At 42.2% G+C, this 576,716-nt stretch overlaps 7 protein-coding genes across 27 annotated transcripts; 5 read left to right on the top strand and 2 right to left on the bottom strand.

The window, feature by feature from the left end:
* Window positions 1-39,305: 39,305 nt before the first annotated feature.
* On the top strand, window positions 39,306-62,743 carry GPR20 (G protein-coupled receptor 20). 2 transcript variants are annotated; one of them, XM_058832480.1, is made up of 3 exons: window positions 39,306-39,399; window positions 51,976-52,072; window positions 61,409-62,743. In XM_058832480.1, the coding sequence occupies exon 3, from the start codon at window positions 61,429-61,431 to the stop codon at window positions 62,488-62,490; it is 1,062 nt and encodes a 353-aa protein (XP_058688463.1). In that variant the 5' UTR covers window positions 39,306-39,399; window positions 51,976-52,072; window positions 61,409-61,428; the 3' UTR covers window positions 62,491-62,743. The 2 variants fall into 2 exon arrangements, with proteins under 2 accessions (XP_058688463.1, XP_058688464.1); XM_058832481.1 differs by lacking the exon at window positions 51,976-52,072 and having other exon boundaries at window positions 39,317-39,399.
* Window positions 62,744-128,751: 66,008 nt separating this feature from the next.
* On the top strand, window positions 128,752-191,348 carry SLC45A4 (solute carrier family 45 member 4). Of its 2 annotated transcripts, none has more exons than XM_058830326.1 (8): window positions 128,752-128,849; window positions 154,427-155,045; window positions 179,022-179,210; window positions 181,569-181,748; window positions 181,858-182,933; window positions 183,033-183,132; window positions 184,100-184,311; window positions 185,145-191,348. In XM_058830326.1, the coding sequence occupies exons 2-8, from the start codon at window positions 154,802-154,804 to the stop codon at window positions 185,505-185,507; spliced, it is 2,364 nt and encodes a 787-aa protein (XP_058686309.1). In that variant the 5' UTR covers window positions 128,752-128,849; window positions 154,427-154,801; the 3' UTR covers window positions 185,508-191,348. The 2 variants fall into 2 exon arrangements, with proteins under 2 accessions (XP_058686309.1, XP_058686310.1); XM_058830327.1 differs by lacking the exon at window positions 128,752-128,849 and adding an exon at window positions 144,803-144,823.
* Window positions 191,349-203,409: 12,061 nt separating this feature from the next.
* Window positions 203,410-235,106, bottom strand: DENND3 (DENN domain containing 3). Its single transcript, XM_058832479.1, has 23 exons — window positions 234,932-235,106; window positions 228,800-229,073; window positions 228,138-228,253; window positions 227,492-227,631; window positions 222,075-222,186; window positions 220,818-220,937; window positions 219,744-219,962; window positions 219,315-219,436; window positions 218,702-218,857; window positions 216,801-216,897; window positions 215,414-215,517; window positions 214,932-215,113; window positions 213,827-214,348; window positions 212,721-212,983; window positions 212,083-212,253; window positions 211,526-211,655; window positions 210,933-211,040; window positions 209,982-210,121; window positions 208,685-208,845; window positions 207,612-207,745; window positions 207,314-207,429; window positions 207,004-207,141; window positions 203,410-204,884 (listed from the first exon to the last, which is right to left on the bottom strand). Exons 1-23 carry the CDS (start codon window positions 235,013-235,015, stop codon window positions 204,684-204,686), a joined length of 3,810 nt encoding a protein of 1,269 aa, XP_058688462.1. The 5' UTR covers window positions 235,016-235,106; the 3' UTR covers window positions 203,410-204,683.
* Window positions 235,107-318,192: 83,086 nt separating this feature from the next.
* LOC131575560 (uncharacterized) lies at window positions 318,193-319,113 on the top strand. The gene is made up of 2 exons (XM_058831154.1): window positions 318,193-318,650; window positions 318,768-319,113. Exons 1-2 carry the CDS (start codon window positions 318,193-318,195, stop codon window positions 319,111-319,113), a joined length of 804 nt encoding a protein of 267 aa, XP_058687137.1.
* PTK2 (protein tyrosine kinase 2) lies at window positions 318,504-509,530 on the top strand. Of its 14 annotated transcripts, XM_058833327.1 has the most exons (37): window positions 318,504-318,650; window positions 333,408-333,466; window positions 357,836-357,898; window positions 358,888-358,914; window positions 401,015-401,241; window positions 413,619-413,785; window positions 419,693-419,780; window positions 433,065-433,144; window positions 434,599-434,661; window positions 439,207-439,261; window positions 442,872-443,012; window positions 443,735-443,812; window positions 444,794-444,901; window positions 445,859-445,976; window positions 452,303-452,333; window positions 454,725-454,777; window positions 463,203-463,286; window positions 464,445-464,462; window positions 468,103-468,159; window positions 469,514-469,534; window positions 470,593-470,690; window positions 473,392-473,476; window positions 476,259-476,359; window positions 477,633-477,748; window positions 478,586-478,686; window positions 479,554-479,643; window positions 480,894-481,098; window positions 487,249-487,360; window positions 489,721-489,807; window positions 490,984-491,121; window positions 492,444-492,575; window positions 499,441-499,503; window positions 502,395-502,434; window positions 503,104-503,210; window positions 506,740-506,895; window positions 507,334-507,414; window positions 508,269-509,530. In XM_058833327.1, exons 5-37 carry the CDS (start codon window positions 401,047-401,049, stop codon window positions 508,476-508,478), a joined length of 3,279 nt encoding a protein of 1,092 aa, XP_058689310.1. In that variant the 5' UTR covers window positions 318,504-318,650; window positions 333,408-333,466; window positions 357,836-357,898; window positions 358,888-358,914; window positions 401,015-401,046; the 3' UTR covers window positions 508,479-509,530. The 14 variants fall into 14 exon arrangements, with proteins under 14 accessions (XP_058689310.1, XP_058689307.1, XP_058689312.1 ...); XM_058833324.1 differs by lacking the exon at window positions 357,836-357,898; XM_058833325.1 differs by lacking the exons at window positions 318,504-318,650; window positions 357,836-357,898 and adding an exon at window positions 319,176-319,645.
* An 829-nt stretch (window positions 509,531-510,359) lies between these two features.
* Window positions 510,360-511,669, bottom strand: RPLP1 (ribosomal protein lateral stalk subunit P1). Its single transcript, XM_058833331.1, has 4 exons — window positions 511,480-511,669; window positions 511,301-511,375; window positions 511,077-511,194; window positions 510,360-510,480 (listed from the first exon to the last, which is right to left on the bottom strand). Exons 1-4 carry the CDS (start codon window positions 511,549-511,551, stop codon window positions 510,401-510,403), a joined length of 345 nt encoding a protein of 114 aa, XP_058689314.1. The 5' UTR covers window positions 511,552-511,669; the 3' UTR covers window positions 510,360-510,400.
* A 7,360-nt stretch (window positions 511,670-519,029) lies between these two features.
* Window positions 519,030-569,723, top strand: AGO2 (argonaute RISC catalytic component 2). Of its 6 annotated transcripts, none has more exons than XM_058830702.1 (19): window positions 519,030-519,216; window positions 536,226-536,421; window positions 540,201-540,321; window positions 546,190-546,374; window positions 547,632-547,768; window positions 547,902-548,036; window positions 549,165-549,252; window positions 549,933-550,080; window positions 550,278-550,397; window positions 550,532-550,654; window positions 552,349-552,482; window positions 554,793-554,977; window positions 556,788-556,947; window positions 559,557-559,647; window positions 560,715-560,909; window positions 561,999-562,133; window positions 563,046-563,147; window positions 563,508-563,707; window positions 564,034-569,723. In XM_058830702.1, the coding sequence occupies exons 1-19, from the start codon at window positions 519,186-519,188 to the stop codon at window positions 564,140-564,142; spliced, it is 2,595 nt and encodes an 864-aa protein (XP_058686685.1). In that variant the 5' UTR covers window positions 519,030-519,185; the 3' UTR covers window positions 564,143-569,723. The 6 variants fall into 6 exon arrangements, with proteins under 6 accessions (XP_058686685.1, XP_058686686.1, XP_058686687.1 ...); XM_058830703.1 differs by having other exon boundaries at window positions 519,031-519,216; window positions 546,193-546,374; XM_058830704.1 differs by lacking the exons at window positions 519,030-519,216; window positions 536,226-536,421 and adding an exon at window positions 536,653-536,697.
* Window positions 569,724-576,716: the final 6,993 nt, after the last annotated feature.

Below are 576,716 nucleotides of genomic sequence, written 5' to 3'. Positions count from 1 at the left end.
TTGTTTTTGTTAAATGAGAGAAAGAGTCGAGTGCCTCGACTGCTACACCAGCCACTCATTGGATCCATAAGATTTGTGTTCCCTGTGTTCTTGGGCTAAGTTAACAAATATTTACAGGCTGGGGCTGTGGTTCAGCAGAGCACTCTCAACTGTGTGCTCAAATCTCCTTGGCCTCAGTGGCACTTAAATGCAACCTTGTGCAATGTGCTAGATGTGAGGACCTTGGATTTTCTGGATAACAAAGACAACATTTGTCATTGCCAAACCAAGGGTCACCGAGTCACTTTGCTGACTAGCACAAAGCCCTTCATCCCCTTTGTTCTTTCTGAAATGGTGAAATAGTAGCTGACTAGGTGATTTTCACAAGTTTCTACATTTTTTCTGTGTGTTTGTGTGTGAATGTTGTTGATTTCTAAACTACCTGTTTGAAAATCTTTTAACTTGGATCCTAACTTCACACTTACTTGATTTGCTCTTTTGTGCTGCTGCTGTAATGTAGTCAGGAGATTTTCTCATATCCACCAGGAGAAGAAAGATTACTGAGAATGTCTGATGTCCCTTTTTTGTGAGAAAATGAGGAAGGACTCATTCAGCAGAAGGGTCTCTTTTCCAGAGGGCTCATTCATCCCTGAGCCAGGCTCATGGAGCACCTCAGATCAAACCCCGTCACATTCAGCGTGTGCATTTCTCTTTTCCTTGCTCTTGCACTCCCTCTGCTGATCCCAGAGATCCGTTAGAAGAAAAATGCTGGTGTGAGAGATGAGCAAAGTACAGGGGCAAAACAGCTGTATAGCAAAAAATGAACCAACTCATCTCAGATGGAGAATACCTGAAGTTCAGAGGGCAGAAGAGAAAAAAAAACAGAGTGATAAATGAAGAAGTAGCAAATATAGTTCCTCCTATCAGCTGATTTCTTCCTTCTGGTGACCAGTGACATGACCCAAGGGAATGGCTGGAGCTGTGTCAGGGGAGGTTTAGGTTGGATATTAGGAGAAGGAACAGATGGGATTTACCCTCCTACCAAAGTCACCTGTCTGCCTCTCACCCACTCTCCTCTGTAGATTCCTCTTGATCCTTTGGGGTCAACTTGAGCTCTACTTGCATGTTGAGTGCCTACCCCTCAGAGAAACTAAACCCAGAATTAGAAAACTCCTTGCTGAGAAAAGCTGTGGATGTCCCATCCCTGGAAGTGTTCAAGGCCAGGCTGGATGGGGCTTGGAGCAGCCTGGGATGGTGGAAAGTGTTTCTGCCCATGGCAGGGAACTAGATGGTCTTTAAGGTCCCTTCCAACCCAAACCTTTCTGTGATTCTATGATCTTTATAATTCCACTTTGAAAGCTTGAAGAAACCACAACCCACAGGGGCTCAGTTAACCTTTTCCCAGGCCTTGCCTTTCATAAGCCAAAGAGATAAAAACTAATGGGACTGCTGGAAAGCAGGGAAGAAGCACAGAATTGCTCTCTGCTGTATGTGTCCTTTGGAAGGTCCCAAAAGGAAAAGGTCCTTGACAAGGAGTTTATTTTCATTAAAAATTACAGGCCCAGCTCAACCAGTCAAATAAACAAAGCAAGTCTGTAAAATAGCAAGTGCAAAAGGTCCTGGGTTATTTATAAAGGGCTCCTAAGTATATTAGGCCTAACACCAAGATAAATCAACCCTGCTAGGATTCCAGAGGCATATCACATGTGTCCCTAGCTGTTGTCAGCTTTGTTCTGGAATATATTTAGTGGCCTGTTTCACTACGAACCTTCATGGCTTTTTCCCTAGTGACTCCCCGTTGAAAATGAATACACTGGGACCAGACACAGGTTTCTGTCTTCAGAAATTCAGAATCGTATTGACTTGATCAAATCCTTCATGGAATCACAGAATATTCTGGGTTGGGAAACATGTGGAAGATCATCTTGTTGCAACCCCAGCCACGGGCAGGGACACCTCCCACTACACCAGGCTTTCCCAAGCCCCATCCAACCTGACCTTGAACAGTTCCAGGGAAAAAGTATCCAGGGTTTCTCTGGACAACCAATTCCTGTGCCTCACCACTCTCACATGGAAGAATTTCTCCCTCATACCTAGTCTAAATCTACCCTCCTTCAGCCTAAAGCCACTCCCCTTGTACTCTCTCTGTGTATGTTCTTGTCAAAAATCCCTCTTCACAACCATTCAAATCATGCCACTGCATTCAACAGATATTTTGACACTCAGTGTGTTATAAAATGTTGAAGGATCCTGTTCAAGACCAGCTTATTGGATCCAACAGGATTGGATTTATTTTTTTTTTCCCCAAAACAGGATATCCTGTACAGAGGGTCACCAACGTCTGCCACTGCACACTTCAGTTCAAATAAACCTCAGTGATTACATCTGAGCTGATCAGAAGGAAGATGAGGATGTTTGGGATCTTGTAGGATTTGTTCACATGTCATTTGAAGACCCTGGGCAAAGTCAGTGTTGGGAAGCAGCCATGTGCTTGTCTGCAGTTCCAGCTCAACCACCCTGCATTTCAGACCACTCCTTACAGTGACTGGGCAAAAACCCACAACTTTTTTTTTGGTTCTTTCTTCTCCAGTCCCACCAGAACAACTCTGCACCTTCCCAGGGTCCAGACCAAGTCCAGCACAACATCAGGTGTCCAGGAGTGCACAAAGCAGAAGAGGGTTTGACTGGGGAGTCGTGTGATTGTTGGGACTGTCCTGTGAAGGGCCAGGAGTTGGACTCAAGGATCCTTATGGGGCCCTTCCAACTCAGGATATCCTAGGATTGGCTATGGAATTGTCTACATGGGTTTTTTCATGCTGAGGGTGCAATTTGGTGTCCTAACAGGCTTTTCAGGGTGTGGCAACCTCCATCTGCCACAAGAGGATATGAGTGTCTTAAGGGTTTAGTGGCCTTCCATAAATATCTGTAGGGTATCCTGGAGTATTTTCAACAGTACCAGATTTTAGGCAACTTCATAATTCTCTGTAAACCCCCAGAAACTTGGAAAAAACTTATGCCATTTAGCACCTTGCATTGTAAAGTTAGGGATAGCTCCATTTCCAAATCTCATTTCTACTTTTTATTGCTCCAGCTCCTGTTTGGAAAGAATGCCACATGAGGGAAGGGAACGTTTTAGAGGGAAAATATTCTTAGACCAACATTCAGATGGGTGTCCATCATTGGGATCCCAATCTACTCCCCAAATAATCTGGCTGGTTTTGCATCCCTGCTGAAGCAATCTGGACAACTGATCCACTCTCCCAGAGAGGATTCAGGAAAGGCTTTTCTGCCTCATTCTGTGATGAAGTCAGGCACTTCTGTGACCCCTGCCCAGGAGGGTGATTATGTTCTTTGACTGTCACAAGGCCAAGGCATCATCACAGGTAAGTTTTCTGAAAGGGAATACAGAGGGAAGTACCTGGCTTGGGAAATCCTTTGGATTTGCTTTTTTGATTCCAAATTCCTCAGCTGTTTCCAATTTGTTGAAATTAACTCTGGTTTAGTAACACCCAATAATTGCCTAATTGGTTTGAACTAATTGACTACATACAGCCCAGAAGATGCCAGCTGGTGATCCCCTGCCTTTCTGAAAGGGATGGAGGAATTGTCTGCAGGAACAATTGCTCAGCAGGAAAGGCAAGTTTTGCAAAATCATTTTTTGCTGTGAGAAAAAGCTGTGGTTTTGCTCAAATAATGCCAATTTTTTTGTTTGTTTTTCTTCCCGGAAAACTCAAATAAAATATCATCATTTGAATAAGGTTAGTGCCAAACATTTTCTTTTAAGTTTATGCCATGACACATGCAGAGCCCCAGATCCTTATTTCAGCTGAGCTGTGTTGGTGGTGCCTGTGAACACAGTTTTGCTTCTCCTTAGATAGAAAAGAAGCAGATGAAAACACTGAGACTGAGGAAAATAAAAATATGGCTACTGAGTTATATTATATAGCAACTTCTGTAGTTACTTGACTCCATGACTAGAAAATAAAACTTTTTTTTTTTCTGGTGTGATCTCAGCTCTCCATCTTAAATAGAAAAGATTACCTGTCTTAAAGATAAGTTAGAAAACTTTTAGTAACCTCATAGACTCAGATGATCCCTATGAAAAACACGGGTCCAGCCTCCACTGCCCATTTCTTTTCTTTCTTCTATCCCAGCACTCATCAATTTGCTCTTTGATTCCCCGTTTGAGGGGAGAATCAGGCTGAAAATGGTGAGGGTCAAGGTCATCTCTCCTTGAGCCGTTCAGTCCAGCAGTGCTGGTCTGGGACCAGCAACACCAGCATTGTTCTTATCAGTTTTTCAGTCCCAGGCAGGTATTTCCATGCTGGAGCTGCTCGGTAAATTCTGAGAACTTTCACCAGATGGCGATGCCAGCCCATTTCCAGCTTCATTTCTGAAAAGGCAAACTCTGAGGCATCCCTGGATTGTTTGGTTTGGGGGGTTTTTGTGTGTTAATGACTGATGCCTGCTGACATTCCTGAGCCAGGCAGGTTTCAGTCATTAACACTGCAATGTTTCCTGCTAAGGTGTGCCCCAGGAACTCACTGCTGTATCTTGCCATTATCCTGTGAGGAACAGACAGGCAGGAGAGAAAACAGCCCTCAGTGTGTTCAGGACAAGGAAACATTGTCAGGGTTTAAAGCATGGCAGGATATAAGGGGTCAGAGCAGAGGGGGATGGAAGCTGTCAAGAGCAAGGTCAGGGTTGAGCAGCATGAGCCTTCAAGAAACTGTCCTGACCACTGGCCCAGTGGAATCAGAATCATAGAATGTCCTGAGTTGGAAAGGACACACAAGGATCACAAAGTCCAGCTCCTGGCCCTGTATGGGTCAGCCCCAAGAACCCCACCATGTGCCTGAGAGCATTGTCCAAATGCTCCTTGAGTTCTTGTCAGGCCATGACCACCCTGACCTCATAGAGATATGTAGTTATTCCCACCTCAGTGGGTTAAAAGCAGCTTTTTCAGGACAGAACCCTGATAAATGCACATCTCTGATCACTGATCCCCCACACTCTGCAGCACTGACTTTGCAGTGATGTTAAGCAGATTTTGTAGTTCCTGAGTTTTTTGGGGCTCCCCTCCAGCAGCTCCCAAGGGCCCACTCTCAGAGGCAGATTGCAGCCATCCCAGCATTTTCACCACCCTGATGTACCCAGTGCTCCCAGAATCTGTCAGGGAGCTGCTCAGTAAAGAGCAATTGGATTGACAAAGCTCATTCTCAGATGGGAGGTGCTGGCAGGGTGACAGGACAGATCCTGCATGTGCCATCTTATCTCTGTCCAGGTGGGAACACAGCACTGCAACCCAAAGCTCATGCCACAACTCTGTAACTCATCTCCTGCCAGCACTTTGGCTTGGTTTGGGATGCAGCACGAACTGTGGGCTGCACACAGAAGCACCTGCATGGACACAAAACAGTGTGATGAGCAGAGCTGGACACAAAACACACCTGTCAAGACATTGTCTGGGAAAACTGAGCTGTTTCTGCACAGACCTCTGAGATGTTCTTCTGAAAAGCAGCAGCCAGAGAGAAGGGACTGGCTCCATTATCACACTGGGATGCACAGGCTGAAAGCTGGTTGAAAGATGCAACTTCCCAGCCTGGCCCATCTCTGTCCAGCATTTTTTACTAATTATTTCTACCTGAACAAGACTGTGAATGTGATTTACCTGTTCAGATGGGAGCCTGGTCTCCCTCCTGAGCAGAGGTGAAGGAAGGCTGTGGGGGGAAGCAGGGAGAAGATGGCAGGGTTGAGGAAACCAGTCTGGCCTCACTGGGACATGACATTGGCCATTGCTACTGCAATAATAATTACCTGCTCTACACTACCATGGTTTAAAAGCCTGGGTCACAGCCAGTAAAAATTTCCATCCCCCAATTGCCCCTGCAAGCACAGCCTGATCCTAGGGGAATTCTGCATCACAACTAAAATATGTCCTAACATTAACATGTGCAAAGGTTTAGACCACGGCTGTCAAACAAACCCTGATCAGTCATTGTTTAGCAGCTATGGATCCAAGCTACATAAATTGGTGACAGAGCTCACTGGGAATTCATCCACTTTTCTCTTCTGGAAGTTCTCAAGCAATTCAGCCATGACCCAGCTGATCTCTTTAGTCAGGCAGATGTGTTTGCAGGTGGTGTCAATCCCCTGCGTGACAGGATAAGCAAAATCTGAACACGGAAGAGCTCAGGGAAGAGAGATGAAGGCAGCTGGGAGACAGATACTGCACAGAGTTCTCTCTTCCCCTCTATTCTATGGAGTGGTTAATACCGTGATCTCCTTATTCTCAGAAATTCTGACTGAGAAAAAAAGCTAAAACATCATTTTTATCCCCAGAAAATCAGAGGGAATGGGACAGATGTGGTTACTTTGGCTCACCCAGGCCACAGACAGGTCTCTTGCCAGAGTTCACATCTCTGTTCCACCCTCATCCAATCCAGCTACCCAGCTTCCAACCACTGCCACCAGTGAAACTGTATTTACCTCTGTTATTCCAGAATCCCATGGTCTGGAAGGCTACCAACCTTTCCCAAAGCTGGACTCAGAGCCTTGCCCAGTCAAGGTAACAGAGCCCAGTATATGGTTAATCATCACTGCAAAGAATCTCTACTGTCAGGTCTGTATTGCTCCACTTTCTAAAAGCTGATATTCACAGCAGCAGGAATTTCAACCACTGTGATCCCTGTGGGATTTCCACATCCTCCAGGCTCAGATAAAACGGCACACAAACTCCCTTTCTCTCTGGTTTTGGCCCCAAATTCAGAGTAGGACTTGAGAAATTTGTCTCAACTGAAGTTTCATTGAAATGGGTATTTTCCCATGGAACATTTCAGTTTCAATTATATTAGCACTTTTTATGGGGAAAAAAATTAATCAGAAAACATTCCAGTCAGATTTAGACAAATTTGCTAATATTTACCCCCAAAAGACACTCATAGCAGACTTGTGTCTCATTATCAGGATGTTTGGGCTTTCAGGTTATACCCAGAAATCTTTCTGATGTAGAAACAAGGCATGAAGGGCTTTGGATTGATGGCTTTAATATGTCTGTCTTTCCTTGATTAGGACTGTTAGTGTTGGCCTGCCTTTGTTCTGCTGAAAAGCCTTTTCTGGATTCAAAGGCATATTTAGAGCAATCTCTAAATTCTTCAACTGAACAGGGAAAGGAGGCTGAATCCTTAATAAAGACTTCCTTCCTCCCGGTGTTATTTATTCATTGGATAAAGATAGGCTAAAATAAACACAAATTACTCGTAGACTTAAAACTTCAGTGATTAAAACATCATTCCGCTGTGAACACTCCACATAAATTTCTTGATTTCTAGGACACTATTTCTCAGTTTCTTCCATTCAGCCTAAATTATCTCAGATGGAAGACAAAGTCAGTCTTTATCATGAATGAAGGTTACAGATTTCTGGAAATAAAGCCCTGTGTTTTTTGTGCTTTCTGAGGTGGAATTCCTTAAACTGGGAACTCTTAGGGCAAAATATGGCCAAAAAAAAATGTTTTCTGACTGCTGATCATGCTGGAACCCAACCAATATCCAGAGTCAGGCAGGCAAAGGGTTTGATAGCAGCAAATGAAGGAACGGGCTTTCCTTCTACACAATGCATGTAATTAATTTGTGGGACTAATTTCCAAAGGAGGTTGAGAAGGTCAATATTATGCTTGAGATGACAAAGGATTTATTAAAATTCTGGAGGGTTTTGTTGAGATAACTTAGCATGATGATCTGGTTGTGACTTCTACATCAAGAAATCCCTAAAATACTGAAAAACAAAGGCAGGGTCTGCCTTGGTCTGGGCATCTGTGTTTCAGATCCACTGAAGGGGTAGCAGACTGAGGTGCACTGGCAGAGTTTAGCAGTTATTTATTGATCAGGGTGACAAGGAAAGATTGGGGATTAAGGACATAATTCTATATTTAATAGGATGTGGAGAACAGGTTTTCAACTGCTGTAAATCAGTTTGTGTTCCTGGTTTTCCATGAGGCTCTGGAGATTTTCCTTTCCCAGGGATCTGGTTCTTTTTGTCTTTTCCTGACTGTGAGGACATCAATTTCCATCATGCCCAGAGCATTGCAAAGGGTCCTGGCAAAGCTCTTGAGACTTGCTGGAGTTTTCCTCGTGTCCCTTCAATCTCTGGATGTTCACAGGACCCTGACTGAAGTGTTGTGCCCACACAGCCCATGCAGGTGTCTGGTGGAGTTCAGGCACTTGAGCACCATCCAAATGCAGAGGAGCAAGCCAAGGAGCCTTTCTCCAGTGCCAAGCCATGCATCTTCCTCTCTTCTCACTTGATCTTAAGCCTTTTTCTCTCCCTTCAGAACTGTCTTCAGCAGGGAGGGGAGGATTTCTTAGGAGAAGTTCCCCAAGAGCAGCTAAGAGGTGGTTTGAGAGGGTTTTAATACAGTGTGGACTTCACTCAGCAATGAGCAATATGCACCTCTTGGGATCCACCAGCCATTTGGACTTTGAGAGGCTAGAGAAAGGTATAAATCAAGTCCTCTAAACTAACCATGATAAGAAAAGCCAGTCCTCACAAATAAAGGCAGAAACCCTCTCTTGACAGCAGAAAGATACTGTGCATACTAAGCACAGAGTGGGCACCTGCTTGGCAGCCCCCAACCCTTCCCACAGGACAGCTTTATCTCTTCTTACAGGATTTACCACCAGCTCAAAACATCTTGAGGTTTCTTTCCCTGTCATTCCCTAAACAAACTTTTCTAATATCCATAATATGAACTGATCCCAGGTTCTCCAAAGACAGATGGCTCTATCACAGATCAGTATCAGATACTGATATAACACTCCAGAACTTCGCCTTCTTCACTTCCCACTCCTTGTGATACCCTATTTCACCACAGGAATTCCCAGCCAGCAGCCCAGCAGCTGTAAATTATACATAGAGAGGAGATCTGCTCCAGCTCTGAAGGATTTATGCCAGCTGACTCAGTTTCTGGAGGCAACTAGGGAGAAAGGTTGCCTCCAAACAAGAACAATTTGTCTGGCAAGTTTTGTGGCTCCTGCTGGTTGACACAGACAGCCTGGGATGGTGGCAGCCCATGGAAAAGAGGATATTTCAGACCTTTCTCTGCTGGTTTAATTAGCATAGATCCCCCACAGAACTGACATCATATGCCAAGCTATTTGGGATGAGAGGCAACACCTACCTCTGAGCCAGTGGCTTTCCCTGTGTGAGTCAGTGGGGTTCAGGGCATGGACCAGCCTCACCCAGAGAGCAGAACTGTGGCCCCAGGGCAAACTCAGAGGTGCACCAAGGCCTGGTGCATGCCCAGAACTCATCACACTTGTTTTTGCCAGGAGTCTGATGTCTAGGAGGTCTTCTGACTGTCTTGGCTGCCTGGAAGTGATGCTGGGCATCCCTCTGGGTGCATGGGGAAGGCTCAGCCTGAGCTGGCCCATCCACACCATGGAGTAATGGCTGCAGGAGGGTGCCCTAAAGCACCACAGCTACATGAGTCAAAGTGGGAAACATCAGCCTCAGAGGCTTGATCCTTACTGTGCTGCATTTCAGCTTTCCTTCTGCCTCCAGACTAGTGAATCCCACCCCCATGGCCACAGCCTGCAGAGCCCAAATGATGTCAGAGATGCCACAGACAGCTCCTGTCCCACATATGCTCCCATCACCCAGCCAAAGCTACTCCATGTGAGTGTAACAAAGACATATTTCAGAGTTAAACATCCTGCAGTTCAGAAGGGGCTGCCAAAGGAAAAAAATTAGTTTCCTTCCTTTCTTTACATTTTTCTCGCTGGATACACCTCAGGGTCTTCTCTGTGTTCATTAGTTTTCTCTCCCCTGTCCCCACTGGATGGATGCATCTCCAATCCAGCACAGGCCAGGAGCACAAGTTAAAACACTGCAAACCCCATGCTTGATACCAGGAATCACTATCATTTTCCCCAGTGCCAGCTCTAATGTGTGTGATGATGGAAGCTCTCACTCCCATTCTGACATCTCAAGGCAGCTCCACTGTGCCCTCTGAGAGCACTTCCCTCCTAGGCATGCTTTGGAGCCCTCTCCCATCTCTGAAATAAAAGAGTAGGGCATTGGGTCAAGCCTAGGGAGAGATCTCAGGTGTCCTCACACTCAGTTTTATTTTCAGCATCAATTTCCAAAGAACTGCACCAAAGAAACCTCACCAGGAGGTTGTTGTCTAATGCCACCCAGTTTGATCTTTGATGTATGTGAAAAAGCACTTCACCTCCCTTTGGGCTGGCATCTCTTCTGCTCCTTCTCTTCATCCCAGCTCTTCATCCCTTCCTTGTCCCCAGACAGAACTGGAGAAAACAACACCTTCTCCCAAGCCTTGCACCCTGCAAAGGTCTCAGAGTAACCCCAAGAAGCTGGGCCACTTTAAAAATACACTTGTTTTATCCATTTAACCAACTCAGCTTTTTCTTGCTGATTTGCTTTTGCTGACCCTGCAGCGCAATTTGCTGCCCTGCTCTGCAGCCCAGACCATCTTCCCAATCCCAAATCCCTGCAGCAATCCTGCTCATCATCAGAGGAAAGACCCTTTGTAGCAGGGTCTTTCAGATATCAGCAGAGGGGTTTGCTGGTTCTGCCCATGACCCTGGCAGGCTCCAAGCCCATTCTTTCACCCCATGGCATCCTGTCATCCCTGTGGGGTCCCATGGTAGACACTGGCATGGACATGAGGCCCCTTGAGGAAAAGGAGACCAAGGTGCCACTGAATATTATAGCCCCGACAGCTGCATTTGCACTTTGTTCCTCTGTCTTCACAACTTGTTGCTCTGCTTTCTGTCCAGCCCTGTTGCTAATCCCCCCTCCCTCCTCTCCCTTTATGTATGGATATTTTATTGCAAACACTCTGGCTTTTACGACCGGATTTTTCATGCTCTGGACCACTTCCCCCATCAATTCTTTTGTCGCTTTTACTGTCAGCTGCTCCTGGATAAAAATAACAAGAAGAGCCAGGTTTTGTGAGCTGGCCTGTTCTCTGGGGGAAACCTACTAGAATAACTTGCCAGGAAAAGCAGTTGCTAATAATAATATGCAAAGTGAAGAGCCCAGTGTATTGTAACTCACTATTTAATTGAAATTATGACCTCCTTTGGGATCTTCATCTGACCAAAGTGTTCATAAGTCAGTCTCTCAAAGTCTACCCCAGCCTGAGCTGGAAGCACAGAGATGCTGCTGTAACTCCCCAGTGAGACCCTGTTGCTATAAGAGCTGAGCTTTGTCCTGCTCCCACCCAACCATGGGACCCACCAGCCTTTCTCCCAGGCCATTCTTAGTGACTGATTTAAAAGGCATCTTGCATTAAGTTAATTCCAGCGCAAAACCCATCCATTTCCACACCCCTGCACCTTGCCTCACAGTCCCAAACCAGCAGTGTCTCACTAGCAATGGGAAAAGCTCCAGAGCCAGGGAAGGCTGCTGGCTCTCCTTGCTTGCACCCTGTGAGCTTTGCAGCTAAGAAAGCAGAATAATCCCTAACTGCACACTGATGTAACTAATGCTGGTTTTCTACCACTGTTGAGTAACTAGAAAGGGACTCTGTTAGAGAGGGATCTCCATAAAACCCACAAGAGCTCAGCCAAGCAGAGTTGATCCTGCTTCTGTTCTTAGCCCAAGCCCAACAGTTCCTATTTCTGTGTCAGCAGGGAAACACTCCTGGGACCACACTGGAATGTCATTTTTTATAGTGTCAAACCACTGGCACAGCCAGTACTCTCCTAAATGATTCCCTAACACAAAAATCAGGAGTTAAAGCCAGGCTTTCCCACCAGACAACTTGCATACAGCCACCTTGTCTTGGATGTAAGGAGTGTTCAGCCATGCCCCGGTCATTCCCACAGAGCTCAGGATAGTAGGAAATTCCCTGACTCAGGAGAATTTCCTGTTGCAGGCATCAGTGGCCTGTGCAGATGAGTTGGCATTGGATCTTCTGTCCTTCTTGCCCGAGCATGGCTCAAACTGCAGAGCTCTGTAGGACTTTTCCTAAAGGGACCAGGAGTCAGTGTGGCAGGCAGGGACTTTGCTCCATGTTTGCCTACAAACCCAGCATCTGGAACTCACCCTTCACAGCAGCTCCCAGCTGCTGTGACCAGCAGGCCTGTTCTCTGCTGGCCTCTGTGATCAGAGAAGTTCCATCTCTCTGCTTCTTCTCCTCCAAAGTTGTTATCCTGGCTCCCCGCCCACCAATACTCAGCCCTGGTTTTAGAAACTCCGAGACACCTCTCAGCCTGCGCCGTTCTGTACCTCCACCTTCTGCTCCTTGTGCTGTTTGTATTCCCCAAATTATCTTTCTTTTAATATTTCCAAAAAAGGCCTTCCTTGGCTGGTTCTCAGACAGGAGAGAGGGGGCACAAGCAGGCATTTTTCTTCTCCACAGCACAAATCTGTGGGCTGCAATTTTAGCTCTTTCCCTTTCCTTCCCAAGGCAGTGTTGACTGCACTCCTCATGGCAGATCACAAGAGCTTCCCAAAGTTTTGTAGAATCTTTAATGGTTTACGTTGGATAGGACCTTAAAAATCAGCCAGTTTTGAACCCTCTGCCATGGGCAGGGACATCTTCCACTATCCCAGGTTGCTCCAAGCCCCATCCAACCTGGCCTTGGACACTTCCAGGGATGGGGAAGCCACAGCTTCTCTGGGCAACCTGTGCCAGGGCCTCACCACCCTCACAGTAAAGAATGTTTTGCTAATATCTAATTTAAACCTGCCCTCCTTCAGTTTACCCCTTGTTCTATCACTCCATGCCCTTCTCTTTCTGCAGATTGCCATTTTCTGGTAGAATAAAAGCCAACTCTGAAAAACAAACCAGGCATTGCTGCACTAACAAAAGAGAGCAAAATTCATTTCACTTTACAACAGGCCTCCAACAGTTAAGCATTAAAGATGAATCCATCCTTTAAATTTTTCTTTTATTACTATCTGAACAGACCATCCCATGTGTATTGTAGCCACATTTCAGATGTTAATTATTTCTGATAAAAACACCTTCCTATAAAGATGGAAGTTTCTCCTTTAAGTGTTTGCATATCTGCCATATAACAAGGGTTACAGTAAATGAGGGGTGGCTTTAGCATAGGGTTCAATTCCTCTATTTAGAGTCTAATAATTTTCTTCTGAAAATGATGCTGAAAAAATAATTTCTCTGGGTTTTTTTTTTTCACAAGCATGGAAGGGAATGTGGTACAGGAGCTCATAAACACCTGGAAAATTAAGCAGCTCATACCCAGAGGTATGAATTTCATTTGTATTACAAACTAAACAAAGATAATAAAGTTGCACAGTTTTTTTCATTTGCATTCGTGAGACTGAGTTTCACAGACAAAATGACACAATTGTGACTGTAATTGGCAGGAGAGTGCAGTTCCCAAGTTGACAGGAAAAAAATTTCCTGTCCAAATTGGATTCATATCAGTAAATGCCTCGTTTTTAGTTTCCTACGAACTGGAAAGTTTCCAACCATGGAGCACACCCACCAGAGTTGGCATTTTATCAGTTCCACATCAGAAATTGATACCAACTGCGCCGCAGTGCCACGGGCAGTGCCTACGTTCCCCTGCTCCTGAGTTTAATCCCTCTGTGAACTCACCCAGGGCTCCAAAACTGGCAAGTTCCAGTGTTCCTGGCCCATAATCCTGGCCAGCTTCCACTGAAGCCTAACCTTGGACTCAGTGGTAAAATCACTTTTAACCCAGGTTTTTTTTTTAAATGAAGAATTTTGTGTTTGCTGAATTGGTATTTTCCCATGACTCTTTAGCACAAGAGAAAAAAAAAGTATTTCCAGTTGCTACAGTAGGTCTTTTATGTGCCTGTCCTTGATTTTACACGGACATCTGTGCAACCTCTCCTACCCAACCAAGGGCCAGGCATACATAATATAACCACATAGCTAATAAAAGTGGTTATTTCAGACAGCCTGGAAACAGGAGATAAAAACCACAGATTAAAAATAACTTAAACCCAGAGGAAGTCAAGGTTGAAAACTTATCAACAGCTTTCAGGTAAGCAAGTTACAGAGTGCAGGTGCCAAAAAGAAAAAAAAAAAAAAAGGCATTGCAAACACTGGGAAATTAAGTTTAAATTTAAAGAAATCCAACCACTTTAATGTAAAGAAACACAGAGGTAGTATAGTCAAAAAATATTAACTCTAACTGTAGCAAGTCCACATTTCACTGTGATGTCTGCTCTAATTCCATTTTAAGTCATCATATAGATTGAGCTGCCCAAGGTCACGTCCAATACTCTCACTTTTGTCTTTTGTGATGCAATTCAGACAAAATTAACAAAACAGACGTCAAAAGCCTTAAAAAAGTGGTTTTGCAGAAGGACATGTAGGCAGTGGGATTTTCTGGCAATAACAGTCTTCTCGCTGGAGTAGTTTAAATCTGGATGAGGCACTTGAGAAGGAAGCAAAGAGACAATCTCGTCCCACTCCTGCCGGGGCATGTGGACAGGATGACCTAACAAGTCTTTCCCATCTGCCATCCCTGTGGTTCTCTGAGAAATGAAATCCCACGAGACCCAGGGCCTGATCCTGAGAGGTGAACCCAGAGGACCAGACTTCACTCTGCTTAAGCTTTGCTATAAATAAATTTGTGTCGGGGCCAATTACTGGCATTTGCCTCTTTCTCAATCCTTTCAGTCAGAACCTCTTGGCATTTAACGATGTGATTTTCCAGCAATATGTGAATTGCTTTCACTTCTATGTTTTTCCCAGCTGTCTGACTCAGAAATGTGGGCTGACTTGGTTAAATCAAGGGTGCCAATGCTAGAGAGATGGGCAAAGATAAAAAAAACCCCACCAAAAAAAACCCAAAAAATAAAAAAACAAACAAAAAAAACCCAAAAAAACCCCAATGAACCAAAAAAAATCCCCACACCCTTATTTTGCAAATATTTTTGCAAAGGAAGAAGTGAATCTGCCTCTTGTGTGTCTCTCCTTTGCTGAGTTCATAGTGAGAATGCCAGTGGATGGCTTTTCTGGCATGAAAACTGGTGTATAAAGCACACATTAAGTGAACATATAAAAATAATTCAAGGGGCTTAGTTTTCATGGTGCAGCCTCATCCTAAATGTTATTAATCTCAACAAAGATCAAAAATTTTGCTGTTTAATCTATGTAGTCTGCAAAAAGTTAACCAGACATGAAATTGTCACTAACTGAGAAATGTTTACTATCACAAGATGAAAAATAATATCCTATAATATGTACAATCAAGAAAGCCTTGGTCCCTTAGAGGACAAATTAAAAACAGAAAAGGAGGCTAAATTTTTGACATGTGTTATTTAATTGAATTGCATTCTCAGCCTTCATTTCATTTGTTTCATATGTGCCTTCCAATCTGGGGAAAGCATCTGACAGCATTTTAGGACTATTCAAATTTTTTTTTTTTTGGTGAGAAACTACTTATTTGCATGAAATCCACCATTTTCTGGCCAAGTGATAATTTACACAAGAAGTTTCCAATTTTCCTGCAATAATTTTGGCCTTCAAAAATGCCCTGAGACAGATATCTCAGTCCATCTAGTGGATGTTATCAATTTAGTCACAGAATCGCAGAATGGCTGAGTTTGGAAGGAACCACTGGTGGGATTATGTGGTTCAACCTCTGCCTTCCAAAGTAAGTTGCCAAGAACCTGAAAATTATTTTCACTCAGCTTTCAAACATGGAAAAACTGGAACTGTAAATATGCTAAAAATCATATGAAGTTACAGAAAATTGTCCTTTTTTCACATGTCCTTTTTTCACATGCCCACCTGGCCTCCTAGCACATCCAAAGTTCTTCCCCACATGCTGGCCCCACTAACAAGATCAGCAGCAGTTTTGATGCCAACCTGCTGTGTCCTGTGCCTGGCAGCTCCAAGAATTTGTCATCTCCAGGGTTGCCCCTCAGTTCTTGACAGAGGACTCTTCCCCTTCATGCCCCACTGGGCCAGAGGCCCAGGAACCAATGGTGGAAAAATGCTGATGAAAAAAGATGGCATCTGATAGTGATAAGAGCTTCCAAGTTACGTTAAGCAGCACACACACATATTGTAATTTCTGCAGCAAGAGTGGCTAGAGAGCTTTTCCAGCCTTTTCTTACCCACAGAGAGTCCTGAATCCTGGAAGGACTTACTACATCTTTTCTATAACAGTCCTCCATGATTCAATAATGAAACCTCCATCCATCCCAACTTCAGACCAGAAAACTGTTCCTTGACATCCCAGAATGAGATATAACGGGGTGTTTTGGTGTACAAATGGGTGATTTTCTCCTGATCCATTCCCTGGTTTTCATCTGCCATTTCCTGTTCACCCTTCACAGAATCACTGTCTGTGATGAAGGTGAAGGATGGATCCAGTGCAGGGCTGCCTCAAAAGGTCACTGAGCAACAAGATCAGAGGTGAAGATGTCCAAGGTGAATGAAGACAATATCTTGGTAGACACTGGTGCCTTGACAGATGGTAAGGACCTGGGGATGGGCAGGAGGATTTTTCAGGTCCCTTCCAATCCAAACCATTCTGTGATTCTGTGGCATTCCTGTCTCTCTTTTTCAATGCAGACTGATCTGTGTCCATCTTGGGCGGGACCACATCATGCACCTGAAAAAAAAGGCAACAAGGAGAACGTCCTCCATGCCCTGCTGTGCTTATATTCATTGTCCCTACCCTTCCACACAAGGCCTGTGCCTGGAAGGTGCTGAGTCCTTCCTGGTGGAAAAAACAGGCATTTTCTTCCCATCCACACAATCTCAGCGCTTGACAGCTGGATTGTGTCCTGAGCTTCCACCCAGCCTGACTGGGCTTTGGAAGTTGACAACCCTTCAGCAACACAGTTAATCTGTAATAATCAGATCAGTTATCAGTGATAGTGTGAAATGCATTTTTGGGGAAGGCTAGGGCCACACTGGGGAATGACTCCACATAAGGAAAAGACAACTGCATGCTCCTTCTCCCAGGATTTTCCCCACCCTGAGCTGGATGAGAGGCTGACCAGCAGGTCACTAGGCAGGCAGTGAGCTCAGGGAGGACTGCACCTACTGCCAGGGGTGGAGATGACTGTGCTGTACCTCTCCAAAGGATCTGGCTGTAGGAAGCTCCCACCAGCATAGATTTCTCAACACAGTCCCAGGAAAGCTATCCCAGGAAATGCACAGTGTTGCCTGGTCTGCCCGAGCCGAGGCATAAACCATCTGTCCACAGCAGTCAAGTCTTCAGACTATGCAATGCCTTGCCCTTACCAAAATGACTGGTTCCAAGGGGCAGAAACTGAGACCTGTTTATCTGAGCCCTGAGAAGAACAGAGGCAGCAAAGGTAGAAGGAATTAGGGCTGCTCTGTGCCTGGTAGGTTTGTGCTTCTGTACCTCTAGCCACAAATGAAAGCTACCCCTCTTCAAAGGAAGATCATGTTCCTATCAGCTGACAGCAAAACATCCAGTGGTTGCAGTGGCAGCAGAAAACAGCCTTGGGGGAAAAGGGGTAGAGACAAGCAATAAATTCAGTGTTGCCATAAATGTACCTGCATGTCAGCTTTCTATCTGCAAAGGCCTTGTGTGAGCCAACCTCCTCCCCGTCACCACGAGCCGTCAGCCTCATGGTCAGGGTCAGGCTCATGGCAGGGTGGATGTACACCAAGGAGCTGCTGAGCATCAGAACCCTGCTCTGCCCAGAGAGGGCCCCACACCTTGACATGGCCCACATTAGGTAGTGTAAGTGAATTTTGCTAATCCATCATGCCAGACCAAGGAGACAAGAGGGAAATCAGGCATGGGGCGGTGAGCGTCCCAGCATTGCCACACAGCATTGTCATCTAGTGGTTCCTCATTTGCTGTTGATTTCAGAGGCTGCCCACATCACCCCATGCTGCTGACACTGTGCAGATGAAGGTGATAGTACTGGGAAGGGTCTTTGGGGTGCTGTTTCAAAATACAGATTTCTTCAGGATTCTTCTTTTCCCAGGAAAGGGAAAAGAGACCACGTTCCAAGGCAGATTGCCAGGCAAGCATCCTGGAATTTCCAGCTCTGGGCATTTCACCTGTGAAGCACCCTGAAGGAACACAGAAAGCCCAGGCTGCCCTGGACCCCCACATTAAGCAGCAGATTACCATGGCAAGAACCAGACAGACGTGCACTACAGTCCATTTTGCTTGGAGCTTTATCAAGCCAACTGGATTTGCTGGCATGTCAGTGCCATGCAATGCTCCAAGGTATGGGAGGGTCTGGACTATACTCCCACCATAAGAGTAATTATTCTTTATTTGTCTAGTTCATCAGTTGGGCAGGTTGTCTGGTGGGGCAGAAATGAATTCTCATTTCATCTATTCACAACACCTCCCTTCTGAAAGGCCACAGAGGAAATTAGAACATGACAGACTTGGAGATGCAGCTTTTCTCTTGGAGATGTAACTACTCTCTTGGAGATAGGCCAATTTCCTTTTCTTTTCTCTTCCTTTTTTTTTTTTTTTTTTTTTAAGGGAGAGAAGTGTTGACAACCTTTATGGGGGAAGGAAGAATAAATATTTTATAAGATGAAAGAAGGAGGCAGGTGTGACATGAGCTCTCATCTTACAGAGCTGTGGCCGTAAGAAGGATTAGGGCATGGGTTTTTCAGGCATTCATCTCCAGCTCTTGTATAAACAAAACTCTTATCCATCAAGTGAAGGCTTTATGTCCCAGGGAATGTAACATTTTTTTTCCTGAGAGCTCTTCAAAGGAAAAAAGAGAACATAGTTTCAGAGCTGCACAACTTTCTGTAAGCCATCGTCACAGTTGATGTCACCATAAATAAACAAAGGAATGCTGGGGCCAACCATGGCAAAAATGTCAAATTCTTCCTAGAACAGTTACCTTGCCTGCTCTGAGAGCAAAGCATGCCCTTGTCCTGCTGGACAGAGGGATCTTTGGAAAATGGAACAGAGACTGGAAAGGCCACAGAAACCTAATTGTTAACCCATATTGTCACAAGTACCACCATTTTCGTCAGTGGACAGAAAAGCCCCAAGAAAATTGTACTCCAGGCCAGTTCTTCCGCATCATCCCTCATTTGTGTGGCCAAGGCTTTACCTGTGGAGGATGGGGGCATTATCCTGTAACAAAACAAATGCTTATTGTCTCCTCCCAAGTTGCCTGAGAGGAGTGAAAACAGGATGAAATGATTTGCATGAATGGCATCTAGAAGGCAGTGAAGGTTGAGATTCCCTCCAGGTGAGGACACCCATGTTTAGGTGCTCCCACATAAATCTGGTGTCTGACTTTCCACTATAGGCACTGAAGTTATAGTCAACAACCCTAGGACTCGATCCAGCTCAACCTCCAGCAGATACCCAGCTTGGGGTGGATTTACTTGTCTGAAATGAGACACCTAGAGAGGTGTTCAAGAGTATCTAAGTCACCCACATCAGACTCTTTAGATAAGACACAGGATCTACTTCAAATGAGGAGTATTTCAGCAACTATTCACTATCCTATACACAACTGCTCCATGGGGGTCAATAACACTGACAAATCAGGTACAGATCTGTCCCCCAGGAATCATAAATGCTGTGTTTGCCTAAATGATTCCACAAAGTTTAGAAATAGTGTTGAGCAACTGTGCCATCTTTCCTGTGAGGTCTGAGAAAAACAAAGGTTTCAGCTCCCAAGGTGCCAGAGCAGCATTTCCTCTGAAAGCTCTGAGGAGACACCTCAAAACAATCACCATTCTCCAGCTCAATGTCATGCTGTATTAATGCAACCTTTTGATTTTCAGAAACATTCATTATGTTTTGGGCTTCCTACTCTTTAAGCACCATTTCTCACCTAGTCTTTGCAGAGGCTTCACCATTGATGGTGGAAACCCTGTGCAAATTGTGATCATCCTTTTTGATATGAGTTTCTTCATCCTGCAAGGCTACATTTGAATGTCAGTCATGTCACCCTTTTTCCACTAGCTCAAAAATAAGGATTCAGAAGAAAACCCTGAGTCACCAGTCTGTGTCTGAACCCAAGGTCTGCATGTTCAGGGCTATTTCAGTGTTTCCATTTGGTGTAGCCATCTTCACACCATCAGTTCCTTCAGCATGGAGGCTGAGACAACAACAGAACATAACAGCATCCATTTTCCCACTAAAATAAGGATTTCTTTAACTCCATCCTAGACATTTTCATTCCCTGGCTCCAGTGCACCAAGCTGTACATACATCACCTCTCCTGGACCCTTCAGCCATCCCCTGGGACCAGCAGGAGAACAGCTTGTGTGAGTCAGCATCCTGCCTCCAACAAGGGACGCCCAAGAAAGAACATAGGCTCAGAACAAATACATGGCAATATTTCTTTGAAACACTTCCCAGCATTCAGCAGCTTGTGGGTTGGGAATTTCCCAGGTAAGAAGAGGGATCTTTGCATTTCGTAGTCATCAGTAAACTTTTCTCCCAGACTTTTCAGTCTGGAATGCTTTTGGAGCATACACAAACTTTGCATATCCACAGCCTCCTGCAGCAAAGCACTCTATAGGTTTTAACACATTTTTCTCAAATGTGACTCTCAGTAATTTCTCTTGGTGTCGTCTAGTTCTTGAATTGGCAGGGGCTGTGGAGAATCATCCCTGAGTCCCCACCTTTGTGCTGCTGGAGTAATATTGCCCTATGTCCTTTCAGTCCTCACTTTTCCTGAAATCCCAAAATTTGTCTGCTCTGCTTCTCTCCACTGCGGGTCAGCAGAGGGAGCTGATGGTCTGAGCCCTTCCAGCAGCTGCTGTCGTTTTTCTTGTTCCAGCTTTTAACACTCAGTCTAAATATAAAACAATACCCGTTGTTTCTCCCAGCTGTATGGCTAAAAGTTTCAGAGGAATGAAATCAAATAGCCAAGAAAGGCAATGTGCTCAAAAGGAAGAATACTGGTAAATAAGATAATGTTTTATTCTGAACTAAGATAAATTTCAGGACTTGTCGTAAGACAGCAGCCAAGAAAAAAAGACAAGTAAGAAAAAACAATCCTGATTCAGACTCCTCAGCACGACTGACAATTCGACTTTGGCTTGTTTTTAACCAGTTGCCCTCTTATGTATTAACAGAATATGAAAAATCTTGCCTTGAATGTCATGTACAGTGGGGTCTACAGCTTGACTTTTGTAGGAAACCCACTTTAATTCTCAGAGATGTCATCTGAAGTGTCTGTGCCTCAGTTTCTCCACTCCTCTATGCTTTATCCATTTTATTATAGTTGCATTAGGACAAAGAGCATGTCCTAGAATCAGAGTAGAGAATTATTTGGGTTGGAAAGCAACATAAAAATCAACAAGTTCCAACCCCCTGCTATGGCCATGAACACCTTTCACTAGACCAGGTTGCTCAGAGTTCCACCCAGCCCAGTCTTGAAAACTTCCAGGGATGGGGCAGCCACAGATTCACTGGGGAACCTGTGCCATGGCCTCACCACCCCCATCACCCTTGTCACATGTTCAGCTTGGAGGAACTGATTCTCTGCAACTGTCTGAAAAAGCTGTTTCCAGAGTCTTTCCCCAAATTCTTGAGCATGGATTATTTATATTATTCATATTCCCCTGGTTACTTTCTGCACTGTAAAAAGACTTTGCCTGAGCACAGAGGAAACCAGGAGCTGGGGGAATGTTGCCCAAGAGGAGGTGAGGTCTGCCATGAGATTCAGGGTGTGGGAAGCCCTATGTGTAAACCCTGAACTCCCCATGTGTCCCTAACCCAAGCCCTGGACCCACCAGCTGAAATGATCTCTCTGGGAAGCCAGCTGCATCAGGACAACCAGGAGCCTGATGCCTTCCAGTCTTCCAGAAGCTTCAAGGGGAAGCAAATCTGGTTTTGGTCTGATTTGGAACCAAACCAGCTCATAAAAAAAAAAATTACAACCCAACACTTGATGAGATTTCCTGCCAAGGGGAAAGCCAGTGAGCTCTCACTCCCCTCCATCACCCCTGGTTTTGGCATCCTCCAGGGCCCACGTGCTTTGGCCAAGTTTTGTTTGATCCGCAGCGCAAAGGAGCCCTGTGTCTCCGCTTCTGGCAGCTGGATTGCACCACCGGGTAATTCTGTGGCTAAACTGTTTAAATAATGTTAATGGCTTTACAAATTCACTTTCAAAACAGCCTGAAGTGTAAAGCCAGAGGAGCTGAGGCAGCATGCTGAGGCTTAGGCATGTTTAGATAAGAATGGGTGCAGAGTAAGCTTTCCACATGAGCTACAGGAACCAGAGATAGCTGCCTCTTAACCATCTCTCCTGCACTGCAAAGGGGTAGATGTTTGCTGCAGCAGGACAAGGATGGAAAGACAGCACAGCTAGGAGGCTTTGGCATCAGTATTTTTGTTCTTCTTGGCAGCCAATTCCCTCTGTGGCAGATGCTGTTGGAGAAAACCACAGCAGAACCATGGGTAGTCTCAGGTTTTCAAAACAGCAATAAATAAAATAAGAAATAAAAAATAAAAGGGTTAGCTGATGGTGCTGAATGTACGATGAAAGATCAAGATTTAACACAGGGCAAGTCTGGCTCATACCCACCTACTTGAGGCAAAATTGCAAATCTCTGGTAGGTGTCCTGCTCTTAGCTTTTATTCAGGATGTTCCCTGGCTCCTCAGCTGATAAAGAGGAGCTTGAAGAATGAACACAGCTTGCTGAAGGGCAAAACTGAGCTACATGGACCTGGGGAGAGTGCAAGGTACAGGGATACAAGTCCAAAAGTAGAGGAACAAACATGTCAATGTGGACAGTGACTTTATTTCCCCATCCAAACCTTTTCTGGGCTCAGCACAGAAAGCTGGGAATACCAGAGCTCCCTGTGCTCATGTGCATTTGCACACTGACCCTGCCTGGTACCTGCACTGGCTTTGTGCCCACCATGGGTCATGCTGTGCTGGTGACAGTCCTAACAGCATCATGCTGGATTATCTGTGCCTCTCAGCAGCCCAGATTTCACACGGGTCACCCACTGCATTCCCGTAATCACAGTTGTACTCAATAATCTCTCTTGGCCAAATAAAAATAGGCTGGGGCTATGTTTGTGCTTTGATTTACATCAGGATAAATCAGCTGTTCCGCCCCAGTGGTCGGCTGTCTGCAGGCAAAGGAAGAGTGAGGTAAGGTCAGCACGGACCTCTGGAGTGTCTGCAGGAAAGATTTAATGTCTGACAGCATGGCTCAAACTTGTGTTTAGGAAACCAAACAAGTTCAAAAGAAAAATTAAGCTCATGCTTAAACAATACGGATAATAAAACACTAAAACAAGACAGTAACGGGAAGGGGTGGATTTGCCAGTTCTTGATCCTTCAAATCAAAACCAAAGACTTTTCCAGTGAAACATAACTTATGGCAAGTGAGATGCTCTCTGAAAGCCCCTTTTACCCAAGCAGGAAAGATGGGTTTGCAGCCAGTGCAGAGCCATCCTCACACTGATCCTGCCACCAGCTAAGAGGAAAACCAGATATGACCAAGTAAAACCCAAAGCCCAAGCACAGCCCACAGCCCCAAATCAGCATTCATCCTGTTTCAACACAAACCAGCAGCTGCTGCTTCCCTCTGGATCCAACCCTTTGGTTGTACAGTGCCCCTGCCAAGAACATCCACACTGTCCCCAGTGCAAACCCAAGGGTCCTAAGAGAAGAGGAGGCTCAGGGGGAACCTTATCACCCTCTGAAAGGAGACTGAAGCCAGTCTCTTCTTCCAGGTGACAAGTGACAGAATGAAAGGAAATGGCCTTAAGTTGTGGCAGCGGAGGTTTAGATTGGATATAGGAAAAATTTCTTCACTGAAAGGGTGGTCAGGAACTGGAAGAAGCTGCCCCAAGAAGTGGTAGAATCACCATCCCTGGAAATGTTAAAAAAAGGGTGGATGTGGCATTTAAGGATGTGATTTAGTGCTGGACTTGGCAGTGCTGGTTTAAGTGCTGTGACCTGAGGATCTTAGAGACCTTCCCTAGCCTTAATGATTCTATGATTTATTAAGCCAGTGCCCCCAAACACGCTCTGCACAGAGCTGTTGGTGACACAGACCTTGTGCAGTCCCAGGGCTGGGTCTGGTGTCACAGTCCCATGCTCAGAGCTGGGTTTAGGTACTGTGTAGGACATGGTCCATGCTGCCACGCCATTCCCATGTCACACAGTGCTGGCACACCTTCCATTGCACTGGATGGGGACTGCCAAGAGTTCCTGCTCTCTCATGAGCTTCTGCCCTCAAAGTGGTGAGAGTGATTTTTCCAGTCAGCTGCACTCTGGAATAGAAGAAAGTGCTAATACACAGCATTCCATCAAGCTGCCCCCTCTCTCCTCCTTTCCAACTGTAATCCTACATGTTCTGCTACTAAGGAGCAGAAAGATAGGAACAAATAATTTCAAATGGGAAGTCTGGGGAAAATTATTTCACTTTGTCAGGTCAGTAGATGTCCCCCAAATATATTTTTCAATCTGTGCACATCTGGAGTTAATACAGATGGTGAATAAGAGCATCCAGAGACTCATATGTGATGGCTGGCCACTGGTCATCTACTGGATCATTTTTCTTAATACTTCCTCCCAAACTTGTTTTGGGCAAAGTACCCAGCAATGATGCAAAATCCTGAAGCTGCTGAAGTCAGAAGGCGAGCTGCCAGTGACTGAAGATTTGCAGCCTGGTTTTAGTCCCGATAGGAAGAGGGAGATCAAACCATGGAATCATGGAATCATTGAATATCCTGAGTTGGAAGTGACCCACAGGGGTCATCAAGTCCAACCCCTGTCCCTGCACAGGACAATCACAAGAATCCCAAGCTCCTGAGACTGCTGTTCAAACATTTATTGAACTCTGTCAGGCTTGGTGCTGTGACCACTTTCCTGTGGATCCTGTTCCAAAGTCCTTGTAACCTGTTCATCCCTCACCTTGGCTTGGCTGGGGTCAGGTCCCCTCCACAGGCTCAGGTGTGTCAGAGTAACCCTGTTCAAAGCATCCACAAAGGAGGAAGCCCAGAAAGGAGGCACAAGTCCATGTTTGCTGAGGCTGGACACAGCCCAGAAGCTTTCCTTGGTTCTTCCCCAGGAGAAGAACAGCCTGTGGTCCCACCCAAATGGGTTCAAGGGCCTTTTCTCTCCTCACACCCTCAGTCCCCATGTCTTTGGGGCCTCCTCCAGGCTGCAGGAGGACAAAGGCACCTCATGCACTCCAGGTTTGCTGTGGCTTGTCCCAGCTCAACCTCTCCAGCATGTGTGGCCTGCAGTCCTTTCCCAGCTCATGCCCTGCAGTCCTTCCCCAGCTCATGCCCTGCAGTCCTTCCCCATCTCATATCCTTCCATGATTCACGGCTCCTCTCCTGCTCTTCCTTATATGGGGACTTGGAACTCCACATTTCCTGCACTTTGACAGCCAATGCCAAAAAGTGCCTTTTTCTCTGCTCTGCCACCTGCCACGTTTGTTCCCCTGGTCCCCTGCCCATGCTGGGCACAGACCCAGCCTACCCCACAGTGCTCCCCACACAACAGTTCCTTGGGGTGTCCCTGTCCCACACCATCCCCTACCCCCCAGATGCCATCCACATCCACAGGCATGGGTCCCTTCCCCACAGGGCAACCCCTGGTCATTCCCATGTCCCCAAATTATGGTGCATGTGCAGCAGGGCAGACTGTACAGGGAACACATCCCTCCTGACCCAGACATGGGAACTGGCTGTGGTGCAGCAACCTCTCTCTGTTTAATCCTGACTAAGACCTTAATTTTCATCTAATTGCAGCCCAATCAGGATTTTTGCTTTTATGTTTTGAGGTGAGATTTTTTTTCTATTTGAAATAAAAAGAAAAAGAAAAAGGCTGAGGATTCTTTTAGGCAGCAAAAATGCAATAAAATTAAAGTAAGTAATAAAATAAATATAACACAATAAAATGCAATAAAATGAAATAAAAGCACAGGAGTGCAGTTTAGAGCCATTAAACAACATGTTTTTAACTGCCAAAGTCTTTAATGGGAATATTTTGGTCTGTAATGACAATCTGCCTTCTCAGAAGCCCTTTCTTTCCAGACAAGGGTTTGTCAATCCTTACTATGGTAACCAGCTAGAAAATTCTCTTTTTGCAGACAGGGAATACAGCAGATATGGCAAAAAGGGATTGGCAGATTCAGGAAGGCAATTCCCAGAAAAAGATCTGGCTGGACGGAAAAGAAAACTCTCCTGAGACAGAAAATCCTTTGGAGGTGAGATGATGCAGCACTTCAGACACACCAACTCTCTCTCCAAACATCTGCTTCTCCAGAATATAAAAATAAAACAAGGGTCCACAAAGGGACAAACAAGTGTGGAGCATGAATGAGCTGGTCAGAAATTCTGGAAGAGGAAAAACTGTTTTTTCCAAACATGTTGGATGGGAGAAAAGCATTCAGCAAGTGGGTACCCAAGCCCAGCAGGATAGAGGATCACTGAACAGTTGCTTCTCATCCACTCCCTCCCACCTGGTGACAGGCACAACACCCACAGTGACAATCCCTCCAGAACCATCGCAAAGAGAACTCTGAGGAACAGGCAGAATTGATCCTGCTGGGTCTTATCCAAAGGGTAAAATGAGTTTTCTGCAATTTCCTCCTCCAATGTTTTCCACTGCTGTGTCTCAGGGTAGCTTTGGTCTGTGCTCATTCCAGCTGCTTTCCAGTAGGATAACCCTTCCTCCCTTTCCAGGCAAAGCCAGCTTGCCCAGTTCTCCAAAGGACTTCAGATGGATGGAAGACACTGCACAAGTCCCCAGGGCCCCAGTTGTGCTCGTGGAAGGAGTGGGGATGTGTGGCCAGGTTTGCAGCTCTCACTGTTTGCAGCTCTCACACACTCAGCTGGAGTTTGCAGTCACAGAGATTTGGCTCCATGACTCTGGGTGTGATTTCAAATCCCACAGTCCGTGCTGCCTCCCTGAATTGCAGCTGCTTTTCCACATCCCTGGCAGGTGAACAAGGAGGAGGTGGCACGCACTCTCATGAGCCTTGGGTGACTATTGCTTTTGCTGCTCACATTTAGCAGCCACATGTTCCACTGACATTTATCTCAGCTGCCTTCTGTCTCTCCATGAAATGATCACAGCTCTCTGTATGGAAAATTTAGTTGCTCTGAGGATCAAGCTGTGCTGCTAGTTCCATGTGGGAAGGATCGGAAGTGGATTAAGTGGGGTTTCAAAACACAGATTGAAATGATGGGCTGGAACAAGATCTTGGTTTAGGAGCACCATGAAAACATCATCTCAGATTTCGGCACACTGAAATCCTTGCACACCAGGATTTTTCAGACTGCGAAAATAAAAAGAGCAATAGGAAGGGTGACAGAGAATTATAAAACCACAAAAGGAACATAAATGGTAGTGATTTTTTTCACTGTCTCTTTTAATGCAAAAGTTAGGAAAATTAAACTAAAACAAGGACTCTTCTAGGCAATATGCAAGTCAGTTCTTCATGTGATGTGTGGTCATACTACAAAAATCCTCATCACAAGATTTTGTGGTGCTAGAAGAGGTTAGGCTGACAGGTCAGTCATTCCCAGGGTCCTCCTGGTCACTCTTTTTATTGTCATTAAAAATAAATTCAATGGTTTCCTTTTTCCAGTCCCTGGAGACCTCACCGACTGCCATGACTTCTTAAATATCTTAGAGAGCGGCTTGGCAACTGCCTCAGCCAATTCCCCCAGGACTTTGCGATGCCTCTTGTCAGGTCTCACAGACTTATACATGTTCAAAATCCTCAGGTCATCACAAACCTGATCTCATACAGTGTGAGGGATTTGCTCAGCCAGCCCCTGCCTTGTAGCCCATTCAGTTTAACTGTACAGATCATATTTATGTTCCTGGGATGCTCCTGAGTAATTTACTGCTGTAGGCACAACCTGTGCATCCCCTCAGCTTCAGCCATGGTGGGACACATGAAGACAAAACAGTACAAAGGCTGAGCTGCAGTGACATTGAGGTGTTGGACGAGGTGAGTTCAGCTGTGACTTAAATTCCCAGTGTTCTTCATGGCTTACAGCTGTCTAGACACCTGTGGAGAACCTGATCCAAAACTGGTGCTGATGTTCCCAAACATCAACAATCACTCAGCATTGATTAAACACTCAGTCTCCCCACAAGCTTGTCTCTCTCCTGCTCTCTGCTCTCAAGTTCAGTCTTCCCTCGGGGGAATTGCTGCACAACTTGGCTTTAACCAAAATAAACTGTCTTGGCACAAGTTCCTGTTTTTCAAGATATAGCTTTAAAATAACAAGGAGCACATTTTCCCCTTCCTTGCTCTTACAGGCTCCATTGTGAAAGCTTCAAAGATTGTCACCTACAACACCATGGTGACCCCAGAGCACCCATATATTTATTCTCTCGTGAGAGGCATTTCTGTAGCCAATGGAGAATTATAGGTTGAAAACAGACAAGATTTTCCATTACTTTTAAACTTGTGGAAAAATCAGAGGGACAAAGAGAGCTTGGGGCTTCCAGGCTGTAAAACAACATTCAGCCCATCTGATTTTAAGTGTTTTAGACTTTATATCAATATTGTTCTTCCATGGCGGGGGGGTAGGAAGAGGGACTCAGTGGGAAGAGGGACTCATCTACCCCAACAGCAGGAGAAATCTTTTGGAAACAACAACAAAACCACAAGCCTGGGTAATCCCTGTTAACAAAACAAAGCTGCAGTTCAGATTGTATGCACAAACTGGAATCAGGCAGATTTATTGCTGTGGTGATATGAGACCAAAGAGATATCAAAATGGTCACAAAAGTATTTTGGAAACTCACCAAGTGCATCCTTTTGTCATTCTCTCTTTCCTACTTCGATTTGAAGGAATTGAGCCCCAAGTACTCTAATCCAGTTTGGATCTCCCACTCTGTTCCTCCTGTTATTTTAACTTTAGGCACAGCAGTCCTTTGAAAAAGTGCCCTGTTCCCACTGCCTGGGAGCTATGGGAAAAAGCTATCTTGGTCCTATCAGGAATGTGCCTCGCCTCTGCCCTGCGGTTGTGTTGCCTTCGGAGAATCTGGTGTCACGAAGCACTGCAGAAGGACAGGCCACAGAGTTCCCTTGGAAAAGCTGGGGAAAGGAGGGGGACAAGTGGGTCAGGCTGTGCTGTTCCTTTTCTTCTGAGAAACTGGAGGACAGTGGGAGATACCTGGGTTGTTTTCCTGGTTCTTTGGGGATGTTTTAGAGAGGTGGGAAGTTTAGGACAACAAGCAGCCAGGATATGAAAAACCCAATCCCTATGAGCAGCTGGAGGCTGTGATGGATTTGATGATCTTAAAGGTCTTTTCCAATCTTAATGATTCTTTCATCCCAGGATTCTAAGGGAGATGCTGGGAAAGCATCTCACACAGTGCTAGGAGCCCAGACATCTGCAAGTGAATCAAGACTTTTCTGGCTGTTCTCTCTCCACGTGGTATAATGGGAGTTCAGACACCTAGTACATATGGATACATGGACATGGAGACTCCTACACATCTGGGTCTCCATCCAGAGCTGAATCCCACCCTGGAGATAGTGAGATGAATTTCCACTCACCTGGCCAAAGGGTTTTATGGGTGTAGGTACCATGAGAATTACTCAGCAAGGGCTGAGTGGGGAAGAACACACTTTGTAGCTTGGGTTTGCTGTATGTCCTACCTGACACAGCTCCTGGGAATTCATCTTTCAACCCAAAGGTTCAGCTCCTTGGAAGGTGGAAGAGCTTAAGTGAGAAAGAAGGAGTCCAATGAGCAGGTACCGACCCTCCATGTGAGCACCTGTACTTGCCTTCCAGCCAGGAGAGGTGTTAAGCTGGAATACATTGCATGCTGAAGAGACACACCTTCTATTTCCCAAACAGAACCATTATCCATGTACAGTTAGAGTATCCTGTCCCAGATTTCCTAAGAGAGCTACAAGGTGTAACCAGAAGAGGCAAGCTGAGAAACTGGGACACCCAGCCTCAGAAGGATGAGAGCCACTGCCCTCCATCCCACAGTCTGTGCAATCTCCAAGCTCCAAAAATGTCTCATGCCAGTGTCTAGGAAATCCACCTGGGGATGGAAGATTTGTCCCCTCAGGAACTATAAGAGATCCACGACCTTCTCAACCAACTGATCAGCCAGTATTTCCAAGGCTATCTCAAGTACCACTAAATGCCCCTGGTGAGGTAACTGAAGCCTGACCATTCCTTACCATGTGACTCGAACAGTTTGATTTCAAGGAGCATTTGGACAATATTCCCAGGAACATGGTGTGATCTTTGGAGTGATGTGTGCACGGCCAGGAGTTGGACTTAATGATCCTGGTGGGTCCTTCCAACTTAGCATATTCTATGATCTTCTCATACACCCAAACCCAGTACCTCTACCAGATCTGGAGGTTTAGCTTGTGACTCTTTATCAGAGTCCTGAAATGGGCAGGTATTTCTTCCCTTTATGTCCGTAGCAAAATTCTCACTGAACTCAGAGAGAAGAACCAGAAGTCACAGCCCTCAGTGGTGGGAAGTGCACAGACAAGTGATGAGGAGGGAAATCACAGAAAACAGCTTGGCTAAAGCTCTCCCAGACCACTGTCATTGCCCCCTTCACCTCAGCCTACTTCTCAAGCACATGGACCCCATCTGTGTTCCCAGCTGCCAGGAACATTGCACTTGGCAACTGATGTGCCTCCTCCAAAAACCCTCAGGTGTGCAGAGCATGGTGGACTCCAGTCTGGAAACACAAGCCACTCAGAGAAGAGCTCTTCCCCCATTTGCTGTGATGGGACAGAATAGGTTAATCCTTTTGCAAGGGTGTTAGGCCAGCTGCCAAGCCTGCCTGTGGGGAATTCATCCAAACTTGACTCATCCTCAAGTGATTCAGATTGTTCCCTTTAGTACTTTGAAAAAGGTTATCAGTCTTCTTGCATCAGGACAGAGCAGGATTGACGGGTGAGGCAGAAGGCAACATGCAACACACTTGGCCTCCTTCAGAGTGATTTGGGACTGGCTATTCACTCACCTTCACAGAAATCCACTTTCCACCTGTGAAATGAAGGGGTTTGCATTTCTCTGCAGTATCTGAGTACCTCAGGAGATTACTCTGGGCTAGCCAAGCATCCTGGCTCTGCTGGACTGAGAGCCCATAAAAAGCAAAGCAAGGGCTGAGTCAAGCCCTTGGTATGCCGCCCTTGTAGCTGCACTCTGCAGTAAAGGCACTGGCCAGAGCGCAAAGCCCAGTCAGAGAAACACCATGTCCAATGCCAGCAGAACTGGGAACAACACACTCTCCACAGACATCCCCAAGATCACACTATTTTCCAGGCTCTGGAGAAACCTGGGAGAAAATGCCTCACCTTGGCTGGACCACCAAAGCCAGGAGAGGATATGATCAGCATCAAGCCACAGGTAGTCACTGCTTCTATCTTCCTCCCTTGGAGCAAACAAACTCCTCATCCTCATGCTCACAGGTGGGTAGGATCTCCCTCACTGGACATGTCAGAGTGTTTTCTGGTAAATAACTATTATGAACCTATAGGAGTGGGATGAAGAGCAGGTGGGAGATGGAAAGAGCAGCAGGGATACCTGGAAAGGACTAGGGCAAGCTGGTTCTGCAGCAACACAGCACCACAAGCTTCTACACTTGGTCTTGGAGACTGTGTCTTCTTCTGCTGAGCCCACATCTGCCCCTGCAGGCACACCAGGGAACTTTTAAAACCCAGGATAACTTAGGTGGAGATTTAGGAGTTCTTTTGACTCAGTAGTCAAAAGTTTCAGTAGTGCTAAAAGTGAAAGAACAGAACTGAAACTAAGAACAAAGAACGTCATTTACAAATACATACTCTTTACAAATAATGGGACATCACAATAGCCCTAATTAGATCAAAGACTTAAAAGGCAGGTTATAACAAATATAATCTAGATTGGAGGTCATGCTTATGTCATTGTGACCCATCCAAAGCACTCAGAAGCGACCTTGGAAGACCTCAGAAGCAGAGGCCAATTCTGGTAAGAGCACAGAGCAGCCACACAGCCCCTATTTGTTTCTCAGTGCTTGATATGGGTTTGCCTCAGAGCTGTGCTGGCAGACAAAGATAAGTAACATCAGTTTCCCATTAATCTATGGCCACAATGTCATTGGGTACATGGAATCAAAACAATATTGCTGAGATCTACTTATTTCTCCCATTTTTATACCTATGGTCTTTTGCCAAAAGCTCCCAAAGCCATCAATAGAAACAAATCAATAACAGGACTAAAATAATTTCCAGGAATGAAATGCATACCTGTTTCTGGTAAATTCCTAAAGGAAAGAGCTTGGATTCAGGCAGAAAGGCTTTATATAGTGCAAACTAAAAATATATAAAATATACCACTGGACTAGCTATTCTTTAAATATTTTACTGCTGTCTTTTGTGTCAATGCATCTTCTTGATGGGCTTCTGGCTGAAGGCAGTTTGATGGATACCACCAGTTGTGTAAGCAGATGGAGGGAGCTCGATGCCTCAGTGCACATTGGCCAAGCTTGCACAGCACATCCCCTCCAACAGGCTGGTACATCAGCGCAGGGGGTGATGTCAGAGGCCAAGAGCACATCAGAAAAGAGGCATTTTCTGAGCTCAGAAGGTTACTGACCCATGGCACTGTGTCCTTACCAGCATCTGCCTGAGTGTAGCCTTGCAGTCCTCTCCAAACTGCTGCAGCAAAGGCCAGTCCTGCTTCACCCGCCACGACCTCCAGAGCACACATGAGATCCCACGCTCCTTTTCTGCGGAAAGGCTGGTTGAGAAACTGGTCCAGCATGGGATTAAGCAAAGTTTCATTTTTCCAGGACCCTTTCACTTCCAGTTCTCTTTAGTCAGTTCCTAGGAACTGACTCCAGCATTTTCCCAGTGCAAATGGGGCAGGAGAAATGTACAGTTTGGTGGAAGGGGAGGGTGCAAACACTGCAGAGCTCTGACCAAAGCAGAGGAAACAAACACAACCTCAGGCATGACTCCTGTCCACCCACAGACAGGGAGGCAACTTCAGAATGTGGCCTCTAGCCCTAGAGAACAGTCCCTTGAGAGTGCTAACTTTGTCACTATTACCCTTTATAGACTCTTTTTACCTTCTCTGTTACTATCTTTATTTCCTCCATGCCAGAGCAGACATTAAAAAAAAACAAAAAAAAGAAACCAAAAAAAAACCCAAAAAAAAACCAAAAACCATACTACTTTTGCATCCTTTTAGGGCTCCTTTGCATCATCAGAGGAACTGCATGTTTCAGACTCAGGCTCACAACTGGATTTGTCTATGGAACATATCCCTGCATATACCGCAGAGCACATTGATGGATTGCCATATCCATACAAGAGCTTGACCACTTTAAACTGTAGTTCAAGGACAGTCCAGAGAGCTTCCCTCCCAAGGCAGGTTGCTGTCACACCCTTCTCTGGGTGTAGAGAGGCTACTTAGTAGATACACATAGGAAGAGGAGCACTCAGCCATGAGCAACCTAGAGTTTAAACAGAAGAGGAATTAAAATAATTTCAGCTCCATTTCAAGTTTTGATTAGTTGTTTTTTAAACAAATTTCTTTGGGGAACTCTTTTATCAGAAATGATTGTTCTGAAGAAGACAAGGAACAGCTAATACACCTCAAGTAAAGACACATAAAGTCCTGTGACAGCCCTTGTAGTCATGTCACAGTGCATGACACATGGCCTACCATAATTCATGTGGAAGATCCTGCCTAGAAGCCAAAGGACAGAAAGGAAAACTCCCACTGATTTCACAGAGTCAAAGAATCATGGAATGGTCTGGGTTGGAAGAAACCTTTAAGATCATCTTGTTCCAACCCTGCTGCCATGGGCAGGGACAAGTCCCATTAGACCAGATTTCTCAGAGCCCTGCTCAGCCTGGCCTTGAAAACTTTCAGGGATGGGACATCCACAGCTTCTCTGGGCAACCTGTGCCAGGGCCTCACCACCCTCACTGAAAAGAATTTCTTCCCAATATCCAATCTAAACCTGCCCTCTGTCAGTTTAAAGCCATTCCCTTTTGGTCTATCACTACGTGCCTTTGTCAAAAGTCCCTATCCACCTTTTTCAACAGGAGACTTAGCTGCAAAACATTAACCCACTTGATTGCATCAGTAATGTTCAGATTCTTGACACTTACTCATCAACCTGACTGGATTGCCAAGGAGTCCACCTAATTCCTGCCAGCTGACTTTGGCACAATAAAGTTCTGGCAATTCCCCCACTGGCTGTGCTGATCTACATAAAACAAGAGTGTTACTTCCTTTCCAAACATCTCACCTCATCCCTGCCACAGATCTTTGAGTTTGCTACACATTTACAGCAAACTGGCTGAGAGACAGCAAGGACACACTTAACAAGAGTAGAACAAGAACATGAGCCCATGAAGGAAATTAAAGGGAATGGATTTTTCCCTCCTTTTTTATACTCTAGGATAGATCAATTCCTCTAAAATCCAAGCTCATGTATTATCAGAGATGGTCACTGATTACATACCCACATATGAAATTAAACCACAGAATCAGAGAATCATCAATTATAAAAAGACCTCCAAGATCATTGGGACCACCAAGATCATTGATCAAACACCACCACGTCAAGTAAACCAGCACTAAGTCCCACATCTAGCTGTTTCTTTAGCTTCCAGGGGTGGTGTGTCCACCATTTCCCTGGGCAGCCCATTCCAACACTTAATATTCCTTTCAGGGAAGAATTGCATGTTACCTGTCAAAGTCACTTAAAATAGCCAAGGTGCAAGAGCACAAAGGGGCATCTTTGCACTGAAATAGCATTTTTCTGATACCCAGCTTGTAGTAACCCTTGTCAATGTTGGGAACCAACTCAGCTGGTGCTGGCATTGCTGCTATGCTGCAGGGCACCACTGCACAGCAGGGATGGGAGCAGGTGGTTCCACCCAACCTCCTCCATCAAAAGTTAAACTGTGGAAAATTCCCATGTGCCAGATGATCTGCCATTAACAAATCAGTCTTGCATGTCCTTCTCTGACCAGCTGAACTAGGACCCATGTGAGCTGTGTTGTTGACTAATGGAAAGTCAAGCCTTAAGGTCTCTGAAGGTTGGGCCACTGAGCCTCAAAATCACTGTGTTTTGCCAGTTTGTCTGAGACACTTTGGGCTGTACAGAACATCGCTGTTGGGCTTTTATTTTTATTTTTAATCTTAATTTTAGCCAGAATGGCAGAGCAAGAGGATGGAAGAAATGTAGTAAGTGTATTTGAAATGGGCATGGAATTTTACACAGGGCAGAGCTCCCAAAAATAGCTACAAAACAGACTGCTTTAAAAAATTTGAAATGACAGATTTTATTGGTGTTAGAAGAATGATTTCTCAGGGCTGTATTTACTGTGGCAAGCCTAGAAGGAAGGGAACATGTGTTCCTACACAACAGAAAGGAGGAGATGTGCCATCACACAGCCAGACAGCTCATGGGACCAGGCTGCTCCACCATATACGCTTATCACAGTGGCACTGCAGTACTGTATGTTCAAATGTTTTTGTAGATATTGACTAAAGACTCTTGAAGATTTGCTCACGTCACAGGAGAGGAAGAGGAAAAGAGAAGACGCAGATTGGTTTCAATCTGCTTCTTCACTTGGTCACTGTGGGAAAAAAATATCTACATGTCCATGTGGTAAGGAAAGTCATTGGATACAGTTTCATGTTTCCCTGGGTCTGGTCTCATACCTAAGTTTGTGTAATATGGGAAAGTAATAAAAGGAAAAATCCATAGCAAAATTAGTTCAGCCAAGTTCCCAGAATCCTCACACTGAAGCTCCTTTCACAGAGCAGCAAAACAAGGAAACTGCAGGTTCTGAATGCAACCTCCAGCTCAGGCAAAAGCTCACTGGGAGAAACAATAACCCCTGGCAGGGCTCCAAATGAATCATTATGTCTTTATGAGCCATTGTTTCCCATTGATGGACCTTCTCTCATTCACAAAAAGCTGCTTTTGTGAGGCAAGAGGAAGAAACACATTAGGAAACAGAAGCAAGTCCCTGAGTGGTCAGGGTAGCATGGGAGCACTGTGAGAATCCAGCTGTTATTTACCCCAGACAGAGTTGAAATGCCTTCATGGACAAACCTTCTTGCTGTCTGCTTCTGTCCCTTATGCCTGTAAACTTTGCAGTTTGGAGCTAAAGTCTGGCTACAGCACCTCTAGCAGTTCCTCTTGCTTTCCATCCCACCAACATAGCCCATGTTGATCACATGGCTCAAGCACTTCTCAAGGGTTTAAATGAAGACAAAATAAGCTGAAATCTGTTCTTTTTCATCCCTCAATTGATCAGTTGGCCAAGTGACAAGACCACTGCCCACTAAGCTTGGGAGAGGGTGTTGGGGCTCAATTTGGTTTTGTACCTGGTGGCACCTTGAGTCCTTGGAGATGTCCCTTGGCAGTCAGTTATGGCAGGTGGAAACCCATGCAATTAGAGCAGAGCAAACACAGGTGAAGTTCGCACCTCTAAAATGGCATCTACATGTAGGCAACAGACTGGGGACCCTCCTGGCTTGTGCCTGAGTATCTGTCTAGACTACCTGACTGTGTTGACTGGATGTCCAGTGACTGGAGCAGGAATCTGGACACCCAGAGGACAGGAAAACACCAACACTTAGGGTTCTTCACACCAGATTGAATCCAGCTCTGTGCTCTGATGTCTGGTGATGCCTGAGGTCTTTTAGTAAAACCTACACTCCTCACAGGGCTACGAAACAAGGCACAAATCCTGCTGAAGACCTGTGGCTTTCCAGCATCTCAGGTGGGACCAGGTACCTCCACACAGACAGAGTCCAGCCCCAAGCCTGTCTTCTCTGCTTCTTCCTCTAAGCCAAGCCATGCTGGCCGATGCCATGAAATGCACGGACATGCAGAGCTCAGGATGCCAGGCTGGGCTGGCTGCTGACATGCAGCCCTGGGGACCAGCCACGGGGATGTGGCCACAGGTCCTGTGTGCCACTGACAGCTCTGATACCTCTCACAGCCCAGCCTGGCTCTGAAGAAGGACACAGCAGGATGGCTGGGAAAGGGATGTTCTTGCAAATGCTACTGAAGGAAAGAGTTCCCACTGTGCTCCCAAGGATTCCAGGAGTGGTGTGCTGTCCTCTGCTGGGTGAGAGGCATCTTTTTGGCAGCATGAAGGGCTGAACTCTTGCTTTACTCCACCTCTGCATGTTCACTTTTGGAGAAGCCCCTACTCTTTCTGGAATGATGCAGATTTGATGCAGAAGTGGTTTGGAAGCAGCTGTTGGAGCAGACAGAGCCCATTCTCTGCTCTCTCCCCAGGATCCCTTGGATTTTCACGTCTTCAAAGTACAGAGCCAAGCTCCTGCAGGCTCCAAGGGCCACCTTTGCTCCCAGCATTAGGAACTGCAGGAAATATTTTCTTCCATCCTCAAAAACTCCTCAGATATGTGCCAGGCTAAATCTACACTCTCCCTCTCTCACTATATGGTACTTTGTTTTCAATCTAATACTTACATGACCATAAGATCTCCCTGAACAACCCTTCACACTCGCTAAAATGTGTGAAAGACTGTAAATATCCCTGTCAGGTAAATGAAGAGTTAATATTCCTGGGAGGTTATCATTAAAATGGGACTCCTGCCCAGGAATGATGGCTTTATGGGCACAGCTCCACCGTGATGCTTTCTTCAGACCTAGCTGATCTGCCTTCCTCTCTTCAGGAGGTCCATTTGTAGTAAAAATCTATAAATAGTCTGATAGGTTGAAAGAAGAGATGAAAAACTGCCAGTGCTGGGTCATTTAATGTATAGACAAAGACATGTTCACTTCATCTGTCATGTAAACCTCAACTGCTCAAGTTTATCATTCACTGCCAAAAATGCTATTACAGCAGTTTGAGATTAGAAAGACAGTTTTATTCCTCCTTCTGACTGACCTTTGGATGGATTTTTCAACTCGGAAAAAGAAAAAAAAACACTTTATATGCTCTGAACTGGAGCATAGAAAAGTCTAACACATTTCTAAGTATAGATGTGGTGATTTACAAGGAACTCTTTTTCTGGTTTTTATAAGACTCTGTCTTTCTTCAGCCATGAACAGTGTATTGGTTCTGACAAGGACACCAGGAACCTTTGAGAGTAGAATTATTTATGACTGGGAGTGTGTGATCCAATGGATAAGAAACTAGACTTATTACTTGGCTCTGCCATGGATGTACTGAACAAGAGCTTTCCCTTTCTATGTCTCTTCTTCTCTGCAGTGATGGTACATCAGAGTAAAAATCTATTTTCTCAGTACTGTTTTCTAAATAAACCAGTACAGCCAAATCATCCTGGCAGCACCAGATGATGCCTCCTTGTCCATAATCCCTGCTCCCTGCAGGGTTTTTTTGGCAAAGCCGAGTGTCCTCCAAACCAAATACATCCATGTCATCAGGTCGTTGGTGCTCTTTATGAGTCTGGTACCTGAGACCAATGTCAGTGCCTGGTCCTAAAAGTTCACAATAAATTATTTGTATCGAGGTACAGATGGTCTAATAATGGATGACAGACCAGTTGTGTTAAGAGCTGGAAAAGTGATCCATGATCCAAAAAGAGCACAGGTTTCATTGTTTCATTACAGTTGGTCAGCAGCATTGGGGCAAATTCTGTATTTGACTTACCTGAGGCTCTAAGATCCAAGTGCTCAATGGTTCGCATCACGCTACTCAACTCAAAAATCTAAAAACCCCCCAGTATTTAGGGCATGAAACCCCGAGTCTGGAATTCCTGGAAGAATTATGTTATGTGGTCATGCAAAGGCATCTGGCTTTGCTCATGGCCAAAAGAAACCTTGAACATAGGTGTGATTAATCTGCTGTGAATAATTTGGCATTAGTAATAGCACTTGCAGGTTCCACTTCCTGATGGTGTTCTCCAAATCTCTCCCAGCCCTTTCCACTCCCCCCAAAAATGTCCATGCATACTTTTGCTGCACAGGGGAAGGAAATTTTTTATGTAGAAGGTAGTGAGGTACTGAACCAGGCTGCCCAGAGAAGCTGTGGCTGCCCCATCCCTGGAAGTGTTCAAGACCAGGTTGGATGGGACTCTGAGCCACCTGGTCTTGTGGAAGGTGTCCCTGCCCATGGTAGGGGGCTAAAACTAGATGGTCTTTACGGTTCCTTCCAACCCAATCCACTCTAAGACTTCTATAATTTCTGTGTGAGGGTAAGGTCTCCATAAGCACCTCTTCTTTCAGCATGAGCCCCTAAAACCTCCCACCACTGCCTGCTCACACCATAAAAGTTATCTACAGCTCATCCTCACTCCTCTCCCTTCCCGACCCCTCCCCTCTCCCCTGAAGACATCCTTTTTACCAAAACGAGCCGTGGAGGCTCGAAAAAACACTGACGTCAACGTAAAAGTAAACCAAAGAGGTCTGGTTCCTGTATCATCCCCGCGCTGAGCGCCGGGGAACGAACCCACGGCCACTCGCTCGAGGAATCTGGAGCGGGCTCAGAGCGCAGCAGCTGAGCTTTCTCATTCCGGCTGTGTGAGTACTGGCGTGTTTCGGGCTGCGAGCGAGGGGGGAGAGAGGGAGGGAGATTCACCGGCTGCAGCTTGGGAAGGCAGCGTGTTCTGATCCCAGCTGGGCTGAGAGTTTGGAGGCATCCAGATGGGGATGGGAGTCCTCGTAAGCTGGGTCGGGAGTGGAGCACGTGGGTTTGGGTGCGGGTTGGCTCCACGTGGGTGGGAACAGCACTGAAGAGGAAGGAGAGTGTTCTACACCAGGTGCTGGAGGGATAGAGGAGGGTTGGGGAGTTCAGAGATGGTGCAAAGGAAAAGAGCATCTCATCGAGGGAAATGTTCGGTTTTCTATATACTGAATTGATCTATTTGGATGGAAAAGAGCCTTGTGAGGGATTCTGCATGAAAATATGAGTATTTCTGGTAAACTTCCATATACAGATTATTTGTGTCAAGTCCAGCTACACACACCTGTGCATCCTACAAGTGTCCACGTATAGAGGTGCAGAGCTAGACACAGGATTTTTAGACTCAAGCCATGAAAAAGTGATCTGAGAAGGCTCAAAATGAACTTTATATTTTAAGTTTAGGAAGCAGAAAACTTTCCCCAGGGAAATTATATGGAAATGTCCTTACTCTGATTGCTGTGTGGGTGGGGGAAGTGGCTGGGCCAGAGCTGGGATGGCTGAAAGGGATGAATGGCCTCACTAGGTCCATCAGCAAGTCTCTGCCAACTGGGACATGTCTGGCCACAGTACAGCATGGAGAGAGCATCTCCCAGTGTTTACACAACCCACACTCAGTGGCAGTGTGATGAATTGGCAACGTGGCTCTTCGGACTCATTTCAGCTGTGTTTTGGTGACAGGAGGCGCCTTTTCCTCTAACATTTCTCACATGCCAGGGACAATTGGTCTTCTTCAGCAAAAAGCCAGCCCTTTCCCTGAAATGACAGCTCCTTCTGCAAAGCTAAAACTCCCCCATTCAGAAATTAAACAGTGGGCATACAAGTTTAATCCCTATTACTTGCGCGTGACGGTCCCAATTGAAAACCACCAGGGCAAATACCTCTGTCGCACACAATTTGATGCAATGCTGCATCTCAGCTCACCCTGTAAATCTCTCCCTGAGCAGGGGAAAGCTGAGCAGCCATGGAAAAAGAGGCAGAAATGCCCACCACCTTCCTGTTGTAGCACAAGCAAGGGCAGAAGCCCCCCTTTGGCAGAAACCTCTTTACTAAGAAATTTTCCATTTCCTTTGTGCGCAGATATCTCTGCCAACCCACAGTTAGAAGGAAAATCCCCATCTTCCCCCCATCCTTTCTTACAAGGACACATAGCAACTTAGCAGTGCAATTGAGCAGCTACTTTATTAATCTATTTCAGAGCATTTTCCCTCACCCTGTTGAAGCCTCCTTCCCCACATCTCCAGTGCTCTGAGATAAAACACAGACACCAAGCCATTTCTTCCCTCCCCATAGAGCCTAAAGGTGTCAAAAGCACCTAAAAGTCTTTCTTCCCCCATTTTGAAGCAGAAGACAAAGTCCAAGGAAGGAATTTCACATAAAACATCTCTCACAGCACGTTCCCCCTGAGGCAGAGCAAGCAGAACAGAGGAGACTGCTGAACACAGCAATAAATCCCACCAGACGCACGTACAACACCACCACAGCTCTGCTCCCCCTTAAGTGCATCATGCCCTTGGGATGATGTGATTCTCACAGGGAACCTGCAGGCTGTTTGGGCCCTACATCCCCTTCTGAGGGGGAAAACCAAACCCTGCATTCCAACTTGTCAGAAGGGCTGCAGGATTTTGGCAGTTCACATTTTAAGGGGCTGGAGACAAGTAAAAGGGGATGTTTAGCATGCAGGTGGTCATCACATTCAGAGAAACCTCACCCATTTAGGAGATGTGAATTTTGATGCCTAAAATCAGGAGCATACAAGTCCCTGAGCTCTTTTTAAAATATGAGACAAAAATTCCTCATGGGAGGAACATTCAAAGTGCACATTTTTTGAACTTCGAGTCCAGGTTGGATGGAGCTTTGAACAACCTGGTCTAGTGGAAGATATCCCTGCCACAGCAGGGGGCTTGGAACTAGATGATCTCTAAGGTTTCTTGCAACCACCCAAGCCATGCTGTGGTTCGATGATTCTGTGATTTCCCTTTCCACCCTCCCTGTTATAGCAGGTTTCTATAAATGTCCAGTGACCAGGTTTAGGAGGAGGTGAGACTACTTATTACATAAAGGTACATGCTAGTGATCATCCCGTGACATCTATGGTAAAATCCACAGCCCCTTCTGAGGAATGTCTGCTACTTCTCAGCCAGCTCATCTATAAAGGCTGTAAGGACTCTTCCTGCTCTCTTTTGCCTTTCATCCATTTTTCATCCTTGCATTTTAATTTGTTTCTTTTAGCTGTACATTTTTTTGCAGATCACAAATAACTGAGCAAATCCTACTGATGGCTTTGCAGGGAAACACTTCCCATCCAGTAAATCCCAGAGAGGCACAGCAGAGTCCAGCTGAGCATGACAAAGTCCAGAGACAGAAGTAGTTGTGCTGAGGTGAAGGATGAATCAGGGGAATAGAAAAGTGAAGCCCAGAGCCAGAGCAACGAATCAATAAAGCTGTGGGGGTCAGATGGGATTAGGCTGAGCTGGCTGTGACAGCCAAAGAAATGATGTCACCCAGCAGGATGACACTAACCAGGGATGCTGCTCTTCAGTCTCAGCATGATATTTACTGGGATCGATACACCATTAGTGTATAGACACAGAAGAACTGAATTCTTTATTACCTCTTACACATAATCCATAAAAGATGTACATCTCATCTATCACAGCCTGAAAAGTACCACTACAGCCATTATCACACAACAGAAAGGATGGCTTCTTCCACACTGATGTAAAAAAGATTTACTGTCAAATGTCCCTTCCTCTTCATGGCTCCAGCCACCTTCTCTACAAATACCTGCCAAAAAGATGAGGCTCTGGGAAATGCCCCTAAAGCTAAAAATGTAGGGTATGGTTTTCAGTGTGGTGGTCCAGCAGATAGCTTCCCTTTTTTGAATGTTCTGAATTTGTCACCCTGTCTATGGCACACCTGGAGAGATGGATTTGGGCCACTTTGGGGGGCTGTCCTATTGTGAGGCTATCACAAGTAATCTTTGGCCTCCTGGATGAGGGCAGGGATGCCTGTGGGGGCTTGCCAAAATTTTGTTTCATTCAGAGCTCCCAACAACTGCAAAGACCTACATCAGACTAGGTTGTTTGCTGCAGGTAGGCATTAGCAAAGTGAAATGGCATTGAGCTCTGAGCACACTGACTCACACAAAGACCAGCACAGGCATTTAAACCCACCAGGATCTTCTCAGAGTGGTAACTCAAATGGACTCAGTAAAGTGAGTACCTGGGCACAGCAGAACGGGGCACTGAGACAGACTCAGGAGGAAAACCATCTTCTTGCATGACATGGAGGAGGTTTCTAGCACTCAAGTGCAGAGGACAGGAGGTTGCTGGAGGTCACCACACCACACAGAGCCACTAGCAACTAGCCTCTCCTCCTAGTGGGATGTATGGTCACTCTCTTGCTGGTCTGGCCATGCTCCAGCAGCTGATCCAGAGCAGAGCAAAGTGAATAGGCAGAGAAAACCTTTTCCTGCACCCATCTCAACAGAGAGGTTAATGCATTATTAGGCTTATCAGGATCACAAAAACACAGAATAATCTGGGTTGGGAGGGACCTTAACAATCATTTACTTCCAACCCTGTTGCCATGAGCAGGGACACCTCCCACAATCCCAGGCTTCTCCAAGCCCTGTCCAACCTGGCCTTGAACACTTCCAGGGAGATGGTCCAGACTCTCCTCACCTTCACAGTGAATTTCTTCCTCATATCTAATCTAAATCTCTTCCAGTTTAGAACCATTCCCCTTGTCCTATCAGTATCTCTGTGTTCAAAAGGTATAGAATTATAGAGCAGCTCAGATTGGAAGGGACTTTAAGCAAGACATTCAGCCAGGTGCAATTTCACCTTTATCCCCAAAGTCTTTTTCTGGCAGGATGGAGAGAGAAAGCTGAGTTGTCATGCTGGCTTTCACCTGCTTGGCACTCACAGAGCTGCAGTTCCCCGGCAGCCAGGCTGGCTCCTTTTGCCTGGGTTGAATATGCCAAGCAATAGATCTCTGAGAAAAATCCAGGCTGCCAAGCTGTGTTATGCTGTCTCCAGCTACCAATTATGTGGATAAATTGATTGTCGTTAGAGTGATAAAGTAGCACAACAAATGCACTTTCAGGAACCAGGCATTTTTCACACACTGACTTTGAGGCTTCCCGCTGCTTTGATCAAACACACAGAAAATTGTCTGCAGGCTGCAGTGATGTCAGAGACACAGACTTGTGGAGGCTGAGGCAAACCAGCAAGAGGTTTAAAATACACTAATTACTCCACATTTGTGCACTATTGTGCAAGGCAGGTTGCTCAGATGCTTTTTGAAGGGGCCACCACAAAGCTCACTCTGACCAGCAGCCGCCTCGGAGGATACCCAGGACTGAAATAGCAAGGGGCAGACGTCAGGAATCAGAGTCACTGGCAGGAGAGGGAAAGGAAGAGGAGTCGTGCTGCCTCTGTCCCCTGCCTAGTTTAGATCTGTCTCATACCAGGGCTGTTCCTCTCTCACTCACAACAGTATCAAGTTCACCCAGAGAATCAGAACTGCTAAGACGCTGGCATTAGCAATTCCCAACTGTATTATTCTTTGTGAGCAGCTTACCTAAGGAAGTGTAAGATTATTTTAAACACTCTGGTTTATTAATACACCCAGAATGGCTCAAGCCACTGGTTCTTTCCCAAGGGAGTCCAGCAGTGGAGCTCAGCATCTTCCCTCACAGTATTGGGACTGATATATGACTAGCTATGATCAGATACCATATCTAAAAATACAGAGCCTGCAGTTTATTTTTCTTGGAATATGGAAAGACACCCAAAGAAGCAGAGCCCAGTTTAGCAATCGCAGCAGGCTGGATATTTGTTTTAAAGAAGCCAGCAGAATTTGCCCAAAAGAAGGTGCAATCTGAGGTTGTGCTACAGCCATGGGATTAACCTGTGGCTCCAGCACTGTGAGGGGAACCTCTGGCTGCTGCTGTGGCTCTAAGTCTGAATTACACAGGACAGGGATGCTGATTGCACATCCTGCCCTAGGAGACACAAGCAATAGGACTCCTCTCATCCAAAGGAAGCCTCTACACTGACACAACCATAAACTGGGCTGGTCATCTGGTCCAGACTGGTGTTAATGAACTAAACCGTGTGAGACAAACCCACCTTGCACCATTCCCAGGGAAGCTGCCACAGACATCTCCACAGCTGTTATCAATTTGCCTTCTGTTGTCTCTTCTCTAGATTAAACAAGCCCAGTTCTGCTGGTCTGCCCTGATGGGTCATGTTTGCTGGCCCTCAGGTCATTCCAATTGGTTTGGTTTGGATGTTTTCCAAGGCAGAAACACATCCCCCTTTCATTAGTCAATTTAACACTATTTATTACATGTAATAGTGCTTTTGTAGAAATTAATCCCTCCAGGTGACATGAAAGGCACATCAAAGAGCACCTTGAAGTACTCCCAACATAACAAAGATTGAAGCTTTCAGTGCTAAGATGAAGTTATGGAAAGGAATGATTCAGCAGTGACAGGTTGAGCTTTTACACCTGATAAAAAATGTGCTTTGAGATCTTAAACACAAACTGGAGTAGGGCCTTGGTCTTCCCTCCATCATGCCATCCACTGCCCACACCTCAGTGAGTTCACCAGCAGGGACAATCTGGTGCTGTCTATAATCACATCCCAGACAGAGAAAATATCCCCTTGGATTTCTGAACTGTCATGTTTCCACCTGGCTCAGGTCTCAGCAGGTTTTCTCTGCTCCAAGTGGGAGACAAAAGGGTCCATGACCCCATGGCAAAACATACCACCACCACCACAAGTACCAGCTGGATTCTGCTGCCCATCACCCTGTTCCATTTGTTTTTAGGAGAAAATTGATTATTTTAGCATTGCAGTTTCCAGTAAATCACACATGTGATTCCCTCCTTCCCTTCCTGAAATTTTCCCAGAGCACTTCTGCACATTGTGCTTAGAGGGCTGGTTTCAACCATAAGGAAACTGAGGCATCTCCCCAGAAAATGTGGGGTTTTTTGTTTTTTGTCCCCAGTGAGGCCCCTCACACAGAACTTGCTGCAAGGACAGGATCTGTAATTCTAAACAGCTGAGAACACAAAGGAACACACCCCTTCCAAAATAAAAGAAGAAAAAAAAAGAAAAGAAAATCAGCAAATGTACCAGCTTCTTACACAGGCAACAATTTTAGGAATCACTTGTAAGCAAGCAGCAGGGTGGTTGTTGGGGTTTTTTTCTTCCCAAATGGGGCCCTTTCTTTTCTTCCCGTTCCTATAGGGCTTTTCATCACTGTGGCATTTCCTATGATAATCCCCCAGATTTATGCTGCCCTGTTCCAGATCAGAGCATTGCTGAGCTCTGTGCACATCTAACAAAAGACAGCCCTGCCCTGAGCCCTTCCAAATCTCTCCAAACCAGGCAAACAAAGGGAATGGGAGAGGAGGATTAACATGTTTGCAGGGAGTAAGCAGGGAGAGGATGTCTTTCTCTAAACACTTTTTTAGGTTTGTGGGTCGAAGCACCAGATTTTCCATGTTGCAGGTGTCCTTCCTCCTGGGCTAGGTTATTCACACAGCAAAAAACCCCAAAAGTTGAACAGATGGCCCTGGGAGCCTCCTGCTGCCCCTTTCCAAGTTTATGGTCACTGATAAATCAGAGCAGGTGGAGATACCAGACTGGGTCTCAAAGCTTCCCACCATTTCCTTGCCATGGGTTTTCAAATTCTCCTCTGGCCTCTGCATACTTGCAGGGCACAGCACATCTTGAGTTCAAGGTTTTCTGGCTCAGCCCTGCCACACTGCGCTTCCCACTGCCACAAACACAGGAGCAGAGTGCTGAGAGCTCTCTGGGGGATCTTCAACAATCCAGGACCAACAATCCTGCCAATTCCTGCTCTGCAGCCTTCAAACCAGAGCTGGGCAAGAGCCACTCCACCCAGCACTGACCTCCCAGGGCATGGTGCCCAAGTAATGCCAAAGTCCAAAGCTTATGCAGCTTTCCCCTTCAAGCACCAGCATTCCTGTGTGCCCAGTGACAAACAAAACCAACAGGAAATACTTTGCTGCGAGTAGGGAGAGTTCTGCAGTGAGGTTATGACACTGGACATTGAGTTCTTGGCAATTAGCTTCTGAATCTTTGAAAAAAATAGGAAAAAAAAAAAAGTACAAGAGGTGACTGGCTGGACCTGGATTGGGGGCCAGAAAGGGACCCTGCAAAGGATCCCAGTGAGGTTTGGATCAGTAGGGGCAGCTGAGACGTGACATTTGTTGCGTGGCCAAAGACTCTTGGTAGCTCACTTTGCTGGTGCCTTGAACTGAGGAACCTCATCAGAACCCTCACATCTGTGAGACCTAAGGTAAACTAGGCAGACTGGGATGGAGAGAGGGATCCTGGCTCACCCTCACAGGGTGCATTTATAACAGACTTCATACCCCTTGCAATGCAAGAACTGGAGATAGGCAGGACCAATGTGCTCCAAAGCATTCACTCAGGAAAGATCTCAGGGTTGCCCAGAGGAGCACTCTTTGTGCACTGCAGACATCTTAATTTTTCTTTCAGCTCAACAACAAATTTTCTTTTGCTCAACATCAGCAAAAATGCCATAGTCTATGGAGAAAAATGGAGGGGAAGCCAGTGGTCAGCAAAGCCAACTCCCAAATATGCAGCAGGCAGGCAGGAAACTAGCTCCTGCTTCCTCCCCCATGCCTGACTCACCCAACAGGAGCCATGACAATCATTTTAGGGCATCACTTGTCTTTCTCTGTCCCTCATCAAACAGACAAATCACAGCTGGATTCCATCAGCAGAAGCCTCATATGGTGAGAGTTGGATATCCCTCCTTGAACAAACACACAGATGGGGAGTCAGTTCAGAGGCAAGGATACAAAATTGTGATGGCCTCCAGCCCTTGCAGTCCTCTGAGGACAGCAAGTGACAGCCCAGTGAGTTTTGGGAAGTGCCTGTGATCCTGAGCAGCTGGCAGAGGACACAGACTGTGCCCTGCAGAGCTGCTGATATCAGGTAGGTACAGCAGCCTCTAGACCCTGCTGAGATGCCATCAAAAGAGCCAACTGGATCATCTTTTGTGGCTACCCACAGTCTCTGTTGCCCTTGCTGACCGGTAAAATGCACTGGGAGTACTGAATATCACTTGGGGAGCAGTCCCAGCCCTCCTTCTCCAGAGATAAGTAGTTGACATTTCTTTGTCTATTTGATATTTCTATCCCAGCATTGCAGGGAAGGAATGAAAGTCATCCCCTGAAACAAATTCTAAGAATTAATAGAGAGAGCGTTGATCTTTTCCTCCAATCCTTCCAGCTACACCTGAGACATAACCAGCATGAATGTCTCAGGGTTCAGATCCCAAAGCAGTCCCAGGATCTCCCAGATGTCCCAGCATGGCACACCTGGATCACCAAAAGAACAGCAAAGAATGACCTCTCAATAGCCCAGCAGATGAAGCCACATGTTGCTGTCTTTGGCTCCAAATGAGCAAGGGCCACAAGCTGAAAGCCAGGCTGGAGACAGCCAGCCTCAATCTTTACGGTTCTTTCAACTGGACTTCCCTTGGGTTCTATCAAAAGCACCAGAAAAACCCTGGATCTGCCCACTTCCACAAAGTACCAGCCCAGGAGCCACCAAAGAGGAGTGTTCCCACACTGCTCTCCAAGGGAATACACATGTCACTTCTTTATGACAAGGAAGTGTGGTGGTGTTGAAGAACACCTGACCTAGGTGGAAAAGTTCCTACATATTTGGGGAGAGCCCTGTTGCCCACATATTTCCCCCTAAATCAAAGGTGTCTCCTGGAGGGTAGTCCAGTGCAGAAATTTCTCTGCCCCTGGTCCACATGTGAGAACCTACATGGTTCTCTGGGTCAGTTCTGATTCACAGCATCCCATAATAGCCTTGGAGACCACAGGCAATCAAGATTTTATGGCTCATGGGCAGCGCATATCATTGAGACATACACTAATGTTTTCCAGCACTTTTTAAGCTCTGAGGATCTTCTAGGGTAGATTTACCCAAAGGAAGAATAATTGGAGAGGGTAAAATGGATGTAAACTCTCCTGAATGCCATTAAATTTATCTGCTGTGGTAAAGGGTTACCCACCTGGCAAGCTCACATTATTGCCTCTCCATCAAGCCTGATGCTAAAAAGAGGTTTTCCAGACAAGACAGTGAAGATCCCACCCTTCAGTGTCTTCCATGCAGTGAGGATCCCACTCTTTGGTGACCTCCATACAATCATGGCCTTTGGTATGGGCCTCAGTTTTCTGAACTCTGTTTTGTCAATATCCAACACCTTCTTGGGTAAGAATTCTCCTCCACTGCTGAAGAATATAACTCATTTGTGAGGGTCTGTTCAATGTAACAGAGCCTACATTCAGCTTCCTAAAAATACCCAGGTATGTTTGGACACTGGATTTGGGTCCTTGCAGAGCTGGTCAACAGAGACACCTTGAAAACTGATCTGGACACGTGCCTTGAGCCCATCTCAGCTCTGTTAAAGCTCATTATGCAGTGCCCAATTTTAATCTCTTCTCCCACAGCAGGGGATCAAAAGATGCTCAATTCCCCTTTTTGAATAGGACTGGAAGAGTAAACCCTTCTCCTGGCAAAAACAGGACACACCTCCCCAGAAGGATGTGTGGTATCAGCTTTCTCTCCACCTTCCTCAAGAGCTGTCTGGCCTCCTGCTTTTCTGCACTGTGCCACAGAAGACTATTAACCAGAACCCTATTCTACATGGCAAGGTTAAGGGATTGCTAGGAATTACCATGGGCTAGTAGCATCCTTCCCTGACATAATTATTAGTCCTTCTACATAATCATTTTGACTGAGCCAATACCTTCTTCCATCTACAATCTCACTCCAATATTTAATACTGTTGTATATTCAATGAACAAGCTTGAAAATTTTCCACTTACTAAAGGTTTACTATTTTTTTTTCTGCCTCTTTTTCTCCCTCTGGGAGGGTGAGAAATGTCAGAAAATCAAGAGATGATAGAAGCTCTTCATTTATCAGCTATGGTTGCAACTCCTCCTGAGGCTGAGTGTGGGAACCGGGTCTGGGACAAAGCATGGCCCAGAGCCCGGATGCGCCTTCTCCACCTTAACAGCAGCATCTGCTTCCCAATATGGCATGTTCTGCACTATCTCAGGCACAACTTGAAACTTTGCAGCTGTTGCCACTCAGAGCCTAGCTCTAAATCCAGCTAGGAGGGAGAGGCTGGAATAGTGGGGGAGTGCAGGACACTGATTATCCCATGCACAGGGATGGGAACACAGCTCTCATGTACCACGTGGAAGTATAAAACCAAACCAGTCCTCACATAGGAAGGACCAGACAGTCCCAGAGAAGGTGGATAGAGTGCAGGTACCAACAGCTCATCCTGGAGAGAAGTATTTTCTTTCTTACAGTCTCACATTTCTAACTCCAGAGAGCGATTCCCTAAATATAAAAATTTTTTGGCAGGCTGGGGGAAACTTAAGCATTTGCCACCATAGGCACTGAGACTGATAGTCGTAGAAGTCTATAATGATCTGGGTTGGAAGAGACATTAAAGACCATCTAGCTCCAAGCCCCCGCCATGGCAGGGACACTTTCCACTAGACCAGGTTGCTCCAGGTCCTATCCAGCCTGGCCTTGAACCCTTCCAGGGATGGGCAGCCACAGCTTCTCCAGGCAACCTGTGCCAGAGCCTCAGTAGGGTCCATGTTCACCCACCCTGCCCAACATTAGACCATGGGTTGGTTTCTTCTCTTTGTTCTTACCCCTGTTGAACTTCCAGGATGGAGGGAACTGAAGGCACAATGATCACCCAAACAGTGGTGCTCATGAAGACTTTCCTATCACACTTGCCTCTCAAGCATAAGGAAGTGAGAAACAAATGAAAGTTCAGTCATATGCCTGAGATAGAGGGCAGTTGTGGAAGGCTGGATGCCTGGATTAAGGGGCTCATACAGCCAAGAAGGATGTTCCTGAAACAGAGGAACAATCTGCTCCTTAATGTGAGGAAACTCAAAATAGAAAATCAATAAAATAACCAGACAAAAAGGATCAGCTCAGTCTTCCTGGGAAAGATCCAAGGGTGAAAAAGTAATTCCAGAAAATGAGGTCAACCTTCTCTAATAAGCATAGCTACTGTTTGTGCTCCAGTGAGACATGCATGTGTGGAGTTTACCTCTCCTCTATTTATGGATTTGGCCTCTTGACCTGGAATTCAATGCCTCTCAGTTGATCCTGTCATGTTGTGACAGGCCATATCCCGCGTGTTTATTGCATTGGCACCAGTGTTTTCTTTATCTAAAGTGTGATGCAGGCCAGGGCTGATACTAAAATCCAGCATCCATCCTCTCCGTATTTCTAAACAACTAAATTTGATGTAAGCTCTCACATTTTTTCTGCCTTTTCTCCCAAAATAAATCTCTAAAGCTACTGAAAAGTTCCTAGGGAGAACATCTGTGCAAACCCCAAAAAAGATTGGGTTTTGGTACCCAGTTTAGAGCAAGAAGTGGGACTTGAGATGGAACTTGGGGGATTTTGAGTCCTTACGGCATCAATCAGCAGAGATGTCTTGAAAGCTTCTCTTTGGCTATGTGATTTGAACCCATCTGAATAATGGGATAATTCATTATGCTTTGTCCAATGTCAGTTTCTTCTCATGTAGCCAAGGGTGTAGAGATACTTAAATCCCCACTCTAAGAGAGACCTGACACCCACAATGACTCTACCACCAGTAGGGAAGGACTGCATGAGGATGGAGGAACATGTTGGAGGGCTCCCTGGACAGATCTCATTATCTCCTCTCCCAAATGACTGCAGGCAGCACTACCAAAGTGTGCAGGGTCATCCTTTGATTCCCTGTGCCAGGGGTTTTCTCAGGTTCTGGACAGTTGGGTTGATTCAAAGTATATCACAGGCTTTGTGGCATTTGGTTCAGCACCTTCCTACAGCTGCCAGGGATGCTTCTCTCTAATCCAAATTCACATCAGGAAGATGAAAAGAGAGGTCTTTTCCTCATGTCACACATGGTGGTGACATTGCAGTAGCCTTGATCTGGCAAGTTCCCAGCAAGGAGATTTTGTTCAGAGACACAGGAAAATTGACCTGGGGGCAGCAACATCAATTTTAGTTTACTAGAGAAGTTCAGGCATTAGCACCGTGAGTACGGCTGGAGCCCTCTTCAGCGTTTACAGCACTTCATAAATTTCAGAGAGACTTAGGGCAAGGAGCCAGATGTTTGGGGAGAAATTCTGAACACTACAGACAAGTGGAAATATTTTTTTTTTTGCTAGTGTATATTTTTTCCCATTAGTTGCAAGGCTAAATTTAGAAGAGGCGGGGGGGGAGAGAGAGAGAACGCAAGAGAGAGATTAGACATTTCTTCATATTCTGTAGTCACTCCAGTTGTTCTGCTTGTAGGAACAGATGTCTCTTTCCTGGGCTGATAGCAGTCAGGTCCACAAGGAAACTTTCTTACCGGCAGCTTCGCTAACATAGAAGGGAGATCGGGACAGAGGTAAGTCAGTCCGTCATGCAGGAATACTCTGCAGGGACCATTGCAGGGAATGCTTTGGGATATTGGTCAAAGAGGGGGGCATGGGATCAGAGACAAGAGGGGGCCAGGAAAGATTTGCTGGATATAGGACTCCAAGTCCTGGCTATGGCACCGCAGAGCCCTGGACGGGGTGGGAGAGGAAAGGGTCCTGCACTGAACACGTGGATGAGCAGCTCAGGAAGTCTCTGGATCTGCCCATGCAGCAGGTGTGGAAATCCCTTGTGAAGTGCCTGACCTGAAAAGTCAGGCTGTGCCAGCAGCTAGCAGAGGCTGCAAGGAGCTTCTCCCTTGTGACTTTCTTTGCTTTTGGGATTTGGAGCAGTATAAGGATATTTGGTTGCTCTTCAAGGAGATGGAGGGTTATGGGAAGTGTGCAGACTTGCAGGCTTTCCCTTCTTGAAAAGTACTGTGACAGCTCTTGTGAAGAGGGGGGTGATGTGATTTGTACATGTGTACTCCCAGGCATAATTAAATTTTGGTGAAATGCATTCAGGAAGGTTTTGGAAGCAAGAAGAGATGATGCACTACCTGGAATGGAGTCAGCTGCAAGTGGGGGTTTTACCTGTTTGGCTCACTAGCAGGGTGCAAGCTCAGTTCTAGGAAAGATGCTGTCTTCCCTTTCTAAACCCACTTGTTGGGTCAGTAGAAGGAGAAAGCAGACCCTTTCAGAAATGCTCCCTGTTTTCACAGCAACACACTCACTGACAGCACAAAGCTTTTCTAATTTAACCCAGTGAATTCAAAATTTGCAAAACCCTGAAGGCACTGTGGGGTCTGCAGAACACTGTCATATGTGTCTTGCTAAGGAAACTACAGAAACCGGTCTCCCAAAGGGTTAAGACACGGTTGTCCATCCTGGGACACCTCAAAAAGAGGACGTCTGCTCCCTAACTGGGTCTCCTATCTCTCTGCATTCCCTGGGCCAAGACCACACATGGCTCTGTGCCTCAGTTTCTTCCTGCAGCCAAGAGAGCTTGGAGTGAGTGCTGGGAGGCAGAGCTGGTACACCTGACCCCTCTGCATCACCCCTGCATCCCTACCTGCACTGGTGCCCTGTGCTCCCTGGTGTGTGAGCATTGTTTCACTAGTTCTGCTTTCCCTGGCTGTGCAGAAGCCCAGGTATTTCGCCAACAGTAGAACTCTGCTGTTGTTCTTTTACTGCCCTTCTTGCCAAAGGGCAGAGCAAGCAGGCAGCTGAAGGCAGAAAGAGGAGAAAGTGCTCAAAGTGTGCTAGATTTGCAATTAAAAATTTCCTTCTTCAAAGCAAGCAGCAGTACACACGCCAGATACTGGTTTTGCACTTGCCTGTGAAGTTCCTGCATGTGCCTATATGGTAATTTTCACTGCACGGTTCTCCTTGCACACAGCCACAATAGCTGTTATTCCAAACTGACATTTGTAGCACTTTGTCTCAGGCACCCTGGAAACGCTCGATGGATTACTGTAATCCCTATAAAATCAAACACATTTTTCTTTTACTGTTACAACCTCCCAAGAAGACAGGCTCAAATCCATCTTTACTGGCTGGACCCATAAGAGTCCAAATCTATATGTTTTGTTTAAGATGTAAGATTTTTTTTTAAGAAAGTTAATCATACTGGAAAAAAATTCAGCCAAAAATATGTTTTCCCCTCACATATAATGGTCCACAAGGGACAGAGAGGGTCACACTCAGGAAGTCATGCTCTGATTTCTCTGAAAGTAACAGAGCTGGAAGCACACAGCACCTACTGCAGAGATGTCACTCCATGCTCCCTTGTGACAGATGGCACTTGGTACAAGCCCTGACAGGATATGAGATATTGGTCTTTTAAATGCTAGCAGCATGATTGATAAAGCATTCACCAAGACACTTAGCATTTCTGTCACTCCAAGGCCAAGATCTGATAACACGGAAAAAAGGGACATGAAAGATAGTGGTATTGATAAGGCCTCATAGACATCCAAATGTTTCAGGTGTGGTATAAACAAGCAAAAGGAGGCAAACCCCCTTTATTATTACCTTTATTACAGGTGACCAGTACTAGCAAGCCTCATCAGAAATGTGCTGGGGACCTCTAGGTGCCCACCACTGCTGGTGGATATTTGTAGGTCTGGAGAGGCAAAGTGTACAATCCCACTTCTCTTTTTTCTTGCATATTTCTCTTTCTTTCAAAGGCTGAGGCATTGCTGCTGCAAATGGCCATAGGAGAGGTATAAATTCATAAGAAATCTGCCAGTATGTGAATTTCCTCCTCTGTGTATATCTGGGAGCTTCATTTCAGTTCTTTTCATGCATGCTCAGGACAAGGGCTGAGGGAAAAACCATGCAGACCTTTCCAATTTTTAAACAGATTGTCTCTGGGGTGTCCAGGACTGTGATCTGTCACCTGGTTTTAAGCAGCAGGTTCAAGCCTGGATGCAGAGAGTTGGCATTTGGTCCAAGCCAAGTGGCATCAGTCCCATCTGGGTCACTTTGCTCTGTGGAGAAGAGGAATGCACTTTGGAGAGTTGTGCTCTCCCTCGTCTAACTGGCAGTGATCCCTCATGGCCCAGGGTGACCTGCTGGACTAAATCATTGCTTGGGCACCCACAGACTATTTCTTGTCCCAAAATGAGCTAGGGATGATTTGAAGGTGAGGTTCCTCGCCTTCAAAGGATGTGATTTTGGCCTTGGGCCCATGGAAAGCACAGGATCCACCCATGTGTACACACAGCGTTGAACTCGGTGTGGTGGGTGGAGCTCAGATCACAGCACAGAGCAACATCCATTGCTCATCCACAGCAGGGCCTTGGAGATGAAGGAGCACACAGAGGCAAACTGGGAATCTCAGGCAGGAAACAGCTCAACAGCACATCAGCAACATCAGCCCAACAACCAGCATTGCATCAGCCTCCACACATCCTCAGTCTGTGATTGCTTACAGGTCATGAAGGATTACCCCTATGCCTGAGACGAGACATACAAGTTTTCCCTCTTGCCAGATGGGAAATCTAATTCTCATGGCCAGCATTATAGATTCAAAAGTCATTGTGGGGGGGTTAATCTCTCTTGGCCTTGAGAGGAAGCTGTATGAGAAGCAGGTGAGGTCAGTTGGTCAGTTCAGCCTGGAGGAGACTGAGGGGAGACCTGATTGAAGTTACAACTTCTTTGTGAGAGGAGGGGCAGGCACAGATCTCTTCTCTGTGGTGACGCGAACTAATGGCCTGAAGTGGTGTCCAGGTGGGCTTAGATTGGATATTAGGAAAAGGTTCTTCACCCTGAGGGTGGTTGGGCACTGGAACAGGCTCCCCAGGGAAGTGGTCACAGCACCAAGCCTGATAAAGCTCAAGGAGCATTTGGACAACACTCTAAGGCACATGGTGTGACTCTTGGGGATGGTCCAGTGGCAGTAGCAGGAGTGATGATCATAGGAGTGGCCCCTATGATATTTCTGGGTCCCCTCCAACTCAGGATATTCTATGATTCTGTGATTCCAGAGAAAAGCTGTAATTCAGCACACGACCATTCAAACCACCAGACAAAGTAGGAATTGCTGGCCATCACACTCTTCATGACACATGGGCAAGCAGGTCATGGCTGAATAGTGCCAACACCCAGTGATTAGCTATCATCTGTCCCAGTCAGGCTGGTTCTCCCATGGTTTGGCATAAATTATTTCTCTTCAGGAAAACAACAAGAAGCAGGCAATACTCCTTTTTTCACAGAAAGCATCCAGCCCTGTTTGCTGTGTTTCAATGCCAAAGCAATTGTGAATTTGCAGAGAATAAGATCTAAATGAAAGGATGTGTGGTGGAGAGTGTTAACAAATGCATTGCAGCTTCCCATTAGAGGAAACAAGGATCACTCTCAGTGCCTGTTTGTGTGGTTGTCAGCTCTGATTTCCTCCATCCTCCTAATGTTTTTCAATCTGCTGCCTAATTTCAACTAGAATTTGGCAGAAGGGAAAGATCACCTCAATTTTCAGGAAATTAGGCAGCAAAGAAAGGAGAAACTCAAACAAGTGTCAGAGCCAAGGGAAGAGCTGGAATGTGAGTGCTCATTAAGGCAGCCAAGTGTCCACATGGGAAAAAGTTATAATAAGCATCTCAAGCAGGGCAAAGCATTCCCTCAGCCCTGCAAGCCACTGTGAGACATGAGACTGCAAGAAATCAGGTGTCATTTAATCTGGCACTCATAAAACTATGTGTTTTGTGTCTCCAAAGTCCCTTTTATGTCCATAGCATTGGAGGGGAAGGAATAATCCAGCTATGCTCTGGATTTGGCTATTTCCTACTGCAATTCCCCAGAAGGTAAATGTTTCACACACTTGTTCCAGCCACCCTCAGACTTGGGGGTTTAAAGGAGACCTCAATGCCCAGGAATCAAGTGAGAGCAGAGATCTGATGCCCACAAAAATGGGATCTTACCTGCCCTGAGAATGGGATCTTACCTAGCCCCATTGCTGCCTCAGAGTAGAATCTGTCTCCCTCGTAATTATCTCCCTCCTCAAGGGCCAGATGGGCACCAGCTTTTTCCTTTCAGCAGCTGGATTCATTCCCTTTCTCTCTCTTTCTCTCTCTGTTCCCCCTGTCAGCAAACCCACCCTCCCCAGGCTGAGCAAGAGACACACAGAACAAACCCTACCACGTATAGGGCAAGGTCGACATGCACAAAAACACCATATTTGGCCAGTTTGAGCCAGAGTTGAGTGAGAGCTTGCCAGAAGGAGAATCATGCAATTTAAATTGAAAGAGAGTGAGTTTAACCCTTCATTTATAAATATGATGATAAATCACCCAGGGAACTTTAAACACGGGGAAGGCTGCAAAGCTAAACACACACTGCTGCCACCCCAGGCAGCAGAATAACACCAGCAGGCAGGACAGGGTGAGTGGAACAGGGAGGATGATAGAGGAGCCAGGTTGCCATATCAGATGTTCCAGTTCAGGACAGGGAGATGAGAAAATCTGAAGCTGTTTATACTAAATTACACTCGTGCTTGTTAACGTCCTTTTCAGCTTTCCAATCCCAGTGTGTGGCTCTGGTGTTCTCTGGGTCTGCACACAGAGATCCTTTCTGCACACCAATAAATATTCCTTTTGGAATGCAGTTAGGACAAAGCTCAGTTGTCTGACCTGCCTTTTCTTTTGTATCCCATTACTTGAATTGCTGAGCCAGATACAAAAGTCCCCTGGGCTAAGGAAGTGAACCCCATTAATTTCAGCAAGGTCAGGGTGAGGCTAAAGGCTGTCACCAAGCACACAGCTCGGTGAAGTGGAATACAGGATGATCAAGGATCTCCTCCTGGAGCAGACATAGCGCTGAGCTGCCCATGCTAAGTTAACAAGTGTGATGCCAAGCAGTGAGTGAGAGAGGGAAGAATCCACAGGGTCTGTTTTCAGTGACCATCTGTTTCCTATTTGGCCCAAGAATGATGGAACTGATTGTGTCACACAACAATGGGAAAGTCTTTCAGAGCAGGTTCCCCTCTCCCAGTGCTGAGCAGGGACCTTTATCAGAACAAGGGAAAGCAGGTCAACTTCCATTCTCTGTCCCTCCCTTTATCCCATTTCTATCCAGATGCCTGCTGTACTTTTAAGGAAATTCTACCCACAGGCTCCCATCCAGACAGACAAAATCCAGCCTGAGAGGTATAATATAACAGCATAGACCAACTGGCACGGTCAGACAGCACTCAGAAGGATGTGTGTTTACCCATCCTGGGCTTTGCAGACTGCCAGCTCCAAGAAACAGGGATTGCTTGGAAATCTGGGGGGCTAAGAGCTCAGTTAGGTATGAGGTAGGCTAAGCTCCAAGCTCTTTGAAGATTTTAGGAAGGGGGTTAACCCAAAGTTTATTTGCTCTGTAAGTAAAGGTGGTTCTTGCAGTTCTGCATGAGCTCATGCCATAGCCACAAGTAATAAACAGTGCAAAACACAGCAGAATAAAGGTTTGCAGAGGCTGCAGAGCTTCTCATTAATTTAACTATGCCCCTCACTGACTTCCATATACCATCACATCATGGTGATGGGTAGCTGAATAGACTCACTTTAACACCTACATGAGTATGTCTGATGCTAGAGAAAGAGAACTGGTTGAGATAATATTTGGACCCAGAGAGGGGAAGAATTCAAAATCTTTGGAAATGTTTAGCTTTGCTCAGACACAAGGTCAGGTTGCCTTTCTGTGCTGCAAAATGGGGCAGTGTACCTTTCTCACAGGCTTGGAGTCCCACAATGGAAAAATCCTTAGCAGCTGCAAACTGGGGGTTTGGTCCAGCTCCATCTCATTAAAAGCACTAAGATGGATTCTGTTGCATTGCTAGTCCAGTTTCCATCCTTTCCGCTTGTGAGCCACGAGATGAGAGCAGTCCCACAAAGAAAGTAAGAGGCCATTCACCCAAACATCCATCAGTAACAATTTGATTAGAGGAAGATTTTTCCCACCACAGCCCAAGAGGCAGCTTTTCCACAGACTGTCAGGGAGGAAATCTTCAGGATTAATTGAATTTGCCAGGACTTCTCTCATGTAGTTGTTTGGATTTTGAGTTCAGATAGGGCAGCAATGGACTGAGAAAGCTCTAATGCAGCACTTCTTCGCATATTCAATTTGGCAAACACAATGTTACCTGTTGTTTTTCAGCAGTTTACAGTATCTGGAGTTTATTTCCTTGCACATGGGGCTTAGTGGAAAAGGTGACTATGTAAGCCAGAACATTGTATATGCTGATTATTTTAATTTTCTATTTGTCTGTAACATGCTCTACATCCCTCAAAAGCATTGTGAGGATGAGGAACATTTGAATGTGTTTGGAATTGCTGATTTCATTGAGACAAGAAAGGCAAAATAAGATGAATATCAGGTGTTTGTGATAAGGGATCTCAGACTGAAGAAAAATCTCCCAGAGGAGGCAAGCTACAAACAAGATGCAAAATCACAGCAAACAGCCAGTGCCAAGGAATTACAATGAGAAGACAAATGCAGGTGCAATTAATACAGTTTAGTGCAAGCTCAAGGATGGGATGGGTGATTTTGGCTTCTCCCCTTGCTTAGCTATGCGTCTGAACACAGATAAACAAGCTCACACTGCACTCCAGAGGCATCAAAGTTTTTATTCCTTGGCTTCCACAGCACTCCTCTTGACAGCATCTGCAAAGAGAAAGCTGGGAGCAGATCCAGGCATCTGTTCATTTCAGTTTGTTTTCATAATTAAAGAGTGAAACAAACAAACAGAGAAGATGGTGAGAATTCTAGGAAATCAGCAGAAAACAGGCCAGGGTTCTGCATTCTCCCCATGCATATTTCTCAGGTGCCAGGCTTTGCAATTCCACTACCTTCAGCCTATTTTGGGGCCAGTTTTTCCTGGTTTTCTCTGACAGTGTGCTTGGCACAAAATGTAAAGAGACAAGACTCTCCCTCAGGAGTCTGCAGGCTCAGTCAGACCCAGACGAAATGCCATGAACATGTGTGCTACTTTGGCTGCCACCAGAGCTCAGTGCAGGGTGAGGTAATCTGGTCATTCCCAAAACAGATGATGTTCCAATGTCTGGTTTCTGCTCTAGATGGACTAGAGGTAAAAGGAGACAGAAATTAGCATTGTTCCTCTTTGCCCAGTAGTTCTTTGGGGCATTACAGGCGGCCTGACCCTAGTCTTCAGTATTTCAGTCCTGCAGTGTATTCTGGCACTGGGTTGGATATCAGTAGGGCTTTATGTTTGAGCACCAGGCATTCCAATGGACAATTCATCTCCTTGGGCTTCAGTGGCTACCTAAATAAAACAAATTGCCATTTGATTGGAAATAGCCTTCTGAGCTCAAGGACATTAAAAACCAGCTTTTTCCTTCAAATCACTTCCACAGACTGAGAGGCAAGAAGAAACTAGAGCAATCCCCAGATTCCAGGCCAACAAACCCAAGATCCATCATGATGGCAAAGTCACTTCTCCAAGAATTCTCACACCTGGTCTTCTAAATTCTCTGTCCTAATCTCTGCTTTTTCTCAACAAATGTTCTGCTTCACTCTCACCTGGCTTGAATGAACCAAGCAGAGTAATCACAACTTGTCTGTATCATCCCATGAGAACTCTTGTTCTTGAATGTTGACTATTGGCCAAACACTGGTGAGACACATTAGGAGTGTTGCAGGAAATGCAGAGACATGGTGGGCAGGCAGAGGAAGTCTTTGGCACTCATGAGGCAGGCTCAGAGCTGCTGTGGTGTTCTCTGGACCCACTTAGTATTCTCCCTGCAAAACATTTTCTTTTGGCCAGCAGGGACTTTCCTCAGAATCCACTTTTCACTTTTGTCCTAAGTAGTTTCCTCCTCCGTTTTGTACACAGCCACCAACAGCTTGAAGCATCTCACAGGTCCCTCTTCCTGATCCCCAAAAGCAAAAAGGATTAGAGGAGAGGAAAGAGAAGCTGCCAGAGGATGGGGTATGCTTGGAGCTGGACATACAGACTCCCTCAGCAATTCCAGATTTCCCAGCCCAGGCATACCGCAGTTCTGTGAGCACTGGGAGATGTGTTTGCAGCTCCTTGTCTCCCAGTCCTTCTGCATTTGGCTCATTGGTAGCAGGGATTTCAAACCCTCATAAATCAAGTCTTTCAGCATCATTCTCTGCTGATCCAAGCTGATTTTTTTTAACCTCAAAGCCCTGCCCAGCCACTTTGAGATATTCCAGACATTTTTCAACCATTTATTTTTATTGAAACCAGCCAAGTCTCTGTATATACTGGGTCTTTTTTTTTAAATCATTTTAATATACAAATCAGTTTAAAATAGTGTATAAGTCAGGAATGATTTGCAAATTAAACTGTCAGACCCTGGCAGGACTAGTGGCTGACGCTCTTAGTTTGAAATCTTCCGGCTGCTGTTGCTGTGAACACAGATCTCTAGAAGATGCCACACAACCTGCTTCTGCTTTCTCCAGAAATTCAGCCTTTCTCTGATTTCATGGAAATCTTACAGCTTCTGAAAACACTGCTGCATGTAACTCTAGTGAGATCACCTGCCTAAGGCAAGGGATATTATATTTTAGGAATCAAATGCTGGGGTTATAGTTATGCAAAGGTCTTCTGGCCTTAAAACCATTTTTGTACAAGGAAGAGGAAGAGAAACTCGAAGTGTGTGTCTTCCCTGAAACATGCATCTGGAACCACAGGAATACACCAATTATAAGCCCAGGTATTTTCCTTGTGAATATTAGTAATCCCATATTGGTAGACAGGGATCTACAACTCAGGATGTGCAAATATCTTGGTTAAAATGTTTTTAAGTGACAAGATTTGGAGCCCTAAGGAATTCATCACTGTACCTCTGTTTCTTTTCTTCCAGATTGTTGGAAGTCAGTGACCATGCCGACCTCCTCCACTCCACTGCCAGCCCTTGACTCTATCAACTCCACCGAGCAACCTAACTCCAACATCAACTTGTTCTCCAAGTTCATTCACTCAGACGAACAGCTGTTCACAGATTTTTATAGCCTGTGGATTGTCCTGATGGTAGTCAATGCCATCATTTTCCTGGTGGGTGTTGTGCTGAACAGCTTGGCACTGTATGTCTTCTGCTTCCGTACCAAGACAAAAACCACCTCTGTTATTTACACCATTAACTTGATCGTAACTGATCTCCTGGTGGGCTTTTCCTTGCCTGTCCGGATCATCATGTTCTACAGTGCAGGGGATTGCAAGAATTGTTCCTTGGTTCACATCTTTGGCTACTTTGTCAATATGTACTGCAGCATCCTTTTCCTGACGTGCATCTGTGTTGACCGCTACCTGGCAATAGTGCAGGTGGAAGCCTCGCGTAAATGGAGGAACCCCACCTGTGCCAAGGGGATCTGCATCTTCATTTGGATCTTTGCCACTGTGGTGACTTTCTCCATCCTGACCATGGCGATAAGGTTTGCCGAGTGCTGCCTCTCCAAGATCCTGGTCCTGATGGTCTGCGAGTACTTCTTCCCCCTCATCATAATCATCTTCTTCACCACCAGGATTATGTGTGCCCTGTCCAAACCCAGCCTCATGCACCAGAGTCGGGAGAGGAGAATGAGGGCTGTGCAGCTCCTTATCACTGTCCTCATCATCTTCATGATCTGCTTCACTCCTTTCCACGTGCTACAGGTTGCAATCTCCATCAACCCAGACATGCCCCACAACGTCAGCCTCCTCGTCTACCACGTGACAGTGACTCTGAGTAGCCTCAATAGCTGCATGGACCCCATTGTCTATTGCTTTGTCACCAATAACTTCCAGTCAACCATGAAAAACATCTTCAGGAAAACCGAGCCAGAGCAAACTAATGCAGACATCCTGGGTATGAACAAGAACTCCAAGGGCTCCAATGCAATCATCGCCTTCTCAAACACAATAGCAAGCCCTCTGAGCTTGCCATCACCAAGCAGTGTCCAGATATAACCCACATCTGATGGGACACGTTGCAGTAAGCCAGTGATGCTGGAATATTGATAGGATGCACAATACTATAGTTATTGAACTCTTTGTGTTTTAGGCTGAGGTTCAGACTGACAGTGGTGGAATTTATCCCTCAAGAACATTGTGATCTGTTTGGAGATGGAACCTACAATGCTGTTAGTACCATACAAAAGAGAGTCTATTAATTACTGTTCCCAGCAGGGAAGTTTTCTTTGTGTTTTAATACAGACATTTTGCTAGCAACAAACTCTTTACTGTGGTTTTCTTTTCATGTTTGTCATCATAATGCAATACTTCTAGGATGACTTAGAAAGCAGGATAGCTCTGGTTTGTACTGAAAGTATTTTGTGCCTTGGGCATATGCTTAAGAATAAAGGACAAGAAGGATGTTTCCAGAGCTATCCATTACAAAGATTTTACATGCCAATGGAATGGGAAAGAAAGTATTCTAACCCACATGTCACTAGTGCCTACTCATTTGTTCCTGAAAAAGTCTGAACCTTCTCAGGGAAGAGATGAAGTCAAGCAGTGAAGTCTACTCTTGGCTGTGAGAAAAAATACGTGTCAATGTATATATTTTCATACACATTGTCTGTGTTGGGGAGAGGTTAAGGATATGTTCCATTCTGTATTTGGATCACTAAATCCCCTGAACTGCAGATGAGTATACAAAAATCTGTGAAAATGAACATGAGTCCCAGAAAACTCTGCTGTTCTGCTCTGTCTCCCTGAGGAACAGCCAAGAAGAAAAACAGAACCAGACTATGATGCTATACTACTCTGGTTTGGTTTTTCTTCCTGGCATGTTGTAACATCAGGGCTTGCTGTCCTAATTCCCCCAGCAGTCCATCCACTCAGTCACTCAAAGCCAATACTTCCAAGCACAGAAAAAGAATGCATCTCAGGCATCTAGGTTGAAATCCACCCAGGACAAACTCACTAGGATGTTTTAAAGACCCATGTTTAAAGGCTCTTAAAGGCTAAAAGAGGCAAAGGATGCTGCAAAATTCTAGCTCTAATGGTGGGGAAATATTTTATATGGCATTTTATCAATGAAACAATGCAAATGCAAAACAAACAAAAAAATCATCCTAGGAAAACTTCAAAACCTGTGGCATGAACAGCAATAACTGTTATTATTACTCCACATTTCCTCACTCACATCTATGGCCACTCCATCTGGAAAGCTACTATGAATTCATCAAGTCTAGTGATCAGCTTTTCCTAGCACTCACTGGTGTTACCTGTCAGAAGAGCAGGCATTGATCCAAGCTAGAGCATCCTGGAGTACTCTGCTTCCCTGAGATCTGACTGTGGTACAGCCATCTCCATTTCACAGGAACACAACATAAACAATGCCTCATACTGCCTCTTGCAACAGGGTTTGCAAGAGTTTGCCTCTTGCAACACGTATATGTTTCACCTAACCTGTTTCCCTGACCAACCCAATGGGTATAAAATTTAAACCATCAATATCACTGCAATACAGGGAACTGGGTGTTCCAGTACCTGTTCCAGACAGTGGAGTCTGTAATTGCCAGTAATTGCCATTTCTAGCTCTTTCCCAAGCAATGCAGCTGAGTCAATGCCTTTCTGCTGGGACCTCTATTCCTTTGAAGAGAATCTTCCCTCCAGGAGGTGGTGATGAGGGCCACCAGCATTATGGCACTATCTCACAGGAGGTAACATTGTTGTCCTGTTCATGGTTTCACTTCCTAGGGCCCAATAATACCATGGTTTCCTTCTGCCTCATCTGTTTCTTTATTCTTGTCAATCACTGACACAGGCACCTCACAGCCAACATTTGCCAAGTGATGCATCAACACACATGAGTCAGGCTCTAACTTCTCAGCCAGGCCAGCCACTTCAAATTTCTGCCACCATTTTCTACTATTCCCTCCCTTGGAGAAAGTAATTTTGTGGCTTAGAGGTCTGTACTTCACTGCAAACTCCCAAAAACTCAAGCCCACCAACCCACCACACATTTCCATGCGTCTCAAGCTGCTTGTAATGAAAATGCGTGTCACATACACAGAGCTGTTAACTGCACTGTTCTGCCAAGGCTACTCAGAGAAATAGGAGGAAATGTTCAGGCCCTGTGCGTTGCTTATTTTAGCTTCTTTGTTCCAACAACCCAAAGATTCACACCTCCCATTCCCTTGCTATCAACAGTATTTTTGCCATATACAGAAATGTCTTAACATCTTTCTCACTTCAGCTGTTCATTTGAGGTCAGTATAAAATTTCTATGATTTGCTTAGATTTTTTTTAAGTTCCTAAGCAGCATCTCAGTCAAAGCTCTGTCTTTCTGCTGTAAACTTCACTTGTGGTAGTCTGAATTCTCCTTAATGTCAGTGTATTATTCACTCCCCATAAAAGCTTCCTGAGACTGGATAAATTATCTTTATTTTTATGCCTATTGCCTTATCCAGAGCTTTCAGTGGTTCTTCTTAATTTTATACCAGCTCCAAAATAGGGTCTGGTCCCTTATCAAGGATAAGTCTCTGAAAGTTGGAAAGAGATCAATTTTTTCATAAACAAACCTACTTTTTTGTTACTTTTTGAGCTTTCTATTTAATCCATACTGTTTACACATCTAGCTTTTCCTCAGGGTGCAGTACTTGCTAAACTTCTGTCCTATTTAAAATCACCCATATGTGCTCAGGGCACAAAGTTGAAAACCAGAACCAAAGATTCATTCTAATATCATTAGAAATATTTTCCCAAACAGCACGGTTTTGGGGGGCACCTTCCACCTGCCAATTCCCATTGCTGCTGAAGCATCCCTCTGTGTTTCTGGAGACCGAGGCAAGGTCTCTCACCCCCTGATCTACACCATCCCTCAGCTCAGGGTATCTCCTTGGGTTGCCTCTTATTGATCACAAACAGGGACTGGAATTGTCCTGTTCCTGCTCCAACCTGCCCTTTCTCTAATGAGAACAGCCACACACGACAAGATAGGGACACTTCCAAGGACAATGTGAGTGATTCCATGCATCACTAAATACATGCAGAGATTGCCAAGGTAAAGCATACACCTAGTGTATGCTTTTGCAGTCAGTTTTTGCAGGGCAGTTCTTTATGCAGAGTATTTAAAGATTTAGTTGCCAAATTCCTGATGATTTCGAATTAAATCCAGTACTTAGCAGTCTTTGAGGATCTGGATCATTCCCTAGAGGCTGAAATAGTAATCGGGATGGATGGGCATTGCATGTCATACTACCACCACTGACTCTGTGGTAGACAGAATGCATTCCCTAAAGAGCTTAACAGCAATAAAAAGCTCTGTAAAAAGCCCTGACATTTCAGGGAATTACAGCATTCATTCCTCTTTGATGTGCTGTGATTCTCTTGTGCATCTAAAATCCTATAAAGAGAATTAGAAATATCCTCTTCTACCAGTTGCCCAGAGGCCAGCAAAGAAAGATGGTGAAAAATCTCTCATGTATTTCTCGGGATCTCGGTCATTCCTGGGACACAAAATCTCTGATAACCATAAACCTGAGTCACAACACACAGATATCTGCAGTCTGTTGACATGCCAGGGCATGGATATCCAGAAACAGCGTTTTTCTCTCCCTACTGTGTGTCTCACCTGCATCGTGTCAGCACAGCCCACAGTTCAAATAACTTCTGTCTTTGCAAGGATTTTCCAGCCCAGAAACCTGTAGCAAGGCAAAGCTGCACAATAGCCAACCCTCAGTCACACTGCAAACATATCAGGGCCCAGCAAAGCTGAAGATCTTGAATTCTGCACCAGAAAATGAGCCCCTGACCCCACAAGTGGGTTTATCTGCCAGCCTAGCTTCCTCCTGGGCTCTGAGCAAGCATTGCCCTCCCTCCACAAACTCTTGGTAACTGCCAAGAGGAAACAACACAGCCACGTGCAAGGGCAATTTCTTCCTTCCTTGTCCCGCTGGGGTTTGGTCTCTCTAAGATGTGTGCACAAGAGTCTCATTAGTCAGGCTAATCAACATTAGTAAGCATTGCTAGCAGGTGTGGGCTCTGTGGGCAGAAAGGCTGAGGAAAGTGGAATTGCCATGTTAGGAATATGAGCAGAGGTCACTCTGCCTCTTCCGTACCTGTCTTCCAAGTGTAAGAGCAGGAGTGGCTCTGGGCAAGGATTTGTGAGAAGACAGGTCTGATCTCCACAGCTATTCTGAAACAGAGGAAGATGAGGAAGACACTGCAGAGGAGCCCAAGCCACAAAGTAATAAAGGAGGAAGGGAAGGAGAGGGACCCAACAGGTTAAACAACAAGCTGAGTTTCATGAAGGGCAGGGCTAGTAAGAACAAGAATGAGGAAGGTAGGACAAGGGAAAACAGACAGGGAACACAGGGACATCCCACAAAAGATGACATAGGAAAACAAACGAGAGATGGCTTGCTTTTCCCCTTCTGGACACAATTAGTCCCAGAACAGGAGCTCTGGGGAGGGTGCCAGTGCTTGGATCAGAGCTGGAAGACTCCCATTTTAGGAAGAAAAAGCTTTAAAACAGAGCACTTTATGGCATTCCCATGGTGAGGCCCAAGAAAGGGACGAGGGTGATCTCCCCACATTCGTCTGAACTTTTGTGGTCCTGCAGTAGAAGACAGGAAGGTCTCCAGTGTTCTGGGAAAGAGGAAGAGGGTCTTTATGCCTACACCCTTGGGAAGAGGGTGCTGGGGATACAGGAGGGGATCTGGTATGGTGTGGGTGTTCATGGACTTATATCAGCATCCATTGTAAATGCTGGCTACATGATGAGCAGGATTGTCATGGGAAGTGCTGGGTGAGGCTTTTGCTGATGCTGCCTCCTGAAATGTCACATCATGACATCAATGTCACACCACAGCACATGTCCCATGCTCTGCAGGGCATCCCAGGCAGGGCAAACTAGGATTTCAGCATGTACCCTAGCACAAGAAATAATTGATCACTTCACTGTAATATTTCAGTGCTTTGTGGTGAGCCCTCTTCAGCTATTGGGGCCTATTGGGGGTGCCAAGGAGAATATCCACTGCAACTGCAGAATCACAGGATCATTTGATTGGAAAGGACCTATAAGGTCATCAAGTCCAACCCTTCCCCTGGCTATGTCAAAGCCACCACTATGTCCCTATGTGTCACATCTACACATCTTTCAAATATGTCATGGGATGATGACTCACATACTTCCCATCTTTCAGATTCCTTCTTCTCCAAATGAGTCAAAAAGCACCCAAACTTCCCTAGCAGAGATGTGAGTTTCTCTAAGCATTCTTATAAGCAGCCAATGCTGGCAGGATATCAAGGTCTTCATTCATGAAACTATTCTTCTTCATGATTCTTGACAATAGTATCAGAGATCAGATTAATTTAGGTATGGAGGTATGGGTCTGAATTCTAACACAAGGGATTTTGCTTTTCTTCATGGCTATATGCAGAGCTAACAGCCCAGCTCAGGACTGAGGTTCCTCTTTCCAGCTGCTACCCAACAAGAAAGAGCCTGTCAGATGAAATAAAGCCAAGTTTACATGGAGAAGAAAGTCCTTGTTCACTCCACAGCAATCTCAGGAAAGGCTCACAGAGAGGAGCTTCTGCCATCCCAATGAGAAGATAAGTAGAATAATGGAATCATAAAATACCCTGAGTTGGAAGTGACCCACTAGAATCATTGAGCCTAGTTCCTGGCCCTGCACAGGGCCATCCCTGCACATCCCCAAGAGTAACACACCATGTGCCAAGAACTCTGATCCAAATATATCTCGTCCAAGCACATCACCTGTGATTTTCTCAGTAGGAAAAGCCAAGGAAGCAAGGACTAGTCTGAACTCCACCCCCAAAAAAGGCATTCTTGGGATGTCTTGAAGGCCTTGCAGGAGACCCCTTGGCTTCTCTTTGATCCCTCACTAGACCTTAATAAGACCTTCCTGACTTGCCCTTAAAGCAAATTTCCTTCTATGTGGTTCAAGTACCCGGGAGCAAAATAGCAGTTTTTGTTTAGACCTCAAAATAGAAGGTTTTTGTTTAGAGCAGTTTTACTTCTATTTCCTCCAAAAGAGGACTCTAAAACAGGCCTAGAAGTGCTTGTTTGTCTCTACAGATGGAGAAAAGTGGAAATTGCTGCAGATCAGTTAAACATATTCCCCCAAGAGACTTGCCATGGGGAAGCCCATATGGGAGCAGAGCATGGCATGAAAGTCTTGGGCCAGAGCCCAGCCGTTGGCTCATCCGTCCTTTGATCCCACAGTCAGCATCTCTCCAGAGAAGGATCCTTATAAATTCATTCCTGAAGTTCATTAGACAGGAGCTTAGACCAAAGCGCAGTATCCAGCCCCTTGATGTTTTGGATAGCTTGGAGACTGCCCAAATCCTGTCTTCCCAGGGAAGGCCTCTCTTGATTGATTGTATTTAGAGCTGGAAATGCCGCCCTGCCCGCATTGCTTGGAAAACACGGTGCGCTCAAGACGCCGGTTCAGACGGACTTCTCTGCACAGCTGCCCATTTGCAGAGCATGTGGTGGGAATCTGTTGATAGGTTCTTGACAGAAGTTATGGCTTGTTTATTTGGTAGTTTTACTTTGTGCCTCCTACCCAATCCGGAAACCCTTCCTCTTATAACCTCTTGGCCTGCTATTATACACAGTATAATAATTTTGGTAACCATGATTCATCTTAGGACAAACACTGCATAAAGCAAACAGATTTGTATTGTCATAATTAAAGCAAACGATTTGATGGTTTATCCATATAATCCTAACAGTTCTGCCAGTGCTAATACTATACCTGACCTGCAGAGGTTTCAGTAAGTCACTGTAGGGTGTATTAACCAATGGAATATCAAAACAGGCATGACCCTGCTGTTTCTCAAGGCTGAAAGGACTTGGAAGCCAGCAGGACTTCTTTCTAAGGTTACTGTTTGTCTTATGGAGGTGAGAAAGCCTCTCCCAGTCATCCCAGCATCAACCCATTTAAACTGGAGACCCTTTTTCAGAAAGCCTGCCGTTCTGCTCTAATTTCTCTGAGGTTTAGAGAAGATACATCTCCTTCTTTGTCTTTGCAATGTTACATTCCAAAGCCACAGATATTTTCTCTTTGTCTAACAGATAACTACACCCTGAGATGCCAGACTTTTTTTTTTTTTTCCAGCAAAGGTATTTGTAAACAACTCTCTATTCCTGCATTCCACAAAAAATTAAATTACTCTGTCTCTTCCTATGAAGCGTGTTTCCAGGGTCAGGCTTTCTGGTGGTTATTTGCTGAGCTTCTTCAGATGTTTCAGCTGCCTTTTCCAGGTCGAGGCATGAGAGAAAGATGGGAATGGGGAACAGAAGGGAGTTCATCCACCAGTTGATTTAAACTACGTTAAACCTCTTCTTTGCACTGGGGCAGAAGTGGGGTCATATAAATGGACTGAGGAACACAGCTAATGTTCCAGGACACAGGAGCACAGTGTTTCCATACCCACCACCCAGAGCTCCAGATCTGCCAGCATCAATGAGCATCCTTAACATTTTTGGCTTCCTTTGACAGACCTACCCAGCAAAGCCCACATACTCTGCACTTGGCAGCCACGTGTGAAAGCCCTCCCAAGCCCAGAGAGATTGGAGAAGTGGGCAGGAGGGTGTTCTCTGTATGCTGTCTCTACAGCTGCCTTGTCTAATGCCATCAGCAGCAGCTGCCAATACGCTGGACATGGATGTGCCATTTGTAACTTAACTTTCACGAACAATAGCACAGCTGTTTGTGCTGCAAGATGCTGAGAGGCAAGAAAAATCAATTGGTTCTGCCATGAGTATCCTGCAGGGTTATTTGTCAGCAATGCTGAGCAAGGGAGCAGCAGAATCCCAAAGGAGGGATGCACAGAGGAGGGTAGGACACCTGCACTGAACATAGCTGTGCAGGTAAGGGTGGCAAATGTGTGTGTTTGTAGTAGTAACTGTGTGATGGACAAACAGGGAAAGGAGCTGGCAGAGGCAGTTGCAGAGAGGTCCTTTCCTCTGTGGCAGGCAGCAGGGGCCTGTGGATTGTTTAATATAGCTTCAAATTCCTGCTATGTGGTGCAGATAAGACATCACCCAGACCCCAATCCAGCACCCACTAGCAGCCAGGGAAGATTTCAGAGGAGTGTCTGCTGTCTGTTTGGGCTATTCCTGGAAGTCCTTCTCACTTGTAGTTCCAGTGGCATGATGCAGTTGGGGAGTTTGCAAAATGCCCTGCCTGAGGACCCCAGCACCAGCCTGAACACCTGAGGACACAAACACCTAAAAAAGCAGGAAAACAAATTCACAGTAAATCCAAAAGGAACACGTTTGTGCAACAATGTGCGTGTGCATGTAGTGAGAGAAAGAAATTATTCAATGTGACTGGGGAGAGGATTCACAGACACTCACCATGAAGGCACAAACCCTGAAGAGACCAGGGAGATGAGAGGCAGGACAGAGGTATGTTGAGGTGTGGGGTGAAAGCAAGAAGGAAATTAAGGCAAAGTCTTTGCACACAGGTTCTAGTGAAAGATGTCAGGGGTTTCTCTACACCACAGCCAAGGGTGTCCTAAAGGGGTCTGAGGAGTTTCTCCCTTGCCAGGAGTGTCTGTGTTGTAAGAGCAGACAGCAGCATGGGCACCAGCAGATGATATGAGCAGGTCAAAACCACAAGATATCTTTTGTGTGGGAGGGAGAGTCTTAATGCAACCTCAGTGGGGAAGGAGAGCCCTTCATTCTCCCTCCAGTTCCCCTCAAGGACAAAATTTCTTTCCCGTAGGAGGCAAGGTACATTTTTTTTCCCTGCCATCAGCAAAAATCTTTCACAGATGAAGTATGTTCTAATAGCTCTCCAGGGGATCCTCTTTGTCCAGCTCAAAGTGCATAAAATCACAGGAAACAGCCTGCCTGAGGCCTTTCCTCAGCAACTGGAGAAAAGATAAAGCTGCTGGGACACAGGTGTAAATATTCCATTGGTTCTTTTTAGACTTGGGCTTCATGCTGTGAAGTCTCATCCCTTTTGCCTGCAGCAGGACCAGAACTGGTATTACAGCTGTCCTGGGTATTGCACCAGAACAGATGTTCCATTTGGCCCAGGTCCTTCCATCTTTCAATGCTTTTCAGCTGGAACGTATAGAATATATTGATTTTGATTAACATGTAAAGTCAATTTTTCCTTAACAGGATTTTGACCTAGGTTTCACTTTTACATACACTTGTGTGAGGAGGAGCACAGGACTATGGCAGGCATACAAAGGGATAAAGGGCTCCAGGTGGGCAAGCAAATCATGGCTAAGTGCTTGATTTTTTTTTTCTTAACTTCACTTCCAGTGCTCCCACTCTCCGATTCCTCACAAGCTCTGCTCTGCACTTATACCCGTGTTACAGTCTTCCCCTCCTCTCACTCATCCTCATTCACACGAGTGCATCCAGTCAACTGGAACCCCATTCTCCCTGTACAGAGGTGGGATCCTTAAACTGGGCTACTCCAGCAACTCCAAGGCTGCTCTGCACCAGTAAGTTCAATATCATGGCAGCTGCTGCTAGCCCTGTACACAGCAACCAGCCAGGAATCCCCAGCCTTGGCTTCCCTCCTGCAGCAGCATCTGCTATGCCAGCTCCCACAGGGAGACCATCACAGGAGTTGTCCCTCAGCCTCCTCTCCCCTGGCTTTCTGGAGCAGCTCAGAGCACCTCCACACCAATTTTGCTGCATTTAAATAACTTTCCCAGGACTACTTAGGACACATTGCTTAGCCCAGGTGGCTGGTATCCCTGTGTTGAAGGAATATTTTCTTTTTCCCGCATCTCTTCCCTTCCCATGGGAACAGGATGCCCAAATGACAAGGCACTGCATTGTATTCTTCACTCATATGAACATTACTGGCTACAGTTACTGTTTAGGGAAATTTTATAAACACATACAGCAGGTTTAAGCTTTCTTTTTATTTATTTTAATTAAGTACTTGTAGAAAACAAAATGCCAAACTTCCCAAAAAACAAAATATAAAGATTTAAACAAGGTCAAGGAATCATAATCTTTTTCCTACAAAACCCTTTTAGATTTGTAAACTCATACGAGATAGGAAGAGGGAAGTTTGATGAATTTCCCCAAGAGACTTCAGTGACCCACCATTACCTCTGCATTACACTGATGCAAGGCAGGGAGGATCTGCTTGCACCATTCTTTTCTACAGTTTTTTTGGATATTCTGCAGCAGAATTATTTCCACAAATAGCACGGCAGTGCTTCAAGAGGTCTGATGCTGCCAGCCAAGTAGTGACCAAACCAACCACTGCCCTCTGCTGAATGCAGCCTGGAATCCCCATGGAGCTCCCAGTGGTCCAGAAAATTATGGTCAAAATCCTATTTTTCTGTGAGGATGGAAAAAACTCAAGCTATTTCTTTAGATCATGGATCTTTCCTTCAGGTCAGCTGCCAAAATCCTGTATTTAGTGGCTTCCATGTTGTATTCCTGCTGCAGTGATGCATCTTTACAGTTCATTTAAGTATCTCCTTCAACCTCAGAATATTAATCACTCTGTTAACTAACACAGTTTGGGTTCAGTTTCCCTCACTACAAGAGCTCAAGGAGCCCTGGGTGTTTCCTCAAGCACACCTTGGTGTTCTGGACCCCACAGAAATCCCTGGTAGGGTCTCCAGCTCACTGCTGGCAACAGACAGCATTGTTTGTTCATGGACAATAAGCACTGTGTAACCCACAGTTACTGGACAGTAAACACCAGGGAGACTGTACCCCAAATTCTGTGCTCGGTTTTGGGCACCTCATGATGTGAAAGACATTGAGGTGCTGGAGCAAGTCCAGAGAAGGGCAATGGAGCTGAGGAAGGGGCAGGAGCACAAGTCCTGCGAGGAGTGGCTGAGGGAGCCGGGGGGCTCAACCTGGAGAAAAGGACGTTCAGAGGGGACCTTATCACTCTCTACAACTCTGACAGAAAGTTGTAGCCAGGTAAAGGTCAATATCTTCTCCCAAGTAACAGGAGACTGAACAAGAAGAAATGGGCTCAAGTTGTGCTAAAACAGGTTTTGGTTGGATACTAGGAAAAATGTCTTCATGTAAAGGATGGTCAAGCATTGGAACAAACTGCCCAGGGAAGTGAAGGATTCACAAACTTGGAAGCATTTAAAAGACATGTAAATGTGGCACTTAGGGACATGGTTTAATGGGGGACTTGGTAGTGCTGGGTTAATGGTTGAACTCAATGATCTTAAAGGTCTTTTTCCACATAAATGATTCTATGATTCTGTGATTTCTTGTCCCCCTCAGAGCTTGTCCCCCTCAGAGCTGTCCCCAAATACTCGAGGGTCAGTCACCACTATCCCAGAGCAGTCTCTGCTTCGGGACCTCCAACATGGCTGGAAATGATCACCAGAGCTGCATTTAGGTAAAGACAGAGAGTGGGGGGGCCTGGAATAGATTGCCCAGAGAATCTGCGGCTGCCCCATCCGAGAAAGTGTTCCAGGCCAGGCTGGACAGGGCTTGAGGCAGCCTGGTGTTGGACAAACAAACATCTTTCGGGCACAGCAGTGGGAGGGGGTTGATACTCACCCTTGTCAGGGACGGGGGCAGCTGCAGGGCATGTCCCCCCTGGGGTCCCTCAGCAGTCTGACAGGTCCCACACACGGGCTGGACCGTCCCCGCTCCTCGTTCTCCTCCGCTCAGCCCCAGCCGGAGCTCGGCGCTGGCTCCCGCCTGCACCCGGGGCCTGGCCGGGCGGAGGAAAGCGAAGCGGGACGGGCCCGGCGGCCCCCGCGAGATGGCGCTGAGGGAGAGGCCGAGGCGGGAGAGCAGCGGCCCCTCAGGGACGGGACCCTCTAGGGCGGGCCCAGACCTCGTCCTGCAGAGACAGGATCTCCTCTATCCTGTCCCCTCGGTAACAGGACCCCCGGTTCCTTGGTGTGGGGCACAACGTCCTCTCAGTGACCGGATCCTCATTCCCTCAGCGGTGAGGATCCGACCTCGTCCACTCAGTGATTGGACCCCCATCTCTTTAGTGGCAGTACTCTCCTTCACTGTAGGGGCTCAGATTAGTCCTCTGAGAACATTCACTCTGTCCCTTGGCTGGGGGGGGCTCAGATCATGTGCCCTCAGAGACAGGATACCTCTGCTCTGCAGCGGGGCTCAAGACACACATTAGGCAGGACCTCTGTGGTGGGGCTCAGACCTTGACCCCTCAAAACCAGAACCCACAGACCCTCAGTGGAGTGCTCAGACTGTGTCCCCTAAGAGACAGGAGCACCCTGCCCTGTGGTGGACCTCAGACCACATCCCCTCACGGGCAAGACCCCTGCTCCATCCCTCGCTGGAGTGCTCAGACCTCTCCCCCCTAGAGGTAAGACCCCAACTCTGTCCCCTCGATGACCAGACCCAGGGTGTTGGAGCTCTCTGGACATTCCTCCACCTGCCTGAGGTCAGAAGCAGGACCCAGACCAGGTATTGACAGCTCTGGCGAAGGCAAAAACTACTGTGACCATGGCCATAGTAAGAAGCACAGGCTCAGCAACAGAGGGAGCCCACAGATGCTCTGGGCAACCCTGCTTCCAAGAAACAGGAAAGAGGACATTCTCCTTTCTTTGCACACCCCCATATGTAACACAGCTGAGCTGTGGCCCCATCACTCAGCTGCTCTGGGTGTAGAACAGCCTATATGCTCCCAAAACCAGCAGCAGTCAGGCATGGGACATAGTCAGGGCTAGGAATTGTCTTTGGTCATGGCCACAGCTGGGAGTTGGCTTTGGATGATGCTGTGCAGGGGTAGCTCCTGTGGCCAAGCACTGGAAGGGATGTCAGTCAGCTACAGACCCTTCTCCTGTATTGGTGACTTTACAAGAAGAGTTCCCCTGTTCTTGTCTTGGTAAATGCTTGTGTAAATGCCACGGGATAGCCCTAGGATAACCTTTCCCACTACAAATCTTTCCTCTGTATTTGCTGAAGCCCTGGGTTGGTCTAAATGACCCCTTTCATCCTGTAGCCACCTGAGGAGGTCACTGTCTGTGTCTTGACTTCTTTGCTGAGCTGTGTTCAGTGTCCCAGAAACACCCAGCTGGAACTGCTGTCATGGCCTGGAACACATCCACTCCAGGGACAGCTGGTTCAAGCCCAGGCCTCCAAGAAAACTGTGGTTATCCAGCATGGATGCACTGCTGGATCCATGACTGAGAAAAGCTCTGGGTCAGTCACATCACTGGAGTATGTATGGGAATATTTTTTCATCTCAAATACAGTTACACACTGCACTAGACTCTGACAGTTTCCTGTCTGAAACTGTTTCATCTGTCATCTTCTTGAGTTGCTAGCAAATCAGAGAGGGGGAAATGCTATGACTTATCATTTCCATTCTCAAACACAAAGTGCTCCCAGTTAGGCAATGCCTGCATCAGAAATTTCCTTTGGGTTACCAAGTCACTACGGAAGGAAAAGGTTCTGATGGAAATAAGTCACCACACACCAATCCTGGGAACCACTTGCCTTGGAGGACAGAGCTCCAAAACAGATCACCATGGTCACCTTGTGCCTTGTCCCCAGGCAGTAACTGCATGTCTGAAAAAGCTCCCAAAAAGCTCTGTTCAGGATCTTGCTCAAGTACAGCCCTTCATGGGCATCCCCAGCAGTTCACAGTCAAAAAAATACTTGAAATGTAAAGAACTTAAAAGCCTCCAAGCACAATGTGCCATTGCAAAAAAGGCAAGAGACAGCAAGTATGTTGCCAAGGTCATGGATCCATGTCAAATGATGTCACCCACCCTCTGCATTACAGAGAAGGAAGGACCCAGCCCAGTTCCTATCTGACGTTAGGTCTGACTCTGGGACCATTTCTGGGTGTGAGAATGAGCTGGACATTCGAAACATTTCTTTTTTCTTCTAAAAGCACAAGTGGAGTGCTCAACTTTGCCTCAAGCTAACTTTGACATGGGTCCATCCAATGCTAACTGGTAAAGGAGAGAAAAAAATCCCAGGAACAAACTGAACCTGAAGAAAAGTTCTACATTCCCCCTGGCAGAAACCCTGAAACATGGAAATAATTAAACCCAGTCAAAATGGCACATAACAAACTGAGAATAGCAATGATTCTCTCCTTCCAACACCTTCCTCAGAATATAGATAAATTCCACACCCTCACTCTGGCAGTCCCTGTGCAGTCCTTTCCTCAACTTTGTCTCTTGCACACTGAAAGAGGCTTGATGCTTTCCTTTGGAAAGGTTTCCTAAAAAGTCTCAGAGGCTTAGAAACACTATTCTCTTTCCCAAGCTGAAGATGTCCATGTCCAATTTATTCCCACTTGATCCTCTACTGTTTCTACCTTTTAACATAAATACCTCTTTCACCACAGTATACTTAATACAGATACTTCTTTTTCATCCTGACTTCTTTTGCTTTGCTTACAAACAGCATCTTTCAGCTTTGGTTGACTAAGTGATTCACATGCTTGTACCAAAAAATACATCTTGTTTTCCCTTATCCAAGCATAGTCTGAATTTCCTGAGACTGTGCTGCACTCTGTGGACCTGCTTGTAACCCTCAGTACTTAATTCCTCCTTGTTTTTCCTTAAGAGTGGAAACATCTATGGTTCAAAATTCATCAAGGGAGACAATATCTCCCTTATCCCACTTCTGTCCCTCATTGCACTTAGCTCTGTCCGTGACACACAGACTTGCTGCAAAGCCATGAGACATCCATATGCTGGGAACATTTTTTGACGTTCCTTTCCTAATCCATTTGAACCCCTTACAATTTGACAGGTCAGGCAGACCTAACAGGTTTTTCTCCCAGCTGGCAGAGCAGAACAGAAGAGCTCATCCCCCTTTAAGCAGGACCCAAAGGACCAGGAGGCCACATCAGCCTCCAGCCCTGTGAAATGCATAAATTGGTGGGGTGCTCAGGGAGACAATCACCAGTAATCCCGGAGCCTTTCCCTCTAAATCACACTCACGAGGACAGGGCATGTAACCTGCCTGTGACTCATCTCGTTCTCAGGCAAAGTGCCACAAAGGAAGAACACTGAAAATGGCTCAGGACAACATTCAGCTGCTTCGCTCCAAGTAAAACAGGAGAAGGAGAGACAGCTGCAGAATTGTTTCCACACAGATCCACAGTGAAACGGTGACACAGCAATTCACACAAGTCCAAAACAGCACCCATCTGACATAAGCAACCTCTTTTACAACCCAGCCTAAGGAGGGGGGTAGCTCACCTGGCTGGGGATTTGATCTGTTTCAGAGTAACGAGTCAATGCAGAAGAATATGGCGATGCATCAGTCAGAGTTGTGTGCAGCAGCCAGGCAACTCCAAAACCTGCCCCTTCCCCTCTTTTCTGCAGAGTTGTGTCCCATGGGTCAACATAGGCTGTTATTTCAGAGGCAGAGGGGTCCCCAGCCTTGCAGATGAAATGTAGAAACCATGGAGGAGGTGCAGTGAGAGGGTAGATCTAGCTAAATATCCATGTGGAGAAAGTTAATCTTTACCACCCTGGCACTGTTGTCCATAGAGCTCTGAGGTCTTCTATACCCTCTACCCTAAAACATTAAGCTACCCTGGTAGATACTATGGTTTTCTCAGTATACTGACAGTGAATCTATACACATTGAGTTTGTATGTCTGCATTGTGAGAGCTAAAGTAACTTTATTTCTGAACAGTTTCATTCATTTTGTCCTGGTTTAATGCACGCTCTTTCAATTCATCCCTTGGGCAGTCAATTTAAAATGCAAAGATGTCTCTCCAGAGATGACCTCACACCTAACTGCTCTGTGCTACTGCCTTGGCATACATCACAAGCTTCTTTCCCTGTGCTTTAGTTTAGCCTGGTTCTGGAAGTGGAAGCTCTGGAAACCTGGCTAGTATTTTTAGGGTGCTATCTACATCCTAGCTGAGACAATTTCAACATACATGTTGACTGTATTTATTCGCCCCTGCATTTGCTCACACAGGACCCACCTAATCCTCTTCCCACTCACATCCATCTGGTGAGCTGAACCCAACCCTTTAGATCTGAGTTGATACCAAAGCTGTAGTGTGGGAAGGCAGAGAGACATGGAGAGCAAGGCAAATACAGCTACAGCCATCCAGGGAGAGGAGCTGGCATAAGCCAGCAGGAGCAGAATGAATGGGGCAGGGGTGTTGGGTAGAGCAGGTGTCCCTCTGAAACTAGGGGGCTGCTGTCAAGTCTGAGGCCATGGTTGTTGAAGGGAAGAGGAGAGTGCTAACAGCTTAGAGACCAATAGATAGAGTGCTCTGGTCAGACTCACCCAAAACTCTGAGTCCATCCTTTGCACGTAGGGAAATGTGGTGGGAAGGGCTCCTCCTTCCCTCCCTGAGGACACAACACCCAAGTCACACTCACCAGTAGAGGGTGGTCCCAGCCAAAGACAAGGAAGAAGAAAAGGCATTAGTGACTTTCATGAAGAAGCCCTGCTGCATCCCAAATAATCTTCCTCTCTGAGAGTACAGGAGCCAGCAAAGCTTAGATTCACAGAATCATACAATATCCTGAGTTGGCCTCATGTAATTCCCTTGAATCCTGTAACTGGTCACCAGAAGAAATACACTGGTGCTGTCCCTCCATTTCCCCTTTTGAGAAAGCTGTAGTTTGTGATGAGGACTATGCTCAGTCTCCTCTTCTCCAAGCTGAATAAGCCAAGTGACTTCAGCTAGTCCTAGTTAAGACTTCCCCTACAGATGCTTCACCATCCTTTGGATGCTCTCTAACAGCTTAATATCTTTCTTGAACTGTGGTGCCTAAAAAAAAAGTGCACACAATATTCAAGGTGAGGCTGCCCCAGTACCGAGCAGAGTAGGACAATCCCCTCCCTTGCCCAGCTGGTGATGCTGTACCTGATGGCCCCAGGACAGGGATGACCTTTCTAGGGCTGCCAGGGCACTGCTGACTCACACTCAACTTTCCATCAGTCAGAACCCATAGGTCCCTTTCTGCAGCACTGGTCCCAGGCTGTCCATACATCCAGGGTTCTCCCATCCCATGTGCAGAACTTGCTGTTGTTGAACTTCATATGATTGGTGTTTTTCCAGTCCTCTATTTCATCAAAATCTCTCTGGCTTTGAGGGAATCAACAGCTCCTCCCGATTTTCTTAATAGGGTCATTCCTCTTGCTCTTCTTGAAAACTGAGACAACATTTGCCAGCTTCCAGCCTGTGTTGCATGTAGGTCCTACCAAGATAGAGAACATGATGGGTGTCTTCATGAGGGCTATTAAGCATGCAGAGGAAAACTCACAGTGAGATGAGATGAAGTACTGGATTTTTAAAAGTTTAAACTATGCCTCTGCTTGTACATGATGTTCTCTACAGATCAGAAACTGCATTCTCATGAATGTCCAAACTGATCTGTATCTTCATAAAAGCTTAGTCTTCCTCAAACCAAGGAAATGTATCATTTGAAGGAAGCCTTTGTGCACTCCAGGCACAAACTTCTCCAAAATCACCCCCAGCTGAGACAAACTGCTCCAAGACTTCACCCTTCTTCTGTGGTACAGGCAGCCACAGTGTTTCAGCTGACATTCTGGTTCTGGGACAAGGTTCAAGTCTGCCCAGGGTTATAACCAATATGTGAAATTAGCAGTGGCTTCATCTCAGTTAACCTCAAATTGCCTCTGTCTACACAGACATGCCTTGAAGCAATTGAACTCAAGCTTTCCTTTGGCACCGGATCAAGCACCATGGATTTGCATTTGAGTTTTAGCTCATACTTCACATAACATTTATGCAGACAACAGGCATATAGCAGCACTTACCATCAGCTTCCCTTCCTTCTTCCTATTTCCACAGCAAATTGGCAAGGAGTGTTTCCGACAGGCTTTTAAAGCCCAAATGGTCAAAATAAATAGGCATGGTATTTATAGACTACTAAGGCTATAGGAATAAAAATAAGAACCTGCTCCTGAGCTGTAAAGCTCAGATTCAGCCTACATTAAATCATGACCTTTAGAAGTCCCTTCTGACCCAAATTATTCTATGATTCTATGCAAGCCCCTCCACACACTGCCCAAGACTTCACTGTGCAGAGAGATTGTATTCACATATGACACGTGGTTACTACAGGTGAAGAGCTAGAACGCTTGCAAATCATTCCCTTCATACCCATCATTCCCAGCATTCTATGGCCAGAGGTCACTGGGACTGCCTTGAGAGATTTAGTTTCACCCACTGAGTCTCACTGCCTTCCCCAGTGAGAGACACAGGCAGTTGGAAGAGTCCGTGGTGCTCTGGAGATCCTGGGAGTTTGGTTCATTGCAACCAGGTGCAGGAGCTGGTGATGCAGTTTGCTTATAACAATGTCAACAAATCTTCATTCTTGTGAAATAAAGCTATGGGTGTATCATGGCCACATCTCTATAGCTGCCCTAAAACTGGCAACAATACCTTGCTGAGACGTAAGAAGACACACTGAGAAAATTACTTGATGCAGACAAGAAAAGAGGTGTGCCCTGTGCCTTCCCAGATCTTCAGGATGTTGTTCAGCACAACACCCTGTGCTTCACCACAGCAATCACCAGGAATGTGCTACAAAACTTCAGCCAGTCACAAGCCTCCCTGGGATCTGGCTAAAGGAGTGCAGACACGGGCCAGAAGTAGAAGGTGGCCTACATGGAACACAAGTTCTGCTGAGAGATACCAGCCTTCATTCTCCTCTTTTGGGGATAACACCCACTCAGCAAATTTGAGCAGTCCATAAAAGTGATACAAACTGAATGATGGCTGGAGGAGGTGGCAGAAATCTGTCTCAAAGGAGAGCACAGATGTCTGCTTAGACACCAGTTAGACAAAATCCTCTTTTGTCTCTTTCCTTACAAAACCACAGTCAGATAAACTCCGAGATCTTTTGATTTTCCTGAAATATTGTAGGGTCTTGGTAAAAGACACAGATGCCTGGGACTTGTTTACCTAGTTCAACAGCATTTCTCAGATCAAAAGGAGAGGCTAGGCATTTTTTATTCCAAGTGCACAAGGTCTGAAATCCCCAGACTCTTTCATTTCTGTTTGTTTAGTACTTCCTTTGTGCTGATTTTTCATTTCCATCAGAAAACCTTCTCTTTTGGATTTAGGTGCTGCAATGTGAATCAGATGCTGTCAAGGAATAACAATCTGTCCTCTTAAAATGACAATATTTCCCTTGCGTTTAAAACAAGAAACGCTTGCATTGATATATTTGGCAGTTACAGTATTGTTGCCTGCTGACCCCATCCCACATCAATCTGTCCCCTTTCCCACAGTCTTTCTGCACACATGAACACCTGCAAATTATAATCCTGTTTTCCTATTTTCTGATAAATCCCCCCAGAGTCAATCAGGTACCCTTATGAATCATTGCAAGGAATGTTTTCTACCTCTTCTTTCCTTTCAAACCATTATGCCCTGGAAAAATATCTACATCCATCACTGCTGCTAAATTTCAGACGATCTTTCTCAGTACTCTCCAGAGAGTGCAGGTTCTCACCAGCCCTTAGCCTGCCCTATGGCTCCACAGCCATAAGAGTGGCAGCTTCTGTTGTTCCAAAGATGCTTTTACAGCAGAGACAAAACAGGAGGAAGGAAGATGCTCACAGAAACTTCTAGAAACTCCTTTCCCTAAGAGCTTCCATGCCGTTAGGACCAAGCAGAGGCATCTGGAAGACACTTGTGCCTCCAAGCCCTTCAGAAACCCTGTGGAACATCTCTTCCTTGCTGAGCATTCTCATCACACCTTGGCCAATGAGGGACTGAATGGACATACTGCTCTTCTAGCAGTCATAAAGCACACATTGCATAACTCCAAATCTTTTTGCCTCAGCCTGTTTATAAGAAAGGATATCAGTGTCAGGCACTCCTCACTCATTTGACTGCACTGCTCAGCACAGGGAAGGTGCTGGATCAGAGGCTGCCTGGTTTTCCCTCCTAAACCCCTGGTACTACACCTCGTGGAAACTTTGGCCTAGACTCTGAGCTGATATAAATGGCTATAGCACCATCAAAGTGTTTAAGCTGCTGTAAATCAGGAAGGATCTGGATCCTTTGCCTCTGGTGCATCCCTGCCTGTGCCATGACTTTATAAGCAATAATAAGAATAACATTTAGCCTCCCAGCCTGGGTGCTGTACAGAATATCAAAGTAATTCACCAGGAGTGCAACATGACTTTATTCTGTCCTTCACGATCATAAAAATGTCCTTGCCTCCCACACCCAGGGAAACAGTGAAGGCGCTTATCCCCTAAATTATAAGGAAATCAACAGAAGCGGCAGAGTCCTTGTTTTACCTGATGTTCCACTTGAGAAGGAGCAGTGTGAGAGGCTCTGTCATGGCAACTGCTCGTCCCTTGCAGACGAGCTGTCTCCAGGCCTCTCTGATTACATCTTTGCCGTTATAATTCACATCCTGCACTTATTAGTGATAAGGTCAATGGGAGCAATTACAATGGGAGCCGCTGAAAACTCTGTTGTTGCACATGCTCCCAACGACACTCACTGTGCTACAGAAACCAAAAATAACTTCCTGGTCTCCCAGAGCGGCATGGAAAATATTTCCCTGTATTTTCTAGGTTATGGATAACTTCCCTTCGTTAGATTTACAGTGGTTATTTCTCCAGGAGAGCCAAATACAAATCTCCCTAGGGGCATATACCGTTTTCCCCTGCTTTCACCCAGGAGATCTCCATGTCCTCCTTATGAGGGCAAGAAGTCACTCCACTTCTCTGACTCCTATTTACATGTACACAGCTTTAACTCAATATTTTTCCCTTTCTTTTTCCAACATCCTCAGATTTATCCTCTTACTTTAGGGCTTTTAATACTTGCATGAAGGTGGGAGCTGTCAGTGCACACCCATGTAAGAGAGCAGTGACATGGCTTGTGTTCTCTGTTGTTCCTCTAAATGAAACACCCTGAAAGTCCCAGAGGCTCTTTTTTACTTTCTTTGTAATGAAAAGGAAGTGTTTGAGGAGCTGCATTTCTTCCCTAAGAGAAAACACATCTGCACTGCCTAGACAGCATGACAGCAATGGACCAGAAAAATTACTTCTGCTCAAGAGATGTAATTTTTCTGCTTTGTCCTACCATTTTTCCATTTCTCCCCATGCTGTCTGTCACTGCTTTCACCTGGTTCTAGTTCTGAGCGGCAAATGCAGAGATTGCCGCTCTGCATTGGTTTAAAAGCTCATTAATTATTTCTGATAGTCTATAAATGTTATTTGGTTTTGACAAACAGTTGTAAATTACAGAACTACAGTGAGTATAAGAGTAGACAGATTCCAGCTGTGTTGAGAGTGAGAAAGAGGTATATCCATCGACCTTTTTGAAGGTCAGGTCCTGCAGATAAGTCACCGTATCATAAAAGCCATTAGCACAAATTGTTTTTCTAGGAAGAATCTGAATCCCTTTTCCCCATGTGTTTGAAAATACAGCTCACACAACAATACAAAATACAACATGGGGTGACCCTAGAACTGCCATTGCAGTGACACTTGAAGACCTCAGATGCCAGCAAGGCCCTGCTGTACTGTCCTATGGAGATGAGGTAAATCCCTGACCCCAGGAAGGATAAACTGGCAGTGCAGAGAGGGCACAGCAGGCACAAACAGTGCTGGGAAGGGGAAGAAGGGATTCAAAGCCCCTTCACTCTAAATTTAGTATTTCACTAGTCAAAGAGAGAGATTCCCTTCATGGGACTGATCTGTCTGGCTGATCCCAGACGCCCTAAAAGCACATTAATTTCTGCAGTTTGAAGTATGCTAAAGGCTTTGGCTTTCCCTGATCCAGATGCAAAAAATACCAGCTTTCTAGACAGCTACAGCTGTGGTAATGACTTGTTGTCAGAGCAAATATCTGTGTCTCATCTAACATATGGGGCAACACAAAAAGGGACCAAGTTATTCTATAAAGAAACCTGATGATCAGGCCAAGACAAGGAAGGCTTTAAGCTTGTCTGCACTGCTCTGCAGTCTCCAGAACACTATTAAATGTATGAGGATGTGCAAAGCCTGGAATGGGGATCCCATGCCCTTTCCTCACCTCAAATGCTGCATCCAGTTAAGATACTGAGCATCACCATTTGTAAGCAGACAGCTGCTCAGGAAGGAAGCCTGTAGGAAAGTTTGAATCCTGCAGGAGTAGGATCTTCTCTGAATGGCAAAATTCCCAGCAATCACTCTGATCCCCTCCAAACCTATGTCCTCCCACCTTCTTCTCACTCACCTGAAACCAAGAACCCAACACTTGGACTCTACTCTTCACTTCCTTGACTCTGTTCTCCCTGATTCCTGGTCTTTTTCAAGAGCAGCCTTCCCTCCATCCATCCCATAAACCTCACCACTCTTCTTTTTCTTTCATGTTTTCTACATCTTCCATGGCCCAGACCTCGGGGGTTTTAGTGCCAGCCCATCCCAACCTAGGGAACAATTTGGTTTACTCCTGCTGTCTTATGGGATCAGATGTGACAGCAGTGAACACAACAGAAAAGCTCTTCACTGGAGGAAATACAGGGAGACTGGAGTTCAGATCTAATGACTGTGAGCCATTTCAAGTGTTAATCATTCTTTGTTGTTCTTTATCCAAGTTGAAGCTAAATCTTAATCTCCTTAATCCACTATTTCCATGTGAAAGGTTTGCAGGCAATGTGGGAGATAAACTCATTTATTTCTCTTAGAAGTTATGTCAAGGAGCACGATGGGAAGATCCGCATAGGCAGGAATTTTTAGGTACAGTCCCCCAGGGTGCGGGAGCCGTGATCTTTTTTCAAACCTGATTAATTCTGCATCAGCTGGGCACATTACAGACACCATTTTTCTGAAGTCTGCAGTGTATTCCCTGGGCCACAGCTGCTGCTTCTGCCACTACTTGCTATTTGTGGAGTGATTGCATCTGACAAATAGCAATGGGGAGACATTTCAAGAATGACTCAGAGGCAAAGGCAATTTCACATCCAATTTTATATCCAAGGACAGCTCTTCACTGGTTACAGAAATATGAATGGATGAGGCTTACTCCCACTGCAGCACCCTCTTGGGATCTTGTCACATCCTAAGCCATGAGTATCCATCACCCTTCAGCATTTCTCTGCTCCAGGCACCAGGGGCAATGACTATCAAGCCCTCAGCAGCACTTCGTGGGTTTCTCCCGGGCTGGTGGCAATGTGCTGGGTTTGGATGTACCTACTTATCCCTGAAGGAGCTGCCAGTGAATGATCTCTCCAACCTGAACTACCTTTGTGAGTCACCAGGATTTACTAACTGGCTTTTCTTTCCCAGTCTGGGTGTCCTGAGACATTGCATGTAGCTGTGCGGGGTCTTGCTGATTTGCTCATCTAGTGGCCTTCTACACCTGCCATTTTTGCAGCCCTCTGCTGTTTGTCCTTTCTAGTGCTTCTACACCAACCCTCATCCAATTTCCATTCTTTCTACTCCCAGCATTTCCATTATAATTCCCCAACACACACAAAATCCCTTCTCCTGCTGACAGCCTAACACCTTCATGATGGGACAAGCTGCTGCCACACAGGATCTACGCACACAGACTTCATCATCTGAGACATTTCAAACACAGTCCCAGGTTCTGTAGGAAATACTGCAGGATCAACAAATTCAGGCTACTGCTCTTCAAATCTCTTTGCTAGGAGCAACAGTAAACTTTTAACCACTCTGGTGTAATCAGCCAAGAAACACTGAGCCAAGGGTTGTATGTTCACACCAAGTTGTCCCTAGAGGAACATTTCTCTTTGCTGGCAGAATGTGGTGTGAATTTATCCCAGAGATGGCTAAGACAACAGTAATCCAGCCTTCCTCCCTTCTAGCACCATTCCACAGAGCAGAAGCTCTCTCTGCCACATCCTGGGGAGGTCTGTAACATGCTCCATGTCCACCAGTTTTACAGCACATGGCACTGCTGGGCAATCTGTGGAGTGGGAGCATGGTCAAGGGCATCCTTATGCTGTAGCAATAAATTATCCAGAGTGAGCAACCAGCCTGGCAGAACTGAGTGCTCAAGCTCCATCAGGGAGTTGAGAATTGAGGCCATTTCCCTTCACATCCAGCCCTTTCTGCATCACTGTCCAAAGCCCATTCAGGAAACAAAGCAGCAAGCGGCAGATGTCAGTAGTGCAGCTTGCAAGCTGCAATGTTGCTGAGTTTCAGATACAATCCCAGGGTTGGCACAATCCCAAACAATTAAAAATGGATCTTCAGTGCTCAGTTTCCAAAGTACCCAGAATATGAATTACTGGTAACAGAACATCAGTCAGGGTGGGATATGGCCACAGAAGTGACTCTCCTGCATCTGCAGGACCCATCTGCTAATGGAGACCAAGAGAAGCCTTGCACCCCACTGTGGGTAAAGTTGTCCCTGTTACCACATCCCTGATACCCATGCACAGAGAATCATTGAATCACAGAATCTTTTCGGCTGAAAATGACATCTGCAATCATTTACAGGCATTAACCCAGCACTGCCAAGTCCATCATTAAACCATGTCTCTAAGTGCCACATCTACCCATCTTTTAAATACTTCCAGGTATCATGACTCCACAACTTGCAGGGGCAGCCTGTTCTAATGCCTGACCACCTTGGTCAGACCATGTTGTTCAAAACCCCATGCAGCTTGGCCTTGAACATTTCCAGGAATGAGCAGCCATAGATTCCCTGGGCAACCTGTGCCAGGGCCTCACCACCCTCACAGTAAAGAATTTCTTCCTAATATATAATCTTTCATCTTAAAGCCATTCCCTCTTGTTTTATCACTGCCTTTGTCAAAGATCCCTCTCCAGCTCTCTAGCCCCTTTGGATACTGGCAGGCTGCTGTAAGGTCACCCTTCTCCAGGCTGAAAAACCCCAACTCTCTCAGCCTGTCTCCATATGAGAGATACTCCAGTCCTCTGAGCATCTTCATTTCTTCATGGCCTCCTCTGGACTCACTGCAACAGGTCCATATCCTTCTATTGTTGGGGACACCAGGGGTGGATGCAGCACTCCAGGTGGAATCTCCCCAGAGGAGAGCACAGGACAGAATCCTGTCCCCCACCTGCTGCCCTCTCTGTTTTTGTAGCTGTCTAGGACACAATTAGATTTCTGGGCCGCCAGTGCCCATTGACAGCTCATGTCCAGCTTCTCATCCACCAGCACCACCACCAAGGCTGCTCTCAATCCATCCTATGCCCAGTCTGTATTTGTGTTTGGGAATGCCCCAAGGATGTACAGAAGCGTGCACTTGGCCTTGTTGAACTCCATGAGTTCTCATAGTAATGGTAATTAACAGTAGATATTAACACCTAATTTTACTTCCATTGTTATTAATATTAATTATAGTAATTGTTATTCCTCTGTCAATTAGAAGAATAAGAGTTATTGCAGATATGATATGCTGTTGTCATTGACCTGCAACCCTGTAGCACCTCAGACTGCTCATCATGGGTGAGGACACCCCTGTTCCAGGCTTTCTCTGAGCCAGCCACGGTGGCCTGAGCCTCAAAGCACAAGCCAAGAGGCTGCTTGGGGAGATGCTGGAGGGAGATGAAGAAGTGGGGACATGAGACATGTTAGCACCCTGGCATGGTGAAAGTGTGCAAGTCGAGTTGAGAGATCCAGAATTATTCCCCATCTCCACCACAACCTTCCTGCATGACCTCCAAGGAGGTATTTGGAAAGTCACTGGAGAGAGGCGGCAGATGCAGCTTACAATGCTTAATTGCAGGTGTGTCCTTGTGTGTTAATGCCCAATCTCACATTACAGCCACCAAGGAGCTCATCAGCACTGTCAGCACAGACTAATTAGCAATTTAACTGCGTGAATGTACAGCTAACCCATTTGCCTAAACATAAGCACCACATGTTATTTGAGATGCTTGGATGTATCTCTGACTGAAACCCACTGAATCTCTTCATGGTGCAGCTCCCCATCAGTTACCTGGAGATGTTACAGCTCACTTCTCTACAGCTGAATGTTCTGACATCCCACTCCCCAAGAGTAAGAGGAGCACAGGGCTTTGTGTTCAGCTGAGAGGTATCCATTATATCAGTAACAATGCAAGAGTCCTACTTTGTGGGAAGGCCACAATGCTCAGAACCTGATTAACTCAGTTTTGAGCTTCTATATGAATCTCACATCTGCATGGAAGTCTCAAGATGAGCCAAAAACTACATCTACATTTTGAATATATTTACATACTTCAACCCATCCTGGAACATTTGTGAACGAGAAGACAAGCCCAGCTACATATGCTGACCACATTGTTAACAGTGCTTCACTGTTCCAGGCAGGAATATTGCAGAAACCAGCACTGGTCCTGCTGGCCATCCTCTGCTCCCCAGGAGTGACACATGACAAACGAGATTCCTTGTCCTTCCCCCAAATGCCCCACAGGTTGTAGTAGAGACCTTCCAGTGTCCACTCCAACCTGAATTATCCTGCAACCACAGACCCTGCAACAAAGCATGGATGCAGGATGTGAATGTTGCACCCACCAGTGTGGCTTCATGTCAGGTAGGGTTCCTTAAGGCAGTTTTTTGTTGCTTCTGGAATAACACTAGTTGTACTATTTGTCCTTCTCTCATATCTCCTGTGTGCCAGGAGGCCTGGGGGGCTCTGCCCTGACAGCAGACCTCAGGTTACCCTGCCCAGACCTGGCTGTGGAGAGGCTGCCAAGGCAGCATGGCTGGGGCACATCTCTGCCTCCGTCCAGCGCTGAGCAACAGCACAGCAAGGCCAGAGCATTGTTTTTGGCCTCCCTCCAGGAGGTGATTGACCTTCCTGCTTCTGAACAGGGTTTTTGGCAACAAGGCCCATGATCAGTATTTATTTGTGAGTCAGACAGATAAATAGCAGTTAACCCACGCCCAGAGAAGGGCAACAGAACTGGAGAAGGGTGTAGAGTATAAGTCTGAGGAACAGTTGAGGGAGCTGGAGGTGCTCAGTCTGGAGAAAAGGAAGTTCAAGAGTGATCTTGATCTCTACAACTCCCTGAAAGGAAGATGTAGCTGGGTGGGAGTGGGTCTCTTCTCCCAAGTAACATATGACAGGACAAGAGGAAATGGCCTCAAGATGCATCAGGGGAAATTTCAATTAGGTATTATGCAAAAATTCTTCTGGAAGGGGTAGTCAGGCATTGGAACAGGCCACTCAGGGAAGTGATGGAGTCACCATCCCTAAAGGGATTCAAAGGACATGTAGACATGGCACTTGGGGAGATGATTTAGTGGTGGAGTTGGCTGTGTTAGGTTAATGGTTGGACTCAATGATTTTAGAGTGTTTTCCAATGTATATGACTCTATCAATTCTGTTTCAGCTGTCTTTCCTTATGTTCTTCATTAAGCTGGTGACTTTGAGCCTTGAGCTATGGCTGCACAACCAGTCTGGATCCCCATCCCAGGAATTAACATTGGTGATGGCTGTTGGACGGAGCTTGTGATTTCCTCCTCCTGGCCCAGGGCCATGGGAAGGACTCTGTTACTCAGCACCCTGTTTAATCATTTACAGCAGGGCAAAGGTGGGGCAGGCACGTTCCCAGTGCTCTCAGTGCCTGGGGAGGTGTCACACTGGAGAGTCTCCAAGACTGCCGGTCCTACTCCTTCAGCCCCACATGAGGCTGACCCAGGGACTCCTCCCCTGCTGTGGTTGAGCTCTCTGGGAAGGCTGAGTTATTTCAAGGGGGTTTCAAAACACTGTTTACTCTACATCCAGCCGCAGATCTCCCAAGTAATGCCATTCTTTTGCTTCACACTATGCGCCTACTTGACCCACACCCAGTTCTTTGCCCTCCCCACCCAAGGAGAAATTAACTTCTTTCCACCCACAGCAAGACTCCCTTTCACACCCAGGTATCCCTGGCCATTCCTGGTGACACAATCTCTGTCCACAATGCTGACTCTCACTCTGAGCCCCAAAATATGCCAGTGGGCATCCCAGTACCTTCCTTAGAGTCAAGAGCATCTCTGCAATTCCCTTCTCCACTGTTGTGCATTGGGAGTATTCACATTCCTGGTGGGTGAGTGCCTTGCTCAAGGATCTCTGTGCATGTCATTCCCTGAATCCTGCACTCAGCCCCAGAGCCTCAAGCACTGCAAACACTGTGGGAACAAGAACGTCGGTAAGACATAAACAAGAAGATTGTAAGAAACCTGTGTGTCACTGATGGGAGAGCCTTGTTTCCAAAGTAACTGGGTGGATTTCAAACCACTGAGAGTGGGATTGGGAAGGACATGAGGAGGTGACCCTGTCCTTCCCTCTGCCCCAAGGCAAGATCAAGGTGCCTGAACCAGTTCTGAGAGCTCTCAGTTTAACCTGCCCACAACATTTGTTGCCTCCAGCTCTGCCAAGTCCCTGCCTCAGCTTCCCTACCTGTAAAAGGAGGAATGGTCAGAACTAGTGGATCCATTGCTGTGTTACTGGAGAGGAAGGAAGTGGGGAGGGAAACCTTTGGCTGGTGATTGATGATTCACAAACATCTGGTGAAAAGCAGTAAATGAGCCTGGAGTATTGTGTACCTATGGGCAGGAACTTTGACCAGATTTCCAAAGGATACCAGTTATCTCCTTTTAACTTGTAGCGAGCCTTGCTTTTTTATTTTATTGGGCATGGAGAAGAGCGGGAATCAGAGAGCTGGTCTTCCTAGGAAAGGTCAACATTTGGTAGATTAGGCCAGCATCCGACTGCAGTCAGGAGAGTGGCAAGAGGATCATTATTTGTGTCCAACACTGCACGTATCTGACACTCATGTGAGCACGTGATTCCAAGTACACACAAAAGGGTGTTTTTTAAAGGGTGTTTATAAAAGTGCATTTTAATGGCACTTACAGCCTCAAGGTTTGAACTTTACTGCCTTAAAATACATCTTGAGCTGCCAAAACTGGTTATTGTGGGTCCAGGTCTCTGGTCAAGAACAGTCTGAAGATGGGATGTGACAAAGGCTCCAACATAGGCTGTGGGTATCAAAGTCCTTTTGCTGGGTTGCTGGGGCTCATGCAGAGGCAGAGGCAGGAAGCTATTTCAGCTGTCTGAAACCATGAATGGGTTGCACCTCTGCTGGAAAACATGAGGAGCCATGAACAAAAGGAGGCTGAAAACCAGGCTTTTAACACAGATGCTCTCCTATACTGTAATAGCATTACAACATACACCCCAGAAACATCCAATTTGCCAAAGGGGAAGGGAGAAAAAAACAAAATCAAAGAGAATTTTTTCACAAATTTTAACAACTGTTTTGGTTACCTGCCAGAGCAAACATAGCTGAAGTTGATTTGGTGTCCTATATCTTATTATATTCCTAATTTAGCTCTCAAGTCACTGCTTCAGAGAGTGACTTGATACACTAAACCTGTGTCATTAAATCATCTTGCAGCTCTCTGGGGAGCAGATAAGATTCAGGATGGCCTCTCAGCATTACTGTGCAATTTAGGTCTGTTTAATTCCCCTTAGCCATGAAATATGATGAAAATGTATCTAGGAGACCAGTAATCAGCTATTCAGCTTCTATTCTTGACAGATGCACAAGCCCAGCTTTTCGTTGATAGTAATTGCTGAGAACTAGGACCTCATGATTTATCCAAGGCTCTTAAGAGCTTGATATGTGCTGTTCTTCCAGCAAGGCAATGCAAAGTTTAAATATAAAACCTGCCTTGAGAAGTTCTGTGCAATCCAATCAGCCAGTATATTTCTTACAGATGATAGCACACTGATCCTGGCGTAATCCAATGTTTCATAAATGTCTTAGAAGATTAAGGCATCATTTTCTGCCCAAATGACCGAGGAGATTCACATGTCTGCAGAGTAAACACTGGCAACACTCTTGCATAAGAGCCAGCAATATTGTTAAAATTCTCTTCTGTGTTTCCTTACAAGGGCAATTACATAACCAGAAGCCTTCCATCTATCAAAATAAATCCTTTTCATTAAACAAGTTGCTGTAGTGTAAGTGCACAAACACACATCTATGGGAAGGAAGGGAAGGTGGCTGGATTGAAACGCCTGACTGACCTGGAAAGAGGATTTTAACCCTGCAGTGACTCACCCCTGCTGACTATGCTCTTTGGTTGATTCCTAGCTCTGACTCATGAATCATAGACCCCAGCATGCCAGGCACTGTGCTTACAGTCACACATGTCCCATCCTTTACAACAGATAGGGGTTGTGCCTGCAAAGGAGGACGGGTCAGAGCAAGACTCTGGCTGAAAGACCTGCAGGTGCAGAACTGCCAAAGAAGCCTCACCAGATGCTTGCCAAAATGTATCCTGCTCAGCCAAGCCCCCTTAGGGACTAGTAGTTCTGCTGCTCCCTCTGCCAGAGGCTCCCTTAGTTCCCAGTTTATCCTAAACTGCAATGAGATCTGCAAGTTACAGCAATTCGTGTCTGAATTGTAAGGTGACAGCAGACAGGAGCAGGTGTCAGCACGTGACCTTTCATCCAGAATCAGTGGCATCCATGAGGAGACATTCCCTAGGATGAGATGTCCTAGTCAAGCCTGTTTCCCTCTGACTATGGAGAGTGAATCTGTCACAATCTGCAACACCTCTGCATCACTTCCACAAACAGGTACAGCAATGGGCAGCTTTGTCACCACCTCCTGGTACTACACATAGCAGCTGTCCCAGGAAAAATCACATCAAGAGCCATTTATGTGTCATGGAAGAACTATGTCCAGTTACAGAACCAGCAAATGTGCCAGCTAACCTGGAATAAAAGATCCCTGCTCCCTAACAAGAGATCCTGGAGAGCCTGGGCTTGCTCCCTCACAGGAAAGTTGTGGCATCTCTTGCCCTATTCCTGTTAAGCTGGTGGCTCAGATTAGGACAAATATATTGTCCTCAAGGGAGATAAGGCCAAGTTGTGCAGGGGCTCTGAGGATGCTCATCAGGAGTTGAGAGGAGCCTCATGTCTCTGTTCTTCTTATTGCCATCCATGGTGCAGCTACAAGGGAAAAATTAGGGACAGAAACGACTGGATTTAATACACATGATCTCCTCTGAGTCAGCTGAGGAGGGATGTAACTTGATGAAATGCCTTCCCTTAGTGGGAGAAGCTTTCCTGACCACTGATAATGAAATAGTATAATGATAATGATGCAGTATTTTCCTGGTCAGACCTGGCAAGCACATAGCACAGAGGTTTTGACAGAGGTCCTCTCAGAGAGCAGAAGGTAACATGATAATTGGATGAAGGCAAATGGGAAGCAAGGAAAAGGGGGCCATGATGGCAAGGTCAGAGTCTGCAAGACAGGTTAGGACAGTTGGGTGCTGGAGATGGAAGGGAAGCAAGCACAAGGAAAAAGAGATGGAACAAGGAATAACTGGGACAGGGAACTAGGGGCAGGATATGGGTATCCCCAGAGAGTCCCCACCAGAAGCAGACATACAACAGACATACAGCACAGCTGTGACCTGCTGGTGTGTCTGGGACTCCTTTTACAGAGCAAAAATATGAAACCAGAGGATTTTTTTTCTGAAAATATCCCGCCTCATATTTAGGTTCATCCACTTGTGATCTAAAAGTCCCACATTATCTTTCACTGCCATTTCTCTGGCTTCAATTCAGGCCCCTTGAATTTTAAGGCTAAAACAATGCAATGTCATGAAACCACAGAATGGTTGGGTTGAAAAGGACCTTCAAGATCATCTCATTCTGACCCCCTGCCATAAGCAGGTCTTTCCACTAGACCAGGTTGCTCAAAGCCCTATCCAACCTGGCCTTGAACACATCCAGGGATAGGGCAGCCACAACTTCTCTGGGCAACCTGTGCCAGGGCCTCACCACCCTCACATGAACACATTTCTTTTTAATATCTAACCTAAATCTGCCCTCTTTCAGTTTAAAGCCATTGCCCCTTAGTCCCCCTGTTCTCCCACCACAACCCATCCAACTTCAATACTTTCCTTGAGAAAATACATCCCTGCTTCTGAGGCTACAGCTGGATCTCATGAGTGGCAAAAGGAGCTCATTTAACCAGCACAGAGATCAAGTCTGGAGGATACTTCTGTGGTTGTCTCTCCCATCACCAGCATGACCCAGGCCACAGAGCCATCTTCCCACAGTGGCATTTTTTGTGGCCTCTCAGCTCAAGTCCAGCTACCAGACTGGGAAACTACAAGGGAAATAAGGTAAGGGAGAGGACCTAACAAACCCCTGCAAATCCTTCACAGCAATGAACAAGCTGTCATTGGAGAAGTAGATGTATGAAACCTGCTTTGAAGAGACTAGAAGGGTTTTTACAGACAGATTTTGGAGATTCTTAGAAACTTCTTCTCTGGGGTAATATGTAGTGTCCTCATAGCATTGTATTTCCACTAGTGGAGGCACTGAAAGAGACTTTTCCTTTATCCAGCAATTAATATTTGCTAAAGTGGTAGGAATTTTGATATCTACAATCTTTGGCATTTCACTAAACTTGGCTGAAATGGGAAAGGATTCAAAGGTATAGAAAAGTGAAGGGGGAAAAACACATCAAGAGAAAGAAAGTCAGTATTAGTTTCTTTTCTCCAGTATATCAGAAATCAATATCCTGAGCTACTGACTGTGGCATCCTGCTATTGCAGGAATTGGCCCTTGGAAGGTATGAAAAGATGGCTTGGTCACTTCAGAGGTTCAGGATGATTTTGCCACTTCCTGTTAACATTTTCAGAAAAAGCTGGGCACCCAGTGGGAGGAGGAGAGCAAACACAAGGCGATTGTCTGTGTAACTTTCAGATATCTTCACACAGGCAGCTGTGCAGTGAATGGTCCCATTGAAAGTGTTTCAAAGCTGGGCACGAGATTGGTCACAGAAAAAAAAGTTTTTGTTGGAAAGTATTAGCGCTGGAACTAAATACCTGTTGTGCTCTGCCCATGGCAAGGTTGCAGCTTATCTCCCCAGCAGCAAGAAAGCAACAGAAACCCTCCAGCAAAACAGCAAACAGCAGCAGGATTAATCAATAACACCAAAAAGGAGACAGTGCAGGAACAAGCTGTTACTACTGTACTCAGAGGTCAGATCTACTCTAGGAAGCCACTTCAAAGCATTCGAGGATGAGACAAATAAGGGCTTTTAAGATAAATTACTCTTTGCAAAAGATCCCTTGTGACAGAGTTTGCACGGGTCCAAGCAAGGTAAAAAACAGGTTGTGGTGGGAACCAGGGCCACTGTTCATCCTCTTGAGTCCTAGCAGGGTAAACATGATTCTTGGGACGGTAGAAATGTCAGAGCCTGCACCAGGCAGAAATTAAATACGCAAGGAAAACTGCTGATACTGCAGCCAAGGGGATTGAAAAGCTGAACTGACTTAGAGTGGGTCACTTCCACAGTGCTTGGAACTGCCTTCAAATTATCCGGTCAAATGAGTGTTAGATAAGCAGAGTCCTTCTGGGCCTTCAGGGGAATTCAGACAAGAGGGTTATTCAGCAGCTGGGTGATGACTAAAACTTTGTGAGGCAGGTGGGGGATAAATCCCTCCTGTGACCCAAGACAGCTGGTGCTGGAGGGCAGGCTGGGAGGGTGCCCGAGGAAACCGGGGTGGCTGAGCTGGGGCAAGGTCAAGGGTCCCTGTCTGTCCTGCCCAGTCACCACATCCCTGAGCTCTTTGAGGAACCTTATTTCAATAAGGGTTTTTTTTTCTCAGATTTTTATTTCTGTCAGATTTCCTAAGTGGCCAGTAAATCCCCTTATGCAATTGCTGTGCATGACTGTAACTCTGCTCCTGACCAACAACTTTTACCTCACCAATGCAGGGCTCTCAGAAGTCCAAAGAAAGGTTTTTCCAGCACATGATGTGAAAATGGTGGATGAGGAGAGTAAGGTGTTTGGGATCAAAGGGTTTAAGCAAAGCATGGGATCACAGTCTCTCTGTCCCCTCCATAACACCGTAACAGGTGTGGAGAAATCCCTGTAGAAAAGCTGGAGGATGCCCACCCTCAGTCACATCTCAGATTGTAGAGATGGACAGGAGATAGAGAACATTTCTATCTGGTGGAGACCATCTCTGCCTACCTGCAGCCAGGGCTGGGCCTGCTCTGGGACCCTGGTGAGCACTCTGAGGCTTTGTGCAGAGGAGGGACCTGGAGAGAACCACATCTGCGGTCTGGCACAGGGCTATCCTTGGACATAGCCTGGCTGGAGATGGAGAGGGCTGGGAGACTGGAGTCTAGCTGCTGCCAGTGCGTCACTGCAGAGCTGGGCAAGCTGCCTGTTCCCTAATGCCTCCACTCCTGGCAGAAACTGAGATACAGCTCTGTCCCCACACTGGGCTCTGAAATCAACTGAAAGAAGCAGGGGTTGTTCATTAGCCATCCCAAGCTTGTCCCTGTGATGCTTGTGAAGGGAAAGGGCTCCAGCAGGGCCACATACACATACTAATAATTCAAAGTGTATCAGTAAGGTCAATGAAGGACACTAAAGTCATTGCTCCCCCTTCTCTTTCTTTTCCTCTTCTTGTCAAAACAAAACCTTCTCTTTTGTGTGCTGAGAAGAATGGAATCATTTAGGGTAGAAAGGTCCTCTGGGCATCTCCTACTGAATCTTCTACTTCAGATTTTGGTCAGGATCTTACCCAGGTGACTTCTGGTTATTTCCAGCTGTGAAGATAGCACAGTGTCCTGTGTACCTGTCCCCTCTCCAAGTGAAAAAGGTTTCCTTTGCTGTGCAGGGCTTCATAACAGAAATGTTCAGACTGGAGGGAATTTGGATGTTCTGTGTGGATGCACCAGAAGGAGCAAATGGCAGAGAAGGGCTACACAAGCAGCACATTCTGGTGGCACCTGGCAGAACAAGCCAGCGAGACCCCAGCACATCTCCATACACCATCTCAGGACACTCAGGATAGGACACAAAGGCCAGTGAGTAGATCCTGGTGACTTTCAGACGTGGGACAGAATAGAGAGGTTCAACTGGTGACATCCCTTGTCCTCCATGGCTTTGCAGGAAACCCTGGACAGATGACTTGGCCTTGAGTGTTTTGGAGGCAGACTGGTTGGTACATATAGCTGCTGTGGGCATGGAAGTCTGAATGCAATGAGTGACAACAACTTTTTTTTTATTATTTGGGTTTAAAATTTAATCAACTCCAAACAGATATCTCCTGTTATTTTTCAAATATCTGCAGGAGCAGCAAGAACAAGCTTCTGCAACTTTGGCAGCAAATCTTTAAGTATTTGCTGATGAGAACTAGCTTTCTCCATTCCATTTCACGTGTCTCCTCTGCTCTGCCTGATAAATTGGCTCCCACATCTCCATCTCTGCTGAGCAAAAAACTGGTTAGGAGCAAACATTAGAGAAACAAACAATAGAAGGTTCCTGCCGGTTTGGAGATGAAAGGGTGCTTTTAAATCATTATGAAAATAACTGAGGGGGGTTTTCTTCCTCCAAAGCAGAAGCCCAGATCAGCTTTTAATTATTTCCTCAGCCCTACAGCCCCCTTGGGAAGTTATTGGCCTGGCTGGTTGAGCTCATTGTGGCCTAGAAGCAAGAGCAGGAGGCTGCAAGACAGGATGTCTGGGCTCCCCTCTGGTTCTGTCCCTGACCTGCTGTGGGAAACACAGCTCAGCTCTGCTCCTGATGGGCCAAGCCTGCCTGAGGGGTGGCTTTATGCAGCATATGTCACTGCAGCTCTGGTTTTCACTGAGTGACCACTATGGCACTTTAACGCTTCCTTGTCTTCTGGAAGTGTCAGGAAGATTAGTTGGTGTTTGCTCAGCACTGGACAGATGCAAGGGGAGGGGGAAAGTTCCCTGCCAGTTCTTCCTTCTCACTGAGCAGATGCAATTCTCTCTCATGTTTTCAAGGCCTGCCAGGATCCCTGTGTTTGCCTTTGCCTCGTCCCCTCCTGTGGCCCTTGCAGACCAAGGTCCCAGATCTCCAACCAACATGACAGGAGCCTTCAATGGGAAAAATAAAGGCTCTTAAAAAGCCCTTCTCTTTCATATCTCTTTGTTTTTGTGTCATCATAGAACCATAGAATGGTTTGGGTTGGAAGAGACCTTCAAGATCTTCTTGCTCTAAACCCCCTGCCATAGGCAAGGACACTTTCCACTACCACAGGTTGCTCAGGGCCCCATCCAGCCTGGCCTTGAACACCTCTAGGGATGGGGCAGCCACAGCTTCTCTGGAAAACCTGTGCCAGGAGCTCACCACCCTCACAGTAAAGAATTTCTTCCAAACATTTAATCTAAATCTGCCCTCTTTCAATTTGAAGCCATTCCACCTTATTTGAAGTTTGAAGCATTCCATGTCCTATCACTGAAGGGCCTTGTCAAAACTCCCTTTCTAGCCCTCATGTAGCCCTTTAAGATCCTGGCAGGGGCTCTAAGGTTTCCCCAGAAGCCCAGTTTGTCATCTACAGGCAGAACAACCCCAGCTCTAACAGCCTCCCTCCATAGCAGAAGTTCTCCATCCCTCAGAGCATGGCCCAAGCTCCACTCTGGACAAGCTGAGAAACATCCACAAAGCTGGCTTGACCATCAGCTCTGGGGTATAAAAAGTTCCCCTGACAGCTCTCTGTGCTTTCCTCAGCTTTCTGTGCTAATGCAAGCAGCACAATTCCCTTTGTCTGAGACACTGTCAGGAGGAACTGAAAGTGGTGACACAGCACCACAGGTGACACACACCCCAGTGCCACTGCACCAGGGTGCACAGCCTGGCTGCCTTGCTCTGAGCACACTCTGCAATGCAGGTGCCTTTCTCCCAGGGGTGACCAGCCAAGAGCTGCACCAGCTCAACAGCACAAAGCCAAGGCACAACCTGTCTCTGGCAGGGACATCCCATTTGTCTCGTCTGTGGTCCTGCTGGTTTGTCATTCCCCATGCTGAGCACTGCCTGCATTCACTGAGCATCTCCTGATGCCTCCAGGTCTGGTCTGAGCTGACACAGAGTCTGCAGAGAGCCCTGCACATACCCCACAGGGCTGCTGTGTACCACAGATCCCTTCTTCTATGTGGGCACAGGTCAGGGTATAACACAGGCACAGCTTGTAGGAAGCACAGACAGACCATGTGCAGCCAAGCTGGTCTATCCCACAACCCCGTGGGATACGTCAGGAGCTCTGGTTTTGTGGCCATGGCCCATGCTTGGCAGACCTTCCCCTTCCACCACGTCCTGATTGCCCCAGCTGATGCCCTTTCATGTTTCATTTACTCCACCCTTTCTCCAGCCACTGAACTGAAGTGAGCACATGTGCTCTGCTCCACTCTGCAGAGAGCTGTGGCCATTTCTCCAAGCCAACAGTGCCATGGGAACAAACTACGCTTTTAATGATTTTAATTATTTTAATAATAATTATTCCCATATGGGGAATAACCACAGAGAGCGCAGAAAAACAGTGGCAAATCAGCACCACAGCTCAGCACAGCTGAACTACTTTTTGAGGAATGAAGAAATTCCATTTTCTGTGACCCTGCATTTGCCCTGCTCCGCTCTCTCTTTGCTGCCTGTAGTTTAGACACTGCTATGATTCATCCCCAGGATACAAGAGGCAGGTTAGCTCTCAGTTACCTCTGATCCCTCACACAGCCTGGTGCCTGCAAAATTCCACATTGCCACCAGCAGAACCAGCTGCTGCACCGAGCCAGACACTGAGGCTCCTCTGTGTTGTAGATCAGCAGAGCTGTGGGGCAGGGATACAAAACCATTGCTTCAGGAGAGCAACACATATCTGGCTTCAGTGGGGAAATAAATGGAATTGCTTCCAGATAAAGGCTGACTTCAGTAAAGAGCATTTGACTTCATGCCAACCCCAGAGCCAGCAGATCTTGAGGGGGAAAAAAGCAACCCAACAACAAAAGTTCAAAGTGAAGCATCCTGTACTTGGAGGGAGGTTTCATGAGGCCTTGACTCACAGGATTTTTTTAAACCTTATCCTTAGGATAACCAAAAGGAGGGCAGGAATCTCAGCAGTTGAGGGGACCTTCATCTGGCCAAATAGTCCTGAAAGCTTTCTGACAAGGAGGATTCTCAGGTGACCCAGCTGTGAGCAATCTCTTACCATACTGGAGCCTCTGCTGAGGCAAGGCTCCTGCTGCTGCCAAACTTCCCAGTTTCAACAGAGGGAGTATGAGGCATCAAGGAGAACTTACGCATCCATCTCCTTGCCCTCCACCTCCATGCTTCTGATTAAGCATCATCTCCTTAAAGCCCAGGTTTCCCTCACCAAGCACCTCTCTGGTGCTCCGCTCTGCTCTGCATGTGCACATTCCAGTGCCAAGGGAGCAGCTTGGGAAGAGGGCCAGCAAACAAGGGAGTGGGCAGGACCCCTGCAAGCTTTTCTTGCAGGGAAACCGGTCTGTTGCAAGCAGAGACACTGCACATCCACAGGTTTCCCTCATTTCAGGCACCTCTTTCACTCACATGTTTGTGGTCAGCACAAAGACAAGGCATGAGGATGGCTCCCTCAAAGTCTCCCCAAATTTATGTGCATAGGAAGCAGAGATTTTGTAAGCAAAGCTGCAGAGCATCTCCTGGCCCTGTAACAGACTCACAAAGCTTCTGATGACTCTGGCTAAGAAGGACCAGTGACCAGCTGCTGGTACAGAGTCACAGGGTTTAAGGCACATGGAATGAACAGTGCTCAGCAATCTGCCCTCTTGCAAAACCCAGCATTGACCACTTCTGCCAAGCCCACAATTTCCTTTTGAGCAATAATTTTGCTGTGTTGATTTCCAGAAATGGAGAACCTACTGTGCACCAGCTACCCCAGGTGGCTGGTCACAGTGGTCTACAGCCTCCACCAGTTAAAGCCAGGAGGGCAACAGACTGACTGAACACATCTGGCCTCTGCTCCACATCTGGATGTAGTTTGGTTTTCCTGGTGGGGCTGAAGTGTTGTTCACCCCTTGGAAAGTCTTTGCATCCACCTCATCCAGATCAGCTCCTTCATTTCTGAACTTGAGTGCTGCTTTGGGTGCAGCTGTGTCTCATCATCCACAGTGACCAAAGAACAGCTGTGCTCTGTTCCCTGCTCTAATGCCCTTGATTCCCCTCAAGGCCACATTACACAAGCTCTTCTCAGATGTTCAAAAACCAAGAGCCACCTCAGGACCAGGAAAGGCCAAATAAACATCTGCTGGACACTTTTCTCTAAAGGAAATCACAGTGAGGGTGAAGGACAGACACACAGGACCTGTGGATGTTATTATCTGAGTGTACTTTTATTGAGACTGATGTTTCATGTGCTTTCATAGTCTCCACTGACCGCCAGCACACACATTTTTGGTGATCCTGGTAGTGCCAGCAGCCTGGGATCTCAGTTCCAGTCATCCCGCCTTCTTGCAGGCCCACAGGTAGAGGCAGGTAAGCTGTCCCCAGATCATCTCATCCTCTCAACCAGAGGCTGCTTTAAACCCGGGGACAGCCACTTTCATGGCATTCGGGTCCAATGTGCAACTTGTTCTCCCCAGGAGCATCAGATTCCTGGGGACACTCTGGGCAACTGAGGTGCCCCATGGTGGAGGTGTAGGGGGTCTGGAAAGCCTGGATATGCCTTGTTCTAAAGTCAAACCCCAGGCAAGCAGGTTGTTGAATATCTGTGAAAACCCACCACCAAGTGCTGATAAACCCAACCCCCTTTGGAGCCTTTTCCATGACCCCAGTGACCAAAAAACTGCTGACCTCACCCCCATTTCCATCTTGGACATCCCTGTGGCCACTCCATCTCTGCTCTGGTTAGCTCCCCAGTGTTTTCTGACTGAAGTCAAACCTCCTCCCCAGCATTCTATGTTGTCAGAGAAGCCACTTTGCCTTTCAGCTGCCAATTTCACGCGAATCTTTGATTTGCCAGCACCTGCCAGGTGGGACACGGCAGGATCCCTGAACAGTGCAAGAGCCGCAGGGATGATCCACGCAATGCCTGAGCTGCAGCCGGATCTGGAGAGGGAACGCTAGTCTCTGAGATCTGACAGGCTCATAACAAACCCAGCTGGCTGGCACATACACCAAGCCCAAAACACCCCAGGCCAGCCCCCTCCCACCTTCTGATACCATCACACCCCACAGCAGTTAATTAAAAAAGGATTAAAGCAAGGCTGTAAGGACGTGGGCGATGCTGAGGTCAAGGGGTGCTTTGCAAACCTACGCCAAGCCCCACAGCTGGTGCTGGGACAGGGGGCTGCCTGCTGGTGACTCCAACTTCTCCAAGAATAAGGCAGGTCTAATCCAAGACCCAGGCAACCTATCCGGGCTGCTTGCTTATGACTGTGCTGCTCTGTACAGAGAGCTGCAAGGCAAGGATTGGGATCAGGGATGTGGGAGCCTGCAGGGAAGTTATGGCTTGTTTGGCAGTGCTTCCATGCTGTCCTGCTGGCCCTTCCTGGGGCTTGTGTTAGGCTGCGTCTCCTTCCAGAGCTCACACCTTTATCCCACATGAGCCACGTGCACCCATCCCAACCCTGGCAGTGAGGTTCATCTCATGCAAGCAGCTCTGTCACAACAGTACAGGATGTTCCTACCCGCTCCCTGTTTCCGAAAATACGAATGTTTCACCAGGGCAGCGCTCAGAGGCTTTTTCCAGCCAGAGTGATGCCAGGTAGATAGGTCCTTCCCACATCCAGCCTCATAGAAAGCCCTGGGAATATGTGTGTGGATGAGGCACAATGCCAAAGAGTCCCCCATTTTACCTGGCTGAGATGCCATGATCATGGATGGCTGGAGGTCACCTCTGCACGGGGATTAACCCTGGGTTTAAAGCCTCAGTATCAGTGAGTTACACCTTCCAACGGAGCACATTTTTTCACAAGGAGGTAGAAAACACCCTGGCGGACTCTAAGGACACTTCTAACCCTATTCAAAGGTGATTGGGAGCAGACTCCATGACATACTTGGGAAGCTCCCACATGGAGAGAAGCAGAGGGCAAAGATCAGCAGGAAGGGTAGGGGCAAATAGAGAGACTGTGGAAGATGCAATTTGCTGGCACAGAAACAAGACAACAGGTCGAGGTCTGAAACTCACCCCTGAGTGACAGGACATGTTGTATGGTGGCAGCAGAAGAGATGTCTCAGGCTGTTGATGGACTGCACGAACATTCCTGTTGTGAATCCTCTCAGCTTGTAATCACTGCATGGAGAACTGACCTGCAGGACACAAGGTGGCTCCTCATCAGTAGCTTCATGTCCCACCCAAGCCTATAACATGGCACCAGTCCCTGCAGGGAAGACAGCTGAGTCTGTGGCACATTAAGTGCTCTGCACTTCACCCAAACCACTCTCACATCCCCCAAAGCATTTTGGTTCAGCCCCAAACCCACCTCTTTCAGACTGGGTTGGACATAACAAGCCTGAAGAGCTCAATAAAGTTTTTCGTGGTCTTTTTACCTCTTTCTTCTATGAAATCATTGCCTTTCCCTCCATCACCTAAAGGGCTCCTGCTCCCTAGAACTGGCTGCTCCATGCAGGACTTGACCACTTTTTTACATCCTAAGTGCTCCCAGTCATAGAATTACAGAATAGTTTGGGTTGGAGGGGACCTTCAAGATAATCTCATTCCAACTCCCTGCCATGGGCAGGGGCACCTTCCACCAGAACAGGTTGCTCATGGCTCCATTCAGTCAGACCTGGAACATTTCCAGGGATGGGGCATCCACAGTTTCTCTTGGCAACCTGTGTCTGTCCCAGTGACCTCAGTAATTGTTGCTGTCCCCTAACCAATTCATCCTGCTGTCACCCAGCCTTGGAAAGTTTTCTCCCTCGTTACCTTGCACTTGCCAGAGAACGGCTGATTCATCCACTCTGCCTCAGGCATCCCACGCAGCCACTGATGATTGAGTTACTTAACAATTAAGCAGAGCCTTAAATCTTTGCAGCACTTAACATGTATTGACTAATTAATCCAAGCCTTATCTGAGGTAGGTTAGTTCAGTCTTGTGTGTAGCTTCCAAACATGCCCATGGCCGCCTCATTGGTCAAAGGCAGAAGCAGCTCTACAGAGGTGATGGGAGGTCCACCATCCCCACTGCCCACCCTTCAAAGGCAGACCCATGTAGCATTGCCCTTCTGTGCTGTGACTTCAGAGATCACTGGGCCCAGGGGACCATGTCCCCAGCCCAGGACTCTTGCCAAGCTTGCCCTTGAATGGCCTTTTCTCCATCTGCATCTTCCCTGGCCCTCCAGGATTGCTTCATTCCCTGCTCTCCCACCCAGTGGGGCTCTGGGCACATCCAGCAGCTGAAGCCAACTTGCTCAGACAAGAGACAGGTTGCCTGAGGCTCTGCCAGACCTCGAGTGCAGGTGGGATAAACCTTCCCCTGGGGTCTGGCTGGCAGCCATCCATGAGTTCCTGCTGATACAGAAAAACAAACCTGGCCTTAGGATGGTGACAGGTGAGCACTGCCCTGCTGCATCCTGCTGAAGTGACACCTGGGGGAGCCAGGCTTCCCCCTCAGCCTATTCACAGGGGCTGCCTCAGCCACATCAAACCCCACATTCCAGTCTCACTGTCAGCAGGGAACGAGGCAGGGAACCCATTCCTTGCATGGATGAGCTACACAGGAACTTTGTGCAGATGAGTGGGATGAGGAGGTGCAGGGACACACCCGGGGTTATGCAAAGAGTCTGTGGCAGAGGTCAGTGCCTCAGTCACTCCTAGCCCTGAGCTTTGGGAGAGGGAAATGGAGGAGGTTTGCAGTAGCTAAAGCCAGGGAGTTGGGGACCTGAGCTGGGTTCCTAGCCACACAAGCCTTGGGGCCTGATCCTGAGGAAATCAGCTCATTTTCCTCCAGTGCAGTCACTCTCATTCCAAGACTAAAGGAAAATACATGTTCCTTGTGCCCCACAGATTCCCAACCATCCCAACCAAGGCAGACATCAAAACTCTTTGCCATTCCATGAGCCTCTTGCACTGGAGCACAGGATCCCCCCAGCACAACAATAGAGACCCAGAGATACAAGATTCTCTTTGACATAACACTGACACCAAAATGTTTCAGCCCACCTGAGTCCTCCGAGCACCTCATGCCCTTTTTCTGTCTCCCTGTCACCCCAGGGTTCCAGCTCAGCCTGATAGGCAGGTGATGAGCCTTTAGAGACACTTGATGTGAAGGACATGGCAGAAGAAAGGGGCTTTGTCAACCTGGGGAGTCACAGAGCAGCCAGGTGGAAGAGAGCTTAATCCAAACAACCTCGCTCAGGAAAGCCAGGACCAGTGGAGTCTGGATCTGCACAGCCCATGTGGAACCTGTAACAGCAAGGTGCTGGTTTGAGTCAAAAGGCATCAGCCTGCAGGTTTTATAAAGGTATCTCTGCTGCTTGTAAGAGTGCCCTTCAGATGCCCTCCATCTCATGTGGCTAAGGATGGGTTCCTGCCTACTCCATGGATATGACCACTATTTGCTTGCTTTTTAACACATCTAACAACACCAAATGCAGAGGAGAAACTCTTCTTCCTATGAAATTCACCTCAGAAAATCCTGAGTAGTAAAGCAGAGCAACTTGTGGACCAACACTTTTCCCTCTGGGTCTTAAACCATCACATATATTTATTTTTTATTTTTTTTTTCCCTTGACTGAATATGTGCTGATCTCATTCATCCTGGGAAAAGCACGGGGTGTTCTCATCCCGGCTATACCTGGCAAGCTGCACACACTGTGACAGAGGGAGCGAACTTCTGAGCAGGCTCTGCAGTGGCTGCTGCCCGGCTTCTTGTGGCTCTTTCCTGGAGCGAGAGGCCGGCTTCTTCACCTGGCATTCCTGGGAGAGATGAAGGGTAAGTCAGCAAATCAGCTTCATGCACTGCAGAGATCCTCTGCTTTCAGCCACAGCAGAATTACCTCAGGTCGGGATTTGATGGTAGCTGGGCAGGAAAACATCAAGAGGGCTTTTTCCTCCTCTCTCCACCTCCTTTGGAGGGAGAAGGCAAGAAAATGTTTTAAACATGCTGCGTGGAGGCAGGTTGCAGGAGCCCTGGTCCCCGGCATGGCTCAGCAAGCCCTGCCGGAGAAATCAACAGGGAACGCTCCTGATGCTATTTTAGACACCGGCAGAAAACGCCAGATAGCAACACCGAATTCGACGGGGCTGCACAAACCCCGGAGCAGCGGCAGCGGCACGGAACGCAGGGACCCGCTCCCGCCGATGTGTGGGTTGTCAGTCGATTTGTTGATGTGTTTGCTAACCACGACGTTGCTTTGACATGTCAGCTGGCGAGTCGGCGTCTGGATGCTTCGGTGTCACGCAGGCAGCTCCGTCTGAGCCCTGCGGAGAGCAGCTTAGATCCGCTGGCCGGGGTTAAAAATGAGCCGCAGTTAAGCTGTTGAAAGGGATCCGCGCTGCCGCCAACGTGAGTGCTCCGCGCTGCCAGCGCAGGTGGAAGTTGCATGCCTGTCGCCAAGGGGGGATGCAGCTCTCGCCGGCTGACTGCCGGCTCCATTGGGAGCGTCCTGGCTTGCTTGCCTGGGAGAGGATGGAAAGGGCATCTTGCGGGACTGCTGCAGCCAGTGGTGCTGCTGAAGGCAGAGTGCGAGATTAAAGGCGGTAGCTGAGCATAAAGATACCGCAACAACCCTTGTTTTAGGAATAATGAGTGTAGCAGGGCTGGCTGTTTAAGGAAACGTCTCCTTCGTAAGTCGGGCTGTTTGGTGTAAAAAAGAGCAATTATGCGGATTCTGCTGCAGCTCATTGTGGTCGGGTTAATTTGGGAAGAGAATGCTCGCTGGCAGCTAAAGGAGGCAGCCTGGCAGAGGGGTTAAAATGCAGAATTGCCAGACCAGGCTGGTGTTTTGAAAGGGTACAATAATCTCAAAGCAGGAAAACGTTGCTTGGTATGATTTGTCTTCTGAGATAGTCAGGAGCAGGGAGACATTAGCTTAATAAAAAAATTTAAAAATATTTTCAAAGACAGACCCTGTTTTGCAAAGTCCCAACACCACAATGACAGGCACTGCTGATACCAGCTGTCCCGCCTGCCATCTGAATGCCAGGCCTTCCCAGAAACACTGCTTGTGAAAGATCCATCACAGGGAAGTTTTTAACACTCTGGTTTTGTGTGTGGGTGCGAACACGCATCTGTGTTTGGGGAGAAGAGACATGAACTGCTCATTGTACCCCAAACCTGGCTGTGCAGCCAAGGAATTACTGTAGCTGTGATGATGAGTATTAGGCAGGGCTGTGCTTTTAAAAGGACAGCCTGGGTGGGTTTAACATGGTGATCCCTCCTGGAGCTTTCATGTCGGTCTTGGGTATCTCATAGATAAAAATGCTGCCTGTTCCTCAAAAGCTGGTGTCAAATGCCTGGTGCTCCCTTAAGGACGTCCTGCATGGACACAGCAAGGACATGAGGTCCAAGTTGATTTGCAGCTCCAGCTGGGATGGCATAGTGAAAATGCCATGGAGGGCAACTTGACAGGGTTGATTTAGACAGGATGGGGATTGGAAAGGTTGGCAAATAGCAGTGAATCTTCCTGGAGAGAAGGTGACCAAAAGGAATCAAGAAGGAGAGATGGCATTGTGTGGCCCAGTGTGCTGGGACAGGTCTGAGATGTGAAGGGGACAAGGAGTGCTCCCTGTATAACCCATCACTGTCTGTACTTGTCAGCAATGCACAAAGCCACAAATTAGAGATACTGTGTGTTTGCAAGAAAAGGGGAATTTGCTCCTTCCTCATTTCTCTGTTAAACTTTACATTGCAAACTCTGCCTCAGCTCTCCTTCCAGAGGGAAAAGAGCAGTTGCTGTGAAGGCTTATTTTTTAAAAGCAGTAGCACAAGGAACCTAAAGCACAACCTTCCTCTGACATAACCTTACTCTGGTCTCATTCCCAGTGGCTGCTTTGGGACTGACCAGAACCAAACCATTCAGCAGTGCAAGAGCACATCCTCTGCGGAAGCAGCAAGCCTGCATTGGAGGGCTACTTCATTTTCTTTCATTAAATTTACTGTTTGTATTATTTGTTTAAGGCTGTTGAGGAAAAAGGGCCTTCTCTACCGAGCAACCCTATTAAAACACGCCTATTAAACCTTACCCCATGAAATCACAGGGTCTGGCTGCTGCTAGTGGCAGTCCTACTGATGGTTCTAGTCTTGAAGGTTACAGGAACCAAGCACAGACCAATGTTCCTATTGCCAAAGGCTGGGGGTCTGCTGGTACAAGAGTAAGAATGGTGTGTGAGGGAGGGCTTACAGCCCTCTGGCTGGCAGGAGACCTTCCAGATGTCTTTTTCCTTCAGCCTTCACCCAAGGTGAAAAAGGAGATGGAGTGAAAGCTGTCCCTTCATGGCTTGTTGATAGATTGTCAAGCAGAAGTTGGGAGGAGGCTCCAGTTAACACCTGGGCATTCTTGTAATTTAGTTCTTTCAACAACTAATGCTGGTTCATGATTTGTGTTCTCAGAAACCTCTTTATCCACCTCTGAAGCATGGCCAGTGCTTTGCTCAGCAGAGATCAGAATCCTGGTTATCACTTGCTATTGACATGGGCATAGCATTTTATCCCTCCTGCCTTCCCACCATGAAAGGATGAAGCCCCACCAGCAAACTGATCCAGACTGCTCTGTTCTCCTGTGCTGACATCCACAGGGTGCCTTTCTCTGCCATGGAGCCCTGTGTCAGTGAAAGCTGCTCTGAGAACACGGACCCAGACCACAAACTGGATGAAGGCAAGGGCCTCCAACACTCCAGAGCAAGGGGAATTGTATCACATGCACAGCAAACACTTTGCCAGAGGCTGCACCATATACTGAAGCAACCACACAGCCTGCAGCTCTGATACAAAATCACTGACCTGAACAGCAGCCAGATCATTTTTCTTATGAGAATGCACCATTCTTAAGCAATTTTTCCAGCACATCCCACGCAAACAGGTTTTCTCTGAACACCGCACAACAGCTTTTGCCATCTCATGCCAGTTCTTGTTTTTCCCTAATGGCAGGGGTTGGGAGGGCTCTCACGTATCATTGGTGTGTCTGTGCTGGTGGGCACAGAGTCTGAGGGGTGTATCCTCATGGAAAATCAAGCCCTAAACCATTTTATATCAGTTCTGTTGAACACAGAATTACAGGATGGTTTGGGTTGGAAGGGATCTTAAAGATCATCTATTTACAGCCTTAAGGTAGACAAGGTCACACCTTTCTGCAGAAATCTGAGACCCTGGACATTGCACATACATGCTAGTTTAATAACACATTCTTCATCTTCTCATGACTGCAACAGCCTTTCCAGGAAGGGCACATTGACTCCTCCCAGCTGGCATGCAGGGGGCTGCAGAAGCAGTGTTGATCCTTCAACACTGACACTAACTCCTGTTGTTTGGGATATTATGCTAAATTATCTGAATTATTGGTGGTAAAAAGGAAATGTGGAGGTAAATGGATAGTGTCAGTAAAGTCTCATTTCCGGCCCAGTGTATTTTGTGCGCACTCTGACCTGGAGTTTAAGCTACTGTGGAAGCAGGGAAAGTTTAAGGCATTATTTTGGCCCAATTTATCAACTTCCATTGCACAACAGCACCTCGGGGCAGCCAGGGTGTATCACCAGATACATTAACTGGGCTTCTTAGTTAGTGGTGAGTGATGGCCCTATGCTATTTGTTCATAACTAAGAGAAAGAAATGGCCAAAATCCCTCTCTTCCCACATGGCAGAGATGGAGGGATGTTTCTACAGGAGCAGCTCTGCTCCTTGGCAGACACTACTTTTTGATTCAAACTTGCTATCTCCTCATGTCACTCATTTCTGTATGCAGGAGGGACGAAGAAGCAAAAGCAGCCATGCTCCTCCACTTGTCTGGCCCTGGTACCCCATACACTGATCTGATGTGAAGAGCAGGGCAAAAAAGGTATTTATCCATGTTGATCTAATTAACATTTCCCATGTTGTCTCATTTTCTAAGAGACTGATACTCTATTTCTCCCTTGAACACTCTGAAAAGTATTAATTTTAACCTGCCAAAAAAGGATTAGGGGATATAAAATTTGAACCTCAAACAAAAAAAGAGCAGAAATTGAGTATTTTCCTTTATTTGTAATGCAATGCACTAAATAATGTTCAGAAGTGGCAAATGCCCAAGGAAAACCATTTCATCATATAATTTTACAAGGGAGAGAAGAAAAAAACCCAGTAGTCATGGACTCAGTTGATAGAGTGGATTGAGCCCTGTCCCTGGCAGTGCTGGAGTCAGTCTGATCAACCTCCCATGTCTCCTGCACTTGTCCCCATCAGAGGGTATTTGAGGTAATTCTTACCTAATTGTCAGGCACAGAAGCAACTTCTGTCTGGGATCATGACTGTTCCATCAGCTGGCAACTCCTGGGGTTGATTCCTCTGTTCAGACTTCAAGCAAGTACCTGTTGGGAGAGGGAGAGAATGAGCTGGGTGGTAATCCAGGTTCTTCTTGCCATTGTCAGAGGATTCAGTGTGTACTGGAAGAGAGGCAAAGGACTTTAGGAAAACAATTCTCATATACACAAGTCTACAGAGAAAGCAATGATCAGCGCACAAAATAAAACACAGCTTAATTTTAACAACCTCCAAAATTCACTGTGGTGCTGTACAGGGGGGCTTGGCATGTGAAAAAGTGGCTCCAAGAGTGAAAAGACATGGACAACTGCCAATATATTATGCAGTTCTCATCTGAGCATCCACATTCCCCCTCAGTGAGCAGTGTTAGGCTGCAGAGCAGTCTGTAGTCAGGAAGTTTGGCAGTGATGACAGAGATGCTTCTGGCATCCATTTTGACCAAACTATTGCGCAGCCAGGTCTGCAGAGCCTCTCTGGGTACCAGAGAGAACAGAGGCTTCTCCTGCAACTGGGCAAGAGCTGTGGCTCTCCACACATTGGACAGGATCCACTTCAGTCTCCGGCACAAAGCCCTGGGAGCAACGGAGCCAGGGCTGCGTTGCCTCTTTGTACAGAGTCTGGGCAGACACATCCGGGTCACCCACTCCAGACAGCATTCATGACCTGTGTCTTTGCTGTTTTCCAGTCACCCAGAGGGGAGCTCAGAGCTTTGGCAGCCCTGTTACAGTCCCCAGGGTCGCTGGGCTGTCCTGCCTGCTGAAGCATGGCTGGAGCGTGTGGCAGCTCAGGAACTTGGGAAGAGGCCACCACGTCCGGCTTGGATGTGATGTGCCTCACAGTGCCTTTTGGGTTCATTTAGGCACTCAGCTCATTCTTCAGTGGCTGAAGGGAGATCCAAGAACAGGATTTAGCTGTGGCTCACCCTCCCCTTCTCTTCCTCAATCCTCTAGAAAGAATAAATGCTAAAGAGAATGAAGGTCATCCACGGCCAAGGCAAGTCCATGCTAATCCCTCTTTGGAGTCTTGGCGAGTCCAGCATTCAAGCCCAGGGAAGTATTAGGAAATGGATAATAGAACAGGAAATGCCAGATTTGGTAGCTGTGAAAAGGAGACACACACATTATCCATGTGATAGAGATAAAGGGGAGGGTTTCCCTCTCCTTCCAGGCTATGGATGCTAGAACTGAATACACATGGTGTCCAAACTGGGTGGAAAAAAAAGACTGTGCCACTCTTCTTGTGGGATTTATTGGGGGGGGGGGGGGGGGACACCCTGGGAAAAAGCCAATGGCTTGAGGATGACTTTCACACTCGGTGCCTACCCCTCCTGTGCTTGCTCCCATGGAATTTTCAGTAAGCACCCTTGTGAGCATTTGAGAGGGAAAGAAAACCTGTCTGACAGCCCATTGCTCTAGCAGATCTTCCCTTTTATTTCTGAGCCCTGCTCAAAAAGAGAAAAGTCATTTCCAGGAGAAAAGAACTGAAAGTGATCAGCTAAAAAAGATGAACTTGCTGCAAGCAAACCCGACACCTTCTGCAACATCCAAGAGACTGGAAACTTTGCTTTGTTGCTACACAACCGATCAATTGAAACCAATCGATGAAACACTGGGGGTTGGCGTGTTCCTGCCTCCACCCCACAGGCTCTGCCTGATCCCAACAGCAGCCCAGAGCTGGCTCCCATGCTAAAGCATGCACAAGCACAGATCCTCCAGTGACATCTGATCCTCCAGGATATCTTGTGGGTGTCTAATTATTATCTACAGCCCAGCCTGGATAAAACAGAATTTTTGATATTGCTTTCCTCCCAAACCGTCTCCCTAAATCTTCTCAAAACACAGTGGGCAACACGATGGTTTATCTGCTATGCAGGAAACTGCTCTTGATGCCAATTCATACCTCTCCTTCAAAGCCTATGTATTTAGGCTGCAGTTAAACCTTGCAGAATTTTTCAAGCCCAGCTTCTCTAGCCCTGCAGGTAAATCTCTTGCATATCTTTTCCTTCATCTGTTACTGAAGCACTTCTCATGAGCCCTGATCACACTTCACTCTTACCCATTCACAATACCACCATAGAGATTTTTCTCCTAACCTTTCTCTTTTGTCCTGTTTCTCAGGCTGTATCCTTTCACTGGTTCATCCCTTCCCATAACACCAAACTGAGGTCTTCACTCTCAACGCCCTGTGACTTCTCTGTCCATAGCCCTTCTCACCAACAACCAGCCCACAATGGTGGCCAGCCTCCTTTCTATCACATATTTGGAAGTGCTCCTCAAAAAACATCCAAAAATCAGTCTCTGGTAGAAACCCATCTTTGCTCCCAGTATCTGCATACTGGTCATGTTACCACACAACACATTGGCAAATATCACTTTCCTTCTCCATGTTCCCATCTGTCTGAGACACCCATTTTCTTATGTCTTGATCTTGGAAGAGCAAGCGTGAGGATTTGTTGCGTAGCACGGCTCAGCCCAGCTGCAGCTTCTTGTCCTATGGCAACAGGAACCAGGAATAATAACAGCAAGGTGGTGACTCATTAAAACCAATAACCTCAATAATTAGACTTACTTAACTTTTCCAATTGTATAAACAGTTGAGAAAAAAAGAAGAATCTTATGCTTTTCCAATATTTTTCCTTCTTCCAGTTTCTCACACAGAAATTGTCACTATTGGGCACTTGTCACAGTCAGATTTCCTCTCTCTCCACACAGTAAATTCATGGAGTGAAGTGAAATGTTTGCTTCGTCCGTATTCTGTCAGTGCTGAAGACTGTCCAGCATCTCTTTGCTCTGAGCAAGGAGACCAGCTGCAACCCTGTCTTGGTGCCAACATTGTTCCAGCTGCTGTTGCTATAGGAAAAAACCAAAGGCAGAACTGTCCAAGTTTCGAGTTCCTGAAAAAAATCTGTTTAAGTCAGCAGGGATAGAATCTGGATGCAAATTTCTCTCCAGATCTGATGCTCAGTGGGTGCCATCTACCACTTCATTCAGCTGCAGCTGGCTGAAACTGTACCCTAGTTCAGCCTCTTCTCTGCTCCCCTTGTAATCTGCCTCTCTCTAAATAACACTTCCCTGTCCATTGCCTCTTGTCAGAAAGAGGCTTGGACCAAGGAAAAAGCTACCCATGAGATTAACAGAGGGTGTCTGTGGGACAAGGAGCCATCACAAGTAGGACAAAACTCAGCACTGGAGGGACAGGTAGCCTGGGGACAAAACACTGGGACAAGCAGACTGGTGAGAAAAGGAGCAATCAGGCTGGCAGGGGGTGGGAGAGAGGAGGCAAGAAACCAGGGAAGACCTGAGAGGATTAAGATGAAAAGGGGGTGAAGAGACCAAACTGCTAAAACAGGTGACATCATCCCTGAGCACAGCATCACACTCCACTTCTCTTTCTCAGTCCTTGTCCCTGCATTTTGGACATGCCAGGACCTTGTGTTTAACTTTGTCCTTCTTTAATTGCAAAGGATTTCAGTCCCCTGCAGCTGGTGTGACTGGGAGCTGTAGCCCCGGAAATGGCTGCTCTGACCCCAACAGGGCAATTGCCCTGGTGCCAGCATTGAGGGAAGCTTAGTATGATCAGACCTCAAGAACCTTACTGTCAAACCTGCCCTACAGACCTCACCCCCCTCCCAAAAGAAGCACACAGTGAGTACAATAATATGGTGTTAAAAATGGAAAGTGCTTATGGAGAGAGATCAGCTGCTTTGTGAGGCAGCTGTATGTTCTGGAGCTCCTTTTGATGTAAATGTGTGAAATTACACATTTATTGCAGGATTCAAATGTAGCCATGGCAACATGATTATCAAACAGTTGCATATGGAAGTGTAAATCCATACAGGTTTCTGGCTGGCAAGATTAAACTGCCCAGAGACAGAGCTCAATGTATTCCAAGCCCAGGCCCTCTGTACCCAAAAGATTTCATCTCTGACTTCTGTGCCTGAGAAAAATTCCATTTCTTTGCAAACAAATTGGCTCCCCTCAAGTGGGCCAACCACCAAACCCATGGAGAAGTGCACTAAACAGGCCAGTACCCTCAGCAGAGAGGCAGCACCAGGTACCTCCATGCGCGCTGCTGCACGAGGTGACCCTGTCCTGAAGACTGGTTTGAACAAACTCCTCTGCTCAGCCTTGCAAAGGGCAGGGACAGTTCAGCCAGGAGCTGTGTCTGCACAGCAGGTTTCACTTACACCTCGAGCATCGTCAGACTGTATTCATAGAGTCCCTGGGCATGAAAACAGGCTGGGCAGCCAATGGCACCCCCTCACCCTGGGTGTGCTCATGTGACAGTGATCTGGTGACATGGTGACATCTGAAGAGGGGACAGCAAAGCTGGCATGTGTACTGGCTGCAAGTAGGAAAGGGCTGTGCCCCTTATAGCCTCAAAACTGTGACCTTGATGGCCATTCCTTGGAAACAGGGCACATCCATTAATTTTCCATAGCTGTCAGTTCCAGGCTGAGCCACGGTGTCACAGCCAAGGAAAGTCAGGCGCAGTCTCCTCCCCTGGATACACAGCAGGCTCTGGCACCTCATGTAACAGTGTCTGCACACAGACTGGGCTCAGCTCAGGGGCCTGGTGTGCCTGGAGGGATGAGTGATGAGTATCATCAGGTGGACTGTGAAACAACAGGGGAAAAGGAAAAGAGAAGAAGAGAAAAAGAGAAAGAGAAAAAGAGAAAGAGAAAAAGAGAAAGAAAAAAGAAAAAGAGAAAAAGAAAAAGAAAAAGAAAAAGAAAAAGAAAAAGAAAGAAAAAGAAAAAGAAAAAGAAAATGAAAAAGAAAAAGAAAAAGAAAAAGAAAAAGAAAAAGAAAAAGAAAAAGAAAAAGAAAAAGAAAAAGAAAAAGAAAAAGAAAAAGAAAAAGAAAAAGAAAAAAAGAAAAAGGTAACATGCACCCCAGCACAGAAACAGACTGGTGGGAAGGAAATAGAAGTTTTAAATAGACACTAAAAGATTGGCAGAATTTGGCTGTAAATGAAAACAGAGTAGTGGAAGGGCAGAACTTTGTCCTTGTTTTGCTTTTTTTTTTTTTTCTGAGGACTTGATGTGTCTCTTTCACTGAGAAACACAAAAGTAGGGCACAGTCCTGCAGCAGGCACCCGAGGGTATCCACAGTCCTCAGGCCTGGGGATCTGCAGCAGGAGCCCTGGCATCCCTCTGGAGCCAGTGGAAAAGCAGGTTATCTCCACAACAACGTGGTGAGCATCTTAGTGGGACACCTAAAGCATCTGACAGCAATGCCTCCGAGCCATCATATAGGAATTCACAGGATGACTGCTCAGTAGGATGTTCCTATAGTTAATTAACCTCTGGTCCTGATTTCCAGCAGGAACATCTCTTGTTTCCATCTCCAGCAAATGGCTCTAATAGATTTGACAGACTGCTTTCACCTGGCACCTTCTTCTGCAGCAGGTATTTCTGTTCAAAATCCCTTCTCACCTTTCCTACTGCAGCATAAACATACTGGAGCTCCATCACACTTGTTTCCAAACCTGTGAAGTCCCAGATGGTCCATCAACCATCCTCCTCGGTTTTTTTTCTCTGCATCGTGAGACTTTCTAGCAGAACCTCTTTACCTTTTCTCGGGGACTTTTTAAATAGTGCTGTTTCACAGAGAATTTTTGGATTGGAAAAAATATAGGCTTTTGGCACTAAAGACAGACCTCAGTAAACATGAGGCTTTTGATTTTAAAAGTGACAAACCTTGTTTCTTAATTCAAAAAAATATTAATTTTCCCAAGCCTATTTAAAAAATAAAGAAAAACTATTGCTGTGCTAATTGCTATTACCAAATGATTTTCACATCATTTCGTGCCTGTGGCCACAAAGATACAGGTAGTGCAAATGGACTTGGCATTCCAGGCTGCAGCAGATGAAATATCAGATTTCTGGTTAACCATGAATTATCACTAAAAATAAAGGCTCCCCTATCGTTAATGCTGCCTGAGTCCCATGACTTGGGAGTGCTGCTGTGCTCTGCTGCCACGGCATCTGCTCCCCAAATTTGGCCTCTGCTCCTCGAGAGAATGAACCAAACCTCACTAAGAGGGGAGGTGGAGCTGTTGCCCACATCTCCTCATTCCCCTCACTGCAGACCTTTCATCTCTATGCTATATTAGCATTCTGGAGAGCACTAATGGGTCTGAAGTGGCTTAAAGCCATTTTCTTTATTGCTGGATTAGTGCTGGGAGGGTATGAAACTGCCGGCGCTCTCGGTTCGAGCACATCGGGAGCTTTCTGCTCCAAGCAGACACGAGCGCTCAGAGCCGCGCACAGCTCAGTTCACTGCTTTTATGAATGGAGTTAAAAACAGCACATGCCGTGAAGCTGTTGCTTAGAAGCAATTTTTTTTTTCCCCTTGGTGTCCTGACTGTTCCGGCCAGTATAAACCCCAGTGCTCCAGAGCAGCGCACAGCCCTGAAAGCAAGGAAATGGGCAGGAAAAGCTAAGCACAGGTTCCCTATCTGTTCCCTGCCTGCCTTTAGTTGAGCAATTATACAACTCCAGATCTGTGATTATTCCTGGCAAGGTTTGTTCATCTCATGGGAGACTTTTGGAACAACACAGCGCTTTTGTAGGGAGTGTCAACCACCAGGTGAACATGCCTTCCAGATCAGGTTTGTTTTTTTTTTTTAATATGTAAGTAATTGTTTCTTTACAGATTGGTCTTTGCCTTTTAATGACTCACATTTCTACCTTGTCAGCTTTCAGCATGGGCCCTGCCCTCCCTCCCAGTGCTACAATCCTCCCAGATCTCACCCACAGTGCCAGGTCACACCAGGTAAAATCCTGAAGGATGAGAATCCATTTTGTCAGCGCCCTGTCCAGATGTTCTGCTTACAGGGGCTGCTTTTTGGGGGCTACATAAACTACAGCAGTCAGAAAGCATAAAGCTGAGGTACAAACCTGCCTCTAAAACACTGAAATAGGGGTTTGTCTGTGTTATTTTTTGTACAAACCCAGATGCATTTTCATGGCAATGGTGACAGATCCTCATCCCTAGCACTGCTGCTGTGCCAAGAGTCTCATTCCCACTCCAGCCTTCTGAGGTACAAACATGCTCTTCAAGATAAAGAGGGAGAATGCTTAAACACCCCTAAAAAAGCTAATCCATTAGCTTTAAGCTCAGAGCAATATAACTGCATCTTTTTAAGAGTTTTTTTTTGTTTTTTTTCCTGAAGCTTTTCCCCCTTCCCTGCTCTCTGAAAATGTATTCAGCGTGAGGCAGGGAGCAATTATGGAAAATTTCTGGCTGGATGGTTAAAGCATGGCCAACTTGTAAAGTAGTTGGAAACATAGAAAGGAAAATGTTTGGCAACATGGGATAAAAGGTGCTGTGTAAATGGAGAGGGTTTTCTTATTGCAAACTCTCCTCTCTGATATGTTAATTTTGTTTGGCCTGATCCCTTGACAGTTCATTAATTTTTTGTCCAATTGCAGGCTGCTGAGGGCAGATAAATTTCAGGCTATTATGGGAACACCCTAGAAGTTTGTATAGAAAGGAAACTCTCTGTTTCCTGTATCATCCTTCTGGGGATCTTGAAAGAGTTCACAAAAGCCACTTAAGCAAACTTTCTTTGCTGGATAACGGAAGGAAAGGAAGCTGTGAACAAGCAAACAACACTCAATTTCATGAGACAAGAGATACTCCTAGGTCATTTGAGAGAAAGTAAAATGAATGAAATGTGCACACATACAGAAGGTATTTTGTACTCTGAAAATAATGGGAATTTCTGCACCCCTGGACTATTTCTGATTTATAACAATGTAAATCCTGCAAGCCACCAATAAGACAGGTGGTGGAATATCCATCCCTGCAAGGTGTGAAATGTGTGGAGGGTTCTTTCTTTCTTTCTTTCTTTCTTTCTTTCTTTCTTTCTTTCTTTCTTTCTTTCTTTCTTTCTTTCTTTCTTTCTTTCTTTCTTTCTTTCTTTCTTTCTTTCTTTCTTTCTTTCTTTCTTTCTTTCTTTCTTTCTTTCTTTCTTTCTTTCTTTCTTTCTTTCTTTCTTTCTTTCTTTCTTTCTTTCTTTCTTTCTTTCTTTCTTTCTTTCTTTCTTTCTCTTCTTTCTTTCTTTCTTTCTTTCTTTCTTTCTTTCTTTCTTTCTTTCTTTCTTTCTTTCTTTCTTTCTTTCTTTCTTTCTTTCTTTCTTTCTTTCTTTCTTTCTTTCTTTCTTTCTTTCTTTCTTTCTCTCTCTCTCTCTCTCTTTCTCTCTCTTTCTCTTTCTCTCTTTCTGTTATTAACAATGCAGCTGCCAGAGCTCTTCTGCCACTGTTGTGTTTTTTATCACCCACAAATAGAAAGCAAAGGTCTGAAAAGCTGTAAGTTATCCTAGGGCTGACTACAAGTGCAAAATTCAGACAGAGCTCAGAAAGCTGGGGCAAAACTCAGCATCACTCAGGTGTGCAAATGCCTTCAAGCCCTAGAAATACTGGGGGATTCCAATTTATAGGCTCATCCCTGTCTCTGAATTTTAATCCAGTATTCTAAGGAGGTGAGGTTGGTCCACAGTGTGTCCCCTTTCTGAGAAGTTTTAAACATCTTTGCTTCAGCTCCATTTCAGAGGGAGATCAAAACCACAGAGAGTATGAAATGCTGCAAGTTTGTTAAAATAAGCTCTTACAGAAGGAGATTTGTACCTCATCTGAAATATGGGGTTTGTGGTATTTGATGTGAGTAAATCTATGTGATAGAGAGACCTTGTATGTGTTCAAACCACAGGAAAAGTTTGCATTCAACAACAAGGCATGGTCCTTAAAGAAGAAATGGTTTGGGAGAGTATTTAGTTAGTAGGAAACTACTTGGGTACTGACTAAAAATTTTTAAAAGGCATTTAGGAAAATACCAATTTTAAAAAATTTTTTCCTAGCAGATTCTGCAACATATGCCTATGGTCTGACCAAAACCACTAACAGGGGAGAAAAAAGAGCAAGGAAAATATATTAAATATTTGTCAGCTGGAAAAAAGTAAAATGTTTTGTTCAAATTTGGGGCAATCCACTCAGGCCAGTTCTTGTGTAGTTGGGACTAGGGATGGCCTTTCTCTGGCAGAAATACAGCTGATACCTTGACAGGAAAAATCTAAACTCCTCAAAAACTTCCCAAAGTTATCCACAGGAGCAGTGTTTCCCTGGGGAGCTTGTTAAACCTCCCAAATAACCTCAGTGCTAGGAACTTTCTCTCACTTTTACAAACTTCTTTATCTTCAGCTGTAACCTCTAGGGTCTGGTCTCCAGGTTGCAAATTATCTCCCTTCAAATAATCTGTTGTCCTTCTGTGCTCTGGCCCAGGCTAACACATCCCTGTGGAGAGCATCCATCTGCCCAGTGTAACTGCGTCACCAGTCCAAAGAAACGGGCTGGAACCCATTGAAGGAGAAAGGTTCTTTATTCCTAGTCTGACAGTAATACAAAACTTTTGGTCCTACCAAAGCAGCCTTGAGTCTTTGAGGTGCTTAAGTCAGGAGCTTAGTTGCCATGCTCTTGATATAAATAAGGAAAGAAGCTGCTGAACCAATAGGATTGTCTAAGAAAGAAGAGCAGCAGGAAAGCACTGCTTTTTTCCAACTCCATTCTAATCTTCTTGGTCTCTGCTGCTGGCACAGTGTCCATGCAGGCAAGCTACCTCCAGGACCCCCTCCAGCAGGTTGTGTAGTAGCCCTCAGAAGGTCTGGGAAGTGTTTGAGGAAAATTATGAAATTGCTTGAGGAGAAACTGGAAAATGAAGCTGTTTTTATAGGGGTCAGAAGTGAGAACTGGAGGCTGATTTGTTCTATGAAAGGGCCTGACCATGACCTGCCAGCCTTGGCAGGCTCACACAAGGTGTAGGACTGTAGCATGAATCAATGTGTGCAGTTCCTTCAACAGAAAACCTATTTTTTTTTAGGGTTTCCTACCAAATCAACTAGATGAACTGACTCATCCCAAGACTAAACTCTTAAAATTCCTTAGGCAGAATTCTGAGGTTCCACAGTGCATTGCCATGTATTTATCCCCACAAAAATATCTGCAAATTGCATTACCCATCCCACATTCCCAAAGGCTTCTATCTAGTGCAGTCATTTATGGAGAGCACTCTGTTTCTGGGGGTCTTCATAAGGGCCTCTACAGAGTTCAAGCAGGGCCTCCACAATGTCATATGGTTTAGTTTTAGATCCTGCAAGGAACAGGGAGTTGGAGTAAATTACCCTTATGGGTCCTTTCCAAATTGAGATATTCTATGATTCCATAGAGTACAAGGAGATGAAAGGGAAAGGAAAAGTTGCTCCTTTTGGGAATAAGTGGTTTTAAAATCATTTAAGCTGAAAAGTGAAGCTAGAGCCCAAGAATAGTGGTGTGAAGTATTCATAGTGTACTTCAGGTAGAGGGACTTTCACAAGTCCAACATTGCATGAAAATCAATGACTGCGGTAACATTCAGGTCTATGAAAAGGGAAAAAATTCTGAATACAGTTAACTCAAAGCAACTGTTTTGAGTTAATTCCAAAAACTGTGAATGTTTCAGTTTACACTCAGCTTTTAGGAGAGGCGGGGGGGGGGGGAACAATTAAAAGAATCCTAAAAAAATCCCAGAATTTTGTAGGGGATTTCCATTCCAATAAACTTTGGCATTTCGTTTTTTCCTCAAAGTTTAAAATTACTTTCATAATAAACACTTTAGGGTCTGCAGCTGTTTGGTTCTTTGGTTGTGTTTGGAAATTCAAGCAATTAGAATAAAAAGTATTCACCCAATTTGGTTTCTCAGTCACAACTAAAACAGCCTGCTTGGGGTTATTCTTGAGACTTGGGTTGCTTAAGTCATTTAAATAGATTTCTATTTCAGAAACAACACAAGAGCCAACAATTTCACAACTAAAAGCTTGAGGGCTACAAAACTTGGCTTCACCTAAGACTCTTAACATTGTTTTTCATTATCTTAATCACTAGGTTCTTTACATACTAATTTTCCATCCCGTTGCCAACCAGTGCCAATCCAACTCGATTTTCCATCACCCAGGTGAGTGTTACTCATGTTTTCATGGAACTGTGAAAACACTCTGAATACAGTCAGCACAACAGTGTCTATTTTTGCGACTGCTCGTTGGCTTCTGCTAACACTGAGTCATATCTGCAGAAGTCACTAACACAGGTGTAGCTTCTGAGTTCTTTCCTAGGATTTTCCAAAAATATGGAGAATGCTGATGGTTGTCCAGATGCAGTTTTGATGACACAGGGCTAAACAATTTGTTTATGCTGGGACCCAAAATATTGCAAACACCAATTAGGTATGTGACTGATTAGGCAAGGGGAGAGATGAGATAAATCACAGCACGTGGTTGTAACAGGCCTTAGCAGAGCAGAGAGTAAAGTGAATCCTCCAAGAAGGCTACAGAGGCTTCAGGTCCCACCTGGTGATCAAAACAGACCTGCCCAGTAACACCTGCACAATTTGAATCCAGCTGGAGCCACAAAGCTGCAAAACAAGCAGGCAGTGTGAACAGGGGTAAATGCTCAGTTAACTAGAGGTCATCACTTAGTGTCTAGAGCTATAAACTAAGCATTTGTGTGGCAATCAGATAAAAAATGGTATTTTCTTCTCACTGGGTTAGCCCAACTGGCTATCATCTATTATTTAATCCATGAAACATTGTGTTATTATGAGAAAGCATTAAGTAACCAAGAACTATAGAATGGTTTGTGTTGGAAGGGACCTTGAAGCCCATCTCATTCCAATCTCCCTGCCATGGACAGGGACACCTTCCACTATCCCAGGTTGCTCCAATCCCCATCCAACCTGGTCTTGAACACTTCCACAGATGGGGCATCCACAGCTTCTCTGGGTGACCCATGCCGATGCTTCACTACCCTCTGAGTAAAAAATTTCTTCTTAATATCTAATCTTAACTCTCCCCTCTTTTAGTTTAAAACTGTTCCCCCTTGTTTTATCACTTTCTGGGTATATAAAGTCCCTCTCCATCTTTTTTACAAGCTCCCATTAAGCACTGAAAGGTCACAAGATCTCTCAGGTGAAACTTCAGAAAATGTAGCTTTATGGGAGGCAGCAGGAGTCTGCAAACAGAAGACTAACTGGTCTTTTTTTAGACATTCACCAGTGTAAACTGAAAATATTGCCAGTCAGCTTTCACTAGGGTAAAACTAAAGTGAATGAAGTCACTTGAAAATCATCTCAGACTTAAACAGTCTCCTGTACATCAGGCTTTGGTTCAGGATTTTGGTTCTCTGCACATCCAATATGATGAAAATATATCCATTTTTCAATAAAAATAGAGCAACAAAAATACAAACATCCCTGTGCAGCAGTGGAAACCTCATAAACATCACAGTCATGGTTTCATAGTTTCAGCGCAGGAGGAAAACTGAGTAATCTCAGCTCATTACCCAAGTGCAGAGAAACAGAAAAGTTTAGAAAAGTAAACAGAATTTAAAAAAAAAAAAATAGAGGTTCTGATCTCTCCAAGGAAAGCAGTAACTGAACTGAACAAGCCCTGCAGTTCTTAAGTGCTGTCTAGCAGCATCTTAACTGCTCTTGGCACTTGAGGACTGAAAGCCATAGTTCTTGAAGGACTGTCATGTCACCCCTTGACACCTATGAACTGCTCTGAAGCTTAATTCCTCACAATTTTATTGTGAAGATAATTATAGACCACATAAACTCAAGAGGCAGGATAATTTCTGCAGCCATTAATACTAGGTTTCAGCTGTGCAAACCAGGAAAATAATGACAGGGAATTCTCATTCTTCAAGGCATGAACTCATAATGAGACCTCACAAGTGGCAGAAGCAGCAAACTCCATCTTACAGTCTGTATGAGCACCTTGTAATTCAACTGCTATCATGAGCATTTTTTGAAAACGAAAATGAAAATGAACACATTTTCCATATGAGGGTGATATGAGAGAAGCTGTAACTACTGCTTTTAGAGTCATGCAGTCACTGAAGTTGAAAAAGACATTTAGGAACATGAAATCTAACCATTAACCCAGCACTGCTAAGTCCACCACTAAACTATCTCCCCAAGAGTGATAGAGATCACCTCTATTATCTCACTTGTAGACAGTGATAAGGTGACCTCTCAGCCTCCTTTACTCCAGGCTGAACACCCCCTGTTCCCTCAGCCACTCATCATCCAGACCCTTCTCTAGCTCCACTGTCCTTCTTTGGACATGCTCCCGCACCTCAATGTTCTTGTGGTGAGGGGTCCAAAGCTGAACAAAGGATTTGAGGTGCGACCTCACCAATACCCAGCACAGGGGGATTCCAGGTTTCAGTGCAGGATGAGGTCAAAGGGACCCTACACCTGCACCACCCTGTTTGCTCAGGACTGTTGACCTTGCTCTGTGGTGGCATGAACCAACTGACTCTAGATGGGTAGACTTTGGGCTAGTGACAGGGCAAAGGGCTGTGTCACACTCTATACTTGCATGTTCTGTCAGAAGCCCTTTGGCACAAAATTAAAAGTCAATTTTGGCTAACACGTGCAACCTGAATGAACCTGAAAATCTGCCTGTCTGGGTGCCACAAATTCATGCCATCTCCTGCTTTTCTTCATAAAACTTTCTTGAGACTTGTCTGTGTCCAGACAAAATATCTTTGGTTGACTACCTACAAGTCCATATCCGAAAAAAACCAGAAACATCCCAATGCTTTTAGGGGAAAAAAAATAGGCATCAAGGGACATGGGCCATTTTACACAGCCATTAAAGTTCCATCGTAATGACAGCATGTGTTGGGGGAGGGTGGGAAGAAGAATAAACAGCAGTTTCAAGTCCAGAGCCTGGGTCTCCCATCAGATATATCACCCTTTGTGAGAGATACCCCAGGGCTGAGTTATAGGCCAAATGTGTAAAAGTTGAGACTCATTTTTCATGTCCTGTTTATAAATGTCCCGGCTGGGAGACCACACCTGGGTTTCTGGGTGCAGATTTGCTTCAAGCATAGCCTCAGGCTTCCTAAACCCACGGCCACTCCCCATTAGGAGACACCTCAGAGAGCCGGCTGTGTCAAATATCATTAAGTCTGAAAGCAAGTCAAAACAATCCCAAGGGTTTCTGTCCATCCAGAGGCTGAATTACCTTTTTTTTTAAAAATCACAGCTTTGAAAGGATTTAGGAGCAGCAGCAGTCTCAGGAGGTTCATATAATCTAGGGATCCTCTTGCTTCTTATAAAGCAATTCACACTAGATCTGAACACTGGCAAACAGTCAGCTAAATCCATTATCGCATGATAATGCTCAAACATTTCATTAATTCCTAACCAGCTGTCCTCTGCTCCCTTACCCTTTCATCATACAAACATTTCTTTTAACTGTCTAAGGGAGGGGAGAAGGGAGGATCAGACACAGCCTCGTAAAATTCCTTCACCCGCTTGGCCTGCGGCAAGTTATTTCTTTTGACACGCGTGTAAAATAATATTGGGGGTGGTGTTTGTTTGGCTTGGCTGGATGATGAGTTTTCGTAACAACTTGGTAAGCCAAGTACCTGTGAAATGGAGTAGAGAACTCCAACTTGTTGATGAGCCTGCCGTCTGGTTGATGAACATATCTCATTAAACAGGGAAGACCCCTTGCTCCAGCATCTATGCCAAGACACAAGGCAAGGTGTTTGGAGCAGGATGTTGCTCTCCAGTAGTTTGAGGTCCTGTAATTTATTTCTCTTTTAAAGTCCTTGGGTACTCCATGCCAAACAAACCAGTGGAAACGAGGGTAAGCAAGAGATCGGTACCTTGGGGGGTTCTTCAGCTATGTGACTCAGCAAAGTGGATACATGCACACCAAGAGCTAGGGAGAGATTTTAACGTGACTTCTGGATGCTTTCTTTAAAAAAGCTCTCCCTGAAGTGCCCCAAAAACATGTTGCCTAGGGACTCTCCAAAGAACAGGATTTGCCACCCTGCGGAGGAGGGACCTGAGGGGAGCACTCAAGGGTTGTCTTCAATCCCACTCAAGCTCAGTCCAGGGCCAGTCCCTCTCCTAGGCCAACGTAGCACACGTCTGGACAGCACATCCTGACTGACACTAATTTCTCCCCTGTCAAGACATGAGAGTGTGCTTATTTATTGTGGGTTAAATATTTGCAGTTGAGTAACAACCTCAGAGGGAAAAGGTGGATCTGTTTCCTTGCATTTTTTTCTATACCCTCACTCAGTATGAAAAATCACATTTTTTAAACTAAAATGTTTGGTTAATGGAAAATTCCCTTTTCTGACTTTAGGCTCAGCTAAAGGCTGAGAATTAACAACTCTTGAGTGAAAACAACATGAGGAAATACAATGGAGAAATATCTGGACATGTCTGGACATGTCTGGACATTGCAAGAACGTATCTAAAATGTCAGGCTGAGGTAAGGATCACACTTCACCACAACAGCAGGTAACAAAAAGACTGAAAAAGAAGTACATTTTAATTTGTTTCAGTTATTTTAAAATGACGTGTCAAAACATCAGGTAGCTGGGGCTGCCACAAACCCATGGGTAACAAGAAGCACATCTTAGAAGTTGTAATGATATCTTTTAGATTCTTTCTTGGTGTTTTTATGTGTGTAAGGGTCTTAGAATTTCCATTAAAGTCATTCACCATTAGACAGTTCTATCAATGTCGGTACATTTTGTTTCTTCTGTGGAAGAAATGTTGATGTTTCATTAGGGTGTATCACAGTTTTGATACAATGGATGTTGTGTTGCTGTCAAGAGTGGGTGTTACATTGGGCTGTCATGGGTGTGTATCCTTTATCTTCACCATTTGGCTACTTAAGATAATTATTTTGCCACTTTTTGTGTTTATAAACACCTGTAGTATGTCTTAAAAACCATCACTCCTTGAATGGACTTTGGACATCCTCACCAGAGGATGTTTAATTTAGTGAGTTGTGCATGACTGTGGTCATGCATGCTTTTCAGCCCTTGGTCTGAATTAGCCTAAAACCAAAACCATGTTGATAACAGTATTGTAGAACAAAATATTGCTCACTTTTTTTTTTTTTTTTTTAGGACTTGTAATAGAGTCTCTCTGTTAGACTTAGGATTCATCATGCTTTTTAATAGCTGTGTACAGTTCTTCCATTTTGCCTTCTGTGGTTTTCCTTTTCTGAAGTCTGGTATGCATTGCGGTTTATTTATTCATGAGTTGTAGAGAAAGAAGTTCACCATTAAAAAAAATTGTTTTGGAATATATACTTAATGGCGTGTCAAGAAGCAGAAAACAATTACACTTACGCAATGTAACGTGCATTTTTACATGCCACTCGCAGGCTGCTTTATGCATCCCCAGTTTATGTAAGTAATGAAAATTAAATATCATGCTAGCCTGCACAATGCAGTCAGCACAATTAAGGCCAGGAGACCTTAATTTGGAATAAAAAAACACACACCAGCACTAAAAAAACACAGTATTTTATGGCAAGTTTGCAGAGGATTCTTCCAAAGTCGCTGGGCTATGGCTGCCATTGGGAATGAAGTGTTTTAATATCCTGAGGGACACTGGGCGCTGTGTGTTGAGGGTTGTGTTCTGCAGATGTGACAAATACATGGTAAATGCCACATGTCACCCTCTTCATGGTGGCCTGGCACACACCCAGTCACAGGGCTGGGCTGGACATGAGGAGAGGCAGCTCAGGGCCTCTGGTGGGCAGAGCAGCAGGGACAAGGTGGGAAGGCAGGATGGGACCTTGACTGTAGCCAAACATGAGGAAAAGGTATTTTCCTTCATGATGAAGGACAATTTCAGCAATTTGAGGCCAGCATGTTTGCAGTATCTCAGGCAGAGAACTCCTGCACTTTCCAAGTTGTTGGCTTGCAGCTGTACTTGGCACAACTTTGCCTGAGAGGGTAAGGGAGCCTGTGCAGTGTTTCTGTGCCCACTACCTTGGCTGGGACAGTACAGCCAGAGCCTCCATCCGCCTTCAGGTTGCCACTCATGCTCCCTTTCCAACCAAGAGCCCCTCTTCAACCCAGAAGCTGTGCCAACAGGCTCATCCTTCATCCTTGGGCAACAGGAAAAACTCCTGCTACACAAACTGGGGAATGAGATGCTGGAAAGCATTTCAAAAAGGGACCTGGGTGTCCTGGTTGATGGCGTGTTGAATATGAGTCAAGAGCATTCTGACACCCAGGAGGACCAACCCTGTCCTGGGGCCATCAGGTACAAAATCACCAGCTGGGCAAGGGAGGGGATTGTTTTGCTCTGCTCTGCTCTGCTCTGCTCTGCTCTGCTCCGCTCTGCTCTGCTCCGCTCTGCTCTGCTCTGCTCTGCACTGGGGTGGCCTCACCTTGAATATTGTGTGTGTTTTTGGTACCACAATATAAGATAGAAAGCTATTAGAGAGCAACCAAAGGAGCGTAATGAAGATGGTGAAGGGCCTTAAGGAGATGAGTAATACAAAGAATGGCTGAGGACACTTGGTCTGTTGACCCTGGAGGAGACTGAGGGAAGACCTCACTGCAGTTACAGCTTCCTCCTGAGAGGAAGAGAAGGGGCAGGCACTGATCTCTGCTCTGTGGTGACCAGTGACATGACTTGAGGGAATCGTCTGAGGTATTATCTGGGACGCTTAGGTTGGATATTACCAAAAGGTTCTTCACCCAGAGGGTAGCTGGGCACTGGAACAGTTTCCCAGGCAAGTGGTCGTGCACCAAGTGCGGCCGAGCTCAGGGTGTGTTTAGACAACTCTGTAAGGCACAGGGTGGGATTGTTGGGGCTATCCTGTGCAGGGCCTGGACTTGGACTCGACTTGTGAATATTCTGTGTCACTCTTGTGACGCTGCCACACTCCAACACCTGCCCCACCATCGCCCGCCTCGGCTCCCCTCACATGGGCAGCCCTGCGGCGGACGACCGAGCGCCCCCGTAGCCCTCCCGCCGTCACCCAGCAACGCCCCCCGCCCGTCCCCTCTGTCCCGAGGCCCCGCCCCTCATTGCATATTCATGAACACCCACTGCCCGAGGACACCACGCCTCTGATACATATTCATAACCCACACCCCAAGTACCCCCGGAGGCCACGCCTCTCGCTGCATATTCATGACCCCGGGGGCGGGAGGGGGCGGAAGCGGAAGCGGAAGCGGGTGCCGGTTCCCGAGGACCCGGTATAAAGCGGCCGCCGCTGCCCGGTGCCGCCGCGCTCGCGTCGCCGTCAGTGACCTCGTCCCTTCCCTCCTTCCCTCCCTCATCCCCCCCCGCCCTCCCCGGCGCTGCCGCCTCCCCCCTCCGCCGCACGGAGCAGGTCCCGGGTGCTGGGGGAGACCCGGGGGCAGGTAAGGGGGGCGGTGGGAGCCTGGGCTGTGAGGGGTGTCTGGAGTGAGGAGGGGGCGAGGGCGGCTGAGGAGCTGTGGGGTGACGGGGATGAGAGGCTGGTGAAGGTGAGGAAGGGTTTCGGGTGAGGGGGCTGAGGGGCTGGTAAAGGCGAGGAAGGGCTTGAGGTGAGAAGGTCGTGAGGGGCTGGTGAAGGTGAGGAAGGGTTGGGGTGAGGAAGGTGAGGGGGTGAGGAAGAGCTGGGGTAAGGGAGGTGGGAGGCTGATGAAGGTGAAGGGTTGGGGTGAAGATGAGAAAGGTTTGGGGATAGGGACTGAGAAGCTTTTTGGGTGAAGGAGTTATGGGGCTGGAAAGGTGAGAGGGTTGAGGAGCTTTGGGGTGCAGGTATGTGAAGTCATTAAAATAGGAAGATAATGAGGATCTTGGGAGTGAGGAACTTGTTAGGCTTCAGAGATGGAAACTGGAAATGCCATGTGCTGTGGTGAGAAATCGGGTCAAAGGAGATGTTGGGCTACAGAGGTTGGGAACAGATGAGGAATGAGTAAGGTGATGTTAGAGAGACTTGTTTGAGGTGTCTGAGATAGCCACCTCTTTCTCATCAGAATTCATTAAGTGCCCCTTTAGGATTGTGTTGGGTGGAGACTGTGCTGGAAGAGGACTTGACAAAGGGACCAAAGGTGGAAATTAGTGTGTCTTTTCAGACTATTAAACTTCAGTAATCTGCCATTTGAATAATTCCACACTTAATCTGTCACCTGATCTCAAAGCTTTATCACAAAACAGTTGGGTCTCTCCTTGCCTGATATGATGGTAGGAGGGTACTGGGGAAAGAAATTACTTCCAGCTTTGCTCTTAAACCTCCCCTGAATGTAGCAGTTTTCCTTATGATCGTGTTATCAGTGATCTGCAACTCTTAACATGCCTTAATTTAGCACCTTTAGCAGGTGCTGGAGCTCTGCTTGACCTTGAAAAATACTCTCTCCATGGGGCAGTTTTCTGTTGGAGTGCTTTGCTTTCAGTATTCTCTAGGTATAGAGGGGAAAAAGGAGGGGAGGAAAAGATTTAGCCGAGGCTCTGACTTGGCACTGGGTGCAGTGAGTGAATCAATGTTGCTGGAGCCTGGGTAATTCAGGGACTTTAAAATGGGAAAGGATAGGAAAGATATTGCAGGATGTTGAATGTTAGACAGAGGAGATGTTTTCTCCTTCAGGAAAAGAGATGTTACAAGAATTGGATCTACAAGGAGAGGCAGCACTAGGTACAGAGCACAGACAAATAATTGCAGCATTATGAGGATCTGTGGGAAGGAATTGCACTGTTACAGCATGTATCCTTTCTGCTGTGCAAAAAGTGCTCCAGTGTGAGCTGCGTCATGTTCCACTGCTGTGATCAGACAGTGCTACTAAAATATTTAATGAAATATGGCTTGAGCAGGTGCTTGAGCTCAAAGAGCAAGCTGGTGAATACTTCCTGCTTCCCTCCCCAAGTCAGGCTTTTTTGTAAATATCTGGCAGAGGGGTGTTGCTGATGTGATTTCACTGCCATGGCTTGTGTGACTTCTTCCCTCCTACCAGTATTGTGAAATATAAGGTCTTCCTCACTTGGTTTGTTTAGTGATTATAGTGGATTGATGAAATTTTCAGCATGCCTAATTTTTCCCTTCCTAAATAAGGGAAGAGGTTTCAGATGAGAGATTAAACTATTGCCTTGACACTTTGGCTATAAATGCTTACAGAAGTGCTTTTTACTGTAAGTTTGAAAAGCTGACACTGCCTTAAACCCCTAAAGATGCATCCAGTAGTCTCTGATGCATCCAAAAACATCTGTGACTTCCTATGTATGTCAGAGGTAGTGGCAGCTGCTGTCTTGGAAGTGAGAGCTTCATTCCTCTATTAATGAGATTAAATTGGATACTTAAGGGAGTTTTCATGACAAAATAACAGTTTCCATGATGTAATAGGTGGGATCATTGAAACAACTTCTATTTTAGTTAGCTATTTGTAGTGTCAGAGGCTGGTTTACATGGGTTGCCTCATGCCTCCCCGAGCTTGTAAATGATAGCAGTTCTTGTGTTCAATTATGTATGACTGAGGCGTCTTTAGCAAAAGGAGAATGTGTGGTTCTACAGATAAACCCTCCTGTGTAACTGCGGGTTAACTCCTGCAGGAGCCTGCTACTCTCTGAGAGTCTGTTGCTGAGAAAGGAATGAGCAGTATCTGCTGATCTGATCTTGCTTGGATGCTGTGGGGACTGCCTGCAATCGAGGGCAGTCCTCTCCCACCAAACCGAAATGTGCCTAAATGATTAAGCCTGTTTTAAATACAGTTGTATTGTGCTGCGTTGTGCTGACAGAGAGGTTGTCTTCTGCTGGAGGTGTCCTTAATTAGTCATGAGAAGGTGGCAGGAACACTGACTGACAGCTGGTGAACCTGCTGCTCCTTCTGTGTCATGTTACAACAAAACTCTTGAAGTGCAACTTTGTTCATGAGCCTTTTCAGTGAGGTGACACAAGTGGAATATTTTCGTGGCTTCCAGTGAAGCGGGGTGTAATTCTGGCTGAAACAATGCACATGAATGTTTAAGTGCATGTGACAAGTTTTCACACTGAGGCAAGTGTGGAGCCTATTCGAGGAGCTTTCTGAGGTAAATGCCTTGATTCTTCCAGGTGGAAATACAGGCTCTGAGAGAGCAGGCTGAAGTTGGACCTGTCTCACAGGGCTGTGACCTCCAAGTTTAATTACCTTTAAACTCACTCCAGTCCTGGATTCTTTAACAGCTAGAAAGTTAAGACTTGATAATATAGTGTTGCTCTGCTTGTGTGCTGAGGCAGGAATGCATGGATTCTGCCTCTATCCCTGTATAAACTTAACTTAAATAGATCATTTATAAAAGCAAGGGGAATATTAACATTGGATAGTACCTGCAGAGTAATTCACCAGTGAACCTGCATCTAATGTTTGAAAAATTTTCTTGCAGCTAAAATATGTTGCCAACTGAACAGCTTAGAAAAGATGTTGAAGCTTTAGCAGTCACGAATTCCTGGGTGGGAAGATGATGGCTGAAATGTCCTGCCAGGTAGTACCTGCAGTTGTGAATGCAGCTGCATGTAACACTTGAGGACTTTCACCAGACACTGATTTAAGCAATAAACAGTTCCTTTACACAGGAGCATTTGATCTTGTCTAGTTTAGTCTGTAAACTCTGCCTGTGATGCACCGCTGTTACCCTTACTTGAGCATCTTATGAGTTCCATCATTAATTCCTAGAGTACAAAGCCAGTTCTACTTGCAGTATGTGGGCACTGCTGATGTTAGGCAAAACCAGTTAAATCCTTCACATTGCCCATCAGAAGTTGGAGCTGGCAGTTGCTTTTCAGCTCAACTTGTGGTCTGTGCCTCCTCTGCCCCTCTAACACCATAAGCCACCCTAAAATAATTGCATCAAATGATCAAGAAGTATGTGTTAAGCAACAGTGCCTGTATGCTGGTGTCATGTTTGACATAAAAACAAGCTTCACTTGCCCTTCAAACTGACTGCAGTGCTATGGACTACTTTTAGTAGTGTAAAAGCATGCTGAACAGAGGCAAAGCTATTGGAGTTGAAGTGGAGCTTTCCAGCTGAACTGCCAGGAGAGCCCTGTGGAAGTGACAAGGCTGTCGTGATGGAGGAGGAAGCTTTAGCAGCTTGCAGAGTAATGAGTAACATGAAGAACTGTTTGTGCTGTGCTTTAGTTTTGCAAGGGTCACTCCCATGACCTTTATATCTGTAATACTTGAGAGATCCCAGGCTGTGATCTGTTCCAACTATAGGCATAAGATTCACCAAAACTGCAACAGAACAGCGTTGTGTGCAGTTGTTTCTCTTAGAGATGGGTTAATTGATCTGATACCTATTCTGTTGGAGCTCATGGTCCTTCAACTTAGTGTCAGCCTTACTGAACACTTTCATTCAACAGTAGTCCATTGACTTGGGGCTTACAGAGTGCAGTGGGCATTGCTTAGCTTAATATACCAGCACTAAACTGACATGAGTGAAACAATACTTTTCCTAAGTAGAGCATTACACCTGCCCAGTAATGGCTGTATCAAGTAGAAAAAACTTTCTAGCTGTTGTGCTTAAGGCTCCATGCAAAACCAGAAAACAAGCCAGTTGTCAAAGTTGAAGCAGGACACTGTCAGGATGAGTGACACATGTGTATAGCTTAACAGCTGATGTTTCAACCTGAGAGTCACCTTTCAGACAGGAGATCCTGGGCAGCCAAGAAACCAAGCATGGAAGCAGCGACTGTTAAGCTGTGGAGTGAACTCAGGACTGCATGCTTTCAGTAAACTGCTGCTGTCAGGTGACTTTTACGGTCAGCAGCTTATCAGTTGCCCACACATCTTGCAGTTGGGTCACAGCCCTGCCCAGAGAAACTACCCAAAGCTTCCACTGGTAAACAGATATTATATCCTGCATCTGCGACTGTTAGGAGCTCTTGCATCCACTGAATAATTATTGCTCTTCTAAATAAACTGATTCCTCTTTAGTGTGGTAAAGAAACATAATATTCATCCAAGTGAAACAAGGTCCTCTGCATGAAAAAGAGCTGATTTCATACTATTAAATCTAGACCTCCAATACACTTGCCGAAGACGGAATTTGCCTGGAGTTAAAAGCTGGGCTTTGGGCATCTCAGTGATGGGTTCAGAGCACTGCAGTGTCTGAGCCATGGAGTGGTTTGTGCTGTGACCTAACTGGCACATGGTGGCTATTAACTAAAGCCCCTTCTTGCTGGTACTTCCAACAAGTGCTGTGCAGTCATTTAGACTGCAGCTGGCATACGGCTTTGTAACAACTAGGGACAAGCAGCCAGGTTTCCTCATCAAACTTGCTCTTGGCAAGTGACTCTGGCAAGCATCAGGACACAAGGCTTTTGTTGGATAATGATGGGGTTTGGCTTAAGAGCTGCTCCTGACCTTGGTTTGGCTCTTGCTGGCATGTATTCTGCTCAAAACACAAATCTCAATCTATAGATGATGGGAAGTTGGTCTCCGCAATGTGGACCACTAACACAACTTAAGACCCAGTTAAAGCTGGGGAAGACTTGATTTCCAGAACTCCTATTTATGGAGGATAAAGACTATTAAACTTTAGCTTTAGGAGACATGGCTGGCCTGACACTTCAGGCTTGACTCAATCTCTTTTGCAGTGTTATATGAAGACTGACTAATCTTCAGTGGCCTGAGGTGTTCTAGGAGGGGACTGAAACATACTTTCCTTGCACACTGAAATTGTCAGTCAATAAAAGGCATAAAATAAAGGCATAAAAGGTAGGAGATAAAGCTTAGTCCTAAGAGTAAGCCAAAGATACTTTTAAGAAAATTATAGTGTTTAAATGGCAGCAGAAAGGTGTTACCCTGAATTGTTTTGTTGAACATCTGATTTTGTCAGTATTCTGGGGAGAGAAGGTTGGTTGTCTCAGCAGAGTGGAGAGAGGACCTAGTTTCCTCATCTTGTTTTAAATGAGAGCCCTAATGTTTTCGTAACTGAAATTGAAACCAGTGTTATGCTGACCCTGCATATTTTCTATCCTCTGCTGGCTGGCCTGGACTACTTCTGCCTGCAGTGTAGTTCATTTATTTTGGAGACTCGAAAACAAGCCATTATCACCCTTCAGTGCCAGATAAATAAATGATCTAACTGGGGGCTGAACCCAGTGTTCTTTTACAAAAGCACAACTGCATGTCACTCTTATCTTGTGCATTCTGCCCTTGAATATATGATCAATCTTTCTGGACCACATCCAGAAACCAGTGGCTTAACCCAGCAAGCGATGACTGCAGAGCAGTCAGATTTCTGTGCCACTTAATTTCCTATCATCACTTACACACAGTAAACAGTCTTCCAGAATACATTTAACATGAGCACTGTTTAACCTACAACTTTCTTATCAATCACATGGAAGAACAAATAACAGAAACAGGAGTTAGCTCTTACATAGTCTTGATGCTGGATCTGTGCTTCCAGGTAACAAGAGTTTCAGGGGGTTGATTTTTTTTGGTTTTCTTTTTCTTTTTTCTTTTTTTTTTTTTGTGAGTGGGGAGAAGGCATGCATGCAGGGTAAAAAATACTCCTATTTTATGAGGGAAATATCTGAGCAAGTACACTGGCCTGAGCAGTCTGGCTCTGGGTACTCCCAGAGGAGTGATTTGACAGTCTGAACTATTGCTCCTTAGAGTAGCATGGCTGGCCAGCTAACTCCCAAGAGTTCAAAAAATAACCCAAAACAAATGCACAGCTTGCTTTAACACCAGCACTTCTAGTGCACGACCCGTTTGCTGTCTGATTCATATCTGGGGGAATCAGCTTGTGATGTAGGCTTGTTCTTTTTCTTGGCTCTTGTTCTGCTTCTAACTTTGGTGTAGAGGAAAAAGGCTTCCACTTCTCAGTGCACAGGTACCCTGATTGTTTCCAACATCATAGCACTTCCATCTCCCTAAAAGTAACATTCCCTTCAATGAACTGAAAAGAGAATGAATGGCCAGTTATCTGTTCCCTTCATGTTCCTACAGTCATTTCTGGCCTTACAGTTGGAGCTTTTTTTGCTGCTTTGTTTTCAAATCATCTTTGTTCAAAACTCTCATTATGCAGCTGCATAACAGATCTTTCAGTCTGCTGAAGAAATGGAATTGAATCAGCTAAGGTGTGTCCCCTTCCAGACAATTGCTCTGGAATAGTTTGCGTGACAATTCAGGGTGCCAGTTGAAAATAAGCCTTTTAACCCTATAGCAATAGTGGGATCTCTAATCTTCTTTGTATGCATATGACCTGGACACTACCATGGCCTTACAATTGTCAAGTAGCCCCAAATTAAGCTGTATATAAAAGGGTTTGGGCTCCCATACAGTGGATTTTGTGCTAATATCAGATGCCTGTGTGTCTAGTGAGTTTGGCATTATATTGTTAGTAAGTCTTTTACTGGTTAGGAACGGCAGGATATATTTGTGGACAAGTAATAGTCTTGGTGTGATGACTTAAGATAAAGCCTCACTACTTTGTCCCAGGGTATTCTTAGCCTGTTCAGGGCTAGATCTCTAACATCACTTTGTCAACATAAAATCTAATGAGTCTCAGGGATGTACAGTATAAACTTGACTGTGCTCCTTGAACAGATTTCACTGCATCATCCTACTACTTCGTGGTAGAGAGAAAAAAAACTCTGGTGCTCAATTACTGCAAACTGCAAAACATGTACATTCATCAGACTACAAACTTCCAGCTCATTCCAGCAGTCCAACACTGCATGGTATTTCCCTCAACTCCACTTAGTGGCTTTCTCTTCCTCATTAACTATGCTCCTAAATTAACACGTTCTAAGAGATCTGTTCCAGTTCTTTGTTAAGGCTGGTTACTGAATAACTGGTTGTAATTAATGCCTGAATTTATCACTGGTACAATACTGGCTACACTGTTCCCTGCACTTCAGCCTCTTTAAGAAGCTCTTTGTTAACAGACTCCCTGTCTGGGTGGCTCTGTGAGAAGTCTGTGTATTGCTGAGTATCTCACTTGCAGGATCCTTCAACGAACCTGGTGAGTTGCCCTGATTGTGGATCACAGCCTCATTCTGTCTGTTGGGAAATTAGTAACTGCTGTGTCCCTGATGGCCTTTTTTGACCTTTGAAGTTTTAGGGGCTACTCACTGACAAAGTGGCCCGTGGTTGAACATCACTTCCAGAGAAAGCTTTAAGTCCCTATATGCAATTATTGTATTGACAAGATATCTATATACATATACACACCATAGCTTACACAAGACAAATTCTTCAAGTAGGGAATAAGATTTCAGCTTTACATGCAGAAATTGCTGCTATTCAAATGATTTGGAGATTGCTCTTGCTCTAGGAGATGGGATAAGGAAGCTGCTGCAGTTCTGTGCTTCAGGCATTTGCAGTAAAATTGCTTTCTCTGTGAAAAAAAGTCTGAAATAAAGAGGTGTTGGTAGTGGCTCCCCAAGCTTTAATACTAAAGGTATATTTTTGAATAAGGGCATGTGTTTAAATACTTCAATTCTGTGTTTATAATGCCTTCACTATGCACTACAGTCTTCTTGCATCTAAATGAATGTGCTCAGGGTAGAAGTACTGTGCAAATGAAAGCAACACTTGGTTTATCTCCAGTAGCAGCATTTGGTTCATTAATATTGCATTTCCCTGTAACTTAGAAAATGAGTGGAAGCCTGCCTGTGTCAAAATATTAAATAAAAATGGGTTCTTTATTGTTGCATTAATGACTGTCCAGCATAATATTTAATTCTTACCTGATGCATTTATGCTTGTGCCATTATAATACTTCATTTTCTTACTCACTGTTGATGTAGGGATTAAATAACTTCCTCTCTCATTGTCTGGGTAAAAGTCATATCTTTTCAAAGAATGAGAATAACAAGTACACTGGCCAATTCTTGGCTTTCATCAGAGAAATTTTTAAAATATTGGACTGAACTGAGAGGAAAGCAGGAAGCCAAAGCTGGAAACTTCTCTGCTCCATCCTATCTGATAAAGCAAGCAAGAGCCCAGAATTTTCCTTCATTAATTTTTTGGCCTTACAGGACAAACTGGAGTTCTAAGTTGCTTGATGTGAGCAGCTAAGACTAAAGCTTTGCAAGTCTGTCTGTCTTTTTGCATCTGAAAGGGCTTAGGCTTGTAATAATGCTGTGACCCTTCCAGCCTTGCAGGGAATAATGGAAATACAGCAGGCTTACATGAGCAATGAATACATCCTACATTGTTTATATCTGGGCCTGTAATTTCATATTAGATCTTCACTCCCAAGACTTCTAAGTAGTTTAGGTGCAGAATTAAACTAGATCGTGCAGCAAAAGCCTGAAAGTCTGGGAAGCTTTTTTCATCAGGTAGGTGGGGGTTTCACTCCCAGCATATGTGGGGAGGATGAATCCAAAGTGACAGACAAGTGTCACTGCTCACAGACTGGTGGGATTCAGCTGTGGCTGCAACATTGAATTGCCAGTGCTTCTGAAATAGTTTAATCTCAGCAAATGGTTGTCAGGTCTGCTCCTCATGGTAGGGAGTGTTTAATAAAAAACATGTGAGAAAGCACATACATGTGTGCAGTTTGTTTTCTGTTCAGCAAAGAAATCTGGGATCATGCCTCTCAAGATCCTACCCAGATGGCTGATTTAGCCCATGTGTCCTAAAGTAAACTGGAGTCTGTTTTGATTACACTATTCTTCAGAAGGAATTAACATTTCATACCTGGGAAATTTGTCTACGCTAATTGCAGTTCCATGTTTTGAAGGCTGAGTTTTTCTCTCCTTGCCAGTGAAGGTTTAAGCCTGATTGATGCTTATTCTAACATAACAAGTATTCTTTCATCGCCTAAAAAAAAAAATACAGTTGCACATTTTATATTCATTGTGTTTTTCTAGACTTCATGTATGAGTGATGAGCAAGGGCACACAAAGTCCTCAGAGGAAGGTGAAAAAGCTTTCATAGCAAAAACTTGTTTGAGTTTTACACATTGCTGTTCACATTACTACAGATAAGTAGGAAGAATTTTACAGGCATCATGTGAACTCTTTTCCTGCAGATTTTATTTTTCCTAATAAACTAAGACATTTTTATCCTCTAACTCTCTACCCCGATTAAGTTAACTTAAACTGACTACAGCTTGATTGAAAACCAGAATACAAGTTAAGGATAGTAACGTGTCACATCATGGATGTTTTAATGTGGAACTGAAACTTAAATTTAAATATCTTTGGGCTTAAAAGGAAAGGTTTAAAACAAAATGGAAATGACCTTTTGAATTATGTCTGTTTTACTATATGATTATATGTACTTCTCCAGAGAAGTCTATGGGTGAAAAGTCTGCCCATGTGTTTTGCAGAAGTCTTTATATATATGACACTGAACTTGGAAATTTTTTACTAGAATAAAAACAGGATGATAAATGGCTTTCACTTAAATGAGATAACAGGGATGTGGTGTCCCTGTTTTATCTGTTAAATCTTGACTGCTGTACGAAGCAACATTAAATTACTTCAAATCTCTTTAGGCTCTTAAAACCTAAAACAGTTAAGGATATGTTATGGTTAACTGCTGATGGATTTAATCAAATCTTATTCCTCCTGAAAATCTGGCTGGTGATTGTTGAAACGATAAAAACATTAGTTTATTGCATATGCTGGTCCTGTAATTGAAAAAGTAAAGTGACTAAGCACAATGTTCTCAGCAAAGCTGCCAAAATAAAATACAGCCTGGAAGGGCAAGCCATGCATTTCATTAAAATAAGGTTCAGTAACCATGAAATTTATCACCCTAAGGGCTTCCTCACTCTTACAAGTGACTAAAGTATAAAATGTCAAATACCTCTGTGCTGACCAGTGACTTGCATTAACTTTAAGATTTTGTTAGTCAAATACTAGATTTACTTTCGTGTTCACAAGCTACAAGAAATGAATAGTTTTCTTCCTCAGCTTCCTGTGTTACTGCTGAAGACTCACACCTACACTGCAGCACATGCAAATGTCCGTGCCTTTGTGGGCTCTGGGAGATGGGAAATTGTGTGTGCTCACAAATGAAGATGAAAGAATGGCAGGGAGCAACATCAGCTTGTAGAGCCATGAGAAGTTGATCCATGAGTGGGGCAAGGAAAGACTGAACCTGCTGGTTGTCCTCTCCATGATGAATAATAGCACTTCTGTTGCCCATCACATTTAGAAAATATTCTCTAATTCTGTTAAAACTTAGACCAATCATTACCTTTATGATGGAGACATCACGTCACGTTGTTCTTTCAACGGCTTCTACATGTAAAACCCTCTGTCAAGGCTTTGTTTAGAAATAATCTCATGCCCTTCAGACTTTGCAGTCATATTTTCTGATTCCTGTCCTTTTGATTATTTCCTCTCCCTGTTTTTTCTGCTTGGCTCAATCTGATGTACAGTGTGCTTTGCTCATTGAAGTGTTTGGCTTAAATGTTGTTATGCTTGATGAGGAATCATTTGTCATATGAGATGATCCTCACCTCTAAAAGAACATTAGGACAAAAGTGACAAAAGGACAAAATATCTCCTTTCAACATGATGTATTGATTTGGGTTGTGCTTCTCTGCTGGAATCCACAGGTCTTCCTGAAAAATGTGCAATCCCTTCTCTAAACCAGTATCAGGAGCAGTGTTTGAATAAATATTTGTTCCATTTTTGGTTTTATTTCACACTGTGCTTTTGAAGGGATCCTTACAGAGAGATCCCTGTCCAGTAAACCTGCTCTAAAAAGTGCATGGGCTGGTAATACTTCTGGACCAACACTGGAAAGCTCCTGAAACCCTACTTGGGAATACTGTTTTGGAGTCAGCTAGTCTTCACAGCAAAATCTGTGGAAGCTGTTGTAATGTCCTCTGTGTGTCCCACCCACTTCAATGATGGCTTCATCAAAGTTTGACAGAGCCTGAATATATTCAGGGATGCATGGCACATCCTACTGCTTATTAATAAGACTTGTGAAATCCTATGTGACTGCTAATTTATTAAAATCTTCAAGTGTTTCAGAGTAGGATTTTCCCTGGAAGATTTCCTGGGTGACCAAATTCAGGCAATTCTACTTGTCTAGAATCAATTTTAAAATCTCTTCCTCGAACCAGTGGCCTGTAACAAGCCATCCAATATGCCAAAGTGCTTACACAAGGCTTTTAGAAATTCTAGGCAAAGTTAATGTCACCACAGTGTCACCAGGATAACCACCAGTTGCCCAAAGCCTCATTCACTTTGTATTTTGGTTTGCCTGCTCTTAACAGCTGTATACTTCAAGCAGTTGTAGCACTTCAAATACTTAGGACTATATACATCACTATATGGAGGTAACAACTTTTTGTCTGCTTTTCAAGGACTTGGCCAAGTAGGTGGTAAAGCTGAATGACAAGTCTGTTAATTTCAACAAACTGTTACTTATAAAAGCCTTGCAGACAATGAGACAGCAAAATAATTCAGGAATGAATGTCGTATCCCTTATCAACTCCACATGTGATAAATGGATTTAGCTGGTTGTGATGTTAGAGAAAAGAATCTGTAAGTGTTAACTATCTTCATGGGAACTGGGGTGGAAGCCAAGCCACTATCTTGTACCAGAATAAACTGATAAGAGAAACTGTTCAGTTAAAAGTAGAGCAGTTGTTTAAAGAAAGTCTGAAGACAATTTGAGATTAGGTAATGTGCAGTATTCGTTCAAGTACCTGACTTTAGTTTTTGTAATTTTAACTTGTCCCCTGCTAGAAATTACAACTATCCTCCTGGTCTCCCCCATTTCCCCCCAGAGAAGCAAGCCTGTGATTTCTTCTGCAGCACAGAAAGAGAAATTTATCTAGTCAGAAACACCAAACAGCTTCAGCCCAGGTGTATGTGTGCTCCCATCATCCTTTGTCTGACCTCTGTTGTTAGTGATACTCCTTGCTTGGGATGCTGCTGTGGGCAGTTGCCATCTCCTGGAAGATAAACATCAAGACAGTTTTGAAAATGGAGAAATTTAATATATTATTGCAAGTAGAATCTTGCAATAATAAGCTGCAAGTTGATTAGGAGTTGACAGATTAGGCAGCTGGAAGTGTAACATCTGGAATACTGTGATGTCAGGCTCAGCTTTCCAGAGGAGCAGTAAGAAGACTCTGCATCCATTATACTTTTAGGATCAGAGAACAGAAAGCTCTGAGAGCTTACAGAGCTGAGTCCCTATCTTGTGGTGTGCCTGTTCCAACAGCTGCTGCCAAACCCTAAAGATGATTGAACCACAGAAAAGAGTAGAGACTAAAACTCTCGGTCTGGTATTTCCTCTGCCATCTGAGCAGAGCACCAGAGATGAATCCAGACTGAATGTGAATGGAGCAAGATGAGGAAAAGTCAGTAATGCAACCACAAATTTTAAGCACTTTAATAAAGGTGTGTGGATGACAGAAGATGAATGAGAGCTATTTAACTCTTCATGAAGCCCACTCTTGCTCGATGCTATTACTCAAGTTTAGAGAATGCTCCTGTCAGTCTGTTGAGATGCATAAGCAGGTAGCCTCAGAGCACTGAAGGCAGCATTCACTGGTCAGCTCACAGTTTGGTGAGTTCTTCCTCTGTTCTGTGAATAGCCCTACAGCCCCTGAGCTGAGAGCTCCTTTAATGTTAGGTGCCTGCTAGACTAATTCTAAACATTTATCTGAGGAAGATGTTGCTGTTCCTGTTTACCCTTCAAATCAGCACCCACCAAATTTCACTTGTTACTCTCCAAGCTGTAGTTGGTGTGCCTTTTAAAATTTTAAGGAGCTACTCAGTCCTGAGTTGAAGCTGTAGCTGTTATTTGCTCCTACTCAGTCTGTGGAGTCCCTTTTATATTCCTTCCTCTGAAGATAGCTTACACTAACTGCATGTGTATTTTGGTGTCTCTTTAAAACAATAAAGGCACAAAGCCAAATTTATCTTGTCAGGTATTCAGGTTACTACTTCTTTCTCTGTATTTCCCCCTTGGCTTGAGATTTCAGGATCTATCCAGGATAATAGAATGAGCAAAAGAGATTGCTTGTTGTCTGAGTACACTTTGCAGAGAGGATCCTATCCCTTTCTGAGGATATTAGATGTCCAGTAGGATAACCTGCCAGCTCAGCTGTTACACTTCAGTATCAAGCTACTTTGTGCACTTCAGTTCTGGTGTTTCCTTCATTGTTTTGCTCTTCACATATTCTGCTTTCAGTGCCTGCACAAATTAAAGAAGCTCTGCCTACTTAGAGAAATACCTGTGATATTATCTGACCACAAATTCATTCTGTCTCTGCGAATGATCTGGAAAGGCACTCTAGCTGGTATGCAATTAGCCTTGCATAAAGAAACAACCACTAGATTAGCTTTGTTTTCTAAACAATCAATCGTGCTTGTATAGGCTGAACATCTCCCTGCCCTGTTCTTTATGTCAGCAGTCCTGTATCTATAGAATGACTCGAGTGCAATCACTTTGACTCTTACAGCTAAATTAACATTGGCTATGATTTGTTGATTTTAAATACCTTTTTAATGCAGGGAAACTCTCCCCTTCCTAGAAGAAGCCTGCCTAGTCCTGGGGACCACTGCAACCATGTTTTGTTCTTATGGATTTTCAAGAAAAGCTGCTTTAGCATGTGAAAGATAATTCATTGAGGATATTTTAGGTAATCCATCTATGTTATCTGATAGTAACCTCCAAAATAAAATGCTTTTGGGAGACTAGGTGCCTTTCAAACAGCATTTGCTTCTTGTTTAGGGTGGGTTGGGTTTGGATTTTTTTGGTGGGAGGTGGGAATAATAGCTCCTAAGGGCAACCAACTTTCAAGGTATTTAAATGTACATTAGCATCTCTACTGCCTTCACAACCTGCTCGGTTAGTTCCAGCTGCCTTGTAACAAATAGTTATAGTGCAGCTGCTGAAACCATAGATTCCTCTTAACCACTCTGCCTCAGAGACTTGTCTCTGTGGGGACTTAAAGAGGTGCAAGACCCATCATCTGGGTGATCTGATGATGCTTAGAGTTCCATGGATGAGATCAGCCCTCATCTCACAGTGCGGCTTTGTCCCTTGGGTTAAATGTTCAGTTTCCCTTGGAGGATGGCAGCTGTGTGTTTTGTAGGAAGCATACAGGAAAAGCTGATGGGACTGGCAGAGCATAACTGAATTGTCTGACTGGGATAGGGCTAAACCTAGACTGGGAGATGGGTTTGCTTTCAAATATTTTCACCTTCAAGAACTTCTGTAGTGATTGCACTGATGTGACAGCAGGATACAAACACTTCTCTGGTGCAGGAGTGCTGCAGGTCTCACCCCAGAGTGGTCCAGATTTCTGTTGTTGAAGTGGCATGGATGCTGGAGCTTGTGCATCCTCTAAGAGAAGAACAGCTGACAGTTATTCCCAAATTAGGTAAAAATGCCAAATTCTGGCAGGCCTTTGCCAAGTATTTTGTAGTCCTCCAGAGTCACAAATGGAAGAGGTTTATGTCCTCTAAATATTGCCCTGCTAGCTGGTCTTCAGTATCAAGTCCAACTGCCAAGCACTTGTAACCTCTTATTATTTTAGTGTACATGTCAGTAAATATCTTATCCTGGCAGTTCTAACAGGGTTAGAGCTTGGCAAAACACATTCTAAAATAGGATTTGTTCATCGTCCAAATTCAGAATGTCCTGATGAAGCTGCTCTTAAATGTGGCCATCAGCTTTCTATGGGGCTGCTTATAAACCAGCTGACTAAAGTGTATTATTTGCACTAAAATGGATGGTTTGTAACTTGGCCAAAATATTGTCTGTTTATTACCTGTATTTCTGTCTCCTATAAGGTGTAACTCTTATGTGGTGTGGGTTCTCTACTTTGTTAAAAGTACTGGTTGTGGAAATTCTTACTGTATTGATCCTAAATCCTGTAAATAAGGTCTTGAAATCAATGCAGTGATACAACTCTTTTAAGTGCTGATTTATCCATATTGTTGACCAAAAAGTAATTCTCTGATTTTCTTAAGGTTTAATAATTATTTGGGTTAAGAGGGAATTCTTAATTTTGTTTATCTTACACCCTACTTAAAATATATAGGCTGTGCATCACTGCTAGGTCAGTTCAAATGTTTATTTAAATAATTGAGAAACTAAATCAAATAGCTCTACTTCATGGCAGTGTACATAAACACGTCTGTCATATTGGTATTTGGGACAGCCTAAAAAACTGGAGCAGGGATCTGCTCAAGTGCTCCAGCAATACTTTTTATGGAGTGTGCTTTCTCAATGTGTTTGCAATTAGTTGTGCTGCTAAAGGGAGGCGCTGGAGATGTTTACCGAAGGTGCTGCACCCTAAACCTGCAGTTTCCTCGATTGGAAAGAATCCAATGTATCGCAGGTGTGGGGCCAGAGGGGTGGAAGGCAGCTCTTTCACCACACCCTTTGCAGCGCGGATTTAGGAGGAGGTGGTATTCTTTCGGTGCCAGGAAGTAAGTAAGAAATAAATGTTATCTCTAAACACCTTTTATTCCTTTCTTTCAGTACAGAAGTGATGAGTTCCATTTAATACTTCATCAGGGGATGTTAGAGTATTTTCCTTGGCTCAGATGGAGGGAAGCTCGGCAAAGCTTATGTGGGGAAGGGAAGGAATCTCTCTTCATTGTGCTGACAGGAGACAATTTCCAGCAATCGTGCTGAGTCGGTGTGGGCTCAAACTGCAGGTTAGGCTGTAAATGCTGGTTTATTACCAAGCAATCACAGTGATGAGGTTCCCCTTTGATCTCTGAGTCCACTCAAACAAGGCAAAATGAGAACACTTAGTGCAAGATGATATAACCAGTTAGTTATATATACTTGTTTACAAACCCTTTGGAGAATCTGAAATGTGAGAAACCCTCTTCTGAGATGTTTTGTTTTTTCTCTGAGGCACTAATTATTTCCTTAGAGTTACTAAAATCCAGTCAAAACCTGACTTCTCTGTCTTTGTTGGAGGGTGAACAAAATTTGAGGGATATTTTCAAAAGCTTCCTTTGACAGAGTTTTCTGAGATCGAATGATGGTAATGCGTTTAGGGACTGGTAATTGAAGATAATTCCAATGAATTAGACTGTGCAGACATTAATGATATGCTAGAGGAAGTCGGCTTATGAAGATCTATGCTGTGTTCTTCTTTTTGTCTTGATCTATTGAATAGCTTCTGTAATTGTCTAATACATATTCTGGCAGTATTTGGGTTTCTTAAGTATTTGCAGCCTGAAGAAACCAGCCTGTGAATTTTCAGGCAGTGAATGTGATTAGTTTAAATGCCAGTACGTGAAAATAATGTGCTTTTCACAGTAGCATCTGCAATGGATGTCTAACTTTGCAGATACAGACTAAGTAATCGGTCCTGGCTTGACTATTTTTATGGATGAATATTTATGCAAAACTCTAGTCTCAACCTATTACAGAAACTATTTCTTATTCTGGAGAATCAGGAAAGGTTGCTCTGGTGTGTTCCATTTTCCCCGCTGCATTCAGGAGGACAGCCTTGGTGAAAGAACTTGCAAAAAATAAATGCTATTGGCAACAATGTCCTGATAGGATTATTTTTGCACCACCAGCCCTAGACATTGCCCTTCCTTCTGCAAGAAGGTGGGATTGGTACAGTTAATCCACTTGGTTATGTATTAAGACATTTGCTGATGTTCTGATGGGAGATAACATTCAGGGTCAACATGGCTTAAAAACTTGAGGATCTTTTAATAGGATATTCCAAGCTGGATCATAGTTTTAGCTCAGGCTAGACTCAAGTTTGTGCCTATCTGACCAAATCAGTGAATTTTCTTAGTGAAAGTCATTGCTTGCAGCAGTGTTAACCTATAACACCATATTTGCACATTGGCCTGAGTGATCTCTGTCCCCATGAGGACTTGAGTTTTGTGCTTTTGTGGTGACTTAGTTGTTCGTTTTTGGGTTTGAAAGCTGTTAGTGTTTGCTGTCTTGCCCTTTACATAATTTTGTGTGTAGAACCTGCTAATTGGAGATGCAGCCATCACAAATAAGGCATGCCTATGTCTTTGCTGTGCTGTGAAACTGCTTCTTAGTGCCTGTTTTCTTCCCAGCATCCCTGGTCCCAGCTGTTATGTTTTCCATTAACTCTGAAGGCTTCTCTACTGCTATTTATGCACATACTCCCTTAGCTGTTTACTTGTTTAATGTATCTGTATTAATCAACATGAAGGTAATGTGAGTATATATGACTTTTTTACCTATCAGTAAATCAAAATACTAGTTAAATCAGATAATGCCACCTCTCCAGTTGAACAAAATGAAGTATTTCCTACTAAAAACAGCAGCAGCTGTGATTTAACAATGTAATCTGATCTAATATTAGTAACAGGCTGTGCCTTTAGGGAGCAGTATAATATCCAATCCACTGAATAAAGTCTGTCTCATATTAAATTCTGGATCCCTCTTAAAAAGATGGCTTCCCAGAATTGTTTCAGTAATTGCATAAAGACCCCTAATTTCCTATATATTTTTCCCACTAATGAATGGAGAAATTATGTTGGCCCCCAAAATACAAAGAATGGTGAAATAGTGCTGTCTCACAAAGCTGTTCTCCCTGATGTCACAAGCAATTCCACCTCTCCACCTTGCCTCTTGAGCTTTCTATTCTTCCTCATGTGTCCAGGCAGGAAAACTCCCATCAGGAGAGTTTGTCATGCCCAGATTGCCATCTGTGACTGCATCACCACATCTTCCAGCAGGAGCAAGTATCTTACTCTTGGTCATTTTCCAAGTAAGGTGTGAGGGGGTGGAAAGAGGGTCCCAAGAAAGCCAAGGGGATTCTAGTCAAGGCCATGCTTTATGGAAAGAAGGAAGCAGGAAACCCTATAGAAGATTTAACTTAGGCAGGGCTGGAGTTTGTAAGTCTGTGTATGTCAGGCTTTAATAATTTCTGGAATTTTGTATACATACCAAGGAAAGGGTGCAACAAATCTTCTTAACCCTTCCAAAATCAAGCTGTTTACACCCTTCCTTTTATGTTTTGGATTGTGGTTTGGGTATTTATTTGTTGGGGGAGTAGAGGATGTCAGATGTTCAGCGTTAATAGTAGAAAAGCTGCCAGCATCATCTGCTTCTCTTTGACAAATTTTTATTTGAAACATCATGTTTTGGCTTAAGCAGCAAGTCTGAGGTGGTAAAAGGCATCAACTGACAGTGTGTGAAGAGTCCTGAAGGCAGGCAAAAGTTTGTGTTGGAAGAAGCGGAGAAAATGCTGTTTTTCTGTGTGAGGTGGATTGCTGCATATTGTTTTAATTCACAACGTGCTGCAGAATGACTTACCCCTGCCCAGACCTTGCTTCTGTGGCCTGAATTGTGTGGTAGCTTCAAAAGTAGGTCATGATGCAAAAGCACTGTGCTGTTTCCAGTGGCTCTTTTCTCCTCCTTTTTTTTTTTTTTTTTTTTTTTTTCCCAAATCTCAGGTTTCAATATGAACTTGCTAAGAATCTGACCTGCAGTCAGTGTTAGTCATAGGGTTGTTTGGGCACGATGTCCTTGTAGAAGCAGCTGGTTTATGCTGTTGTGTTTCAATGCCTTTGATTACCTAAATGATGAATTAGATGTTAGGACATGTCAAATGTAGTTCTTTATTGCACCCAGTTAGCCTTAACCTTTTTCCTTTGGCAGGGCTTTAGTGATTCACAACAGGTCAGTGCAATATAAGACTGTTCTAAAAGGAGAGGTTGACTTTCAGGATCTAGAGGTAACATAGCTCATGTATGGGAACGTTGTTAATTAAAATATGATATAATTGATTTTTTAAAAAATTATTCCTGAACAAGTGTAGCCTCCCCCCTCAGCTAGGGTTAATGCAGTTCTGTTTTTAGAAAGTAGTAGCTAAAGAGCTTTCTATGTTTGCATTTAGCTGTCAGAAGTCTTAATGGGAATTAAAACAACTGCGTGCCTATAATTGCTGCCCTTTTGAACCAAAGGCCTTATGACTCACCTATATAGAAAGTCATAGGGTTTGTCTACACCTTTGTGATGGAGCAACATCATCAGATGACAGAAGGATACAGCCCATCCTCTGAACTTCGAGTAGGGTAGTTGAGCACATTTATCTAGCCAGGCCAAAATCTCCAGGTATGTGCTCTAGATGATTTTCTTCCTAGTGCAGTGACTGAACACTTGAGTATTGACATGGGCCAAAAAAAACATCCCTTGTGGCCAGTTCTGTTACTATAAACAGCTGCTAATTATTAGCAACAGAGCCACAAAACTGCCATGGAGAAAATAACTGCCTGTTGGCCAAGCAAGTGGTGTTCTGCCTTGCACTGGCAAGTACAAGGAGAATACATGAGAGTACTCCCAGCATGCCTGGGGATCCTTCTGCACAGCAGGTGTCTGGAACTGGGCAGATGAGTTTGCTTTTTGACCTTGTAGCCACAGGGACCCACTGACAGCTCCTTTCCTCTGTGAGCTGCAATTTCACACCGGCTTTGGGTATTGCTGCCCAAAGGGACACTTCAGCGGCTCCTGTGCGCTCCCTGTTACAATGGTATGGATCCCTGTAGCCAGACAGGTTTTATAAAGGATTTTACCTCCTTGGACATGTTTTTGTCAGCTTAGTTTTCATCCTGGATCAGTTACAGCGTCTGGTTCGCCGTTGTGCTGCTGGTGTGGCTGCACAGGAAGCAGTGGGAGTAAGGAACCAGGGACAAAGAAAAGGGAGAACAGACTGGTGTTCTTAGAGGAAGTACAGCTTAAAGTGATTTAGAAGCCTAGAGTGTAAGCAGTGGAATAAGCTGCTGGTAATTTATTTTATGTGATATTTCTTTACAAAATCAGTTGCCTGATTTTGCAGAGTAATTTTTAATGTATTTTGAGAACAGGCAAGGCTTTGTAAGGTGGTGCATCCACACTTGCAGAGGGATTGAAGGTCAGCCTTGTCTTTAAGAACTGCTCTTTTACAGCAGCATTATTTTTGTCTGTTGGTGTGGTAGAGCACATAGCGTTTGAACTCAAAACATCAGCAATTGTGCTTGGACAAAAGCCATTTTACTCTTGAAAAGACACAAGCCTAAATGATGTATCCTTTCACAAGCCAGTCTGATGCTGAAGCAGAACCCATTGTCCACTTTGCATTGAAGTGTGGAAGAAATAATAAGTGGTGTTTGTCTTCAACATGGCAGTAGAAGCACTCAGAGCCAAACATTTATTTAGCCTGAGGAAAAGACAGATAAACTCAGAATGCCTTTCTTTCTAATGCTAATATTATAGCTAAACTTAAATCAGTCTAGATAACTCTTCAAGATATGGCCAGGTTTCTTGAAAACCTGAGCATAACCAACTTGGCAGAAAAGTATTTGACAAATAAATGGAATGATTGGGCACTTACAGGCTTGTCAGCCTGACATGATTCACAGGTGAAATAGTGTGGTTGCTAGCATGGATATCTGTGGGATGTGCTCATTGAAGCTTGGAGGGGGGTAAGTTTTAAGGCTCTGGCAGCACTGAAAATCTCCTGGCAGCTTCTGCAATCTTACACTTTTTTTCCCTAAGTAAACATTTGAATATTTAATGAAGAAATGCACTTACTTGGGTTTATTTGTTGCTGTTTGGGGCTTTTTGATGTGTTGAGCAGAATGGATTACTGACAGGTCCTAATGTGATAGTGACAACTGCGACCAGAATTATTAAAGTCTCTTTAAATTCCTTAATAACTGCTTGATTCTTAGCTATTTTCCCTTGTCAAGGTAGTGGTAAACAATGACAAGTCCTTGTATGCAATGATGGCTCAAGGTGTCTCTTCATCCTTCCTTTCCTCATCGAAAAGGTAAAATTCATTGAAACCGTAGAATCTTTGAGTTAGATTATTTACTACATCATTAGAAAATAATTCCTGTCAGCAAAATGGAATGCAGCTATTCATGATTTGAGACAACTTTTGTCAGTCTGTATCTTTGCATGTAGAAGAGAGTCATGATAATAGCAGAAGCAGATCTTGAAGACAGGAGATAACTACATAAATGGCTGGAAGTTAATGTAATAAACTTCAAAGAAGAGGATGAGATAAAGGGGTACTTTATATCTGTTCAATCCTCTCCTTTTTTCCTTAGATATTCAGTAGTGCTTGGACAGAAGTGTTTCCATCATTTTCAGTTTGCTCGTTCCAGTTTTTCATAGGCTGTGCTTTTTTTTCTCATTATCTTGAGTTTTTATAATTAGTGCATGCTAATTCTTCTGAGGTTGTTTCTTACACCAATAAATTACTTGAGGGAATGCCCAATGGCTTTATAGGAAGAAAACCTTCCAAAAGATTTGAAATCTTCTCATGGTATCCAGTTGGGCCCATTTAACTGTTTTCTACTTGCTAAGCTGTATTACAGCTCAAAAAAATACGTCTGTGATTACCTGAAATGCGCTGTGTACTCCACAGCTTACAGTCATATGCTTTGGCACTGCTTCAGAAATTCTAGTTACTTGTCAAACAGTGCATTCCAATTCATTGTTAGCAAGAGCAATCTGGAAACATGCATCAAAAATAGTTCAGTCTTAAAAGATTTGGGCAGGATCACTGTTAACCTAATTTTATTTTGGTATTGATGAGTGTACTTCCAGTCTGCTGACCTCCAGATGGTGGCATCACAAATGCAGGAACACTCCTTGTCAAACCCCCAAGTCCTGAACTTAAAAACACACTGAGATGTGTATAGAAGTCATTTGCCTGAGGCATCATGTTGTATAATTGTGTAGCATGAGCTCTTTGTGCATCCTAACCATCACAGTGCTCCCTAGGGAAAATACAACCACGGAATTTTGTGGGCTACAGATATGACCTATATAACACTTCCTCTTCTTTGGCAAACCCTGAGGAAAGGCAGTGATTTTCCTTTGGTTCTTTGATGGTTCACAGGCTCTGTCTGTGAACAGTACCTATTTGAGCCTCACGATTGTTGACTTGTCAAGCCTGTAGCGTGATTTGTGTTTGGCACAGTCATGTTGTGCCTCGGTGGAAGGTAGGTAGTAAAAGTATAACAGATAAGATTACAAACAATTTGAGAAGCTTTATAAAATTTTGCTTACAGATTAGGTTTTGAAATACATTACTCGCCTGTTTTGTTGGAATATTAACTATTGCTTTATAGGTTTTTGTCATTGCTAAAACATGGCCAAAGGTCAAACAGGCAATTGAGTTGACAAAGAGCCAGTGTCATCAGTCCCCTCCTCCCATAAACACTCATCAAGATCAGAAATATTTCTGTATATTAAACCCAACCTGTGTACAATGCCCAACAGGAATCTCCTCCCATGGATGAAATTCTTCATTCTACTGCTTTATTTGTTGTTAGTTATGAAAATGCCCTTGAAAACTAGCCAGAAAAAACAATTAGTGCTGGATGTAGACATCAGAGAATTCTGCATTGGTATTTTAATCCAACTTCTCTTTAGGTGCCATTTACTTTGGAGTTCTTTGCTGCATAAAAGCCTCCCTTATATTTATATTCCATCAGGTAAATGAATTTGTCTCCCTCTTTGAGAAGAAAGAATGCCACTATTCAAACTTGCCAAATTCAAAATGAACTTGGAAAAAGCAGTAACAAAATATATATCAGTCTAAAATGAGTATGAACACAACTGAGCAGGGCTTAGGAAAGAACTGAAGACCTTTCTGAGAGGCTCTTGTTATTCTCTGGCTCTTGTATTAGATGTGCACTTGGAGTCAGATGAAAGTGCTGCAGGAAGTCTAGCGTTATGCTTACCACAAAATTGACATAATGGAACAGTAATTCTCTGTTCTTTTAGATAAAACCTGTCCATTGTGCCTCCTCCTATTGCACTTGAACACTGTAACTGCTTTTTCGGCATGTTTAAAATATGCTGTTCTTATCTGTGTCAATTACAGCTTCAAAGTCTACCTCCATCTACCACCCATTATTCCTGGCTCTTAAATTATCTGATCACTCCCCGTCATCTTCCACTTCAGAAATAACTTTTTCAGTCATCCCCTTAAGAGCCTTGCTCAAATGGGCTAAATCTCAGATATCCTCTTTTGTCCTTCCTCTTTATCTTTTCCCAGGACAAATGCTCCTGGCTTGGTGTCATCCTCCTTGCCATGTGCAAGCTGCCTCAGAGCATCACAGAATATTCTGGAGTGATGAACTGCCTTCCTCTCAGTATCTCACCCTGGAACTGCATATGGAAGGAGGTGTTTAGGGAAAGGGAATTAAATCCTTCACAGGAGGGGAAATCAGGCATGAGAAAACAGTAGAGACTTTAAAGCCAGATTGTGCAGGAGAGTAATCCATACGGACCCTTAGTCTGTAATACAACATACATGTTCTGCTGATTTTTGAATATTAAGACATTACATGTATACTTTCAAATTCTACTGAATGTCATGATGCCTGAGTCTGCCAGCAGTGAAACATTTTATGACTAGTCTGTAATTAAAATAATTGCTCCTACTCTGGAACATGTATTTTGTAGGTTTTACTCACTCAGAACTTGTATTATGTAAGGTAGATAATGCTTTTTTTAATATACAGGATACTTTACATTTATGATAAACTACTTACATCTTAATTTCTGTTGATTCTGAGTGGGTAGAGAAATGCTTTCCAAGTCCTTTTTGTTCTGAGCTATTTAATGCTTATGGAAAAAAGCTTGAACTTAAAACTTGGTTTAGAACTAGTTCAGTAAGTTATTTTAACTTTCTCATGGAATTTAAAGGTTTGTCCAGCTCAAAATAAAATTTTAGTATTAGCTTGTTTTTGAGGTGATTAAATGTGAAAATTCCAGTAATACTGGGGAGCCTGTAAGAAGAAGTGGCAAAAAAAGATGCTTTTGAAGGGAAGAACAAAATATGTGCAATAAACAGCTCAAAAGAGGGCGTCAGCAGGAGGGAGTGCTCACGATGGTGTTTTCATGATGCACTTTTAGTAGAACAGTGTCTCAGGTCACACTGAGACAGAGCTGCTCTTGTGATGTGCTTTAAACACCAAACATGGCATCTGTTTCCAAAGACTCAGTTTTAGGCTCAGTGCTTAATGATCTGGTGTGTGCTCAAGCCCACAGAGAGTTTTTGTTGCCACAACTGAAGAGACAGGGAATTGCAGCGTGGGGACTTCTACTGAGGCCAGCTTTGCTGCCAAAGCCAGCTTTTCATGGAACCACATCCTTGAGGGGTTTTGTCCTGGGATCACAGCTCAGTCACCCTGTGTGCAGAGATATAAATATGCATCCTTCTAATACAAAGTTTATGTAATATGACTTTTTATAAGATGCTTTGTTTTCGTCTCCTAAGTGCTTAAACACATTTTGATTGGCATGGTGCAGTATTTGTACATCTACTTAAATTTTGTCTATGGCATAAGAAGGGGAAGGTACAGAAGAAGCTTGTCTTACCTGGTTAGAATATATTTTAATAATTTTAATGTGGAAGATATTCTACCATTCTGCTTTCACAACTTTCAGCAGCCTCACAGGATGTGGGAGTAGATGCTCCGGTCTTGTGTGCAGAAAGAAGATGAATTCATATGCTGTGTATATCTTCATTAAAGTTTAAATATTTAAATATCAATCCTTAGTTATATTCATCATGGTTTAATTTGCTCATGCTTCCTTGAGAAATATCTTCACTATAAAATGGTGTGATAGTTACTGCAAAGTAACTTGCATTTTCCAAAAGTCTAAATGGAGATGTCCGTGTGACCATGGTAATTGATGAATCATCTTCCTGGCATAGAACTGGAATATCCTATGCTGTTTCTGAAATGCAACCTGCTTTAAATTTCCCAGAATTTTGGTCTTGTGCTCAGTGTTCAGAGGATCTTGGACAAGTACCCTGACATTCTTCTGTGGCTTTGTGTAGGACCACAAACCAGAGGAACTGGAATACAGTAAAGCATCATTTAAATACAAGGCACAACTGCTTTTCAATGGAAAGTGCAGAGGTAGGAGGGAATGTGGCATAAAGGACCCTACACTAGGCAAGGACAATGGAAAGCATGAAGCAGGAAATAGGTTATATGGTTAAGGGGGGGAACACAATATCCTGAAAAATCCTATTGAAATTTTTAAATGCTTGCTTTTTGTTGCAGATTAATCAGCCACTCGATGGGGATTAACAGTGGAGCACCTCTTTGTGTCGCCTTTCCACCTCTGTGTAGCACGAATAACAACTTCAGCACTTCTTCAATAATAATTATGAAACTGGTATTAACTGAATGGCAATTATGGATTTTTAACTCTAACTCACAGTAAACCAGCAAGCCATATGTTGAAATTCCTACCAAATAGCTTTTCATTCTTAATGTCTCGTATCTATATAAGAAGTTGCAAGATACCTGTTTGTACAAGAGGAATATAAGCATTACTTGCCTGAGGAACAGAAGCAGAAAGAGAAGACACCCTAACTTGTTTGTGGAGTTATGGTAGTATTATTTATATAGATATAACAAATATATATATTTTTTATGGTAATGAAAATGGCTCCTCAGAATGCTGACTCGGAATCTATGCAAGTTCAAGATCTACCTGTGGCACAGCTTCAGAAACCAGAAAACAAGGAGAATGAAAGTAGGGAGGAGACCATTAGTGAAGGATCCATAGACCGGATACCGATACGCCTGTGGGTGATGCATGGTGCAGTAATGTTTGGCAGGGAATTTTGTTATGCCATGGAGACAGCTTTGGTAACACCTGTATTGTTACAAATTGGTAAGTAACTCTCATTTCTGTGAGTTGAAGCTTTCTATTTATTTTTGCGTTGATTGAAGCCAGGCAAAGAGGGAAGATGCATCTACAATTTAAAGGTACACAAGGTAAAAAGGATATCAGTTTTTTCCTTAGTGTCTGTTGCACAGATTCAAATGTGTGATCATGTTTAAATGGGAAGGAATTCTACATATGTTCATCATCTGTCTGATATTGCTTCCCTCTGTAAAAAATGTAACTTGATTTAATTTGAAAATTCACTACTACAAGGTAAGTGTCCTAGAAATTAGAAACAATATTAGGCTATAAAGGATTGCAGTGAAGCATTTTTTTTAATTTATGGAGAAATGCTTTAGAGCACTTTAGAATATCTAAACAATTAGATAAATTGTTTTTTCCAGTGAACTACTGCATTTGTAACCACTAGAGAGTCTTGTTTTGTGTGATTAATCTGCAGTTTATATATAGCATGTGAATACACATGAATAAACTATGATACCAATAGCCTTAGATGATAATGGGGGTAGTGGTGGGGTTCAGAATAGGGGTAGTCAGTGTTAAATTTCATGGTGAGTATTGTCATTAGGTTTCAAATAAACTGTTTACATTATTAAGAGTATCTGATACTACCTTTATCAAATACAGAAACTTGTCAATCATATATTAGAAAATATTGTACGACACGGAATGGAAATGCCAGACTGAGTGGGGAGTAAACCAACCATGTGTGTGCACTGTATAATTGTCTATATATTTGTATATTATATGTTTGCATTGGCTTACCTGTGTAGGTGTGCCTTACAGCTTGCTCAGCTGTGGCCAAACAGAAGCACTCAACCAACTAAATAACAATATTCAATGAATACTATTTACAATGTTGTTTAAAAATTTGCGGCTTAGCATCTTGAATGAAACACATGGGGGGTTTTTGTTTGTTTGACATGAGAAAAAGGCATTTTAAATTCAACTTGTGAGCATGTGATGTACAAGTCCTTTCATGCAGTCTTCTTGCAGTTAAAAATGTGTTTTCATGAGAAATTGCTAGTTGATTTATTTTGAGTGAATGGAGTGAATAATCAATGCAGTTAGTGCCATGGAAGATGCTGATGAGTTAAGCCTCTATGTTTTCATGAAAATTTTAATTTTCAGAGCTCATCAGATGGTCTTCTTGGATCTATTGTTTGCATAGTTAGAACAGATTCTAGAAAGCTCTAAAAAAAGAGCTTTTCTGATCAACCTGACTTGCTAAATAAAAAACATGCAGCTTCATCTAGGAATGTTTGTAATTTTCATAATTTGTTCTGAGGTTTTGCCTTTTGGGTAAGTTGAGACATAGAGACTTCAGTCCCTTGTACTGGCAGCATTGATTCAGTAGCTATCTACCATAACATCAAAAACTTGCATCCTGCTTTTCATGGAGAAGATCCCTGGTTTTGTAAGTGACATTTTTGTTTGCTTTGTTTGTGCTGGCACTTGGATGATTAAAATGTATGGCTGGCTAAGCTGACTTTACCTTACCAAAGGGTAAGGTCAGACAGTATAAATAAACCATCCTCTTAATTAATGACCCGTTTACATTTCTTTTGTGAGTTTTTCTAACTGTTTCCTCCAGTTAATTGAGAAATATCTCTTCCCTTCCTTCCCTAACCCCAGTGATCAAAATAACATCAGGATTTGGGGGAAGGGAAGAAGAGGGCTCCCACTTCTAGAAAAGCTGCAAATTGACAAAGCCATGTCAAAGTCTGTGGGGATGCAGCAATGATGCTCCAAGCTACAGAGATAAGAAATGGAGGTAGCAGTTACAAATGTCAGTGCTTTGGGAGCTAATTGAAATCTTTCTGCTTTGCTCCTGTGCCCTCAGCAGGGCTGAAAACAATATTGGATTCACTGAAGGGTTAAGTTATTCACGGGTGACTTATCTGGCCTCTGCTAATTACCTCTTACATGGTTCTGTTTACCTTTATCAACCTCAACATCTGTCTGCCTCAGCATGAGCTGTATTTATTCCTCACTGGAGGGGGTTGCAATATAGCTGTCAAACTGCTGTGATATTCCCTTTGCTTCTTGTTTTGGTAAAAGAAAGATCAGTTTCTGTGAGATTAAATTGGCTTGAGAAACTATATTTGAGAATTTGCACTTGGGGAAATGTGGTGACTCAACCAATTTTACTTATAATACACTGAAGAACAAGAAGCCTCTTGGGTGTCCAAAAAAAGATGACTCTTCACAGAGCGTGTTGAATATTAACAATTAAACTTTACAGTGTGTGCTTGTGCTTTTCTGTACTTGGGAAAACTCTGGCCACTGAAACAATCTGAGATTCTTATCAGATTCCACCAGGAAAACCTTAGGCATATGGTGTTACACACTTTCTGCTTGCAAGTATTTGACTTTTTTTGCAATTTAAGTACCCTGGATCAGAGTGGTAGTTATGATTTGGCAGATGACCAACCTGTCCTGCTTGTTCTGTAACCCACAAGATTTTATCAGCTGAAGGAGATGGTCACTCACATGGTCCCTTTCCAGTTCAGTGGTGGTTGAGCTCATTGTGTTTAAGTTTACTGAAGTTCTGAAATCTTAACAAGAGAACTTGAAAGCATCAGTGAAAGCTGCTTGACTCAATGCATGCTGTGAACTGCACCCAGGTTACTGCACTCCTACTGAAAGAAGTCCTGATTTCTGACTTTATTCATTGTCTTTATTGCTGTAATTGATGTTATATTGCTGTGTCAGAAATGCAGCTACAAATCTACAACAGCCTTGTAGTCATAACTGGATTTAATAGCCTAGCAACAAGTACAAGCCATATATATATTGCATGTTTTTTTTAATTACAGCTTGCTCTTTGGTTTCTTAGTATCTGCAGTGTAAGAATTCAAAATTAAGCAGTGAACTTGTTGAGAATTCAAACAATGTAAAAAAATGCCAAATATGAGAATTCCAGTCGGAGTCTAGATGAAATGATATTAGTTGACACTTGCAGAAGTTATAATCTCTAAAAATCTCCATTAAGCTTTTTGGGGGGGACCTGTTCAATAAGCAGTTTCTCCCAGCCAGCATGAAATTTTACCTGAAAGCTTTCAACACCTTCATAACTTAAGTGTCACTTGTTCATGAGTCCAAGGGTTTTAAGAAACTGAGTGGTTTGTGTTATTCTTGAGTATTAACACTGCTGTTTGCTTCCCCTGCACATAAACTACTAATTCCATAGGAGCAGGATGAGGCCTTTGTCTTCTGAAACATCTGGCACTTAATGCTGCTTATCTGTGAGAGGGAATTAAAATCTCTGCTATTGTTTAAAAATGACAGTGTATTTTTTTCCATCATTAAAGTTGGCTTCTAAGGATTAAGTCTCTAAAATCATTCCCTTTTCATAAATTCATGGAAGATTTGGATACATGATAAAATTATTTTGCACGGGATTTTGTTTTAATAAAAGCAAAAGGAAGAGTAACCAAAGACTGATGTGGTGTAAACTTGGAGAAGCTGCTTTTTGAAGATACTTGTTCAGTGAAATCACAATACATTACTTCTGTTAATAACACTTTAAACCATTAATAAATACATAACTTGGTAGTTTCAGATTATTTCTACTTCAATTTAAACAAAAATTTGGTTTTAATACAAGATGTAAGTCTATTTTAACTCTTTTGAAAGGTGGGATCCATGTACCTGTTTTATTGGGACTATGGAAGGAAAAAATACCTGTATTTTGTTGCTTGGGGTGGTTGCTGTTTTCATAATGAAAAACTCACTGTCTGACTAATGAGTAGTGGTAGCTGTAAACATGAAATTTCAAGTTTTATATTTAATATGATAAAAGCTTTGTCAAGCCTTTACTGTTGCTTCAAAGGCTCTTTCAATGTTATTGAGTTTTTTATGAATAGTTAATAGGCACAGAAGTGACTGTCAGCACCAGAGCTGTTCCTCATTCACCTGCATAAATTAAATATATTACAGTGGTGTTCTTTATAAATATCCATGTACATTTTCATAGTTTCATAATAAAACATAAGGAAAATTAGTTTACATGTGCTGCTTACCTTTATAATGTCACTTAAGTTTAGGGATGTTTGTCTGGTGTGCTGCAGGAATAGCTGTGGATTTTATGCATTTCATATCTCAGTGCCTCTCTGTGATGGCATCACTGTTTTACTGTGAGAGTTAATGGGTTCTTGTAGTAAACATTGGCTAGTCTAACATTAAATATTGAAGTTGGTCATTTCAAGCTTAACTCTGAGAATTAGTGTTCTTTTTAGGCAATAACACTGAAGAATAGAATTTCTGGAAATTGAGGATTTCATTGCTAATTATTAGATTTTACTAAAAAGAAAGGCTGAGCAGAATACCATAGTTTATTTTTGCTTGGAAATTATTTCTCTCATTAAAACCTTTCAAATCAGCAAAAAATGCTGTAGTTGCTCTAGTCTCATATATGTAGGAAAGCTGTTCAGGGGTTTGGGCTGTTATTTTACAGCTAAAGTATTTAGATATAATATCTCATAAAAAAATAATTATCTAACATTCAAAATTCATCCAGCCTAAAGCTTAGCAGACTGTGCATAAGGGGTCTTGAAATCTAGTTCATGTGAAATTGCCGGTATGGAAAAAGTGTGTTAAGCAATAATTCAAACTGCTGATTCTGAGAAATCTCTGTGGTAGCTGAGAACTCATTATGCAAAAGAGATTTAATATTCCAGAGTGAACTCTTTTAGTTTGCAGTAGCGACTCTCCCCATTGAAATGTAGTATTGATACCTGCCTGAGAAGAATGCTTGTAGGTAAAGGGAGATTATGGAGATGTATTTAGAAACCAAGCATGAAATGTTACAGATGAATTGGCTTCTAGGTCTGTTTCTTCAAAGGAATTAAGGTATCAATTGCTGACTCAATTCAGTGTGGAAACGGATAGCCTTCCTAAGGCTAAGCCTGACATCAAAGGAAATCTAAAAACCTGAAAGATCTCTTGAGGAAGAACGGAGCAAAGGGTTAGATGGGCTGCTAGAGGCTGCCTATATTTTAAGTGAAAAAGAGCTGAATGGCTGGAAAGCCTCTTGCAGATGGAGGAAGCTCTTCAACACAAAGCAGTGCTGAGTCTATTTCAGCTCAGCTTGAGTAGCTGAGTTTATTCCTCATCTCTGCCAGAGGTTACATTAAGGTTATGTATTTTTAACTGCCTTTCTGCAAAGCTGCATCTTCCATTTCAGCTGTGTCCTACCATACCTTCTCTAACCAGGAAGAAACTGAGTTGCTGTAACCTGTCCTTTGACTTCCAAGGTTGAATTCCTCTTCAGTCCAGCTACATCTGTGCTCCCAGGCATGGCTGCATTTGATGCTGAGAGTGAACTGCAGGATCTGAATTTCTCTTTGGAAGAATTAATGGCTTGAAAGCTGACCTGTCCCAAGAGAGGGCTGTAACACAGCTAACCTGAGGGCAAGAATTGAAAATACAGTGGATCCAGAAAACCTGGAATAATAAACAATTAAATCCTTTTTTCAGCCTTGTTAGCTTTAGAGTTAGTCTGTAAGATCATGTAAAGTTTGTATTCACATCTCATGTGGTGGAGTGTATAAGACTGCAAATACTGTGCCTGAGGCAAATGTTAATTGCTCTGTAAAATCTCCCCATCCATCTTTTTTTACTTATTGACTAATTTTATGCCCACTAAGGGGTTGTGTAAGACTAATTTTACTGTACTTTTTTAAAACTAACAAGCAAATCAGGCTTTCATATCATGTATCACTCTTTCATAAAATATCTTTTGAGCTCGAAGCAATAGCAGCACAGATTTTAAACACAGATAGCCTTAGTGGAAGGTTGGGTTCAAGATCTATTTAAAGGCCCTTTAAAAAAAGATGCTATGGAACTGTTAAGATTTTTAATTCCTGAGGGCAGTTAGGAGCATGTTCCTTATTTCCATACAAAGGCAAATGCTATGAGGTTTGGCAGTTGTGCAATAGCTGTTCCATACAGCTTTTTTTATATCAATGTTCTGTTTTTCTTTAAGTAACACTGAATCTGGCATTCAGAGGCACCACTGATAACACATGGCAGATTTTCAGCTGGGTAATGTGAGGATTCCTGCTAGCTCTAGGGTCCTACAGACTCTGAATTTGGATGAAAAGCCTTTCTAGGAGAGGGAACTTGAGTGCAAATGGCTTCAGAGGCTTCTCCCATAGCATGAAATATGTTTCCTATTACTATTTACCAATAGGTAACTCTTTGTTCTTTTTTTTTTTTTTTTTCTTTTTTTTTTTTTTTCTGAATAAGGATTGCTGGAGAAGCTACTTCTAAAATAAGATTGATACTTATTATGGTGCTGCTTTTTCCCATTCCAAATATTTAAGAGAATTCCTTGAGCTTTTAATTGTGTACTGTGGGAATGTTAATGTGGTTTGGTGGTTTTTTCCCCTAGCATAAAGAGCGTTCACAGTAAAAACTGTTGCATGACCACTCTTTGAATCCTCAGAAGTTTTCATTTTAAGAGTTTGTGTGGTCTGAGGTCAGAGCAAGTGACCAATATATGACACAAGAAATATGAACAGGTCTGAAAACTGTGGGTTGATAGAAGCAGCACAGTGCAGGGTAAAGCAAACTGCATAAAAATGCAGGCTGTGAGTGAAGGCTGGAGGTTTAAAAGCAATTTTTGATTTCATTGTCACCTCTGTTCTTCAAATACTTTTTTTCTGCAGCAATAGACATTTTAGTCTGTGATTTGACAGAAGAGCTTGAAGCCTCCAAAAATAATCACTCTCTAAGAAGGAAATGTACATCTCTATCCTTATGTAGCTGCTTCTTCCTACTTTTAAATATTTCCTGTGCAGCATGCTGCCTACCTTTTATCTGGAGTAGCCAAGGGTTAGGAGAGCCTCAACTGTTTGGCATGACTTAGGTGTACTTTGAGATCTCTGTTTCCCTTCTTTCCCAAATTCGGTTTCTCCTGCCCAAAGATCTAGTAAAGGACAGAAATAAGGACTAATCACTGCAAGAAGCTAATGGTGGTGAACTGCACATGGGACCATATTAAATTAAAGCATTTTTAAAATTTTAATATCAGCCAATAGCATTAAATTATTTTTTCAGTCTATTGTAAACAGGGTTTTTGCATCTGTCTTATCATTGGGTCACCAAATTCACTTGAAATTCTTTCCTCTCATACATACCAGACCCATCTTGTTGTGAGACTCAAGGCAAGCCTTTCTGCTGCTTTCAAGGGTAGTTCTACAGTAGAAATGGGCACAGATAGAATAAAGGAACTGCAGAATCCCTGGATTTTTACTAAGATTTCCTGTGAGTAGTAGGGAAAAGATGAGAAAAGTAGGGACAGACTTTGGCCTTCTGGAAATGTGCTAAAAACTGAGTGGTTTTAAACACACATTTACACAATGTCTTTCTTAGCCTAAACCCTTCCTCTTAATCTGCTTTCCACCCACATGCCCAACATCTCTTTATACTTCTGTCTAAACACCCAGGATGTCAGGAGAAACCTTGCATGTACATGCATGAATTTTTCTGCTCAGAATTTGAGTTTGGCCCCCAGCTCTGACCGAGAGGTAACTGCCATAGCAATAACAGGTGAAACACAATAGTGCTTCCGTGCTCCTTATTACAAAGTAATTGCCACCAGGGCAATTTTCCAGCAGGCAGTTGCCTGTTCTTTGGTGTAAACAGAAACCTTTCAGCTCTTGGATGGGGTTCTGGTGGCAGAGAGTTACAGATGCAGAACTGAGATTTGGATGTCCAGCATTGGAACTGGCAACCCCACAGCTTCAGTGGGTTTCTGTTGAATGTGGTCTGTGAGAAGGGTTATGAAAAGGGAATAGCTGGGAATTTGTTAGTGAACAGGAGCCTTACTTTTCAAGGAGATAGAATTAAAGCCATTTTGGAAATGAAAAGACCATCAGCAGTCCAACTCATGTAATGTTTTAATATAGGACTGTCAGAGCTACAGCCCCTCGAGCTCTGTTTCCTCAGTCTCCCATGTGCTTGTTGCAAGAGTCTTTCTGTTGTGATGCTCCTCCGGGACCCCATTTAATCATCCTCTTTTCACCAAACAACAGCTGAAGAGGTTTCAGATACACTTCCTGCAGGCTGTTTTGCAAGAAATTATTGGAAGTGTTTTGTGCTACTGATTCAGCTTGATAATATTTAATACAAGTCCATTTAACTACATAGGGAAAATCCATGCTATGGATTATGTCTGCATTGGTTTGGATAAACCTCTATAGCTCATGTAACTCCATAAACATCTTCCTTTCCCTGAAGTCTTGAGTAGCTGGGTACAGAGGAGCACAGATACAGATTTTTCCAAAACAGACGAACCCAACTCTGTTAACATTTGGTGATCTTCAGTTGGAGCCTCCAGGTGATTTTTTTGCAGTGTAGTAGATGCAGAGCATGTAAACTGAAGAATTTGAAACTGAGTTTCTATTATTTTTAGGGAATGGTGACTGCTGGGCTACAGTTTTGTACAGCAAAGATAGGTGCCATCTTTCCAGACTTTTGGGAGTACTCTGTGTGAGGAGGGAGCTTCCACACTTGGCTCAAAAATGTTTTAACAGACTTCCAGAGCAAGAATACTTTTCCCCATGGAGGTGCTGATATGGGGAAGGATAAACAGAAAGGCTCAGTCCCTACAGTGGCCAGTTCTGTCCTTGATATCAGCTTTGTCTCTGGCAGGTGTCCCATCATGAGGCAGTGCAATTGTTTTTATTATGCCAGTAAATTTTGTATAACTTCTGTTCAGATCATCTTCACCTTGAATTTCTGTCCTCCCCTGAATCCCAGTGTCTGTTTTTTCTGGCTCAAGTGATAAACTGAGCTGGATCATTTTCTATGTGTTCTCTGTATTGGTTGTATAAAAACATGAATTTCCTGCTTTTATCAGTTGTGCTGCTCTATAAACAATGGTCTTTTAATAATTCAGTATATCAGAATTGAGCCTACCCTCCTACCCTCCCCCCTCCCCCCATTATAATCTGCAAATTCCAAAAATATCCTGCTTTAAATGAGCTCTTGATCTGGAAGTGTTTTAATACCTCTTACAAATGTTATATCTGGACACTTCTGGAAAGTAAAGTATTCCTTTGGAGAATAGAGATCAAGTTCATGCCCTTAAGAGTTCATGTAGGTGGCAGGAAAATAAATATTAAATTACATATTTTAAAATTAGTATTAAACTTGGCCACTCCGGGAAAAACTTTCATGAATTTAAACCAAACTGTCTTGGGTATTCAGATGCAGGGTATTATGTTTGTTTACTGGGGTTAATTAGTTGTAGTGGAGACAGTTGTAGTATTCATTATGTTTTCTTTGCCTGATTTGGAAAGTCACAGTCAGTGTCCTACCAAGCCAGACATTTTCTGGCAAGGAAGAGTCATTACAGGCATGCCTGCTGTCTTATATGGACTGCATCAGGTGACTTCAAAATGATTGTTTATCATACTCAGCTGCAATTTAAACAATTTATGCAGTGATTGGATGTCACTGAAATATCTGATCTGCTGTTTTCTTCCAAGCTGCAGCAGGAAAGAAGAACAAATGCACTGTGCTTTGATCTTTTTTTCTCCCCTTAAGTCATTATTCTGCAAAACTTTAAACAAGTGACTTTCTGATTGCTAGACTTTGGTGTCAGTTTATCACCTCTGTAGTGGTTCTGCACTACATGTGCTGCTTTGGAAAAAAGGGTTTGGGTATTCCTGACATTAATGCCTTTGTAACATAGAATCCCAAGAATGGCTTGGGCTGCAAAGAACCTTCAAGACCATCCAGCTCCACCCCTCTGCCATGGGCAGGAAACCTTCCACTAGACTGGGGTGCTCAGAGCTCCACCCAACCTGGTCTTGGATGTTTCCAGGGGTGGGGCAGCCACAGCTTCTCTGGGAAACCTGTGCCAGGGCCCCACAGGGTAGAATTTTTTCCTAATATCCAATCCAAACCTACCTTCAAACACAAAGCAAATAATGTTACTTAATACTGACCTTATGTAAGAGCAGAAGGAAACTTTGTCATCTGTATGAAATTAAAACAAAACTTAAATTCTTTTCTTTCCTTTCTCTTACAACTAAGAGAAAACAGTTTTGGAGCCCAAACGGGCTGACATCTCAGAGATCATGGCTAGACCTGTGGTGAGCAGCAGTGTTGACACCCTTTCCTCAATGACTTACGGGGTCCCCCCAGTTCAGTCTCGCTGTGTAACACTGGAGAAGCTCAGGAAGTGCACGGGGGAGCCTTCAGGATATTTGAGGTTGGCATGAAAAAATAAGAGTATGTAATCAGTTAAAAGGCTGAGGGTGGTTCTTTCTCTGTAATTTAATTAAGCAATAGTCTACCAAGTGCTCCCCCTTCTCTGGGCAGTCAAAGTCATGCATCATAAATTTTGTGCCAGGGAATCCATCGGTCTGGAGAGCAGTCAGCGTGTGCCAGAGGTTATGGAGATAATTGGAGAGGAAGGTTATTTTTCTGCACTGTGTATTCCTACCCTGTTGATGTGGCAAATGTCTTCAAAAAAGTTTTCAAATGTTTTTGAGCTGTAGCCTTCAGGAGGGGAGTTTGGTACAACTTTGTCAGCTGTTAAAGGATTGCTAAATCTTGCAAATTATTTAGGTTTGAATCTTAAAAATTATTCAGGTTCTTTGCTGGATGACTGAATAATGCTGTGTTGTTACACCTGTAACTTATATAACTTGTATCTATGTATAAATAATGTATATGTAACATATATAATAATATATACATGTATATTATATGTACATGTATAACTTGTTCCATTCTGTTACAAGTTTAAATGGCAAGAAAAAATTACATTACTATATATATAATATATATTGTTATTTAAATTACACATTACAGAGTGATATAAAAGAAATCTTGTTTTCCCAATATAATAAAAATACTTGTCTGGTTGTTGGAATAGAGTTCTGTTCTGCTTCCTCCCCAGTGGGGTCTAACTCTCATAATTTGCACATTTGAAAAGGAAATATTTGCTGTCTTTCGTGCTGGTGTGCTCTGCTTGTTTAACTTCAGGTTTTATTGGTAAATTTATCCTTCCACATACAGCTTCACTGATTGGGCAACATAATACACGTGAGTAAAAATCACATTTAAGAGTCTGCAGTAACAAGTCTTATTCATCCTGTATTACTACATTTTATTCTGGACTATCAATTCCCGTTATTTGGTGCAAAGGGACTCCATGGATCTCATTATCCTTCACATACAAATGCAGTTGTATAACTTTTAAACAGCTGAGTGAGGATGGGAGAGTCACTTCTCTAGGACACAGTGAGTGAGTTATTTGGAGTGATGCCTGAGACTGTGCTCTAGTTACTAAAATTTCCAGTGAGAGCAGCCCTGTAGTATGACCCTGCATGCTCAAAATACTAAGATCAAGGGGTTTATTAACTAGAATTTAGAAGACTTCACTGTGAAAGCAGCTCTGCTTTTAAATCTCCCCTGCACATGTATAGAATGTGTTTCATGTAAGTTAATGTTCAAGCCAAAACATGCAAGTTAGGAAAGTCTGAAAGTTTGAGGCAGGTTCCATAAACACCAAGACTGTGTTTAATCAGTCCCAAAATTCCATCTGAGAGGATGGTTTTCTATAATGCTTTACCACAAGGCAGGTGGTTGATGGCATGAGTAGATACAGAGAAAACACACATTTTTTTGGCAGGGAAAATCTTCAGTTGATTAAAACTCTCACTTTGATAGTCCTCATTCTTTCATCTAGAGATTGTTACAACCTCTGGTGAACTGCAGTGTTTTTCCTGGAGCAATGTACATGGAGAACTGTGCCTGCAACTCCAACATGCTGTTCATTTGTTGCAGCAAACGGGGAAATCGCTAATAGGATTTCTGTTCCGCTTGATGTAGCCACATGAGGAATTAACCTCAATAAAGGCAACAGGGTAGAGGAATGCAGTTTCTCTTTAGGGGCTTAGGATAGGTTATTTGCAAAATTCGCCTGTTTGGTTTTTTTTTTTTTTTTTTTAAAGCAAACAATGAATAATGAGTTAAAAGAATCAGCGTGTTTCTTTATATATTCATTCATGTAATTCAGCAACACTTTTAAAACAGCCAATAATTTAAAAGCAAATGCTGTGTTACCACTCTCTGCTGAGAGACTTTCTGGTAGAGTTTCCCCGTAGCACAGTCGTGACCAAAATTATCCCAGGCAGAGTTTATTCCTGTCATAAACAAACTTGTGGTCCAAAAGCTTTTGCAAAGTCCATGAGGTTGATTTTTCAGCATGGTAACAATTAACAATACTCTTGTTGTAAGCCTGTCCTGAGAATGGTGCCTTTTTGGGAGGCTTTGAGTATTGAAAAGTGCAGTAAAGCACTTTGAGACTGCATGATTTCAATGGCCTAAGGAGGAGTGTAGGTAGGATCAATTCAGCTTTTTTCTTCTCTGGCAGTTTGGGGGGGAAATGGCTTTTGGAATATGAAGTGCATATTGGGTAGATATAATGTTTATTAGGTATTATGTTTTTTTCTGTTGGGTCAACCAGGGTAATTATAGAACCTACACCACCTTCTGACCCTTAAAAGGACTATGAAAATGTGATCCCTGCTGAAATGTAAAGATCAGCTGTCTGGTCACTAATCCCTGGGAAGAAAAAGGTTCTCAGATGGTGTCTGCAGGGGTACACAGGCCAGAAAACACCTCCTTAAGTCACTGTTTTCATGTGACTTCCAAGTATGTAGTCAAGTCTAAAAACTGGGGAAGGAAAGAATGATTTTTATCGATGTGCAGAGATAAGCTCCTTGCATTTTACTCTTGAGGCTGGAAATGAACTGTTTTCTTTGCTGCTTGTGATTCCAGGGCGCAAATATTCTGCTGCCCAGACTCTGTCTAGCTGCCTGCTCAACAAAAAAATACTTTTTTGGCTACCCTCAAGTCTGCTTGCTTTCTTTCTGCAAGTTCTGTTCCTGGATACACTGAGCAGATGCCATTCTGGACTATGTATATGCCAATCATTTGTTTGGCAGGGTGAACCATATCCTCTATGATTCCCTAGGGTTTGGGAGTTGGTGGGGTGGAGCAGACACAGCAGGGGAAAGTTCTGCTGCAGTGAATAGGAATTAATATCTTCATGATGCCTTCTAGCCCAGTGTTTGCTACAATGGTGGTTTAAAAGTCTTGGCCATGAGCAAGTCCCAGAAATTTGGATCTCCTAGCCCTGCTGTTCATCTTGTTCTTGCTTAGTTATGTCAATCAGGCTTTCCCCTACCCTTGAGGTCTGGGTACAGCAGTGTGGAATGGTACTCAAAGCTTCTTTTGGGCACAAACTCTTTGCCCTGCAGAGCAGAACAGCACCAGAGCAAAGAGGGCACAGGCTGCACCTACTGCTGCCTCGTGGTGCTGCTGGGTAGCCCCATATTGAACAGGTCTCCCCTAAGCCAGAATGATTTTAATTAAAAACTTGTTCTTAAGGTGAAAAGTTGTTTGTTGACCAGACTTTTTTAAAAGGCGGGAAGGTTGCTTGAATTTGGGTTAAATACCCAGAGTTAGCAGTTCAGGTTTGACTGTACTTGGAGTTAAAACTAGGGGTTAATACGAGTTTTTGGTTGGGATTTGGCTCAGCCAAAGTAGAGGTAAGTAATATTCCAAGGTATTAATGTGTTAATCACTGCAACAAAAGCTCCACTGTTGATTAGTGAAACAGGTTAATGAAAGATTTTCTGTTGTGCTTTAAGAACCTCTTGGATTTGGGAATTTTCAAGGAATTCAAGCCAAAGTCCTGCGTTTATAAATTTGTCGATATTCTAGAAACAGTGACGAAAAACCCTATTGAGCTTTGGATAAACTGGGATGCTGCATCTCTTCAGGCAACACATGTCACAGTAATTGATGTATAATCTTGCAGCCAGAGGAGCGGGAAGTGCTGCAGTGTTACGTAATGCGCCGAGCCCAAGTGGGGCATCACGTACGGCTGATGCCTTTTAAAAGGGCGAGGGAAGGATCAGTGTGGTGAAACAGCTTATTGATTGCTGCATTCATACATGAGCCTGCATACATTTAGACATTTAGGAGCGAAGGGAAATAGATGCTGATGTTGTGTGTGTGACCTTCGAGTCCTGTTGTCTGCAGCTTGCTTAACTGGCGAGCAACAGGAGACAGGAATAAATACCCTGACATTGTGAAATCAGCCTTGGGTGGTTCTTTGATACAGAACACAACCTGTGTTGTTCTAGAACTCTGAAGAAAGTTTTCAGTTTTTTACTTGATGTAAACAAACACCTCTGTTATACTCTTAAAACTGCTCTACAGTGGTGGTTAAAAAGAAGGTTTTTTATTAGTGCTGGTTCAGCACACTGGAACTTGCATCAGATTTAATCTATATTCCATTTCAGCTCATTAAATGCTGTGATGCAAATTTCTTATTAGCATCAAAGTGATATATTTCTAAATATTGGTTAATAAGTGAGAGAGAAAGAAAAGTTAAAAACAAGTTTCCCAAGAGCCAAAAAGGATGGCACAGATAATCTAGAAAACTTGGGAGAATTAGCTGTAGCAGTAGATGGGAGCCCTTGGAAATGTTGTGTTTCCTTGTTCTCCCTGCAGCTTATTTTCCTGCTGCAGCATGGGGAAAGCTTGTTTGGTATTCTCACTGTTTGAGCATAAAAGGTTCAGCTTCTGTCTTAAATAAAGCTGGCACTTTACGCTGAACCCTGGCAAAAATAAATACTGTGGATTTGATAAGGATATCATTCAGTGGAACCTATAGGAATTGCTAATTAACTACAGTAAAAAAAAATATCTACAACAGCAATTGTAGAATCTTTGACCTTTCCTTGAGCAGAGCAGGTCATATGCATTGCTTTTTTTTTGATTGCATATGCATTTATTTTTTTTTTTTTATTCTGCAGCAGCAGGAGTAGCAAAGAAATCAAGTAATAGACATGCGTCAATATTGGATAAGGAAGTAGGAAACTGGATTATTATAAAGGCAGTAAGCTAGATACAGTCTTCTACCTGAATTACCATAGGTTACCCCTCTGGAAGTGGGTTAGTAGGAGGGTTAGAAACTTTAAAATAAATAATGGAAGCTTTAAAAACTTTGCTTGACAGCATTTGTGATCATTCTGAAAGGAAAATCACATTTGCCTGCCTGAAGATCAGCCCATGTGTTCTCACTCTGATGCCTCAAACCTCAGCTGTTCCCAGGCTTTTGCTTCCCCTCTCTCCCTTCCACACATACATTTGGCTCACTTCTCTTAACATACACTTCTCTTTCCTGACACAGCACCATAAAACTGGGTTATAAACCAGAAATTGTCAGGAAAGCCACATAAACCTTTCTACAACTTTGGCAGAACAGCCGAGCAGCAGCAGAGCTTAATGAAACACTAATGACTCCCACAGTTGCCAAATATGAGAAGGGGAGGACAGTTGTAGGAGGTTGAGAAGCAATAATGGAGCAGAGACAGAAAATGGGAGAGCTGGATGATGAAATCCTTTAAGAAGCCTGTCACTTATTTCCTTAATTCCATTTTGCAGAAGCATTATTTAACCCACCGTGCTGGCATGCTATTGCATAGATAGTTTCAAAAGGCAGAATAGCTTTGCCAGAAGGAGATATTGCTCTTCTGCAGCTTAAAAACACCTTCAGAACTCTGTATGTGAAACACCACACTAATATTTCTGTACTGAAGCCGTTGAAGAGCCAGGGCTTTGTTTTATTACCAGTTTAGCTGGTCTTTCAAAATGGATGGTTCTAGTCAGGTGCAGACATGGCATGAAATAGTTACCAAATTTTTGGAAGTTAATTCTGCTGTAACAGTGTTGACTTATTTGCATCCAGCTCCTAAGGAAATCTAAAATTCAAAATACAAGTTTTGAGGAAATGTCAGACAGTTTTCCTACATCTCTAACCTAATGTCAGCATTTTAATTTTCCTATTAATTATTTGTTCTTGTGTCTCTAATGTAGATGCAGATTTTGTCTAGAGTCTTGTCCTCATGATAGGGAGTGACTAAAGCAGAAAAATGTGTGCATTAAAGGCCTGAATGTGCCGTAGAAGGTTTGAATGTCATAGCAATGCAGGAAACAGGTTCCTGTCCTAGAAGATAGACTGCCTCGGCCCTCTCCCCTGCAAAGTGTCTCTGGTCCTCTGGGTTTTTCCTGACCTTTCTAGGGTGGCTGCAGCTGACTTCTGCTGGTAGTTTTGAAAGAATTTTCTGCATTTTTCCCTTGGATGTCAGCTTTTTGCAGTGCCACGTTTTTATGTCTCTGCAATATTCCTATTGATCATTTGTTCCCTTGATTATCACTCTCCTCCGTGCCCATAACCCCATCCAATGGAGAAATTTTGCTTTATCCCTCCAGTCTTGTGTCCCACAAAAAATTCCTTGTTTGCACAGAGGCAGCCCTGTATATGATCCAGAGCAGTAACAGAGCAGCTGAGTGAGCTGAGAGCTCAGCATCCCAGCCCTTGTGCAGCCATCCCTGCTGACAAGAGCTAACCAGGACAGGGATGAGGGAGGGGAGAGACTGCCTGCAAGTGGGTGATGTTTGTGTTCCTGCAGTGTTCGGTACTCCTGCCTGTGAGATGTGGATAATGTGCTGACAGCTCGTGAATGTTGCAGGCTAAGCACAAGAGCTCTGATTCGACAGGCACAAGAGAAATTTCAGGATGTGAATTTTACCAGTGGGAAGATTGAAGCCACAGTTTTGAGGTGCTGTTTATGCAGTAGATTGTTCCTGAGACACTGATCAAGATGCCTGACAGCTTGGCAAGCAATCATTTTAATGTAGGAAGCTAAGCAGCAATGAAGAACTTTGCAGTTTTGTTCTGAGTTCTTCCACCTGCTCTCTTGCAACTGAACTGAGCCCTGTGATCAGAAGTATTGGTCAGATTTTCACCAGTGCTGTTTGCTGTTTCTTCCAAGCAGCTTCTGGACAAGCTTGAGCAAGTGCCTTATACAGGCTGGGCAGGAGTCACTGAATGCAAAGCAAAATTTTCACCTAAAAATCAAGTCCTGTATATGCTTCATTTCATATGGCACCCCAGCAGCTGTGAGATACTGTTACATTAGGGGTGCAAATTAGAGACTGTCTTATGTGCTACCAGACTCTGATTTCAAAAAGTACTTAAAATTATTTCTTTCTTAAAAGCTTGTACTCTCACCGCTCAGATCATGATAATGGGCACCAGGAGAAATTACTGTGCTTTTTTTTTTAGCCCTTTCCTCTTGGCCAGAGTTCCTGTTTCAATCCAGAAGTTAGAATGTGGTTTCTCATGGGTGCAACAAACTCTACAAGGGCTGACTGTACCTCATTAGTGCGCAGACCACCAGTCAGGCCTATTCCAGTGCATTGGTTCAACATATGTTGGCTCAGGTATGTTTTCTCTGGCAGCTCAGGGTCCCAGTCTAAGCCATTAAAAGTCCTAAAATGAGGAGATAGCAAGAAGCAAAGAATATATGGTCAGAGTTTCATGGTGTCAAAACAGGCATTGCAGCTTGTTTGCAGTTCCTCTGGGAAACACAAATGTGTGGCAAGTTTGTATTTTTATTTTAAATACAAGGGAATGCATATTTGGCTGAATTTATGAAATTATTCTGAAACCCCTACCCCTGATATAGATCCTCCAAAGCTAAATTGCTTGAGTTTGCAGTTGTTTGTATAATTCTTGTGTATAAGATGAAAAGCAGATACCAGAGTTTGAACTTTTTCACAGCTTTTTGACAAGCATTGGTTCAGCTTGGTACACTCCTCAAAAATAATCTAAACAAAGCAGACTGTATAAGCAATGCAGTTTTAAACAGATCAATGTGAAATATTTTTAGCAGCACACAGTATTTGCTGCTACAAAATCGTGGAATAGAAAGCATTTGCAGGGCATGACAGCTTCTTGTGTTCGTTCAGAAATTTGTATGGTGTTTATTTAAAGTGTATAAACAAGTCTCTAGGTGATGATTTCTAACAACTGAAAATAGGACCTTAGCATCCTATTCCCATATCAGATCTTATTGTTAAGCTTATAAAGAACTATTTTTCCCCCAATAGAACTTATCAAAAAGAGATTTTGAATAGAAACTGCTGCATGTGACTTAATCTTTCTTCCATGTAACTCGTGACCTCACGCAGCCCTTAGGCTGATGGTGACACAGTGAGCATTTCCTGTGAACCGTGAGCAGTGCTGGTCCCACTATTGTTGGGCACTTTTTTTGTCTGGGAAAAAACAAACCCTTATTTACTAGAAGCCAGTGTCCTGTTTGTTTGTAGCTGGCTGGGAAATGCCATATTACAAGGGTCTCAGTGGCAGTCGTCGCTCGTAACAGAAGCTGTTGTTGTGTTTTGCTCTTTTCTCACTGATTTGTATGAGACTTCTGAGTCTGCCTTGTGACCTGCTCCACATTCAGTTCACACCACAAATACTAACCTTGTTTATCCAATATGTTTTTTCCCTCCTTGGTGTTTCCTCAGATTAGCTGTCAGTAAAAGGCTAAATAATAATCCTCCAGTTATTATTCCTCCCCCGTGAGGCCACCAGGGTGCTTTTCCAAGTTGGCGGATGGCGTTTGCTGTAAGAGCTGCTACCTGGCAAGGCAAGTGTGGAGGTGGAAAATTACAGACAAAATAAAGGAACAGCATTAAACTGGTAATGGGATGCAGCTGCTTTGGCCTTTGAGTCTGCATGTGAGTCTCAGCAGCCTTTGAAAAAGGCTGTGTGGAACCACTCTTGGCCATACAGAATCAGTCCCAGCCGAGCCGTGGCCTGTTCTAGGCAGGTGCAGCAGCTCTTAGCAGTTGGGACATTTCACTTTTGGCTGTAAGAGGTTGTGGACAGCCTGTCACATGGATGACAGTCTCATGGCTGTGCTGACTTGAAATTCAGTCCAAGCCAGCATCCGTGCATCTGTTGTGCACGTCAGAAACTGGATGCTGCAGGGCTGCTGTCCCAGCACGTAACCATAGCCAAGTTTATTTAAAATACACCCCCCGGCTGAGTCCTTGCCACTGAATGGGGCGTCAAAAGGAACTTCTTGGTGTCAAAACATTCCTTCTGTCTATACATTTCTGCTTATTGTTGTCTTTCCTGCCCCAGCTGCCTTCTGAACTGCCTTCCCATTTTAAAATATTGCATAAAATGGTGACATTCTGTTGGTTTAGCAGCATACATATACAGAGAAAGGAACCATTAGGATATGCAATTACCTTCCTCACTTTCTAACACCCTTGCAGACAGAATTTTTACAAAGTTTCATTTTTGGAGCTCATCCTTGTGAGTCAGAAAACCTCTGGAAGACTTAGGGGGGGTTCTGTTGTTTAAACACAGACACAGACACATACACATATATATACACACAATTTCTTTAAGAATTTCAATTTTCAGTCTTTTTCTTTTTTTTTTGCTTCTTCTGCCAAATCACACACGCCAACCTAAATATGCGTATCATATATGCAGCATTCAAGATACTAAAACCAGAACAGCCTCTTTTAAGGGAAGCATAGTATTTTGGGGTTGGAGTTCTCCTTGTCTGTCTGGAATGTTCTCATTTATATGAAAATGTCTAGCACTAAAGCAGCCTACTGTTGAAATTATGAAGGTCCTGCAGATTCTGCCAGCATGAAGGGTGAATTTTAGGAAGAGCATCTGTGAGGTACCTTTTGAAGTCTCACTTCATGGAACAGTGGAGGTCGTGCTCAGTGCCTCAGAAAGCTCTTTCCTGGAAAATTCTTGGTGGAACATGGCTGTGAGCTTTACAAAACTCTGATTTCCCAGCAACAATGCTGAGCAGAGACATCAGAGGTGACACCTAAATCTATACAGAGAGAGAAGACTTCTGGGCACTAGAGTTCTTCAGAGTTGTGGTTCATTGGGCAGACTGAACTTAGCAATACACATCTCAACTTTCAGATCTAGAAAGCAAACACAAAAGGATTTCCTGCCCATTGCTACAATGATTGCTCTGTCTGCCTGTGCATTGCTCAGGTGAGGAGTCTGTCAGGTTCAGAAGCGCATTCTCCCAACAGCAGATTGATTTTTTTCCTGTCTTGTTTTTAGTTTTCATGTGCACCTGCTTCCTGCCAGGAGTCTTCTCTAGCCCCACTCAGTTTCCACTTGAGTAACCAACTAAATTCTGATGTGACAATCTCACAGTTTACATACTTACAGTAAAACCATACACATCATTTAATAAATGGTAACAGTTTGGAATTCTGCATAACTGTATGTAAAACACACATGATGATTTTATAAACTGCTGGCTTACTCTTGGAATGCAATTTATCAGGACTCTGCCACTTAGCAGATGGAAGCAGTCCCATGGCATGGCTTCTCCAGCAAGAGAGAAAGCAGGTTGTGCTCATGTCAGTGATCCCTGCCATTACCCAATCTGTGGGAATGGCTCATGTTTCACTTGAAAGTTATCCCTTTCCTGTTTACCTGGGGGAGCACTCAAAGCTTTTTTAGAAATTCTTCCATTTTTCTTGGCGTGGGGCTATTAATTCTTGTATAGATTTTTATCGTGGCCTCTTTTTCTAAAGATAGATATTTTGGCTGCTAATGAGTAGTTCAATAAGAAAAATATCAAAGTGGCTTTTCTAAAGAAGAATCTTGAAACATAATGTTCTTGGGGTTTCAAGTGTCCTTTTTACCCTTCCATAAAAGCTACATCCATGGCTCTGTTCTGAAATCAGTGAGATTCATGTCTTCTGCAAAGTATGCCATTTTCACTGTAAATATTTAGATTGAGGTTTTTATTTATAATACTTAGATGTTAGGAAGATCACCCCTTGCAATAAGTAAAAATAAATTCTTTCCAAGAAAGCATTTCAGTCTCTCTCCTCTGAGTCATGCATGGAAAGATAAAACTAATTAATTTTAGTCATGTATCAAAGATTGGGTAGAAAACCTTTTTTCCTTCCTTTTCCTGACCTGTAAAATCAAGCCAGACCTTAATCTGATTTTGAGTTATACATGCAAAGTTGATCTTGAAAGTACTTGAAGTCAAGTACTGAATGTTTTTTTAATAATTTTAGGACATTTTTATGACAGTTGGCTGTGGCTATAAAGCATAAAAAATATCTATCTGTCCAGTTTAGAAATGTGCAGATTTTACAGCTGAAGGAGAAATATTTGTAAACAGTTTTTAATTCTCTGCAAAAGTCATTTCAAATGGTTTGTGTGTTTCCAGAACTTTTTGTTGTTGTTGTTAAGATCTGTATACACCACAGACAGGTGTCATTGCAGACTGGAGACAAAGTGGTGGCCTCAAGGACAGAGGGACAGTGAGCTGTGCCAACCCCTGCCGTCCCTGATTTATATTCCTATTGCTTGTCCCTGATCTACCAGTGTTTCCTTGTTTCTGCTCACAGTCTCCATTAAAATAAATTGTTTGACTCAATGGATGTTGGATTATTAAAAGAAAATATTTTTGTGTCCATTTTGCATAAATAAGTCTATTTGATTGTTTATTCACATAAGATGTGATGAGGCTTGCTAGGCTGATGACAGAGCTCTTGCCAGCCTTCATCCGTGTTTATTTAAAGTCTCTGTATGATTTACTGCAAAACCTTCCCAGCTTCTCACAAATGTTTACTGATGGATGAGCTCGATTGAGACATCCCAGCTCATAACTCACAAGTCACAACATAATTCAGAAAAGAAATGTCTGCTTTCAACACACAGCCCTTGTGCAGTGAAATGCCACCAAGTTATTCCAGATGTTGGTGATCACTACAATAAAGATCCATGACACTGGTTAAGCTGCAGCCTCTCACTGTGTTTGAAACACACCCTGCAGGGACTTGGCCTCACACAGTAGCAACCTTGGGTGCTTAACCAGTGCTCCCAGAATGGTTCTCTGCAGGCAAAATGGGATGAGTATTTACACATTGCTATTTCTTCTGTGTCCTGCAGAAAAATCATTCACCCTAAATGAATCATGCCCAGCCTTTAGTTTTACTTGCCTTGAACCAAATGTTTCCTCTTCCCCATCATTAATTAATTTTTAAGCCAGCTCAGGCACTGATAAGTGTCAACATCCTGGAGCAGGTGAGGTGCCAGTTAAACATGAGGTGCCTGAACCTGCTTGTGTGCTTGGGAAGCTGTTGAACCTGGTGAAGTTAAAGGGAGTGTTAAAACCACAGGGAAATGGAAGTTTTCCTTGCACTTCTGCTTGAATTGCTGGCTTCCTAACTTGCATTTTTGATGAGGATCGTGTTCATGAAGAGAAGCTGGATGGTACAAATAAATGTTGCGGTCTGGAGGCACCGTGGCTTCTTGAACAAGAGCTCTGGGTCTAATATGGAAACACACACAGAGTTATGTCTCAGCTAAAACTTCCATGTCAGCCAAGGCATCACCAAACAGCAGGAAAAGCTAAGCAGGAGATAGTGATTTGAATCATGATGTGAACACGGTGCCACCTGTACAAACACAGGCCTTTCCTAAAGATCTAAATCCTGTGCAAAAGGAGTCACCAGTTCCATGGGAAGTACTGGTGTGGAGTATTGGCCTCAGTACAGGCCTGCAGCTGCCTGTACCAGGGAAAGGTGGCTGAACCATGATGCCATTCCCTGTGGCACGAGGCTCATGGCAAACACAGATTGGGAAGTTTCAGCAGGAGCAGGTCTCTTCCAAGAACTCTGGACTCATCAGGGCAGCTGTCACTTCCTAGCTTGTTCATTAGCCAAAGTTGAGTTAAATCACACAGACCTTGGCCTCAGACCTGGATTTTGAATCCTGGTGATGAAATTGGTTATTCATGCCAAAAAATAGCTTATTTTCCATAATATAATCTCTGTATCACCACAGAGTGTGCAACACTCTTGGGAAAATCTGATCTGTCTCATGGAAGAAGTTAGTGTTGCTAGTCAAGATTTGGTGCTACTTTAAACAGCAGCAGATTAGACTTCCAAATTTGCATGAGAGGCTATTTTGGGCAGGGATTGGTATAATCCTGCTTGGTAATGGATGCCTCAGTGTGCTGAACAGGGAGCACAAGGTACAGGTTGATCTCGCCAGCAAAGGTCAAACACTGCTTGCGCTCACCATATATGGCTTTGGATAATAAATTGTTTTCCTTCCTGGGATAAAGACACTGAGTTTTTCTGTCTTGGCATCAGTTGGACTGCAAGAAATAGATTGTTTTGTTTTTAACGTTTTTCTAAGAACCGTGTCCGAGTGTTACCTGCCCTGTGCTGATAAAGGAGCGGCGGGCAGGTCCCAGAGGAGCTGGTGTGGCTGCTGCTGTGGCCAGTCTGCCATCTGCAGGCCACTGCTCCGTGCTGGGGGTGTGGAGAGCAGCGCTTGGGAGTTCTTTCTTCTCCAGAAATTATTTCTAGCAAGTTGTTGTTTTCTAATAAGTGCCATCTAGTAATTTTTAACTTTTCCCCATCTGATCCTATAAATAGTCATCTCTGTTCTTAAAGAAAGCAAAGATAGTGGGGATGAACAAACCTTAGATTTATCTAAGTTGGTGAATAATTGCTAATTGTTGGTTTTATTGTCTGTCATTCATTTTTCTAAATAAACATTTTTGTGCCTAGAAATGGGACATTCCATAAGACATTCAAATTCTGTCCTTCGCTTTCAGTCCATTAAATCTTTAGTAACCCTTTTGTGGGGGTGGTCTTAGATTAAAACAGCACTGCTGTAATGTTCAATTTTGAATCTTAAAAGATATGTTGAGCAGGGGATCTGTGTATACGACAGCCAGGCAGCTTCCAAGCACCCCAAAATAATTTGGTTTTATGTTCCACAAATTGATAGAGGATTCAGTAGCAGAAATACTCCAGTTGTTACCTTCTTATTGCCCAGGTATTTGAAAGGTAAATGATCTGTGCTTAGCTGTTTTTTTAACCATTGCTAAAGAATCTTAAATGAGTTTTTAATCAGGGGGAGAATTCACTGTAGGTTGCCCTCAATTTACTGTTTTCAATGCTGTAACAAAACTTCACGTATAGAGTGAAATGTTTGGTGAGTGCCACATAACATTTCCATAATTTTTTCCTTTGTTTTAGGTCTTCCTGAACAATACTACAGCCTCACTTGGTTCCTCAGCCCTATCCTGGGCTTGATCTTCACTCCGCTCATAGGTTCGGCCAGTGACCGCTGCACGCTGAGCTGGGGCCGCCGGCGGCCTTTTATCCTTGCTCTCTGCATTGGTGTCCTCTTTGGAGTTGCACTTTTCCTTAATGGCTCTGTGATAGGTAAATAACAAGGAAATCCCCCACATGGATCCCTACTAATGTACCTGCTTTGATATTTTAATGTAGGAAGTAAAGATAATGTTCTGCAGTTGGTTTACCTCATATTTAATGTTAAAATCATTAGAAGTGTCCACAACCCTGCCCTTGAGCTCTGTCCATCTTGCCTGTTATTATTTGAACTCATGAGTTACAGCACTGTGCTGAGCATTGTGCAATCGTAGCTGTAACTGGTATTAATAACAATGTTATTAATACAATGGTTGCCAGCATAATGTTTGCAGTCGCTGAGACAAATTTGGTTGATCCTTGACATGGGAAAATTGTAGCAACCTGTTCACAGGGAAATGTTTCCTGTTGTGATCCATTTTCCCTTTAATGCATATCTGGGAACACATCCTGTTTCCAGCATTATTTCAAAAATTATCTTTTCACTTTTTCTTGTGCTTTTCTTAGACCCGGTATTGAAAAAGTCCAGAACACAGTTAATATTTGTTTATCAAAAACTATGTGGGAAAATAATTTTTCCTGAGCCCCCATAAAAGCTGGTAAAAATAGTTTCCCTTGAACATAGTTTACTACGAATTTAATCTACAATCTCTTTGTAAATTTATTGTAGGAGAGGTGACAGCAAGTACGTTAACGAAAATGTTTACAAAATGATTGGACTGATGCAAACAAAAGGAACTTAGCACCTAATAACATCCTCTTGGCTCACTTTTTTGGGGTTAGATGCAGCTCTATTGTGAAACAGGTCTACTAATTGAGGGAAATGAATGGAATGTTACCTTGGCTCAGCCTGTTAAAGCCAGACTGGAATGCTGTATGATTGGCTTCAGTTCTCTGCAAACTGCAGTGGACAAGCTATTCAGATAGGTGACATTTAGTTTATGCTTTTTTAATTTATCCAAACAATAAATATTATTTGTTTGAATTGTTATCATATGGAATTGTCCTAGGATGACTGTATGGTTTGATATCAATTGTATTTAGTTGTCATCAATTGTATTTAGTTGTTGTGTCTCCAAAATTTACTCCTCTTCCTCCAGATGTTTGCAGGATCTTAGACTGCAACCCTCTTACAAGATTTTAAGTGATAAGAAGCTCTCAGTTCCATACAGTAGGTCAGGAGCCATTGATACTAGCAAGCAAACCTCAGGTTCAGTTTATAGGCTTATTTTGAAGCCTTCTAATAAATCAGCACAATATTTTGTCAATTTTTATTCTTTGCTTTCCTATCCTCAGTCTCCAGTTACTTGCAATCCTAATTGCAATTTAGGACAACAGGAGATGCTGCAAAAACTGTATCAGACCCTCTTTCATAATGTGGCCTCTGGTAGTAGGAGTCACAGGGAGGATAAGCAGGAACACAGAGGTTGACTAATCCCAGTCATGATACAGCCATGTCCCAGGAGAACACCTTACCCAGCTCCTGTTCTCTCCTGCCCTGTTCAGGTTTCCAGCAGATATAAAGCACTGTTTGTGTTTTCTGCCTTCAAAGGGTTTGGTATAAATGAGGATTCAATATGCAGGAATCAGCACTTGAGATTTAGCTGATTTTCGGTAGCTTAGCCAGTTCATCTCCTTCCACAGACATTTTAATCGGTTACACTAATGGTTTTATCAGCCTCGCATGTGTAACTTCTAAATCTCTGTGATTTGAGTAATTCATGCTTTTGTCGCTGGTTCATCTTGTAACAAATTATCCAGCTCTGTGCTAATGCTGCTTTTCTACTCTGTAGAAAAAAAGCATTTCATATCATGCTGTCAACAGAAGCTGACTGATGCTTTTTGCAATGCAAAATATATCCATGTTGCTTCATCCTTAAAAGTTTTGCTTATAAAAAGCAATCTAGAAAATAAGAATGCTTAAGAAAATCAAAAAGATAGATGAAGGGGTTAAATTTCACTTTATCCTGGTGTACTGTGACTACTATACATTAAGCATCGTGTCAGGAATGCTGCCAGCAGTGCAGTTACCTGTGAATGTATCTGACAGATGAAATATGTCATTTTGGATGCTCCCCTCTCCCACCATGGCTGTCTTTTATAAAAACAGCCTTCAGCATCTGAAGGAAAATACATGGGAGGAATACAAAATAATATCCAGTGCTCCCAGAGGTTTAAGATATGCTTTATAACATAACATTTTGATGAATGTCAGTCTTAAGAATACAAAAACCGTCCTTGTCCTAGACCTTCCATGATGCTGTGCCAAAGAGCTGAAATTGCCATTTTGCTCCATAAAGGAATGTTTGTAGTGGGTATGTTGGCCACCTTTCTCTTAAGGTATTAAGCTTGTTCTTAGGAGTTTGCCCTTTTTAAATGAGATGCTCAGATACCTCTCCCATTTCTCCCCAGGTCTGGCTATTGGTGATGTCCCGGACAAGCAGCCCATTGGAATAGTTCTCACGGTGCTTGGGGTTGTGGTGTTGGACTTCTGCGCTGATGCAACCGAAGGGCCAATTCGGGCCTACTTGTTGGATGTGGTGGACAGTGAAGAACAAGACATGGCCCTGAACATCCATGCATTTTCAGCTGGTAGGGAGTTAGCTGAGATGTTTTTGGCAGCTGTTCAGTCTTATTGAAGACCAGACTGTGGCTGAATTGATTTTTCCTGAACTCACTTCTCACTTTTTTCTCTTCACAGGTCTTGGAGGAGCAATTGGTTATATGTTAGGAGGGCTGGACTGGACACAGACCTTCTTGGGTAGCATTTTTAAATCTCAAGAGCAAGTCCTTTTTTTCTTTGCAGCCATTATTTTCTCTGTCTCCGTTGCTCTCCACCTTTTTAGCATTGAAGAAGAGCAATATAACCCTCAGCAGGATAGGATCGATGATGAAGGAGACACACTTTCCAGTGCCAAATTCAGTGGCAGTCTCCCCCCTCTGAACCGGCTGAATGTAATTAGTGAGGAAGAGCCCTATGGAGCTTCCATGTTCCATGATGAGGTTCAGTCGGAGCATGACCTCAACATGGAGTTCCTTGAGGTGAACATTGTGAGAAGCAAGAGTGACTCAGTTCTGCACATGCCCGATGCCACATTGGAAATTGAATCGGAGCTGCTTTTCCTGCATGACATCGAACCCTCCATTTTTCAGGATGCTTCATATCCAAACACTCCCCACAACACAAGCCAAGAGATCATGAAGTCCAAACTCAACCACCTGTCTGCTTTCCTCAGGGAGAATGAGAAGGAGGAGGAAATGTTGCTTGATAATCGTTTAAATGAAGATAAAATCCCAAACATCAACGGCTCCCTACCAAAAGAGTTCCTCAACGGGCACGCCAGAATAGGCATGAAGCAATCCAGCACTTCCAACTCCATGCGACGGCGGAGGCACATGTTCTACCGGCAGCCGTCCTACACCTTCTCCTACTACGGCAAGATCGGCTCCCATCGGTACCGCTTTCGCCGGGCCAACGCCATCGTCCTGATCAAGTCCTCGCGCAGCATGAACGACATCTACGACATGCAGAAACGGCAGCGGCAGCGCTGCCGGCACCGCAACCAGAGCGGCACCACCAACTCCAGCGGGGACACGGAGAGCGAAGAGGGCGAGACTGAAACCACTGTCAGACTGTTGTGGCTGTCGATGCTAAAGATGCCCAAAGAGCTGCTGAGGCTGTGCGTCTGCCACCTCCTGACTTGGTTTTCCATCATTGCTGAAGCTGTGTTCTATACAGATTTCATGGGACAGGTCATCTTCCAGGGCGATCCAAAGGTAGGAGAGCAGTTCCCACGGGCAGGCCTGCTCAGAATCCCTCATTTCCGAGATGTGCTCAGTACAACAAAGTGGTGTTGGTGTTTGTGTCTGTTGCAGGCCCCTTCAAACTCGACTGAGCTGCATGCCTACAATGCTGGGGTTCAGATGGGATGCTGGGGGCTGGTGATTTATGCTGCTACTGCTGCTGTTTGTTCAGGTAAGAGACTGTGCAGTCATACAGTGGAATGCACCTCACGCATGTATTTCTAAGGTAAAAGTAGAATCATGGAATATTCTGAGTTGGAAGTGACCCACAAGGATCATCTAATTCCTGGCCCTCCTGAAAGTGTTGTTTCAGTTGGCATCCACCTCCTTGTTTGGGGTAAAGGATATTATGGAAAAGCATGTCTTGTGGTCTTGAGGGGAAGGGCTTCTTTAAGAATCAATATGAAAATGTTCCTCCAAATGTTGAGGTGGAAATATGAACAGATGGTTAAGTGGCATAAAGCACAAAATGAAATCAAAGGATATTGAGTGGCATTTAACAAGCCTTCAGAAAACTAAAACCATGCTTCATAAAAGATGTACACATATGCAAGAGGGGTTTTGCAAAGACTGTTTTTAAATCAAAATTATAAATATATATTTCTGAAAGTCATTCTGCAGATAATTTGGGCTTGCAATAGACTCTGAAATTTAGAGTTTTTGTCAAACTTAAATTCTGTCTTTTGTAGCACATAGCAGGCATGTCTGCACAGCTCATTACTGTGGGGACAGGCTCTTTCTGAAGCAGGAGCACATCCTGTTCCCAATGGGGCTGTGCTGGTCAGACAGCCCAAATATGAGCATCTACCTCCTAAACAGGATATAGAGCTGCCACATCAATCCCCTAAAACTGATATTGAAGGGGAAATGGCTTCAAACTGAAAAAGTAGGTTTAGATTGGATATTGGGAAAAATTTCTTTCCTGTGAGGATGGTGAGGCTCTGGCACAGGTTGCCCAGAGAAGCTGTGGTTGCCCCATTCCTGGAAGTGTTCAGGGCCAGGTTGGACAGGGCTTTGAGAAACCTGGGATAGTAGAAGGTGTCCCTGCTTATGGCAGGGGTGGTTTGAACTGGATGGTTTAAGGTCCCTTGCAACCCAAACCATTCTGTGATTTCCTGTTTTATTCTTCATCTCTGCAGCCTTGTTGCAGAAATACTTGGACAACTATGACCTTAGCATAAAAGTGATCTACATCCTGGGCACACTGGGTTTTTCCCTTGGCACTGCAGTGATGGCCATGTTCCCCAATGTGTACGTCACCATGATAATGATCAGCACGATGGGTATAGTGTCCATGAGCATCTCCTACTGCCCCTACGCGCTTTTGGGACAATACCATGAGATAAAACAGGTAAATGGAATATTTGGAGTATATATGTGAATCAAGGCAGAACATTCCTATTTCTCATAAAATCATGGTGGCATAATGGATTTGTTAAATCAAATTATTGAAGATAACCTGCCAAAGCTTGAATGGATAGTAAATAGCAGAAGCTGGTGCTGAAATCAGATAGTTTTGGCCCTGAATTGGCTCAGGGGGAGTCATGATTGCTTTTTTCTATGATGAGGTATAAAACAATCTGGGTGCATATGGCAGATGAAGAGAAATTAAATTATTATTGGAGTATTTACTATATATCTAGTTGTTGCTCCTGTCTCAGATGTGGTATGGTAGTGTTACTCAGGTTTTTCACAGTCTTAGATTTTGAAGTGAGTCTGGAAATGCAGCTGTAGTTTTGGGGATGCATAAAGGAAAACAATTCTGCTGGAAACAAGGATGATTTTACTTCCCAACAGTGTCATTCCACTGTTCCATTTGGATTACAAATTACAGGAGGATCATTTATTGCAAGTTCCTGCATTGCAATTGGGAGGGGGATTCCTTTTTATGATCATAAAATTAATGTTTCATGTAACACCAAATGTTTCATGTAAAATTGTTTTTACAAAACCTAATCTTGGAGCTAGAAGTGACCTAGTCAATACCTGCCTCATGCTGCAGGGTCCTGAGGAGGCTGTTGATGAGCAGATAAGGAGGCTGTTGCTCTGGAGTTGTGTCGTGGTGCTACACAAAGATGATGTGAAGTTGACCATGGGGCTGAGGAATTTGAGGAAGGTTCTGGTGTTTAAGTATCGCTTTCATCCATTGTTTTACCTCCTACCACATTTCTTGTCTTTTTGCAGTACATCCACCACAGCCCTGGGAACTCGAAGCGAGGGTTCGGCATTGACTGCGCCATCCTGTCGTGTCAGGTTTACATCTCCCAGATCCTGGTGGCCTCCGCGCTCGGCGGCGTGGTGGACGTGGTCGGCACGGTCAGAGTCATCCCCATGGTGGCTTCGGTGGGATCCTTCCTGGGTTTTTTGACAGCGACTTTCTTGGTGATTTACCCTGAAGTCAATGAAGAGCCAAAGGAAGAGCAGAAAGGACTGGGTCCTCCAGAGACAGCCGAGGGCAGCGGTGCGGGCGTGGAGAAGCCGACGGTGCTGAAGCTGACGCGCAAAGGAGCCACAGCGGCCGAGCCGGAGGGCGAGTCAGCCGTGTGAGGCCACCGACACTTGTTCACCCACATTCCAAGGAGTGCAGGTGCAGGATCAAGAACTTTTGTTGTGGTTTTCTTTTTCCAGGAAAGCAAATTAGGACCTTCACTACTTGTAGCTAAAATTTGCAGAAGAAAAGGCAGTTTCATGCAAAAATGTAAATTAAATTCTGTAGTCCTTCCTCTAGGTTTGAGCAGGTCACTCTGACGCTAATTGCTTTCTCTACAACTTAGAAACGTCATTTCTGAACACTTTTTTATTAAGAATACATTTAGATTTCAACTAAGTTTTATTAATCTGCATGAGACTCACAGTGTATACAATTAGCAGTTAGAAAAATTAAGTTTTCGGCTGTTTTTAAACTAACAGAAAATGGAAGCTATCTCTACCTATAGTTTCTTGCCATTTTTTTGTCTGAAAATTTCAGATTTCACTAGCATAATAACTGAATCAAATGCTTAGACATCAATCGATTTTTTCACAAGCATGATATTACTGGTCTGACAGCTACGTTAATTTTAGACTTCATGTTTTTGTTAGTGCAATTACTGCAGAATCCTTTTATTTGCAATTATTTTCAAGGGGAAAAAAGCAATTACTGCAGAATCCTTTTATTTGCAATTATTTTCAAGGAAAAAGAAAAGCAATTACTGCGGTTTCTAAGAAATTGCCATGAATTCTTTTAGTCATACTATTCACAACCACTCCCAAATCTGCTGCTTGTCAGGAGAGGGTGACACTGAGTGCTGGATGTCAGCTTTAGATGGAAGGAGCAGCAGCTGGGAGAGGTGACCAGCACTCACAGTTTTCTTTATCACAAGTGCTGCATTTTATGAATGTCGTTGGAATACGCTGTGACAATTTTTAGCTGAGAGTTTCACGTGCTGGTGAACTCGGGGGTTTTCTCAGCATTTAAACCTGATCATCTCTGGAAGAAGCTGCCGTGGAGAAAGGGCATCTCTGGGGTCAGCTTCATGGGAGGGGGCGTGTGGATTCTCTTCTGTAGGGAAAGGAAGTCACTGATTAATTGCACTTTTTACAATCCTTTAACCTCCTGGCTGGGAATGCAGCAGCCAAGGTAAAGGCACGGGGTCAGTACAACAAGGAGAACCCAAGGCCTACCTCCGTCACTTTATTGCTTAGTCTGGGTGTATAAAAATCTGTGTCAAAAACAGTTTTCAGGCCTTAAAATTCAAGTGTTGCTGTTCCAGTCCCTGTGTTGGAGGAACTGTAGGCCAGAGCCCTTCTGAGCTGCCGTATCAATGTCGTCAGCACATCCTCCATTGTCCCCTTCCATGATTCAGGACACAGCTGCAGTGCAAAGATACTTTTCTGGAAAGAGGTTGAAAGAGTTGTGCTAACTTGATTTAAAATAGGTTTGGATCATTATCCAGCAGCCAGTTAAAGCAACTTTCAAAACTTGTGTTTCACAAACTTCTGATTGTCATTTGTAAGACGTGTTTGTGATGCTGTTGACTCATTTTGGCTTGGGGGCCCCCTGGGCTGCTGTCAGTCCGTGCTCTGGACAGGCAAACACAGCGTGGTGTGAGATTTCTGCTGCCTCAAACTCCTCCTTCTCCGAGACTTGCAAATGCCTGTGTCAATCATGCTGCAATCCAGGCATTCAGACAAAGCTATATTACAATATGAAAAGCAATTTTTAATGAACTACTTGAATTGTCAATGTATTTGAGAAATGGATGTTTGGATGTATTTGAAGGTGGCGTCCGTGGGTTTCTCTGAAGGCTTCCAGTCAATGCCTATGGCCTCTGCTATCAAGAGTGACCAGTTTTTAGGCTGGTGACATCACAGAGCACTGAAGTACATGTAATCACACAGGACTTAGGGGTTGTATTTGTTTTTCCCAGTATCTTGAGGAAGTCTTTTTTTTTCTATGGTGAATATTTTTTTTATGTAGAACATGTACTGTGAACTGTGTTCAGCCAGGGGAGTGATACTACTGAAGAGTGTGAGATCTTACTGAAGAAAGCAGTTGTGAGAAATTCTGACATGAATTTTACCATCTCAGTTACATTTAATATATTCTGGTGATGTTCATGTGTGAGAGACAAATGATGTGTTTCACCCTGGAACTGGCATTCATGTAAGTTACATGCTGAGTTACACATTTTAAAGTGGCTTTAATATTTTAGTTTTGAAGCTCCTTTTGAAGATTCTGCTTTTGGTTAAATAACCACTGTCAAGTACTCCTTATTTTAATCTCTACTGCAGGAAAGGTTCTTCAACAGTTTAAAAACCTGCATCTTCTGACTGGTGCCAGCCTTACTCTTTCCCCAAGGGTTCCATGGACCAGCATGGATCAAATCTCCATTACTCCACATTGCACTTTCTAAGCCAAGATCTTTCACTGCACCATCAGACTGACCAAATAGCTGCAGAGAGGGAGGAGAGGCTGAAGCTCCCTCTGACTTCACATCCCACAGAGGGAACATGAAACCATTTTGGGAGTGAGCTCACCCATGTTTATGGAGCTTTCTCAGCCAGGGAAGGCCAAGGAGGGAGGAAGGACCTTTCATTTCGAACCCAGAGGCTTCAAGCTATGGCAGGGCAGGGCCAGTTTTGTCACAGACAGCGTTTGGCATGGCTTCATTTCTAAGAACTGGATGTTAAAATCTGTGTTTCGAGTTGTTTGTGGGGCTAATAACACACGAATATGCACACTGCCACAGCAGGAAGCTGATTTCACTCCCTGGTAAAGGCAAAGGAAATAATTATTCATTGTAAATGTGCTGAAGTTTTTGTAGTGTTGCCAGAAGAATTAACTTGGGGAGCCCCAGCCAAAGCATCTCTTCCTATCTTTGGGCCAGCCTGGGAAACCTCCACTCTGGCTTTACCTGCTGAGGTCTCCCAAGGCCTTTTCCTTGGATGTGAAAGTTTTCTTTCTAGCCCCAGCACTTCTCAGGATAGAGTGGGCAATGAATTGTTTCTTCATCTGTCCCTTACCTTATCTTTTGATACAGAAATTATTAAATTTTTTGCCACAATTAAAGTAGTACAGTTTTATGTGTTTGTTGCAGAGCTTGTGGAAAGAGAAGTTTGAAATGGCTTTTTTTTGTTATTCCTGGTGACAACGAACACCTTTTTTTTTTTGTTTGTATTCCTGTCTAGTTGAAGTCATCCCATTGGACCTTCAGTGTTGTAGGACTAAGGTTTAGTGGTTCAATTCTGTGTTGTTCAGTACTATAATCAATTTGAACATGTTCTGCTGCAGTGATGTGTGACACAAGGCACTGCTGGTGCTCAGACCCTTGAGGGCTGTGGTCAATCAGCTGCACATCTTGAGATGTTTCATGTGAGAGCAGAGAAGCTTTAACTTTCACCCCTCAGAAAGGCCAAGCGTGGATTTGGCCCTGTTGGGTTATTCCAAGAGTCCAGTGATATCTGTGCTGTTTGTGGACAGCAATTTCAGATTCCAGAAGCAATAATTTCTTAAGAATGTTTCTCTTCCTGCTGATTTGATGACTTTCATAGAGATTTATTGCCTAAACAGCCTTTTAATAACACAAATCTGGCAGTTTGCTGGCTGTGAGCAGTTGTGGAAAGATGGGGGTTGTTCATAATCATGAGGGAGGATGCCAGTAAATCCAAGAGAGGTTTGTGCTCTTGGAACACACAATATCCTTTTCCTCTTTCATCTGGAGCCTTTTTCTAGGCTCTGAAATATTCCCAGCACATCAGTCTGGAAAGGAGGTGGCTGCAAATGTACTCTCCTGATTTTTTTGCTGTTGCCAATGCTGGCACTCAGACACCAGGATGGAACAGGCTGCGTGAGGTTTTCCTCATAGGCAAGGACCGAGTCTTTCTTATCCCTCTCCCAGCAAGATCTGAACCCCCCAGCACTTGCAATGACAGCAGCAACCACGGTGCATTTTGCAAGGTACCTCATTCAAACCTCAGTTCCATCATTAGGAACATGTCCCCTGCCCTTGGTCCAGGGTGAGCTTGGCTTCCTCCAGAATCCACCATAAAAAGCAGGATTTTCCTGGCTGCCAGGTCTCACAACCATGGAGGTTGAGGTCACATCTATGAGTAGAGAAAGTCACACTTTGATCCTGAGAGAGCTGGGACATCTGGGCAGGAGGGAAGCACAGGAGGCAGGTGCTGAGATTTGGGGGTTTTTAGGGACGTGTGTGTGTGTGTGTGTGTGTGTGTGTACCTTTGTGTTTGTACATTTCCAGACACACTGCTTGGGCCAAAATACCTTTGGGGATTGTGTGTTGCTGTCCCTGGACTCCACAATGTTTTCAACTGAGTTCTTCCAGGTTTCCCTCATCCTAGTGTGATGTGAGACAAGCTCAGCTATAAATATGTATCCTTAAATGAACAAATGAACTCCTGCATGATATTCCAAGCACATGTAGCAGCTTCAGCATCTGAAGTGTCTGTCGTGAAAGAGAAGTTGGTTTTCTTTGCAGCTGTTTTGTCCTCATTTCCTTTGAATAGGCCAAATAAATGTAATGGACACCAAATGTTGCACAGAAATGTTGTTGATGACTGTGTGGAAGAAATACCAAATTTTATTTTTCTTTGCAGAAACTTTATGGTTCCAGAGAGTCCTTTAGCTGTTTTCTTTCCTTAAATGACAAAGCTGAACGTTTGTAAAGCACATCACAAAATGGTCATTTGGAAAAAGTGGAGCTACCCAAAGTTTTCTCTTTGTCATGTTGCATCCAAAGGAGCTGCAGCAGCTCAAGCACCAACTGGGGTTTGAATTTGAATCTCAGCAGAGTTCAGAAACTGCTTTAGAAAACAACAAAAAGGATCAATTCCTTTTCATGACACTTGCACCAATGATTTGCTCATTAAGGTGTTCCAGGTTTTCCTGTCATTTAAATTAAAATCACCTCCTGGAAAACAAATTTAGTTTGGTTCCTCAACCCGAGCAACTTCACCTGAATTTCCACTTCAGCTTCCCTTGCCCCGAGAAACGAGGGGTGCCCAGGAGGGAAAAATACATCCCCCACCAAAAGAGAGAATCTGCTGTAATTAAAGGGCTTTTGATGCCCTTGTGACCTGCTAAAATTTTAAGGAAAATGCAGAGCATGGTTCAGTTTCACCTGCTCTGGCACATTTATTCTTAAATTTGGAAGTTTGGGTTGAAGATTTGGGAGCATTTAGTCAAACTCAATGTCACCTTATTTACCGTGCACCTACTCAGTCCTCTGTAACAGCCAAACTGTAGTAAATAACCCCAAAATCCAGACTTTTTCTCTCAAAAAATTGGCAATTCCCATTGTGAATTTGTTTTGCCTGATGTAACATGAACACTAAGCCCTTTAAGTAGCCAAATGACCAGCTTATTTTAAATGCCTCGTATTACTAGAAAGCTGCATATAGGCATCTCATAGCGGGGAAAAAAAATTAAAAAAAAAAAAAAAAAGAAAAAAGAATATTTAGTTCCTTTGTGAACTGGCCATATGACAACTACTTTTTTATCAACTTATTAAGTTGGGGCACTATAATAGCTCTTGCTGAGTTTAGCAATGTTTATAAGCATGTGTTAAACACATAATGTTGTTTTATGAGGAAAAAGGGATAAAGAAAAGTGATGTCACAGATGAATGTTTGAGTGCGTAGATGGCATAATGTATGTATGATTTTTATTTCTACACTGTTGAGCTTATTTTCTGTTTAAAGGTTAAAAAATTGTTGCATGAGAACTGTTTTACTGTGTTCTGCACTTTCTGTTCTTTTTGTATAATCTTGATTTTTTTTTCATTTATGCATAGAAAAAAAAAAAATCAGTTTAGAAATATTCTACTCCACAAGACATTGTGTTCCAATCTGTTGTTCCAAAGTTCGATCTTAATAAACATTTCAGTAAGAGTTGGTGGCTCATGTCCCTGTGGTGTTTTTAGGGAAGGTGAGCAGAGGGACCCCTGGTCCCTGAGCTGTGAAAGGCAAATGACACTCACCTGCACCCCAGAGTTTCATGAATATTTCCAAAAATGCTACTGCCAAATATTGCCTGGCAAAAATGCAGGTATTGCAATTCAGAGATGATTCTAAACTCACCTGACACTTGCCAGGGTTCAGGTGTAACCCAGGAAAGAGCACAGGTGGAGGAAAAAGGGGAAATCTGGGGGAGGTGTGTGTCCCCAGCTCCAGGCTCTGCTCTGACAATGGGTGGTGGCTGTCACACAGAATCCATCACCTCTCATCACATCATCAGGGCTGAGGAGCTGAGGGTCTCCCCAGTCACCTCTGAGTCTGTGATTTAATAGCCACAGGCAGCTCCCAAAGCAATCAGTTCCCATCCAAACTCATCAACCTCATGGACCATTGCGAACAAGAGGGGAAAGCTGGAGCCAGATCACAAACACCAGCTGATGGATAAACTTGCAGTGTAGAGCTCACTTGTGCCATTTGATTTCTAGTTTCTTTGACAGATTTAATCTGTGATTCTTCCTAAAGGAAATTCCTCAGAACATTAGTATGAAGTATCAGCAGCTCTGAGAAGTCAATGCCCACCTGGCGTTCAGTTCATTTTTCACAGAATCATCACAGAATCAATTACACTGGAAAATACCTCCAAGATTGATCCAGACTATGACCAATCACAACCTTTGTGAAGTAGACCAGAGCACTGAGTGCCACATCCAGTCTTTCCTTAAACACCTCCAGGAATGGTGACTCCACAACCTCCCTGGGCAGCCCTTTCCAGTGCTTGACAAACCATTCCATAGAGAAATTATTCCTAATACCCAATATAAGCTTCCCCTAGCGCTAATTGAGGCTATTTCAGCTTCTCCTATTCATAGAATGGACTTGATGATCTCCAAGATCTTTTCCAACCTAGCTGATTCTGTGATTCTGTGCTTGTGACTTGGGAGAAGGGACCAACCACCACCTGGCCACACTTTGCTATCAGGGAGTTGTAGAGGGTAACAAAGTCTCCCCTGAGCATCCTTTCCCCAGATTGAGACCCCACAGCTCCCTCAGCTGCTACTCACCAGGCTTGTGCCCCAGGAACCTTTCCCAGTGCCATTGCCTGTCCCTAGACACGCTTTAGCACTTCAATGTCCTTCTTGTCATTATTGGCCAAAAACTAGAAAAATTACATGAGGTGCGGCCTCCCCAGGCACAAATGGACAATCACTGCCCTGGTCCTGCTGGCCACGCTGCTTGCTGACACAGAAGACCAGGAGGCCACCGGCCCCCTTACCCACCTGGGCACACGCGGCTCATGTTCTGCCACTGTCAGCCAGCACCCCCAGGGCCCTTCCTGCCGGGCAGCTTTCCAGCCACTCTGCCCCCAGCCTGGGGCACTGCAGGGGCTTCTTGGGATACAAAGGCAGGACCAAGACCTTGCTCTTCTGGAACCTCATCCTGATGGCCTCACACCATCAATCCAACCTGGCCACATCCACTTGCAGAGCATTCCTACCCTCTAGAAAATCAACACTCCCACCCACCTTGGTGGTGTCAGGATTTTAATACTGAGGGTACCCTCAATGCCCTTGGCCACATCAGCAGGACAGACACTGAACAGGACTGGTCACAGGGGACACCACTCGTCACCAGATACCAACTGGATACGGCACCATTCCCCACCACTCTCTGGGCATGGCCATCCTAACAGTTCCTAAAACACAGCAGAGAGCCCCTGCCCAAGCCCTGGGCTGTCGGCTTTTCCAGGACTGTGCTGTGGGATACAGAATCAAAGGCTTGCTTGAAGTCCAGGGAGACTCCATCCACAGCTTTTCCCTCAGCCCCAAGACACGTCACCCTCAGCCCAAAGGACATCAGGTTGCTCACTAGACCTGCCTTTCCTAAACCCACATTGGCTGGGCCTGATCCCTCAGTTGTCCTCTCTGGGCCGTGTGATCCCCCTCACAATGATCTGCTCCAGAACCTCGCCGGGCCCCAAGGTCAGGCTGACAGGCCTGCAGTTCCTCACATCCTCCCTGCCACCCTTCTTGGGCCTGGGTGTCCCATTGGCACCTCCAGTCACCTGGGACCTCCCCGACTGGCCAGGAATGATGACAATAAAGGATGGGAGAGTTGCCTGGCAAGCTCTTCTGTGGGCTCCTTCAAGCACCCCTGGGGGACTCTGGGCAGCCCCATAGACTTGTCAGGGACTCAGCGGCTCTGCAGGTCACCAGTGACATCCACCAGGATTGCAGGGGGTCAGGTCTGCTCCCCGTCCCTGTGTGCCAGCTCAGGGGACTTGTCCTCCAGATAACCCATCTGACTCCTGAAAGCTGAGGCAAACAAGGCATTCTCTACCTCAGCCTTTTCCTCATCCCTTGTGACCATTTTCCCCTCACCCCTGCATTGTTAAAGAAGGGAGATTTTCCTTGGCACCCCTGTGTTCCTAATCTCTGCTAACAAAGACTTTTATTGGCTTTTACAGTAGTGGCCAGATTAAATTCAAACAGAATTTTGCCTTGCTGATGATCCTTCTGCCTGGGTTCAGGACTGGGACACATGTTGGGCTGGGTGGGTAAAACACTTCAGCATGGCACAGGGCTTCTTTGGGGATGTTTAGGGGAGGAACACACAAGGTGGCACAACACAGAGCTGTAGGTCATTGGAAACAGAACAAGCAAAGGCAAAGTCAAAAGGAAAAGGCCTAAAAAAGGCCTTTGTGACCAGGCTTGGCTGCATGGAAACCGCCAGGCCTCAGAGACAGGGCGTGGCCTTGCCCACCAGGCCTTTGTGACCCGCAGTGACGTCACGTGCAGAGGCCATTGTGACACAGGTCAACGTCATGACCATGGGGGCTATAAATACCGACAGTCGCCACTCTCAGGAGTGCAGCTCTCTGAGGAGGCAGCAGCTTCACTGGAGGCAGCAGCTTCTCCGAAGGCAGCAGCTACCCGGTGTGCTTGTGGCCAGTGTCTGGCAAAGCACACAGAAGATGACCGAGAAGCAGCAGGCGAACGCTCGCGGCCAGCCCCGTGAGTGGCAGCCCCTGCTGTACAAGCGGCATGGGTCAGCGGGAAGGCAGGACAGTCACCTGCCACCCATTCAACCTGCACGTGGGGACCCGCTCGACATTCAGACCCTGCCAGTATGGAAACAGCTGGAGCACTCTGAGAGAGAGGTGCTCCTCAAGCTGATGGGAGGGCCCAGCAGCAGCGTCTGCAAGGACGTGTTCAGAGAGCTGGGCCCACATCTGCGGGAGAACAGGCCCATCGAGTCCACCCTGAGAACCACAAAGTGGTTAAGTGGACGTCAGGGAGGGGAGGGAATGCGTCGGCCCACCGGGCAGAGTGCGCGTGACAAGCAGCTGTGCCTAGAGGATGTTGAGGCTTTGCTGCGTCGTGCGGATAAAACGTTGGAGGAGGCGGATGAGCTGTTGTTTAGATGCAGCTTCTCCCCCCTGGACAACAAACAAAGCCCCACGACGCCCAGGTGCATCCTCAAGGATACACCAAGCCCCACTCTGGAGCCAGCTGCAGGCCCCACGGTGCCTCACAGCACTTGCAGCGTGACCAAAGACGCTGCAGGAGAGACACCAAAGTCCTCTGAGCTGGTGTCTCTGGACCAGTTGCTGGCCGAGCTGGGCCCCGTCTCTGATGACTCGCTGTCCTGTGACTCCCTCGTCAAGGAGCTCCTGGAAGACTGGGAGCAAAAAGAGCTCCCTGACAGAGAAGGAGCAGGAGAGAGGGACAGCGAGCCAGAGAGTGCCTTGTTTCTGCCACCGCAAGGCAAAGCAGGATGTGTCCTCAGGGATGAGTCAAGGGTCACCCCGGAACTTGCTGCAGGCTCCCAGGTGCCACACGGCACTTCGGGCGTGACCACAGACTCGGGAGGACAGGCAGAAAACAAGGCAGAGACGGCAGCTCCCGACCTGTTGGAAGAGCTGTGCTCCACCTCTGGCGAGTCACTGCCCTGCGATGCTCTTCTAAACGAGCTCCTGGAAAAGTGGGAGGAAGAAAGAGGAGCGGCAGGAGAGAGTGACAATGAGCCAGAGAGTGCACAGTCTCTTCCAACAGAAGAAGAAAAAGAGCCAGCATATTTGACTGCGGACAGCGATGAGGGCCTCAGCGAGCCTCTCCCCACGGCACTGCCTGAAGAGGCAAACACATCTGCAGTGTGTGCCTCGGCTGCCGTGGATGAGGCCGACGCAGCATGGCTTGAGGCTGGCTGTGCCCAGGCCGCCCCTCCCCAGGAAGAGCCCCGCAGGGCTGGGGAGCCGGCAGGGGCTTGCCCGCTGCCTGCCCAGCCCCTGGCACGCAGCGCTCCTGCTTGCCCCGCCGGCAGCGCAGCCCTCCCGCAGCCCCCGGCCCCACGGCCATGGCGCTCCATCGCCAAGACGGCCCGGCGGGCTCTGCGCCGGCTCTTCTCCTTCAGCTGCCTCAGGGGGCAGCCGGAGGACTGAGCCCAGAGCCAGGACCAGGAGGAGGCCCTGAGATGCCGGCTCCCCCTGAGAATGATCGGCTCCCAGTGGCAGGGCTGGGTGGCATTGGCACCCCACCCCAACTTTACCCCTTCTCCCCTTCTCCCTCTCCCTTTTCCCATCCCTATCCCTCTACCCCACATTTCTTGTTAAATAAAATCCCCATTGTTAACTTTGGTAGATGGTCTCTTTGGCACCTTCATTCACACACAGGCATCTCTCACTGACCACACCTTACCAGGGGCACACACCTGCACACAGCACTCCAGGTGTGGCCTCCCCAGAGCCCAGCTCAGAGGGACAATCACTGCCCTGGTCCTGCTGGCCACGCTGCTGCTGACACAGAAGCCCAGGAGGCCACTGGCCCCCTTACCCACCTGGGCACACGCGGCTCATGTTCTGCCACTGTCGGCCAGCACCCCCAGGGCCCTTCCTGCCGGGCAGCTTTCCAGCCACTCTGCCCCCAGCCTGGGGCATTGCAGGGGCTTCTTGGGATACAAGGGCAGGACCAAGACTTTGCTCTTCTGGAACCTCATCCTGATGGCCTCACACCATCAATCCAACCTGGCCACATCCACTTGCAGAGCATTCCTACCCTCTAGAAAATCAACACTCCCACCCACCTTGGTGGTGTCAGGATTTTAATACTGAGGGTACCCTCAATGCCCTTGGCCACATCAGCAGGACAGACACTGAACAGGACTGGTCACAGGGGACACCACTCGTCACCAGATACCAACTGGATACGGCACCATTCCCCACCACTCTCTGGACATGGCCATGTTGACAGTTCCTAAGCCAGCAAGGAGTGCCCCTGCCCAAGCCCTGGGCTGTCGGCTTTTCCAGGACTGTGCTGTGGGATACAGAATCAAAGGCTTGCTTGAAGTCTAGGGAGACTCCATCCACAGCTTTTCCCTCAGCCCCCAGACACATCACCCACAGCCCTAAGGACATCAGGTTGCTCACTAGACCTGCCTTTCCTAAACCCACATTGGCTGGGCCTGATCCCTCAGTTGTCCTCTCTGGGCCATGTGATCCCCCTCACAATGATCTGCTCCAGAACCTCGCCGGGCCCCGAGGTCAGGCTGACAGGCCTGCAGTTCCTCACATCCTCCCTGCCACCCTTCTTGGGCCTGGGTGTCCCATTGGCACCTCCAGTCACCTGGGACCTCCCCGACTGGCCAGGAATGATGACAATAAAGGATGGGAGAGTTGCCTGGCAAGCTCTTCCGTGGGCTCCCTCAGCACCCCTGGGGGACTCTGGGCAGCCCCATAGACTTGTCAGGGACCCAGTGGCTCTGCAGGTCACCAGTGACTTCCACCATGATTGCAGGGGGTCAGGTCTGCTCCCTGTCCCTGTGTGCCAGCTCAGGGCACTGCTTGTCCTCCAGATAACCCATCTGACTCCTGAAAGCTGAGGCAAACAAGGCATTTTGTACCTCAGCCTTTTCCTCATCCCTTGTTACCATTTCCCCCTCACCCTTGCATCAATTAAAGAAGGAAGATTTTCCTCGGAACTCCTGTGTTCTTGATCTCTTCTAACAAAGACTTTTATTGGCTTTTACAGTAGTGGCCAGATTAAATTCAAACAGAATTTTGCCTTGCTGATGATCCTTCTGCCTGGGCTCAGGGCCGGGACACAGGGTGGGCTGGGTGGGTAAAACACTTCAGTACGGCACAGGGCTTCTTTGGGGATGTTTAGGGGAGGAACACACAAGGTAGCACAACAGAGAGCTGCAGGTCACTGGGAGAAGAATAAGCAAAGGCAAAGAATGGAAAAAGGCCTTAAAAAGTCCTTTGTGACCAGGCTTGGCTGCATGGAAACCGCCAGGCCCCTGGAACAAAGGGCGGCCGTGCCCACCAGGCCTTTGTGACCCGCATTGACATCGTGCCCAGAGGCCATTGTGACATGGGTTTGTGTCGTGACTGTGGGGGCAACAAATCCCTGCAGTGGTCACTCTCAGGAGAGCAGCTCTCTGAGGAGGCAGCAGCTTCTCTGGAGGCAGCAGCTCCCCTGGGTGATTGTGGCCAGTGTTCGTCAGAGCACTCCCACAATGTGGAAAAAAGAGGAGGCAAATGCCCATGACCAGCCCCGTGAGGGGCAGTCACTGCTATCCAAGCAGCAAAAGGTGAGGGCTGGGGATGGAGGGAGAGGCTGCAGTGGGACCTGGGGGAAGCCCTGGGGCACAGACAGCCAGGCCTGGCACCAGGCCACGCTCTGCAAGGGAGCCAATGATGGGATGGCTCAGGCACAGCAATGACCCAGAGGCAACGAGCACAGCTGGGAACCCAGCCCAGCCTGGCTGCTGTGGCCAGCACCTGTCCTGGGGCCAGGCCTGGGCTTGCTGACACGTGGGGGACACCGTGCCCACACAGCCACCTCCATCCCACTCCTACCCCTGCTTCCCACAGGTGACCCACAGCCAGCCACAGGGACCACCGCAGGTCACCTCAACAGTCAAGATGCCACGAGGCAGTGTCACACAGACACAGAGACTGTCTGTGTCCGACTTGCCGCCTCTCCATGGCCCTCCATTGCCACTGGAACCTCCTTGCCAGCTCAGCCCTCAAATGCAAAGAGCAGCCTCTGCGAGGGTCGAGCTGCCCCCTCTGCCAGCAGCAGCAGCCTCTGGGTCTCCTCCCAGAGGCACAGCACGTGTTGTGGGCTCTGTGGCCAGTGGCTACCAAGAGCTCATGACACCTTCACCATGGGGCACTCTGGCTGCTGGTGGGGCCTGGGAAACACCTTCCCTGGCAAGCAGAACCGAAGGGTTCTGGCATGGGTCAGTGGCAAGGCAGGGCCATCGCCTGCCACTCGTGCAACCCACACACGGCGTGCAGATCTGCACTGGGAGCCAGCCGGCTTGGCAGCACCTGGGGCACTCTGAGACAGAGGTGCTCCTCGAGCTTCTGGAAGGGCATGGTAGCAGCACCTGCAGTGATGTGTTCAGAGACCTGGGCCCATGTCTTCGTGAGAACAGGCCCATCGAGTCCACCCAGAGAACCACAAAGTGGTTGAGTGGGCGCCAAGGGGCAGAGGCACTTCATCGTCCAGCCAAGCAAAGTGCGCATCGCAAGCAGCTGTGCCCAGAGGATGACGAGGCTGTGATGCTTCGTCTCTGTAAAATGAGTAAGCAGCTGGAGGAGATGGAAGACAAAGTGTATGATGTGATGTTTAGAGACATCTTCTCCTCCCTAGAAGACAAAGAAAGCCCCGTAAGGTCCACATGCATCTCCAGGGATCCACCAAGCCCCACCCTGAAGCCAGCTGTAGGCCCCTCGGACCTGCACAGTGCATCCAGCATGACGGAAGATGCTGCAGGAGAGACACAAAAGTTCTCCCAGCTTGTGTCTCTTGACCAGTTGTTGGCCGAGCTGGACCCTGTCGCAGACAACTCCATGCCTTCTGATGCTCTCGTCAAGGGCTCCACAGGAAAGGCAGAAAACAATGCAGAGACTGCACATCCTGACCTGCTGGAACAGCTGTGCTCTGTCTCTGGGGACTCGCCATCAAGTACCCTTCTAAACCAGGTACTGGAAATACGGGATGAAGAAGAGCTCCATGACAGAGCAGCGGCAGGAGAGATGCAGAGTGAGCCAGAGAGCGCGCTGTCTCTCCCAACACAAGAAGAAGAAGAGGAAGAGACAGCACCAGCGGCAGACGGTGATCCCTGCAATGAGGGGCACAGTGAGCCTCTCCCCATGGCTCTTCACGAAGAGGCAAAGATGTCTCTGGTTTGCGCCTCGTCTGCTGAAACCATGGAGGAGATTGAAGTGGAATGGCTTGAGGCTGGCTGTGCCCAGGCCACCCCTCCCCAGGAAGAGCCCCGCAGGGCTGGGGAGCCGGCAGGGGCTTGCCCGCTGCCTGCCCAGCCCCTGGCACGCAGCGCTCCTGCTTGCCCCGCCGGCAGCGCAGCCCTCCCGCAGCCCCCGGCCCCACGGCCATGGCGCTCCATCGCCAAGACGGCCCGGCGGGCTCTGCGCCGGCTCTTCTCCTTCAGCTGCCTCAGGGGGCAGCCGGAGGACTGAGCCCAGAGCCAGAACCAGGAGGAGGCCCTGAGATGCCGGCTCCCCCTGAGAATGATCGGCTCCCAGTGGCAGGGCCGGGTGGCATTGGCACCCCACCCCAACTTTACCCCTTCTCCCCTTCTCCCTCTCCCTTTTCCCATCCCTATCCCTCTACCCCACATTTCTTGTTAAATAAAATCCCCATTGTTTCTTTCCCTTCCCTATCCCTCTACCCCACATTTCTTGTTAAATAAAATCCCCATTGTTAACGTTGGTAGATGGTCTCTTTGGCACCTTCATTCACACACAGGCATCTCTCATTTATCACACCTTAACAGGGGCACACATCTGCACACAGCACTTGAGGTGTGGCCTCCCCAGGCACAAAGGGACAATCACCACCCGGGTCCTGCTGGCCACACTGCTGCTGACACAGAAGCCCAGGAGGTCACTGGCCCCCTTACCCAGCTGGGCACACGCGGCTCATGTTCTGCCACTGTCGGCCAGCACCCCCAGGGCCCTTCCTGACGGGCAGCTTTCAGCCACTCTGCCCCCAGCATGGGGCACTGCAGGGGCTTCTTGGGATACAAGGGCAGGACCAAGACCTTGCTCTTCTGGAACCTCACCCTGATGGCCTCACACCATCAATTCAACCTGGCCACATTTGCTCGCAGAACACTCCTACCCCTCCAGCAACTCAACAGTGCTACCCACTTCGGGGTTTTCACACTAGGACATTATCCAATGCAAGGGAATGCAGCCATCAATGCCAGTACCTCTCACATCCTAAGTGAGCACTCTGGCAATTGAGGTAATTCCCATTTTGGTGAGCAAAGCTCATCCACATACTTTTCCTTGTACATGAGTTTAAGGAAGAAGTGAAAACATAAAACAATAAATTCTACCTCAGGCCCAGCCTATGCAGTCGCTTTTTCACTGGTAGAGTGGAAAATGGTGTCCTCCCTGCAGGAGCCAGGACACCCAGAGAGGGTCTGTGTTGCATTTGGGTGGGATAGAGCTGAGCTACTTTCTAGTAACTACTATGAAGTATGTGAGCAAATAATGAGGGCAAGAGCCTCCCAATCTGCTCCCACTCTGCCCAGCAGAGTCTTGGGCTTATCCTCACCTTGAGGGACTGTACCTGGAGAGCCCAAAGTGAGGGGAAGATTAATTGCCAGGAATTATCTTACACCCCTGTACCAAGGGTAGGAGCAGGGGAAGCCTTCTTGATCCCTTCCAGCACTATGGCAGGATGAGACCTGGAGAGGGACAAAAAGCAGAAACCTCTTGGGTGCTGTTGTTCCTTTAGGGTGATCCCCCTTCTCTGCTTAGGGTATGTGACCCATCCCTGGCCCTGGGAGTGGGACTCGGTGATTCTTGTCCAAGAGAAGCAGGTCCCTGCTTAGGCTGGGAGCAGGGTGGTGGGCCCGGGCTGGCTGGAGCATGCTGTGGTGGGGGTGAGGACAGTAGAGCTGGCTCATTCCTGGAGCTGTTGCTCATTACAGAATAACCCAAACTGGCCTTGGAGTGGTTCAGAACAGCCTGGAGAGTAGCTGCTCCAGCACTGCCTCTACATCCCAGTTTGGACCAAGAACAACCAACAAACCAGTATCATCCCTCCCCCATGCCAGTTTGCCCAAGTGGGGCCAGTCCCTGCATTCTCCAGGCTTTGCAGCAGCCGGAGTATCTCCCATCCTGGGGAGTGGCACACTGTCCCCACATCCATTGGCACATGGTCCCCGTGTCCATCACCAGCCAAGACCTCGTGCACTCCCAGCCCCCCAGCCCCCAGCAGTGTCAGCCTGGCTGTGTAACACTCATTGCACTCAAAGCTCACTGGGGACATGGGCTGTGCCTAGGGGATTTCATCATCTTCCAGGTAACATCCCACATCCCCTCTCACTGGGGTCCCATGTGCTGGGCAGCCCTTCACGTCCCAAAAAAGGGCTAGGGGCAGCCATCCAGCAGGGCCAGAGATGAGTTTCAGCAGGGAAGTGAGCCAAATCCTGGGGACAAGAGTGGCTGGTGGTAGCATTCTGTGCATCTGTGCAGCAGCATCCCTGTCCTGACAGCTGGGGTGGCACAGGGTCACCCACTGCTTCCATGACCAGGGGACCTGTGCCAAGACACCAGGGAACGCACCATGGGGAGGGAAGGAAATGCCAGGAGGAATCCTGCAGGTTACAGTGGCAGACAAAATGGATGCAGACAGGTTAGGAATGCACATCAGGGCAGGAGGATGGGTTTAGTTCCATTTGCTTCCAAAAGAACTCAACTGGCACTGAAGGAAAATGGGGTCTGCTCCCATGAAATCCCCCAGCAGTCTGTGAGCACAGGCTGGGAGGCAGAGGAAGGGGCTGTTTCCTCCCTCCCTGCATGGCCCTGTTGATCACAATAGATCACAGCCAGCACATAACAGCCTGAATATTCAAGTGGCTTCCATCTCCACGTCTGGGTTATTTCTGGAAGCAGACACTGCCATCCCCTGGTTTGATCAAAGAATCACAAAACAGCTCAGGTTGGAAGTGACCTACATGGATCATTGAGTCCAGCTCCCTGCTCTACACAGCGCCTCTAAAAACTGGATCACAGGACCAAGAACACTGTGGGCTCCTGGCAAGTCTCTCTGCTCCCCTCGGGTTTTTCAGGTCAGGAAACCAGGAAAAAGAAACAATAGCAAAAAGGAGCTGAACAAACATTAGCCTTGAGGTTTCCAAGAAACAGGCAACATTTCCCTGAGAGAGAAGAGAAGGGGATGGCAGCAGAAGCTGGACATAGAGCCTCAGACAGAGGCTGACCAACCCCAACAGCAGCACAGCCTTAGGGCCAGAGAGGGATGGGGTGTGCTCAGCCCAGTTACTCACAGCCTCTCTTCTGCCAGGGGCAGCTCCTGCTCCCTTTGCTGAGACTCAGAGAGGCAACTACACCTGATAAAATCTCAGCTGGCAGTGGGGCAGAGACAGGCTCTGAGGAGCTCAGAGGGTCCTTCACCTGTGCCTTCCCACCACCAAGAGGCCCACAGGAAGTACCTGAAACTCTAGTGAGAACTGAACAAGACCTCACAGTGCTGTGACTGCAGGTCCATTACCACAGCCAAAATGCTGGAGCAAAGCTGAAATAGTCAGTGAGCACCTAAAAAACAGCTAAGAAGAAAAAAACAGGTTTAAAAGGTATGCCAGGAATGAAAATCAATGAAGACAGCAACAGGTGGGCAGCAGGTTGGTGCAGCTGGTTCATTTCTGCAGCCAGGAAAAGTTCATGAATAGCCCTTGTGTGTCTTTGAATTCAGTGAATTCCTGTCACTTACTAAGAAGTCTGATTGAGCCAGGGGAGGAAAGAAGGGACCTGAATGTCACAGATATGGGGATCAAAAGGGGACGTGATACAGCAGAAGCTTTCAGAAAGGAGAACATGCAGAGAGAAAACCCCATTAGGCAATTATTCTTTACAGCACACAGAGAGGATGGAAATCAGTGCTATCATTATTCTAGAGTATCAAGTTACACAGGAAAAAGAACAAAGTGCAGAGGCCAGAGTATCAATATAGTGTTTAATATTCATAAATAGATACAAAAGCTAAAAACATAAAATTTCTGTTACCATGATATGATAAAAACTTTTATCAGCAGAAATATTATACAGAGTCACAAAATTTCTACTCATAATATTTTCCAGTTGTTTATACCATTCTATTTAACCCTACACTGGTTTATATTTATTAAGAAAAGTAGCAGCCCATTTTGTCCATCTATTTACAGTCCTTTAGACACTGTTTTCCACTCTTCACTGATGTAGATAAAACTATTGTGCACAGATTTATTGTTTTAGCTGCAGATAAATGTAGGAAAACCACTCTGCATCAGGCACCAATCAGGGAATGCTGCTCTGGAGACTCTTCCAGGCTGCAGCCCCTGGTGCTCGCTCCACAGATTGGGAAGGGTTACAGAATTGTGCAAAATTTAAAAATTAAGCAGGGTCTACCCAAAAGAACAACAGTTCTTCTAACTGCAGAAACAGGAACAGAAGGGAAGAGGGGCAGAGGTTGGTCTGCACAGGGACTGAGAGGTGGTTCCAAAAGCAAGTATAATATATACAGAAATTAAATAAATTAATGCTTCAGATAAAAAAGAATCAGTTTCACAAACTGTTCCCAATGCCAAGTGCTGTGCATTGTTTTCTAAGAAAAAATACATTTAAAAACTAAAATATTCATTGGAAATACCTTGCTTCAGCTGGAGGAGCTTTCAGTGCTGTTGGGGAGAGCCTGTCTGTGCCCACATTTTAAACAAAACAGTCCCAGAAATCCCACCAAGGGTAAGGGACACTGTCCACCTACAGCTCTGAGCTCAGAAAGATGATCACAGTGACAACTCTGTAAGTCCCAGTGCACCTGGTTTTTTCCTTTCAGTGTCCTTTTCCACCTATTACAGGCTATAAAGACATCATCAAATCCTTTTTTTAAGCAACCTTGCACTGCTGAGAGAGACCTCCCATGGAATTACTGAGCTGGCTCTGGTGTTCCCAAGGCAGGTAACCCCAGCCCTCCACATCACCTCATGTCCAGTTCGAAGAGAGGGACCTGTCTTCTCCCATTTCTGTTCCTCAGCCAAATGTGCAGGAGCAGGACAAGGTGTGAGGGGAGATTTACTTTGATTTCCATTTTTTATAACACAGGGATGGAAACCAAATAAATACAAGACAATAACACTGGCAGGTGGTTGAATTAGATGCAAAATGCTGAAGTAAACACAGTCCCAGGTCTTTGCCTTTCCCCACAGGAGGCAGACACATTTGGAATAGCGTGACTATCCGGCCTTCCAAATGGCAATCTTCCCTTCTTCCTTCCCAGAGCCGCTGAGGACGTACCTGTCCTCTGCCGAGCACAGCGCCTTCACCGCATCGGCGTGGCCGACCAGCTCCTTCTCCACACTCTTCCTCTCAGCACTGACCACGTAGATCTTCCCTTTGCTCTTGCCCTGCAGCCTCCCACTGCTGCCAACCCACAGCTGGGGGAAAAAAACAAACCCACAGCCATTTTCTCTATTTCACATTTCAGTCCAGGATACAGTCAAGGAGGTTTATGTGGCACACTGGTACAGTGAGGGTTCCCTCATGCTTGGCTGGAAAAGGGAAACATTGAAAATTTCCTCATCGATATAAATAAGGGGCTTGGCCTTTTATACCATTGCTCCTGGCCCCCTCCAGGTCTCATCTCAGCTCCTGTGGCATGAGCTGAGGGCTCCTGGTGGGTGTCTCTGCTCCCCTCTGGTTCCCTCAGTTCAGGAAACCCTCTGTGCCCCATGCTGGAATGTTCAGCTGCTGATCGTGCTGGCACTGGGGCTGCTCTCCCCTACCCCTGTGTAAGGCACAGTGTGCCCTTGCACTGCAAGAGCAGGGAAAATCCAGGGAAGAGAAAAACTGTCAAGAGAAAGGAACTGACTTTGCTGTTGCATGAGCAAAGATCAGAAAATGGATTGGGTTGAAGGGGACTTTAAAGATCTCGTTTCAACCCCCTGCCATGGTCAGGAACAGCTTCCATGAGACAAGGTTGCTCAGAGCTCCATCCAACCTGGCCTTGAACGGGATGGGGCAGCCACAGCTTCTCTGGGTAATCTGTGTCAGGGCCTCACCTCCCTCACAGGGAAGATGGAAAAGCCAAGCCTCCTTAGGTTGGAGAGAAGGCAGCTAAGGGGCCTTTACAAAAGGTTTACAAACTAACAGAAGTGCAGATAAGGTGAATGTAGAACAACTGTTCCACCCTGAAATTAAGGAAGTTAGGGACATGTGGGAACCAGCAATAGTTCAGTTTCACTGAGAAGAAAGTACTTTTCTGTACAGAGCTGGCAGTAAAATTCATGAACCTGCTGCTCTCCAGGGAACTGTGGCACCAGAAAGTTCAAAATGAAATCAGAGCCACAGAGACTTGATCAAATAATAGGCAATAAAAGATATAGGCTGAGGTTCCAGACAGAACACATCCCATTTCAGACAGACACAGTATGCAGGATGGGTTTCTCTCCAGTTTCCTAAAGAAAAGTAATGGCTTGTTTTTAATTAAAGCCTGTGACTGACATCCCTACCAATCTTGTTGTCAGCCTTTGCCAGGCTGCAAATTCACTGTCCATAACTTATTGCTGTGTAGAGGGAACAGGAGTGTGAATGGTGGCACAGGAACCTGTCACCAGTGGTGCCCCACCAAGGGTCAGTACTGGGCTCGGTATTGTTTAACTTATTCATAAATTACTTAAAGAAGAGAAGAGAAAAGAACCAAGTTCTTCAGCAGAACAAAAGAGAGCTTAATGCCTTGGGGGTTTCAAACAATCCTCTCACTCTCTTGAAACAGAGGTTAAATATGTCAATCTCTGCCTTGGGGAAGAATATCCTAAAATGATTTTCCATTTTAGTACAAAATCAAACCAAAGGCTGAATACAGAGAAAACTTCCCTATTCTATTTTAAAAAAATAATTTTTGAGGAAGGAGGAAAAATCTGAGAAAAAGATTCCAGAAGTTGCTTTCCTAGCAACTTTTAGCTATTACATTATATACATTAGCTATTTATTTGCAAAGTAACTCTGAATGGGCCCCTGTGGTAGTAGAAACTACCAGTCATTTGCACAGCTCCTGATAAAAGCAGGAACACAGAGGCCAACAGTGACAGGACACAAGATGCTGGCAGGAATCCATTGGGTCCTTTGGTCTGTCCTGAATTAGGATGTGGTAACTAATCAAGGAAAAGGTCATCTACAAAAACAGGCCAATTAATTGGCATTTGTTGTTTGTCTCGTAACCTTTTTTCAAGGCTGTCTGAGAGAAGCCCTGAGATAAAATATCAAAGGACCTAAACTTTCAGTTCCTACAGTTTCCTGGAAATGTCAATGGCTAATAAATGTCACACACATTTAATTACTGATGAGGGATGGCTTGCCATCCATTTTGGGGTATACCTTCAACACCCATTTGTGTTGGGCAGTCTTTAGCTTCTCTGATTTCAAAGAGGAATTCCAAACCTTGTGTACTTATGCACCCACCCAGTGAGAAAGCAATGACAGCCCATGATAGCAGCAACAAACAAAACCTCAGTAAAGAAATCCACAAGAAGCAAAAGCAGCCCAGATGTCTCTCACCTGATTTTTAACTCTTATCATACAAGTAATCTCAGAGCAATCCTGAAGATGAATCTTTTGAGGTGTATTTGAAAGGTCTTTGGTGCTCCAAATATACAGGTCACTACTCCCGGAGTAAGATGCCCACACTTCATCTCTCTAAAGCACAGAAAGATACATTTAAGCACTGCTGACTATGTATGAAATGTATCAAAAAATGTATTAAAAATGTATCAAGATAACCAGAGCATTTAATGCCACATGGTTATGACATCATTATATCATGTTATGACACATGGTTTAAACTGTATCAACAGAGTAAGTGCAATACCTCGGGAAAGAGCTGGAAGCCAAGAAAAGAGGAACACACATCCTTCAGATGGTGTTCGATCTTCATCTGCGGTTGAAACTCATGAGTTGACACTACAAGAATGCAACTTCTGGTACCTTCAATATTAAAAATACAGCGTTAGTAACAGAAGTGCCCACTTCTTCCATCTCTACAAAACATGGATGAAAAAGCAAAATAAAATGGAACAACCAGCAATTTGTTTGTGGCAGCACAATTGTCCTGTTTCTTTATGTGAAGATGATTTTTGTAATTATTATGATTTCAGGAAGGGACTTACAGCACCACAGTTGGTCATTATGAAGCTTCATAGAGGTGAGATTTTGGCAGGGCAGCTGAAAGGCATGGTTCACTTTGAGAGTGCTGATGTTCCAAGCAATCACCATTCCATCTAAACTGCTGGAATATGCTTCACTGCCGGCACAGATTAAAAAAATAAGTATAGTGTGCTTTCATGTTCAGAAAAGAGTGCACACACAGAAGAGACTTACTTGCAAAATAACCAATTTTACAGTAAGCCAAATAATGTTCATTTTTTAATTATCTTCTAGATTATCCTTTACAAACTCTGTAACAACTAGAAACACTGCAGGCTGAGTGTTCAGTGAATGAGAGCACATTACATCCTCAGCAAAACAAAACTTTCCCTATAATTTTTCTGAACAATCTTGCCTGATGGATTTTCTATTGAGTTAGAACAAAAATATCTCAAACTGTTCTTCTTTGTTACTGCACCTGAGAAAACAAATTATACTATCCCTTTTCTTTTTACATTTAACATTTGTTAATGTTAATGTTAGAATGAGCAAACATTTTTCAGAAGGTTCCAACAACACTTAAACAAATTCTGCCTGAAACCCAGTTACACCTGCTGTACCACTGACAGACCTATTGACCCTGCAGATGCTTTTCCCATGGGAAGACAGCAGGTTAAGACCTTCAGCCAGCACTCTTCCCAGTGCTACCAAAAGATCAAAAGCATATTGCCTGAACAAACAATAATGTATTATTTATTTTATTATCAGGCAGGAAAAATCCAGATGCATGCTGTAAACATGTAGTCAATGACATGCTCAAAGCAAAAGTGAAGTGGTCTTTAAACTGCATCTGTATCAATCCTTCACTGGATGCTGCCAGTTCCTGGCTGTTTTCATCCTCGTCCAAAAGAGCATTCCTTTATCCTCTTTGCTCCAAACTACACAGTGCTCTTTATTTTAAAAGGAAATTCTTAGCTGACATACACAATATGGGAACTACACAAATGAGCTAAATGAAGACTTTATTAGCAGGATAAATCCTCCCATTTAAAATAATAAATTCTTTCAACATCTAGGAAAATCAAATTAGATCTACCTGGGTGTTCCATTCTTCTTGTCCACAATGATGTCTGTAACATCAGAGCGATGATCATTCAGTTGCTTATTACAAGACATACTGTGGGTGTTGATGATATAAATAATAGAGTCCTGAGAACCAATCCACACTTGACTCTGTTCCACCATGACCATGCAAGTCTGGGGAGAAAAAGCTGAGTTAAATGAAGCCTAGAAGAGAAATCAGTCTTTAATGTAGCATGGAAAGGCTGTATTCAGATGCTACAGTTTGCTGGTGATCACTGTAGGAGATCTTAGACGACCTTTTTCTCCAGTGTTCTATCCTTTGCTCTATAAATAATGAGAAGACAGATCTCTTTGCAAAACTTATCCTTCAGTAAATAGGAACAATAATTTATATTAGGGACTGACTAAAGATGTGCTTCCTGGCCCAGACGAAGTAAAAGTTACAGATGAGATCAGGGGAACCACAGAAGTTAGTGTGCTCCTTTCCTCTGGATTGGAAGCCAACCTAATTCAATATATCTACACTTCCTTCTTCAGCTAAAAGTAGTGTTTAAGAAAATACTGTCTCTGGAATGTCCTTCCCCTCCATCACAAATTCTTCATTTATCTCCCTCCAGCCATCACTTGCCAACTTTTTTTGTCTTCTTCTGGGTATCTGACTCTTCTGGAATTCCATCTTTCCTCCACCCAGCTCTTCACCATCAGCTTTACCCCTCCCTTTTTGACTCTCTCCCACACTCATCCAGAGCAAGCTCTCTTTGCCCTTTTCCTGTGTGTTCTCTCTACTGTGTGTTTTTCACCCAGGCTGTATGCCTGGTTCAGATCCCCTTTTCACAGAGTTACTCTTTCAGGTGGTCTTTCACAAAGCACTCCCTTTCACCTGCTGGTGAGACACTTTCTTTTAGAGCTCTATCGCTCTTTCAGTAGCATCTGCCTGGTTTCCTCCCACCTCTTCCCAATCTCCAGTTCTTCAGTATGGGTGAATTTTTATCTATTCCTATGATTCCCCTTCTCGTCTTCTCTTTGGGTTAATTGTCTTTTATTCTTTCTCCTCAACTGCTTCAATTCTGCTTTCCTGCCCCAAGAACCCATCAAGCCCTCCCAAATCCCACCTATCACGTCTCATCAGTTGACTTGTTTTATAAATAACTCACTTAGCCTCCTTTCAAAAAATCTCCACTTTTCCAGGTTAACTGAAGCCCAAACAACTCAACAACTTTAAACAAACCATGTGATTTGGGGTCAGACAGGCTACAGCAACAAAACCACACCCAGATGAAGCAGGAATTGTGATCCTGTGCCAGTCTTACCAGTTTAGAGCGGCCCATTTTGAAGCAGTGTTGCTGGATAGACCAGGTAGAGGCATCAAAGACCACCACCTTCCCCTCACTTAAAGCACACCAGAGTTTTGGATGAGCATTGTCCAGTCTTTCTGAAGGGTCAAGATGCCCTAGAAATAAAGCAGAGAAGATGAGAAAGGTAAAAGAAAACAGTACTTTTGGAGATCTGTGGGAAAGCCATTATTAGGCAGAGCAGGTGGGTAATGAAATGCATCTTCTGGAATTTACATCATCAGTTATTGACTGACACAGTTCTCACAATGCATTTGTGCTTGTTATTATCTATTTGCTGAGTTCACCCAATGATTTAATCTTACACTCCAAAGATACTCAGAGCAGAGATAATTTCTTTCATTGATTACTAAGAGCTCAGCTCACTGAGATTGCAGGAAGGCTTTTAAAACCTATAAACACAACTAAAAAATCCACTCACTCTTGTCTACTCCATCAAAGCCTCTCATACCATGAAGAAAGAAAAGCATCACTGAATCCAACACCCTCCACACTATTCCTTGCACTGTGGTTCAAACTAACTCCCCCACAGGACTCTACTGAAAAATAAAAACCTAACAATGAATATTGATCAATGGGGGAGCATCATCCATCCATCCACCCAGCTCAGTAAGCGAGCCAGAAATCTTAATGAGAAATCAGCCCATTAACACAGAATTGAAGTCTGTGACAAGGCACATGTGCAGAGAAAGGCAAATTAAGACACTGAAAACTATGCCTTGGAGTATCTTAATATGCAACATTACAGTTCTTTTTAAATTATTTTTCTGGTTTAGTATTCAACACACAACCAATCCATGTCAGAATGTGAACACATCAGGCAGACATAATACCAGGTGTTATAAGATAATGTGCTTTATAGGCTAATTAAAGCTGGACTACCCTAAAGAGAGCAATATATCACCTTACCTGGTGTATAAAGCAAGACATCTATTGCCTGTGGAAATGTCTCACCAGCTGAGGGGTTGATCTTGTGCTTTAGTGTCTCTGAAGTTGTTTTGGGGACCATCATAGGCACTAAAATAGATTTTAGAAGGTAATGAAGTGTACATTTAAGCCTGAAATAGAACTACAATTCTTATGAGATAGCAATCCGACACCATTCATTCACATTTCTCACTTTTCTTTCCCTCTAGCTTTAGCTGAAAGCCCACACCATTTGTATGAATGAATGAACTCCACTACCCAAGGAGTCTGAAAAACCAAGACAAAAACACAGCATCCAAGATGGAGACAGAAGCAAAAACCAAAACAAAAAATGAAAAAAAAAGGGTGGGGAGAATAAAAAGAAAAAAAAAAAAAAAGAAAAAAAAAAAAAAAAAGAAAGAACAAACCCTAAACTTTGTACTTACTATTAAATAAATTGCATTTGTGAAAGTACAATCAGGCTAATGTATTTTTCTATTTCTACACATAACCAGTTTGAAAAACAGAATATGCACTGAAAGAGCAGAAAGAGATGATGCAATACCAACAGGCTTTGTAGCATTGCTGTGACTGACCTTCATTTTTCATCCTGTCAAAATAAGACAGTTTAGAGGCTGCATAGATGCTTTTGGAGGACTGCAGGGCACCAACCACAGCATCCATCAGGAGAACATTTGTCAGCGCTTGCTGGATATACTGAGGATCCTAAAGACAGAAGTCTTATTGTAGTTTATCTCTTGCTCATTATTCTTACAAGACACCATGCTCAAAATCATAACACGTGTCATGCTTAGCACAAGCACCAGAGAGTTGCTGCCCTGCAGCACAATTCCTGTCACTTGCTGTCAGATCCCACTCCCACATGCCATGTTCCAAGCAAGGTGTTGGAGCAGGGAGTCAGAAGCCAGTGTTACTGTAATACTACTTCAGATCTGACACAACCAACAGGATGTGCAATCAAAACCATATAAAAAGAGACAGCAGACACAGGATGGATACCCATTTCCAAGCTGAATCTTTCTTCATGGGAGAGAAGCACCATGAAATTCTAAGATTAGTGTGTGAATTATTTAGAACAGAGACAGAAAGCATATTCTTCATATTATTTGGTTACAAATTCCCATATTTATACCTTGTGATCATATGCCATTTTCTTTCCAGCCCACATTTCTTTTACTATCAGGTACCAGAGATCACACTCAGTTTTAAGGTTGGCTTCAAAGACTTCTTTTTTAGACAATGTTTTAATCCTCAGAGTAGGTATTCTCAAAAGAAGGAAAGCTACAGTTGTGCTCTTAACATCCTGGAAAGTTACAGGAAAGAGAAAACAAGGACAATGTACCCAAATAACAGATAAGATTCAGCACCCAGCCCACAGGACAGCTTTTTCTAATTACAGCTGATTCTTTCAGTTGTTCATACACACCATTAAGCAGAGCTGGATTTATGAAAGTAAGTTTAAACATCATCATACAGCCTTGGCTCCACAGTGGATATAAGCTGACCCACTGATACCTCAGTCACATGAGCACATCTAATACTCATGTTATTAAACTTATCTACTCCATATCCTATGTGCTGCACTCTGCACATTTCTCTGAGGTTATAACCTCTTGATTATCAGTCATGAAATTTTTAGTCCAAACTCCCAGACTTCAGCATTGTTTCCTACTCTTCTTACTGAAACTTCATGTTGAGAGCCAGCTCATTCTGGAGAATGGGACACAACCTATATCCACAGGCATGCCAGGACAGAAGGCTGATGCTCACCTCTATATCCCTGAAAGCAGCAATGGGGACATAGCCAGGACGGCCTCCTTCAGTCAACAGGAACAAACGCTTCTGGGTCAGAGCTATTTTCCCTACACCATAGTTGGTTTTAACTGAGCAGGATAACTTGTAGACACATTCATTTTTATCTAGATGCTCAATTACTGCTGGTGGCAGATTCACCTCTTGAGCTTCTGCTTCAGTTTCTTTCCAGTAGTTGTAGAAATCTCGGAATGTTTCAGGATCAATTTGTTTCTGCTGTCCTAAAAAATTTTTAAAACCCCTTTAGTGTGAGAAACTATTACAGAGATTTGTACAGGAAGATGGGTTTAGAAAGACAGTAACTGTCAAATTGTGCCTCTTTGTTGTGCATGTAAGTATAGACATTCTAGGCACATGTCCCCATCCCAAGGTTATCTCAGGCACTATCCTGAGATACCCCCATCAAGGTACAACCACTCCCCACTGAGTAAAACGTGTGACTAAAGTCACTCCAGCTCCACCTAAACATAAAGGAATAGGATAAAAGTGAGTTAAGAATGGGAAGAAGTTAGAGAAGACTCCATATAAATTCTGGGATCAGTCAACAAGCTGAACCTGTCTTCTCCCCCATAGGATCACCTACTGGGTAACAATCATACTCTAGGGCACACCAAATCATTATTTCAAGCTGGCTCTTACTGGGGATTAGAGCTTGTCCATATAATGCTTTGAAATAATATATTGCTTAAAATGTATTTTTGCAGTCAGGTACTACAACCAGCAATTCTCAAACCTCTGATAATTTTATTAATAGAGAGTGTTCTTCTTTAAGCTGTTAATGTGAGTCCTGTAAGGGTGCTGGTAGTGGGTAAAGGACACCCAGGAAGGGTCTCTCTGTTTGGCAGGTGACCCTGGACATTGACCCTAGCCATGACTCCCTCCATGCAGCAGCTGCTCAGTGAAGCATCCCCACAGTGGAACACTGACACACTGCTCAGGCACATGGGGCTCAGCTTTCCCAGAGCACTGATAGATCAACCCACACGAAGGGTTTGAGCATATCTCCCTTTTTTGTGTGACATGCTAAATAATAATCAAAAAACCCCCAACCACCTTATACTCACCTACTGTCAGGGCATCGAATAACCGGTGGATAGTGTCTATATCCCTGACAATCCCAGACTCCTGAATTCTCTTCACAAAGTCATCCAGCTGCATGTGTGTTTTTGGCAATTCGAAATTTTTTACATGGTCATCTATTTTCAGAACTTCCCTTTGTTTTTCCATCACTCGACTTATCAGCCTCTTGAGCTCAGGTTTTCGGTCTGCCTGCAAGCGCTCCGAGCGAGGCAGGGTCTCCACTATTTTTCTTACAAGATCAGTAGGGAAAATTCTTAAGTCTGTTTTTTCTAGGTTCTGAAAGTCAGAAAGTGCATTTAGTAGTTTCCCTTGCATCAAGCTAACAAGGCCCCGGAGGTAGAAGTACCTTGCCAGCAATGCGGAGTTCTCGGGGGGTAAGGTACTGATAGCTTTGCTGAGGTGGTTGAAGAAGTCTGTGTAGTAGGAGTGAACACACTGGAACATCAGGGGAAAGCGAATTTCAGGGATTTTGAACGTGGTGATGGATTTAGAGGGTGTTCTCATAGCTAGAAATAAACCACAAGAGAGTACATTGATCAGGGAAAGGAGTAGAAGTGTAAATATGTTCACAATCAGCAATACTACAAACAACAAACAGAATCCCCATCAACAGCAACAAGTAATTACAAGAAACAATAAGGATTACAGCTGTGCTAGGGACACAAATACATTTCTGTATCTATCACCCCTATTATGAGAATATTCCCTAATCAGATAACATCAATTCTGAAAAAGTTTTTAAAAAGAGGAAAAAAAGCCCTCATGGAGTTTTTTCCAAACAGAGATAAGCTTAAACCTGTGTATAAAGTAAAGGTAGTAGAGAACTGGACTTGAGGTGGGTAAGGACTCAGGAATCAATTCTCCAATATCAATCCCACTGGGACCAATCACTCTTTTGTGGTCCAGCAAAACTTACACCAGACTACAGACTGACTTCACAAGCAGGGGGAAGCACAGGCAGGCCCCAGCTCAAAGTGACTGAACCCATCATTTCTTCCCAGCAGCTGACAGTATTTCTGTGACAATTACTCAGTGACGTCACCCCAAAGGACAACAGAAGTGTCTTTGTCCATCACGGCCTTCCCTTACCAACATCTGTTTCTACTTTTCGAAGTGAGGAGTTCCTGATGGGGCCCTCTGGCAGTTTGATGTCCTGCAGGTTGGGCATGCTGATCACCATGCGCCGACTGGCCTTGCGCTCGGCGCTGATTCGCTTGGAAGCCATTTTCTCTATCGTCAGCCGTCTGGGGGTGGCAAACATCAAATCTAACCTGAGGAAAATAAAAATAACACATTGTGTACTGAGTTCTGAAACTAGTATACACACTAAATTACTGCCTGGTTTGGTTTTTTTTTTCTTTTTTTGTATAATAGTATTAAATCTACAATTTCAACAGCCATCTGTTCATGTAACCCTTTTACAATAATCATAATTAAATGAGTTAACAATTAATCATAATCTTATTTATAGATTTATAGATATGGATTGCACATCAACAGAGTCAAAAGGACTTTTATCACTGATACCAACAGAAGATTCAAAACCAGAATTGGAAATGAGAAAACTCTACCTGTCCTCATCAGACTGGGTACTCAAGTCAAGCCGAGCAAAAGCATCCATCTTTCTGTTCAGACGAGCTTTAAGGAAAGAGTGAAACATGTAGGTCTCTAAAACCTATGAGACACAAAGGAGTTAACAGTGAATCTTTTATAGATTTACATTTTTATTAGCATGTTTTGCTCATTTTTATTACCTTTACACATGCAAAACTGAGACCTTGCAATTTAGCAATCACAAAAATAAAAAGATTGAAAGCTTCAAATGAAAATTAATTATGTTTTCATTCACCTTCTGGACTTCGATGATATTTGCTTAGTGGCAAACAGTAATCTCAAACTGCCCTCCAAGAGGTGAAACCAAACAAAAATGAGAAATACTGAGCAAAACAGAGCTACAAGTTTAATATTATCTTTTCTACTTAAGCCAAGTACTGATAATACTGTCTGTGCTTCGGAATAAGAATTTTCGGGCAGTCTAAATTAACATTATGTCATCATACTGAAAAGATAAGTGAAACATCTTTTCTTCTGGTAACCCCCAAAATTGTTCCTGCTCAGGTAATTATTGTCATCCAGAAATAACTTCTAAAAGGTCAAATTGCTACTGTTAGGATAAAGGACACCACAAAAAATGCCAGGTGTTAATTAAAAAGAGGGAAAGCCACCACTTCTCATCACTGTAACAGTTAAACAAGATGAAATTTGAGATTTGAGGCAATACAACATGTCTATTATATAAATGTTCAAATGCCTCTTACTAATCCACTTGCAATGTACAGTGTAAAACAGTAAAATGTAAAAAATCTCCAAAAGCATTAGGATTCCCAATTTCCTGTATTCCTCCAGTAGGTGGCATATTTTGCTAGCAATTGTATGCCCAGGAGATTCCAAATTTTAATCCTATCTAATGGATTTTTTTTTTTTTGAGCTTTCTTAATACAATTCCAGAAACCAGTAATAACTACTCCATATTGTGTTATTTTCTAAGATCCACTTGAAAGCAAACCTGCCACTTTGCTATTTGGTATTTAAGTGAGCTGCTCAAAGCTCTTCTTAAATATGTACATCTGAGTTTTAAACTAATACTAAATTTCAATTCATAAAATTGCCACCATTTCATTTTTAGCATTAAAAAGTGATGCTAAAAATATTTTAATTCTTTTTATTAATCTGAAATCCTGGTCATAACATTTCCAATCAATTTCTCTCCTTAGGATATATTAAGAGGTTCCTTCTAGACGGTTTGTTTTCAAGAATGTTTACACATATTGGAAGCTTTATCCAACAAACACTGTTTCTCATGTAGGATTCATCACTTTACCTTTAAATTTCCAGATATTTGCATTAATCCTAAAATACAGATTTATTAAGAACAGATAATCACAGCACTGAATTTACCTTTTTGTAGAATGGCTGGTCTCTGATTGACCTTGTTTTCAGAAATTCTTCACTGTTAAACACTCTGTGTTCATAATTTAGATGGTCTTTTACCTCCCTGGATACAAAAATAAATAAATAGATAAATCTTCTTGGAGATTTGTAAGCAAGTTGTACTTTTGCAATAGCAGCAGCCCACTGCTACTACCAGAAATATTCTGCAGCATCATAAGACAAAATAGAAATGTGCTGCAGCATCAGAAGGCAAACTCAGTTTTAATGAACAAGTCTGGTTACTGAACCACAGAAAAAATTAAAATTTTTAGAATAAGGTAAGCTATCTGCTGCCAAATTCACTTACACTCTGTGAGATTTAGTAAACCATGAAGGAGAACCTGTGCAAATCATGACTTAGACTCCAATCCTGGAATTCCATTTACATACACAGTTCCTGAATCACACACAACCCACTGGAGCAAAAAAAGACAAGTGCACCTATCACGGGCAATTTGAAAGATGTGACCTGACCTCACACTGTCCCATCACATTGCATCTGTAACAGGCACACGAAAAACAGGGTTCTTACTACATCTTGTTAACAGTTTATCCAACCATATGGGGTGAAGAAAACGTATGGTCAATAAAAGTATATAGTTCCATGTAATTCTATATAATTTAGCACTGTCTGTTAAAACATGGAACCTCCACACACACAAAATCACTACAATGCTTTGCTGAAGACAGAACAATTGGCAGCACAAGTGCATCAGAGAGTTACTTTCCTTCACTCCTGGATGCTGGTAGAGTTAGAAGACAGAAGAAACAAGGCTGAAAAAAAGAACAAAGAAAAAGTTTGAAGAAAAGGAGAAAGAAAGCAAAAGAATCAACCCCTTTTTGATACATATTCTCTCTTAAAGAGCAAAGCATCTGTTCATTTTTTTGCAGCCAAATGTTTAGTGCATTAAAGACTTCAAGCTGTTATGAGCAAAAATGCATTTCTCCTCATCTTTGTCTGGAATTATTGTTGCCAAACACTGAAATCCACAAAATCCCACTGTGGAAATAAATGCATTTCAGTTTCCATAATAAGCTATCTGTAAAGGCCCACATCCAGCAGCTACTGTCCCTCTTGGAAGGTCCAGACACTTGCAGGAACACTCCTTAAGCAGATCCAGTAACAGACACATGGTATTTAGATGCTAAATTAACTCAGCACTTTCTGACTGAAAGTATCAATGAGCAATTCAATAGCTGATCCAGAGGGAAGCACCACCTCCAGCAAGAGGCCACACCACTGTTAAAATGCCAGTCCCAAACACAGCCAGTATACCACATTTCTTATCACAGAATTTTGGAATACCCTGAGTAGGAAGGGACCTACTGATCATTGAGTCCAGCTCCTGATCAATTGTCCCTTCTTGTGCCAATACTTTGTCCTTGATCTTAAACAGCTCCTCTCCCTCCTTCATTCTCAGGTGTTGCACTCTTCAGGTATCTCATCCATTCTCAGTCCAAACACACCTAGGTGTTCTGAACTCTTGTTCCTGCTTTCAGGTCTTCTATCCTGTCCTGGTTTGAATTCATGTACCTCTAACAAGAGTGACCAAAACTTGACTGATATCCCTGCTGGGCCCTAAGCTTTTCCAAGGACTGCACTTCTCTTCCTGAAATCTTCCTACAAAAGACAAGCTCAAAATCAGAGGAGTTTTATCTAAGATATTCTAGCAATGTATATATACATCAAAACATCAATGACTCATATTCCATCAGGCTACAGGACCTCCTTCTCATATTCCCTAACAAAACCTAAGCTCTAAAAAATATCTATAAAGTAAGACAAAATGAGAATATTTTCACTCATGCTTAAATTGTCTTAGCCAGTACCACATACTCTTACAATAGAAAGTACTACACCCACTTACCTGAAGATATTAACAATTAACTGCAACATGGTTTGCTGCACATCCATGTTCAGTTTCTGCTGCCAAGCCCTTCTGTGGGTTTGGAGCTCACCAAGGTCTGTGCTGGCTCGAAGATGGCAGAGCTCCAGATCAAAGTGCAGCTGCAGACCTTCCACTCTACACACAGAAGAAAAGCAGTAACTTACATCCTAACACAAACAATATTTTTCATACCTTTTTCAAAAAAAAAAATCTAATTTAGGCCCGTGCATCTTACAGCTTGAGAAGTGCAAGATTGATTTACAAGTGCTGACAAGCTAACAAGATTCCAGAGAGCCCCACTCAATTAAATCACAGTGCACTCAGTCTTTGTAAAGTTCAGAGTAATCTGTATCAATAATAAAAAAGAAACAAGCATTCCCATTGTTGCAAAATAATTTCGTGATTATGACTCCTTAAAGCTACTTCTACACTAATTAATTGAAATTTTCAATTTGCTCTTTTTTTTTAAAATACAGTCGGGTTTATATGAATGAAATAATATTATAATAATAATAAATCATACAAAATAAAAAAACTTGGAGCATCAAGCATGATTTATTCACTAAGAAACACATCTTCAAGATCTTGTCACCTTTTTATGAAAGTTTCTGCTGCTTGTGCTGGAACATCTGGAATCTCAAGTTCCTCTTCAACCATCTTTGAATGTGAAATATCTCCATTATCTATATTAATTAGAATTAAATCTTCACCTTCCTTTTAACAAAAGAAAATAGAATGACGATACATATACTTATATTGTAAACATATTTACTTCTCATTTACATATTCCTCAGACAATTAATTTCATTAAGGAGATAAACCAGAAAAGGATTGAAATTTTTTCCACAAGTAGAAAATTATATGGATAACAAAACAATTACATTCAAGAAAAATAAATGTAATTGCCTTAACAGATGTTAATCCCAGTACATAAACACTTAGTAATCTAATATGCTCTAGTATGGAAGGGGACAAATGCACTGCAAGTAAAAATTAAGAGTGGTAATGGTGTAAAACATACCGTGCTCACTTCATCAAAGTGATCAATATGACATCCCATGAGGAAAGATGTTGGAGCCATCACAAAATCCAGCATTTGCCGGGACAGAATAGGCACGAAAGTGTGCTGCCACTGAAGAGGATGAAGGTACAACATAAAGCATTCAGCAACAAGTGTCAGTAGAGCCCAGTCAGAAGCGAAGAAAACGATTCTCTGCTCAGTCAAAATACAGGTCATAATCTGGAAAACAAACACAGAATGTTACATATTTGCAAAGAGGTATCTAGAACACAGTAAAAATGCAAGTATTTCATCTGTTTGTGAGAGTCAACCTCAAAATTCTCATTTTTAGTAGCTACTTTACAGATTTATAAAATGAAACAATCTCCATTTCAAGATGCATCAGCTGCACCATTTAGGATTTGAGGTACTTTTATTCATAGCATGCACGTGTGGGCAAAACCCAAAAAAAAATAAAGCAGAACTGCCAACTCTCATGACTGAGGCTTCTTAGAGAAAGTGGCTCAGATAATACTGAATGACCTTAAACAACCTAATTTAACTTCACAGGTGGCCTTTGAGCAGGAAATTGGATCAGGAAACCTACAAAAGGACACTCCAGCCAATACTATTGTGAGAGTCTGAAGCACTGAAAAAATTCAAACAGCTCTTTGTATTTTCTTGGCTTTCTACACCATTTATACCTTATTTGTACAAGTGCCAGATGTCATCAGTTCTTCCCACAGGCCTCTTTCTTAAACATGAAAAAAGTTCTTATAAATCTTGTAGAAATGCATATAATGAAAATTCAAAATAAAATCTGGCATTTGGCTTGGTAGTTACATCTCAAAATATATTCTTACAAAATTTAACACCTATTTCTAAACCACAGGTGAAGAAATGCAACATGCTAATCTAATCTGGTCTGCAAATAACAGTTTATTGTGCCACAGCTCTAATATCAGAACTAAGACTATTCTGAATTCCTGGGTTTATAAAGTTTTTTGAGGAAATAAACATCTTTATTTTTTCCTAAACTTCAAATTACCAGTACTGTCAATCTCTAAAGCATTTTAAAGTATGAGTTAGTTTTACCTGCAGCACCTGCTCTGGCTTGAAACACAGCAAGGGAAGATGGAGATCCAAGTCAATAATTGGACTGTCTGGATCCTCTCGTGAAGGAATTATTATTTGAAGGGGTTTCATATGAAATACCTGTAATAACAGATGGTCTCTGTTTACTCCTTAATGAAAGTGTTTCCACAGCAAATTTAATTCAGGATTTTAGTTCCAACTACAAAATATTAACTTAAATCAAGAACAAGAAGACAGGTATTTGCATAATGCAGAAAAAGTGAATAAAAAGAGAGGGAAATATTCAAAGACATAATAACTAGTTTGAAAGATTAATATGGACTTGCCTCCTCTCATTCTCATAGGGTGATTGGCCAGTAAAATTTTTTTAGAAACATCTTTTAACAGAATTAAACTTGCTTTATTTTAGGTGTTTCAAAATAATTTAATTTATATTTCTAGATACAACTGGGCAATCAAAACTGCTAATAAAATTCATAAATAAAACAGAAAAAATATGAACAAAATAAATGAACATAGGTTGTCATGCAAAGAAAATAAAACAAGTCAAAAGGAACAAGGTCTCAGTGTTTCAGATATTTCAGCTCAAATCTCTGGGGGTTGGGTCCTGCACGTGCTGCATATTTCAGCACTCACAGCTGGTTTAGCCAATCACTCAGATATTTTCCAGCTATGCTATTTTTCCTCCACTCCTAACCCCTCATCCCAGGGTCAAGGAAAGCAGCTAAGGAGAAGGCCATAGCTGAAGCTCTGCTTCCCTAGAAGCAACTGCAGTAGATAAAGTGTGTGCTGAAATCACTGACCCAGCTGACATTTGCCTTGACTTGGGAAGGCTCAGAAAGCAACAAATTCACAGCACTGAATACAAATGTTGATGTGAGCTTCCCCTCTCAGCTTGGTCTTACCCAGGCAGCAGACAACTCAGCATTTCATCCACTGCACACTGTTCTGCTTCTCCCAGACATCATCTCAGACCATAAATAGTTGGCATGAGCCAAAGCCTTCCCAGAGGAGTACTGAAAACTAAAGAACTTGACTGGTACGCTGGCACTCCAGCCTGAACCCTGGTCACACTGTTATTTTCTCTACTAATGTATAGCCTGATTTTTAAAACACAGGTATTGACATCAGTTTCACATCACCAAGTAATCTCTGACCTGACACTCATGAATGTCACCCAGTTTATTGAAAACAGCATCTCAGTATCTTAGAAGACATGATGTTAAAATCATTATGAAATTCAGGAGGAGTAATTACCAAGTGGAGTGGTCCTGGTGGTGGGCTGGGGATTAAAAACAGCTTTGCTGCAAATTCCTTTATGTGCTCCTCGACATCTAAATCCCTGAAAGGTCGTAGCTGCACTAGTAAGCTGTAATTAAATGATAGGAAATTACTTATCAATAGTAACATGCAAACACAAAAAACTCTTTCGGCTGATAATCTAGAAAAAAATTATTAGGAGTAATGAAGCTATTATTTCAGCTAATTAATTTCTAATTTATTAGATACTTGAGCAGCTTCATTAAATTTTAATGATGCTGCTGTGTCAGAAGCCGAGTTTTTTTGTATTCCCGTGCATAAAATACTGCTGCATTATATCCATCAGAGGACACAGCACAGTAGTTTGATGGCCAGAGGAAACCATGTGTGAGGTGAGATGGTGAGGTGTAGCTCCAGCAAATGTCTTTTATAGAGACTGATTGAGGAACCAGCGCCCACAGCTGCAACACTGCCTTGGTGTTCCTCCCTTCCCAAGCATCTGACACCACTTTTGAGAAGGAAAACAGCAGCAGAGGAAAAGAGAGGTTGTAGTCCTGAGTTTGACTGTAGAGGAATGTGAAGCAAGAGCCACATTTAGCTTAAGTCTTAGGCCTGTATGGACACTGCTCTTTGCTGTCATTCCTGCCTAAACAAAATATAAGAACATTTGTGCAAACCTGCCAAATGTTTCTGGTTTAAAACTGTATTACCCTAACAAAGGTCACATGGTTTATATTATACACCAAATCAATTCTGGAACCTTTAAAGAAACACACTATCGAGACTGAAAACGATGAACTCCCACAACCTGAAATGTAATAATTACTGATTTAGACATTTGTGGTCACAAAGGTGTTTTGTTCAATAGAGGATACATTTGTACATTTATAGCAAAAACCCAAAATCTTTACAAAATCAGAAATCTAGGCCTGCAAATCTATATATACAGAAACTAGGAACTGAAGATGGTTGTCTTCTCCCTTGAAGTTTTACTTCAGTTTGCAGTTTTACTGGTTTCTTGCAGAACACTTGCTCTTCAGGAAGGAAGCAACTGAATAGGTCAAGAGATATATAAGGATCCAGGACACCCTATTTGTGTACAGCATTTAGCTTCCAGAAAAAAAGCATATTCAGTCATATATTATATATATTGCACTGTTAAATGAATTATTTAAATTCACTATTTTCCTATTTGAAGAAAGTCCTGGTCTATTACATACATATTCCCAAAAAGTCCATCAGCTCTTCTGATGCTGCTGGTCAGGGTGCAGAGAAAGGGGAATTAAGAATTATCAAAGAAAATCAGACAGTAGAACCAATAGTTTAAACAAATACTCTGTCACACTTAGTGATGCCTCAGATTTGGCCCAACAGAGTAAGCAGACCTGTTTTTTTTTTTCTTATCAAGACATCCAGTAAACCTCACAACAGAGACAATGTGACTGAGAAAGAAGCAGATGTACAGAGGGGACAGTCATAGCTCCCTAATCAGGACATGGTGCCCATTAATGCAGCCTAACAGCAGCTGACAGCTCTGCACTGCAAATGTCTGCAGAAATAAATGAAGTAATCTCTGAAACACTCAAGTGGAGAGCTAAGGAGTTTATGAAGCTTTCATTACTGTTATTAACTGTCCACAGACAGGTGTTTCAGAAAGCAAGAGCAGCTCAGAATAGGTCCTTTGTACTGCCTCAGTGCTGGGAGCTATTTGTACACTCCCACCTTTTCTCAAGGCAGCTAAAAGGATGAATACACAGGTTGGAAGATTTACTGTTTGAATGGAGCCTATTAATCCATCCAAGAAAGGAGTTCATCCAGGAGATTACTGCCAGGAATATTTCACTTTTCATGCAGTATAACACATACCACGTGTGCGAAGTGCCAAAACCTCTCAAGTTAAATTGAACCTTTTCAAAAAAAGTAAAATAATCCAACAGCCATTGTGCTGTGAAACTGTTTAGGTGCACATCTACTTGCTTTGGAGAAAGGCACACACACTCCACACAAAATGTTCTGGATTTGGAAGAACTGTGTGCTAGCAATTTGGAAATTAGTTATAAAATTAATGGCACAGAATACAAAGACCTTCTTTATTATGATGACAGCTTACAGATTCCCTTGCAGTTCAAAACACCTACATGGATTTATAGCTTGATGTTGCCTGTTCATCTCAGCTTGGTTCAGTTTTCAGTTGTGGTTTCTACTCAGCCACTTGAAAAAGTTTAGGAACCTGGATTTTATCTAGGAATACTTATGTAAAAAAAAATACTTTTGATGATTGTTCTGACTGAAAATAAGTACCACCTCCTCTATAAGCATATACTCCTATATGTACAAACATACACATACACCTCCTCTATAAGCATATACTCCTATATGTACAAACATACACATACACCTCCTCTATAAGCATATACTTCAACATCAAATCTCAGGAGCAACAGCATTCCTGCACTAGGTATCACAATGAAAGGGCTACACACTAGAAATAGGTGGTTCAAGGTGCACCAGTAAGTGCTTTCAGAACTCCTGACTGGAGAATGATTAATCAGTTGAAGCATCCTGCAAAACACCTCTGCAGCATACCAAGGACACAAGAGTGCTGTTGAAGGTGTTATTATTTGTTAAGTATAAGAGGCACTGCTACCTGAGTACATTCAAGCAATGAAAACATTTAATTAGATTTTTAACCCATTGGTCACCTAGTGACACACAATAACTCCCTTTCTGGTTTACAGAAATACAATGTTAGTGCTTTGTAATGTCCCAAAAAGTCAGAACATCTCCTTCTTTACAAGGCACAACACTCAAAATATCGCATAGAGGTCTTGGCTGCAATTGTTTATGTTGCATTTAGAACAGCCACACACCCCAGCAGCTGTTTCATGCCACATAGAAATATTTCAGTAGTACAACCAAAATAAGGAAAACCGGTACCTCTCCACCCCTTCCCTTCCCTCCACCCTCCTGTACTGTGCCACAATGAATTGTTTTTTCTAAAAAATAACCAAGACATCAAAACCAGAAGGGCAGACATTCTGAAATGAGCCATTAAATATTATCACGGAAAAGGAAATTTTTAAAAATACAGAATAAAATTGAATGAAAACCTAAACCTAAACTGGAAAGCTGAGTTTCCAGTACCGTGGGAAATGCCAACACCAAATTCAGCCCTGTCACTGGCACTCCCCCACCTCCTTCCAGTTACACACACTCCCATCTCACAGATGCAGCAGCAAAAAGGAGAAGAGCTGTGCAGCTGTGTGAAAAATTCCCCTGTTAAAAAAACAGGACAATACACAAGACTAAGAGGGAAGGTTATTGTCCTGTTGAACTTCCCTATAATTATTCAACTTTACTAATCACTTTAAGCTCAGATTGTAGGGTACTGATTAATCTGAACTCCTCTCAGAAACCAGTACAGACTCAAAAGAGAAAAGCCATCTGTGGACATCAATGCTTTAAATAGATGCCAAACCCTACTATATGTGATCAAGGCAGAGGTGTTTGATTATGATTTTTAAATAATTATAAAGTTTAAAATACCCACCTAGAGGCAGAAGCTGATCTAGAGGATTCACTCTATCTGGTTACTGTCTCCTCTAAACAGATACAAGAACTGGAAACACTTTCACAACAGCTGGAATTTTCCATGGTTATCCTGAAGATTTTCCCACTTCTCCCTCAGTGGACTCTTAAAATCCATTTGCCAACTGACTGCTTCTGCCAGCTCAGAGATGTCTCACTTCAGAGAAGAAATTACTCACTTATGAATACTTTACATAAACCATTGATGAGTACTGTAACTGCCAAGCTGAATCTATACTATTTCCCACCCAGTGGAAAGCTGGTGTGAGCTGAGCCCTCTCACAGGTCGAGCTCACAGTATAAAAGCAGCAGGTATCCCACGATAAAACCTGGATGGAAACAGTAGCCACAGCTGTAGTCATAGCTGGAAAAGTTCCACACGCAGATTAGCAGTGAATTGAGATCTGAGACTTTTCAAGGCAGCAGTGAATCAGTTTCTGCAATACCAAGGGCTGATGTAATTCACTTAAATATAAAGGGGAGTGGGGGGAAGTGATCTGGGCAGGAAAGGAAGAAGGAAAACAAACATTTCCTTTTTATTTAATTGAACATTTATTTTGATTTCACACTGACCTGCGTCACACTGACCTGTGCACACCCTGTTTCCATCATATTGAAGTCCCTTGTCCACATTAAACCCCTTCTCTAATGCTTTAAAAATGACAGAGCTGAGGTACATGCCCTTAAAAGGGCTGCCAGAGTGACTAATTTCTGATCTCACAGCCTTTTTCAATCAATGTCTAAAATTACCAGGAGGAAGGCACTGCTTTGCTCCTCCAAGGCTCTCTTCATCAACCCAGGGAAAGCCATTCAGTGCTCCAAGAAGATCCAAATCCACAGCAGAGGGTGGGGAAATGAGTGCTCAGGTCTCACTTGGTCTGGAGGAAGGTTAGGGGCTGGGGATGCACCTCAGCTGGTACCCAGGGACTGCTCCCTTGCTCATCTGCTTGGGATACAAGCAGCAGCAGAACAAAGGGGAAGACTCAAGCTTCAACCTAAAACCCCAACATCTTTCAGCTTATGTACAAGAAGCAAATACCTGCAACTGGATTCAGATTTGACGCTAGAAAACTTGACTAAAATTTAGTGAAGAAAACCTCTTCTATCTTTGGACAATAGGTCTACAAGTGAAAACACACAGTAACGTCCAATGTACACAGACAGGTTTCCCTGATGTGAGAAATTTTAATCCAAAATAGATGCAAATAGATCTTACTAATTTAACAATAAAGTAACCTCAAAATAAGTGAAATTATATAATAACAAAATAGATCCATGTTCACTTATCTTTTAAATCATCTATACTGCAGAGCATTTGATTGTTTCAGTGTTAGAATCCTAAGAATTTCTCTCTTAGTTCTACAACACCCAAGTAACCACTCTACTTCCTCAAGTGACTTGGATTATTTCCCTGAAGTGTCATTAACTGCTTATTAATACATATATTCATGTTCTTATGACATTTATTTGGTGCATTATAAAAAGCTTTTTGTGCTTTGAATTTTCATAAGGGTGGCAAAATTACAGACAACCCTCTTCTGAAAAAACCAATAATATCTGTAAAATATCAATTCCCCACACATTAGCAAAAAGCCCCAAAGAAAATGAAGACAACATCATAACTAATTCCCTTGGTATACAGAATTTGCACTTACTGTCCGGGCAACATTGACATAGCATTTCTTCTTCTCCTCTCCCACGCAACCTTAACATAAAACTAACCATTACTTTAGCATCACACAGCTCCCCTGACCACATTAAGCAAATTCAGGTATTAAAAACCTGCAGTCATTTCCAGCAGAAACACACAGGGGAGCAAATCTTACCAAGAGAGGCAATCCTTGAGGGCACTAAAATATGGATATCTGGATATAACACAAACAGCACAGGGTATAAAACAGACAGGCATCTTCCCAGTCTGTGCAGATTCCCAATGGCCCTGCCCATTCGAGGAGGTGGAGCCATCCTGCAAGAAAACTGCACGTTAACGTCTTTATGTTAATCATGACTTTATGGCTGAAATTTTCTTAGGAACCTCAGAGATGTGATATCCAATTCCCTCAATATTTCAAAGGGATTTGGATGTCTATCTCCCTTTAGGTTTTCAGAAAAATGTCAGCCTACAAGACTTCACATGTATTAAAAAGAATGTCAGCACAAAATGTATTTAGAAAGAAAATCTTTCATCGTTTGGAAAGAACAATCTTTACCAAAAAAACATCCAGGGGATAAAGTCTGCTCCTAAATATCCAAATCTTCTAAATGAAATCCATACAATTTTTCCTAATGCAGTGTGTTACAAAGTACTTAATTTAAAAAGGCAATATAGAAATACAATTTGTCCTGTATTCCTTGTAACATAAAACACACCTGTTACCTAATTTGATAAATTAAATCTCACATTATTTTCAAAGTGCTATGCTTTTATATATTTTCATATGTTTTATGAGAATAATGAGTTAAATAACATACTTGCATAGACTGGTAGTACTGTGCAACAACACCATATGTTCTGTTACCACACACATCAGTGAAGACCAGGAAATGGATGTGGTCCTGTTTTGATTCAGAAGTTACATAAAGTCCTCCTGAAATGAAGGTAGCAACCATATTTTTAATGATATATTTAACTACAGCTGTGTGAAAAACAATTCATGACAAATCCTGCACATTGCCACTTCATTGCAAGAGAAAAGTTTCATTTTAAGGTATTAAAATGTAATATACAGTCCACTTGAACTAAAGGTTGTTACAGAGGCTGAAGCTGCACATTACTGAAGAAGTAAAAATGGAATTATTCTGCGCTTTCAGTGACAAAATATAATAAATGGGTTTAAATCACTTTTTTTTCCCCCAAGATATTAAAAAGGTCTGCAATAATGACACACATATTAAAATTTCTCCAATTAAACCTGAGGGAAATATTCACTACTTCAGGTATCAAAACACCAAATGAAAACTGAGAGAGTACTCAGCCATTTTGGGGTGTAAAATAGTTTTTCAAGTGTGTGCATGTTTGCACTTCACTCAAACCAAGATTTACCAACAAAGGCTAAAAAATAAGGGCTGAACTATGGGTCAAGAAATATTTACATTAAAACAGTTCTTAACAAGAAGTGTGAACCTTCATGTACCTGGGAAGCAGAGCTGTGGCAAAGCAATAAGATCAATGTCCTTTGGAACTGTCACATCTTCTGTGTCAGAGGCTTTCTGCTCCCCATTGAGGCTCTTGACATTTTCAATCTTGGGTCTCTCTTTTTTCTTTCGGAAGGACCGGCGTTTGCTTTTATTCAAGTTGTTACCAGCATTAATCACCTGAACATCATCTCTGCTGATAAAGGGAGGCACAAATACAGAAAGAACTTCTGGATCAAGGGGAGGAAGATTTTTGAGTCTTCTTTGAGTGCCCTATAGTAAAAAAAATGACAAACAAAACAAACACTAGGTTGACATTCATCCTGATATGTGGGGGTTTTTTCATAATTTTTAACCCTGCTTTTTCTCTGCCCCTAAAATTGTGGGTTTAGAATATATTTTTCTGCTTCCTAAAGAATTGACTTTTCCTTTTAAGTTTTTGTTTTATGCACATTGATGTAAGGAAAATAGACATTTTTAGCAGGAAAGGAATCCTTCGTCATTCAAAATGCCCCATATCAGTATTATGCCTTTGGCAAAAGAAACTAACAAGTATCAAATACCGTATTTCCTCCTTTTCAGTGATAAGATATACTTAAGCTATACTTAAAATAAACACTGACAATAAGAGAAACCAAGCAATAAATAAAGAGAAACAGCTGAGCCTTTTAGATAAGTCTTTGTTCAACTTCAGGAAAAGCTTCCTTTCAACTCAAAATAAATAACGTGCACCAAAAAAAAAAAAACCCCAAACAACACAAACACAGACTTTCACAAGACAACATTTAACTTTATAAGGCCATTAACAAAGCACAATTAAAAACTACAATCATTGCTACAATAAACACAAATTTAAGACACTGAAGCCATGAGAATTCCTCCATATACTGATGTCTCAGTGGAGCAGGCATCCCAAGAGCACATATAAAATTACATTTTTCGCAGGCAGCTTTGCAGAGTATGACTGGCCCGAAAGCCCTCACTGCCCTGCAATGAAGAGCTGTGGAGGAAGTTATCAGAGAGATTTCCTTGTACTTGGGAGCACTTTTTGTATTCTTGACCATAAAGTTGAGCCAAGTAGCTGCATTTCCAATTACTTCACTGCAATTTTAATTCTTCCTGCAAGGTTAAAAAAAACAAGTACAAGCTTTGTTTAACCAACGGATATTTGGAAACAGGAAAGGCGAGCCCCACTGGTAAAAAGTTGTTTCGTTTTCAACTTTTTACAAACATCTTCAAAGTCAGATGAGGTGAAGCACACATGCTGCTTTTATCACCAGATATGATGCAAGATGCTCCTTGAGAACCAGTGCTGGCCTCACCCATCATTTCCTTATTTTTTTTTTAAATAGCTACAACATTGAAAGCTCTGTTACCAATCTTCCACTGTCCAGGTTTTGAGACAGAAATCTCAGCTCTTATGTCCCAGCAGATACATCCACTAATAGGTTTTTTTTCCACATTTGAGCATCCTAGGAAAAATGTGAAGGAATGCTTCATGATATATTAGTTATTGTATCTTAAATTCCAAAAACTACACCGTATTTTTAACAGGATACTCTAAAGAAACTACTTCACTAAAAATAAGAAGTGACAATCACATTTTTAATAAACAAAGAGCCTGAACTAGAAGTAAATTGGAGTGGAAAAGGAAAGTTCAGGTAAGTATCCAGTGGGATAGTAAAAAGATAGCAATGACTTTAAAAAGCACATCACAAAACGGGGTACTGAGTGCCACATCCTCGCATTCTAAGAACTTCAAGTGATGTTTCCTTAGCTGGCAGCTGACAAAGGCAGTGAAGAAACTGGAAACATAGATAAATTCACCATGATCACCCTCAAGCTAACATGCAGCTGAACATTTCAGGAGGAAATTAAGAATTAAGGCTCAGCCCTGAGGCTGTTATGCAAGAAAAACACAGACGTACTCCAACAGTAGCAATCTCAACTTGGCAGATCTGCCCCGCTGAGGTTTTCATACAGAGTTGCTTTGACAGGGCAATTCCTGACTTACACTGAGGCATCTCTGTGCTCTAAAGTGCTGGATGGCAGCCAGTGATTTAATGGCCTTACAACCTAACAGCTCCTGAAATGGCAGATCCTTGATGTCTTCAACTACTACAGAGACATTACACACCATTTTTCCCACAGAACAGCACTGTCAGCACTGTTGCTGACCCACTGACTCAGTCTCCAGCATTTGAGTCAGCTCATATTAATGTCTTGGCCAAAGTTACATTTTCTTACTCCTTGAGTTCAGGGGTAGTGAATAGGTAGTAAAAGAACAATATTCACTTGTTTCTAAATTTTAATTATATTTCTTGTTTCTAAAATTTGAACATTTTATCTTTGCTGCTGCTACTGTTATCTCTTCACTTTGAAATACTTCCCTTTTGTAGCTTCTTGATACCAAATCTCCTTGCATCATACATAGCTTCTTACAAACAGAAGTAGGGTATTTTATCCTGTCCCCATTTGCTGATGGTGTTCCTATAACAGTGCTGCTGTAAAGGACACCGGTACAAGACAGACTTTTACAACGATGGCATTATTTAGACACAAACAGTAGTATGTTAAAACCACAAATCAGAGCATGATTTCAGCTATCTGGTGTTTCCTTGAGCTGATTCTCCTCACCACTGAAGAAGTTAATTTCACTTTGAATGTAACGGAAGAACTAGTTTCTTTAACAAATAATTAGGCAGGGAAAGTATGAAGCCTCAGAAAAAATTGATTAAGCAGGACTATTAGGTTGTAGTAATACAACAAAAGGGAAAGGTTTTAAACCAACAGAGGGCAGGTGTAGAATAGGTATTAGGAAGAAATTCTTTATTGTGAGAGTGGTGAGGCACTGGAACAGGCTGCCCAGAGAAGCTGTGGATGCTCCATCTCTGTAAGTGTCCAAAGCCAGGCGGGATGGAGCTCTGAGCAATCTGCTTTAGTGGAAGGTGTTCCTGCCTCATAGCAGGGACATTGAAACTGGGTGATCTTTAAGGTCCCTTACAACCCAAACAATGGTAGGATATCTCTGCAGATTCTTGCGCAATTCTTTGCTCTAACTAATGATAAGGTGGAGATTAGGTTTGGTTGCACTGGATTTCATCCAGTCAAGTTTCAGAAGTCCCTTTGGAAGGAGACTCTCCCTCCCTTATGCCTCAGCCCTCAGCGCAGCTTCTTCTGGTCTCACTCTTGTTTGCCAGCAGCTCTCCAGTATAAAGATACCCAAATGTGAGACAGTATTCCAGATGTGAATTCAAGGGTTTTGAGTAATAACAATAACACTAATAACCCTTTCCCTTTGCCTATGAGCCACAGTCCTGATGATGCAGGCCATTTCACAGTTACTATTCAAACAATCGCACAACAGCTTGGACTGGGAGGGACCTTAAATTATTATCTCATTTGAATCCTCCTGCCACGGCAGAGGCATCTTCCACTAGACTGAGCCACCCAAAGCCCCACCCAATTTGACCTTGAACACTTCCAGGGATGGTGCATCCACAACTTGCCTGAGCAACCTGTGCCAGTGCCTCACTACCTTCACAGTAAAATTCTCCCTAATATCTAATCTAACCCTGCCCTCTGTCACTTGAAGTTGTTCTCCTCTGTTCCATCGCTCCATGCCCTTGTCAAAAGTCTCTCACCAGCTCTCTTGGAGCCCTTTCAGGTACTGAAAGTTCACAATAAGGTGACCCCAGAGCCTTCTCTTTTCCAGGCCAAACAGCCTCAACTCTCTCAGCCTTTCCTCATATGAGAGGTGCTCCTCTAATAAACTTTGTGGCCCTCCTCTCGATCCAACCCCAAGAGATCCATGCCTGTCCTGTGCTTAGGTCCTCAGAGCTGGATGAGCACTCCAGGTAGAGCAGAGGGGCTGAATCTCCTCCCTCACCTGCTGCCCACACAGCTTTGGATGCAGCCCAGGAAATGTTTGACTTTCTGGGCTGCAAGTGCACATGGCCAGGGTATCTCCAACCTCTCATCCACCAGCACTCCCAAGTCCTTCTTGGCAGGGCTCCCTGCATCACCTAATTTGTACCAAGAGTAGGGACTGCCCTGACTCAGGTTCAGCACCTTGCACTTGGCTCTGATTCCCAGAGTTCCCACGGATTCCCTTCTAGAGCTTTTCCAGGTTCTTTTCACTGCAACAAGCACACACTGCTGACTGATGCTCAATCTGATCACACCTCATTTCTTTCAGGCACCTTGGCAGCCAGGGAGGCATTACAGAAGCAGGAAAATTTGTTTTGGTGGTTATGTCTGCATCAGCAGGGCCACAAAGCATGAGACAATCTCTCTATCACTGACTGCGGTGGGCAGATACAGAACCCACCAACGGAATCTGTTGAAGATCTGAGTGAGACACGTCACAGACAGTTTGCACATGCCAAACCAAAACCCAACTTTATAGCTATAGATAACTTAGGAAAAAGAAGCATCACTTCTGTACGTTTCATTCTTACAAAACACACACTTCCAGTGCTAAGAAATCTCTAGCTGAAAATAGCAGCCTTTGATCTTTTCACATTTAAATCTCAGAGTGACAATTTTCTTGGCAATAAGGATAAGCAATGGATGTCAGCCCAGAAACTTCTGTTTCAGGAGCTTCAGTGGAAAACTGCTTTTTTTTTTTTTCCTGGAGTCTGACAACGGGTCATTCATCTAAAACCTTTCTTACTTTGGGGGTGGGTTATATCATAATCCCATTGACTACATTTGCTTTATCACTCCATGTTTCAATACAGTTAAGAATGCACCAACCCACTGTGAAGACCACGATTTGAAGCACTGTCAGGATTTTTACCCACTGTTTAATCTGTAAATATCATCAGAGATCCACTGCTTTCATTTGGAATGTCACCTTCTCTCAGTATTTTCTTTCTACAGTCACTAAAATTAGCCATAAAAACATATTCCACTCTCCTCACGTAGATAGTGCTGCAAAAGGAAAAGGAAGTGGAGTAAATCTGCAGCTTGCCCTAAGATAGTGACTGAAATCCCCATTGTCCAACAGCTTGCAGGGACTTTACTGAAGTTCATGCTGACAAAAGAAAGGACTGCTTTCTTTGCTGATACCTTTTTGTATCTTGAGCAAAGGAACAATTCAGAAACTGCAGTGTGATCCGAATATCATAATAGAATGGCTTCTGCTTTCTATAGCCGATTCCTTATTTGTTGTTCCACAGGTTTTTTTTCAGAAAGCAGTGAGAACAATCTAAGCAAATTGAATAAGGGGGGAATAGGGGAATGAATAAGAAATTCCCCTTCCTTTGGGTTCACTTCTCACACTTCTGACAAAACACCATGTACACACTGATTTCAAAAGTCTGGTACTGACATTTAGGAACTGTTTTCGCATTCTGAAGGTGCACATGAATGAGATCCTGGAATGTGAACCTCTGCTTGGCTGTTATCACTTAAGAAGCTGACATCAGCAAAAGCCGTCTCCTGAGTGAGTGAACAAGCAACAAGCCCAACAAAGACTTCTTTATCTAATGCTATTAGAGCGCAATCAAATTCAAGTTCAAGCAGAGCAATTGAGATCCCTGGGAGATGTCTGGGGTTTTTTTTTGCACGTGCTGGCACTACAGCTCTTCCCATTGCGGGGCAGCTCGTAGGTATGGAACAAACCCATCTGCACACTTGAACCAAGCAGAACCAGGAGGAGGGCTGTCATTGTGAGCCCACATGAGAATAATTATAAACAAATTATAAACCACATAGTCAAAGTAGTAACCGACCCATAAGCTCCTGCCGTATCCAAGTGGTTCAGGTTACACCAAACTCAGAGCACTTGAGCTCACGGGGATTTAGATCTCGTGTTTTCCTGAGGATACAAGTTACCAGCCTTTATTCTTTTGCTTTTCTTTCCAGCGGAAGACAAGACGTGGAGTAACACCCGGTAAAGAACGCATCGTTAAGCGTTTTGCTGTTCCTGCTTTTATAAACCTATAGTGAGTTCTCCATCTAAACTCAGACCTTTGGAAAAGTGCAGCTACCTCAAAACGCTATCAAATTCTCCCTGCTTTGCTGACGTTCGTCTGTCAAAACAACTTTCTGTTGGGATATTTCAGCTCCATGCGCTGACAAACCCAGCCCCATACACTGGCACCACCCGCCCGAACCCCGCTCACCTGGAGCAGCGCCCGCACCCGCTCTGTGGGCGCACCGACCAGCAGACAGATCTCCAGCAGGCCCGAGGGCAGCACGTCCTCCATGGCACAGCCGGGACAGGGCGGCTCCTTCCCTGCAGGCAGCGGCTCCTTCCCTCGGGACAGCGGCGCCTTCCCGCCCTCAGCGCCGCCGGGGCCCTCCCCGCGGCCTGGGGAGGAGCGCCCGATGCCGCACACGGGAACCCTCCCCGCCCGTCATGACTCTGTGCATTTTGATTGGCTATTATCCCTGTCACTCTAAGGAGATATGACCAATCAAAACGGCGAAAGGCGTGGTGGGCTGGTCGAGGGCGGGGCTTTGGGGCGAGAGCGCTGAGGTGACGAGAGGCTGGGAACTGAGGTCTTCCGGTCTGAGGTGCTGAGGTCTCAGGATCGAGGGATGAAAGAGAAGAGGTGGGAGCTGAAGGGCTGGGGTTTGAGAGTTGGAAGGAGGAGGTGCTGGAGGACGATGGGCTCAGGGTTGAGGGACTGAGAGCTAAGGGGTTGAGTGGCTCAGGACTGAAGGCTGAGGGACTGAGGGCTTAGGGTATGCAGGGCTGAGGGTGCAGGGCTGAGGGTGCAGGACTGAGCGGCTGAGATAGCACTGGCTCCGTTAAAAACTAGTGATGGGATTGGTGATTTACAGCCACGTGTTTTCCATGTTGGCATAACTAGAGACTATAAAATTTGCTAGTTTTAAGCAACAAGGTGAGGACCTAATTCAAACAAGAGGAGTCCCCGAGTGTTGCTCCCCTGGAAATGAAGGCTGGATGGGGTTCTGAGCAGCCTGGCCTAGTGGACGGTGTCCCTGCCCCTAGCAGGAACTTGCAACTAGATGATCTTTAAGTCGTCTTCCAAGCCAAAGCATTTCGTGATTCTTTCCTCACCTCGTTTCACTGTCTCATCGGATCAGCCCCTGGGAAAGACACTTCCCGACTCAAGGTCGAGTTAATTTTTCTCCACGGGCTGTTTGCCCACAGGGGCTGAGGTGCCTCAGGGCTGCCTGTCACCCTGTCAGACGTGGGTGATGTCATGGTCAATGGCTTGTCAAGCACAGCCATTCCCTGATTTTTGCTGCAGTGACTCAGCAGGACTGTGTCACTTCAGCAGGACTGTGTCACTTCAGCAGGACTGTGCCACTTCAGCAGGACTGTGTCACTGCCACTACACGGGAGTTTTCTCTTGGCGTTACCACGGGTCACAGTTTCAATAGACTGTAAGCACGGAGCTGGTGCAGGCTGTGTGGTGTTTCCCCTCTGGAGCAGCAGAGGCACAGCACAGGGAACTCCGAGGGTTTTTCTTGAGCTGCTTAATCTAAATACACCATGAGTCACTCCGTATGTATTGGCTCTGTGCAGATCTTCACTGAATGTAATTCCTCCTGGGCCGGAGCATAAAGTACCCGAAACTAGAGATCGGTTTCTCTGAAACTGGAGGTATGAGATAAAGTTTCAACACAACCACAAACATTTTTTTGTGGACTAGGGTTCAGGTATTTTAAATGCAAAAACATTCCCAGTCTAAATGGTTCTGGGATTTCATGAACTTCTTGACAGTTCAGGGGTCAAAACATGTTTTCTCAATAAGTATAAAAAACAAGGTGATTTTTTTTATTTTGTAGGGGTTTTATTATCTAAATTTTTGTGGTATTAAAGCTCAGGATTCTATGGTCTCTGGTCGTCTCAGGTTTTGAGGAAGACACACATCCAGGATACGGGAAACTCTGCATATAGCAGTGACTAAAAGAAGAAAATTCTTGAAAACCTGGAAGTTTCAGGGATCCCTTTTCCAAAGTGGTAGAAGAAGATCCAAGGCTCAAAGATTTATATTCATTAACTTTGAGGTCATAAGGGATAGTTAAAATGATCTTGTTTAGCTGTATAGCCCAGGTCACATAATCAGAGTGAGTCCTCTATTAATGCTGTAACTTCTGGCTGAGGCCATGCAATAGGAATTGTTAGCTGTCACTGTTAAATGTTGGGCATCTCATTTTTAGTTTCACTTTTTAGTTTAGCTCTTTGTCACTGCATCATATTATATTGGCTGTTGCTTGAACAGACCTTTTATTGTGAAAAGACTTCTCTCTGCAGGGTTCAAGGTTATTAATCTCTATTTCTAAAAGATTATACAACTCATATTTTTAAAACTCCTTTCCTGATCACTTGTGTGCATCTTTTCTTAAAAATTTTAAATTTTTGTACTATTTTTGAATTAGGAGCACCAAAACCAAAGCTGTATTATTGCTGAATGCTCAGTGGTAAATCACATTGCTGTTTCTGACTGATATCCCCACCTAATTAAAACATAGACAGACAGATACATGAATCATTCAGAAAGGGTGTAGTGTTTAATTAGTTATCCACTGCAACACAGTACAGTTTTCTTAGGGTTATTACTTCCAACATGACAATCCTACATCTTACATTGCTTGACCTATGACTGTGACCAAGCATTTGACCATATTATAAGAAAATTACAAATGAACCAAGGCTATTAAGCAATTCAGGTCACCCATAGGTAATTAATCTGTATCATGATTATCTTCTGATTTCTCTGATATCTGCAATGATAAATACTGGATGATTCTTGTTCATAATTAATGTAGCCCTCAAAGCAAAGATACGGTGAAGTTATTATCAAAACAGAACTCCAAGATGAAAGGTACTAATGTTAATCTGGTAAAATCTCAAGAACCCTGGAAGCAGGAAGCCTGCTGTATGGGATCACTGGTAAGAGACAAAAATCATTCACATAGAGAAGAATTCCTCTGTGCTAAAAGAGATTTTAAGAGATAAAAGAGTTGAGAAATTTTCTTCCTAAGAAAAATTGTCAACTGAGGAAGAAATGCCAGCTTTTAATATATGTTTTCTTTTTTGAAGATCACAAATACAGTAATTTTTTTTTATTTGTTTGTTTGTTAACTCTCTGAGGTGGTACTGGGCTGCTGAATGCAGAAAAAACTGCTGTTCTTGATATGTCTTCAGCATGGAAAAGGCTTTATCAGACCTATAGGGCCATATCTGAATAATTAAAGATTCTCTTGGTATCGATTCTAATTTACTTTCCAAATAGAATGTTTCTGTTTTAGCCAGAATGTGTCTGTTAAGGGGAAAAAATAATTTCACCTGTTGTGTTTCTTTGATGTGATCTCGCTTATAAAATAACTGGGTGACTTGTTGAGTTTTACACACCTACACTGCAAACACCTCAGTCCTGAGGGATGTGGGCCAGATGAAAAGTCAGGACTCTGAATTTCAGGAGAGCAAATTTTCTGCTCTGTAAGGAATTAGTGAATGGCACCCCCTGGGAAACTGCTCTCAAGGAACTGAAAAGAGCTTGCAGCTCTCTGAGAACAAAATTTTTTGAGTGCAAAAGCGTTTAATTCCCATGTGTAAGAAATGAAGCAAGGAGAGCAGGAGAATGGCTTGGGTCAGTCAGGACCTCCTGGTGCACCTGAAGTGTAAGAAAGAAATGCACCAGCAGTACAAGAGACAGGTATCCTGGGAAGAATGCCGGGACACTTCCCAGATACGTAGAGATTGGATTAGGAAACCAAAGGCACAACTGAAGCTGAATTTGTCAAGGGATTTTACAGGTATGTTGGTCAAAAGTTGAAGATTAAAGAAAGAGTCCACATCTCCCCTGACACACTGGCATCCTGCAGAGTCTCACCATGATGGGTATAATGTCTGCAAGAATTTTCATTTTGGAACTGAATACAGACATCATTTGTGTTCTGCGGGTTTATTGATAATTAAATCCCTTTCTTGAACTTATGTTCAAGCTTGTGTCACAGCAGTATCTGTAGGTGAGAACTGAAGCTCAGACCACTGCTACCTTCCACTGCCTGGCTCACAGGAAGATACACTATCCAGAGAGGTGATGGTTGCCCCACCCATGGAAATATTCAGGTCAAACTGGACAGGGCTCTGGGCAACCTGATCTAGCTGAAGATGTCCCTGATCATTGCAGGGGGGATTGGACTTGGTGACCTTTAAAGGTCACTTCCAACCCAGACTATTCCACGATTCTGATTTCTGTGTCTATGCTAAGCATGACTGCATAAATAAGAAATCTTTATTCTGTCCCGTAAGAACTGTGTGTCCTAACCAAAAACAGCTTGACCTGTGCTGCTCTAAAACATATCAGACAACTGTTTGCAGTCTGGAACTCCATTTAAAAACATCACCTCTCAGGATTTTAAACTCTTTATCTCTAAATACAGTCCTTATGTTCTTATCATCAAGGTCATTCATAGGGTGGGGGATTTATTTTGAACACCAGTCAGGAAGTCAGGCTGACATATTCCCTCCAACATTAGCATTTCTCATTTTATATTCCTTCTTCCAGAGTAATGTAGCAGGAGACTTCTGGGAATCTGCAGAGAAAGATCTTTACTGACAGACCTAACATTTCTTTCATTCAGGACAGTTCACTTTCTAAATTTACACTGAAATTAGCAACCAAGCAACTACTGACTATGCAAATCAAATCAGGATTTTCAAATTAGGGCCCTGCTCAGACTTAAAATTCCTCTCTCAGTGCCTCAGAGACTTATTGTCATTCTTAATAATGCTACAAAAACCTACTGTGAGAATTCTTTATTGTTGCAGGTGTTGTCTGACTGAGTGCACTCACTTTGGCCTCAAAATTATTCTGTAAGAGATCACAGGTTGTGTATAAACATGCCAGAGGCGAAGGAGGACAGTTCAGATATCTCTGCACCTATTAACAGTTTCATTTGCATCTTCTTTCTTTTTTACTTGGCTTGTCTGGTTTGTGCTGTCACCATTTATGGTATTACAGGATACAAATTTTCTGCAACATTGACTGTCATTTGTCGTGCATCTCTTTAAGAGTACATGGATGTGTTTCACTGGCATTACAGAAAAATGCCAGCATACAGCAGGTTTTACAAATTGTCAACATGTGGGATTTTTGATCTCAGCTTGAACCTGCGCATGTACTGGAGAAGTCACCTGCTGCCTCCTATTTCCTCAGCTCTTGACCTATGGAAATGTACCCCCAATTCAACTTTTTGTAGGGAAAAACACCCCTTAAAGCTTAGATCCCTGTGATTTATCCATATGTACCAAAGGATTTTGTCATGTTTCTCTGTCACCTCTGAAAAAGGCAGAGCATGTACTAAAATCAGGCAGCAGAGGCCTGGAGCTGTGCTGTCTCCATCCTCAGAGGTTTTCAAGAAGAGACCGAGGAAAGCTGTGAGCAAACTGGCCTGACTTGACAGCTGACCCTGCTTCGTGCAGGAGGTTGGACTACAGATCTCCTGAGGTTCTCTCTGACATGGATGATCCTGCCATTCTCGGGGGCTCTTTGTACTAACACAGCAGGAGGGTTAAAAAATTGTGTATGAAGAAAACAAGATGTTAGAATTGTAGCAAACAAAATAGGGAAAATCCTCAGCCAGTTGTACAGTCAATGACCTTTCAAACGAACACAGTTTTTCTGTGATGGGATAACTGAGTCCCAAGGAAACAGCTTTGGGTGTCAATGCAGCACTTATTTCTCATCACCTCTATATTTCTGATAAGGATGCTGGCAGTAGTTTTATTTTTTAAAGAAAAAAAAAAAAAGGAAAGTCCTAGGAGGGGAAAAAAGGAGATTAGCTTTATCACAGCCCCCGCATCTAGGGAGATGTAGCAACACAGAGCTGTCAGGCCTTGGCAAAGAACCAGACTAATGTGAGTGCTCTGAATATTGCAAACACTTTGCATTGTAGATACTGTGAGATATTCCCGAGGCTACAGAAGAGCTTATTCCTGAATCTCATCACTCCAGGGGCAGTTTTAGCAGTGTTTTATTTATGTGGGATGCATAACGTGTCCCTCAAATATGACTGGCTTAATATGACATTTATTATACTTCCAGTTCTTTACCATCTGGCACAATCTCGGGCAGCCAAGGAGAATTTGCAGCTGCTTTTTATAGTAGCATTAAAATTTCATAACATTTGTTCTTTTACAGCATTGCTGTAAGAGAAATGCAGACTCAGAATTCCTGAATTGGTGGGATAAGGGAGAGAAGAGGTCAATTAGTGCACAAAGATTGTCAATCAGATACAGAAAATAAAATTTCAGATAGACCAAGTTTTGTGTAATAGCTTTTTGTATACATCACTGCAAAAAAACCTTAAAATACATCAGCATAGATATAAGCATTCATAACTATGAACTGCTTTTTGCTTTTTTTCATTTAATAAAGTATACTTGCTTTTTCTATCTGGAGTCTGGGGAATCTCTTGGGATACTCCACTGTGTTCAGAAAAGATCTATCAGCAGTTTCATAGCTCAACAAAACCACTGTATAGTAAACTTCACCCTTAATTAATTTCAGCTTAGCTCAATGCATAATAAAAACCAAACACTTTCCCTCTTGATTTTTTTGTAGCAGCCCTGACATCGCACTCATTATGAAAAAACAACATATGTAAACAAAATTACCTTTGTTATATAAGAAACAATCTTCTCTAAGCTGGTGAACTGTTTATATATGAAAGGGTTTTTAATTTTTAAGTATTCACATAACAAGGCTGTTGAAGATTAATCCAGGCTTGGATCCAACCAGAATAGCTATCTTATTTCCATGTAAAATAACCAGCTTCCAAGTTACTTCTGCTTATCTCCAGATAAAAAATGCTTTAAGAACCACAAAAAGGCAGCACAGACCAAGTATCCTTAGAGCAGCCTAATACAGAGAATTCACAGGTATTAGCCAGTGTGGCTGTGGCTAATGTGAAACCATCCTAATTTGTCAGGATTCCATGCTGCTGCTCCTCATTCCTGCAGTGCTGCATTATGGAGCAAAACCTCATGAAAATCTTTTGTAAGCACAGAAGGGACAGAACAATCTGACATCATTGTATCCAAAGCTAGGAAGATGTGGGCTAGACAGATGGACCACAAGGTGGTTGAAAACTGGCTGGACCATCAGTTTCAAAGGGTTGGGGTGAGCAGCTTGAAATCTGACAGCTGAGTGAATGGCATTCTTCAGTGTTTGAAACAGGGCTAAAAATACTTGGCATCTTCACCATGGATATGGACTATGGGGTGAAAGATGTCCTCAGCAAACTGTGGATGCCACTGTGGATGAAGGCTGAAGGGCAGAGCAGCCATAAGAGAAGGCTAAGGAGAATCCAAGTGCCATTCTCCTGAAGAGGGGTCATAAAGAGGAGCAACACAAACTCAGAGGCATACAGGGGGAGCACAAGAGACAACAGCTGAAAGTTGCAGCAAGGGAATTTTGATTGAATACAAGGAAAAAAGTTTTCACCATGAGAATGATTAAGCATTTCAATAGGTTCTCCTTCTTTAGAGATTTTTGAACCTTGGCTGGATGAGAAGCAGAGCAACCAGATCTAACTTTAAAGTTGCTGCTTTGAGCAGAATTGGATTAGAGACTTCCAAAGGTCCCTTCTAAAAAACATTTGTCTTAGATTCTATAATTAAGATTTAACAGTGCAGCAGACAGAGAACAAACTTCAACTATTTGCATGGCTAAACATATCGTTTACTTTTAGGTGTATTGGTATAGCACTATAAAAGGAGTGTATTTAAATATTTCCTGACATATCAAATATAGTAATTAGGCACGTGTTGCTGTGTCATGTATGACTGAAACTGGGCAGAACATAACCTCATAAATAATTAACTCCTGGTTAATCACATGTCAGCTTCTACAGTGAGAGCAAGGAGGATTCTGCACCACTGACTTTATAGAGAAAAGGGAATTTGTACAAACACTACCCAATAGTCTGTGCTTGTTTTCTATGTTGCACTTATAATCTTAAAAAAAAAACAAAACAAAAAACCCCCAAGTTTTGGGTTGGATACCTTAACTGACAACGTGTCCTCACTGTCTTGTTTTCTGTGGTTCTTCTTTATTCCTCCATAATGGCTATTTCAGTTTTCTGTAGAGCATCCAGTTAGTTGGAGAGCAGAGAGAATATCTCACTTACCAGGGTGAATTATTCATCAAAAATATTTTAAGAAATAATTTTTAGAGCAATTAAGGCTTCTTTTTCTGGCACAGTTGAATCTAATCTTATTTTCCTTCTTTCAATTTATTGTTCTTTGGTGGTTTTGGAGAATTTTTCAGAGTTGATTCACCTGTAATCTTCTGTAAGAGAAACCCACTAAAATACAACATTTTACACGAGGAAGTAACATAACCTGACATAAATGGAAATGACTGAAAATTATAAAAGATTAACCTTATGTTCAATTTTAAGGTGTCAGAAAGAGCAAACCATTAGTGTCATCTGGCCTTCCTAGTGCAGGATGATTCTCCTTCTGGGTGGCTCTTAGTTTTCTGTATTTGTAGAGCACACACAACACCAGGAGCCCAGCTTGGTTACCTGCCAAGTTATAATATGTCACAGGAGTGTTCATGGTGACTGTGGAAAAAAAAGAGAGTTCTTTTATTTTATTAGGAGTTGTTGTGAGGGCAAAGACAGTTAGTGGAGTGGAAAAAGACTGTCATATGATTTGGGAAAGCTTTCTCCTAAGAGAAGCTGTGACTCAGAAAACACTTCTCAAAGCTCCTCTAATATTGCCCCCAATGCTGTTCACCTACTGAGAGTAAAAGGGATATAAAATAAAAACATACAGAATTATAGTTTGTATTAAGTAAGTTTGTATGAAACACTAAAACCAGATATAGCCCAAGCTAGAGTTTGAAATAAATTTATTAATACTTTTATAGAGAATGGTAATTACTTTTCTGTCCTGGCTAAAGAAAACCCGATTGTTTTGAGTTTTCACACTGTGCAGACTGAAAGCATAAACAACGTTTTCTTATTTGTTATGGTCCCAACTACATTTTTTGTATCGGAAAGTTCATTGCTGCATTCCTAAAATTAAGCTTTCAGTCCTATTTTTTTTTTTTTTTTTTTTTTTTCAGGATCAATCCCACACAACTCATTATCGCATTGCAACCTGAGACTGGAAATGCCTGGGGGCGGGAGGCGTTTCTCAGAGTGGAGCTCAGTCATCCTGCAGAGCAGGGCACCAGTCCAAGGCTGCGGAAACAGCACAACAATAACCGACTGCTTTCTGGTATCTCTGTTAAAGTTCTCCATTGTTTTAAAGGAAAACTGGTTTACGTCTTTCAGCAGATTGTGTTTTGGCCCCTTCACAGAACATGGCTGGAAGGGATATTAATATAAATTGTGAATGATGTACATCATTCTGCATTATCCGTGTTGCACCAAAGGAGAGGTGATTTTTAGAGCATGTTAGGAATGTGCAGTTTGGCACAGCCATGTGAGGCATTCCCTTTCAGACCTTTCTTCAGGCACTGCAAGTTTCTCATAGGTCAAAAAGCCAATCATACACTGATAGAATCCATGTGTCATTGATGACCATAGTACATGCTGCTCATAAAAGCTGGTTCAACAAAATTTCTGGTGTCTTTCCTGTCTGTGGCTATAATTACATGAAAGCAGCATTGTTTAATTGAGAAAGCACAGCAGTGGAGTTCATAAATGAATCTACAAACAGATTTTCCTGAAAAGTCTTTTCTTTAATTCATATTTCCCTGGGTTTTCTCCCACATTTAACAAGATTTTTCATGCAAGCTTTATTACAGAGATTTGCTGCCAAGATATTGCAGCACCACTAGACAGATGACTGACTTGAACAAGATACGATCACCTCTTCATAATGACATGCATGATTACCCCTGCAAATCATTCAATTATGATAAAGATTTCAAATGAAAGAAAGTAATTTATTTATGCACTGTCCAGAAACATTCAGTCTCTTGTGGAGCAAAACGTAAATCTCAATATGGAAGTCTTTAGAGTAACTGTAACAAGACCAATCAGCTAACCAGGAAGAAATCAAAGACCTTATTATTAAAGCAGTGCCAAGAAAAGTGCTACAGGGCACTGTGCTGCAGTATAGAGTTACAGTATGCCATAAAGGCTGCATTTATTTCAATATTAACATCTTAAAAAGCAGCAAATTTTGCTTGGGAGACTGCAACCCTTGCGTTTCTAAGTGATCTGGACCTTTCTAATTCTTGTCAAATAACAGCCAAGCCTTCTGTTTTTCAGCACAGCCAAAAAGCAAACCTTAAACATAAACAGGATTGAAGCTTTGGCACTGAGTGGAATTTTTAATTCAGCACTAAGCCAACTATTGAATTTATTTTTCCTAGCACCTAAATACCCCATGGGGATTATAACACCACTGATGCTCAGTGCCCCACAGCCCCATGGCACAGTCTTTCCTCTGAAGAGCTTACAGAACCCACAGCCAAGCAACATGGGCTTGTTTTGTCTTTATTCTGGGAGTACAGATGGCATTCAGTTCTGCTAAGTTAAAATAAATATCAGAATTTAAATATAACAACCACATCCTCCAGACAAGTGATTGCATAAATATGCAAAGTCTGTGGCCTTGCTTTCATATTAATTTTAACTGCATCTCACTTGCATCATCAGGCAAGGTTTTCTCCTTATTATCTTTCACTACCTGTCTCATTTCAGACAGCAAAGCCAACTCCAACACATTCCAACTCTATGATAACAGAACATCCATGGCTATCTCTGTAGCCAATAGCAGAGCTCTGAAATGGTGTGCTTACCCCTCCAGTTGCCAGCAAGGAAAAGGAGAAGATCCATGAGATGAAGATTCAAAGGTTGCCAGTGCAACCGCTACTCATTTCTGCTTTCACATGCTGTTCAAGGTAAAAAGAGCTTGCCCAGCTCTTCACAGCTTTCTCATCACATTTCTAGCTCAGGTCATCTCATTCATTCCATTTCACATGCCAGGTAATGCTTAGTCTCAGCCAGGCATCTGCTTGCACTCCCTAGGATGACAGCGGTCTGGTTGCCTGTGATCACAATAACCCTGAACTATGCACACATGAAAAATAGGGGTTTTTAAAGTATCCTCTGGTTTCATTGCTCAACATTTGTTAAGGTTGTTTTCACCCTGTAGCTAAAGCACCACTGAAAAGCATAATGGAAATGCCCAGTGAATAATTTTGTCCTTTGTCATATACAAGACCTTTTCTGATTTGCCACAGGGGAACATGCAAGGTTTCTGTGAAAGCAAAGGGTCAGGATGGAGGCTGAGATCATCAGGTTTTTCAGTTATAAAGAGTTTACAGAGTTTCAGACTGCCTGACCCTTACCTTTGAAAATGGAGCTCTCAATGGTTCCTACAGAAGTCATTAGAACTTGTACCCCAGTGGTGCCTAAAGCCATCAGGATCCAGATTTTGTTATATGCAGTATAAACTCAAAGTCTTTCCCCTAGGGAGCGTTTTCTCTCCATCTTTCCTCACCCTCATTACATATTCTGCCCCAAGGCAGAATGGAAGCAGTTAGTGGTAGCTGTAACATGACTGCTCTCATGTGAACACATCTCACTGCAAACTGTGGAGATGCCAATCTCCACAGATTTCTCTTCACATTTACAATTTTGTGACATTCAGCCATCCTCAGTAATGGTTAAGTCCAAATTGCAAATTAGTCTCTAGTCTCTCCTCCTCCAAATCATCTACCCATCCAGTTTTAATTCCTTCTAATTGATAAAGAGAGGTGAAATTCCCATTCCTGGGCACCCTGCCTAATTTCCTAGTCAGCCTTGCTTCAAGCAGGGGATTAAGCTAGACACGTCCAGAGTTCCCCTCCAACTTGACTTTTCATTTGATCTTACATTTATAAGAGATGGTGTATTGAGTGACCATGTCCAGATGATGTCAGTGGAAGAGCTGCAGGGCTGGTCTCTGTGAGAAGAGGTCAAGGATTCCTCTGTGTCAGAGCCAGTTCCAGCCAGCTCCAAAATGGACCCACCACAGGACACAGCTGAGACAATCAGTTACACTGGTGGCACCTCTGGGAAAACAGTTAAGAAAGGACAGAAAATCTGCACAGCAGCTGAGAGGGGTGAGAAAAATGTGACAGAAGCAACACTATAGACGCCAAGGTCAGTGAAGAAGGAGGAGAAGAGGTGTTCCAGGTGCTAGAGCAGATTCTCTTGTAGCTCATGGAGAAGACTGTGCAGGTTGTCTCCCTGGAGACTATGGAAGACCCCTCTGGAGCAGGTGGATGTACCTCAAAGGAAGCTGCAGCCTGTGAAGAATCCATACCAGAGACCTCTGAGCCTGTGGAGAGGAGCCTGTTCAGGAGCAGTTTTCTGGCAGGACCTGTGGCCCATGGGGGACCTGTGTTGGAACAGTCTGTTCCTTAAGGTCTGTATCCCATGAAAAGGACGCACATTGGGGCAGTTCTTGAAGAGCTACGGCCCATGGGAAGGACCCACCCTGGAGAAGTACATGAAGGATTCTATCATGTCAGAGGGACTCCACGCTGCAGCAGGGGAGGAGTGTGAGGAAGAAGGGGCAGCAGAGAGGACATGTCATGGGCTGACCACAGCCCCTATTCCTCATCCCCCTGCATTGAACAGAGATGGGCAGGGGTGTAGAAGAGTTTGGAAGAAAGAAGCAAAGTTTAGCCTAGGAAATAGGAGAGAGTGGGAGCAAGGTATTTTCAGCTGTGTCTTTTCTTCTCACTATCCTGCTTTATTTTTAATGGGCAATAAATTAAAATAGTTTTCACCAAGTCTGTTTTGCCCATGATGGTAGCTGGTAAGGGATCTATCTGTCTATATCTTGACCTGTGAGCTTTTCCATCCCATGCTTGCCCTCATCCTGTTGAGGAGGGGGAGGGAGAGCAACTGGGTGGCATTTGTCAGCCAGCCAAGGTCAAATCCACCACTGCAGAAACTGAAACAATAAAACTTTCAGTTGTCAATTTAAATTCTTTCAATTGTCAGTTTAAGTTCTTTGCTTTCATTGCTGATTTTTTTGGTGAATAAATACAAGCTTGATTCATGTAACACAGATGATTTCTCAACAGGTTAAGAAAAAACAGGAACCCAGTAGCAAGGCAGTACTAAAGGCTGGCAAACCACTGCAAACTGATTGGTTTCACATCCACAGGTGAGCAGGAGTCATTGCTATCTACCTTCCTCCACTGCAGCTACTTTCTTTTTAAGTTTTAGTCCTTTGCTCTCACTAGTGTCCACTTTTTTTCCAGAAGCAGGAAAAAAATTACTTCTGGTAGAACTGAAAGGAATAAGAAAAGTAAAGCTTGGAAAAAGGCTGCACACATTTACTGTTGAGTACTGTGCAGCATTTATCTTGCGTGTGTTGATGAAACCTGCTTTGAATGTTTCAAACTGGGTTCTTGCAGATCAAACAGAAACAAAGCTCCCAAACCTCAGCAGCTACAGAACAGTTACAGGCCCAATGGCAGCTAAGGAATTAGCAATGCCAAGTGAAGAATGTCACAGTGGATTTGCAATTAGATATTAAGAAGAAATTCTTTACTGTAAGAGTGGTGAGGCACTGGAACAGGTTGCCCAGAGAAGCTGTGGATGCCACATCCCTGGGAGTGTTCAAGGCCACGTTGGATGGACCTCTGAGCAGCCTGGTCTAGTGGAAGGTGTTCCTGTCCGTGGCAGGGATTGGAATGAGATGATCTTTCCAGTCCCTTTCAACCCAAGCTCTTCTGTGATTCTATGATAATGATTTTCCTGGGAAAGAGAGGGGAAATGCTGTATGCTATTGATGCATTTATATGACAGATATGACAGCTGTTTGTGGCACTCTGTAAACATGCAGGCTCTTCCTGGAAGGAGACTGCCTTTGTAAGGGTGTGCAAACATCCTGGATGCAGATCATAGAACTGTAAACAAAGGTCCACTTTTGACTGGTAGTATGGGGCAATGTGGTATAAGAAAATGTTTGTTACTCTGTAACCAGATAATACCTATCTTCCAAGGCTACCCACAAGTAACCAACTATGCAAAAGCTGGCAACAGGTAAGGGTGTTCCACAGCCTTTGAATTTCTGAGCTTCACTGCCAAGTAGTTTTTTATGTTAGCAGGCCAAAGCGAGTGCTCACTCCAGCCTGTCATGCTTCAGGCCTGTAGATACTGCTTACACCCAGCAGGATATAAAGATGATTGCTAAGGTTTGAAAGTGTACTTCCTGTTTGTAACAACTGTGGAGCAACTTAGACCAGCATTCAAACTGACAATGAGATCAGACCACTGAACAGAAGGAGTTTAGACTAGATTTCAGCTTGGATACTTGATGGTTCCTAAAGATTGATGTGATAAATCTCAGATTAGTTGTTCTAATAGGGGTATAGAGATGCCAAACATATGGGAAAATTGCAAGTTTCTCAAGAAACATTTGCATGTCTGCATCTTTCTAGCTACTACTGATGAGGAAAAAATCCCACGCTCAAAGTCATCTGCGCATTCAGTGCTTAGTCTGTCATTGGAATGACTAAGCAGATGATTATGAAGGGTTTTTTCACCTTTTTGTTTTGACTGCTAGCAAGTACTAAGACTGGCAAATGACTCTGCCTGAGAGGTCAGGTCAAAGTTTATAGTTCAGATGGACAAAAACTAACAAGCAGTATTTTCTGTCCCTGCCAGCCCCCTCGTTAAGTAGAACATGTGTTCAGTAGCACCAGCAGCATTTTCTGTATGATGCACAGTAATGCTGTTATTTGGTTCCTCTGGTTTAGAAATGAAATAATTCTATCTGCCCCTCTCTTCACCATATCTCCTGTCTGTAATATCACAAGGGAAAAATCAGTGTGCAGCTTTCTTCTCCATCAGGCAAACAGTGTTGGTTGCCATCATGCCTTGACACTCAGGACCTGAGCTGCCTTCTTGTTTGTTTCACATCTGTGCAGATAATGGAGGTACAGTAGCTCCACAGGATTTATCTTATCCATTTTATTTACCTTGTTCCATCTGTTCAAAGCAAACAAACACTGTGAACAGGGCAGGTAAAAGGCTGAGCTAGAGGTAATTACCTCTGTTATATTTTATTCAGCTAGTGCTCTTCAAATTTAATAAACAAGGAGATCTTTCAGGCACAGATGAAGAGTGTACTTTCTTCTTTTATTCTTTCTTTGGAGTTTAAGCACATCCTAAATGGAGGAATTTCAAAAGTACTTACTGGTTTTGACTACGTTTTTATATATTGAGTTTGAGGTAGCTTAATAGAAATTTTCAGAAAGGCTGCCTCTGTGACTGTGGTTTCAGCCGATGTAAATTGGACATGTACGGCCATTGTGGTTTCTTGGCAGCTGAGGACATCTCTGAGGAAACTTCAGGGAAAATTATTTACCCTTTCTCAAAAGAACAGAAATCAGATAAAATGCAGTTGAACCGCAGACTTTCCATCCCTTCTCTTCTGCTGCTGATAACAGAGGAGAAAAAGCTACAATTATTTGTTCCTGCAGGTGTGTGAAATCAAAGTCCTGTTTTCTCCGAAGAGTCTGCTTGGAGTGAACTGTTTCCTATAACTGAGCTCTCGGGTTTCCCCCACCACAAAGTACTCCTTTTATCTTCCTTTTTATGTACAGTGTCTTCCAGCTGAGAAAATCCCAGGTCCTTTTGTCTACAGCCACTTAACTCTTGGTAGGCCTAGTCTCAGATTCCTCTGGAAAGCTGCCTATTTGATTTTCACTGAGACTCAGCAGTCCTGTTTCAGGCTTCACAGAGACATTAAAAAAAAAAAATATTACTTGATAAAATACCCCAGCATACGTGTCCACAGCCACAGAGTGAGCTCCTGTCTGAGCTTGCCTGAAACTAGAGCTCAGGACTTGTTAAATTAATTTAACATCAGTCTACATAGATCATCTAACCCATCACCTCCCTTCAAGGACAGAGAAATACTTCCCATGTTACAAACTTCCATTCTGGTGTAGGGTGATCAGACATATAATTGTCTGGAAGAGGAAGAATGCTGTTCTTCTACAGGCTCCAGCTCTGAAGGTCATGAGGAGAAGGCAGGAGTCATTTCAATTGGTAATGACAGAAAATATTCATTCAAATACATTTAGTGTGTCAAGTGGCACTTTAATAATCCTTTGAGGGCAAGATGGACACAGCTGCAGGCAACTACTTCTGTCTAGGCAGGAATAGGGCATGGAGGGGTCACATTTGCTCAGGCCTGAAATATCTTGCACAAATCACATTAGAAAGATTTTTCTAAAGGCTTTTTGAAAAAGATCAGATTTGACAACCTCAAATTCAAGTCTTTAAACTAGGACAGAGAAAATCTCATAAGTTTAAGAAATAGTAATAAGCAAATCTTTGCAGTAATTCAAAAGGATACAAAACCTGGAGGGTCTGTTTTCTGGGAAATGTATTCAAGCTGCTGTTACATGTCACAAATAACTGTAACTTCATACAAAGCCTTTTTCAGAGTGGTTCTCCCAGTTGTCTTCACTACAGACAGCAGATGAAGAAGTGTTCAGGGTCAGTGGGCCATGTCAGGAATTGCCCCTGAGGAGTGTTCTGAGATTAAAAGTCAGAGTTCTTAGACAGTTATTTTCTGTTCCAAATAATAGTTTCAAAACCAAATTTTATGTGGGTTTAGCTACGATGCTTCCTTCATTACGGTTCCTCACTTGTGCTGAGACGGGCTTACTGCTTTGACAGGAACGTGCTAGCTCTAAGTCTTACTGTGTATTTTTGTTCTTCCATGCCAACACACATAAATAGCTCTTTCACCCTCAGTGAGATGTCTTTTACTTCCTGAAATCAACACACACTACTGAAGTCAGAGCAGCCACCAGTATTTCAGCCCCTGAAAATGAAAATAAAACCCAATCTGATACAGCAGAGGCTGCAATTGCTAAAAAATTCCTTTGGTAGTTTTCATCTTAATGATTTTCTTTGCTGATATCAAAAGGTTATGGCCTAGCAGCTTCCAATTTCTGCACTCATTGCCTGGCTAAAATCATGCTACCTTTTTTAAAAATTATTCTAAGACTTTTCCCTGGCCTGATTCATTTAACAATACTCTTCAATGGTATTTAAACAACTTAGACATGGTCATGAATTAACCTTCATAACCTCCATTACGAATTCATGGCTATCATACTTACTACACAAATTAGTTACTGTTAGATGTTCAAACAATCAATTTCATGCTTTCTCTCATGCTTTGGGCTTACAAAAATATTTACAGAGCTTTCATTAGCTTTTCTCAAATCCTTCATTAAAATTTCTTTTGCAACAATAGAGAAGCCTTGGCAACAGCTCATAGCCTGTGCTGGATGCCTATCACACTCATCAGGATTTCTTCACCGTTGCCTTAAATTCCCCTCCATGACTGTATCCATCTGTTGTTTCATGTCTTACACCTCAAAAGCAATTTGGGGCAGGATTAGCTTTTCATTTCAGTTTTTTATTGCTTCAGTCACAATGGGATCATTTTCTGTGACAGAAATTCCAGCATGCAACATGCACAGCAGTGCACAAATGGGGAAGACAGGGAAAGGCAAAATGAGTTGCTTAAAATATCCTGTGAAAGCTGGGAGTCAGGGCATTCATCTTTATGTGTTTGCATCCTTTTTCTCACAGCTGTCATCCTTCTCATTACAGAGGAAGTCCAGGCATTCTAGAAAGGATGAAAAATCAAATTAAAAAAAAAAAAATTACAATGGATAATTCTAGGGAAAGAGAAGACTTATCCAGTTTCCCAACAGCTCATAAATACGAGCCAAGCTCATCTAAAACGTGTCATGGGTGTCTTTAACCACTAGGAGCCGTATTCAGACCATCTCCCGCCTGTAACGGATCTGACAAATTTTAGCATTTAGGTCGGGAATAGAATCAAGGAATCAGAGAATCGTTTAGATTGGAAAAGGCCTCCAAGATCACTGAGCCAAACCAGTTACGATCTAACACCATCCAGGGCTTCCAGGTGCTGTAATCACCTACACCTCATTCATCTCTGTGTTTGGGATTGCCCGGGAAGGCTCAACATGTCCCAGCCTGACCCGAGTCTAGAGCTTATGCTCTACTTCCAGTCTGGCTTTCCTCGCTGTCCCAGTGCAATGCCATCACACCCAGCACAGACAGCCAGTAGTGGCAGAGCTGGAGGGAGGGGAAGTGGTTCTGCTAAATCTTACACAAAAGCTTTAGGCAATATTTTTAAAGAGGGTTGTAGGCATTTCTGGTTCTGGAGGGGTTTTTAGCTATAACTCTTTTCCGGATGTCACTTCAGCTAAAGAGACAGTTTCATTTTCACCCATCGTCTTTTCACAACACTCTGGAGTGGTGGCAAACATAGCTCGGCTGGGATTGTTAATTGCTGTGGGTTAATATACCACGTTTTTCCTTCTGTTTGTCTGAAAACCTGATGACGTTTGGCATTTGATTGTTTTCAATACTTGTGCTTAGAATATTCCCCCTTGGGGGATTTTGCACTCCTGTGATATTCACCACTTCAAAGTTCAGATATCCCAAATGACTTTTGAAAAGTATGCCAGGTTACCTGCAGAATGATTGGAGTCTCTCTATCCGCTGCCTGGTTACCAAAGGCTTGAAAATATGAGAAGCTTAATGAAAAAAATCCTGATCTCTGCCACTTTCCTCAATTAAGTTCTGTCCAGTGTGACCAATTTACACCCACACAAGTCTGCAGGACAATTCACAAGCTGGTATAGAATTCAAAATCTCAAAAAATTGTTTAGAAGCTGGAAATTTTATTGGAATTTTGCTATCCGAGGCAGTCAATAATATACAAATTTTTAGATATTATGAGTATGACTTATCATCTCAACTTCCACAGCCTTGGCTACACTGGCCACCTCCCTGGAAACTGAAACCCATCATCTCATGTTTCCCAGACTACTACAAATGTGAACAGGGAAGATTAATTAATTGACACGTCAAGAGATATTTCATTTCTGTGTGATGCAACAGAATTGCAGAGTTGTGCAGTCCTCACATAAGAAGCAGCACTCAATGAGCAACTGAATAACTTACAGATGAAATTTGGTCCCATGAGGTTTAGAGTTCAACAGGTATGATCCAAACACCACTTGCTACAATCAGAGGTATGAGAAGCAGCAGCACTGAAGGCATCTTTAGTGAAGGGTGTGGAAGAGAGTGACCATTGTGTGCTGTTTAGATGTGGGTTTGAATCAAAGTGCTTTGCAAATCTCTGATTAGAGGGCTACATTTGGCTGTTTTTCTAAGTAGTACATTAATTATTTCAATCAAACTGAATTTGCAGCATGGGGTGGGGACACACTGATGGCCTTTTCTAAACGGAAGCAGTGACATAGCTGTACACCGAATTTTTCTAAACCAGCTACAGAGAGAACTCTTCATAGCAACCTGCAAAACCTGTAATGTACATGCACGAGTAATTTTTGAGCACCAGCACCAGTGAATCCTGGTTTTCCTGAAGATTTGTGCCCTGATTGACTGACTTCCAAGCAAAATCAAGTGAAGGTTTTCCCATAATAGCAGCATCTACAAAATATCCTTCCCACATGGATTCTCAAACAATGCATGAGTTTGCAGCCTTTATTTTACTAGCTATGCTTACAGGTTCTTTGTTTTCCTACCCATCTGCCTGTATCACAAAGGTGGCATGAACTTCTGTACAGCGTTTTGCCCTTTTGTCTCATTTGACTGAAAACAGATGTAAATATTATTAGCAAGAAGAGGAAGGATGCGAAAATCTATCAGGTGCCATGGTTCTGCAAGTCTCCACAGAAAATCAATCAGAAAATAAGGAATTTAGTTCCAGCCAGCACTGGAGAAAGACAGGAAAACACAGCTGTCATTAGACAGAATGAAAATGCTCTGACAGTGAAAAACAGCAACTATCTCACTCTCTGTTCAGGTTTCTTTCTAGGTAGCACAAAATAGCCAAACATCTCTGGAATCCAGTGCTGAATGGATTTTTTTGCTCAGCTTTCATATGCTGTTGCTGTACTCAGGAAGCACCTATGTCTTTATCTGATTGATCTTCATGTTGAAAAGCAAGGATCGATAGATAAATTTGCAAAATATGCTTTTTATTTCCCTGTTTAAACAAATTCTGTTGAGAGGGCATTGAGAGAAGGGCTGACAACTTTGTGGAGACACACAAAAGCCTCCTTTGGCTGCATTCCCAGTAGAAAAACATTCACTGTTATGATGTTAATTGTGTCACGCACATCCACACCTTTTGTGCTTTTCCAGGAGTTAATACTGGCTGTTGCAGATCCAGCTCTGGTGGAACAAGTCTCCCTACTTTGCAGGGTTAATGTCTGCAGACAAGTGCACAATCATTTGTTTCTCCTCAGCTGCAGGGACAATGCAGACATAGTTATGTGCAAACAACTCCTCGCCTTGTAGGCAGCAAGTCACATGCCTGACATTAAGTGTAAATCATGTGCAATCTCATCTCTGGCCCTTGTCCAAATCCCTGCCTACCCTCCCATAGCTGAATGTACAGCCTTAGATAGCACAGAATACCTCAACTGAAACTCTCCTTGGTTTTACTGGAGTACCAGACCATAGTTGCTTTGGTCTTTATAGGGCCATTGGTGGGATCAGCCATGTGGATCCCAAACTACACACAGAGGGAAGTGCACTCAAACATTTTACTGCATTACTACACCAGCTTCTCACAAAAGTTCAGAGACTTGCTACACAGCCTTGGCAGAGCCTGGCCCCCATGGCCTGGTAGTTGTGGGTAGCAGGTGGCCTGAATTGCTCTCCTGAGCTCAGGGTGCCCTGTTATTCCATCTGTCACTGCCACCATAAGGCATGTCCACATCATGTAATACACCTGCCATGCAGGGGGAGCTGCCCAGCTGGGGCCGGTGCCTGCTTGCAGCTTCCTTCAGTCCTCTCTTCTCTGTCCCCTGGGTCACTGAGCAGAGCTGAGCATGGGTTTCAGCTGAACCAGAGGAAGCAGCACCTGAACAGCAATTAGGAAGAGTTCAGTGGCATCCCAGCCACCCCACTCCACCAAGTTCTAACCCCAGGGTCTCCTAAAGCCTTTGACGCTTGTCTAAAAGTCTCTGTGGCCTTGGGATAGAGGTGTTATGGTGTGACCAACAGGGCCAGGTTTAATCTGTGACATGAACTCAGCCAGAGCAAGCAGGTGGGTGAAGTCTTTGAACTTATATATATTATACTAAAGTTATAATTAAATATACACAATTATAGCTATTTAGACCCATTCTAGAAGGTTGCTGAGATCTAGCTTTGAACTGTGCTTTACAGTCCAAGTGCTGTTTGTGCACAGCCCACATAGTGCCAGGGGCCAGCACAACACTTCACTTGGGAAGAATTCCCTACAGGCTCCCCTGGGAGCAGAGGTTGCTTGTACCCATGGCTCAGCAGAGCATGAGGGCAGCTGAGTGCCATCCCCTCACTTGACAGTCTCTGAGATGTGGATACTCACTAATTTAAATATCCTGGCTAAAGATTGTAGCATTTCAGATATGCTTTCTAACTTCAAAAAAGCCACACCTGACAGCACAAATTAGTCATAGCTAAGGAAAACCTAAGAAAATGCACTAAAATTAGAGCAAAGACTTGGCTCCCAGGAGAGACCAGTGTTTTCGTTAGCTGCAAAGTAAAGATAAGATTTTTTTAATGTTTCCTATTTACATTTTGAAAGCCAGAGTTGCTGGATATTCCCTTCAACTAGGAGCTCTTGAGTTGTTTTCCTTGATTTCTGTACTAATCACTTCTCTTCTGGAAAATTCACTTCAAACCCATGTCTGCCTTCCAATGTAGGGAATCTTCAAGGATCCAAAGGAATTATTTTTGCAACCGTGTATTTTTGTATCACTAAAACATTTTCCTGCCATGGGGGCCTGCAACAAAGTCCTTGCTGTGACATTCTTACCATCCAAGGTACAACAGAGAAGGAAAACTGGAGGGAAATATCCCCTTTGCAGGTTGTGGGGAGCCCTTGTGAGCCAAGCCATCATACCACAGATGCACAAATGCCAGACATGACCACCTCTCACCACTCATGCTGCCCTGCTGCAGCTGGAGAAGAATATTTTGCCAGGAAGGAAATCACCTCCTCACCCCTGGTGGGATTTCACCTGGTATGCAGATGGCTCTGGTGTGATGAGAAAGCCCCACCACTTCCTAAGCAATTCCTCATCCCCCCCCTGTACCAGCAGCAGCTGCCACCTCACTGCTTAGGCTGCCACGTTTTACAGGGAGCAAAAGGCTGCTGGGAAACTCTCACAGCCCTGCCCAGGCAGCAGAATCTGTGGGATGAGCAAGGATCTGGCTACAATAAGGAGATCATAGGGCCTTTATGGTCCTACTCTAGCACTCTGCCAAGAAAGAATTTTGCTGAGTTATGTTCAGGACCACTAATTAGACAGTTTCCAGATGTTGCCCAGAGAGGGACAGTGAAAGTGAAGGAGGAAAGGAGGTGGTAGATTTGGTATATTTATAAAAGGGAGAAGTTTGTTTTCTGACAGCTGGATTGCATTTAAACATCTTGGCAAAATCTTACCTTAGCTTCAAAAACACACTTTACTACAAAGTGATTGCTGCTACAAAAAAAAACCAAAAAAACAACCCACTGGGGAAATAGGTTGGATTTAATACAAATATTTCAAGTTATCATTCTAGCAGAGAAAGTGAGAAAAAAAGCCAGCTTAAAATTTCACATTGTCTTTCCCATGAATAATCCATCACTGTCTATCACATGCTGTGCAGGTGGATGGGAAGGGAGGAGATGAGCTCCTGCTGGACCAGCACATGAGAGTTCAGACTCAGAAGGAAGTTCTTTGGTGTTATGGTACATGGAGGCAATGCTTAGCCAGCACTGATGTCCCAAGAGCACAGAAAACCACAACATTTTCATAACAAAAACAGAATTGTAGCCGTGAAGGAACAATTGGTTTAAAGGGCAGATAAATTAAAGTTTGGCCATTTACCTGAAGCCTCATATCAACACATTAATCAGGTGGGGAGAAAAAAAGAGATCCCAGAGTGAAGGAAGCAGACAGTGCCAAACCCAGGTCTATGAAGATAAATCATCACAGAGGAAGAACATGAATATTAATTTAGCAATTAATATTAATTTGTGTACATGTGCTTTTTAAGAGCTTGAGATAAATCCCATTTGAGATGCATTTAGTAGAGTCCTGTGCAGTACTGGGGAATTTGCTCCTGAAATTCAGGGTTGAAATCAGAAGCACTGTGTTCATACATACAAGAACCTTCAGAGATAGGTAGAGTAGATAGATAGATAGATAGATAGATAGATAGATAGATAGATAGATAGGTTGATTTATTGATTTGCACTTTGGAGAGACGGCAAGCATGGCCTGTAATAGCTTTAAATTGCTTAAATGTTATAGTGGATTGAAAATATGAGGTGAGGGAAATGGACTGGTCAAGGATGAATGACTCTGGACCAAAGGGTTTGAGTAAGGTAACTGAAATTAAGGATTTGAGTGAGAGTTCCTGAGAAGACACTGGATCAGGACAAGAGGTCAGGAACTGGCAGATTCTGAGCATGGCTGTCCTTTCCATCGCAGCTGAGATGGCAGTCTTCTACTTGATCTGTTGCTGTAAGCATTGGGGTTCTTTCCTGGTGACAAATGTGTTTCTTTCTGCCCACTATGAGCAATTCCCTGCTAGTAGCATCCTGCATCACCTCTCATGTGGCTTTCGGAAAGATGCAGCACTTGATGCTTCTGGTTATGAGCTGCCACATGACTGCAGGAGCACCTTGTATGGACTGTGTTGAAACACCTGCTAGACCACTTGTCCCCACCTCCATCCTTTTCCAGGCAGCACCAGACCTTGCCTTTTGTGTGGGGATCCTTTGGCACATGGCCTCCCTCTAATTCCTGCACTGTGGAGGGAGGTAATTTTTTCCTCTCCTTGTGTCCCTTTCCTCTGCATGCACGTTGCTGCCTGTTTGCAGCAGCAGTGTTGGATACCATCACCGTGAGTAAAAGCTGGGAGACTACCAGCAGAGGAAACGCTTTGAAAATGAGAGCTCTTACTTCTGTGCAGAGGAGCAGGCTATTTTAGGAGCAGATTGTGTTGGAGATACGGGCTGGGATGGGACTACTGAGCAGCTGAGGGAAGTGCTGCTGTATCCAGAGCTTCCCAGTAAGCAAGGTGATAGACTTCACATAAAGAAACCCTCCAGTTCATAAGTTCATCTCCTCTTTCTTTGTCTTAGCCTCTGGACTCAGACATGTGGTTTTCCCAACCACAGAGACATTGCTGGTGTACAGCAATGTAAGAAACCAAGCCCACTATTTGCACCTTCCCAAATGAATAGAATTTCCACACAGGTTCCAAATTACAGCAGAAGGAAAGGGCTGTCTGGCTGTCAGTCTGAGGGCAGCACAAAGGAGCATAGTAACACAAAATTCCAGCAGTCCTGGGCACATGTAACAGCATTATTAAGAAAAAATCAGTCCTGAGCAGCTCTGAAGGAAATAAAACCCCTTTATCTGCCTGAGATTCACTGATTCCCCCTCTAACTGCAGCTCCCCAGTCATTTAAATTACATCTGATAATTAAACATGCTGTGAAAGCAGCTTCAGTGCTTGTCAAAGCTCTTTTGAGTTTCACCAGAGATGATTCATCTGAAGCCTTCAGTTCTTAAATTTCTGGTATGTGGTCTGTTGGGACTGGCAGGGCACATTTGTTTGTCATCACCTGAATCTCAGTACACAGGTCTTGCCTGCTGAGGAAGTGGAGTCCAGCCTGCAGGACCCAAAAGCAATCCCAGTAGCCTGACCTGGTGTATGATTCTCCAAGCTAAATCTACGAGCAGGAGGAGCTGCAAGCCAGGCTGCAGAGCCCTGCAGACCTTTGTCCATCATTGTGCTGAACGGTCGCTCTGAGAATTACCTGCAGATTTATTGCCCTTCACTGTAACTTGGGACGAACGTTGCTGTCTCTATTCTCACAGAGATTTACAGCTCATTCTGTCTAGAAATGGGGCTTTTTTTCTTTTTTAATTGAGTGATCTGTCTTTTGGGGAAATATTTTATTTTGTGCTGCATGTTTCAAGGTCTTTCACTGTGTCACTTCCACTTTATTTAGCCAACCTGTCACACCAGCCTTGTGCACTCCCTGCTCCACTATCCATGGCAACATTCATGGCTTGTACATTTATTTTTCCTTTATGCAGGTCCGTGATTCTTCCCAAACTGACTCTAGAGACTGGAATGTGACCCTAAATTAGGACTTGTCTACATGAGAGACTTCCAGAGATTTTGGGATAACTCCTCTCTGTGGAAAGCCTTGCTGTGGCATACATGCGCATAGCCAGGAATTATACCATGGAGCTGTCACAGTTCAGTGTGCCTTTGTGCCACGATAAATTAGGATAAGCACTGACTCAGGAAAAGTCCTTGGCTATTACTGGAGAAAGGTCAGTTGAGAATTGTGTTCACTGTGTGGCCACATCCAAAAAGCAAACATAGATGAGGCTATATAAAGGATGGGAGGAAGGGTTATATAATTCAGTTACACAATGTATGTGATTGCTGTCATCAGAAGACAGTCTTCAGTGCTTGTTAGTCTGTTTCAAAAATAAATAATGGGATTGGGGAGTTCAGGGACAAGCAGTGCTCTTACAGCAATGAACAAAAAACATAAAGGATTGGAACCATTTATCTGGGAAGGAAGGATAAGATGTAATAAATCAAACTTTGAACAGTCTAGGACACGTGGATTAAGAGTGTCTGTTTTCCCCTTTCATATAATAAAAGAGCAAAGTGTCATTCAAAGAGATGAGAAATAGCAAATTACAATTTTACAGCAGGACTTGCTCAACATAGTTACAAATGAGAGAGCACTAGAATTTACTGAAAACCCAAAATGTGAGAAATCTTGATGTGGTAACAGGAACATATACAGTTACAACACTGAAAACTAAAAATTTAACCCCCCCAAAACCCAGAAGGGAGACAAATGCTTTGGTATCTATTTTATACAGGGAATTATATTACACCATCAGGAAAAAAGAGATATCAGGGTTTGTTTCCACCCTCTACTGATGTCTCCATTAATAAACACTCTCAGAAACAAGTGATGCCACCAAATGGCCATGGGTCTAACAGAACAGTGATGTCTGTGTTCCCAAGGAACAATAATAGTACTGAGGGCAAAGGAGCTGCCTCTCATTACCAGAAATGTGTAACGTCTGCCTATTGTGCCCTTGCTGATTCTTGACATGGCCATGCACACTAGAGCCACTGTTCAGAAACAACTTCCAAATATGCCAGTTCAGCTGGTGAAAAATATTATGTCTGAAAAACTCGGATTTGGTGAACTTTTACCAGAACTGAATTCCAGCTGTGGTTGCCCTGGAAACACTGGGATGCTTAAGACACCTCATCTCAGGGCAGCTTTGTCCAAGGAGTTTGCTCAGTGCTGAGGCTCCTCTCAGTCTCTGCAGCACTTTCCAGGACATTGACTTCAGTTTGACTCAGCAGCTGCAGGTTGGGTCAGATTGCTCCTCTCTGGAATTAATACTGGTTCATATCCAGCCCAGACCTTTGAGCTGAGTTTTCTTAGTTCCAATGAGCATCTGTGCCATATGGTAGCTGGACCTGACTGTGGATTCCTCATTCCCCAAGGTGTTCACTGGTCAAGCTGGCAAAGTCACAGCACCCTGCCACATGACCACCTTAATTAATCATGATAATTACTGTTTATTTTGGAGGGCCTTCTACTCCAGAATTTCCAAAATGTTTTTCTGCTGGTTTGATGGTCCTGCTCTGTGAGGTACTTGATACCTGTGACCATAGCAAGTCACTTTAACTTCCACATTGATAGAATGAGGTTAACAAGAACATCCTGTTTCACCGGCAGAAGAATTCAGGATTTTGAGATGTTCAAGCTTAGAAGAAGCTGTAGACCATATCTAAATAAAGTATCTAAATAAAGAGAATCATGGAGGAAATAAAGGTAGAGGAAAGCACCAGAGTGAAAAGCTTGTCTGTCCTCCTCATTTGCTGCCAGGCCACCCTGGTGGCACACCAGCCTGAGGCCACCCAGGGGCAAAGTGGAATTGGAGACTGTCTGCAGGCAAGGTTTCCATAGAAGTGTTTCTGGTAAATGCATTCAGACCAAGTAGTCATTAAGACTGAACACAAGCTTTGCTTTAGATTCTTGCTTTCTCAACCTACCCAACCCAACATAGGCTTCCCTGTTGTTCCCTTAGTAACCAGTCCATATGTCAGGATACTTAAGATTATTATGTATGAGGTAAAAAAGTGGAGTTTCAAACAGTAGTCCATGTCTACATCATTTGGTCAAGAAAGTCAGAGAATTTTCTCAATTTCTTTTAATTCTTTTACATACATGGGAGGAAGTATCTGTGGACTGAAAATCATTAAACTGTCATCTCTGCTGTGGATTTATTGTCTGGGTAGAGAAAGAGGCAATTACAGTTAAGGGAATGGTATGAAAACTAACTGCTTCTGAATATTTCTTTCCAATTTTAATCAATGTTAGATATAACAGCAGAAAAGTCAGTGTTTATATTTAATGTCTAAGTTCATAACTCTGCAAATTATAAAGTTATTTTCAGGTAAAAGCATTGATAGGGAGCACATTCCACATTCAGGATGAATGGCTAAGATAAGACAGATATTCATGCTTGATCTTTCATGCCCTTGAATATGCAGGGAATGAAAACAGCATCACACTCCTCCAACTAGGTGGAAATAACACAGCCCTAATGTTGAATCAATTCACAGAATAAACCCTGTGAATAGCTGCTGAGGAAATCAATATGAGGAAATAGTGAACTGAACATCTATTCTGCAAATGGTCAAAAAAAGGAAAAATAGATTATGGCTGTCCTGGTTTTGGTACCTCTGGAAAATCTGAGCCTAAAATCCCCATCTACATTAACAAACTAATTAAGAACCAAGTGGGGAGATGGTGAAGAAAAAAAACAAAGGAAAAAATTGAGAATAAAATAAAATAAAATAAAATAAAATAAAATAAAATAAAATAAAATAAAATAAAATAAAATAAAATAAAATAAAATAAAATAAAATAAAATAAAATAAAATAAAATAAAATAAAATAAAATAAAATAAAATAAAATAAAATAAAATAAAATAAAATAGAAGGATGATGGAGGAAAGCTGGGCAGCTGCAGATAAGCAGTAGCAGTAGAGATGAGGGAAGTAGATGTTCAAAAGAAGAGGGTTCAAGGCAGCAGGTGGGGAATAAGTCCAACATTTTTCTTTTTGATACAATATGGGAGTGCCAGCAGGAAGTACCCTGTAAGAGAAAAGTTTGTGAGATGAATAGGATGAGACCTCTGAGAAGGTGGAGGGACAAAAGTGCCAGAAATAGAGCCAAATGTGACTGATGCCTAGATTTTATGTCCTATATAGCACAACCCTTAAATTTCACCTGCTGCCCTCTCCCTTTTTGACAAATGGCAGATTTCCCTGAGGTGATGCAGTCTTGAAGACCCAAAGAGCTGGAAAAATACCTTGGATACCTGTGATCTTGTTTGTGATAGAGGAAGGATTCCAGGGACAGCATGACCAAAAGAGGAGGACAGGACGAAGATGGTTGAAAGGAGTGAGAGTATTCAGAGGTAATGGAAGGGGAGGGTCAGAAAAAAGAGAAATGTCACGGATGAGTCAAAAAAACAGAGTGTAAATAAAGGTTTGTGCTGATGAGAGGAGAAACGAGGCTGAGAAGGAGAGAAGGAATAAATGACTGTTCTAATGTGAATTAAGATGACGTCAGAAAGATCGTCTGTGTATTGATGCTTACACAGCAACCAGTTTATCCAGGCTTGAAGCAGATAATTGATACCATCCTTTGGGAGCTGCCGTTCATCAAAGCCCTTTAGTGTAACCCCAGAAACCACCAATCTCTCCTTGCCCTTAATTTGTTTTAATGGAACACTTTTCCTGCCTCTTCCTGTGTTTTTTAGCAACTCCTTGCAACCTTTCTTTATCCTCAGCACTTGAAGTAAGTGATAAGCTGCTGGTAGCCTTGCTTGTAATTTGCAGTTCATTAGAAGTTCAGCCTGCAAGGACAGCATTTGTGTGCAGGGTGAATTGTTGAGCAGATTGGTCTGAGCTTTGTCTCTGCCAGCCACTTTAAGGTGCCACCTAATCCTGATCAGTGAGCACTCACTGGGGTTTCCTGCTCTGCAGCTCTGGTGTTGGTGGTGATAACCATTAAAACAGGGAGAAACCCCAAGTATTACCTGCAGAAAAAGCATAAAGTTCAACACAACATCACTGAGAAAAACAAGGGGCAGCATAAGATGAGCAATAAAATTAAGAGATTTATATATGAAAACACAGAGAAGCCCATCTCCACTAGGTAAAGTGCCCTAATCATATATACAGTGCCCTAATTATATATATATTGTATCAAATACACAGTGTCTTGATTGTATATATATATTGTATCATATATACAGTGCCCTGATCATATATATACAGTGGCTTAATTGTATCCAGGCAGAAACCTTATACCCTGCTCAGCCGTTCTGGTTTCCACTGTTGCTCCCCAAACACATCTTTAACCACTGAAAAAAGGTGCCAGAAGGAACAGAGGCAGCTCCTTCATACACTGAAAGAGACACGGGATTTGAGCCTGTCACATGGGAAATATGTCCTCCAACACAGAATTTCTAGAAAAGCTGTGGCTCAGTAGAACAACTCCTCATCCATAATCTGTGCAACAGATGCACTAAGCAAAGCATCTCCTATATTGTCAGCTGTTGCTTCAGAGTCTTGTATCTCCCCAGTTTGCTCTTTTTTCTTTAATCTGCTAGATGGAGGTAATGAATATTTAAGTACTTGGTGTAAACCCGTCTGTCCTGGTGAAGTGGCTGGAGCTGCGCAGAGAGGCAGAGCTGAGGATCATTGTAATCTGCTCGATGGGTGGTTCTGCCTGTGGCCAAATGGATTCCATATGTGGGATCATCTGTCATGCAGAAGGCACCGTCATTAGCTCCCTTCCTAGGAAGTCCTTCTGCTCTCCTAGGTGAAATACAATGTCACTGACCCCAACCTGTTGATTTGCTATGATGGTGCCATTATGGAATGAGCTCTTTGGTGACTTAAAATTCAAATACTCCTAGCCATTTTTCTGGACTTCAGGTAGAGAATGTTGCTATTTCATTAATTTTATGTTTGGTGCAATTTTAAGACTTTGTATGGAGATCATTGCAGTGTCTGGATATCTTTGAAAAACCTCATCTTGGGTGAGGAGAGTAGACTAGATTAAATATATGCCATACTTGTGCTTTTAATTTTAGGCTTACATCATTACCAAAGAGCAAGAAGCTGATATTCTGCAGATCTGTGTAATATGCTGGACAGTATATAGAAGCCAGCATTTTCATTCTCATTTCTCTTTTTGTAAGGAAGGCGAGTTCTCCTGCCCAGAGCTGCTCAGACGATTGTATATGAGAGTGGGCAAGGTGTCTATGGAAAAGGAGATTGTAAACTGCTTTTCATGTTCCCTGGGAGTGGGTCAGGTGTAATGATTTTAAACTGAAAATGAAGGCTTAATTTAGAGATGGCAGAACCTTGTTTGCTAGAGGGGTCAGTGGATATGTGTCTGGGAAGACTGAAAACTCTGGCACTGGTACTTTGTCCAATCTGTCTCTCATCTCCGTGGGATTAATTGGGGACTACTTTGCCTGGATCTTTTAACAGTCAGGTTTTCAACTCTGCTTTCCACTGTTATTTAGCAGCAGATGTTCAGATTCTGATTTTCCAAAGCAACCCAGTTGTTATTAGGTATAATTAACACCAACATCTTTAATCCATAAGCCTCTTTTAGGTTGGACTCAGTCCCATTCTGTTTACAAAATAAAACCTTCATGTGAAGATCACCTCTTAAAAATGCAATTAGCAATCCCAGCTCTTATGTTCTCCCTTTGAGGAAGAGAAATACTTGTAGAATATGGAAAGCAAGGAATATTACTAGGACATGTAGCTGTTTCTCTAACAGCAGCACAACCGAATTTATAGTGCTGAATTAATTCATTATTTATCTGTGTATCTAAACTCAAGTGTTCATTAAAGTGATTAATATTACTCAGAACTAGCAGTTTATGGATCATTGTCTGTAATCAGGTTGTGGTACTTGAACAAGATCCCCATTTCCTGTGGTTGACAATGGATTATTCATGTAGGATATGCAGCATAACTGAGTTAAGGTTATGAGAGCAAACACACCTTCTGGAATTTTCCCAAGTTGAGTCACATAGTTTGGTAAAGACAAAATTTCATAATTTAGGAATATTTTTAAACCATTGCGCTAAACAAACACCACGGTCATGCATTCTGAAGAACAACGATAGGAGTAGTTGGTTCACACTAGGATCTGGTTAAATAAATTGGAAGTGCATTGGAGTGTTTGGGAGGTTTCAGTTCTAAAGCTATTTCAAGAAACCCATGAGGATTTCACTAAAAATCTGCAGCTGCAGTATGTGCAGGGAAACAGGATGCTGTTCTATCACCAAAGGAATAACAAACAATTCCAAAAGACAGGATAATTTAGTTAAATATAGCACTTTTAAAAATATACCAAAATTCTTATCTTTTGTGATCATTGTACCTTTTTTATGCAGTGGATAGGAGGAAAATCCTCAATCTTCTAATAACTGCAAATGGTGTTCCCATAAGAGAAATGAAAATTTGGAAATAATAGGCCAAAGGATGGAATGGAGAGCACAGGCTGATGGAAATGACCTGAAAGGAAAATAGCACCTGAATTTCTGAGATCATTGCTTTGTCTGCTTCCCAGACCAGGTCCTTGAGGTCTGTGCTGTTTTCACCTGCGGCAATTTTCTTTATAATAGCAATTATGGGGCTGTGTTTTGGATTTGTGATGAAAACAGTCTTGACAATTCAGGGATGTTTTCATTATTGATGAGCAGAGTCAAGGCCTTTTCTGCTTTTTATCCCACCAGTGAGTGAGCTGGGGGTGCACAGAGCTGGGAGGGGACACAGGTGGGACAGCTGACCCAGAGTGACCCAAGGGACATCCCATAGCATAGGATATCATTCTCAGCAAGCTGGGAGAAGAAGGAACAGGGGAGCATTCAGAGTAGTAGTGTTTAACTTCCCAAGTCACTGTTACATGTGCTGGAGCCCAGCTTTCCTGGGCATGGCCAAACACCTGCCCATGGGAAGTGGGGAATTAATTACCTTTTTTGTTTTTTTTGCTTTGCTTTGCTTTGCATGTACAGTTTATGTTTCCCCTATTAAACTGTCTCTGTCTCAACATACAAGTCTTCAAAGTTTTCTCACTTTTCCAATTCTCTCCACCATCCCACCAGGGAGGAGTGTGTGAGAGGCTGTGTAGGGTTGAGTTACTGGCTGGGATTAAATCATGACAAGGTTTTAAATGCACAGCAACACAGAAAAAATGTGCAATACTCTGACCACTGTGAAGGTGCTGATGGTCAGTGCATTCCCTGATTTTGTGCAGCCCAAGAACCAGTTGTTGTCTCTAAGATTCCTTCTCTGATATCAGCCAAAGCAGATGCATCAGAAAGAGAGTAAAAAGCAGACTCCCATTTTGCAATTGTGCAGTTCAGGGACTTCCTGAAAAGGTGGACTTGGTATATTAATAACCCTCAATCTCTCTCTTCCTCGAAGAGCCTTCTTGAAAGGGTGCTTTTGAAGCCACATCAGCTTTTAGTTCCCACAACTCACTGTGGCAGGAAGTTCCAAAGTTTAACTACAGGCATGAAGAGTCATTTCCTTCCGTTTTCTTTGAGCTTGTCCTCTCTCGCTTAAAACCACTGCTTCCTTCTTCTTTTATTGGAAAGTGCAATGCAAAATCAATCTCTTCACCTTCTCCATGATGTTCATGATGTTATAGATTATCCTGGTCATCTCTTAAATTGAAGAAATAACTTATTTAGCTCTCCCTTACATTGAGTAGTTATGTATTTATCAGCATTTTAATCCTCTGAATCCTTTTTCATCTATGGTTTCCTTTTCAAGCAAGAGGACCAGAGCTGCAAACAGGATTCAAGCTAGAAGAGCCATAGATTTATATATTATAATAATAATAATAATAATAATAATAATAATAATAATAATAATAATAATAATAATAATAATAATAATAATGTTTATTTATTTGCTTGTTTATTTATTTAGCAACATTCTCTGTTTTGAGCTCTCTCCCATTTTCTGGCAATTCCCAACATTTTATTTTCTTTATTGACTGCTACAATATGCTTAGCTGATATTTTCATGGAACTATATGTTACAGCCCCAACTTTTCCCTCTTGGCCAGCTCAGAGCCACATGTCAGCTGAGGGCTGCTTTTCCCTTTGGGCATCATTTCTCTGTCCAGTCACTGAGATTCTGCAATTCTTCCCAATTTTTAATCATCTTTAATACCCAGAGGACTTTTGTATCATGACTAAACCTTGTCACTTCATTGTTTACTCCCTTCCAGTTCATGAATGAGTTTGTAAGCAAGCAGCACATACCTCCAGGGAACACCACTGCTGATCAACCCCTACCACAAGACCTGACCATGAGCTCCCACTCTCTGTTTCCTGTTTTTTTAATTCATTCCTTTTTTATTCATCCAGGGACCTTTCCATTTACACCTTGACTTTCCTTAAAAGCCTTTGGTGAGAGATGCTGTCTGCAGTTCTCAGGAAATACAGGCTGGTTATATCAACAGGATATCCTTTATCCAAAGGCTTGTTGACACCTTCAGAGAACTCCAGGGACTATGGCAGGACTTCCCTTTATAAAATCCAGTCTGACTTCCACAGGATATCACAATTACCTCTGCATCCAATAATTCCTTTTTTTTTTGTTTGTTTTTTTTTTTTTTTTTTGCTGCTTCCTACAAAGCAGCAGCACAATACCAACCTGCTCTTCAGCTTCTTAAGCTGTTGAGGAGCTGACAGCTCATGTTAAACTGAAGGGCTGGGACTAAGGCACTCCCACTGGATCTCTATTTTCCAGACTGTGACTTTCAGGTGCTGGAAGCGCAGGAGTTGGAATATTTTTTCCTGAGTTTCCTCTTAGTGTTTATTGTTGGTTTTAGTCAGATATAGAAGTGAGTGTACAACACTCAGAGAGCATCATGGTTTCCCCATGTCAGGATTCCTCTACCTACCCTAAAATCTTATATGCAAAATTCCCTGCTGTAGTCAGTCCTTTCCACATTGTCAGAACTGAAAGACGAGCCCTCGCTTCCCTTTGTTTGTACCTCCAAGGGGCAAGAAATGCCTCTTTCTCAACATGTCCCCTAAAAATCTGGGGGTGGGGAGTCCTGCCAACAAGGGGAGGAAACACCAGACAAGTTGGTTACTGGCAGCTGCTGGTTGCAGTCAGTCCCCAGGGAATGAGGTTATTTAGAGTATGTTGGAATGAGTCTGTGCAGTGAATCAGGAGCACGGTCACAGCTCCCAGACAGACAAACCTCTCCCTCTCTTTTCAGAGGTAATTTCATGCAGGTGACAGTCTAGTTTCATCAAATAAGCCTACATGAATTATTTCCTGATCATACCCATGATGATTTTTGGTTTTGAGGGTGCATATTCATCAATCAATTTATCTGCACTGATTGCTTGGCTAAACCATCTTAACAGTCTCATACTGCCCTTCTTCTTAGGGTGGTGTGGTTGATGACTCCTTTAAATATTGGAAAATATTGAAAGCAAAATAAATGATGGAGAAAGAGCAGCTGCTAAACAGCTCAGAAAGGTCATTTCCTCAAAAATAAACCAGAGGAAGGCAAACAAGCATGCTCCCTTCCCAGGAGGAGTACATCTCATCCCTCTTTAAGTTTGAGCAATTTTTGAATGAAGGGAAACCAGCACTTTTGAGATTTGCATTTACTGCAGAGATCTTCCTGGACCCCTGAGCTGCCCAGGGAATGTATTGCTGTGAGCCTTTTCCCAAAATCCATTCCCACATATTGCACTGAGCTCCCAACACAATGCTGACCTGCCTGGGAAGCTTGGAGAGGTGTAAAGATTTTAGTAGACAGCAGCAGGAACCAGCTGCCACACTGCAGAGTGACTCATGCTAGGGAGGTCTACTGGCAGGAACACAGATGTGCAGGAAGCAAACCTTGGTCAGGCTGAGTAATCCAGGTGAGCACAAACACAGCACCTGAAGGCACATACGTGCTGGGTGTGATGCACTGGGCTGTGCAACCTCTGTGTCCTTGGAGAGATGATCTCGGGGTCTATGTTATGGCTGCCCAGCCCTGTGACTGTGAACCACTGTCTGCTGTCATGGAGAAGAGCTCCCACCTGCCTGCACTAAGGGAATCGCATCCTCCTTATCTGCCATTCCTTCTATTCTCCCAGCCCAGGGGTGCTCTGATTACCAATTCAAGAATCCTCTGTTTTGTCCCAAAGGTTGCTGAGATCAGGGCAGACATGGGAGGTTGAGCGGGAGATGGGATATGAAGGCTGGCAAAGCTCAGGATACACTTTATTGCTTATTTCATTCCCTTAAGAAGGGAAAAGGTAGCCTGAATACCATCTGATTTACCATCCCTTGAAGAAGAAAAGAGACTGCATTTGTTGAAACAAATTATTTTTGAAACAAATTGTTTTTGAAACAAATTTCAATACCTCACTTCTCACACTGGAACTGAAGGGCAGCTGCTACAGGATACGCAGCTCCATAGGGGTTATGTACTGCCAAGAAGGATGTCCGGCTCCCTGATGCTGTCCCTAACCCCAGCATGCATCCCACAGCTTCCCTTTCTCCTCACTGCTATGTCCCTGACCCACACTGTGCCAGTCCAGGGAGCTAAACCAGCACAGACCCCTCCAGGTTTCGTGCCACAGGTTTTTTGCTGGTGCAGCCCAGCACCAGCATGCAGCAGGATCAACACATAGAACTTAGTGGAAATATGCAGCCTGGTGAGCCTGACCATCCTTTCCAACAACACCTACTAGCTAATTAGGATCACAAATATGATTAAGTCTCACTCTCAGCCTCCTAATACCACTGCCATGCAGAAAACAGCAGTGGATGCCAGGGAAGAAGCAGGGCTGTAAAGGGAAAGAACATGCACTCATGAATGACTGTGAGAATTAATTTTCACCATAAAATATGGCTCATAATATGAAATGTCTGTGAACCATCCTGCAACCTTGTCCTCTAGCATTTAATTTTAAAAGTATTAGTTATGGCTTGACATCACCTGAAAGCAGGCAAATGCCTGGCTGCACAGCCTGACAGGCAGGGCTGCAACCAAGGGAACCTGCAATCCCATTAAGGCATGAGGGCACGAGGACTACCATGGAGAAAACAGAAAATGAAGAGCACCAGGTGAAACTCCTGATGGCAACAGGTACCAGCGTGTGCCTTAGTCATGGGCACAGTGTAGTAGTTTGCTAGATAGGAAGGAGGGAGAACTTCCCTTGTCTGGAAGTGAAGGGACAAGGGGAATAGCTGCTTGAAAGTTTTCTGGAAGCTTTTCCTATTGCTTCAGCCCATAGAGACAAGCGGAGAAAAGGCAGTTGTTAGAGAGGAATCTGAAGGAGAGGGGTCTGCAGTGCTCTCCTGGCTCCCAGCAACGCCTTGTGCTGCTGCAGGCATTGATGCAGAAAGCAAAGCATGCCGAATCAGTGTGCAAACCAGGAGGTGACAGGGACACATCTGCTGCCTGAAAAACTGACCTGGAGGGACAGGGAGGGATGTGAGCAGCTGGATGTGTGAGCACGTATCATATTGATTAGTGACCGGGCTCCTGGAACCGTCACAGCTGCAGCACAAATTACCGAGAGGCACTTCAATGAAGAGAAAACCCAGTAATGACACCTCTGGAAATACCGTCAGAAAATGGTTATTTCTGAACTGCTGCCGAAACAAAGTCATATTGTTTGCATAAATTACCTTGGCCCAAAGCCAAAAGTTCATGAGCTGCCAAGGGCAAAGCCACAGGTGAGTTCACAAGAACTTGCCAGTCCCACAGATCCCATCCTGGACAGAAAAGGTCTAAAGAAAAGCCAGGGTGTGAGAAGAAGGTGCACTAGGTGACCTGCTCCCTTTGGGCATTGTGCAGAGCCAGGGTCTTTGTGTGATCACAAGAAACACCTCCAGGGGAGCAACATGGCCTAATCCTGTGTGTAATAGACATTGTGCATCCTTTACATGCAGCCCATTCCATCAGTGGTGTTATTATGCTCCAAGCAGTACAGCAGGAGACCACTCACTGCAGAAACACTTTGACATTCAAATCATCCCACAAAATAGGAGGCTTGCTGTCATTTTCAGACACTAAAATTCCACTGAACCCCCTAACCCATGTTTAAAGATAAATGATTCAGGTATCCTGTCTACCATTAGATTTAGGAATAATATCTGCTGCACACTTGCATCATCCCCAAGGTGTATGTGCTTTTCATAGTCACCCAGTTCTGGCTCTTAAGCTGTTATGTACTGACATCCTCTAAACTGAACCCAGAAGTGTTTACTGGACTGAAAAAGACATCACCAGATGGCTCCAATATCAGCCTAGAAGGATTTCTGTTCTTCAACAGGCACTAAATGTGTCTGAAAAACCAGCAGGCTGCAGAGCGTCTGCATAGTCAAATCACCTCTAAGAGGCTTTGTAATTGCATTCAGTTCTGCTGTGCTGGAAAATGAGGATAATAAGCTCAATGTATTACAGTTACACTGGGGCTAAACTCCATATAGAGTGGAAATAAGAAACATGGGCTGAGGTTTTAACTGCAGTTAGTGGGGCTCAGCACTTTGCTTAGTGCAAAAGGAGCTGCCAAGTTAACTTAGCTCCCTTGAGAGTTACAACCATGAGCTCTTAGGTTCCCAGAAGTCCCCAGAGATGGAGGATCACCTGTTTCAGACAGAATCATAGGCTCATAGAATGGTTTGGGTGGATACTCAGTTTTTCAAGTTACTGATGGTTTTGTCTTGATTTGCCTCATTTTCATTTCTAGCTTTCATTTTACAGCTCTCTGCTGATGAACTGCACTGAGGAGTTTACTAAGTTTTCCACACTATTCACCCAGAAGTCTTGAACACTTTTTCAAGAACATCTCTGTGCATCAAGTTCTTTTCAACAAAACCTAAAAAAAAGACCTTCTGCTATTTTCAGTCTGTTTTTACTGCACTGGAGATGGAGATCTGGGTGGATAAGTCACTAGGAGATAAGTGAGTGAGTATGTTAGTGAGTGAATAGATATGTCACTCCAGTGAGTTTCACTTTAAAGGAGTCTTTTCCCTTTATGCCATAGGCTGGCAAACACTTTTTCTTGCTGCTATGTCAATTTGAGCAATCCCAACATCTCCTCCTGCTGCCCACTCAGTTGTGTCAGTACAACATTCCATGGGCTGCCCAATAAATCCTGCAGGGATCGATCTGGGATAATAATAACCTGACCAAACATGACTCTCTTTTTTTCTAAAGCCCTTTTAACCCTCATTGACTCTACTTAGCTCAGTGCTGCCACTGAAAAATTGCACACCAGGCTGCACCAAGAGCAGAGGGGAATAAATCTGAAAGTTTTCAAATTACCTTAGTGAGTCAAACAGCCACATCGTGGTATGAAAATTCAATTCAGTCTCCTGTTTTCATTTACCGTCAGTCTAGGGTCAGAGAATTTGCAGCCCCACAAACTTTCACTCTGGTTGTAACTCTGTTCCAGGCACAGCCTATTTTTATGTGCCACAGAGCCATCAGCAAAACTGGTCTCACCATGGAAGCAAAAGCCCAGGGAGAGATGCTGAAACCCTTCTGCAGCCCCTGAGGAGAGCAAGGCATTTCGTACAGACAACATGACATACCAAACACCAGCCCAGGGCTTGTGTGGAATGAACCAACAGGAAACACGAAACCCATGCCTGGATCAGAATATCATTTATGTCCCTTCCAATCCAACCCATTTATGATGCTAAGACCTCACCTCTGGGCAGCACATGTGCTACAAAATGGGCCTCTCCTGTCAGCCTGGCTTTCAAAGCTGCTTTCTGCGCCCCAGCACTGTGAGGAGGAGAGCAGTGTTCACCATCCTTAGCTGGTTTGTCACCCTAAGTGCCCTCTCTGCTTTTGGTTAGGTACATTCAGAGGAATTTTGCAGAAGACTTTTCAGATTAGGCAATGACACTCGGGATATGATTCATCTCACCTCGCTTTAGCAGCTCACAAAATGCAGGGCTGGGATGCAGTTGGCCATCTGGCTACCAGACACCCAGTGCCATATGGGCTACTCTGTGTCACCCCAGACCTCTATCAGGGCTGGCAGGTGTGACACTGAACACACAGGAGACCCACATATTCTGCAGTGACAACCAGAGGAGTTTTTGTCACCTTTGCTGAGGCACTTTACGTCATTCAACATCCAAACTAAACTAATGGTCTGGGTGCTCATGAAAGATAGATGTGGTCCAGTCATCGGCATTAAGTATAGAGTGTTGTTCACCCAAACCATGCTGGTGTCTTCTTCAGGACACTAATTACACCCTGTGTTCAACTGACAGGTGCCTCTCACTGTACTGATTGCAAAAGGGACCAGGGTGAGTGTTGCCGCCCATATTGCTTGGTTTTATTAAGTTCAGAGGTAGTTTACCCCAGTTGCTCCCCGGTCATAAAGAATGGTTTGTCCCCAGGTGCCCATCATGGTAAACCCTTCCCATTTTTCCAGATTGTTCCCCATCCATCACCCTAATCCTGCCCCTAAGCCCTGTCAATCTATGTGAACCCCCACCTTTTGTTCCAGTTCTTTCCCTGCCTATCATCCCTTCCTCGACGCCCTATTGATTGTACAGTTGCTTTCCCCCCCCCCGGGTCCCTACCATTGGTCCTGCATATTGTAATCCCCACCCTTAACCCCTCCGTTGCTGTTGTCCCATTGGTCACCATACGAGCCGCCCACGGTCCTTAAAACCTGGCGCATGGGGGTGCCCAGGGTCTCGGCTCAGACCTCTCCCCTGTGATCCCAGCCCCGCACCTGTTGGAATAAACTTGTTCCTGGGAAATCGGAGGAGTTTGAGCACTCTTTCTCCCTTCGCCGCATCCTGTGTCGCCCTGTAAGCCCCAACGCCAGAGCGCAGAGGAGCTCTGGAGGTTCCAGGTTGAGCCTCGCAGTGCTAGCCTGGTTCCCCACTCCTGCCGCTGACATCGGCCACAGCTAGCCGAGGCAAAAGAGGCCGATTCGGGCAGCGACAGTTGACGCTCAACGCGGGGCCGCTCGTGAGACGTGGAGACCCCCGGAGAAGTCAGTGAATCTACGCACTTGTGTGGATTTTACAAAAGACTGTGAGCGGCAGCTACCCCGGTAGAGCAGACTCATTTTTGTCGAGTGCTGCTCCCGGGGATCGAGGTGGCAACCGTCGACGTGCCGACGATCGCCTCGGGGTTTGTGGACGTCTCCTGCAGCACCGGTCCGGAATTGGGTGAGTAGCCCCACGTGGGGGACGAGGGGGTGTGCAAGTGTGTGCAGCTCCCCCTGCTGTGTGTTGGTGTGCAGCTCCCCCTGCTGTGTGTTGAGAATCCCTCGGGGAGGGAGTGTGGGGTAGCCCGGTTCAGACCCGTACTTTGTTACGTGTGCCTTTAGCTGCAGGGGGTGGTGGGAATTGCTGTGCTGGGGTTAGAAAGATGGGCGCACGTCTGTCAGCACAGCAAAAAAGAGTTTTCTACCAAGTTGTGAGTACCCTTGAAGGAGAGAGTAGACGGTTTTCTCGTGAGAGGGTGAAACAGTTTGTGAGATGGCTGTTCCTGCATTTCCCCAACTTCACCCCAGACAGAGCAAACACCGTAGAGTTTTGGAATGAAGTCGGAATAAAGTTAACAGAGTTAGTAAATGAAGGAGATACATCGGCTGACAAATTTGTAACATTGTTTATCTTAATTCAGTCTGCCGTAATAAAAGAAAAAAAAATGCAGGAGCAAACGCCACAAACTGCCCCAGTTTCCCCAGTTTTCCCATCCCCGTGTTCCTCTCCCCCTGATCCCGAGTTGAGGGAGACCTGTGGAGCGACCTGCAGGGCAAATTGTCCTGTTCAGGGTTCCCCCAAGGGTAACAGGATCCCTGGCCCCCCACGTCTCTCCCAGAACCCCTGCCCTGGTAGCCCTGGCCAAGTTACCAGAGCACTTTTCGATTCCCCCGTCTCCCCAGTTACAAACCCTCAGCTAAACATTTCCCAAGTTGCAAGTCCCCAGTTTTCACCCTCAGATCCCCGTGCCTCAGTTTCCCCCAGTTTCCAATGTTCCCCTGTGTTCCCCTACCCCTCTCCTAACCCTCAAGAGGGCTCCCGGAGGGCACAAAATGGCGGGGACCACATGGCTGGGACCTTCCCTTGTGCCTCTTCTCCCCATAATCCCTTTCAGACCCCCATGAACAACCCTTTCCTCCCTAGCTCCACCCCTTCTCCCTACCCTAACTCCACCCAGTTCCCCTCGAAAACCTCCTCCTCCTCAGGGGCGGGCCCCTCTGAAGTCATGCACCTAAACCCCGCCTTTTCTGATTGCCGCTCCTCCCCCTTGCCCTCCTCCTCAGTCGGTCCTCCAGTCCCGCCCCCTCCGGCTCCTGGTTCCCACGCCCTTTCTTCCGGTTCCCACGGTACCACACCCGGTTCCCATGCTTTGGGAGCTGGAGGTGGTAAGCCTGGAAGCCAGAACCCGGAACAGGTAGAAATCCCCCTTGCCGCACCGGTGACTTTTAGTGGAAGGGGGGGGCGGTCCCGGGAATGGGAAGCCCTCTCCTTCCAGACTAAGAGAGAGCTGTGCAAGGCACAGAAGGAGTTTGGGAGAGGTAGTGAGTATTTTAAAGGTCTATTAAAAGCTACCTTTTCTGCGAACGAAATGGTGCCCAGTGATCTGAAGGAGTTGTTTTCCTGCCTACTCTCCACAGCTGACTTCAGGTTGTGGAAACAGGGGTGGAAGAGATCATTAGAGACCATCCTTCCAAGCCTCTTGCACAGTATTGATGGATGTATAGATGGAGTCCCTCTGACTTTAGATCACTTGTGCGGTGAGGGAAATTGGGACAAGCCAGAGGAGCAGGCCAGGGTATTACCCCGGCCTGTCCTGATTAAAGTCATGGAGGCCGCAGAAAAGGTTTTCAATACATTACCTGAGGAGGGACCCCAGATAAATTTAATGAGTATTTTCCAGCTCCCTAATGAACCTTTTAATAAGTTTATCAATAGATTGCAAGCCCAGGCAGAGAAGCAAGTAGAAGAGGCAAATCTACAAGAACAGCTTGTATTAGAAGTGGCAAAAGCCAATGCCAATGACATTTGTAAACAGATAATTTTCAGTTTGCCTCTCTACCCAACCCCGACACTAGACATCCTCATCGAAGCCTGCTCCAGGAAGGTGCCGATGATGGGGATGTCCAGAGCCATCCCACCGCAACAGTTGAGACGAGCGCCTACTGTAGCAGTGACGCAGTTTCCACCATCACCAGCGCGTCAACCACTGTGTTTCCGCTGCAGGCAACCTGGACATCTAGCTAGGGACTGCCCGGCAGAGCATCCTAGCCAAGGGAGCAGTGCGGGGGCGAGGGCAAACAATACAATAATAAAAAAAAACTAGGGGAGCTGCGCGAGCCTGCCCCGCGCGAAGCGATAAATGGGGCAGGTCTTGCGGGGGAGGGGGGCTTTTCACATCAGGCTTGGACACCCAACCGGACGCGACATCTAACCACCACCAAGGACATCCTCTTTCAAACCCAGCACTGGACAGTAGTTGCTGTGGATCCACTGGAGGGAGGCAAGAAAAACACTGGATGTGACTGTAAGTACATCGCCATCGGGGACACTAAACACACACCCCCAGAGATTGAGATCTCCCCGATCACCTTCCCAGAGGGTCCGGAAGATCTCCTCCTCTTAGCGCGCTGCATTCACCCACCATATTTTCTCCCAAAGGGGCAAATCATAGCCCAATATGTTCCTGTCCCGGAGGGAGTCCCAGTGGACGACCACGCACCAGGCGTCTACTGGACAGAAATAGTGGGTGAGGACAAACCCATCATCGATTGCAGCATCAAGCAGGGTGCTGAATCTGTCCATCTGAAGGGTCTGCTTGATACGGGGGCAGATGTGACGATCATCCCCCAGAGGAGATGGCCGTCACATTGGGAGCTGCAACCTGTGGCAGGGAAAATTCAGGGTATAGGGGGTACTCAATTAGCGCAAGTATCAAGGAGCGTAGTGCAAATTATGGGGCCGGATGGGCAATTGGCAAATTTACGCCCATTCATTGCGGATTTCCAGGTTCCCTTGTGGGGGAGAGACCTTATGTCACAATGGGGGGTAAAGATTGAAATCCCGAAAACCCCTCGGGATTTTTAATAGCGGCCACTGTAGAGCGCCCCTTCCAAAAACTTGATTGGACCACTGATGAAGCAATCTGGATTGATCAGTGGCCGCTTCGAAAAGACAAATTAAAGGCGCTCAACGAGCTCGTGGAGGAGCAATTATTAAAAGGTAATATTGTAGAGACTACCAGCCCTTGGAACTCCCCGGTATTTGTTATCCGGAAGCCGGGGAAAGACAAGTGGCGGCTCCTTCACGACCTTCGTGCCATCAATAAAATCATTGTTGACATGGGACCCCTCCAACCAGGGATGCCTACTCCAACGATGCTCCCCCGAAATTGGAATCTGGCCGTAATTGATATAAAAGACTGCTTCTTTCAAATTCCCTTGCACCCTGATGACGCCCCACGGTTTGCCTTCTCGGTGCCCACCCTCAACCGAGAAGCCCCAATGAGGAGATTCCACTGGCGGGTGTTACCACAAGGCATGAAGAATTCACCCACCATCTGCCAGTGGTATGTCTCCTCATTGCTGTCTCCCGTGCGCAAAGAGATGGGGGAGGTCATCATCCATCACTATATGGATGATGTCCTAGTGTGCGCCCCCCATGACGATCTACTCACCCGATCACTTGACCGAGTGGTTAAGGCTTTAACATCTGCAGGCTTTCAACTCCAGGAGGATAAAGTTCAACGGATGCCACCCTGGAAGTATCTGGGTCTGCGGATTGCTGAGAGGACCGTTGTGCCTCAAAAATTGGCAATAAACAGCAATCCGAAAACCTTGTCAGACCTTCACTCGCTGTGTGGGACCTTAAACTGGGTCAGGCCTTGGCTGGGCCTTTCCACTGAAGACCTAGCCCCCCTCTTCACACTTTTGAAGGGGGAGAAGGAGCTGAGTTCTCCCAGGACCCTGACCCCAGAAGCGAGGAAAGCCCTGGAGAAAGTAGAAGAGGCCCTTGTTGAAAGACAGGCGCATCGGTACGAACCGACCCTGCCTTTTGAGTTTATTGTGCTCGGGAGAATGCCACACCTCAGTGGGCTGATTTTTCAGTGGGACCAGGGCTCAAAGGATCCCCTCTTAATCATAGAGTGGGTTTTCTTGAGCCATCAAAGGTCCAAAAGTGTCACCCGGCCACAGGAGCTGATGGCTCAGCTCATCGGGAGAGCTCGGGCCAGGCTTCGGGAGATGGCTGGGTGCGACTTTGCATGCATTCGGGTACCAGTCAGCTTGTCTCGGGACAAAGAGTCCCCAAATAAGCTGACAAAAGAGATGTTTAATCAGTTACTCCGGGAAAATGAGACACTCCAGATTGCTTTAGATAGTTTTGAGGGCCAGGTCTCTGTTCATGCCCCTGCCCACAAATTTTTCAATTCCAAATTCGAACCAATTCCAAAAGAAGTACGGAGCAGGAAGCCCCTCAAAGCCCTGACTGTGTTCACTGACGCATCCGGGGCATCTCACAAGTCTGTGGTGACTTGGAGAAATCCTGAGACTCAGCAGTGGGAAGCAGATGTTCAATATGTGGAGGGATCTCCACAGGTTGCTGAGTTGGATGCAGTCGTCAGGGCCTTTGAGAGGTTCTCTGAACCTTTCAATTTAGTCACTGATTCGGCCTATGTTGCAGGGGTGGTTGCCAGAGCGGAACACGCTGCCCTGAAGGAGGTCTCTAACCCAAAATTGTTCGAGTTGCTTTCTAAATTAATATATACTGTTTCCCACAGGAAGCAACCATTTTTCGTGATGCATGTGAGGTCGCACACAGATCTCCCCGGCCCAGTAGCCGAGGGAAACCAGATGGCTGATTCCCTCGCTGCCCCTGTTTCCATGGCTCAGCTCCCCGATCGGTTCCAACAAGCTAAGCTGAGCCACCAAATGTTCCATCAGAATCTGCCTGGCCTGGTCCGCCAATTCCACCTGCGGCGGGATCAGGCCAGAGCCATTGTGGCCACATGCCCCCATTGCCAGACCACTGTCATGCCCTCTCTAGGGGCGGGGGTGAACCCTCGAGGCCTGGGGAGCTGTGAGGTGTGGCAGATGGATATAACTCACATTCCCGAATTTGGCGGGCTGAAGTTCGTACATGTATCCATAGACACTTTCTCAGGGGCAGTCTTTGCTTCTGCCCACACAGGAGAGAAAGCCGAGCATGTCTGCAAACACCTCTTGCAGGCTTTCTCTGTGCTGGGGGTCCCCAAAGAGCTAAAGACAGATAATGGCCCAGCATACATTTCCAGGAAACTGGAAGAATTCCTGCAGAGTTGGGGAGTGACACATAAGAGAGGCATCCCACACTCCCCCACCGGCCAAGCGATTGTAGAGCGAGCCCACCAGTCGCTCAAACGCGTCCTAAAACATCAATGGGATTCAATGAAAGGTTGCGCCCCTCAGGATAGGCTATCAAAGGCGCTGTTTACTATCAATTTTCTGAACTGTACTGATACTAATCCCAATCCTCCAGTGGCACTGCACTTTAACTCCACCAGCAACTACGAGCTCCAACATCGCCCTCCAGTGCTGGTCCGGGACCCAGAGACCCAAAAGATCATGGGTCCATTCGATCTGGTGACCTGGGGGCGAGGTTACGCTTGCGTCTCCTCGCCCCAGGGACTAAGGTGGATCCCACAAAAGTGGGTGAAACCTTATGTCCCAAAACATCCTACCAGGCCACCAGATGAGCAAGAGGATGTCGCTGCGTCCGTGCAGGCCGCCCCAGTAACCCCCGAGGACGACGAGGAGGAGGAATGTCTCGAACCCCTTTTCTCTATTGATTTTTTGCTCTCCCTTTATGTTAACTGAAGTATTTGTTTTCCTTTAATTTTAGAGAGCCATCAGAAGGATGACCACCCCGAACGTCGCACTAGCCACCGTGCTCCTGCAGGATGGGGTGTCTCCGGATGGCTCTCTTCTGTTATAAGAACCATATTATAGATTGTTTTTGTGAATTTTATTAGGTACATTCGCGGTGTTGCGGAAGTGTTTAATTCAATTTATCCTTTCTTTGTTATTCCCCCCACGGCAAGTTAACTATGTTGATGTAAACCCTCTTTCCCCTCCTCCTCCTCTTCCCTCTCCCACTCCTGAATGGTTTGCTGTACCCTCTGCTCCCCTAGACCCCACGCCTTCCTCTGTTTCTTAAAAGGAAAGGGGGAGATGTTGCCGCCCATATTGCTTGGTTTTATTAAGTTCAGAGGTAGTTTACCCCAGTTGCTCCCCGGTCATAAAGAATGGTTTGTCCCCAGGTGCCCATCATGGTAAACCCTTCCCATTTTTCCAGATTGTTCCCCATCCATCACCCTAATCCTGCCCCTAAGCCCTGTCAATCTATGTGAACCCCCACCTTTTGTTCCAGTTCTTTCCCTGCCTATCATCCCTTCCTCGACGCCCTATTGATTGTACAGTTGCTTTCCCCCCCCCCGGGTCCCTACCATTGGTCCTGCATATTGTAATCCCCACCCTTAACCCCTCCGTTGCTGTTGTCCCATTGGTCACCATACGAGCCGCCCACGGTCCTTAAAACCTGGCGCATGGGGGTGCCCAGGGTCTCGGCTCAGACCTCTCCCCTGTGATCCCAGCCCCGCACCTGTTGGAATAAACTTGTTCCTGGGAAATCGGAGGAGTTTGAGCACTCTTTCTCCCTTCGCCGCATCCTGTGTCGCCCTGTAAGCCCCAACGCCAGAGCGCAGAGGAGCTCTGGAGGTTCCAGGTTGAGCCTCGCAGTGCTAGCCTGGTTCCCCACTCCTGCCGCTGACATCGGCCACAGCTAGCCGAGGCAAAAGAGGCCGATTCGGGCAGCGACAGGTGAGTTCTCAGGACCCACCCTGTAGATCCACATTTAGTCAGATGGACCCTGGCACTGGAATAGGCCCTTCAGGGCAGTGGCCACAGTACCAAGTCTGCCAGAGCTCAGACAGTTTTTGGACAATGCTTTTAGGTACAAGGTGTGATTTTTAGGGCTGTTCTGTGCAGACACAGGACTTGGAGTTCAATGATACTTGTGGATCCCTTCCTGTCCAGGATATTGTACAATTCCATGATTTTATGGTCTCATGTCCAGGAGTTTTCAGGATGTGGTAGCTGCTTAGGCAGGGTTGGCTGGGCTGCAACTCTATCAGGATCATTGCCTTAGCCAAGAAGAATTTTCTGACCTGATCTTTGAACCTCTCAGGACACAGACTGTCACCTGCTGTGATGGCAATAAAAATTGAAGTGTCTTGAAGGGGTCTTCAAATCAGTTGGCAAAGTTCACTACAAAGACAGTGCCTTGTTCTAAATAGTTGATTGAACTGGTTTGCAAGTTACTGGTTCCAGTGCAGCGCCCTCTGTGGCCTTTGCTCCTTGGATGTCAGAGGAGAAGGTCATCTTGTCTGTTTAAATCTGTTGGTGGTGGCTGTTACCTGACCACTGCCAGTCCAGTGCTCCCAGAATTGTTATGACATGGGCCACAAGAGATCAGGGTTCCTTCACATAACCTTGGCTAGGAGCTCCAGCAAAGCCTGCAGAGAAATCCTATGGTGCAGGAGCCACTTCTGACTCAAAACTCAGAGTTCTGTTCAAGTTTGGCAGTTGTGCTCTCTGGGGTTTTCACCTCTTCATATCTCCTTCTGCGCTCATTTTCTCATCTGCACAGTGTAAAACACCATGGGATCTCCCAGTGCTCAGAACTGGGATGATCTTTCCATCACAGTTACCTGGAGTTGCATTCCAGCCACCAGTTTGTCACTGGAAAGTTTTATGCCATGTTGTTCTCTGATGCCCAATATTCCCTTCAAGCTTGTGGGATGTTTCTGTACAGCACAGGCTGTAAGTCCCTGCCCAGCAAGGATTATTATTACACTGCCTGCATCATTCGTTTGTGTGGCTCATTCAAGACAAATCAAATAACCGGGTACTGCCTCATGCTGCAGCTTAAATTAGAAAGAATAGACCACAAAAACAACTGCAGCAGTAGCAGAAGTGGCTAAAAATAAAGCAAAATGTTTCTCTTAGAAACCTTTGTGCCACAGAGGGAAATTGTAGAAGTGGTCCAGGATATTTTTGTTGCTGCTTTTTAATTTGAAATTTCATCATTGGAAGAGCTTGCAGACGTAGAGGGTTGTGAAATGTTTTCGTTGCAGTACAGCAATTGCTAAGATTAGCACGGTAACAGATCTTTTCAGAGTAAATTGCATATAATTAATAGGAAGCAGGAGGAAAAAAGGAATAATTGTATTTAATCCAAATGCAAGTTCAGTTCTCCCAGAAGGTGGAATAAGCACTAAGGCCATGCTGAAGACAGGCCTATTCCTTTCCATTCTGTTCAGCTGGGTAATGAGCAACAATTAAGTGCCCCTATTGCAAATTCTCATTTCCAATTTGTTTCAGCAAGGTACAGGGATGTTCAAGATGGAATTTCTTTTAGGCCTTTCCTAGCAACGGTGGAGTTTATTGGTTTGTGCTTCTGGCTTGTCTCCCATCCAATGTCAAAACAAGTTAATGCATTAAAACAATATTTCCCTGTGAAAGAGCTATAAAAAAAAAATCTGTGCATCACAACTTATATTTTGGCCAAACCCTTTTGAAGTTCATGGCTAATAGGGGACCTAGGTGTCCAGCAGGTTGAGGGAGGTGATTCTTCCCATCTCTTCTGCCCTTGTGAGACCCCCAGATCCAGCTCTGGAGTCATCAACAAAGGAGATACTGGCCTGTTGGAACAAGTCCAGAGGTGTCCACAGAAATGATCAGAGGGCTGGAGCCTCTCTGCTCTGGAGATAGGATGAGAGAGAAGGGGTTGTTCAGCCTGGAGAGAGATGGTTCTGGGGAGACCTTAGAGCCCTTCCAGTACCTAAAGGGAACTTAAGGGAGAGAGACTTTTTTTACACAGGCAGGTAGTGATAGGACAATGGGGAAAGTCTTTAAATGGAAAGTGGAGACATTTAGATTAGATACTGGGAAGAAATTCTTTACTGACATTGGCACAGGTTGCCCAGAGAAAGTGTGGATGCCTCTTCCCCAGAAGTGTTCAAGGCCAGGTTGGATGGGGCTTGAAGCAACTGGGATAGTTGAAGGTGTCCCTGCCCATGGCAGTGGGGCTGGAACAAGACGATCTGTAAGTTCCCTTCCAACTCAAAGCATTTGATGATCTTATGACCTGTGCTGAAGCTTCATGGCACATTGCATAATGAGCTTCCATCTTTCCTCCCACTGAAGCACCCAAATTTCCCAGTGGATCATTGTGTGCAGCCATATGGAGGGACAGGTCCACACAGCTGCCTCACTCAATGCATGTCTCAGCTCTTCACATCCCCACACTGACATTTCTCCCTGAAGCTGCTGCAGCATCCCAATATTGCCAGATGCACAGCTCAATAAAAGGACCAAAATAAATCATTGCAGCCAAGGTTTCACTTAGCTACTGTTATTAATCATTAGCAATAGCTATTGCTAATTAATGTCATTACACATCAAGACTATTAATCACAATCTGCTGATGCAAGACATATTGTCTCTTGCAGATAAGGAAGAGGAAGAAAGCAAGTGAGCAATAACTAAACTTGAAAATTATGATGGGCGGTGTTGGCAAATTCACATTGCGTGCTTCATGCTAAAAGAATGAAACAATGTCCTTGCCCTGGTTTCTGCCTCTCAGCTCTGCTTGGGCAATGCCATTTGCCATGAACCCAGGAAAACTGGGCATACAGATTTAATACATTATTTAGTATATGACATTTTTTAATGAGGCAAGCTCTTAAACCATGAGAGAACTAGACTTCAATTAAACTGTCTCATCCATAGCACTACACTGCTCCCCACTCCCTCTCTAAGAACACCCCAATGTTGTCTTTACATCAAGATTTTTCAAAAAGGGTTAAACTCTTCAGTTCCAATACATGCTGTTGGACTGTATGCAAAAATCACTGAGGAAGTGCCCATGACCTTTGCCAGGTAGAAGGTGCAGTTAGCTGACCCTACAGATTGTTTAATCCATGAAGTCTACAAAATGCTATGGTGCAGCAAATCATAAAGTGCTGGGTCATTAGGATGTGTTTGTCATTAGGATTTAAACACTCATTAATCACTTTCTTTTTTTCATTATAAGGAAGGAAAGGGAGATTTCCTTCATTTCATAGTTTAATCTCAAGTGAAAATTTAAATGCAAGAGTGGAATCAATTCCGTAGCTCACAAGATTGATTTGTCCCAGGCCTGAATTTGCAATATTCCCCCTTAAGCAGGCAGTCAGAGCTGCAAGCATTCCAGGACTACTGGTTTCCCTGCAGCACAGGAGAAAGCTCACACAGAGCCTGCAGCTACCTGCCTTCACTCTGACAGACATGGACATTGCCTGCTCTGCAATGAAATCTCTAGGCAGGAAGCTCTTGTCTGTTTATACAGCAATTCCGTGCAGTAGGAACCTCAGAAAGGCACAGGGCAAAGGGCAGGACACATCTGCTGGCTTTGGGTGCGTAGACTTTGGGGTAACGGGGTACCAAGGACAGTGGTGGGGAGAAGGAGTCAGCTTTCTGAAACGAGGGATTTCTGCTGCGTGTTCGGATGACCACGTCTCCATCTGCTATGGGAGAAAGGGCTATTGGTCACAGTGGTGAGCTCATTAAAATGAGATCAATAGAGATTTAATCTAATGCTTAGGATTACTTGAAGTAGAATGCTCAATTAAGTGTGGAGAAAAAAACCGTAACACATCAAATGAATTGCCAGCTGATTTTCCTGCTTTATTTGGAATTTAGCCCAATATCGAGGAGGGCTGATAAGCTAAAGCAGAGCTGTGAAAAAACAGCTGAAGCTGGGGTAGAGGTCACCAAACACCAGTTAAATATGCCACATCATTACTCACACATTTTGCAGTGAACTCCACAGGTACATAGAGTTTTGCTGGGATTATATACTTCCAATTTCCACTTCTGTTCACACCAGTGGCTCTAAAAATATTTGAAAGCTGCTAAGGTGAGGATTTGCATAAACAGGATTTGCCACGGCTTTTGGAAAATTGGAAGAGTTAAGTGCGGTGAGTGCTACAAAACTTGTCTTTTCTTTGCAGTTCTTCTGTAATCCAGCCCATTTCTCCCTCTCTGCTTCTCCACCCCCAAAACTGAAACCACTGCCACCTCCCCAGCTCCTTCACCTCTCTGAGCAGCAGCCACACAGGGACAAAGAGGATTCTGTTTTGAATGAAACATTTTATTCTCAAGGCATGAAAACGCAGGACCAGGCAGAAAGCCAAGAAGCAAGAAAAGAGAAACATATTCATTAATTAAAACAAGCATTGCTTGCTTTGAACTACGAAAATCATGTTACAAAAAAATGGAGCAATGAGTTCCTGGCTTCTGGAAGAGAAGAACACGCTCCAGCCCCACCAAGCTGCGTTGCTTCAGGAGCAGGGAGGAGTGCAGGATGCATTCCCCAAACTCTGTAATTGGCAGCCATGGGGTCCCCGTGCTGCTCACAGAGAGAATTCATCCTGACACTAACAGCTCTGTAGCCCACTGGCACAATATCACAGCAGTTTTTTCTTCCAGCAAGTCGCATTTAATCTTTGCCCAGACATTTCAAGGCAGAGCTGTCTTATTTCTCCCATTAGGGCAGGACACCTTCCCACGCCATTCCCTGAAGTCAGAGTTTTTGGGAGCACAGCAGGATGAGGTCCAGCCAGTCACAACCTCCCTCACAAGTCTTCTTCTTCTCTTCCTCTAAGAGCCTCACCATCCTTAAGGCTTACGTTTGCCTCTAAAAAGCTCAGTAATTTGCCATCCTGACTATTCTGCCCAAGCTCCCACACTCTGCCCCCCCTCTTCCTGACCAGGGAGGTTGAAAACACCCCGAGGCTGCCCACTGTGGGCAGCAGATGAAGCAATGCTGCCTTTGAGGTTCTCCATGTTCCTTTGTGTCCTGGGTAGGAAAGGCCAAGCACAGAGCTGTCTTCTGCTGCTGGTTGCCACATACCCATGACCCTGTTTCTTTTCTCTTTATCACTGTTGCTATCACTAGTTATCACTATTATTGTCATCTCTATTTATCTGTGGTCTGGGGTGTGCAGCAGGAGTTTTCCTCCTGCTCTCCCCCTGCTGTTCCACGTACTAAAGGGGGAGTTTGTTTCCTAGAGTGGATCATGTTGGGCTCAAGGGTAGGAAAGCCCAAGCAGCACCTGTGGCTATAGATTTCTCAAAACAGCTGACTTTGGCATGTCTTGTTGCAATTCCCCAACTGGGAACAATAGTTTTGCAGACCCCCGGCAGCAATCCCTCCACTGTCTGTTCTTCTGCTTTTGCGAAGTTTTTCTAGAGCTTTTGACAAAGCTTTTTTGAACTCAGAGGGACAAGAGCCAAACTGGCACTGGGGGGTTGCATTACCCCATCTGGCCCCAAACTGGTCAAAATGCCTGTGGTATTTGTAGGCTCTCCTGACATTGCCCACAGGAGCCTCTCAGCTGATCCTGCAGAGAAGAAACTGTATTCATCCAGGATTATAACGCAGAAGATGCTCAGATTGTCACTCCACATCAATGTCTCTATAGCAAACTGACAGAACAGCAGAAAAAAAAAACAAACCCAAACCAGCTGTTCTAGGGTGAAACAGAGAAATTTGATTGAAATTTCCTCCAAAGTCTTCTCATGAGTTTATATGGAGGAAGAGCATCCTGTACTTGTGGGGTACAGCATCCTGCCTTGTCCTGGCACTGCTGATGTCACAGGACCTGCTGGGCCTTGAGAGCAGGGACAGTGAACCTACCACAGGAGTTTCAGTGGCAAAAATGCTCCCCACCAATGCTTCTGGGGTCAGTACATTGTCAACAGTTTGTAAAGTTTGGGCTTAAAGCTCCAAAAAAGTGACATTTGAAACACCAAAAAATTCCTACATTTCTTGACTCTAAACTCCTCAACCCCATGATGAACACACTCCACATGCCAGCAGGTGTGATACTTTCAGTGACATGGATAGACATGCAAATGGAATTTAGCAGGACCTACTACAGGGTGCAAGGCAGTAAAACTTGAGGGACTCACTAGTTAAGTGATGGTGACTACAAAACCCAGAAGGCTTTAACTTTGTATAAATAAAACAGATAAATTCAAAGCAAACAGTGCTCCCTGGAAAAAATGGATAAATTATGAGGGAAAAAAACCCCACTGTATGATTTATATATAGCATAGATCTGTATGCTTGGGTTCTTTACAGTCATAAATTCAAGAATTTCTGTAATATTCTGGCAATGTTTTGTCTCAGGGTTATTTTGAGGCTGTTAAGGACAGGCAGTGCCCAGCTTTGGTGAAATTTGAAGTGGAAGTGGAGGGTTGCTGGTGCAATTCCACCCTGACCACACTGTCACCTTGCAGTGGCCAAAGACAATCGGCACCAACCTTCAATGCCTGTGTGATGTCTGTCAAGTGCCAGGATCAATATCTTCATACACAAATACCACTGTGCCTCAACACTCCTTTGGGCAGCTGAGCAGTAGCTGATGCTTCCATTCACCTTGTTCTTGCTAGAGCCAGCAGAAGGGGAAGCTTTGGGAGATGAAGAAGAATGCCCAGGCAAGGGTGTTTTCAAGGAGAAGAATAATCTGGAACTGGTGCAGAATCTGGCAGGTCTGCACAGCCCCGAGCACCCTGTGTTGTCCCTGGTCATGCAACTCTTTAAAAACAAGCAAATTTTTGCAATTATTTGCTGGCACTCCATGAAAAGCAATGCCTCCTCCAAGTCTTTCTTTTTGGGTTTTTTTTATTGAAACCAGGCATTCAAAAAAAAATCCATTTCTATTGGAAACAGGACATGAGGACAGTTTTTGCCTGTGTGGCAATTTTCTCCTTGCAATTCGCTCCCTGGGACAGCCTATTCTTCTCCAGGACCTGAACAATGAAGGTCTCAAACAAAGGCAGCTCACACAGCTGGGGAAGGGATGCTCCAGGTCAGGGCTCCTCCCTTAACCCCTGGTGAGGTCAGTGCTGGAGAGGCTGTGCTGGTCCTGCTTTCCTGGGTAAGACTTCACAGGGACCTGCCTCACCAAGCCCCAGGGTGGGAATTCCAAGGCAGGAATTCCAAGGTCTCCTGCAAAATGAAGTTCTTTGTGCTCTCAGACCTGTGGGATTCAGCCCCTTGTGCTGCAGAGGTCACTTCCACCAAGATCAGCCCTGGGCTGAGGGGCTCCCTCCATCACTCTCATTTGACTCTTCTGTAAAAGTAATTTTTAAGCCACAGTTTAGACTTCCTGGTTCTGTTGGGATTTTTAAACATTTTCTAAGCCAAATCCACCCATTTAGGAAAAGACACACATAGAGAAATGCACAAATATATATTTTGTATGCAGCTCTGGAACACTTAATAACACTTCTTTCCCCCCTTTGGACTCCATGCCCCTCTTTGACATGGAAAACCCATTTGTCTACTTCACTGGATGCTGAGGGGATAAATACATTAACTACTTTGAAGCATATTGGCCTCTTTTTTTCCCAGTCAGAGCATCAGCATATCTGCACCTCAGCCAGACTCCAGAAAATCAGTGAACCACGTAAACCACAACACCGTGGGGAGACTGAAGCGAGCTAATGCTCAGTTCATACAAACCACGTGGTTATTGAAACTCAGGATGAAAAAGAAATCTATGACAGAGCCAGGTAAAATTGGCACATTTCAGTGTATTTGTGTAGTTGGACTCCTATTTTCCCTGGCAAGGCAAGACACAAATGGCAGAGACCGCCATTGCCCTCTCTATTTTTATTTCCTTCCTGTCACTCAGTCAGGGCCAAAATTACTTTTTTTTTGGTGGAAACTTGGTCTCTTCCATCCAAACGGTTGTGCCTGGAGCCGCCTCTTGCTGCTCTGGAGCCTTCCTGCCTCATTTTCACAGGTGCAGACATTTACATAAAATAGTAGTGACCAAAATCCCCAAAACAGCCACCACAAGCAGACACATTTCCTTCTGCCATGTAACTTGGGAGGGACCTTACGCTTTCAGGACAATCATTTCAGTTCCTGGGATCTTCCTTAGCAGGAATTCAGCAGGAGCTGAAGACAGGTCTGTCATTTTCTAAGAAGAAAGGTGATTCAGGTGTGCAACAGAACAGATTCTTTTGGCTTCAGTTGGCATCAGCTTACTCTGAAATCTGGATGCTGATGCCCTGCAGGGGAGTTTTTGACAAAAGGAACGGCCCAACATTAGGCATCACTTAGCTGGGGGTGGCTGTGCCATTACTTGTAGGTAAAACCCTGGATGTTTTCAGCTTGCGCTCAAAGGGCCTCATGACAGATAACAGAAGTCCAAAATGGTAGAAAAATCAAGGATTTTAAGCCTTTAATGTGAGAAGAATTTTCACCCCAATCTCCAGGTGTACAAGCCTGCAGGTATGCATTTATTCTATTGAAGTTGAGGGGAAAATTCCTTTGATGGTAGAAACAGAGATTCCTTCAAGCTCATACACCAAGAAATCTCAGTGCTCTTGACTTAAAAAGAGTGTGTCTGGAGCATGATCCTGCAGTTCAGGATGGAGGGATATGGAGATATGCTCTTTGCCCCTGGAAAAGAGGTTGAGTTTTTCACCTGCAGCACTGTTTGATATAAATATCCATTTTGTGGCAGCAGAAGTAACTTGCAAGCACTTGAGTGGTTCCATCCCAGCTTGGGACTCCCTCCTCACCTTCTACATTTGTGTGCAGCTGGGAGCCAAACAAGACGTATCTCATTCCCAGTGAGCTGATATCACAAAACCATGATTATTTTTCATCCACTGTGTTTGCACATGGGGCGTTTTGGTTCTTTTCTGCAGTATATTTAACATATTTTTACTGCTGTGACAGAAAGGAGTTCACTATCACTGATGCATCAAAAATCAAGTCAGCACTGATGGGTTTGTTACCTTCTGGTAATGTTCATGTGAAGAATGCAAGAGAAATCCTGACTCCCTGAGCAAAAAAAAAACAACCCTGTCTGCAAGGACAGCTCCCCCAGTGCCTCTTTTTGGTGGTGACAGCCCCAAAGCAGGTGACAGCTGAGCAGAGAAGCACAAGGCTTCACTTCTCTCTTCAGAACAGAATGTGAAATGCAGTCACTTCTGGTTGGGGGCTGCCTGTAACTCCTAAACTTTTTAATAACCTTCTCAACTGGAGCCAGCTTCCCCTTTGATGTGGTGCTAGTTTCTTTAGTACTTGTTCATGGTTACTGATTAGCCATGGGGAGCTGGAGGGGTTTATTCTTCCCCTTTTTTTTTCAACTTTCATAACACTACAGACCAAGAATCCCCGTGCCCTTCCCATGTTAGAAATAAAACAGGTAGTGTTAGGCCAGAGTAAGTGAGTTTGTCCATGTCTCTGCCAGTTAAAATTAATTAAATCTCACAGTCACAGCCGAACTTTTGGTGCAAATTTTTTCCATGCTGGACTTTGTGATGTTTTCAGTCTTTTTGGGCTCTTCTCTCCCTCAAATCCGGAGCAAAATGGCTGGGAGCAAGCATTTCAGTGCCCCTCAGTGCAGTGACTCCTCTGCATGAACACCACAAGGGATTTGTGAGCACACAAGGTCTTACTGCAGGTCTGAATTCTACACCTGTAGGATCTGAGCTCTTGTAGATGGATGAGTTTCAGCAAGGTCAAGGCTTTTTCTTCCAGTTTTCTGAAACAGACCTATCAACCCACTGGAAAATAGCCTTTATGAAATGCCAGAGAGATCCTAAATGTCTTTTTATCCCTCCTTTCCCTGGGAAAGCACTGTAATTAATAAGAGAGAGATTATCCAGCATTTATATGTGAGTTCAATAAAAGGGCTGTAATCTGGGGGAAAAAACATAAGATAGCTTTGTTTACTAGAGAACTCCTAAGAAATAAAGTCATTTGACCCTTTGCAAAAACTTCACAGATTTATCTCTTTGATTTTCTTCATGATTTTAAGACAGAAGACAGTAACAAGTACTCAGAGGCTCATGGACATGCTATAAACTGTTGACTGAATTTCAGGCCAGTTTAGACGTAATTTCTTCTGCCTTTCCAGAGACCGTCAATGTCTCATTGAAGATAAACTTAATTATTGATGCAAAGGGAAAGAAACTTTCTCCTGCTTTGGAATCATAATGTAACCACAACAGTAAGCACTTAAAGAGCCATTGTGCACAGGAAATGCCAATTTGCTCTTTAAAATACCGTGTTACAGCCAGGCAATGGACACATGGGAAGGTAGTGATTTGCCTGTTGCCATTCAGCAGAGCTGTGATCAGGATACAGGTCCCCTGAGGTGGATGTAGTGGTGTAAAGGCAGTTTTACATAAAACCATCAGCTTTTTCCACAATATTTTGATATTTCACAATATTTCTGATTTTGAACTTATTTTTCCCACTCTCTTAGTAACATGCCAGGACTCCAGGACCCCAAATCCCCATCTACTGACTCTAACATGGGGTTTGACAGCTCATGAAGCTCCAAACAAAAGCAGAGAGCCTCTTCCTCAGGTGTATCTTGCTGGAACCAGCCTCACCCAGCAGCCTGCTGAGTCTGCTCCCTGTGGGAGACAATGCTGCATCATTCCAGGAAACGGCATGGAACACTGAATAAACTTTGTATAATCAAATATCACCAGTGTTCCTACCAACATCTCACAGATTCAGAGATTTTTTAAAGGCAGAAAGCTTTTCCAAGCTCAATTCCAAGAGTGCACAACACAATCTCCCCCTCTAGCCCTGTTCCCCACCCAGTTACCTGGTGCTTCCCCAAAAAGCGCATAGGCACAGATGGGACGTCACCCCTTGGCTTCCTTTGGATAAACTAGCATCTGGCTAGTTTATCTGGCACTACATCTGGCTACAAAGCATTTCTGGTGGTCCTTGGGGTTGTCTCCAGCTTCTCCCTTCCACCAACACCAGCTCATCCCAGTCTTCAACCTTTTCTAAACCTGAACATACAAATGGATGCAGCATTTCATCCATCAAATGCCAAAATTCCCCCTGAGCTGCCCCTAGCTTTCCCTGGCAGTGTGGGGATAGCATAGCTTTGCACCAGTCCACTTTAATGTAGATTTTATTTGTCCCAATCAGTTTATTAAGTCATTTATCTCACACTGAGTGACATCCTGCCTTTTTAGCAGGATGGGATTTTAATCAAAATTGCCCTTTCACATCACTGTGAAATCAAGGTGGCTGGTCAGCTGGTAAAATCCTCTTACATAAAGCCCAACTTTCATTCTTTTTATGCTGCTTCAATCCTAGGAAATTATCCCTCTGGAGCTACCCAATATATTCATTACTGTGCTGGTCCATCCTCTGCCTCTATTGAAACGGAGTCCCAGCCATATGTTCCTCAGATACCGTCAGCTTCCAACCAATCTGTCAGAATGGAATCTGAAATACTGTTATCTAGTGCTGGGTGCAATATCTCCTGGGCTAGAAAATGATCACACATCATTTGAGGAACTTCAAAGAGATTTATTTCTGGTTATATGAGACTTACAGCATACATCTTTATGATTGAAATCTCCCATTACCCGGTATTTCTTTCCATTTATTACGGATAAAAGCTCTGGGAGCAGCTCACCTCTTAATGTGAACCCATGGTCTGTAATCCCCTTTACAGGCACCACACACTCACCTCTCACTATATCCCCCCCAGCTTTGATAGTCACAGCTTTAATACCTCTGCCTTTAACACTAAATGGTTCACAGTCTCTTTTCCTTTCTCTTTCCACCTTTTCTCTTGGGCACACATTGCTGTTCACACAGAGGTTGTAGTCAGCAGTTTTAAATCAGCCTCCTCTCACTCCATTTTGCAATTATATCAAATTTCTTTTAATTAACAAACATTTACAATTCTGTCATTTTCAGAAACTTGAAGAATGAAGGAGCAAAGTATTCGTACAACCACCGGAAATTAAACAATTTGCTTGGGCATGTGGCCTCGATGGATAAAACAAACCTGCCAGTGGCATTTTGGAAGTTACTTTTAGGCAAACCACTGCATCTGCCCTGCTGCACCTGGCAGCGTGATTGAGGAGTGCTATTAAACATTGTCAGTCAGACATCTGGTGAGTAATAAATAAAATTCATAGAAGAAATAGGATAAAAGTAGAGAGCTGCAGGGGACTCTACAGCTTCTGCAGAAGACATTCAGAGCCAACATTCTGAGCATCCTGCTCAGAGGAAAACCCTTTGCCTTTGTTTGGGCCTCAGCAGGAAAGGATGTTTATAGGCTGTATCTTTTAAAGTACACCACGACTGAGTCAGAGTGTGTGTTTAAATTTAGTTGTTGGGTGTTTTAAATATCAGCACAAAGTCCAAAGAATAAATTACTACAATGGGAAAATAAGGCAATGCAACGTGGTACTGATGTGACAAATTTTAGTGCTGCAAAACTGATGGGCAGCAGGACAAGTCTGTGCTTGGTGATACATCTGCTGCAGTGCATCTGCAGTGATTTTGCTCACAAAGCTGAGCCCTGGTAGGTCCCTGGGATTTAGGGGCAGAAAAAGGTGGTATCAAACACCACCTTATCAATGGATTTGGTCCAGGGAGATGTAAACAGGCCAGAGAGGAGGTGTAGCAGTAATTGCTCCAGGCATAGGAGGCAGCTGTTCTGGAAATAACCAAAACTTCCTCAAAGTCTCTGAAAACATTCTTCATAACTACAGCCAGAAGGGAATGGGACCAGTTCAAACAAGCACTACACCAGATACTGGTATCCCTCTCCCTGGTGGGGATTAGTTCTTTCTTGGCAGAGCAAAGCATCTTTGAAATCCTCAACCAGAACAAGAGGAGTTAAACATCAGGAAAAAGTTCTTCACTGAAAGAATGATTTGGTCTGGAATCATCTGCCCAGGGAGGTGGTGGACTCACCATCTCTGGACGTATTTAAGAAAAGACTGGGCGTGGCACTCAGCGCCACAGTTTAGTTGAGGAGGTGCCCAGTCATAGGCTGGACTTGATGATCTCAAAGGTCTTTTCCAACCTAGTTCATTCTGTGATTCTGTGATTCTGTAAAATCTTACTGCAATTCATGGGATCATACAACAGTTTGGGTTGGAAGGGACTTGTAAAGTTCATCCAGTCCCACCTATCTTCAATGAGCAGGGACATCAAGTAGATCAGGTTCCTCAGAGCCCCGTCCAACCTGGCCTTGAATGTTTCTTTGGATGAGGGATCCACCACCTCTCTGGGAAACATTTCACTGTGTTTTGTCTCCCTCTGAGTAAAGAATTTCTTCCTCATAATTAATATCTCCATTTCTTCTAACCAGCTTTCAAGAACTTGGGCCCATCACAAAGGAAATTGGTCTCAACTTAGTGCAGAGGCTTGGACATTGTGAAACCCAAATGAATGGGCAGCAGAAACAGGTAAGAGGGTTGGAGGTGAAATCTTTACATAAGCTGGCCCAGTGTTTTCATCAGGGGCGCCTTGTGTGCTATTCACAATTACTTCCTTTGGTTATGTTTGTTTTATTCTGTATTTTTATACATCGCTGATACGGTGGAGCCCTGCCAAAAATGGATGTTAAAATGCCAAAAGGAGGAGAGGCTCTGCTGGAACCTTTCTAAATCAGTAGGAGCCAGGAAGCAGGGAAGCCACAGGCACTTCTGTTCGTGCAGAAATTCCAGCCCCAAAGTGCTGGCTCCGGAAGCTGCATTTTAGCTAATCATAGAATTAAACCCATAATGGTTCATCACAGCTTTAAGCAGGTGCACTTTTAGCAAGGCTAGTAATTGCCCTGAGAGAGCTGCAGCCCAAAAAACCTAAAAGAGTCCAAATCCCTCTGTGAGGCACTAACACTCAGTACTAATTCACACAGAAGACCTTTTTTTATTTCTTTTTAACATGAATACTGTCCTTGGCATCCTATAAGACATGCTACATTCCCATGGGGATAAATGGAGATTTGTTGCAGCTTTGACTGGTCTCTTGTCAGACACACAACATCTAATTCACTGCAGTATCTCTACTTGTCTTGCTCTGGTTGGATGTACATACTCCCACCATTACACTGCTCCTTCTAGCTGGGAGAGTTCAGATCTTCTTTGGTTGCTTTATCTCCTGTAAAGCAAATGAAAGAGGGATGGAGCTGGAGACTGGCGTGTGGCTCAGCCTCAAGGCTGAGTCAACATATCTTAAGAGACCTTTCTGTTTATGCAGAATGGTATTGTGGGGTTTCCCCAGAGGGAGCACCCAGTCTCTCTCCCTGGGTGCTTCTCTCATCCCAGCCTGCAATTCTCCAGTAAGTGTCTACATGTGGATTTGGTTTATGAGTTAATCACAGAAGAGAAGTAGGTTCAGGAAGGATGTGGTTTATCTCACCTTAAATTTGGTGCTGAACCTGCTTGGATGAACTGCCCCTGGGATGAATCTTTGCCATCATCAATGAAAAGGGGAGTCCAGCTGCTCAGATGGGGCTCTTCTCATTGTAGGCCTCACTTTTAGGTTAGGTCTGAGGAAAAATGTAGAGACCTGGCCTCTGATTGTCCTTGCTGAGCTGGGAAAGAAAGGCTCTCAGACACAGCACATAAAACACTTCCCTTCCCACAGCCTTTTCCTCTCTTGTCAGTGAGAAGATGACATTTATATTCACACAGCATTCAGCACAAGACACCCCCACCCCATTTCATCCTTGGGCACTGCTCTAGTAAAAATAATAAACAGCTGAATGTGGTGGTGGGGTTTGGGAACAATTCCAGCTCACAGTTAAAGGAGAGACACGGTTATTCCCTGATGAATAACAGCATTTACAGAAGGCCTTTCACCATGAGGTGCTTCACAAATTATAAACATACATTGCCACATCACAGAATGGGTGAAACAGCCAACTTCAAAGTCTCAGCTGGGAAAATCCCACAGCCAGCCCAGCGCAGGGAGACAGCCACCTGCCCGATAGCAAAAGGAAAGGCAGTCCTACACACAGGACTGCTGCTAGACTAGAGGTATGTCCAAGCTGCAAAGTAGACAACAGCATCATCTTTCTCCCCTCTGGAAATTATCTGTAGTCTTTAAATACCTGTGTTTAAACAACGTCACTCACTCAGTGCCAAAGTTGAAACCATCTGTGTTTTATTGTGTTTCAACATGTCTATAAGGTCCATGTGATTGTTCACCTTTATTTCCTCTCCAAACAAATGTTCCTCTCCATTTCCCTCACACGTGCTTGTGCCAGCCACAAATGACTGCTGGTTGCTGCAACTCTACACCAGTGCAAAGACCCAAAGGAGAAACTAAAAACACGCATAAAAGATGTATAAAAATGACAGCTAAAGGAATCTTAAAAAAGATGACTCAGGAGTTTTAGCTGAGAGTGTCAGGAAAATTCAGCTGCCACAACTTGCTGTTACACCTTTGAAAACCTGAGAGAGTGAAAGAGCCTGAACCTGAATGTGGAAGTGAAGTGTGCACCCCAAGGGTGGGTAAGGAAGGTCCTCAAGCTGCCTGTGTCCTGAGGATCCAGCACCTTCCCTCTGACAGCAAATATGGGACGGAATTGTGCACATTTCTCGGCATCACTGACCATCACTGACCACCTATGTGTTTATCCATCTGTCTTCAGGAGCCTGGAGAGGGGTCCTGAAGCAAATGGAACCTCATGCTCCTATTAAGTGACATTTATACAGAGGAATCACAGGATAGAAAGTTTGTAAAAAGCCAAAATCTAGAAACTTCAGCATCCAACTGGTATCCTTTAGTTTGCATCCACCAATTTTCTAGACAGCTCCCTGCCTGTCCCAGTGAAGATCAGGGGGCTTCAGAGCTGATGGGGAGCACAGAAACTTTGGAACTGGGATTTCCCCCCTATTTTAGGTAGCACAACACAGGTTCATTCATTCTCAACTGGAGCAGACTAAATCAGCAGATGGATGAGAGAGTAGCAGGACACCATTATTATTTCTTTATTATTCCCCACTCAGAAGTAAATGGGGAATAATAAATTTAAATATTTGGATGTAACTGTCCAAAGAAAAATGTAGGTCATGCAAAAATAAATGCTTCTCAAGAGTATAGTTTATGAGACTGCAAATAATCACAGAAATTAAATATGGGAACCCCCCCAAATTTGAGACATCTAGAAACCGTCTGACTACTTTCTTCCCCCTCCTAGTTCCCCCGCTGCTCTGACTGCACAGTTAGTTCTGCAAGGCCAGGTTTGGTTTCAGAGTGATTAATGATTACCAGCAGCAACAATTTTTTTCAATCCCTTCTGGAGATCAGGGAAGGAGGAAAAAGCAGCAGCTCTGCCTCATGATTCCTGCTCACAGCAGGGCTGGACTCTTGGAACACCACTGGGAGCTACAGGTATAGCAAGACCACCAGGAGAGAATTTGCTCCATCACCCAAGTGACCCACCTGCTCGTCCCTTCTGAGCTGACCTTCCTTTTCTTTTCTGTTATTTATATGAATGAACTCCTCCCCAGAGAGTTTGCTGAGCGATAAGACCTCAGATCATCCATTACCCACCTTGTGTAGGGTGGCTGCTGTGGTTGGAATGAGATTTGCATGTGGTCAGACTTTGCATGGTCCTGCAATCTCAGCCTCGCCTAATTGCATATTAGCATGAGTCAAGCCTAGCTGCAGAGGTGCTGCCTTCCTATTTTGTCCCTGTAATGGTTTTTGTTCTGGCTCCTGCTGCTGAAAAATCCTTGCTTTGGAATCAAACTGAACCTGAAAGTGTTACTGGGATTCACCACAAATGAGTCAGTTTTAGGCAGCAGATCCAGTTCCCAGTGCAACAGCCTTGCCCTTGCTGAATTAAGCTCCCTGTGCCAGTGTGTCCTGTTTTCTCATGGTCTTTGGAACTTTATACTGAAGTCATATACAAGCATGAAATCAGAATTTAGGTACACTAAGAAACATTGAAATTATAATTATCTAATCCTAATAAATATATAGAAATAAATCGGTATGGAATACTGAAAAGGTATCTCTAGAGTCTGTCCTCAGTGTACTACAGACAGTGTAGAAGACATGATTATGCTTTCTTGTGCCAAGAAGTGAGACCATGTGATGCTTAGACATTATCTCATTAGCATCCTGTTAATTCTCAAATCTAAATCCAGATAACAATTGTTTAATTTTAATTTTATGTGTATATATAATTTGTTCATTGTCTACCTTTATGTAAAGTCAAGACATACAAGGCTGCTGCAAACACATGGATTTCATTCCTACAGCAGACAAGGAAATTCTACAGGTCCTTTCTCTGGCTTCAAAAGGTGTCTTTCAAAAGTACAATTGTTTAAATTACTCTCTTTGCACCCAAGGAAATTATTGAATTTGTGCTGACCATATCACTTACAGGTAACTAAAATATATACCATGACCTAAACCCTAATCCTTCCTTCTCTATCAGGGCAAATTCATTAGGAGCATATCATGTCAGATGCTGCTATAGTTGGAAAGGAAAGACAATCTGATTAATCTAATTCCCTGATAAAAATCACACCAAACACCCTGGGGGAAGAGGACAAACATCCTGTCTCAAAATTTCATTCCACCCATGCTGCCCCCCAAGTGCTGGAGAAGTCACTGCTGTGCTGCATTTCGTTGGTATCTGAATAGAAGGCTGATGTTACCTCCAACACGCCAGAATTATTTTTTTTATACACGTTCAGCTTACAAATCCTTTTTGGAACTACAAACAAGAGGCTCTCTGGTTACAAAGGGGTGGCATTAGTCCCGGAAAGTCAGACTCTCTCCCAGGACATTGCTCAGTGGATCATATAACCGGCTTCCAAAGGGAGAGCCTGAAACACCAGAACCGTCTGCGGCAGCTTTTCACCTCACCAAGAGCAAGGCTATGGGGGCAAAGATAACTTTTATAACACTGTGCTGGTGTTCCCACCCTGCTGCTGATACCCAAATGTGGCAATTTAACACCATATCTCCCATTATCCCAGTTTTAATGCAGTTCAGGGGAGTTTAGTGTTAGATTTTAAGTCTGACTGATGAGGGAATTGATGTCGGGCTTCTGTAAGAAATTTGTCTTGTAACAGTACAAAATGTTGATGAAGTAACTAAAACAATACAAAACCACTGCGAAACACATTAAATGGATTAAGAATTGGCTAACTTCAGGTCTTAAATATTATTATAACCAGAGAAATTTTTTTAGAGTGGGTGTGTTTTTGGACAGGTCCCATAGGGACTACTTCTTGGCTCTACACTATTGTATTTTATCAACAACTTAGGAAAAAAACCCTTTAAATCATTATCAACAAATTTTTCTGATGAAAAAGGCTGGGATAATGGTCAAAAGAAGGAACCTAGGTCCTGATACCAGCAGGTAATTGGCAATCTGAAGGTAAACAAGTGTAACCAAGTCACAACATTGGAGAAAGAAGGTATTTGACTGGTTGGGACTGCAGTAGTTTTACACTGGAAAGTCATGACTAAAAAAGGGTTGCAAGTCATGGTGAGTAATCAGCTGTCCATGAACTGACCTAATCTTTGTATGTATAAGCAGAGGAAATCCAGGGAGAAGAGGGTGATAATGTTGTCTGGGTATTCCCCATCTCCTGAAACTGCTGCCAACCCATTGTGCCCCGCTCTTGCATCCACAAAGCAAGTGGGAGGCTGAAAAGCTGGAGACAAATTAAGAAAGAGGCACAGAAGTATACACAAGTTTGTGAAAGATGATTTGCAGGGAGAGATTTAAGGAGCTTGGTCCATTTAGCCCATCAAAAGAAAGCTAAAGGGTGGCTGGATACTGATCCAAGAACCTCCAGGGAGAAATTCAGTATCAGCTGTCCTTAGTCTTGCTAACAGGAATGTCCTGTGCCACCAGCCTTGCTCTGAATTCCCACACCAGGTGCACACCTTGGCTGTGTCCTGGTACCTTAGCAGGGGGACACACTGACCTTTCTCTCAAAGAGGAGTCCAGGTGCCTGTTCCAACCAGAGCTATGGCACATTCTGACAGGTCCTTCCAGCTGGTTCAGCCAGGGACCAGGAGCCTGTTGCACACAAGATTTTCAGCGTGAATGTGGCCAAAGAATTTGGGGCTGGGATCCTCCAGCTCTGTTTTCGTTCTGTGGTTTTTGTCTCTGTTCTGATCCTGGTGCCAAAGAAATGTTGCATTGTTTGAGAGATGTGAATCTGGTGGCATAGCCTGTCTCAGGACAAGCACTCCCAAATCTCTCATCTGATCTCTCAAGAGAAGCTAAACCAGAAGACAAAGATCGCAAGCTCAGGCAAAGAACTGCTGTGCCTTTTCCTCCAAAATCCAGGAAGGATTATACACTGACCATCTTGAGCAAGAGAAAAGGCAAAAGGTTGGAGAGCAGCAACACTTCGGAACGCTGTACATGAGGAAGATATTAAAAATAAGTTATTTACTGAGCCCATATCTCAGCAGCATTTATTTCCCTCATCCTACCTGCCCCTTTTGGAGACCTCTTATCCCATCACTTCAAAGGCCAGTAGCCAAACACGACAGTTACACAAAGGTCAGACGGCTGGTTCACATCAGGATGACTCCATCTGGCTGCAGATCCTGCCTGCAGTGCAGTCCCTCCCTTTGTGTGGGGGTTTTCTTCTCGGCTCTACTGGGAGATGGCTGGAAGCACAATGAAAAGAAAAAACCAGAAATTGTGAATATGTAACAGGAACGATTTGTTCTTGGATTTAGGGCTGTCCTCAGACAATATGTAAGGCAGTGTTTAAGTGAAATATTTGACTAATGAACCCTACCAGGATTGGTGTAATTAATTAATGCCTGGAAGTGATATACAGGGTTCTGGAAAAGTTGGAAGTGGGTGGAACAGAGTGGGATTACGACAGTAGCTGAGAAAAGCCCACACCGTTGGAGGTAGCTTTTCATAGGAGAACAAACTGTGAAGAAAGTACATGCTGAAGAACAAGCTGGATGCTTTAGCACACTTTAAAAGTGTCTTTAACACATTATAAGAATTTGCTAAAAACAGTGTTCCTGTATTTTGCAAGCTGCATATTTTTAATTGCAGCAAATTACTGACTTGCACAAGCTTTAGGCAGCTCTGCTGAAACTCAGAAACTCAGGCTGTTATAACTTAAGAATAATTGCACGAACTACTTAAATATTCAAACACTGGTGAATAAACAAGTATTGCTCTGTAATAACTTATCAAGAAATTGTTGCTTCTTCTAGTTGAGCCTTGTGCTGACTGTAGAGATAACTTTCTTATGGCACTGCTAAAAACTTATGTGCAAGTGCAAGATATAATTTGAGAACTTTTTCCTTGATTGCCGGCTCAGCTGAATCCTACACAACTGCTACATTCCAAAAGGGCAAAATTGGAGCTGTTTGTTTATTTTCTCTTCAGTGGGAAAACGAAGCTTTCCAGGGAGGAGCGACTGCAGCTGAAATGAATTCAGCATCACAATGGCAAAACAAGAAGTGCATTCATGTAGCAGCACGTTCGAGTGTGTGCGCTTGAGCCCCTCCGCAGCGTGGTTGCTATGGCGTCTGTGGGTGGTGGTGGAGATGACGGGAGATTCTCAGCAGAAATGCCAAACCACACTCTAATATATCTCATACTGACCTGCTATTAATGCAGTGGCTGCTCTTTTATCATAAAAGGAAAAAAAAAATCAAATCAGCTCAACTTTCACTTCCAGAATGGATGTGAAATTCAAACCAGGGATGGCCGTGGGGGTGTAAATCACATGACAGAAACTTTAAAGGTTGGGTTTTCTGTTGCTGGGGCTTTCTGAAACCAAAGAAGGATTGTAAGGAAATGGGAATAAGCAGATAGTCACATTAAAAAGTGTGACTGTGCACTTGCACATGGATTTTGCCATAAAACGTAATGATTGTCAGAAATGTACATTAACTGAAATATGAGTTTTTAATTCCCTGTGAGTTTTTCCTAGGCAGATGTCAAACTGGTAGCAGAGCTGGGTATTTCTTTGGTCTCATTCTCTTTATTTACAAAAACTTAGGAGGTTTATTTTCCTTGATCTGGAGAAGAATCAATAAAAAAATTTAATTCTTGGTCCTTTTCCTTGGGACTGTGTTTACCGTCTTTGTGCTAGAGGCTGGGACTTCTTTTTCAGCTCCATGGAAGCTGTTTTCCATCCATGTGTCCTGCACATGCCTTTGTTTGGGCAGGGACAGACACAGTTTTGTATAATTTCAATTATCTGTGTCTTTATCAAAGATGACTGGCTACTTAACAGTTACATTAACTCTAACACAGCTCCACACCAGTCTTGTGTATTGAAACACAAGTATATAGGAAGCAGAAGGAACAGATTTGTGTTTCTACTCCAGGTTAGCCCCCCATGAGCGTCCTGTCTGGATGCCATTCTCGTGGCTGATGGCTTCATGCTCACAGGGAGGTGACACCCTTCCTGCAAGCACACACTTCTGGAACTGCTCTGGAGGCTGATATTAACAGGAATTCAGGCTCTGCTCCACTGGGATCTTCCCAGGAGAGCAGCCTGTCTCAAACCTGGGCTTCTCCAATGGCTGTGAGAGGCTATTCTGTGGTGAAAGGTGGGAGTAGGACACTGGTGCTGCTTGCTCTGGGAAGAGCACACCACAAACCAGCTCAGCAGAGGATGTGAAACCAGCTCAGAGGTGCCAAGGCTTGTCCTGTCTTTCCCTGTATTATTTCCTGCTCAGCAGATCCTGACCAAGGTCACAGCCAGGAATTTGCCAATTTCTGTCAGCCCCCAGCCCCAGAGCCAGCCTGAGCAGGGAGTACTGGGGCCACATGGGCTCACTGCACAGAGGCAGACAGGGATTCTCATTCTTCAAGTTCAGTTCATCTGCCTTTTTCATTCAGGAGCATTAACCTACAGTCTAATACAATTATGTACTATATACTCTTAAATTTTTAATTAGTTACATGCACTTGAGAGCAAATGGTCCCTTCTTCCCCTGATACACACATAGAACTCCTCTCAGACTTAATGGGATTGGCATGGGTTTATCAAGTGATGATAAAAGCCTAAGCACTGGCTTCTGCTGACATTTACTGGGTAATTCCTGCTCTCAGCACACAGGGAGTGTACCTGGGCACTATTAAGGGCAATGTAACGAGAAGAAAAAACATTTAAGGTTAATGCTTGGTTTACCTGTGTTACATACATGGTTCTTTTTGAAGTGTTATGACAAATCCCACAGAAGGAAGCAAATCAAAGGAAAAACTGATTAAAAGTAATGGCTGGGTGTTTTCTCCCCTGCAAAGGGCACATCTGTACTTTGAAACATCTGGGTATCTGTAGGAGGCTGCAGGAGCAGAGCGGGTGGCTGCGTGCAGCGCCTCACTCTTGCTCTGGGGGATACTTGAAGGAGATAACAGCAGCTGGGCTGCTTTGAGCTATTTTCATGTGCCTCCAGCCTCTTGTCAGGCAGACGTGAAGGAACAAGTCCTTCAGTGCTACCTCAGCATTCCTCGGGGCTGGAAATGGGGTTTATTCCCAAAGGGTGGGACTTAACCTCTCTCAGCTTCAGCTCCTTGCACCACAGGTGCCTCCCATGTCCCTAAAGCCTTCTTGTCCCTGAAGCATCTAAAGTCCTTCCCCCAATACTAAGAAATAAAACTACTGCACCTGAAGTTCAGTGACAGCAATTCCACCTGAACTGTGCATGAGTGTCCCTAGCTTCTCTGTGATTTCTAGCTACAAAGCCATGGCCTGTTTTTCCCCTGGAAGTGCCTTGGTCTTAAACGGTGAGAAGAAAGAGCTACAAATGGTTGTGCACAAGGTGTGTCTCACCCCTATTCTGTCCAGACAGCTTTGGGACAAGAAGGGCCACATCATAAACTGGATTAACTGAGACACAGCCATTGCCACAGTTTCTCAAAACTTTTTAAAAACTTTTCGTAATACCAACATTTTTTAATTCTTTGAGGGCTGAATTTTGCATTAAGAAATTATTTTCCGTTAAAGTTTCTCATGCAACACACAGAAACACAAAGCTGGGATGTACTTTCTATGTAGGTTCAGTGCAGGGTCTCAGTGTTGTTCTCCCAGCTATTTCTGATGTGCCATAGCAGAGGTGACTTATAGAATCATCAAAGGGTTTGGAAGGGACCTTCAAGATCATCCAGCTTCAACCCCCCACCATGGGCAGGGACACCTTCCACTAGACCAGGATTTTCCAAGAGGCAGCACGATGGGAAGGGAGCATGGAAACATAAGCAAATTTATTCACTGTTCATACAAATTTTAGCCACATGCTTAACCACCTCCCAGAGAAAATCAGATTGGTGTTAGTAACACCATGCTTTTATTGGAAAAATCGAACAGGAAAACGTCTGCAGTGCGTGACTGCTCCAGGCTGAATCGCTGTTGGACTGGTGCTGAAAACTGATCTCCCCGAGCATCGCATGGTCAAGAGGGACACGCATTTATTGTGCCACCATAACACAGCTCCATGGAAGAGCCATGTGATCTGCTGCCTCTTATCCAGTGGCTGAAATAAAATAGGAGAGGACTGGGGGGTTTTTAAACTTTCATATTGGAAAACTTGCCTGTTCCAAGGGGAATGTAGTGCAGGCTCAGCTGCAGGCAAATACAGCCAGAGGCATCCCACACACATACCAGCACATACACAGGGAGCCATACACAATACGAAAACACCCTTAAATCCCAAACAAATATCTCAAAAATCACTTGTGCTCCAGAGGGAACAAGGGGGCCTGCCCACACACAGAATTAACAAGTTAATTAGTATTTAAATATTTCCTTGCAAGCTCTGGCACTATTACTGCTTCAGTGAGTGCAAAACTAGCAAGAACAAGTGACTGGTGGAAGAAGAATGACTCCAGGTTTCAATATGCTCTGATAAATGATAAAAATCATGCAGGTAAACCGTGCATGGTTTTTATTACAGCTTTACTGTGGCAAGATTGGGAACTGAGGGAAATGCTTCTTTTTAAAAGCATATTCATCTTGATCTGGCAGTGACCTTTTAATATGTTCAGGTCCCTCCAGGGGACACAAAGGTACTTGTGGTCTTCTGTAAGAAAGGATGAGGAAAAAAAAGGCACTTCAAGATGACATAAAAGCAAGGATCAGCTAAGGGGAAATAAATTTTCACCCTCTGAAGTATTCACCAGGCTTGATAATTTATTCATTTTGATACATTCCCCTACGTGACCTCATGGTGGGATGGGGTTTGTTGGCTCTGCCAAAAGACTCACCTGGAGCTAGAGGAGATTGGGGTATCTCTGCTTTAGCCAAGGGCAGTGAATTACTGCTCACCCCTTCCTGCAGTTGTTTGACTATTTACTCACCTGGGAAGGAAACTTTGATTTGTGTTTTAATTTCCTTTGAATGCCACCAGCTAAGGTAGTGCTGGGAGAATCAGAGATGTGCACGGCACCTTGCTGAGGTTTTTACTCTCCCTTTACTGCTACTGTACAATGGATTTCTACCATAATCACCACACCTTGGGTTTTTGGTTTTTTTTCAGAATTAGAATAGAATAGAATAGAATAGAATAGAATAGAATAGAATAGAATAGAATAGAATAGAATAGAATAGAATAGAATAGAATAGAATAGAATAGAATAGAATAGAATAGAATAGAATAGAATAGAATAGAATAGAATAGAATAGAATAGAATAGATACTTCAGTTGAAGGGGACCTACAATGAACATCTAGTCCAATCACCTGACCAATACAGGGTTGTCCAAATGTTAAAGCATATCTTCAGAAAATTTTCTGAAGATTTTTAGCTCAGTGGTTTTTAATTTACCCTTAGTTTGCCAAGTTTGTACGTTGCCTCTGAAGCAACCTTTTGCACCATTTGTGCTGCGTGTATTGAAGCTGTACATTTCTTTTCAGTCCTTTGGGGACTGAGTTATAATTTAGGTGCTTCTGCTTCCAGAAACATGACTAGCAAGTCAAAGTGCAAAGTCCTTGAATACTGCATTTTAAAAAAGTATGAGCAGTGAAGGGTTTGTAGGCTGAAGCACTCTGTGATCAGAATATGTGCTTACCGAGCTAAGAGCTCTGGCAAATAGTTTTTCCACAGGACCAAGGCTTTATGGAAACATGCATCAAGGAGGGAGAGGGAAAACATGATCACTTTAGTGCCTAGCAATTGCTGCCTGCATTACAGTGGTGACAGCCCAACACTTCACAGTTCGCCTCTCTCGAGGGCTGATAAATGGTTTGATTTTATGTGAGATCCTTTGTCTAGAGAAGTTCCCTCGTATCCACAAGAATCAGATCAATGTTCCGAGCACAGCTGCAGCAAGGCAGCTGGCTGCCATCAGGACATATTAATTCACCTCTCAGTGTTCTCCAGCTTTGCCACCAACTCTTTTACTGACCTTGAGCGAGGCGTTTTATCCATTCAGGTACCTCCTGATGTGCCTGCAGATGGGAATCCTTCCTTCTTTCAGTGACTGCTATCCATTAACTAAACATGGACCTATAATGTGCTTTGAGCTCTTCAGATGACACATCACAGTAGTGCAGGTGTTATTGAAACATGCAGGTAGAAGCACAGAAAAAGTCTTTCTGGAAATGACTCTCACAGCTTTGATTGCCTGTGTGAAATTGTTCTTGGTGCATTCTGGACACAAAGGTCTGAGTGTGTTTTTTTTCTTTTAGGCATGAAGAAGGGGATCAGCAATGTGAATATGGCCCATAAAGCAAATCACGTCCTGGGCTGCATCAGAAGCAGCATGGCCTGAGTGAGGGAGGGGATTCTCCCTGCTGCTCTGCTCTGGTGGGACCCCACCAGCAGAGCTTCACCCAGCCCTGGGGCCCAGCACAGGAAAGACATGGATCAATTGGAGCCACACTAGAGGAGGCCACAAAGATGATCAGAGGGATGGAGAAGCTCTGCTGTGAGGAAAGGCTGAGAGAATTGGGATTGTTCAGCCTGGAGAAGACTTTGGGGTGACCCAAAATTTGGTACTTCCAGTACATGAAGGAGCTTGCGGGAAAGATGGTGATTGTTTACAAGTGCATTGAGTGGCAGGACAAGGAGGAATGGCTTCAGACTGAAAGAAGTCAGGTTTAGATTGGATATTAGGAAAAAATTCTTCACTGTGAGAGTATTGAGACATGGAACAGATTGCCCAGAGAAGCTGTGGCTGCCCCAGCCCTGGAAGTGTTCAAGACCAGGTTGGATGGGACTTTGAGCAACATGGTTTAATGCAGGCTGCCCCTGGCAGGGGGATTTGGATCAGGGTGATCTTGAAGGTGCCTTCTAAACCAAACCATTCTGTGAATCTATGATTCTGTGCATATTCCTTAATTTTATTAGAAAACAGTTCATACTTTTAACTGCAAGATAAAAACTAAATAAGTGGAAATAATCCTCAAGGTTTTTCTCCTCCCTTCTGGATTACACAACCATACATCACAACAATATTCACACTTGTGGGTACTTACTTTCCAACTTTTAATTATATTTAACAATTGTATAAGGTCAAGAAACAAATATGTTCTTTTTGCCAGAGAGGCTCCATAGCCCAGTTCCCAACCCAGTCCCTCAAGCACCTTTACTGACACTGTTACAGTGCACAGGGCTGGAGTGAAAAGCCAGAAATACTATCCCTTCAACTGATTATTGCTTTTGAGGATTTAACATTTCCAAACTCTGTCCCAAAAGGCTGTGCCATTAACAAACTGCAGGCCTGAGAACCCCAAGGGTGCAAAATGTATCTGCCACAGCAAATGACCCCAGCCCTATCCAAGGAGGGCAGGAACAGGACAAAAGAAAGGAAAGGAAAGAAAAGAACTGTTTAACCTGCAACCTGAGGTAAAAGGAAAACACAGCAACACACACATTTTATGGTTGAATTCCAGCCCAGGATCAGGCTCATGCCACGAGGTGATTGGTGGCAGCAGGACACTGCACTGATGATTTATGAGCTTCCTTTTAGTCCAAACATTCAGGATGGCCCCAATATATGTGCTGCCAAACTTTTATCAGGATACATCCCCAATCCCAACTATTTCCTTGCATAAAAATAATAATGGGTGCTGAATAGTAGTATTTATTGTAAAATAAATAATAAATACAAATAAAAGTAGAAGATTAAAGGCTTATTCCTCATTTGGGATGAACAGGGGCAGCTCTGCTCACTTCTGTGGCCATACTCTGGCAACAAAAGATTTGGTTCAGATAAAATTAAGAACAAAAAAAGGACTTGATCTTATTTTCCTCTAGGAGTATCATTAGCTCTTTCCTTAGTCCTTTCTTCCAAAATTCTGCTGAAGAAGAGAGAAAAATGGATGAGTCATTGCAAAGCTGCAAATATTTGGCCAGTCTAACAAAGTAAAAGCCATTCTCCTATAGAATCTCTTCCTCTGTGGGCTCACTGCAGTTTATTTTAGCTCATGAATGAATGTATCAAGTTGTCTCTTGAAATTCAAGACAAATACTTTAATTCAGAGTGAAAAGGCAAAATAATGAAGGATTGTTGCTCCATGTGCTTAAAAATAAACATCATCAAGCCTGTATTTAAGGATGTCAGATATTCCACAGGTGACTTTCCGGTAATTCTAATACTTCACACTACAGCTGCAGCAGAAGAAAGACAACAGAAGCCCAAATTCCTCATTTATTGTGGCCAGCAGTCATGCATTTGTGTTATTTTTCTGAGGGGACATTGTTCAGCATAGTAGCTTAAAAATAACACTCCTGTTGCTATTGAATTTGTTCTTTTCCATTTTTGTTTCCTGTGAAGTATTTCTCAGGCAGAGACTGACTGAAGTGGGGCAGGGACTGGATCTATCCACAGAAGAACAAGTGCTGAGGACTTTCTCCTAATTTCTACTAGATGTAAGCAAAACTGCTGTAACTCTTCTCCAGTCCTAGAGAAAGGGTGTAGTCTGCACTGCAGGGAAATTACAGATAAACTTGAAATTCCAGAAGCTCCCACACCAAACTTCATGAATGTAAAATTCACTTTCCTGCCTTTCCACAACCTCACTGCTTTCAAATAGCTCGGTGGTTAAATCTCTCAGGTACCCTATTAAAGGAACTTGTGTAAGAGAGAAACCCTGTGTACAAAATTAGTTAGACTTCTTTTGGGATACAATTACCTAAGAAAAACATAAATAATTGCTTTGAAACTTTTCAACTCACAAGGAGAAATCCAATGGTAAGAGTGAATACACATATTTGTGATCAAAATAACAACAACTAGAAAATTAATAACTATTTGTATTAATAAATTTTTGTAAAAGAGGAGTACTAATTTATACAATGAGTAGTTTAAAACTGAAAGAGATCAGGTTTAGATTGGACATTAGGAATAAATTCTTTACTCAGAGAGTAGTGAGACCCTGGCAGAGGTTGCTTGTGGATGCCTCATCCCTGTAAGTGTCCAAAGCCAAGTTGGATGGGGCTTGGAACAACCTGGGATAGTGGAAGGTGTCCCTGCCCATGGCAGGGAGTTGGAACTGGATGATCTTGAAGGCCCCTTCCAACCCAAACCATTCCATGGTTTTATGAATGTGTACCTCTACAGACAAGAATTTGCATTTTAAGCATGAAATTTGCCTAATGTCTTAACAGGATTTTTTATGACATATTTATACATATTTTGTAACATATTTACTGCTTCTCTTTATTACATTTTAGTCACATTAATCTGATTTAAATCATAGTGTAAGACAACACTTAACATGAGCATGAAAAAATCTCTACACTTGCTGCACCTGCTTGGTAAATAAACAAAGCAGCTCAGCCTGTAACTAACTCAACATAAACAGATTTTTAAAAAAGTCTGACGCAGGAGCTGATCTAGCAACATCAAAACAAAACAGTAAGGAAATCTTTGCTTCTCTGTTACACACAGCTCCAGTCCCTCACTGAAACTGTAGGAGGGTTTTTATTAAGATACAGATAAGAGGGTTGGGAAAACAACAACTGTAGGAAGAAAGAGAAAAAATCTGGCTTGTACACTTTGTTTTCGGTGTTCAGCAGCTTCAGCCTCTTTTCTGAACCTCTCTTAATTGTAACCCCTGGTATCTTCCCATAGGATCACATTGCTATGACAATTTTATGGACTAGAACCTGAGGCATCAAAACACTGAATGACATTTAAAACTACATGAAGTTCTGAGAAGATAAAAAGACCTAACACTGCACTGCTGGTTCTGACTTGTAAACAATGTGACAGTTAAAATCCTGTATATCTGTTATGCTGAGAAGTAATACTTCTACAAAGTTAATATTGTGATGTGTAAAAAACATGTTTATAAATAAAGAGAGTAACATTTCAAGAACGGAGGGAGAGAAACATTTCAAGAACAAATTCTGATTAAAAGCTGTATTACAGAAGATACACCTACTATCAATTCACTTTTCTATGCCTAATGGTGATGTTGATGAAAGAATGTTATGTTGCCCCAAAGAGCAACATTTCAGTGCAAACTGAAATGCACCTAGCAGGATGAGATGATCTTTCAGGTCCCTTCCAACCCTAAACAATCTATGAGTCTGTGATTTTAAGTCAAACTACAGGTTTTCTCTCTCACTCTCTTTGGTGTGCAATATTTTTCTTACAAAGTAAATAAACTCAGGTGAGGTATTGAGGCAGTCAGACACAAAGGCATTTCACAGAACACACTGGAAAACTGTTGTGCCTGTACTGAGAGAACCAGGGCAGAACTGTGTGTAACATGGAAAAGAAAACTATGTCTTCTAAACACACCTGCTATGGTTTTTAGCTCCATACTTTATCTGGTCCAGGACTGTCTTGAAAAATTTTGTTTTACTGCAAGAGCAATATCCTTTTTCCACAGAATCCTAAATAAGAATAAATGATCAATTTTTAATTAGGCAACTGGAGAGCTCAAGAAAATTACAATGCTCTTTTATTCCATTTTTATTCCAGCTGTCAAAGCAGTACAGGATGAACAAATTAGAGGAATGAGAAAAATCTTTCTACATCCTGGCTGACTTAAATTTATGAGGTCACTGTTTCAGTGGTTCCCAAGTAATGATTTCATGTGGACAACAGGGACTCTGTGCAGCCATTGTAAAATGAACTCACTCAGGTCAGCAGCATCTCGCCCATAACTTAGGGTAATTCTTTTTACCAAGAGGGAGGTGTAATGCAGGAAGATTTTCTCTGAAACAAGACAGAGGACAGGAACATTCATGCCTGAGAGCTGGAGAGGGGCTTTTTCCAAAGGCATGTACTAAGACAAGCAAGAGGAATTGGCTTTAAACTGACAAAGAAATTTGTGGGTAGCACAGATGAACAGAGAGAGACTGGAAAATAAAGAAAACATTGTAAGGATCAGTATTCATATACATTCCAAATCATTCACCAAGTGTGAGGTTGATCAGCAATGACCACTAATTCCCACAGAAAACAGCCTCTCTACTTAATGTACTTGGGACACATTTTCAAAATATGTCTGAAAACACATTTTCAGAAAATTACTCTCTGCTATCTAAAATGCCATTTGAGGTGTCCAAAAGAATTGCAGAGAGGAGATCTTTCATTATGCTGTTTGCTCAGATGTCAGAAAAAATGTGACAGAAAAAACAGACAAGTTTTCTCAGATGTGGTCATTGTAACCTCTTAGCTGATAGGCATTCAGAATATTAGCTAAAATTATCATATATGGAGAAAGCTTAACATAGGCTTAAAAATAAAGAAGCAGAAGTGTTCTGCACCAGTCATCCCTGCCCTCCTTGCTTGCTGGATTGATGTCCTGGGGGCCTGGTGGAGATGGGAGGATTGGATCCACACACTCACATTGACTGCTGTATGTGTGCTGAAATTTGCATTAAGTACAAGAATCCCTTTGATCAAAACATCGTACACGTTTTATACATCAAGGGGCTCTAGGAAAAGTGTAAGCTTCCAGAGCAGCTGGAGGGATTTGGGGAGGGATTTGACAGAGAACAGACTATGATGCAACTGTCACAGTTCCTGCAAAAAAATTACTTGATGGTTTAATGACAAAGAACCAGGACTGCATAAGGAAAAAATACATTAAAAAAAGATATTTTTTTGATAGCAGTTTGAATAAGTAAAAATAAAAGGACCTGGGGTTGGCTCAGAACTGAAGGAACTGAAAGTCTGTGTCTTTAGTGGCAAAGCCACCAAGTGCAATCCTGGAATGCAAGCCCTGGGGCTCTAATCCTGGCTGTCCCAGGAGTGTGCTCCACTGACTGGGCACAGTCCTGAACACCCTCCCTCCCCCCTGAGCCTTGCTGGGAACAGTGGGCACCACAGCATAAGGCAGCAAAATTACAGAAAACAGCAGAATATGAGTCTAAGAATTAATATGTTTCTAAATATCCTTAAGATCTCCATTCCTTCGTGCTTCTGGGTCTCAAGAGAATGCAATTTTAAAATACATGGCTTGATTTGGCTCAGCACCAAGTTTGCCTGAGGTTTGGTTGGGAGAGAAAAAAATCCCAAGAAGTTGAGTTCAGTCTTGGAAGCCAAAATAAAATGCAAAGACAAGACTCTGTGATGGGAAGTTTAGCCCCTTAAGGATAGATCATGAATTTTCCTTCCTTTGCCATTGTACCAGGGCTCCACCTGAGAGGGTCCTGACTTCATTTCTTCCTTGGAACCAGTCTCACTAAGCAAATGCAGGATATTTCCTTTCTTTCTAGAAATCAAAGCTACCAGTCAGGAGAGGGATTTTGTTTGAATTTCTAGAAAGATAAATGAACTCCTGGGTCCCATGACTGCACCTGATCGTGCTGCAGGTGTACAGTACCACTGGGGCAGTGATGCTGCAAACCCACATCAGAAAATGCAGACTCAGTACTGGGAGGGCTCCTTTCATGCCATGTTTGGTTTCAGCCAGTTAAATCCAGAACAGAAATTGTCTTGTTTTTGTTTTGTTTTGTTTCCCACTGGGAAATCTAGGAGGTTATTACCCTGCCTCTAATTAACACATTAACATTTGCTTTGGAGGTCTTAGTTAATAACAGCAACTCATCAAGTGGGTCCCCCAGCTGCTGATTTGTTTTTTTCACACTAGATTTTTTTTACCTGAAATTTCCTTCCTGATCCTGTGTGGGTTTACCAGTTTCCCTTGGAGCTTTTCTTAAGAATTTCTTTGTGTTTTGTTTTGTTTAATAAATTAGAAAAACCTCCACTGGCAACTTTCTATTCAGCTCCTACTCTAGGCACTGCCCAGAAGTGGTGATATTTTAGTGCCTTTATTGGTATTTACTATGTACTTTTCCTTCACCAATACCAGAGTACTATGTTGACTCCTTACATACACAGCAGACTTTTTCATCTGAGGTTGATTTAGGTGATTTAAAAAAAGAAAAAATCATCTGACAGTGAAGGATATTACTGTGTATTATGTGAAATATTTAGCATCTTGCCATTTTCTCTCCTTTTTTTTTTTTTGTCCCCCAAATCCCTATTTCATCAGCACAGCTTGAAATAGCCCTGCAGTTCAGAGCTACCTGCTCATTCTGGTTCCTTTAAGGAATATTTACCATCCTGCAGAAAAGTGGAGGATGCCTGGCTGCAGCTGTGCTCCCAAACACAGGAAAGAACTCCTTCTCTTCAGAGCTATTATCCCCAGCTCCATCACTTAATAGAAGGAAAGACAATACATGCTACACTATAATGAAATTTCCTACCTTTTTGTTTATACCAGGTTTAATAAGCCCTGTAAATTAAATGAGGTAATGGCATGGACTGCTTAGATAATACCAGTAGTATTAAACTAAATGTCTTCCTTCCATATTAATCATTCCATAATAAATGATAGGGACACTTGTCTTTTCCACCTACCAACAACTTCTGTGTAGACAGAGTGGGCAAGAAAATAATTTTACATTTCTACACAAGTTCTCAAGAAACAGAAGAAGACAAGGATCTTAGAAGGCAAAGGAGCAAGCCACAACTTGTAAAAGTCTAGCTGAGTAAAGATTTGGGCTAATTACCAGGGCTTTCCCTCACTAAATTGAGAAAAATAGGGGTAATCAGACAGTGATTCATTGGATTCTCAATAGGATGGATGGATGGATGGATGGATGGATGGATGGATGGATGGATGATGGATGATGGATGGATGGATGGATGGATGGATGGATGGATGGATGGATGGGCTACTGGAAGTGCCTTTCTCATAGGCAATTTGTTTGGATGAAGCCCTAAAGCTGGCAAGGAAAAAATGACAGAGATTTGTATGTGGGTGCCTTGTATTGCTGACAGAAACACTGACTCTCACCCTGCTCGTGCCTCATGAGTTTCTGCTGAGATTATCAGTTTGGATAATGAAGAAACTTTTCACTGGACATCACCACTGTGCCACCATCTCCCCTTTCCCAGCTGAGAGCTCATCAAAATCATCAGCTTTTTTGGAGCTTTCTCTACATTTGACTAAAACTTGGATACTGTAACACAAGGAAGATTCCCTCACATTTTTATCAAAGTCAGTACTTTGCTGAAGGCTCCTGCTTTTACAAACAATCTTCTGATGAAGAAAAGCAACAAGAAACCAATAAAAAAACAGTCACCAGGACCTGAAACAGAATGTTCAGGATCTCCCAGGGATTTCAGACAACATCCTTTTTTTCCATATGAAAAAGTGAAACTATTAGAAGGAAGAACAGAATGTAAGATTCAGATTCACAGCTCTACCACTGCTCTGGATTTATTCTCTCTCCTCCATAAATCACCTAAATAACTCTTTAATAGTTTTTCCACCAGCAAATTGGAGAGAATTGGTACACCGATGTTCAGAGAATCTGCAGAACATAAAGTTCTAAAAATACAGGAATAATAATTATTTATTAAAGAAAGAACATTTGAAAAAATGCCTAAATGCAGAATATTTATTAAACCTTTATATGAAATCAACTGGATATATAATGCATGACAGAAAGTAGATATTGCTGCTCTCCTGAATGCACAGGATACAGCCCTGGAGAGGAGCTGTTTGCTTTTAGGCCTGTTCATCCAGTGAACTATTCGTGTTTTTGGCAACTCAAATACAGTTTCAGCTTTCCAGTGTGAAAAATGGGGATACCTATCTTCTTCACAAGTTTGCTCAGAGGCTACAGCACTCTGACATCTTTGGGTGAAAGCAGAGACAGAGGAGAAATGATCAGTAATTGGGACCAAATGCATGGAAGGGTCATTTAGTGCAATTCCCTTCTGTTGGTAACAACTCTATCATAAAAATTGATCAAGCTCCGTTTCCCCTTTCATTTTCTGTTTCCAGTATTTATACCACTCCTTCTCTGTATATTAATCAGAACACATGCTCTTATTTCGCTCAGTCATTTCCTTTCATTTTTACCATTCCAGTCCTCAGGAGTATTTTATTTTTCCTGTGTGTTACCATGAATATCATTTTTATTGATGTCTCCCAACTTTCTGGCATCAGTAATTTTAATTAGCACATTTCTACCTCTTCTGTCAAGAGCATCAATAGTGATCCCAAGACCAATAATTATAAAATAACTGAAATCATTCTTCCCTCCCTCCTTCCTTCCTTTATTTCTGTATAGTGATCCAGCTTCAGTAGAAAGGGTACAGTGTATTTGGTATCCTGTCTCCAGGATATCCAACAGCCTGCTGGTTATGTCCCAGCATTTCTGCAACAGATGGATGGGAATACTGGACTGCTGTTTAAAAGAGAGTTTCTAGGAATCATTTTTATACGTTGATCAGTGCATTTGTATCATGCTCAGAGCTTACCTAATGGATTGGCTCCTGGAGGGGCTTGGGACATTTCAGGTGGGATTCACCTGAAAAACTGTGTTTACAATCTAGGCCCCTACTTGTCCCATATCCCCCTTGACTTTCCTTATGGTGCCTGGTAAACTAATAAATGTAGGTAAGTTTAAGAGTAGGACTTGTCTTACTCTGAAGTAAACTGCCCAGATTTTATCAGTGAAATTCACATTCCAAATACCACTGATTATATTGAGTAGTTTTCTATCAACCCTTGTTAGATGCAGGTCCAGGAGCTAGACTCGATGGTCTTTGTGAGTCCCATCCAAGTCAGGATATTCTATGATTCTGTGCCCCTGCCTCCTGTTTCCAGACACACGGTAACTTCCAGAGGTGGAAATCTGGGATCTGCTCAAGCTCCAGCTGCCTGACGCAGGCAAGAGAGCAAAAACCAAGTTCAGCTGCCATGAGAGATAAGGGAAAGGTTAATAGAGGCATTTAAAATGGCTCTTTCCCAGAATCATGGAATCAGTAAGGCTGGAAAAAACCTCCAAAATCATTGAGCCCAACCTTTGACCAAACACAACCATGTCAACTAAACCATAGCACAGAGTGCCATGTCCAGTCATTTCTTGAATACCTCCAGGGATGGTGACTCCACCACCTCCCTGGGCAGCCTCCTCCAATGCTTGACAACCGTTCCCACGAAAAAATTCTCACTGATGTCCAACATGAGCCTCTCTTGGTGCAGCTTGAGGCCATATCCTCTTGTTCTGTCACTGGTTGCCTGGTGGAAGAGGCCAACTCCCACATTTCATCTGGAATGTCCAGCTCTGGGCTCCTCAGTACAAGACATGGACCTCCTGGAGTGGGTTCAGCAGAGATGATGAAGGGACTGGAACATCTCTCTTTTATGAGGAAAAGATGAGGGAGCAGGGGCTGTTCAGCCTCAAGAAGATACAACTGACATGGGACCTCATCCCTGTCTGTCAGTGTCTGCAAGGAGGGCTCAGAGCCTGGACCAGGCTCTGCTTGGTGTGCCCAGCAATGGGACAAGAGGAACGAGCAGGAACTGATGCCCAGAAGTTCCACCATCGCCCAGAGAAAGTGTGGAGTCTCTTTCACTGGAGATACTCCAGAACTGTCTGGACACAATCCTGTGCCTGTGCTCTGGGATGACCCTGCTTGAGCAGGGAGGTTGGACCAGATGATGCCACTGTGGTGCCTTCCAACCTTTCTCATTCCATGAATCTGTGATTTTGGACTTACAATATTAAATATACACAGTGACTAATGGGCACTCAAACACTGTGGTCATTTTTAAGTAAATTCCAAATATTTCCTTGAAAGAGATTATCACAGAATCACATAACCACAGACTAGGTAAGGTTGGAAGGGACCACAGTGGGCCACAGAACACAGAATACTCTGAGTTGGAAGGAACCCATAAGGATCACCAAGCTCAATTTGTAATGGCCCACACGGGGACTGAACCCACAAACTTGGCGCTATCAGCACCAGGCTCTGCCCAGAGTCATCTGGTGCGACCTCCTGCTCAAGCAGGGTGATCCCAGAGCACAGGCACTGGGTCTGCGATACCTCCAGGGAAAGAGACTCCACAACTGATGTGGACACTGGAATATCCCAGTGCTAGAACAAGAGAACAACTGTGCCAGCCGGTGCCACTGAGCGAGAACAAGGGGTTAAACTTCGACTCTTCCCAAGCAAATTCGCCAGATCCCGTCAGGATCTGCGCTGCCTCGGGGAAAGAGAGAAGCAGGGAGGGAGGGAGAGGAGAGCCCTTGAGGCGGGCGCGGGGACGGGACGCGCCTCCCCCGCCTCGCTCCCTGAGGGGCGGCACCGCCATCCCCCCACAGCCATGTTGGGGGGGAGCAGCGGCGCATCCCATGGTGCAGCGCGCCGGGAGGGCGGGGAGAGAGGGACGGAGGGAGGGAGGGGAGGAGAAGGGAGGCGGCACTGCCCGCGCAGACCCTCCGGAGCCTTCTCCTCCTCTTCGTCCTCCTCCTCCTCCACCGCGGCTTCTCTTCGCCGCGGCGCCGGAGGCGGCCGTGCCCGCAGCGGGGTGAGTGCCGGCGGCGAGCGCTGCCCGGGGAGGGGGCGGGCGAAGCGGCCCCGATTTACATCACGGGGAGGGGGTGTAGGGGGACAGCGGCGTCTCCTTCCGTGTCCCCCGCCCCAGCCCCCGGCTCGGGGAGCGGCGGCGGCTCCGCAGGGAAAGGAAGATCGTCCCTGGTGCCGCCCGTTCCTGTGTCCCCGGGGAGGGGCTGCCGCGGACACCGGAGCGCAGGAGGCACCGCGGTGTGGGTTGGGGGTCTCTGGGCAGAGCCGCTTCCCTCCCCGGGAAGGCAGAATGGGAAGGGGATGGAAGAGGAGGAGGCTGCGGGGAGAGGTCATCTGGTGCCCCGCCTGCCCCGTCCCCCACCCTGGGGGATCCGGCCGCCCCCTGCGCCCTGCCCACCCCGCAGCCCCGGCCGGTCCCACCGGATGTGTCGGGAGGCGGCGAGGTGGAGCGGGACGGTCCGTAAAGTAAACAAAGGGAAAGGGAAGGGAGGAGGAGGAGGTGTCCCCTCGCTGCCGGAGCCGGACCGCCTGGCTTTGCCCCTTCCCCTCCTCAGGCGAGCGCGTAAATCCGTGGCTGCCTCTTGGAGCCCGAGCGGCAGCGCAAGGGAAGTGGTTGAGGTTTCTTCTCTTTAGGATTTGGGGTTTTTTTTTAAGGTGTGTGGGCTTTGGAGATTTATTTTTGGTTTGTTCGGGTACTGCGCTCGCTGGGACCATGTGATCCAAAGGGGATCGGGGCAGCGCTCCGGTCCCTTAACCCGGGGACAGCCCCTGGTGTCTGCAGCGGCGAAGGGAGCGGCGTCCCCTCAGCGCGGCTCGTGTCGGCCCGGTGGTGCCACAGAAGTTGGATCACACAGAGGAGCCTTTGCACTTCTTGGAGAAATCTGATACTGTTTCATTTTCCGGTTGTAAACCTGATTTTGGAGTACAGTGAGAATTGCAGCTGTAACAGAGAATCGTTCTCCTCAAATCCCCGCGACTAATTGGGAAGCATATGCTGTACGTTGCCAGTTCTCACATCTATTCTCTTCCCGGACCTCCTGTGCTCTGATGATGCTTTTTTGGGACAAGGGGTAGACTTTACTCTTTGATTTCCCGTTCTTTTTTTGTTTTCTGGCTGAAACAGTGTTGGCTGTGTTGTTTCTGTGTTAGTCCTGTTCCAGTGCTCCGGGAGCAGGGTATCCTGCAGGCCCTGGCACTGGAGCCGCGTCTGCCTGGAGCCCAGTTCTTGGCAGTTTCGCTGGGATAAGAGCAGTGCTGTAGTAAAGGCATTAAACAAAAAGTTTGCCTGAAAAGAGAAACATTTGGGAATTCATACTGAAGTATTTAATGCAAATGTTAGTGTAAGAGTGAAGTGGTATTGCAGTGTCCCTTTAAAATTCACTCTCCTTTGGCATTAGGTTGTTTGATACATTTTTTCCCCCTCCTGGATTAATTGGAGAAGTCCCACATTCCTCGAAGCTAATCTGCCTTAATCGTCTCTGGTTCTGTTAAACTTGGGTAAGGTCAGGAGCGCAACTGGATTTGGGCCAGAAAATATTAAATATTACACGGTTATTTGGAACAGTTTGTTATCTCACTGGTGTTGTCCACGTCCAAAATTTCACCACTTCCTTTCTCCATCTGACCCTTTTTTTGTTACCCCTGAAATCAGGCTATTACCTTGCCCCCTTTTGGGAATGCCTTTGCCTGTGTGGTGGATGGGGAACACAGCCCCTGGATTTCTTAAAGCAGGGTTTGTGGCTGAGATTCTCTACAGAATATGTGTGTGTATCTTTGAGATCAATCCATGCAGGAAATTTAATGGACCTAAAATCTGACAAAAAGGCAAGAGACACTGGTTGCTGGACAAATTGTCTCTCACAGGACTGTAAAACTCTACAGGCAACTCAACAAGAGAGAAACAGTTCTGAAATTAATTTGTCTTTTGTGCTATTATGTTTTAAATGCAGTTTTCATGGAACATGGCTGGGATTGATGTTTGTGTTGGTTGACCTTTTATTTTGCAGGAAGGTTAAAATGTATACATGAAAGGAAAATGACATAGTACTTATTTGTCAAAAGCTCTGTGCTGTTTTTGGCCTCAGCCTTGGATATTAAAGGTACTAAGCACGTGTAGCGACACAGCAATCAGCTAGTACCCTCTTGGAATACTTCATCCAGAAAGGAATATTCTTAGAATAGCACTCATGTCTTGAATGTGTAATTTGCTGAAATAACTAAAAAAATTCTTTCAAGATACCTAGTGATGTGACTTTGCTTCAGTGTGTTACCTGTTGTGAAAGGGCTTTTTTTTTTTTTTTTTTTTTTTTTAATATAATGGTTTACTATATGAGTAATAATTGAATGGGGGAATCTCAGTATTATGAACTCCACCAAACTAATAGATATTTTGGGAAGGATGATAGGAGGAGAGAAAAGCAGGAGTGTTTTCTAGAGATGAAGTAATACAAGAGGTGGCTTTGATGGTTTAGGAGATCGTGTTCTGTTTTATTAACACATCTGTGAATGTGGTGGGTTGGTTTTTCTTCATTAGGAGGGTAACTAAAGAATCTATAATTTATTTCTTGCCATTTGTATAACAAAATGATACTTTTTTTTCCCCCGGTAGGCACTGCTGTATGTAATAGTATGGTCTTTATTTTGATATAGTATTCATAATAACAATACAGGCTTTTCCCATTCATTTTACATCTTTTAGGATTTATGGAAAAGTCCTTTTCCCTATGAAAAATAATTTTCTGTGTTCTCAAAGTGTAGTTTTGAAGAATATTGGTAACTATAAATAGGTTGTTACTTTGCTGTTAAATCTCTATAAAAACATAAAAGATTTGAATAGTCTCATGTGGTTTTGTTTGTCTTAAATTGGACCTTTGTAACCTTAAATTTTATGTAGATTACTACCTTAAGTGTATTTTCACATTCTGGATAAATGTCAGTAACTGGTCAAAAGGTGCATAAAAAGGAATTTGTACTGGAATTCTTATTCCAGATCTATTTCCTGATGTGACTGATTTAGCTCCATCAGATGTGGTTTCCCGACTAAATGTGTGTTTCCTCTCATCTTATGTTAGTGCAATTCTAAAGTTTCAAATACCACTGAAAACATGGACATATTGACTTAATTTCTTGAAAATGTTTTAATTACAGGTCAGAATTTTAAAAACTGCAACAAAGAAATCCTTACTGCATCACTTTGAGTTCCTCTATGGAATAAGAGCAGAAATGACGGAGGAACACTCTAAAAGTCAGTTTAGAATGCATTTATTTAGCACCTGAACTAAGTGATCTTTGTCTCCCTGAATAGGAACTTTTGCAGGAAAGCCAAGTGCTAAAAGCTGTCTTTTTTATTCTGAATGTTTGGAGGAAAAAAACAAAAAACAAACCTAGAACCTTGATGCAGATTAATGCAAGAGCAGAGTTTATAAATTGTTAGCAATTTCAAGTGAGTCTCTTGGTTTGTATATAATGCCACTTAGAAGTTGTGTGTTCTACCAGTGTTCAATGAATGTGGTTTATTGTGTCTGTCACAAAGACAGGAAGCTGAAAGAATGGGAAATTAAGTGGAAAATGTGGTATCCAGATAGATATCTGGTTTTAAATAGGGGATTTTTGGGTGTAGGAGATGAAGGACATCTATGGAGATGGTCAGCTAGATCTTTATGAAAGCTTTTGTTCCTCACGTCCTGCTCTCCATATTTAGGTAGTGGTTGATGGCTAATAAGAGGAACTGTCAATGAAAGTGGTTATTTAGGGGCTGAACAGTTTAAAAAACCTGTGAGTTTGGGGTTCGAGGCTTAAGTTTTTATGTTCCCAGTCCCATTCCTGTATAACTTTTGTGGTTTTTCCACCATGTAAGCTTCCTAAGATAGGAGTTTATTGCTTGTCCAGCATTGTTCTCCGGATGCTGGGATACAAATCTTGTATTTGGGCAGACTTCTGAGTGTTAAGGCTTTTATTTTTAAAAAAAACCACAAAAATATAATCAAACAACCAAGAGCACAAAAAACTTCGTGAGGCTTGATGTGGTTTTCTGGATTTGTATTAAAGCGCATGCAAGGGAGACAGCTGTGATTACCCAGGTGTGTGGTAGTTTTCCAAGCTACTATCTCCATGAAAATTTCAGGAGTTCATACACCTTTTCAGCACATCAGAGGGATGTGTTGTAGAAGGCAGTTGACTTGGGGAATTGTGTGTGGAGGAAAAAGTTTCAGAGGTGGGAGGAGAAATACAGAAACCGATTCTCTCTGGCTCTGACAGTGCTTGAAATGTGGAGATGCAGCTCAGTGGTGGTGTCAGTATTTCATGGATGAGGAAGAAAATGGAAGATAGTTTCTGAAATCTGGTTTACAGGGTTTGAATACAACTTCTGTCAAGTAAAAATCAGAATGGAAGAGGTAATTAACAAATGCTGAAGGCAGCAGGCTTTGTTAGAGAACGTCTGATTCTTTTGCATTATTCTGAATTCTGGGTTCATTTAAATTTTCTTCAGCTTTGCAGCAGCCCATGGCTGAACTGGCAAAACTCTTCTGGACTTATTTTCCTTTTTTTCTGCCCTCTGATTATCTGCCTTACTCCTCCTTTTGTTTAGTGCAGAATGGGCATATGAAGGAAGTTTGAAGTAGTTTTTGTTAGCTTCCTGTTGCGTGGAAGCATTACTTTTTGTTTTTCTTCTGGGAAGGCAACCTAACAAAGCACTCAATTCTGTTTCATATTTCTGCAGAGTTCCAACTTGGTAACAGTGTAGTATAGGTCAGTTTAGAGTTAATTCCTCTAATGTTGACTCTTTCCCTGCCCGTGGAACTGTAATTTAACTCATTTCAAGACCCCAGACTAATTTCCTTCCTTTTGCCCAGAGGCGTATAAGCAAAACCTCTGCATCAGTGTCCTGCAGCCACTGCTGTCGATCCAGCTACATTGAGCAATAAATTTGGAAGATTTAACCTGTGTATGTGTCAAGAGTCCTTAAATCAGGCACTTGTTGCCCTTGCAGAGATAGAAGTGACTGAGCTGAAGCTGTTCCAGTGCTTGGGACAGCGAGAAAGGGGTCAGAGGGCTTTGCTGACTCTGAACTGCTCCCGCTTCCTGCTGCCATGCTTGGTCCTTGCATTGTTTACCCACACATAGAAATGTGCAATTCCTGCTTTTGTTTTTTTTTTTGGTTTGGAGGAGGAGAGAGGGAACAGCCTATCTGAGCCTGTAAAGTGTCTTTGGAAGGCAGAGATAATTTTTCCTATAGTTCCATTGAAGTTTGTAGGAAGGAATTGAAGCAGCAGATGATTTTTTTTTTTTTTTTTTTTTTTTTTTTAATCTCTTTTCCTGTTTTCTTGCTGCAAATAACCAGGTTTCAAGGTGATACCAGAAGTTAAGTTTAGCAGAGGCTCGGAATGAGTTAAATTATGTGTTTTGCAGCGGTGAATGCACTTCTTTAACCAGGTATCCACTTCTTTTCCCAGGCCTTAAGCACTGCCAGGAGTCTTGAGAGATATAATCCATGAGATGTACAGCAGCCAGTAAGGTCTCTGCTCCATCAGCATTTAATAGATAATTTTCTAGCAGTGCATCCTAGATTGCTCTATTGAAGGTACTAGTGAGAGACTTAGAAATCCCAGGGTCTGAGTTACACCCAGTAGTGGAGATTTACATCAATCAATACCTGTTTCATCCTTTCTGTTGTAGGTTTTATGTTCAGCATGAATGCAGAGGCAAATTTGTTCTCAGTAATGCTCCGCAGCTTTGAGATTCAGAAATTCTGTGATCTTCAAAAGAGAATTTCCTCTTACTGATTTCAGGCAATCTTTTAATTCTTTTTCTATGAAAGATAGTATAAAAACATAAAATCTGCCACCATTTTCTTACTTGCACATTGGTATCTGCTCTTGATTTCTGTTTTTTTTCTGAACTGAGCAGTTCCAATCTTTGTCTTCAGAGGGGCAAATAGTTTGTGTTCTGAGTTAGTATGCTGGAGTTTCTATTGCCTGCTTTTTTCAAGTAAAGGTTAATACAGAAAAAAGAAAAATAAAGTTAGTGTTTAAAAGAGTACAGTTCCTTTTTATTTTTTGTTAACCAACCAAGTTGTTTACCAGTTTTCCCCCCTGCTGTTTCTAATATACTTTTCCAGCAGGAATTCCTTTTGCTGGTGGCTGAATGCTCTTGTAGTTCTTTTATGCCTGGGTGTACCTCAGGTTTTAGCAGTCTCCTCCTCCATCCCCTTTGCTGCTTTACTGATGCTCTTGTAGCAGAAGCTCCTTACAGGCAGAGTTAGTTCATAATGGATTTCCCAGTGTAGGCCCAAAAGGGATGTATAACAGGTATTACTCAGTTGTTGGAACTAACATTTTGGAAAGAGATGAACTTCATACTTTAGTTTTGTATAAGTCCTTACCCTTCTTCACCCTTTTGCCCGCCTAGTTCCGGAACTCGATGGAGATGTTCTTGTATTTTTGCCACTGTCTAGGAACCTTCGTGCCTAATAACGTTGATTTTGTCAACCAGTGGTGCAGACAGATGGGAACCGCTAACACAGCCACAATATCAGAAGTTGGGACTAATTTTATTTCTCTCTTGTGGCTTCTTCTTTTCCTTTCATTGTCAGAATTAATTCAGCTGCTGTGTTGTTGTTTAATATTAGGTTTAATATAAGGACAGTGAACCCTGGCACAAAACCACCTCAGTTCTGAGGTGCTTCCTGTGGAGGGTTTGAAGTGTCTGTCACGGGGAAGAGGAGAAACCATGATGTTGGATTCAAGTGTTAATTTAAGGTACCGTCTTACAGCTTGGAAGGAACCTTGGCATGGGCATTGCAGTTAATTCATATTTGTCAGTGTGCTTGTTACCCTTCATCCTGCCTGACTTAGAACTACTTATTTATTTGCTAAATAAAATACATTTCATTTTACAAGTATGGCAGAAAAAGGGCTGATAGATAATACGTATATAGAATTGTACCTTCCAGTTAATAAGCCACAAGTTGGAAAGTTTTAATGTCTTGAGTTCCATTTTTAATTGTATCAAAACCTATTTAATATTACTACATTTTTAACTTGTTTTCCATTGCCAGGTTTCACCCAGGAAACCTTCGCAGACTGCTGACATGTGTTGGTCTCTGGCTCTCAGTGAAGCTTTTTGCAAATGTTACAAATTATAGTTTCAGTTCTTACTCTGGTGTTAACAGCTCCATTATAAGAACACTGTTAATTAATGGCTAAAGAAGTAATTCTGAATTTTTATCAGCTCTCATTTTCTATTTCAGGCTTAAGCACTATATCCTAAAGGCTTCTAGATTTCAGTTAGTTTATTAATTATCTTGTCATTTCCACTTCAGTTTGTATAAATCACTAAGCCGGCTGTTTTCTGCACTTGTTCAGCTCTACAGCCTCTGTTACTGCTCCATGTTTAGTGCAATTTGAATTTTGTTGTTCAAATGTTCTGCTCAAAATACGCTTTTAAAATCCTGCAAGAGCTGAGTGAACCGGGGTGTGGAGGTTATTGATTGATGGGTGCTTAGTGTGTGATTAACTTTGGTCTGCAGGTAAAGAAATGTTCTGCTGTGGTGTAGTGGGGAGGTAAATAATATTTTTGCTAGATTCAGCACTGGTAGGATTTAATTAGAGTACCATTCAGTCTTGGGCGCTGGACATCAAGAAAGGGGTTTCTTTTTTTGGATGCTTTTAGTAGGAGATGCCTGAGAATATGACATCCAAGAGCTGAACAAATTAAGATGTTAAGACTTAACAAGAGATAAGAAGTTAAATTATTCCCATGCATTAGGCTACTACAAGGATAAAGATGATAAAGGATTACAGGGACTAAAATGAGAATTAGTTGACTTAAATAATAGGGCTGAAGACTTGGGTTGCTGCTTGGGGAGGAAGACTTCTAATTCCAAGAATAACAAACCATTGGAATCAATTAGGGAAGGGACTCATCCCTGACAATCTTCAAGAGCAAATTAGGCATTTGTCAAAAAGGGGATGCTGTTCATTCCTGCCTCAGGAGTGGCAGCATGACAAGGTGACCTCTTGAATCCTGTTCAGCATGGGTTTTAGTGATGAGAACAGGTAAAGAAGGTAGGGTTGTTATTTGCAGGATTGTGGTGATAATCAAAAGGTAGCTGACAGTAACCGCAGCAGCTGAGAGCTCTCTCTGAGCTCGTGTGCTCTCTGGTATCTCTGCAATTGCCCGAGACTGTGCAGCTTTGATGTGAGTCTGTCCTAGGCAAAGCAGGTTGTGTTTCCTTTGTGGAAGGCTGGAAAGGTCATGGGGAGAACTTTTCTGTACATGAAATTGTCAAGTTCTTCTGTAGATGTTACCTACATAGGGCTTTGAAACCAGCATTATAAACTGGTTAATGATATTACAACAGTTAGTTTAGCTGCTGTTTTATTCAATTTCAAGGAGGAAAACATGCAAGACTTTTAAACTGTACAAACAAGTTGATAAAGTGGCCTTAGGATGACTTTTCTTATTTTTTTTAGTATTGCCCTTTAATCAATTACAATATATTATTATATACTAATAAGATGAGCTTTGTTTTCAGAATAATAGGAACTTTTGTTGACTCTTTTCTTTGTCTTTCTGTCAGTCTTTCACTCTGCAGTATGATAATTTGATGTTTTGACCACTAGGCTTTGTCTTAATCATAACTCACATGAATCTGTTTTAAAGCAAGTCAGAACGTTTCTCAGCATTTTGCCATGGAAGGAAAAAGTTGCTACTGAGATTGGGAAGCAAAATTAAGTAATCTTTAGTGAAAATGTGTGTGAAGACAAAATGTAATCCTGGCTGGCTGTACATGGTACAGCTGCTGCTGTACCGTGATCCATGGAGCAGCCTACATTTGAGATGATCCTTAGGAAAGAATAAATGCATGGATCTGGTAGCTTTTTAATCACTAGGTTAAAAATTAGAGGTAGAAGATACTGAAATTAACATTTCAGTGCTGCCTCTGAGTTTTCGTGGTGCCTTTAGGGTAAAAGGTGAAGCTAAGACTGTGCATCTGTGCAATGTTTGGGAATTTGTGTAAACTGCTGTAGTCTGGGGAAATAAATGTCATTTGAGAACCCCACAACTGGTGTGGAAGTAAAAGGAAGACTTTTTCTTGTCATCTGCATTAAAACCTGTTTAATCAGTTTTAAAAACTGGTTTTCTTGTTTAGGATTGTCTTTGTAAATTGCGGGATTTCTATTGGTGGCTGGGGGGAATCTCCACCAAGGAGAAGGACTGCAGTTACTCTACTCCTCAGTGAATATGTATAAAAATTGCTTTATATGTATTAATCAATGGCTGTCAGGAAAAATCAATCTATTTCCATAGGTGAAAAACACTATTTTTATTTTGCCCACGTATTTTGATTGTACAATTTGAAGATTGAAATTTATAAGAGAAATAGGGGAAAAAAGTATATGGGATGTGTTTGTTTTGGGGAATATCCTGACTTGGTCTCTTCTCAAACACTTTGTGAATATTAGTTTGAATTTAATCCCTCTATTTTTTTGGGATGTGGATGGAAAAAAAAAATCAGAACTTCTGTAAAACTTAGTCAAAGAGTGGAGTCAAAAAGGAGGAGTGGGATGTAACACTGAATTCACTTCTGTTCCATTTCCTGTCTGGAGTTCCTGACAGTATTTCATTTGTATAAAAAATTGAGCTTTGGTACTCCGGAAATTTGCTACCTACATGAATTTATTAAAAAACCCAGTGAATTTTTTTAGAAGATTAGGCCCCTTTAGAGGAAGCTGGTGTGCAGCACATGATTAATCCGCGGATGGGGATTTAAATGAAGCGAAAGTTTAGTTGTGTCATAGGCTCCCTGCTCATTCAGCTCAGCAGAGGGGGGGTTTCTTTGTGTCACGGCTGCGCTGCTCCTCTCACGCTGTTCCAGGGCTTCAAGCAGCCAGTGTTGGACCTTGCTTCTTTCATCAGAAGAGGAGAGGGAATTCTTCAAGACAGGAGTGAAGACATTGGCTTCATTTTACAACTGAATCAGCTTTTTCTTCTCTTAAAGGCAAACACAACCTTTAAACTGTTTTACAATCTGAAGAGAGTATTGAACAGAGCTTCCATTTGTAGGAAACAGATTTTGGAGTTAGAATGTATTTATCTGTATGGCTTTTTGTTGTTAAATGGGGATTGCATTGAAGTTCTCTGTTTCAAAAGCCCTTGGTACCAGGGTTCTGTGGAAATACATACTGAGTACTCAAGTGGGAGCAGGAACATTGGTCATATTATACCGAGGAGGAGATCATACAGTGAAAGTACAAAAGCGGTGAGGGCTGCACAAGTTGTGAAAATAAATGTACATAAAACACATTTTTGTGAATACCATACTCTTGAAGTTAATAGAAATAGAAAAACAAGACAAGACCTTATGGGTAGCTGGGTCAAGATAGTTTTGGAAAGGCAAGATGAAAGTGGTGAGTTTGAAAAAGGATTTGGAGCACAGTGGGGAGGGGGGAGAATGGTGCCCATGTGCATATAATGTGAGTACTTAATGCACAGCTGTCACTTGAAATATGATAGTTTTTTGGACTGAGTCTGTGTTCCAGCAGTTTGAAGTGTTATGTTGAACTTTTGTTCTATGTTGTTAAAGCTTTGTCTTTTTAGCTGATTTTATCTGATGGCTCACATGAATAGGTGATAGTAAGTATGGATTTTTTTTTTTTTTTTTTTCTTTTTTGCATGTGTTTTTAGTATGATATGGAATTGAGATCTTACTGAAGTTTGTACTTCTTTCCCCAATTAAGTTATAGCAACCTGGTTAAAAAATTCTGCAGAAATTTTTGGTGGTGCTGTTGACAGTAGTCATAGGGGCTGTCTTTTGGGGTGATGTGCTTAGGCCATATGTTTGGGTCCAGTGACATGTCCAGATTCTGCTTTATGAACTATATTCTTCTGGTGGCCAAGCCACTATGCAATGGTAAGGTGAAATTAGTGCTTGTATGCCATTTATCCTGAAACAAGACTATTATATTCTCACAGCACTGTCTGTGCAAACAGTGCTTTTGAGTCTATCTAGAATTCAGTAACTACCCTGACTATTCTGGGGCTTCTCCTGAAGGCCAGGGTCATTTGTTCATAGATTGTACTCAGGGCTGTGCTGTAATTATTCTTTTACATGGACGTGTTTTTGGTGCTGCTGCTGAAACTGCTCCAGGCAGGTCTGCTGCCCTCACTGCTTGAGGTGGGGGAGTGGTGAGATAATCTAGGGTTTGCATGTATGTACAGGTTGGACCCAAAAGGACCATTGAGTCCAGCTAAGGCTTGGTGCCATGACTGCTTCCTTGGGGAGCCTGTTCCAGTGACTGACCACCTTTCCTGTGAAGAACTTTTTCCTCAAGTCCTATCTGAGTTCCCCCTGATGTAGCTTCATCCTCCTTTTTTTCTGTCCTAAATATATATTTTCATACAGACTACATTTTTTCAGAAGACTTATGGAATGCTTCACTTCCCATCTTCATAAAACATTAAAACTTAGATCCTTTCTGCCTCCTTGAAACAAGTGGCTGGAGAAAATTCCTTATGAACAGTGTACAGTTCACTGATGGAAATTTGTTTGTGGTTGCTCAGTGATTGCCAAAGTTCACTTTTTTCAGTTGTTTGTGCAAGATACAGAAGAGTACAGTTACAGGAATAATAACATTGCAGATAACTTGGCTATAATTGTCTCATTTCTGCTAAAGAAGATATTACTTGTGCGCAGCAGTTGCTGTTCCTGTTCTTTCCCTGCACTGACAGAGCTCTTCAGGTCTTTCCTGTCTGCTGTGATCTTTGTGAAGTTTTCCTTTGACTCACTGTAGAGGCAAAGGGGCATCATCAGAGACCAGATTAAGTGTTTTGTAAGGATAAGAATGTTACAGTGCATAACATTGTTTATTTGCTTTGTTGCTGTGGATCAGATGAGAGGGAAGTGAAACAAGTAATGTTGGTCTTTAGTGGTCCATCTTTGGCTTTGTGGAGATTGAGGTCACTGCTATGTGGAAATGGAGTGGAGAATCTGGGGAGGGGTTGGAGGGAGAGTAATTTATGTGTGGAAAGAGTGAAGAGGACAGATTTTTTTGAAGCGTACAATCAAAGAGCTTTACAGGTAGCTGGAAACATAAGGAAGCTGAGGAAGGAGCTCTAAGCCTAGAAATTAAATTAGGATTTTTACTCCTGGATACTGGTAATTGTCTAATGGCTTAGTGGTGTCCCTGGGGAAGGAATCAAATTAGAGAGAGAATAGAATGATACTGGAGGACAAAACTTAAACTTTCAGGCCTTGTATGTGGACATTTAGACCTACAAGTAAGTTATCTTTTAATTACAAATAGGTAGAATTCTGTGTTGATTTTAAGAGGAGAGTAAGGTATTACAGGAGTAGATGAAACAGAATAAGAATAAACAAGGAAGCAAAAGTGGACCAAGTGGGTGACATGCAGCTGGTTGGGAAAAATCTAAAAGGGAATAGTTTTCCACCACAAAAAGTGTTAAATTTAACATTTAAGTATAGTCAGTTTACTTAACTTATCCCATGTGGAAAAAGGTAGAGAAATTTCAAAAGCTATGAGAAATCCCCCTCTCCTCTAATTTTTTTTATTTTTTTTAAAGAAACCATTTTGTAAGATCCATAGATTTAAAAATTTTTTTTTTACAAAAAGTCGAAATAAAAGCACAAATCTTCAACCCAAACAATTTTTTACATTTAATCTCCTTTTGAGCACTTTAAAAGCTTTCAGCATTTTATCCCTATTAGAAGGAGACTAATCGGTGTTATAAGAAGTGTTAAAACTGGTTGGACTTGAGTTTAGCAGAGGAGAATTCTTGTCACCACTTGCTTCCTAAGTAATTGATGAAGTAAATCAGTAAGTAATCTGTGAAAACAAATGCTGGGAAGGTGTGCCTGGAAAAGGCTGTTGGTGTAAGGGAGAAGAAATGATCCCATGTTCGGAATGTCCTTCCTGCATTACTTGTAGTAGCTAATGAGCAAATGAGAGGCCCTTTATGTGTCCTCTGGGATTGCCTTCCAACATCAAATCAAATCACAGTGCTATGCATTTGTACACTGAATTTTATACACATGGGTGGCTCTATTGAAAATCAGTGGGAGAACTTGTGTGGAAAATTTAACATGCCTGTAAATGTTTACATTATTGATGCCTCAGCAATTAAAATAATATTTTTCTAGTATTTGGTGCTTTTTTGATGCTGCATGTAAGACCCATGGTATTATTTTAGCAAGTATTTTAAGGGTGCTACTGATGTAACTTCCCAGAGTAGGGACAGGTCATTACTTCTGGCCTTGGAAATTAAAAGTAGCTTTTGCCTTATCAGAAAACACCTTTAGTTAAATCAATAAGCGCACGCGTTTCTCAGTCTGAGAAACAGTCTAATGAGCAATTTGCTTTTTCATAAAGGACTTGCCATGATATCATTCCCATTGTGTTAATTATCAGTGCTTTTACAAATTGTCCCAAATCATGACTAATGCCATAAAACTGTTCAGAGCAGGCGTGATTCTGGGGAAAGCTGTTGTTTGCCACTCAGTCTGGCAGAGATGGTGGGACAGCCTGACGTAGCAGATTCTGTGTTAAACATAAAACCAGGATTTGGAGGCAGTGCCATTCATCTTATGTAGTGCCATAAAAGCAGCTCAAGATCGTGCTGATTTTTTTTTTTTCCCCCTCCATGGTATTGATGTGTGTGTCAGGTAGATGTCTGTGTCTCTTTTTTCTGGTTTTCATGTTGAAATTAAAGTATTTTACTTTTCTCCCGTCACAGCCAGTTTTTTACAATTTAGATGAAAACTAAATGATAACTAAGATGAAACTGTGCAGAGATTATTTTAACTTTTTGTGTTACTTTATCCCATGAGATTTTTTGTGGAAATCTTTTGGTGGCCTTTATATGTGTGGAAAATTAAGTATCTAAGGTGAATGAAGTTTGGGAAACAGTTCATAGAAATCCAGTTTTAAGTGCATAATATATAAACTTGCTTTCTACTGGTACTGTCTTTGTCCCTATAGTATACTTTTTTTTTGAAAGGGAAAGAAGAAAAACAACTACCAAAGTAATAAACTCAACTCTCTATATTACTTGGTGCTGGAATTCTTTTAGATCAGTTGTTTTCTTTAAGAAACAAACCCACAACTTTCTGTGTATTAGGTGCATATTAAGCAATATCTATATAAATTTGTTACTTCAGCTGAGAACTGGCTCGGCTGCCCTGTGATGCACATACCCTGAGGAAATAAATGCTTTTCACTAGTTCCTCCCACACACTTTTTATTTTCCAGGGAAGCACTTTCTTCTAGATCTGGATGGTGCTAATGTTTTGAATCACTCATCATGGTTTTCAGCACTCACTTGTTTTTGCTATTAAACGTATATTATCAGTAATAAAGGTTCATTTTGTGATGCTTTAACCATCCTCCTCTTTCAAAATAACAAATCCATATAATGGGAAATTTTTAGTTTGCTTTCATGGGACCAACAGTATTTCAGGCAGCTTGTCTGTTTTGAGTTCAAATACAAGTCTCTGGCTTCTACAACCTTCTTCTGTGTTTTGCTTTAGGGTGGGATTTTTTTGTTCTTTTTCTAGGAACTTCCAGCTAAATAATCTGCACTTGTTAAATAGGATATGTACTGCAGCTGGTTCCTTAGGGAGGTTATCTTGTCTAAATAACATGAATATCAGTTAGTATTCTCTTAAGATTTTTGGATGTTTGACTACTTTGACATTAGTTAAGAAAATACCCTAATGAATTCTAAATATTTGTTTCAGATTTCATGTTTCATCCTGTATTGAGCATCTGCTGCTGAGAGCTGGAAAGTCTACTTAGGGTATGTACAACAACTAATGATTTCAATTTCACACTGAGTTTTATTCTGGGTAAATCAGGTCAAGACGAGATTTTGTTGTTGTTGTTCTTTCCTTGTAATTAATGTTGAAAATTCTGATTGTTAAACAGTGGGTGTTTGAACAGAATTTCTTGTTTGGTTTTTTTTTCCCTGAGCCTCCTGGAATTGGCTTTTCTCTGACAACCTGTTCATGGTCCTTCTATTCAGTCCAAAGGTACAGAGGTGGGCAGAACTGTGCAGCAATTAATTTATTGTACATGGGAGGAGTTTTCAAGGTGTTTTCTCACCTGCCAAAGCCACTTGGCTGAAAATTGTCAGACCAGTCCCATGTGCTGCCTTTTGGAGCAAAATACTAATAATACTCTATTCTTGTGTTCTGCTTTTCTGTAGTACAGAAGAAATGGGTCTTAAGAAAGCAAAATCTTTGCTGTAGGGGTGCTCAGCCTAATCTGAAGAATTTCAGCTCAAAGCAGGAGTAGAGAAATTACAGCCACACTATTCTTTATATTATAGGAATTAATTTCTGATGTGCATATTTTTGATTCCTTGTGACCCCCTTGTCTCCAGGGTGAATGGTTATATTTGAAAATTTCAGTTTTACTTCTCAGTGTAGTTGGTATTTCTGACTTCTGCCTTTACTGCTGCTCATACATATGGATGTTTGGAATATTCTTACATTCGAGTGTGGCTAGAATAACTTGTTGGATCCTTACTTTTTCTTTGTGGTTTGGTTTCTCCCCATTTCTATAATCTTCCCTGTGGCTGGTGGTTTGGGAGCCTGTATTAAAGTGTTTGGTTTTTTTTTTTTTTTTCCTATTACTTGGGCTTTGGCAGGTAACAAAATTCATCTTCTGCTACTCCAGGAGCACTTTTGAATCTAGGTTGTGGATGTGGTTGCCCTTATTTGAAACTTTGATATCGCCTGGTTTAGAGTCATTAATGTTCTTGCCTGGACTGTAATACACTTGAGAACAAAGGAGATGTGACTGCTTGCATTTCATGGAGCAGGCCCTTAATGGGACTTCAGGCTGTGATCTTGTATCCATGAGATATGTATTTTCATCTTCAGGAATCAGCAGAGGGTCACTTAATGTCTCCTGACCATCTAAGTTTTCAGGGATAGTTACTTTTATTCTTCAGTAGCTTACTTCTGGATCTCATCAGCCTTTCTTAAACTTAAGTTTTCAAGTTTATGGTGCATATTTGCTTCCCCTCTCCAATTTCTCCCTTCCCTTTTCTTGTATGGGATTATATTTGTTTATATCATGCAGTTATTTTTTTTCCAAGGAATTCCATCTACTCTTACCACTCCAAAGAAGTTTGAATGGCTTGAAAAATAGTAGTCTTCCGTTTTGTTACTTAAGTTGGAAAAAACCCAAAATATTTCAGTTGGAGCCAGTACTGATATTTTTATCAGCTAAAATCAAAACTTGTAGCCTTATGCCTCTTGTTAATTCTGAATTACGATTCGGATGGAAACCCAGACCCTTGGAAAATATTTCCTGAACATGGAAAACTAATAGTGTGGGAAATCCAGAAAACAGGGGCAGGGGTATGGGAACAAAACATTTTATCATATATAAAGGTCTGCAAATCAGATTTGTGATTTCAGAGGGTTTTTAATGCTTCCTTTAATTTTGTTTGACCTTTTGAAAGGAACAGCTCTGACTGTCGTGATGTCACAAGCAAAAAAGTGTGATTGTATGTGTTATGAACTGAAGCCATTTGCTCCCTGGAGTACATGGTTCCAATGAGTCATATCCTGGTAAAACCGTGACAACAAAGTATTTATTAGGTTGTTAGGTAAATATCTTGCAGTACCTGCCTAGATAAGACTTTATAGAAAACCAGCCCATTGAATAACAAGGCTGTGAAATACAACATGGAGTAAGAGGAAACAGTGAAAAATCTTAAATGTAGATTGCAAGTACTTCTGACTTGTCAGGTTTATATTGAGGTCTGTGATATTTTTTTATTTTTTTTATTTCTGGCTGGGGATTTGATAGGAGGAAGGGATTAGTGCTACTTGCTCTTTGAAAGTAGTATTGTATATGCAAATACTGCAATGTCAGTTCCAGTGGAAGTACTGCATCTCTTACTTATCCAGCTGCTTTATAAACTGTTACTTACTGTACTCATAGTGCAAAAAGTCAAGCTGTTACTTGTACCATGGTAGTCTTTTCATCGTGTGATCACATATTTTGTTCCACAGAATCATGACCTCTTTGCTCCCAGTACCCGTGTCTGTTGATGACAGTATTCAAGCCCTCCTCTTACAGGATGGAGTGTTCAAGTGTGCTGTGGTAGTGCTGCCTTCACCCATTCATTTTATGGTTTTATTAGTATTTGTACTGGATGGAGTCACTGAACTTAAGATGAAAGGTTTCAATTTTAGCTCTGACATGCCTGTTTTTGTTGTAGCATTTAAAATTTGCACTCAGAGCACATATCTCGATGATTTGAACAGCGCTGAAATCACTTGGCAGTTCTGTATTTAACTCATCAGATATCAAGGCCATAAAAGAAAAGCAGGAAACTTGACAAAATGACTCTGCTAACATCATCCAGAGTCCCTGAATGCCTGGGGGAAAGGAGGCTTGGGGGAACCTCATTGTTCTCTGCAATTCCCTGACAGAGGGCTGTAGGCAGGTGGTGATCGGGCTCTCCTTCCAGGAAACAAAGGATAGGACAAGAGGAAATGGCCTCCAGTTGCTCCAGGGGAGATTGATATTGGATATTAGGAAAAATGCCTTCACCAAAAGGTTGGTTAGGTATTGGAACAGGCTGACCAGGGAACTGTGTGAGTCCCCATCCCTGGAAATATTCAAAAGATACATAGATGTGACACTTGGTGATATGGTTTAGTGGTGGCCTTGGTAGTGCTGGGTTGATGCTTGGACTTAGTTGTCTTAGAGGTCTTTTCCAACCAAAATACTATTATGATTCTCAGATTGATGAGTGAAGAATACACAAATCATGTAACAGGAAGGGATTATGAGCAGAAGTTCTGTTTAGCTTTATGTTTCTGACTTATTCCTTCGGCCAGTGTTTGAGCATGGTATTGGTGCAGGCATTGTGTAGATAAAAATGGGTAATTTTACATGTACTTACTTTGTGATTTCAAACATGCTGGTCAGCCATTGACAGCAGGTGCTGCCAGCCCTTCCACCTAAGGAGCAGCTTCCAAAGGATGTTCTCTAGATCTCTACTGCAAGTGACTTCAGGTGCTTTCCAGCTTTTTACAGTTTTATTTCAGGTGGAATTAGACTAGTATTGGATGAGAAGTATTGTTGTGTCCAGAACAACACTTGTTTAAATACAGTATTGCAGATGGAGAAATTAATGTTCCTTTTTATCTCTTACAGTTAGAATTAGTTCCCTAGTGAAATATCAGAGATCTGGGTTCTTGTGTATTTTGGATGCTATGCATGTAATTTTGTTTTAATGCATTCGGGTCTTTTTTCTTGATATAGAATTTGTTTCAAAAGTTTTCAGTTGGCACTTTAAGGTGTAAAGGACAACTTGTAAAGAACAAGAAATGTTCTCAAGTGTAAAGCTAATTAATGGATGTTGCCCTTTGCCAGTAAGACCTATATGGTTATAGCTCCTCCTGGCTTCTGGAAGTGGAATTTTGCTGGGCTTCCTGACTGGTTTGTTATTCTGGACTTCAGGGTCATTGCAGGAAGATTTACTTTGCCACCAAGGTTATGATAAACTTCCGCTTCTTCCAGGCAGGCTGGGCTGGGCTCACACGTGTGCAAGTTCAGTACAGAACATCCTCTTCTCTCAGGCTGGGCCCTCCCAAGGGCTCTGTGCTCTGTCTGTGCTGACAGGCACCAGCAGGGTTTTCAAAGCAATGAGCTTGGATGTAAGGAACACAAACCACTCTGTGTGCTGCCTGATGCCTTTCTGAGCTCTGTCCTGGCCTTTACTTGGCATAGCAGATACTCCTCAGCCTGTCCCCAGAGCAACTGCTGTCTCTTACAGGGGACTAAGTGGGCTTGGGGAAATAAATTTCAGTGTTTGGGGTATTGTTCTGCATTGTCTTATTCCTTCCCTGGAGCTCAATAAAACTTCAGCATTTCTGGATTATCTTGGAATATGTTATCGAGATAGAATGAAGTAGAGTTTCAGTTTTCCCTCTGGAGGTGCTAAAGGTCTTCTGTATTCCAAACAAAGTATTTGTTTTGGTTGTTAGCCCTGTGGTAAATGTGAACAGAGAAACATCAAGCAGAAAACAGTGTGACTCTGTAAATAGTACTGCTTTGTAATGCAGCTTGGATAGGATTTGTAGCAGCACATTCTGATGATGCCAGGGGTAGCTATGAAGTGCTGCTGCTGCTCCCTTCCAGGCTGTTTAAATGGCAGATTTAAGTAATGATATTCTAGTTATTATTTGAGGTAAAGTTTGTAGGTCTGCTTCTTTGAGAACACTTAGCTTGCTCGGTGGTAATGTATAATTGGCCTTTGATACTGTGTCTTGGTTAATGGCTTAAGGTGTGCACTGGCTGTTGTTTACTGTTGGAAATGCACAAAAATGTTTAACACTGGCCTAAGAAAGTTTCTAAAAGCAGCAGGATATTCTAAATCTTTAAACAAGACCATTCTTATACAAAATGATCAATGATAATGTGCTCCTTACTGCTAGGTGGTAGATTTCTTAACTTTCCAGTATGTCCAGGTTTCAGATACTTATCTGAAAGAATTTTATTACTTTATTTGTATTATAAAGTATTAGAATTGGCTCCCTGTCAACCTTGCATGTCCAAATATACCTTGGTGTTGTAAGAAGAAAACCTGAAGAGAATTTTCTGCAAACATAGGAAGACCAAAATTTAAACCAGATGGATTCAGATCTTTTCAAGGCTTGAAAATTTCCATTTTTAACTTAAAACTGAGTGAAGCTTTCCAGACTTCCTGGTCTCTTTTATGGCAATGTTTGTTACTGGTGTAGCATCTCGAGTTGTAGCGTGGGGCAGGTTGTAAATTACTGTCCTTACAAGAGAAGGAACATTAGGGGATACAAATGTAGCGACCTGACATAAAATACTAGGGAAAAAAAAGAGGCCAGCTTGATAGGCAGCAGGACCAGCAATTGCCAGCCCAGGGGTTTCCAAGGTTAGTTTGTGTGTGCTGTGGTAAGGGAAGGATCTGGGTTATTTCCTGGCAGACATTCATGGAGAACTTCCTCTGGAGGGAAATGGGCTCAAGTGCACTTTCTGAAACCAGTTTTAATTAGCAGTGCCTGGGAGGCAGGGAATTTCACACCTGGTGTTTTAGCCTAGCCCTTATCAGCACCCTGCAAAGTGAAACCATTACTTGTCTCCCTCATGTTTGGTACACCCTATTCACAAGTACCAACATAATACTGGTTTGTAATTTATTTTCTCCCTTATCTTAGTGCTCCAGATAGAATCACAAAATACTCTGAGTCTGAAGAACCCAACAAGGATCATTGAGTCCAACGCTGAAGTGGATGGCCCATGTGGGGATCAAACCCACAACCTTGGTATTATCAGCATCAAACCATGACCAACTGAGCCAATAGTCTTTGTTCACTTTTGATTTACTAAACCCTCCCTGTTTTCTCTGGTATTATGGTCTTGCTTGTAATCTCATTTTGTTTATGCAGGGCTAGTTATTCTTTCCTAGTTTTAAAGCTGGTGGAAAATCATGATATGATGTTGGAAGCCTCTGATGTGACTCCTTCTCATGTGTTTCTAAGACACATCAGTTATATGTGAACACCCCCATGTAAAACCTTTTAGATCAGCTGGATTCCCCTTCATGCTTAGATGCCTGTAGATAATTTGGTTTGGTTATCTTCTGTTCCTTTGAGATGTTGCCTAAGTCTTCCTGATGCATCACAATTCCTTAGATGCCAGTTTCTTTTGTAGCTATTGAGTTTTTGACAGAATGCAGTGTTTTCATGTGCTTGAGTTTCCTGAAATCCATTTTCAAAAACAAGAACTAGCAGAAATAGTGGTTTATTTTTTATGCCTTTGTGTACTGCCCATGCATACTGCTGTCTTGAGTATGCACTAGGTGACTATGAGTAGTGATGCGATTTCTTTTATTTCTTTCTGACCAGTAGCTGTGTATCAGTACTCTCTTTTCCAAGCAAGAGGTAAAGCAGACAGCTTGAGTTCCTTGTCAAGAGTCCCAGACAAATGCAGCTTGGGCAGCATTTTTTATTGAGGAGGATGAAGAGTACACAAAGAGGCAATAAGAGTATAACTGCACCTGAAAGTGAATGCATTAAATGAGATGAAATCTGTACCAAGAGGGAGCCTTGATCACCTGGCAGGAGTTAATAGCTGTTCCAGGTGCCACTGAAATGCTGCCCTTTAACAACAAGTGGAAGGTTTATTGTTAGCAGTCCACTCCCAGCTGTGTTGTGGAAGGTGCAGTCTTTAAATTGCTAACCAGGTTTCCTATTAAAAAAAAAGGTCATTTCTTATTTTAGGATTTAGATTGTGCAGAGCAAAAGGGCACATGAAAAGTCACGGTTGTCAACAGGACTCCAAGTTTGGCATTCCAGGTTATTTTTGTATGTATTGTAAGCAGGTGGCTGTGTTGTCATTTCCCTGTTTCAGGATCAGTCTACTCAGCTGAACTTTCAGGAGAGGATGGTTGAAGCTTGGCAGAATTGTAGAGAGTTTTAGGTTCCAAAGGAATTGGGACAGCTGTAATCATGGAGCTCTTCCTTCAGCCTATTCCTTTATTCTGAATGATCTCTGTTAAGAGCAACATCCAAAAGGAGTGGTAGGCTTTTTCTAATATTAAAAATACATGAGTATTATACCTCCTTCTGTTTCTGGAAGTGTTTTTGTGTTTTTTTGCTAGTAGTAATATTCCTGGTAATCTAAACTGTCTTGTATCCTAGTTATTTTAAACAGAACAGTTCAGGCTGTATTCCTATGCCTTTAATGTGACTGATGCTGACTCTTATAAATCCCTCTACATATAAATTTGCATTGGACTCCTAATATGGTGAATAATTTACCTTAGAAGCCTCTGCATAATTATTTTTGGTTTGGAAAAAATCCCAAGCTAGCGGGATGTTAATTTGCACCTCCTTTTTGTGTGGTGTTAAGGGCTCTATGTGAATCCTTCTTTGATAACTTAAAAATATATCCTATGCCTAGGAAATTTTTTTTTATTCAATTTGAGCTTTATGCTTCTACTCTGTGCTAAATCCTAAACAGGAGTGGCCCTAAATTAAAGTGGTCAATGAACAGTGACTTCTGCATCTTTCTGGAACAGTTTTTTTGGTGACTTAGTTTTTAATTCAAGGCCTACTTTCTCCAGGAGATCTTGTAGTCATGTAAGTATTAAATGAAGAATAGAGCATTTGGTGTTGGTGGTGGAACCTGGTCTTATGTTTAGAGTGTTCCTCCTGATAAGGCCTGAAGAGAAGCCAAGCCAAAGCTTCCTGGAAGATTTTCTTTGTGGGGGGTGTCTGCATAAACATGTGGTGTGAAACTTTTACCAGCCACTCTTCAGCTTCTTGAAGGGAAGGGTTAAGTAAGAACTCAACAATAAATCCAGAGTTAGAGTGACATAAAAATCACTGAATCTTGATACTACTACAATGAATTAGGGTTTCTGGTGTTAATTTTGATAATGAACACTTAGCTTTGAAGACATAAGCTAATGCAGCTCTCTCCCACATAAAGGAGAAAGAATGGCATAAGGGAAACAGTAATTTTCATTGATGAATATCCTGATGGTCTCTGTATTCGTATATCCACACGTCCAGAGGATGCTGGTGCCATCCCTGCATTATCTGTATACCAAGACTGTGAGAAATAGGGGTCAGAAGATGCCAGATTAAAACTCCTGCTAAAGAATCGAAGACAATTTGTGATTGTTACATTCAGGGGAGCATTGCAGATTGAAAAAGTAGCTGAAATATTAATACACAGTTAATTTTTCTGTTGGCATCTAATGCTTTTCTGATGTAAGTTCTGTGTTTTCCTAGTTTTTAGTGGGCAAGGTGTGGAAGCACCGAGGTGCGGAAGGAGTGTTGCACTCAACTGAATGGCTCTACAAAGTCACTTGGTTCAGATTCCTCACCTGGTTTATATTTTTAAAGAAAACATTTAATTCCTTAATTTGCATCTGAACTGTGAAATATTTTTGTCAGAAGAAAACCTAGTTTCTCTGTTATTTTGGTGAGTTAGATGGAGTTGAAATTTGTTGCTTTAGTATGTACCTCTTTCTTCCTGATTTTTTGAAATAATTTTTAAAGATAAATGAGTGTGTGAACCTGTGGACATTTGAAAAGCATTTTGTAGGAAGGACACAAAGTTTAGCCTCAGGGCTAAAATTTTTCTAGTTAATTCTAGAGGATTACAGAAACTGAACAAAAGGCTGGTTGCTTTTGGGGTGGTAGTGCTATTATTTTTCTCAGGCTTGTTAAGTGGCAGCAATGTAGAATTTCTGCAAATTGGCGCAATTCACATAATCCTGGTTTTCATGTTTTCAAGCATCCGTATTTTCTGTGTAGCTGATCTGATGGCTAATTGAGGTCACACACAGTCTGTTCAGGAAACCCTGGTAACATTGCGTTTTCTTATTTTACAGTTCTCTCATATCATTTAAATTGCCTAAAGTGAGTTTTGAAGCAAAGACATGTCTTGATCTGCCCACTGTATCTCAGATTTCTGAAAAATGCAGAAATTTGAAGGAGGGGTGGAGTCAGGGATGTGAAAGCCCAAGGACAAGAAAACCTCTCCAGTACTATGATATTCCTTGTGGTAGAAAGAGAAATATGCAGGAAAAATAGGTCTTGGATGATGCAAATAATGATACACATGAACCATTTGTAACTTAAATGGGTTGGTTGTTCACAAATTTTTGTTAAAATCAGGAGGCTTTAAAAGAAATTATATTGAAATATTCATCTCTAATTGCTGAGGCTGTTGGTAGTGCATGTTGGTATTTAATTTTGTGGTTTCTAATATATACTTTGTACATGGCTTCTGATACATTTTTAACTCCTACACTGACTGCAAATTAAATATTGATTTGTGCATTGCTAGGTTTTGAGCTTCAAAGCATTTCTGAGTTGTGGTTAATTGATCTACAACTCCAAACTAATACATGGAGGTTCAGAACCAAGGCATCAGAATTATAAATTACTGTATGTTCTACATACATGGTTCATGTATTTAACCAGTTTCACAAACTTAATATTAACTAGGTTTGTTGTGCAATTTGTTCTTTGAAATGCCTGTAAATATGAAGGGAAAATAAGGATAGAACAGAATAGAAACAAGCTACTGCTGGCAAAATTTCTAATGCAAGAGTAATTTTAATTGCATGTAAAATATTTGAAAATTCTGCACTCTAACCATTGACACTGTCCCTGTCATGTCATTCAGTTTCCCAAAAGCCCTAAAAGACCTCAATTTTTCTGGAGTGTTCAGTCACAAATATCAGTATTTAGGCATTAATCAGAGCTGCAAATCCAGCCCAGCAGTGTTCCCCAAATAGGCTTCAGCTCACTTAGTTTCACAACTTAATACACAGGAATGAAATAAATTTCATCATCTGTCATGTTTTTCTTGAATGAGAGGATTTTGTCCCTAAAAATAAATTTCTGTGGTTGTTGTCTGAGGCCATATGAGTTGTTTTTAATATTTTATACTGCTTAAAAGTATTTGGATTTGTGTTCGTTTGGTTTGTAATAATGCTATAGTTGGCCAGAGGATGATAGATGTAGCTCCATCCAGAAGCAGTTTCTAAGGAGACAGAGGTATCCATTCATGATCTATATGAAAGGGAGCATCGTTGAAAGTGTTTTGTAGAAAAAAGTCTGTATTTGTTTATCCCCACTGCAAAACCTAACATATTTGCATTTTGAATGGCTGTGGTTTTAAGGTTTGGAATAGAGGCCAAGGAGACAATGGGGAGTCAAATTCTCTGGAACTTTAAGTCTTGGAAGAATAAAATCAGTCCTTCGTTTCTCAGTGTACTTGGTATTTTTGTTCTTTGAGGAAGATACGGAGGAGTTGGAATTTATAATATTAGTATTAACTTCTTCAAAAGCCAGACTTTTCAGAAATAGTCACTCTGGATGTGGGACACTTCAGGAAGGTGAGACTCAGTTGTCTTTGCATTCAAGTGCTTTGGCAAGAGCTTTTGGCTTGAGTCTGACAAAGTCACTGCCCAGTCTCAAAGCTGTACTTTGTGATTTTTTGGAACAGTGTCTAATTAATTTGTAGACTTCAAATTTTAGAGCTGTAGGTAATTCCCAAACCTGTTGACATTGTCTAGTGTCTACAGACAGATGTGACAATGTCTTCATTAGAAAAGTCTGTGTGTAAACAGAAATCCTAAAATCCTTTTTGGTTTTGCTTTTTCTGAGGTGAATTAAATTAGTGTTAGCTAGTATGTTGTAGTCATGCATCACTGGGTTAAACCTTACAGTGTCTGTTCTCTGTCAGAGGTAGTTTAGGCCAGATGATTCCCTTGTTCCTAGAAACTCCCTTGGACAGGATGAAACACTGCAAGTCACCATCCCTGACATCTCTTTATGGTTGTGTTATTAATGACAATTGTCTGTTGTTTCCTCAGTTTCCGAAATAAAAAGGCTTGTTCTGCTTGCCATCTCTCTGTTATCCTCTTCCCCATATATTTTTTGGCCATGAACTGGTACCTACCAAACTCTGCAAGAGGCAGAAGCTTCAAACCACAGCTGAACGGAGCTGCTGATTTCAGCCTGCCGACAGCAGCATTCACACCCACGATCATGGAATCATTTAGGTTGGAAAAGACCTCTGAGATTATGAGTTGCAGAGGTCTTTTCCAACTTTGATGACTCTGTGATTTTCCCTTGGATGTCCCCCAAACCTGGGACACTTGGAACTTTGAACCATCCAGAGCACTGTGAAGGAGAGGGTTGGGGGGGGGTTCAGGTGAGTTTCAGAACTGTGCTGTTTTTGGGATAAAGGGTCCATGGTGATACTGGTGGTGCCTTCTCCTTGCTCAGGGGTGTTCTGAACGCTACCATGGTGTTGAATATAAGGCTGTGTGGTAAATAATGCTTTCTTAATCTACTTAGAAAGGTTTCTCAAATTTGAGTTTGGCATTTCTTAACAATGTATTGAATTTTTTTAATATTTTAAGAAGGTAAAATTGTGTTGGTGGTAAGGCCCTGGCAGAGGTTGCTCAGAGAAGTTGTGGCTGCCCCATTCCTGCAAGTGTTCAAGGCCAGGTTGGATGGAGCTTGGAGCAGTGTGGTCTAGGGAAAGGTGTCCCTGCCTCTGCTGAATTTAGGTGACCTTTAAAGGTCTCTTCCAGCCCAAACCAGTCTGTGATTCCAGCCTTGCTGGGTTACTGGGGAATGCTTTAGGCATCTGTTACATGTAATCCAGCCAGATCTGCTCCAGGCACCTGAGGAGTTCAGAGGTCAGAGTTTGCCAGTTTACCCCAAATTCTTCTAGAGGATTTGTGTGGTTTTTCTCTTGGCTGTGAAGACACACTTCATAGGTTTCCTTTGGGCCTCTTGACTTTCGTTATTCTGTGATTCAGAGTCCCCAGAATTGGGGAAAAGGGAGATAAACGGATTTAGTTAAATTGTGGTGATGTGGCAGCAGAGTTAACATCCCTGTGGCTTCAGTGAAAATAATTCTTTTTGGTTCTTTGAGCTTCCTGTGGTTTGCTCTGAGCTCTCAGTGTCCTGTTATTAAGAACTTATGTATTTCTTCTGTGGGGCTGCAGCAGACAAATACAAGTAGAAATTATTCCAGCTCTAATTCTGTGTCAAGTTGTTTGCATATGCAGCCTGGAATTCCTTTGTACTGTCACAAATGCTTAGTTTGCAGGATGACGAAATAAATATTAACTGAACCAGAGCTGACACTGGCATAAGTACACACTGCAGTTCTCTGACTTGATCTGTTTCTTCATATCAATGAAAAGAGATGCGTTCAGAAGTTCCTGAAATATTGGCATCCTTGGGCAGTACCTGCCTGATTTTGTGCTAGAATTATTTTAATGTATTCAAGCAAATTTAAGTTTGCGTCCACTCTGAACCTGATTAGATCTTGAAGGGCTTGAAAATGAGTCTCTTTAATAATTATTGGAAATTTGGATAAGGTTTTTAAGTTGGACATTTTCTTTGTCATTTATGCCTCAAGCTTGAACTCACAGGGTGAGTCTTATGATATGTCCAGGAGCAGTTTGTAGAGGGAGGACTGGGGAACTGGAGACCTTGATGAACTGAATGTTTTTTCAATATTTTAATTTAAAAATCTTAATAAGCATTGCATATGTATTCTGCCCATTATGAGAGGCAGAAGATACAGTTACAATGTATGCTAAATAATTTAGTGTGCTCAGGGTACCTGACACTTCATACATGATAAATTGAAAAGTAGATTACAGAGTAATTAAAAAATGTTCACTTTCTTCACGTTACTGAGGTTAGAAGTGCATGAAACAACTGTCAGTTCCGCTCTGGATCATCATTGTGACCAAGTTCAGTTCTTTGTTCTCACTCTGGTGGGATTCAGTGGCATCTGACTCTGTCCAAGTTGGATCAGAAGCAGAGAAACCTGGATAGGTTTCTTTGTGCTCATCTTCTCTGTTTTCGTGCCTAATGAATGATCAGAATTGGAAAAGCTTTTTAGAGAATAATCCTCAAATAATATATACTTGTTTGAAATAACAAAAGAGGTGAGCTGATGTTTTTTCATTCTTGTGAAATGGTGGGACAAGGAATAAACTGCAGTATTAGTGAAGAATTTTAAAAGCTTAACAATGTTTTTCTTGGTTTAGGTTTATTACTCTTGCTGTCCTTCTTATGGATTACAATGTGGTACAAAAGATTTATGTTTTTCTGCCTCCCAGCACTCATTGCTGAGGCTAAAGCCACATTTATACTGTACACTTCTTTGTGGTATTGAATTCTTATCTTTATGCAGAAAATATTTGTTCACTGAGTCCAGCCTACACAGGATCAAATACCCTTATATAATTAGGACATTTGTGGCTCTTTTCTGTTTATTCTTAAAGGACTGCATCATGATTTCCTTTATGCTCCAGCTAGTTTGGTTTGCTGATAAGGAATTGTTACACATCAGCAGGGTAGGTATTCACCATTAGTATTGTGTTTTATATATCAACAAAGCAAGCTGAAGTAAGATGTAATTGTACAAGTGTATACGCTATGTAATCCCTTGACATAAATGGAAAAAGCTGTTACTGAAATATTTGTACTTTTCAAGTGAAGCAGTGCTGCTTCTTAACATCAGCAGGAATAGTAAATTTCAGACTGTTTTAACAGCAGATGCATTTTGTATTTGATTTTTCTTTTCTAAGAAGTCATGTCTAGGTACAAAATCATGATAGCTTTAAAATCCATTTCAAATAAACTTGTAATGCTCTACTTAAATACTTACAAGGCAAGTCAGAGTTTCTAAGGGACTTAGTGATTCTTAGCTAAGAAAGTAATGAGTGTGCTTTGTGAGCAGCACGCTGTCAGAATTCCTCTCCCTGCCACTGCCCGTAAAATTGGCTTGTTAGTTATTTATGAGGAAAATTGGTTTGACAGCCCTGAAGGCAGAAGTGTTCTGTTCACAGTACAAGTAGTACCACCGTGCTGTAGCCCTGGCCATGGGATGACAGGAGCTGCTTCTTGGAGAAACAGCTCCAACCCCGGGACCATTTGGGTACCTCCAGCTCTGGGACTGAACTGTGGATGTGTCTCCTGTAACTTGAGTGTCATCTTGGAGCTTCAGACTGCCTGTAGACACCTCCAGACATACTTATGTGGCAGCTTTCTGTGACTGTCTTGTCACCTTCTGTGGATAACCTAACTAGTTTAAATTGAATTTTGGGTAGGAGTGTAAGCTGTTTGTTATTTCATCCTGGACCTAGAACGTGTTCTATTCTGATCTGTGCCTTTATCCAGCCTGGGTTTGGCCAGAAGCCTACATAGGAGCTGTAAAGTGTATACAAATCAGAAGCTGTCTTTGTTGTCCTTGTTCCTTCTCCCTGCTGTCTGTGGAGTTTGTCAGCATTGTACAAAATAGTATTTTAGGAGATCTTACTTCAGAAATCACAGTGATGACTTGTGGAGGAAGCGTGACTCGGGTGAGCTGCTGGGGGGCAATTGCAGCATTAATAAAACCCACAGATTTTAGACTTAGAGTTTATAGCATATCTAATATTTATCTGCCGCCCAATATGTAATGAATCTTAAATCTTTCTGCAAGTATTTCTGGTGGTCTTAATCTGTTTCATGCCAGAGGCAGGGAGAAATAATGCTTTCAATTTTGTCAAATTAAGTTTTTACTGTGCATTAAATTGATTAAATAGAGCAGCAGATTAAGGCGAAAAATACTGTCTTAAATTGCAATTCAGGGCTGATAGAATCTTAATGATGCCAAGCTGAACTTTTTCAGTGGGTCTGTGGAAATGAGAATTCATTAATCATATGCGCTTGACTTCGCGCTGTGCTGAATTGGAAACAAACTCTTCGCCTTGTTCCCTTTGCCCAGATGAGTAATGGCCGAGCTGGGAAGGTGCAGCCAACGAGATATGGGAGCTTCACGTTGTGTTCTGTCAAACCAACTGGGTCTCCTGTTTGATCAGATTCTTGCAGAGAACCCCCTGTGTTGGGGGGTTTCCTTTTACACCAGCACCGCTGTCTTTGAGCCGCTCTCCGACGGCTGCATGACAGAACCAATTAGGAGAAGAAAGCCTGTCTCATGTTGTGTGCTGCAGTTCTTCTGTCTGCACTCTTGTTCCCTCACTACCCCCTCTTCACCTTCATAATCTAGTTTTGTCAGTGATCTCTTTGGGTTTCTTTGTCCTGACGTATGTGTGTATTTTTCTTTTCCTGATTATTTTTTTTTTATTTTATTTTTTTATTCTGCCCATGGTTCCTCCCTGCCTCACTTGTCATCTTTTTTTGCTGTCTTAATTCACTCTCTATTTAACATCTGGAAAACTTTAAAAAAGGGAGTAGAGAGAGCAGAGAAGGTAGAGACAAGTTTTCTGTATTTCTGCTGGTATATCAGTGTTGTGGTGTGAGGAGGGAAGCAGCCTAACGCAACTACTGCTAACATGCAACATATTAAGAAAAAATAATTTTGTCAGTTTAGATGAATACATAATGTATTGCTCTGTAATGTCTCTTCTGCTCTTTCCTGATTTGTTGTCTTTACTTCTATTGCCCCATAACTCCTATTTACCCTCTGAGGTAGGCGCTTTTTGGCTTACGAAGAAATGTGTATTCTTGTGAAATGACAAAATTCTTGTGAAATCTCCTTTGCTAATTCTCATTGCCTTGTGTCTGCTGTGGTGTTTGACAAGTAATTTACTTGACCTTGAAGCTTCTTGAATCAATGTTCCTTTGTAATCTCGGTTTTGGAAATCTTTTTTGACTTTGTATTGACCCCCCCACCCCAGCAGAATGACACTTGGCAGCATGTTGTGTCTCCAAACACTACAGGAGTTGGAAGTGGTGCACTCTGGTGTCTCTGGGAGGATGTGTAAGACTTGTGCAAACACCCAGATGACATTAAAGGAGTTGTTCCCATGTGTACGGTGGTGAATTTACTGGACTTTTTCTAGCACACTGAGTGTCCTTAATTCTCTTATTTCTTACATGGTTAAGATCCAAAAGCATAATGTCTTCACTGCAGAACTGATTTCAGCCTCTGTAGCTCTGGCTGTAAATGCCCATTTGTTGTGAAGGGATGTTGTGCTTCACTTTGAGAACAAGCTCCAGCTGAAGCAAATTCTTTCTCAATCCAGAGTGTCACAGTTGGACTAAGAAAACCCCAGTATTCTCATTACAAATAGATTTCATTTTATTTACTGAGGCAGGTTTCTTTAAAGAGCAAAACTTGTGCAGCTGCTGTCAAACTTGGTGTGAACACTTCGGAGTAATCCCATTGTGAGCAATAAAACATGTTATTTCTTAGGCATTAAGGCCTTTCATGGATGGAAGTGGTAAGCCACCCACCCCCCCTCCCCCTTTTTTTATTTTTTTAATTTGTTTTGTTTTAGATAAGAACAATGTGTGTACAAAGGTAATAATCTTCTGTTAAACTTCTGACAAACTACGTGTGTGTTCTTTACTGGAAAACTCTTTAATTTTTTTCTCCCTCACTCAGTGCTGGCTGCATCGATTATCTTCAACCTTCTTTCACCCATCTGCAACTTCAAATAAGAAAAATTTAAAACTTTAATTCCAGCTCCTGAAAAACTGCTGTACCAATGGAATCCATGTGTGGGCCAAAACCATGGAAACAGCATAATTTTACAGTGGTGAAACATGAAAGGAAGTGACTCGCCCAACTTTCTAAGAATTTGTGTTTTAACAAAAAAACCACCCGAGACTTGCAGAATGTTCTACTATGCCAAACAAGAAACTTTGGGTAGTTTCTTTTGTTATATCATTAATCTGGTACTCTAAATCCTCCCAATTAGTTGCCATTTCAAAACCAAAACAAAGCTCCCACTTGACCCCCTCTAAAAAAACACTCAAGAAAGCACTTTTCTCTTATATTGTGGTCTGGGATGTGCAGCTCTGTTTAGAGCCTTTTAATATTTTGCTTGAAGCAATTTCTCATTCTCTCCCCTTCTGGTTATGCCCTTGGCACTCATTTCTGTACCTGAAAACACTTTATTTTACATTCTGGAACATCTCCGTGCTCTGTGCTAAGTTCCTGTCATACCTAAAGTACAAACCAGTCTTTACTGACATGTAGAGCTAATTTGTATTTCAGTGCAGGAACTACACAATCCTGTCACCTTTTGAAGATGTGGGTGACTTGTGGTGGCACACTGTGTGTCACAGGTCCTTCACAGAAAATGACAAGGGAGCTTCAATCATAGCAAGCAATGTCAAGACAATGTTTCTTGAAAGAAAAACATCCACTAAAGCTATCACTTGGAAGAACAAGCGCTCTGTAGTACAAATAGGGGGTAGCTCCACATGTATAGAGTACGTCTACAGCTTTCCCTAAGCCTGCCTAAGGGCCTGAATTGTTATGTTCATAAAATGTCACAGTATTTCCATCAGGATTATGTGATTACAGATCATAGTGCTGGAGATACTCCTGATACATCTGAACTTCTGCCAGCACACACATGTCCCTCCTTAAACATCTTAAATGATTTTAAAGTTTCCTGGGCTTGTTTAAACACATCTCCTTTAATGATAAACCATTAAATGATAAGAATATTCCTGTAATGTGGCTGACATTCTTAGAACAGTACTTTTGATTGAGTAGCTGTTCTTGGAGGTGATGTTTAAGCTCATGATTTCACAGAGCCACAATAGGGAGTTTAAGACCATGAGAATCATTTTAGTTTGAAAAGACCTTTAAAATTGGTAATTCCAGCTGTTAGTCCAGCAGTGCCAAAGCCACCACTCAACCATGTCCCCAGCAGCGTCTTCCAGTATTTGATTGCCCTTTCGGTGAAAGAGTTTTTCCTAACTGTGCGTAACCTTCCCTGGCACAACTTGATGTCATTTCCCCTTGTCCTGTTTGTTACTTGGGAAAGAGACTCACCCCCACCTGGCTCCAACCTTCTGTCAGGGAGTTGGAGACAGAGAGAAGATCCCCTGTGAGCCTCCTTTTCCCCAGGCCGAGCCCCCCAGCTCCCTCAGCTGCTCCTCATCAGTCTTGTGCTCCAGCCCCTTCCCCAGCTCTGTTCCCTTCTCTGATCATGCTCCAGCCCCTCAATGTCTGTCTTGTCATGAGAGGCCCAAATCTGAACACGGGATTTGAGGAGTGGTCTCCCAGTGCCCAGCACGGGGTTACAGTCACTGGCCACAGTGCTGCTGAGACAAGAGATGCTGCTAAATGAGACCAGTGACTGCCCAGCCCAGCACTGGCCCTCGATGGCAGCAAAAAATGTTATTTACAATAGAGATTGCATGCCTGGCCCAGTAGCTGGTGGTGCCTCTCTCCACGCTTCTCTCTTACAGAAATTGCAGGGAGCTCAGTGCCAGCTGTGGAGTAGGCACTCTTACTAGTTTGAACTCTATCTCCAGTAGTTTCCTCAAATGCTCCCCAATGCTCAGACTGGCAGGATTTGTTGAATGGTGGTGCTGCATTGGTTTGCTTTTCCTTTCTTTATTTTTCCTGTCTCTTCTTCCCCCACCCCTCCACTTGTGCTGTGATCATGTTCACCCTGAGCCTCATGTCCTCCCTGCGAAGGGGGCCCCAGATTTGGTAATCTGGCCTTCCTTGGCAGCTGTTCCATCCCTCAATCACTTCAGCTGCCCAGCTCTGGACATCTCTGCCTCCTTCTGGTGCAGAGACCAGAACTAGACACAACATGTTGATGCTTTTTTGTTTTGCACAGTAATACATTTAAGTACCATGTTTTCAGTACCCTTCCTAATGAGACACAATGTTTTATTGCTTTTGGCTAGCTGCTCCAGTTTGAGCTGATGATTTCAGAGAAAACAGTGACTCAGCCTTCCTCCCGCAGTTGGAACTGGATAAAGTGCAAGTGTTACTTGGTTAAGGAGGTATTGCTCAGAATTTTTTCCCCAGATGCATTACATCACAGCTCTGTGTTGAAGTGCAGCTGCTGTCTTAGCAACTTGCTTAATTTTGTAGATCCTTGTTAGGTTTTTTTCCCCTCCATTGATAAGACTTTTGCTGACCCATAGGAGCTTAATATGATCTGCAGACATGCAGAGTTCACTTACCCATTTTGTGATGCTGAATAAAACCAATTATTGGGGAACTACTCCATGCTCTTCTCTATCCAAACCTCTCTTCCCCATAGGCAAAAGGTGCATATAGTACTTGTGTAGATATTGAGAGTAAATTCTTTATCTGAGTTGCTTAGATACTGCATGTTCTGCATGTTCTGTAACTCGGTATGTAATGAGATTGATCCCACCTGCCCTGAGTAATGACTGAGTGATTTCTCTTGCTCTTCTTAATCTTCTTAAATGTAACTTCCACCACAACCTTTTCATTTAATATCCTACTGTTCAGTGTGCCTGGTCCAAAATTTGTCTCCTCATGGCTGCATAGATAACTCAGTGGTCATGCTCAATGATGTGGTGTAAATGAATTTGAAGTGTCAAGGTGCATACAGAGTTCAGGAGAAAGTTCAGCTGAGATGGAGGAAAACATAGGTGGATTATTCTGATGGTCTTAATCACAGTTTGTATTTTTTCAATTTCAAAAACTGTTATTTAAGAAGCATAAGCAGAGTTATTTTGGAGGAGTATTGGGAGGGGAAATTGAGATTTGAAACTGTTGAGTGATTCTTTTTAGATTCTGTTTAGAATGATTCTTAGCTTATAGATGCTATAAGCTAAGGAGACTCAATACTGATTTTGTTTTCAAATGGGAAGAGGAAAGCAGGTACAAACAGAAGAGTTGCGGTAGTGAGAGGAATGTGGCAGTAAACAACAAATTGAGAAATTATGGAAGCAGATATGAACTGAAAGATGTTCCCAAGGTATGGGATGAGTCAGATGATGCTTTTACTGGTGTAACACCACAAAGGCTTTGCATATTTAGAGCCACTTGGGGTATGTCAGATGTGGTGATCATCACACCATAGATGTGCCTTGTACCTGTTTTATCAACCAAACACTTAATTTGAAAAAAACCCTTTGTGTTCTCTGCATTGTTTGGTTTGTTTTGGTCGCTCCTCTCATTTTTCCTTGCTAAATTTTGTGTGGCTTTTGTGTTTCAGAGGCAGCAGCTTGCCTTAGAACTAGTGAGTGGTTAAAGAGAACTTCTCAAAAGCACAGCACAGGCTGTGCACGTTGCAGGGTGTCACAGCAGTTCATTGTCGGCTGCTTGCTCGTTAACCTTTTCAGCAGACAGAAATGAGAGCATTAAATCATTACTGCTGATACTCACAGCTGAAGCAAAGATTTAAACCAAGATAATAAGGGACTCCTGTGCAACGTGGATCTCCTGTGAAGTAGGGCTGTAAACACAAGATGAGTGGTTTTGTACGCTGAATTTCTTCTGATCTGGCTAAAGCACAAAAGAACTGGTGCCAGGTTTAGTGGGTGGAGGTGTCTGTCCTGTAACTGTCCCCCCTCCATCTCTCCCCAGGGTAACAGATGAAGATTTGCAGCTAAGCTGGATATTCAGCTGCTGCTGTGCCTAAGGCAAATGCAATAAATATGTCAATAGGAGAAAAAGACTCTAATCTCAGTAAGCAAATGGTGGTTTTAGTGCTATTATGATTGACGTTTGAATACTGTGTCAGGTATTGGTGTTTGCAAATCGGGGCTGCTCCTGAAAGCCAAAACAGTTGGACCATTTAAAGACTTGTAAGGATAATAAAATGCTTAGGAAAAACGTGCCTTTCCAGTGAGGCACTTCTGCCTCTCATTCTACATAGAGCTAGTAAATGAAAAGATTTTATTGAGTTGCACTGAAAATTGCCCTAAAAAACTGCCTTAATGTGAAATGATATAATAAAAGGTTGTTAACATTCAGCCCTGCAGATTGCTAAATTAGAAGTAGGTTAGATGTAAGTTACAAATGAGATGCACTTGTAATGATGAAGGAGAAAAAAATACATATATGGAACAATGCAACTGGTGGTTTATACAATCTTTTAATCATACAGTAAAACTTTTTAATAGCTTTTCTTTAATAGGTGTGCTGTCAGGATGAATTCATTGCATCTCCAAGGTCTTTGTTCGGTAGATCAGATGGTCATGGAGAAATCCTTGAGTTTCTCTACAAGTGTAATTTTACAAAGCTTTTTTTTAAAAAAAGATAATTTGTTTTGTGTTTACTTATTTTCTCTTTAAAAAATAAAAATAATTTTACATAATTGATGAGATACCAATTTCATTAAAGACCAGAAGAACATCCTTTTTAGCCTGTCAGAGAACATAGGAAAGGAGACTTCCAGGTGGTTGGATCCAGCCTCTAAGACAACATACTTTAGGACCAGCCACATAAAAGCTAAAAGCTGAATATGCATCTGTATTCATAAAATATTTTGTTACAGTAGCTAAATAGGAACATTTATTTTGAGTCTGTGATACTCCTCATTTAGTTGCAAAGGTTGTTGTTCAATGACATGTGCTGCTTGGCTTCTTGGAGACTGTGGTCTGTGGTTCCTCGTGTGCTGCAAGCCTTTGCTCCTCCCTGGAAGGAGAGATTGGTTTGTGAATTGAATATCTGAATTAATTTCAAGGGAATGCTGTTAGGCTGGAGTCAGCCAGCTCCTGCTACAGGAGAACAGGATTAAATTTCTTGTGGTCTGCTGCTTACCACAGCTCTGGAACAAGATCAGTGGCTGCAGATGGGGCAGAGTCTGAGCCTTTGGAGTTGTCCACGGAGCAATATTCTCATTTTACCTTGAGGCAGGAATAGGAAGCTCAGAAAACATTCCTGTTTTCTATGATTAGATGTTACCCTTGGAAGGAAGATTTAAAGTTGCGGCTCCATTTTTAAGAAAACATTCGTTAAAACAATGTAAAATGCATAGTTTTATAAAAGCAAATACAGTGGTAGAGAGATCTAATCCTCAGGGCATCCATAAATCAGAAAAAAACTATTACTGCTGAGATCCACAAAGCCTATTTGAGGACTGTAGTGCCCAGAACAATTTCAGTGCAGAAAGAAGCAATAATAGTGTTCTTTCTTTAAAATAAAGGTTTCCTGTTCCTTGATGAATTCATGTACATAACTGGTTTATTTGGCAAGTTTTCTTTGGCTGAGAAACTTTATTATTTTATAGCACCTCTAATGTAATTTCAGCTTGTTCCTGGTCTATTACAATCATCTGTGTCCAATATTACAGAAACCTTGCTTGAAAAGGAGCTCTCAAGGCCATCTGCTCCATCCTCCCAATATCTACATGGGATAAAACCAGTTTTCTCTGCGAACTGATTAGCCTTTACAAAGTATGTAAGTTTGGCTATGATAAAGAATATGATGTGAAAGTAATTTTTCTTTCTGCCTGTTCAAACTGGCAGTTTGCTCCCTGCCAAGTAACACAGGGAGATACTTAAGAATATAAATGCAGAACACGAGTGATCCCTTGAAAGGATCAGTAGGAGCAGCAGCACTTGAAATATGATTCATTTTAGATTTCACTTTGAAGAACTACTTTGGAGCAGATAAAAAAGTAAGATTGGCTCATGTTGTATAGCTGCTGTAAATGTGGTTTGTGTGACAGCACTTGAAGCATTCAGAAACTGAGTTGTAGGAGAAAAGTCAGTCCAGCCCTCCCTGATGTGAGGGCATCATTCCCAACAGGACAGCTCTCCAGAATACTCTCAAGCCTCTCATTTTAGTCCCAAACCAGATTAAAACCCTAACTTTGGGTTTTTTCCTCTTCAAATTTTAGCATTGGTTGAATTTCTCCTCTCTAGAGATTGAAATGCTATAGTGTGCTTCAAAAAGGGGGAAGATTTACACAGCAGAGAAAGCAAGTTTGTAAATGCAACCTGAAATGAGTAGCTACCTGAGTGTGTAATCTCAGTTTATGTCTCCGTGAAGGAAGTGTTTAAAGTGTGGCCTGAATCTACTCATCATTTTTCAGTGTTAGATGTTAAATGAAAAACCATATTTGAGAATAAAGCTTGGAGGTTTCAAGCCAGAAAAGATTAGAGTGAGCTGGAAAAATGGGGCAAACTCAATGATAGGAAAGTTCCTAAAGTGACTCCACACTAAGAGGAACACCTGAAGATAATGAGCATTTCACTTATTGTTGTGGTGTATGGATACACAAGGGAGTGGAATTGTTACTGTTATCTTTGGAATTGTAAAATATTTATTTCATTCATGCTGTTACAAATTGACATTTCTGTAGTGGTGGTGTTTGCTAAGATTAAGATACAAAATCAACCTATAGAGGACTTTGTGTTTAATGGAAATAATTGAGAAATACCATACAAGTAACCTGCTAAGTGCACATATGCAATTTTGAGTATACCGATATGACCTTCAGGCTTCGGTTTCTTCTGTCCAATTTGTTTTTAGATCTAATGCATGTCAATTAATGGTAGAAAACTGTCTATTGCACTAAATTGAAACAGAAGAAGGTGCAGTTGCAGGAAGCTGTTCAGTAAACTTGTCCCAGGAGTGCAGCATCTCTTCAGTTAATGCACTTGTGGGACTGATTTACAGTGGAACATGGAAGTAAGAAATCTTCACAGTGGTTGACTTAAATATAGCAGCAGTGCTGATGGTGTCAGTGCCCCATTTGGGAAGGTCCTGGTGCAGTAACAGGATCTGTGTGAGCACTGGCAAGGAGAGATCACAGCGGAAGCAGCAGCTCAGGTGTTAGGGACAAATGCTGGGATATGGTCAGGTCTTTCTTGAAGTTAAAAATATGTGTGCATGTTTTAGCTGCAGAGCTTTTCTCTGTTTAAATTCTGAGATGTAAGTGATTGTTTTCTGCCTGTGTGTATACAATAACAGTAATAACATATTTTCTGAGGGTTATGTTTGCTGTTATTTTCCTGACATCTGTTGTGTGGGCACATTTAATCAAATAGTCTGCTTCAAAAGTAATAAATGCAGCAATAAAACATTCCCAATAGACAAAAACTTAAAGATTTTAATGCACTTCTAAGTGTTTGTAGTAACTTAAATCTTTTGATAGTTAATGATAAATGGAATTTAGACATTAGTTTCTATCATGGTAGAAAAATTAAAATCAAAAATGGTATTTTCTAACCCACAGTTTTAGACGCTTTACTCATGTGATTGCAGTTGTTGGCATTGTGTAGCCTAGTGGCAAGCAGGAATTTTTTTGTGACTTCATAAAAAAGAGCATGGAAACAATTAAATGCATACAAACAAAAAATGATAGATTTATCTTCATGTAACTCTCCAAATTAATTGTCACTGCAAATCTCTCCTTGATGGAAGAAAGCTCCATTCACTCACTATGTGCTGGTTTGGATTCTGTGCAGGAGCTGTTGGATTTTTTGCTTCCTGCAGTTCCTGTGTCTCCTTGGCTGCATCTCCTGTCTTGAGGCATTTCTTACATGTAAGATGGTTTTGCTCCTAAGCAGACAGCATGATGAGCACCTTTTAAATGTACCTTGCTATCTTTTTAAATACTGTGTTCTACCAGACTAAGGCATTCAGTATTTTCTCTGGTTTTTTTTGTGGTGTCTTGTTGCCACTTTGTTTTCACTCTTTAAGTGCATTTCAACTTTCTGTGTTGCTGTTTCATCATCTCCTCAGAATAGTGCAGTTCATTTTTGAATTTTTTCATGGGCTGCCTTTAAATTTTAGGTGTAATTCTCTTTGGTATTCAAGTTTCATCATGTTTTCCAGCCACATACATGAATTGTAACAATCTGTTGGTGAGAGCAGGGCTAATAAATTTATTAAGCCTCATTATTTCTTCTAATAGGTAGCAAAGCAGTGACCATCTGCCCCGATAATCTCTGCATCTGTTTCAGCTGCTACACCTGTGGTAAAGTTCAGTTTCTATGTGGATTTTGTACCCAGTGTGATAATTTATTACTCAACTTTGCTGTTTCCTTTAACCAAATAATGATGCAGACCTTTTTTTTAGGTTCAATTCAGTTTTTCTCTCATTTGTTTTACTGGTTCCCCTTCTCAATTTCCTCCCCTCAATTTGTGTTTATTTCAGTTTTCATTAACCCCTTGATTTGTGTCCCCAGTCCATGTCCTTACAGACTTAAGTAATTCTTTTAGTTCTTTGTGGTGGGTTATAGTTTCTGTTCTGAACTAGGATGGGCACCTCAGGTCCCAGTCATGATTATGTGCACTGAAATGACAATAGAAAAGCAGGCAGGAGCAATATAATCACTTACATTTTAATATAATGTATATTTTTTTAGTGTGTAGTTTTTATATGTTCTATTAAGACCCTGAGACAGTAGTCATTGTTTGCAGCTCAAGACAGCCTTAGCATTTACTCTAAAAATGTTCAGCAACTGTGTCTAATATGCCTTGGCGACAAAAATCAAGTGTCCTTTCTAGTTAATATTACTTCTTGTGGTCTATGCTTATCCACTTGAAAACTTAGCTACTTCTTCTCTAAATATTTAATAAAGAAAACATTCTGTAGAGTCTTCTTCATTTGCAGAGACAATCACTGACACTGAGCTCTGAAATTCTGTAGGTGATGATGGTGAATTTTGCATGTAACACTTCATTTGTGCGTAGTGACCTGTGTTCTGCTGCAGTAATTACACTCATTGCCTTCAGAATAATCTTTATCCTTCAGTTAGGTGAGCAAAGCATAATCCTGTTAATGAACAGGGTGAGACAAGGAAAATGCTTTTGATTTGCATGTGGCATTCTTGGCAGCCAGAAAATGGCTTCAGATAATGTGCTTTATTAAGCAAGTATGGCCTTGCAGAAAAATTACGAGGCCAATGCAATTGTAGAGCTATTTTTTCTTCTGTTTCTAAATGTATTTCTTTATTGTTACAGATATTTCAAGACTTCCCTTGCCAGCAGGTAAGTTCTCTTTTTTTCAGTTATGTCTTGATGTGACAGCAGTCAGCTTTTAAGGGCTTGCTTACAATATAGTCATGCTTTTATATAATCAGAATATCAGTTCTTACTGGCACTGTCACGGTACGTAGTCATGTGGGGATCTGAGGTCAAAACAAAACCTGTTGATGTACAGATTTTTTTCCATTTCAATGGTGTATTTTGACAAGGGGAGGAGGTAACTGAGGTGTATTTATAGGACGTTGTTAAATATGTGTGTGAGATAGTTAATGCTTCAAGCGACTCAGCACAACGTGGGATACAGCTGGCAGGGGAGCAGATTAGGAGCAGCCACAAAGGGTATTAGTGATGGTTCAGAAGGACAGAGTGCGAGGAAATGGGGTTGTGGGGTTTATGGATGGAAGGAATTCCCCCAGGTTATAGTAGGGAAGGTGACACAGTGTTCACTTGGCTGGAGTTACAGGTGGCTTGTGTCCGATCTGCTCTATTGGACTCTTCTATTAGTGGTGTTTAAAAATTAAAGCAAACCCCCTAAACCTAAAAATAGACAACAAAGCCCTGCAAAAACACGAACCTCACCAAAAAAACTCAACCCTGCTGACCTGATTTTTAAAAATAACATTTTTTGCTAATTGTTTGTTACATTTGGCCTTTAACAAAGTTTTAAAATTCATGCATTCATTTGTGCTGTGGGCTGGGGTTGTGATGCAGAGCTCAGAGTGAGGATGTCTCCTGTTCCATGGCAGGTAGAATTTGTCCATCTATTCCCTATTTGTAATGTGGACTCTGGAATCCTGACTGAAGTGCACTTTTACTCCTGATTGATCAAGGGATTGGATATTTGCTGTTAGGCCTGCTTCCTTTTATCCTTGGCCTCTGCCTAGATGACGATTTTGCTTATGTATCCATTCTTAAATTTCTTCTTGTGATATTAACACCTGCTCTGAAGGTAGCTGCTCTTTCCTGTTGAAATCAAATAGCAATTTCAGTTAAAAGCTTGATAGCTGATATGTTGTAGTCTTTTCCACAAGAACTTCAGAGGAGCTCTTCTGCAAAAGAAATATCATGTTTTCTTGAAGCAGTGAACAAACATTTAAATGTGGAAGTTCTCTTTTCAGGACGACATCTTTAAAATGATTTTGAATGCTGAGAGTAATTGTCAAGCTGGCACTTACGGGAACTACTGGAAAAATAAATACCTGGTGTTTTGGTCAGGCTGACAGGAAGATAAGAATTGTTGTTAGTTTTTTTCCTGCAGCTTCTAGGACAAGGATGTGTGATTAAACCTTTTCTGAGTTGATATTTGGGACTTTAAGAGTTTGGCTGGCATGAATCTGAGTCACAATGAGATTATTCTTTTCCATTTGAGTCTGTGTGTGGGAGTGTCCTCATTGTACTCCTTAACTGTGTCTTGCAAGTACTGATAGAGGGTAAAAGTTTTCCCAGGGTTTTCAAAGGATGAGCTTTTCCCATGGCATGGCAAAAGGCCTTTTAAGAGGATATAAAAACTACACACCATGGCTTACCTGTAGCAGAAATTTGGCAGTGCCTCCTAGTAAGGGAACTAAGGAAACTTACTTTAAAAGAAATGCTTAAAATATTGCCAGAAGGGAAGGCTGGAATCTTACAGAGGCCTGAATTGTCCTGTGGTATTACAGTATTTTTATTAATGACCATGGAAATGGACTTGATTTGTCTTTATCTGCCAGTAACACAACAACACAAAAAGAGTTACAAGCACACTGGATGATATGATTTAAAATTCAAAAGAAATTTGATAAATTGGAAAAGCAGCCTTGATAAAAGATATAATTGAATAAAGATGAGGTTCTGTATTTAAATGGGAAGTTTTAATAATCAGAATTCATATTTGCAATAAATAATGGTGTTTTCTTATTTTGAATTTTAAAGAACTTTTTTTCTCCCAAGTGCCACTTTCACCTGTGGACAATAGATGTCACTACAAATGTTCTCACTTTTGCCACCTGGTTTTAGTGCTCTAAATTTTCATCACTGTATGGTGAGCGGGGGCTTTTGCACTGTTTGAAGACTTTGCAGTTAGGAGACTACTTCAGGTGTGTCCACTTTATCGTAGTGTCTTGTTTAAGGTTGGATTATACATAAATTTGGTAGTCAGTGGTATATCAAGGTCATCCAGAACACTTATTTCATAGCAAAACCTTGTAAAGAAGGATTGTTACTGTGCTGGAGAATGCATTAGTTGATGAGGTCGTTAGTTAAATCATTACTCAGGAGAGTTATCCTGAATTAATCTGTATCACTGCTTTGAAGTTCATGGGTAACTTTGGTTTTTACTGCCTTGTAATTTAGGCCATGGAGATGAGCACAGAGAATTTTTGGAATGTGAACCAGGAGGGGCTTGGAGAACAATTTGCTAAAATATTACACTTTTGAGTGTGGATAGAGAACACAGTTCTCCTCTCTGTTAGTGAAGTTCTCTTGCAACACAAGTGTGTTCACAGCATGCCTGAGGGCATGAAAAACTTGTTTCCTCTGGTAAATGCAGTTAAACTTTTTCTGTTGACACTGTGGGGATTAAAAACAATCCCTCCTGGATTTTGTCTTGTTCGGAATTTAAAACAGTTCTAGCATGTGTGTGATATAGGTGACTTCTAAGACCTGGTCCTGTGTTTCCTGATCCTATAGTGCAAATATATCTTCATTACCAGAATCAAGAAATAGTAAGGAAGCAAGAAACTGTATCAAAGAACTAGAGGAAAATAAAGACAAATATAAAAAACAGGCATATACTGGATTTATGGTTAAAAATTAAGTAAAACATTATGCTAAGATTGAATCTCAGGTACAGTTGTTTGTTCTTAATGACTCCTCCAGATAATATCTGGTGAGTCAAATAAAATCTTGCTGACTCCTAACATAAAGTATCAAAAAATTTATAGGAAATACACATTTTTGCCCAGTTCTAATTTCAGATATGTAGCATATTTTAAGTCTGGTTGTTTTGTGTTCACTTTTTTGTGGTATAATGTACGATTTAGGTAAGCACCATTTGCACACTGTCATTGTTACCTTGAAATATTAAATGGTTCTGTAACTATTTTTACTTCCAAGTCCTCATTTAGGACAAAAAAAAAAAAAAAAAAAAAAGTTACACAATTTCAGCTCAACCTAAAGATGTTTCTGAATTAAAGGCATGTCCTCATTCAGTCTGTTGGTGTGTTTGGCCTTGCTGCTTACACAGGCCTTGCTGCTCATGATCCACTTAATGAAATCAGATTTATCTCCTGGCACTTTCTACTTTGGAACAACCTCCTGCTTCCCCTTCCTCTTACCCACTGGGCAGGAGATGGAGTGTTTAATGCTGTGCTGTGTAATAGATATTCCTTCCCCTAAACCTACACCTGCCTGTGTGATGGACTTAAATACAGCAAGCAGAATTTCCAAAGCCCCAAAGGGCTGGGTACTTCCTACAATGTTAGAAGATGGAAAATTAAAAATCGGTTGAGGTATTGCCAGAGTTGCAGTAGGCAAGAATTGACAGAATTGAGGTTATGCAGAATTCTTAAAATAAATGTTCACATGTATTACAGAGGGTAATAAATTATGCAACGATTATTCATGTAGCCGAGAATAAACTCAGTAGCATGAGCAGAGAACTGTTGTTAATATCCCTGCTTAAAGGGGGGGAAAAGGTAACCAACTGTGTGGGCAGAAGTAAAATAGTACAAAATAGTGGCTTTTTGATTTGTCACTTCAGTTTTAAGTTAGAATTAAATACAAGCTGCACTAAGACTGAATAGTTCCTCTCATTTTAGAATGCCTGACATGGTGCTGAAGGGATTGCACAAAGAAACCTGTACCTTTTCTCTAAAATTTCACAGTAAATTTTCAGTAATCCCTTCTAAAATCAGAATTTTATTTTTTTTTCCTAAGAATCTTTGAAAATGTTCCTAAGAATTCTGATTTTTAAGCAATAATAAACTTAGTTTTCATATATTTGTAGTGGCTTGGATTATAATGATTTTTTTTATGTGATGAGTATGGAACTGAAAACATTTTATTGACAGATTAGTGTTGTCAAGTTAGAATAGCTGCCTGCATGTCCTGTACAGCTCTGAAAAAAATGAGAGGACTTTTCTTCTGATGCAGATATGACCTGTAGCTTGAATTCCTTTCACTACCAGCAAACTTCTAGAAATAACTTGGGTGTTATTTCTAGATTCCCAAATCCCATATCACAAAACTGCTTTTACCATTGGATGAGGTTATTGCTGACAAAGCATAAGTGTCAATTGGAAGAAGTTTCTCTTGTTATATGTGCATTAAATCTTCCTATTTTAGAATTTTGTTTAGTTTTAATAGGTCAATTATCTATACTTCATAAAATGCTTTTTCCTGTTGTTCTATACCTCTGATATTAGGAAAACCAATGTATTTATCCTTTGTCAACTGTCACTGTTGAATATCTCATTTTTTGTGTTGAAGGCTTGGCAAGGTTACAGCTTAGACCTTGACATGAAATCTGTGTATTTGCCAACCTTTACAGTGAAACTTTCTTGGCTTATTTTAACTGGGCTTTTGACACTGTCCTCTTCCCTGCATTTCTGTATTTTATAGCTAGTTGCCCATACAGGGCAAGAGCAACAGCATGATTTGGTAAGAAAAATGTGTTTATTAGTGAGGTTGACCTGTGTAGTAATATTGACATGATGAAATATATTAAACCCCTCAAGAAACTGTAAGTTATCTAAATTGTAGTGTTTTTCCTTTAGAAATTTGAGCCTGACAATCCAGACAGTTTCTAGGCTATCTCTCTGTCCATTTATTCAGTCCATAACGTCATCAATTTTTCTATTATGGTGCTGTCATGGGTGACAGTGTTGAAAGTCTTGCTGAAGTTAAGAGAAATGACAACTCTACAACTACCAAGCTTGCATTTTAATCAAAGTTTATTAGGTTGTTCAGGCATGTTTTCCCTTTCATAAATTCTTGCTGACTATTTCTAATCGCCTTATTGTTCTCATTTGTTTAGAAGTGGCTTCCAGTGTTGTTACTTCCATGACTTTGTCAGTAATGGAGGTAAGGGTGACCAGCCTTAGTCATTCAGACCCCCCTCTCTTCAAGTTCCATTTGCTTTCTTCAAGCAGTCAGGAACATCCCCCATTTGCCAGGGCAGCCTGTGAAAAGATTTATACTGAAGAAACTTGCCCTGGCTGCAGTACGTTGTTTTTCTGGGAGTGTGTATAGGGATAGAGAAAAACGGAGGAGAGGCAGTAGAAGAAAAGAAGTTTCAATACAGTAAATTGAGAGTAGTATTAAAAAAAATAAAATCAGGATATAAACCAGGTGTATTGGGAATGATGTAGCATCCATGGTATCTGCTCTAGACTGATTTTATGCTCAAAGAAAGTGAAATTTGATATATTGGTCACTTAAGCATCAGGAGGCAGTAAGATTTGATGACATGAAAGGTCCTTTGAGGTCTCTGTCCTTTGTCCATATAAATCTTAACAAGTTGCATCAATAAAGTCTGACACTTAAAAATAAACAAAAAAACAAGCAGTTCAGCACATTCCCAATCATTTCCTGTAGCTCTGGCTCCCAGGGTTTTGGAGACATCCACACTGCTGTGAGGATTGTTCTTGATTATTCCTGGGCAGTCATCTCCAAGTGGAAGAATTCCAGTAATCAAGGGATGCATCATATGCAAATGTACCACTTGAATGTATAGTATCTATGATATTTTTTTTTGTTTTAATTAACTTCTCATTTAGAACAAATAGGACTTTTTTTCTGCTTCCTTAGAAATTGATATTTCAAATGATGTCTTTAGGAATTATGCAGTTTGGAGGAATAAGAATAGTTTTCCTAGGGAAAATTGTTCTACTTCTTTTTGCAAGTGGCAGAAAAAGGTGTGGCTGTTCCACCCTGGATAACCTGAAATATCCTGAATTATAGTTACGCAGTTCAGCTTTGAATGAACTCAGCTGCACATAACCTTCATACTTTTAGATACTGTATGTGATTTTATTCCTAGTTTGGAAAGTTTGTTTTAGAAATAATAAGATTATATTTATTTTCTTGCTGAGGATGATGGACAAGAAAATCGAGCCTCAATGTCATGTGGGCACCTGGTAACAGTCCTCAGCCAGGTTTACCAGGGAGAGATTTGTCAATCTTCCATCTGAGAGGTGGCTAATTTGTCTTGTGTGGTTAAGGGTGCAAGGAGTGGGGATCATGCAGTGCTTTATTTTAAACACACTAACAGTTGGCATTCTTTAAAATGTTCTGGCATATTCTTAAAAAAAAATAAAATAAAAAGGCAAGTTACAGAGCTTTTGGACAAAATATAAAAGAAGAAACCCTTGAAAATTCTTAGGGGTTTATTTTTTTGTGGGGAGGAAGGGACACCTTGGACAGAAACTATTGAATCTGAACTAGAGATTTTTGTTGGTACAATATCAGAGGAATTGCAGCGGAACTTAGAGCTCTGTAGTACATGCTGTCAAAAAATAAATAACTTGTAGTAATGTTTTACTTGGAATAGGATGCTTATGTACTCTAAGAAGATGTTTACCTGTTTTGGTGTCAGAGGAATGGAGAGCAAAAATGGTTCCTTGTGGGTTCTGTGCCATTAAATATGGGTGGATATCCAAGACCTGGCAGTTCACACTCAGCTGAGGCATTCTGTAAGTGAGGAAAGTTCATTGCACTCTGAGCAGCCACATGGACGTTCCTGCTGGCAGACTGGCTGGTGGTGCTTGTGCAGAAACAGCTGGAGGGATGTTGGCAAGGGTTATTATTCAAATGATGTAGAGATCTGAGTTAAAATTTTGTCTGGACTCTGTTTCAAAGTTACAAAAATGGGACATGGTGTGGTTGCACATTTTAAAAGGATTTTTTAAGGGTTTTTGCTAAGTGGTTAGGAGTTTCAGGATTGTTTTTTACTTTTGCTGTAGCAGGTTGGTTTTTTTATTTGCAAAAGCTTTTGTATAGGCAAGGTAGGGGATGTGTATCGGCTACGAGTGATGGGAGAATTCATCTATCTTCTTTTACAGGAGAAAAAACAAAACCAAGAACAGAGCCAGCCTCGCACATGGAGGGCAGTGTGCTATAATCAGGAGATCAGGATATTGGGAATGAGATTCTGCTGCTCCTTTACAGCACAAAACCTTCAGTGGCAGTCACTGAAAGTGTCTTGTTCTGGTGCAGAATTACTTAAGAAGAAGATGAAATTTGGCAAACTGAGGAATCCAATAATTATGGTTCCTAAATAAATGTTCTTTAGTCTGTTCTGCTGATGCCCATGCATTCACTGTTTTTTACAACTGTTCCACAGAAAGTGCAGTTTCTGTGAATTTCTATAACCCCTTGCTATAGTGTTGGAGTGTGTTACTACCCAAAGTCTTCTTAGCAGCAGCTATGGAGTAAAGGAAGGGTGAGGATAACAGTGTGACTGAAAGAAAGAATCTGAATATCAAGCTGGATCTTGTGTAGTTGGCTTATACAAAATGTTAGTTCTTAGTGTGTGTTTTGTTCTGCAAGACTGGGGAGTGGCTTGGGATCTTCTCCCAAAATACACATGAGCTTGTTTGAAGAGGAACATCAGTGACTACAGTGAACCAAGAGGAAAAACATTGCATGGTGAACTTTAATCAACTACTTTGTTGTGATTTAGGCCTAAAATGACTATGAATAAAGGATTATATGATCTTTCCTTTAGTTTATTTTTACATCCTTGACAGCTCTTAATGTATAGTTTAAATGCTCTCTTAGCTCGTAACTTACATGTGCTGGCTTTGTTTGCACAGCAGAAGACTGGGAAAAGGAAGTAATAACAAAAATTGATACCTATGGCTCCATCCCCCTTCCCTTTTTTATTTTCAGAAGAAAATATTAGATTTAATATTTAAAATAAGAACATATTTAAGAAAATATCCCATCACCTTCTGATAACTGTGGTTTGTCTTGCAGGCCTTTTCCCTGGGGATCACTAATTTGAACATGAAAAATTGGAAAAATTCTTTTGTCAGGTATAAAGCTGATGTTCTTAAGGTTTCATGTTTTCATATGGAAGGGTCAATCTTAACAACAACAAAGTCTGTTCTTGTAGCAAGTACATTTTTCCTCAGGAGTTTACTCTGACTACGGGTCAGGATAACAGAAGAGGGCTATTGAATGCCTGTGCTTCCATTAATGGGCTGGAATTACACTTGAGATGGATGTGAAACTTCGTAAGAAATTCTTACATTGTTTAACTCTGGCACAAAGATGTTTTCCAGATTATATCTTTGTGCACTAATTATTCCTTTAAGAAGATCTTTAAAAGATCTTTAAAGTTTCTGGTTATTGTCCATTCAGATGACTTACTAGAATGGTTTCACTTGGTTTGATTTTTTTTTTTTTTCCCATGGCAATCTGAGAGAGTTATCTGTGATAACTCTTTTTATGAAGGGCTTAATACAGAGAAATACTGAAACTGTATTTCCAGGATTAATAGAATTTATGTTGTGATTCACATTGTCTTCAGATGTCTTAGTGGAGCAAATTTTTATGGATTTGAAGAGCAGCTAAACTGATATCTCTGATCTCCACTACAGATCTCTTCTCTGTGGTGACCAGTGACAAGGGAATGTCTGGAGCTGTGTCAAGGGAATTTAGGTTGGATATTAGGAAAAGATTCTTCACCTAGCTCTCAGGCACATGGTGGGATTGTTTGGGTAGTCCTGTGCTGGGCCAGGAGTTGGACTCAATGATCCTTGTGGGTCCCATCCAACTCAGGGTATTTTATGGTACTAAGGAAAGGTTAGAAGGCTATGAAGGCTTTTAATACCAGTAAAAACTTACTGATGAAAATTGAAATTCCTGCTCGTTGTTCCCTGGTCATCTACGTGCCCTCCAAGAGGTGGAGTAAAAGGTATTATTGAAACTTGAGGCTTTGCAATAGAGAAGGCTGAGGGAGCCAAATGATACAGTGAGGTGTTACAGGTAGTGACTACCACTGAGGTTCTGGAAGCATCCCTAACAGAATTATTGAGATTTTCATATAGAATTTTTAAAAATAGAGTATTAAATAGAAATTTTAAGTACAGTGATCAGGCTTTGTCTAATGACCTGTGTCCTTCAAAACTTGAGGGGGAAAAAAATTGTGTCCTATCCCAAGGCAAATGTGACTTAAGTCATTCCTTGAAGATATTTAGCCTATTAAGATGGCAGTTTCACATCTTCTTCTGCAATTTACAAAAGTCTTACTATGCATTTATTTCAGGGTCCTTGAAGTTTCTTACTCGCAGTTTATGATGCTTCTTCATGTCTGTGTGGCAGGACAAGGTTAATATTCTTCCTCTGTTTATGCAGTCACTGATATTCTTTTGTCCTGCTCTCATGTTCACTTAAAAGCTTTAGTACTGAGTCTTGAAATGCATCAAATGGGATTGTGGAGAGCAGTACCAGAGATTTTTTGGAAGCTGTGCTCTGCAGCTCAGAACTGCACAAGAGATGAGCTCTTGGCCCTGTCAGATGCTGTTACATGCTGACAGTGTTGGCCCTGTGATGTTTGGTAAAGTAGGTCATTCAGGCTGCTATCAGAAAGGGTTTTTTTTATAGTTTTTTGATGTTTTGTTTACCATCTGAAGACACAGGATACTTATTTAACACCCCTTCCTCAGATCTGAAGGAGGGCTGTGCCCAAACATCTCTTTCCTAGCTGTATCAGTTGATTTTCTACATCTTGGTCTTACCTACTTTCATTTTTATATCAGCATTCTTGCACATCTGTTTTCAGCTTCACCAAAGCCTCTTGTGCTGAAGATGTCAAGTTGCTGGGTAAAGCTTACTAGGCTGAAAGCTCAGCTGAGTTTGGAGCTACAGAGCAGAGGTTGCACTGGTCTGCTCATAAATGTACTGCTATGAAAGGATGCAGAGAGGGGACATGTGCTGCCTTTGACACACTGAATGCTGTTCCATCCTGTAACAGCTGGTTACCTCCACTAACTTGAGCTGTATTTGGTGGTGAGCTCCTGGAAACCTTTTTTAAAACAAAGCAACAAGTTCTTGTGTTTCTGAGCTCTTTGATACCACTCTGCAGGCATTTTCCTAGGAAAACAGAACTTGTTCAGCAGAGCTGTGCAGTCTTGTGTAACTGGAGGAGCAAGTGCGGCTATTTAAGGTGGTGGATTTTGCTTGGAATAAAAGATTTTGTATTAGCTGGGGATGACCTTGGATTCCCTGAAAAAGCATAAAATGACTGCCTGAGGAACTGCTCCTTGAAAGTTTATTGCTGGTCTCATGAAGCAGCAATGTAGCTGAAAGCACCTGAAAAGTGAATGTCCCTTCTTGGTACAAAACAGGAAGAGTGTTGATTAAAGTGAATAGGAATTGAATTTTCTGTGGCTTAGAGGCTCAGCTGCACCTGGCCTCTATTAGAGGTTCTCCTAAACAAAGCATCAAACTATTTTTAGGAATTTTTCAACCCTGGTTTTGCTAATTACAGAGGGAAAGAGGAATTTGTGCCTATTTAACAATATTTTCTTATTTTTTTAAATCTGCTTTTCTTTGCTTGATAGCTCAGGAACTGAATTTGCTTGTAATAGAGCAGCCTTAATGTTTGTGTTATAAAACTTTAAAAAGATGTTCTGTAAAAATTAATAATTAATTTTTAATTTTCTGCCTTCTTAGACTTGAAGGGTATCAGCACTGGCTTGTTGATTTATTCTGTGACTCTGGAATATTAAACTTAAATAGCCCTTTGTTTTAGCCTATAAGAGTTTGTTTATACATAAGGGATTTATGCTATGCTCATCCTTCACTAAGAAATACAATATGAACTGTTCCACCAGTGTGTTTTCATATATAAATGGAATAATACTGCATTATTATGAGGTCCTGGATTACTGTTTTATTCAGTTTATAATTGCATTTAATGGCTTGGGAGTCTGAGGAGTTGCTGATGTTGTATCTGTGTTTTATGTAACACTGGGAGTCAGGTTCAACTTTTGCCAAAAAGGTTGTTTGCAACTAAAAGTGTTTCGATGAGGTGTTATTTTAACTTTGTGTTTGGCATCTGGAGGAGAAGCAGGACAAGGAAAACATGTATGGGTGACACCATTTCTGGTAAATAACTGCCCCTACATGGCTGCATTGCTTTCTACAATGAGACACTGAAGAGATTTGCTGACCCATAAGCAACTTAATTTTCCTATATCCTTCTTAGAAGATTTGGCTAATTATTTCTAGGTTACTGGTTATTATTTCTAGGTTACTCTTGTATTGATAAAGGTGGATTTTAAGAAACATCTGTAAAGTCAACCGATCCACTCATGGATCCCTTCCGCTGAACAAAAGTAATCCTCACAGAATGCAATTCCTTTAAACAGCATCGAAGGGCTGGGATCCTTCCTCCTCAGATACCTTCTACTCTGTTTACCTCTTAAATGGAACGTTTTTGCCATAAAAAATGAAGTTTTATAAGGTCAAGAAAGGTTCTGGTGACTATTTGGATTGCTTTGTCTCACTCCTTCTCCAGTCACCCCACATCAGAGGCTGAAGATATGCAACACAAACTGATAAGCACAGTGAATCTGTCACAGACCAAAATGATCAGATTTTACTTTGCAGTAAAATAAAGAATAGCATGTGTAGGATTCACTTTTTCTCTTTTTTTCACCTCTTCTCTCCAAGTCTCCATGAAGCAGATTTTAGCTTTAAGCAATGGAATATTGAATGAACTTTTCAAAGGTGTCTTGAGGACAGAAATGGTTTTGTTGGGTGCATTTTTTTTTTTGTAAATAGCCTTGAACAAGAAGAAACAGATTTCGAATCAGTGTCCTAAGGAAGGAGTAAGTTTAAACATTTTTCAGCTTTCATGGCATTGACTTTATCCTTCTCGACAGTAAAGCCTTCAAAAAGTAAATGGAAGGAAGTGGGAGAAGATGAGCAGCTTAGTCCACCCACAAAGAAATCTGCTACAACTTTGATGCCTGAAAACTAATACAACCCATATGGGTTTAAAAAATGGCTGATCTTTATTTATGGAATAATAAAGTTAACTTAGTGGCCCTTTTAACATCTGTTGTCTTAACAGCATAGGCTGGGAGGCTGCATTGCTGCCTGCTCTGCTGCACAGCATCAGAGGATGCTTGGCAAGGGGAGGCGTGGGAAACCTCATGAACGCTGCATTCCTCCTGCTCTCAACACCCTGATCTGTTTTGCTCCCCACCTCACTACTACCAATAGGTTAAGGTTTGAAAGTGAAACCAGTGAATTCTGTCAACTACTATTTTAAAATGCAACTCAAATAATCATAAGGCTAAACAGGTGACCATGATTCAGAAGGTCACAAAGTGTTGTTTTAAAACTTGGGTATTTTTGGGAATACCCAAGATTATCCTACTATTAAGCTCACCAAATGGGAATGCAGCAGTAAATTCAGTATTGGACTGACTTTTTGCCAGAATAATGTCTTAAGCAGAGATCCTCAGCAGTTTATATTCTAGAATGAGTTTATGTAAGTGCTCTCTATCTTTCTTCTTCAGGAGAAAAATGGCCTAATGTAGTCTGGAGAATGGAATTAGAGTTTGTTCATATTGCAAAGTTTAAAATGAACTCATAGAGGTGATGCTGCTTCTCAGTTGTGCTGAATCATTTCTGTTGAAAAACTGGGCTTAGATTTTGACACTTAAAGTAAAATATTATTTTTCTTTCCGTTCTGCCTGTCAGAATGCCTAGAGTTAAATAAGAAAGACCATCTCTGGTGGCAGGATAATGATGATGGAGCTTCTCAGTCTCCAGAGACCCTTGGAGGTCATGGAGCTCATTACCCTGTTCTGCTCTGTGCCCTTTTGCAAAGGGTGTTCAGCAGGAAACTGAGCTGGAGAAGGTGTGGTGCAGAGGAAAGGAGCTGCTTGGGGGCAGGGGTGGTAGATTTAGAGACCAGGTAATCCAAGGGAGATTTCCAAAACAGCCTTAGCAAACCTGAGTTTAGAGTAAAGCAGATGTCAGGAGTTATCATTTTGGATTTGTTATAATTACTATGCACCATTTTTCAGTAATTCCGATGAACAAAGATGATGTTTGTTTGACATTGGCTAAGAGGAAACTTAGAGTAGATAATATTTTCCACTCTTAAATAATGCATACACCCAAATAATTAGAATATTTAGAAAAAACTCACACAAAACTAATTTGGGGAAATGAAGATGAATGAAGATTACAGTGCAGTTACAGTGTCTGGACAGCATGTTTGGGGAATTCTGGATACTAACATGGAAAAGCAAATTAATTTGGATGCAGAAGATTGTCACTTGATTAATAAACATGTTTTAATTTTTATATAATTCATCAGGCACTCTCAGTTTACAGGCTGCAATTGTCATCGTAGAAAGCGTTTGTGGCTTTACCAAAAAAATCCTGCACTTGGTCTGAGGGTAAACTTTGTTTGAAAACTTTCTTAATCAGCAAGATGAATACAATGAACTCTTCTTCCATCTCTTACATGAAGATCTCCTTCATAAAATGCCTTTGGTCTTCAGCTTCTAGTAATTGCTAGAGTGATAAACAGTAGTCCATGAAGTGGCCAAGACTATGAATTATTGAGTCCAAAATAATAATAAACATCACTGTCATTATCACAGATCATCTACTTCCCACCCCACTGTTATGGACACAGTCACCTTATACCAGACCAGGTTGCTGAAAGCTCTATCCAACCTGGCCTTGAACACTTAGAGGAATGGGCATCCACGCTTTCTCTGGATGTGTTTCATCACCCTCATAGTGAAGAATTTCTTTCTGTTACTTAATTTATCAGTTCAAAGCCATTCCTCCGTGTCCTATCACCATGTGCCCTTGTCAAAAGTCCCTCTCAAGGCACTGGAAGCCTTGGGCCCCAGAGCCTTCTCCAGGCTGAGCATTCCCCACTCTCTCATCCTATCTCCAGAGCAGAGGTGCCTCCAGCCCTAATGCTGATGTCATTGCTGTGCTCTGGGCTGTAGCTCTTCATTTTTGTTCCAAGTAATGGGCTGCTCTTTTCTCCCTTGGAGTTCTCTGCTGCTGTTCTGTTCATCAAGTGGCTGAGGTGTTGCAGAAGAGGAACTGAAAAACAAATTTCTGTTCTGCTCTCCAATACTACTCTGGTACTGATCTGTCTGTTTCCTTCACAGTTTCCAAATCCTGAGTTCAGTTTGGTTTCTCAGGTCAGTGGAACTTGGAAGTATTCCCTGTTTGGTTCTGTCCTGGTCCCTTTCTAACAATGCTCCAGCTTGCCAGCCAGTTTGACAAAAATTTGATTAATAGAAATATTAACTGGTGTGAAAAAAATTAGTTGAACAGGAGGGAGTTCTGAATGATGCCATTTACTGAGGGAGAAACTATGGTCAGTTCTGTGCTGATGAGATCTCTGGGACAGCCCCAGGAGCTCCAGCTCTGGACATAACTGTGGAGAAAGCCAAGGTTTGCCAGTTTGTCTGATGGGCCTTTTAGGTCTTTATTTTTGTTTGGATAAGCTTGAGTGGAAAAAAATTAGACAGCCTTTTACATATCTCAAAATTCTAAAAGACAAAACCCTGTTGCTTGACCCTTTGTTCCCCAAAGCTTTCTGATTTTTGAAGGCAACATCAATAGGAGACAGGCTCAGCACTACAAGGAAAATGAAAAAATACTAAGCACCTTGATACAATTAGAAAAACACTTCTGACTTTTTTCTTCCCCTCTTGCTTCCCAAAAGCAGATGCTGATAATCAGTAATCTTTAAAAGCAGGCTGAAATTGAGCAACCAAAATCATCATCTCAGCAGAAGACCTTAACTTGAATTTCCTTGGTGCAAAATGCCATTTAGCCGACCTTGGCCTGTCTGTTGTTAATGGGGTAGTTTGAGCTTTTTTTCTGTCTAGAATGTGTGCTGCAGGAAAATGGCCAGTGCTTCTACATATTCTTAGTAAAAACTTATGAATTCTTATTTTTGTAATAAATATTTTTGAGGTTTTTCTTTGATAGCTGTTATCATTATCGGTTACACAGAGGCTACTATGCAGATACTATCAGTGTGTGTCAGCAAATGCGTCTTGCACAACAAGAATCAACGCTCCTGTTCCACAGCCCTAATTTCTGACAGCTGTTTCTTACCTCAGTAAATGGTATAATCTGATTGGCATTACTTAAAACAGATTACTTTACATAAATGCTACTCAGATACCTACTTGATGAGCAATATTTATAAAATGTTGTAAATACTCAATATTAAGTATACTGGAGATGTATTTAACTTCTTAAGTTGGTTTTTTTTCCTTTGTGCCTTGTCTGCTGCTCCATCCCTGCCTGCCTTCCTCACTGCAGCTTGGAATTTTGGGGTTTCTGAATATCACCAGAACATAAATTTTATGCTTTTGGCCTTTTATTTTTCTTTTGTGCAGATAAAGATGGTCATGTTATTTGAAAGAAGAAAATGAACATATGTACTTAATACAATAATAGACAGATATTAAGTATTTTTTTAGAAAACATCAAGGAAGCACTTGGTTTAAGTAAAAAAAATACATATTCAGAGTGTAAAATGCTGGATAGCTTCTAAAATTGAACTAAAAAAACCCCTCATGCTATGAAGTACTTAGTTTTCACCTTCATTTTGTAGTCATAATACAAAAACAAGAAGGTATGTCCTTGAGAGGAATGAATATAATACTGGTATTATATGAGCAGGCAGTATCTCTTGACACTTGGATTGATAATCTGTATTAGCCTCATCTGTTTAAATAATACAGAGAGTCCACACATTCTGTTTATTAGAAGTCTCCTTGGCAGTGCACTTACCAGTTGATATTTAAAGGGTTTTGTTTTCATGGATAAAATTTCATTTAGACCTTCCCCTTTTTACTTCTTGATTATTTTTTTTTTATCTGCTTTTTTGGAAAACATTTTATGGAAGAAACACATTTTTAAAAATACGTTTTACACCCTAGAGCACAGATCAAACCAACTTAAGGAAAACCGAAGAAGTACCTGCAGTTTCCTTTTTCGAAGGAAACAAGTCTGGCTGGCTCAAGGTCACCAAGGAAGCCCATGGCAGATCTGGGTGTGTAAAAGCAGCTTTCCTGCCCTGCCAGCTGCAGTGTGAACCAGAGAGGCACTGAATGTGTCTGTGCCCCTTCTGTACCCACACAACTACAATAATTGGGGGTTTAAATATTACTGTAGCATGTTTTGCTTTATTATTGAAGGTAAATATAATCGACCTTATTGCTAGAAGTATTTGTCTGTCTGTGTAGCACTGAGGGGCTTGGAAAACTTTGTGCTGGGGGGAGGAAGGCACCCAGGCATGTCTTCAGTTCCCTTTGGCTTTCTTCAGCCCCAGAAAGAGCTTTGTGCCTGAGCAGTGATGCAGAACATCTGATGGGCCTGGTTGTGGCCTAATCTCTCTCTCTCTTTCTCTCTCTTTTTCTTTTTTTTTTCTTTTTTTTTCTCTTGTTTAAATAGAGAAGCAGACAATATTTAAATGCAGTTGCTGCTTCCTTTCTTCTTTTTTTTTCTTTTTATCAAGAATTTTGACATACACCACTAATTCTGCAAGGGCAGTCAGTATATTGAGAAATGAGATGGCAGTAAAGAATGGTAATTAAACATATGCTGTAGATGAGTGCATGCTGCTACAAGTAGGCAGATAGGTTAAGTTGAAGGCTGCTGGCTTTAGATTAATTCCCTTTTGGTTCTAGTCTTGGATAAGCCTTACGCCTTACTGCTGAGGGCTGGGAGTGAGAAGAGATTACCGTGGAATATATAAAGAGCTTTAATGTTAAGTGTGAGTCTTGTTCCTGTTGATTTTAATAAGTATCCTAGCTGAATCAGTTATTTATATTTTTTGTGAAATACTTTGCTGTGAGTAAAACGGATATTTGCTTTATTTCCATATACACATTCTGCCTGGGTGTGTGTGATTGTTATAAACATAGGCTTTTGCAGTGTTTATACTCACCATTTTAAAAGAAAACTGTTTGTAGGCAGTTTTGATGTTAGGTGCTGCAAAGTTAAGAAGAAACAAAGGCCGTTCACCATCTGGGGTGAATGTTTGAGGTGACCTTTGCCTTCTGATGAGAAGTCAATAAAAGAAGCCCCGGGTTTAGGGGGAGCTGGATGTGGCACCGAGTAGGGACTGCCTGACTGCGGTATTCATTCTTTAGGGCCAGGCAGCACTGCCAGGGTGCTTCCATCCATAATCTCGTGGAGTGAGGCAGCTGCTGAAGGAGGGTGTGACCCCAATTCCTGCTGAAGTTTGGGGAAGTTCTCCAGCGTTTATAGGGAAGTTCCCGTGGGCTTAGAGGGAAGTTTTGCGCTTTTAGGATGCCAGGCACTTGTGTCGGTAAGCGGACACAGCAAATGTGTAAAAGCGATGGCAAAACGCGGGTGCGGCAGGGGAAGGGGCGGTGCGGGGCAGCCGGGAACGGGAACATCAGCGGCGGCGAAGCGAGGCCGGTCCGCAGCGTGCCCGGGCGGCATTTCCAGCGCTCTGTCTTTGCGCAGAGGGTGAACCGGAGACTGCGGGGCGCGGGCAGCAGACGGGGATTAGCATATTAATGGGAGCCGGGTAATCGCCTCCCGCCCCTGCCCGCCCTCCTCCGCAGGGCTCACTCCGCCTCGGCACCGCTCCCGGGGAGGAGGACGAGGACGAGGAGGTGGATGATGCTTCGGGGCGGGGGGAGATGAGGCAGCGGCGCGGCTTCCCCGCTGCGGAGCGCGCTGGAGCTCCGGGCGGGCCGGGGGACCGCGCTCCCCCCGCAGCCAGGTGAAGCCGCACCGCCCCGGGGAGGGCCGGGGCTCCCTCCTCTCCCCGGGATCCGGCACGTCCAGGCGGCTCCAGCCTCCCCCCGCAAGAGCCCGGAGCGCTGAATCGGGACATTGTGTGCCGGAGCTGGCCGGCATCGAGCACGCTCTGTGTATGTGGCTGCTGGAGGTGGCCGGGCAGCAGCCCCCGAGGCGGGCAGGTGCGGGCTGCATGGAGAAAAGCGGCTGCAGCCCATTCCCCATGTGCTGGGCTAAAGGTACTCCGACCTTTTATTTATATATAACAGTGTGTGTGTATGTGTGTGTGTATATATCTCCCTCTTAATTTAACGTTTTCCCACCTGTGGTTCTATGGGTTTTTTCCTATCAAAGCCAAGCTAAAGAATAAAATATTCTGGTCATGCGCTTGCAGTGCGGAGCTGCCCCTCCGCAGGAGCTGCTTCACCTGACAGCTGGGATTTTTTTTTTCCCCCTCCCTCTGCCTTTAAGTATGATTTGAAATGAAAAGAGCGCTTGAGCTGTTTGGTTTGTACTTGCACTGATCTGAGGATCTGACGGCTTTGTTTGTGATCTTTGTATTTTGAAGCCGCTGCGAGGGTGATTCTGCTTTCACTCACCTTTTAGAAGAAATAGTTTTTAAGTGTCTGATCCTGATCGTAGGGAGCGTTTACAGTGGAAGACTCACATCTTTTTCTTGATGTCTCCGAATTTGCCTCCCGTATTATCCACCCCAGACTGAGACAATAAGTAACCACACAGCATGAATTTATTATAGTGAGAGGGTTGGACTTGAAATTGAGGCTTAACAATAGTTAGATGGACATGGGAAAATCATTCACATGGTAATCTTAATTTGCACCCGAAGACATTCATATTTACCGTATTATCATCTGGACGTTATTTGTATATTGTAGTTGTGGATGTGAGTGTACTCAAAATTCTGTTAATAGTCAAAGAATCAAATCTTCCTTAGATGGAAAACAACTGTAAAAAGTTGAGTGTTGCTGGTTGTAAGCATAACTTTCGTCGTGCTTGCTTTCATTTCAATGTACTTTCTTTTTTGGAAGAGAAGCTGGCAGTGAAGTATTGCGTCACTGTAATCTTGGATCACGGACAGCCAGTTACTTCAGGAGTTCAGGGCAAATGTATCTGAAGTAAGGATTTGATAGGCATAGCTGCTGATTAGTTATCTTAAAAAAATAACATTAAATTTATTTACAGTTTTTATTGTCTGGTGATTAGGAGGAAACACGAAGAGGTATTTAGCTTTACAGAACCTTACAGAAGTATTTAGCTTAAACTAGTCTTTGCCACACATTGACGTATTATAGTAGCACATAAGTAGAAAAGACTTAGAAATGGGAGAAGTTGGAACACCACACCCTGGTTTCATGAAGTGCAGAACCTGTCAGCTCACTGGGGAATAATGGTTAGTAAACAATGAGTAACGGTAGTGGGAAACAAAGGTAAAACAGAGTGTCCTTTGCTTTTAGTAAAACTTGTTTACCGTGAAGGGGTAACAACAATGCCACATCTGCATGTCATAAATTGAATAACAAAAGTATTAGATGAAATTTGGATTCATCTCCTTGGACTGTTGCGAGGGTCAGGATGAAGGTACTTTCTAGAAAGTAACTTTTAAAAGTAGGGAAGAAGAATCTTCTGAAAGCAAAAGCAAGTTTTTTGCCATCTGCTGTTCAGGCTGGTTAGTGTTGAGGTATCTCTGCCCCCTACTCCAGTCCCAGAGGATGCCCACAGCAGGGCTGGGGATGGTTGCATTGGGCTACGAGAAAAGGTATTGATCCCCCCTCTCCCCCCACCATTCCAATAACTAAAATGAATGAAAAATGATCCCACCTCTTCCTCAGTCGCCTGTGTTCTAAGAAGATAACTTAAGGGAACACTGCTTGTCCATCCCTCCTGCCCCAAAATGTGGAGAGCAGCCCTGTAATTTCTTGTTATTCCTGTTGGGGGGAGAAGGGGGACACCGGGAGTTGCATAAGAGGACAAAGGCACCAGGAACTTCACAGCTGCCAGTTGTGATGATTTCTAGAAAAAGCTTCATCACAGCCTCCCCAAAAAATAGGACAGATGAGAAATAGCTTGAGTTATATTTGTCATTGAATGGTGGCCATGCCTTAGTCGATGATTACTCTGTGTACTGTTCACCGGCTTAACCTTAGGGAAATGAGACGGATCTGGCCTACTTTGATAAGGGCTGTGAGATATCTGCAGTCCAAGAAAGGTAATATATTAATGAGAGAACCATTTAGTTCTGATCTCTTTATTCTGGCTCTTTGGTTTTTCTGTTAAAGCTTCAGGTTACCTGTAGAAAAAAACTGATAGAAGTTTTAAGTATTTTATAATGTATTAAATGTGATCTTGATGTGTATATTTTATTATCCATAACTTTCTTCTAAGTGCTCTGTTCTCTTTTGAATGGGACAGATTAAGCTTTCATTGTACGAGGTGTGATCTCAGCAAATGTTTGTTCTTTGAAAAGGCTTTGAAATATTTCAGTGAGTCTGTGTTCATACAGAGCTTCCACTTTTTTTTAGCATTCTTAAATCTGAAATCGTCAAATCTTCTTAGCGATAGCGTGGGATGACCTAATTGCAGCCAATTCTGTGGCTCTGTCTGTAGGACTGCAACAAAGATATTTACTTGCTTTAGAAAGTAATTGTGTAAATCTTTGCTGTTGCTTTTTTGCCTTCTCTTCTCATCTAAATCTTATCTAAGTAGTGTTGCTGAATTGAATAATTTAGTCTGGATCTGCAGATTCCAGATTTGAGGGTATTCTGATGGGTGAATGAAGAGAAAGTGTGTATGTTGTTGCTGGCATATTTCTTCTCAGGAAGTCTGTATTACTTTAGTCAGGATAGGAGTAAGACACTTTTGGCTGCTTCCTCCTTCTCATTAAATAATTTGAAACTTAAAATCGTGTGGACTAAACATCGTGAGGCTTAATTACAACTTTGAGGGATGCTGAAGTGGGTGTCTTGATCCCTGAGATCCTTTCCCAGCTATGTGCTGAAACTTTGTGCTGATATCATACAACACTATTTCCTTTCTGCCTGTAACAGCAGACTAGAAAGTAGTCATGGATCATGAAAGACTTTTCACTAACATCTCTGAACTTTGTTAAGATCATTAATAGTATAATGTATTGCACTTTGACTTAGCTACTTTTGTTGGTGAACTTCTTTTTTGTGTTGTCTGTGAGTACATGCCATTTTAACCTTATACAATAACTGTGTGAAAGCAGTTGTAAATGTGACAGCCAAGGGTATTTGGGCACCTCTGCTATAGGTCTGTGAATTATCCACCCCCAAGGAAGAGAAAGTTTCTAGAATATTTTCCAGAAGAGCTCTGTTTAGTCATTTCCGAACAATTAATTGATGTAGTTCAGTGTGTGCTGTGTGAGTTGTTAGTGGAGGGTGATCACAGTCCTTGAACTCAGCCCGTCAAGCTAATGTGTGAAGTCCACACTGACTTAAAATAATTAAGCCAAATTCAGTCAAAAACATTGTATTGATTAAAATAAATATTTAAAAATTTAACCTATCTGTGTTGTGAAATGTATTTAATCTGCTGGGAAAGAGTTTTGCCCTATATAAATGTTGCAGTCTTTTTTTAAGGAGAGAAGCAGTTCCAAGTTAAATGTTGTGGGTTTGTTTTTAGGTGAGCCCTGCTGATTCAGGGGGTGTGTTCAGATGGGACGTGCTGGTCATGTGTTGAATATAAGCAAGACAGTTGGATGCATAAGAGAAGAGTTCAGAGCTGTTTCTCCTTCATCTCCATGTCATAAATCTCTGCTGATTTGCTAACAGTGATAACTCAATACAACAGACCCTTACATTTTTAGGTGATAGGTGATCACTGAGAGGGACAGTCACAGAGAATGGACTAAGGAAAATTGCTGTTACTGTATGAAGGTTGTAGGCAGGTAAATCTCTAAAGCACGATACCCTGCTTCTTTGACACAGACATTGTATATGCAACATGGAAATATAATTGTTCTTGTCTATCAGAAAGGAAAAAAAGCCATTCTGCTTGTATGAGTGTTCTGCTGCATTTTCTCAGTGAGCTTCAGTTGAAGTGACTGGAGGGAAGCACCTGCTCTTGCGTTTTTTCATTCATCTGTAGATAGTTTAGGAGTGACATTAGGTGCTTTTTCCTTGGTGTCTGAGGGCAATACAACTAGGAAGAGTCTGGTCTGTCATTTGACAGTCTGTTGTTGACCAACTACATGGGCTATATTGGCCATTTCCTTCTGGATGGTAACCTTGCCTAAACTTTTGTTAAGCTTAATAATAACTTTGTAGCTTCTTGAGCTGTGAGACTTGCAAACCATAAAAAAACATCTCTGCAGTTCCTGGGGTTTTTAGGAGGCTTTTGTAGAAAGAAGAAAAATGATGTTGATCTCATCAAACCCCTGATTTTCAAAAGCAGTTGAAAAAAGTTCGTAGAATCACAGAATGTTTTGGGCTAGGAGGGACCTTAAAGATCATCTGTCTAGTTCCAGCTCCCCTGCCATGGGCAAGGGCACCTTCCACTAGACTGGATTTCTTAGAGTGTCGTATTCCTGATATGCCTGTGTATATTTAAAGGTGGAAAAAACTCTGGAAAAGCAAGGAGGGGTTCTCCCCTTCAGTGTTACAGCACAGCGTGTGGTAGCTCAATATTCTTAAAATTACAGGAACTATGCAGCTCCCGGAGTCTGCTGCATTCCCACTAGGGTGATTGTTCCATATTCAAAGACGACTGGAATGGAAGATGGAGCTTGAGATATTTTTACAAGAAAGGAAAGTGATTGTTTTAAGGGCTGGGGGGAGCATTTGGCGTTCCCTGGGTAATGGAGATGTGTGATCTTATCAGTTGTAGCACCTGGTAATGAGCCAGTGAGCCAGCTTGGAATTAAATTCTGAGCTGCCTGGAAAAAAACTAAAACTTCAGTAAGGAAAACAAAATGTTTCAAATATCCTTTAAAAGAGGCATTAGCAAACAGGCCTAAGAGCAAAGTGTGGAAGTTGGCACCCAAGTGGATGTTTCATTGTTGGAAATTGTGCATTAAGCAGAAAAGTTAACCAGGAGCTTATAGCCCTAATTACTTTCTTATTCAGTTTATATTTGAAATTTCTTTATCAGAAGTCTCATTGTGTGTTTGCATATATTTATATACACATATATAAATAAGTGCATAACTTGCCTTGCCCAGTTAGCCTGGCAGCAGCTACAGTATTTAAACTTTAGATACCAAAGATGATCTCTTACTTGTTTCTGTGTTTCTAGCAAATGCAATTCATTGGGAATTGTCTCTTTTTGAATCTTTTTTATTAGTAGGATTGTGGTACTGAAATTAGCTTTTGTGACTGGTGTTATACTTGTAAGAGATGTATTAGCTTGTCTCAATCCTTCACTTGCTGTAGTGTTGCTGAAATAGAATAGTTGCAAATTCATGTCTTGTAAAAAATTTTGATATGCCATCAAAGAGTATGTACTTCTCATTAATTGTGTGGAAAAAAAATCTCACTAGTATTCCTAAATTCATGACCTGATGTGGATTTGTTAATGGAATTATTAAAAACTGGAGACATTACAGATTAATATACTATAAGTACACTCTGAGGATGATAGGGAAGCCTGTACAGGTTGCTGAATTCTATAACCTGGCACAACAAACAAAAGCCAGATATAAGGAAATATCTTTGTAAATATTAGATTAAAAGATGCTTAAGTACAGGACATCATAAATGTATTTGATTAGAGGAGTTACAAAAATATTGTATCATTCATGAAGATTTCATCATCATGCAGAAGCAATGAGATCACTGCGTATCTCCTGTTGAATCCCTGTTGAGAACTGCCAGTGCCAGTTTTCCCTGAGGGGTTGTCAAGGACAGTGGTTGCTGAGGTCTGGAGGTAACTGGTGGTTGCCCAGCACTGAGTGATTCTGTATTTATTGGCATATGAAAAGAGGGTAGGATTGTCGTCTTCTGATATTTAATGTACCTTAGCATAGACATTAAGGAAAGCATTTCTGTGTGTATTCAATCCTGCTGAGTCATTTCATTGAAAATAACCTGTAAACAAACTCCCTTTTTTCATTTATTTGTTTGATAACTGAGGTTTGTTATTTTGCCAGAAGGGAGATTGCTTAATCCTTTCCCCAAGCACTGTTACTGCTTTCTTTCTGAAGTAGTTTTTCCTGCCAATGATTCCAGATCCATAACAGCAAGCACTAGGGGTTTGTGTTTTCTATTTAAATTGGAATCTGCAAATGGAGTATTGTCCCTTGCTTTACCAAGGAGAAGTCTAAGAAGAAACAGCTTTTTCCATGGCCTAAGTCTCCTCATCTTGAGTAAACAGAGGAGTAAAATCAGTGTGTGCTTCAGTACTGCAGGGACTTGGGACAGCAGCTCACAGCAGCTGAGCACTTCAGTGACGTCCTGTGCAGGGTCACATCAACAGGAGATGGTGTAATGAACTCAAGGGTCGCATTTTGAAACTGAAAGCTGAACTTTTTACTTCAGTTGGGTGTGTTGCAGAACTAAAACCAGACTTTCCTCACTTGAACAATATCTCATGATGAAGCAAAATTAATCATTAATTGCCAGTATTTGGTCATGGATTCCCATACCGTTTGAATTTTCTCCTGTAACATCCATATAAAGGTCATTGAAACGAGGAGCATTTTCATCATAAGTGATCGCAGGGTGAGTAATGGTCTGCGGTACTGTTACATCTTTATTTCTCGGAAGGAGAGTGGGAAGGACCTGGGTGTGTTCTGTAGCTTCTTAGCTGATTTTGGAGGATAAGGGGGCAATAGGATTTAAACTCTTCTCACAATTTTTCTGCTAATGTTTACAACTCAGCAATGATCTGTTCTTGCTGGTATGAGGAGATAGTAGGAATCATGTTCCTGAAATCTCAGTGTGTTCAGCTCAAAGGAGGCTCTGTCTTGGCTGTGTCACAATGGTTGGTCAAGATAATCTGAAGAATTGCAACAAAGATACTTTGGAGTAGAGCAGCCTTTTCAATTTGATCCTAACAAATGATTCCCATGCAACAAATTGCATTGCCAGGTACTTGAACAGCAGCTTTTTGTCCATTCAGGTGTTTGATTGCAGCAGTCTTAACTAATCCTGGCAGAATTAACAGGTCTCTGATTTATGGTTGTGTACAGCTGTATCTGTCAAATAGGAGCATGTGTGTGCTGCAGATATCCATCCTAACCCCTTCCCAGAGGGAAAAAGCACTGCTCAGGTGACAGGGAGCTGTGTATCTGTTCCAGTTCAGGGCTGATTCCCATGTCATATTTATCACAAGAGTGGCAGAGAAATTAAGATTTGCATCCTCAGCTGTTCCAGTCAGTGTCCTCTGGCACAGAAGTGAGATGGACATGCAGGGGTGGTCTCTGTCAGGTCATTAAGTTAATGTTTAGCAGAAGATGGGCTTTTCTGCATGTATTTCTGAACGTAAAATTAAGGGGATTTTGTTCTAGTTATAATTGTGAGGACTTAATGCCTGAGGTTTTCTTACACAGAGTTGGGAGGATGCCGTAAAATCCCAGAATGGGTTGGGTTGGAAGGAATCTCCAAGATCATTTCATTCCAGCCTCCTCAGCCATGGACAGGGATGCCTTCCACTATCCCTGGTTTCTCCAAGCCCTGTCCAACCTGACCTTGGATGCTTCCAGGGATGGGGCAGCCACAGCTTCTCTGGGCAATCTGTGCCAGGGCCTCACCACCCTCACACTAGAGAACTTCTTCCATGTCCCTGTTCTGTCCTTGAAATGAAAGATTTACCCCTTCAGTCTTTTGCTCTTTTAGATTTTTTAAAATACATACACATAGTATTTCATAGAGTACATAATATAAAATATAAGGTATATTATATACTATATATAGTGCTTTATAGATATAGGGTTAGGGTAGGAAAACATCCATTACTTTCCTTTTTTTGTATAGGTTCTGGTTTTATGTGATACTGAACAAACTTTTTGCTGGTTTGGTTGCATTAATTTAGTTTTCTTAGAACAAGCTGTTTGACCTGTTTAGACCAGTAGTGTTGGACTTCATGTTTGAAGTACCAAATTTGCACATCTAAATATAATTTAAATATCTTTTATTTTAAGCTATCTCATTTATCTTCCCAGCTCTGGCTGTGATGCATTTGTGCAGTTTAAGTACAGTGTCCCACACTGATGAAAACCAAGGTGTTTCAGTAGAAGCAGGAGCACTTGTTGTGGCTATGGCTGCCAAATAATTTCTGTGATAAATCCTTCTTCAGGTAGTCTTCTTCTCAGAATTATTCAAGTCCTTAATTGCTTATGCTGTGTCTGCAATCTCTAAAATTGTTCATGCCTAAAATTTGAAGGGAAAATAGCTGTGCTTTTTCTGTGTCCAGTTCTGGGAGGGAGCAGTGGCTGTTGGAGATGGGAATGGGAACAAGCTGGAAATGAAAATTATCTGAACTCAGGAGCACGCACACCCTGGGTACTCCTGGATACACAACAAGGTCATGATCACAATTCCTGTTTCATCCTGTAGGAAAAGCCGGGCAAGTTAAAACACAGTGTTTATTTAGTAGAGAAAAGCAATGGCAATCAGTCACTTCTGGTTAATCCAGATTTATTTCTGGTTTGTTTTTTTTTTAATGTTAAAATCACAGTCAAACCAAAGTAAAATAAACCACAGTGGGGGATTTTGGGTGTAAAAATCTCAGGAACAAGAAAAAAACAATCAAAATGGGGGGAAAACGATACTTGAAACTGGCTGTAAGATGGGATCATACTTGGGTCTGTACTTTAAAGTACATAGAGGTCAAAAATACTGGCTGAAGGATTTTTACATTCAGGTGTCTCAATTTACTTGTGTGGTTGCAATAGCTTGTACATCTTCTGGAGAATGAGAAATGAAGGCAGTTTTGAAACTTGCAGTCATAAATCTTCTTTCTTCAGCGTGGTATTGGGAAATTCAGGAAAGTTTATTATGAGCACAGTATTTGGAGACATAAAATCAAAAGGGAGAACACCAAACCTCAACTTGAAATAGTTGTTTGTGTCTGCCAAGAATAATATTTTATTTTATGAATTAGTCACTGATGCCTCAATCCAGTGAATATTTTCCTGTTCAGTGGTAGGAACATAAACAAGAGGTTGTGATTTTTTGGAATAATGCTACATTTTGGAAGTGGGAGTCATTCCCTTTCCCTAGTGTGGGAATTACCATGAATTTGAGTTTTGTGTCTGCCTGTGGTACATGTGATGCTTCAACCCTAGAGTAATCATACAAAGCAGTAGTTAATCTATAACTTGTAGGTTATTACCATAAAATTCTTGAATATTTTTCCTTCTCTCGTTAGGACTTTCCTTGCTCTGTATATCCAGTGTGCACTCAAATTACTGAAGGTGCTCCAGTTTTGCTGTAAATGTGAACAAAAATGTGCCGGTTTATTTTTTTTCTCTACTAGGAAAAGTATCTCTTAGATCAGGCAGTAGGTAGGACGTGAGCTGTGCCCTTCTGTTCTCACAAGGACAGCCTCCTGCACTGCAATGAAGTTGGTCATAAAATGTGTCCTTTGTGACTGACTGGGCAGATTTTATAGGGCCGGGTCCTTTCAGGTGCTTAATGCTTCCTCCTTCCTCATCCATGTGCCCTCAGGTACTCGAGCACTCATCACCATCAACACATTTGTGTATTGCAATCTGCTGGAAATCCATAGGGATGGGCGTTGCTTTGCAGAATTAAGGCCCTAGTGAAGGAGAGCACTTTAGTTTGTGGATTTGTTAATTATGGCCTGCATTTTCTTTGACATTGGTGGTACAGTGTAATTTGGCACTGAATTTTTAGATGGACTATTATTTTTTGCTTTAATTATTACTTCTTCATGGCTTTTTTTCCTCTTTTCTTTCAGTCCACAGAGGTGCTGTTTGTTTTATGACTGTGAATTGTTTTGTTTAGCATGTAAGAGAAGATTATATAAATGTTATAATAACTTGATTTATAAGTTCAGAGCTTTCTGTCAAAACAAAATGTTCATAGGCATACTCCCGGCATAATTTGTTATCTCCCTTTAATCTTAATTTTGTTGCATTGAAACAAGCAAACATGAAATTTAAGCCTCCTCCTGCAAGATGTCCCATAAGAATTGACAAATTCTATTCAAAATAATTTCTTTGTAAATACCTTATATTAGTATACATCTTCACTAAGTGCCTTTTAAAACATCAAGATCAATCCACATGTTTAATGTATGCTGTACAGCAATATATTGTCTTTTTAAAATTAGACTCTGAAAGAGCAAATCCAATTTTGAATTTATGTCTTACATCTGGAAAATGAGGAAAAAAGTATTTAGCTTTTTTATCACATATTGCACGTGATAGAACTTAACAATGAAGGCAGACACATCAGAGAAATAGTTTAACTTTTTTCAGGTCCTGTCCTTTTAAATGCTAATGACTGAATTGTGATACACAAGGGAAGATGGGTCAGAGATATTTTTTTATAAATTACATTGTCTATCATAAAAGTGAAGCAAATAGAAACTGAACCAGGGTTATGTTAGTTTTGGTATTGATTGTCTGTGTCTCCAAAATATTTATGCTATGAGTTTATTTTGATTAATTAAAACAATTAAGAATATTGAGTTTTCTAGTTAACAAAAAAAAATCCAACAAACAAAAAAACCCCAACATACATTGGTGTTGGGAAGAATCTTCCACAGCTCGAGTTGGCCCCACAAGCCTCAAGTCTGAGGAAGAAGTCCTGAAAGAAATGGAGTTTTCTCATCTTGAGCGTGGTAGGGGATGGTTAAAATGAGTGGGGAAAGGGGATGGGCTGTGCTTCTGATCTGCTCCTGGAGGGTTTTTTTTCTTACAGGGTCACCCTTTCTGTGCCTATCTCGCTTCTGCCCTAAATAGTGTGTGCAGCTCAAGTTCTTGCTGTGAAAAATACATTCTCCACGAAGAAGGGTGGAACAGGGATGTTCTTGGTCTCTGTTAACTGACGTCTTAAATAAGGAATTAGTTTTGCCCGTTAATGGATCAGAATTTGCTCGCTCTTAAAACTTTTTAAATGCATAGCATTGCAGTAAGTGGAATATAGTGGCTGTAGGCTGTTTGTTTAGGGGCTTGATTTTTTGTTTTTTTTAAATTTATTTTGCCTAAAGGGGTAGAGTAAACCATGAAGTCTCATCAAGTATGCTGCTCTGTACTCTTCTTTGTATTAGCAAAATATTCTTCTGTTCACCTCTTAAAGTGGGAAAACTAATTTCCTTCTGGAGTGTGAAAATAATTTGCAGCTCATTTCTTCGGAGCAAATCGTATTAACTCTTAATATCTCAGATTTTCCTCTGAGTGGTGTTGTCTTTGACAGAAGAACATAACTGCGTTTTAAGTGAGCTTTTCTTGTTGAATTCCTGTCAGCCATGAAACTCACTTGCTCAGTGAAATATTCTGTAGCTGATTAAAATGTAATGAAATCATGTTTCTGACAAATGCTGAGCATCTTTAAAGACCATACTTTGACATTTGCAATATAATGGGGAATAATTAGAGGTTAGTTGTGCTTATGCTGCCGTTGACTGCACCAGGCATATCTCAAATTAACCTTTTCCTTTACATTTCATTGTAGTTACTTGTTCTGTTATGTGTTCAAATAGTCTCTGGCTGAAAAGAAGCACCTCATTACCTGTTAAAAGTTCCTATCACCTCTTTAAATTCCAGTGCCTGGCTGGAGACCTGTGGATGGTGCCATGATAGTCAATGATCAGCTATTTTGTTGATTTTGGTGCAAATTACACGTGCTCATCAGCTTCCTCTATCAGAAGCAAACAAGCCTTACCTGTCTATCCTGTTTCCAGAAAATTCCATCATCTTCTGCCCCTGTTAAAAATTCTTGGTCTTTTTATTCACGTCTGTCCATTTAGTTGGTCAAACTTGTCTGGGTACCAGCTAAGAGTTGATAAATGGCTTTAAAGAAAGAGATAAAAGAGAAGGTTGAAGTTGGAAATTATGCTTGAATTTGTAATACTATATTTTCACCAAATTATTTTTGCCTTCTTTAATCATTGCAATAGAAGACTTGTTCATCTCCTACCTGTTCTTTGTCCCCCCTATGTCTTTCCTCTTCACCTCTGTTTTAATCAAGTATTGAAAGTCAGTAAATGTTATTAAACAGTTTAGCAGCAGAGGCTTAGAACTGTCAATTTTAGACGGTAAACCTCAAGAAAAACTAAACCCCCACCAAAACCAGAAATAAATAAGCACAGAATGATTTATTCTGTCTTAATATGTAAAAGCAACTCAAAAATCATTTAAACAGCAGTAGCAGGAGGACTCAGAGATAAGCAAGGGCTCCATGGTTGGGAAGAGCAGATGAGGAAATGCTTGCCAGGGAGACAAGGGGTAGCAAGTCTTTGGCAGCAGCAAGGAAAAATTATTAAATTGGTGAAGCAGCCTCTGGTGACAACTTACTTGCCTTTGAAAAATTAACTTAAACCTCTGTACAAATATACTCTTCAGAAATGATCATATATCAATTTTGTAGCTTCTAACACAGGCATAACTGTGAAATCAGACAAATTCCTGTAATGAAATTTGGATGTTAAACTATTCATGAGAACTTAAACTGTGTGCAAGAAAATATTTTTTAAAAAAAAACTTGAAAAAAATTGCCTGAGTGATGAGATATCTTTAATTTTCTTAGGTTGTTTTTTTTAACATACTTACATGAGCCCTTTTAAGGATCAGAATATAGAGTGTGGTAGTAGAATATACCAGTAGTAGAACATAGAAATGTAGAGGGTGGTGTAGAATATAAGAATGCAGAATATGGTGTAGACTTTTTGGATATGTTCATAGATGGGCTTTTTTTACAGGGTTGTTTATTTTCCTGATTTGTTCTATAATAAAAATGTTATTCGACTTCTTTTAGTTTTCTGACTTGATGTCAGGCTTTTCCAAGCCTGGAAATTATCATCTTGCACTGGCATCTATTGACTTGATAAATGTAGTCTATGAGAAAGCTGCCAAAGCTGTGTATCTGTGTTTTCATCAGAATTTTTTGGAAGTCCCAAGGGTTATATTTGACCTTTGGAACAAGTCCAGGGGAGGCCACTAAGTTGATGATGGGGCTCTGGAGAACCTCAGCTATTGAGACAGACTGGGAGAGCTGGGACTGTTTAGCCTGGAGAAGAAAAGGCTCCAGGGAGAACTCGGAGCCCTTCCCAGTGCGTAAAGGGGCTCCAAGAGAGTTGGAGAGGGACCTGGGACAAAGGCTTGGATTGACAGAATGAGGGGGAATCACCTTAAGATGAAGGACAAAAGGTTTACATGAGATGTTGGGAAGAAATTCCTTGTGAGGGTGGTGAGGCCCTGGCACAGGTTGCCCAGAGAGGTTGTGGATATCCCATCCCTGGAATTGTCTGAGGCCAGGTTGTGTGGGGCTTGGAGCAACCTGGGATAGTGGAAGGTGTCCCTGCCCATGGCAGTGGTTGAAATGAGATGATCTTGAAAGGTCCCTTCCAACCCAAACCATTCCATGATTCTGTATTTCAGCTTCAATAACAGAAGCAAAAAGTTAAAATTTTACGGATGTTCTTAATGTAAGAGAAATTATCCCATCAGTGATTCAGTCTCTTTGGACAGCATCTCCTACTTGTGACTCTCAGGAGACTGTGTGAGCATGACTGTTGTCTACAGCTTGCCCTTATCTTTCTTCAGTACCTACTGCATTAGAGACTTGTAGAGAATCTTTTGATATCAGTTTATTCACCCTCATGGATCTTGTAAATACTGATCTAGCTTTTCTCTGGAGTCCTGGCTTTTTTAGGTTCCCTTCACAGGGCTCCTGCTCTGCCCCTTCATTATTTTAGTTGCACTTCTCTGGACTTACGGACAATGCAGAAGATGTTCTGGAAATTCCATTGACTTTTCTATTGAACCTTGGGGCTAAAATAGAAAAAATGTAATCAATAATTCTCTTCTGGCAAGGGGCTGTGTGATGCTGAAGATACCCATCCCTTGCCTTTAGCAAGCATTGACAGAACCTCTTCCAAGTCACAAAGATCCCAAAGACCCAGTTTCAGGCTAAAATTAGGAATCTGATGAAATACTGTATTCTTTGGAATATTTAATAATTTTATACATTTGTACAGTCTTTCCTAATGCTAGCTGCTGTTCAGTCTGTGTAGGGATTTAGGTATTTCTATGTACTTCTGACCTAGGTACCTCTGATTTGCTGCATGTTTGTGGTGTAGAAAGGTGTATTGTCACAACATTCAGGTTTTGTACAGAAATACTTTCATGCATATTAAAGCACACACACTCCTTGCTGAAGGAGATTGTTCTTCTATTTTCTCTCTAGCTACTATGAAGTATTTATTTTAAAATAAATTCAAGCATATTAAGAGCACAGATTGCAAGTATTTAACTGAAGCTCAAGTGAAAAGGTGTTTTAATTGCCAGATCCTTTTGGATTGTGTTCTCAGGCCAAGTCAATTCAGCATTTAAAAACTGCACATGTTTAAGTGCACCTCTTTCCCCCCCCAATTAATATTCCTCTGTGTTCTAATAGAGACTTGAAGGAGGATGGATTGATAGCTCTGTGTGTGTGGTGTTGGCTTCTGGAGGTGTCTTGTTTGTGTAACACCAACTTAATTTATTACCACCTGCTGTTTCTGCAAATGGTGAGATTGTCGCACACAAATTGCATATTTCATCACTGCGATGGTGGGAATTGATTTATTGTTTCCAGGGAAATAACTGAATAGAAGAAAAATGCACAATAAAGTACGTTGCATCTTTATGAGCTTCTTAATGTCTATCCATGATCAAATATATTCTAAAAAGGTGCAGTAAATTCTTTTGGGGCTAGCAAAACTTGCTGACTTGGTGCCTTCAGGTTTGCCTGAATTTCTCAACCATGAAGATGTTAAACCTGTCACCCCATCATCTCCTTTGCTACCCTGTCATGATGAGGATATGCTCACGCTGGTGGTTTGTGACCACAGACCTCAGTGCTGGTGGGTGTGTGCTTGTGTGTGTGCTAATTCACCAGAGATGGGCTGTCACAGAACCTGCAGAGACTCGATTTTACTTTGTTTTTGAAACGTGTAGCAGTTGAATTAGATATTTCTGATATTTCTGGCCCCATTCCCTGTTGTTTGAAATTTGATAACTGCCAGTAACAAGTAAATATCTGCATTATGTCAGGTGGGATGAGGTGGACTAGATGGAACAACCCAAACAGTTGCTTTAGTGGAAGAGGCCGATGTGGGTTTTGGTGCAGGCTGTGTTGTATTTATGGCTCATGTTGTTGCAAAGCATGATGAGGTTTTGACCCAGGATGTCTTCTGTCAGGGGAGGTTGGAGAGGAGATTAAAACAGTGCCACATATACCATGATCAATTATTCTTGTGGTATTCCTGCATGATTCCTTCTACAATTGGAAGTGACAAACTGATGAAGCTTAATTGTATCCCTAAAGCTTATCTTGCTTTAAGGGATTGAACCCACCTCTTCCAGGTTCCAATTAATTTTTCTACTACAGACCAAATATTTTATCCTTTTAAGTACTAGATTCCATTTTCAGAGCATTCTCTTAAAGGAAGCCCTAAATTAAATATATTTCAACTGGTTGGAATGGCTTTCTTCCCCTGGTTTAAAAACTTCAGGAAGTAAAATGGTCTAATTGCAGCTGTTACCTTCTTCACCTCAGAAGCTTTAACCCTTTTGTGTCTCATGCAAAGCCAGATTTTTAGCTGATTCGACATAGATATTGGAGATGGTTCTAGGAAAAAATGCATTCGTTTTTCTAACATCAGTTCTTGGGTAAGCTGTTGTCTGACTCCTCTCTGTTTACTGCATGTTGAGGAAACCCCCAAAACACACATTCTGAACCCACTTTATATTGTAATCAAGTTATTTAAGTGAGAGCTTTCCCTTAAAATTGTGAATTCCTTATTTCTTAGTGCAGTATAAATGGCGAACTTCAGGACCTGTAGTATATTAGACATGCTTTATTTAATCTAAACTCAAGGAAGGTTCAGTAGCCCTGTGTTAGTAGATTGAAGGTAAAAGACTGAAAAATGCTTTGGGTGGAAGCCAAGGGTGTTTTCTTGGATGATGCCAATTTTCAAAGCTTTTCAGTGTTGATGGTTCTATCCAGAGATTTAATGATGCATTCACTGGAAAACCCCGCAAGAAACCTCACAACTTCATTTGGATTAAAAAGAGCAAAGGCATTGAATGTGCTTCCCGTTAGCTGTGCAGCAGCACAGTACAGAAGTCCCTGTTTTTGGAGAGTGTGGCAACAAGGGACCATGTCCAAAAGAGAATTCCAGCTGCAGTGAGGTGCTGAGTCCTGGGTTTAGATTCAGCTCCTACACAGGAGCATCCACCTGGGATGAAAGCACTGATAGGGAATCCATAAACTGTGTTCTGATACAAAGCAATATGGAATCACTGGTGCTAACTACAGAAGTATGAAGAGGGCCCTGATGACCTGTTTGGAGTGGATGAAGTGTTTTAAATTGCTTTTTTGAATTGCCTTTTTAAGGCTTTATTATGTTTTGTTGGGTTTTGTTATTTTTAATAAAAATCTTGAAATCATCTATACAGAAACATCTATATGTTTTCTGCTTCTAGCTTGACTTGGCCAGAGTACAGAGTAAAGAATCGCTTTTTTCTTCATTTCTACTTGTATACCAGAGGCTGTTGTTACTAGCTTTGAAAAACACCTGAGCCAGAATAGGCCTAAGGAAAACTTTTTACAGGTCGTTGAATTTTGTAATGGGCCATTATCATGCAAGGCAACAGGGAGGCTGTTGTCATGATGTTCCTCCTGAGCACCTAAGTGCCTTTTAGCTCGTGGTTAAAATTATTAAAAGGGGTTAAAAATTAAAAGATAGTTGGAACACTTTGAATTATAGATTGGGATGGTGTCATTCAGTAATATAAAACCAGGAAATCCCAGGTAAAATTGAATGGTGGCCAAATCCAAATTGATTGATGGTGCATAGCTGGGATACCTCACTGCTCTCCTCAGCTGCTTCTAGTTTCAGGCACTTCTGGTTTTTAATTGTGGAGAAGCACAGTTGCATCATCACCAGTTCTCATTAGTTTTTACTATTCTAGAAGGTCAGTAAACTCTTCCTGCTTGTATTTGCTTCAGAAGCAGTCTGGAAGAAGTATGTGGGTCCTTGGAGCAGTATTTCAGACAGGAGTGTTAGAAAAGGTTATTTGAATATTCATACAGCTTCCTTCAGTCTCTTATTTTGATGTTTGTAGGAAGGGCTGCTGCCAAGAAATAGTGCAGCTTCAAAATACATAGAAATTAATTTAAATCTTTATTTTAAAATTGCATGGTTGTTACTTGCTCATTTCTTCGGTGCCTTTTGAAATAAAACTGCACCCCTCTCATTCTCTAAAGCTTGCTAGAAGCAAGCAACAGAAAATGCAAGGGGACATTAGTGTTTATTTGAATTTCAGTGGTCCCAAGGGACCACAGTGAAAGTTCAGAGTGCTGCTGAGAAATTAGGCGAGTATCTAACTGGATACTGTGTTCTAATTAAAGCTTGTACAGACATTGATTTTCTTGTATTCCCAGCACAACTGATGTTTCCTCACTATTTAATTTTTTAATATTAAAAATAGAAAACGGTGCCATCTCCAAAGGGAATTGCTGGTAGTGCAGATTATGTAATGTTGCAATAAAATTGGGTTAAACTGAGTGCTTAAAGGTACATTAGGGCTTAATCCTGTGGGATTTTTGGTGAGAAGGATGAGGGGTGTTTTGAGTGCAGGGTGGACAAATACAAGACATCTTGGGACATTTGAAAAATTGGTTACTTGACAGGACAATTGTTTAGCTATTGGTCAGTCCCCTGAAACTTTGTCAGTCCCGTCATTTCAAGGTGCAGCTACCTCAATAAATACTGTTTCTCTGGCTCTCAGCAAAATCCACTCTGAGTTCTTCAGCAGCCTTTGTCCATAGCAGCTGTACAGGGAATATGCCACGGTTTCATTTAATTTAGGTGATACAGTTATTTATTCATGTATTTAACCATATTTATTATTGATTTTTAGTGAGTTATACTTGTCTTACCTTTACAGGCCCAGGATTGTCATATTGCTTCACTTCATGTGGGTCTTGTAGTTCATGCTGTCTCCGAATTCCTCCTTCATGCTCCCTTGAACACTGAATCTCCTAAAACATAGTTATAATTGAAATAAATGTTTCCATATTGGCAATTTGTATTGCTAAACTTCTTTTGACTTTGGTCTGTATTATCTTTGAACTGTATTGAGACACAGATTTAGTAACTGCAATATTCAAGCAATATTCCCTGAGGGGAAAAAATTGAATTGCCAGTACTGTTTTTCCATTTCATACTGATACAGTGAAGTACTTGGTGAGACGATTTAGTCTAAAGTAGGTAATAAGAACTTGATTTTAAAATTGTTTTAATGTTTCTGGCTTTATACTTTGACCTGAGAGCCTTGATAAATGCTTTTGGCTGCATATACTACACTTAAAAATGCATATATTTAGAGGAGTATGGAGAAAACAGTAACCAGGAGGGGATTAAAAAGAGGCAGCAAGATAAATAAACAAACAAATAAATAAATAAATGTGTTCTTGGATGTAGTCATAGCAAATATTACTAAAACCAGTGAACTTAGCTGAAAGGCAGAGTAAAGTGGAACAAAGGATTGCTCCTTTTTTCTTCTGCTTTTGAACATTAGCATTAGCTGAAAGAAGAAGTACAAGAAAAATAAACTCAGCAGGGAGCAAACAGGGACATTCCAATATGACTTATGGAAATAGCTGAAATATTTGAATGCCATTGAAGGCTAATGTGATGATAGGAGGAAGAAATAATCCTTCTTCTTTATTTCTACATTCGTTCATAATTTGAAATCACAAACCTGATGGTTTTCTCCAGGTTTCATCCTTAAATGTGTAACAAGATGTTGACATCAAGGAAATGCAAAAAGAACTTGTTACACACCTGGCATATTGGCCGCTTCTCTCCTGTGGCATGGATGTGTTTGTATCTGGTGATGGAATACCAAAAGTCAGCAAAGTGCTTACTCTCAACATAGGCCCCAAAAATACAGTCTTTGTCATGGGGATCGTTGTTAAAATTGTACTTAACACCTTTCCTGTCTGTGAGGTTGAGATAGTCAAGTTAATACTTACAAGGTGAGTTACAGCAGGATTTAATACAAGCTGTGAAAATTGATTGAGCTTGAAATGCATGAGATGTTTACTCTCTGATGTGAGATATATTATGGATAATTTATGATTTTAGAGTGTGAAATAAATTCTTAATTTAGTTTTTATCGCTAAATAACTAAATTTCAGAGGTTGCAGGGCACCTGTGGAGATTTGTCCAATGCCTCTGCTTAGAGCAGGATCACGCTACAGCAGGTTGCTCAGGCCTGTGTCCAGCTGTGATTTGAATATCCACAGACTGAGATTCCCTAACCTCTGGGCAACCTGTTGCAGTGTTCAGCCGCCTGTGTAGTGCAAAATCTTTCTCTTAGTACTTAAAATGGGAGTTCCTGTATTGTTCCTCCGTGCCCATTGCTTCATGCCCTCACTGGGCACCACTGGGAAGTCTGGCTCCATCTTTACTCGTATTTATGTACATTTGGAAAATCCCCCTTAGCTTTTCTTCCCCAGACCAAACCATTCCATTTCTCTGAACCCTTCCTTGTATGACAGACACTCAAATTCATCAACTGTTTTTGTGGTCCTTCATTGGACTGTCTCCATTATGTCCATGTCTCTCTCTTGTCAGGAGGGTGCTGGCTCATGGTTGGTTGTCCACCAAGACGTCCAGCTCCTCTGCAAAGCTGCTTTCCAGTCAGTCTGTCTGGTAAAGCAGCATTGTTTCTCAAAGGTGCAAGCAATCTAAAGGCTTTTATTTTCTCTAACAATTGTAATATTTAAAAGTATTTGAAATCTTGCAGGAGGATTATTATACCAGGACCAGAGAACAAAATGAACTCTGAATTCTCACTGTATTTTTATAGATTCTTATTTTTTTCTGATAGATTTTATAGATTCTTTCAGGTTTCTATAGGTTTGAATCTAGATGGACCAAGTTATTTTGCAGAAATGCCACCTGGAAGGAGCTTTAGCTCATAGATGTTGATGCCTTCAAGCCTAAGATGGGGGTCAGAATGTGGAGGTTAAAGAATAATAAGATTCCATGGTATCTACAAAGGACAACGTGGAGTCACAGTGTGAATAATTACAATTTGGTTGCTTGTAACATGAACTTGTTAGTGCTGCGTTGTTGGCCATCAGCCAACACTAATAAGAGAAAGTGTTGTTTATTTTTAAAATTATTTTCTATTATCAAAGTGCTGATGTTGAAGACATTATTTGCATTGAAACCATTTCCCTTATGAGATGACTCTACTATCGCTTTATTAACCAATTTGCAGTTAATTGATTTAAATATTTTTTAATGACTTTTGACTGTCTCGTTAGTGTAAATGATTTAATTTCTGAGTTCTCAAAGCTGGTAGTGAAACGTGACTTAAAACTTTGATTGTGCTACTGGAAGTCATAACACTGACTTTGTTTCTGATATAGTCAGCAAATGTGGGAATGTGTCAGGAGGAGTCACATTGAGAGGAAATGACTTCTAGAAAGATGCAATTTGCCTAAATCTCAGGTACGCCCACCACAGTAAAGAAAATCCATCTGAGCAATGATGCATATTGTGCTGTAGTCTGGTAACAGCTGCAACATCTCAGCAGACCTACTCGGTATCACCAGCCCTGGGCTGGTTTGCTTTGCTCCTTCCTCAATCTTGGAATAGTCCTTGACATTACTGAGAAATCTGTGTGATTTCTCTGAAGTGCAAGCACTGGGAGAACAATAGTCTTTCCTCTTGGAAGCTCTAAGGGATGCTGGCACAGAGCCTTTCATACAAAGAAGTTTGACCATGCTTGACTTTAGACCATTAGCCTTTTATATGACAAGATGCAATAAAATACAGTAGAATTAAGTCATGGAATCATGGAATGGTTTGGGTTGGGAGAGACCTTGAAGGTCACCTAGTTCTAACTTCCCCTGCCATGGGCAAGAGCTCCTTCTACTAGACCAGGTTGTTGTGTCCAAAATTTCTGATTTGCATATAATCTAAATCTGCCTTCTTTTCGTTGACTGTGGCTTGTTTCTGGCCCATGGTAGAACACACTACCTGTCTGTTTAATACCAAGAGGATTAAAGCTGCTCATTTAAACTGAGATGTGTAATTGCAGCATTACACACCAGTCTGGTTTGAATTTAGAACAGCCCAAATAAGCATCGTGGTCGTGTTATCTGAGCTTTCTTTGTATCGTAAAACAACCCGTCAACTCTTGGAAAATAGTTGTTTAACAGCAGCTGTGTTTTACAGAGTTTTGGCCTAGGGCAGAGTTTTACAGTCGCATTACAAGCTCAAACCCAGGGGCTGGTTTTAATGGGAATGTTAATAGGTCCATAACCAGAGATATGACATGTGTTTCTATACCTGGAGCTATCAGATTTATGGCTGTTTTGGTGCTTCATAAAGTAAACGTTGGGCTTTTTAAAAGAATTTGTAAGGAACCAACTATGATCAAATTCTGAAGGGAAACTGCTGTTCTGATTTTGTGGAGGGGGTCGTTTTACTTTGAAAAACCTCTGTGAAATATAACCTTGTGAAAACAGCCCCCATACCCAGTACTGTCAGTCTGATGTCTAATTCCACGTTCTGGTGAATATGGAAACATTATAATAGTGTTTTGCCTATCCATTGAAATGACACCTTGTAAGAGCACTTCAGTGTGTAGGCACTGCAGTCTTGCATTGCTTTCCTTTTTGCTGCTCCCAAGGGATGCAGATTGTCCATTTTTAAGCCTATGGCTAGACATCTAAATGCTTGGTTTGGTGTTCCCTGGTAGCTTTTCTCCGTTCCACATAAAACCTGATGAATGTGTGTATTAAGTGGATGGAGTGTGGTGAATCAATACTAAAGTGGGCATTCTTTTGGTTCTCCTCTGAAAAAATGACTCACTTTGTGTTGTAGCAATTCTCCCTGCTGTCTGCTTATGTAAACTTTAAATAAAACTCAGCAGTTTTTACCAGTGACCTTGAGGTAGGGTGGATTGTTCTGAAGGTTGCAGAGCATCCTGCACAAGGTCAGTGGTCTTGTCTGAGCCTGAAAACTGCAATTTCATTCCAAGCAATTGGACTATTAATTCATCTGCCTGAATTTGGCCTGGTGAAATTCCCCTCCCTGCGGACCTTTGGGGTTTAGCAATGGCCATTTTAGCCTTACAGGAAAGGAGTCCTGCAGTTTGGAACTTGCCCCGTCCTGTTGTCTTGGTGTTACTGTGCCAGAGGGGAGATTTTTGTGCTGGTTTCAGCTTTAAAGTTGATGTTTGTATGAAAACAGCTGCTGGCTCCTTCGGTGAGGAGAAGTCAAAGAGTTGCTGAGGGGCTCCTGGCATTTTCAGATCTGAGAGGTGAAGAGGAGGAGAGGCTTTAATGTGGGCCTAAGGTTGGCTTAATTCATTTGTATTGATGGCCAGAAAAGAGGAACAATAAAGCTGTGGTGGTTTCCTGAGTTTTCACAGAGATAGGAAACTCTGGCAAGTGGGGAAAGTTCCTCAAGCATCAGACACTGTGGGAGTGTTGGGAGAAGCATCTCCTTGGCTTCTCTTACCATCTTCCCTGAGGGCAGGACATTTGAGGCCTTTTGTCTGTCCAGTGTAAGTTCTTACCATTCCCTTGGATAAATGTAATTCAGCCATTTATTCAAGAGGTAAAGACATCCTGTCCAGATGGGCTATTGTTTCTTCTTTATCTGGAGGGTCTGAATTAGATAGATGCTTAAGACTTTCAGTAGGCTTTTAGCCTCCCAAATGCTGTTATCTACAGTCTGAAGATTTCAAGCTTTGATATTGCTGGTGCTAATTCCTGTTAACTGAGCTCATGGTGTGTTTTGACCGTGGCTGGTGTTGCCGCCAGCTGCTGCTGGAGGGGGGATGCTCTCCCTCACCCTGATAGTGGCTGCTTCTGCTTCTCTTCCTGTTTGGCAGCTTCAGGCAGCTGTGGCATGAAACTAAGCCAGTCCTGAAAATTAAATCACCTGGGTTTTTGTTTTGATTTTTTTTTTTTTCCCCTGATAGTTTTCCGAGCCAGTTTTTGGGGACGTCAGCAGAGTACAGTGGCAGGGCGATAGCTGAAGCTCTGAGGGCCAGCCAGGCATTACAGGAGCTCAGCTGGAAGCAGGAGTCTCTTGTGCCTCTCAGTGAAGTGAATCAGGGATCAGGCGTTCCGTTTACTGCCAGGAAGAAGTTCAGAGTACTATGCCAAAAAGATCAAGTTTAGTTTATTTTTAACTTCACATTTTTAAAACTGCCTCCCTACTGGCTGCTGGCTGCAAGGAGGAGGAGATTGGGAAAGCTCTGTGCACTTGTCCAAGCCCTGGAGCAAAGCCCTGCAGTCCTTTGCTCTCTCTGCAGCCAGCAGACTGGAGTGATGCTCTAGACTGCCAGGCAGGGAGGAGGTACTGTTTGCTCTTTTTCTCTTGGACTGCACTGGCTTTGCAGACACCATCTGCTTGTGGCTGACTAATTAGGAGCAGTAGCCAAGAGGCAATTTTCTTCTTCTTTGACATGCAGACTCATACCATGGTCTGTGCCTTTTGCCATCAGACTTTGACATCAGGCTGGTGGAAGATAAAACTTAGCCACTTGTTTAGGAATTGCTGAGAGGAGGAATAACTGTGTTCCTTATGGTTCCTCACTGAACAATGAACTTCGATCTGGATGGTTTTGTGTCCCACTGGTTCTCAAAGTAGTACAAAAAGGAGTGACGTTTTTAGTGTTTTACCCTTGACACATGAGAGCCTGGTGTTGGTGTGTGGCTTCTTAGTGGAGAGCCTCCAGTTCAGTGTTGGGGTTTCCTTATGCCTCTTTAGAGGCTTGCTGTAAGACTTGGTAGATTTTTGGAGTGAAAACTCCTGTTTGAACTGGAAGCTGGTATTTGGTGTTGAAGGCTTTGTCAGTGACCCTGGGTTAAGTCACTGAGAAACAAATGAAAGAGGTTTTGCTGAAGATACCACTTTTGTAAATAATTGTGGTGCTCAAGATCAGATCACTTGCTCCAAGGGGCTTGAAGTTTCTTTGGTAGTCAGCTGGGTAGGTTTTTATGTTTGTAAATACATAAATATTTTAATTGCTTTCCAAAAACGAAGTGAATCTTTGTGGTTTTTTGGTAAATGCCTTGTATGAGGAAGTATTAAGATTCATGCATAACTAAAATTAATTTCCTTCTTGTTTTCCTTTCTCTAGAATATGACAGATACCTAGCATCTAGCAAAACCATGGCAGCAGCTTACCTTGACCCAAACTTGAATCACACCCCAAGTTCAGGTGCAAAGACTCACCTTAGTACTGGGATGGAGCGTTCCCCAGGGGCCATGGAACGAGTCCTGAAGGTTTTCCACTACTTTGAAAACAGCAGTGAACCAACCACATGGGCCAGCATTATCCGGCATGGAGATGCTACTGATGTCAGAGTAAGTCTGTTTTTAACATTCTTAAGCCATCTTTAGGGTTAAGTGTTATCTTAACATATGGGAGGTAAAAATCTGGAAGCAAACAAATAAAAAAGTTTCATGGTTTATTTTAAAAGAATCTTGACTTGTTGTATATTTTGAGTTAAATTCAGAATCTTTTCAGTGGTACCAACCCGTGTGACACCTCAGGGCAGGAATGAGAAGCTGGGATGAAAGTGACATTAAATGACATTTTGCGTTTTTTAAAGAAATAGTAAGAAATTAATGTGTTTAATGTAAAATGTGTGTATTTACGTGCTGAAAATGTTTAAATATAATGTGTACATCACTTTGGAAAAGAAATGCCGTTTGGAAGTGCGGAAAAACGAATCTCTGAAGAGTCCCTTTTGTCCCCCCAGAAAGTCTTTTTGTCCATCCTCTTTCCCTGGTAATCACCTGCTGCTTGTATTTTTACAATATTGTGCTTCAGTTCATCAATGGAAAAAAACCTAAGGTTTTTACTTTTTAAAGAATAAGTATCTATGATCTTAGAGTTCTGTGGAAATATTATATATGCATGAAAACACTTTATTGTGAACTTACATTCTAATTCTGAGATCTTAGTTTTCTGCATTTATCCTTTAAATTTTTGAGGTATTGTGGTATCTAAACTGTAACGAAGCCCAGTTTAATGTGTCAAATGCTTTTGTGGTTTGCTTGTTTTTTAATTATCCTCCAAGAGCAGAATCTTGCAGGGTGGTAGGTGGTGTGCGGGGTTGTTTTCTGCTGTGAGGTACTTGCTGTAGAAGCAGGTCCCCATCTGCTCCTTCCAACAGTTCTTCCAATTCCACTGCAAGGACATGATTCTGCTGGAGGGAGAGAGTTGTCATGGAGTGAAGGATACTTGTTTTACCCTTTTGCCCTCTATTAAGTTTCCTTTGTGCAAGAGAAAATGAAGTTAAGAGAAAAAAAAGCTAAATAGTTTTGAATGTTTGTCTCCCTGCTGCACTGTTTATTTCCTATCATGGCTGCAAGTTCAAAGCCCCAGGAGTATTCCTCAGTGGAGGAGGTCTTGTGATCTTGATCACAGACCTGTGAAGTCCAGGGATTTTTATTGGTGATGATCAGAAAATCTGTCTCTTGTCAATTCAGTAAGCTCCTATATGTGTTTGGGGATAATTTGGTGAGTGGATAGATCAGAGGTTCAACAACAGGAATCATAAGTTGCATACATTTTTTATGTGGAGTAAAGATTTTTTGGGTGCCACTTGAAACGTTTTTGCTACCTGACTTAATTATTAATGGTTTGCTATCTCTAATCTGATTGATTTGTTTCATAAAGTGCATTACTTAGTACAAGAGGAGGAAAACTATGTGTTAGTACGTTTTTAACCTTGCAAACCTCTTCTGTGGATAAATGTCCAGGGCTCTTGATGTGGTACTTGAAATGGAGGCTGTTTTTCCAGAGAAGTATGTAAAACCCTGGAAAACAAAAGCAGAGATTAAATCTGTATTTTTCCAGCTCAGGAATACCTGTGGTTATGGACTTTAAGGATACAAAAACTTGGAGTTGCTGTAAGAAATTCATTGCTGGGTTCTTTTGGCAGTTATGTATCATTTTTTAAAGCAAGAATATGCCATTTTTTTTATAAAAGCAAGATCAAAAGAACAGGCACATAGCAGTTACTTGAGGCTTGTCTTAATTTTTAATTTTTTCGTGTATTTTTAATTGGATGTATGTTTCCAAAAAGAATGGGATTTTTGTATTGTTCTGATGGGTAGCTGTTAAACTTCCTTCTTTAGTGAATGTCCTTCTTTTGTTATTTTGTTAAACTGGGACAGTGACTGTTGAATGTGAATGTGCAGGTAGTAAAGGTCTAGCACTGATGTATTACCATGACATTTATTTTAGAAACAGTAAACCCTTGTTGGAGTACAAGCCTACATTCCATTGGAATGACTGCTGTTCGACCAAGCTGAATAATTTAAGATTAAAATAGCCTGTAAGGTTTTTATGCCTCCTTTTGTGGAGGAGACATCTGCCATTTCTTCTGAATTACAACCTGAGGGAGGAGACTGGAGCTCGGTTTGTTTCCAAGGAGCTCTGAAGGAATATTCAAAGGTGAATGTCTTTGAGACAGCTCTGCAATTAAAAGAAAAATAATAAAAGTCTTCCAAAACTACTCCCTGGTCAGCACAGCTCCTGGGGTGATAGCCGGGGAACATTTCCAGTGTTTGGGGCGCATTCCCAGTGTTAGAAGTCAGACTTGGTCTGAAATCTCCAGATGAGCCAATTAAAGGTGTTTCTGCAGCTAAAGCCAGAGGACTTTAGGGAATGTACCCAGGGAAAGTAAAGTTGGAATTTTCTTTCCTGATTTGTGGTTCCTAACATAATCTGTTTCTAACAAAGTGTGGTTTGCCTTTGTGAATGAAGGATGTGTTTGACAGTCAAAGCAGTGAGGAAAGCCTTTTCCTCTCAAAAAAAAAAAAAAAATAAAAAAAAGAGAAAAAGATATTATATCCTAAGCGTAGAGTAGAAACAGTGATTTATCTGTATACCTTCTATACAATTCCTTGGTCATGAAGGGAAACACTTTTCATTAAAACTCAGGTAGTTAAACTCATATGAAAGAACTCAGCTTTCTGTAGGAGTCCCTTAAAAGGCTGGACTGTGATTTCCTTGCTGTTTGTCTTAAAATATCTTTCACCAAGACAACAGTGTGGCTACACGTAGGCTTTGCTTTGAGGAGAACTTTAGGCTGTGGACCGCTGCTTATTCTGGATGGATTTAGTCCCTCAAAGACAGCTGTTTCCTCAGAGTGATGAAGGCTGTGCTCTGCAGTGGATTCAAGAGCAGTTTCTCAATTCTGGGAAGTACATTCTTGGATTTCAAATAGCTGGCATGTTCTCTTTACCCTCTTTTTCTTTGGTGTTATACTAAACACATGCTTAATTTCTAAAAGCAAGAAAAGGCTTTTATGAATGTGCAAACAGTGGTCTCCTCCTGTGAATTTGTATGTAGACACAGCCAAGCATTTGCCAGGGGAAGAAAGGTTGTTTGTCTTCACTGTTTATCTTGGTATGGCTTGTTTGGATGTGGTGTCTAGGTGCTTATGCACAAAGGGATTTCTAGGCTTTGGGCTTGGAGAGAATGCAGGGCATGCTCTGCCCTGCTCACTGCCTCAGGTGTGGCATGTGAGGAGGTGGGTGTTGCTGAGATGGAATTTTTTGGTTTCAAGTGCACCCTGAAAGTAAACACTGCCACCGTGTCTTGATCAGCACTTAGAAAATCACCTCTGTTTTCAGATGTGGTTGAAGCAGAATTGTAACCATAATTTAAAAAAAATTTAAAAATGCATGTAGCTGATTGAGTAGGTAGAGAAGATCTGGGATTTTTAGAAAACAGACATTGGGAAGCCTTCTGTGAGTCTTTGCAGGTGACTTCTGGTGAAGTGCAGATCTTCTGTGCGGTCTCATTTTCCATCCCAGAGGCGCTCAGCTTGCATCAGTGATACCTTTTTAAAAACTTCTAGCCTTTAAAGCTTGTCCTTGATTCTTATCTAGTAGTTGTGAGAAGTAAATGCATTATTTATGTGGAAATAACAACCACAAATCTCAAACCATGTTATTGCCAGATATGTATCATACGTTGATTCTCAGAAAGTTTTTTTTTCTTCCTTCCAATTTTGTTATACTGTGGAACTTAAGCTGGATAGAGATAGCATTAAAACTTTTAACCTGTCAGATTTGTCCTTATTTTTGTAGTTGGAGAGAAGCATGGTTAGAGCTCTTGAACAAATAAAGATAGTGTTTAGGGTTCTCTTAACCTGTTCACAATTCAAATGTCTTTTTCTTTCTTTTCTATGCAGTACCAACTTGAAATGTCAGCTTCCTTAATGTTGACAGTGTAAGAACTCAAAAAGCTGAATTTAAAAAGTACATCCTTAGCAAAGAGGAAGGACATTACCTAACATTAAAAAACCCTAAATGCAAGGAGCATACCTTGGCTACATCCCATCCCGTTTGTGAAAAGACAAGAGCAAATGAATCGGCTTCCCTACCCACATGCAAATTCTTACTTCTCACAGGTGGAAGGCATGTGTGCAGGTTGGAAATTTGTATTCAGGTCTGTTCCCTAAGCTGAAACCTTCAGGGGAAGGGCTGAAGCACATTCTTAACATGCTTATTTGTGCACGAATTACCTGCTTTAGTGAAGACCCTGAAGCAGGGTCTTCACTAAAGCAGTTAATTCAGCAGTGTTACTGTGTTCTTGTGTGCCGCATCTTCTTTCCTGTTTGTCTCTGCTGTTCAGCCCATGCTGTACTTTCACCTATTGCTGCAAGAGAACAGAGTATTTGGTTGGAGATCCAGTTTGTGGTGAAGGAATGGAAAGACCCTGTAGTGCAAAGGTCTGCAATTTAAATGCTGTCCTGGTTAAGACACGTGTTTCATCTGGCAGCTGAGCCAGCTCCCTTCTTGCTGTTTGTTTTCTCTGTGCTGGCATAGGTGGTGTGACTGTTTTGGCAAACTCAATCCAAGTTAAAATGAATGATTGTTTTGCTGTTGTTTCAAATCCAGATCAGTTCTGTAATCTTGTTAGCTGCATTGTCTTGCAGACTGACACAGCTGAGAAGACTGGGGGGAGAAAGGAAATGCCTGTTTATGCTGGCACCATGCTGCTGCTGCACCATGAGGGGAATATAGTATTAAAGCCTTATTGATGAACATCCCTTATCATCCACAGCAGCATTCCTGGTTTCCAAGCATTTCCTAAGAAGGATATTGTCTGTTCTGAAAAAGGACAAGAAGCATGTCAGTCCAACCTCGGTTCCAGATGTGATTCCACCTGCTCACCTCCAAGTCTCTCCCTCTTTTTCAAACCCATGTTATTTAGAGCCAGTATCTGGACAAAGGGTGCCACACATCTACAGTGGCTACTCTAGAGCAGATCTGGGCTGCATGATACCGATTCTGACTGACTGATAGGTAGGCAGTAGTTGAACTTGCTGCTACCCAATCGTGGAAGGGCCAGATGTGGTTTATTGCTGCTCAGTTCCTCCCAAGCCAGAAGCTTGAGGAGTTGTAGGAGAATGGGCATGGGTGGAGTAGCTCTGGTGTATCTACTGCAGTCTGTAAAGGATATGCAAATATATTAATCAGATAAGTTTTTTTATCTACTGGGTTTCTTTTTTAAAATAGATTCCTACTAGATTTTAAATAGATTCTTACTAGATTTAGTAACAGGAAGAGCAGCTTGGTCACACAAAATTCTATGGAAAGAGGCTATGAGCACTGGCAGGAGTCAAAGCTGGGTTAGTATTTTTGGTGAAGTCAGCTCTTTACAGCAATAGCTGCATATTCAAATCTCATTTCTACATGTGTACAGTGATATATGTGCTTTGAGGCAGTGGAGCTATTTGATGTATAGAACCAGACTGGAGTGCAGTGATTCAAAAATCAAATAGATGTGTGTAAAAATGTATAAAATCATTCCTGGTCTACTATAAGAGCTAGAAAACTGGTGCAATTTACCTTTTTTCCTTCCTTTTCTCTGCTGTGTGCCTGCATGAATTGTACCAGATAACAGTGCATGGTTGTATGGTTATTTTGTAGCTGCCTCCCTTCTGAGAACCTGAAAAAGGTAGCAAGAATTCAGAATTAGGGATCTTGACTTGTAAACAAAAAGGTGTATGGTATGGTGATAGTCAGTACACTAAGACAAAAGTACCCTTGGGCTTTAGAATGCCTGTTCACTTGTGCAAAGTACTTGTGATGCCCTTAGATGAGACACACATGCAAAAAACCATTTTAAACCTAATGTAAATAGCCCTTTGACATTTTTCTGAAAATATCTGGATCTGTAGATGGCTTCAAGTCAACGTCTTGCATCAGTGTTTAACTGTACAAAAACTGGACCCAGGGGGGCTCTTAGACTTTGCAAGTGCATCTGAGGATAGGGAGTAGTAAAATATAGAATCACAGAAAAATCTGGGTTAGAAAGGACATTTAAAGGTTATCTATTCCAGCCCTTCTGCAACAAGCAGGGACATTCTCAATTGGATCAGGTTGCTCAGAGCCAAGTCTAACCTGGCCTCAAGTGTTTCCAGGGATGGGGAATCCACCACATCTCTGGGCAGCCTGCTCCAGTGTTTTACCCCCTCATTGTGAAAAAGCTTCTTCATAGCACCTAACCTAAATGTACTCTCTTTCCTTTTAAAGCCATATGCTTGTATCCTATCACTTCATAACCTCGCAAAAAATCCCCCTCCAGCTCTCTTGGAGCCCCTTTAGGCCCTGGAAGAGGCTCTAAATTCTCCCTGGAGATTCTCTTCTGCAGGCTTAGCAGCCCCAACTCTCAGCCTAGCTCCATGGGGGAGCTGCTCCATCTCTCTGATGGTCTTGGTGCTTCCTCTGGACTTGCTCCAGCACCTCTGTGTCCTTCCTGTGCTTGCCCCCAGAGCTGGATGCAGCTCTGCAGGTGGGGTCTCACCAGAGGGAACAGAGGGGCAGGATTCCCTCCCTTGCCTTGCCCACACTGCTTTGAATGTTAAGCTTCTAGAAAACTACATTTATTGTCAGCTTTTAAAACAGCATTGCTTTTATTTGGGAAGTGTGCAGTAGGATCAGAAAAATGCTGATTAATCCAAGAAGACTGGAAAACAGGGCTGTACCAGCTCTGCTCTGTCAGTGCTGTCAGTGTGTGCTTGCAAGGTTCCTTGTGGAATTCTGTGTGGGTGTGGAGAGGTATTTGGGATGACAGATCTGAGTATGGCTTGAATATGAAAGCTCGGAGGCATTTGAGTGGATGTCTTACTTGAGCTGAGGTGTCTGTGTGCTGGAATGGTGACAGAATCCTGGCCACCAGGACAGCCCGTGTTCAGGCTGTGGTTTCAGTATGAACTTGTTGGGCTTCAGGGGCAGAGTTCTTGTGCAGGCTCATCACTTTCCCAGTCTTGCTTATCATATGATACACAAATGTGTTTGCTGGATAAGCGCAGTAATGAGGAAAAGAGGAATGTGGGCTTTTTGCTTTGACTGTCAGACATAGTGTTGTCAGAGAACAGCCCAGATTTTGGTGTAGTGAGCACATTCTAGGGTTCTCCTTTATGGAAATTATAAATTAATTTTCATCAGACCTTTGCCATTTACTTTTGTTGGGCTTTTCATTTAAGTCCCCCATATAAATCTGTCGTCAGGAGTTACAATACTTGATATATAAATAGTGTTTGACATATTTGAAGTGCTGCATAAACATTAGCACGCTGTGCCTGTGTCAGAGTTGCTACTTAAAGACTTTTCCTGGTGCAAGAAACTTTCCCCTTCCTACTAAATAAGGAAATTAGGTTTGTAGTCACACTGGGAGTATATTATTCTGTCTTCAATTTATTCATAGTAGCACATCAGTCTTGTTAATTTACAAGCAAGCAATTCATTTTCACTCATTTACAGAAGTGAAGTATTATTGATATATACTGGGAGAGCCAAGGGTACTGTGTGCCTTGTGGCCTTTCTCTGGTTGATTTTTCAGCATTCTTCTAAATATACTGTGCTATAAATTTTATTTTTGGGCACATTCTCCTAATTTAGGGCAAATATTAATCTATTTTAAATTAGCTGTGATGCATATCTGTGGTTCATTAGATAAATGCGTAAAAATCAAAGCTGTCCAGTTTTCTACCTATAGAAAAAGCTTTTTCGTCTTCTTGCTGGGGTAAACGGAGGGAAAGGTCACTTATCCCTTGCCTGTTATTGATAGGAAATTCCTCTGAAGGCTTCCCACTGTCTCTTGCTCAGCTGTACTAGTCTATTTTATGTTAAGGATGTAAATGTCAGCTTCAGAAACTTAATTAAAATCGATGTGATTATGGTAAACCGCATTGAAGTGGCAGATGATTGTGTGACTGCCTTGCAGTTGTAGGGAGCTGCCAACAGACACATGAAAACTCCTCAAGGAAATTTATATTCATGCAGGGATCCCCTGTACCCAAAGTGAAATCTTGTTCTGGACTAGGTTTCTGCAGGATTCAAGCCATCCAACAGGGATTTCTAGCTGTGATTAATTTGAGGTCAGAAGTTTGTTGTGCAGGTTGAAACTGATGGTCTTTATTTGTTTTTTTCCACTCAGCAATCCATCTGAGGAGCCTCCTGAGCTGAAACAGTGGTTGCAGTAGAGTCTGGAGAGATTTCAGATTTCTTTGGCTGTGCTTCCAGCTAAAAGATTGTGGTGACATGTCTCAGCAGGATGCTGTAGTTGCTATTGTGAGGTGGTTAAGCAGTTAAGTTGTTTGTCTGGAAAATTCTGATTAAGCATTCTCATCACTGCCACAGAGACCATTGGGCTGCTTTGGCAGGGCTCCTCACAGAGCCACTGTGGAAAGCACAGAGGCTGTCACCCATCCTGGAGTGATGGCAGTGGCTTTGTCGGACACTCCAGGCGTCTCCACTGGGTCTGTGGAGGTTGCCCAGGACCTGAGGAGACTCAAAGTGTTATTTACTGCTGATGGGAGTTAAATGCACTGACCTGATGCTGGCTACAGTGCCAGTGCAAGCCTTGGGGATTCATCTTGGACTGTTTGGAAAGAGCAGCCAGGGCTGGGGCAAGTCCCTGTGGCTGGATGAACCTCCCTGTTCTGTGCTGGCTTCTCCTGATGGGACGTGTGGCTCTAAATGTTTTAAAATTCAAATCCTTTGATTTATTAGTAAAAAAGTATTTAAGCAAATAGATGTGTTACTAGAGACTGCAAACCAGTCATTTTGAGTGTCTTAATCACCATGTCTCCTTATTTCTCCATTTTTTGTTTCTGACAATGGGTTGATAGCACCTGGAATGAGCTCTGCAGCTTTCCTAAACATCAGCGAAGAGAAGCACTTCATGTGTTTATTTCATATAAAGCACCACTTCTTCCTTCCTGACAGTACATGGCTTTTTAGAATACATTTTCCAACACTTGCACTTGACCTCCTATGCACCCATTCTGCTGTCTCTTTAGTGTTTGTGCTTTTCCTTGAGTTGCAGCATGTATTAATAGTTGCTAATTATTTTCTTGGGCTGTGACAACAACTACCTCGCTGTGTACCTCTCCCTTCTTGCATAAATCAGAAAATATATGTATTTTGATTTTTGATTCTGTGATAAGTTTAGACTTGATTGATGATACAGAAAAGACAGAGACTTAAAATCTTGCTCGATTTTGGTGGGAATTAGGACATCTGACTTCTTCAGTCCTTTTGAAATCCCAGACTGAAGACTAGAGAGGGCTGTGATGTCCATCTTGATTCTTTCCTGAGTAAGCACTAATAGTTTCAGCTGAGCCTTACGCATCAGTAGTCTCAGTAGTTCATGGCTGTAGATAATTTTACCATAATTTTTTCCATTCCAAAGCCATTTCTTATCACAGCAGGCATAACTATCATCTAAGAACATGTACTTCCATTTTCATTATCAACTGACAGTGTCAGAGATGAGGGGAGGGATGGATTTCCAAAACGTAATGCTGTATGTTACATGCTTTGTGCAGGAAGAGATGAAAATGATTTAATCTCTTCTGTTTGCATATAGAAAAGCTGGCACCATTCCCTTTGGATGAGAGCTCGCCTGCCAAAATGTTAGGCTTTACTAACTAAGCAGAGCTTGTCCTTTGGGTGAAGAAGAGGTTAAATATGCCTGCCTCTTTTGAGAATGCTTGGTGGTGGTGAGTGTTTCCAGGGATACAGGCAACTGTTCTCTTTTGTAGTTTGTGATACAAATACAAAAGAGACCTTCTCAAATGCAGACAAGAAACAAACTTAAACAATTTGCATTTAATGCAGATTTAAAACGTTCACTGACCTGATAATAGACCTTTGGAATTGCTGGGGAAGGATGCAAAAAGTGAACTGCTTTAAGAGGAGACAAGATGAGTAATTGGAAGAGTTTCACTGAGGGCTGATGAATGACAGAAACAATGCTTGGCTTGGGAAATCCACTGGGATAAAAATAGTCTGAGGTTAGGAGAGCACTTGGGGGAAGTGTTCCTGTCGAGCACTTGGAGGAAGTGTTCCTGTGTGCTTTCCTGGTGTTGCCTCATCCCTTGGCACCCATCTGTGGCCCCTCCAGTTCCTCCTTGAGTTGTTTTAGCGAGGTGCCTGCAGGGAGCTGCTCATTTGCATCAGACCTTTGTCCTGGCAGCTCAGGCACCTTCTGACTGTCCGTACAGGCTGTAGCTGGTGAATCTGTGGTGCTGCCAGCTGCTTGAAAGCTTGGATTTGCCCAGAGTGTTGTGAAATTTCCCTCCCACGCAGTATCATCCTCTGCAAGCCTCCTGCTTGCTCTGCTGCTGCTGTCCATCTTCCTTGAGGTCTGGACTCGCCATCCACTTAGCACTGGTTGTCCAACCCAAGGGCATGGGAGACAAGGGAAATTTGGGCCACTGCAGGTTCTGAACCAAAAAGATGCTTCTGAGGATGCTCACATTGCTGCTCTCAGACGCAGGGTCCTGTTGGGCTTGATGGAACCTCTTCTAACTCAGTCTCCATAAACTTACTAAACATGGCTCATGTTTCCTTCCTGTAGGCTTGAAAGAATTTTGTTTTACATTCCTCTGTACTGTGTTGCTTCTGAAAGATTATTTAAAGGTTGCAGTTTGAGGAGATGTGTGAGCTGATTTAACAGCTTGATAACACCTCACCAACAGCATGATTCCACTCCTACATGTGTCATCTTCCCCCTCTATTCAGATTTAGTGCTTTCTTAATTCTCTTCTTGCTGTTAGTTTTCTGCTTGCTTAATTTGCAGAATCAGGCTTTTAAACAATTTCTTCAGGCTATAAAACAATAAATTTTGGGAAGCAATCACAGAGTCATTTAGGTTGGGAAAGACTGCTTAGGTCATCAGATCCAGCTATGAACACAGCACCATGTTCCACCAAGTTCACCACTAAACAGTGTCCTCAAGTGCCACATCCACATGGTTTTTGAATACTTCAAGGCATGATGATTCTTGGAACAGGCCAGCCAGTTCCAAGGCTTTTACCCTTTCAGTGAAGAAATTGTTCTTAATACCCAATCTAAACCTCCCTTGGTGTAGCTTGAGGCCATTTCCTCTCATCCTGTCCCTGTTCCCTGGGAGAAGAATCTGACCCCCACCTGGCTTCACCCTCCTTTCAGGGAGCTGAGGACAGTATTAAATGTCCCCCCTGAGCCTCCTTTTCTCCAGGCTGGGCCCCCCTCAGCTGCTTCCCACCAGACTTATGCCCCAGACCCACAGTGTCATCCTATAGAAAACCCCCTCACCTAACTCACTCCAGAAGGCCGCTTCTGGCTCCTGTAGAGCTTCCACTCTGAATGTGTTGTTTTGCTGGAATTCTGAGCAAGAATCAGCAATTTGTGCATCTCTGCGTGCATCTGTGTGTGTGTGTGTTTGTGAGTTTGTGTACCTGTATGAGTGTTTTCAGTAGGAAATTTTCAGACCAGTTTTCAGTAGGAAATTACAGGCACAGAAGCAAAGGCATGTGAATGCCTGGGAGAAGTGTCAGGGAGCAGCGATAGCCCCTGCTGAGCTCCTGCAGCAGGGATCTGCTGCCTTGCAGAGACACACAGCTTCCCTTTGAGGGCTTGTGAGGCAGCAGTGGAGCTCCTGCTGGCTCCCTAGTGGGGATAAGAGCAGGACAGCCTGGCACGCTGCATTGAAAGGTTGCTCATCCCTGCTCCAGTACCACATTTGATTTTTAGTTACTGCACGTCAGACCTTTCTTATGTTTGACACGGCAATCTGCTACGGGTTTATGTAAAAGGTTCCTTTCTTGGGCAAGAGATCCTCAAACTCTGAAATTTACCTCAGGGCAAACAACATTTGTTGTGTTTGAGAATGTTCCCAAAAAATCGTCGCTTGCCTGGTTTTATAAGGGATCTCTGCTGAATCTCAAATGAGTCAGGGAAGGAGGGGGAAGGAAACCAAGGGGCTGTGGTGTGACCTATGAAATCCTGGCTGTTGGGGCACTAATGAGGATGAAAGTTCAAGATGATTTTCTGGTTCTTCATGGAGAGCAACTTTTAAAGGCTGCTGGTGGTTTTTTTCCTAACTAATATATCTTGCTTTCATCCACAAACCTGCTTTTGAAATTTCGGCTTTTATGTTACTCTAATTTTACATAGAGGATATACTGGCCTAAATCTGATAAGATGCATGGAACATATTTACTGATGTTTACTAAAGTCATACTGGTAAAACTTGAGCAATTGTAACTGGTTGTGTGAAAGAGTAGCTTACAATAAAATATATTTAGTATTTTTAATAAAGTTGCTACCTATGTGCTGCTTAGTATTTTGTGTAGGGTATTACATGATAATATTTAAGATTTAAAAAATACATATTTATTGTATTTTACAGCTTGTAAGGAGTTTGTGTTTCTCTGTTTTAGGGCATAATTCAGAAGATCGTGGACTGTCACAAGGTGAAAAATGTGGCCTGCTATGGGTTACGGCTCAGTCACCTGCAGTCTGAGGAAGTTCACTGGCTGCACCTGGACATGGGGGTGTCCAATGTGAGAGAGAAATTTGAACTAGCCCACCCTCCAGAAGAATGGAAGTAAGAGTATAAGTCTGTTCAATGTCAGTCATATGAGTCTTCCTGCCTTGTCATTAAGAATACTCTGTAATTTGGTTTACTAGGAACTTCTTGTAGTGGAATAGAGCTGGTGGAATAGGGGGAAATAAGTCCACCAAACTTCTTGCTGTGAGCAATGTTTTGTTTGCTTTGAAAGGGTTTTCGTTGTTTTAAGGAATTTCCTGCAAACTGAAGAGAAACCTGGAATTTAGAGGAAGCATGAAATAGGAACAGAAATCTAATAATTTGTGCTGAAATCTGCAAGTTTTGTCATACTTAAAAATTTTAGGATGGGAATGCTATTCCTAGTTGAGGTATAAGCACATAGCTGCAATTTTAAAAGGATAAATCTTGTTCTTTAAATAAAGCCAAAAGGCTATTGTTAAGTACTGGTTGAACTTGATCTATAGACTGATTAGAAGAAATGTGATTTGAAAAGAGTGAAATACAGTCAGAAATCATTTAATCCCTCTGCTGTTACAAAACTTCTCAGTTGTTAAACTTATTTATATTGAGGCCCACAGCAATAAGTGCTATCTGCCTTCCTTCTGACTGTGATATTCTCAAATTATACCAGTAGCAATGAACAGTAGAAAGATAACTGCAGAATTTTGGGGGTTTTTCATAGCCTGGGCACATTTGCTAAGGTTTTTTGTGATGCTGGTTAGTTGATAAAAGGAAGTGGCATGACCTAAGTATCTTCAACTTTTTAGGAGGGTAAACTGGTGGTGCCTGCTCAGGAGAGGAAGTAGGGAAACTGTCTGCTTTCTTGGTAGAAAGACAAGAGGAAACTAAAATTTATTTGCAGAAAGACACAGTAGTTTACTAGGGAAAATGGGGAGCTCAGAGTTGGAAAATACCAATAAACCAAATAGAGATTAAACCAAAGAATAGATTACTGTGGTTGCTTGTTCATTGCAGCAGCATTGTGCATCTATTTCTGTGGTTTATCTTCATAACCACAATCTGTGCAGAAGTTGCTTGTTATTTCAGAGGCTGCACATACCTTCTGCAAAATTATTGTTAATAGTCTATACTTAATGTCTTGCAAATGGAGTTATTATAGTCTAGCAGATGTCACAGATGGAAATCTTCAGTCTGTAAATTCTCTTTAGGGTCCTGATTTTAACAAATTCCACAAATTCAAAGAAACTAGGAATGTTTAGAACCTGTGTTTCAGGAATGTTGCATATTCTCTTCTGTGTATGTTACATATTTTTGTTTCTGTGATCTAAATGGCTATTTTCCCTCACAAGAAAATTTTCATTGATAATACTGTGAAATCACAGCTTAGAAAGGAGAAGATTCCCGAGTCCTTTCCGTGGTAGTGGTGCTATCATGTGGTGGATGAGATGTGAATAATTTATGCTGCGGAAATTTGTTACCTAGTGTACCAATGTCAGTTCCATTTTTATAAGGAGATACAACTTGTGTGGTACACATTGCAGAACACATTTAATTGGTTTTAAAAACAAAGTTAGATATTGTTTTGAAGCTTGTGGAAAGGAATTGTATAAAATGCTCATGAAAGAGATATGATAAGGTGTAAATTATTCAATACCTTTCCAAGTGTCATTTAATGTGTTATCAAATACATGCAGCCTGACATACCTTTTAAACCCAGAGAGATTTGCTGTGCATAATCAAAATGCTGCTGTCATATTTGTAATGCCATAACACAAAGTGTCTAAGATCATATGACAGTGCTTGTAGAAATATTTAGATTACCAAAGGGGAAGTAGTCTTTGAATGGTTCTTAAATTAAAAGCTTCCTATAGTGTTAGTAAACCACTAAATACCTCATGTGGTTATTTTATATTTATCATCCAAATTAAAGGGTTGTGTATTCACAGTGTTCAGAAATTACATCTTGGAATTCTTATGGACTAATCCAGGTACTAGAAGTTACGGATTGTCAGTAGGTTGCACACAGAAGTCACCAGAATAAAATCCATCACCCAGCAGGATGAGCCAGGGATAGCAGGATGTGGGGCTCTTAAATCATAGACAACACCAACCCTCATCATTTTGTGTAATACTAAGTCTTGAACAGCAGGCACAGCTGCTGTCCTTCACGTCTCCAAAAAACTGCTGTGTGCCAGAGCTCTGTTCCTTTTGCTGGTATTTTGTGTCACACAAAAGAAATATCAAAGAGGTTCACGTAACAAGTTATGTGTGTTGGAACACCCTGTTCTCCACAGGGCAGACACCTCCTAGCTCTGCAGTTTGGGTTTGTATAGTAGGTCCCTGTAACCAGGTGACATCCATGCTGTGGCTCTGACAGGTGGGAGACACCCCAGTGCTCAGCAGTCCTGGACTGTGAGTGTTGGTAGCTGTGATATAAAAGCCCTGGCAAAGATACAAGGCTAGATCACCTATGGGATGGTTTAATGAGTCGACCAAGTTGATCTAAAAGATCTGTCCCTCTCCTCACTGCACTCTGGCTTCCAGTTTCCAGTGCTTTTCCTTTCCTTCTCTGAGCCCTAATACCTCTATAAGCCTTCTATAAGTTGATGCAGTTCATTAAATTCGCACAAGATTTCCCCTTTGTGTGCCCTCCTGGTTCTCATCTTCTCTGTTCTGGTTACTTTTCTGTTGATGTGAACTGATTCAGAACCTGCTGGAGGCAAGGTTGGGACTGGAAAGATTATTCTTTCAGTGTCACAAATTATTAAGAGTTGGATCACCCGTTTTTTTTTTTGGCTCCACCAGCTGCCCTGGTAGTGTTTGTTACTGACAGGGAAGCTCCCAGACAGGCTCAGTGGTGTTCACTCTGCTGTGGATGGGTCACTTCACTGCACAGCTTGTGAACTCTGTTGATGCCCACCTTTGTGAGGTGTGTCACAGTGCTGCTGTGCCCCAGTAGAGGGGCAGAGCAGCAAGGAGACTGGTGATCTTCCAGGAATAATTCATCAAACATAAAGGGAGTGATCATCAGCTGAGACACTTGCTCTGAAAGCAGACCTGGTTTCTGAGAAAGGAACATGTCATCCTTGTCAGCTGGCTGCATTTCAAAGACAGTAAATTTAGAGGATATTGAAAATTGAGCCCATCCTTGAGTTGGCCTTTGGAAGTCGGCTTCCTCATTCCCACAGGCCCAGGCAGAGATTAGGTTATAAATAGGTAATGAAGGTCACACATGGTGACTGTCCCAGCTGAGCTGCTTTGCCTTACCTGATTTCCTCATGAGATCCTGTTGCAAAAAGCAGCACTTTCATGGCTGATCAGTTAAGACAACACATCCCTGTAAAGGAGGGAGATTGATTTTCCTCAGTTTGGTTTTTGGTTTGTTTTGGTTTTTTTTTAGTCCCAGAGAGTAATGGTGTTCTGCATCCTAGAATCACAGAATTGTGATTCTAAGGTCATCAAGCCCTACAGTTAACCCAACTGTGCTAAGGCCACTACTAAACCATGTCCCCAAGTGCCACATCTGCTTGTCCTTTAAATCCCTCCAGGCCACCACTTTCCTGAGCAGCTACTTCCAATCTTTGACAGCCCATGGAGAAACTTGTTCTGATCGTGAATATCCAATTTTCTGATCTATAAATCAGTGTAAACGTTACCTGGTGCAACTTGTGATGGTTTCCTCTTGTCCTATCTCTTGTTACTTAGGAGAGCCTCTCCCCTACTGAGCTACACTCTTCTGTCAGGGAGTTGTAGAGAGTGATAAGGTCTCCCCTGAGTCTCCTTTACTTCCTCTGCTGCTCCTCACCATATTTGTGCTCCAGGGGAGATTTAGGTTGGCTATTAGGAAAAATTTTTTAATGGAAAGCATTGTCAAGCATTAGAACAGGCTGCCCAGGGAGGCAATAGAGTATCCATCCTTGAAAGTGTTCCAAAAAAAGTGTGAATTTGGCACTTGAGGACGCTGTTTAATGGTGAACATTGTGTTGGTGCTGGGTTGATGGTTGGACTTGAAGATCTCAAAGGTCTTTTTCAACTGTAATGATTCTGTCATTCTAAAAAGCACTGGATTAAAGAGCCCCCAAAAAGGAAGGAAGGATTTTTTTACACAGACTTGTTTTATTCCATGTCAGTCTCTGCAGTTGTGTTCAGCAGTGGATTTTAGTGGCTGTGGCAGAATAAAAAACAGGAGAGTCTCTGCTTTTCTGTGCTGGATAGTGTGTGCTCATGGTGCCTTCTCTCCCTGACACATAAATACCTGGAGGTACAACTTGGCTGATACCTAAATTTTAGTGAATTAAATGAAATTAGTTATCTGCTGGGGATCATGAAATGTAAAGGTTGATCAGCAATAGAAGGTGATTCTGTGTTCATTTGTATATGAGAGTAATCTGTGAGTGTCTTAACTGTGACTTTGAGTTTCTTTGTTTATCTGTGTCCTGTGTCACAAAATGGTTTGGTTTGAGAAGGACATTTAAGGATCACTGACTCCAACCCCCTGCCATGAGCAGGGACACCTTCTGCTGTCCCAGGTTGCTCCAAGCCCCATTCAGCCTGGCCTTGAACACTTCCAGGGATGGGGCAGCCACAGCTTCTCTGTGTACGACCACACTCAGTAAAACATTTCTTTCTTATATCCAGTGTAACTCTGCTCTCTGTCAGGTGTTCTCAGCCTCTCCCACATTTCACTCTTTAACATGTTTTCTGTGCACAGGAATTATGAAATGCATTGCCATACTAGAACAAGACATCATTCTAGTAGTCTCAAAACTTTTTCCTTATTTTAATGGTTTATTACCGGACAGTGTGTTTTCAATGAATTCAAAGTAAATAAGGATATTGCAACTTCTGCTTGCAGTGGAAACATGGGCAGCACCTACCCCTAGTAAATTTTTACCAAATCCCTATGTAAATCTTGATTACAGGCAGCCAAATCACTTGCTGAAAAGAAGTTCTTGTCCTGATGAAACCAACAGATTGAAATGTTGTAATATTTGCTCTTATCTTGAGCAGATTGTTAAATATACTTACTTTGGGAAGTACTGTTAAGAGTGTTAGTTAGGATATGTGGTGTTGGCACAGCCCAAGGGATGGAGACATTCATTATCAGGCTTTCATTGAAGGAATGTGTCAGAGAAGGAAGCAAACAGTCTGTGTCAAACACTGTGGGCTGTTAGCACAGGACAAGCAATAATACTAAATTTAGGGATTGAAAGCAGAAGTTTACAACAGGAAATATTACTAAATTTAGGGGCTGAATGCAGAAGTTTAAGAAGGGATACAGTTTAGGTGTAGGTCATAGGTCAAGGCTCACTCCGAATTTCCCTCACTTCTGGTGTACACTTACCTTAAAAAATATGACTGTCAGGTTCAAAACTGTTTGGCTTTTGCATATGTCTTGATGATGAATAGAGGAGCAGGAAACCTTTTTACAAAGAAACCCTGTCAAAACCTATGGAAAATCCAGATGTGAATACTGATCAGAGGTGAGTGTTGATCAGAGAAGGAGCAGAGTCCTGTTCCTTGTTCTCCTGCAGGATGTGGCTCCCTGGTGAGTGACACTGTTTGTCACTCCTGGAGCAGCAGGATCAGCGTTTTAAGTCCCTGCTTGTGAGAAGCAGAGATAAAAGCTGTTGCCAGGGGTCATGTCAGTGCTTCTGGCAGCTCATCTGTTGTCACCTAACTGGGGCCTCCCTTCCCATGGATCTGGAGCTTATCTGCTCCAAGTCTTGATGCTTTGGTCCTTTCTGTAGCTCTGAGTAGGCAGCAGGGCTCTAAGTTAGCTTCTGTTAAAAAGGTCCTTTGTAAACATCTCCATGAAATGTCAGTTACAGATAAATCCCAGCTTAGTTCTCTTAAGTAATCAAAAAGGAAATTTTCCATTAGTTTTCTAAGTTTCTTTTGAGTTTATTCATATTTTTAAGAATGTTGAGAGGAAATCTTAATTTTAATTTTGCTCAACAGCCTCTTTTTCTTGTTTTTCAGATATGAATTGAGAATTCGGTATTTGCCAAAAGGATTTCTAAACCAGTTCACTGAGGACAAGCCAACTCTAAATTTTTTCTATCAGCAGGTATGTTCAGTTCTTCTACTTTGTCTTTTGCTGATTTTGCTGAATTTAGAAAACTCTGGGTTTGTTTCTGTTGGTAGCATATTACTGCAGAAACAGAAAAAGGGAAAAAATTTAAGGTGTTATATATATAAAGCAGAAAGGTCACAAAGTGCATAGCAACTTTCTCCTTGAGAAGTGGGGAGGGATATGTTCCAAAAACAGGGTGATTCTGCAGGTAATAATTGTCTTAACTCAGATAAAGTTGACTGTTGCTCCAGTGGCTTCTTACAGTTATTTCACATTTGATTAAACTGATGAATTTCTTTCTTTTTGCAAGTGTAAGTAAGTGACAATTTCACTACAAACCATCAAATACTTTTTCCACTCACATCCTTCGGTTATTTTCTTGGGCTTAAAATCCCTTCTGGATTACTAAAACTGCATAATAGTCAAAGTTTCTATAAATGAAGCACTAAAATCTAATTTTGTTCAGTTAAATTACTTTAATCTGCTTTTAGACTGACAAACTCACACTAAAACCTCCTGGGGATATTTTTTAGGGGAGTCAGGACTAGAATGGTTACCCTGTATCCTAACTTCAGCAAGCACAGTTGTACACACATGTTCTTGTCTTAGGTAAATTACTTTTGATTTTTTTTACTGTGTGATGCAATTTTTGTATTGATCTATGATGAAGATGACTTCTGAAAAGACACTTCTCCTGCAGTGTTTCTTTGGACTCCACATTCTAGTTTAAGTGATTTGGGTGATATGCTTAATTTAGCCTGAAATATCTGAATTTTGGTGTGTTTTTAGTGTAATACTTCCAGGGGTTCTTGTACAACAAAATCATGTTCCTTTTTTCCTTTAGCAGCAAGGAACTTCCTTCACACTGGCTTTAAACACAGGAGATTTGTGTTTCCCATGATACAAAAGTGGGTGATGAGCTCCAAAATAATCTCCTGAACTCCATCACTTTCCTATTTGACACCTGGCAAGCCTGCAGTGGTCTCTGGTTTCTGCCTCAGGAAACTGTTTCTTTAAAGCAAGAAGTTGGAAATGCCAGAGGAATATTTGCTAACTTCTAACTAAATTTGGATATCATTACAAACAGATACAAATGGCTCAGAATAGAAGGCTTTTGAAGGTCATTGGGATGGATGGGCTAAGCTTGACAGCTGCCTCTATCTGACAATGCCCTGAATCCCAGTGCTGCTATAAAATGAAAATCAGAGGTTCTTGTCTCCTTGCTCTCCACAACATCCATTTATTTTCTCTTCCCCTTTCTTTTTTCACCTTATAGTGAGGTATTTCTGAAACCAGTGTTTTAAAAGTCACTGCTCTTTGTTTTTGGGTGCTGTAAGGTATTAGGGTCTCTGTTGTCATGGAAATCAGGTGCAGAACTTTCCAGAGCTGTCATTCTCTATCCATGATTCTGCTTTGCTCCATAAATTTCACTTGTCCTCTTGGATAAACTAGGACAATAACTTGTATGTGGTGAAGTGTTAAGGCAGCAGCAGTGACGTATGAAAGGAAGGCTAGAGAAGAATTTAAGCAGTAACACTGCATCATAAACCAGACCTACAGCAGAGGGGGGGGATGAAAAAACAGGAAAACATGATTTTTTCACATTCTGTTTCTATCTTAGTGTCATTCCCGCAACATTTTAACATCTTCATTTGCTAATCACTGGTCTCAGTCAGACTCATGTTGTGTGTAGGCAAGAACAACAGAAAGGACAGAACTCATACATGCATACATAGATATGAGCTTTCTGCACAGAAGTAACTGCTACAGATAAGGAGCATAGAACCCAGTTACAGAATTCTAAAAATCTGACAGAGGCAACATCGCTGTTGTCAGATCGGCTTTTCTCAGTGTAAAACTCAAAGACATTGCTCTCTTGTGTGTTACAAATGAGTAAAAAATATTTTTGTGAGAACTAGATGCCTGTGATTTTCTTGTCAGGATGAGACTGGGAACCTTATTGCTAACTTAGTAACATCCAAACACATAGTTTGTGTATTAAAAATGTATAGCAACAAATTTAAAAGTTCAAGAAACATGGTTACCTATGTCACCCATGGATTTTGGAATTGTAAGGATTTTGTTGAATCTGAGTTGCAAGCTACGGTTTTGTTGAAAGTTTAAATCCTCAAATGATCTTCATCTTCTGGAAAAGTACAGAACATTTTATAAAGATAACAAAATGTTACCTTAATCACCGTCAACAGACAGGGTTTATTCATCCAGCTCACCCAAACCACAATTATCAGGCTGTTAAACCCAAAGCTGGCACACGTTTGTGCCTTCACATGCATGACTACTCCCATTCACTTCAGTGAGTGCGCTGCCCTGTGCAAATCCGTGCATTTCAGGCTTCTCAGCTTGAGCTTGATATGTGAAATCGCTATTTTCTCCTTGATTTTTGACTGTTTTAAGGATGCTGTGACCTTTCAGTGTTTTTGAATATTCTTCAAGAGTCTTGAACAAATCAAGAACCTGTGCCCAGAGCTGTTTGTGGCTTGACGTGCTGTGATCGTGGCGCTCGTTCTGCCATCTGCGGTGGGCGTGAGCTGCTCTTAATTGGAAGTGTAAAGCAGGGCACTTAATGAGACCTTTCATTCTGCAATCTGTACAGCAAGGGATTAAAATTAGTGTGTGGGAGCAGGGGGGAAACCACACAACTCGTTAATAACATCAGAATCAGTCCCACTAACGATGCAGTGTGGTGCCTCTTGTGCTCAGGCTGTGCTTCAGCTTTGAGGCCAGAGATGGGGAGAGGCTGATCTTTAGGTCATTCCCCTTCACTGGAGGAGCTGTGTGTTCCAGTCATGTCATTTCACATCTCATTTGAGAGGTCTGATCAACAAACTAATGCTGGAACTGTGTCTTTTTGTTTTGTTACTGCTCTCTTTGGCAGGTGTCAGAGGTAGTGGGTGGCAAGACTTCAGGGTTGTCTCTTGTCAATCTGTGGAGCATTTAGGTGGTGATTCTGCATCGACTGCATTACTCCCTTGGGCCCAACTGCTTACACTTCCAGCCAAATTAGGCAAATTGGATCCCACCCAGTGCTGTTGGAATTGTGAGGCTGAAGTATTCAAAAATCAGGAAAAGCCAGATTTATGGTTGTCTGCACAGTTGGCAGATGCTCACTGCACAGGTTTCATCTGCCAGCCTTCAGTTGTGTCCTGTGGTATTGAATACCCAAAACTGAACCAAAGTGAGCTCTAATCCCACCCACAAAACCTTAAATGTGAAGTACAGTGAAGAAAAATAAGTTTTATCAACAAATAGCATCCTTTGTGTGTTTGTGTATGTGTGTATTCTGTTGACTGTTTTGTAAATCTCTGATGAAGATCTCTTGGTTTTTGTATGACTTTTAAACATTTTTCAGAGGAAATAAACATAAAGGTACAAAAGGAGAATTAAAAATCACAGATTTTGGGTAATGAAACAATATTTCACCATTTTCCTGTCCTTGGGAATATTTTCAGTTGCTTTAAATAAGTGTTGGTGAAATTCCCAGTGAGTGTCTTTCTTCCCTGTGCTCCAGTGACATGGCTGTTGGGAAGTGGAAATAAAGGTGACAGGCTCCTCTATTTTGCCTTAGTAGCTGAGTGAGGAGTGAAAGCCGTATCTCAAATCAAGACAGAATATGGCTTTTAAAAACATTCATGTAATGAGAATCAGACATAAGCTACTTGAATTGCCTTCCTTTTATTGTGGGAAGAGAGCCTGCACACATTTATCCTTGAATAACATGTTAGCCTGCAGTAATTGGAGATGGTTTATCCCTTGATGAAAAGGGAATAAGCATCTGTATGGGGGGTGGGGGCAGCTCTTGGGCATCAGCTGTTCCATTGTTGCTGTCCTTGTGCTTCAAACAGAAGACTTTTAAAGTAACTTTTGGGGGTGGTTTTTTTTTTAGATCCCAGTGAACAAGAAAAGGTTGTTTTTATCAGTGTTGAATTTTTCTCTGTTGCCTTGTTTAGCCTGCGGTGTGGAGCTACCCTGGAGTAGTTCATATATATATAATAAAGGAGACCACAGGACTGAACTATGTTTTGAATTTGCTTTTTAAAAATAACCAAAGTTTGTGTGAGAAGGAATTGCAAGCAGGGGATGATCTTGAAGTTAGGACAGGTCAATGATAGCCTGAAAAAATTGAGCTGAATTCTGTGCAACAAGGGCTCTGTGTCTCACCAGACAAGTACACTGCAGGTTCATTTTCATTAGAAAACTCTTTTTAAAAATAAAAGAGGGGAAAAAAAATGATACTCTTGTCTTATTTTAAAAAAATAGTAAGAGAAAAGCATCCTATGAAAAAGTGGAGAAAAAGTTTTTTGCGGACAATTGGTACTTCTCTGTCTCTGTAGTGTCTGTGAAGATTATGTTCACACTCAAAAAGTATTTCATTAAATGAAAGATCTCTTTATATTGTGGCAGATAAATACATCATGCAAATTAAATTATTTTTATAACTCTGTCCCTGACATGTAGGAAATTTTAAGTCCAGGCAATTACTGTAATAACTTAATGATTAAAGTTTTATAAGGCTTAGGTGCATGAGATGTAATTTGAATTGCAGGCTGGGAATTAGACTCTTTAACCTAATTAAATAACAACATCTCTTACACCCTAATAAAAATAGGAGACCTAAAGCAAATGACTTTGACAGGAAAAGCTTTGAAGGAAATGAAGGACATTGGGAGAAAAGCTGGTGGTGTTCCTGATGTTGGCAGCCTGTTTTTAAACAAAAAGCCCTCAACAAAACAAAACAAAAAAATCCTACCTAAAACCCAGCAGATCTTTCATGAAGAGTTAAAGGCTGAGAAATGCCCTACAGGGAGGTGGCAATATAAGAATTGCAGCTGATGGAAAATATACTAAAAATACCTTTTTTGATAAAAATATAAGTGAATCTGAACCTCTCCTGTCTGATCTTTACAGCTTGAAAAGACAATTAGAAGGGTGATTTCCTTGATAGGGGTAGGTTTCTGAAGTTGCTGAAATTCACAATATTCCATAAAGTACTTACTTTTTCCTGTAAAAGTTCATTTACACCCTCAAAACTATTCTGGCATTCTTGTTTTAGGCTCTGCTGTTTGTATAGTTGTGGAACTACTTTGGCTACAAATGTTCTGTGCCCAATGTCTGCTTTCCCTTACTGCTGTATGGTAGGAACGTGAAACTTCCTCATATCCCTAACACCTCCTAAATGGTCAGCCAAGCTCAGGCCAAAGGGAAAGGCTTGCTTTGATTTAAAATTTCCACCTGTCAGCCAGAGCAGTGAAAATCATCCGTGTGGGCTTTTCTCGAATTGCTCATAATTCAGCCTGATGAATTTAAAATGCCAGGGACAGGTTTCCATGTACTGATGTGTGGATATGTCTCTTTAGTGATCTGAAACAAAATGTTACAGCAAATTAACATATTAAGTTGTGTATTACGACAAAAAGAAACCCACAGAAAAGTTGATTTACATTGATGCTTGGACTCACTTGATCTGGAAACTCAAATGACTTGATCTGGAAACTCAAATGACTTGATCTGGAAACTCAAATGACTTGATCTGGAAACTCAAATGACTTGATCTGGAAACTCAAAATTGTGTGTTGGAGAGCAGAAGTATAAAATTAGCTGGGAGCAGGGATTGTTTAGTAGGTTGAGTTCTCTATGGCTCCCAAGAGTCCAGTCCTACTTTGTGGAAGGGCTGCCAGAGGCAGCAGCGTCTCTTGCAATGACATCTGGAGCTCAGCCCACTTGGACAGACGGCATCATTTTTAGCTGCTCTGCCCCTAACAATGCCTTGTCAGAAGTTGGTTCCCCCCCAGCCCATCTCTAATGCCCTCATTATTAACAGAGGAGCTTCCAAAATTAGTTAGAGATGTCAAAGATCACCCGTAGATAATATAGAGACTGTGACCTTGGGACATGAAGAGGAGGAGCAGCTGAGGGCAGATGGCAGATGAATGTTATCCTGATACTGGATCTGGGCTTTTAACTCCCCTAGAAGAGGCCAAAGCCCTAATTTTCCCCAATATTGACTTAGCTCCTGTAGCAAATTTAATACTGTCAGATGGGTAAATAGGGGTGGGAACACATATGTGTTTCCCTCCTGTGTGTATTTTAAAAACTACCATTATGATCATTAAGGTGACTTCTAAAAATACTGATGACATTAGAAGCAGGCGTTGGGCTTTTGTGCATATGGGGCTTCATGAGAGCAGATGAGGCACAAATCTTTCAGGGTTAGTGCTGCATCAGGTCTCTGAAGCTGCAGTAGTGAGGGTTGGGATTCTGTTCTTCCAAGCTGATTTTGTAGTGATGAGAATTTGGTGTCCTACATGAACCTGCTGCTGGAATCAAGGATGGAGGAGCAGTTTGGTCCTTACAGATAGCAGGATTTGTACTGGGTGACTGTTCCACATTAATCCAGTCATGTGTCTGTCCTACAGTGATTCTGTGGTGTGTTTAACACTACAAGGAGCAATACAGCTGAAACCAGAGAATATCTGGTGCAATTCTTTTTGGCAGGATGCAGAGAAGAGTTGTGTCATGGATTGGGGTTGGCATTGTGTGTCATACCTGCTGCAGGTGCAGAGCAGAGCAATGTCTTTCATTTTGAATGGGAAATTGTGGGGAAAACAAGTGAGCTGTGTACTTGGGTTTTTGCCTTTGTCACAAAAGTGATTGCTGAAGATCAGCTTTTCCCATGGATATATTGAGATATTCTGGTCTTCCATTACAGAAGCTGGAGCTGGTAAATTACAGGACTAATTTCAGTGGATTTTGGTGGGATGGGTGTCACCAGAAATGTTGTGTGTTGATGTAAAATAAAGATCCTAGTTGAACTCTGGTGGCTGAGGGTCAACTATACTATACAAAACCTAGCACCAAATTACGTTCCAGAGTTAGAAATTTGAATGTTTAAAGACAGGTGCTAGAACACACCTGAGCTGTTAAAAATAAATCCAGAGAAATTACCGAGAATAAGTAAATTATTGCATATACAGGACAATTAAGAGACAGGTTGTATTTTTTTTAATATAAATTTCACCAACTAAGCAGAAGTACATAATTTCCCAATATATAAAAGCATCAGCTAAAAATAAATGTGTAGAACAAATGGATAAAGAGAAAATGATGCAATATAAATCTTTATTTTCATGCTTCATTAAATGATGGTTATTACTATTTGTGTGCCATGTACTGAATGGAGTACAAAAGACATTTTCTTAGTTTGGTTGCTTATCTAAATATCTCATATGTTGGGATGATTCTTTCTGGGTATGATCTTAACTCTTCAGTGGGAACTTAGTCACTGAAGGGTTGTTTAAATGCAGTGTTCAAAGCAGTGCACATTTGGAAAAAAAGTAGAAATAAAAAAGAACTAAGTTGTGTAAGTAGGTCATAGAGATTGAAAGAAAAGCAAGAGAAATAGATTGCTTATTTTTAAACTGTCCTCCTGAAAAACTGGAGTTTATCCTGTGGGAAATTCCTTGGTAGCATTAAGCTGGGAAAGCCAGTAGTGGCTAATTATTGGTATTTGCCCTTTTTGAGACACCATTTGATGGTACTGTTTCTAAAGAATTTCCACAGTATTTATGCTTGAAAATTCAATGTCAAGTTTGATAATTGTATGTAGTAATTTATAAGACTATAAACAAGTTTAAACCTAAAATATCTTTTTAAGGCACAGTATCAAATAGCTTTTTCAAAAAAATCCCTAAGCTGGAAAGCATTTGCCAAGTTCAGAATTATTTTACTGTTGTTCTTAATAAAGAAATCTAAATCCAGCATGGTGTTTTTATGAACTGCTTGTCAGCCTGGGTGAACCTTCTGAAATACTGCAGCTGCATAAAAAACTCGCGTGCAGGAAAATGAAGCAGATGGCTTTTGAAAGTAGCAGCTGGTATATAAAATACGAGGCCAGTGATAGATTTCTCCTTAAATCATAGCATAGGGCTGTTCTCTAATTTCTCCATCTTCACAAACATGGGCTTTCCTATGTTTTCAATTTTTATTTTAAATTGTTCCATCTGGAATTTGCCGTCCATTTCTGTAGCTGGGAAAGTGCCCATTATTTTCTAGTAAATTTTGAGAAGTTAGAAGTGACACCATCAGTAGTTTCTCCATTCAAGTAAAAGAACAAATATTTTGTAAGTCTTGACATCAGAAATAAAACTGGGCTTGTATTTAGGTGCCCATCTTGCATGTGGGAAAAGCCTTTTAGTTCATTTTGTGTTCATCTCCTTTCTTTTGTTGTGATTTAGGAGTATCTTTGAACTTTTAATGCCCAAAATACTGGAAACAGAAGAGAGATTTCTGCTCTGGCAAAAAAGAAGAAAAGTGATTAAAAAAAACCCCAGAAATATTGTTAAGAATAAAACATATTTTAAATAAAGTGGATTGTTGCTGAATATCAGGGCAGTAATAAATCAGGAAATATGGTGTAAGATTGTGTTGGATTTCAAAACCCTTTTTTGCTTTGGATATTACTGCTCTTTCTAAGCATTTATTCACCACCAATGGTGGGTGATGTGTATTCTCTGTGTGGGGGAAATGACAATTTTATTTCATTTTTTGTTTATCAGAACATGTGAAAGACTTATTTTTCCTACCTCTGAGAGGTGCCTTTATCCTTGGCATTCGTTTTTTCGCCACACTGCAGCTCTTTTTTGTGTCAGACTATTCATAGCTGTTGTGGCCAAGAAGTCAACTCCAAATATGAAGTTTAGGTCACACTTTAATTCTGATTTGCCACCCTGTGAATGGGCAAATTTCGTAGAGTTGCTTCCTCTGACACTGGCACTGCAGTAGTACTTGCCTGGAAGCCTGAAGCAGTTTTTATTTCCATTATTCCATATTTAATGGATCTTAAGTAGACTAATCCTTTCCCCCCAAAGCATGCACCTGCTTGGCTATAAATCTGACTTAAACTTGTTAGAGCATACTAAAAAAAAAATCCAAGGGAAAAGGTTCTTGAAATCAGCACAGCAGTTTGCAGCAATACATTGCTTTTGTCTCTTATCCTCCTTTAAACAGTTTTCCAATATCTTTTTCTCAGGGAGTTGAGATAAACACATTACGTGGGAATACAAAATGAGTGTCAGTGGAAGCAAATATGTTACAAGCAAAATACACCAAAGTGACTCACTTCAGAGATCATGTTTTGGGTTTTGATTGTTACCAAATAAAAAGCATATAGGATTTTAGCAGTGTTGACACTTGAATTCTGAATCCTGGTGTCAGTCCAAGTGTTTGCCTTGTTGATGTTTATGCATTTTTATTGCTGTAACATTGTGACCATAAAGTATTGGAGATAAATACAGACTTCACGTAATTTTATCATTGCCAGAGAATCTGGTCTCTAGTGTGGGGTATTAATGTTGTAATGGCACACATTAAGGAGCACCTTAAAGGCTTTGTTGGGCTTAAGAAAGAGATCAAGGGCTGCTTTTTTGGTTTCTTGTTTGGTCACTTGGATTTTTGGGGTTGCTTTTTCAAAACCAAATTTGTGTGACAAGTTTATATGAATCCGTTTTGTCTTACAAACTGGTTAAAATTAAGGTGTATTAAATAGCATCGTACAGTTTTTTTTCTGGTTTAGCCTTTGGAGAGATCCCATTCTGAATAATTAAATTGCTGAAAAGATTATGGCAGTGGTGCTTGGTCTGCTTGAAAAGGGTGTGTGTGTTTATATCTTTATGTACATACAGATACATATATTCTTCACCTTCTCCAGGTATTGTACACTGTTACCTGAATTTCCAAGCCATAGGAAGTTCAGCCAAAGGCATGCACACACTGCCAGGGAGTATGACAAGCTCACAGATAACAGGATCTTCAGACCCCACAGAGAAGATTCATCCTCTCTCTTAACAGACTTCTGAATTTGTAGTCAGCAGAAAAAACCTGATAGGTTCTGTTAGATTTCTAAGAGTTCAGTTTTTGTGCCTTTGTGTGTGTATAGGCTTCGTGCTCTTGAAGATGGGGCCTTTGTTTGTCTAACCCAGAAAATATTCTCATTTCTCTCATTTAATTATATTAACAATAATAATAATACTAATAAAAGTTATAATTGAGCAAACACAAAAGGCTTCTTAGAAAACTCTTCAATTGCCTTGTGACAGTGCATTTAATTACCATTAAATTATCTCTTATGTCTCTTCCACTTAATATTTGCTCAGGCTTTTTCCTTAGGAGGTTATGCTGAACCTCCTGTGAAATTCTTATCTAATCTCTGCACAGGCATTAGTTCATGCATTGATCTGATGCCATGTCAAAGAGAATAGTCAAGCAAAATTAAAGGTGATAAGAGGAGTTCTCATTGGTATTCTGGCAGTAGAAATTGAATCTGCTTTCTTTTTTCCCTCGCTGAAATTGAAAGAAGAATGTGTGCAGGCAGGTTTATGAAAAAAGGGAAAAACCAAGCACCTTTGGCTGTCCGTAGTAGGACGCTGTTAAATCCAGACCACTGGATTCTCACCACAGGTTTTCTGAAGCTTATAATCTCTTTTTATAACTCACAAAATTTCAACACTAAAATAAGTAGGCATATATAATGTAAAATACTTCTTTATCCCCCTTCCATTTTGTTGGAATGGGGGATGATCTTTTATTTTTTTTAGTCAGTATCTGATGTCTATAATTGTAGAGTCAAACTGGGAACATGACTGGAAAGCTCACAAGCCGCAGGGCAAGAGGAGATAAACCCCAAACTTTAAATATTTGGGTAATGTTGCTTATTTATTTATGGAATAGGAGGCTAGCAGCATTTTGAAATCATGTTTGCATGAAACTGGAGATGCTCTTAAGCTCTTTAGTTTAACAAATTGAGCACTGGAGCACTGGGATCCACAAGGCAAAGAGCTGTGAAGATAAATGAATCTACATTTAATCATAATACACTGGGCCATAAATTAGCATAGTTCCTGTAAGTGGATGTTTTGTGTGTCAGGACTGAAAAGCTACTTTGCTACAGCCAGTTCTTCTTGGTATCTGAATACCTCAAGTAATAGATGGATAATGGCTTTGAAATTTCCTGGTGATGCAAAATTGCTGAAATGGTTTAAAAATCGAATCTATAGTTTAACCAAAACAAACAAACAAAAAACAAACAAACAAAAAGGTTTTATTAAATATAAGTGATCAGTCAATGGGTATTTGATTTGGATGGATGTAAGGCAGATCAGCCAAGGGATTTTGTGAACAGGTTTACTTGTCAGGTGAAGTAGTTTAGGCTGTACGTGAAGGTGAATTCTCAGAAAAGGGACATGAGAACTTCTGGAATTTGGGTATCCATATATGAGCTGACCTCATGTTCAACACTTTCTTCCATTTTGAGGTACCCCCACATGGACCTGAGGGGGAGGAGGTCTGTGCTGTTGTTCACCACCCACATGGGTTTGCAGAGGTCATTTATGGCACTCTGTGGAGCCTTAAACTCTATTCCTGATTTACCTGCCCTGAGCTTCTGTGTGACAGTTTACTGCAGGACCTGTTCAAAGTCCTTTCTCATGAACATAGATCCTGGTGTAATTCATTACATTTTGCTGTTTATAGCATCACAGAACCATTTAGGTTGTAAAAAACTTGGTATATCAACCACTAGCCCAGCACTGCCACATCCACAAGTGAACCATGTCCTCAAGGGCTACATCCATACTTGGAATGGTTCCAGAGATGATTCCACCACTTTCCAGCACAGTCTGTTTCCAATCCCTGACCACCCTTTCAGTGGATAAATCATCCTAATATCCAATCTAAATCAAATTATTTAAAATTGTGAGCATAATGAAGAGAAGAATTATTAATTCATATTGTGTATCCTATTACTATGGGAATACAGAATTATTATTTCCATATGTGTGTACAAATAGCACACTACATGATGCTGAAGGGCAATTATTCTCCTGTCTCATTAGTATTTGTAAGAACTGAATTGAGAAGAGTTAAAAGCTCATTATTTTGTCATATTGAGTGCCTGTATGAATTCAAATGCAAGAAGCTTTTTTATTATGTTTCAGCTATTGTAATAATTCATTTTCTCAGTCTTGCACAGTTTATCATATTTCTTCTTTCACGTCTTTCAATAACAAAACTTCTCATACAATTAGATCCAGGAAGTTTTTAGGGATTTGTTTGTAGTTTGGAGCAGGAGCCAGCTGCCACACTGCTGCAGAGGGAATGCTGTGGTGGATGCTCACATGTGCTGAGGAGAATGCTGAGTGGAGAACACCTCCAGCTGTTGGATGCTGTACTTCCTTATCTCCCAAGTTATGCATTTCATGGCAGTAGTAGTTTGAAATAGTTGTTCTTACAACTTGTCATCACTCAACAAACCCACTTGGTGAAGTGTGTTGCTTTCATAGTGCATCATCTCTCCTCTTTGATCTGCAAGTCAGTCACAAGGATTTTTGTGGTATTTCGGGACTTGCTGCAACTTTAGGATCTCAATAGCAACTTGATATTTTCATAAGAGGATAACAGGAGCTGTTAAGGAAAAGCTGTCAAGATTTACTGGTGCAAGATTTGCAGAGTGAAGTTTTTGGGCGCTGGTTCTGTTCTCTCTTACTGCCTGAATTTTTTGTTGTTAGTTACTGTATAAATTGCTTACTCCAGTGTGGTGAAAGTATTACCTAAAATAAAAGATTCTGCTCACATCCATGTTGGTAAATAAGACAAGTCTAGGACATGTGATGAAGATATCAAGTAGATATTCCTGCTGTATAATCCTGCAGATTCCTACTGTAGGTGGTCACCACCCATTTTCACTCTTTGTTCTTCTTACTAGTTCAGCATTATTTTATGCCAGTGTGCCATTTTATGCAGTACAATTTGCACATTCTTCTCTGTTTACTTCTGTTTTTATTTTCACTGTAATTCCCAGGCATTTATAAGTTTTATTTACATGATTAGGTCTGCCTAGACCATTAAATCCTGTTGATCAGGATGGTTCAAAACACAACTTGCCTTCTCCTAGCTGGAATGCAGGTGTAACAGTCTGCTCAGTCCTCAGTCTTAGTCCAATTTTCATTATATTTAATAAAACATAGCCAGTAGTGACATAGGTAAGGAATTTTTCAATCAAGTTCATGGTGGTCGAAATGTGTTTCTTACCTAAATGCAGCTCATTTGTGGAGAATATGAACACAACTTCTTTTTTCTCTTCCTGGACTGTGAATTGTCACTCCAGAAAATTAAGATGTATTCATTTGAAAGTTTTGGGGAGTATTTTAATCTGTGTTGGCACTGAACTGATCTTTCTGTGATGCCTACCTGCTTCTTTTGCTGTAGGTGAAAAATGACTATATGTTAGAAATAGCAGATCAAGTGGACCAGGAAATTGCTTTGAAACTAGGTTGCCTTGAAATCCGGTAAGCTGATAATTTAATTTATTATTCAACATCTTTCTGACAGAATATATACATTAATTTTGAAACTGCTTAAAGTTCATCAATTTCTGACCAGTAGAGTTGAATAAAACATCATAAGACTTTTTCTGCTACAAAGCAGTTTGAAAAAAAACTGAATAGACTGTATTGTAACTCATTTCTAGTGATTTTTAAATTAACACTATTTTAAAATTTTAATTAATTACATCTTGATATACTGCCTTTTGGGTGAATTCGTCATCTGAATAATTCAAAGGCCTGTAGAGTACATTGAAGTATGCTTAAAAAGAAATGCATCTGTGGTGTTATTTAGTAAATAGTCTTGTGATTCTGCATATATAAATCCTACAGCTAAAGAATGTAATTATAGATAAATGCTGCTACCTTTCCTCTCTGTATTTACTCAATTTTTAATGTGCTATTTTGAAATGATTAAATCTTAAGGATCCTTTTGGGTGTTTTTGGCATTCTTGTCAACTGCATAGATAGCTGGAAAATAAAGATAAATAGATTAAGAGATCCTTGAGAGAGTTCCCATCTTTGAAATGCATGTGTTGGGTTTTGCTAATTTATGGAGAATTTCCAGCCTGAAACATTTGATTTAGTTATGCTGATGTCTCACACAGGGAGATTAGGGAAGAAGTAAAATTGATAAGAAATGAATGACAAATGTAAACTTGTTAGGAATGAATAAAAGTGTCCTTTGAACAGTACTTTCCAAATTAAAACAAAATTTAGGCTTATGAAATTTCCCAGGTATCACAGGAGAACCTGATGCCTTTGTTGTAAGTTTTGCTGGTAGCCCCAGAGAAACTAAAAGTTCTTTGTGTAACTGCAAGCTCCTAATGCACTTATAAAGTCATTGTGCCTTATTCCAAAACATGTGATGAAAAGAATAATCTGTGATTATGTTGTCAGCCAGCTCCTGCCTTCCCTGGTTCTCAAGCTGTGGCTCTTCAGAGCATTTTTACGAGATACTACTCGTAGATGAGCTACTGAAACTCTTAGAATGAGCATTACTGGTCCATTTTCTCTGTGAAAACAACAATCTCATCCCTCTCCTAACAAAGCTTTACTATTTATTCATTCACTTGTTAATGTGAACATGTCTGGATTGAAGCAGGTCTCATCATTCCCTGCTTCCCCTGGTTTTCCCTGTCCCATGCACAGAGGGTTCTCACAAGGAAGTGCAGTGTGAGGTAGAAAGGAGCTGATGAAGGCCAGATTAGGTCACTTCTTTTCTGAAGATGCAGTTAATTTGTGAAATAAAAATCTGATCTGTTGAGGTAGGATAATAATGTACTTAGTACTTAACCTTTGAATTCATTCTGCCAATGTTTTCTGATGCTGAGTAGAAGTTTTGATTATGTTGATGTTGTAGTTTTAGGCTGAATTATCCAATAATTGTTGCTTTCAAATATTTTTCCTGACTTCAGGAGATCCTACGGAGAGATGAGAGGCAATGCATTAGAAAAGAAGTCCAACTATGAAGTGTTAGAGTAAGTACTGTGTTCTAGCTTTAGGTTTGAACTGTCCCTTCTCTGCATCAGGAACAATAAATTCAGTTCAATGACAGAAGGTTCTGTTGTAATTTTTCAATTCCATCCAGGTTGTTAAGATGCTTTAATGTAAGAAAAGGATGAGGAGACCCATTGAGATGTAGGAGAAGTGCCTTTTAACTGTGGTCCAGAGAAACAGGTTTGGAGTAGTTTAAACTTGATCAGGAGGCTTACTGTGGTTTTTAGCAATCTTGCTAATGTTTATGGGGTTCACCAACTCTGGTTGTGAGGCAGTTTTATTTCTCAGTGTTTCTCTGTGCCCAGTTGCATTTTTCAGTTGTGACTCATGTGTGGTAAAGTTTGAGTTACCTGAAAATGTTTGTGGTATTGTTTTTGTTTCTGTTTGCTCAGTGTGTGCATTTTCTGAGTTGTGACCTTGCAATTAACAAGGTTATTGTTTATCTGTGTATCACAAATTTAAAGAAGACCAAGGAGCATCCTTGCACTGAAATATTTTGTTTATTTATTCACGTTGTACAGGAGATGGCTTCAGTTCAAACAAGCCAAAGTCCTTCAGCTTTTTTAACAAAAACCTGAAAACTGATTTTATTTGTATTTATGTAGTGGATAAAGTTGCAGGCATACATGCACCAGTGATATGCTTATAACTAATTACCCTTGTGAAAAGATTCTGTACAGTTTAACACAAAATTGGAATAAAAGGTTGCTGAAGCAGTGAAGTCTCAATTTTTTTAATCTTATTTTTAATGACAAATGGGTGCTAACTTTTAGAGTTGTGAAATTAAGGCATTTGGAGGAGGAAGGAAAGATTTTATACAACAATGCATAAGTTTACAAGGATTTTTGAGGGATCTATGATATTACTAGGTAAAGATAACTTTGATGACTAGCCTGCTTATTTGGCATTTCTGGAGTACTCCTGTATTTATCCAGATTTTTTAAAACTTTAGTTTTGTTTGAATTAGGGATTTTTTAAAATTTATTTTTTAAGGACTTCAGGTTTTGGCTGTAGAAACATTAGCAGAAGTAACCTGGTTGAGGGAACACATCACAAAATAAGAAAGGACTAATAAAAATAAAGGAGATGAGCAGATAGACAAGACTGAAAGGGGATATAAAAAAATATTTGAAAGTACGTGAGTTATGGTTGATGTAGTTTACATTCATATGTTTCAGTAAGAACTTGAGTATTTTTAAGCCAGTTTTTTGGCAAGTCAGGAGCTACAAGCGTAAGTAATTATGTTAATGACTTTGGAAACAATCAGACAAAGGAAAGCAGGGTCATAACAGGTCACACAAAGTATAAATTAATAATTGTAACAGGTGAGAGTTCCAGGAGGACTCAGTGTGGTGCTGCTTCCAGTTCAACAGTGATTTCTTTCCTTCAGTCTTTGTTTTCCAAACAGTGGCTGCTTTAGTTGGAAGTAATAAACTGCTGCTGAAAGGCAAAGTGAAGCAAAACCCTGATGTGCAAAATGTAACAGCTTAATGCCATGTAGAATTGGACATGGAGAATTGTGCGTTTCAAAAGTTTTTTTCTTTTTTGAGAAGCAAGATGTGATTTGTATGGGATTTAGCTGGGAGACATGAAGGAAAGAAAACAACTTAAACTGACTGTACTACAGATAATTACAAGCTGGAAAGGTCTACAAAAAGTGCCAGTGATCCCCAAAATGCATTAATTTGATCTTACCATCTTAATAGCCCATAAATCTTTAACTGCACAAGTAATATTTATTGCTCAAGTGAGGCTTTTTGGTATTTTTTGTGGGGGATTGCTGGTTTTAGTACATCATGAGGCACTTAACCAGCTGAGAGCAATTTTTAAATGGCCCTTTTTTGCATTGGGTGTGATTGCTCCTTGCCTGCCTTTGTCAGATGTCTATTTGATGTATATTTGTCTTTGATCAGATTGTCCTACGAGAACAGATCTGGATGGAAAATGGTAGATGGGATGAAATTGTTAAGTAGCCTTTAATAGTTGGGCCTTCATGGAGTGAAAGAAGAATTTTTTCATAATAAATGTGAAGCCTGTTAGTGAGAACAGGGATAATTACAAGTGCAGAAATGGGAGCTGTAGGAAGGAACAGGTGCAGCCACAATTTGGTAAAAGGCATGTTAAAGTCTATTATGTTAATCTAATGTTACTTTTTTTGTTGTAACTTGAATTGAGGTGAAAAATACATGATACATGCTGCCTAAAGCTACTTATTATTATAAGACAAGCAGTATCACCTATCTGTAGTTGGTGTTTTATTAATCTGACTGAAGTTTGTACATTAAAAAAAATTGAATTTAGATTTAAGCCCATAAATAGGCTGGAGTAGATGAGGTTAAGTACAAAGCTTTAGTAGAACTGTACAAACCAGGCTCTCAGTGCTGGCTATCTCTTGTTGACAATCAGAAACCAGATGTCTGAGTCCTTCATCCAGAGCCCTGAGTTGTTGTCTCCCTTGTTGGCCATTCTACCCCCACACAGCACAGCTGGGAAGGAATTTGTAGGGTTGTGTGTGTAGAACTGTTTGTATGTTCCAATTTCCAGTGCTTATTCTCTTATTTATAGGTGTCCATAAGTTGTTGCTGGCCAGGGAATTAAATCTGTGTGGTTCTTTTGTTAAATTCTCCTCCAGTAAAGAAATTTGCCATCTCAGCTAAACACAGGAAATGCTTTATTAACAAGTTTTGTTAAGAGTTGTGGTCTGTTGTACTCTGCATAAGAATTTTTTCTCAGTTTGTTGCACCCAGAGCTGTACAAAAGGCTGCTCTACAGCTTGTCCTAGTAATGAATCAAATGAGGCTGTGGCAGCTGTGTGCTGCAGGACTGTTAAGATGAAGGATACCAGGGTGATGGAAGGTGCTTCGTTTCAGAAGCACCAACTCTCTCTCTCAAATACTTAATGTTAAACTAATATGTCCCTGTCAAAATGTCTTTGCATATTATTTAGATGGTAATAGTGTGTTAGATTCATTTAACTGTGTGGGATGATAAACCGAGTATCATTTGCATTTGAGAAGAAATGCATGGAAGGAATTAACATTTGTGAAGTTTTATAATCCTGCAGCTTACTGTCATTGCACAGATGCCAGTGCTGCACATGAACATTCTGCTCCTCCTGGTTGAGGATGTTTTTAGTATGAGACTGTATACTACTCATCTTCAGAGAGCTTTAAAAATACCCTGGTTTATTCTTCTGAGCGAGCTTTTTATATTGACTTTACTGTTGGCTTTGTTCTTGTGCCGTTAGGTAGCAGTAAATAAATCCTGAATATCTCTGCTTGCTAACAGCTTTTTCTTGCTTTGCCAAGTGTAAGAATTCCAGATGTATTTCTGTGTATGTTCAAAGTATGCAGTCATGGAAAGCTCACTTTCATACTTGTTCCAGAAGCAGATAAGAATAGTTGAAAGAGATGGTAATGTCCTAAAAAGAAAAAAATCAATAACGCCTTTGAGCTATAAATCCTTTTCCTATTTATACTTTTCTCTTATTTTTTTCCTTTTTTTACATGTGAGTTTTTTGCACTTGGTTGTACAGTGCTGTCTTCTGCACTAATATCATTGGCAATTTCTCGAGCACCTTTTTTTGAAGCTGATGTTCACTTGTAGTGACACAAGCACACGTCAAACATAAGCTACCTGCAGCACATCAGAGCATAGAAATATTTACTGGCTCTGATTTTCAAACCAGGGCTACAACCCAATTTATAAGTGTGAACATGAGCTTGATAAATTCAGTTTGCAAAATCTGAGCTCACAGCCACCCGATTTATAATTGAAAAAAGTGAGATTGCTTGCAAGAAAAAGTTGGTAATTTTAATTTGCTCAGTATGAGGAAAACATAATAGTAGACATTTAAACAGCCCCTTAATTATAGTGCTTCAAAGGGTAAAACAGTAGTGGAATTGCACACAGCATGCTTAGTGAGGTGATCTCTCGAGTATTCCTTTATGGATTCCTGGATTGCTTAGGCCAAGTTGGGGCTCTGAGAAACCTGATCTAGTGGAACTTGTCCCTCCCCATGGCAACTGAATGGTCATTAAGATCTCTTGAAACCCAAACTATTCTATAGTTCTTTATTATATCTTCTGCTCCATTCTAGTAGTGGTTTTCCACTTTCATTTTGTTCCCCTCTCATCTGACTACATGCTCTAAAAATATTTTTTCTATATTCTTGAAATTATTAAAACATGTACAAATAACAGTTTTTGTTCTCAAAACTCCTCTGTGCCCAAGCCACCATTTCAAATAACAGACTTTCCACACAGGTACCTGGTTAAATAAAATATCCTTTGGGTTTAAAATCGAAGATGCTGCTGTGCCACATTTGATGTGGGGTGATGCTGTAGTTAGAATTTTAATGGTAGTCTGTTTGTTACTGAGATTTTCAAGGACTTTGTTAGGAAAATGGTTTAGTAATTGTATATGCTAGGTAAAAAACAGAACATAGACGCAAAGCACCCTGAAAAGAGAAATATGATACTGCACAATGTTTTTGATATTAATGCTGTGTATACTTTTTCTTTCAGGAAGGATGTTGGTTTGAGACGGTTTTTCCCGAAGAGTTTACTAGATTCAGTGAAGGTAATTACAGTCCCAGTCAATCCTATACTGCTGTAAAGAAAAATGTGTCAGAAATCTGAAAATTGCATTATAGTTTTCACTGTACAGTCCTAAGGGAATTGCTGTGCAGTTTTGCTTTGTGATAAAACATCCAAGCTGTTGGATTGGTGGGATCTAAATCCCGGTCATGCATCTGGCTGGACAAGGATAAAGTGATTCACACGCCCTTGCTGAGCTGCTGTGAGAGGGGCACAGCTCTGCCTCTCAAACCTTGGGGGTAAAAGTGCAAAACCAGTCCTTGGAGCCTCTTGTATCAAATAACTTTTTTTTTTTTTCCTTCTCTAAAAGAAAAATGAGACTTCTGGAGAAAGAGGAAGGGAACATGTTAGAAAAAAGAGTATTTTACTGGGAACTTGATAAACTTGGTTACCTTCTTGTGCAAGACTGTATCCAGCTTATTCAAGGAAGATTTCCAGTAATTTCTGTTTATGTTAATCCTAGCTAAGACTATAAAAGTTACTTGAATCTCACTCCCATTGAAGTCCATATGTTCTTAGAGTGAAAAATGCAAATTTTTCTCAACATGTGATGAAAAGGGGGATTAAGAATGGTCACCAAGTATTTTGCATTTCTAGCCACCTCAATATGAATGTCCTGGTTAAATGTCTCTTACAATTGATACATGAAAGTATAAATCATAAATTGCTGTTTCGGAGCTGGTTTTGGTAAGCAGTGGAGCTTTATAGAAAGAATAGAATTCAACTTGAGATTTGGAAAGAATCTGCATTGTGATTTAAATGGGTAAACACAAAAGGTCTGTCATGACAAGGTTTTGTTTCAAAAGACTTTTGAAAATCAGAAGCTAATGAAGTCAAGTGGATTTAAGTAATCCCCTCTGCATTTTAATTTAAGCAATTATCTGAAACTGTATTTTCTGTTAACGGGAGAAATTGTGGTAAAGGGCTCCAGACATAAAAGTATGAATAACTGTCTCAAAAATAATATTATGGAGCCAGAAAACTGACTGACGAAGAAGACTGCACTTTGGAAATCATGAAGTGGGGAGAATAGCAGAAAGAAGTAGCAAGAGTTGCCAGAAGGTGAAGCCGAGTGGAACCTTGTAAAGACATGAAAAAAAATGTTGGACATATGAAGAAGAAAAACAAGGGAAGGAGAAGTGTGTCTGCTTTTTAATGAAAATGAAATCCCTATTCAGAATAGTACAGGATCAGTCCAAATCCTTAAATTGCTCTTCCACTTTGTGAAAACCAGGGAATTTGAACTGGCAGGCAAAGGAGGGTTCCCAGTAGCTGTGAAATACAAAATTCATTATTTCTCTCAATTCTCTCTGCTTTGAACAAACACAGAGGGGAAACAGTGGTTCTTAGAAATGCTTTTAAGATCAAGTTTTCAGTGCATTTCTCTTGAAGTTGTTATTTGCAGATATTTCTGATAGATGCTTCTGTTATGGAAGAGGTGTGTTTTTGGGGGCTGTTCAGCCTGGAGAAGAGAAGGCTCTGGGGAGACCTGAGAGCTCTTTCTTGTGCCTAAAGGGGCTGAAAGAGAGCTGGGGAGGGACGTTGAACAAGGGATGGAGTGACAGGACACGGGGAATGGCTTCCCACTGATCATCTGATAATGATCAGATATTGGGAAGAAATTCTTCCCTGTGAGGGTGGTGAAGCACTGGCACGGGTTGCCCAGAGAAGCTGTGGCTGCCCCATCCCTGGAAGTGTTCATCCAGCTGGGTGGGACTTGGAGCAACCTGGGATAGTGGAACGTGTCCCTACCCATGGCAGGGGGATTGGAACAAAATGGACTTTGAAGTCCCTTCCAAGCCAAACCAGCCCGTGACTCTAATCAACTTTCTATCTTTACACCTTGCTCATTATGTTAGAATTTGAAGTGACCAGTTCTTCTTGGTGGACTGAAAAGAGACAGATTACACATGCCAGTATTCGTGGCAGTAAATGTGATGCTAGAATTGGTCAGGAAAACAAACCATGAGCAGAATAAAGTATCATTCACCAGCTGAGTGGCCGAAATACTTGGGACACCTTGAGCTAGCAAGTGCTTTTTTAGTTTGTTGTGTCTTGCTCCTGGTATTTGCCAGTGATAAGATAAGCCTGAGGTTTGCAGTTGCCTTGAAATTGGTTTTCTCAATAAAAATAAAGATAACAGGGAGGTCCAGTGTAGAGTGTCTGAGTCCTAACAAAGCCTGAGGCAGCTTGGGGTGCACAGAGAAGGTTTCCTGAGTGCTAAAGGCCTTCTGACCCTGTCCATCTCTGCAGCCTCCTTAATGATCCACCTGATAGCTGGTTCTGCTAAACTGGCAAAATATTTTGAAATTATGCCAAAGTCACGGATTTCTTTGTTAATTTGACAATACAGTATGTGCTGAGAGGGTTTTTTTTCCAACCTATATATGCATCATTGCAAAACTGATCATTTTGTGAATATGCGACACCCTTGGATTACTGGTGCTGGAGTAACTCCTCCTAAACACTCCACATAAACATTTCTGGCTATTTTGACTTCTGAACGTTCTGTGAAGGCTTTCTAAAAATGAGTGTCTAATCTGGCTGGAAGTGCTAATGACAAAAGGAAGTTGATATTTGTGTACTGCCTGGGCTGTTAACAGGCAGTGTGGGAGAATAGAGAGTTTTACTGCTGTTAAAATGGGACAGATATGTTTGCATGGAGGAACAGTGGTAATTCCTGTCTTAACCTTGACATATTGGGAAGATAAGCATGGTTTTGCTTTCTGTCATTGTTGTTAGTTGGAAGATGTATTAGAAATGTGGTTTTTAAGACTATTCAGTCACTTTAGACAGATGTTTTTATTCACAGTTCTTGATGGCTTGTTCAGATTGGGGGCATCTTAGAGATACTGCTTCTCAGGCAGTTTTTATTTTCATATGAGTGTCTGTCTTTCAGGGGCTATACATTATGTACAGGCAGATAATTCATGTTTTTTGAAGTATTAGTTTAGCTAGCCTCTGTGCTGCTCTAAGTGGTTATGTGTACCCTGAAAACAGTAATAAAGTGCTAGATACCATAGTTAATATAGTTTGATTTACTTTTTACATTCAGTCTACTATTTAAATTACATCTTTTAATATTGAAGTTTTTGGGTTTTTTTGCTTATTATCAGAATGAAATAATCCACTTTATTATGGATAGTCTAAGTTATTGTATGCAGAGATTAAGATACAGCTACAGCTGGCTTGTTATTGCCAGGTAAGAGAGAGAATGGTGATTTAGGTTTAAAATCTCATATGGAGGTATAAATTGTTTTGTTTTGTTTTTTGTATTGGGACACAGTTCAGAAATTGAGAGAAATGAGGAACTTAGAACAAGTATTCCTGAAAGAAGTTAACATGTGTTTTTTTATTATAACTTATTCAAAATGTTGTTAGATATCCTCTCTGTAATTCAGCAGAAATGATGTTGATGCTAAGCAGAAGTTAAAAGGCAGAACTACTGCTTACATTTTGAAGCTTTTTTTATTCCTTGAGAATTGTCTGCATTTCATAGATAAAGACCCTTAGTGCTAGTGAGTGACCAAAACTCTTAAAATGTCCCTCAGCTAATAGATTTAAAATAATTCTCCAAATGTTTTAATACACAGGCCAAAACACTTCGGAAATTAATCCAACAAACGTTTCGACAGTTTGCCAACCTCAATAGAGAAGAAAGTATTTTGAAGTTCTTTGAGATTCTCTCTCCAGTGTACAGATTTGACAAGGAATGCTTCAAGTGTGCTCTCGGTGTAAGTAGAGGAATGTCACAGTCACCAGAATACATTCTAGAGTTTTAAGTCCAATTGTTTTTGCTTGGTTATGAAATAAGTTTTTGCTTGACTCCTGTTCTTATGTAGAGACAATTGGATTTCTTTAGCAACAAATCGTATTTATTGATTTTATTTAGAAATTTCTCCACTGACTGTTTAAAAAAAAAACATCATTCATTAGTTGGGGTAAGAATTGTATGTAAAATAAAATATTTTTATAGGTGCTTTGTTTGTGAAAGTCAGGCACTTTTTCAGCTGTTTCCACAAAGAAATGAAACTTCTCAACTTCTTTTAGTAATTTTTCATCTAATACCTGCTAATCTGTACCTATTTCAAACAAATTTTGAGGAAGTGCCCCAAGTCTGGAAGGTTTGGGAAAATGGGAGACTCCAGCAGAAATTAGAACTTGAATATCAATGTTCATGAGAAGAGGAAATACAGGAAATCCATAGTTCTCTTGTAGACCTAAGATAAAACACATGGAAGTGCAGTTTTGCGTAGCAGAGATCCCCAGGAAATGAGTCATGAGGGGTTTTGCCAGTTACAGAATTACTCGATTTTAATATAATTTTGTTTGATGAGTTGAAAAGCTTCTGGATATTAATTACTAAAACCTGTAATTACGGCATTGGATGATAGTGTTCTATAGCAAGGCCATGTCTTACTACTGAAATTCTGCCCTTTCTCCTTTGACTCCCAAGTCAAGCTGGATTATTTCAGTGGAACTGGCAATTGGCCCAGAAGAAGGAATCAGTTACCTGACAGACAAGGGTGCAAATGTAAGTCTGCTTCTGTTTTGTGGTTTTTTTTCTCAGTCACTGTGTTAACGACCATGACCTGTTGTGAACTGGATATCACAGAAAGGAGAGTGACCAGTCTGACCTCAGCAGAGCTCTCAGCTCTTAGTCAGATACTAATTTGTGGTTTGGGATCGGAGGAAAGGCACTGGTGTTAGGTACAGAGATAGGGTCAGCTTTAGCACTGAATTTGTTGGCTTTTTTACCCAGTGAAGTGCTCACTTGCAGAATTTGAAACATTGGTGGGTACCTTTTACCAATGAAATATGTGAATTATTCTGAGTTGTTCTCTTTCTTAGGAATGTGTAAATGCAGGGCTCATTTAACCAGTTGGTGAGCACATTTGTGCAGGCATTTGTGCTTATTTATTTTCTTTATACCCTTCACAGCCTTTTCCTTACTTGATTCCAGTTGTATTTCAGTATTTAATGTGCACCCCCATGGTGCAGAGGAGCTCTGTCCAGGCAGATCCTTCAGCAAAATGTTTGGGAATTTTACAATCCCGACTTAAGCTGAGCCCATGTTCAGCTTTCTATTGAAATGAATTCAAAAGCACTGAAGAGATGGGGAAATCAGCAGTGCACAGCTAAGAACATACCTTTTCCAGCATTCTGGAGGGATGTTTGGGAATGTGTCAGCGTTGGCTTCCATGTGTTTTTTTCCTGTTGAGTTTCCTCTGTTGACATCCAAGAGGTTGCTCCCACTTCGGTGTGCGCCTGGCGCTACTCAACAGTGACCTCTGTGGGCACAGTGGAGCTGGATTCTTTTTCCAGAAACTGGATATTTGTGTGTGTTATGAGGGGTAATGAAACTCTAGAAAGAAACAGAGAACAGATTTCTGCACATGTAGTTTGAGGATCAAAGTCTACCTGTGCTTTTGCAACCTCAGGGATAAAGGCAGGCTATTTTGCTGTAATTTAGATTTTTGTTTTTCCTCATTTTTTTTGTGTTGCCTTTCTGCAGCCAACCCATCTAGCAGATTTCAATCAAGTGCAAACCATTCAGTATTCAAACAGTGAAGACAAGGACAGAAAAGGGATGTTGCAACTCAAGATAGCAGGTGCACCTGAGGTATGTTATTTATATTGTATATGGTGATAAACTTGCTACTTTGTTTTTCCTTGCAAGGAGCAGGGTGTAGCACACTCTTAATGTGGATATTCTCTATATTGGACTTTTGTTCTGGGTTTGGTTTTTTAAAATCGATTTAAAGTTCATTACATGTTTTATGTTTTGCATCTGGTGCTTGTAGACTTTGATATTCATAGAAGCAGCTTAATATAAAACCAGTAGCTCTTCAATGCAATTTAATAGCAGCCTGTGCATATGTACTGCGTCCTAGAGAGGAAACAGCAATTCCACTCTTCTATAAAGGGGAAATGTGAAAGAAGAAAAATTCATTCTCTCATATTACATAGAAGCAGCGCTAGAAGTGAAATCAAATCTTTTCCTTGATCCAGTGCACCAGAAAACAGTGGTAGAACAGGATTGAGGGAGAGAGGCAGATCTGTGCAGAGGATGATAAATATTGGTGGTGTTGACATTAATAGCTTGTCTGTATGTCTCTCATCTCTTTCCACGATACATATTTTATTTTTTTTAAATCTTCTTTGAAATTGGGAAGGGTTGTTTTTAGGCAAAGAATAAATTCCTGCAGAGAGTGGGGAAAAAAAGATACCACCTGTGAGAGCTTTAAGGAGTAAGCAACTTCTTCAGAATTGTCTTAATTATAACCCTGAAAGTCATAGCAGTTGTATTCAACAGTGGTTTACACTTCATAAGCCCCAATTAACTCTACATTTAGGTGGAAGGTTTTACCAGCTGTGCTTTCTGAACCTCCTGTTTGAAATTTGCTGCACAAAAGTTAAAGCAAGAATCTCTCTCTGGTTCCCTGCTCACCCACAATCTTCTGTTTACACTTTGCAGGCGTGTGTAAAGTTCTGATGCAATGACACAGCTGTTCCACTCAGTGTTTGCATCTACAATAATTCCTCTTTGTTGGTGCCTTGTTTTTTTTCCCTTCTGTAGCCTCTGACAGTGACAGCACCATCCTTAACCATTGCAGAGAACATGGCTGACCTGATCGACGGCTACTGCCGGCTGGTGAACGGGGCCACGCAGTCCTTCATCATCAGGCCTCAGAAAGGTAAGGACACCTCCATCTCAGAACTGCTCAGAGGTTATTTTGCATTTGAACACAAGACACAAGGTAGCAGAAAATCCCTCACTTGGAGGCTCTTTTCTTTCAGGGAGGAGTCGTGAGAAACACCGATGGTAAAATTGTCACTGCATCAAAAATTGCTTAATGGCTAATAATTAAGACTGATGTAAGAAATCACTGCTTTACACTAAAGCCAAAGTTAACTAGCAGAAAGTGAATTAAAAGCACTCCTAATAATGATGTGTTATCTTACAACATGATTTCCAGTATACAGATGGAAATTCAGTGAGGTTGGTTAGGATGCATTTGGATAAGGTTCTGACTGGTGATAATGTTTTAGTTAATGCCTTTCTCCTAGATACTCAAATGTCTCAATTTAAAAAATAGAAACCTTGAGAGGTCTCATGAGTTTCTCTTGTAAAATAGAACTAAAGCAGAGAAATATTTTACAGTGTCTGTCGCTTGTTTTTTGTAGCATCTCGCAAAGCTGCAAACACTGAAACGAGGTTGCAGGTACACCTCATTTTAGAGAGAATTTAATTAAATTTAATTAGAATTTTTTCCCAGTTTCAGACGGCTCTAATTATTGAAAAACATGCAAGCAAAGCTGCTTAAGAATGAAATTTTCTTATTTCATCTTATTCTCATCTTTACCCATGGAAATTCATCCAACTTTCCTGCTTTCCGAAACAGTAAACTATTTCCTTCTTCCATGTTTGTAATACAGGAAAGTACACAAATGATCCCAGCATCTCTCCAATGTGAAACTGAGTCTCTTTTAGCCACGTTCTTGCTTTTCTCTGCCACAGGTTTTCCCTGGGGTGATGCTGTTAACATAATTAAGGTCTTTTCCAGGTCCATCTATAAAATCCTACCTGTGTGTGGCTCAAAAAACTCCCAAACTTAAACTTGGTCATTCAGTAATAAAGCAATGTGATCTTAGGGTGTTAGATGTTTTGACAACACATGGTAATTGTTATTCTTTAATTTGCATGGTTTTTTGTTATTTCTGACCCTTAGTATGTGAGTGACATTTAGCTCCAGCACAAACAACTTTGTTAGAACCTGTGTGAATTGTGCAGCCTTATCTCCACACAAATTAAAATCTTCCCTCAACACAAACTCAGTCTCCAAGCCAACCTGGTGCACAACACAGGGATGAACCATTGGCTCCAAAAATCAGACACTAAAAGGATAAGCTAGCATCTAAAACAGGCATCACAACCCAAGATTTCCATGTCTGTAGACTAGTGTGTGCCCATGAGTGGAGGTCTTTTGTGCCTCTTCTTTTCTGAGAAATCATTGTTTGGGGTTTGCTATAATCCTTATTATTCACCCCCAAAACTTTCCTTCTAATGCCAGTGGATTGGCTGTTTTCCAGCCTGAACTGTTGTAGCCACAGTTGATCTTGTAAAACTTTTTCATGTCTACAGATGACCTCTTCCCTGAGTTAATGGTTAACTCTGACTCTGTCTCCACTTTTCCTTTAGGGTCACATCTGGGCTTTGTCCAGTTCTTGCCACTTCCACACTGGTGGTGGTGCCCATCAAAATTGACCTGTTCTATTTGCAGTTTTTCTTTCTAATTCCTGTCTTGTTCTGACCTGACTTTCTTAGCAGCAGCTACTAGATCTTCTAGGTGACTGAGCTCTCTGAGGGGTAGTATCTCTGGTTTTCCTGTGCCCTGCACTGAGGTTTCTGATCGGTGTGAATGCAGGATAAATCAATGCTTGTAAAATGCAGGGTGTTTTATTTGTGTGCTATTCTTATAACACAGAATTTTAACATGGAGCAAATGAGCAGTGATTGAACAGGAACATCAGGTAACACTTTGGGAACACTCCTCTTTATGCATACATGAAGAGAGCCCCTGTAGTTACAATAAATTCCGGCTTTCTTTTGTCTGAGATTTCTTTCTTTGAAGTTCATAGCAATATCCAACATATTCATTAAACATTTCATAGGAGAGCTGTCCCCATCATGATCTGCCTTCCCAGATCCCTCCCACAGTGAGCTTTGATTGTGTAAGACACGTCAGAAACAAATCATGGAGCAACTCTTGATCTCAGGGATGTGTTTTATTATCCCCCTTTTGAGCTTTCCCATCCTGTCTTTGTTGTAAATTTATGTTTATTTCAAGTCTCTTCATAAATTGTCCTTCTTGATTACTAACAGAGCCTGATTTTGTGATATGTGTCGTGGTATCCATTCATGATCCAGTTCCTCTTAATTTGGGGAGAGCACTTGGTAATGTTTTAAGATGTGGACAGCATTTGGCATTTTTCCATTCAGTGTGTTTTATTTTTCATAAATATTTTGAGACAGGTCCCTTTAGACTAATCTGGAAATGTTACACTTAATATCTGTGTTTCCATTATCACACTTACCTTTTACAGTCCAAGAGCACAAATGAAAAAATTCTTAAAAAGTTGAACTGATTATCAGCTTTTAGGTTATGAGATTTTTACAGTTTTCTACAACCACTTGAAAGAAGGTTGTAGCCAGATGAGGGTTGGTCTCTTCTCCCAGGACATGAGCAAACAGCCCTGAGTTGCTCCAGAGACGGTTTAAAGTGGATATTGGGAGAATTTCTTCCCCAAAAGGGTGGTTAGGCATTGGAACAAGCTGCCCAGAGAACTGTTCAAAAATACAAAATCTAAATAGTTTGTGAAGTTCTCCACTTAAGTCCTTTTTCTTTTCACCTGAGTTTACCCTGGGCATCATTTTAATTTTAATGGAATGCTGACATGTGTTCCCATTCTTAGGATACTGTTACCTCCTTAGTTTGGCCCCTCACTGATTTTGCTTTCACAGTAATTTCAGACAGGTGAGGACAATTTACATTTCCCCTGGCACCCCCAGCCTGGCTGGGACCACTGGAGCTGCCTGGGTTCTGCTGTGTCCAACATGGAACTCTGCTCAGCGTGGAAACACCTGGGCAGTCCAGTGGAAACCCCAGTACAGCCATGCATATCCCATTTCTTTAAAAAAATATAGAATTGAGCAAAAAAGTTGTGAGTTTCAACTTGTGAAAAACAACATATGCCTTAACTGGGATGCTATTAGTAAGACACTTTGACATCAGACCTGCAGGGGTACTAATGAATATTTGGTATTTTGTTTGGGATATAAATTGTAAAAGGATGAGCACCAGTTTGGGTACTAATGCCTGAAGTGAGCAGTTTGTATCCAGGGACCATGTAGGCATCTGCAAGATCAAGAGTTCCATGCAGATAATTTTTTTCTTTAATTATATCCAGTGGTAGAGTAGGCATAGAATCATGGAAGAACCCCAGAATAGTTCAGGTTTGCTGATACCTTTAAAAATCATCTGTTTCCAGCTCCCTAGTACTACAACCCCTGTGCACCTCTGGTACTACTTAGTAGTGTATGAGTTTTTTTAAGCCTGAATACTTTTTTGTGTTTTTTGATTTTTTTTTTTTTTTTAACATCTACTTGCTTTTCCAGCTTCCCCTGTCCATTTACATCCCTGCACTTGACACATGTCTCCAGCACACAAGCAGGATGTCCCTGTAGCCTGTCCCTGCAGGCACCAGGCTGTGGCATCCGGGCAGTTCTGGGTGGACCTTCCTTCTTCCCAGGGCTGAGCCTGCCTTCCCACACCTCCCAGCCCCATCAGCCCAGAGGATGAGGCTCCAGATATCTTGTTCTGATGCAAATGAGCACAAAGCCAGTTATATCCTGAGGAATTCAGCAGGGGATAGTGAAAAGGGGGATGATCAGATAAAACAGTTTTGGTTCTGGTGGACTGATATGTTGCTTGATTTCCCAGTGGATCTGGAAGCAAATACTCATTTAACTTGGGTCAGAGTCTCTGCTTTTCTCTGTCTATCCCCATCTTTTCCTCACAGTTTTCAGTTCTTCTCACCTTTCCTTCACTTTCCCTTCAATTCCTTCACCTTTGCTTCACTTCTTTTCTTCTTCTTCAAACCGATTGACTACATCATACTACTACTCAATTTACTGTGTAAGACTTCTATTCACATTCTCCTTATCCCACAAAGGGCCAAGAAAGGATTTGCTATTACAGTGGAATCAAGATTTTGTTTTGTTATGAATTTTTATGTTTTGTTGCCACCCTTGCTTTGCACTTTGCACTGATAGATAGGAAGCTGTTGAAAACGTGGAACAGAGGCTTGCAGGAAAAGAATGAGATTCTCTTCTTTAAGGAAATTTAATACTACAGTGGAAAGTCAGGTTCTCTTTTTATCTCCTTTAGATCCTCTTTGATAGGTAGTATTTGACTTCAGCACACACCAGCAGTTGCCACCTGTGGTATTTCTCACTTTTTTAGGAGGAAAAAACAGTCAGATCTCATCTGAGCTCAGTACCTTGAACATACAAAGCATTGTGGCCCTGCAAGTGTTATGAAATCATTCCCATCAAGTATAATGAAATCATTCACTGATCTTTCTGAGTCCCCAAATATGATACTCGACAAAAAAAAAAGCCCTAGGGGAAATTAAAATTCCATCTTTAGAATGCAGTTTGAATAGTGTGCAGTTAACATGCAATGGAGCTACATATTAAAGAGCAAGGAGAATTATTTTGAATAGCTGCTTATTAATTGTGCATCCATTACCTTGATTTAAAAATACAGAATGATAAGGTTAACTATGCAGTTTAGTGGAGTTCTTTTAACACAGAGGAATACTCTATGTTCCACTAGTAACATATGTGATTAATCAGCACCATCTAAGCGTTAAATCCATTGCCAAGTGTAAGAGCAGCATTGGAACAACCAGCAGTAGCAGCATCAACTGGTGTAAACCAGAGCCCAGGATGATTTCATAACTAATGCTGACAGCTGTAGGTGTCATGTAAAAATGAAGGTTCTTTTGAGTGTTCTTTATGGCCCTGGGGAGGCCTGCACAGGACTCTTGTGCCTGTTCTTTCAAGCTTGGATTGAAACTGGGTTTTGCTCAGTTTCGTCCAGGTTGAACCTCTCATTCCCATTACATTCTCTTTTTTTGGATACCTGTTCCTCGGTCTTTCACTGCCAGGCTGCACCTCCACACCATTGGTCTCATACTTGTTACTCCACACCATCTCTGAGGATCCTTGCCTTTTGTTTCCTTCCCAAAAGATATAATTTCCCCTAACATATCACAGTTCCTTTATCTCCCACCTGCTTACATAATCTTACTGTCCTTGCTCTGACCCCCAGTTTCAGGTGCTTGCTCTTGTCACCTTGGTGAGCTGCTCCAGGGCTTCAAAATTGCAGCTTCTGGTTTTTCTTCTCCAACTTCCTTTTCCACCCCCTCCATCAGACAGATCAAAACAGACTGATGTTGTTGAGACAAACTATGCTTTTCTACCTAGCAGCAAAAAAAAACAAAACCAAAATAGTGTATTTTGCCATGTTGAGTGTGGCTTTTGGGTACCAGGCATCTGCTCAGGCCCTTAATACACAAATGTGAGACTGTTGTTTACACCTATAATTCCTGGAAATTTTAACATGGGAGAAAAACAAATGTGAATTTACATGATTTTGTTAAAATAGTGTATGGGACACCATTTTCTGCAAGTGTTGCCATTCTCTCAAGTCACTTTATCAGAGCTACATTGATTTAGAGAGTGAAGCACTTATTAATAACCAGCTTCTCTCCTTCCCTGCATACTCTAATCTACTGAAAAGGTGTTTTGCTAAAGGATTAGTAACCCCCCCAGGAATACCAAGGGTTTTATCAAATCCAACAGGAAAAAAAAAACCCTTGAATATGTACATTCAAGCTCTTATATACATTACCATTTTCAAAGAAAGACTGGCAAGGTTTGAATATAGCGTACAAAAAGCTGACACTCTCTGGCACAAGACATTATTATTGTATAGTCTCGAGGCAGTGTGAAATCAATATGATAATATGTACTTTAATGATTTATTTCAGTTGTCTTACTTGAAAATCCAAGCTGGATTCAATTGTTTTATTTATGTGTTAGCACATAGGACATCTTGGAGATAGAAGAAAAGCATTTCTTACCAGAGAGATGAGATAGTGTCACACCTTCTGCAAGTGATTTATTGGAGTTATTTGTTAAGAATAAAAAAGAGCTTTTATATTCTGTGTACGTTGTTTCCTCAGATGAGAGTTTGCCTAAAGGTCTGTATGAGTGGGTAGAAGTTGTTGATATGCTGCTCTTTATATATGTATGTAACATTCTTTTGAGTCACCTCAGTTTCCCTGAGAGATTGTGATGATTATTGTTTCAGGCATGTCTATATTTCACTTTGAGAGAGGTTATTTGAAAACTTGCAAAAGCTGTAATCCTGTTTTCTTCTTGTTTACACAGAAGGTGAAAGAGCTTTACCATCAATACCAAAGTAAGTTTTGTGCTTTCTTTCCTTATATATTAAAAAATGTTTTGAAAAATAGTGATGCTTTAGGAACTTCTTGCATGTGCCCATTTTTATTGTTGCTTTTGGATTCCAGGACGAATAGCAGATAGGGCATAAAAAGCTCACAGTAATATTAAACTACAAAGATATCAGAAGTAAAATCTTTGCATAATGCATCCATCATATTTGACAATAACAAAAGCAGGATGTTTTGGAAAATACTTGACTGGGATTCAGGGTATTTCTTTTGAATCGATGAGTAAATTTAATTATAGGAGTGATGCTGAACAATTTTTGAGTTGTGGTTTCAATCTGTGAGTCAGTCTGTGGTCATCTTTTTCCTTTCCCCTTTTTTGGATTATGTGAAATACAGAAAACACACATTTTGCTGCCATCATAAATCTCTCACATCACCTTTTCTTAATAAAACTTCCTTAATGGGGCCAGTTGAAGTTGGGATTTAGGTTCAGTGCAATAAGGAATAGCAGTTATTAAATTAAATATTAATATTGCATAGTAAATATCTCTTTATTGTTTTAAATATAGAAAAACTATTCTCCAGTAATAATTGTGGATACTTAGAAAACACCAATCCTGTGTCAGGCAGAAATGCATTTTTTCCCCCTGGTTGGTTTTATGGTGATACTTTTAATAAAGATGCCCTGACACAAGTTATCTGCATCTAGTAATCCTTACAAAGTGTGCTAAGATACCTCTCTGCTTTTTTCTTCTTCCCAAACTTTAAGGTAAATAATAAATCTCTGATTTTGCTGTGATTTAGACTATTCCTTATGTTGTTGTAGTTGGTGGTCTCTAATGTGGGCAAGCCTTTAATTCTTCCTGATGATTCTCTGCTCCCCTGGTGTCAGTGGCTGGATCTCCATCCTCTCTGGAAGTTGTCATGGTTGTTTCATCTCTCCATGGGCAGTTCCTTGTTGTGGCCTCCTAAACTTCAGTCTTTAAAGCAAGACACTTTTTGGTTGTTTTTTTTTCTCTTTTTTTTGTAATGTGACTGTTCTCAGTGGCCACACCCAGACCCAGTTCAGTCACACATCAGCAGTGTTCTCCTTGAGCTGTGTCAGGCAGTGCCACCTCTGTCCTGTAGCACGAGGTAACTGCTGAAATACCCGATGACACTGAGTGGTTGATGGTGTTTTACCTCCTCCTTTTTATTTTGGACACAGGCTGTGCCTGCTTTGACCCAGTCACCTCATTCTGGTTTTTCCTTTATTTCTGGAAGGAGTCCAGAACTATTTCTGTTACTTTCTTAACTACTGAATGGAGCATGGAATACCATTTGTTCCTGAATTGGTGATTACACACAGGTTCTGCTGCAGCCCTCACTACCAGGCAGCTTTCTCATGCTGTAGAAAGAGAGAAGTTAAAATTCAGGGAATAAAAGCTGAGGCTGGAAGCAGTAAAATCAATAAATTTAGTGTGCACTCACAGAACAGGAAAAATTCTTTTTACTCAAATAGACATAAATGAGAAACACAGAGTAACATTTTAATTACATAAAGCATAACCCTTTTTTTATTTGTAAGGATTTCTGGAGTAAAATAAGGTTTGAAGGCAGAGCTTTTCATTTTTGAGGCAGTTTACCAAAACTAAGTTTATACACTTGAGTCTGTTTAACAGGGGAACCACATGTGTTCCAAGTCTGGCAACAGAGCTTTTATCAAATACACAAAACTGCCAGCCAGCAGCATCTTGCATCTGGGAAGATTTGCCTTTGCCAGCTGAAATTCCTGATTTCTGAAGGCATGAAGTGCAGTGCTCTCTTGACCATTAAAATTGTGGTTATATATGTAAGTGATGAAAAGTTGAGAGTTTGTTAGAATTTCTGATCCTCATGAACATTTATATGTAACATAACATATACATAATATATACATAATAAACATATATAAGGAGCAATACATTTATACATGGTCACTTTATAATATATGCATAACTGAACATTTATAAATAACTGCATTTAAATGCAATTGGTTTTCTATGTTTGACATGTTAATTCATAATAGTACAGGATAAGTCTTTTTACAGACAGAAACTCAATTCATACTCCATTTCCCACAGATCATGCAGTGTAAGCACAGTCAGGTTACACACATCTTAAAAGCATGCACAGTTTAGGTTTTGTGTTTTCCTTCAAATTCACCAGGTTTCTGTGAATCCTTGTGCTAATGCAGACCCACTCTCGCTCCCCCAGATGGGATGAAGTGGTAGATTCCTCTCTGCCTTCTCTCCCCCTGCTCATCCTGTGCCTGGGGAGGTGGCTCAGCCCTGCCAATTACAGTAGGTGCCTGTTGGGATGAGTTCCCAGTGTTTGTGAAGAATGTACAGCATTCAGCGCTTCCAACTTCTGTTTTCCAGGCTGGCCAACAATGAGAAGCAAGGAGTGAGGTCTCACACAGTCTCTGTGTCAGGTAAGGCTCATCCAAACCCAGGACCTGAGTTTATTTCTGGAGCTGCAGACGTGCAGGCAGCTTTTCCACTCACGGCTGCTCCAGAGCTACTGACTGCCCCAAACTGGAGCTGCTCTGCCTTCGTAGAGCAGTTTCTAAAGAGAAACTTTTATGCAACAGCCACATCTGTGCAGTTACTTCAAAGCCAGGCTGCTTGTCAGAATTTCCACTTAACTTTTTGATGAAGTAGAATATTGTCGGCTAGAACTGAAATTACCTGAGTATGTGTTAATTGTGAGGGAGCAGCTTTGAAAAGGGAAAGTAGGCAATTAGATATTAATCATTGCTTTACAGAAAGGAGAAACTTAATAGCTGTTTTTCTGTAGCTGTTTAGATAAAAGCATTTAATTTTTGCTATTGAAAATGACAAGTTAATTGAAGGATGGGTATGTGAGGTAATACATGTTGTTTCTGTTCTTTATAGGCTTTCAGTAATTCTCTAAGTTAACATGGAGTTTTTAAAGTTTTTATGCTTCAGAGAGAATATGTTCCTGTTACAGAATCTTCAATAATTTTGAAAAATTGATTCTTAGTGGTGTCTTAGTAGAAAATGTATTTCTAAATCAGAATACATAGTATTTATTAAGGAGATTTTAATGCAAAAATGTATTTATATTATGATCTGTTCAAATAGGTTTCTGGTACTTGGTCACAAACTTGAGGAACCAATACTGTGACTCAGTGGATTTCCCACCCATGTCTTAGAGGGAGGCTTCAGTCCCACATTAACTTTATGTGAGCGCTCAGTGGCAAATACTCAAAAACCTAATGTATTTTATACAATGAGGAATGCTACATAGACATTTGATTATTTTCCTACTTCTCAGATTCCTTTCCCTGTCCACATCTAAAAGATGTTTGAGATTTACTGTTTGGCATGTGAAGCACAAATAAACACACTGCAAGAAAATAGGTGAGAGGATCTGAGTTAAAATGAGAATAAAGCTGCAGTGGGGTAATGTAGCTGCAGCAGTTACTGTGGCCTCTCAGAGTCAAATAGCAGCTCCTCTTCCTTTAGTGCCTGGCAAGCAAGCATGGTAGATCAGGTAGATAAGCATGAAGCATGCTCAGCATGTTCTCTTTTGATTCTTACCTGTGTGGCTCATTTTAGCTGTTAAAAAAGTTGAAATTTCTGAAGTGTGATTAGTGCTGTGCTTTTAAATTATTTTGCTCACTCTCAAATAGGCTAATCTTCAGGAAGAAGAGGCCTCAAATTTTCACTCCTTCAGTTTTTCTGAGAATGCCAATAATACTTTTAATCATAAAAACAATAAGAAATGCTGACTTCATGATCCTTTCTTGCTGTCACTCTGACTTTCCAAATTTAAGTGTCTTCTGCTGAAGTTCTTTGGTGTTTCAGGCACAAATACTTATTTTTTAAAGTAGCATTCTGAAATTAGTGTAGGAAATTAGTTGTAACCCCCAGCTCTGGCACTGAGGTGTCACATGCAGGTGGATGAGGGGGAAATGAAAGCTTTGCTGTAGCACCACAGAAGTAACAGTGCTGGAGGTGAGCTGGTTGTTCAGGTGAATGTCAGGGACACTGAGCTGCAAAGCTGGCTCCTGTGAGCAGTGCAATAAAATTAAACCAGAAGATACCATCCTCATTCTTGCCAATACCAACACCAGTTAGGTATTATTCTTGTATTGTAGGAATGTTTTATATATTTCCACAATAAAATTATTGTGCTTGGTGCTTGTTTTTACACCATGTTACAAACCACTGGAAATGCTGACATAATGCTGAAATGGTTTAAGCCAATGGATTTAATATTCAGTCTCAAGGGTTTGTTCTTGTAATATAATGACACAGAACACATAAATACTTTTTTTGTTGTGGTGTTATTTTCCCCCAAAGTTATTTGAAATGCACTGAGTATGTCATTATATTAAATTTAAACCAGAGGCAGATTGCTGAGATGAGCCCACATGGAAGAAGCTGCTTTCTGTAAGAATCTCTTGAATCCCCAAAGGAATCAGTTTATTATAAGTGAAGAGATACTTGATGTAGATGTGGAGAAGTGTCACTCCTGGTGAACTCATCCATCAGTGTGGGACAAGGGAGGCACCAGCTGTACACGATGCTTAGCTCAGCTCAGTCCCAGGTCAGCAGAGCCTGACAGCAGCCAGGGCAGAGCCAGCTGAGGGGGTGCTGCTGTGGGGTGCAGAACAGGAGCTTTTCTCTGCTGACACTGCAGTGGCTCAGAGCCAAAGGTTTCAGATAAGATGAGCTTTTGTGGCTCAGTGACATCTGTAACTGCTCCATGCCTTTGATGGTTTAAATCATAAATTAACTCTGCTGTTTGATTTCACTGACACTGCTCCCTTTGTTTAGACCTCTCCTGATGCTAAAGATAAATAGCAAAAATCTGGAACAGAGATTTAGCAAAAAAATTAAGAAGTCAGATATATTAATGGTATTAACACTCTTAGTTCGAAAGGGATATTTCACAGTGAGTTCACCACCAAAAATGGGATAAACCAGCAATATTCAAACCCAGTGTGAAACGTGATTTGGTGCTTTGAAAGTTCAAGTATTTGTCTGAAGCTTTGCAGGTTTAAAAAGGAACCTGTTAATGAAAGACACCTTGTCTTTTTGAAAGACTTATTAACATACCTTGGAATATTTCTGGTCTAGTGAAGTGAAAACGTAGTCTTTCCTAAGTGCTCCAATATTCCAAAACACACAAAGACGGAAGGTTTGTAAATACTTCTGATATTTTTTTCTCTTCTAAAAAAAAGGCCTTTTCAAACTAGTGAGGGATGAAGTTGATTTCAGGAATCCAGAGCAGCAAATTTCTGGATCTGAGAGTCTGTGTGTCACTGAACCAGTTTTCATCTCTTGCTGCTTCTGTTTCTGCTTGTGTTGTCTGCCTTGATTCCTCAAATTCTGTTCCTTGCAGTGGACAACTGGACACTGTATTTGTAGCTAAGATGCCTGCCAAATTCCCCTCCTTTTAAAAAGCATAGCAATTTTATGCCTCAACACATTTATGTAAGATTGTAAACAATTATGAATAAGCTAAATTAAATTAGTTGGATTTTAGATTTCTTTGGTAGTCATCTGATGTTTTGGCTGAAGTTGCTGTGATTCACCAGAAACAATGAGTGTTTTAGCTAGTAGGTAATAGCAGCTTTTACCTCCTTCTCCCTTTGTATCTGCATTAAAAAAGAGTTCTTTGTACTTAAACAAGAGTGTACACTCAGGAGATGGTAAAGCTAAATTACTTGCTCTGTGCAAATAGTATATCAAATGTGTAAGAGGCAACACACCAGTTAACTCTAATTTTATTGACTATATTTCCACTGTTTGGCTTGGAGACACCTTATTAAAATGCTTTGCTGTAGTCTAAAGGAACTTACTTTGGCCAGCAGTTTGTTTTTAAATAGCAAACATTAGCCTTGGTAAGGTGATCTTATATTTCCAGATACACATATTTCCAAAAAATAATAACCTACTTGGTCAGTTACATATTACAGAAAGTTTTTCATAAAATGAAATCAATACAGCAGTAGCTGCTTGCTCTCTTTTTACATAAATTCCTTCTGACACAGAGTTCTTTGGTTTCTTCTGTCCCTTTCTTGCTTGTGTAAATATGACTAGGAAGAAGAAATATGCTTTTGCATCCCTTGGCTAGTATCTGTGCCTCCTTTGCCCTGGAGAATTCATGAATTTTTTTAATCCTAGCTCAAATGCTACTTTCCATGCAGTGCCACAGAATATGACATTTCAGGTTCATGTGTTTCAGTGAGCACTGAACAGGCAGAGTATTGAACAAGTCTTGGCAGTGCTGGGTTAATGGTTGGACTCGATGGTCTTAAGGGTCTTTTTCAACCTGAAGGTTCCTGTGATTCCAAGCAGTCCCTCCTGACATTTGGATATTCAGGTACTGTTGTGAAATGTTGTAAAATGATGTTTTTGTGGGGAGGGAGCTGTGAGTGGGAAGATGACAGGAAGGGAGAGATGAGTTGTCCTGCAGTAGCCAGCACAAGGGATGTGTCTGAGGAGGATTTTAGGATGTCCCACAGGGTTGGTCTTGCTTAAATCAGATGCTGGTTTTGCAGCTTTAGAATGAGCTTATTTGGTGACGGAAATTAAAATACAGTCCCTGTCTCAGCTGATAAAGTCAAGTGCTCAAAGCACCTGAGTGGCAAACCCCAGGACACAAACCTTTAAGAGGGAAATAAGTATATTAAAGAGAAACTGGTTTGTTATCCTGTTCCTCAGCTGGTGCAGCTGCTGTCAAGAACACAAGCAGCATTTTAAACTCGAAGGGGTGCAGCTCTAAGTGCATCATGAAATGATGGCGGGTGTTCCTAATAGTTCTGGTTGTGCCATTGCCTCTCTATCCCATGGTTGAGATATATTCAGTAACATGCCCCATGGAGGATCTGATCTCTTGGAGCAAATATCTCTTTAGGCGCTGAAGGATTTTAGTATCCTGAAGGAGGGGATTCTCAGCAAGTTTCCAGGTTCTGCTTTAAAATCACAAATTTTTAACGTAACACTGTTAGACTTTAATCACTGTGGTTAACTCCTGATCATGGCAGTGAAATGGGAGTTCTTCTCTAAGATGCTGCTTAGGAGTAGATCCTGTTTGAGGGAGCTAGCTGCCAGTTTAGTCATGCCATTCAGCTGAAATTTCAGTTTGAATTGGGAAAAAAACCCTGTTTTGAAGGAGTTAAGCCTGATTTAAATGAGATTTTAACATGAAGGAAAAAACCCTCTATGGTATAGTTTGTGACTAAAAGAGACTTTCAGGAGGTTTCCTTTGGAGCAGAAGCCAAATGTGAAAACACAACAAACAGGAGAGGAAAAAAATAATAGATCTTTTCACCTGATGTCAGTATTACACCACTTCAAAGTGCTCTGAATGAAGGAGATATTGGCATGTGAAAGGACCTCTCTGGCCTGGGTTGAGGAAAAGTTGTGAGCAGAATGGAAAGACAAACTCAATTTTATTGAAACACTTCTGCTTGCAGAGCACAGTGCAGGCTCTGTGTCATGATTGCTGTACTCCACATGAAGGTCTGCCCTGTGCCCAGGTCTGAAAGAGTTTCTTGTGTAGGACTTGTATTTCGTAGCTCCTTTTGAGTTAGTTGGTGGGGGAAAAGGTGGCCTTTGCTTGAGGTTGAAAAGTTGACAGTTTTTTAACATACATTTTGTCAAGACACTCCAAAAAGACAAAGCTGAGAAGTGTAAGTGAATTTTTAGATTTTTAGATGAAAAATTGTATATTGAGCACTTCAGACTGTGTCACAGCTCAGCTGTGTTTTACTCCACAGCTCACCTCTGAAAAGAAAAAGTCTTGCCATAAATTACATAGTTATAAATTCAAATTAAGTGATTATTAAGTAATTTGAGGAATATAAAGACTTTGTTAGAGCTTTAGCTCTGCCATATGGTCACAGCACTGGGAGACATTCAAGCTTAAAGTTTACTGCAGATTAATTTTACAAACCTTGAGCAAATCATTAGTCTCCAGGTTCATGGAGGGAGGGAGTTGCTTCTTAACTCACCCAGCTATTTCACTGATTAATAAGATAATATAGTTGAAAATGACATTAATGCTAATAAATTGCAGTGTTTCAGATTCCCATCACAGTTGAATAGACTGGTGCTGTTATCTTTTCCTATTTTAGCCTAACTGACTAAAAAGCTTATTTTCATGTATCAAAAGACCAGAATGAATTGTGGTGATAGTGTAAAGAGATTTCTTCCGTATCAGTGTCCAGGAAGTTCCTGCATTGATTCCATCAGCCTGTGGTGCTGGTAAAGGAGTTTTTACTCTCCTGTGCTCCTCCTTTGTGAGCCCCTCATTGGATTTGAGCAGACACTTCTGATGTGCAAACCGAAACTGTGTGGTATGACAGGAGAAATATTCCATGCAGGTTTGGGGGTTTGTTGTTTATGTAGAAACATATTTGATGTGCCAACCCTATAGTATTCATTTGAGTCCAGAATCTCAAAAATCAATAGATTTATTCCTTTTACAGGTTTTTTTTTCCAGGGTTTTTGCTCAAACTGCTTCAAGAATGTACAATCTAGGTAGAATGGGATACTGTCAGGTTCAGCCTTCCAGTATTTGCTATCTGCTCATAAAAGGAGCTTCAGTAGTAACTGTCCTGCAAAAAAGGGCAGTAAAAGCCTGCTCTCTTTTTTTCTAACATAGTTATTGCAAAGCAGGTGATTTCTTTTCCTCATTTTTGCCTTTTTTTTTTTTTTCACAATAATTTTATTGAATACTGAGTAGAGAAATCAAATAAATAAAGAAGTTTTGTGCAGTTTTCAGCAGCATTCTTGAGCATTAGTGATATCCTGGCTGGAAGCTGCTGTGAAGTGCTGGAAATCCTTCTAAGTTGTATTAATTTCATTAAGGTATTCTCTAAATTCCTGGGAAAGTTTTAAAAGTTCTATTTTTTAAAATGTAAAATCAACTCATTAGAATCAACTTCCTTTTGTAGCTAGACTTGCAGATGTGGTAGGTTTAAGACAAAGCATCTTCCATTTAGTGTGGCAGGACAGTTGAACAAACTGTAGACAGCAGGTCATAAAGGCAGAGTTTGAAATGCAAGGGAAGAGTTGGACCATCACGTCACAGAGTATCAGGGCATGCACATGAGGAATTAAAAACACCTTTACCTTTGCCATGTACCCTTTACTTGAAATAGGTTTGGTCAGGTTTCAGCAGCTTCTGCCAGCCACCTATCAGGGTGAGGGGGAGCTGCATTTCAGCACTTCAGGCTTAAATTAGCTCTGTAGCCTGAGCAGGCAGGTCAGGAGTTGAAGCATCTCTTCCCTTTTAGCTGGCTTACATTGCCTGCAGTGACTCTATACCTGTTCTTCTGTTTCAGTACAGAGTGTTGGGTTCCCTCATTCTCATGTCAACACCTATTCAGTAGTCACTTAAACCAGCTGCAGTGTTTTTTCCTTTTCTTTCATTGTATGTGTCTGAATCTTTTTATTAGTGTTACCTGAGGTTTGTGCTAGAATGACAGTGATGAAAATTGTGCCATGTGATATTAGGAAGAGAAGTCCCTTGGGAGTATCAAGGGGGAGAACTCAAGAGTGTTCCCCTTTAAATTGTCTTAAACAAAGACAAATTGAAATACTGCTTCATTGACTTAGTCAAGAATTTTGCCCTCTCCTTGCATCTCTTTTTAGTTTTTAGCATTGAATCTGATGAATGTTCTGTCTTTCTCATATGTGTATTTTCCCACTAGATTAATGATTCCTATTTGCTCAGTCACCCAGCAGGTTTTATGATGATAGTTTCTGTTGATTGCAGAAGTTACTTCTATTAAAATGTAGTTCTCCTTTTCTACCCTTCCTGCACTCCTCCCACCACTGACTGGTTCACTGTCCCAGTAGCTGCTGTTGTGGGACTGGGCTTCTCTTTTAACACCTGCACCCCAAGCCTGTGTAACTCCAGGTGGCTGAACCTCACTCCTGAGTTTTGGCTGTGAAGAGCTACCAGCAGCAAGAAGCAGGTTTTTCATGTAACTGGCTTTCTAAACCACTTCTCACATTTCCTTAGAGAGAGGGGAAAAAGGAGAAAGCAGAGAGGAGTGAACAGGTAACAAGAGAAATAAAAGGAGCAGGTATCCTCGGGTGCCGAGTGTCATCTTGTGTCCTTCTTTCTCTGGCTTCTTTGTATTTTTTCCTACTCCAAGATTTCCCTCATCCTGATAAGCACTCCCAATAAGCACTTTGCTAAAAAATGCAGTGGGGTGACTGGGAAAGGGGACAGTGAGGGTGCCATGGGCTGTTCACCCACAGGTCCTTGCAGATCTGGAATAGCCCTTGGCAAGGCAGGTCTGCACTGGGAATAAGACTCTGGTGGAAGATTTGAGATCATAAAATCTGTCAATGCTGTATTTCAGGAGGTAGGGAAACGGTGTTTTCCCTTGCTCTGAGTAACCCTGCTATGTGAAATACTTCTTTAGTGTTGTTCTAAGGATTCAGAGAGACAATACATAAATGTTTTAAGTCTGGTGACTGCCACTTAAGCTGGAATATAGCTGTCACACAAGTCTGAAAGAACTTAGATGGCAAACTTGGAAAAGCAGTTTGCATTTCTGGGATAGACAATGTTATTTGTGTTGTGAATGAATGGTATACATAGCTGGCATAATTGACTTAATGGTTTCTAGTCTTACTTCTAAAAACTGAATTACTGTAGAAAGGAATTCGAAAGAAAATACCAAAAATGCTTTAGAGTTTCAGAGACATTCGTATTTTCATTTGGGTATACAGAATTGTAATATAAACCTTTACTTTTATGTTCGTTCGTTGTAGATGTTCTCTTCAGTCTCTTTTCTTTTATTTCCAAATAATTTGTTTCTGTTTTTTTTTTCTCTTTCCTTTTCTTGCCTCTTTGTAAAGGAGTCAATCACTGTCAGCATAAAGTAAAGAAAGCTAGACGCTTTCTGCCTTTCGTCTTCTGTGCCCATGAGTCGCCGCCCAAGGGTACTGCTCTGCTCTTTGTCTAGGCTGCCTTATTAACCCAAAAGCTGAATATACTAACTCAGTTACTGTTTGTAAACTACTTTAGCCTCAGGTAAACAGAGTTCCAAGAATAATTTCGTTATGTTTTCCTCCTGTTGAATTGGATTTTCATGCAGTGTCTCCAGCTTGCTGGTCCCCGATTTTATGGGGAATGTGTTTTTGAGCATCATATGCTAAAATGACCAACATATTAAATTATTGTATTTATACAGTTATGCAGCCCTTGTCTGCCATCTTTTTTTTTTGTAAATATATTTTGATTTCATTCTTGGACCCCTGATACGGCATGCTTACAGATGAAACAGAATAGCAACAATAAGCATCTGCTGAGAACACTTTGAATTAGACACGGACTACAGCGATGCTTTTGGATGCATACTGGTCCAGCACTGATCTAGACCAGTTTGGCTTTATTAGGGGTAAGAAGAATTTCCTGTTACCTATAAAAACTGTCTAAAATATTTGCCTTAGCTTGTGCTGTGGGGTTTGGTGTGCAGTAGGGCTGCTGCAGTACACGTTGAATCTGGTGTTTGTTTGAAATCTTCCCTGTAGAGTTGCTCTCTTTGCCACTCGTTCAAATTTCAGCCTTCTACAAGTGCACAATGCTCTGTGTCATTAAAGCTTAGATGGTTCTATTTCTCACTCATGTCTTGGTAATTGCTCAGGAGTGCATTTCTTCTGGAAGGGTCAACACCAACTCTGCTTATCCAAAGTCCTCAGTGTATGTGCAGAGTCAAGTTGAGCCAACTCATCTGGCTGTAGGAGAACTGCTTTAAAGTATTGAATAAACCCAGAAATTGACTTTTCTTACCAATGCATTTAAAAACCTAGTTCCAGATCTAAATTTAATTTGTGTGTACCTTTGTGTTTGAAAGTTATTAACTCTGTTTCATCATAAAAGCTTCTTAGAGCATATCTCTGTCCCTTGGGTTTTAGGTGAGAAGTCTTAAATTCTGCTGCTTTTCTGGTTTCTCTTGAGTCAGGTATATAAGATAACTACAGTCTGAATACTTTTGGATTACTCATGAATTTAATAGTATATTTTCCCCTCCCTCTTCTCTGTCCCTCTCTCTCTCCCCTTCTTTTTTCTCTCTCCTTGCATGCCACCTGGATCTGCAGATGAAATTAGTGGGGACGGTAATATGTTTTCTAGTCTGTGTGTTACTAACGTGCAGTATGCAACTCTTTATCTCCATCTGCCACTTAATGCACATTTCAGTAATACATTTTATGCAGCTTTTAGTGTTAAAAAGTGGTCTGCTTTGGGTATTAGCTGATAAATACTGTACTTTACAGGCTGTGCAACTAATGCTTTCTGCTAAACTGGAATTGGAAAAGGAAAAATTCTATTTCGAACACACAGGGATGTGGTGATGCATGTGTTTGCAATGAGACTTGTGGCATGATGCAAAGAAGGTTTAGAGGTTTGCAGGTGTCCAGTTTGATTGAAATGGTTACATCCTCATTAATTTGGTCAGTGGGTGAGATCAGCAGATGTAACACCTGAGAAATGAGTCTACTGAGTAATGCTTTAAAGGCATCAAAGTGCTCCTTGCATTAAAAGAAGCTGTACAAGATAGATTAATGCAGGTTGAATACATGAATATTAACCAGGTTTCAGCTAAACTAATAATTTTAAACACAAATTTTAATGTTTGGGGTTTCTTTTTAAAAACTTTTAAACTTAGTACAAAATATTTAACTTCTGCAGACTTTGAAAGTCTCTTTTTCTCTGAAAAAAAGGTAGGGTTTGGTTTTCTAAAAGAGATTTTTAGCTGTTTTCCTAAAGGATTCCATCTGATGTTGGGAAGGAATCAAACTGCTGCTACTGATAGTGTATGTAGCTTTATTCTTCTTAGTAGGAGGTACTAAAAGGGCATAAAAGCAATATGCAAAGGAAGGCAATAAGAGGAGATTTGGATCACATTTTGTGACCTTCCTTTCAGTAAAATGTGAAGGGGGTGTATTAACTTTTCATCTCCTTTCCTTTAGATATAAGCTAAAGATAATACCACACAATTTTCTTTCTTTTCTTAAACATCAAAAGGACATTTTTTCTGTTGTAAATTTTAAAATTATATTTCAGATACTACCCCTACATAGCTTTTTATTGGAACTTAACTTCCTTTATAAATTACAGGCTCTGATAAATGGGAAAAATTATGAAAAAGGGAAGTTCAAATGCAGGCCTAAGGTCATGGATTAGCTATTATGGATTTAATACCCTGGGATGCTTCTCCCTACGGTTTAATAAATGCATTCAGATTTAGTAAAGCTCAAATTGGCTCATTCACGTGTGTGACCAACACTTCCCTTTCCTGAAAGGAAATTGTTAATTTTGCCATGTCCAAGTGTCATAACAAGTGATGGTGCTGGGTTTAGAAAGTGCAGGAGGGCAGCATGAGAGCCCTGTTATTAAATTTGAGTTTTTCTAGACTTACCAGGGACATCTGGAATCACTGAGTGTGTTCAGCTCTTGAGAGTGCTGTAACACATCCTCCTTTGTGGAGCAGCCTGGAGTGCCCTGCCCAGCTCAGGTTTGCTTTAGGCTCCATGTTGGTTCTGAAGTGTCTCAGCAGACACAGGTCTGGGAGATTTGGTAACAGTCTCAGTCTATGATTAACACTGGGATCAAGCCCCTCTGTGAGGGAGATCAGTTCTCTTTGTTCCAGACCACTTTGAGCCTATCAGTGTTGATGCCTTGACTGAATTTTCCTCTAATGCCCAGAAACAATGCCAGACATACATAGGAATTATTTTTTATATATATTCCTCTCCAGAGTGTTAAATGTGGAACAAGAAATGTTTGTGTAGTTAATTGCATACATTTAATTTATTTGGATTGATTATGAAGACACTTCTGGTTTCATGATGGTTTCGGGCAATGTATCAAAACCATGTAAAGTGCTCTGTGCTGTTCTAAGAATGCTTTTAGTATGAATTAACTCATTAATTTCAAATACAGAGATGAACAAGCCCTGCCATTGATCACATTCTGAAAGCACTATTCTGTAAACTAGTGTGACAAGTGTTTGGGGTCTTTTAAGTTGCACCAGTTTGGTTTCCAAACTTTAAAAAATTTTCTCAAGTGCCTTTACAAGATTTTTCATCCAATACATTTTCTAACATAAATAAAGAATTTTCTGGTATTTTCAACAAAATCCTATCACAATATTAGAAGGAAACAGAGTGATTTATCTCCATCATGTTGGGGATTTTTTTTTTTAAAGCTTATTTTTTAAATCAAACTGAGGCGTATTCTTACAAAAATATTAGTTTATCATGTAGGGAAGAAAATAAAATACCAAGAAAGAGATAAGGGCTTCTGGAGTGTTCTGCCTGTTCAGAATTGTGCACTGTCTTTATAATTTATTGCATTTTCATTAGGTGACTGTATTTTGCTATGTCCCAAATAGAAATTGCCTAGCAAAATTTAATATTACATTAAATTTTCCAGTTCTGCTTTTACACCACCTGGCGTATTCCTACAGGAGTTCAAAAGAAAAAAAAACCAGCTTTAATTTTATTTAAGTAGTGATCATAAAACTACTTCCTGAAATGTGTTGAACTTCAAAGGTTATAGTCAACCTGTAGTTTCCTAATAATTGAATATTCAGTTTGCCTGAAAACTGAGCCTCCTGCTTATCTGTGTGTGTAATATTGATGAGCCTTGCTCTGGTTTCAGGGCTGGGTTGAGCTGAGGGACCATCCCATCCTTCTTCCCACTCACAGTGACTTTGTCCCAGTCCAAGCCATTGCTCTAGAAATGATGCCAGGGAGCTGTAGGAATGTATCCATGTGCTCCAGGGCAGATGGGGGAAAACGGGGAGGAAATCATGACTTCCAGAGGTTTTCCAGTGTGTGACATCAATCACAAAACTGCACAATGGGTTTGGAAGTTATTCCGTTTTGAGAACCTCTCTTTGTGTTTAAAATTGGTGAGAAGAATTTGACAGCCTTGAAATAAAAAAATGAACTCACTTTTGTGGACTGGAGGAATTGATCGTGCCTTTAGGAGATGACCTGCACACACTGGAAATTCTTTTGGGCAAGGGAAGGACTTTCTGATATGACTTGACACCATTTAAACCATTTTGAGAACAGATGATGTAAAAGTTGCAAGTTTTAAATAGAGGAAGAAGTGCACTGTTAATTTCCTGAACATTTTGGGAAGTTGTTTCCAAAACCTGTCCTTGAAATCTTGAGTCTTGCAGCAAAAGTAGTGGTGAACTTCCACTAAAAAAGGAAATTGTAAGAAAAATGGAGAAGAGAGTGTGGCTTAAAAAGGTCTTTGTGCTCTAGAAGATTCTGTGGTAAATAACTCACCTGGCCACACTGTGACAGTAGGGGAAGCTGCCCTGGAACACCACTGGTGTTCTGCCTGTTTGACATAAAAAATAGCAAATTCCTACTCACACTTTATTGAAGGTAAAGCAATTTAACCCATTCATGCTTTTTTCTCTTTACTGCAGTGGAATTTGGTGTTAAAAAGATTTTAAATCAACAGTTTAGATAGGTCCCAATTGCAAAACTGGAACTTTTTTGAATACAAATGAATCTTTTCTTCTTTGTTGAGTGCATCTATGTGATGTAATGCAAATGGCACTGAGGTCATTATCATACCATGAATTATGCATGAGCAAGTTTTAGTCATGCTGTATTAAATGTGACCTGGCAATGCTGAACTTGGGGTTTGGGACGTATCAATTGGAGATGTTGTTCTGGAGAATTATTTTCATTTGCTTTTCCCGAAACTCTTCAATTCCTCCCTTTGCAGAGACTGATGACTATGCAGAGATTATAGATGAAGAAGACACTTACACAATGCCCTCAAGTAAGTGCCATGGTTAATTTGGGAACTTTCCTATCCAAGAGCTTCCTTGGTGTAGCAGGGACTGAAATATTTCAGCCTTATTTAATAAATGTGCAAAGAAAACATTCTGGTTTCCTGCTATCTGTGATTTCACAGTGAAATTCTTTTTTTTTGCCTCAAAATGCAGATTTTTTTTTTTTTTAATTGTGATGCTGAACATAACAAAGATTGGATAAGATCTCTGTGATGAGAGCAAACAGTGTGGATTGCTGTCTCTCTGTATCTCACCTTGCTCTGTGACAGACGTGCTGTTCAGCAGTTCCATGAGAGAGGAACACTCAACTGTACCACATGCAATTTTGTTAAAGATGAAAGACTGCAGGAACAAAAATAAAAATTCAAAGTTCTGCTGAGTCTTCATCTTTGAAATAAAAACAGTGGTGCTGTAGCCACCACAAAGATTTTGTGTTACAGGCTGTTTGAATTATGGTATAATCCTAAACTGTCAAGGCCAGTTCATTTAATGTGAAAGTCCAATATTCTGATTTTTAAAGCTGCATCTGAGAAATTCCAGTTGCATTTGGGCAACCAAGGATTTCTCTGGAAGCAGACAATCCATTGGTGCAGAATCCTGCCAAAAACATCAGGTTTGGTCAGTGTGAAAGGGGAGGATGGTGCTGAGCTGGGGCCACATTCTGCTGAAGGACCATGAGCTTGCGTAGATTTCTGAGCTCACCATGGGGCAGAATGTTTCATGGTCACTTCAGTGTTCACAGCATTATTTCCACGGCTGTGGAAAATCTTTGAAAAGCAAGAATATATGTTTTGCAAAACATATATATATATATTTGAACATCAGTATTTGAAAAGCAAGAATATATGTTTTCCAGAAATAAACTGAGCATTCTTAATGACTTGCAGTTAAGTCACTACGCATTCTATTAACATAATTTCAGCATCAAAACATACTGTGATAAATTATATCCTTTATTTTTGTTAACAGATTAACTTTGTGTAATTTATTTCTCCCCCACTCCAACCTTTTTATTTAAATTCTTACGGAAGTAATTACTTCTGGGCCTAGCCCTGGATGTGCTGAGCACTTGAATATGGCTTCAATGCAAAACCCATGAGATGGGCTGTGGAGGGAAATTCAGTAAGTGCTTTGCTGGATTGAAGGGGTCTCAAGTGTTCAGCTCCCAAAGGACTGAGTCAGATCACAAGATCGGGCCTGTGACTTCTGCTAATGTAAACTTTAAATTGCATCATATATTTCTTCTTTTTTTTTTTTAATGTTGAATAATGTTTGTCCTGTTTTGATTTTAAGAAGCTCTATCTAAGTAAGCATTTGATTTTTCTCTTAATTGCACTGCAGAAAGCTATGGAATAGATGAAGGTAACAGGAGACCCTTTACCCCCATCCCTGTATGCTTGCAGTTTGGAATGATGTGGAATTTTTAAGCTTACTATTCACTTTCATTTAATAAACATTATTTATTTATAGTTAAACCAGTTAGCTTTGGGATTTTAAAGAGGAAAATGCAGTACTTAAAAGAGATTAAAAAGGCATTTATCACCTTGTTAGCCAGCTCTAGATCACATTACTTCTGTAGTGTTAATGATGTTAAAGTCAAGGTTATGAAGTTCTAAGCTGGTTGCTTATAATTTTTTCTCTTAATAATCCAAGTAGAGGTGAAAACATATACTGTGCATGCTTTTCTGCTACTCCTGAAGTATTTTTCCATGTCTGCTGGAAATTAAATTGCAAATGAAATCATTCAATTGCAATTGATTAAATGTTTTGCTCAAGTGCTGAGCCATTTTTATCGGTAATATTCTCAGCCTATTAAACTGTGACGTTAACAAAATTGCATAAGGCCACCAAACATCTCAATTTTACTTCAGTTACACACTGGCAGAGGCGTCGTGCACTCAAAATTTTGCTCTTTCATTTTGTCTTTATTTGCCATGTTTTTGTTCCTGTATTTTTTTCTTGCAGTTACCTCTTTAAAAGTTCTCCAGGCTTTTTTGATGGTTCCAAAATCTAAAATAGCACATGGTGGAGTCCTCTTAAACAGCCAAAGGGATGTGTGCTGAGGCTGTGTTTAACATCATTGGTGTTGCCTTAAACTGTTTGTGTGCTTTGTCTTTCAACAGCTGTAATTAAAAATAATTTAATTATGCTTATTGCACTGAAATAAGTGCATTGCAGTTAATTTAATAATGTAGATATCACAGTTCTTTTCCCGTTGCTTTGGTTCAAACTTTAAAGAAGTTTGAGAGGTCTCCACTGTGTGTGTGCAGCATCTCTATAGGTTGGTGTGCAGCAAATGTTAATCTTAGCTATTCATATGTGAGACATTTGAGTGACTTACTTTGAGTTTTGTGTCTTGTGGATTATTTCCTTGCCCTTCAGCAGAAACTTAATATTTCAAGTGCGTTATATTCTTGTAGCCAGAGATTATGAAATTCAAAGGGAGAGGATTGAGCTGGGGCGCTGCATTGGGGAAGGACAGTTTGGAGATGTGCACCAAGGAGTTTACATGAGCCCGGTAAGCCTCACTTCTCAAACAAAAATTACCTGTAAAACTTTTCTAGGTAAAAAAAAAATAAGAATATTCCTTTCAGGTCTTAGTCTGAGTCTTCCAGAACAAATAAAAATTCAGTCCAGTGACAATCTCGCTGTCTCTCTCACAATAAAGCCTAATAAAGTTCCTACGTTTTCCTGAAATAAAATACAAAATACTTGGACACTGATCCAGTAAAATCCAATGCACAAGAGTCACTTCAGTGAAACCAGGGAGATTGGCAGGACTTGTGTAATTTAGGATGGTGCTTATGAGTTTTTCTTGAAAGACTAAGAATTCTGTTTAAATCAAAAATTTTGTGTAAAATAGCAAGAGAAAGCTGGAAAAAATAGTTAATGTCAGTAAATTTCAGGCTTATAATAAAATAAATATTGCATATTAGAAGAAATTGTTGGAATTTTTGATAGATTATACAAGAATTCATGTGGACATTAATGTAGTTCTAACTTCAGAAACAGCTGGCCTGGGTCCTGGGCTTGGTAGGTTAATAATTCAATGCAATATTTAAGTAAATAGGGATAAATGTTCTGTTTCATACAAGTTTGAAGTCTGGTCTGATACCCTTATTTAGAAAGCACAACTGATACACTTCGCATTGAGAAAGATTCTTATTTTTCATTTAATTATGCCCAAGTTAACAGGAGTACCAAGGTGTAATGGTTCATTCACTTGGGGCATGGTGGGTAAATCTAGAGCTCTGCAAAACTAATTAAAGATGCTTTTCTTATGGACTGTTGTTTTGAAAATGTTGGCTGTCTCCAGTCTTCTTTTGTGAATTGGAAAATGGATTTTACTCAGGCATCCTTTGTTGAGATTTTTAAATCACCTGTGGATTTATTTTATTAATAAGAATTTACTTCATTTAAGACACTGGGATATGTGAGGGTGAACAAGAACAGTGATGTCATTAAATTTTCATGTTCTGATAACAGAATGTAATTTACACTCTGAGAAGAAATCTTAAAATCAATGTAAGATTAGTTCTAATAACATGGTAGTGTACTCTTTCATAAATGTTCAGCTTGAGTGTAGAAATATAGAGGATATTCCTTGCCTTTTGTTCTGCTAGCTCAAAGCTGAATCTCAAAAATTCCATTTATCCCTGTTCATTGCACTTGTAAATTCTGGTTCTAGTGACTGCAGCATCCACCTCTCCCAGGTATTCCTGAAGGGTCAAAGCCAGGCTCTAAGTGTAGGGTACTGAATGGAAAATGGGTTTATAGATACAGGATCCCATTGCTCACCTCTAAGCAAGCTCAGTAAGATTGTCTTTAAAGGCTGATTAACTGTGGAATTAATCCCAAGGTGTCATTTAAAATACCATTTCCTGCTCAATACAGAAAATGTGTCTGGTCTGATACATTCTCATGGGTTTGTCTCCTTATCTAAAACCAAAAGATCAACAAAACCCCAGTATCAGGCCTTTTCCAACATTTATTCTTCAAAATCTATTTGCTGGTTGCAGAATCAAAAGGTTCTTCCTTTTGATGTTCGTGTTGGTTAAAGGATATTTCAAAAACTTGATGTGTAACACTGGGAGAGGGATGGGTCTGGCAGGCATCCAGAGGTGCCATCCCCAGGCTGAGTGTTCAATCCTGGTTTCATAAGGGAATAAAACCATGATTTACCATCTTTTTTTTTTAGTTGATGTTTGATGTGTGAGAAAGGGATTAGATCAGTATTTTCTTGCAAAGTCACCTTGAAGATCTCTTTTGTGAGCAACTTTGAAAATAAGACACTCAAGCCTGCAAAATATAAATACTATTCTAATTCCGATAATTTTTGTCTGTAAATAGATTTAAAATAGACCAAGCGTGAGCAGAGAGATGGAATATAACTCTGAATCTTCATCTCCTACTGGTCTCAAAAATGGGATGAGAATTTTGAGGAAAGGTTCATGTGTAAACTGCCCATTAAACAATGGCAAATTCCCAGTTTCCCACTTGGAAGGAGGACATACAGGTCCTTGCACAAGCCCATTCCTAATGTAGAAGCTTGGTTTTAAAACACTTCAGCTGCTCTCAACCCATCAAGAACTTCTCATTTTTGGATGTTCAGAGGATGAGAAATCAGATGGGAAAGACCATTTGATTTTAAATACATGTGGTTCTTTTGAACCTGGTTTTAAAGCCTTGATCTGTCTGATTGTGAAGATAATATATAAAAATATGTTTTACTTTCCTTTGTAGTCTGAGTTCACAATTACAGCCAGTCTTTCCTCTGAAAGAGCCACATAGTCCTTAATTTGGCTTTCTGGGTTGCTTGCTTGTATAAGCCAGGTGTGGTTTTTAGGCACATCTCTCTTTTTTCTCTCTATTTTTGTTTTTTGTTAAATATTGTCAAGAGTTTACGTTCCTCAATAGCACACAGAGTTCACAGTACTATCTAGTTAAACTTATCATCCTTTGTCATAATTTTTCCACAATATAATATGGTTTAAAACAGATTAAATATTTCCAAGACATGTTAGATGTAAAGTGCAAGGTGTCTTGATTATAATGGTATTTTAACACTGAAGCTTTTTACATGTAATTTCTCAGCTAAAGGTATTTTATTTAAATAGTAGTTTTTTCCAAAGTAGTTTTGCCAGAATTTTAAGGGCCAGCTTTTGGTGGGCTGTTTTTGGTGGGTTGTATTTCAGTTATTTCTCTATAATGTTTTTCAGGAAAATCCAGCTATGGCGGTTGCAATCAAAACGTGTAAAAACTGCACTTCAGACAGTGTTAGAGAAAAATTCTTACAAGAAGCCTGTGAGTATTAAGCAACTTCCTTTGGGATCACTTCTGTAATTGCTCCTTGCAAAGACTGTGGCCACCTGTGCCAGAAGCTTCCTCCAGTGATGTAAATATTTTATTAATATATAGCTTGATGTTTTCCCCTCCTAAAACATGTGCTGGGGGGGTGCTTTACATCCTTGCAATGCCTATGTATATGATTGGATGTGGGTTCTTTGATTTTTCCAAACTGAGTGGTGATGTCTGACTCCTCTAGGGCTTTAGAACCAATTTTGGAACATTAGATCTGATCCTCCATTTCCTTCTTTTTCCTTAAAGAATTAAAAAACACATCACTTTCTCCAGTTTATTGCTTTGGAAGGTCAGGTAGTTGTCCTTGCTAGAAATGTGTCTAAGAGAGATCTGCTTTGAAAATTCAGAATTAAAATCTATGCTAGAATAGGCTATTTTTATAAATAATTGCCCACAAATGTTGCATTCCTGAGTAGCACATTTCTTGTGTGGAGGAAGACTTTTTGTTGGGGTGAATAGGAACAGAAACTTTTTAAAGAATATTAAAGTTACTGATTCGTCCTTTGTTTGGTTCTGCAAGCAAAGTAAAATGTGGCACTTAGGCCTTAATTTTTGCCTATTATCCCCTGCTATTGTATACCTCTAAATGTAAAGTAAAGGTATTGTATTTTTATCAGTAAAGTAATTGGTTATGGTCAGATGTTACAGTATGTTTTATTCATTATTCCTTTTTCAAGGAGTTTTTCAATTCATTCAGAAGACCTGTGTTAATAGCTAATGGATTCTTATTTTTGAATGTCATATTTTTTATAAATTACTGTAATTTTTTCCACTGCATTTCTATCTGTTGGAACAGTAAATACCATTGTTTACACTAACAACTCAGCAGTCACAAGGTAGGGTGCTGTCTCCTAGCAATGTAGATAATAATTGCTCATTGAATGCTTCTAATTATGCTTCAAATTGGACAGATTAGGAAATGCTGCTGTAATCTACACATAAATAGTACTTTTCAATTTTGATTTAATAGTTTTGCCATTTCTTCTTCTTCTTTTTCATTCTAATTCCCATCTGTTGCCTTTATCTTGTGTTCAGATTGCAAATTCACTCAGAACAGTTCCTTTAGTTACTTCACTGAATTAATACATTTATTTCCTGATATTTTACTATTAGGAATATTAAGATATTTTTAATGCTGAAAAGATTTAGCAGCTGTTATTGTCTGTAAAATATTTCACCATGTTATTTATTCCCTTTTATTAATGTTTTAAGCTATGCCAATGATAGGGATGTTTGCTTTATTGCATCTTTCCCTGTAGTATCAATAGCATTACTATTTTAAAGAATATATTCAGTTTGCCCATAAAGTTTCTTTTCAGGAAGATATGTTATTAAACTATTATAACTTTTGGTCTTATAAATACAATTGTCCAAGGATTTTTTGGGGGTTGCTGTGAATCCATGTGCAGAAGTCAAATTCAGAGCGCATCAGAAGAGAAATCCAGAAACACCTTCTGATTTTAGATTGTGGTTAGTGTAAAACAGAAGAAAATGGGTTTTATTCTTGCCTAACTTCAGGCAGACTGAAGCAGACTTTGCAGTTTGGTAATTCCCGTGTATTTCTGCTGACACCACGAACTGTGAGTGTAGAGGAGATGCTGCTGGAGGCTAAATGAAGGATGTTTGTCAAGGATACCCAAAGGGCGTTCTTGCCACGCCTGTGTTGAAAGAGATCCTGCTCCTCTGTGCTGAGACCCCGCTGGCAGAGCTGCATCCAGGTCTGGGATCCCCAGCACAGGAGGGACATGGAGCTGTTGGAGCGAGACCAGAGGAGGCCAAAGAGATGCTCCAAGGGCTGGAACATCTCTGCTCTAGAGCCAGGCTGGGAGAGTTGAGGTTGTTTGACCTGCAGAAGGGGAAGGCTTTGGGGAGACACTGGAGCACCTTCCAGTGCCTAAAGGATGCCTACAGGAAAGATGGGCAGGGACTCTTTGTCAGGGAAGGCAGGGATAGGACCAAGGGTGATAGATTTACTGGAAAGAGGGAAGGTTAAATTGGATTTTAGGTTAAATTATTTCATGAGGGTGGTGAGGCCCTGGCACAGGTTGCCCAGAGAAGCTGTGACTGCCCCATCCCTGGAGGTGTTCAAGACCAGGATGAATGGAGCTTGGGGCCAGAAAGCTGGAAGGTGTCCGCCCAAGGCAGGGGGATTGGAACTGGTTGGTCTTGGTGGTCCCTCCCTTCCAACCCAAACCATTCTATGATTCATATGTCATGCTGCATAAAACATACTGTGACTGCAGTGCCAGGACTGAAATTAAATCCATGGAAAATAAAATCATGTAATGATTAAATAAGATTTTTGTCTATGTTGTAATCTGTCAAACATGTTTATTCCAGTAATTGAATTATACAGACTGTTTTTTCCTACCTCCTCTTCCAGTAGAAAGGCACAGATAACTGGTTGTGCACTGGTTTGACAGGTTATTTTATTAACTTAGATTATGTTCATAACCAGATCCAGAGCTAAGAGACAGAGCTTGACCTGACTGGTACCTTCCACAGCAGTTTGCATTTTTGTGAGTGGAGAACAGCACAGCTCAAGCAATTGGTGTTTCCACCTGTCCTCGGCACATGGAATGACCAGACATTACTGCTTGCAACAGTTGTCTGAAGTCCTGTGATTGACTTCCCTGCTCAGGGGCTAAATACTTAACCAACAGCTTTCTTTTTATTTTTAAAAAAGGTTTTATGTAACACACTGAATTCTTTGATTTCCTTTTAGTAACAATGCGTCAGTTTGATCACCCTCACATTGTGAAGCTCATCGGGGTTATTACAGAAAACCCAGTCTGGATAATCATGGAGCTCTGTACGCTTGGAGAGGTATGAGAAATCCACATGCAGCTCTGGTCTCCTCTCTTCCAGCTGACAGAAAAGTCTGAAAAAACACTTCACAATACTAACACTTGCTATCAAGCATGATATCATACTCCTTTGCAGAGTTATGGACTCAGAAACGGGAGTGGCAGCTTTTGACCTTCTGCTCCACCGGGAGAACTGCATCACCTCATTCCAGAGTGATTTAGTCAGAGTTTTCAGAACATTCAATTGCAGTTCCAGAGTGAGAACATGACCTCTGTCAAGATGATGATAATGTGATAACGAGTTAAACAGCATTTGCAAACATACCTTCCAGAACATCTTTTATTCTTCCTGAGTAATCCTGCATTCTTCCTTAAAACACTGAATTTCTTACATTGCTGCTTTTGTTTTTTCCTGTAGAGTATCTGCAGCAGAGGCCCTAGATAAGATGACTTCCCTCATTATTTGTTTTTTGGATGAATGCTTTAAAGAAAACTAGATCTCACAAAACTCGATTAGTTTGCTTTGAGCCACGTTTCTGAAAATGTGAGCTGCAGTGTTATTTCATACATTTTATGATTGCCATTGCAATTACCAAACTGCAGTACATTCTCAAAAAAAGTAGGAGGGATAGATAGAAAAACCTGTATTGCAAAAGTAATTTTCTGTCAGTAGATTTCCTTTCCAGTGCCCAAATCGCTTTTCAAAGTCTTGTTTTTCTTGTTTTGATGTATAAGGACACTCTAGTGCCACCTTCCAGTAGGTCCTGCATGCCTTCTGCTGGCAATAGAGCTGACTATATATATTCTGCACTGGTATTTGCCACTCTGAGCTAAATACAGGTGTATTAGCACATGTAGGTTAAAATTAATCATTAAAATTAATGCTGCTAAAACAAAACTGATCAATCTGTGTTTGGGTTGGCCAGGTCCTATTCAGTTCTGAAGTAATTTAGGCCATAAATGGAGGCTGCACTCAAGGGTAGAAAAAACCAAAAAGTCCAGGAGTGCTTCACTCTGGATCAGCAACAGGAGATGCTTTTCAAAAGGGAACTGAAAGAAATGCACAAAATTACAGTTATTTTTTTAGTTTAAGTTTTCACGTAGAAAAACTGCTTGAATTCTAATGCAGTCACAGTTCTTCATGAGAAATGGTTTTCTTTTCCTCATCCAGCCTTTAAAGGCAAGGACGTGATGCCCATTGATGCTCATGTGAACTTCACAATTATGCCTTTTTCAGCTTTGTTATTTTTTGTCCTAATTTCTTTCTCTTTTCTCCCCTTTGGTGCAAAAAGCTGAGGTCGTTTCTGCAAGTAAGGAAGTACAGCTTGGACCTGGCCTCTCTGATACTCTATGCTTACCAGCTTAGCACAGCTCTTGCCTACTTAGAGAGCAAAAGATTTGTACATAGGTAAGATTCCATACATATTTATCTGTACCTGTCTGTTTTAATATATCACTGCTTAAAATTTCAGGGAGTGCCATTTTTGCAGAGGTTTCCAGTTAAATTACACCCTTTTCAAGGGTGACACCTGCTGGTTCACTCCTGGATTGACTTGGAGCTGGTGCCAGATTTCAATCGGAATCATTTTCAGTTGTTGCTTTGTGGTTACAGTATTTTTTTCAAGCTGTGAGTCAACTGTAATCATTCAAATACAGAAAAGCAAAACAAGGGCAGATGGCTTCTTAACTATAGAGGAAGGGAAATAAAATATTTATAAAATACAAGTACTTGCTTAACCAGAAAATGAACCTAAACTGCCTTCACAGTGTGTTTTGAATTTTGTTCCCTTGAATGTGAACATGAGTTTCTAGGGAGAACAGACTGGCGGCTTCAGCCTCTTACTGTGTGCAACTAAGAGTTCAGAAAACTCCAGTTACTAAGTATAATTAATTTTGAACTTAAGGAATTCACTTGTGTTCAAATACTGTCTATCCAATTCTGTATATATGTTGTGATAATGTATATGCAAACTCTGGCATGTAAAGTAATAGCTGTGCATAGGTACGTAGATACTTATATTGAAATATCTTAAATAACAGTTGGACAGAAAAGGAGACTCAGGGGGGATCTTGTTGTTCTGTACAATGAGAACTTGAGCTCCTTACTAGGAAACCTCATACAGGACTTCAATCTTAAGCCATTTCCTTACATTTGCAGAGCAGGAGGTGAATTTTCTTCAGGGGATGATGCTTCACCACTTAATGTTTTAAAGTTACTAGAAATACTGTTTCATCTGTTTGGCAGGGATATTGCTGCTAGAAATGTGCTGGTATCTACCACTGACTGTGTGAAATTGGGTGACTTTGGTTTATCCCGATACATGGAAGACAGTACTTACTACAAAGGTGAGGTGATCTCTGGATCTTTCTTGCAGGCCAAGGAGAACACAGTTCCTTCTCACTTTGTTGAGGAATTAACCAGATTTTCTTGGTCTAGCTGGTGCATTTGTATAAAAAGGAAAGTTATTCAACAGTTTAATAAAGGCAGTAAATTCCTATGCATGCATGATTGCAAGGTGTGAATTAATGTGCAAAAAGCAGCAAATTCAGGTGTGGGTACAGATGGATGCTGCATACTTCAGATACCATTGGACTAGGGAGATTCAATACAAAACTGCCTTTGAAGGCTGCTTTTTGCCCCATTTTGGATGGAATACTCAGCTTTGGTGTCTCCAGCAGCTGAGAGATATCCTGCAGTGCCTGGTGGGAAATGCAGCAGGAAAATAAAGATTGCATGTTGGGTACCAAACACTAGCATTGCAAAGCTGGTGTATATTGTTAAACCATGAGTGCCTACATCTCATTTTTAATATTTTTCTGGTTTCATATATTTTAAATTGTCCATTATCTGTCCCCTTACACTCTATTGTGTTTCCTCATTTCATTTTCTTTATCATCTGTGACTTTGCTGAGCTACATTTTATCATTTTAATTGTTAAGAGGGGAAATAATTTTGCCATGATTGTTTCTTGGTGTGTTTTGGGGTTTGTTATTAGGGTCTTTAAGGGAGGTTTAGGGGATTATTACGATTGTTTTGGGTTTCGTTGGTTCATTTCTCCATTTCATGTAAAGCCAAACAGCCTTATATATCGATATTTGAATTACTTCACTGGAGATTGGTTTTGCCTATGAATTATTTCACTGGGAACAGAATCTGGTTTTGAGCTCTGTAGTGAGGGGATAACAGCCTGGCCTTTCTTGCTTTCCCTGTAGCTTCTAAAGGAAAATTACCCATCAAATGGATGGCTCCAGAGTCAATCAATTTCCGACGGTTTACCTCAGCTAGCGATGTGTGGATGTTTGGTAAGTGAAAACCAAGTGGAGAGAGTTCTTTGTGTCCTCTTGGACAAGTCCAGTGATTTATTTTGACTGCTATAAATGAATAATTTCCAGATACTTTTCATGGTTTTTACTTTGCATTCTGAAAATCCAATTTCTTCCAGCATGTTTTCCACCTCTGTATTTTATTTTCCTTTTCCTGCTTAATAAGCCTGAATTTTCATTGGTCTTTTTACCTCTAGTAAGAAGCTGACAGAAGAGAAGGTGCAAGGAAATTTGCTCAGTTACGACAGAGATGATTTTTGTCTGTTGCTTTTGGTTTTGTTTTGGTTTTTTTGTGTTACACCATTATCATTTGCTGTTCCTCTCTTAGATTTTGACTTTTTCTTTATGTTGATATACATTTCCTTGCTTAATGTGCAGATTGTCCTATGGGATACCCAATTTCCAAATCCTTAATGCTAGATTATTCCCACTTACCTTGTCTTTTATAGCTCCTGGCAGACTGCAAAATACAACCAGAAGCTCATTAAATATAAGGGTAAATGGACAAATCCTGAAACCTCATTCTTCTTCCCCAAATATACAACATTTTTTATAACTCTGATGTCCTGTGCTCAGACTGGTCCTGACTACTGGCCTGTACAGACAGAACACAAGCTGTGTTAGGAAACCAAAGTGATGAAACTTGAAATAAGAGCAGGACAGTCAAGTAAGAGTTCACCTTCTCTACAATTTAAAATTGGAATGTTTTTAAGTGAAGTGTTTGTAATAGTTTGAAAAAAAATCTAGTACTGTCAGAGTTAGAAAAATGAAGCCTATGGGACATTTTGGCCAATTCTCAAGTGACAGACCATATTCTTTTAGTGCAGTTTCAATAGAAAATGGTTTATTGCACATTTTCAGCACAAAAAATGCGGATCAATGCCAACGCTAAAAGCCCTCAAAGTGAAAATGCACTCTACGTGTCGAAACAAGCCAGTTGGAAGGAGTCAGACAGAAAAGCAAACACATTCTACCTCATTAGAGAGGAGATTTGAATATGAGCAAGCACTATTTTAGGGCAGGTAAAAGACTGTGAGCCAGCTGTGGGTCACTCTGCCTCATCAGTAGATGAGGCTGGTGCTGTGTGATCCTGCTGCAGGTAAGTCCAAACCAATTCCCTGGTTATATATTTTGGAAGAAATTTCATTATTAGTACAAAACTCTCTCTTTTGACAGGTCTCATTGTTTGCTTACAGTGAAGAAAATGTGTTTTTGTGTGTGTTCCTCAGGTGTGTGTATGTGGGAGATCCTCATGCACGGGGTAAAGCCCTTCCAGGGAGTGAAGAACAATGATGTGATTGGGCGGATCGAGAACGGTGAGCGGCTCCCAATGCCTCCAAACTGCCCTCCCACCCTCTACAGCCTTATGACCAAGTGCTGGGCCTACGACCCCAGCAGGAGACCCAGGTTTACTGAACTTAAAGCACAACTCAGGTAGGGTTTGACTTCTGAGAGGTCATTTCCTTTGTTCAGAAATGCTTCTTTTTGATTAATCTTCTGTTATGGTGTTTTGGTTCTGTGGAAGATATGAGGCACGGTGTTTTGAGTTTTTATCTTCAGACAGCCAGGTTGTTGCTGGTCTTTGGGAAAACTGGGCCTTATCTAGTAGAGAAAATTAGATTAGGCAATGAATTCAAATAACTGGAAATATGAATCATCTCCTTTCTCTCCCAAGAAAAACTCTATGTTTTACTTGCAATTTGTTTATAATTTTAGCTACAATCCTTGGGGAAAGAGGTAGAAAGAATTTAGAGTGATTATCTAAACATTCTGTGGGCTTCTGGGGTAGAGATGTATTTTAAATAAATGAAGCATCAAGTAAATGCTGTTGGAAGTTATTTTCATGACATGTAGCACAGTAGTTGCACAGTCACAGCTGTCACAGGGCAATTGCAGAGCCTTCAGTAAATGCAGCATTGTAGACAGAAATTCCTTTGCCCTTTGTAAACCAGGATATAAACCTTTGTCTTTATCTTGGAATGAGTGTGAGCACACACCTTGCAGACCAGTCTAAATTCACACCTTAGTTTATTCTTCAGTAATACCTTCCAGTGTCCGTATCACCATTTCACCAGCCCCAAAATGGGAGGGATATTTAAGCTTTGAAACATCACTGAGATATGTGCAGGCACATTTGATATTTGTGACCAAATTGGGTCACAAATGTTGTGACTTTTGGATTTCATGACTTCTCAGGATGAGTTTTGCATAAGTCAGTACAAGCTTTGAGTAACATAACATCTATGTTTTTCACACTGACAATCCACACTGGGAGTTCTTGTAATTCATTGCTGAATTCTTTGGTTTTACTTCAGGTTTTGTTTCAAAATTGTGCTTTTTGGCATGTTTTATTTTCATAGTATCATGTTTTTGCTGTCACTGAATGTTTATGGTTCGAAGATAAGTCACTGGTGGTTAAAATGAGAGACAATTTGAATATAATTATGATGCTATCTCAGAGCTGCTGTATGGAGAGCTTAAAGACCCAAAAGTTCTCTCCTATTTCCTAAAGTTTAATACAGTTCCACCATCTGTTACTCTGGGAATTCCTGTGTAGACTAATCATTTGTAGAACTAAGGGAAGACTTGACCCTTCTCACAGATAACTTCCAATCCTCTTGACTCTGTGGAGTTAACACAAAGGGAGGAATGTTAGGGCTGGATAGAGATTGCAAGAAAAAGATGTGACACAGTTGTGTTTGGGTAATAGGTGGAAACTGGCAAGTCCCTTGCTTTTTCACTCTTTTTGGCTCTGAAAGTACAGGATGATTGATAATTTGCAGCCAGATCTTACTGTTAACTTTAAGCTGGTTGGCACAGATGAGAATGAAGCCCTAAAAAAAGTGACTGGAAGATGGCTGTGGTGTGTAAACCCAAGCAGGGAGAATATCTCACCAGGAAGGAAAGGGGATGAGTAAATCCAGAGTGTGCCCTAGAGCCTGGCTGTCCTCAGAACAAGTGCTCAGGGCATGCAGCAAGGCAGGGTCTCATTGGTTACACATTAAAATGTTTCCACATTAAAATGTTTCCCAGTGTGTGTGTGTGTGTGTGAGCTCTGAAACAGGTCACCCAGAAAGACTCTGGAATTTCCATGCTGGCAGACGTTCAGCTTTTGATTGGAAAAGGCTCAGGGCACCTGGCCCTTGCAGTGCAGGGAGCCCAGCTTCACCAGGAATCAGACCTGAGACCTCCAGGCACCCCTTCCACCCCTTCTCATTCTATATGAAAAGTGCACCCAATGTGGAGGGGTGTTTGCTTCTCTGGTCATGCTGGGAGATTTGGAGGATAGTTTACAGGGCAACCTCTCTCCTGGGGCCATTGTAACCCTAAAATCCAGTTTTTACTCTGTTCCCACCAAAGCAGTTAACTCTCTGGCGCTCCAATTTGGTGACCTTTAGCTACCTAATTTAGGCAGTATGGTTGTCCTTAGGGCTGCTTTGTGCTGCTCCAGACAGAGCCAGCCTCTCACTGGAAAGGTTGCCAATTCCCTGATGATGAGGCAGTTTCAGGCAGCTAGGGAAGATTGGGTTTCAGAACTCAAATTCCCATGAACTTGCAAAAACAAGCCGTTTCCCTGGTGGCCTTTCCCTGTGGTGTTGCTGCTGCTCATTCTGGATGCTGTCCAGAATCGTCTCTTGAAGCTGAGAGCAGACTGGATGTTTGCTTGGAGCCAGATACAGCACTGCAGCATTCATTCCTCTCTGGTTTAAAGAAAAAAAAAACTCCGTGGCTTTGGGAAAAAAATCTTCTGCATCTGGAATAGCATTGATGGGAGCATAAGCATTTCATGTGCTCTCTGATATTTGGTGCTTTTCCCGTTTCATAGTAACAGCTGCTTTGCCCAAACTGAGTTTGCAGCTGATTGTGCAAGGCAAAGGTGCTGATTTCTGCACAATTTATGTACTGTTATTTGTTGCTACGTATGAATTTAAGTACTGTTATTAGAGTAGTAATTTTATAGCATTTGATCTGTCTGAAGTGGATGTGGTTGAGTCAGTCTTCCCAGCAAACACAGAAACAAATGGGTGGATTGTGGATTTCCAAATGTAATTTATCCTCACATTGCAAGTCCTTTTTCAAGTGGTGGAGGGGGGGTTAAAAGTCAGATTAGGTCAGAGCAATGAGGTGCTACCCTGCTGCTCCTGAAAAAAACTCCTGCTATTCCTGCAAGAATCAAAAAATTCTGACATGGTCAGAATTAGAATATAAGATATTTGTAATTGGGGAGTGTGTGTTGCCTTGCTGGTTTTGTGTAGAAGAGATTTTTTGTTTTGCAGTACATGGTAAATAATAAAAGGATTTTAATTTAAAACTTTCAAATTAATGTAACTTCATGATATTTGTTGCTGTGTCATGGAACAAATTTTGTGTAAAGTACCTTTTGTGAGCCCTCTCTGCTACAAATAGCAAAACAAGGAGTGTGTCATTTCAGAGGTGAAAGTGTCACTGTGGCCCATTGTTGGTAAAAGGTTTTAACAGTGTTTGACTCCACTGGCATCCTGGGGCTGCAGGTCACATTGATACAGCTCTAAAAAGAGTGGGAGGAAAAAAAGAGACAGATTCTATGCTTTTAAAGTCTGGTTTTATGACAGTAGTGAGATAATTAACTGATGAGAACTGGACTTGAGCGTTTTTGTCACTGCATTTGATGTATATCCTGAAATGTTGCTTATAAATGAACACTGGTAAGAGTGAGGGAGTTTGAGTCGTCTTTTATGGCATTCTGACAAACAAAGACTATAACACATACTTCAAATCCATGATAGAGGCTGCAGAATGCATTGCTGCTATTCTTCTGTTCTTTGCCTGTGACCATATAAATCCATATAAAAGTGCTTTCTTATTAGAACAATATGTGCAAGTATATTCCTCTGCATCCAACTTTGTATTGCTGGTGGCAGAGGGAAAGAAAGAAACTGCTTTTTGGGGATCAGCACTTAATGTAGGTTCCCCCCACCACTGTAGCAGGAGACACGGGTACTTTTTGGAATATGAAGATTCAGTTTAGTATTTTAAATATTCCTGTACTGAAGGTCCCCATAAATGTTTCCTTTTTTCTGTCACAGACAAATTTCAGTAAAAAGTTATTTGTAAATTAAGTAAGCTTATCAATTATACAAATTTTTAATAGTTGAGGTTTTTCTTGTGCCTTCACATCACCAAGAAGCTGGGTTAAATTTGTCTGTTGTACCTCAAGGTTTGCTAGAGGAACCATAGGGATAGAATTCTCTGCTTGCTCCTCTTTGCTGCTAAAAATATGTACAGTTTGGGAAAATATGCCTAGATCTGACTTCTCCTGACCTTCTGTAAATTCTAATAAACTGTTCAGAGAACTTGAGCAGCTGCACTGAGGAAATGTCAAAAATATCTCTTGGCACACTCTTACTTCATCCACAGACTGGTCTTCCCTTTGTGAAAACAAAGACCTTTCTGTGAGTCATTTATATTCCTTGTGGTTTTTTCGAGTAGTGCTTCTCTGAGGCATTTCTATTTTATATTCTTGTCAGCAGAATCAAGGGCATGCAAGTACAGATGCTGCTGCAGCCCATCAGCCTCTGACCAGGCTGTTCTGGGCTGCTGGGAAAGAACCTCCTGATGGCACAGGCAACAGGAGAGCAGGGAGGATGAACTGCAGTTCTAAGGCAAAAAGCTGAGACTGTTTTAAGAAAGAGAAGTAATTTCAGAAGGAATTTGTCATTTCTGGTGATACAAGTTAATGGTGTTGCACGCTGGGGCACCACAGATAAAATGGCTTTGATAGCAAAGTAAAGAGAGGTATTGGGGTTTCATTCCTTTTTATGGAAAACCAGCACTGTGCTGTGACAAATTCCAGACATGGCCCTAATTGTCAATAAGCCGTCTCTAAATTTAGCCAGCTGCTACCAGCCAACTCTGTTCTATTCTTTAGCTCAAATTAGCGCAACTGCTGTATCAACAGCTCGGTTAAAAATCTATGTTTTATTTATTTCTCATTCATTAATCTGAGCAAGTTTTTTTTTTTTGGTCTTGTTTCATTGTGGGGTTTTATAATCCTGAGGTCTTGTCTTGAAAGATGATATTCATGGCTCATGGCTGTGGCTGCATGTTGGCTGCTTTCTCATGCTACATAAAAACACAGGGTACCTGAAGTGTGAGATAGCATTAAAGCAGGGGTTTTGTGCCAGTTGCTTCATAGGTTCAAGTAGGAAATCTTGCATTTTCTTTATTCTGAAGGAAGAGAGAGGTAAAATAGAAGGATTCTCTCTTCATTCCCTCTGTTGGGCTGTAGCTGTGTTTCCATGGAGGTTCTAGCAGGGTGACTTTTGCAAATAACTTCTCTGATTTTGCTTTTGTTCCACATTCTTGTGTTGCTTCAGCAATGATGGATTGAAGTTGCAGCAATAGTTATAAACTTGATTTAGCTGCAGTGAGACAAGATGACTTCTCTGCTTTTTAGAAGTGGCATAGTTTGGGGTTTTTTTGGCTGAGTAAGGAAAAGCAAAGTTCTCATCTCAAGCAGGAATTTATTCTTGAAATAAGCAGTGAAATTCCACGATGAGAATAGATTGCCGGAGTTGATCTCATCCCCTGAATGAGTAATTCTGGGTGGTTGTTTAGCAGACTGAACAGAAGATTATAAACTCAGAACTTAGCTTTGTTTCTGGAAACTCCTGAGTGATAAAGAAGCTGGAGTAGCTCCTCCACAGGATTGTCTTTACCCTGGGGACAGTGATATGGAAATAATCTGCCCTGCTCACATCTCCAGACTGTCCGCATAGCGTGCGGCTCCAAGGAATTGGCAGCTCCCTCTTTCAAAGCTTCTCTCTGAGTATTTTTCAAATGGCAAATATCCAACATTAATAAGCCACATAGCAGAGCTGGGAGGAGGCTGGCTGTGGGGGCAGCAGGAGCACGTTCAGCTTCAAACAGGCTTTTTAATAGTCAGAACAGTGGTAAGTAGCAAACTGGTTTTACTACTGTCTTGTACTTTGTGAAAATGCAGCCTTTTGACCTGAATGCTTAGAAGCTGAGTGAATACTGTCAGATCTTTCTGTTTTGCTAAATTGCTTTGCTGAATGTGTTCCTGGTTAGGCTAAAACGTAAGAGCTGAAGTAGTATTTTTGACTGCTTTCTTTTAAAAAGAAAAAAAAATATCCCAGTGATCTGAAGCTCTTGAGTTTCAGTAAAGAACATTTTCGGTTTGTTTTGAACCTTTGCAGCAGTTCAGTAGAATATTTTCTTGTGAAGATTAAGCTTTCATGCAAGTAAGTGCTTGATTGATTGTCTTTGAGGACTTCTCTGTGTAATTGCACATAAAAAGAACTGTAATGGAAAAAAAATTGTGTGCAAGATCAATCACAGCTTTCTGAAAATTTGATGCTGTTTTTGTTGTTAAAAACACCGTGGTAATCCTACAGAAATATTTATTCCTGATACTGGTTTTTAGACAAAACCAGTGTATGTAAAAGAAGTTTGTCTCTCAGTAATTTTACAGCATTTCAAGTTAAGTACTGTTTATTAGGCTGAGAAATGCAAGAGCTGTGGGGAGAGGTTTGTTAGTCACTGAAACTGAAGTTTTACTTGGTTACAATGTGTTTTCCTTAGTACAATACTGGAGGAAGAGAAGCTGCAGCAAGAGGAACGAATGAGAATGGAATCCAGGCGGCAAGTCACGGTATCGTGGGACTCAGGAGGATCAGATGAAGCTCCTCCCAAGGTAGCTAAGACTGCAAATTATGTGTGTTTAAAATAAACAAGCATAAACTTTCTTTTTATTTTGTTAATTTCTTCAAAGCCTGCCCTGATGGGTTGGTTCAAACCATGGAATTCTGGCCAGTTCTGTCCCCATCTGGGAATCCTTGCCTGAAATAACCCAGCTCTGCTTGAACTGTGCTTAGAATCGATCCATATTGTGATACCGCATTAAAGATTTTCTATTTCTCCTTCAAATTGTAAAAGACACCCATAGCTGCCACAAAACTGTGTCCTGGCCTTTCCTTTTCCTTCTCTCTTGTAGCACTCTTGTAAATTGTTGGCTAATGAGCTCTCAGGCAGCATGAAGTTTATTTATAACACATTAGTGACAGGACAGAAGTCAAGTAATTGCATTTTCCTTCTTCTGGACAGAAAATTAGGGGTTTGTTTCCAAGGAACATACGTGGTTTAGTTTCCACTTCATTTTCATTTCTGTCCTATTTGGATGTCACTGATGGGTTCTGCAGCTGTAGGAGTCCAACCTCAGCAGTTGCTGAGCCCTCTTCCCTCTCAGTGGCTTGTCTGCTTCCCCTCAGAGTTATTTTTGCAAGTTGTTACTTGAAAGCTTGAGCCTGTATCTTGAAGAATTTAATTTTTGTGTGGTCACCACCATATTGTCTGTGTCCTGATAGCTTGTGGTGAATTCCTGGAGCTCCCAGGTTCTGGAGCAGATAATAATTCCAGGAGTACTTGTGTGGCACCTTGTGCTGCACACATTCCCCAGCACTAATAGAAAGGCAACTTTTTCTTTTTGGTTGGTTTTGGTTTGTTTTGTTTTGAGGGGAGGGGGGAAGGTTTGTGTGCATTTGGGGTTTTGAGGTGTTTTTCTCTTCATTTCCAGGTTGTTGCCTGATAGATCAGATTGTTGAGCTTAGTTCTACATTTTGATACTTTTATGGCAAGCAGGGAATGAGAGCTGTGGAATTGCTGCTTTCATTTCAGAGTTAGAAACAGCAAACAATCCATCAACCTCTTTAGTCATCTGAGATGAATTAGCAGGATTTGGTGTTTAAACAAACAATGTTCAGAGTTAGAGAAATACATACATCCATAAATTGGACCAGTATAATACTTAATTTGAAATGAGCACCTTTATGTGTGATGTATGAGCTGAAACACTTGACCAAAGGTGCTTTAAAAATGCAATTAATTCTGCCACTGGAGAGAATCTCTTTTGAGGAGGTTGCTATGTCCTCACTGTACTTCTGAGACTGTTGTTGGTTATGATTTTTTATACATTTCTTTTTTGTAAAATATGGGTGTACTTAATAATGGTTGTTAATAATGTTGTAGGTAGGAGGTTTTAAGTGTCTTTGTAATTATTGTCTAATTTTCTAACGTGACAACTGATTTTTTTTTGGTTCTTCTTATGCTTCATTGTAAGAGTTTCAGATTGTTGCAGATTGTTTCAGATTGTTGTTGTTAAACTCCTACACGTCCACAAACAATTACCAGGTCTCACAATCCATACTATGAAATCACTTGTATCTCACAGTGATATTTCTGTTAGAAACCTAAGAGAGAAAACATCCTACTCCAGAATGAGAATGAATTTTTTTCATCAAGCAATGAGAAATTGTATAGTCTCCAGTTACTGTGGTTGCCTTTAACTGCCAAAAGGACTGAGAGAGCTCTTTGCAGAATAATGAAGTTTGGGGTTTTTTTCCCTCTTTGGTTGATTTTTCTCCTTCTGAAATACCCAGCAATACTGTTCCTTATTCAAAAAGAAACCCTCAACTATACCTTTGGAGATTTAGAATATGATCAAAAGCACTTTTCCATGTTGAGGTAATTAGTTACACAGAAGTTAATTATCATAACTAACTTTATACCTCAGAATACCCTGTGGAAATAGCCATGCAAATAAATCCATTTGGTTTGTGTTATTCTTGCTGAAGCAAAAGAATTTACTTTTGGGAACAGTCACAAAAGCAACAAATTAACATCAGAAATTGGAAACAAGTCTGTATTGCACCTGGAAATTTGATTTAAGACTTACGTTCTTAGATGATGTTCTCTCTAGAGTTAAACAGAACAGAACAGGTCATTTAGTGCAAGCAATTGAATAAACACAAAGAATTCACAGAGCAAACATTATGTATTGACATACAGAGCAAACAATTCAGCTGAATCCACTGCCAAGCAAAAGTGGAGGAAAATTTAATTTTAGTTGTTTAAAATAAGTGTTTGTAATTACAGAAAATGTGTTTTGGGGTTTTTTTGAAGTTTGCCAAACCTGTAAATGTTTGTGTCACTGAAACATAATTTTCTGGTTTTAGTTGTCTGTGTTTAATGATTCTAAAAATTCCTTTTTGTTTACAGCCCAGCAGACCTGGTTACCCCAGTCCCAGATCCAGTGAAGGGTTTTATCCAAGTCCACAGCATATGGTACAGCCAAACCATTACCAGGTATTACATTTAATACTGTGCATATGCTTTTTTTACAGATGTGGGCTCTCTGTTTAGATGCAGCTGGTGGGATTGATGCACTTCTTATATGTTTTATTTTGATTCAGTTGTGTTCAATGAGTTTGGTTTTACATTAAAAAAAAACCCCAAACTGAGCCCAGTAGGTTTACTCCAGATGGCAAATATTTCCACATCTAATGTGGTGCTCAGATTCCTGAAACTGCAGTGAAACACATCAGACATTTCCATATTTATTGAAGGAATGTGGTGTTCATGTTAACATTGTGCTGAGCTATGAAATCACTTGCTTTATAAAATGACATTAACTGGGGGCCTTTCCTTGGGGTCATTGGTATTTTATTTTCTTTGTCCCAAAAGCTGCTGCCTTTAGCTGTACCACATTGTACACTCAAATGTTTTGCTTTTCTTCTAAAACTGCTGAAGACATTCAGAACAAAGATTTGTCTTTAAAGGACTTGGAGCAATTTTAGGTTTGTTCAAGGCTACAGCCATGTTACAGCTGTCTCAGTCAAGGGGATTTTTTCTATGAAGACAGGGAGGTTTTCATTGATTTAATAAGTACTTCAGGCTCATTAAAACTACTTGGATTTTCCTGTGGAGAAGTTCCCAGGCCACTCAGCTCAGCACACTAATTACATGCTGCCACTCAAGCCTTAAGCCTGTAAGATACAGCAGGGGGTACATTTTTATGGGGTCTGTAGGGCGATGTTTGCAGGCTCCTGTTAACTGGAACATGAGCTCTGCATGTGTATCTCTTACATATGTATCTATAGGTACTGTTTTGTCCTCAGAGGACTTTGATCTCCTTGACTGCACAGGTTAGAGCATGCTCTGATACTGCTGGTTTGAGAGGCACCATAAAATACTTATCCTCAAAAGTTTTGTTTCTGTAGTGTTGCAGTTATTCTAAAATAGGTATTTTACAATGGGCATCCTCAAAGACTTAAAAGAGAGGTGTCATATTTTGGCTCAGCTTCCTTCTTCTGATGTTGCCTCCCCTTCTTCCTCTCAATGACTGCTTGAATTGAGTCATTTCTGTGCTTTCATGTTTGTTGTCTTGGAGAGGATGTTTTCTTCATGGGGAAGCACAGGTCTTACTAATAACTCTATTTTTCTCTTTGTTTTTGCCTGTGTGGGGTTTTTTGCCCCCTAAAGGTATCTGGCTACCCTGGTTCTCATGGGATACCAGCCATGGCAGGCAGCATTTATCCTGGGCAGGCTTCTCTCCTGGATCAAGCAGATTCCTGGAATCATCGGCCTCAGGAAATATCAGTGTGGCAACCAAACATGGAGGTATGAGATCTGACACATCTGTTAATGTGTTCTGTACAGTTCAATACACTTTCTATTATTATAAATTGTATTACTTCTGTTATTTTGGTAGATCTGTGTTAGAAAAACTGAGTTTCTGTGGTGCTTTTAAAATTATCTCATTGCAGTCAGTGGGCTGGGAGTCAGGACTGAATTGGATTTTAAACAAATACTTCTGTGTGAGGTTGGGCATGAAGTATCACTTCACATGAATTCTTGATGAAGTTGTTACTACTTATCTCAACTGAGTGACAGCAAATATTTGCTGTTTGTTAAGAGAAGGCTTTACTGGAACTTAGTGCTGTTCACAGGGATGGGAACACTCTTGTAAAAATACCTCTTGGGAGATACCCAGCACAGCTGAAGGATTGAGGCTTCTTTGTAACTCACCCAGAAGAGAAAATGAAATGGTCTGAAAGACTGTTCCTGAGTTGAATTCCTTCTGGGTGCTCTCCAGCCTGTCATGATTGCACTGAGCTGCTGAGGAACATCAAATTAATTCCCCCTTTAACCTTCTGTCTTTTGTTTTTTTTTTTCTGTTCTCCACTCTTGTACACTTTTTTATTACATTTTTTCCTTCCACAAAGATTCATTTTGTGCAGCTTCTGTCTTAAATACTTTTCTTCTCTAGCCAGCCAGCTCTATTCCCTATGTTTCTGATAAACATTTAAGTGATCTCTGAGACTTTCCTGTTAAATACAGGGAAGTTTGTTACCAAATCTCCCTTGGCTTTTTGAAAAATAATACTTTATACAGTATTTCCTAATGATTTCCAGACAGCATTGGGGTATGGTAATATTTGTAAGTGTAGTATTTGTAAGCTTAAGACAGGCACAAATATTTGGTCAAAAATTCATTAAAAAATGTTTTTGTGACATGCTTTGCCACTGTTGGCAAACACTGAATAGTATATTTTGATTTAAAAAAATGTATCTTGCAGCTTTTAACAACTGTATGGTTACATTATTGCTCAAGATCAAGAAAACAAAATTGATATGTCTGGTTTTGTTGTCCAGCATAAATGAAGTGCAATACAGGAAGTGACAATGTTGCTGAAAAACAGAACAGAATCTTTCAAATCTTTTTTTGTTGCAGTGACTAAGAGCAAGGCAGATAAAAAGTTTAGGGCTGTAAAGAGTTTCTTCTGCTGCTCTGCTTCAGTTTTTGAGGCTGAAGGAGCTCTGCTTGACTGCTGCTGAGAATTGACTTCTGAAAAACTTTCCTTTTTATAATCTCTAAGTTCTTGCACCTGTCCATACAAATTTTACATTGTGAGACTGAATAAACTTAACTGTGGATTGTAGGATTCAGGCACTTTGGACATCCGAGGGATGAGCCAGGTTCTACCCACACACCTGATGGAGGAGAGGTTGATACGACAGCAACAGGAGATGGAAGAAGATCAGCGCTGGCTTGAAAAAGAAGAACGATTCCTGGTAATTCTTTGTTTTACAGAGCTTCTTAATTCCTTCTGATTTTTTGTTTCTTTTTGCAGCTGGCTAAAAATGGTCACTTCTGTAAAATGAGAAAAACCCCCAGAACCCCCAAAATGTGGGAAACAGGTTCTAAAATAAGTGTTTGGCTAGTGAGAACTGTATTTCAAATATCTTGAACAGCTGTGGCTTTTGGTGAATCTCATTTTTGAGTGTTTGTGTGGGGGAAGTTGTGAGTATAATTCTGTGCCCATCTCGAGGTTGCCTGTTTGTCATTACATAGAAAGACACTATGTAATGACATACATACACTACCCCTAAAATGACACTACCCCTAAAAAAGATGTAACCATCAGCCCTGGACATCATGTAACCATCTAAGGGCCCTGGCTGTACTAAGATTTGTACCCAGTCTTGCCCTGGAGGAATAATGGCACATGTTAGTGGGAAGAAATAAAATAAGAGATAGCTCTTGAAGGAGGGGAAAAGCTCAGAATCTCACCAGGACCAGGAAGAAATCATTAGTGATGGGATCTTCTGGTGCTGTTTCTCTGCAATTCCACAGTTCCTTGCTGTCAGTGCCACTGGTGTGTGTTTTTTTGGTTCAGCTCTGGCTTCCCAATTTCAAAAATTCAGAGTTGTCAAATGTCAGTATCAAATGTCAAAATTCAAGTTTTGTGTTAAATTTCTCCTACTTGAGGCTGATGGCTACATATGGAGTAGAAGGTGGGAGTAGAATGTTACCAGGAGCCTGTGGGTGCCTGAGCCTCACAGGACAGGGGGGGTAATTTACAGTGCTGTGGTGTCACAGCAGTTCTGTGCTTGATCTTAGACATATTTCAAGGAATGTTTCAGTTTGTAAATCTCCTGTGTTGTAGCTACTGGCAGATGCCCCCATGGCCAGGACATTTTCTTGCTGAGATCCACATTGTGCCTGAGCTAAGAAGTGACTTTTGATTAGTGGGTGTTGAAACTGGTTTCCTTCTAAGTCCACTTGGGAATTCGCAATTTCCCATTGGGATGACAGCAAACAAACCACTGTGCCCAGATTGAAGACAGGGATGGGAAAGGAAAATTTCTTCCCTAATTTAGGCATTAGCTTTTCCAGTCTTGTGTGGCACCAGTTGTTTGTGACCTACACAACCCAGGAGGTCAAACTCATCCCACTGATGGTTACAACTTTAAAGATGGCCAAGAACTTTTTGTGGAATCAGTGTGCTTTCTGGGAATGAGGCATTGCCATTGGAGGTAGTGGCAGTCAGTTGTGTGGGAACTTTCTGCAGAAAACATTCTGATTTTTTTGTGCAGAATAAATGATGATTATTTGTAGTGTTTGTTGATTCAGTCTCTGGACCATTAGGGTGTTTTTCATCCCCCAAATTGATGTTGAGAAGGAACTTGCTGATTTTTCTTTTATCTGTAGTACAGTCATAGCATCTGTTCGGGAGAGATTTGTTGTGTTTCCATTTTGTGTTAAGTTTTATTGTGAGGAAACACCATCTCTTTTGCATTTGTTCTGTTGAGGAATTGGAATCCATAAGAGACTTCGATTCTTTTTCTTTCCACATTAACATTTTAACTGTACAGACTTTGAGATTCACCCTTGAATGCCTATTACAAATTTATACCCCATGTTAAGAGCTAAATGAGCTGCTGGTAGCCACAGGGTGCCTTTGAGCCCATAGCAGGATGTGTGTCAGGGGACTATTCTGTTTATAAATGGATATTTCTTGGGAAAGGAATGTGGTTGAGTTTCTAGGTTCTAGCCCTGAGCAAGTGAAGATGTGGAAAAGTCGTCGTGGGGAGTCACTCTTGGAAGCTTCCTCCACACCAGGAGATCTCCTGAAGGATATCCACAATTAAGACATGAGAGTCCCAACATGTGAAAATAAGCCATTTATTGAGGCCTTTAGGCCATATAATGATGTCCAGCATAGAAATAACCAAGGTATTACATACACGTGCTCCTTGGCCAGTGTCCTGTAGTGAGTGACAATATTTCTGCTCTGGGAAGAAGGGCCTTCCCTATTTTCATTCCAGGTGATTTAGGGAGAAGAAATCTGTAATTCCCTTGCCTGCTTTAGGCAGGTTTCAAATAATATTTGTCCTTTTCAGCACAGAGAACAACAGAGTAGAGCCAGATTTTAATATTTGACTTACTCAGCTATAATATTTAACTTTTGTAATCATGTGTAGTGTTCTCAGTGTAAACTGTCTGCTTCCAAAAACAGCTCTATTTACCCAGTCCTCAGGCTCTACAGCACATCCCACTTGTACTACTGAGAGTTGGACTCACAGGGGAGCAACTGCACATCATTTATTGTAAGGCACTGCAACAAGATGAAAAATCCTCCGTGGGTTTCTGTTAGTACAATTTTTGTTTCCCCAGAGTAACATCAACTTGCTCATGACTCGAAATTTATTGCTGCTTCTGCAGGGAGAAAATACAACTCATATTAGTACAGGGATAAACAGCACTGATGCTGCTGGAAGGAACTCCCCAGATGGGGAATTCTGTTGCAGTGGCATTGAAATGGAAATGTGCTGGTCTTTGGGGAGGTTGTTATCAGTGTAAGCAGTTTGCCTGAAACTGGTCCCTGGAGAACGTGGGACCAGTCAGTATTTGAAAGGATAAAAATGTTGTTTTCAAGCTGCAGCCTTAACAGAATCCAGAATTCTGGAAATTCCGCTGTAAAAAGAGAAAACAAAGAGGTCTCTGCTTGTGGGAAGCTCCCAAACAAAAAATAAATCTGTTGTGTAAAAACTGAAGAGTAAAGAAGTGTTTGATTTTTAATTGTACCAAACACATTGATTGGAGAGTGAGGAGGGGATTGGTGGAGAGGTTGATTTTGGGGTATCCAGAGCTGACACTCCTTCCCAGCCCCTGACAGGGAGGGGAGGCAGCACTTTAGGTCTGCCAGCTTTAATGGACACTGATTAAAACTTGTGATGATTAAATTTTCATGCTCTATTGATAATATGTTGTAGAGATGAGCATCTCTAGGAAGGACAGAAGTAGGTGAAATATTTTTGAGAAAGCTGAAGTTGAGACACAAAGCATTACTGCACCTAAAGCTTGATACAGATCACTACAGGACACAGTCTCTGTCACAGGGCACATTCAGGTGGAAGATGAAATGGCTGCACTATGAACAATCTAAAACAATCAAAAATTATCTCTGAACATTTTAGACTTCTCTTCTTTCAGACTTATTTAATTGCCTGCTTCTTCCTTTATTTGGACTTCCCAGTTTGAACCTTTCTTTTTGGCTGTGCTGATGTTATGTACATTATTTTTAATTAGATAAATAAAGACACGTATGTGCATGCCTGTTAGTAACTCCTCAGCAGACAGAACAGTTTTCTACTAAGAAATTTATAGTCCTTTCTGGGATAGCTTAAGAAGAAATAACTCACATATTTTCCTTATCATGCTTGGGATCGTTGCTTTTTTTTTCTGAAATTCCCACATAGTTGTGGTTTTGTCCTATTTTGACACTGAGAACAGCAATTCAAGTCTGATGTGAACTGTTGCTAAAATAAGATTCTAGTTTTAAGCCTGAGAAAATCCCACCAAGACATTACAATTCAGCATATCCTGAGAACTCCAAGACTTACATGTTCTTTTATTAACAAGTAACCAGAAATACTGGGAACAAAGTGGTTTATGTCCCAGTTTGTCAACATACACATCCTGTCTGAAAATTCCTCTTGACATTTCCAAAGATTTCAAACAGCCTTTCAAAAGGCTTATTTGTTAAAAAAAAAAAAAATCCATTTACTTTTGAAGTAAATTTACTTTTCGAAGGACTTGGTTTTCTGCAAGATTTTAACAACATACGGTTCTTTCTGTGGTTTTTGGGAGGTCCAGAGCCATGGTAAGGACTGGAAAAATGACAGGGTGTTCTTTGGAGCTGTGAAATGGTGTGTGAAGTACGGAGCAGGTTTGGTGTGAGGCTGATTGCTGACCTAGAGAACGTTGTATTAAACAGCTGAAGGATCTCAGTATTAAAAATTCAGCAATGCATTGCTTTTGTGGCAGCATCAGGGGCTCAAAGCTCTTGCAACTGCAGAAGTGGAAGAATTGCTGCTGAATAATACTTTTAAATAAGATGGGAGTTTGATCATTCAAATCACTTTTACCAGAAAATTGTTTGCCTTCTGACATTTCCACATCTACACGAAAGAATAAATCAGAAAATCATTTAGTCAAATGGGAATTGTTAGAATTTATTAGAACATTGGAATCGAAAAATATATAATTGGGGCTTTTCTTAGTCGCTGGACACAAAAGTTGAACACTTCTCTTTTGTTCCATGTGTTCCTGACTTCCCAGGTTTTGATGGGGCAGAGGAGAATGTTTCTGGAAGTTGAAAGAAGTTTATGTCCTGCTAAAGGATTTTTTCCTTACTTCTGAGGTGTGCAGGTCACAGGGGTGCAGCTGCATCCCTCAGGTTTGCCATCACCCCCTGGCACTTGGGATCTGCACTTTAGGATCAGGTTCTTGGAGGTGCCAGGGCAGCTCTGCTGCCCTCCACAGTCTTTTTTGTGTGGGGGTGGTCAATAGGACTTGGGATTTTTGTTGATAATATGTGAAGCATTTGCCAAGTTAATAATCACCATTTTGTTGATATTTTATGAGCATTTGCAGCTTTTCTGTGCAGCAGTTCTGGGCTGTGGGTTGTGTGCTGTCCATGTATGGGGTGTTGTGGAGGGAATTCAATGTGCTGCACGTTGGCTGCTGGTGGGGACTTGGAGAATGGAATTACAGCTGTGACATGGAGACTTTGGATGCTGGAAGGAGGGACCTTCTAAGCAAGAGGAGATGGATATTGTGTCTGCTAATTTAACTTTTTGCTCATATTACTAGGAAAAAAAGTCCTGTTATTTGGACTAGTGTGCATTTTTGTGCTTCTGACTCTTCTAAAATGTTCAGTATTTCATTGTCTCTGGAGTCTGGTCTGAGGGATGTGGTCTAGATGGTCCAGGGGAAGGTGTCCCTGCCCATGGCAGGGGGTTGGAACGAGATGATCTTTAAGGTCCATTAAGTGCAAAGAGCATTAAAGACACCTGTGACAAAATAGTCTTTATATATATGTAACTCTAGTTATTTCCAGAGTTTGGGCACTTCCCTGACTTGAAATGAGCATGAAACAAATTGTGAGCATCAGTGTAATAGAAATGTAGTTTGTCTATGCTTTATATGGGTATTTAACAAAGATAGCTATGTGCTTCAGCTGAAAAATAGGATGAGAATCACGACTTGACCTGTCTAGTGAAGTTTCAGACATACTCATATCAAATGAGACTTTAATCAGAAAAAAATTCTTCATTGTAATAAGGAAATAAACTAGAGATGAGTCAGTGGTAGGTTTCATCTTGAAATCTGTCACAAATTCCTGGAAAAGCATTAGGAGACCACTTGTGTCTGTTTCAGTTCTTCACTTTTAAGATGGGGTTAAATATTTCCCTGTCTGATATGATTTGTCTATTTTTAATCTGCAAGTTCTTTCAGGCAGTGAGTGTCTCTGGCTGTGCCTCACTCAGCCTGCAGAAGACTGAATGAAAATCCCAAGTGTGAGCCCTTCTGACAGACTGGCAGCGCAACTGGACTATTTTTAATGACAGAAGATCAATATTAGTGTGTTTTTTCAGGTTCTTTCTGCCCTGATGGTTTTTAGGGTCATTTATTAGGATTTGTGAGTTGGAATTATTATTTCATATTCTTAAAGGAGGGAGAAATCTCAAATAGCTTTAAACAAGATAAGGATGTATTTGTCCCCTGAAATTAACCCTGAAAGAGCATATGGTCAGTTTAGTGGCACTGTGTTTCGTTACATTTCTCTAAATAAAAAATGTTGTTTTCATATTGTGTGTGACCATTTCATCCCTTGAGTTATCAGTGACTACTCATCCAGTCTTGTAGGAGAGAGTCAGTTAAGTCCTGTTTTTAAGTGCCAGAATTTGTGCACAAGAAGCACACTGTAATTTTGCTGAGCTTGTGTCTTCAGATCAGTGTTAACCTTGGCTTCACATCCACTATTCCTTTGTCTTTCCATGTAATCAGTGTTGTCCTTGAAGAATAAATATAACATCCCTGGATTTGCTGGGGAGATAAGTGGGGTTTTCCTGTGCAGGGACAGAAGTTGGACTTTGTGGTTTTTGTTAGTCCCTTCCAACTTAGCATGTTCTGTGAGAAGAATGACTGAGTTATGGGGGGGGGGGGGGAATAAAAATATCAAAATTGGTGTGGTTTTATTTTTGCTCTTAAAAACAACCAAGCCCCAGGTTCCTGTAGTGTGCTTAAAACACATTAAATAGAAATTTGTTTGTTGCTTGTGTGGGGAGAAAATGGCATCTGGATGGCTTTGCTGGCTGGCTGTATCCAAATGGAGTGTTTAGAGAGCTCCAGTAATTGGCCCCATTTGTTTGGAGAGGGAGCCAAGTACATTTAAGCCATCCCGGGGCAGGAAGTGGGAATTAATGTGCAGCATTTCTCATCCTGTGGTTGGAATTTTGCTGTTGGGAAGAAAGCTTTTTTTTTTTATTTTATTTTTTTTTTCCAGAATAAACCAAACTTTTGCTGTCCCTGATAAAACTAAAATGCAGGTTTTCCAGTGTTATGTTAGGGCAGTGATACTTTGGATATTTATTAGAGCATTTTTACTCCTGTGCTGAGGGTGGGTGGTGGAGGAGCAGCTGAGGCTCCGGTGGCGACAGCGGGGGCGCAGGAACTGAAGTGAAATGACATCTGGATTTGTCAGTGTGCATTTTTAACAGAATTTTCCTGTCTTTACACTGCCTTTAAGCCAAGGGCACATCAGTGGGTAAGCAGAGCACAGAGTGAATTGTTGGATTTTTGTTTCAGAAACCCGACATGCGGCTCTCCAGAGGCAGCATTGACCGGGAGGATGGAGGTCTCCAGGGCCCAGTAAGTGTGGGGGGATCTTTTCCTCTCTCAGCTCTTCCAGTTTCCTGGTAGAACACGCTGTACACTGTCTTGGGTGTGGGAGATGATTTAAAGGTTTTACTAAACATTTCCACTGTTCCTACATGGTGGTACAGCTTTCCAAGAGGCTCAGCTTCTGTGGGAACAGCTGGCTCATGCAGCAGTTCGGGAGGTTTGGGGTTTGTTGGTTGGTTGTTTTTTACCCCCCCTTGAAGCTGTTGTTAAATATTAAATATGGAAATATTAAAATGTTTCCACAAATACATTACAATAATTTCCAAGTGCTCATGTGCTGTAGAATTGGGCCTTTTATTTAAAAAATGGGGATTGTTTTCTGCAAGATCAGTCAACAGGAAGCAGGATTAAAGTAACTATTGCAGTTGTTTAAATATCTGAAGGGTTTTCTCACAAGGAATGTAAATGTTGCTGTTGTATTACCCAGAAATCTGTTTGGGATAAATGATCCACTATGAAACAATTGGAATAAACCCCACAAACATTCCTTTGTTCCCAGACAGTAGCAGCAGCTCGGGTGTTCTTTCTTAGTGGCTTAACTCCCCTCTGTTCAAGTAAAACCATCTCTTCAATTGTTTAATTGCCATTGGGATCTCTGGATCATACTGTTGGAAAAGGGGGTAGGGACTAGGCTAGGGACTATTAATGGCCCAAACCTGGTGCTTCATCCAGTTCTCCCCAGGAAAGTAGTGGACATTTTAAATTCACCCTCCTGTTTCATTTGGGATGTGACTGTAAACTCCTGCTTTGGCTTCAGCATTTCTTCACTTCTGAAGAATTTAGGGATTCTTTCTGCATTTGCAGCCAAGACACAGTCATGGATGACTGTATCAATGACACACTGCAGCATGGTCTCTGGAGACATTCATGTCTGGAGGCTTCTAAAATTTTTTCCATGAAGTTGGAGAAGACCATTAGTTACTGTTAGGCCTTGGCTGTTGTTGCATCTTTATATAAGAACAGGAGAAGTGTTGCTGTGTTTTGTGCTGTTCATGAAGATGCTTTGAGATGCCCAGGAGATTTTCAGGCCATGTCACAGGTTCCAAACTGTTTCCAGGGGAAGTCCTGTCTGCCCAGATGAGATGGTCCAATATCACAGCCCATTTGAAAAAGTGTGGAGAAAACACTTCATGGTCATGGACAAAATGGGTATTCAAAGAGACTCTAATTCATGATAACTACATTTCTAGTCATAGAATTTGATCTTGTAGTTCTCAGTAGATTCAGAACATAACTCTGACTTCATTTGCAGTGAGAAATGCTTAATGCTACTGTGAGTCAACTTGAATTTCTGACTGAGAGGATGGGAAATTGGGCAGTGATACAAATGAGAAGTTACCACCCACATTTTGGCAGTTCCTGTCTGATCACATTCTTTTGACTTACACTTTCAATACGCAATTTTGTGGAAGTAAAAATGCAAGAATTGTTTCAGTGGGATTTCATTCTTCTGCCTCTCTCTTGCTCTCTCTTCCCCTGGGGTTATGAGATTTGAAATATTTAAGTTAACAGCACAAATCAAGGGTAATGACATGACTAAATGTCTCCACTTCATGTCCCTGTTTGTGAGGTGACCAACCTCATAGAGCAACAGACCAATGTAATCTGTGTTTTTCTGGTTTCCCTGTTGCTGTTGACATTTTTGAAAAGTCCTTTTTGTGGTGCTGTCCAGCTGAAATTGTGGTCAAACTTTGTCAGCATGAATTCTCTCCCTGCACTTGTAAACAGCATCTCTCTAGGGATGCCACCTGTCCCTGTTACTAAAGTCTGTACACTTCTTTTGTCCACCTAAGTTCTAGAAGATCCCTGCTCTGCCAGGCCCTTTTCTGCCCTGCTTGCTTGATTTCCAGCATTCTAGAATTGCTGTGTTCTTAAAAGATTGTTCTTAAAAAGCACCTGACATCCATGGACTCCAGTTCCTTCAAAAGCAGATTCCCAGGGGACCTCACTATTTCCTGGAAAGCGCCCAAAGTTCACTCTCTCCGCAGCCAAGGTTTTGATGGAATTTCTTCTCCTGCCTCCAACAATTTGAAACTCAATTCCTTTGTGATCACCATGACCGGGGCAGCCACTGCTCACCACTTGGCCCACAAGTCCCTCTCTGTTTACAAACAATTCCAGGAATCACCTTTCCCTGTCCCCTTCCTTAATACCTGCACTAAGAAGTTACTTCCACAGAAATTTCCTGGACTTCTTTGTGTCCACTGTATGATATTCCCAGTTGAATTTTGGGAAGTTAAAATCACCCTTAAGGGCCAGGGCAGTTGATGCAGAGATATTACTTAATACTGTGCAGACACTTGTGCTGACACTTGTGCTGCTCACAGCGGTGATGAGGTTGGTGTGAAGGATTTACGAATGCAGTTACCAGGGAAAGTCACTTTGGTCTGTTACTGAATTCTTCCCAGTGGATAAGCAAATGGGCCTTGACTAAGAGCTTTGCAACAAAACCAGAAAGCAAACCAGCTTAGAAGTGTGTTCCCATTACAGAACCATTCAGCAGGAAGGTCTGGAGTCTCTTTGTTGTGTTGCCATTTCTCCTTCACCACTGTGACTCTACAGTTGGATCTGTGGGCACAGACTGAAATTGCTGGTGACAGTTACACCACCTTTGAGTAGTGAGGATGAACTGTAGTGTAGAGGCCAGGGCTGTCGTGAGCAGTACAAAATACATGCAAATTCTTTTATTGCTCTGTAAGTAATACACCTGTAGTGAGGGACTGATGATGGTGAATTAGAATGTATTTTTAACGGGTGGGAAATGTGCTGAGAGCTGGCTGCACTTGGTGTTTGAGATAGTGCTGATGAAAGCTTCAAGCACTGCAGTAACTACTTTATATGTTTATTTTATTTTATAGGCTGGTAACCAGCACATATATCAGCCTGTGGGAAAACCAGGTAAGCAGTAAATGCAGATACTGATGTTTTAAGTACTTGATTACAAGCCTTTCAGTAGCAGTAGTGAACAAAAGCTCGTGGCAGTATTTCCATACAGGGTGGATTCAGTTCCAGGTACTTACACATCAGTGTTCGTGTGCTGTGTGTTCAGGTACCCCATGCAGGCCCCAGACGTGCAGTCAGCAAAGCCAAGGAAGTGTTTAGATCAACAAGCAGGAAATGTCTAGAGGAAGCTGAGTCAGTGTGGGAATTCACCCAGTGTGGAGTTCAGACATGTGAAACAGCAGTAGGCACCTAAAGTTGGGTTTCTCGGTCTCAAAAGTGAATCACACCCAGGATTGCTGCTGGGAAGAAGTCTGGTTTCCCAGACACACACAGTATGTTGGCACTCAGCTGTGCTACCAGGGGTGACACCCTCTCAAGGCTGGGGTAGCTGTGCCCAGAGCAGTAGCAGTTACCCCACAAAAGGAGTTTCAAATATTTTACTGAAACAATCCTGTTCTCATAAAGTGCAGCTCCCACAAACAGTGGATTTACTGCAGGACACCTAAAGATGTCCATCTCTGGCAGAGAGGAGCACGTGCAGCCTGTGCAGTGCTGGCAGAGCAGAAGGGTGCAGGTACATCTGACACACTGGTGCTCTAAAAACACAAACTTTTTGTCGAGCAGATCACGCAGCTCCGCCAAAGAAGCCTCCGCGCCCCGGAGCCCCCGGGCACCTGGGCAGCCTCGCCAGCCTCAACAGCCCCGTGGACAGCTACAACGAGGGTGTGAAGGTAGGTGAAACACCCCCAACAAATGGAACATTACCAGGACCTCATGAAATACCCCCAGGAAATCAAACATGACCGCTCTGAGGTAGTTTGGTGTTCCTGAAGTAGAAACTAAGGAAAGCAAAGGTGACCAAACTTGATGAGTAAATAATGTCATGGAGCAAACACACCCTGGCAGCTCTCCAGGGGAATGGGGAGGGAGCTCAGGTTCTCCCTGTCTGTGATTTAGTGTGCTCCTCAGCCAGAACCTGCCCAGGTGAGCTTATTTCTAGTTTGAAGAGTGTACAAGGTCTCCCAAATAGACCCAGCTCCCTGTTCAGCAGGAAGGAGCATGCCCAGGGATCCCAGTTACTCAGATGGTACCAAAGTCTCCTGTCTTGGTCACAGGAAGGTGAGACCTGCCCTGCGGTGCTCAAAAAGCTCTTGCTGCAGCACCAGGGTTTCTCAAACCCTACCAGCTCAGGGGAATAAGGGAAGAGGGAAAATGGGCCATCTGACCTGGGACTGAGATACTTCCTGATGTGTTGTTTCATTTCCCATAAACAGCAATAAAGCCGAAACTGAAACTTGACAGCAGTTTTATAGCACAGGTGCTGCTGCAGAGTGCTGTGTCCTGCCCCTGCTGCAATTGGTGTCCACAGACCTGCTCCTGAGGATGTCAGGCACTCCCAAAATCATCCCTTTGTGTGCTGTTCCCTGCCTGTGGGACTTTGCCACCTTTCTAATCTCCAGGAAACAGCCCTGCCAAGACTGTAGTAAAGAGCGGGAATCCATGGTGTGGAGGCCACAGCAGTTGGGATGAGTGACCCTTATTTTACATGATTTATGGAAATACAGAAAAAGCCCAGTTCATCTGAGCATGAAATTCAAAACCTGACATCAGAGCAGTGTGTTCAGCACAACTTGATCCCAGCCACTGCCAGCCTGTCTCACTCCTGCTCTTGTTCTGGGATTACTGGAATCTTTAAGAATCAGTAGCCAACAGCAGTGAATTTGAGCAGGATTATTTATTATAAACTGATGCCAGTGCTTTACGAGCTGCCAAGCCTCAGAAAATGTCAAAAAGCAGTAACAGATGTGTTACTAAACTCAGCTTCTCTAAAATTTCCTTTCTAAATGCTGATGCTGGAACATGAAAAAATGTTTTTGAAATACATTCTTTTGACAACAAACAAACCTGGGCAGTCAGAGACATCAGTAATGACAAGTGAACATGATTTGTTTATTAAATAGCTCTTTGAGTAGGAAAGAAGGGCTGATCTTGTTTTTTTCTGTCAAACTTTTCTTGAAATTGGATTGTTTTATGCCCCTTGAAGAAAATAGCCCATTACTTTTTGGCACAGCTTTGTTAATGACTTCGGTCCTAAACTGAAGATGCTTCTAGAGTTCGTTTCAGACTCCCTTTTCTGTACACCCAGTTCAGACTGCCTTTCCAGGGAGAGTACAAATGAAGAGGATTGGAATTGCCTGCCCTTGGAAGCCTTCAGGGCAGGCTCCAGGGAGCTCCTGGGTGAGGCAGAGTCAGCCAGTTCCACAAAGAAACTCAGGACTTCTGCAGAGTAGTGGTGTTGATATTGGGGGTAAACAAAGAGAAACCAAGTGCTGGGAAACACAATGTCCATGGTCTTGAAAAGGTTAGGGCCTAGAGTTCCAAGGGTTGGGTATCATCTGGAATGTGCGTTCTTGGTAGTTCCTAACCAAGACTGAAGTGATGAGTTCTTGTGAACAAGTCCTGCACAGTTAAATGACCATGTATTTCCCATCATGACTTACCTAAAAAAAAAAGTTTCAGAAAGATGAATACAAAGTTTTCTTTAATGCATCGAGTCCTGACCTGTTTGTGCAGAGGGACCAGCAGGGTTCCCAGGACAGGTGGTTTCCCCGGCCCTCTGCTCCACTCACCACTCTGCTGCTCGCCAGACTGGCTTGCTCCTGTCCAGCTTTGCATGATCTCCTGCCCGTGTGTTTAGTCAGGAGGAAGCATGGGGTGCATGGCAAACCCTTCCACTGCCCACAGGGGTGCACAGCAGACATTCTGTCACACAGGACCGAGAGCTAACATGAGTGGCTGCCAGTTCTGGAGAGGATGCGTTTTCGTTGCAGGCTTTTTAACTGGTCTCTGATTGCTACACACATTTTGGGTTTGTTTGTTTTGTTTTGTTTTTCTTGCTGAGTTTTATTAATACTGTTTTTCTTTTTTTCCCTTCTTTTGGTAAATTTCTTTAACCTCCCCCCACATTCTGCTCAACCATAGCCATGGAGGGTAAGCAGTGCGTGAGTGTGTGTGTATGTGCCCTACTCCAAAATGTCTTTGCATGTGACTTCGCCAAATTACTGTTTTAACTTCTTGATTGCTGAAACTGATTTGAATCACACCCTTTCCCTGCTGATTGAGGCAATTACAGTGTGCTTTTTCCTAAGGTATTTTCTGATCAATGCACTAGAGTGAATCTGTAATAGCTGTTGGTACCCACTTAACGAAATTCTACAAAATGAAATCACCGTGTGCTGAATCCTGCACGCTTCCCTTAAAGAAAGTCTCATCCAAACACTCAATAGTTTATTCAGGGCAGTGTATCAGGGGCTTGCAGTGAAACATTTCTGGAGCTAGGACCAGCCCTGAGAGCCAGCAGTAATCAAGTGTAGGGAGCTGAAGGTCCATGAACCATCTCAGATCCAGGAGGAAATCAGGATATTTTTAACTTTCTGCTTACATTGAGTTGTTGCTTGGGCATCCAATAGTAGGGAATAGCTGCAGGAAACTGGGATGCTTGGTAGTTTTACTGTTTTGAGATACTGAGGATCTTACAAAGAAAGTGTGCAAAGTTTCTTTCATTTCAGACCTGGGATTATTTCAGTCTGCCTTGGATTTAACTCCAGACATATCTAACTTGTTGTAAATTTTGCTTGAGTAAAGACCACAGGATTTTTAACTTACTAGTTTTTTCTGATCTCTTGGAAATCAACTATATAGAAGTATTCCATGTTTCCCACCTGTACTGGTGACACCATTTTTCTTAACCTGCTGTAAATTTTCACTAACAAAATCATAATGTCATAGAATCATGGAATAGTTTGGCTTGGAAGGGATCTCAAGGATGATCTCGTTCCAGTTCTCTTTTTAACATATCAGTGTGTTACTGTGTGCTCTGCCACTATTTTGGAGCACTAAAAACCCTTCTGGAATGAGGGACGTGATACCTGTTGCCCTCACAGTGGAAATTGAACCACAGAGACATGTTAAGCACTCAGAACTCTTATTCCTCAAATTATTCCCTTCTCTGTTGAGGGTGTTACACTGGAAAGTCTTTGGGGAAACCCTGGTAGAAGTAGCCCAGTGTCATTTCAGAGATCAGGTTCAGTCAGAAGAGCTAAAAGAAACTTCCTTCAGCCGCTGGAGCCAGCGTGCTGGGGCAGCCGGGGGCCGGGTGGGGGCTGTGGGGACACGGGAACCTGAGCCCGTCCCGGCTGGGAAGTGGCCGAGCCCCATCTGCTGGGGACGGGAGGTCCAGCAGCTCCTCTCTGCTTGCAGATTCAGCCGCAGGAGATCAGCCCTCCTCCCACGGCCAACCTGGACCGCTCCAATGACAAAGTCTACGAGAACGTCACCGGGCTGGTGAAGGCGGTGATAGAAATGTCCAGTAAAATCCAGCCAGCTCCACCTGAGGAGTATGTGCCCATGGTGAAGGTACGGGGGCAATGCCTAAAGTCAGCGTTTATTTCTTCCCTGAATAAGGTCTTCAAGTGGTGTAGGAGAAATTTTCTGGAAAGCTGGAAGTAGAAAAGCTTTTTTCATGGGGTGGGTGGCTTGTGGTTAGAGGCCGGAGCTTTGGATTCCATGCCCAGTGTTATGGACAGCATTGCTTCATGCCCAGCTTGCCTGTGCTTATCCAGGGTGCTGAGTAGTGTGCTGTCTTCTCCACATTTTTACTTTCTGTGAGAAAAACTTGTTATTAACCCTTTGGCATCTTGTTTTGATGGTGATAGACACAATTGCAGGTGGGATTTTGAAGTGCTTTAGGCATGTTCAACTCTCTATCCAGGTGATTAAATTGCACTCCTAAAATTCTCTCATCTGCTTCATCCAAGTCCTTAAAGTTTGTTTCTTTGATATTTTTTTTCTTAGGAGGTTGGTTTGGCACTAAGAACTTTACTGGCAACAGTAGATGAGACCCTCCCAGTGCTCCCTGCAAGCACCCACAGAGAGGTACGTGGAGTTCTGCTTCCCTGGTGCTCAGCCACTGCCTTCCCAGTCAGCTTCAGCCCTTGGGACAGGTTTTGGTGCTCCCTTCTTGGCACAGGTGCACCTTTTGGTTCCCTGAGCAGTCTGAAGGCCTGGGTTATAATTCTGCATTAAATGTATTTTATTAAAATTGCTGCATGGACTTAGGCTTGGTATCAGTGAGGATGCTTAAACTGGATATAGGTGACACACAAAGGAAGGTGACATAAATCCCAGTATTCCACGGCAGGGAATCATTTGAGGGTTAATTCTTAGTGCAGATGTCACCTGTCATTTGCTTGCACACCAAGTCATTGAACAGGTAATTGAGCAGGGCTTGGTGCAGCTGGAAGGTTGTAGTTCTGGATGAGGAGTGACTGAGAGCTTTCAATTAAGTTCATAATTAAAACAGTTTTCCTCCAAAACCTTGAACGAGTGTGGTACTGAGAAAGCCAGAGAATGGTTCTCTAAGTGCCAGCTCAGAGGCTCATGCTGACTTAGCAGTGTGCTTAAGCAACCTGTACCTCCCTTCTTGTTTCATTTTTTAGAGCTACCTCTATGCTTTAGAGCTGCTTCAGTAATAAAAAGAGTGATGCTAATAGGGACCTGAAAACCCATAACAAGCTGTTAATGCCAAGTTGTGGTTTAAAATCCACTGCTTGGGTCTTGGTGCTGTTTAACAGTGGGTGGCTCAGCAGGTGCCAAATTCCATCTGCTGCTCCACATGGTGCCCTCAGAAACGGCCCAGCTTCAGTCAGGAATCAGGCAGGAGCCGTGGCATTGCTGTGAGTGCAGTGTTTCAAGAACCCCCCAGGGCTGACAGGGCTGTCTCATTGCAGATTGAGATGGCACAGAAGCTGCTGAACTCGGACCTGGCCGAGCTCATCAACAAGATGAAGCTGGCCCAGCAGTACGTCATGACCAGCCTGCAGCAGGAGTACAAGAAGCAAATGCTGACGGCTGCTCACGCCCTGGCTGTGGATGCCAAAAACTTGCTGGATGTTATTGATCAAGCCAGACTGAAAATCAGCCAGTCCAGACCACACTAAGCACTGAGGGAAGATGTCATCAGCCTCGGAATTCTGCTTGCGACAGGATGTTCCTTCACCTTCCACCAGCAGTGAGGATTAACCCAGTGCAGTCCTGGCCTTCCAGTGCCTCTGGCTTCAGCAGACCTGACCAAGTGCTGCTGGTTCTCTCATTGCAACAGTTTAACCAAGTCTTTCTGGTAGGGCCGAGCTGGGCTGGATTCAGAAGGTGGCATTATCAGCAGGGGAGGTTTGTACAGGAGCCTGCGGGCACTCAGAGCTGGGGCACAGGGCAGGTCACACCATCGCATGGGACACGCTTCGCACTGAGCTGCCACCATTGAGCTGCCACCGGGTCACGGTCTCGGAGCCAAAACTGGTGGAGCAGCAGATGGGAGAAAGATATTGTGAAGAATTCGGGGAAACCTCAGGGCTGAGAATTCTTGCCCACAGTATATGAACTATCCAGACTGGAATTTTTTTTCATTAGAACACTTACGTCGCAATATGCTAATCACGATTTACAGAGAAAGAATAAAAAGCTATATTTTCAAGACTTCAGTCATTTCAAGACAAACTAAAGCCCTCTTCATCTTCCTGCCTTTTACTTTCACGTGACTGTGTGAAGCATTTGTTTGGAACTAGCTGTAGGACACAACTGAAGACTCGTCTTTTTCACCAGGATAACGTGCCAGTTCTTTTGTAGCAATGTTGTTTTCCTTGGAAGTGAAAATGCTGCTTTGTACCAGAGCAATTCAGAGCTGCATTTAGAGGAGATCTGTAACAATTCATGTCCCCCATTTTTATATAATTTATAAAGACAGATTAAAGCCATGATGACTATTTTAAACCCACTGTAGTTAACTAACCCATCCTTTTGTCTATCTTGCCTGGGAGGAGTTACAGTAGAGCAGTGTAATTAGATTTTCCTTGGTTTTCCAGTTATGCCATCTGTTCTGTTAAAATAAAAACCACACTCCCTTTTTGCTGTTGAGGGATATAAATTATTCTCAGGAAGAATATAATGAACTGTACAGTTACTTTGACCTATTAAAAAGGTGTTACCAGTGAAACTCTGACTCTTATTATTTCATGTGTGTGCACAGCAAGAGAATTCTTCCCTGGGTACCTCTGTCTTTTTAAATATAAAAAAGTTAATACAAATACCAACCATCCTATCAATAAAGTTGTTACATAAATGTAAAAGGTGGGATAGTGCAGAGTTCCGTCAGAGTTTGGTCCAGATGTGGGACAATCCCTTTCCACAAAATGTGCTTTTGGGCACCCTTCTTACACACCTGAAATTCTGTAATGCCTCAAATGCTTTGGAACACAGCCCTTACCTTGTTCAACTGCCCTGGAAAAGTCCTCTTCAAAAGCTATTTACAAAATTCATGCCTTTAAAGTAGCTCCTTTCCATCAGGTGTTACATCACCTCCCACACCCAGTTTTCTGGCCAGGTAAATACTCTATACCTTACACAACCTCAGCCCTTTCCCTGACAATTGCAGCCTTATCCCACACTCTGAAAAGCCTCTGGCTTCGCTGTGCCACAGCTGCCCCTGCACAGCTACCATGGGAGCTGCATTGCTGCCCTAACCAGAGGTGTTACAGCGCAAAGCGCTGCAGCACCAGCCCAGCCTCAGTCCTTTTGCTGAACACGAGTCCATCCTGCAGCTCCAGGCTGTCACCACCTCCGGTGCTCACTGGGATTTCATTCTCCCCTGTCCAGAGGCTCTGGGTGCCTTTAGAAGCTTTAACTGTTCTTGTCAAACACCAAAAATCTGATGGGAAGTTGTAAAGCCCCAGCTGAACACTCAGGAGAGCAGTTTCATGAGGTGGAGGTAACTTGGCCATCCTCCACCCTCTCCCCTTCACAAACATCCACCTGAGAGACACGAGTACAAGCAGATGTTCTTTATTACAGGCTGGTACAAAACTAATTAGTCAAAAAGACCAAAGCCCATGTCATCATCAGATTCCTCTGATTCTTCCTTCTTTTCCTCTTCTTTCTTCTCTTCAGCTGGAAAAGAAACGAGGTGGAATTTATTTTCCAGTTTATGAACTCAGAGAAGTCACTTGTCACAAAAGGTGTCACATGCACTGACTAACATAAAGTGTCAAGACCTGACCAGTCCTAACAACCTAATCCAGCAGCCCAAGAATAGAGTTTGTACTATTAGCACAGTGGTTTTGTGCCTTCAGAATTAATTTCTAACAAACCTGAAAAACTTTAAGAGGACATGCTGATGCCCTGTATGATCCTGATGATGTACAGGAAGAGCAGTCTTATTTCTGAGGCAACACTAATTCTGTACACTGACTTCATATGCAGTGTCAGTCTTCCTCAAGGGAAGGGTGTGCTTTGCTCGAGAACATTCACACACACATACTGCATGGCAGAAACCACATGGAAACAGCGTCTCTAACTGGCGCTTGCAGAGCTGTGCCTGACCCATCCCTGGAAGTGTTGGATGGAGCTCTGAACAGCCTGATTCAGAGGACGGTGTCCCTTCCCACAGCAACGGGTTGGAGAGAGATAACTTTAAGGACCTCCCAACTCGAACCATCCCATGGATCCACGTCCCCACGCCTCGGTCGGACACGGCCGCCACTTACCGGGGGCGGATCCGCCGGCGGGCGCGGCACCACCCGCAGGAGCGGCGGCAGCCGGAGCCCCTCCACCGCCCGCTCCCACGTTACAGATCAGGCTCCCAATGTCAATGTTCGCCAGCGCCTGCGGAGAACGAGAAGCGGCGGCGAAGCCTCGTTAACACGGGCGGGAGGTGTGGCGGGGAGCCCCACACGCCGCCCCTGCCCGGCCCGCGGCCCCTCTCGCCCACCTTGGCGAAGAGCCCCGGCCAGAAAGGCTCCACGTTCACTCCGGCTGCCTTGATGAGCGCGTTGATCTTGTCCTCCTGCAACGAGACAGCGGCGCTCAGAGCCCGCCCGGCCGGGCCCGGCGCGGCCCCTCAGGCGGCCATGCCGCGCGGCCGCCGCCATCTTGTGCGGCCGCACTCACCGTCACGGTGACCTCGTCGTCGTGCAGGATGAGGGCGGAGTAGATGCAGGCGAGCTCGGAGACGGAGGCCATGGCGGGGCGCGGTGCTGGTCGCCGGGTGGTTCGGCCTTAGCTTCGTACGAAGGACTCAGCACCTTGGGCCGCCGCGGAGCGAAAGGGGCCGGGCACAGTGGCGCGGATTTATAATGGCGGTACGCGTTGCGTCATCAGTGACGTCACCCCGTGACCCGCCGCGCATGGCAGCTGTGCGCGCGCACTCCTTTTTTCCTTCTCCCCCCGCCCATTCCCTCACCGCCCTCACAGGGAACAAATTCATTCCTAAAATCGGGAAACAGCGCCGAGCACCGGGGCCAGCATCTCCCCCTGCACTGCCAGGCACACCCGTCCCCACACGGCTTTTGTATCCCTTCTGGCATGCGGACTCCACCGCTGCCCTGCGCAGCCCCGCCAGGGCTGGAAAACTCTGGTGAAACGATTTTCCCAGGATTCAAACGAAACCTCCCTGGCACAGCTTGAGGGACCCAAGCCCTTCTCCCCCACAATTATTTCAGATCTCACTGCCTCGCTAAAACACTCCATTTCGTGTATGTAATAAAATGGGAAGAGAAGGTGCAGAATAAGCCCTTGGTACAGAACTGTGTAGCCTAATTTTTTCCACCTGAACATGAGCGAGAACTTCTTTCCTGTGCAGTGATGGAGCACTGAACAGATTGCCCAGAGAGGGTGTGAAGTCTCCCTTGGCTGGAGATATTCCAGAAGTGTCTGGACAATCCTGTGCCTGTGCTCTGGGATGGCCCTGCTGGAGCAGGGAGGTGGCCCCAAGTGATGCCACCGGGGTCCCTTCCAACCTCACCTGTTCTGTGGTTCTGGGATTCTGGGATTCTGATGAGCCTGAGCAAATTCCAGAGTTTTGCTAAAAAGGCATCATTGGATTGTGAAAAATAAATGTTCTCGGGGGGGGGGGGGGGTTGTCTTCTTGACAGATGTGCATTTGATGAGCCTTACCTCAGTGGCTGGGCAGATCATGGAACAGATTTCCTCAAAGGTGTGCTAGGGCTCTTCTGGAGGACAGGGAGGTGACTTGGGACAGCCACAGCTCCATCCAGGTCAAGTCCTGCTTGATCAGCCAAGGGGCCTTCTATAATGGAGTGACCACATGGAGTGGACAAGGGAAGGGCTACAGATGTCACTTGTCTGGACTTCTATAAAGCCTTTAACACAGTCCCACACAATATCCTTCTGTAACTGGAGAGAGACGGATTTTATGGATGAACTGTTTGGTGGATAAGGAATTGGCTGGATGGTCCTATCCACAATGCAGTGATTGACTCAATGTCCAGATGGAGATTAGTGATACATCCCTCAGGTGTGCTTGGCACCATAATGATTTAAAGTCTTCATCAAACTCATGAACAGGGGGATCAGGTGCACCCTCAGCAGATTTGCAGATGACTCCAAGCTGAGTGGTGTGGCTGACAGGCCTGAGGGACAGGATTCCATCCCAGCTGGACAAGGCTCTGAACAACCTGATGTAGGTGAAGATATTCCTGTGCATTGTAGTGGGGTGGGCTATCTGACTTTCAAAGGTCCCTTTCAATGCAAACCAAGTAAGTCAAACTGTCAAAAATGAGCTTAAGCAAAATTATTAAAAAAATTGCAAAAAGCTTGAAAGCTTAGAATCCTAAAATGACAATTTTCTATTACCAGCAAAGTGTATCCATCAGCCTGCTTTTGTAGTGCTCCTTTATAGAAATCCCAGGTTTATTAGACCATTGACAAGTAAAACCTGAGGTAGGGAAGATGGACTTTACCTCTTGTATCCATCCCTTCCTAAGGATCAGAAACAACTGAGAATTTCACTAAACAAAGATCTAACGCTACTCATAGCTGGAGATGATAAATGCACAGTGATGCAGTGCTTAATTTGTGGATGCTTATCCTTTTTAGTGGGGTCACCAGCTCTGAATTTAAGCATTTATTTAAACTTCCTATTCAAGGCACAGGGCAGTTGTCTACATTTTTATACCTAACTCAAAGCAGCAAATAAATGCACCTTTCCAGAGGGATTAAATATCCAGGAACCTCTGTCATTGCTGTGTGCTTGAGGATGGGATTTCACAGGGACTTGCATGAGCCTGCCTTGTCCGTCCCTCACTCCAGGGCTGCCAAGATCCTGTGCAAAAGCCCTCAGAGCTACCAGTGGTCCATGAGATGATGATCTGACTGAAAAGTAGCAACAGAGAAATAAGATTCCTTTTCAATCAAATAAACTTGCAAATGTTGCTGGCCTGGGAGATGAGTACAGGAAGTGTGCAAGCAGTCAACAAAATTATATGTTTAATAGACATGGTTTTATAACAATTCTGATATAACAGTCCTTAAGCTAAAATTTATTAGAAATGCTGATGGGTTGTTAAAAAAAAAAATATGAAGACCTAAAATTTAAATGTGACATTCACATAAGCTTAGGCTTTGGTTGGCAAAGATGTTAATTAAATGAGATTTGCCTGCATCCTTGCTTCATGGCTGTCTTGCTGCATCTATTGAGTGACACTGATAAAGCTGCTCTGTAGGAGCCCAGAATAAAGTTCTGATGAAAACAAATCACTGTGTAAAAGAAAGCAAAAAACTAAAAGAAACCCCAGTTTTGCTGCTTCCTAAAGCTTTTGGAAGCCTAGGTATCTGATCAGGATTGCTGCTTAATAAAGCAGACCAAGGGTTTAAAAATTTGAGGTGGTGTGTGCTTTTCACCTCTGATCCTGTAACTGTCTGTACTTTTACTGTCTGACACATTGCCATCCTTTTGGAGCAGAAGTCTCTGTTCTGAATGAATCTACAGCAAATAGATGGAGGCTTAAAAAAACCCAACAAATCCTCTTACATTCTTCTGTGTATTGTGCTATTGCAGGGTAGTGAGTTATTTCCAGACTGGTGAGGTTTAGGATGATGATACAGCTGTGTACTAGCAAGCTGTTGCAGGCTGTCTTCATGATAAACAAAACAAGCAACTTGGCTATGAAACTTCCCTGAGGTGGATATTTTACACTTGGAGGATGGATGGTGAAGAGCAGTGGCAGAGATCTGGCTGTGTGTGCTTGTGCATTGCCAAGGAAGACGAAAACATCAGCAAGATCCGTCATTATCGTACACAAAGCTGTCAGCCCTTAGCACCTCAGCCTGAATTAGCTGTGTGAACACTACAGAGCTGATGCCTGAGTGTTGGAACATGACCAAGGCCACTGGTGGTCACCAAAGTGATCTAACTCAAGAGGTCTTTAGCAAGGAGACTTGAAGCTGATAATTCCTTTCTCTTTCCTTGTCCTTCCTTAACTGTTTCATTGCTGTTTATAACCTTCCTGAGGTGATTCTTCTCCCCTTAAGCTGCCACTCTCCAGCTCTGAAGGCTGCAGTTTCTCAGTGACCAAAGGCAAAGTGTGGCCAGCGGGACCAGGACAGCGATTATCCCCCTGTACCCAGCACTGGTGAGGCCACACCTCAAGTCCTGTATTCAGATTTGGGTTCTTTACTACAAGAAAGACATTGGAGCCTGTCTGAAGAAAAGGAACAAAGCTGGGCAAGGAGCTACCTGACAGGAGGCTGAAGCCAAGTAGGGGTTGGTCTCTTCTCCCAGGTAATAAAGATGAGAGGAAACGATCTTAAGTTGTGCTCAGAGAAGTTTAGATTCACTATTAATAAAAATTTCTGCATGAAAAGGATTGGAAAAGGTGCCCAGGGAAGGGATTGAGCCAACAGCCTTGGAGGTATTTAAAAGATATGTAGATATTTTTTTTCTTGGTGAACAGTCTCAGGTATAGTATTTGCTTCTCTTATCTTTTGAAAGTTCTTTTTGTTCCTAGTTGGGCTTTTTTTTTTTTTTCTTTTTTTTTTTCTTTCTTTCTTTTTTTTTTTCTCCTTGTAATCAAGTCATTACAATGAAGAACAAAACTGGTACTTCTTAAAACTGTAACAACCAGTGTGTGTAACACATCCCCAATAGGTGGTGCTGCATCTATCTTTTCCATCAAGTTGAATTGTTGCATTGCTGGCCCTGATCACCTGGAAAAGTTGTCTTTTTGAGTGAAGTTAGTAATCTAATGATAATTAGTTGTTTAGTTTTGTTTTTTTTATAAATTATTATTGTAATTCATTTGAGAAAAGAAATCAAGTGCAACTTTGTACCTTAGTAGTCGGGACAGTTATCTGATTATAGAAAGACAAAAATCAGGTTTTGGTTCCTCCATCATGGATTCATTGTGTTCAAATATTTAATTGTTAAAATAACAAACAGCTCCTGAGTAGGGAACCAGAACACTCAAAGTCTTTGTAAAATGTGAACACATTAGGGCATAGAGCCATGGACTTTGGTTCTGATTTTAAATTCTTATGTAAAACAGATTGAAGAATATGTGACAGCTATAATGCATGTACTCCAGGATAACATCTTAAAAGTCAGGCCAGTTGAGAGATGGCAAATTTAAGCCTAAATCCCCTCTAAGTCTAGAATAAAATTTACATCCTTCAGCTCTGAGCAAAAAATTTTGCTACTCTATTATTGTAAACAACGACTGACAGTCAGTTATAAACTCTGGGGTTTTAAAATTAATTCCATTTAAAATGGGAATGGTTGTTACTTAGGGAGATCAGTGTATGTTTTCTCATCAAAAGAAAAGCTGTATCATTTGTCACTGGCCAATTTGTATGTAAAATATTTTCCCTAGATTGCTGCTGCTATAAATGAATTTTAAATGCTGCTCCTAAATATGGTCTTTCCTTCCAGAATTACTAGAACATGCTTTTTTCAAAAATTAATAATTTCTTCTGTGACAGATATCAGTTCTGGTAAATGTCATCTTGAAATCCAGCAGTTAAGACAGGTATTGTGCCAAACAGTCACTCTTATTATTTTTTTTTTCCTTTAGAAAAAACTAATTTTAAGTGTTTAAGCAGCTGTTCTTATACTACCATATAATTGTTAATACAACATATAAAGACCATGCATAAAAGAATGCTGTTACAGAGCTTTCAAACCTCTTTCAGAACAAACCTTTTCAAGAACTGAGGCCTTTTTTGGGTGAAATGGCCCAGTAAGACATAATTAGGTTTCACTGTGCTCCAAACCAGCAGTTGTCAGTGACAGAAAGCATTGGAAATAAAGCAAGTGACATGGCCCAGAATGAGTGTGTGAACAGAGGCAGAAGAGAGCTGGAACTCTCTTTCCTCAGATGCACAGAAATGCTGGTGGAAGTGCTCAGTACCATGAAAATATACCTGAGAAACAGCAGCACTTTCACATGGGAAAACTGTGCTTAAATAAAACAATTTAATTTATTATTTAGCTGACTGTGCAGCTCTACAGTCTTGTAGAAACAGTGATAAATGCTTTTGCTTAGTAAGTGCTAAATCCAGAGAAATCAGCTTTAAATCAGTACAAGAATGTTGCTCTAGGATGTTCAAGGCATTAATTGCAATTTTTAGGATCTCTGTTTTTTAAGGAACTTCTGAAATCAATTTCAGAGGATCCTGTAGAGCTAGAGAGAAGTGTGGGATGAGTGTTTATTATTTTGTAAAACCTCCCCTTATATTTCAGCTGTCTTCTGATGCTTGTTAGCTTGTTATTGTCAAACTGCTACTGCAGTACCATAATGGACTTGTAGCTTCAGTGTAAGCCAGTGCTGATAGCCAGGGTGACCAAATTAGTTCAGTGAACATTTCCAGAAAGTTGTCAGTGTATTTTATGCCCTTTTCTTTCTCAAATGCAGGTCTAATAGGCACAATAGTATGTCTAATTGTAGAGGAAGTTACATTCCTAATCATGTTGAATAGGTTGGTTTAAATATAGCATTAAAAAGTTAGATGTTGATACAGAAACTGCATGTTTTCCTCCTGCCATCTCAGCAGAAAGGCCAGATGTGCCTCAGATAATTCTCTTCTGGCTCTCGTTTTCGGGGATTTTTCCCTATCCAGCCTCTTTTCATCCTCTAGTAAGGTTATATAGCATAAACCAGAAATTATTGGTGGTTGTGCAAAAATGTTACCCAGCTCCTCACAGGGAGGAAAACAGCAACCGCTTTGCCAGCTCCTTTGTTCATCTTTTTGCTAGAGCTGTTTGGCTTTGCTTTAAAACTAAACTTGACCCATAATTTTGTCCTTTATTTGTTTATAGTTATGAGTAAATCTTTACTTTCCAGCAATTTGAGAAGCTTGGAATACAGACAAATCCAAAATCACTCCAGTGGAAACTCTAGTGGTGACAATGGTTTTAGGAACAGTTCACTTGAAGTGAAAGCTGATCTGTTAATAGCAGCCCTTAAATATCTGCAAGTATGACCCAAAGGGGAGAGTAAATACTTTGGAACAGTGAGATGCTTCTGTATCACTTGAAATATGAACTGATGAAGAAGGATATTAATTGGCTTGATGAATACTACAAGCTCTATGTTTGCCTTGCCTGTTGGCAGATAATAATGGTGAAGGAATTCAGTTGACTTTGACGGGGCTTGACTGTTCTGGGTTGAAAACTGCAACAATTATCATCACTGATGTAGAATCATGGAATTGTTTAAGCTGGAAAATACATGTAAGATCATCAAGCCCGACCATTAACCCAGCACTGCCAAGCCCATCAGTAACCCATGTCCCCACATGCCACATCCATGTCTTTTAAATCCCTCCAGGGATACACCCAGGGTCTCAGTGCATCATATTGATCAGTACTCTGCCTCTTTCACATCATTTCTAGTTTTCCCCAGTACTAAAGTTTATGTAAGTACAACCAGACATTATCTGGTTCTACTAAACTTTACATGTGTACAGTACCAGACATTATCTGGTTGACAAGGACAATAAGCACAGCTGGTTTTCATAGATATGACTAAAAGTGGATGTGGGAATCCATGAGGTAACTGAGCTGAGGTTTTCACAGCAACAGGAGGAATAAAAGAATACAAACAAAAAATTTCCAAATTTAATTCAAGATCCAGCAGTATGTGTACTACTGATATAATTCCAGCATGGAACAGGGAGAGGTAGCAGAGAGTTCTAGAGACACAGTCATTTCCCAAGGTCTCACTGAAAGCCACAGGATGACAAGACACAGTCTTAAACTGCGCCAGGGGAGGTTTAAGCTGGACACTAGGAGGAGTTTCTTCACAGGAAGGGTGATTAAACACTGGAATAGGCTGCCCAGGGTGGTGGTGGAGTCACCGTCCCCGGAGGTGTTTAAGTAAAGACTGGACACGGAACTCCGTGCTCTGGTCCGGTTGACGTGGTGATCTCCGAGGACTTTTCCAACCTGTCTGATTCTGTGACTCCGCGGTCAGAGCTCCGGCGGGGCTGCGGGCAGAGAGCGGGGCCCCTCAGCTCGGCAGCGCAGCCGATCCCTGTCCCGCGGCCGCTTCCCGCCCGCCCGGGCCGGAGGGCGGAGCGCCCCTTCCCCGTGACCCCGCGGCTCCTCCTCCTCCCCTCCCCGCTCCTCAGTGCCGACGAGTAACCTGGATTCCCGGCCCTCCTCCTCCTCCCTCTTTCTTTTCTTTTTTTTTTTTTTTTTTTTTTTTTTCTTCCCCTCCTCTCCCCTTTTCTTTTCCTCCCCCTCCCTTTCCTCCTCCTCCTCCCCTTCCCTTCCCCCGACAGCGTCGCCGGGGCTCGGGCTCGCTCCCTCCCCCGTGCCCTCCCCTGGAGCCGCCGCCTCCGCCGCCGCACACGGAGACATGTACCCGGGAGCCCCCTCCGCCGGACCCGGTGAGCTTTCGCCCGGGTTTGCTTCCCTCCTCCGTTCCCCCCGGAGCGGCTTTCCCGGTCCGTGTCCGTGGGGAGCCCCGGGAGCGCCTCGCCCCCCCCGGCTCGGGCCTGGCTGGAGCGGCGGCCGCGCTTGCCGGGGGAGGAAGGAGGGTCAGGGCGCCGCCGCCACCTCGGGCAGGGCCGCGTGTCCGGAGGCCCCTCTGAGGGGAGGGTCGCCTTCCCTGCCCCGCTCCCCACTCCCTCTGCCGAGCCCTGAGGCCGGCGTAGCTCCCGCTGCGGACTGGGGTCTCCATTTCCTCCCTCCCGGCTCCATCCCGGGATTCCCGGCTGGCCGCGTGTTCGCCGGCGGCCGCGCTGCGATAGTTGCGCTGGGGAGGTGCGGGTGAAGCGCCCGCATGTCGGGAGGGCTGGGAGAGGTGAGCGGCAGCGTTGGGTCCTCAGGCTCGCTCTGCCGTGTGGACCAACCTGGGAGCAAAGGAAAGGTGGACGTGCAAAGAAGGGTTAGCAACTCTCTTAGGGACGTTTAATATCACTTTGGGGAAATACAGGTTAATACCGTTCGCGTTTGTGCAGTTCATACGAGACAATGTTTTTTCCTTTTTAGTGTTAGGCTGTTTCTGTGGTGAGAATTCTTATGTAGAAACAAGAGTGTTTGGGTGACTGGAACCTAGTTTTTTCTAGAAAAGTTTCAAAATAAAGGAAACTTCATTTTATGCTACTGTTCTCAATTGTTTTGCATAAAATGTCTTTCCTTAGAGGGACAATTTGGCAAAGACTGTTGTAGAGAAATACAGGACCTACAACTGAGATGTCTTTTACTGCTCCTCTCACAGATGCTTCTGTAAAAGCATTCATATCTTGGGATCCAGAGTTAGGTGCTGGTTGTTTTTTTGGTGTTTTTGGTTTTTTTTTTTTCCTTTTTTTTTCCTCTGACTTGGTTCTCTTGAAGGGTCAATAATCAAGAAAGACAATCAGGATGATTATTTTCCTCTTGAAGTACAGCTCCTCTGTTTTTACTTTCTCAGTGGGCTCTTGCTAGCACAGCAGGCACACAGGTCTCTACAGCTGTGTCCGACTGATGTTCAAGATCTTGCTTTCATGTGTAACATCACTTGCACATTTCAGTACCAATAACTGTGTAGAGCTATAGATATAATCCTTTGGTGGTTTCTGGTGTCGGGTTCTCTTGCTCAGGCACAGGTACACTTTGAGTTTACAGGTGCTCGTGGTGGCTCACATCGGGCTGTTGTTGTGTTCACCTCCTGGTGATAGATCCTGTTCAAAACTGTGTTTAGGGAGACAGACAATTAAAAATATTACCAGCATATGGGCTGAGAGTAGTTTCCTGTGTGGGAATCTCTTTATCTTTATTTGCACTCTGTCCAATCCTACCACTTTCCCTTTCCCTTGGAATGATCTCCCGGCTGGTGGCTGCTGTTTGCCATCAGGGACCCACGTTTGCTGTGAAACAATGTTTTCCCCTTCCTGGAACAAACAACCTCTTAACCTCGGGCTCCTGACACTGCTGTACTTTCACCAAGTTCTAGGTGGCTGTGTGTTGTCACTGGTGTGTGTCTCGGGCTCCTGCTGTTCTGCTGCCTCCAGCCAAGCTCATCTCTTGTCTTGTTTACTTCCGAGTTTATCAGTGTGGCTCAGCCCTTTCTTTCCCCCTGCGTGGCCGCGTCCGTGCAGGGGTAGGAGCTGCGAGTTGTTCTCCACATGGTGAGTGAGGCTCTTCTTCCTTCCTGTGAAATCATCCACGGACAGCCTCAGCAGCACAGTGGCTTCTGGCAGCCCAGGCAGCTTCCTGCTCCACTCCACACACAAGGCTGGGCATCTTGGAGATTTTTGTTCGAGCTCTTTCATGAAGCAGCCTGGAAGCAGGGACTGTGAGGTCTCCTGCCACATGTTAATCTGAAAACTGCAAAACCACTGTGTGTGAAATCCTGCTCGGAGGAGAGAGCAGAAGTGTGGTTTAGAACCCCTCACCGAGCCAGAGCTGCTGTGAACACAGGAGAGCTGCAGCCTCTCCAGGTCTGTCAGCACATCCTTGACACCAAGGAAAGGCTCCATTCATCTCTGCTGTGTCCGGATCCTGCTGCCGCTGCCCTCTCCAGACACTGCTGATGCACTGGAGCTGCTTTGCTCACCCAGCTCCCCTTGCCAAACTGGACTCTGCAGCCCAGCCCGTCTCAGGGTGCCCCTGGTGCTGGCCTCCTGCCAGCGGAACCGCTCAATTTGCCACAGGGTTTGCTATTTTAGTCTTAATTCTTTTTCTGGAAACAGTATCAAGCAAGTTAGGAGGCCGTATCTGACTGGTTTCAAAAAATTGCTGCTGAACGTGTGAAGTTTGTTTAAACATGCTATTATGTCAGAAGTAAGATGGGTTTTTATACATGAAGGAGTTGTCATAAAATCAGTTTCCATAATTAGGAAATTAATGATCCCTCTTTGCTTTCTCTCAAATAATGAGTTCTTGACTTGGTGTTGAATTTGCTGTGACATTGTATCCATGCCCTTTTTCTTAGCTTCAAGAAAGTGTGAAAAGTAAAAAAACTGAAAATCTGAGAGGAAATTCTTTTTTGAAGAAAAAACTTGATGCTGCTAATTTTTGGTGTATGTTTTTTTAGAAGAACAGAAAAATGTCAAAAGTGGCATAATAAAAGTACTGTAATTAAGTTAAAAGACTTGATTAAAAGCTGCATAAACTTCTGGAACTTGCACTTCTAGGTCTTAATGTATTTATTAATTCTAAACTTTGCACACCACAGATTTCTCTTTTACTCTTTAAAAGGATATTTGACTTTGCTTGATGCTGAAGGCCCTAATTTATTTTTGAAGGAGAAGTTGTCTAAAAAAGAGTGTGAAGTTGATTATAGCTTTGCATGTGAAATACCAACTTTTTTCCCCTGGCATGAAAACCAACTTTATTAAATTAGTGGAACTAAAGTTATTTTCTTGACATTTAGTTTTAAGTTACCCTTTAAAAATTGTGAGTAGACTGTTGAAACTTGTAAGTCTGTTTTGGTTTTCAGCGCAGGTACTTGTTTTTACCTTCTATATATTTTCTTGAAGATTTTGGATGTTGGCAGTTGATTGTCTTTGGGAGTCTTAAAATGTGGTGCCGGGAAGGGTGTTCTCATGCCTTAACTGAGGTACTAGAAATGGCAATGTCTTCATATGGTGGAATTTTTATCCACCAGTGTCCTCTTAGCTTGTGTTTCAGTGGCAGCAAGAACTCCCCTGTACCTCCTGTTAAAGGTCTGCCCTTCTCTTCTTAAAAAAGCTTTTTCTGTTCTCTTGGGGGTGGATGTGAACCTGGTCTTACTCTGCTGCTGGTGTCACAGAGTCATCCAGTTTCTTTGGCTTAATTTTAGACCGTAAATTAATGCTGAAACTCCTTGTAAGCTGCCACACAAAGAGGAGGGAATGAGAACTTCATATACAGCCTCAGCTCTCTTAGTTTTTGCTAAAATTGAAATGCATTTGTCAAAGTTACAGCCTACAAAACACAGCATGACTTTTTCAAATGTGTTGTTGTCATGACTAATATATTTTCCTAAGGAAAGAAAAATTCTATATCATTATGTTGCCTCAGATAACTGTGTTGTCTTCAGGTGAGGTGGTTTGATGGAAAGATAATTGGTGGTGTCAGATGTGTCACCAAACTTTCTCCTTTCCTTGGTGAACTGAACTATGCTATTTGCTATTGAAAAGTGAAACGTCTTTTTCAGCAGTGATTCTCTTGCTGACTTTGTGGTTACATGGGATTTTGTGCATTTACTTTTACTTCATCTTGAAGTTTTTCACTTTTGCAAAATGGTTGTGTGCTGGTACGTACTTAGTGGTGCATTGGAATGTACAGAAGCCGTGCAAAGGAATACCCAAACCTTCCTGACTTCCAGGAAAGGTTTTTTTTTTTCCACAATTTGTAGCCATTCCTTCACTATCACCACCAGTCTGTCTCTCTTTCACAGCAGGGTGGAAAAGGCCTATAAATGCTTTAACTCAGTAAAATACCTTAGATGATCACCTGATGTTCTTGTACCCCTTAGAATTGTTTAGGAGGGAGAGATTTTTCCATTTCAGAAACCAGCCCTTCTAAACACTTCTGGCTGTTCAGAAATTGCAGGGATCAGCTGATGAACACAGTAAACTGCTAAATTGGCTTTGCACACACAGATAGTTTTAACTAATTAGGAACTTTAAATGCCTGATGAAAGTAATGTTCATGTTGGCTTGGCCTGTCCTGACAGCAGCTTCACAGAACTTGTAAGGCCTGTCAAAATGTTGGTGGTGTTTTGCTTCCCTTCATGTTTAAGCAAAATACTTGGTCCTGTTTTTAATGATGAAGTTTCTAATACTCAGCCTACCAGAAATTATGGCTAAATCTAAATGAAGAAAGGTCAGCCTCCAGTATCTTATTTTTGGTAAGTTATGAACTAGAGAGGAAAAAAAAAAAAAAGCTGGTGGAAAATATTACGTAGTTTTAACTGTAGTGGCTGTGGGATCTGTTCCATGCATTGTCCAATTAATTTGTTTTAGTATCTTGCATCCTTTCTGATGTACTCACAAAGCAGCCCACTAGAATGTAAAATATCTCCTCCTGTTGACTAGGGAAGCACAGCCCTTCGAATTCAGTGCAAAATAATGTTTGGTTGGGTTTTTTTTCCCCACATATCTTATTAATACACAAATTTCAACTTCAGAAATTAATTATACATTTTATACTGCAGAAATTGGGAAGAGACCTGTATAAAATCGACCCCAGGTACACTGAATCTGTGTAGTGTCTCTCATATTTTACACCAGAGCTGTAATTTGTGAGTCTCTTTGGCAGCCATATCTAAGAAGTTGAAGAGACTTTCTAGTACTGCCCAGGAAGTGGAGTTTTTTTAAATCCTCAAGACTGAGGTGATGCCTGTATTTTTATATACTCAGGACTGTTTTAATCAGTGGTGTCTTTTAGTCTGTTTAGTGTTCACCACAGATTAGTGCAATTCATTTTAGCCTCTCTATTTTAATTGTTTTGCTTTTATTGTTCTCTTTTCAGAACAATATTTGGTGCCTTCAAATAAAAAGTTTTTGTGTGAGCATTATTTAATCTGGTTCTGTACTCTCTCTGCATTTCATATTAAGCAGAGTTACTTCTCCTAAATACCCTGCTTTATAGCTGTGCAGCTGTGAAACCATGTGGTGCCTGGTGCCCAGGTTTTCTAGGAAGGAAAGTTTTGTTTGGTGGGTTTGTTTTTTTTTTGTTTTTTTTTTTTTTACTGTGTGACAAAACTGGACACAGCCAATGTGGAGGAAAACCATTGATTTCGACTGGAAAGTACTCTGGATCCTGGCACAATCAAGTCAGTCCAAAGCTTGCTTTGAGGTTTTTCTTTTGAGTTGGGTACTCATTGAGCTGTCCACAGTGCTACCAAATTTTATGACTGTTTGGGTTGTGAAAGGCATTTATTTATTTTTTTAATCACAGGTGTGGTGAGAGTAATTTGTTCTCTCCTATTGTAATTTGTTTGTCCTGTTCTGTTTTTTGTAGTGCTGCTTAGTTGTGTTCTGTTTTCTTGTATGGGAGTTTATTGCCACCTGCCGTGTTGGGGACCAGTTCCCAGCAGTACTGAATCTGCAGTCATGCAAGTCTCTGTCTTTGGGAGAAACATTAAAATATTTAACTTTTCATAGTTGCAAAATAACTCCAGTTATGGGCTCTACATCTGCAGTTTTGGGCTCTACAGTTTTTCCCAGGAGCTCTCCTAGCACAACCTGATTGAATTCCCTTTTACAAGCTGCTTTATAATCAGAAGGTGGAGAGTATTCTTAATAAAATATGTGTAAGTCTGAAGACTGTGTTTAAACAGTACATGAATTTAATGTCTCATTGTGTCACTTCCAGCCTGTGTTGGGTGTGACAAGAGGAGACGCAGAGCAAAACCAAAGTTTGCATTTTTTTGAGAAATAAATTAATCTCAGCATGTTATTTTGGGAAGCTTGAAGATACACTTCTGAAACTTATTTGTATCAAGTGATGTTTATTATTTTGTATATAGTGTAGGAAACAAGTAACTCTTTTGTGGCCACCAAGGAGCTGCCTTGGCAGTGCTGGGCTCTGTGGGTGGCTCTGTTTGAGCTGCTCGTGTCACAGGTTGGAGTATTGCAACCTTTTGTCTCAGCGATGCTTTTTTTATGTTCCTAGTTTAATCACGAAATTTACGCAAGAGCTTATTAATGTGAGAAAATAATGAAATTTAAATTTTAATTTAGTAGTAGGAAGTGTGTGTGGATGTGCTAATTTAGATTTATTTTAAATAAGCCAATTTTAGAAGAATTCCCAAGAGTGGAGGTTTCACTGGCTTAGCTAGATCAATCAAAAAATTGTTTGAAGTTAAACCTGCCATGTAGATGAATAAAGCTTTAAAACATAATTATTACTGGGGCCTCATTATATACCTTCTGAAACTTGTTTAGCAAGTGTTTGCTATTAAAGGACAGGCGTCTGTTCATACAGAGGGTGAATTCCTGTCTAAATGTTTCTGTGTTCTTGACTTTGATAATGAACTTATTTCATTGTCCTTTCATACAGCTTGTGGTTTGCGCTGAATGCTCCCTTTCTACTGGATTTTGTGGGCTTTTTCAATTAATTTCTCTGTTGGTTGTACACTCTTGTCCCATCATACTCCTCTGTCATCTCTGAAATTCTCATGGTGGACAAGACTTTGGAAGAGCAGAGTTTCTCTTGTTTGTGGTTTTTAACTGCCAGTGAAACCTAAGGTTTCTCAAATAATTCTACATGTCAACTTCAGCTCTGCTGACTTACATATTTCTGTTGTGAAGTCTAGTGAGAGACATAGGTTTAAAAAGAAAACCCAAAAAACCACCAACCCTCCAAACCACAAGCAAAACAGAAATAGAGAAGAAATCCAGGTTCATGTAGAAATGACAAAGCAGAAGAATTAATTTCTCGGTGAACCAGTGCATTTTATTTTGGGAAGAACTTCAGTGTTTAATGAGGGAATGCTTAGGAATAACACATAGGGATTCAGAATATTTGCATAAGGGTGTGTTGTTTAAAAAGTCAGAGCTTCTTTCAGAAGGAGGAAACTTCCCACCAGGGCAAGGAAATGAAGCTTTGTTGTCTGGGTCTCGTTATGTGATAAGAATACAGTAGTGGTGGGTTTTTTCCGAATTGTTTGACTTGCAAATTCCCTTTAATGTCAAATTTCAGGGAGGCCTCTGTAGTAAACTTTTATGTGACTGGTTTTTTACCTTTCATAGCTGAGTTTTATTTTGTATCAAGCAATATGGGAAAATCTGTTGCTTACAAGAAGCAGGTGGAGGGAAAAAACCCTGAGGTGTAATGGAAAAAAAAATTCTGATAAGAGACTTCTGCTGCCAGCCTACACTGTAATATCTTAGTTATTTCACTATTAGGAACCTGCATTTTTCCCTCTTTGCAGTGATGGTGAAAACCACAGCCCTATCTCTGGAAACCGCAGGAGATACTACTGTTGAAGATGCTGCTACAGCTGCTTTCGCTATCTGAAATGATAAAATAAAGCATAGCCTCAGCTCTTAACTGGGAATTTTTCTATTCTGAAACTGAACCACAGGAGTGTTCATGTGTTTTAAGATTAATCCAGTGTGGGTATGGGAAAAGATTTTTTTTTTCAAGGAAGACATGACTACTGAGTTACAGCTCTAGAGTTGAGTTTTGTGTATTAAAAAGTTTTTAGGAAAGAAGACAATGTAATTTTTATTTTTAGATTTTGCACATGAACACTGCCAGTTAGAGGTGGGTATGAAATGTGCTTGCAAAGGTACAAGTCAAAGCAGAACCATCCTAGCTCCTTTCTTTAGTTAGCTGAGGACAAATCACTTCTGTGTTTCATTAAGTTGTGCACAATGCAAATCCCACAGGGAATGTGGATTTGGGGTCTCTGTGGCACCAGTTCCCAGCTGGTGAGGCACAGCACATGGAAAACCATGCCAGTGGCCATGGAATAGAGCCCAAGCCATTAGAACCCTTTAATTCAATGGAGCTGGTGTGCATGTGGGCACGGATGGCTCCAAAAATGCAGGAGGAGAGGCATGGGGTGTGATGGTAGGGGAAGGGAAAAGTGTTGGGGGAGCAACACTGCTGAGAACTCTGACCCTGATTCAGTGGATTTAATCTATCCAACATCCGCTTGTGGGCTGTAATGCAGAGACCAACTCTTACTATTTCTGAGGAAGAAGAAAAAAAATCTCTGAAAGCCTGAGATTTGGAGGTAATGGAGTGTCAGGGTGAGCTGTACAGTTCTCATGGTGCTATGTGATGGCAGCTGCTGTGTGCAGAAGGTGTTGAAGTACCTAATGATGGGGCTGTGGCCGTGTACCCCTTGCTGAGCTCAGCTCTGCACCTGGCAGCAGCTGCATTTCCTGTGGCTCCTGGGAACTGAATGGAATTGCTTGTCTGTCTCATGTTCACACTGAGTAGTGATGGAAACCAGTTAAGTTTTTTGGGCAGGTCAATCCTGATGTATGAAGAAGTTATGTTTTACCAGCCTTATAGTGATTCAAAACAAAATGAAAACAAGTAAACACAGTGGAGGGTGGTTTAGGCAGTTTCCTACACACCTGTGCAGTTCCAAGTGTCAGGTAGTACAGAAGCAGAGACAGCCACATTTCTTTCCTAACCGAAATGCAAACAAGGGGTAAGGGAAGCATAATGTGGCATGGTGAATATGTAATTTCTGGTCTTACCTTCTTTAGAGGAGAAGCAGCCTGAAGGGAGCAATATGTTCTAGTAGGTGGGTTGGGGTTTTTTTGTTCCCTCTTAAAAAATGTGTTTATTCACTTTGGGTCTTTTGAAATGACAAAGAGCAGAGATTGTATTGAATGGAGGCATTGCTCTTTATGAATGCAGAAAATACCATTATATTCTGTATTTCAAATTGTTAGGAAAGACATCTGGAATTAGTTCGACATCATTTTCTAAGGCATGGAAAAGGGAATGCATCATGATGGTCAAATGTGATAAATAGCACTAAGAATGTTCTCCATTTCCCCCCTTCATTGAGTAGAAGTTTGTCTGAAGATGGAGTTATTTTGTACTTTGAATTCATATTTAACTTCAAACTGGGCTGCTGACTTGTGGGTAAGCCGTAAGCATCCCTCCATTGTTTGGATGAGGCTCACTATTTGGATGACTTAATTCAAACTGCAGCTTGTAATTAAAAGCATTTCTCTGTGGCCCTTAAGAAGGGTTGTGGTAGGACTTGGTAAAATTCCACGTGCACGGATTGGTTAAGGCACCTGGTTTGTGAGCAGTGAGGGTGGAAGTTCTGCATTTTGGGTGCTCTAGTGGTGCTCTGCCACTGCTCACCCCATTTGTAGGTGGTGAGAAGCAGCTTGTTGGTATTCAAAAATTTGGAGGCTGACTTTGAAGGTCAAGGCTGCAAGGAGAATGTGGGAGGAAAGCAAAGTACGAGCACTTGGTGTCCTTTGCTAGTTGACATTGTCCAGAAGCAGCTTGTGGGCTGGAAAGAACCATTCTTAGTTTCTTGCCTGCTGCTTTCTGCTGGAGCCTTGATCTCTTCCTCTTCAGTTCCTTTGTTCTTACATATTCTTCTTTGAAATGTCCTGACTTAAAAGCAAGCTGGATAGATGTCTTGCTTCTCCCTTTGATCTGTGACTGCAGCTCACACCGTTGGTGTCTGGCAGTGATTCTGGTCTCAGTGGATCACATCACTTCTGACACCATGAAGAGATTGTGTCTGTATCTTACAGAGGTCAAAAGGCATCAGGGTAACCAAGGGAGCTGCAGATCTGTAACTATTCCAGACAAAATCATCATAGAATGGGTTGGGTTGTGTAGGACCTTTAAATATCCTGTTCAACCTGCCTGCCATGGGCAGAGACATCTTTCAGTAGGTAAAAGGGTTGACTTGAGAGTTAATCTTGCTTGAATACTTTCACAGGAAGTGACAATTAGTCAATAAAATGATGTTTGGAGTAGTCTACTGAACATAATGAGATTACAGTTATGAAGACAGTGCTGTTTATCTAACACTTCTACTCTATGTTAAGGTATTTAGTTTCATACTCCAGCACTAGGAAACTGGAAGCAATCTGGCAGAGTATCATCAAACATCTCAGCAGTCATGCAAGGGCCTTAAAATATGACCAAATATGAGAACAGCTCCTTCATTTTTGCTCATCAGTATTAAGCTGAGCCTTTTTCTTGTAGCCCACTTTGGCACATGCAATGAGTGTGCTGTGGTTAGAAAGTGTGGTAGTTGCTCACTGAGAGACAGAAGAACCTTTAGGGGGGGTTTAGTAAAAAATGATAACTGAAAATCTGATTGCATCATCTCCTCTGCTGCCCTTGTGGATTGTTGGATTCTTGGAGATTAGCAGACAAGTCTAACACTTTTTTGTTGTGCATTATCTAATCAAGGATGTTATAGCTTGACTGAAGAGATTCTGGTTTCCATGCTCTAAAACATCCTTAATGAGCAGCAGACAGACTTACAGGTTCCATATAGATTCCTCTGCCTCCAAAATATCAAGGGACTATGAGCTGCAGCTTTGGGTTTCCCTTATCTCACAGACAACACTGCCAGCCTCTCTCCTATCATTCCCATAACGGTTCTTAACAGAAAGCCAGAAGTTAAACTTCTTTATAAAACCCAGACTGTCAGAAAACTTGAAGACAGCCCCAAGTTTTTCTCTAGCTGGATTCTAAAAAGAAAAGGTTAAACTCCCTGTATTTTTTTTTTTTTTTCTTGCTCTAACTATATATGTGTGATTAAAATACATAGAAACTCCATGCAGATCCTGTCACGGATCTGTACTGGATGTTTTCCAGATTCTTTCTGAATTCCCTCTATTACTGGTAGTTAAATAACTATTTGTGGAAATCCTGTTTCCCCTGCTGTGGGGAGTCCCCTCTTGAAGTCTCCTTTTCTCCCACTTCAAAGAGCACTTCCAGAAGGGGCCATGACCCTTTTGTAAGCCTGGTGACAAGGGCACTGAGGTGGCAGGAGAAGGACATGTGGCACCCCGGGAGAGGTGAAGGGAATTCAGCCTTAGGAGGAGGAGGAGGGGAAAGGGTGATCTTCCAGCTTCTCCAGCTGGCTAAGGGGAACCTTTGGAGCAGATGGAGCTGGACTTGGGGAGGTCGACCAGAACAGGGCAGAAGCTGGAGCACAGGAAACTCCAGTTGAGTAGAAGGCAAGTTTATTTTACTGCAGGGGTGGAACAGATTGTATGAGGTATTGTGGAAACTGTCCTTTAAGATATTCAAAACTTGACAAGTCAGCCTGGTCTCTTCCCACCTCTGTTGTTCTGTGTTCATGATCCTCTGCTCCTCTGCAGCAGCTGCTGGAGGCTGTTCCTTTGCCAGCCTTGGTTCTTTTTAACCTGGTCATGATGAACACATTTGTCATTTAATTTATTTCCTGCAGTTCTGGAGGCAAAATAGCTGCTCAGTAGTTGAGGACAAGTTATTAAATCCCTTTTTTTTGCCCAAGGAGTGATGCATCCTTGCTGGATCTGTGTGATGGCATCAGTGACTGACCTGGAGGCAGCAGTGAATGTGCACTGTGGTTGTACCTAAAATACCTTTAGTGATAATCTGGAAGAGCAGCCCCATCATCTGATATTGGAAACCTTAACCCAAAGTGATTCTTTCAAATAAGGATTCTTTCATCTTAGTTTCATTTAGAGATTATGTATTTTTAGAAAAAATTGTTTTGGAGAGTCTTCCCCTTGGCAAACATAGATTGCATGAGCGCAATGCTAAAACCTACTGAGAGTTGTGAAAGCATCACCTGATTATTAAATATGAGTTAGGACTTGCCACACAAGGAAACTTATTGATATAATTGCACTGGTGTAATTATGCTCAGACGATCTCCTGTGTCGACAAGCCCTTCCATGCAACTCGTTTGGCCCCTTCTTATTTAATAACTCATTAGGCCTCTGACTGCACATTAAAATTGCATAATTCTTTGCTAAAAAATCTCCAATGTGCAAGTTTAATGCTGACTGGCAGCACTTCCAGCATGCTGAGCAGGCCAGCAGTTAAGCTTTAAAAAATGGTGAAGGACAAAAGAAATGAATGTTCCAAGTCTGAGAAATGGTTACGGAGCACATGGTCCTGAAAAACCATCATTACATAACTGTGTGGATTTTGGAGTAGAAGCTCATCAAAGTGTGTGGCTCATTCACACCTTTTATAGACTAGGAGTGTCTTGGCCTGCTCACTTCATGAGTCACTTTTATCTCTGATTTTGATCCTCAGTAATGTGCAGGAATAAGAGCAGCCAGCCTTGTGTTTGCAATAGTTTTCAATTTGCAAAAATTTTTTTTACTAACACAGCATTTCTGTGATTATGCAGGTTTCCTCTACTGCCACCTTTCCCTCCCTGTCTTTTGACAGAGTAATTTTGCTTGATTGCTAATTTTATTTCATAAAACTGCCATAAGACTGTTATTTTTCTGATACCTGTCTTTTCCAGATTTTTTTTTTTTAATAGAAATTGCTGCTTTTAAGATTGATAGCTATGAACCTTTAGTTTATGTAAATGAGATGAATTATAATGGGAAGTCTGGCTTCTTTCCTGATAAAAGTAAGCCTAAAGACAGCATATGGACACCTCATTATTCCACACCCAGCTCACCTTAATTCACACCTTGAAAATGGGGCTCTTGATGGTCTCAATCATCATATCAAGGCTGAAATGTTCTCATTATTCATTTTATCATCTGACAAATGAGTGAGGAGCTTCCAATACTTATCACATGGATGCTCCAGTTTATTAGTCTTTCATCTTTTTTCTAATCCCTTCTTTCCTTGACAGCACTTTAAAAGTAAAATCCAGGAATGCATGTAGATTTTCCAATGCTTTGAAATACTGAAGCAGCATCTGTGTTCCTGAAGGTGTCTCTGCATGAATTTTGGCAGGTTTCCTTGGGCAGGGCATCACTTCCAGCTCAGATGTCCAGTGCTCTCCTCTGTAGCACTGCCAGGCTATGAAAGATTCCTAGTTAGAGCCTTGGCACTAAGGAAAATATTCTCATATTGATACAACTTCTATTGCATTTAAAAGTGGTTGAGTGGTGGGACTTCTGCAGGAGTGTTTGAACAGGGAGATGTGGCAGCTGAATCACTTTGAATGCAGCAATTGTGCCTCCTGATCAAGGCTGAAGGCTTCTATCATGTTTTGATAGAAGGTGAAGCCTTATTTCTCTGTTCTGTCTGCACCAAACCCAGTATTTTGTGATTCTACCTTTCACAGCTGCTTGCTGTAGTAAGTTCTACACAAGATAGCTTGATTTTGCTTTCTTAATTTGAGGCAGTAGTCCAAAAGTGAATTCAGCTCAGTGATTGCAATATTTAGTTTTTCTCCCCTGGAGTTCAGTTCCCATCCCTCGGTGCTGTAGTTGACACATACGTGTCTGTTTTAGGCGGCAGAAATGTAGGTTGAGCGCTTATCGGGTCACTGCTGCTGTTTAATAAACAGTACTTATCTCCTTGAAGCAACACCCTGCCCTAAATAAGTTTTGCCTTGGGAGTTGAGCCAGAAATAGCTTCCCCTTTTTTTTTTTTTTTCCCCCCTTTAATTGGATCGTAAAACCCAAATAATTGAAAAAAACCTATTTAAGATGAAAATAGAGGGTGGCAATGGTCCTGCTTTCTGGGCAGCTTGGTGCTTTTTTATCTCTGTGAGTCATGCAGGTTATAAAACTGCATTCCCATCTTCCCTCAGGAGTCTGTGCTTCTCTCAGCATTGCATCTTGTTCTCAAAAATGGGGCTGAATCCTCACTTTTATTTGCTCTTTGTCACTAAAACTCCAGTGGAAGAATGAATGCAGTGGTGGTGTTGAGCAACATGTGGTTTGTTGATCCCTGAACACTTAGAGATACGGGTTTGTTATGCCCCTGTGAAGCACTTAACAACCCCATTTTGAAACAGAAGGAGGATGTATTGCTTAATTACAGAATTACTTAATTTGGCAGCATAAATAGCTTGTGGGGATGTGTGTCCCCTTCCATCATGCTTCTCTTTGTACTTCCAATTTTTAAATTCAACTTTTTTCGTCATTTTAAAAGTTAGACATAATGTATCAAATATGACACAGAAAAGAAAGGGCAGTGGAATTAGGATCTGAAAGTAGATACAGAAATGTTAGAAGGCATAAAAATCATTGGGAAGGAGAAGGGAAATCAATATATTGATAACAGTTGTCCAGGTGAGTGGTAAGGCAATATGGAATACAGGGTGTGGATAACAAGAAATGGAAGTGTTAAAATACAGGAGCCTGGACAGAAAATGAAAATATTTTATAATGCATGGTGTTATGGGAATCATGGAAATGCACAAAAATCACAGACTAAAGTTAATGACTAGGACATAATTTTCAAATGGGAATGCTCCATTATGGAAAGATGGGAATAAAAATGTGTGCAGTGGCGATCTGTAAAAAGGATTCAGCAGCAGAGTGACTGAAAACATATGTGGGAGACAGATTATTTTAAAATTATTGTGGGGGGAGTGGAAATGATGGCAGACAGGATTCTGGGGGAGTAGAGGTGGCTGCTTTGTGCACATCTTCTTGATCAGATTTGGAGGTGGATCACAGAAACCTTTGGTGTATTGCAAGTACAAATATATGTGGGAGTTTTTTTTTCTCTAGTGATAATGTTGTCAATAACTTTGTTAGGTGTCCTATCCACAGCAGAGGATTCTTTCCACTGAATGACACAGACAGTGTGAATTTGGTGTGAATTTGTCACACCAAACATGGGGATTTGGTGACTGCAGGGCCAGCTGAACGAGTTAATCACCATCAGAAAAACATTAAGTCAGCAGAGGGCCTGGAAGTGTTGGGAAAAGATGAAAATCGATGTCTTAGAAATTAGGATGTGTAGGAATTTAGAAAAAATAAAAAGCCAAAGGTTGAGCAGAATCAGTGAGCTGGGTGCTTTATCTTGTCTTGAGGGATGGAGGTGGGTAAGGTCAGATGCAGAGGCAGATGAGCTGCTTGTGGCAGGACTGGGTTACAGAGAAGAGCTAAGGTGATATTTGGCTCCATTTTTCAGGGCAGCTGGTGACACTGCAAAATCAATGTGGATGAATAATACTCAAATGAAAATTGCTATATTGCCATTTAAGGCAAAACTGAAGTACTGAAACGTGAAGTTTTAGGTTATGGAAATGAAGATCTTCAGCAAGAAACAACTTTAATGTGTTGATTGAGTTAGTGTTGGAGAACCACAGTCTTTAATGGCAATGTTTATAAAAGGGAGGGAAGAAAGGAAATTGGATTTCAGTAGCCTGAATTAAAAGGGTGGATGCCTTAGAGTGTGTTTGGGAGACAAGATCAGAAACAAGATTTTCAAAAAATAGTAACAAAAGCCTCTATCATTTTCCCAGTGTCAAATCTGGTGAAGTATTTGGTGCATGGGAAAATTGGTGCTGACTGTTAGTAGGGTGCTAAAAATAGGGAGCTACTAATGAGTAGGAAACTGGCCGTAAGAAGTGTTGAGGGGTAAAGTGGGGAATTCATGCTGGTAATGTCGGGAATAGTCTTATTTCATTAACAAACATTGTATAAAGGTTAGGAATGAGTATGTGAAATTTCATCTAGAGATATAGGAGTCATTGTCAGGAAAAGGAGAATCTGAGCATCATTCAGAAAGGTTTGTAGATACAGATTAGGAAAGTAGTTAAAGACAATATAGCTGGTAATTAATAAGGAGTTGGGAGATGATCATAAGCAAATGAAATGGGTGCACATGTCCTGAGAGGTCACTGGATGGCCTTTACAAGGCAGGCAAAAGCAGTTTAGGGCTCATTAATCTGCCTTTTCCCGTTGAGAGATGGAAGCACCAGTGTGGTTATCACTTAGTCTTCTTCAGGAAAAATGACTGGAAGGATGAGAATGATGAAGCCTGATTTATAAGCAGGGACTAACAGAAGGAGCATAGCCTAGCATTTAGTATTAAATGGGTATTTGGTTTAAATCTAGAAGTACAGCCAGGAGTACTCAATTTGAAGGCCACCGAATATAACCTGCCAATGAATGACTAAAAATGGAAGGATGTTTTCTGAGCATTAGAGCATCACAATTCTGGAACAGCTTTCCAGTAGAGAAAGCCAGGGTAGAAAAGTGGTGACTGATTTGTTAATGAAGGGATGTGAATTGTTTCTGGTGCTAGCAGAGAACTGAATTTGATAATCTTAGAAAGCCACACCTGGATTCTTACATGAGTAATGAGAAACCACATGGCTTTTTTCACATGTGAAGCTTTTGCTGCAAGTTGTTGCTCCAGAGCACAGAACACCTGAGCACTGAGGCTGCAGAAGTTTTGGGTACTCTAATTAGTACCTTACACACTTGTGTGTGCATTTTTAATGGACTTTCCTGGATTGAAACAACAGCAAGCAGCTATTGTGCTTCTGCTTCATGTTGTCTGAGCAACAGCTGATGTTTGAGCTCAAGAATTGAGCACAGCAGCAGTAGAGTATTTGCTCTGTGTTCTGTGTGAAGGAAGCAGTAGGATATAGTTCAGTTCTAACACAGGATTTTGCAGACAGCTGCAGCATGGAGGAAAGTGGTGGAAACTCTGTTTTATAGGTGTTTGCTCAAATGGATGTGGTTACATCTGTTTTAAAATGAAAATTATTCCCTGCAAGGAAGATCTTGGTTCTTGCTTTCCTGCTTGGCCTGTGAAATTCCCACCCAGCTGTCTTGTGGTATAGGAAAATGCAACTGATTTTAAGATTTTTTTCCAGTAATTTGGGCTAGGAAATACAATGAATTGTGAACCAGTATGAGAAAGAAAGAGAAGAAAGGATTCATGGTCTCCTGAAAAGCAGAGTTTGGGCTTTTTTTTCATTTTTAGGTTGTTTAAAAAGAGTCATGGTTTTAAATGTGATGGTCCAATAGCCTGTAAGTTTGCTGAAATGTCAATTTGAGACAGCTGATGGCTAAGTTGTGCGTTTTCTCTTTTGCAGTGCTCACACCTCCTCCTCCATTGCCACCACCAATACAGGGATATGCCTTTAAACCTCCTCCTCGACCAGATTTTGGCACTTCTGGGAGAACAATCAAACTGCAGGCCAACTTCTTTGAAATGGACATTCCTAAAATAGATATCTACCATTATGAATTGGATATAAAGCCAGAAAAATGTCCTAGAAGAGTTAACAGGTAACACACTGAGCTTTGCCTTTCCTCAGTTTATTTGCAGTCTTGTTTTTCTTTGAAAAAGCTGGAGCCAGGTGCCCCCACTGATGTCTGGAAAGATGTGCCTGGCTTTAATCAGTGATTGTACTTATCACTTTCATTAACAGGATATGCATATCCTTTATTTTTTTTCCCCCCTCCAAATCTTTACTTGGATTGATTTTGCCAGAATAGTGAGATGCTGCTGATTGAAGCCGCTGGTGGCAGATGGATAAGCTGTATTAGCTCTATTGGAACTGGGTCAGTATAAGCCAACTTGATAAAAATTATTTATTATTACCTGGTTATATATTGGAGTGTAATTGGCTGAAGTCCTTCAGCAGGGAGCTGGTGTTACCAGCTTGTTTTCCCACCTTTCCCTCCTCACAAGAGGAGGCAAAACCTGTTTGTTTGGGGGAAAGGATTATGGAGTTACTAAAGCAGGTAAGAAATTATCCTTTATCAGTAGATTCTGTATAAGGGAAAACTGCTCCTGAAACAGATAGCAAGATGAAAACATGGATCAGCTGGCCAGGGAAATAAGCAGCCAGGTCTTGCATTTGGCATCTGTACCCTGTTAGAGTGTGGAACTTCATTGACTTGAAAAAGAAGTGGCATTGCCAGAAGTGAAACTTGAGAATGAGACTTGGCACCAACTGGAAACCACAAGTGTCATCATCATAACTGCACCTTGACTGTAGAGAATTGTAATGGCTTGTTTATATATTCAAGAGCAAAGCCTTTCCTTGTTAAAAAAGGTCACATGGGTGGAATATGCAGTCATGAAAATAAACAGTGTGGAGTCAAAAAAGCCACCTGAAAGCCACGGTTTTCCTAATGTGAATTAATAAACCTGAGGGCATTCTCCGTTGTTACACTGAGGAGTTGGTAATGATAGTGTTTTCACAAAGCAGCATCACTGTGCTTTGCTGCTCTGTTTTTTTGGTTTTTTTGTTTTTTTTCTTCCTGTGGTGATCTATTATAAGTTTAATTTTTCAGCTAGTCAAGAGCTGAGGTTAATATTAAAAGCAAACACCTTTGTTAAGTGAATGGAGCTGAACTCTCTTCTTGCCCAAGGGCAACTGCTGATTTCACTGAGATGCTCTTCCTGCATTGGAGCACTGCAAAACACTTGGAACAGTCACTTTTTTCATAAGAGGAACCATGAGAGCTTTGCTTTCCTTAACTGCTCTCCCTGCCACCACTCCAGCTCTGCCAGCTCCTGCTGGCTTATCCAGATTGCTTCTGCATCTCCTCTGGGAGCCAAATGCTGCACAGCTTCTGCGTGTTTTCTGTGTGAGCACCTCCCTTACAGTCCAGTGTGGGGCTGCTTGCCACAAAACCTAAAGCAGTTTTCTCACTGGAAAGGCAGATTCTATTCAGTAGCAAGTTCTTCCTCCAGTGCCAGCCCCCGACCTTCTCTTCTTGGTCAGGTTAGTCACTCCTCTTTTGTGGTGACAGGAGCAGGTACAGATCTACTCGGATGAAATGCCTTTTGCAATAAGCAGAGATGCCATAGATGCATTCAGCAGTGGTGTGGTGGGTGTTTCTCAGTGTGGTAAGAATACAATTTGGATTCACATACTGAAGTGTTTTTTATTTCTTTTGAGTGCTTAGTGCTCTATTCTGTAGATATACCTATACTCAGATGCACCTGGGTTTCTGTGAGCTGTGACCTTTTGGTCCTAAGTCTGTACCTGCATTTCTGTGTGTGCACATTATATATATATATATATATATATATATGTATAATTATGCAGGATCCACATGTAATCCAATTCTGAATGATGTTTTTTTACAGCTGGCTTACAGGTTTCTAGTATTTTGGTTATATAATTCACATATTTATATAGTAAGTATTGCTTTATATGACATAACTTCTACAAAGAGGAGAGGGAGATTTTGTTTTTTACTCTACTCCCTCATCTGTGTCAGCTTTGTTCTTCAGTTTTACTCCAACTTGTACTGTGACCCTGCAGACCCCACTGCAGGGTGTATCCCCTGTACATGCAAGTTCCACACTGAGACATGAGCAGGACTGGAAAATGCAGCTAGGACAAGGTGCTCCTGAATTAATGCAGTCTGGCTACAATTCTGTACATGTGACAAAGTCCAGATCTATTTGGGTAGTTGGACAGGCAGAGTGGGCGATGTGAGTTTGGTTCTGCACTGTGGGTGCTCTCAATTTAATTTTTGAGGATTTGTGCAAGGTGAGCTCTGCAGTTGCCAGCCCAGGGTCCTTGATGAGCTTGGCAGAACAGTCGTCCCAAAGGGCTGAAGTTAGTGAAGTGGTACATAACTCTTCTTTTAACTGTGCATGGAGAAAATAACTTATATTCATTAAAATATCTCCACCCACAGCTGAGAAGCACCATTGCTAACTGTTGATGTGGTTTGAAGCTTGAAAACATTAATTAAGTGGAAGTATTAATTTTTTATATAAAGCAGTTGACAATCGGAAGAACTTGCTCAGGAAGAGAGTGGGATTTCCATGCTCAATCTTAAACCCAAGGTTGAAAAATACCTCCTTCCTCCCTCTCACCCTCCCAGTAATGTACTTGTTCAGTCAGACCCTGCAGATCTGAGGCAGATATTACTGGGCCAGGTTCGATTCATGCTTTGCAGGAGGTCAGGGTTTCTTTCAGTGGCCACATCTTATTTTAAGATAAACCCTGTGGCACATCAAAGAAATTGCCAGTTAAAACAGAATTAATTATTTTCTCGAATGAGTTCAATTTCATCTCAGATTTTGCAGCACACTTATACCTACCTGAATGCTGGGTTAGTTACCTTGCCAAGTCAGGGTGCATGAACAGTCACCTGCAGCATCTGTGAGCAGGTGGTTGTTAGCAGTGCTGCAGGAGCAGGGCTGTCCTTTCTGTGTGTCACTTTAACCTCTTAATGCCCTTTTGCCCCTGTGGGTTAAGATTGTAGCCTGCTGATGGATTTTGGGTATTACAGGTAGACTGAAGGATGTCTCTCTGGGACATTGGGACCAAAGGACCTTTGGCGTCAAAGAGTGTTATTATTCCAGCTGACCTCTCATTGACTGCTGCTTTGAATGACCAGTGTGTAAACACTGTGGTTTGACAAGATCTGTGTGAGTGGTTTCCCCATTCATACAAAAATAGAACCTTATTCCAGCTACTCTTAAATGAATGTGTACTTTTAATATTCACAGTTCCACTGAATGCACGTGCCCAGTTTTGTTAGATGGATCCCAGTTTTGTTGTGTGTATGAAAAAAAAATGCATTTAAAAATTATTTTTCTCAGGGAGCTGCAAAATGTTTCGCTATCATTGTTGGCATAAACTGCTGCCCTGTCATTGGGGCTGTAAGCTGGAATAATGATATTTTTGAAAGCTTCTCAGGCTGCTGAGCTTTAGGTCCAGGGTCCTCTGTAGAAAGGACTCTAGGACAGGGGAGTTGAAGCCCCAGGATCTACTGCACACCTCTTGTTTTGAGCTTGAGAGAGCGTGAGCTTTCACTTCACCACTTCCACTAGGTCACAGAAAAGAGGAAGGAAAGTTTAAATCTGAAAAAAAAAACCCCCTAAAAATAGCAGTTTTAAGAAAACAGTTTAGTCTGTGAAAAAGTTGCTTTCAGTTCAGATCAGTCAAACAAATCCTGCCTTTAATAGAAAGGAGTGGACAACTCTTTCATTTACCTAATGCCTCTGTTGGTAAATATTAGTGTTAGTACTTGTCTGCTACTTAACATTCAAAGTAAAAAGTTGGATTAACTTAATCTTTTTGCATTTTCAGAGAAATAGTGGAGCATATGGTTCAGCACTTTAAAACCCAGATTTTCGGGGATCGCAAACCAGTGTTTGATGGAAGAAAAAACCTTTATACAGCTATGCCACTTCCCATTGGAAGAGATAAAGTAAGTTTTAAATAGAAAAATTTCTAGAGATTTTAATGTGGTATTTGCAGAGTATTTCTAACAACTAATAGAAACTGATTTTCTGTTCTTGATTTTCAATTTCTGGAGTGGATGTCTCTATTGTTGCCGCTCTGTTCAGGGTGTGTTTTGCCAGGACACAAGTGTGAGCTTGTTGCTATCCCAGTGGTCACTTTGTTTTATATCCCTTCATTCCCCCCTCTCTTTCACTGTTGTGGTTTCTGCTGCTTTAGGGAGCTGGATCAGCTCCCCCAGACAGCAGAGAGTCTCCAGACTGGCACTAGGGAGAAAGTGAGAGCACAATTGAGTGTGGGACAGGAGGGAAAATAACTGCTCTGGGCAGCAAGAAGCTGTTGTGTCACCTCACTAATCTCATCAAGGCCCACTCTAAGCTTATTCTCGCTATCAGTAGCTGGAAGAAGCTCCTCCATCTCTCTGTTGCCTATGTTAGAACCTCTCCTCCCTAATTCTTGATGACTGAGAGCCAAATTAATCTTCACTGCACTAGTTAAGACACAATCTTTGCCCTGGGGCAGCTGGAGAGGACTGTGGTTGTGTTTGCCAGCTCCCAGTGGGGCAGTGACCTCTTTGGGCTCTGCTTGTGGCTGCTCCTGTGCCCATTGACTGCTGGGGTGGAAGGGACTCTGTTGGAACATGCTAACACACAAGCCCTAGAAAATAATTTAGCCTATGCATCTGTGATCTAACAGGAGATTGAATTTTCTGTGCCTTTTTTTTTTGTTCAGGTGAGTCCCTGAGGGAGGGCACAGTCATTCTGGTTGGTACTGCAGTAGTTTCCTTCTGCTGTAGGTGCAGTTACAGGGGAGGACTGTTCTATCTCCTAGGAGTTGATTACAACTTACATAGGCAAAAATAAAATATAAGGGGAGGAATAGAAATACAGAGAAATGGGGAAATTTGGAGCCGTTCAGGCCCTCTGAAATTCAGCTGCTATAGAATAATTCAGGCTTTCTTTTGCTGTCTCATTGGATGGCTATGCAATGCTTGACATAGTTAATAGTTCTACTTGAATCAAGCTCTTAATCTCATATGTGTAATTTTTATTTCCTCCCAATCTGTTTAAGTGAATGCCATGCAGTAAAGGTCAGTCTCTACTCTGGTGTTAATTACATTTCATTAACTGATAAAGTAATGTCTGGGAAAAAGATAAAGGAATCATTAAAAGTCTTAGCTTTTTTTTTCTGCTTACTTTCACATACAGTATTCCAGTTCCCACAGATTTAGCAGACAAGACTGCAAAGTGTTTGCCAGAGGTGGAAGGATACTTGGTGAGAGTATCTTAGGATTTTAAACAGCTCTGGATATGTGCAGAGTTGCCTTATAATACTTTAGAAGTTGTGGATGATTGACAATATATATTATGACAAGTATGAAGTTCATTTAATATGTGAAGGTAAATAAGAAATAGGTTTTTTTATACATGATAAACAGGGGTCAAATTAATCCTCAGATCTAATGAGACTTTATAAGATGCAAGTTGATCCTTCTTGCTCTGATAACCATTTTGAGTGGGACAAAGTTAACATAATCTTCCAAGTCAGCCTTTTCCCAGGTGTAGGTTATAATGTTCATTTGCACGGACACAAAGTAACTGGGACATCAAGAGCATTTTCAGCTACCACACTGTCCCTAGGCTTCAGTTTTACCATGTATATTTTAGTGTGTGTGGGCTTTAAACTCCAAAACATCAGGAATGGAGTCCTCTTTGGTCAACAGGCACAGAAGGAACATCTCATCCAAGAAATCATCTCATCCATTCCCAATCTTGCCAGAGCAGTTATCATTTGGAGTGGGTGGTCACTGAGTGTTTGTGGTGGAGTTTAGCACGAGGTAGTTTCAGGTGGTTTCATCTGTGGCTCACACCTAGGTTCACTTTCAATGAACTCCCAGTTTTCCCATTTCCCATGGTTATAGGGCTTTGTCAGTTGTTCTGCTGTACATATATTAACGTTACTCTGGAGGAAAGAGCTAATAGAGATAAATCTTTAGCTGTTTTAAAACAGACATGGGGAAATTTAGCTTAATGAAGGAAATTTTTACATGGTGCTAAATTGGTTTAAGCATGATTTAAGCCACTAAAGCTTGTAGGTATTAGGACTTTCCTCCACCATAATTAGATTATGTTTCTTTGGTGGGTTTTTTGGGTTTTTTTGTTTGTTTTTTTTACTGTTCTGTACATAACAAATGTAGCAAGTTCACTGCACATCTGATTGCATTTAGGATCATATTGAAAAGATTCATGAACATACAATGATTAATCTCTGTGGAAGATCTTAATTGACTTGCAGTATGCATTGGTAGTGGAAAAACTGATGCTAAACAGAGGGTTGACACCAAATTGCAGAAAGTTTTTTCCCCTCCTGTTGCTCTTTCAAGTTAATTAATGCACTCTGTCCTCATCTCTTCTTGGTAGTGGTTGTTCTGGGCTTGGTTTTTTTTGGTCTTTGCTGGCAGCTCTGCTTCTTTTATAACTTTTTCCTCTATATATATACTTTCCTCCTTGGCTTTTGTGGTTATCAAATCTGTTTTCATTCCTTCCTTAGAGTACCTTATTTTTCACTCTTTAATTTCTTCATCTTTTTAGGCCTTCTAGAACAGATATAGAATATGTAAATATTAACATGTTTTCTTAGTTTTTACTTGTACACATTGAGAAGAAAGGAGTGTTTAGAACCCTCTCAAGGTAGGAAGATATTAAAAGTCTCCTCTTTCTACACAGCAAACCCAAGTCACCTCTGATAGCAGCTTTGTATTCAACTCCTGCTTTAATTGTGCGTTTCCCTCAAAATATCCTTCTACAGTTAAAAGCTGGAATTTAATTTTACCTGAACTTGGAAGTTTTCTCAGCTAACAAGATTCAAAAGCAACTGATGTATCTTAACCTACATCTTCATTAGTCTTTTATTAGAAAAACAGTAATTACAAATGAACAGAGCAGCAGTTTGATACAGAAATCCTGCTGCTATTCCCTTTTCCAGAAGGAAAATGTTAATCCTGTCTGTGGTCACACACTTGCTCCTCTGACTTTGTCTTTCTGAAGTACTGCTAAAGACTCTGCACATGACAGAAGCAGAGCTTTTTCCTACATCCACAGTTTGTTGTTAATCTGTTTTTCTCTGAATCCCTGAGAAGGAAAAGCTCTTGGATTAATAGAGAAAAGGTACATTGTATGCTCAGAGCATGATAAAATAATCATGTGATGTTGCATTTAATTTATGGAGAAGAAGAAATACCAAGAATTCCTCAGAAACACGTGGTCATGTTTAATCTATATTTTTTTTAAACAGTGTAATACTGATTTGTGTGAGTCATTCAGACCACATCAGCTTCAAGACCTATTCTTTTTAAGGACAGCTTTGAAACTTTCTATAGGCTTAATGATTTTTTTCATCTAGCTCCCTTAGCTGCAGAACTGTCAGTGCTGTTGCAATTTGGCAGTGGGTTGACCAGGTAGCATCCTTACATTGTAAACTTTTTTTTTTAATTTGGGGATAGAGAATAAAACAAATCTTATATTTTGCTTTAGGATTTATCCCTAATAGTAAAGGACATAGTAAAATTCCCATCTAAAACTAATTTGTCCTAATTTTTTCATATTTTGCTCACTTTGCCATAAATGAACATAAGCATGTTCATTTGTCCTCAAAAGTACAGAGTGATATAAATAAAATATTACTGAGAGCAGAAAAATTCTGATTGGCAATGCCTAAAAGTATATGTGAACTTTTGGATGTGGGATGTGAATTAAGGACATTTTCATTATTTTCTTTAATAGGATGAGATAGTTAATTAATAAAAAAAAACAAAACAGAAATAAAAAAATAAAAAACAAAAAAAAAAATCACAGGAAAGTTTAAATATTACTTAAAATTTAAACTTAAATAACTTAAATATTACTTATTTTAGCAGTGACTCATAATTCAACTCATTTGGAGTTAGACCCAGCAGCAAAAACTGTTTTGGGCCAAATCCAGCAGTCACAGCTCTGCTAACTTTTACTGGTATTTGCAGGTGGGCACCTGCAATAGAAATTCTTCAATCCTGGGCCTTTTATTTCCATCAGGGACAAGGGTACTGCAACACAGGTTCCTCTTCATCTCCCATTCCACCATGATGAAGGGATTTTGTAAATTGATACCATGAGAGGAAAAAAAGTAAAATTAAATTTCTTTCTTTCCTTTCCTTTTTTTTTTTGGTTTTTTGTTTTTTTAGATTAAGGGCATCACAGTGTTTAATAATCAGATGAGTTGTGTATTACCAGTATTGGGAATAAGCATAGAGTGGTTGGGGTGTGAAGGCACCTTGAAGGCCGTCCTGTTCCAAGCCCCTGCCATGGGCTGGGACACCTTCCATTAGACCAGGCTGCTCAAGCAGGAATGATGAAACTTGATTTGGAGGAGAGGTTTAAAGGAAAATACAGGTCAGGTGTGACAGACATCTTCTATCTGCTGTAAATGAGATGCAAGTTGAGGACTCTTTGATAGTGTGGTGGAAGAAAGACTTCATGGAAAGCTTCCAGCTGGTGTGAGCTGAAGACCTGTCCCTTTCTTTGCACAGCTTTCAGCAGGGTTCACCTGGGCCAGACTCAGAGCAGTGACCCCAGGATTAGACTCAGTTCCCATTGCTTCCCACAGCTGTGCAACTCCTTCCTCTGCTCGAGTTTCCCTGGGGAATGATGTTTGTGCTGAAGGACAGATTCAGCTGTAATATTAATTTGTGTGCCTGCTATAGATGGACAACTCATTTTTAGGGGCACACAGGAAGGCTTATTATTTGTGTTTTATATTTCCTTCCTATTTTTGGACCAAAGAAACAAATTGTTGCAAGAGACCAGATGCTGGCAGATACTAGTTTGCTGTTAGCCGCCTATAATTTTTGCTAATTACAATTTGCCTGTTAACTGGATGCCTTTTATATTTAAATTGCAAGCTCCCTAGCAGGGGAAAACGCAACGTTTTTGTTGGTATCCAGCACAAAGGATACTCTGATCTTGTTATTTCTTGTAGTCACTCCCAGACCTCCTGATCACTTCAGACAAGCCTTAATTTTAGTCGGCTTAAAAACTTTGGTGCTCAGACTTCCTTTGTTCTAAGAACGAGGAGAAATCAGCATTGCAAATAATTACAAGTAATTGGCTTAAGTAATTTACCACGATGTAGTTTGCCACTGTTTTTAGACAAAAAAATCAAAGTAGAACATAGCATGGCAAAGAAGTGCCCCTGTTTTCTATCTGATACCATCACTGGTACTTGGAGGTTGTAGTTTATTCTTTCTTTTCTTAGTTTAAAAGTAAGAGTTTTTGCTTGGTGGTTTTTGTGGGTTTTTTGTTTTGTTTGGGCAATTGATGATTTATTTTTCTCTTTTAAAACTCCTTTCTTCTCTTGTTTGAACTGTGTCTGCAGCAACAGCATGTAAAGAACTCTGGTGCTCTCAAGAGCAAATACCAGAAATTCATGAATCTTGGCAGGTGGTGACATCCCATGCTTGAGTCATGCAGGAGCTGACATGAGCAGTGATGCACTGGGACGTGTCAGGGACCTGAAATCAGGTCATGGGATCTTCGCTGAGACCTGATACAAGTGCCTCCAAATTCCAGTGTTGCTTCACAAAGGAGATAGATGCCAGCTGGGAAGCACTCCAGGCTTCTGAAATATCCCTTTGGGAAGATGGAGCTGTAAAAAGAGGCTGTACCTACTGCGTGCTGTTGCTTCATCCTTGCTTTTTGTCTCCTCCTCTGCTTGTGGTGCTGTTCAGAGGAATCCATTGTCCCTTCTGATTTCCCCCCTTTCAATGGAAAGAATCATCTTGGTTTGTTGTTTGGCATTGTTGCAGGTGGAGCTGGAGGTCACGCTGCCAGGAGAAGGAAAGGACAGGATATTTAAGGTGGCTATAAAGTGGATGTCCTGTGTGAGTTTGCAGGCTTTGCATGATGCCCTTTCTGGCCGGCTGCCGAGTGTCCCGTTTGAGACCATCCAGGCCCTGGATGTGGTGATGAGGCACTTGCCTTCCATGAGGTGAGGGGAAGCCCTTGAGGTGCTTTAGGTGTGACTTGGGTGCTTTGGTGGCTCTTTGGGTAGTCTGTGTGGCAGTGGCAGGCTCAGGTGAGGCCATCGGTGCTTTCCTGCTCCGATTCCAGTGGAATTCAGAGCCTCCAGCCTGGACATGAGTCTTTCCCCAGAGGTGTCAGACTGGCCCCATGTTTGTGTGCTCAGGTCAGGGGGGCTCTGCCATCTCCCTCTTTCCTCTGTAGCCTTGGAGAAGGAGGCTCTCCCTGAGTGGGAAGTGCTTGGAGTTTGGTAGACTTGGAAGGGTGGATTTAAAACAGCTTCTTACCATGCTCCTGTGTGTCCCTGGACAGATGTTTATTGCAAATTTTGTATAAAGGTTCCAGTGCTAGGGGAACATTAATGTCACCCCGTGTGGCTATTCTGATAGGAAAGAAAAAGTTGAAAATTATTTGTTTGTTTTTCAAGTGGAACCTACAGCATTTTCAGTCACACCCAGGAGATAGTGGGCTTAATTCTGCTGCCGTGACATGAGTCACTTAAGACCACTGTGCAAATTATATTCAATTAGAAAGCAAAGAACAAAGTTTATTAGGGCTGAACTTTCCCATATCAAAGCTCTAAATAGATAATGAGTTTTGTATATGTAAATTACTTTAAATAGCCTTATAGTATGTTGACTTTATTCTCAGACTTAGGATAGGAAAAAATAAAATTACTTTAATCAGGTTTTACAGCGCAGAAAACATCCCAGAATGTCAGATACCTTTGCTTAGAGGAACACATTGGCTCTGGGTACGATTTGTTTGTTATAAAGTTTGCAGTAGTTAATTATCAAGATGAAAGATTGATCAGAAATATTTGTTAGATCACTTATTTACCCTCACATAGTGTCTGTAATTCAGAATATGGGGAGAGATTGTTACATTGGTTTTAATAGCAGGGACTTTTTTCTTCTCTTACAGAGGCACAGTTGAAGTTTTAATAGAATACAAATAAAAAGTTATTAATGCTTTTTTGTTGGAATTAGTAGATATATTAAGGAATATACTGAAAATAAATTTAAACTTGAGTAGTAGGCAGTTTCTTACTGTAACAAGCTGGCTTTTGAGAGCTGTAACCTGAGTCTTGCCAGAAATCTCAGATTATTGGTAATGTTAATCACTGACATTTCTCTGCTTTCGTGAAAAAGAATTTGCATTAGTTATGGCTTTATTGCAAATTTTGCTTTAGTTTTCTGATGTGAATTTATTTGCTTTCTTGCAGGTATACTCCTGTGGGGAGATCTTTCTTTACAGCATCAGAAGGGTGCTCAAATCCTTTGGGTGGTGGCAGAGAGGTTTGGTTTGGCTTCCATCAGTCAGTCAGACCTTCATTATGGAAAATGATGTTAAATATTGATGGTAGGTACTAGGAGGTATTTTCTTGTTTCTTTTTGCACCTTAATGGGAAGGCAAAAATTTAGTTTCATTTGTTGGATTTCCTAAGAATTTCCTCTGTGTTGTTGTAACACACCATTAATGATTTTGTCTGCAGTGTCTGCAACTGCATTTTACAAAGCACAGCCAGTTATTGAGTTTGTCTGTGAAGTTCTGGACTTCAAAAGTATTGAAGAGCAACAAAAACCTCTGACAGATTCCCAAAGGGTAAAGTTTACCAAAGAAATAAAAGGTAATAAAGAAATTATATACAGCTGCTTTATTCTGTCTGTTACCACTGTGTGTTTTAAATATTTTCTACAGCAGTTGCCTTATTGGGAGACAAAAATTTCATATTTTCATATGAAACCTATCAGTAGTACCAATCCCAGGTTCATGACAAAAATATTCCAATTCCTAATCTGATTTCTAAATGTTTACAAAGACTGGGATTTCATGTTTTTTTAATTACCCAGTCTTAAATTTTTCCAATTACTGATGTTGGGTTTTTCATATTTTAGATTTTACTAATAATTTACCAGTGTGTTTTTACATACTTAGGCATCTGTCCTGCATATACTCTCCTGGAAGTAAATAACAGTTATTCTAGTGTGTAGTGACTGAATCAAAGAGAACAGGAGGAAGAAATCTTACTGGTTTTGTTCATTGAAGGCTTCTTCTGCAAAATGGAGATATGCCTGATACTTCTGGCAGAAAGCAAGCAACTTTAAATACACCAAATCCATAAATCCATCCTGCACTTTCCTTTTGTGTTTTCAAAACACACCAACAAAATTATCTTTGCCCAACTAGAAGTTAGCAAGAAAAGTGTAAATAAATCCTGAGTTGGCATTGGTTGTAAATGTTGTGAAAGGATAATCAGGCACTGAATTGCTTCACCATGGCCTTGTTCCCATGAGCTCCTAGAGAGGCTGTTTGGGGATTCCACTCCACCCACACCCCAGTTCATTAGCTCAGGCTGGGCTGCAAGAACTGGAGGTCTTACAGACCTTGTATGTTTAGACAGAAAATATAAATAAGGGGTTTTGTTACAAGGAGCTTGTGTGCCCTTTTTGTCCTTTCCCCATCCTGGGCTTCCTTAGAGGTACAGAACTGGAATTTGCAGAATGTGCTCAGTGTCATCTGTGAGCTCTGGGGGCTTTGGGATTTCATCTTGTCTCTGGAATTCTGTGTTGAACTTTGGCTGAAGGTCAGGAGTTTTGAATTTTAAGACTGTAAATTGCTTTTTGAGTTCTGTCTGGGCTACCCTTTGGGGCTAAATAGAATGGCTTTATAATGCTGTTCAACTGGTCTTGTGTAGCAGTTTAGGGCTGACACTTTGATTTTGGAGAAATGGTGATTTGTGCTGTCCAATTTTTAGGTCTGAAGGTGGAGATAACACACTGTGGACAAATGAAAAGGAAGTACAGAGTGTGCAATGTCACCAGACGACCAGCAAGTCACCAAACGTAAAGTATTTTTCTGCTTTTTAAGCATGTGTTTGATCTCAGGCTAGAAAAATGTCTTGCCTGCCTTTCTGAGGTGGGAAAAATTACCTTTAAAAATTATGCTTTCTTTGGTTAATATCCTTAAATATACCTCAAAGTATTTTCCCAATTTTGCTCTTCTTTTTTTCTATTTTTATACTCTAATAAGTATCATGGCATTTGAACCAATTGCACTGTTTTAGATCTGGGAGGGTTTTTTTGTTGGGTGGGTTGTTTTTTTTCTGTCAATTATGGATTTCTTTAAAGTTGGAAGGACAGGGTGTCTTATTTGTTACTTAATGTTTCCCTCAACTGGAATAAAAATTGTGCCAGTTGGGATCAGCCTCCTGATGTTGCTTATTTGCAATATCTTTTTCCTCTGGAAAAAATGTTTCTTTTTAACTACCAACCAGAGAGTTGCAGATAAGTTGAATATGGAGACAGTGATTTCCATTTTTAAGGAAGTAATATAAGGAACAAAACTGATACCAGCTTTTTACAAAAAGACAACTGATCAGTATCTGAATCTAGTATTTAATCATTTGGGCTTTGTTTCATCCTCCTTTAATAAGCTTAACTTGTGCCAAGAAGTGTACTGAGGAACTGTAGGGGAAGCATTTTGCATGAAGTAATAACTGCTTTCCATATTTGCTTTCCAACAGATTCCCACTTCAGCAGGAGAATGGACAAACAGTTGAATGCACTGTAGCTCAGTATTTTAAGGACAGGCATAAATTAGTTTTGCGCTACCCTCACCTTCCATGTTTACAAGTTGGACAGGAGCAGAAACACACATACCTTCCTCTGGAGGCAAGTAAACTCATAGAGAATTCTGTATTTTGGGGCTGGAGGAAGGGGGTCCAAGGGAAAAAGGGTTCAAATGTTGGCAAACTGTTTTCTGAGCAGCCAGATTTTGAGAAATTCTGTAGTGCGTTGGTGAAAGAAAAGCCATGAGCCAAAAAAACATTTGGACTGTGTTTAATTTTCTTTCTGTGGGGAAATTTCAGGTGTGCAACATAGTGGCAGGACAGAGATGCATAAAGAAACTCACTGACAATCAAACTTCCACTATGATTCGAGCCACTGCCAGATCAGCCCCGGACCGGCAGGAAGAGATCAGCAAATTGGTGAGCGTTGTGTCAAACGTGAGGCAGGTGTAGGAATGAGCTTAATTTTGCTTAACCTGAGCAGATACTGACTGATGTGTTTGTGCACTGCACACAGGTTATGAGCTTGTTTTTATCCATTTTTATCATTTCAGATGCGGAGTGCGAGTTTTAACACCGACCCTTACGTCCGAGAGTTTGGGATAATGGTCAAGGATGAAATGACAGATGTGACTGGCAGAGTCCTACAGCCTCCCTCAATCCTCTATGGAGGCAGGGTATGTCCAATGGCTTCTGTGCAGTCTGTGGTGGCTTCTAGCACCAGATGTGATGGCCTCTGTAATGTGGTTATTTTAAATAAATTGTGTGCCGTGAGAGAGATGTCATGGGTGTATTGTTCAGAATTTAAATTTAGGGTCTCAAAGTCCTTAAATGTATTGGCCAATTTGCATCTCTCTCAATTGCTGTTTTATTTCTCAATGTAAAGCTGGGTTAAAAATGCCTTTTTTTGCCTCAAGCGCTCTTTCATTGTGTGTTGCAAGAAGCAGCGTGCAAATAGTGGTTCAAATCAATGTGTATGGAGAAGAACAAAGATCGTTTCAATTATCACTATATATTTGAAAATATGCTGAAATATTCCTGAACTTCTGGTTGATTTTGAATATTCTGGGAGGAGCAGCTGTATTAAGGGCAGTTGTCTTGAGGTATCATCTATATCAGCATGTCTTTCTCCAGAGCCATCTCTTCCTGTTAGGAATATTTACCTACAGGTTTTTATTTTACAATGGCTTTTCAGATGGTCCTTCTGACATAATCTTTCTCCTGCAATATATTTTAAAAACAGCTTGAGAGACAGGATTTTTTCGTCAGTTACATACTTTGACTTATTGCAAGATGAAAAGCTTTAATAGCTGGGGTAACATCATTTGTGGAGGCTTTTGATAAACCTCTTCAGATCATGCATTGCCATCTGAATATATTTTTATCCCTGTGCACAACAGACTGGTGCCTCCAAACCCATAATGGGAGAGGATCCTGAGTTTTCTGCCTTAAATTCTTCAAATGATTCAGGCAAATTAGCTCAAACCTCCCTTCGCTGGCAGGTTAAGGTACCCCAGGCCTGACCCTGATTAGGGGACTGCTTTCATGAACTATTCTGGCACCAGCAGGTTGGGGGAACTTAATGGCAGATGAATGTTGGAAAGTCGTAGTAGGGGAGGCACTGCCTACAGCACACACAACTGTGCACAATCCATTATCAGATTCATGTGTGTGTCCTGAAAAATGCCCAGAAGCTTTAGTTATTGCTGCTAGGTGAGAAGGAAGACATCATGGTAACTTGTCTAAAGCATCTGTCAGTATTTATTAAGGTAATTAACATCACCAGAATTACTTTAGCTGCTTTATTACATCCCTTGTCCTCTAGATAATCCATCCCAGTAATATCTGCTTGGTGGGAGAAATAAAAGTGTTGGGCAGGTCCAAGCTGAATTAGTGATTACCTTTCTCAGCTTTTTCACATTTTTTCCTGGAGTTGTGTGAGTGACAGTGAACCACTACTTCCCTCTACTTAGTGATGTGTAAAATATTCATAGTACTTAAATTAACTTTTCCTTGGAAAGTTCACTGAGCAATTGCAAAGTCACTGTAGAAATGTAGGTTCTTGTTAACATTCCATACCGAATCTTACTTTCCATGTATAATTTCTATTTGCTGCTGATAAATGCAACCAAAGGCAATGATCAGCAATAAAAATGAACAATGTGAGCTTTATTTTTCACCTGGCTAAGAAGCTGTCTTGCTACAGTGATAAAATGATTATTATGAGATCAGGTGGATGTTTATACAGGGGAGAGAATAACCCGAGAGAATAGATTACCTGACAATTGGAGGGAAGTAGAAGCAAAGCTAATTTTTGTTTAGCATCAATCAAGTTTTGCATTAATGTTTAATTTTTACCTTCCACTTCCAGAATAAAGCAATTGCTACACCAGTGCAAGGTGTCTGGGACATGAGGAATAAACAATTTCACACTGGAATTGAAATAAAGGTTTGGGCAATTGCCTGCTTTGCTCCCCAGCGCCAGTGCACTGAAGTTCATCTTAAGTAAGTGTGTTGTATAAGGTGGTGATTTTATCATTTATTATGGATGCAAATGTCATGATTTCACTTTTATTAAGAGCATATTTTTGGCTAAATTGTTTAACATATGGCAATACATCTTCTGTATCTTTGTGCTTTGAACGATGCCAGTCTGATTTCAATACCAGCATTAGGAAATCCTCCAAATCAGACTTAACAAAAGCCATTTCTGCTCTATGGCAGGTTTCTGACCAGTAAGGCCTTGGGACAGGGTTTAAGATAACTGAAATGATGTAATGATGGGTGTTTATCACTAAGTGTTTCTTAAGAGTGACAGCTAACATGTGTATTCTCTTAGGTTCATTTCCTGGTTATATGGAGTAGATTTATTATATTCATGCAGAATTTCTTTAAAAAGGAAATTTTTGGTCCAGACATTTTCCTTCTCAGAGTTTCTGGAATGTACAAGTTGCTGTATTTGCCAGATGAGTAGGACTGGTTGTTCTATTGACTTTAAGTGTTTGAATGAAACTTTCAGATTTGTTTTCTCTGTCTTTGGATGGGACATGATAGTTCATTACAGTGACACCTGCCATTGGCTCAGGGAAGGTGTGCAGGCCCAGATCAGTGTCTGATCCCTCCTTCCACATGCAGCTGCTTTCCCTTCATGCATGGATAAGTGCAGCCTGTGGAGCTGCCCTGGCAGTGACTCAGCTGCTGTCTGGGAGGTGAATGCAAGGCAGGGATTGCTGGCACTGGTAGCATTGACATGGCAGTGTTCCTTCAGATGATTTGCCAAACAGCTTGGGAATTTTTCCTTAACAAGTGATGAGCAAATAGTGGGAATCTTTTTACTTTACTCCCATTGTGTGAGGAGGCGAGGGACTTGTTCTCTCCAGGCACATGTTAAGAATTGGGCTGCCAGAGAACTTCCCCTTCCGTGATGTTGCTTCTAATGGAAATGCTGTGTAAACGAAGTTACTCAGTTTTGAGAAATAGGCAGAAGTCTTCAACATAATGAGCCAAAATAAAATTATTTGGATGGCTTAGAATGAGTCTGTGTTTGCCATGAAAGGACATTACTTGATGCCTGGAAAATGTCTGCATCCCATTCCACCTTGTGGCTTCTTGTTACATCTTGTTGAGCAAGTTGGAACTCGAATGCTGCTGATTCGTCAGAGTAAAAACCTTCAAATGCTCTCAAAGTCTTCAAAATCATCCTGCTTTACCTCTCGGGAACAGAGAGAGAACCTTTCCTTGCAGGCACTGTACTTCCAGGTGGACTTTTAAAGACTCAAACCCTGAGTTGTTTCAGACTTGAACGTTGAAATCACTGAGGGTTTTGGGTAGGAAGGGACCTTAAACATCATCTTGTTCCAACCCCTCTGCCAAGGGCAGGGACACCTTCCCCTAGACCAGGTTGCTCCAAATCTCATCCAGCTGGGCCTTGCACACTCCCAGGGATGGGGAGATGTTCTGCCACTGACTGCTGTAGTGAGTGCTTGTTTTTCCAGAGGGAATACCCATTTTCTGCAGGGAGCCTCAGGCTGCAGGGCTGAAGCTCATAGGCTGTTATGATTCATGCAAGTTAACAATGGGTTTGGAGGAAGCTAAATCTTCGCAGCCTCTCAGTCAGTGGCATCCTGTGGTGAAGATGAGCAATGTTTTAGACAACTGTGGGGGGGAGTACCCACTCCAACTTAAAGAAAAGGGCTTTTATCTGTGAGTTAAAAAGGCTTGCAGGTGGAAACCTCTGAAGAAATTTGGTTGTCTCCATATCTCACCACTTTCATCAATGGGTGACATTTTTTTCACCAGCCTAGGAGAAGGTTTGCCTTCACCTCCAGGATACAAGTTTTCTTTGGTATCTATGAAATTGTGCATTACTATGGATGCTAAAGCAATTCCCTGAGACAGTTGCTGGTAATTTCTCTTGGCTGTTTTCATCATGAAGTAAAAAAGAGAAGAACTCCAGCCCTTTCTGTAGTGGTAACAGGTGGAATTATGTTAGAGCAGGCTATCCCAAATTGTCATTGCTGCAGAGTATTTTGTCCTGTATTCCCCATAGAAATATGGTAGATTTTGCTTTGGAAATGAGGTTTATTTTATTAATGGTGTTATTTATACAGCATATTTCCTATCTTTCTTTCACTGACTACACAGTCAATTGTGTAGTTAATTGTCAATTAAAGATGCACTTGGGGTTAAATGCCCAGGTTTTTGGACAGCATAACTTTGCAAGTTTTACCAGGGTTGTTCCATTAAAAATAAGGTCAAAAATCAAGGTGGGTTTTTATTGTCTGATAATATAATGTATTGATGTGCATTCCCCAGGTCCTTCACAGAACAGCTGCGGAAGATTTCCAGGGATGCTGGAATGCCAATCCAGGGGCAGCCCTGCTTCTGTAAATACGCCCAGGGAGCCGACAGTGTGGAGCCCATGTTCAGACACCTCAAGAACACTTACACTGGGCTGCAGCTTGTCGTGGTCATTTTGCCAGGAAAAACACCAGTCTATGGTCAGTGAGTGGAAATGGTGCATTTCAGTCACAGTTTTGTGTGTTTTTTGTGAACTATCCAAAGCAGAGAGGTTTAATGCTGGTTTAACTCTATAAATTCCAGTTAGAGAATGGGTTGTAAATAAATTTTACTATTTTTCTTGTGCTGCATGATGTTTTATATTAAGATCTAATTATTTTCAGTAGGTTGTCTATGCTTTTACTTTTCTTTTCCCCATTCCCTGTGCTGATTGCATTTGAGATTCAGGTTGTGAGAAAGCAAACACAGGGCTTTGGTGAGATTGACATTGATAGGCAGTGGATTATAATATGCTTAATAAAACTCTTGTGCTGAAAATTCCAAGTGATTGAAGAGGTAATGACTTCAAGAGCTCTGTAGCTTTTAGAACATCTTTGCTTACTTGCACAATTTGCCTTTGGCAAAAAAATGTTGAGTGAAGGAGATTTCTGTCTATTTTTCTTACTATTTCAATTTTTTTAACTCAGGTTGTAAGGATACAGGTGCACAGAAAGTGAAAATTCAGCAAACTAAACTGTTTTTTAGAAACAGTTTCAATTAGTGTATTCTACATGGCATACACACATGGGTTTTAATAGGTTTTATATAAACCATTCATTTTCCAGCTCTTCCTATAGGCAGAACTGCTTGTTTTCCTGTCCTACCTCCCTCCTTTTTTTCATTTACCTTGCCCAGCTGGAGCAGCAGCAACAATTTTTCTCCCATAGTTACATGGACTCTTCTCTGATGGATCCAGTCTGCCAAGCACTTGAAGATTTGTTTTATCCCATCCGTTGCCATTTTAATATAGCACAAAATAATTTTCCAACTTAATATGCTCTCTTACAAGATGAAAAGAGATTAAGCAAGGAACCTTAAGGAAATAGTACTTTTTTCCCCCTTGAATTCAGCCTGCAAAGGAAGTGTCTCATCTCTAATTTGTACAATAGAAATTTGGTGCAAAATTACATTTTTACTATTCCTGTTTGGCATTAAAAAGGAATTCTTTTCCTCTACTTAAGCACTGAGAGGATGTGGTACTGCTCTCATCTTTTTTCCTTGTCATTATCTTTAATTACAGTTATTTCTTCCCCCTCTAATCATCTCTCCTTATTTTCTCCCTACGCTCTTCCATACCCTGCACTTCCTATACCCACACTCTTTCTTTTCTCTTCTTCCCACCCTGCTCTTTCCCTCTCCTGTTGCCAAAGAGGGTGGTTCATCTTCTCTGAGCCAGTCCTGGAGCCTAAATTTCTTTCCTGAGTGTAAGAGTACGTGGGTCTCTGAAAGCCTTGAAGTCTCAGTTTTGTTAACAATAGGATTTTATTTAACCTTTGGAACTGTACAGTACTTAATGAGTTTCTTGAAGTTTTTATGGACTCGCCACTTTTCTGTGCAAGTGATAAACGTGCAGAGAAGAACTGAGAAACTGCTTGGCTGAATATTGCTCAGCACTTTACTGTTAGGTTTGTGTTACTATTCCAGAGTTTAATAATGCAACAAGGGCTCAATATCCTTAATATCCACATTGCCCACATCATTAGCCAAAGCTGATGATATATTGCTATAGTTGTAAAATAAGAGTTAATTAAAAAGTTCTTAGTTAATATAAGCCAACAGTGCCTTTAATTATTGCATTTAGGACCCATGGAGCAGAGTGGGTTTGGGGTGTAAGTTTCATTGTATTCCTTTAAACTTGAGCACCACTTTCCTAAAACTCCAGGTGTAGTTAATTGGCACCAAATTCAAGTCTCCCCCATTGTTTTATTTGCAATTTGCAAATCTTTGGTTTTTGTTTTTCTCATTTTGTAGCGGAGGTGAAGCGCGTTGGTGACACGGTGCTGGGAATGGCCACTCAGTGTGTGCAGATGAAAAACGTCCAAAGAACAACACCACAAACTCTGTCCAACCTTTGCTTAAAAATAAATGTCAAATTAGGAGGTGTAAATAACATTCTACTTCCACAGGGAAGGTAAGTTCATCTTTCAAAGGGGAAGAGGCTGTTGTATTGCAGAGAATGTGCGTCACGCTGAGACAACCGGGAGCTTTTATCTGCAGCCATAGCACTGTAGCTTAAGTGACTCTTCAGACAAACTCTCTTTTGGCTTCTAATAAATAGTCCTGCAAAAGTTAGGTTATGAAATTTACAATTAAAATATTGTTTAAAGTATTATCTGACCACTGAAGTGCACAACTGCCACTAGAATGCCACTAGAATTCTATTTGCCCTGAGTTTTCAAAAACAAATAGAGACCACCTGGAACAGTAGTGCCTTTTCTTTTGGTCAACATTCTTCTCTTTGAGACTCTTAACCACAGTGGAGACATGAGCCTGCATGGGGCCATGGACTGTGCTCTCAAAAGTTCTGAGTTTGCTGACTGTGAAACCCACTGTCTCTGAGGTGTCCTCTGCATTCAGTGGAGTGTTGGGATGGCCCTGGATGTGCCAGCCTCCACAACATTTGCCCTGTGCACCTGACCTTGTCAGTCCTTGTGCTGTCTGTCCCTCCCAAAAAGTACCTCTAGTACTGCCACTTCTCTCAGCTGTTGGATCCCTTCCTCAGGGGTCTTCCAGGGCATTCTGTGATGGTGATCCTGCATTCTGTCTCTCTGAACAATCCTCTCTTACATTCCTTAAAAGCTGTTCCCAGAGAAGAAGGGGCCCTGGCTCCCAAAACCCAAGCAATACCCATGTCCTGGGTCAAGGATGGCTCAGCTGGAACCTGAAGAGCTGCAATATCTGTGGCTCCATGGCTGCACCATTGGACTTTCCCTCTTTGAGACAGGGACAGGGAGGGCTTCCCAGCAGCTGGGGAAGAGCCTCAGCACCCAGCCTGTCTCTTCCATACCCCCATCCAGTCTGGGTGGTTCATTGCTGAGATGGGCAGTGGGGCAGGGTCAGGCAGTGGGGCAGGGCCCCCTGCTCTTTGGGAGCATCCCAAGTCTCTGGGGTAGACGTCAGGGTGGCAGTCCCACCTTATCTCTAAATGCTAAATAGATTAGGCCTATCAGCAATGCCAACCATTGTATGATACCAGCATCTAGAGAAAAATTTGAACCCTTTGAAAGGTGGTGGGGTACATCCAAAGAAATGGGTGAAGGATTGGAGAAAAACTCCCTCCTGTATTGCTTCCTCACAATGGGCACCATTATTAAAGAAACCCCACAGACATAAACTTAGTCTGTGATAGTTGTACAGCCATGTGTCCACATTCCAGAGAAAGTTTACGATCCAGGAATTGCTCACCTTATTGACCTGTTGTGCAAACTGGATTACAGCCACAGTAGCCTTAGTCATAGGATCCATATTTAGATATGGAGCTGCAAATGGGGAAAATGTAGCCACAACCATGTGCCAACCAAACCAGGCTAAGTTAGACCACGTGGTGCCTAAGGAGGTTTCTGTGTTCTGCACACAGAATTAGGTTACCCAGGAACTATTATTCCTTTTTCACCATTTCCTCTCGATGCCCTCGAGCCCCACATGGGGGGGACTGAGCTGGAGACAGGTGTCTGCCAAGGAGGGTGGGAATCTTCCTGGAATGGAAAAGATGACCCCCTCCCTCCAAATTATTTTAACTTTGGGGGCTTTCAGGCAAAGATGTGGGTAAGGGAATAACAGGTTTTTTACCAGAAAAAAAAAAATAAATATACATATATGTGTGTGTGTGTGTAGGCAAACAACAATAACAGCAATAACAAAACACAAACAACAAGAAATTAACAGAATTCCAAGACACCCAGCTATGTTTTTTGTCTCCTAAGTACAGTCCATTCATCTTCTCTTAGGCAACAAATGGGAAGAAAATTCACTGAGAGAAAAAAAAAAAAAAGAAAAAATCAAAGAAGTCTAATCCCCAACATTACCTTCCCCTTTCTTTTAAAGAAGGTCTGCAAACCGATTAATTTATCTCCATAACTATTAAATCAATCCCCCACACACCCACAAAGAAATTATGGTGGCCCAAGATTTCCTGTTTGAAATTGTTTTATTAAGGAATAGAATTGAAGTTTAAAACTTGTGTTGCAGTCCTTTGGTGTTCCTCTCTTTGTGCAGTGGTTTAATCTCTTAACCTAAAGATCTGTTAAAAATTTTCAAGCTCAGTTTTTAAAAAAAATCTGCTTTGAAAAGAATACCTTTGATACCTACTATTTTTGGACTTCCTTACTGAGACTGTTTTTTATTTGGAAAAATATTTTTATTCATAGCATCTGCATATGTGCACAGTCATTTAATTTTCTCAGATGCCATTTATTACTAAGGGATCAACTTTTACTCCTTTCCATGGTCTAGTTGATAAAAACTGGAATTGTTCAAGTTAGAAAAAACTAAATATATTTTTAAACTAATTTTTAATTAAGAGCAACAATTAGCTGTGCTTTAATAATCTGTCTAAATATTTAGCATGAGAACCTTAATCAGGATTTTTAATTACTGCCACAGGACAAGTGACCAACTCTGATCAAGTGCCAGTTGTTGATGAATTTACTGCAGGAGTACAAGTGCTGTTTATTTGAGTTTTAATGTGCTTTATTAAGCATAAATCTTGCTGCTTTTACAAATTTCCTTTCTCTTTGCCAGACCCCCAGTATTCCAACAGCCTGTGATATTCCTTGGTGCAGATGTAACTCACCCACCAGCTGGGGATGGGAAAAAGCCTTCCATTGCTGCAGTGAGTAAATTGTGTCCTGGTCTTTAACCCTAGCTCCCTCCTGCTGCTCAGCTCTAATGCATTTTATTGCTTTCAATCCTTTTGTGGTCCATTGCTTCTGATTGCCTAATTATAGGATTATAAATTATTTTTCTGCAGGAATTCATTGAAACTTCAGAGAGCTTGCTCTGATGCTAATTACTTAAATGTGTGTATTAGCTTGTAAAATGCCTGAGTTGCTGATACACAGAGGAGCTTTTCTGGAAGCTGATATTTTTCAGCAGCCTGATAATGAGCTGGTGCATGTTTAAATCTGCTTCTTCAGCACTTAGAAATGTTCAGAATTTCTTCATTGCTGATAGGGAGCTAGGCTGGCTCAGCTGTGGTTTCTGGGGACTCAAGCTTCCAGAAAACACAAAATGTGCACTAATCTCTTGGAAATGTACTTTTTAAATACAGGGAATGGTCTTTAGCTTGTGTTATGTCAAATACCTCTAGTGGCTGCTCAGGATTGTTTAATAAGGAAGATCTTTGGTGATGTTATGTATCTGTATTAAAAAGTTTCACCAGACAAAACCAGGTGGAGATGTGCTCACTTTTTAAATTTTTTTTGTTTATTTATTTTTAAGTCCCATGCCACTTTTACAGGATATAGATGCTAACATTTCATTAACAGAAAAATCCCTTCCCTTGATGAAGGGTGTGGATATTTCTGTGACCCATCACCATTTCAGTTTGATGGATCCAAAAAATGAGCTTGGTGTCTTGGAGTTCAAACTCCTGTGCTGCACTCTGAACTAACTTAATGGTTTTATGGCATCAGTGCTCCAAGCTGTATTTGAGTTTTTAAGTGCCTGTAGGTGCAAACAGAATATGAGTCTTTTAGATTTAAAACAAGTTTTCTCTTTCAGCAGGGTGTGCTGCCACAGGTGGACTAAACCCAGAGCTGTTTCCAAGCACATTTTAATTCCAAATACATCTTTGTCGAGCCAACCACTCAGTGTGATACCATTAAAGACAGTGCAGTTATCTCACAAAATACTTCTATTAAAGTGCTTTTTGGTTTGATGCTGAGCATTTTTCCCCAGGTTGTAGGAAGCATGGATGCTCATCCCAACCGTTACTGTGCCACTGTGCGGGTGCAGCAGCACCGCCAGGAAATCATCCAGGATTTGGCTGCCATGGTCAGGGAGTTGCTTATCCAGTTCTACAAATCAACGAGATTCAAACCAACTCGCATCATCTTCTACAGGGATGGTGTTTCTGAGGGGCAGTTCCAACAGGTGATATTGGTCTTTTTGAAATACTGATGGTGTAGTTTTGTGGTAGGAATGGAATTTTATAATACCACCTTTAAGTGGTTGGAGTAACAGGAAGTACAACCTCAACAAATCTTCCCTCAACAAATTTGTTGGATTCTAACCAAGCAGGCAGGAGGAGTGTTTCCATATTTTTCATGTGCTTTTGAAAATACTTTTCCCCTTTAAAATATTTCCTCTTACAAAATTATAAGTGAAAAGTGTAGTTTTAGCACTCAAGTTATGTTCCACATCTGTTTCCTATGTAGGATATATTAGTCAGACTGAATCCTATAGAACTTGAGCAGTAAAGAAAAATGAATTTTTTTTTTTAAATGAGGATTAATAAATACTGGATTTTCAGTAATTTTTATTCCTGTTAAAACTCATCAGATACTTTGTCACATTTATTTTGTTTGCTTGCTAGTACCATATTTTATGAAATATTTTTCTGTATATTTTAAAGACATTTATATACATGTTTCCAACATGTAAATAAAAGATTCAGAATTGAGTCAGCATCTCAAAATCCAGGGAAATAGAGGAAAGGCCACTTGCTAAACCTGAATTGATAAATTCAAATATGAACTTTTGATATATCCTCCTTTCAGTTGTCACTGGTTTTCACTGATTTTTTTCATGTATAATTAACCCACATTCCAAATTGTTGATTTTTGGTTTGTTCCATTTTCCTTATTATTGATGTCTGTAGTCCTGCATGGGGCTGCACAAAGCTGAGAAAGAGCAGCTGAGCACTTCTGGATTTTATCCCTTGTCCTAGTCTGAAAAATAATTAGTCTGTTGTATTCAGTAGCCTAATTAAATGTTGATTTGTATTTGGTAGTTAAAAAGATTTTGACATGTAAGTTATTAGTCCGAGCCTTGTGCTTGGAGCTGAAAGAATATTGAAGCAGCTCTCTCCTGGCTCAGGAAACTGCTGATGTAATTTGCCCTCATCAGGGGAAGGATAAATAAATTAACTGTGGATAAATAAAATAAATCTGTAGATAAATATGAGTAATTTGTATGATGGCAATTGTTCATGTTGATCACACCTCTCTGTGTGCGGCTTAGGTTCTCCACCATGAGCTGCTGGCTATCAGGGAGGCTTGCATTAAACTGGAGAAGGATTATCAGCCTGGCATCACATTTATAGTGGTGCAGAAAAGGCACCACACCAGACTCTTCTGCACGGATAAAAACGAACGGGTACGTTCTCATTGAGACCCCCAAACGTCCAGCAGGCAGTGAAGTCACCAGTTACTGTTCATCTGTGGTACTTTCTGGGTGGAGATCAGACTCCCCAAGTTGATTTTTGGTACTTTCTGGGTGGAGATCAGACTCCCCAAGTTGATTTTTGGTGCTTTCTGGGTGGAGATCAGACTCCCCAAGTTGATTTTTGGTGCTTTCTGGGCAGAGATCAGACTCCCCAAGTTGATTTTTGGTACTTTCTGGGTGGAGAGGAGACTCCCCAAGTGCAGGAATGGAGCTGTTGCTGAGAATGGAGAGTTCCTCACGGCAAAGCTCTGCTCACAGATTGGACTTTCCACGTTCTCCTTCCTTCTGTCAGGCTTCTCCATGGGAACACTTGGAACCCACTAGGCTTCAAGGCAATAATTAGTATCTCCCAAAGCTGACATGAAGGTGATATATTAATAAATGTTGTGATTACAGATGTTAAATAGTTTGAAAATAAAGAGTATTTTTACGTTCTGCTTTGAAGAGATTTTGAGGGAGGAGGGAAGGGTCTGTCTGACAAGGAAGGATTGTCCCCTCATTCAGATATAAACAGGAAAAGTTTCTCCTGTCCTGGAGTGGGAAGGTGAAAAGAATTTGAAAAATCTGTTGCAGGAACTTCTTTTTATGTTATTCAGAAAAACAAATCTTTTTAGGTAGTTTCTAAGAAGCTTTTGCAGCTTGTCTCTTTTTTTTCTTTCACCATAGTAAAGACACTCCAGATTTTCAGTTGGAACAAAATTTCAGCTTTGCACATTATTTCTTCACTTTCTGCTTGTTATACATCTTTTTCTTATGTTTGTTTTCTTGGCTATACAGCTGAAAAGAAAAAAACCACACCCTTTGTGTTGTGCCTCAGTGTCTTTGCATTTCCTGTTTACACAGGTTGGAAAAAGTGGAAACATTCCAGCTGGTACCACAGTGGACACAAAAATCACCCACCCCTCAGAGTTTGACTTCTACCTGTGTAGTCATGCTGGGATTCAGGTAAGACATTTTGTGTGGCACGGTAACTTTTTAACTGTTCATGTTTGTACTAAAGCTATTTTATCTGATGGCTTTTTGTCAGATCTGAGGTGTTCAAGATGAAAGTGCATTTCAGAATTATCATTTAATTTTGGAGGTGAAATTTTGAGAAACACAGTCCTGTTAAAAAAGGGGAAGGGATTAGTTTGATAGGGAGCAAGGAAGGAGGTCGTTTGCCTTTGAAAGGACAAATTAGCTGAAAAGTGTAGAACTGCTGCCTGTGGTTTTGGAGGAAGCGGCCGTTTTGCTGCAGTTCCCCTGCAGAGGTGGAAGTTCAGGAGGTGTTTGGGAATGCTGATGAGCTGTGTGATCTGGCTCCAGGGAACAAGCAGACCTTCTCACTACCACGTGCTCTGGGATGACAATCGCTTCTCGTCGGACGAGTTGCAGATCCTCACCTACCAGCTGTGCCATACGTACGTACGCTGCACACGCTCTGTCTCCATCCCTGCACCTGCATATTATGCACACCTGGTGGCCTTCAGAGCCAGGTACCATCTGGTGGACAAAGAACACGATAGGTGAGTTTGGAGTTTTGAATTTTTGCAGAACTTGAAGGCAGTGGGCTTGTTAATTCTGGGCTCAGTGGTGTCCTCAGCAGTTTGAGGGCAGATTTGCTCTCACCACTGAATTATGCTGCTGAAACAAAGCAGAAGATGTTCCTGTACGTGCTGTTTTCTGTTTCAGAACCTCAGTGGTGCCTTAAGGGTAATTAATGTTCGACCATTCTGTTCAGAGGAAACTAATGATACAGGAACATGTGCAAGGAGAGGCAGATTAAATACGGTTTCTCTTCCCCACCCCCAACCTGTTGGTTTTTGTTTTCCCCCTCTCCCTTCTCTTTCAGTGCTGAAGGAAGCCACACTTCTGGCCAGAGCAATGGCAGAGATCACCAAGCACTTGCTAAGGCAGTCCAGGTGCACCAGGACACGCTGCGCACGATGTACTTTGCTTGACATGTTTTAATGTTCAGCGGCTCCGGACAAGGCAGAGTTGGATTCACACCAGACCAGCTGCACTTAGACCAACAGATGCCCCACCCCAGGGACAGCCAGCAATGAGTGATGCTTCTTTATTCTTTTCTTTCCCGTTTGCAAGGAAGCCTTCCGTCCAGAATTTCAGACTTGATCACAAACTGCGTTCTTGTACCAAACCCCACTGTTGTCAGAAATGTGGTTTGCCAAAAATCTCTGAGCTGCTTGGTATAAAACAGACCCAGATTTTATAATTAAATCAAGAGCTGCAATCTCAGGGCTTAGGGAAGAAAACAAAGAACCAAACCAACAACCCAACCCACAAAACTCCTCATTCAGTTTGCTGTTCATTGACTTGCTTTCAATAATTTGGAAATATCTCATTCATACTAAGGTGTGATGAGCTAAAATGCTGTGAATCAGCTTTTAGTACAAAGGAAAGCAAAACATTTTTTGAGTATTTATGAAGCCTTGATTATTCTAGATGCATTTACAAAATTCTTATTTTCAAAATAAGAGCGTGACAAAATTCTGATTTCTAACTGTCTTATAAAGAGTATTCTCAGATTATTCTCTGTGTGTCTAAGGGCAAATGTATTTTCTGAAGCTTGTTCTTGAATGTTTTTTATTGTGCTGCATTTTAAAATGTTTTTCATAGACTAAAGATGAACTTAAAAAAAAAAAAAAGAAAAAAACAAAACTTTACCTAAGCTTTTAATAGCTCCAGTTAGATTGGCGGAAGCAAATGTGCCATTTAAAAAAATTTGTAAAGATTTTTTTTAAATCATACTGACAGCTAACTTTAGGATTTGTCATACAGGACTGTGACACTTACTTTCCAAAGTCTCTAAAGAATACGGGTCTGTGGTGATGAATACAGTACAATCCTTTTTCACTGTTGTTTGAGTTAATGTAAATTTTATATATGTTTCACAGTATTAATGTGATAGACTAGATGGTATTATTTATTTTTATTTACTAAGGAGTGCTCATTATACTTCTGTTAACATATCAAGAATGCTTTGAACTTAGAAAAATCCTTTTTGTGAGGACATTACTCTGCAAATGCAAAAAAAAATATGCAATTGATGTGGTGAGAGGAGAGAGATGCAGCCAGTGTCTGTTGTAGCTTGGGATTTGCAGAAAGGCTTTTTCAACGTGCACACAACACAGCAGGTTTTACCTCTGCGGTTCAGACGCACACAAGACCAACATCCTACATTCATTCAAGCACAAAACAATTGTATTTTATTTATATGTTGAGTAGTGGTGAAGCAGGAGCTCTGCTAGAGGAGAGTGGTTTGCTGGAAATAAGGCTGAAGTCAGAGAATCTATGCAGTAAAGATAAAAATTAGGAAACTGAGGTTTACTTAGGGAGGTGAAACTCTCTTCATTATGCATAAGATCCGTAGTAAATGTGAGAGTTTTGCCATTCTCTTAGGAGAAGCATTAATTAAAACTGATAATTATTAGACAGATGCTTCTGTTAGTTTGCACACTGGATTCATAAAAACCATAACACACATGTAAACCATTGCACTAATGACGATGCCACAAGCAGGTGTAGGAGAAAATGGAAAAAGCCCAGGAAAGTTGTTTATGCTGACTTGATCTTGTTTGTTTTTCCTTGAGATAACTGAAATAAGATGCTGAGAGGCAGGTTGGAAAACCTTCATTCTCTTCCACAGATGGATTTTGCTCTTTTCCCTTTTCTCCAAGCAGCTGCTCAGTCCCCTTTGGACACTTTTACCTCTGGCCGCTGGGATGGGCGAGTAGCTTTAACCCATGCAGAGCTCTGGGCCACAGAGCAGGTCAGCTGCAACCAGGTGGTGTTGGATAAGCTAGAAAATGCCCAGCCTTTGCTGCATAAAGACCTTTAGGTACATAATTCCAGTTCAGACCTTCACCTTGTAGCAGTGTGTTGGTTGTCAGTGTTTCGTAGGTGAAATGTAGAACCTGTTAATGGAATAATCATATTTGTACTTTTCTAATTGGGTGATTAGGCTGCTGGCTCAGAGTGTCTTCTTGGTCATAGTTCTATAAATTCAGATTTCTGTAAATTTGAAGCAAATCCTAGGTAGCATTGTCTGTCTTGCTGTGTGCCAGCGAGGTTGTACCTACCTCCCCTCAAATACCCCTAAGCTGCAGATCCTCCCCGTGGTGGGTGTGTTGCACTTCTCTGTGTTTCCTTCAGAGCTTTCCTATTTCAGTGAAGATATTCATTTGGCAGAGTTTTATATAAGAATTATTTTTATATTAATTCTTCTTATAAAATAGGATAAAGATCATCCATTTTAAGACATCATTTAACTTATTTGCTGTGTGTTATGCAGAGACCTCTTGGATGTGAAATTCATCCCCCTCTTTCCATGCAGATCTGGGACAATGGAATTGTACAGGTGGTCAGGTGGGGTGAGGAGAGCAAGATCTGTCTTGACCTCAAATCTCATTTCTGAAGTAGCCTGGGACTACACTGCATCCTATTTAAGATGTTTCCTTTGTGAGAAAAGGAGTTTTAGGCAGGCCCTTAATCTGAGAGTAGCTGTTGTTTGTGTATCCTCTTGGAATGAGCAGAAATTCTGTGGAGCTTTCCTTCCCAAAGTATGAAGAACTTGGGATGTTTATGTGCATTTCAGGCCATTTTTACCTTTTACAGATCTTTCTAAGCCTCTGATACTGCTAATTCTTTATGCCTTGTGTCTCCCTCCTTTTCCCTCCCATCAGTGGTGAACTAGTGAATAATTTAAAGCATTTTTAAAAGAAAATACTGATTAGGTATATACTTTGTAAAGTACAGCATGCTGGCAGTCCAGCACCTCTTCTGGGAATATTTTTAATATAAATTACATGTTCAAGAATGTCTCCTGTCCAAAAAAACCTGCCACAAACATGTAAAATCTCAGTATTATTTTTTCATTCTGTACCTCCCACATGTTTGGTGTAGAACAGCAGCATCTCAGGTCAACACAAAGCTCAAGAAGTCTCAGTCCCCCCGTGTTGCTGGTGGAGAAGTGCCAGCTGAGGTCACAGCTCTGAGTCTCTGGGTCACTGTGCAGGTCAGGTCAGCAGTAACCAAATTTGTGCCACCCTCTGGCACTTGGGGCATTTTCCAGCCTATGCAAAGGAGTCCCACTGCACAACCCTCACAAAACAGCATCAGCAAGTGTGAAATGCTCCTCTTGGGAGGTGACAAGTACTCTCAGAAGACATGAAATACTTAAAAGTTTGTCTTTTTTTCCCTGATGTGCAAAACCTAATGCAATAATGAGGTTTGCTTAGTGGTGGAAATTTCTGCTCCAGTGGCTGAACAGAGTAACAAATCCACTCCATCTGTTCCAGCACCCAGGAAACAACTGAGCTGATCCTTAGGAGCAAATGTTCTGTTGGGAAATGCTGGAAGGAAGTGGATTTGTCTCTGCCTTTATGTGGCATTTAAGACAGCCCTATGCAATTTAACACTTGTGTGTGTGTATGCACTGATGTACAGAGTGAGATCACTTGTTTAATTATTAGAGCTCCTTATTTTGGCTTGGTTTGCTTTAGAGTATTTGACTTTGTGAATTACAATCAATGATCTTCCATGTTCCAGAGGCTTTGGCACAGGAATTCCCTCATTTCTTGATCTGTCAGGTAACAAATACCTTTGATCTCCATTCAGGCCCCCCAGGCAGCATTCTGATTGTGAAAGCAAAAAGGTTATGAAGGTTTGGCTTTAATTCTGCCTCTCTCAATAACTCCTGCAGCTTTCGTCTGTTGTAACAGAGTCTTGTTCTTGTTGGATCATTTTTATAACATAAGACAGGAGGTTTTTCCACAAGGATTTTCAAATTAAAACTTCTGGAGAGTAGGTGTGAAGCGTTTAGTTGTTTGTTTGTTTTTTTTTTTTTCTGAAAAGATTGAAGTTTTTAAGATGCTTCTAAGTTTTTCTTTCTAACTAAAGTTTTTCATGTATGTGCCCAAAAGCTTTTGATTAAATAGTAGACACAGTCAAATAAGCATCTCTGGTGGCATAAATAACCCATAAGGGACTTTTTTTTTCCTGTAAGACATCTTTTACGCATTAACTAAACGAATGTAAGAAGAGTTCTCAGTATTTTTTACACTTGAAACCAGTGTAATTAGACTCAGTTGTTTTCCTATTTTTTAATATTCTTCTTCTGCCATAGCATCTCTCTTTGTGTAGTTTTCCCCATTCCTAATGCAGGACAGTCCTTTGTTTTTTACTTTTATATTCCATTTGGTAACATGCTTCTTGATGCACACATGCCATCTTTCTTAAGGAAAACTTCAAGTAGAAGGTAATTGCACTGATTTTTGGGTTTTTTTAAACTCCCTTTTTACTGTAAGAATTTTAATTTTTTTTTTTTTTTTTTTTGCATCTGCTGTAGCTGTTTGAAAATACTGTAAATAGTGCTCTGTACAGCAAATACTGAAATGCTGGGGATACCATTCCTTGTTGTATTTTCCAGAATACTGCCACATTTTCCAGTGTTGAGATGGGAGCTTTGGTGTTAAATGCTGTTACACTTTGTGTGCACTATGGTATCAATCTAAGAAGGGCACAGTTGCTGTATTACAGTGGAAATACTTAGGGTTTGTCTGAATTTATAAAGCATTTCTTCCTTCTCTCCTCTGTGCACATTTCTCCCAGACCACAGGGATGCAGTTTTTTAGCTCTCACTGTGCTCATTGTCTGTGCAAGGCTCAAATGCCACCTTTGGTATGAGTTTGATGACTGATGGCATTAATGTAGTATTTGGATTATCAGCTGTAGCTCTCACAGGTTTTCCTTGCTTGTCTGATTCTTGTGTTGTAGAAGCAGAATTAGTGGATGTGGCAGAATTAGTGGAATTGCTGGGATTTGGGATCCAGTTACAATGTCTTGCTGTCTGTCCCTGCATGGTGTGGGATTGGGCAGTGCCATGGATGTTTCAGTGCTCTGAGCTAAGGAATGGTGTCACCTCTGCCTGCCCATGGATCTCCCATCCATCAGCAATCGCCTTTTGCTTCCAGAACCCTCAGGGACAGGACAGACCCAAACACCAGCCCCTCTGTCTGATGTTAGGATGCAAAACAGCAAATTCTACCTTCTGTTTCTGAGGGTTAATGACTGGAAAGATGTATTTCTGAGGGATTAATCCAAATGATATGGGAATGGGGTGCTGTGTGTGCTTGGTGTGCCACAGAATCTGTTTAATCCCATTTAGTGTTTCAGTTGCTTTGTCAGAGTCGTTCTTTGAAGTGTTAATTTGAATGTAATTGCTTGGCCAAATCACTACCAAAGTGGGTTTGTGAGAATCTTAGTTACAAAGCAGGTGCAGTTCAAGGCTACCTCCTGTGTTCCTTCATGGAAGAATTAATTGAAGTGAACCTCCCACTAAGCAGCCAAAATGCTCCCAGAGGAACTGGATTTGTCCTGGTCTGTTCCCTATTGGGAAGTGGCAGTGCCATACTGTGATCCTGGGAGGCAGCTCAGCCTTCCCTCTGTCTTCCAGAGGCATCCCTGTGTATTGAGAGGGTACCATGATTGCCTGGAGAGGTTTCCTAGAACAGAGGCTGGACAGTGTTAAAGGAATAAAGTGGGTATTTATTAAAAGGCCTTCAAAGGACACACCTTGGGCAGTACAGGAGCCTGGCTGTGGCTCCACCCAGATGGACACTGGGTCATGAGTTTTCACACTTTTATGAATTTTGGTCCATTTCCATATTGGGGTTAATTGTCCAATTACAGCTTCAGGTGATGAAGTCTCATCCTCCCAGTTTGCTCTCCTCAATTTGCTGTTGTTTGTACTTTTTGGGGCTGAAGCTACAATGGTGTCCTTGGTTCTCGGGCTGGAAAAGGATTGTTTTGTTGGAACTGTGAAGAGAGCTTGCTAACACTTTATATGAAGTTCAGAGTTATAAACTAATGCAGTACAGAACCTGGAAAATTTGAAAGCCAAAACTTAAGGCATCAACCAGACCTGCCAAGTGGTTGATGCCTTAAGTTTTAGCTTTCATATTTTGCCATATTCACATCTGACACATCTGCTTCTGGTCAGGTTCACTCCGTAGCAGCAGCTCCTTCTGAAACCTGTCCCTTCACCTGAGTTTCTATACTGCTGTTTTCCAAATGAAAAATGTTTCTGTACTTTACCTGTTGGCCAGAAAAAGTTAGGTTTTCTCTGCAAATGACATGAAGATGCTTGAAATGTATTTTGAGTTGCAGGCAAAAAATAGGTATTGGATTATTTTTCGTAATGTGTTTTCTAGGTAAGTTGATATGCGACTGTAAAAATGAAAATACTTTATTCCCTGCTCAGAAAACTATAAACTTTAAAATGTGGGGAAAAAAACCTCCAAAGCAAAACACCAAAGAACAACCCCAAACCTGAGAATGTTCATCTTGGGACTACTTAGTGTCAGTTCTGTGCAAAGCCTTGGCCAAAACTCAACCTTGACATAAGTCCACATGGACTGAGGGTGCTTTAAATGACCTGAAATGAAACTGTAGAAAGCTGTGTTAATACATCAGATTTTGTTTACAATTATTCCAAACAAGCTTCCTCATCTCAGAACAAACCACTCTGCTGACAGGAATACCTGTTGGAGCACAGTGTGCTGTTGTGGTTTCATAGCAGTGTTAAAGTTGATTTGTATTTACAAGTAACTTGTAATTTTGGGCTTTCTGCTGTGGATTTTGGCCTATCAGAGTGAGTTTCCTGGGATTCTGTGCTCCCTGCAATTTTCTTCCCTTAATCCCTGGGTCTAGATACTAATGAAGCTCCTCTATGGCAGGAGGATTGCTGGTGTTCTGACTTTCTGGAAGCCAGATTTTGCAAGTGACTGAATAAATCATTCTAAATCAGCTCATTAACAACTGAATGGAGTAAAATCCTGTCAGTTTGGTCCAGTTCTCAGTCATGATTTAACAAAGCCTCCCCAAAAGTGCAGGGTGAATGGCTGCTTTGGAGAAGATGTTTCACTACATATTGTGCGCTGCAGATTGTGGACACTATTGCTGGCAGGGCTTGTGCTGTGCAGAGATGCTGAACAGCTCCTCTGTCATTGATGGGAGCAGAGTTTTGTGTTTTCCAGACAAGGCAGACCTGGGATCATCAGGAAGTTTAAGGAGTGACGAGCTCCATGCTGGGTGCTGCTTGTGCCCCAGAGAACAGAAGCACTGGGTGCCCCAAGCCTTGGGGAAATGAGAGAGGAAGTGAGGGGAGACATTTTCTTGCCAAATTGCCAGTTTAAGCACTTGTTAAGGTGACAGCTTAATTCTTAGATTTCCTTCTGGCTTCCCTGCAAGTGCCCCTCAGAAATCCTTCACCCTGCACCCATCTGCTGGCCCATCCCTATTGGGGAAGGTTGGCAGGGAGCTCCCCAAGTCGATCTGTGGTGTCAGGGAGCTCTGCCTTGGTTGGGGCCAGGACAGGGGCGCTGCTGGATCTGGAGGGATGAGAGGTTGGCAGGAGTGAATTGTGAGAGTTCTGTGTGTGGCAGCACTACAAATCCACAACACCTGTGGGTGATGCAGGCTGTGGCTGCTCCTTTCTCCCACCCAAATATCCCCCCAAAAAGCAATTCCTTTGGATTTGTCTGTGCACTGCCTCAGCAGATCCATCGTAAACCTTCCTGTGCCTGCTCTTCCACCAGCCAACCTCCCTTTGTGCTTTGAGAAGCCTTGGGTTGCATGGCAGTTCTGTATTAAAGGGAATAATCCTTTCCACAGGGTTCTCAGGAGTGCACAGGTTTTAGCTGTATTTTTTTCCCACATTTTGGTTGTGCTGTTGAACCATGGACTTGAATTTTGGGGTTTTTTTTTCCTCCCTTTTTTAAGCACAGCTAAACCACCTGCTGGAACAGCTGCTCTCTGCTCATCAGCAGCGATTGCAGGTGATCTGGGAGCAAGCCTAGGAGTTGTCCCCAAAATACAAATTTAAACTTTCCTGGTCATTTTATGGTTTTTTTTTGAGTGTGCTTGGCAAGCATGAATGGTGAACAGGTCAGCAAGCAAGCTTAGGAGTCTCTAATCCCCTGGCTGGTGCTGTTTGTGTTTGCTTTGTTAGGTTAGATTTCCTGTCAGAAAAAAAAAATAAATATATATATATATAATGTGCACTCTTTTCTGTATTTATCAGTTTTTCCTGGTTTTAAAGCCACAAGTAGAGGAAGTTTCACTCATGCTGGTTTTTATGAAATTGCACATTTTTGCCTGACATGTACTTGACTCAACGCAGATCCTGTCTGGGCTTTATGGGCACCCCAAAACCTCAGCTGCTGTCGGTTGGCTCAGACCTCTCATGTACCAACATGACATGTGGTGAATTTTGTTTCTAGATTTCACCAAAGTTAGTTCTGCACCAACTGTGATGTGCTCAAGCCTCACTGTTTCATAGCACTGTTTCTCTGCTTTTAAAAAACAAGGATTTTGTCCTTCCTGATATATTTTCTTGTGAAATTTAACAACTGAACCCTTCAATTGCTCATCTCATTTACAAATGAAAACGTCGCAATTTCATTTTAAAGAAAATAAGAGAAAAAAAACCCCAACTAAACAAACCATCAAAAAGTATTAAGGAATAAGTTTTAGATTTAGATTTATCTTGGAAAATCAAATTTTCAATGAGGTGCAATTATATCTGGCAAAGTTGCATGTTATCCTGAAGAGTGTTACCACTTCCTTTCTGTAATTTGTTGGTGAAGTTTAGTAGATTTTCTAGGTCTGTGTGTGTCCTTTTTGTGTGTGTACACAGGTGTGTGACAGGCCAGGGGACAGTGTACATGCTGGATGTAAAAGATACAGAGGCAGTATTTGGCTGGAAATAACAAGCACAATTTCCCTGGCTTTTGCAGTTTATTAGTTGTACAATCACAAAGATTTCAGCATTCAGGGCAGTTGATAAGTAAATATCCAGTCCTGGATTTCTGTGCAGCAGTGGTTGAAAACAGAATGTAATGATTAAATCTAATTTTTTTTTTGCTTTAATTTTGGTACATTACAAAATTAACTGACTTTATCTGTTAAGGTTTTATTAATCTTTTGTTTTAATAGTGTCAAAACTTTTTTAAAATTATTTTTTTATAAAATACTTAAAAAAAAAAGAACCAAAAATCAATCCAGAAGCTTTGTATTGTATATGTTCTCTCCAATCAAAATGATCCTGTGACCATTTAAAGTTTGCTTTCTTTTTTTTTTTTTTTTAAGGAAAAAAGATATGATGTTAAGGTTGTTCCAAGTGGTACTAAATGTGTGTTGAGTAGTTTTGTGTGTGTGTTGCATTTCTGTGGAACTGTCTCGTGCTTGCAGTATAGAAATGACTCATGCTGGCTGGGTGAGAGTAGCACTTGTAATGCAAAACCAGGCCCAGAATTACCCTCAGCTGACTCTGAAGGGCATCCCTGGCACTGTGGGCTTTCCCATGGAGGCTGGAGGCATCACTTGGCAGTGCTGGGGGGTCACAGGGGGTGGAATTAATCCATTGCTTCTCTTGCTGCCGTAGGTGAGCACTTGTGTGATGCTGTGTGGCCATGCCACTTTAAACTAAGCCTTAACTAAATGATAAATGTGTCAGATTCCTCTCTCAGAGCATGCAAAAATACTGTTTAACGACAGGAGGACGTTCCTGTAGAGCTTCAGTGTTAGTAAAGGCAGTCTCCTGGCCTGAGAAGTAAGGGACACCTGTAGCTGTCTGTACTGTGATGCCTCTTTGGGCTCTCGGGCATTCCTCGGCAGCCGACCCCAAATTGGCTTTCCCAAATCCCAGCTTTTTGTTATCCTTGTTGTCAGACATATTCTCCTCCCCCCACCCCTGCCAGCAAATCTCTGCCTGAAGGAGGATTGTGATTTAACACTTAAAATTTTACATCCCAAAAAAAGCCATTCTTGAATTCTGTGCTTGCTTCGGGTGTAGGTGCCATAGCTTCCACGTCTTATGACTGACATAGGATCCTTAAAACATTTTAAATAGAGGCAAAAAAAAAAAAAAAAAAAAAAAGTGTTGGGGACCCAGCTTGCTTCTATTTTACATTTTTTTCCAATTTGGATCTACCTCATGTAACCAGTTGGGTGCTAATTACTCAAATTGTCAAGGAGATTTGGCAAAGGCGACCAAACGGACCCCATTCATGGCCCAAACCCTTGGGTTTCTTGTTCTGAGACAGCAATCTTAGATTTGAGTTCTATTCTTTGTGCCTTTGTGGTTTTTTTCCCCCAGTGCACAACAATCAAAACTCATCTTCCTGATTAAAAACAGCAAATGGTTTTTAGCCGTGCCGCAAAAAACTAAATTTGAAAATATTTTTTGGTGTAGCAAGTTGTAAAATAAAGTATCACAGCTGACCTAGGCAAAGAGAAATAACCAATAAAGAAGGTTTTGAAAATGTTTAATCCTGACCCCAGAGATCTACATCTGTGTCTCTATGTAGGCACATAGCATGCAACTTTGTGTGTTTATGTGTACATATAAAAATATAAAATTAAGGGATACACGTGTAAGGGTGAGGGAATAAAACATCATTGACCTTTCCACAGTTTTGTATGTAACAGTTTACAACTATGCGTCAGTTTTTTCTACTATGTGAACCTTTTTTACTCAAAAAGAATTCCTTTTTGAAAAGCTTTACGTTGTGATACGCTATCATTTTTTGAAGTTTAAAAAATTTTTTAAAAATCCACTTTTTACCAGTATCTACTACAGAGGGGGAATCTTTGCTGTAAAATTGTATTAGTTTAAATATCAAAAGAAAAGAAAATATCTATATATGGGATTGTAAAAGTGCTGACATTCCATCATGGCAGGACTTCCGAGCTGTTTCCTAAGGCTTTCTGTTGCAGAGAGACTCAAACAAAAGGAAAATGCCTCTGTTCAGTGTTTTTATAAAACTGCTCCATCAGGTCTAGACTTAAGCTATATTTTCTAAAGCCTAATCATCCTTTAATATGCTGCAGATAAATGATCAGCATGGTTGCACTTTCTCAGTAATAATGTTTGCCCTGCAATTGGCTCATGATAAGGACTTTAGTTTTTTAACAAAACCAATCGTACTTTGGGCAGAAGGTAATATTTATATAGGTACCTCAAGATTAAAAAAAAAAAAAAAAAGAGCCTGAATATGCTGCATTTTGTTTCTTTAACATTTTTCATGTAGCATTTGTTTGCTTTTCTGGTTTTTTAGGAGATGACTTAGCTACCTGTTTGCTTTGGGGGACCCTGATAGTGTTTTAGGCCGTTGTTTTCTCTGGATCTCACAGAATGTAGTATCCTGCCTTGGGATCATGCAGGAGTTTGGGATGGGATGTGTCCTGCAGTGTGTACACACGGGGAGGGGGACCATGGAAATTCGCTTTATAGATTTCAGGAAGAGGAGGAAAAGGATACTATATTCCTAAAACAGACAATACATGTTCCTAATTCTTAATTATGGTTTGTTTGGTTGTTTTTCTTTTTGGCTCATTCTGCTTTCTTGATTCTTCTCTCAAATATGAGTGTGGAAAGGGGCAGTTGATTAATGGGGGCACACAGTGACCAAAGCTGCCCCACTGGTGGGTGTTTTGGGTGTGATTCCCCAAATCCATGGGTAAGAGCAGTGCCCCATGTTGGAGCAGGACCCTCCTGCTCTTTGCCTGCTCCCTACTGCAGGTCCACCCGCTACTCCTTCATTTCCGAGTCAGTGAAAATCTAAAAATGTGCAGAGATGGGAATTTTTTTTGAGAACTGTTGAAGGAAGCTTCAAAGGCTGTGAAACTGAGCATTTATTGTCATGTTTTTAAGCTTAGGTGGGTCCTTTTCCAAGTTTGTTTTACAGCTTGCAAGGTAAAATAGTTTGCACTACTTTTGCAATAAACTCATCAAAAACCTAACAGGTTCTGTTCTGGTTTCTTACTGTATATATACAACTAATACTAAAGATTTAGCATAGTGTTTTTCACCTCAAAACATAAGACTTGTAACAAGCTCAGAATGCTGTAATTCCTGACAAAATAATGATGTGAATGATATTTTATAAAGTTATTTTGTATGGTGTCGATTTTGTTTTGCCTCATAGTATGTCAATAAAATAAAATTCCTCATCTTTACAAGATATTGTTTGATGTCTTTTTCATTTAATATTTGGCCATTTTCTGCAGTTACTTGTGCACTGTGAGACTCTGTCAAAGTCTCTGGTCCCTTGCATTTCCCCCCTTGCTTGTGTTTGGATGTTTCCCTGTGCTCCCACCTGCTCTGTGCTCAGCCAGAGACAATCTGTGCTGCTTTAACTCCTTACAGGTTGTAATCCTGGAATTGTTTTTGGAAGATGAACATTTTGGAAACCACATGCCTGAAATGTGCTTCCCCCCCCCCCTCTTTCTGAGTGAAACCCTACAGTGATCAATTTTAAATGAAGAAAATGTAGCACCTGGTGGTGTCTATAAAACATCCAACAGAATTGCAAGGATGCCAAGGAGCTTCCTCAGGGAGCCCAACCCTGCAAAGAGATTGGTTTTACTCAAGAATATGAAATACTGTCAGAGCTGTCTCTTCCCTTTATATTTTCCCTTGTTTTTTGAAACACCACTTTGAATTGGATGAGG

Source organism: Poecile atricapillus, chromosome 2 (assembly GCF_030490865.1).
Source record: "Poecile atricapillus isolate bPoeAtr1 chromosome 2, bPoeAtr1.hap1, whole genome shotgun sequence".
In the NCBI taxonomy this organism is placed as follows: Eukaryota; Metazoa; Chordata; class Aves; order Passeriformes; family Paridae; genus Poecile; species Poecile atricapillus.
This window is presented reverse-complemented; position numbering and strand designations above follow the sequence as displayed.

What these genes read in the sequence shown, in the direction of transcription:
- GPR20 (XM_058832480.1), top strand. Translation starts at nt 61,429, where the DNA reads ATGCCGACCTCCTCCACTCCACTGCCAGCCCTTGACTCTATCAACTCC.
- SLC45A4 (XM_058830326.1), top strand. Translation starts at nt 154,802, where the DNA reads ATGGTAATGAAAATGGCTCCTCAGAATGCTGACTCGGAATCTATGCAA. An exon ending in ACCTGTATTGTTACAAATTG is followed by an intron (nt 155,046 to 179,021) that starts GTAAGTAACTCT and finishes CCTTTGTTTTAG; the next exon opens with GTCTTCCTGAACAATACTAC. An exon ending in TACTGCTGCTGTTTGTTCAG is followed by an intron (nt 183,133 to 184,099) that starts GTAAGAGACTGT and finishes TCATCTCTGCAG; the next exon opens with CCTTGTTGCAGAAATACTTG.
- DENND3 (XM_058832479.1), bottom strand. Translation starts at nt 235,015, where the DNA reads ATGGAGGACGTGCTGCCCTCGGGCCTGCTGGAGATCTGTCTGCTGGTC. An exon ending in AGTACTACCAGTCTATGCAA is followed by an intron (nt 227,632 to 228,137) that starts GTATGTTATTTA and finishes GTTTTCTTGCAG; the next exon opens with GATGGCTCCACCTCCTCGAA. An exon ending in AGCCAGAGCAGGTGCTGCAG is followed by an intron (nt 219,963 to 220,817) that starts GTAAAACTAACT and finishes TTTGTTTTCCAG; the next exon opens with ATTATGACCTGTATTTTGAC.
- LOC131575560 (XM_058831154.1), top strand. Translation starts at nt 318,193, where the DNA reads ATGTGGACACTGGAATATCCCAGTGCTAGAACAAGAGAACAACTGTGC. An exon ending in GCGGCCGTGCCCGCAGCGGG is followed by an intron (nt 318,651 to 318,767) that starts GTGAGTGCCGGC and finishes CCCCCGCCCCAG; the next exon opens with CCCCCGGCTCGGGGAGCGGC.
- PTK2 (XM_058833316.1), top strand. Translation starts at nt 376,817, where the DNA reads ATGTGGCTGCTGGAGGTGGCCGGGCAGCAGCCCCCGAGGCGGGCAGGT. An exon ending in TCCAACTATGAAGTGTTAGA is followed by an intron (nt 434,662 to 439,206) that starts GTAAGTACTGTG and finishes TTTTTCTTTCAG; the next exon opens with GAAGGATGTTGGTTTGAGAC. An exon ending in GAACTTAAAGCACAACTCAG is followed by an intron (nt 481,099 to 487,248) that starts GTAGGGTTTGAC and finishes TGTTTTCCTTAG; the next exon opens with TACAATACTGGAGGAAGAGA.
- RPLP1 (XM_058833331.1), bottom strand. Translation starts at nt 511,551, where the DNA reads ATGGCCTCCGTCTCCGAGCTCGCCTGCATCTACTCCGCCCTCATCCTG. An exon ending in ACGACGAGGTCACCGTGACG is followed by an intron (nt 511,376 to 511,479) that starts GTGAGTGCGGCC and finishes GTCTCGTTGCAG; the next exon opens with GAGGACAAGATCAACGCGCT. An exon ending in GGCCGGGGCTCTTCGCCAAG is followed by an intron (nt 511,195 to 511,300) that starts GTGGGCGAGAGG and finishes CGTTCTCCGCAG; the next exon opens with GCGCTGGCGAACATTGACAT.
- AGO2 (XM_058830702.1), top strand. Translation starts at nt 519,186, where the DNA reads ATGTACCCGGGAGCCCCCTCCGCCGGACCCG. An exon ending in AGCCCCCTCCGCCGGACCCG is followed by an intron (nt 519,217 to 536,225) that starts GTGAGCTTTCGC and finishes TCTCTTTTGCAG; the next exon opens with TGCTCACACCTCCTCCTCCA. An exon ending in AGGAAGAGATCAGCAAATTG is followed by an intron (nt 550,398 to 550,531) that starts GTGAGCGTTGTG and finishes TTATCATTTCAG; the next exon opens with ATGCGGAGTGCGAGTTTTAA.